The 576716-nt window shown below is 48.0% G+C and overlaps 10 protein-coding genes, 1 long non-coding RNA gene, 2 other non-coding genes and 1 pseudogene across 21 annotated transcripts in view; 7 read left to right on the top strand and 7 right to left on the bottom strand.

Moving 5' to 3' along the window:
* The window catches only part of LOC144139163 (uncharacterized), a 3478-nt gene extending 1004 nt beyond the window's left edge, over positions 1 to 2474 (bottom strand). The window contains exons 1-2 of the mRNA XM_077671599.1: positions 2390 to 2474; positions 532 to 1230 (exon numbers count right to left, since the gene is read on the bottom strand). Of these exons, the coding sequence (XP_077527725.1) occupies positions 544 to 1230; positions 2390 to 2395 (693 nt within the window). The 5' untranslated portion in view covers positions 2396 to 2474 and the 3' untranslated portion in view covers positions 532 to 543. The remainder of the gene's footprint in view (positions 1 to 531; positions 1231 to 2389) is intronic.
* Positions 2475 to 61822: 59348 nt separating this feature from the next.
* Positions 61823 to 145731, bottom strand: LOC144138061 (mannan-binding lectin serine protease 1-like). Its single transcript, XM_077670135.1, has 15 exons — positions 145156 to 145731; positions 106902 to 107032; positions 95854 to 96019; positions 94244 to 94425; positions 92525 to 92743; positions 91032 to 91199; positions 87259 to 87462; positions 81379 to 81528; positions 79394 to 79556; positions 78147 to 78349; positions 75541 to 75840; positions 73345 to 73451; positions 69452 to 69651; positions 67969 to 68236; positions 61823 to 65115 (listed from the first exon to the last, which is right to left on the bottom strand). Exons 1-15 carry the CDS (start codon positions 145329 to 145331, stop codon positions 64897 to 64899), a joined length of 2856 nt encoding a protein of 951 aa, XP_077526261.1. The 5' UTR covers positions 145332 to 145731; the 3' UTR covers positions 61823 to 64896.
* Positions 145732 to 152845: 7114 nt separating this feature from the next.
* On the bottom strand, positions 152846 to 198840 carry LOC144138060 (mannan-binding lectin serine protease 1-like). Its single transcript, XM_077670134.1, has 15 exons — positions 198261 to 198840; positions 193952 to 194049; positions 191667 to 191832; positions 188605 to 188786; positions 184113 to 184331; positions 182247 to 182414; positions 179955 to 180158; positions 179261 to 179410; positions 175994 to 176153; positions 174857 to 175059; positions 172202 to 172501; positions 169083 to 169189; positions 167268 to 167467; positions 159795 to 160062; positions 152846 to 154943 (listed from the first exon to the last, which is right to left on the bottom strand). The coding sequence occupies exons 1-15, from the start codon at positions 198443 to 198445 to the stop codon at positions 154728 to 154730; spliced, it is 2826 nt and encodes a 941-aa protein (XP_077526260.1). The 5' UTR covers positions 198446 to 198840; the 3' UTR covers positions 152846 to 154727.
* A 12558-nt stretch (positions 198841 to 211398) lies between these two features.
* Positions 211399 to 211480, top strand: Trnas-cga (transfer RNA serine (anticodon CGA)). The gene has a single exon. It is a non-coding gene; the product is annotated as a tRNA-Ser (tRNA).
* A 1697-nt stretch (positions 211481 to 213177) lies between these two features.
* On the top strand, positions 213178 to 270264 carry Foxk (forkhead box K). Its single transcript, XM_077670130.1, has 8 exons — positions 213178 to 213592; positions 249147 to 249416; positions 254070 to 254231; positions 254902 to 255088; positions 255907 to 256094; positions 258574 to 258821; positions 259946 to 260095; positions 265869 to 270264. The coding sequence occupies exons 1-8, from the start codon at positions 213234 to 213236 to the stop codon at positions 266366 to 266368; spliced, it is 2064 nt and encodes a 687-aa protein (XP_077526256.1). The 5' UTR covers positions 213178 to 213233; the 3' UTR covers positions 266369 to 270264.
* On the top strand, positions 260118 to 265843 carry LOC144138058 (uncharacterized; annotated as a pseudogene).
* Positions 270265 to 271364: 1100 nt separating the features above from the next.
* On the bottom strand, positions 271365 to 349709 carry LOC144138056 (neuronal-specific septin-3-like). 2 transcript variants are annotated; one of them, XM_077670131.1, is made up of 11 exons: positions 349586 to 349709; positions 333832 to 333865; positions 299527 to 299679; positions 290281 to 290454; positions 288421 to 288573; positions 286293 to 286374; positions 282387 to 282524; positions 279165 to 279282; positions 277863 to 277958; positions 277374 to 277522; positions 271365 to 274375 (listed from the first exon to the last, which is right to left on the bottom strand). In XM_077670131.1, exons 1-11 carry the CDS (start codon positions 349595 to 349597, stop codon positions 274237 to 274239), a joined length of 1248 nt encoding a protein of 415 aa, XP_077526257.1. In that variant the 5' UTR covers positions 349598 to 349709; the 3' UTR covers positions 271365 to 274236. The 2 variants fall into 2 exon arrangements, with proteins under 2 accessions (XP_077526257.1, XP_077526258.1); XM_077670132.1 differs by lacking the exons at positions 333832 to 333865; positions 349586 to 349709 and adding an exon at positions 321135 to 321713.
* LOC144138057 (uncharacterized) lies at positions 325750 to 326987 on the top strand. The gene has a single exon (XM_077670133.1). The coding sequence runs from the start codon at positions 325773 to 325775 to the stop codon at positions 326985 to 326987; it is 1215 nt and encodes a 404-aa protein (XP_077526259.1). The 5' UTR covers positions 325750 to 325772.
* Positions 336512 to 339251, top strand: LOC144139162 (uncharacterized). 2 transcript variants are annotated; one of them, XR_013316082.1, is made up of 3 exons: positions 336512 to 337358; positions 337792 to 337901; positions 338941 to 339251. It is a non-coding gene; the product is annotated as an uncharacterized LOC144139162 (long non-coding RNA). The 2 variants fall into 2 exon arrangements; XR_013316083.1 differs by having other exon boundaries at positions 336512 to 337385.
* Positions 349710 to 351114: 1405 nt separating the features above from the next.
* Pka-r1 (protein kinase, cAMP-dependent, regulatory subunit type 1) lies at positions 351115 to 376067 on the bottom strand. Of its 5 annotated transcripts, none has more exons than XM_077670126.1 (11): positions 375907 to 376067; positions 367921 to 368094; positions 364623 to 364714; positions 363729 to 363837; positions 362783 to 362881; positions 359816 to 359875; positions 359670 to 359730; positions 358094 to 358230; positions 356266 to 356347; positions 355589 to 355781; positions 351115 to 354936 (listed from the first exon to the last, which is right to left on the bottom strand). In XM_077670126.1, exons 1-10 carry the CDS (start codon positions 376003 to 376005, stop codon positions 355609 to 355611), a joined length of 1086 nt encoding a protein of 361 aa, XP_077526252.1. In that variant the 5' UTR covers positions 376006 to 376067; the 3' UTR covers positions 351115 to 354936; positions 355589 to 355608. The 5 variants fall into 5 exon arrangements, with proteins under 5 accessions (XP_077526252.1, XP_077526255.1, XP_077526250.1 ...); XM_077670129.1 differs by lacking the exon at positions 375907 to 376067 and adding an exon at positions 375336 to 375555; XM_077670124.1 differs by lacking the exon at positions 375907 to 376067 and adding an exon at positions 374243 to 374671.
* Positions 374686 to 402722, top strand: LOC144138051 (leukocyte receptor cluster member 8-like). Of its 3 annotated transcripts, none has more exons than XM_077670122.1 (15): positions 374686 to 374897; positions 380465 to 380695; positions 381781 to 381841; positions 382747 to 383188; positions 386217 to 386376; positions 387590 to 387637; positions 387722 to 387865; positions 388765 to 389277; positions 390543 to 390710; positions 391288 to 391537; positions 395518 to 395652; positions 395751 to 395819; positions 397603 to 397732; positions 398611 to 398818; positions 400716 to 402722. In XM_077670122.1, the coding sequence occupies exons 1-15, from the start codon at positions 374848 to 374850 to the stop codon at positions 400873 to 400875; spliced, it is 2769 nt and encodes a 922-aa protein (XP_077526248.1). In that variant the 5' UTR covers positions 374686 to 374847; the 3' UTR covers positions 400876 to 402722. The 3 variants fall into 3 exon arrangements, with proteins under 3 accessions (XP_077526248.1, XP_077526247.1, XP_077526249.1); XM_077670121.1 differs by having other exon boundaries at positions 374687 to 374897; positions 380462 to 380695; XM_077670123.1 differs by lacking the exon at positions 374686 to 374897 and having other exon boundaries at positions 380490 to 380552; positions 380617 to 380695.
* Positions 402723 to 416557: 13835 nt separating this feature from the next.
* LOC144139161 (uncharacterized) lies at positions 416558 to 451220 on the bottom strand. Its single transcript, XM_077671598.1, has 6 exons — positions 451062 to 451220; positions 437859 to 437908; positions 433999 to 434094; positions 428969 to 429016; positions 418180 to 418230; positions 416558 to 417873 (listed from the first exon to the last, which is right to left on the bottom strand). The coding sequence occupies exons 1-6, from the start codon at positions 451162 to 451164 to the stop codon at positions 417724 to 417726; spliced, it is 498 nt and encodes a 165-aa protein (XP_077527724.1). The 5' UTR covers positions 451165 to 451220; the 3' UTR covers positions 416558 to 417723.
* Positions 430636 to 430707, top strand: Trnai-uau (transfer RNA isoleucine (anticodon UAU)). The gene has a single exon. It is a non-coding gene; the product is annotated as a tRNA-Ile (tRNA).
* A 44427-nt stretch (positions 451221 to 495647) lies between the features above and the next one.
* LOC144139636 (uncharacterized) lies at positions 495648 to 544746 on the bottom strand. Its single transcript, XM_077671932.1, has 7 exons — positions 544509 to 544746; positions 540545 to 540832; positions 524462 to 524635; positions 521867 to 521974; positions 519485 to 519548; positions 517123 to 517197; positions 495648 to 495688 (listed from the first exon to the last, which is right to left on the bottom strand). The coding sequence occupies exons 1-7, from the start codon at positions 544626 to 544628 to the stop codon at positions 495648 to 495650; spliced, it is 870 nt and encodes a 289-aa protein (XP_077528058.1). The 5' UTR covers positions 544629 to 544746.
* Between the last annotated feature and the right edge of the window lie 31970 nt (positions 544747 to 576716).

Genomic DNA, 576716 nt, shown 5'->3' with positions numbered 1-576716 from the left:
TACTTCTGAGCTGTTATCCTTCATGTTTAGAGGCATTTTATATATTCCTAATCATTACAATTTACCTTGACTTCTTGCAAATAATCGCGCATACACGAGCTCTGCCAAAAAGCCGATTCCATGGCAGGAAATAGGAACAGAAACCAAAAAAGTGGCATGCCAAAAATGACCACTGCTTTTTGATTAAAACTTATCATCTATAATTGTTCAGGTACTTAGCCATGGAAGGGAGGCCAGATGAGATAATCAGTGTTCGGTCTGAACCAAGCGTAGATAATTTGCCCTTGGCACTTGCAGCGACCCGCGCCTTTGCAACCACGAAGGTGCATGTTGGCTTCACTCCAATTTCCGGATCCCGTTTCTAATTAGCCACTGGAAGGATGAATGAGGTTTGGGCCCAGCCGCTGCATAATGAGGAAAAGACTTACGAACAGATTTTTTAGCGTAACAAACACTGTCTTTAGTTCTACTTCATAAGTTACCGTCCGAAATGGAGCATCGTTTGGAGTGTATACCCCCAATGTAACTCACCATTCCAGCAGCTTATTTCTTCTTGTAGATGGCGTAGTGGTGGCCTCCAAGACCGTAGTTGTAGCCGCCGAGGCCATAGCCGTAGCCAAGACCGTAGCCGAGTCCGTGGTAGCCAAGACCGTAGCTCAGACCGTGTCCGTATCCGACGCCGTAGGCGGCGACGGGAGCAGCGTGGACAGCGGCGACAGCTGGCGCGGCAACGACAGCGGGGGCGTGGTGGACAGTGTGGTGGACAGCGGCCACGGCGGGAGCAGCCACGGCGTGGACGACGGGGCGGGCGACGGCCACCGGCGCGGCGTAGGCCACGGGGCGGGCGACGGCCACTGGAGCAGCGTAGGCCACGGGGCGAGCCACAGCGATGGGGGCGGCGTAGGCAACCGGGCGGGCGACGGCCACAGCTGGGGCGTGGTGGACGACGGCGGCGGGAGCGGCGAAGCCGCCACCGAAGACGTGGCCGAGACCGGAGTAGCCGTATCCGAGGCCGTGGCCATAGCCATAGCCGAGACCAAGACCGAGACCGTGGCCATAGCCGTAGCCGAGACCGTGGCCATAGCCGTAGCCGAGACCGTGGCCGTAGCCAAGACCAAGACCATAGCCGTGACCAAGGCCGTAGCCGTAGCCAAGACCGTAGCCACCGACGAGGCCGCCGGTATAGCCGCCAAGGCAGGTGGCCACAAGGGCGAGGAAGACGGCGAGTTTCTGCAAAGCCATCAATGGCCAAGACATGTTCTAAGTGACAGGAACTTGTAATAATGTGATCACTGCACGTACGGCCTCAGATTCAACGACCGTAAAGCTCCATTAGCCTGCGGATCAAAAACAACGTCATTAGTGCTGCCCTATGGTTGACAGTTGGGCGTGTTTGTACATACCTAATGAATTCATGTTTTGTTTGAATGGGAGCGTTATTGAAATGTAAGGCTGCAAGCTAACTTTGTGTTAATTGTCTTCTCTGAGTTTTTTCTAAATTTTCCATGTTAAAAAGCTAACTTACTGTTACTTTGTTATAGTGGAAAAGCAGCACTCGTTAAATTTCCGTGATTGAATTTAAATTTTTTGACATATGTTATTTTATATGCCCAACATGGAGAATTTACGTCTGCAGTTTACCTTAAAAACAATGAGGTGACAAATTGAGTCTTAGGGTGCTTAAATCCATCTGATCCTTGCAGAGTTCTTAGTTTTGGTGGAAGATATGGCTTGTGTATTTCGTTGATATCCCCGAAGCGTAGTTAAGTATAAGTTTGAACAGGTAATTACTAGGGTACAATTAAGGTTCATGAAAAAATTTTGCTCCTGGACTTTGTCTTGTCCATTATCTAAGAACACTGGCTGTTGCGGTATGAAGCGATGCGTCTGCTTGGGTCGGGCTATCTTGCCCTTACCTAATAACGCTGCACGTCTGAAGACCAAAAGAAGGTTGAAGCTTGAAAACGTTACTTTCTCGCTTGTTCGTGCCAGGTATACTATTCAAATGGACTGCCCAACCGACAAATCGTTCAGCTGTTTAAAGATACATTTAGAATCCTTTGCGAGGGAATAAGGGCGTACATTATAGAGCTAACTTTTTTCAATCAGAAAACTGCCTGCCGGATTTTCAAAGATGCTTTGCTCGTGTCCTCGACACATGATCCAAGAAGATGGAGACAAAATCCGTTTAGAACCAAGTTAAACCTAACGTATCGTTGATGGGTTGCTCTTCCCAATCATCCTTCCGGAAATCCATCGCTGCTGTGCTTCAGTATCACGGTACGAAGTTTCCAAGACGAGCATCGCCGAACGGTGCACCACCGCAGAAGAAGCTTAATCCACCCAGGAGGAGACAGGACGGCTGCTTCCGGGCCGCAGTCGGACTTACCAGCATGATTCTAGTGGCTGCGGTTGAGTCGGAAGACCAAATGTGCCTGCTTGTGCGGTGCCCGGCGATCGCTTATATAGCGGTGTCCCCGAGGGCCCCTTGAGTGTAGATCGGGCCTCACCCTTTCAGGCCTCCTCGGACGCAGCGAGGGAGAGGAGGGGTGATCCTACGCGTGCTTCCAGCCACCTTGAGAAAGGTTGGCCCGGACAAAGGCGGACCCCGGAACGTTTGACATTGTGCAAGGCGAAAGCGTTATTCGGCTTTCCTATCTTGGAGGGACTGGCGAGACTGCCCGTTTCCCCCCTTCGTCGCTGTCACTCTCTCTCGGCGCGAGGTAGTTTTTGATACCTCCGCGTCGGCGCTCTTGAAAGTGGGTTATCGACGACCAGATCACTCCGGCGTTTGGCGTCCGCTGCACCCGCCGTGCATGCGGTGGGAGGGGGCGTGTGTTTTCCTTAGCGATCGTTTCCGTTTTGTTTACTTCGAATTTTTCAACCCGCGTCCCAAACCGCGTACCAATGTAGGGAAAAGACGAAATGCATCATGGGACTGACGCATTGGTCTGATCAAGCCCAAACAAGCTTCCCAAAGTTCGTTCGAGGCTCATTGGTTTCGTGCCGAGGGAAAACACCTAGAACCATCCCGTCCCACAGCCGAACTTCCGATCGTCATCAAGAGTGCGTGCCCGGCATTGCCGACGGAATCACTCATGGGATATACGCATGCGGCTCCGCGGTACATACCTCCCGTTTTCGTCTCCGGGTTCCCGTTTGCCGCGATAAGGGCATCGAGTCACCAAACCAGCACCTGCCGTATCCATTACCCCCTTCTCATCAACCGCAGGATATCGTCGCTTTGGAGAGCTCGAAGGCGTCGCAGTAATCTGGCGCGATATTTAATTTCGTGCGTGCGGTCGGGACGTTTCCCCTGAATTGGTGCCAAGGAAGAACTGCAGCCGCCTCGAGATGCGTTTTTTCCCCGCCTTTTTTTTAAGTGAGATAAGCACGGGCGATCTCACGTCGTCAACACGGTTCTTCTAGCCAATATTGCCGTTAACGATGCGAAGAGTACGCGGGCCTAAAAGGAAAAAGTTGGATGGTGCCGTAGCCACTTACCGTAGCGGCGCACCATGACTTAGGCCTGACTCGCTGATGCCCGAGCGGAGTCCCGGTAGCGTGAGATTGGCGTGGACAGCTGTTTCGCGGTGAAGGACGCGCTTTCTGTTGCTTTGCCAGGTTCGCTGCCCGCTGATTTTCTTCTTGTTTTTGCTACCTCTGTTATTTCAATTACGGCTCGTGTGGTTGCCGAGACTTTTTTTGTTTCCACGTGCATTTTCGCCCCCTTGAAGTGATGCAACCTCCGCAGTGTAGCTCAAGAACAAAAAATAGATATGTCGAGAAGATAGTGCCGTTGCATAAAATGTATGAACGGTTCTGTAGTCACTCATAAAATTTCAGGTCTACGTGGAAAAGAGCGCTTCACGCCTGGTAGTCGCTGTCATATGGCTCCCGAGAAAGCCAGCTGGCTTTATATTTTTGCATAAGTGGAGCACAAATGATTTTAATTTAATTAAAATTAACGCACTTGGTTCCACCAACCTGCCTACGCCTCTGCCTGACAGTAGTACCGTCGCAACCGCAGTTTATTATGAAACGATAACGCTGTGGTTACTGTTAATTCAATACTTTAAACAAGAGGTGATTCTTTGTTGTAATGACTGGAGAGGACCCATCAGCACAATATACCCGTCGGGGTGTAGCTCAAGGTGGGGTCCTGAGCCCTACATTGTTCGGCCTGGCAACTTGCCTTTGAAGCACGGTTCACATGTTGATATGCGCTAACGATACCATTTACTCCCGATAAACGGGACCTAACTGGCCAGGAAAATAGGTTCCGTTCATCGGGAGTTTCATTTCAAGATAGAATAGGTTCCGAAATGCACGAAGCGTAATCTCCGGAATATGGAGAACGGTACAGCGTGGGCGCAAACTTCATTTCACAAAACCTAGGAGCACGTGGTTTTTTCCCAGAGTTTGAAATAACACGCAGTCCAACTACTTATTCGGCCTGTAAAATAGAGTGGGAAAAGCGATTTAGTGTACCATAAAAAAACGCTTTCTCTTTGCTTGCTTATTCGCCCACAGCAGTTTTTTACTATGCGCCAGCTATACTCAAACCGCGCGGAAGAAACAGTTCCAAACGATCTTCTTGTTGGGAAAAATTTTGAGCATGTGAACTGCTTATTACGCATGCGCAGGTGTCGTCCCACGATCAAACCGGTGGTGTCTAGGCTCTAAAAAAGGCTCAAAGACCTCAACGAGTCCGTTTCGGTCCAGTTTAAGCGGTGGTCGGAAAATTTGGGTTCTGGTTAACGATTTTTTGTCACATTACCTTCAAGAGCCAGCTACGAAACATTTGTGCAAGATAATTAAGGGGCAGTTCTATATAACACAAGTTCTGTTTAACGCTGAAGATCTATTCAACGCACATTTAAGTCCAGTTTCCTGTGCTGCTGCAAAAGGCCGCAAACATGACTAACTGCGGTGTCCATAAATAGGGGGTGAAATATCCAAGGGGAAAATGTGCAGTGTTTGCGTTTACGTGAAAGCCTATGAACACGTGCCACGCATACTCTGTTGTAATGGCGAAAGGGTGCCTTGTGTAAAAATCCAAAGTTTCTCCACGCGTTCGTTGACACAGACCTTTCTTGGAGCGCTACGTAGGCTCTTTAAAGAAGACGACGTCTGCGGTGGCACATCTTTACGAGTTTATAGGCAGCAAGACGTAGCGTGCACCAGGCATGTCACTGTTGCAACTCTATAATGCACTTGCATTTGTGCAGTACACCTTGCCGGTACTTTCGAGTACGTGGCGCACAAATATTTAGACGTTCCGGGCCCACAAGCGCATCCTCACCTAAACTGTCTTGACCTCTCATGGTGCCGATCAACTGCAGCAACTACTGTTGTAGCTCATGGTCACCCTTCGTTCACTTACCGGACAATTGGCACACTCAGCGTGCCAATCAAGCACCTGACCCGCCTGCCCGACCATCATTTTACGGGTAAGCCAGCCACTCGTCCCTGTGTGTTTTAAGAATAATTTTAAGAAATAAAATAGCAAACTCCATTCAAAATATAGGAAAATAACCTGGCTTTTTGGAACCAGCTTGGTTCCTTCCTTAGGGCTGACTGGGTCACGTTACAATGGCGTCCTATAGTCTTTAGTGGGTGGTCACTCACAAGGTGCCTTAATGTGGAGCGCAATCGTAAGGGCACACAGTCGGTGGAGCTCCGGGGGAACGAATTAGGTTCTCTTTGCACTCGTTACTAAGCGTACGATGTTACCTGCTTTCTCGCTGACATTTCGACACTTCGCGATGGGTTCCTTACGTTTAGAAAGTTTCGCGACCAGGATGCGTTCAGCTTTAGCACTAGCGCCAACAGACTCTTTATTTCTTATATATTTGTTTGTTTGTTTGTGTATTTATGTACTCTCAAGGTAATGCGTCACAGAAAGGAGGAGTGAAAATATTTTTACAAACAATACAATGAAGCAACATAAAAAAGGGCACGCCTGTATGATCGTCCTGAAGTTAGCCGCGTTGTTGACTGACGTGATGGAAGTAGGAAGGTGGTTCCACTCAGAGATTGTCGTGGACACGACTGAGCTAAAATGAAGATTTGTCCGATCGCTTGAAATTCCAAACTTAAAGTGTTGATCCCTGCGGGATCAAATCTAGGATGGCTGCAAAAAAAAGTGAGTTACTCAGTTACGGCATAGAATGGTAATTCACTTGAACACGGAACCAATAATTGGAATCTTGCACGGCGTACTTACTAACATCGAGTTAGACGAAAGGGTCGTCAGGCTCTTGGCTTACGTAAATCAACCACTGTGCTTCGCTCAATCAATCAATTAACTTGCACTTCCAATTAACAAAGCTCTGCTACCGTTTGCCTGAAATGTTTCAACGTATCCATCGCATCAAAATATGATAGCAGTGCCGAAAGTCTTTGTCGTAGTCTCTGTATTTTGCTGCCTAGATACCCATCTCCTCTTTACATAAGGTTTCAACAGAAGTGTTTTTTTTCTGCAACCTCAAGGTGCCCTTGACGTGTACCCTGTTTTGTAGAAGCGACGCCCAAAAAGCTGCTCCAGAAGTGGGATGGAAGAAAAACGGCGCCAGAAAAAACTGCCAGGGTTCTCTTAGATGTTCTTCCTAGATGGCGGGAGGTAGCGTACGGATGAAACGTTTGCGCTGCGTACCAAGTACGGCCATTAAAAGGATCGCTGCCGTAAAAACACATTTGCTCCTAATCCAGACAGGCGGAGTTTTTTTACGACAGTTACTTTTCCTACGCCTCTTCTTTGTTTTAATTTTTTGCCTTTTTTCTCATTGTCTGTTTTGACTTCTCCTCGAGCTCTGAAGCCCAATAAACTTAGACTGCAGCTCGCGTTGAAACAAGGCCTGACTTTCCCTGAATTTTATTTCTTCCGTTGCAAGCCAATTTTTACGACTAAACTCGTCTCTTTGTAGGCTCTGATAGCTCGTATCGTGCCCCGGTTCGGTACGCGCTGACTTTACCATAAACGTTTTGGCTGCTGTTGCCTCGAGCACCGACCCCTGCCGAGATTCCGTTACGCAGCTTTCTTCCTGTGACCAAATCAAAACTGTTCTTTTCCTTTCGAAACCCAAATTGCGTAACCTGCGAAGACGCCTTCTCTTTTGTATAACATTACTGGATACTAGGAGCATCTTACGATCAAAGACAGCCCTACAGCACCTTCGGCACACGGATTCTAGATTTCCTTGTTCCGTTTTTTCTACTCTTCTTTTATGGTTTTTCTTATCGGAAACTTCGTTTGGTGAGTGGTTTCTAAAAGTGACTTTTGGTTACGTAAAATTTTGCTTGCAAACAAATCGAAAGGAATCGCTTTTATGGAAAGGTGGAAGGGGGCGTCAACGGCATTACAACCGACTGGTTTTGAGAATAAAGTGCTTGCGTCGTCATATATATAAAGCGAATGATGTACAACACATGTGCAATGCAACAATGCCCTGCTGAGGAAAGAATTTATGGCTGCAGGAAATCAGGAAATACCAAGACCTGCTGGGTCATAAAAAAACTCAAGGGCAAGATATCGATATGTCGGCCGCCAAGGATGAAGGAGCTGTATGAGTGTGGGACATGCCTCCGTTTTCCGGTGGCCATCCGTTTGATGTTGTAGTATTTAATGGGAGTGATAGCGGCGGGCATGGCGCACATTGTGCGGCTGATAATGATACATAACTCTGCGCAGATTGGTTCGTCGTCATGTGGGCAGTAGTAGTACTGGAATGCATCATTGAAAACCTTGCGTGATAACAGCAGAAATATAATGTGGGCGTCATTAAAAGACACGCTATTCTGGGGCACCTTGCAAACCGCCCATGCACCACGCACCGTCATCATGATGTGCGCACATTGTCACCTTGTTTTTCCCAACGTCCGTTAGAAAATGTCACACTAATGTTTTTTTTTTTCACAAGGACTCTCAGGAGACGTCAAAGTAAAACCCCGCAACCGACGTCCGTCGCCGAAGCCCGACCTCACTGTCGACGCTCTACGAGCCTCGATTTGTTGCACGCCATTAGCGCGGTACCCCGAAGTCCGCTCCCACTCACGCACTTCCGCGATACCGAGGCAGCACGTAACGGCGGCCTTGACTGACCACCTCCAACGGTCCGGCGACTTGTTTTGGGTCGGGTCCTTGCACCGCTTTCTTTTCTGCTGCCGCCCGAAACGTGCTCCCGCGTTCAAGGCGCTCTCTTGCGCGCGCCCAGATCGTGATCATCGTGCACGTGCTTTCAGGATTATAGCTGAAACGACCACGGCAGGAGGTCTCTGTTACAACAAGCTCCCGGGAGAGCAGATAGAGGTGTACGCGCTGAAGAGAAAAGGGCTACGTTTGAAAGCAGCGCAGCATCTGTGAAAAACTGTCCCGGCAAACAATTCACTCTTAAAAAAAAGTTGTGACATTTACTAAAGGAACACTAACAAGTTACTTGCCACAGTGTACACCAGGTACTTAGTGACTGGAGGTAGTAAATGCAGCACTAGTCAAGGTTACTAACTTAACCAGGCCGTAAGCACCATGACCGTCACTAGTAAAGTCGCAGTGATAACGCCCTTCTGAGCTACATGCGTTTACTAACTGGCCGTGCATAACCTTGTCATAAGCACGACCCTAATCTAGTGTATATTACTTCCTTCACCCAGTTAATTTCCTAACCATGCAGTTTCTAGTGGCAGAGCCAATACTCTCAACAAAAAAGCTCGTAAAATGGTAGTAACGGCTGTATTTAATAACTGCTTAAAAACTTTACTACCGCGCAGAACGGTAGGCTCTGCCACTAAGTATGCAACCTAAATGCTATCGTTGCTAGTCTAGACCGTGCATGTAGTAACTGCTGCTTGTTTTATATTAAGATTCACTGATAGTAACAAAATTCTATGAATAATTGAACATAATAACTACAGAACCTTTGCCACTCAAAATAACAATTAAAAAGTTTGTGCAAATCCGCATGCTTACTTGTATATGCTCACATTAAAATGCATAATTCTAAAATTGTCGCTAAAATATTTATTTTTGCAACAAGCTCACCGACAATATCAGAGGACTTTCCGCTGCGTTCTATAGAAGCACAAAAGAGCAGATGTACTTCTAAGGTAACTACGTTATACTAGCTCTCCCCATGGGTCCCGTTGATTTTATCCTTTCATTATATTTGTCGTCTAAGTGTGAATTGTGCGTTTTGAATGTGTTTATGTCGTCCTGTGCGTTCAGCCGATCTTCGTTTTATGAGTGTACGGACCGTTCCGCGGGGTAGTAAAGTTGGCAAAAAGTTATTAAATACGGCCGTTACTACCCTTTTCCGACTTTTTTTAATTAAGAGTGGTGTTGTCGGTTTCAGCTGTCGCATTTAGGTGACGAACGACGTGACACACAGAACCAACGAATAGAATGAGCACGGGTGGAAGTCTACGTTTCTGTGTCCTTTTAGAAGGCAGGGTGCGTATTTGTACATTGTCATCGACGCAGATTGATGCTCTTAGCCCTGTCTAAATTACTGCACTACAAATACACAATTCAAAAGCGTTCACCCAAGCACATCCTACTGACAGAAAGTGAGGAACATCGAATGTGTGAAGCTCAACAACGCACCAAATGGGCGCTGTTATTCCTTCGCCCATGGCTTGAAAGGCTGGTAGAATTGCTGCCGTGCCCTATTTTAAAACAGAAGCCATTGTGCCCGCACTAATATTTTCAACTGCAGTATATTGCCCCTTACTATACAAAAATGTAATTCTCTCCCCGGCTCAACTCGCTTTCTCCCCTTTGATGAATTTGTGTGCGAAATTGAGAAACATTGAATATTGTTGTATAACACTGTTTCTGAGCATACCTTGTTTTTTTTTCTTACGCATTGTACTTCACCCACTCCAGCGATAGCCGGCTTGTGTTGCAGTATGTAAAAATAAATTTAATTAATCAACTAATTCAACACTGCTAGTTTGCAAAAAATCAGTGAGCTTCAATATTTGTGGGTGTGGATCTACTAAGTAAAAAAAACTTGTCATTTATTGCAATGATTGTGGCACGAACCACTCTATCGAGCGCATTTTAGAATGTGGGAATGTTGTCTGTTTGCTTTACACTACTAACACCATCCCCATGCGGGCGAGGTACAGAAAAAAGCCACATGCTTTTACACAACATATGCGGGCGCATTGAGTACCCTTCTGTCTACTACGCCGTACACGTCTAGCAACGCTTGCAAAAGCCATGTGGCACAAAAAGCCATCACCCAAATTTCTTCGATCAGATACTGCATTAATTTATGCGCAAGCACTACGAATGTCAACCTCAGCAAGTCTGTGCGTGTGTATGAAGCCTCTGAAAGAGACTCGGGGAAACTTCGGATACACGCTTTCACACTTGCCTTCGTGTGTGGAAGCCCGGAGAAAATTATACTTATCGGCACCACGGAGCGGCACTGCGTGATTTGCTCGTCGCAGCAGATATGCCTTCCGTTTCTGCGTTTCTTTTGTGGCCTTCATTTTAAGGTGCCTATCGAATACGTTCATTGCTGCAACAGAAGGAAAGCCGGCCAAGAGCCGCTACACCGCTGTACTGACGCGATTCGAGCGGTCGAAGAACGTCAATACCGGGAAATAAAGAAAAATATTTTGAGTAACTTTCTAAGTTATCTGATGGGCATAAAGTAGTGATATTTAGTTGAGGTACTTTCCGAGCCCCATATATAAGTATGGTATGTGTCGGTTGACTGCGCTCTGCAAGCATTTAGGATTTTGAAAAAGTTGCAAAAAGTGTAGCAGAGTCTCTTGAAGTCTCTCCGCGTACTCTGAAGTAAAAGCAAAGGAACACGAGAGAACGAACGATAGTATATAGCGCGAGGGTCCAGCGGAAGATATTACAGCGGAAAAAAAATGCGCGAAACCAACTCCCGCCCCATCTTTTCTTAATAGACGTTTTAAACAACAACAACAACAATCCACGCTGTGAAGGTGGTTGTAAAGCGAAGATGTGAACGACACCCACAACGATTACCCATGCGACATCATTCACGTGGCTCTGCAAAGAGTAAAACCGGATACAACTGAAATGCTCTTAAACACATCCTTTATTACTTCGAAGAAACATTCCTGGCTAAGGTTAAAATGAGTCCATGATTCATGAACGGCGGTTAGTTGAGTTGTATTCGTGAAGGACATCAGTGGAAACTTTTTCTTAGAGAATGAAAGGAAGTTCAAACCCGGTGTCAGACGATGTCACTTGTCCTCCGCCTCTGCCGCCGCCGACGAAGGCGACGAGATCAGCGGCAGAGACGGAGGAGAAGTGCGTTGGTGGGAGCGTCCTTTAATTTTCATAATTCCTAGCGCATGCGCACGGCGCACACACGGCCGCTACGCGCGCCGTAGGCGGAGCGTACAGCAGCGCGACAGTTAGCGGAACGCTATCACGTAGAATTCAGCCAGAACGCAGAGGTAAACCTGCAGATTTTCTCGGTGAGTGCACCGTCTGTCTCCCCCGTCTCCGTGTGGGGTCGTAGCTAACGGGCTACGATTAAGAAGATAACGGACTCTTACTCCGTTTCTCTATTCGTTCCAGGTTCGATTCCTGGTGGTGCCAGTAACTTCTTTTATTTGTTCGCGGGAGTTTTCTGTTGACCCCAATGGTCGCGACAAAACCCTTGAGGAGTAGAGGTAACAAGCTTCGCTTTAAAAGAGGACGCGTTATTTCTGCGGGCGCCGCGCTTGCGTAGTGGCGAAGCGCTTTGGAGCAGCGGTGCGCGGCTCTGCGAGCGAATACTTGCGCGTATATGTATGCGCACGCCCTCCTCCATCACTAGCGGAGCAAAAGAACGAAGAGCACCCGCACAGAAGTAGAAAAGGTGATGGGCAGAGGACGAAAATCGCCTCTGCACGCAATTTAAAAAGAACAAGCAAGATTGATTTGGGCCCACTTAGTGGCGCCGATTAATTAAATACAGTAGAACCTATTAAAGGAATTGCCGCTTAACTGGAACAGTAGCCTGTAAGTTGGTTGGTTTTGTATTCAGGTAATGTAAGATTACTCTCCGTAATCGGATCTAAAATTTCCGCTTCACCGTGTAAACGGAACAAGAAATGGAGTTCTTGGGAAACCCATTGGCATGAGAATCAGCTTTTTACGATTCTGGCTGTTTTGTTTTTTTGTTTTTCTTCCTCTACGTTTTCTTTTTTGCCTCGTTGGCCTCGTAAGCCTCGTCTCGTTAGTGGTCAGCAGTGTTAGCGCAACGAATGCAACATCCCAGTTCTTGTTCCAGTCGTTCGGTCTCGATTCGAGACGCCGCGGTCACAGGGCTCAACTCCTGGCGCCGATTAATCGTGCCATCGTGGTGCTATTCGCGCTTCGTTACCGCGTTGCCGTCTTCTAAATGCAGTGGGTCGTGAGAACTCGCCAAGTTGAAGCCTCTAGCCTCCGTGAAGATGCGGTTGCAAGGACTAAAACAAAAATAATTGAAGCAATTTGTAGTGCACAGAGGCTCATTGTTACCAAATTAGCTTTGTGAATGCTGTGTCTAAACCTATTGTAGTTTTCTTGCTTTTTGAAAAACTGTCAGCTACGTTCATCTTGTAGTGATTACAGTTCCTTGAAATGGTATTAAATTGGGTACGCACATAAATATGCTCTTCCACACAACTGTCTCAGTAAACGGAACTCCTGTTAAACGGAACTTATTTTTTAGGTCCCTTGAAGTTCCGTTCATCGAGAGTCTACTGTAAGACACGCTTGCGCAAGTAGTGAAAATCTGCATTATATGGGCCGGTTATTTTCAGTTTGAAAAGCCCTGATTTTTTTTTTTTTTCAAACGTTTTGGGCATAGGAGGAAGACACACTCGGACCATAGGGCATTCCTAAACGTCAATATTTTAGGTTGTGGAGGTAACATGCGTAAATAAAACGCTAAATAAACCTACTGTTGAAATGGTTATCCAGACCACTGGGGCAGGTGCAACTTCAAGTTCCTAAGTTTCTTCTTATTTGCGTCGTTCTTTCGTGATATTTTTTTTCTCTTTTACATAGTGTATCTCCCCTATGCGGGGTATTTATTCTGCTACGGTTGACTACGACATGCTACGACATGATGTACATTTTCTTCTTTCTTCTCAAAGTGCCACAGTTGATGACTGTATCATAGCCAGTTAAATTTCCTACAACGGCGTCTTGGCGGAGGGCCCATTATATCGTGCAACTAATGCTGTCAGGGTCCGGGGGGTTTAGGCGGCGTTCTATAATCGAAGCAGGTATACCCACTTTTTGCTCCAATGGTACACCAATGCAGTGACACCTGGCACATACGTCATGCATTAGGGAGCCTTGGCACAGCTCCTCCGGGGAACCCGGAGTTCTACAGCATTTGGTCTTTCAGTTCTGTGAGATGTCTAGCCTTCGATTTTGGCACAAAGCACGGAGGAGGGAGCCTGGAAATTTTATTGCTTACTCTCCCGGCCTTCTCCTTGATACTTCTTTTAGCAAGTTTGCTAAATCAAGTGTGGGGCATCCTTTTCCTTGTTTGTATACCGTAATTAACCGTATATTGTCCTGGCCCTAAGCTAGAGGTGTAAGCGGTTGAAAAAAAAACAAAAGGTCATTAAAAAAAACAGGGTCTTCCCATTGTTTTTTATACCCGGGTAACATCTAAAATACGGAGCTTCTCAGGGGAAATTCGTTGTGATGCGACCAATCTGCACTGAATGAAACGCTTTCTGAAATTAATGATTTGACGTGAAATCGTGCGGCGACTTTCAGAGCAGAAGATGTGCTGGGACTTATGTGATGTAGCATGAAAATATTATGTTATTTTCACTGTAAATAGAAAAAATTCATCATATACTTAAATCTCTTAAGTTATTTGAACGCGAAAGCCAGCTATTATTGAATACTTCTTCATTTGTGCATCGTGTTTTGCGGTGCCGTTACGTTCATCTGTCATGCGGCACGCATCCGGATAATTCTCGTTCCATCCCGGCACGGTAAACGACTAGTGCTGCAGTTACCACACTTGTCTGCGGCTTTTGGCTTCCCGGTTTCAAATACGATTCGAACCCATTAAGAATCCGTATATATTTTATTTACTCATTTTCTTTTTCCAGACACCGTAATTCGGTTTTATTCCTGTAGTCACCGGCAACTAAGTTCACATTTCGCGTTTGATAAGACGTGTAAGGCTTCCGCATTAACAAGTATGTCGAATTTGAATAGATCTCGGCGGAATCGTGTGTTTTTCAATTTTTCATATTTTCTACAAAAAGTATAAAATAGGGTATTTTTTTCACGCCCCTCAAGATTTCATGAAAACTTACATCTCTACAACCAGAAGGACGACCATGGTAGCAAAAAAGTGTAATTTAGTGTCGAAATCTTTGCCTAATTTTCACACGGGAAACATTAGTACCTCTTAAATTGAAGCCGATTGTAGCTAAAGAACCACGCATTTTTGTTCTATGTCCCTACAAACCCCTTGCGGCAAATCCTTATCTACGTGTGCTTTAAGGGTGCACGCTCCATACCGCGAACCGTCCTTCTGGGTGCATTTGCTTGCTTGCTTGCGTGCTTGCTGCTTGCTGCTTGCTTGCTGCTTGCTTGCTTTCGGCTGCTACCGAAAAAGGTGCATCCACTGGGGAAGAAGTTTAACTCTGCCGGATGAGCAACCCATAGAAACCAGAAAGAAGCAGCTCTCAATTTCGAATTTGACTTGTTTTGTCTTGTCGTGGTAGGGAGGCGCCCGGCACGCCAAAAAAGTTCAAATGTACGGGACGTGCAAGGTCTGTCTACTTAAAGGTACCATGACCCGATTTTCCACCACCAACAGATGCCGCTACCCCTCGTTTCGGACAATTTCGCAGCACGACTTCTGTCAAGAGCTCGTGCCTTTGTTTAAAACTCTGGGTCATCTCAGCTTCACTGGTCATTCTGCATCATCCTGGTCCTGCATCCGCTGGCCATCCTGGTTCTGCAGGTGACCAGCCGCCCAGCGGCTGGTCACCTGCACAAAGCGGAATGGCTCATGATTTTCTTCTATCCAATCTCAGCACACAAGAAATGGAAATTCCTCTGTTGTTGTTTTCGTTCAGCTTAGTTTATTGCTCTTCGATCAGCGCCTCGTTCCGACTCTTCGCAGCACAGTACACAACCGTAATACCAGTATGGCTGCTTCCATCCTCTGACAACGCTGCTTTCGTGATCCCGCTTCTGCACAGAACTTTTGTCGATGCATCCTCACAGTAACATTTTTCACACAACAAGTTCCTCAAACATAAAACATCAATCACTTTATTCCTCGAATATTATTTGTTCCCAGTTTTCAATTGGCGTGTTGCCGCTTCCTACACAGCTCATTTAAAACGGGGAAATTTTTTTTTTCACTTGTCGAGCTGCAGTTGGCGACTACCTATACTTCCCTCTTGACCTTGGCCTTACGCAATGCAGGACACGAGAAACTAATTAGCGATTTCGAGATAGCGCAAAACTCTCAAAAGGGTACTCATTATTGCGCAAGCGCATAAAATGTACCTATGCAAGACCATTTCCGCATCTCCTCGGACAATGTGAAGCGTGATACGAACGCTCATTCGGCTCGATAAATATCTCTTACGGGCATGTAGGTGTTTTCAGATGTCGTCGCTTGTTCACGAAGAAGATAAAGCCTTCCGCGTTATGCATATTGACCATCACTTGTTACGCAGCCACCAAAGCCTCATGCACGGCTGGATAATTTCCTTTCGTAGATGCTTTCCCCGTGTTCAGGTTTCGACATGGTTACCTTTATACTGGCAGGTTCTTACGCCTAGTTGTTTGGGCGAGTACTTAGAGCTAGTTTGTTTGAATGTGTGCCTTAACAGCGCGACGCACACGTCATTCCTAAAAAAGGGGAACACAAGGGACGGAGTTCATGTCGGTTTCTCCGGCCGCATTTAATCGCGTAGTTGGAGGATGTCTCATTTTTATAATACTTTGGGTAAGATATTTCTCCCGCTTGAATCCATGTAGACGTGTCGTAGCCTTACGGACGTCAAGAAATGCACAGGTAGGGTACTTCAAAAAATGTACAAAGGAACAAAGTTAAATTAGCTTCTTAAGTAACCATCACAGTACACACCAAATGTTTCTTTCCAGTGAAAAAGGTGGACAGTGGACGAACGCAAACTCATGGCAGGAAATACCCCGTAGTTCCTACCCCATAGTAGTAAATACCCCTGTAGGGGTGCTCGAACATCAAGAGATTGGCCTCCCAATGTTTACCCTCACCAATATTATCATCGGCAGCATATGTGAAGACATTGCCATTACCAGGAGCTTCAATCTTGAGCGCGGACCGAATCCTTGTACCAATTTAAACAGCGGAAGGTGCTAATAATTATCATGACAATCATAAGTCCTTTATAACGACTTTGAGTATATGACGATAGGATACTGGTTGGCGTTACTGCCCTCCCGTGTTTCCTTCTCTCGTCCTTCACTTGTCCGTAGTTGTTCCCGCCTCATCAATCAACTGTTATTGGCCTCAGTCAAACTTTTCCGCTTGTTGTTCTGTTTCTTTTTTACCTTACGATGGCCACTTTCTGCCTGTAGTTGTGCAGCGAATGAACTGTTTATTCCTTTCGTTGGATAAGTTCAGTTAGGGCGCCCGTCAGTTCCATTTATTTACGAGTTATGCCTCGCTCCTCGTATCAGACCGCGTGGTGTCAACTAACTTTAAAAAACTGTGGTTAGGTACCACTCAATATGATGTATTTCACTACTACGCGCCAAATCAGTAAGGTTGATACTAAAGTGCTGCTCCCCAGATAGTCTATATCATTCGCTCTTACAGGTGCAGTTGAACCTCGTTATAACCAACACTGAAAGAGCGAATTATCGGCTGTAGCGAACTGATATCGAACTTTGGTTGGTCACACTTTATGCCGTGACATCTATAATTTATATAATGAAACCGGAACCCGAGACCCCCGCATGATATCGGCTGTAACCAAAAGATATCTGGCTCGCGCGAGGCTTAAAGCTCAAAAGCTACCATAAAAAAGGCAAAGTAGAAGTAGAAAAGGTCATTTCGTTCGAAGAAACTGTGAAAAACTTCATCCTTCTCAGTGCTGTGAATAGCTACCTGAGCAAGATCACATCCTTCTTCACATAAATAAGAACACCGGCCCGTTTTCTCATACAACTTAGTTCTGTTGTGATTTTATGTTCTCATTTTCCGGTCCATTTTGTTTGAAGTGCCATAAGAAGACAGGTAAAGATTACCTCCTTCATAGTAGGTTCGAAGCCTAGAATAATGCGAATTTGTATCGAGGATTTTTCCGCGAGCCAGATTGCCCCCATTTAGAGCCGATTTTTACCAATACGGTTTCAGCAAATATGGGATATAACGAACCGATATACCTCCCCGATACTACTTCGTTAGGACGACGTTGAAATGTAGATGCATGAAGTTGGAATGCTACTGCCTAGCAATATGGTTTCTTGCGAAATGCAATCAGATCATGCCCTGTTATTTTCTTGCATCACACGCGCTTATGCACGATGGATACCTGTAATCTTAAAGCTACAAACCCGGTACGTTCCGCGCTTTCCGTATTATATTTTGTTTCAAACTAAGCACTTCGTGCGCACGTTCCGTACGTTCTACCCATGCGAAATCTCGGGAAGGCGCCATGATCCTGCGCCGATCTGGTGAAAAAAATCACGACTTCGGGAGCGACGAAAGAACCGGTAGCACGTTGTGTACTGATCCAGCTCGCAAGGTTCCCGACGCGCGTTCGTAAGTCGATGTCCGTGAATGCGCGCCGGCGATTGCGGGCCGAGCTTCGTGAGTCAGTTCCGGCACTTACCGCACTCCTCGCTTGCACATTCATATGCATGTATGTACGCACACGCGCGCCTTTAATCTGGCCGCCCCGAGCCAGCGCAAACGGCGTTGAGATCTCCGCAAAGGAAAACCCAGCAGCGCCCGGGGCGCTGAGCCTTGGCAAGCGTCGCGTGTAACCACAACACCCTCAACACCAATGCCGTCGATCTTAAGCCCACTGTCTAATCCCCGGAGTAAGACTGGCGACAAAAACTTTATCTCTTGTGTCACTGGCGGGGATGTCTTCTGAGATTCTTTTAATACTTTGTATTACAATGCGTGGTAAGGTTGCCTTGTGATGACCCTGGAAGCCGGCGTCAGTCTTGCCTACGAGGTGTTGGTGTAACCCTGGCGACAAGCGGAGACTCGCACCGTTTTGACTCCCTCCATACACCCCCGGGTCAGTTCCAGCAGCTTCAATCGCCCCGCTCAACGCCGCCGTTACCGCGTAATTTATGAACGGATCGGAGACGCTGGCCAGGACGCCTTTGCGCGTACCGTACTATCTTTCCGTGTCCCTTAAGCTCTCAGAACAAGAGAGAGAGCAAGAGAGTCATATCAAGCCCTTGGAACACGCCACCGTGGTAACGAGGTCGACCGGCTGCTTTTAGCACGAGAATCCTAAGAGCACAAATTAGCTCATCCTCTTTTTTGTTCAGGTCGACAGGACTTCTTAGCAAAGAATAGAAAAAGCGTATTGCTTTATTTTAAAAACGGGCACCCCAGCAAAGACTCCACGTCTGTGCCACCAGAAGTTGGCCAACAATCCTTCGGCGGAAGTGACCTCGGCTACGGGCTGTCGGAGAATGCAGGCACCTGGTAGGGGATAGGATGAATGCCGTCGTTATGTGTCATCAGCCTAGCCGGGGGCTAATCCGTTAATTTGAAGGGCCGCCTGGTACAAACAAGCAGCGTCGGGCAGCGCGGTGGAAATGCGTAATGGTTTAACGAGGATAAGTGGGTGTGGCAGTATGGTTAGATGACGATCGTATCGGGCAACGGTTAACGCAGCCCACCGCTGTGTTCGCGGTCGTTGAAACGCTGCAATGTATAGAAACTTCCATTTCAACGGCTAAGCCTAGCAATCGCAGTTTTGCATAGTCGGGTATGAGGGGGTTTGTTTTTTTATATAGAGGTACAACTAATACTCGGGTACAACTTAAAGGAGCCATGAAGAGAAAATACAACTTCGTTTAATTTGAAAGGACTAGGATTCAGTATCTCACTCAGCTCCATTACAGCCACAAAAGATGTTTTTTAACGAAAAAAAAGCAAGTATTTAAAAACGTTCAAATTTTGCGCCACAGTGACGTGTTATGAGCAAGAATGACGTCATACGGACCAACAATAAAACATAATTTTCGGTGCGTTAACTGCACGTTAGCATTCAAGTGATGCGGTCAAATGGAACTAGAGGTCCCATTACAGACGTCCAGTCATATGCCGTCGCGACAGGTCAGTTAGGCGGCCGCCAATCGCACAAACAAGGTTCCGTGACGTCAAAGAAAAGTTGCGGGAAATTGGCTAGGGGGTCGCGACTGCTTCAAACGTTTTCTTTAATATCTCCGTTATTTGTTCGAAGATTGCGATGATATTGGTATCATTGTTATCGGGACTAAGCAGTCTTTCTAATAAACCCAACTTGTGTTTTGTCTTCATGGCTCCTTTAAGAGCGGCAACGGAAGTTGCCGCTGTGCCTAATCACCGCAGCCGGATGTTACTCCGCGCGGCGCAATTAGTGCGTTACTGGGGATATTTTTGAACATGGCATGATCCATTTTCATAACTTTTTGGACTTAATATGCTTATAAGCTACCGCAGCGACGGCAGACAAACAAACTGTGCGAGAAAAGGCAGACGATATCACGCATTCATAGCAATCTCCTTTCAAAACGCCCGCGCTTGTTGACATCCGGGGCCGTCGCTTATCCGGAGTGACACCGTACATGAGATATTGCCGTTCTGAACTTGTTTAAGAGTACAGGGGACCTACTGCCTAAAATACTGTTTTAAGCCCCGACTTTCCCGCTTAAAATTCCGACCGCTGATAAACCTAGTGAAACCATTCTAGAAAAGGGAAATCTCGCATAGTGCAAGTAGTCAACTTAGATATAAACACTGCAAAAACACATTGCAGAACTCTGAATAGCTTTTGTGCAATTCGTTGATAAAATGTGCTGCTAATGCATTACAAAGGGACAGTTTCTATGAATTTAGAACCTCGTATGGCAACGTTCCGAACTTGAGAACAAGGATAGTTTTAGCGCTCTATGTTACCGGTGCGAAAATACGTTGTATTGCACTCAACGACTCCAGAGTAAGCATTTCTGAAAGAACTACGGTAAGACGCAAAGATGCACACGTGAAGGCCCTACCGCACGAAATATTGTTCTTGAAAGACGCGGGTTCGATCGTGGCCGTGGTGGCGGCTTTTCAGATGTAGGCGTGACGCGAAAACGCCCGTGTGTCGACTTTTCGACGCACGTTAAGCATCCTCAGGTGGTCGAAATCAAGCCGGAGCCCTCCACTCCTAGCGCAGCTGCAGCTTCGGCACGTGTGAGCCCCGAAATTTGACATATTGCTCTTAGAGAATCACTCTGATCACACAGCTCTCACTTTACAGCTATTTGTGCCGGTCGCGCAACCTTAATAAGATCATTTCAGATTAATCGGCAGATTGATTGATTGATTGATTGATTGATTGATTGATTGATTGATTGATTGATTGATTGATTGATTGATTGATTGATTGATTGATTGATTGATTGATTGATTGATTGATTGATTGATTGGGAGGTTTAACGCGCCGACTCAACACAGGTGATGCGTCGCGCCGTAGTGGAGGCCTCCGGATTAATAGGTGACCGGTAAAAAGCGCAAAGGCTCACGGGTACGTCGTCTGCTACCGCCACTTTCGGTTCGAGATCTCTCCTGCACTCCCGTACGCCTGCGTGCGCCGGTGGCTGTCAGGCGCGTGTGTGCGTGTTGTTTATTTGTCACAGGGTGCTTACCTGTCAGATAAACCCCTAGTAGGGTCAATCGTTGTCATTTATGGAATTTCCGAGGCATGCGCGTTTTTTCCCCGGTGGAAACAGATAAACAACAAGCACACGCGCGTGAAAGCCGACGGCGTACGGGAGGCCAGGAGAGCTCCCGAACCGGAAGTGGCGGCTATCCGCGGGAGAAAACAATGCACCCATGAGCCTTTGTGCTTTTTCCCAGTCACCTATTTTGATATCGGCAAAGCATTCATTTTGCAAAATCAACGTATACAGGGTGATCAAAGTTAAGTCGACAGGTTTTTTATAAATTAACCGCTGAGCTGTACGAGAAGAACACCTCTGCTGTAAGGTTACGTACCCAGGGGGACACAGATTGAGGTGGTAAATATTGATGTCGGTGGCTTAATTAACTAAAATTGCATAATTAACTTTTTAGTGACTGCAGAAAACCAACATGTTTATATTGAAAAGTTGGGCGCAATCGTGTTTCTACACAGTTTCATTTGGCAGAATTTTTCTAGCGCATCTGTAATTCGAGATATCGAATTGCGAAATTTAATTGCCGTTTGCGTGATTACGCATGCAAGGCGGTGGCATCCGGCGCAAAGCTCCTCCCTTTCGTGACGTACCTGCTGCGTACGAAGTTCAGTTTGACAACGGGGTGGAGGCATAGGCAAAAGCGATAAGTGGCACACTTATTGCTTTTATCGTCTTGGCTTTTGAAGTCAAAGAACAGCAGTGTGGTGTGACATGCGCAGTGACCTTTACCGGGTTACAGCTGGGAGCGGAAGATAATTTTACGGCACATTTTCAGTGCGGTTTGAAACCGCTGTGGGAAATTATCTTGTCAGAGTGTTAGCTTCTTGACCGTGGCCTGATGCTTTATTAGCGCTGCCCGTCGAACGACAATCAAGAAAAGCGTTGAGACCCGCTATGTTGCAATGGCTGCTTCCACCGGCACAAGGTATTCAACAGAAACAAAAGTTGACGTGGTACTTGCAATGGCCAAGACGGATGGAAACGCCCTGTTAGCGGCGCGGCTGTACGGGGCTCGGTACCCACACCGTCCACTTCCGTCTAGGTCAACGTTTATAACCACGTTCCGGCGATTTTGCACAACAGGCTCTGTCCACCGTCAGCGTCAGAAGAGTGACACCGTCATCAATGAAGATTTCGAAATTGATGTTCTCGCGTGTGTAACGTCTATGCCAGAAATCAGCATCCGACAGATTGCCAACGAGTCAGGACGCAGCTTGGGAACAGTCGCAAGAGTGCTAAAAAAGCATGGGTTGCATCCGTACCATGTTTGCCTTCACCAGGACCTAAGTGAGGCAGACTTCGACAATTGGGGCCTCATCAAAATTGAAGAAGAGAGTGACTTCCTACAAAGAGTAATGTGGACAGACGAGGCTCGCTTTTGCCGGAATGGCACCGTAAATGTTCACAACGCCCATTATTGGTCACAACAGAACCCACACTGGCTGCGACAACACAAGCACCAAGTTCGCTGGAGTGTGAATGTGTGGTGTGGCATACTAGGAGACAGGATTATTGGACCCTACTTTTTTGAGGGCAACCTCGACAGCAAAAAGTACACCCAAGAAATTCTTAGTATTGTCGTCGACAACTTTGCCTGCGATCTTTCCTTAAATGACTTGCGAAAGGTATGGTTCCAGCATGACGGAGCTCCACCGCATTTCTCCACCTCTGCAAAAAGATGGTTGGACCGCCATTTTTCAGGACAGTGGATTGGGCGCGGAGGAGCGATGTTTTGGCCACCAAGATCTCCTGACCTTTCTCCGCTCGACTTTTTTCTTTGGGGCTACGTGAAAGATCAAGTGTTCGCAACGGAGCCAATTGACATCAACGATATGAAGAACAGGATAACATCTGCCTGTGCGAGCATCCGACCAGAAGTACTGCGCAGAGTTACCCAGTCAGTGCGAGAGCGGTTTATGTTTTGCATTGCTGTCGAAGGGAAGCACTTCGAACATTATTTAAAGCACTGATACATTAATAGGTTTCCATAAAGACCCGGCAGTGGTGGGTGAGAACAACTACTTTTAAATAGTGCTACACCAATATTAGCTGGCCACTTCGATGACGCGAATGGTTGATCGACAAAAAACTACGACGTAATTTTGTCTCGGGCTGTCAGCTGGACTCATTAGCGCTGGAACAACTACTGTAAATAGCTCATATAAATAGTTTATTGCTCATCCGCCTCTTCATTCTTGTCCCAATGCCACAGCAAAGAATTCATTAGCGTAGGCAATACCTTTGTTGATTTCAATAAAGATTTCAATGTTGAGAATTGAACACTGAATTTATTTTGCCTATCCCAAGTTAGCGATGTGACCGCTCATCTAGATACCATCACGCATGCGCAAAGCCTCCTCCTTCTCCCCCACACCGGCTTCAGCGCTGGATCCCTTATCTCGGTATTGCAGTTGCTACCATCAAGACATGCCGATCGGTTCCGTGTTTTGATAGCGGTTCGAAGAACTGCAGCTTGCGATTACGCAAGCGGTGTCAGTTATCACATTTGCCTATGCCTCCACCCCGTCGTCAAACTAAACTTCGTACGCAGCAGGTACGTCACGAAAGGGAGGAGCTTTGCGCCGGCTGCCACCGCCTTGCATGCGTAATCACGCAAACAGCAATTAAATTTCGCAATTCGATATCTCGAATTACAGATGCGCTAGAAAAATTCTGCCAAATGAAACTGTGTAGAAACACCATTTGCGCCCAACTTTTCAATATAAACATGTCTGTTTTCTGCAGTCACTAAAAAGTTAATTATGCAATTTTAGTTAATTAAGCCACCGACATCAATATTTATCACGTCATTCTGTGACCCCTGGGCGCGTAGCCTTACAGCAGAGGTGGTCTTCACGTACAACTAAGCATCTAATTTTAAAAAAACCTGTCGACTTAACTTTGATCACCCTGTATATCACGATTATATGCCCTCGCGTCAGGCCGATGCATTCTAGAGTGGATCCATGAGAAGTGACGCTGGAATCAAAGTGCACCGTCGGTTTATGCTTGGTGAGAACAACCACAAACCGATAAGCTCTTGAAAATCGAAGGGCTTGTATATGAAATGAAATAGTACAATGCATTTCCAACAAAAGAATTCACGATTACTCTCTTGACTGGTACATATCGGCATGACAGACCGCAGCGCTTGTTATCTAGATGACAACCGAAAATCCTGGGGACACCTAAGCACTTCTTATGAGTTCTGAATGAGAAAGCATTATAGTTCAACGGAACGCTTTAAGATGACGCGGCGCCGCTCGGATGCGCCGATATTGTGAGCGCAACCATGTTCATCGGCCACGAGAAGACAAGAAGCGACCGAAGCGCCATCAAAGGGTTCGGCGGTTCACCGCGCACAGCGCCCTTGATGCCTGGTGACTACTGCGCCGCCGAGTGAGGCCGGCGCTTATACTGGAACCCCCACCTGCTTCACCACCAGAAGTTCAGCTGGATCCTGTGCTACAATGAAGCCGTTGCTGTAGAGGGAACTGACACGCCCCTAGCCGGTGTAAGAACATTAGGCCGGTGCACACCCTTGTTTAGAACCACTAGCTCATTTCGCGGCGTCGCGTCCTTCACTAAAGTAAAGCGAACGCCGTGTTCCGCTTCACGTCGACGTCGAGTAGTGCTAAAATCACTTGCTTGTCCCCAGACGCTAGTGGGATAGATTATGATTCCTTCCTTCCACATTTGTTCGCTTTTTTCAGACTGCGTCTAGACGGACGAAGACAAGAATATAGCAGCCGTTAAATTGCTACATACGCCAACGCCACTATTTTTGCTCAATGGGACATTATCGCTTCCGTATTAAAAACGGTGAGCTACAGATCAGGCAAATGCATTGAATAAAAATCATGTAAAGGAAAGTTTGACATCCACCTAAATGCAGCCATACGGCTACATAGAGCTACACCTGCATACGGCTACATACGGCTACACCTGCGAAGTTTCTGAGAAAGCTGTATAGCTTTCCTATGTAGCCGTATGGCTGCATTTAGGTGGATGTCAAACTTTCCTTTACAGAAACTTCTCCACCTTGAGGATTTCCCCTAAAATCTGGTCGAATAAAAATCATGCAGCCCTCCGTCTAACGACGACGATGTTTGAACGCGAAGCGCTTTATCCTTATGTATTCTGTAGTTGGCCAAACCCACACTGCGAGTATGTGCTACTTTGTAGGTACGCACCACTTTCATAGAATACCCACTGCAACTCTCGGGTGCGCACACGGTAGGTCTAACGTTTGATTTTGAGGTCTACTGCGCGAATCAGTACCTGTTGCTTGGCGTTCCTTTCAACCCTGTCGAAATGGAGCAATCAGATACGCGCCGGCTTTGCAGCGCGGGGGACCCAGGCTCGACTCCGGCCACGGGAAGTGTTTTGTAGCGTAAGCTACACTGGCCGAGGTTGAGCAGTTTCGCGTGGACCTTTAAGGGCCGTGCTGCGCAAGCGCGAGGAGCATTATATTGGATTGGATTGTATGTGGATTGGATTGGAATCAATTGGATTTGGATTGGATTGGATTAAAATGGATTCCAATCCAATCCAATTGGAGTACGGGTGTGTAGAAAATTTGGTCTGCGCATTCCCTGGTCTGCGCATTCCAGAGGAGTGACTTCATAGCCGCGACAGACGCACTGGCGCCGGTGCGTGACCAGCTGTGCGCCTTCGTTGCAGAGTAGCCAAGTCTGACGCTACGTCGGAGCCGCTTGATAAAAGCCGTTTCGCGTGGCTCCTGGAGAGCAGGGCTGCGGTATGCACAAGGAGCAGTGAGGGACTGGACTGGACTGGACTGGACTGGACTGGACTGGACTGGAGTGGAGTTATTGGATTGGAATGCTGAACCTTAGCTCACGCTACGTATATCCTGGCATAGCCGAACTAAGCCACTGCTAATTTTTTCTCTTTCACTTAACCCAGGATCATTCATCATCATCGTCAGAGAAAGGTGACTTTCCTGCAGGGCGTATTGGCGTCCAACGGCATCAGTGACGACACTAAAGCTTCGCTTTGAAACGTTTTCGAGTCTTGTTGTGTCACCTTCGATTTCCATGTTATATCAACCCCTCACTTTTGGCGAAAGGTAACCAGTGCCTGCCAGTCAAAAATCTGTATGGAACGTGAAGGTGTGCTGAGGTCAGAACTGTTACCAACAGCGCGTGCGAGCCTGGCCGTCGTTACATGCATCGCAGCCTGCTGGTAATAGAGCACTGCACGGGCCTGATTTTAAGGCCCGAGCCCGGCCCGAGCCCGCTTTGTGAAGCCCGAGCCCTACCCGGGCCCGTAACACCGAGCCCGGGCCCGGCCCGGGCCCGGGCATTCTTCAGTGAGCCTAGCCCGGGCCCGGCCCGGGCCCGTCGTCTCAAGCCCAGGCCCGGCCCGGGCCCGTCGTCTCAATCCCAGGCCCGGCCCAAGCCCGTCGTCTCAAGCCCACGCCCAACCCGGGCATGGTCTTTTTTTTTTTTGAGCCTAGGGAGGGCCCGCATGTGTGTGACCAGGCCTGGTCTTAACGTCGAAGAAAATTTGTTTATTATATTTGGTCGAGTGTCTTCGTAGCGGGAAATCAGACGGAGCATCTAGTCTGTACAAGCACGCCCTGAATTGCAACGCAAAAAATAAGGGTTTAAAAGTACACGTAGCTTAGCTCACACCGCCTGCAGTTCACGCCACATGGGCGTAATAATAGCTCGTATTCTTACGCGAGAGACACCATCACCTTTGATGACCAGACTCTTGGCAACTTCATGTGGTTGTTTCGGTCCCAAGTTTGTGTTAATGAAATTTTCTGCTCTCCATTTGAATCCACGAATATGTGCGTGCGATGAAATATTTTCCCTGGAGTGGTTGTTAAGCGGTGGCGCTTCTCTTGCACGCGAGTTTGATTTCCAGCCACGGCAGCCGCATTTAGATTGGTTCGACATCTAAAATACACGCACATAGACATAGGTGCACAGCTCCAGGGTGGCTTAATTAATTCCTTCCCCGCTAGGGCATTCCTTGTAACACGCGTATCTTTGATATCTTATACACCAAAATATAAAATCTTGATGCAGTAGATGAAATGTCATTAAAGTTACAGTATAGTGACTATCAGACCTAGCAAAACACGTTTTTAAAACAGTGTGTACAACGAACATCAAAAAGCCCGTAAAAGTATACTCAGAATATTCAATTTTATGCTCTTTTCTGCACTTCACGTCGGAACTATTAACGGCCGGGCCTATGAATTCATGCCCGAGCCCGGCCCGGGCCCGTGGCGTCGAGCCCGAGCCCGGCCCGGGCCCGCGGTACTGAGCCCGAGCCCAGCCCGGGCCCGCGGCACTGAGCCCGGGCCCGGCCCAGGCCCGCCGATAATCGACTTCGGGCGGCCCGGCCCGGCCCACGGGCCGGGTCGGGCCCGGGCTTTTGGGCCGGCCCGGGCCCGTGCAGTGCTCTAGCTGGTAAGCCCCGTCGTTATCAGCGAGATTACGGGACAGCGCTGAGTCAATCAGGTATGTGAAAAATAGTATTTCTTTCACACTTTCCCGGCAGGCAGCGTGCGAATTTGTCGTGTTTCTCGGTGTAAAAAGAAACCAAGCCGCTGCGCGAATAATATTTCGGGTGATTGCTCCTGTAAAAATTACGCACAAAGCGTCGGGCCACATGCGAGTTCTCCCCGCTTCGCATGCTTGCGCATGCGGGATAACACTTCACGGTGACGTCAATGAGCGTCTGTTCCTAAGAACCGACACAAAGACATGAGATCACATATTCATTGCCCATCATGAATCCGAAGATACTTTAAAAAATAGGTTTTGGGTACTGTCGCTGAGAGGGACTGTCATTTCAACCCTGGTTGCCCCCCCCCCCCCCAAAAAAAAAAAAAAACACACAGAAGCATCCTCAGTATCTTTAACACGCCTGGCTGCCACAGCGCGATCCAGATCTCGCTGGTCGCGCCGGTGGTTATAACAACAGGCTGCGCTACATGTATCGATGGCAGCGCGTTCGCGCGTTGTTAACAGTTTTGACCTCCTTGCATCCGCGTAGGAAATCCCCCAAGGCACACAAGTGACAGAATCTGACGTTACAATATTTTTCTAATTTTTTTATTTCTCTGTACGAAAACTCCATATGCGTTAGGGGGCATTTTATGTCAGTGTCGTCTGTCCTCACATTGACGCGCTATTTATTTACAGGTACTGTAATGTCTTCTGGTTGAGTCAGAGATCCCTGAGCCTAAAGAAATGGGTCGAGTACTTTAAGCTATTTGGGCTGCTTGTTCCCAGTAGTCTTCAAGGTTTTTACACTTGATTACTTCCGCTCGCCTCTGTGTACAGTTTGTTTTCGTAAGCGGACGTGCACATCTGCTTTACTCGTGTGCATCCCGGATAATAACTTTGCCCTTTAGTTCGCATCATTCTCGGCGCTGGAACCCACGAAACGTGCCTACCGAGACGTTGGACTGGGCTTGTTGGTACATGTTTGAATGGATGAAAAACCAGCGGTAAACAGCGGTGCCGGAAGGTATTTCCAGGCGTTCAAGTGCCTCGTTCGTTCAGCTGTTAGTGCCAGCTTGTTCCGTCGTTTACTTTTAACGGTGTCCTGTTTTTACAGCTGGTTTTCCATCCATTCAAACGGAATATACGCATCCGAATAACGCCTTGTCATTCGAAGTAAACGGCGAAGGGCTGGTCTTTCTGCTGACTAGCCCCACTTCAGGGCACCTGCTTTGCACAAGTTTGAAATACAAGTCAGGGTAACGTCGCAAAGTAAAAAAAAAAGTGATACAATTTCGCAGTGCAACTGCAAGCGAGAGCAGTCAGGACCTCCATTGCTCACTACTCGTATCTTTTGTCTTAATCATGATCGCTGGGGAGTTTTCTTAAAACTATGCGCTACCGGTTGGCGCGTGTGCCAGTCTCTTTTCTCCTGCCTAACGCTTAACATCTCTTCCCAGTCTTGTTTATTGCTGCCACCGCTTTGCGGCCTACACCCAGGCAGTGAAAAGGCCTCCGGCAAACGATACTGGTTCCTCCGCATCGGTACGCACTCGGGCGCGCACGCGAGACGCTGCTGGCGGGATATTGCTCGGGGTGTTGAAAGATATCCCAGAGGCGCTTTGAAACAGTAGAGGCGCGATAACCTGGGCGTCAAACGTTGACTTCACACGCTCCGGCTTCCACACCGCCATCTCTTTTTCTACCTTGAGGAGGCGCGCGTGCGCGCATCTATGACGCATCGACGACCGCATTCTCGAGAGAAAGTACCTGCCGTCGGCAACACCTAGGCCTAGATCTTATGAGGGATCACCGCCGTCGACTGCGTGGATGGGTGGAGACACTGCGAACGGAAAACACCGGGCGACAGTAATCCGACGACGTAAGCATGAAATAGGTAAAGCACTTATTCGCGCGAATGATGGAAATTACGGCGCAAGTGTCCGGCTGGTTTAACACAGAGTTGAACTTGCCCTGAGAAACCACCGGGTCTGTCAAATTCAATGAACCTTCCGAACGAGCAAGCTAGCAAAGAAGCAACTTGAAAGGAAAGTAAAATATGTATTCACAGCAGGGTACAGACATTCTTGGTCACCCCCGACGGGGTTGTGTGCGTTCCGCCAATGCATTGAACAGCGCTTATATGTATACAACAAGCCCTGAATATCAATATGAAAATTATCAATGGGAAGGTTTTGAAAGTTAGTAATGCATATTGAACCACAGCGAGAGCAACCAAAACGAAGACTACACAAAGACGAACGAAGCATTGTGTTTATCCTTCCTTTTGTTTTACTCGCCTTGGTTGTCTGTGCTGTGATTCAACCTGTTTATTAATTTAAGTATTTGGGAAGGGGGGGGGGGGGTATTTGTTACATCGACATTGTTCATATTGTCCACAGGTAGGTTTTATTACACGGAAAGCATGCGGTGTGTTAGCAGATTTCCTACGAGAAAGCATGAATAATTTCCCCAAAATCTGATAGGGTAAACTATACAAGACGTTTGGCAATTCCGCACTGAAACACGTCTGCATTGTGTAGCTACCCCAAACCATTTCTAATTGTCTATGTGACCCGTGGTCTCTGGAGTGCCACCGGGTACTGTTCTTTTCCCTCTTCTTTTTCCATTTTGTATTATTAAACTGCAATCTAACATTTCCTCCAACGTAAGGCATTTTCCTGACGATTGTTACTTATCTTCAAGCAGAGCGAGGCCAAAGAAGCCTACTAAAGGCTTTCTTATCAATAGTGTACATTATGTGCATATGCTTCAGTAAGACCTAACTCTCATTTGGCGATGGTACGTTAATAAAATATCACTCATTTCTTTTCATCGCAGACAGACATAGCCATTACATAACTTGATTGATTGATTGATTGTGGGGTTTAACGCGCCAACGCAACGCAGGCGATGAGGCGCGCCGTAGTGGAGGGCTCCGGATTAATTTTGACCACCTGGGGATCTTTATCGTGCGCCGAAATCTCGTACACACGGGCGTTTTTGCTTTTCGACTCCATCAGAAAAGCGGCCGCCGCGGCCGGGAATCGAACCCGCGAACTCGTGCTCAGCACCGCAACGCCTTAGCCACTGAGCCACCGCGGCGGGTCCATTACATAACTACTTCCTGCATAGGTAGGTTCTATCATCTGTTTCGTCATATAATCTGTAATGATCTCCTATTCGGCGCTGCGCCCCACTCCAATGCCACCAATTTCAAATCAGCCGTCGAACGTATCACCCGACTCGAAGATAGACCACATCATGTAATTTTCCTCGCATAGGGCATTTGAGGACGTAATAAATAAATAAATAAATAAATAAATAAATAAATAAATAAATAAATAAATAAATAAATACAAAACGTGTGGTAATTCAGCACTAAAATGCGCCTGCATCAACACACAAGAAATACTTCAAAACCTACTTCTAGAAATACTTCGTACGTCTTTAAAAGTGTAGAAAACACCGGAGTATGACCAGTTTCAAACAATCATTAGTCTTTGAAGCGCAACACCCAAGAATAAAAATACTATCGAAATGTTTCTGGACATTTACTGCAACAGAGAATACCCCAACAGATATTTGTGGCCTCAGCATCCCCCCCCCCCAAACGACGATACGGCTAGCACTCATAAAATACGTAAGAGAAATCCGAGATCATTAATTTAGGCTATCTGTTTTGTTTGAAACACCATATGTGAGAGAAGCAATCCAGTGTTGACAACGGTGAACATTGTGAACACTGAGAAGAGCTTGCGAAAGTATCGTAGAATTCTTCAAGTGTCCGCGCGTGTCTGTCTATGTCGTGTACTATTAAATTTTGATGATGATCGTATGCCGTGAAGTTGTGTTTCCTGGCACTGTACTCAATTATACACGTACAACCGTACTCAGATACCAGCAATGGCGACGTGGACAAGCAGATAAAAGACCGTCTTGATGAAATCATTCTTCACTTCGTTAAAGCTTTGATGACTTTCTTATAATAAAAGCATCACAAAAACAAAGGCTTTCTCTCAAAAATATAAAACAGTGATAACTTCGGAATCCCTTTGTAGATGCATTGAATTGGCGTCGCCTGGCTTTGTTCTTTTCCAAACCACAATATATCACTCTAGGTACCTTGGTTGAGCAATATATGGCGCACTGAAGCGCAGACATCTGACGTACCTGTGGCACTATATAATACATCACTTCTCTGAATAGAAGGCGAACACGGCGTGCAGCCTTACCTCCCTAGAGTGGCCTAGGTACCGTAATCATACGTTCCACTACGCAACGTCACGCTCCGTGGCGCCTAAGTTACTAAGGGCGCCAGGAAAGGCGATGCCAAATACTCGTTTAGGTACTCGGTATTCCAACGCAGTGAGCACCTACGTGTTCTGCACTCTGGTATTGCACACATTTAGGCATCCTGAATAGCCATTTCTCTGACTGCCCCATGGGAGCCCGAAACTCGCTGCCCAGAGATCCATCGCCGTCGCCAGGCGTCGTTTGGCAACTGCACCGTATACGCTCAGAGGAGGACCTCTGAAAGCACGGGATGAAAAAATAACAAACTCTCCCTGCATATAAGGTGTGCTATGACCTTCGAAGAGGAATCAAAACTCTACCAAAATGACAATCACAGTATAGATGACGCAACAGGGACGAGAGTTTTCATTTTCATCCTAATGCCATGGTTCTTTTCCGCGCCCTGTTATAGCGGCGACGCTAATCCTATGCCGCTGATTGTGCGGGGACACCCTGCCCTCAGAGTATAATCCCCTCGACCGCCACTTCGTCTGACACAACAGGCCACCCTTGTTCTACATTCTACTTCCTGCGGCAAGCCCGACGGACACCGCTCACACCACAAAGACCGTTGCCAAGAGATCAGTAAAAACAAGGAATGGAATTTCGGCAAGGCAGCAACGACTTGTCGCGCGCGCGCCGCGTGTTGTTTCGATGAGTTATGAGCGTCGATTCGTCGAAGCGTTTTAACTTTACGTTTGCTTTCCCACCCCTCGCCCAGTGACTTTCGCAGAATGAGACGTTTCGCCACGCCTCCCCCCGAGAACACCTGGCGTGTAATGAACGCTCGTGCATCTGAGATTTTTGTTTTGTTCTTTTCTTACCCGTGTTGGGCCTCTTTTCAAGCGAGTGTCGTTCTGCCAGAGATTGCAGTACTGCGGAGGCAGACCCCCGTCTACGCAAGTATGTGGAGGTCAGTCAACGCCCGAGGTCCGCGGCTGAGGCGAGAGCGAGGAGGCAAAAGCGCGTTCGGGCAAGCGGACACGATGGGGGGACAGCCTGGCTGATTGCGGCGCGCGGACTAAGGTCGATCGTGAAGCAGCTATAAGCGCTCGGCTGCCTGCAGCGTGCGCGATTGGCTTGGAAAGCATCCCGTGCATACTTGGGAGTGGTGACGCGGGCTGCTTCGGAATGGAACCTTCGAGGTTACCCCAGCGCGCTGCCCTGGAACTTGCAGAAGGCGTGCGAGTTGGATGTCCGCGCATCCAATATCTCGTTCCGGAAAGTCCGACGAAGATCGCAAATGTAGGCAATGACGCACTTGAAGGCGCTGATGGCGCTAGCGATACTGATGTTGGTTTTGGCACTGTTCGAGGCAATTGCTGAATGCGACCGGTATGCCACGTCCGAGAAACCATTATTTATATACTTGTTGAAAGGTCCCTTCTTATTTTAGTGCTTGCTATGGGTCAAATGAAAGTGAGATTGGCATGATCATCATCATCATATCATCATCACACCACCGCCAGCCTATCTACGCCCATTGCAAGGCAAATACTTCTCCCATGGATCTCCAACCATCCCGGTCCTGGGCTAACTGCGACCAATGTATCCCCACAAACTTCCTGATCTTATCTGCCCATCTAACTTTCTGCCACCCCCTGCCACGCTTAAAGAGAGCTTTGGCAGGAAGCTATTGTCAGTTCTCTCTCCCAGCCAAATGGTCATGTGACGTAGCCTAAGTAGTATGAGCTATTTAAAAAGAATGGTTAAAAGGTGTATTGCAAAGTCCTGAATTCTTACCCGAACCCAGTAACATGCCGATCAATCCTAAGCACGTATGCGTGCTCATTTTATGCACTGTAGCCGTACTTCAGACTGCCAAGTCCTTGATGCTGCATCTAGAAGCCATCCATCCCATCAACAGTGCAGCAATCAGGCGCCTTTTTTAGCAGGAAAGCACACTTCAAGAGCTTCAGATCTCTGGAGCTCAAAGCCGATCAATGAAGATGCACCGGCCTCCCCGCTAAAGCAAGGGCAAACCGTCCACTGTCCCAACATATTTGGGCATGCCACCGATACACTAAGCCGCTTGGAAGACCATGCGGCACATACACGCGCTTTTTTCGAACAACCTTTCGGTAACGTGAAACAGGGTGTATCTACAGTCAGCGAAATTTATACAGACCCCAGGGGCAAACCAAGAGTGAAACGCGAAAAGCCTTCTAAATCCCTGCAGCTTTCCCCTCATTTCGGCGAGGCATACGGCATCAACCTTGATCTAGAGGCAGCACAGCTTGTGGCGCTTGTACACGGTGGCTTAAGTGTTTCTAGCATCGAAACATAATCTTCTGAAAGCACCGGCTCACGGAAAGACATTACAGACCACATGTTTACAAATAATCTCATTTGTGGTTCACGACGGTGCGTTTTCCGTTCGCACTGGGTGAAAGCGCGAGAAAAAGGAGGAACGAGTGCTCGTGCCACGGCAAGGCCGGACCCACCACGTCTTTGCCACGAACGCAATCATCGCAAAAACAGGGCGACGAGATTTAAGGGTGAAAAATAGAGCACGACTTCGCAAACGACACAAAGGAGGAACGACGGGACAAGCACTCACTTGCAACTAACATTTATTTAGGGGACAAGTGCGTCAGCGATAGATCTGTCCTATTGCGTGTCACCGAGTTCGAATTTTTGGAAACGTCACTTTGATGGTGTCCATCATCTGCTTGTTGCTTTCTATATAGTGTATTCCAGTGCGCATGCTCCTGGTGATGCCTGTGTATATACGAGACGATGTTTCAAATAAATGTTAGTTGCAAGTGAGCGCTTGTCCCGTCGTTATTCCTTTCTGTCGTTGTCGAAGTAGCGCTCTTTTTTTCAATCATAATGCATCAACTTGCCCAACAGCTGTGTTTTAAGAAAGATTTAAGGGTTTCGGCATACAGTGAGCCCACACGAAACACGTTGCAGGTGCGTGCCAGCAAAAATGTGCAACGCATCTGCTTACTTCGCGGTAAATGTCCGCGAAAGAAAGTAGTCCTGTGCCGCCGCTACCACGTAAAGGCGTCTCTTCTCTTCTCATTCCGCCCACCCCCCAAGTCCTTCTTCCGTCTCACTGCTCCCACGATAAACACGGTGGAGAATTTCTCCGGTCAATTCGATTTTGCCGCGTTCCGCTGCTGCCGCGTCATCTCCTGGAACCATTCTTTACTGTGGGACCTCTTAGAATGCCGCTGCGAAGCACCAGCCATGGCCACAAGCGCTTTTTGTATTTTGGATCAAGACAGTGAGCCTTGAAAAGCACACAATTTTTTTTATTTTCTTTCGCAACTACCCCTCCATATAACAGTAGACGGCGCGGTTGACGAGCAAGGACCCTACGTTCCAGCTTGACCTGGTGCAAAGGACGCGCACAGCCAGCCGCAGCTAGGGGATCCCAGACCTGGTATCCCCTCCACTAGGCGTGTGCCCTAACAACTGCCCCTGTTGTCGTCAATAAAGATTTCCTTAATTAATTTATTCAATTCGCAACAATCGAGAAGACGCGTTTATTTAATTAAAAGAATACCATAAAAAACCCTTATGTATTGATTTTTTGCATCAGATGTGCCTAATGTTTCAATTTGCTTAACAATGTTGACAAGTAAGAAGTGCTTTCATATCTAGTGTTTGGGAAAAGTTTTGCCTATCTTTCTCGAAAGACTAAGAAAGCTAAGAAAGAAAGAAAGACTCGAAAGACTAAGAAAGACTAAGAAAGAAAGAAAGACTCGAAAGCTTTCTCGAAAGACTACTGGGAAGAGGAGAGGTTTACTCTCCTCTTTCTGAAAGCTGAAATACAGTTTTGCAGAGAGCGTAGCTTACTAAATTACTACTGTTAATACATACCCATCATTGTCGTCGAGGGTTACGACCCCGTAACCCCGCAGTGTGACCTGGAGAAAAACGATGACTCTGGCAGAATGCTATTCACGCAGGTGTTCTGGCCTCTCATTTTTCCGACCCGTATTTTTGTTGAACGTTGCACAGTTCGTGTGTTGGCACGCATTTCCCGGCTTTAGGATCGACAGCTCTAGTGGGGTTTTAAATCGTCCTTACACACTTTTAGGCTGTTTACAGCGGAGCTGTTCTTAACTGGCCGGTTTTTCTGCCTGCGTAGACCAAGTAGGGCCACCCGTGCTCCTCACTTCGGCTCAGGATCTCTCTTTGGCCACCTGTTCACCTTTGATGGTTCGTATACATAAGATACCTTATGCTGCCCCTAAAAAATGTCTCCATAGTAATTCATTTGTCTTTAGGAGCGAAGCAGACTTTAAAAAGGTTAGTGGGAGCTTGGTCTTGGTAAGTTTACTTTCTCATAATGTGCGTAGCACAGTGAAGCCTACTTACAAAACGAAAGACAGGCAGCAATGTGCGGAAACACGGCGGAAGGAGACAACCGACGATGATCGGGCCGCGCAGCCAGGCGAAAGCGGCAGGCGGAAAACGCAAGACGTCGGCGTGGCTACAATCTCGGTGGACATTTGTCCGGTGCGACCGGGATGTTTAAGCTGAAATTTGTGGCCAACCAACCACCTCTAAACAGCTCCGTCCGCTGTCACAAAGTGAAATGCAGTGAATTTTGACCGCCGAGCCGTTGATGAGCCCGCAATGTCCTCCGTCCCCGTCGTCCGCTGTCAGGCACGCAACTGGGATACGGATCGAAAAGCTGGTTCCCAGTATAGTAAAAACTAAAAAAAGAAATGCAAAAGGTATTAGTGCCTTGATTTTTTTAAATGCAGAGCATTTCTTAGCCTCGCCTGTTCCTGCGTCGGACGGTGTCAACAGTTCCGCGTCCGCAGCAGGTGCGCCTCTCCTTCCCTCCTCTCTCTCAACAGTAGCTGGCACGCACATGCGTCGTAGTCAGCCCGTTCACTCCGTCGCGTCTCGGCGTAACAGGTGCGTGATAGCAGCGTGGTGGGGCGTGGAAAGGCGCGCGCTGCTTGCGCATGCGCGCTATCCCCCCCCCCCCCCCCCCCGTACTGCTCTCCCTCTACTGCGCGCGCTGCAAATATAGCGGCTAGCGGTCGCTCGTGTTTCAGTCACTGCGTTGCTCCTTCCTTCCTTGGCTGACGCTCGTGCCCACGTTTACTCGTGTCTGCTACTCCAGCATCACGGAAGAAGCGATGGAAGCAACACTGCCTTCAATCAGTACTGAGGCCCCAATGCTCTGCATTTACTCGTGTTCCCCTCGCGGGAAGGCGCGGGACTTTTTTTTTTATTTAACGGCTTATATTGCCCCAAAAACCGTCTTGCAAACAATGTATTTTTGTTTAGAGGTGAAGCCAACTTTAACGAAATGGTTGCTAGCCAGGATTTTGCAAGCTGACTTTCGCATATTGCCAGTGGGAGCAGTGCAGCAGGACCATTTGCAGACGGAGTATGACTGCAGAAAACGGCTCTAAATCTAGTGTCTTCAAACATATCCTCCCAAAATTAGATAAGAACTAGCCGCCAAGACGACTCTAACAATACACCGGGTTTCATTTACTTGTCATAATTAGTGTACAGTGGAGTTGTACACGTTACGGAATCACGGTTGACTGTCAATACATGAACAACTTAGGAGGGAGTATGATAACAGAAAACGGCGGTAACTGTTAGTTTTCACCACGGGTAAGAAGCATTTAGGTGCCCTCCCGTTTCGTAAAAGTATGTAACCCGGCAAATACGAAAACAAATATTGTCGGAGAAGAAGTGGGCAATTTATTCTAACGAATATTCGCACGTGTACTCCGGTGGTACCTAAAAGTAAACCACTGCAGCAAAAAGAGGTCCGCGAACGTTAACAGACCGAACCCCGCCTTGGTTCGGTCCCGCCTGTTTTGGGGTAACGGGGACAATTATCGCACCGGTATCATTCACCGGAAAGACACCTCCTGAACCGATGGAGCAGGGGGCCCACACCGGTGGTGGTGACGACCCTTGAAGGGGGCACCCGGGCCAACGTGCGGAGCACTTGGCAGAGCGCCGCCCTTCGGCGGTCGCTCGAATCCCGAGTGTGGGACCCGGGGTGCTGGGCGGGAGGGTTTTGCGTATCCTCTTCCCAAGCTTAGCTCCCCTGAAAGATGCCGGGCGTCATGGCACGGGGGCCGCTTGTACCCATTCACCAAACCGGTGGGTGTGCGGCGGTGGGATTCGAACCGTCCACCTCCCGGAGCCGAGGCGGACGCCCAATGCACTGGGCCACGACTTCGGTGCGTACCGGAGCGGAATAAATTGTATTCACTCGTGCGACAGGCTTATCACCTGAGCGTCGTGCTGAGGCCGATTTCAAAAAGGAAACCGCGCATGCGCGTGATTTCGACGGGTGTGACGTTGGTCATTTACCCACTGGCGAGCAGACTCACGAGTGCACAAGTGGGCAATTCTGCGTCAAAAGAGACAGACAGACAGACAGACAGACCAATATTTTCCGGTTTAAGTAGCCCAAGACTATCCTTTTTGGAAAAATGATACATCAGGCTTTCAAGGAGTACGCAGCGCAGAATACGTTAAGCTCGGCTATACGAATGGTTTGTGTTGTCTAGCTAAGAGGCTGTGTGCGTCATGTCCAGAAGTCCTTGTATCTGCACTGCACACAACCACGAAATGCTACAAGGATTGCGCATGTAGTACGTTGAACACACAATATCTGTTTCATTTGTTTTCTCTGGAACAGCCTTCTGGTAGCTCCTTCACTAGGGTTCGGAAGCACCGATCATTTAGCTCCTGGTACAAATCATGTGTTTGGGACATCTTAAATGAGGTATCCTCTGGTAAATTGCGTGAACTATTTTTAGCGTACTCTCTTAACAATTATATTACCTATCCTGACGTATCGGTGTAATGTGTCACTGAACGCTGCGATAGTCGTCAGGATTTGCATGGGACATTAAGTTGATTAAACACAATTTTTATTTTCACGTACTAGAAAGGATCGACCAATTCTCGGGCTAGGACAGCAAAACTGCGCAAAAAGGACGGGACAATGACGAGAAACAGGAAGGACGCAGCCTGTCGTTGTACCCTCCTTTTGCGCAGTTTTTCTGCCTAAAATGCAACATCGACTAGCCCAACAAGCTGTACTGAAATTCACAGGAATTTTTAAGGACGTATCTGCAGTTTCGAGTGGCAGTGTCCGAAACGCATACAGTTAAACCTGGGTGTAAGTAAGTTGATGAAAATTCGCAATTTTTGTTACATCCTGGTTTTCGTACATGCAGGTTTCGAGTACAGGCTACCGTAAAGGAAGCAGAAACTAAATCAAAATGTTAGACAACTAGGATAGGGAACTTTCCCTTTAAAAATTTATTTGACTGTGAAAAATGCGTGCTTTGCGCCTTCTGCTTTCCAACAAACTTAGTCAGTACACGGCAGTCCAGAAAATCAAGGTCACTCAACTCAAACATAACTCAAGGGTCAATTTCTCCTTGCAACACTCTTTGGTGCCACAAACAGTTTCAGGGAACAAACGTATGCTGAAAAGGCGCCTTTTGCCCAACTTGATGCTCTTTGCCGTACTAAATTGTTTTGACAGGGAGCTACATCAGATACTGCACCGAACGGCAACGTTCTTCGTTCTCGCCAGTGGAGACGCGCCAGAAATTCTTCTTGTTTTTCTTCTTCTTCTTCTTCTTCTTCTTCTTCTTCTTCTTCTTCTTCTTCTTCAGAAGAAGAAGAAGAAGAAGAAGAAGAAGAAGAAGAAGAAGAAGAAGAAGAAGAATTCTCTGAAATTCTTCTTTTCTTCTTCTGGCAGCAGAACCCATCACCGACGAACCTACATCTCAGAAAGGAGCGGAGACGGGCGACTACACATCGATAGGCGGGTCTGGCACCTAATCGACACCACGCTGGCACTGGAAAGGCACGGTATTCTGCGGGGCGGGCAAAGTTCGCTAAATTAGTGCATATCTGCAGAGGATTTTCCAGAAAAAGTGCAAAAAACAATGGCTCATCAGTGTAGCGAATTCGTTACATTGGGGTTAACTATCGGCATGCCTTGGTTAAGTCGCAAACACATACGTTTTAATGGGGCTGGCAGTGGGGAATTTAAAAACTTCCTTAAATCCAGGAATTCGTCACATAGAGATTCCTTAGTCCAGGTTTAACTGTAGGTTTTGTTATCCGGTACTGTCTCTGCATAGCCTCGGTAAACGTCTTTCACCCCTTTCAGCCCCTTTTAGTGCTTTCGCCCCAACGTTCCTTATTGCAAAGGTCGGTAGCGGAGGGAACACGCCAGCTGGTGAGAGATGCTAATAAAGGTGTCCGAGGGCAGATTACGTAAGACTGCCAAAAGGAAACGCAAAGCATATTTGTGCACAATCAATTGTGCATAATGTAGTCAGTCAGACACCTAAGCGGACCCGCATTGACTACTTTGGAGGGGGGGGGGTGCCATTGAGGTGGGCGGATACCTTGGAGCATGGCCAGGAGGGGCTGGGGTTGACAAGCCATCTAAGATTGTTAGTACATTTCGAAGATGCTTCAGGGAAGCCCATTGTCCCCACATCCCACCTTATTTAGATTTTAAACTGCTGCGCCATGTCGTATTCTTGTGGTGGGAACTCAAGCAACATTCTCGGCGTTTCGTAGGAAAACCCGAGAGTCGCTTTGCAACACGGAGTAGGAAATTTTATGGAGTGATCGCGGCATCCACGAGAAAATTTAACTCTGATGACGAGATTCCAGGTTTCGACTTGTGGCATCTAAGGTGTTGATAGTCTGAGGTCGGCAGTGAGATCCCAACCAAAAAATGGTACATCACTACTTATATGCATCGAGTGCGACCTTGAAGTATTAATAATGTCGCCCGCCGAATCATGGTCTCTTTGGAATGTGATATCATTATTAAAGCCCCCGAAAAGCTTTAGATAGCAGCCGCCGCAATCGCACTTCTTTAAAATGGGGGTGTGTCTGTACATGGGTCTGTGCGCGTGTGGACACCTGTGTGTCTGTGCGCGTGTGTGCGTTCGTACGTGGGAGTAAATCTTGGCTCAATTCTCACATACAATTTTAATCTTTTTCAGATGCTGGAGCGCCCTGCGTTTTAAAAGCAAATGTTCAGGTCCGTCATCCATCGGAGTACAAAACAGGCATTCATTTTGCAGTGAAGCCGTTTTCTTCTCGTTGGTCTGATTTTGCGTGTCTTTCATTGTACAGAAAGTAGGTGGAAGTGAAGAGGATGAGCTTGACACACGCACTCTCGTGATCTTTAAGGTCAAACAGGACATCTCTCCATTGACCTGCCGGCAGAAGACAGCGTGAACATGTGACGCATGAAGGCTTCAAGACCACACTCTGAACAGGAGCTCAGGCTGCCTTCAATCACGCGAAAACCTTCGGTCGGCAACGCACCACCAGGTGTAATACGATGATGATGATGAATAAACTTTATTGGAGACCAGGTGCTGATGTTAGGGCACCCGCCCGGTGGGAGGCTTCCTTAGTCCGGGATGCCTTGGGCTATGCTGGCCATCCGTGCCCTCTCCACCAATCGTCGCTGGTGTGGAAGGTCGGAGCTGGTCAGCAGCTCCACCCACTGCTCATAAGTAGGGTTGGGGTTAGGGGTGAGGGAAGGGGATTGCTGGCACTCCCATACAATGTGGTACAGGGTGCCTGGGTGGGGGCAGGAGTTGCATGTGGCAGGGTATTGGGTGGGATACATGGCATGTATCCCACCGAAAAAAAATACGAAAAAATAATACGAAAAAAAATACGAAAAAAAATTGGCCGCGTATCTGTTCCATTCGTTGCAAATGTCGACAAAAGACGGTAGTCTTTTACCAAGTAAATGCCTCCCTTTGCTTTCCTACTCACCTCTCATGCTGTTCCTCTTCCGTGGCGCTCCTCCCAAGGTAAAACACTAGAGGTTTGGTCAAGTAAATTTAAATTTACCGCGTTCCACTGCTCAAGGCCGGGATCCTGGATGCCAGCGCTGCCGTACGGCGGAGACTCGCGTGAATCGAGGCGCCCTACCTAAACGTTTATAGAACCACGTAGCCCTACTCCACGTGTGTTCCAACCAGAGCGTGAAATATATCTAGAGGAACCTTTCGTAACTGTTGCCGGTCGCTTTCTTAAAATGACGCCAGAAGCTATAGTCGCGCGGGTGACAGCAGGCGACGGAGTGTTTTTTTTTCTCATTCCGGAAACTCCGACGAAGATCGCAGATGTAGGCAATGACGCACTTGAAGGCGCTGATGGCGCTAGCGATGGAGCTGTTGGTTTTGTGCTGATAGAGGCAACTGTTGAATGCGACCGGTATGCCACGTCCCGGAAACCATTAGAAATATACTTGTTGAAAGGTCCTTCCTTATTTTAGTGCTTGCTATGGGTCAGATGAAAGTGAGACTGTCATCATCATCATCATCATCATCATCATCATCATCATCATCATCATCATCATCATCACACCACCTCCAGCCTATCTACGCCCATTGCAGGGCAAAGACTTCTCCCATGGATCTCCAACCATCCCGGTCCTGTGCTAACTGCGACCAATGTATCCCCGCAAACTTCTTGATCTCATCTGCCCATCTAACTTGCTGCCACCCCCTGGCATGCTTAAAGAGAGCTTTGAAAGAAAGCTATTGTCAGTTCTATCTCCCAGCCAAATGTTCATGTGACGTAGCGTAAGTAGTAGGAGCTATTTAAAAAAAATGGTTAAAAGGTGCATTGCAAAGTCATGAATTCTTACCCGAACCCAGTAACATACCGATCAATCCTAAGCACGTATGCGTGCTCATTTTATGCACTGTAGCCGTATTCAGACTGCCAAGTCCTCGATGCTGCATCTAGAATCCATCTATCCCATCAACAGTGCAGCAATCAGGCACCTTTTTTAGAAGGAAAGCGCGTTTCAAGAGCTTCAGATCTCTGGAGCTCAAAGCCGATCGATGAAGATGCACCGGCCTCCCCGCTAAAGCAAGGGCAAGCCGTCCACTGTCTCGACATATTTGGGCATGCCACCGATACACTAAGCCGCTTGGAAGACCATGCGGCACATACACGCGCTTTTTTCGAACCACCTTTCGGAAACGTGAAACGGGGTGTATCTACACTCCGCGAAATTTATACACACCCCAGGGGCAAACCAAGAGTGAAACGCGAAAAGCCTTCTAAATCCCTGCAGCTTTCCCCTCATTTCGGCGAGGCATACGGCATCAACCTTGATCTAGAGGCAGCACAGCTTGTGGCGCTTGTACACGGTGGCCTAAGTGTTTCTAGCATCGAAACATAATCTTCTGAAAGCACCGGCTCACGGAAAGACATTACAGCCCACATGTTTACAAAGAATCTCATTCGTGGTTCCCGACGGTGCGTTTTCCGTTCGCACTGGGTGAAGGCGCGATACATTGGAAGAACGAACGCTGGTGTCACGGCAAGGTCGGACCCACCACGTGTTTGCCACGACCACAATCATCGCAAAAAGAGGGCGACAAGATTTAAGGGTGAAAAATACAGCGCGACTTCGGCAACGACACAAAGGAAGAGCGACGGGACAAGCGCTTATTTGCAACTAACATTTATTTAGGGGACAAGTGTGTCACCGATAAATGTGTCCTATTGCGTGTCACCGAGTTTGAATTTTTGGAAACGTCACTTTGATGGCGTCCATCATCTTCTTGTTGCTTTCTATATAGTGTATTCCAGTGCGCATGCTCCTGGTGATACCTGTATATATACGAGACGATGTTTCAAATAAATGTTAGTTGCAAGTGAGCGCTTGTCCCGTCGTTTTCCTTTGTGTCGTTGGCGAAGTCGCTGTCTATTTTTCAACCCTTAAATCTCGTCACCCTGTTTTTGCGATGATTGTGGCCGTGGCAAACACGTGGTGGGTCCGGGTTTGCTTATTACTGTTAATACATACCCATCATTGTCGTCGAGGGTTACGACCCCGTAACCCCGCAGTGTGACCTGGAGAAAAACGATGACTCTGGCAGAATGCTATTCACGCAGGTGTTCTGGCCTCTCATTTTTCCGACCCGTATTTTTGTTGAACGTTGCACAGTTCGTGTGTTGGCACGCATTTCCCGGCTTTAGGATCGACAGCTCTAGTGGGGTTTTAAATCGTCCTTACACACTTTTAGGCTGTTTACAGCGGAGCTGTTCTTAACTGGCCGGTTTTTCTGCCTGCGTAGACCAAGTAGGGCCACCCGTGCTCCTCACTTCGGCTCAGGATCTCTCTTTGGCCACCTGTTCACCTTTGATGGTTCGTATACATAAGATACCTTATGCTGCCCCTAAAAAATGTCTCCATAGTAATTCATTTGTCTTTAGGAGCGAAGCAGACTTTAAAAAGGTTAGTGGGAGCTTGGTCTTGGTAAGTTTACTTTCTCATAATGTGCGTAGCACAGTGAAGCCTACTTACAAAACGAAAGACAGGCAGCAATGTGCGGAAACACGGCGGAAGGAGACAACCGACGATGATCGGGCCGCGCAGCCAGGCGAAAGCGGCAGGCGGAAAACGCAAGACGTCGGCGTGGCTACAATCTCGGTGGACATTTGTCCGGTGCGACCGGGATGTTTAAGCTGAAATTTGTGGCCAACCAACCACCTCTAAACAGCTCCGTCCGCTGTCACAAAGTGAAATGCAGTGAATTTTGACCGCCGAGCCGTTGATGAGCCCGCAATGTCCTCCATCCCCGTCGTCCGCTGTCAGGCACGCAACTGGGATACGGATCGAAAAGCTGGTTCCCAGTATAGTAAAAATAAAAAAAGAAATATAAAAGGTACTAGTGCCTTGATTTTTTTATTTAACGGCTTATATTGCCCCCCAAAACCGTCTTGCCAACAATGTATTTGTGCTTAGAGGTGAAGCCAACTTTAACAAAATGGTTGCTAGCCAGGATTTCGCAAGCTGACTTTCGCACATTGCCAGTAGAGCAGTGAAGCGGGGCCATTTGCGGACGGAATATGACTGCAGAAAACGGCTCTAAATCTAGCGTTTTCAAAAATATCCTCCCAAAATTACATAAGAACTAGCCACCAAGACGACTCTAACATTACGCCGAGTTTCATTTAGTTGTCATAATTAGTGTACAGTGGAGTTGTACACGTTACAGAATCACGGTTGACTGTCAATACATGAAACACTTGCGAGGGGGTATGGTAACAGAAAACGGCTGTAACTGTTATTTTTCACCGCAGGTAAGAAGTATTTAGGTGCCCTCCCGTTTTGTAAACGTATGTACCACGGCAAATACGAAAACAAATATTGTCGGAGAAGAAGTGGGCAAGTTATTCTGACCAATTTTCGCACGTGTACTCCGGTGGTACCTAAAAAGAAACCACTGAAGCAAAAAGAGGTCCGCGAACGTTAACAGACCGAACCCCGCCTTGGTTCGGTCCCGCCTGTTTTCGGGTAACGGGGACAATTATTGCACCGGTATCATTCACCGGAAAGACACCTCCTGAACCTGTGGAGCAGGGGGCCCACACCGGTGGTGGTGACGACCCTTGAAGGGGGCACCTGGCCGACGTGCGGAGCACTTGGCAGAGCGCCGCCCTTCGGCGGTCGCTCGAATCCCGAGTGTGGGACCCGGGGTGCCGGGCGGGTGTGTTAGCGTATCCTCTTCCCAAGCGGAGAACCCCTGAAAGATGCCGGGCGCCATGGCACGGGGGCCGCTTGTACCCATTCACCAAACCGGTGGGTGTCCGGCGGTGGGATTCGAACCGGCCACCTCCCGGAGTCGTGGCGGACGCCCAACGCACTGGGCCACGGCTTCGGTGAATACCGAAGCACCATAAACTGTAATCAATCGTGTGACAGGCTTATCAGCTGAGCGTTGTGCTGAGGCCGATTTTCCGAAGGAAAGCGCGCATGCGCGTGGTTTCGACGGGTGTAACGTAGGTCATTGACCCACGGGCGAGCATACTCACGAGTGCACAAGTGGCTAATTCTGCGTCAAAACAGACAGACAGACAGACAGACAGACAGACAGACAGACCAATATTTTCCTGTTTAAGTAGCCAAAGGCTATCATTTTTTGAAAATGGTACGTCATCAGGCTTTAAAGGACTACGCAGCGCAGAATACGTTGAGCTCGGCTATACGCATGGTTTGTGTTGTCTAGCTAAGAGGCTGTGTGCGTCATGTCCAGAAGCCCTTGGATGTGAACTGCACTGCACACAACCACAAAATGTTACAAGGATTGCGCATTTAGTACGTTGTACACGCAGTATCTATTTAATTTGTTATCTCTGGAACGGCCTTTTGTAGCTCATTCACTAGGGTTCTGAACCACCGATCATTTAGCTCCTGGTACAAATCGCGTGTTTCGGACAACATGTATCCTCTATTACATTGCGTGAACTATTTTTAGCGTACTTTCTTAACAAGTATATTCCCTATCCTCACGTATCGGTGTAATGTGTCACTGAACGCTGCGATAGTCGTCAGGATTTGCATGGGACATTAAGTTGATTAAACACAATTTTTATTTTCACGTACTGGAAAGGATCGACCAATTCTCGGGCTAGGACAGCAAAACTGCGCAAAAAGGACGGGACAATGACGAGAAGCAGGAAAGACGCAGCCTGTCGTTGTACCGTCCTTATGCGCTGTTTTTCAGCCTAAAATGCAACCCCGACTAGCCCAACAAGCTGTTCTGAAATTCACAGGAATTTTTAAGGACGTATCTGCAGTTTCAAGTGGCAGTGTCTGAAACGCATACAGTTGAATCTGGATGTAGGTGAGTTGAAAAAAATTCGCAATTTTTTGTTACATCCAGGTTTTGGTTACATGCAGGTTAAGAGTTCGGGCTCCCGTAAATGAAGGAGAAACTAAATCAAAATGTTAGAGATCTGGGATAGTGAACTTACCCTTTAAAAAGTTTTTTTTGACTGTGATAAATGCGTGCTTTCCGCCTTCTGCTTTCCCACGAAGTTAGTCAGTACACGGCAGTCCAAAAAATGAAGGTCACTCAACTCAAACGTAACTAAAGTGTCAATTTCGCCTTGTGACACTCTTTGGTGCCTTAACGAGTTTCATGGAACGAACGTATGCTGAAAAGGCGCCTTTTCCCGAACTTGATGGTCTTTGCCGTACTAAATTGTTTTGACAGGGTGCTACATCCGATACTGCACCGAACGGCAACGTTCTTCGTTCTCGCCGGCGGAGACGAAACCTGAAATTGCGATCAAGTCTTGAAGCGGCGAAACTTTTCTTCTTCTGGCAGCAGAACTCATCAACGACGAACCTACATCTCAGAAAGGAGTGGAGACGGACGACTACACACACCGATAGGTGGGTCTGGCACTTAATCGACACCACACTCGCACTGGAAAAGCACGGTATGCTGCGGTGCGGGCTAAGTTCTCTAAATTAGTGCATATCTGCAGAGGATTTTCCAGAAAAAGTGCAAAAAAATTCCGCCATCTCCACGAAGTGCATGATGATGAGAGGGGTGAAGCAAAAATGCTTATCGGTAAAATCGTGAAACATTCGCCCGCATATAATATAAAGACTCGACACGTCAAGCTCTCCACCGCTCCGTTGACAAGCCCGTCGATGACGTCGATGTTTGTGGTGGTTATGTAGGGGTTGTTTTGGGGCGATGAGAATCTCCATGGGTAAGTTGGCGAATTCTGTGCGTGACATTTCAGCCACCTTGGCCGTCGCCTTCTGCAGAGGGCGATGAACGATAACCTCTTCTTCTTCCTCTTCTCCTCGTTGGGTAGCAACGAATGCGTTGAACGTTTTGTCCACTTCGGCCAATCTTTGGTTGGCCAATCCCCAGGGGATCCCGCCACAATCATCATTACTGTTCCGTGCCGTATAGAGCAGCAACGGGGTACGGGACAGGGCCCGAGCAAAAGGAGCTTCGCCCCTACAAACAATGGCTTATCAGCGTAGCGAATTCGTTACATTGGGGTTGACTATCGTCATGCCTTGGTTAGGTCGCAAACACATAGGTTTTAATGGGGCTGGCAGTGGGGAATTTAAAAACTTCGTTAAATCCAGGAGTTCGACACATAGAGGTTCCTCAGTCCAGGTTTAACTGTAGTTTTTTTTGTTATCCGGTACTGTCTCTGCATAGCCTCGGTACACGTCTTTCACCCCTTTCGGCCCCTTTTAGTGCTTTCGCCCCAACGTTCCTTATTGCAAAGGTCGGTAGAGGAGGGAACACGCCAGGTGGTGAGAGATGCTAATAAAGGTGTCCGAGGGCAGATTACGTAAGACTGCCAAAAGGAAACGCAAAGCATGTTTGTGCACCATCAATTGTGAATAATGTAGGCAGACACCTAGGCGGACCCGCATTGACTACTTTGGAGGGGGGGCGCAATTGAGGTGGCCAGACACCATGGAGCATGGCCAGGAGGTGCTGGGGTTGGCAAGCCATCTAAGATTGTTAGTACATTTCGAAGATGCTTCAGGGAAGCCATTGTCCCCAAATCCCACCTTATTTAGATTTTCAACTTCTGCGCCATGCCGTTTTCTTGTGGTGGGAACTCAAGCAACATTCTCGCCGTTTCGTAGAAAAACCCTAGAGTCGCTTTGCAACACGGAGTAAGAAATTTTATGGAGTGTTCGCGGCATCCACGAGAAAATTTAACGCTGATAACGAGATTCCAGGCTTCGACTTGTGGCATGGAAGGTTTTGATAGTCTCAGGTCGGCAGTGAGATACCAACCAAGAAATGGTATCTCACTACTTATATGCATCAAGCGCGACCTTGAAGTATTAATAATGTCGCCCGCCGAATCATGGTCTCTTTGGAATGTGATATCATTGTTAAAGCCCCGGAAAAGCTTTACATGGCAGCCGGTGCAATCGCACTTCTTTAAAATGGGGGTGTGTCTGTACATGTTTGTGTGTGGGTGGGTACGCCTGTGTGTCTGTGCGCGTGTGCGCGTGCGTACGTGGGAGTAAATCTTTGCTCAATTCTCACATAAAATTTCAAACGTTTTCAGATGATGGAGCGCCCTGCGTTTTAAAAGCAAATGTTCAGGTCCGTCATCCATAGGAGTACAAAACAGGCATTCATTTTGCAGTGAAGCTGTTTTCTTCTCGTTGGTCGGATTTTTCGTGTCTTTCATTGTACAGAAAGTAGGTGGAAGTGAGGAGGATGAGCTTGACACAGGCGCTCACGTGACCTTTAAGGTCAAACAGGACATCTCTCCACTGACCTGCCGACAGAAGCCAGCGTGAACATGTGACGCATGAAGGCTTCGAGACCACACTCTGAACAGGTGCTCAGGCTGCCTTCAATCACGTGAAAACCTTCGGTCGGCAACGCATCACCAGGTGTAATACGAAAAAAAAAATTGGCCGCGTATCTGTTCCTTTCGTTGCAAATGTCGACAGTAAATGCCTCCCTTTGCTTTACCATTCACCTCTCATGCTGTTCCTCTTCCGTCGCGCGCCTCCCAAGGTAAACACACTAGAGGTTTGCCCAAGTAAATTTAAATTTACCGCGCTCCACTCCTCCAGGCCGGGTGCCTCGATGCCAGCGCTGCCGTACGGCGGAGACGCGCGTGTATCGAGGCGCCCTACTTCAACGTTTATAGAACCACGTTGCCCTGCTCCACGTGCGTTCCAACCAGAACGTGAAACATATCTAGGGGAACCTTTCGTAACTGTTGCCGCTCGATTTCTTAAAATGCCGCCAGAAGCGATAGTCGCGCGGGTGACAGCAGGCGACGGAGTGTTTTGTTTTTCATCAGGAGTAGTATTTCATCTGCTATCGCACAAATAAAGCATCCATAAAGGAGCACTGGAAAAATTCCTTGTCTATTGATTTTCTGCCTCATATTTGCGTTATGTTTTTTTCTTGTTCAGCAATGGTGACACGACTGAACATTGCCACCGGGCATAGACGTTTAGATTTGGCTGTGGGTATATGAGGCTATTGCGCAGCATCCGTTTCCCTCTGTCTGGATGGCTGAATCGAGTGACAGGCATACCGACAGACATGCACACAGACAGACAAAAATCTTCCCGTTCAAGTAACCCAAGAAAGACAATCATCATTAAAAGGAACGCAAGCAGGGGCACCTCAAAAATAGCCTGGTCGTTACGCTTGTCAAATGCCGCGGCTGGTAACGTTCAAGGAAATTTGCAAACCACTTTTAAGGGCTACTTGCAAAGACTCTTTCACGCTCTTTAACCTTTTTATTATGCCGACGGTTTCTAATTACCTAATGGTGTTACTCCCACAGCTTCTCTGGTCATGTAATTCTCTTTTCGCATTCCGCTCAACTGAATTTTTGTTTATGTATGCGTCTCCGCATGGTTTAATGACACATAAGCGCTAATATGTTCCCCCAAAAAAGCGGTAGAAACCTCGGAAAATAGGTGGTTGCCCATCGAAAAGGGCGGCTTGTCGATGAGCCCCGCAAAAGCGGTTGCAACCTTGTGTCTATTTCGTCCTTTCCTTGTGCGGCATCAACCCATCAAAACAGACATCAGAGGCTTGGCAGTGACTTTCACCGCTGCATTACTCCTTATCCGGTCATAAATTTTACAGCGCGCCAGTTCCCTGCATATATTTGTCTTGGTTTGCTTGATATCTTGATTTTCCCGGTTTGGATAAATTTCGGCAAGCCAATTTCCTCTATTCGGCTTATTTCCCTGCCATGTCTTCAACTGATAAAGAAATGCGCAGAAAATAGGACATCACACAGAGTTGCAGTTTCCCCCTCCATCAAAAGTCCACAGCTTCACACTCATCGCACCTGCCTCTTAGGCGAAGCCTTGATCGCATTGCGATGTATTCCCACCCAGCGGTTTGATTTCCGACGGATTCGTCTAGCTTCTTTCTGTTATCGTAGGGCGGCGACAAATGATCTGTCTCAAAGCTGGCACAAATTCAAAGAGGTCGAGGTTAATTTTGATTCGATTCCTTTTATTGCGGAATTAGGTATGCAGACGCGTGCGTGGCCGCAATTTCTCTGCGCTGTTTCCAAGGTCTCACGCGCGCCAAATCCACCACGTGCATTGTACACGTTTCTCAATTCAGTCGTGAGTTCTGCTGGCGTCCGATCAGTGCGACACCCGGCAGTTAACAGAAGGCCTTTGCTTTTTCGAATGATCCAAGCACACTTTGGCCGCATGCAGTAACGCCTCATAGGGGTTAACGTTCACAGACACTCCCCACTAGGCGGTACGACGTGCACCGACCATTGTTCGCGTACGGCTATCTGACTGTAAGGATTCTTCCGGGACAATATTAAATTTGCACTTTTTAGGCACATCATCATCATCAACAGCAGTCTATTTAGGACCACTGCAGGATGAAGGCCTCTCCCATCGACCTCCAGCCGCTCGTGTCCTGCGCTGCTCGAGTCCATTCTTTTCCTCTCAATCTCCTTATTTCATCTCTCCGACGTGTTATCGATCTTCCACTTCTTCTGTCCCGTCGGTATGTACTCTGTCACCCTCGTGATCCACCTGTTGTCGGTTCTTCTCACTATCACTACATGGCTGGCCCAAGTCGATTTCTTTTTTTTAATTTGAACTTTGATATCTTCTACTCTACTTTGTTCCCTGGTCCACGATGCTCGTTTCCTGTCCCTAAGTGTTTCTCCTATCACTATTCATTCCATGGCCTCCTGGGCAGACCTTATTTTGCTTTCCAGTTGTTTCGAATCGCAAAGCAATTTGTGTCCGGTCATAATCAGTCCTCGTGAAGGACGCCGAGGCAGAAATGAAAGACGGAAAGAGCCGGAAAAGGGATTTGAATTTTGTGTTTCAAATTATCCTATAAGTAATGTGTAGTGGTAAGGTAGAATTTGCGTGATGCGGGGACTGCCACCTCTGCTCGCCTGTTCTACGGCAATAGCGAGGGTCGTATCGTCCACAGCTGAGCCGAACTTCTTGCGCCACCCTCCCTTTTCCCCATGACGGCGTAGATGCGTGAAGAAAGGCTGTTCATCATCGTCATAATCTTCATCAGTGACTTGAGCGATGACGTGGCCGCACTCCTCCATTCGCACGCAATCTGGAGATCTGAAAAAAATTTTCACGACCTCTGCAAAAATTAAATACGTGGTGAGCAAGTCGAATCCTGCTGTACTAATATACGCGACAGCGCGAATATTCTGAGAAACGTCTGCCGTTCTCAGGAATGAAATACACAATATTCAGCGGTCTAGTAAGACGTATCAAACTACTACCGGCACCTACACACGGGGGCTTTGCCGGGAACGAACACATGCGCGACGCCACTCGAGGGTTTTCCAGCCAAGTTGGCGAAGACCACAAAGCGAATTCGCTTTTTTGGTTGGGCAGGAATCGGCTCTAGTCCTACAGGGACATCAGTCATCAATAGAAGCTAAATGGAATCCGCTAGCCCACAGCTCATCATACTCTCAATAAATGGCGATCCGTGGCTTTGCGACAGCTGCCAACGAACTTGTATCCCAACCCGGTTGCGCACAGTCACGATTACCCCATAGAACATTCTGAGAAATGCCAGCGGTGAAGAGATAGTGTAGACGGGTGTAAAGACAGGGCACACATGCTAGAGGTCTGTCAACAAGAGGTCACGTTACGTCGCAATGAATCTATAGTATAGAGCAATAGGAGGCGCTATTGCTAATCTCGCACCCAGCGGACCAAGTAGGGGCAATTTAGCTGGCTGAAAATGCGGCTAGAGCCGAAAAGAATTTGCCTGCGTCTAGGATTACTGACTGTAACTCACTGAATCCATTTCTGTCTCTCCTGACCTGATTTCGTACCATGAAACCTTTCATTGTCAAAAAAGCATGCTATCCGCCCTACAACCAAGGCAATCTAAGGAATCGCCCCAGGTGGGCTTCACAGCAACGCCCCAGAACGGCGAATCACCATGGCGAAAAGTGGGCATTTTACAAACTACTAGGCCAAACATGCTATCAGAGTAGCATTTGCGCTGGGACAACAATGCTCATGCCCACCATGCTCTGTGGTCCTAGCGCAAATTCTATTATTTTACTCTAACCGCATGCGTGGCCTCTTCATTCGACGAATTCAGACATTATGTAAGGCTGACTAACCATTTTTGACGTTGTGGCTAAGCCTACCTGCGGTGAAGTGTTGGAAGTGACGGTGGCGCAGATGGCGTTGCTTTGGATGTCGTGGTTGCTTGAACGCACTGCACACTGCAGAGGATGATCGCGGAATTTAAAATCACTCTGAATCAATTCGCATGGCCCCGCTGTAGACACCGTCGTTGCAGGGTAATGACAACGTGCCGCGCATTGCATTGGACGCTACGCTTGCAAGGAAGCGCAGAACAGTCGGGAATGAGCGTTTAATTTGCTTGGGTCGAATTGTATCGCATCGGTGCAGGTAACGAAGCTAAGGCAAGCCCCAATCACAATGTTAATTGTGGAGAAAACATAACGCCCAACTTTGAAAACTTCATTTATGCTACAGAAATGCCCAGCGATATATCCTTCTTTCTCTGCATGCTAAACCTACCACTTCAAAACTAGAAAACAAGCAATTCCGTGGTGGCCATGCGCCGTTTGTAGTCATGCACCAGCTACTGGTTTGCGTGGCACACTTCTCCGATTAACTTAAGCAACGGTTAGGCAGGTTTCCCGTTCGACCTCGGTGGCCGAGGTACTAAGCCGGAGTATTTTGAGAAACTACAATGGACCACCACCCCTGCCAGGCACCTGGGTGTACCACTGGTCCAGTGCAGTGATCCGACGGAGTACTGCATCAAATAAACCGAGCAAACCCGAGAAAAAGCACTGAAATGGGGTGGGAGGGAATTCACAATGTTTGCACGAGTCACCGTTTCGAGCATTTTTTAGTTGCTCAGATTTTATTTACTCCAAGCCCTGTTCATGTCAGTAAAAAGTGTGCAGAAACTGCACCGACGTTTTCAGGTATTTGTTTGGAATTTTGAGTGAGAACGAAAAAGCCACACTAATTTCTTTCTTTCTGTTGAACAAGGAGGATTGAATTTGGCTCATTCATTTTAACAGCGAATCTCTTGTACTAGCCATAAGTTCCCAGTTGCAGGAAAAAATAGCAAGAAAATGCCGAGCCCTCATGAGCACGTGCCTCGCGGCAACCGGCGAGTCCCCGGCTCGTGCTGTGACCCCAGTAAAACAAAATTCCGGCGCAATCGTCAAGCGCCACCGCGCCTTTAAAAAACTAAAGTTAAAAAGAGACCCTGGTTGGAAGTGGTCACCGCGGCTGCCGCATTCTTTAGAAGGCATTATGAACAATTGGAGGCATTGCTACGGGTGTTCCAGACCTTCCCGAGGCGACATGCAGACCCGGCCCCGCTGCCTCGAATCGATGACGAAGAGCCGGTGGAAGTCTACAATGCTGAGGATGACTTTGAATCCACCAGTCACGGCGAAGAAGGCGACGTCCTCTTCGATGCATATGACAACGATCAATAGCACTGCAACTATGCAAATAAACAATGACACTGAAACTTGACTATGTGTCCGGTAATGCTCATCTAACACAGCTTCGCCATTCTAGTCTTGGGCATGAGTGCAAGCTTACCTGAACTTTTGAAGACAGGTCGTTTCGCGGTTTCTTTTTCCGACATATCAAGCTGATTCCACTTTGCGTACATTAATTCGGATCAGGTGGCGAGATGCCCTGCCTAATTTTGCTATTTCGTGCTTTGCTGTAAAGCCCATGGCTATACGCGCGTTCCTGGGGGCAGTAGTTCCGGCATTTAAATTTGTAAATGCCCGCATTTTTCTGGAGTATTTCAAGGTTGTTTCACGTAGAACACTGTATAGAATGTTATTGATGTCTGCCTGCCTGTTACCCTTTGTCGTCTAATCAACGATGGAGAAAAAGCCAAAAATGTTTTAAAAGGGATTAAAAATATGAGTTTCTTTTTAGTAACCGTAATTGTTTCTTCTTTTAACTTTACAGTGGCGCACTCTCCGCCAAACCATGCCAGTTGATGTAGCCGGGAACATTAACTGATGAGTCTGTTATAAGCCAGAAACCACAGAACCCATCTTTATAGATTGCTCTGATGCGTGCTTTCACTGCGACATACTTCCGCGGATATTGAAAAACGAATTGCCCGTCAATTATGGCAACCGTTTCCTACCCGTGAAAAAAACACTGAAAGTGTGCCCTATGACTTGCTTATGGTACTAAGACTTCATACGTATGGAGGACCACAATGGCGGACAGCGTGCCGATGTGGATGCTCGATCAGCAAGAAAGGATCTTGTGTACAATATTGCTTACATACAAGAACTTTACAAGGCTTTCAGCAATCACCCCGAGTGGTTTCCCGTTATCTATGAGCTGCCCGCACTGAAGCGTTTTTAAAACCACCACTAAAACAACGTATTGGCTAGTATTTTACCCCTTTTTGTGTGTATTGTTTGTGTTATAATTTATGTGTGATGGGATCGTTTCACACAAAACGGCCATAAAAAATCCATAAAAAAAAACGGCCTAGGGGTAGAGTGAGCGTTTGCACGCTGATGACCTGGCTTCACCGCCAAGTGACTCTTTGTTTTCGCAAAAGGCCAACATCTTTTTCGGCAACATAACCTGTTAACGAAAGAACGACGCAAGGAAGACCTGGGCCATGGCTGCCCTTAGTGGGGAATGACAGATTTAATGACACAGTCTACACGATGATGGTGATTGAGTGGCGCATACCCATCGGGAGATTCAACATCCTCCCGCGCCCGGAACGTTCGTATCTGGCCTTAAACAAACGCTGCCCCACACACCAAACCTTCTAGCTGTTCAACAGTTTCACTAGCTGGCACTGTGTCTCGAAAACGTTCCTGCGATGCAGTTTCTCGTAGCGCTGCTTGAGTGCGTCCGCCTCTTGACGATTCGCGCGCTGTGAGTCCCGCATTGAATCCAAAATCTTGAGCGGCAGGTGGGCTTCTCGTAGCAGTATGCACGGAGGCGCCGCTTTGCCATGTCTGGGACGCCGCTGAGCCGCGGCACAAGTTAAACGTGCGTATCAGAGACACGCCGTCTTCAGGCTTCAAGCAGGGAGAGCTTTGATCTTTGGCGCTTCACGACACTGCGAGGTTTGGCCTTTGGCCCCATGCCTCTGCTGCCTCGTATGTCGAACTGAACTGAACAATGGCGAAACATGTGACAGGGTGCTCAACCTCAGCGTATCTCGCAGCTTGCCCTGATCGTCGCTGTGTATGGCGATGCCTTCGTCGGTGTGTGGCTCGGCAGCTGGGAACAACGAATGCTTCTTCTGTCAGTGTGCACGCACGCGTGGCTATGCCTATGTTGCTCCAAAGGACGCTGAATTTCATCAGGTTGAGACGGCTCGCCTTACTCCCCACTCCCACCCGCGAGAAAATCGTTGTGGGGTTTTACAATTCGTCCGCAATCGTAGTATATTAATTGTCCTTGCCTTATTCATTCCTTCGAAAGCTGCCCTGAAATGCTGTCACCTCTTCTGCTTCCAGCGGTGAAACCGCCGCCTCGCCGCTTTCCCGACAGCCGAGCGCCGCCACGCTGAAGCTTTCGACAACAAAACTGTGCTCCAAGCTCGATGACAAGTTTCCAGTCCCCTGTCCCCTGTGTTTATAAAAATTGTAGTGACGAAGTTGTCGGGTAATTCTAAGGTTTTCCCTGCTGCGGTAGCTCTGGTACAGCGAGTCGAGCGTCGTTTGCAAAGCAGGCTTGCGCCTTCTTTGGGTTTTCTTTTCTGTAATTGCTGTTTCAGATTCTGGCGAGCTTGCTTTTGTGCACGGTGTCAGCTCAATATGCGTTACTACTGTTTCTCGACAAGGCTTCGGTGTTTCGTTACAGTTACCAGAAATGGTTACCAATAGTGGTTCGGTCTTCCTAACCTCAGGAAGGCAAAACGAAACAGACTTGAACCGGGGAGCAGCGTCCCGTTCGAACTTGACGATTGGTGATGGGCGGATTTCAGGAAGCTGCAGCGGTAAGGCCTTCTCATTCATGAAGTCTGGAACGAAGATATACTCGAACGTGTACGTTGGTGGCGCTATGCTTTCTTTCACGTCCTTTCCCGCACGTTTTTCGTCGCCTGCTTGGGTGGAAGCAGCCCAGTCGTCCGTGTCTGCGGCAGGCGTTGCCTCACTTTCTTCAAACCCGTCTTGTGTTGGGACGCTTGATGCTACCTTGAAGAAGGCCTGATCTTGTTCGGCTTGATGTATGCAGCCGGTTTGAGGTAGGCAGCCCTTCTCAGCGTTGTAAAGAACGGGTTCTTGCACCGCCATACACCCGAAGTTCGAAAGAGAGGTTTCTGGCCTCCCGCTATCCGGAGTCGAAATTGCGGACGCCATGGTGAGCGCGAAGTGGTCGCATCCGCCTTTGTCTTGTTCGATCCTCGTCAGGGACGCGAACGTCAAGACGTCTGTCTGCCGCACCGGCAAGCTGAGCTCCACACGCTTTGCAGTGCTCACGTTGCCGATATCGGGAATGTTTGGGGGACTATCGGCCGTCGCCTCCACATGGTCCTCAATCCACGGGGGCCCACGTTGCGCACTGTCGAAAGCAGAAACTTGTAGCTTCGGCAAGACAACGGCCGAGGTCGATGTGCGTGAGCTGCGTTGAGGAGTATCAGCTTGATGGGCGAAAGTGATGTCGGTTTTACGTCTCAGGCCGACAGCCTTCGGAGACTTCAAGGCAGAGCGCAGGCGGTTTATGGCATGACATATCGTTCCTTGGTACGTCAAGGCTTCGAAGTAGTCAATTTCAACTTCATGACTCTCAAGAAGATCGATGATTTTCTGATCTACCTCATGAAGTGCGGTGTACTTGCTCTCCAGCTGGTCAATGGCCTCTTGCAGGCCGTGCGGAGATGGAGACGGGGCTTCCAGAAGCTCATTCGCTGCCTTGAGCAGTCTTGCAGTAGCCAAGCGAAAGATGCGTTGCTGCCGGCGCAGCTTATACATCGCATGCATTCGGTCGGTCGTCGGTACGAGGTCAGGGCCAGCCATGCTGACCTCCGGCTGAGGGCTGGGCTGACCAGCGTAAAAAACAGTCAAAAGAGCGGGGTTCTGCGAACCTCAAGCCGGAGGGGACGTCGGTGGTCTCCTTCTTCGCGTACAGTCGTCTTCGCGGGTTTAACGGCACCAAAATGTTAACGGAAGAACGACGCAAGGCAGACCTGGGCCATGGCTGCCCTTAGTGGGCAATGACAGATTTAATGACACAGTCTACACGATGATGGTGATTGAGTGGCGCATGCCCATCGGGAGATTCAACATAACCTTTTAGATTAATTCTACGCTTTCTTTCTGAAAGTAAGGATTGTTTGGTATCTTTTATATCAGTTTAGCCTACAAACACGCTTATTATTTTTTCAATTCTTCTACCACGACGGCAACAACAGGTGACCTTGGGGTGCGTCTAGGCGCCCCGGTTTGTCAAATACCCAGGCAGGTGACAATTCAGCGCATTTAGTGAAGTTTTTAAAAACCGAAGCAGTTGAGAGAGAGAGAGAGAGAGATCAAACTTTATGTAAAGCGGCCCATGTCAGGGCTGCCGAAAATGAGGTTCTGGTGGGCCTGCAATGCGTTCAGGCGGGTATTCCGCTGGTGTCAGGGCGCGCAAATCATCTGTGCGTGGTGTTCGCAGTCAAAAGTACCAAGAAAATACCGAGAGCCCGTGCCCGCATGCCTCGAGCGCAGGTTGGTCAAGGTAAGCACACCCCCTTCTAGAGATCTACCAATATTGGCCACAAAAGAACTTCCAGGGTTCACAGTATCGTGGCAACACTTACTCGGAACGAGAAAGACGTCATAGCATACGCCCCTCGTTCGTTCGTCCTTGTGTCGTCGTGTGCATGCGCTAAGAACCGTAGAAGAGCCGCGACTTGAATGTCGGAGCTTCTGTAGGTGATCATCGACTCCACATGGCACGGCTAAGAAAGTGGCCATGCTTCGAGAGGATCGGCGTGCAAAACACCAGCTAGAGACGATACGTCGCGCTTGCAGAGTGGCGTACGAAAATGTCGCCCAAAAGAGCAAGCTCACCCTGGCCTTGCTCAATAAAAGGCCATTGAAATGCCACCCCACGGACATCAACCACGACACCACAATGACACTATATGTCAAATGTGTGTCCGTCAATGATCCCCTATAACCGTTTCGCCATTCAAGACTTGCGCGTAAGTGCAAGCTTCCCGGAATGTTTCCGCTGCCTTTTTTGCAAATACGTTATGTGGATATGTGTCTCGAGCAATATTCGCATGGCAGGAGTCTAGAGAAGGGCGGTATACAATTCTGGTGTGGCTATGTTTGGAGAAACACGTAGGAGTAACACTTGGAGCCAGAAAGCAAGTGTTGTGTCGTGGGCGACGGCGAGCGGCCTCGGCAGCGACGGAGCGAGCGACGACCGCCGGGCCCACCCACAAGCCCAAGAAGAAAGAGTGCGGCCTGCTCGTACCAAGACCAGAACCCAAAGAGAACGTTTATTGTTCAACAAGACGGCACCGAGACGCATACGCACGTGACCCGTCACGTGCGTCCACAGCAACGACATCTACTTACAATTCATACAACCAAGCGCACACAGTGAGCGGGCGCTCCACTAGAGGGCGCCACTACACCACATCATCTCCCCGTGCAAAAGAAGTTCGCACACTCTGCGAAATACATACAGCATCTTAAATGCACTACACCACAGCAAGCTTCCTGGAACAGGGAACAACTTCGAGTGGAAGATAACATACTTCAAATAAAGAAAAAGAAACGGGCTTGGGCTGGTCATTTAGTAAGAAGAAATGAAAACCGTTGGATCACCTGGTTAATGGAGTGGGCACCGAGATACCAAATCTAGCAGAAGGCCCAGTCCTATAACTCGGTGGCGGGACGGAGTGAGAAAATATGGGGGTTAAGAATGGACTCCAGCAGCGCACAACAGGATCGGTTGGAGGTCAGTAGGAGAGGCCTTCGTCCAGTAAATGATCTTAATAGGCTGCTGGTAATGATGATGGCGTCTCAGTGTGTCGAAATTCAAACTATTTACGTCTCCTGGCCCTTCGAAGCGGCCAGAAACCTTAAACAGAAACCCAGCGGCTACAACTAGTTGTCAGCAGCGACTCGTGTGTGCAGGCTTCTTCTGTGACTACTTGGCGACCGTTGGTGGAAAGAAGCTCTACGGTGGCATTATTTGTTGAGGTTTCTGCGATTTCTGTTTAGCGTGCGCATTTCACCTCCAGAGATGGTCAGGGTGAGATTCGCTAAGCTGGACGATGCGGGTGACAGCTGAAGTAAAATCATTTTTTTTTAATTACACAGTTTTACTTTCCCGTTTGTGCGTATTTCAGAAGAGAGAAATATCATATCGAGAAATATGATGCGCGTTGCGCCAGATCTCGTGGAAATAGTTTGTTAATGCTGGCGTGTTCGCTTCCTTGCTCGTAGGCTCGCTCATTGGGTAAGTTCGAATTTCACGCCCCGATGACTCCCTCAAGAAAAAACCCGTTGCGTTTCTATCACATTTGCTTTTGAAGAGAAGGGATGTCCTGACCAGAAATGGCACCCTCGACCTCAATGTAAACGCCCCGGATCAAAACGGGTAAAGCGCAGCAGTATTTCGGTATTTCGATGTTGCAACAAACATAAACGTGTTTCGATAGGTCACGATGATAGTGGAGAGTGGAGAGGAAATGTCATCTTAACACCGCTCATCTTGATAAATTGAGCAGAGTGTTCCATTTTTCCGCGATTTGATCTCGCACTCTTCTTTTTTCTTTCATTTTTCATATCGGCTGCGGTAAAGTACGCGATGGCAAAACGCCAAGGCAAACTCATGAATTGCTCATTTCAACGCTTCGAGAAGGTAGTTTTCTGGAACGTACGAGTTCGTGTGTGGCGCGCCGATGCTACAACGGGTCTACCGTGTGGGCTGAGAGGAAGGGCGGTGATTATCCTCTATAGATGATAATCGTCGACCTCCCTAATGGCTACGTTTCTGTTATAACAGAAACGAAGCCGCAGTAGCCAGAAATCCAACCCACAATTTAGTGCTCGGCAACGCAACGAAGTAGTGAGCCGGCGAAAATTGCCGCTGCATGCAGGCTCCTGGCTTCAATTTCCCACCTACTCTTAAAAATAGAAAATTCATTCTTAGGCTGGAATGCGCTAAACTTCACAATAGAATGTAGCATAGCAAATGGCTGCAGCTAGCTGTTAGTAAAAGCGAATTGTTAATTGGATAAAAGGAAATGTTCTACCACGGCATTGCCGTCACTGCGTCGATTGAGTGCTCGTGCTTACAAGCTTAGTTTCCGTACTGGGAAACCCACCCGCGCTACAGCGGGCGGTTGTCACTGTCTGGGTAAAACATTCCTGCGTGAAAAGCTATAGAACCTAATCGTAAGTGACAGCCTTTTCGCTATATACGTTCAGCGAGGGTATTTCTCCTAGTTTTACCTGAGTTTGTAAAAGAATTTTGCAGTGAAAGCTACATCTGGTAAGATGTGTTGAATTTTGTTTTGCTCGACGTGCCCGCCGAAATGAGTCACGTCAAAGGAGAGTTTAGAGCGAAACTGTCAATCGAAGTGAGCACACTGTCCGCCGATTCAAATGATGACATAACCTGCCTACCTCATTCCCTCTTCTGGTCGTCGCAGCCAGTATGAACCAACCAGCACGTCCCTTATGAATTTTCACAAGAGGACATGTCAAGCGCACTGCAATGACTCGGCAAAGTCACTCGGTAAGAGTTTTTTGGTAAAAGAATGGAGTTTTTTTTTCTAAAGAGGCGGTGGTTGCTTTCGGAAGCGACGCCACCCGTGTGGTCAGGGTTGTGCAATAAAACAGCGCCAGGAGCAGTTGATATGGTGAGAACGGCGGGAACCCAAATAGTAACCCATGGCGGGAAATTCAACGAGGACTGTGAGAAGGCGTGGAAGGATAGTTCGCTTAGACGATGGCGCGGACTGCTACGAGAGCGAGCAGTGTTTTAATGTGAAAAGTCAGTTAACGAGGGGTTTTACTATGAGTAGGGCGATGATAATGATGCCACACGTCTTTCATTTATTGGTATGTTGGTGGCCCTATGATTTCTACCCCGTATTCAAGGCACTCTGACATCTGCACGCGCAGTTATCTGGGGCAGACGACAAGTCGATAGAAATGGCTTGCAGCGGCCATGAGCACGTCCGTTTTAAAAACCAGTACGCTAGTTTATTTTGCGTAGAGGTACTAGCTATTCTTGCACGAATGGAGCATCCTTCGTTGAAATTGGGGGCGAATAGATTAAACTTCATCTCAATTTACAAGCAGAAAAGTCCACACGTAAAAAAGCAAAACAAAGAACACTTTATTCTGCAAAGTTCCACACATTCACAGGTGGCTTAGTGCTTTCTTTCAAGTATCGCACTGTACACAAATATGACAAAAAACATACGTACATATAAGCAAAAACTGTAGATGAAACTCAACGACTGAAGGCGTCCTGCGCAATATAAATACTGACTACATGATTCACTCAGACACATAGGTTTTATGATGAGTACACAAAAAGCACATTTGTAATTCCCTCTGCTTTGTACAAACTCTCATGGCCTGTAACTTTTCTTGAGCATCTTTCAGTTATACATCGCTCCACAAAGCCAATACTTGTGGTGGCTTCGAACATTTCTCTTTGTGTATATCAGATTGCCGGAGCATTTCTTTAGAGGCAAACAGTAATACCTCTGGGACCATTGCAAAGCAACCAAGAAAAATCTTCTGTTCTGATATACATATCCGGCTGTCACTTACAAATTCACACTTCTCTTCGTACGTGCGACGATTAGCTCGCACTTTCTTGACCCCTATATTTCTTATACCGACAATAGCAATGCAGCTTCACATTCGGACAAGCGAAGATCAGGAAAGCATTAGATACTTCCATTTAACATAGGTTGCGATTTCACCGAGATGATTTCAACAACTAACACGAACGCTTCTGGTCATTCAGTACGTTACGTGGTAGAGACGGTGCGCCAGGAAAGGCGACCCTACTCCGAGCCATGGGACCTTTCGCCTCCCCCTTTTAAAGCGCTGTTACTAACTGTAAGGGATGAAGACAGTCTGTCATTTTAGGTAAAAATAAAAATAAATTAAAGGAAGATTCATGGATGGATTGCTAGAATGCTTGAGAATCTCGCCCATTCCGTTGTTCAGCAGCATCGGCATTCTGCCGCCATCGAACACATTCCGTATTATTTTGACGTCTATTCGTCCTCCAGTAGCTGTCCACTCCATTTCATAGTGCGAGTCGACGGTGACAAACATAGTAGAGACGCGCGAATATGTGCTCGAACACCAACGCCGGCACGTGTACCTGACCCCGAGCAACGCGGCCGGTAAAAAGAGCCGGAGTACTGAGCTCGGTAGCTCATACGCAATATGGCGACCGCAGATACGCACTGCACAAGCCGGGAGCACGAGGAAAGGCTAGCGAATGGGGAAGTGCAGGAAAGGCATTGAGCCTCTTCAATGACGTCACTTTTTTCACTCTCCAATGCAGCTACCTCCCCGCGCACTCTCCACTCTATTGTCGTTCTGCACTCTTCTGTCACACACTCTGATGAAGGAAGGACGTAAAGATTTTACAGACATGCTTCATCTATTGATCGTGCAGTTTTATAGAGGAAGACAAAATGGTAGTGTTTTAGAGTACACTCATGAACAAATGAAATACAAACATGAAAATATGAACAAGAACACTCAAAATTGAAAAATACTTTCGTGGAAATCCTATAATGGCGTGGTACAGGTATATTTGAAAAGCCATCTTTCAGATCTTTGTCCCTAATTAAGCCGCCCGTCAATATGGCTTGCATGGAAAGAAATCACGCTATTTGTGTGTTCTGGTTAATATTTTCGTGATCGCGTTTCGTTTCTCCATTACAGTGAATGAGCCATCGCATGTAAGACAAGATTGGCCTGAAGTTTCACCGTAATAAATCACCTTTCTGGGTGCAAACTACACAGGAAGTTGAGTCTATGTGGGCGAAGGATTTGTAACAATGAACAACATAGCTCAACAAAGCTCAACATGCTGAAAAATATCGACGCCCGCACCATCTGCCTCCCCTCTACCAAGTACCGTTCGACAGCAGACCAAGGCGATTCATATTCAGATCTATCAATATATAGTGATCAAAAACTCGATTTTGAGACTCAAATATGGCTCCAGCATTGGCGCTGAAACACACTAGACATGTACTCAAAAACGAGTATGCACACAAAAACTGAGCAAATAAAAATATAGCTTAAATGACTCCGCCAACCTAGAATATGTGTACAAACTCAACTACGCTATTACTGGATGGTCTATAAGGGAACAAACGTAATACTTTGTTCCCCAAGCTGTCTTTGCTGTTCTATGTACCGTTATCATTTCTGAGTTAAATTGGCACTGCAGAACGGTTGACGCTGCGCTAACAGGTTGAGCTAGAGACAAACGACAAGTTTGTATTTTAGGCTACACATTTGCGCAGCCAATTTCACAGCACGGATTGTCCGTGCTATGTAATTCATTGCATGGTTTCAAGGCAAGCTTTATACACTAACTACTAAGGACAGCCGTTTTTGTAGTCATTAAAGCTGCATGCTTGCGAATGTTACGTAGTGTCTTGCCTTATACCACTGAGGTATACACAGCATGAATGAAATAACGTCACAATGATGATAACACAATAAAATGGCTCTGCCTTAACTTCGCGTCGTATACATCACAAACACCCTCAAGTTCAGAAAAATCCAGTTGCTTAAAAAATAGTACGTCATAGTAAGAGGGGATGGGGAAAGGGCAAGTGGTTCATGAACATCACCCTTTTGGCTATTTATGTAGGTTTTTAAGTCACCGTGTCAGTTGCTTGAGTACTGCGTCTGTCGTACATCTGTCTGATTTATGTTGCTTTCGTTATTACTGTACTCTGACATGTTTCCAAACCAATTCCTCCTCATGGTAACGTTCTCTAATTCCTCCTGCTTGATTTTTCTAGCTCTGTATGCGTTTATATTCGTGCTTACTTTCGAACAAATTACTGGCAATATTGTTTTTTCTCTGTTCGAATTCCACGTCCCCTAAATTCGTATCTCTTCTAGCAGTAAGCTCGCCTGGAAGCTTAAATCTCTCGCATTGGACGGATTTATCAGCGCCTATGAGCCCGTCATACGCGCTTTCAAATTTCCCTAAAAATCGGAAATTCCATAGATGAGCTCCCAGTTTTCGGATATCTTACACGACTGACTACCATTCGCGGAGTTTAATCGGCGGTAAAAATGTCGTGAACATCCGACTTCACAATGCCCGCAAATGTTTCACATCGTTTCAAACAGGCCTACATTCACGTAAGCAGAAGAATTGCCCTCTTCCTAGTACAAAATCTTTTCCTTGATCCAGCTGTGGTAGTTACTGACTTTGGCGTAGTATCCGTAATGGTCCTTGCGGCCACAACCCACGCCCCAGCTGACGATGCCGATGAGGTACCAGCGGTTCTTTCGCTGCACGACGAAAGGCCCGCCACTGTCGCCTTTGCACGCATCGCCAACAATCTCTTGCTTGTATCCGGCACAAAACATGTTTCTTGTCACCTGCATTAATTAAGGAGACACGAGAACGGTCAAAACACTCTCAGGAACAAATGAAAACGGTTTTTGATGCAGCTACAACACACGTAGGGACCTCTGATGCCACTACAGGATCACGTTCGCAGCATTTTTGCTCTAGCAACCAAAATAGCTCGATACCATTTCCTCAAGGTGTGAGGGCGAAGCAGAAGAAAATATTCCTATATACAAACAGTGTATACGGGCTTCGCGTGCCATAGCAAAGGAAAGGCTTCGAATAAAATTGCATCAACTTACACCGCCAAAAATGCTGAAAAAAAAAACAATAAAGCGCTTTGCAATAAAACTTTGCTAAAGACTGCATATGCAATTCAGGAACTCATCGGACCAGCATGCGAAGGATTCTACTCCGAATAGAGAATGTACTATAAACGCTGTTTGTCAAGCCTGCTGAGCATCAGTAAATGAATGATGGCCACCCAACTGGCTACCCTCCAGCGCCTGGTGTGGCCTCCAACCAACTGTCTGCCATGTAACGCGACAGTATAAGCTCACACCACTCCTTATATAGCTAAATATGCACATCTGCCCTTCGCCCCTCGTGCGTCAATAACCTCTGAAGCTTATTAAAATATTCGCTTCTTCTGTGTCGTTACTTTTGTTACGGTCGCATTAGGCGCGGCAATTGCTTTACTCGCGAACCCATAATTTTGTCATTCAGTCATTCAGAACAAAGTCTCAAGATCCATAAAGATTTTCTTATGGTCGGGTTAGGGTTTTTCGTCTTCACGATCACATCGATTGACCCAGTATATTGCTATAATATACTATTAGATTGTATTTTTTTTTTCAAATAATTAAAGACCCAACTGGAGGCTCAAAATAAGTGTGTGTAGATTTACACGCCTACGCGAAATTTTCAAATCAAATCAAATCAAATCAAAAGGTTTATTTGTTTCAACACAAGGTTGGGGTTACATCAGGCGAAAAGCAGTTGCGTACTGCTTGAGGGTGCCTGACGACCCTTGCTGCCCTAAACAAAATACCCAGGGTAAAAATTTACACAAAGTTCACTGAATATTCTCACAAAATTGCGTCAGTGAGAACCACACAAAAAAAAGTATTGACTTCAACCTAAGACTATATACTTGAGAAGCGAATCTGTGGAGTTGCAACCTCGAAGCTGACCTGGTATCATTTATAGTAGTCACAGCCCCATCAACTAACTCAGCGGTCGGCAACCTGTGGCCTCGAGGCAGTACTCTGCGGCCACCTGCACGGCGTCATAATCCCCCCTTCCCTTGTAACTTCCTATCCGAAGGCACACATGGCAGTTTTTACCTGAAGTGGGACCTCAAATGAGGCTCACCAAATAAAACTTCAGGTCCCAACTAATCTATGAATACCTCTACAACTTCCTTCGTCTGTCGGTGAGCAACTTTGATGTAGATATTTGCGAGTTGGCTAAGAATGCAACACAAAAAGTAGCATTGAAAGAGTTTTTCCTTCTAACCTTTGTTTCTAAATTGCAACCTTGTGAAACGTGTGCTGAAAATAAAAGTGATGTTTATTCGTTTTGTTTAATATTGTCAATTCTCCGGTTATTTCTTCGTTGCTTGCAAAGCCCGCACCCCCCCCCCCCTTCCACACACACACAATGTCGGCGTGTCGGCTTCAAGCAACTCGGCCCGCAGTTGCCGAGCCCTGAACTAAGTGGCCAATCCATCATTACTCCTCACAAACAGCGAAGGTACGAATTAAATTGGAGTGCGCTAATAAATCATAGGAGGCAGAATGGCTATTAAGATTCCCGCTAACTTTCCTCTCCGCTTGAGATAGAAATCTCAGTCCGGTTGCCAAAGACGGACACTACCGTGCACCCGCTTCCCTCTTAAGCGTGAAGTGACGTACTAAGCAGAATAGCGCTTCAGTTTATTTTTCTTCATGGTGCATTGTAGAGGGCCTTTTCTAGCCATGTGAAAGAAGGGAACACGAAAACACGAAAAGCTGAGGTACGAAGAACACGTTCTCCATTAAAATCAAAAATAAATACCATCCAAAATTTTACACATGGTGGTGAAGTACGGATATAAATACCTTCTCTGCGCGATATTTAATTTAAGAGTGGTAGGAAACTCTGTGGCATGGCAGTAACAGATGTATTCATGGCAAATGAGATATGAAATCCCCAGATATATTTGTCAGCAATAATCAGCACTAATCATCAACGTAATCGTAAGCAATAGCCGGTTTGCTTTCCGTGTAGGGCAAAAGCAACTCCCATAGATTCCCAGCCACCTCTATCATGAGTTTGCTGTCCCCGTCCATGTTTCTACAGCAAATTCCTCGGTTCGTGTTCCATCTAAACCTTGCAGCTTAGTGATTTTTTTTACGTTTTATTTGTAGCCACTCCGTTAATGGATGGTCCACCTCTTGTACCTCACGTGCTTGAGCAGCCTAACACTACTTCTTTCGCTTAATTTGAACTAAATTATCTTCCTCCAGGGTGTTTTTCTTGATTTACACTGCTGTTTTCTTTTCTATAGGAGTTACCAATAGCATCCTTCCTTTCATGGCCCGTTGGGTAGGTCTATCTTCATTCTAAGGTGCTCAGTGAGATTCGAGATTTCTTTCCGCAAGTCATTACCAAAGTACAACACATTGGGTGTATACCAGTTTTTTTAGCTCCTGTTAAACATTGTCGAGCTTTAAATGCATCAGTTACTTCATATGGTGTAGTGCCATTACAAACTCAGTACACTGTACACTATACGCTGATTGTAGGCACTTCTAAAAGCATTATTCGACTGCCATGCTACATCAGTTACTCGACGCTTGCACAAACGGCATACCAAGGTAACAAGGGAGAAATAGTACCGGGTAACTGGTTGACTGCTGGCAGGTCCTGTGGTCGATGATGGGCAGCCTTATCTCTTGTAGGAAGCGGGGCACAGTGTTGGGACTCTCGGTGAGTTGACCCCAGCCTGTGACTGTACCCAGCTGTACGTCGTCTGAACTGAAGAAGTCGCGCTCGATTGTAGCGCTGTCACCCAGGCACACTGGAAGGATGTAGTCCGTGAACGCCACTCGGTCGGCCAGCTGAACCAGCGCAATGTCGTTGTCGAATGTGTTCACGTTGAAGTTCCTGCGAAAACGCGCAAGGGGCCATTTTTACCCTGCGTTCACTCACATCTGAGACATTATTTTGTATTTTCAATGATAATATTTTACACTTCTTGCCTCGTTCACCCACGTTCAGTGACTCTATTCTTTATCTGCAAAATGTAGTGATTTTATCAAGCAAGACGTCCAACTGTAACTCAGCAAAAGTGGAAAGCTTCAGCCTTGGAAAAGAAAGGCAGAAAATTATTGTACATTTATACTTACAATATTGTCGACGGAACTTTCACCCTTTTAACTTCCTGAAAACCGGTTTGGTGTGCTAAAGGCAATTTTTTCCCGTTCATTGGGATTCACAATGCACCGACAAAAATATTGTAAGAATACGTAATACTTACATTAATTTGAAGCTATGAATAATTAACTTTCTGAACAAACTTCCACCCTCTTCAAATTGCACAAGCTTCAAACAAGAACAAGTGTTTGGGCGTGGAATGTTGGTAATATTATTAGAACTTACCCTGGGTACACTCTACGAATCACAACCATGGGGAGCGATTACGATCATTTCGACTGAACATATTTCCGGCTAACAGCGGCCAAATGGCTTTAGCTCACACGCACGTTTACCTTAGCAGCTGATGGAAATTTGTTGAGCTAGAAAGTGAGAAGGATAACAGTGCTGCCAGCAATACGTCACGAAGTTTCTTTTCTCCACGGAGCATAGCTAGAATTCATTCTTTTCAGGCATTCAGAATGGTGGCTTTGCCACAAATACATTTGCTGTTAAATTTACACTAGCGCGTTAATGTCTGAGTAACCATCAGCTTATACACAGTCATTGGCTTAAAAATACGTGACAGTTAATCCAACAAACATCAAGCAAAGCACCCGGTTGCGCGCGTTACAAAGCAGCTTGGCCACAGCGAGTGGAAAATTTCTAGGACGTTTTTAGAATCAAGCATTCTATTTTCTACGGCTAATATCACGTGGTATTGGGCGTATGATTACGTAGCACGGAAAAGAAAGTCTGCAGGTCGCAGTTTCAGCTATTAATGGCACTGCTTTCATTGCCCAGTGGCCATGCTTGTGCTCTGTGTTTAACCGTCATGACATTATGCGTGAAACCACAATTACCAACACAAAGCACGTGGTGTGCCAAAAGGGTAGTGGAGCAATAGTATAATGTAGCCGAAACTCCGTTTCACAAAATACTGTGCCGAGTAGTACATGTACTCACGGATGGAAATGCACGTCGACGATTTTGGTGACGACCTGCTGTGGCTCATTTTCAAAGATGTCGTATTTCCCGAGCTTCACCTCCACCTCGTCTATGTGGATTTCGTCCCTCTTGAAGCAGTGCGATGCTGTCAACACCCATTGGTCGTTGACAAGGCTGCCACCGCAAAACGCCTTCCGCAGCTCCGTCCAGAACATTACCTGCGAAGATGTAACAAGGGTTTGTAACACGCGTGTGTGCTTCCCATTAAAACTTAATGAATCCGCAATAGAGTGAGCGCACAAAAACTGTTTGTCATTATTCCCAACTACATTTTTATGCGCAGAATGTGGTGCAGGGCTTGCTTAGTTCTATTAATTCTTTGTCCTGATTGTTGCATAGAATATAAGGGCCCAAAGTTCTAATACGACAGTCTTGCGCACTGCTTTGTTCAGATAGCGAAAACCTCTGTTCAAATTTTCACATTAGTTCCCTACAAGGGTATGCGGTGCCCTCACGCCCCCGTTGGGTATGCGCAGGCCGACATAAGCCCTCACGTTACATTTTGAGGCCTAACGGACCTTGATGGGCAATGAGTTTCATGATGCTTGGAAGGTCGTTAGGTTCAACGTTCGGATCACATAGCGTTGAGGCTAACAATGGCCTCAAAATAGCTTAACGTTAAAGCCCAACAGCATATCCATTCAGGGGGATCGATAAGTGAAGAAGACAAGTGCTGGTTTGGGCCTGTTAATACGACATTTCGAAAGTTTGGCGGCGCTGACACAAACAAGGACAAGCACCCCGTGTGTCCGCTCGCTTCTTCCTTGTTTCTGTCAGTGTGACCAAATTTTAGTCTGTGATGACATCATCCGCCAAAGGTCAGAGCCAATTCCTCGATGCGTGATTAATTACATTCTACATCGCACCAGAAGTGTCGGGCTTGCGCCTGTCTCGTAACTGCATGTCGCTTCTCGGATACCCATTTCGGTCGACGAAACGTACCCGCTTATGAATCTTTAATGCCCACTTGGAGGGGATTGGCCAGTGACGACGACAAAAACTATTAAAGGCTCCTGGCTGATCCACCGATACCCATGGGCAGGGAAGCCCGCATACCTACCCACATCACCTATGCCTCCAACACTCACGAGAACTGAGACTCAAGCAATCTCTTACTACAACAGAAGTTTATGTGACCTTGTAAACTTTCAAGACAGTCACTTTTTTCTGCAGTACATGTAAATAAAGCCAGTTAACCGAATATTGACACGTTTGGTTTAGTTGTACCCAGTCAAATTACTTCCAAAAATTATACCTGACCTAATATAAATTAATCAATTTGTAAGACTTCCCTCAATCAAGGTACGTTATGAAAGGTTATTTGTCTTACTGTGTGTTAACAACTGAAATGTAGCTCAGCCTGACCACCAATCGAATCGTGGCTTTGGAGGGCATTCTGACCCTAAAACAGTTGACAGCAGCAAGTCATAGTGTCCTCGAAGGACTTCATCTATGAAGGTGAAATAAATAAGTTAAGAATGCTTCTGCCTTGCTCAACAACACAGTTATGTAGAACTTACAAGTAGCATCTGTTTAAGTGTTTTAACAAGACGCTGTTTGTATTCGAATGTTCCGTCACTTCAAATATTACAAATTTGGTTTATTGCGGTCGCGACTGTCCCCCAGAGGCATCCTAAAGGGGCAGCCAACCACTTTTTGTGGAGTTCATGCACTCAACTTTCTGAATTCTGAGAGGTGGTGCCACGCATACTGTCTAAACGTGACACTGCCGCTCGTATGCAAACAACTCCGTTTCGGTTTCAATGCTTGATTCCAAAACCAGATAAAAAGATAGCAAAGACTGCACTTTGTCATTGCATTAGCAGGGGCAAAGGTGCTAAGTATCCCTTCTATCTCACGTACAGTTCTAATTACGTTGCCGTGCGGCACAATGTCATGGTTGGCAGCATTCATTTTTGCGGCGTATACTAAAGCAGCCATGCAGACAAAATACAAGTTTGTTTTATTGGAACAATTTTGAGTTTTATAGTGTACCCCACGCTTGTCCGGAAGTAAACAATGCTTTATTCACAGAGAAATTAATCGATTTCAGGGTTAAAATTTTGATTCTCAAGCCATATCGTGTGTTTTAGTGACGACTGCAACGATGACACCAGCACAGGTCTTCAAGCGAAATGTAGTGCGCTATTAGGCTCTTCAGCCGACCGCGGAGGCTTGTTTACCGTCATTCCTCCTAGATTGAGCCGTCATACAGCGCCGAGCCATTTTCTGCCTTTGTTTTGTTTGTTACCGTATTTGCACCTGGCTTGTTTTTGTTAAGGTAGAAAATATTCGTTTCGTGAAATGTGGTGTTCGCTCGACACATATGATCACGTAAAACACCGGCTTACGCCAATTAGCCAGTGTCGTCTGAGACAATCCCAAAGCGCTGCACTGCTGTGCATCTGAAACAAGCAAAGTGCATCCAGTACCAACAGCAGCACGCATCAGTACTTCTACGTTTGCGTGTACTTTCGTGACTTCCACTGTTTACTTCGACATTCTTACTGGAATAAAAAAATGTGCCCAACATTTAAGCTCAAATATATTGTTCTGCAAGCTTATAAGCCCTGACTATTTTGCATTTGCTTTTGTCGGCCTCAGCCATCGCACAGCTGGACATATAACATCATAGGCTTTGTTGCGGAAAATTACCTAGTGGGTCACATGGCCATTTTCTTTTTACCTAATTATATAGCTTATTTGAGCGAAGACTAGGTCAAAAGTGGTGTCAGTATGATTCTGACGAGGCGATCTTTCGAATGAACCAAACTTGTGTTTTTTCTTTCGTGGCCCCTTTAAAGCTTGTCAATCGAAGCACTGCTCTGTCAAACGTTCTAGGGCCCTGTCTGGAAACCCGTTTTGCTTAAAAGTATTTTAATTGATGCTTTCCTTAGGGATATAGAGGGCATACACTCCACAAAATCGGTTGGCCGTCCCTGTAAATGTCCTGTATTCATGAAGAGTGATATCTTCAGTATCACCAAGCGTGGTGCGCACTCTGAAGGGACCGCATAGCGGCTCTAAAAGTTTCATAATTAACAAGCGCAGCAAGGACGCATGGCGCATCGGTGGACGTTATGCCGCATTGATGACGTCCAAGCGCCGCAATGGACTTACGTGTGGTTAAAGGACAACCATGCACCACTGCGATTATCGAGACAGTGTCACATTGTTTGTCCATTTTTGCAGCCAGTATACGAGCATTTGAGGCCCTCACACTTACAAAAATGCGTGGCTATACCATGTAAACGTGTTTTGCGGAAGTAAAACCGCCACTGCAGCCACCACCTACTGCTGCCTTTCAAATAAAAAAGCAGTGTCTACGTGGCTTCTTAACAGTGTGAGTATTGACTGCACTTTTGGCCAATGCTAAAATATATATAATCGTTGTTTATAGTTGTAACAGAAGTACCTCTGAAAACCAACAAGTCGTCGGTTATGAATCTTTTGAATGGTTCGGAGGCATTATGCCAAATTGCACTGTTGTAATGAAGCTGTGTATTCGTATCTCTGGTCAAATAGGCGCGTAACTGCATAAATTCTGCAAACGTTTGTTGCAGAGCAGGCCTTTATGAACAGCCAACATCAAGAACGGTGCAGCGCGGTAACCGTGTAAGGCTATCAAGAAAGTTTAGATGCATTAGAGGAATAGGCACAGTTGAGCTCACATACAATCCATCGTCCACACGACGGGGAGAGACCTTGCGTGCTATGGAGTTTGCAACAAATGGCAAGCACCGCTTCATACTATCGCACTCACTGCGAAAGCTACAGGACCCCGTCGCACCGAACACAGCTGATGTGACTACTTAAGGGATCGCGGGGTTGCTTGAAAATTCATTTCTTACCTGCCAAGGATAGGCACCTTTGATGGAGTCCATACCGCCAACAATTTTACCGTGCTCAATGTGTGGCTTGGTCAAATTGGGATGGCCTCTGAATGGAATACCGCAAACTGCAAGGAAAAAAATGCGTATGTTTGATGCGCCATCTCCTTTTGCTACCCAAAGAAGGAGGCCTACCACATATTGACAGGCCATTATTAGAGAGTGATGACACATTCTTACAACCTAAAATGCTGATAACTTCTATAAACTTTCCCTTCTTTGCCGTGTTTCAAACATACGATTTGCAAGCGACACCTTCTTTTTATGTTGAATTCGTAAGAGCGATGGTTCGTTCGAAATTTTTCTCATACAATTGCTCAAACTCTTCAACATAAACCGTGCTAACGGGACAGCATTACTCTGCTAAATATACGGTTCGAGATTTCGCATACAGTGTATTTCGAAGTTAACTCAACTATTTTAGCACAATAAATTACAATCTACGAGGTTGGGAGAACAAGAACGTGACATAAGGAATCTGTGGTTCAATGTTTTCAGAATTTGTGTGAAAGGACGGACACAGTGAATTTTTTTCAGATGAATCAGTTATTTTTCTGAATCTGTGCACCTGTCCAGCGGCAAATTTCTGCTGCAACCTAAATTCATCACAACCGACGTTTATATACGTTTAATTCATTACTATCAGACCGTTGTAAGTTAAAGGCATCAAAACAAGCTGGCTCATTTGCCTCCAAACTACGCCCGCCGCACGAATGCCTTGAAATCTCGACCGTCACTAATAATATTTGGTTTCGTCTTCGCGAAGCAGACAGCAATACGTCCAAGAAGATATCATTTTATAGTCTTATAGCTTGCAAGCCGAAAGGTATACTAGACCCTGTTGTACTAACCTTAAGTGACCACAATCAACCCACATAACTATGTCTGGCGCCTGTCCTAAGGCATCGACGCTGACAAAGCCGGACAACCGATTTGTATGGCTTAAAACTAGAATTATCCATTTATGGCGGTTAATTTAAATTGAGAGGTTAAGACCCGACCTACATGGCAACGTAAAACCCTTCCCTGATGGGTGACAGATATTCCAGATATGCTACATCCAAAAGTAAAAGAATCACCGTGGTGCCTAGGATGTCCAAAAGCGCTCAAGACAATCAAGAAATACAGAAATAAAGATTGGAACGAAAAATCTAACAAGTGAGCAATTCCAACTGCAACAGTATTATTGACTTAGAAAATGATATTGCGGGAATATTGTGTGCTTTGACGACAGCAAAATTGGACTTTACTATAGACATACGTCGAAAGAAACTTTTCATTGCACAGAAAACAAATAGCCGCCCCATCTACACCCATCAAACTTAGCTGCAGTACAAGCACCTCGTGTGACGCAGGTGTCGCTGGGAACAGGCGGAAACTTGAAATTATAGGTCTTAGGATCTCAAGGAACTCTTACTCAGTGCATGGCTGTACTTTGGTCCTTTATGGTCGGCTAGTGCGCGATTCTAATTACACTTATAAAAATACTTTCAACCTTTTGGTACACAACACCATCATTGCGCTCTTCTTTCATAAAGTTCAACAGGCAAGTGCCACCCCTTGCCCCAGGCTCCGTATCTGCCGACTTTAACGTTGAGTAGACACATGCGTTGGGGTAAGTTTTATTGAGCTTTTTTTGTCTGACTACAGGAGTTCAGCCATCACAACACTACAGATAGCGCCACCGCAATCTAACCCGTAGTTGACATCGCAAGGGCGCACTGAGAAATCCCAGTAGTTGGATGTCTCACCATATTTCGTATCGCGAAATAGAGCCGTTATAAAATCTGTAGTAGGTGCCTAATTCCTGACATGGCATCGCTTGACGCGCTGAAACAAGGATTAAGGCTCGCAACGCTACGCGAGCCAGGCGGCGTCATATACACACTCAGATACCAAGCCTCTCCGATAAGTTGTAACCACTTATTAGCCGATGAACTGCAGGATCCGAACAACGGCCGAAAGGTATCAAAACTCCGACAATCTTGCATGTTTATCCCCAGGATGCTCACGGCTCATGATTATTTCACGTAGCGTAGCTGACACGAATCACATGGCCAATACTGGGGCTTAACCTATAAAGTTGTTGTAATGCTTGCTCTGAACTAGTCACGACGACACTACACAAAATCACGGAATGCACGTAGCGTAACTCACTTTCCTCGATGTTCACCCTGGGCAGCACTCGTAGTAGGGCAGACTCCTGGACGGTGCAGTTCTTCCGAAGGTCTGTGGCCACGCACGTGTACACAGCCGAGTCTTTGGGCATGGCGTCGCTGATGTACACCAGGCCATTGCCGAGGTCTCGGTACCGGGAGCTTGTCGGGAAAGGAAGGCCGTTCCGTAGCCAACTAATCTTCACGTCGGACGATGGTCGCTGTGGCGCCTGTGCCGTACAGTGCATGATTGCAGTCTCGCCATGGGGAATCTCTTGGTCTTTGGGACTCTTACGGAAATCTGCAAGAGGTCATGATATATAATGAACAATAGCTTGTGTTTCTGCCATCCAATTGTTTGATTCCTGACTGGAAAAATACTTCGGCACAGCTCAAGCCAAGGTACACCATTTAACAGAGCTAACGTTGGTTACTCATGCGCATATGCGCATTCTTTGTTTCTTTGTCATGCACATGCTTGAAACATGAACATGAGCCACCACTTTAGGGCATATCTCTGAGCTTTTCTGCGGGCCGTAGTTGTCGCCTATCTAACCAGGCTCCAGTTTTAACTATTGTTTTCTTGCCAACCATGACATCAGCAATCTGATATACAAACTTTAGGCATTGTAACAGCAACCCCAACATCGCCAGGGCCACTTGAATTGTCTTGGAGAACAGTGACGGCGTAACCTACACCTCAACTGGTTTTTTATCGTATTTTAGGACTGCCTTCTTTCTCTTGCGAGCATATCAGCTTACCGGAGATTGCGATTAATCGTCAAAAGCAGCCTTTTTTGTTGAAGTAAGCGGCCAAATGCCCGTGAATTGGTGGTCTGCACATTTGGTGGGTTTTCAGCGTGCTTTGGTACAAGAAAATACTAACAAAAATTGAAGAGTGTTGGAATGAAAAAAAATCAGGCCAAACGTTGCCGGTGTTCATGCATCGCCCAAAACCTACTGAGGTGTGAGCCATTCCTACAAATGCACCATAAATCGCCTTCTCGCCATCATAAAGCATCGTGAATTCAGTACGCGCAAGAAGCATTTGTGGTAATTCTTTAAAGAAGTGAATTTCGATTTGGTGTATTTCTGTACTACAATACCTTATTTCATAGGCCTTCTTAAAGTTTTGGAGCGTGACGAAGCCTGGTGAGGAATCCAATATTCCCATTACGAGTGACCGGAAAATGTCTCCCCGTACTGCAGACCAGCCAGGTGACATCTGAACACTAGGCAGGGTAAATGCCCATGACAGCTTCGGTATTCATGCTTTAATATGTAGCGGATTTTAACTCATCGGTACTTATTTTAACCTCACCGTATTCACAGCTTTTGTTTGTTTCCAGCGTGAAACCCTGTCCGTTACTTTCTATTTCTATTTCAGTAAACATCAAACCAAACGAACAGTGGTCTTTTCCTTCCCCTTCGTTCGAAACAGCGCATAAAGAAGCCTGAAAATGGTAATACCGAAAAAATGAAATGAATAGGTTTTTTTTTTCTCTCTTGCGAGTACCTGAAAAACACACGCTCGTTCTTGCACGGCGCAGGGCGACCAGCCAATAACAACAAGCAGTACCACGTGCAACAGGCAACAGTACAACAAGTAGTACCGCATTCAAAAGGTACAAGACTCAGGAAGAAAACCACGTCTGACGGAGGAAAAAAACCACGTGAAATCTATGAAGCTTTTCACATCAGTCTGAGTGGCGACATGTGTGTAAGCAAACCGTATGTGTTACTGTATGAGAATTAAATCATGTATCTTTCGTATGAATAACTGGGTCATACTTATCGATGAATGTGATTAATGATTTATTTGACAAGAACCTTTCTTCATTTTGTGTTTTTCTGCGTTTTTTTACTGTGTATTTAAGCAACCTGCAAGCAATAAATTTTGGTTGTTAGTCAGCGCCGTGTGTTTGTCTTCTACTCTGCGTCCCATTAATTCGCACTGTTTTCCACATTTTTAACTAAGAATGCAGAGGATAGAGAATCCGTTAACCATGTTATGGGCCCTTCTTTCTTGTGTTTGTCTATTTAGAGTTCTATACACGAGCTTATTGAGTGTTAAATTCTAATAGGCACTTTTCCTGGTGACGGCCGGTACTCCACGCGTGAACGACTCATAAAATCCCCGAGTGCGCGTGTTTCACCTGGTCTATAGTTAACACATAGCTGTCTGGCCACTGGAGCCACAGCCCCACACGATTTTCAAAAAAATTATCGGGCGAAGACCTACATTTCTGCTCTGCTCAACAGACAAGCCAGATGCAAAACACGCTCAGCTAACGCGTAACAACACAAAACTTCAATTTCGTCGCTTCAATATCAACTCTTCATTCACAAATCTTCAGTAGTCTGGCATGATCCGAGCAGGTTGGGACCCACAACATGAACCCGTCTCTACTGCACCTTTACTGCATTTTTACGACGTGATAGTTTCAATATGTAAATGTAAAAGCTGCAAAATGTAATATGTAATATGTAAAATCTGTGAATTGAGCTTATACGACAAGACTACCGAATATTGCTGCGTAGACTGCAACTGCGTCGACATGAGTTTGGTAGGACCAAAACATGACCACAACCCCTCTGGATACTCACAAACGTTGCACTTGCTCCTGGGCTTCGTGCCGGCCATGACGACCAGCGTGTTGGCCGTGGCTTCCCGGCCCTCTGCGGAGACAACACAGGTGTATGTGCCGGCCAGGTCAGAGTGCATCCGTCGGATCCACAGTGTACTCGCAGACACCAGGTACAGGTGAGGCAGGGGTGTGGTGCCGTTGAGCACCGTCTGATTCTTCAACCTGACCAGATGGCAATGAATTAAGATGAGCCATTTCCTCTCTTCCTATTGACACTACCAAGGGAAGATACTGTTCTTCAAGGCTGTCAATAAGTAGCAAAGTGCTCCTTTAAATATGAAACTTAAAGCTCTTGAGCGAATGCAGAGAAGGCTTTCATTCTGGGGCAAAAAAAAAATGAATAGACGGGTTTAGATACCCCGTGATCATTAAAGGAGTAAGTTAAAAGCAGTCTTTATTACAGGGAAAACAGAAGAGCATCGCTGAGACAATATCTCCATTTTGAACGCAGACTGCCAGCAATAAAAATAAAATGCTGAAGAAACATCCGAGGCAACTTTCATGTTCCGAAAGTTTTTACGTTATTTTCGAAAAAAAAAATTGTGTTCTTGATATTTTATGCAATGTTTCCGGAACTATAAAGGCATTATTCAAAGCTTGAACTATATATACAACCACTGGCAAACACAAGGATGCTACTGATGACATGCTGTATTGCGATACAATGTAGTACAGCATGAAATTTGTTCACAGGCTTCATGTTAGATTACGGTGCACTTATATTCAGTAACAAAGCTGTTCCAAGAGGTGATTATGAAGCCTAATTAATTGGGTTTTCCTGTGTCGAATCATTCTAAAGAGCAACAGCTGCCGCAGTTTACCTTTATTGCGTGCTTATATGCTGCCATATTTTTCTGTCGTGTGTGGACCAGTAGCTGCCCTTGTTTATTAGATATTTCAAGATGCTCACAATTCCCAACCAAGGATTTATATTACCTCGCCATGAGGATAATATATCCCGATGGACGCAATGATCTCTCGATGCAAAGGCTATACAGCTGACTCTGAAACGGGACGCATCACTTTAAAATGAACGCTGGAAATTTTTAGCACCAAATTTTTACAGTGAGACAATATTGCTACCGAGCTCCAATACCGGTCGGTAAAGGTCTGGGACAGTTTACAGCCAAGTATGGTCTAAAACATTATAGGACCTGGTACTCTCAAGTGCAGAGAAGCGCCGGTTCTTCCGTAACTGCCGCTTACCACTTGACGTTTGCTCCGGGTACTTTTGGTTGGCACTTCAGTATCTTCTGGTCATCGCCAGCCACTGTCTGGTCAGGCGATATCTCTTCGATGAGCTCGCGAGCGGGCACCGTGGAGTGCTTACGAGGTACCACGGCCTTAGAGTCTTCCACCTCTGGTTTCGCTGCACAAAATAAGGGCGTTCTATTGAGCAGATTGCTAATTTATTTTTGATTGTAGTGACAAGGCTGTTACCGGCTGGGATACCACGCTAAGTTTGGCCCAGAAAATATAAATGCGTGGTTTCCGTTTCATTTATTTCCGTGTATGTAGAGGTGACATGAAACGAAACGGTAATATAAGAATAACATGGCTCTTTTAGCCGGATGTATGGACTTTAGCTTTGCTTGCAATGAGCCCTAATAAGTGAACTTACTCTCAGCGTTTGGAAAGGCCAGCATTCTGCAGAATATGGATAGCATAAAATCCGACCATTTAAAAATGCCGGCTACAGCCCTTGTATTTAAGTAGGTGATAAAATGGAACAGCTATCAAGTGCAAATAGGTCACTTCGTTGTACCATCATGCAAGGCATATCGCCACAACAATAAAATTCCAAATTATTTACCTGTATTGTTTCTGTGGTAAAACGTCTCCTCCTTCATCTATTCATTTGTGTCAGCTATAGTAACCGTTGAATCCTCGGTTCATCTCCGCAACCGCGCTATGAATTCGACGTTTATACGTTTGTATTCAGAAAACTCAGATGTGCACTTTCATTCATTCAATCTCGGATAAGTATGCCCGTAGAATGGTCCGAATAATTTATCTTATCACAAACCTTAATTTTTTGAACCCGAATGGCTGTATCCTCCCCTTCTAGTCCCCAGGACATCATCATGGCGCTTTATACAGCACTTCCTTGCACAAAAAGATTCCCATCAACTTTTATCGGTTCTTCGACGCTATCGTTTATATTTACCGCTACATTTAATCACTTTAGTGTGCGTAGGTCATGCTCTTCGTTTTCATTCGAAGAAAAAAAGTGTCTCCCATGCGATGTCTGCCAAAATTGTTTGCCCACAAAACAAATAAATATAGCTCAAAATGCTACCGAAGGGCAAATATTTTCTACCGCTTTATTGTAACTACATCCTTCCAAATCCAAATTAACAAGGTTAACTTACCAAAATGGTCTTTGTACACTCGTTTTGCACAATGTAATAACCTTTTTACGAGTATTTTATTCCCGCGTTTTTTTTTCTTGAAATAATAAAGAGTAAAAATAATAAACCTCACGTTTGCGTAAGGTTTTTCTGGTCGTACGTGCTGGCTTTTTAGAAGCTCTCCAGTAAAATATGTAGGGGCATATGAAATTTTTACGGTTAGCTGTAAAACCTAGCGTTCGCTAACAGTTCCTATGCAACTTGGCAGTTTGTGCTTCCTACCAACTTACATACCGGCTTACTGTCATAACTAATGTAACTATTCCATCTACAACGGACGCCTCTTAATCTTAGAAAAACGGGAATGGTCAGCATAGTTCATTTTATTTCAAAATATCTTTCAGTTATTGCTTGTTGGAGTTATATTTCGAAGATAAAAGTTACACATAAATATGACTTTCATCATCCACATGCAGGCACTTGAACTGTATCGTTCTAACAACGCAATCATTGATCTTTACTGAAGGAAGAGCCAGTGTTTAGGAAACCCGTGTTGTTACAACTCTCCACTTTTTTAATCTATTCAGTTTCTCTTTCAGATTGAACAAACGGTGTGAGAATCTGCACGCCAAAAGACACTAGTTCAAAGTGCCAGGTCTAGCATCAAACCTGTGACCCACTTTTGTAGCATAACGTGTGGCCTACCAATTTTCGCAGTGAACATGCGGTGAACTGACGGTATGCTCGTATCCCAGCCAATTCAACCTGTATAAACTGCCGTGATTCGAGCGCATATTTATCTAAATAATATTTACAGCCCCCATTTGGGCCGTAACTTACCCTTCGTGGCGATCAGATAGAAATTTGCCTTGAAGCCTCGAAACTCGGAGAAGTTGTCGGCGTAAAACTTCAATCGCATCCTGTTCTCCGAGGTGACCAATTCCTTCATCTCGCCCCTGTCTCCGCACAGTCTGCCGAGGGATGTCCATCCTAGTCACAGCGGGGAAAGAAACGAGAGAGGAAATTTTTATACATGATTCATGCATGGATGGCAGGGAATGATGTTGACAACGCCGGTCACCGGCCTCCTTGTACCATGTAATTATGAATTATAAAAAAAAGGTTGCAGCACAGAAAGTCAGCAGCCTGCAACAACAGATAATCCTCATAGGTGTAAGAAATTTCTAACATATCTGCGTCTACTCCCTAATCCCATGCTCCCTCATAGGCCGTTCTGCTGGTCAACAATCTGATCATCACGCTGAATATGCAAAAACGATTGTCTTGAGCATCCAGCAAGGAAAAACTCCGGGCCATCTTCACTATCGTGAAACCTGGGGAGTGGCGGAGAATGCAGTGTATAAGTGTATTCTTGGCACCTTGGCGTTTTTACCCACGGAGATGAAGCCGTTGGGGGGTAGAGGAATACAGCTTAGCTGTAAAAGCCTCCTGTCTTTGAAGAACGAAGCGTTCTAGCGCGAGGGGTTGGAAAGTGAGTGTCCCGGTGTTTTAGTACCGTGACTACGTCAGGTGAGATACGACGACGACGACGACGACAGGAGATGCCGACAGCCCGAGCCCCTAAAGGACTTCGCCCCTAAAATCAAGGCCCTCCATGAAACCTCAGTTGCATCGATCATAACGTATACTGGGAGGAGGGGCTGGGCTTATGGCGGCTGGGCACGTGAGCATGCTTGGAATCGTTCAGAACAAAATTAATGGTTCGTGTTTCTTCCGCGTCATGAATGTGTGGCACAAGATTACGTGGTAAATGAGCGCATAGACTGCGATGCGCAATCACAGGACTGCCAAAATGTATCGACATGTTCTGCGAAGCGGCGACCCCACTGGGGCCACAATAGGGGACAATTTGCAGCAGCAGTTTAGAGGACTGCAGTCCTTACATATTTCTTCACGAGGCTTCCTCGTGAGACAACGGCAATTTTTAACAGTGAAGCTCTTCTTGATCGAGGCATTCCTGGGAATAAATGTGGCAACGCTATCGCAGCAATGTGTAGAAGACATGGCCTTGCGAAGAGGAAAGCAAGCGCCAAGCACACGTGCAGCAAGTTGAAACGAATGCATTAACGAGACTGTTATATACGCAAAGCTTTTCTAAACTACAACATCTGCTGGCAATGTTCATATTTGTTGAAATTGTCGGGCAAAAAGAAAGAATTAAGCACATTTGAGGCAAGAGATCAGTACATAAGTGTATTTGCATTATTCTTAATTCAGAATACATGGCTGTTTGATTCCTGCTTTAGCAATTGCTCTCGCAATTAAAAATACGCCGTGACAAAACAAAAAGTGCTTACAGCGCCCACTCGTGGCACTAATCTAACTTCGAAAGTAACAAAAGGTTCTAGTAGATGGCATGAGCAGTGGAACACGGCAAAAATGAATTGGTGTGAGCGGGAACCGATCTGCTTGCTTTGAGAAGTGCTATGAGGCTTAGCCTTGCGATTGTCGAACGCCAGGCAGCTTCGCTGTTCACACCAGCGTTCACGAGGTTAAGCCATTGCAGCTGGGCTATTTTTTTTTCATTCAAGTGCATGCTTCTTCCTTTAGTACGGCAAACAATGTCGGTTAATAAGAGGATAGTGTGAAATTACAACCTATGCACCGAAAGTGTTAAAGGAGCCATGAAGACAAAATACAAGTTGGGTTTATTAGAAAGACTGCTTAGTCCCGATAACAATGATACCAATATCATCGCAATCTTCGAACAAATAACAGAGATATTAAACAAAACGTGTGAAGCACTCGCGACCCCCTAGCCAATTTCCCGCAACTTTCCTATGACGTCATGGAACCTTGTTTGTGCGATTGGCGGCCACCTAACTGACCTGTCGCGATGACACATGACTGGACGTCTGTAATGGGGCCTCTAGTTCCATTTGACCGCATCACTTGAATGCTAACGTGCAGTTAACGCACTGAAAATTGTTTTATTGTTGGCCCGTATCACTGTGGCGCAAAATTTGAAAGTGTTTTTAATAATTCTCGCTTTTTTTGTTAAAAAACATCCTTTGTGGCTGTAATGGAGCTGAGTGAGATACTGAATCCTAGTTCTTTCAAATTAAACAAAGTTGTATTTTCACTTCATGGCTCCTTCAAGTGCAGTCAAGCAATGCAAACAGAAGCGTCAGTGTCACGGAACAACGCATTAGAGTAAGTGTGAATGCAGAGCTACTAGCCCAGAACTCGAATGAGAGAAGTTTCTTGGAAAAATTCTAGATGAGAGACAAATGGGTTCCCCCGAAAATCATAATTACAAAGTCCACGTGGCTCTAGAGTGGCGCAGTTGCCCTTGCCCTTCGCTCTTATTTGCTTTTTTCGGAACAGCACATGGAGATAAGTTGTTCTTGCACTTCCTTGGGCAAAGTACTTCGCATCATTCGTCGCCACTATATACCCGCTTCGCGTGGTTTCCCCGCGCAGTTCACATTTCCTCGACGGCTGTACGCTCCACGTTCCGTTTTAGTTTGTTCTTTTATTTCTTCTTTTGCGTTTGTGTGGGTGTATCTGGCTCCGTCAAGGAAATGCTTTCACCTTTATCCCACGCTTGGTCGCTTCTTTGAAGGAACACGCTTTTGTTTATTGCGAACGCACTGAGGCGCAAAGGTTCTCCCACGTTTCTAGGACTTCGCTGCCAACGACACCACAACGCAATAGATTTTAAAAATGCGCTAAACGCTTCAGAATGCTCAAGATTTTCTGTTTTGATATTTTTTTATATATTCTTGAAACGTTGTCGCGCAAAATCACGCATTTTCGATTTGTACAGGGTGACGCATTTTTTGTGATTTTTTGACGCGAAGCTTCTATTGACCCCCTTGTGAAAAAATGTTAGAACAGCCAGGAGACACTATCCTTAAGTTTCAAAAAGACTGGATTTGCTCAAAAGCGTAAAACAATTTATTAGATCCTTCGCAACATATGCGGGTGGCAGCGTCGGTATCAAGCTGGCTCGTAAGAGACAAAAGAATCTATTTATCAGGCGCGCCGTAAACTCCGGAAGGGAGCCACGATTAACATTGCACACACTTGGGTCATGGCGAATAAACCATGACGTCTTCATATTTTTTTTTCTGGTGGCCCACGGCTGTTCACGCGCTAGTGTTTTTGTGTTGAGATAAGCAAACGCGTGACCATTTTTTCAAACAGTGGTCGACCATTTCCGTCTTTGCAGGTGAAGCAATGCTAATCTGGGCCCCCCACCGAGTGTTTACGGCGCGCTTGATAAATAGGACGTTTGTATTTCTTAGGGGCCAGTTTTTTACTGGCGATGCCACCTGCATAGGTGGCGGAACCTCTTATGAATTGTTTTACGGTGTTGTCTATAGACAATGTTTTTCAAACCCTAGAAGGAATCACTTGTGCCGTGGAAGCTCGTGAGGGTGCTCAAAAAAAAAAAAATTCCCGCGCCTTCCCGCGAGGGGAACACGAGTAAATGCCGAGCATTGGGGGTCGTTAACGCCGCGTAAAGTCGCGTTAGGGTGGGTAGTTGGGTCGTAGTTGCGTTGGTGTTGGTTTGGGGTAGAGAGAGGAGAGTAAAGTCGCGTTAGGGTGGAGCGAGCGTCAACCAAGGAAGGAAGGAGCAACGCAGTGACTGAGACACGAGCGACCGCTAGCCGCTTTATTTTTGCAGCGCCCGCAGTAGAGGGAGAGCAGTACGGGGGGGAGAGCGCGCGTGCGCAAGCAGCGCGCGCCCTTTCACGCCCCACCGCGCTGCTATCACGCACCTGTTACGCCGAGACCGCGACGGAGCGAATGGGCTGACTACGACGCATGCGCGCACCAGCTGCTGTTGAGAGAGAGGAGGGAAGGAGGAGAGGCGCACCTGCTGCGGACGCGGAGCTGTTGACGCCGTCCGACGCAGGAAGAGGCGAGGCTAAAAAATGCTCTGCATTTAAAACGCCTCCCGTGGTCGAATCGAACTAGCGTCCCTCGCGTTATGAAGCCGACGTTTATGCGATTGCGACATTCGGACACGTCAACTATATGCAAAGCGTTTGAGATGATTCTTGCGCTGCGTCGGTGCCACGGACGCTCCAGTTGATAGGCTGCACCGCACGCCGGGAGACGAGCGGCAAATTTGAAATGGGCGCGCTGCGGACTTTTGTCTCTATTTACAGCAGCGCCATTGGCACGGACACTGCAGTTCATAGGCCGCAGTGTACGCCGGGAGATGAAAGGCTAATTTGGAATGGGCTAATTTTAGAAGGCAAGTGTTGCAGAGGGCGGCAGAAAGTTAGATGGACGGATGAGATCAAAAAGTTTGCGGGGATAAATTGGTCGCAGTTAGCACAGGACCGGGGTAATTGGAGAATGATGGGAAAGGCCTTTGCGCGGCAGTGGGCGTAGATAGGCTGGTGATGATGAAGATGATGGTGATGATGATGATGAATTTGAATGGATTATGAGGGCAGATTGTTTGCCTGCTGTGTGTGTGGTATGGTTTTCTCTTAGATCGGGTCACGCTGAGCCAGTGGGTTGGGTGGGGTTTGGTTAGGGTTCGGCCGGGGTTGTTTGGGGATGGGTTTGGATTTGGTTAAGTGTTGGGTTGAGTTTTTTAGTTTTGGTTTGGTTTTTACACACTGGCGACAAGCTTCACGCGTTCTCTTTATGGGAGGGGTTGGTTAGTTTTCTGCGGTACAGCAGTGGAATGCAAGGTAATCTCTCTGCGTAGAAACATTGTTAAGCGTAATGTTGTTTTGGTAGCCCACAGTGCACTACGAAAGTAATGACAATCATCAAATCGTGCGACCATTTAACTGCGTGACTTTGAGCGCTGCCACTGAAGTATAAAAACTGCAAGCAAATATCTACGGTAAGATGATTGTATCCTACAGTAAACACTTTATAGATAAAATCGGTGTGCAAAACGTATGTTTTTCTTGCCATGTTTTGAAGACCCCGAAGATTGATAACCCAAAAGAATGAATGATTTTTTTTTTATTTCCTAACACTACACAGTGTCATAGCTGTTAAATTCCAAAGTGTGACTTTACAAAAAAGTGTTATTCATCAACGTGCAGTTCATAGCTACCCAAAAAGCAGTGCGCGTTTCTGAAATCAGCGCAAGTAAGGACAATTTTAACCAAATCGTCTCGTGTAATTGGCGCCAGTCGCAGGCGTCAACGCTACACACTCAGCCGGCCTGTAGTAGCCTAGCTGCCCGCCATATGCGAGGAACTCAATAGAGGGGCTTAAAAACAATTTTGTGCGGTAACATTGTGACGAAGAGAAGTCGAAGAGGACGAACTTGTGTGCGTGGTGCGTGGCTTTGCTTGGTGCTGTGATAGATGTTATCATGTAAATACATCGCTTCGCATTCAGCCATTGTTCTTGTCATTCGTCCTGCCGCCACGCAACAATATGTTCAAACAAACTGCTTGAACCCTTTGAAACACCTTAGCGATACTTTCAGCTGTTGATGATCTTAAGCGTACCGTACAAACTTCTTTGCGGTACCTTCCTATGAACATTCTATGAACATTTTTCAGTAGCCTATTCAAGTTGTACTTGCAAATAATTTACTAAATCATGCTCCAGGACGTAAATAATTTATCCCAGTCTCCAGGTTACCTGTGTTAGTTAAAATAATGCTTGCGAAATAGCGCAGGGGGCTACGCCCCTTCATGTCTATTCGCATCTACATCAAAGAACCCCGCCTGTGTGTCGTGGTAGCTAATTGAAGCAGCTGTCCCTTACCTTCTTTGTGTCCGTCCCAAATTTCGACGAAGTCGAAGGTGCAGTTGGCGTCTGGCTCCAGGGAGAAGTCAACGAACTTCAGCCCCACTTTGTTCTCGCGGGGCGCCTCGAGGTCGAGCAAGCAGTGGGCCGAGGCCGGGTATCTGTTCGGGTAGTTGGGCGTGGCCACAGTGCCGTTCTCCGCGTCTGATGCTACGACGCAGCCTACAGAGCACGAGACATGTCAGTCACTGCTCCAGCTACGGCTATGTCAATCAAAGCACTCGCTCACACTTAGACACTTTGGTAGACGAGGCGCAACGCAACAAAAACTTTAATCTCCAAGAGGAGAATTTGTGCGATATCCAAGTAATAAAAAAAGCGTTCACTTCCAAGTTGGACATTCGCCAGGCTGTGCTGTTTCACGTCATTTGAATTTTTTTTAATTTGCTATAACCTGTGACGCGAAGAAACTTTTTGTGCGATGTTCCGTATCACCATTTAAAACCGACCTCCGATTGGGCCCTGTAAGTGACAAAATGATGAGAGACTTTGTCCCACCTGTTTCCTCTACCCGTATTCATGGGGTGGGTCCGATTCCTGCTGCGGCGGCCGCTTTTCTGATGGAGGCGAAAAGCAAAAACGCCCGTTTGTTCGAGATTTCGGCGCACGTTAAAGATCCCCAGGAGGTCAAAATTAATCCGAAGCCATTCACTACGGCGCGCCTCATCGCCTGCGTTTCGTCGGCTCGTTAAAACCCTCCAATCAATCAATCAATCAATCAAGTCATGGGTAACAAACATGCCTGTGGATCTTTTAAGAAGACATTCTTGCTAATTGTGAATTGCCCTTCGTCCAGATACGTGTGTGACGCCCGAAACCAACAATAACCACAGAGTTCGCGCTGCTATGTAGAATCCCCTTTTTTTCTTCTGTGAAATGAACTGGGTCACTGGAAACGACTTGCTATAGACGCTCTGGTTAGGCTGCAATGCATGCTCGTTTTCACGTCTGACCCCGGCGTTGGAATTACAGAGCTTCTAGTCGTAACTGAACGAGGACTTTATTGCGATGCGCTACTAGGCCATGCCACAATTCTGACAAGTATGCAGCTGTTAATATGATGCAATTTAGTAATTGTGAGAACAATGCTCCAGTGAATAACTGCAAGCTGGATGGACGAATGTACGAAGTTGTACGGGTCGGTAAGCATCCGCGAAGAAAACGGGACAAGTAGCGGTACAAAAGACAAAAGTAAACGGTCAACGACGGGCGCTGCCTAACGAGTAAATTTTATTGCGAAAGAAACAGGAAGTATATAAGGGGCGTGCAAGAGCACAAACTCATAGTAATAACCAGAAATAAAAACAAACAACATGGTACGCATATGATTTTGAAGCAGTAGCATCACCCACGACAGTATTGCTTCGCAATCATAATCCTACCGTATTGTTTCTTTTTTCTTTCTCGTTATTGCTAAGTGCTTGTTCTCTTGTACTTCCCTTATATACTTCCTGACTCTTTTGCAATAAAATTTACTCGCTAGTCAGCCCCCGTCGTTGGCCATTTACTCTTTTCCCGTTATTTACGGTGTTTTCATAGTGGATAACTGCAAAGTGTGCCGTTAGTCGGTGGTCCACTCGTTACATTTGCCGCAATATGACGTCCGCAAGGTATGCAGACTGACTGAAAGCGAAAACGTACCCCTAATGTGTTTCGCAGTCATTGGAAAAGACACGCTTAAAAACAATTCCTCTATAATCTCAATGAAATGCTTTGCTCGGCGAGTCGATACATAATTCAGGTAAAACACAAGCGCGGTACGATGAGGGACAGAAAGAAACAGGTGGGATACTGCTCTTGCGGTCTGTTTCTTTTTTGTTCCTGTATTACTTGGGTCTTGGTTCGTTCCAGTGTAAACTGCCTTGGGGGGTGTGTTTGCTTTTACTAGACACCTGCGAAGTCCTACCGAACAAATGCATTGCAGAGAGCTGTTGTTCACACCTGTCCGCCGACTATGGTTCCGCTGAACTTCAAGCTGTGGCAAAACTACCGCCAATACTGGGAAACCGACATTTCATTCTTTTTTATAAGTTCTAGTAGCTTATCACGCAATCAATGACTATAATGTATTACATTATGAGCGACTGTACAGGATCTGGTGGCCAATGCACGATGAAGGCAATTTGGTTGCATAACTTTGATTCCGCAGCTTGATTGCATATATTTAATTGCGTAACGGAGTGCAACCAGAAAGATTGAACTACTTTTGTGTTCTTTAAGACTGTAAAAAAAGAAAAAAATTTTGGTGAGATGTGACTAACCTCAGCAGTAAGGATGTCAAATTATCCACGTTCTGCGCGTAAAAGGTGAGTTTTCTTTGTCTGGTAGTCCGTAAGAAGTTTTTTTTTAAAGAACCAACTTGTATTTTGTCATCATTGTCTCTTACAAAAAGAAACACAGGTGTTTTATATATCGCGCATTCCTGTTAATTTTCTGCTGTTACTATTAAGCACGAGCGTTTACTTTAAGTGTGTCTTACGAAAGGCCGGTCAGAGCTATCGTTAGTTCCTTTTGAAATATCCACCCAAAGGTTATTGTAAATAGTGCGAAATTTGCGCCGGCACACTGCCCGTCTGAGCTCACACCCCTGCATAGGTACGCACGTGCCTTCCTGTGTTTGCCGCGCTAGTGGTGCTACAAAGGAAAGCGATGTACACCTGTTACGACCTGATTGCGTGACGAAAGCCACGACACGGGCAAAGCGTGTTTTTTCACGCAACTGGAAACGCGCGAGAAAGTTGCGCAAGCGCCTCGTAATGCGGCTGTTTCACCAAGCCCTCCACTCTAGCCAGACTTAGCGACTCGTGGCAACTGTCTTTTTCTTCTCATAGTCCATTAGGTAGAGACGTACGTGCCATTATTTCACTGTTGCCCGGAGGTCGCTTCTGGTATCTCCCGTCGCTTTTTGTACATTTCCTGTCCCAGACTCCAAGAATTGCCTTTTTTATTGTTTTTTTCTTCTTTAATAAGTAAGGCGATAGAATTATGCAAAACTTGACGCTGCTTTGTATTGTAATAATGGGACATCATGTACCGAAGCTGCTCCTGGATATCAGGCGTACTGTAGGGGAGGGCTACAGCCTAATTTGAACACCCAAGGGATGAGCGTGTGTGTCTTTTTGTGCCTTCATCAGAGAAACGGCATTTTTCTCAGTAGCGGAATACCATATACCCTTGAACACAGTGGCACAATAACGTATTACGTAATGGATGTCTAGATGGCGAGGTTGTGGTTCCGTCCGCTCGGAATAATCGCGAACTCAATAAAATATTGGAAGTATGTTCTTATGCAAAGTTTTAATACGGGTGATGAGTCTGGCGTCGAGTCTAGCCGAACTAATCTATCAGATTTACGGGAAATCCCAAAGGTGGGGGAAGTTTCTGCGAAGAAAAGTTTGACATCCACCTCAAATGCAGCCGTAGGGCTACAAAGGAAACGCTGTACAGCTTTTCAGAAACTTCGCAGTTGAAGAAAAGTTCTTGCTGCTCCAGGGTTCGAACACGAGACCACCGCCTATGCAGTACAGTCGCTCTACCATGTCAAATTCTTTTTGCCCTGGACCAACTAAGCAGATTGACATAATCCACTCTACATATCGGCCTCCCGCTGTAATAAGAGTTCTACTGTACTACTATAATGCAACCTGTTCCCACCATAAAATGCATTCTGCGTAATGGCGTTTACAAGTCAAAGCAACCACAAAACAAGGTGACGTCTGACGAACTCTCACCTCCATCGTGACTGACTTTGATGCCTCCGCTGTTGGCTTCGTATTGAAGCAGGAAGCCCCGGTTGCTCAGCAGGTCGTCGGCCTTGAAGTGGACTAGAACGCTGTTGCTGGTTGATCGCAGAATCCGCTTCTGCGAGTCCCCGCAGAACTTCCCGAACGAAGGGGAATCTGAAAAAAAAAATATTTGCATGACACTTATGTGATTTCAGTGATTTTCCTTTTGGAAAGAGTTGATTCCTGTCTTCATTACATATTGTCACCCGTGGAGGACTGATTTTCGTAGAGTAGCTATACGACGAGAAACCTCTCAGCTTTTAAAGGATTTCTTAGGAGCCGGAATGCAGACATTTGCAAAAACTCTTTGAACAGTTTATATTACCACTTGCAGCATGCACAGTTCTCAACCAACAGTAAGAACGAGGTCATCGCCATACCAAAGAATGTAATGCAGGCTCACCCTTGAAACTTTCTTTTACTTTGCATTTCTTTCTTCTCTGTAACGACCGTAACTGGGGAGCCTGTTAGAGCATCTACGCTGTTTTACGGGCGCTTGAGTAGCGGAGGCAACAGATTCGTAAAAAATCTAGAAAAAATTCTCGCCGCCACGAAGTTGTTGCATGTTTATGCATGATGAGAGTATTTCAAACTGTCGCGTACACTGAGCCAGCTTATGAGGTAGTGTCACGAAGTCTAACCGCCTAGATTCAATTTTCGGCTCTACACATGTTTACTGAAAGCTGTGTACTTTGAATTTCATTACTTATTTGCAAGACAAGAAAGCAATCAAGATTAGTAAGGAGGTACGACCGAAAGGTTCAATAATTATGCCGCATCCAACATAACAAAAAGTACATATCATTTTTCTAATCGTCTGTCGTCAGTCTGTCTTTCCAATTAAATATGCGCAATCAATTTAACACCTATGCACAGAAACAAATTTACCATCCCTTCTTTAAAAAAGTTGAGAGAAGCGCGGAAGCTTTCTCAAATCAAAACTGCGTCAAAAGTTCGCAAAAAACCTTTGCTAAAAGTGCTTTCAACGTTCGCTGAAACAGCGTCCAACTGATCATCAAACCTTCAAAGGCCGAAATCAAACCGAACAACGAAGCCATGTGACTGTTTTTTTCGCACTGAGTAAAGGCATCTACGAACGATTCAAATGTATCCCGATACGTTGTTTTTGAGATAATGGTATACTATTGTACTCCTTCTTCATGAGCGATGCGTGTATTGTCTTATCTAAGACCATTTCTTTTTCGCCACTTTCAAGCCACCCTTTTCAGCCAGCGGGTGCTTTCTTTCACGCACGCGACGTCTGTCCAGAGACCTTATCAGAGCTTTTTGGTCGGCCAACCGGTCTATGGGGAAATGCACTAGTTTTTTGACAGCACGCCATCGGCCCAACTAAGAAAGCTTTTGCTATAAAAAGTGCTGCTGTGAAAGCCATAGCACATCGCGTTGTCCCACCTCTTGTCCTGCGACGATATACACACCTTCGGAAGCGCCGTCGAATATTTCGACGTAATCGAAGGCGCACGACTCGTCGAACTCGAGCGCAATGACCTTGAACCGCATGACGACGACGTGGCCCGGCTGGACGTTGATGAGGTACCAGCAGCTGCTGTTGTCCGGGTACTCGAACGGGTAGCCGGGGCTGCTCACGTTGCCCTCCGATGTGGTGAACGTGTCGCCGCACTCGCGCTCCGCAAGCTCTGCGCTTTTCAACAAGCGAGGAAATACCCTTTAGCACGTCATGTAGCTCCGCCACAGATAGGTAATCTCTGTTTATGAATAGAGTGGTATAAGTGATGAGGATTGCAGGCGTCAAGAGGAACATGCTAGAACTCTTATACAGCGCCGTGAAGACAAAATCGCCTGGCTTCAGTTTAGATGTCTACAAAAAGATGAAGGAAGCTTAAACTAACGCGTAAGATTTAAAGGTAGCGAAGCTGTACGCAACCTTCACGACCATCCCGAAGGTTTAGGTCCCCAACTGCAGCCGATTTGTTTATGCTTCGCTGCCGCAAGAACCTTTACTCCATCATTGTTGCTATAAGTGTGAGCCTCCTGCATGTTTTTGGAAGTGATAATCATTGGACATCACCTTGGAGGGGTCCAGGCTATGACGTGTCTTTCTCGGTCCGAGCAAATGTTTCCATGATTTCGGCGAACGCTGGATATTTTTTGGCCAGTCTAGGCCAACCTCCCTAAGTGGGTGTGCTTGGCTTGCAAACGTTCGTCGGGGACGTTGGGCGGTCGCCGCGACTCACGCAGACACGAGCGCTTGGCATTGTCTCGGGTTTTTAAACTGCCGGGCGGTCGCCGTAATCTTGGCCAATCTCCTTAAGTGGGTATATATAACTTGACAGACATGCGCTGGGGACGCTGGGTGGCCGCCGCGAGGCATGCACACACGAGCGCTTGGAATTTCCTTCGTTTTGTTAACTGCCGAGCGTTCGCCGCGAGGCGCGTCCTCAAGTACGCGCCATCAGCTATTTTCTGTGTATTTTTAACTGCGGACACGAAAAATTACGGCTCGCTAAACATCTTCCCTGTTAAAAGAAGGATAATTGGAGGAACAGTTAGGGATTTGAAACGGGAGCCATGGTCCATGAAACAAGCACTCGTGTAAAAGACAACCCCGCTAAAATTAAGAGAGGAAATGTGTGTTTCGGTGGACACTGGATGCTATGGACTGACAAACGCTGGACTAACATTCCAAGAGAATGGCTGCGGATGGACGCAAGTGGGAACTCTATGTGGACTCAGTGGAAAGATGTGGCGGAAGAATTCTGAGCTAGAATACATTGTCCAAGTTAACCTCGGTACGCTCATACAACGCGGTTCCTGTCGCTTCAGGGTAGCGACGTTTCGACATGCATACATTTCCAGTTTTTCAAATCAAGTGTTTTGATGCGCAAAGTCTGTTCAACAAGCTCTCTTACCTTCCGTCGTTTAGGAGCAGTATTACTGGGCGAACTAAGCCGCTTAGCTAATCACGTTCTCACTGACTTATCCAGGTCCTTTGATGTCCGAATTGCTCGAATGATATCTTAATTATGACTCATTGTTATGCTCTGAGACATGATGGACGTCCCTGTATGTGCTTCCCCCACCTTAATTGAAGCGGATATTACACCACACACGTATTTGTAACCAAACGCTCTGCTTGCCACGTTTGAAATTTCGAACAACTTCGAAGCATGACTGACCTGCGACGCCAGTGTTCGCGGAGAACTCAAGAAAAAAGCCTTTCTCCTCGTATGACTCGTCTGACTTGAAGGCAACCGTCACAGCCGTGGCGTTGGTCTCGATCGTCTTGTTCGTGATCGTGCCGCAAATCTTGCCCGTCGGTACTTGCCTCGGGCCGATGAGCACGTCGATGTTGTCATACCTAAACAGAAAAAAAATCATTTAGTATTGCTGGCTTGAGAACGCGTGCTTGCAGAACCATTTAAAATTGAGTTTTTGAACAAGTCATAGATAAACCCTCGTACCAAGCCTCGTATCAAATGTCGCGCTGCTTTTCTATAGAGGGTGGTCCAGCTATCACGCACCGAGATTTTTAAAAAGAGCAATGGCGTTACTCCAAAAAAACCTAGTGCATAATGTCTCCAGTAGCGTGAAGTATCGGCATGTAATTTATTAGTTAATGAGACCAAATAATTTATTGTAATTAATTACCTAACTCGACAAGCAGTGTCCTAATCATTAAAGTGTCCACGAGGGGCATCTAACTGCGGCATTTTCAGCGACGAACGAATTGCGTACTCATTTATTTATACTGATAAAGAAACCCCGCCATATATGAAAAATACCACGTGACAGCGCTCCCGCCCACATCGTAAAGTAATGCCCTCGAACAGGCTCCCTCCGAGTTAGCCAGAATAAAAAAAGAAAAGAAAGAAAGAAGAAATCGCGACCGAGTTTGTGCCTCATCCGCTGAAGCGCCCTACGAAACTGGCTATTCGCTCATACTTTAATGACTAAGGCAGTACTTCTCGATTTAGATAATTAATTGCAATGAATTATTTATATCTCGTTAACGAAAAAATTACAGACCGCTACTCCACTGTACTGCAAACATTATGCGCTGGTTTTCTTGGAGTAACACCATTGTTCTTCGCAAAATCTTGGTGTATGATAGCCCGGACACCCAATATAGCCTGAATCTCTCTCCGAACTTCGCAGATCCTTCACTGCATTGCTATAGTGCTCGCACAATATTGTCATGACATGTTTCCTACCGCAATAAAAGGAATCTGGCTGGTCGGTAACAACAATATCACTAGCTTTGGTGTGTAACGGCCCTCCTTGAGCTCTCCAGTTTCGGGACCTTTCTATACTTTGTCACAGCAATGTGAGTCGCGCTATCGGTGATGAGAGAACTAGTTTAGTTGCATGTCTACCCCGCCAACCGTATGACAGCTTTGTTATTTTTTGACATTCCACTCTCATTAATCTGCGGCCCATTCTGCACGTAGTCGCACTGTTACTTAGCGCATGCTAGCTCGCACCTTTTTACGATGCCTCACAAGTAGATTGTCAATTCTGATTTACAATATGGTAACAAACTGTCCAACCATTGTAACGGGATCGCTCCAGCATTAATCTATGGATTACATCTCCCAATTATGAAACTGCCTCGTCATCTGCCCGTAGCCACCTGCCGTCTCATCTTTGGTCTCCAATTCTGGCAACGCCGTGATGCATGGCGTGAAGGACCATCGCAAGTCTATGTCCTCGCCAGAGCCAAGCCCTCGTCAAGCCTTTTGAAGTCAAACCTAGCCATAGCGCATGCGCGCTGTCTGTGCGTACGTACTCGCAACCGGGTGACTCCTCGATCTCAATGTTGACGAAGTGTAGCGTGATTTCGCCGTCCGCGGTGATGACCCATCGACAGAGCTGGTTGGACTGGTACCCCTTCGGGTAACCCGGACTGTACAGTCGTGCTGGCCTGGACAGCGCCGTCAGGTTGCCGCCGCAATCTGCATAGAACGAGGTTAAAGACACGCATACTGTTTTATGTGGTGACGTGAACTAACTGTTTGCAAACGTAAGCATGTGTAATAATGCATTATTAATGGCGATTAGACCCCCGGTCAAGAGAACTCACGGCGGTAATGACCACTACCAGTTCGTTTGTTCTCATCTGCAGTAAAAGCACAAACCTGTGCATAAATGCTCCAACCATAAAATTTTATGAGCATTGTACGAGTGAGTATGGCGAGTTGAGAAGTGAACAGAGTATCGACAAAATCACGAGAAAATATTCACAAAATATCACAACCAAGGGACTCCTCCATGCCAATGCAAGCAACCCCAGTAGCCTCCTGCTCTTCCACCAGTGTTCTTGTGGGTTTTGCAAATGGACCGAATGCAGAGTCGCCTGGCCAATTACCAGCGCGTCATGCGACACATACTCGAAAGCAATCTGCTTAGCGAAGGAAATGCGTCCTGTCCTTTAACTCTTAGCAAAGACTAGGTTCAAAGAAAACAACGAATCTTGCCATGGGATTTGTGAAGTATTTACGGTATATACTTGAAGGTTAAGCGTTATCTCTGTTCTGCCTGAAATGTAAAATCACTTGTTAGTTCAAAATTCGTTCTAACCAGTGCTTCCGTGTCGAATCTCTGCTTACGTAATGCCATCCGGGTAGACATTTTTAAACCACGATAGAATGTTGGGCGAGTTGCTTTTTACACATTATTGAAAAAGACTCGAAAAAGGCGGCAAAGCCCTCTTTTTTGTCGCGTTTTTCCATAACATTTTTAAACGTTAGCTAACATTGATGGAAGTAAAAAATATAAAGGTTCCTTTATATGATATAAAAGAATTATCCTTCATAACGACGTGACCGTCTGGGCTCCGCAATGATGAGTCAACTACTTGTCAGAGCTTCATTAACTTGCTTTAAGGCTTGGCACTATTAGGTGACTGCGCAGTTGTTTTTTTTTTTTTTCAGTTTCAGCGAATATCCCCAATGCACTTCACCCGTGTGTGGCTGGGCGACGCCGCGTGCCAGAAGTGCTTCGCCAAGTTGTGACGTTAACGGGGTCCTTGCACCGGTGTTAATCACTCCCGTCGACCCTCACAAGGCCGAAATTCCTCTAGCCTGGTGACGTCGGCGCGCACCTCACCGCTGCCTTTTTGCTAAACTGTTCGTTACGTGCCTTCGGCCTTCAAAGCCCATTTGTTAAGAAACGCTGACTGTACCACACTCTTACGTAGAGTGGTTACAAGACCTGCGCGGTTCCGGGATTGTTTAGCGTAGTCATCCCACATCGCTTATCTTTTTTTCTCTCTCTCCCTGCTTTCGCTTTCATATTCTACGAACCTCATCAAGTGGCAATAACCTGTTAGGCCGCGCGTGATTTCGACATCGACACGCGCTGCAAAATGCCTCTGGAAAACACTTCCTTCCCGCATTCTCGCCGCTCTCTTGGTGTCTTAGTCTTCGGCATCTCTATTTACACGTTGCACCACAATTGCCAGCGTAGCCTTATAAGGTACGCCACCAATGCGTTGAGTAATAGAGCGGGCACGCGACTCTTTGATGAATAATACCCAGCGGGAGCTTCCACAGAATTTCGCCATAAGCTTTATCCGAGCTGTCAAGCTGAATTTCGCCCGTGCCTGTACCGGGAGTATTTATTCGTGTCTTAAGAAAGAGAAGCGTACGAAGGCATGAAAGAGACAGAATTTATAGGCACATTAGATGCGACGAGAGAGACAGTGACAGCTGTGAGACTTGTAATTTAAGGATTTCGAAACACCGTGCATGATTGAGGAGTTTTGCGACATTCGGGGTCATGGGTTCACGTTCGCTATCACGGGTGCCCGCTATTTCGCGTGGGAACTCTGAGCACCGTTACGGGAAGTCTCGCTCTTCAGAATGGTGTGGGGCCCTTGCCCTAGTCTTTGTCAAGTACTGCGCGAGTTTTACACACCGGAAGCACTGTTTAGAGAGAATGGTGGCGCGATGTCTGAGTGGTCTGGGTAAAGTTTCTATCTAGCACCAAGAATGGGCTGCAATGATGCGGTGTGGCATAGCTGAAAATTTGTTCCACTCCCCCTATTCACAATACCCACTTCACACTGTTACCATGCTCTTTCTCTGATACCTGTTACCGATAAGACACTACGCATGCGCATTTGATTCGGAGGTACTACGCATTTCCAGCTGCACTACGTAAGTTCATCCGCCGACTAGTCCGAATTCCTTAGTTGTTGAATTGTTCTATGTGTATTTCCTCTCTCGTCTATTCGTCACTTCACATGTTCTTTCCCGATTTTGTTTATTTTAACTGGAATCAGGGTTACATACATATTGGTTCTCTCTCTAATTATGCGCCCTTCGAAATTTGCGCAATATACCTGACTGTTTTCTTTCCATGGCTACTTAGCTAGTCTAAGCGTTTCTCTTTACGGTGTTGTATATAAGACACCGTGTGTTTGCTGCATAAGTGAATATAGGAAGAATTCATTGACTTTGTGCTTGTACTTTCGCGAGCAGACACAGATTATTAATTGGGAGGGCTTCGGGAACGCATTCCCACCAACCCTTCTCCCGATTTTTTTTTACGTCTGTCACCTAACTATAGTGATAGCAGACCGTGGGAACGGCGCCCAAATACTCAAAGCGCCTTGTTGGTTAACATTAGGGAGGACCCCCCGAGATTCCAGCGAATTTAGATGTAGTAACTAATCAAATTACTGATTGATTGACTGATTGATTGACTGATTGACTGACTGATTGACTGATTGATTGATTGATTGATTGATTGATTGATTGATTGATTGATTGATTGATTGATTGATTGATTGATTGATTGATTGATTGATTGATTGATTCATTCATTCATTCATTCATTCATTCATTCATTCATTCATTCATTTATTGATTGATTGATTGATTTACTTATTGATTGATTGATTGATTGATTGATTGATTGATTGATTGATTGATTGATTGATTGATTGATTGATTGATTGATTGATTGATTGAACGATCGTTACCACGGGAACATTTATTTATTTATTTATTTATTTATTTATTTATTTATTTATTTATTTATTTATTTATTTATATACCTTAAGGGCCTCTAGGGCGTTACATAAGGGGGGTTTATACAGTAATCAGTGACAACAGCAATTTTTTAACAAGAAAAGAAGACAAGAAAACATGCGCAGGATACACAGTCGGTCAACCAAAATAAGCAAAAAAGAACACAGCAAGGTTTTCACAGGCGAGCACATTAAAAAAGCTGCACGACACGTTATACAGCAGCAAAAAAGTGGCAATGGCTAAGATTGTCCAACGCATTCAAGGAACGCAAATAATGCAGACTGGAAAGATGATTGCTGTGTATGCGTTACAACGTTGGCAGGCAGAGCATTCCACTCGGTTATCGATAATACAAGGGGTGAGTATAGGTGTTTTTTTGTGCGAGAAAATATAGGTTCTATTTTATGATCATGGTCAACGCGTGCGGAAATGTACAAAGCAGGGTGAATGAACGTATGGCGGAGCGGCGAATAACTGTGATATAATTTGTGGAAGAAAGATAAGCGGAAATATTTTCTGCGCATGGCAAGAGGTGGGGAGATTTAAACTTTTCTTAATGAATGACACACTTTTATAGCGGGAATAACATGACAAAATAAATCGCGCGGCTTTGTTTTGAACAGATTCGAGCGTATCAGTAAGGATTGCTTGCGGGGGGTGCCATACTATGGAAGCATATTCGAGGGTTGGCCGGATTACAGTATTGTATGTGTGAAGTTTGGTGTCTTTGTTTGCAAGTTTCAGGCGGCGCTTAAAAATACATCAACCACGCGTCCCGTGCGCCATCCACGTGCCCACATTGCGGAGAGCCTACCACACTTTACCACGTGGTGTAGGCTTGACAACGGAACACGGAAATCGATGCTATCCCCAACCCAGCGGGAGATGCAGCTAACCAGCTACCAGCTCTCACCTCGAAGCCCAGCTACGGCTAGTGAATAGGGCGCACCGGCAGCTAGGTGAACTGGGGTCCTAGTTCAAGGACTCCACCCACTGCGTGCAATGCTGCTACAGTAAATGTATATTCCTCGTCCTCTTCCTGGATGAAGCCACCCGGGTCAGTGCAGTTAACGCTGTAAAATATTACCTGCTTTTGCAGATGATACAGAGACAGCCGTCCTCCTCTCCCGCCGGGGGGGGAGGTGTCTTAAGTCATTCGGCCTTGAGCGCTCGCTCCCCCACCCGACGCTAAACGGTTATAAAAGGCGAACAGGTAGCATGTGTTTAAGCTCGCCCAAAGAAATTGGCTAGTCTTGGGAAAACTCGAAAGTTGGCAGCAAATTTGTAACGGTTTATTGCAATTGTCATTCCTGCTGCGCGGCTATTTCGCACCAATTCGTGTGACCGCCGCTGCAGGCTTTTTTTTCGATTTCCCACGGCCACCATCACTCTTTGCGAGGTATTGACACCTCCTTCACAGTTCAAGGTACGCACAGGAAACATTGCCGCAAGGTGCGAAGCTTCTAGATCGCTACTTCAAATGAATACGACGCCCGAGTATCCAATTACCCATTCCTATGCTTTGGAAATGGCTAAAGCACTTCTGCGCCGCAGGTCGTGGCGCTGCGAGACAAGGATCGGCTTTCGGGTGAAACTTTCTGCATTCCTTTATATTGAAACGGACAAACAGTATGCAAGTCTACAGTATACGGACGACTCTCAAATGTCCCATGGCGTTTCCCAGGCAGTTTTCTAAGTTCTACAACTGAGCAGGCTTCCACTTGGTCAACACAAATATCCTGAAGCTTTGTTAAAGAAACCCCTGTTCACCTGTGTGCACCAACCTCGTGTTTGCAGTGCTGCTGAATACAGTGCAGCATGAACCCCTTGTATCTTTTAGAAAAATAATAGTCATTGCAAGGAATATTGTGAAAGCAGCACAGTGCCCGTGTACGGATGGGAAAGGGCATAAAAGAAATAATGTACCACTAGGCGTCGTTGATGTCGCCGATTTATGCTAGTACAGAACTTTAAATTGTCCAAAATGGCTACACCACAGAATCTCAATACAACAATTTGCAAGCAGACAAACAGAAAACAGAAAACTGGCCCAACATCACACCTATGAAGAACCCTTATTGTAGCTGTTTATTGTGTATTCCGTCTCGTCTCCGGCCCAATGTGTAATCGGCCACGAATTTTTGTCCAGTGGGAGTTTGCAAGATAACTTAAAATTCTGTACTAAAACGGAGCTTCGCAATTAATCGTGCGCCCTCCTTATCAGTCCTGGGTCGGCACCCCACTTCTTTGCTAATTATCTGATTATCGCTAATAACTATTCCTTTTTTTCGTCTAGAAACAAAGGAGGCTTCGCGTTTTGTAAAACAAAAAGTTTTTTGTCCCCCACCGTTCTATACAAGCTCCCCTTAAGCACCCATCCCTGCTTTTATTCTCAAAACCAGTTGGGTGATTCTCCATCTCTGGCTGACGTGTAGCCGTTAACTTTGTCTTCGTTCATTTTTTTCTGGGGCCAGAAATCACGTTAAACAGCTCATTTTTATATTGGCATGAACGATGCCTTCTGTTTTGCTTACTTATGTGTTTCGTTGGCTGCGCCCAGCTGTCGCATATGTGTCTGAAACGAAGCGTGTTTCCTTCCTTTTGTATGCCGCTCAGGCTATCTGCTTTGATACGGGAGAACGTTTCTCCCTGTCACTACCCTTGACCTTTCTTCTTTTATCGCAGGTGTACTTGGTCTAGTTCGATTGTTCCACAAAGAAAAACATGGAGAGATATATGCAGGCAGCAAAAACACCGCGGAATTCAATTTGCCGACTTTCATCTGTTCACGTCACTCTGCTGGTGGTTTCCTTGAAGACACGGGACGAGCGCTGCCAACTGCCCGTATTTGGTGGACTAGACGATTTCGTTGGGCGAGCTTAAACACATGCTACCCGTGCGCCTTTTATAACCGTTTAGCGTTGGCTGGGGGAGCGAGCGCTCAAGGCTGAATGACCAAAACCCTGCTGTCTTCCTGCTACTCATCTCGTTCCCTGCGCTGTTATATCACGATTCCAAACCAACTGGCCCAAATTTTTCTTATGCTGCTGTTTCCTCGACGTTCGTTAAGCTCACTGCGGAGCACAAGTTCACTCCGATAAACTTTATTTCTCCAAGAACTTGAGCCTTCCTTTGCTACGTGACATTATAAAACCACCAGTGTATAGTTGGCATTGAAAATACTGGTGCGGTGTTGCTGAAAGTTCCGGTGAAATAAATAAAACAAGACATTGCAACATTGGCGAGCAGTGTGCCTGCTGGATGCAATAGTCGAGTCGGGGAAACCGGTTGAAAAGGGGGTGGCCCTCGTTTTCAAGTTTGCTCGCCCATGTATGCCTCTCTTCTTTTCAGATTGGTTTTTTTTTTTTGCTTTCGATAGCATAAACACCAATTTATATCCAGAATTGCAGTGCGAGGGTAAGTGCTCTTTGCACAAATGCCTTTTAGAGGTTCACTAACCAGTTCGTTGTTATTCCTTTCTGCAGCTCTTCTCGTAAAAAATGCTTCCCTATAGCAGACTAGCGACCGACAGAGAAAATCGCATTCGCGTGGTTGGGCTGGTCTTGACCTTGGCACAGTTCCCTTGGCACAGATTGGTATCATAACGTCACGGCGTCAGCTCCTTCGCGACGAGAACGTGGCCTTCGGAGGAGGTGACTTATGGCCAGAGTTCTGAGGCACAGACTTGTCTGAAACAGAATGCCCTTTGTTCCCCAAGACGCCCGGCAAATACTTCATATACCAGCTTTCGACAGGCCGGCAGGACCACCCGCCGTGCTCAGATTCGGAGAAAATAGCGGAGCCTTCCAATCAGCTATCGTATGCCCCCCAGAGTTTGTCAATAGATAATGGTATTAGCTTCTGTGAACAACATCCCGGATTGCAATGCTAGCCGCAGCGATGGTATTCTAGGTCGAAGAGAAAAAGCAAGCACCTGTGTGGATAACGTTTCGTTAAAAACAAATAAATTGATCTCGACAATTCTAGGGAACTCTACTAAGCACGGCTGAGAAAAATTCCCGATGCACTCCTTTTATAAAGAAATGGGTAAAAATGAACGATCCGCTGACTGGTAAGATACACACCTGAAAACTGTTTATGTGTTTGTTCAGCTTTTGGACCCATAAAAAGGCATCGCGGAGTAGAAAGTTGAGGTTGAATGATCCTCTTATTACAGATGGACCGATGGATGGATGGATGGATGGATGGATGGATGGATGGATGGATGGATGGATGGATGGATGGATGGATGGATGGATGGATGGATGGATGGATGGATGGATGGATGGATGGATGGATGGATGGATGGATGGATGGATGGATGGATGGATGGACGGACGGACGGACGGACGGACGGGCGAACAATGTTTTCTCTACAGCCAAGCATGCGTCACATACTGCAATTAAAATTTTGCGACATCTACAAATTGCGCTTTGCACCTGTCATTTAAATTTGTTTGAGTCTTCTTCACGCCGCCAAGGTGGGAGGTTTTTCGAAGCGGAGCGTATCACTTCGTTTGCCAGCTAGATCGTATAATCCGGCATGAGGCTTAGCGTGGTGGGGCCTCCCTGCAATGACATGGCGAGTCGCCAGGCAATGTTTCCTCTCTGTATTGGGAATGCAGTTGAGAATCCGATATCAACACAGAATCGTGCTTCAAAGAAATAAACAAACACCCCGCAAAATTTATAAAATGACCCAAGTAGCAGTAAGCCCTCCTTAAAACGAACTATCCAAGACAGGACCCGAACTTCGTTATAAGCGGTGTTTAATTAAAAGTGGGCATGATATTCGATACCTACACTGTAGTTGTCACTGCGAAAATCTTCCAATAAGCAGTAATTGGAATAAAAATATTTTGCTACCACAGGGGTGTACTGTATTTGTAATGAAACAAGTATGTTTGTTTTGTGCTGTCTCGTGCATACCTATCTCCCCGATGAGCAGTGTACCCTTCATGATACTTCTCACCAACTCCTGGCCATCGCCAACAACCGGAGGCTGCTTTACCAAACATTTATTACCGACCTCATTATCCGGAAACTTCTCTTTATCAATATCGGCCTACCGGTAGACACGTGCACACTTCGGACAAAAAACAAACGTCGAAGTTCTTTTGTAACATAAAAATGTACAATCTTCACCGGGTTGTAAAAATCGTGTGTCCCTGCACGATATGTATATATCACGATGCGTCATCTTCAACATCGTCATTTTGACCTGCTCTTCGTAATAAGGCAGAGGGGAATGAGGAGCAGTGTTAGGAGAGCCAATGGGGATGAGTAAGTCATGACTATAAAAGTAAAATCCATTCTACTTTAGAATAGATTGTCACTGCAGAGTAGAAGAAAAATGGGTTGTCGCCATCTCTTATCGTGTAGGACGGTAATTCCTTAGCTGGTTAAAAAAATTCTGTCATGAATACGCCCATGACTTGTCATAATTTTTTATGTTACCCAGAAGGGATAAACCGTAAATTCTGGATAATTTGGTCATGGCGAGAGACCTTCCTCTCCACTTCCTTCCTAGATGCCTCCACGAAGACACCGTTTCTTGGCAAAGACGAGGATGCCCCCACCACGTACCACGGCTTTCACAACATGCAACGCGGCGTATCCTGAGTGATGCGCATAAGAGCCGGGTTTAGCGTGACTCACGGGGACAGGTGAATGCCGCGGGCCTACGCCACGCGAATGCCTGAGCGCTCGCATGGCCCCGACAGCTGGTAAAAGCCTTTTAGCATTTCCCCTCCCGTACCGACGGCTCCTTCTTTGGAGCGCCAGGGCCGGAGCAACATTGGTTCGGCAACATGATGACTTCACCTGACGCTTCATGCACGATACGGTCTGACCCTCACTGGTTTTACAAAGGAGCCACTCAGGCAGGTGTTAAAACAACACTGATGCAAAAGAGTACAAAAGATTCTGTAAAAGAGTATAAAAGATTCTTTACAAGCCGGCCTCGCTTGTACAGAATACAGATATTTTGAATTACTTGTTATATGCGAAAGACTAAGCATATAAACCATAAGAATAGTTTTTGTACACATTCTGCAATCTCGACAATGATTTGTCAGTTATTTGAACTATTTTCCGGTGCCGTGCTGTTCAATGTATATGCGCAAGTTCCTCTGTACGCTATTTGCTGCCCAGACTAAGGACTCCCAGACTAAGGACACCGAGTACTCCTAAACTAAGTAAACACCAGAAGAAACATAAAATGTAGATATAAGCATTTCTTTGTGTATTGATAAATACTGGCGACGTCTCGTAGCCGTATCACGTTCCGAGATACGGGAAGCCTTGAGTTCTTATGCTCTTTTCTTCCCTCGGCACACCGAAAGTTGGGCTAGTTAATACAAACTGAAAAGTGAAAAGCACACAAAAACACAGGATGGGAGGAGTCGTTTTTTGATGCGCCCTATCTACTCTATTTTTCAATTTAAATAACGATATACCAATCTTGTTTTTTTTCTAGTTGTCCGAGATGCCATTTTTTTCTTAAGGAAGAACATTTTCATCAAAACCGCACCGCTCTCATCACGCCAACCAAGCGCTATGATGTTGTCATCCGCTAGGACGATCCCAGCCCAATATCTTCCATATCCTCCACGCGCGGCGCGATGCTAGGTTAGAATCACATCCTGAGCCTGCATAACTTTGTCCCAGATCACAAAGAGGCCTACAAGTGTTACCAACCAAGAACTACCACTAGATGATAATATCGGCTGTTGTCTTAAAGGCGCTACCAAAGGTTCTTTGGAATGTATGGACTCGGCTAGCCTATGCAAATAATTAATACGCCTATTCCTCTGCCTGTCTCTATCTTTCTCAACAAAACGCCGTTTACACCCATCTGCGCCCACAGAGTGGCAGCTTTTTCATGAGAAAATGGTAGTTTTTCGTTAGCAATAAATGGCATTCCTGGTCACACAATGTTCAAAGAAAATGAAAACTGCCTGCATCATCAACGTCCGCAGCTACATACTCAGGAACAACCCTAGCCCAGGCAAAGCTTCCATCATATCGAAGGGCAGAGAAAGCTTCCCCCGAGAGCTAGGGCCATGAAAAAAACCCTACCTTTTTACACGCACACGGCCTGGTGCTATCTTCATTCGATACGTGCTAGCATCCTCTTTTATATCCCGTGTATATCGCTATTTCGACATCCCCGTCGCAAACAGCACTGCTTCCGCTGAGGAGAATGCGCGGAAAGCAACCACACCCCCTGGGGCTGCCCCAGGTACACCTTACACATACAGCTTTCTTTGAACCCATCGACCCCTCATAATTTTTCAGAGAGCGCGTGAAAAGAACAGCTGGCTTTGATTGACCACCACGAAGCCCTAACGTGAAATCCCTCCAGGTTTCATGGTATAAACTTGATTCCATCAACAGCATTTTCCGACCCCTTCTTCTGCCTCTCTAAGTTCCCTTTACTTGTCTTTGCCTTGGGTGCCTCGCTCTAATCAGTAAGCCACCTTGCACACGTCACTCCTACTGCGGAGGAAAGTGTAAAACGATCCTCCCCCATTGCTCCTCTTCTCAAACTTCCGCAAGGCTCCAGCCGTCAGCACGCTTGGCTGAACCTGCTTCGCTGGGGGACCACCCAGCGCTGCTGTCTATACACCGTCACGCAAGGACTACCATAACAGAGCTGCGTGTTAGCGGGCAGAGAAAGAGTGCATGTATTCTGCGCACACGCACCTACCCTGGGCGCCAACACACTCCTTTATACTACGGCACGTTCGTCGATGCAGCAGCTGCGCAACGGACCGTTGCAGTATGTATGCAGACTCACCCCTGAACTCACGCAGTGACTCAGATGGCGCACCGCCGGATGAGAAGGACCTCCCCCTGCTGCTGTTGCTGCTGTTGTCCGCCAGGATGTGCACGGCTCCGTTTGCAGGGTCGATGGAGAGCTGTAGGCACCTGCGTGCAGTCAACAGCAAGACGCGTCGTTAGGCTTAAGTTATGTCGCCTTTCCTAGTGCTGACGAATAAAAACACAACAGAATAAACTGCAACGCACTTGCATCCTTTACATCGTAACGAAGAGCATGTGGTGTTCCGAATAAGATACCTTTTAAATTTATTGGCGCAGCAGGTGAACTGTATTGACAGACTTTTGTCCTGAGCTTGCACAACATATTCCACAGCATTGACCAATCTTACCGTTGTTTAAATAATCATGGTGTCTATATTTGGCAGTTTTCGGTAGCAGTAATATTTCCCATGGCTTCCTGGCAGTGACCGAACATAGTTTCATTGCATGTGGGCACCGTTTTTCACGAGCCTTCCTGATCACGTGATCGGGGACCATGCGTTTATCACTCCTGGTGATAAGAGACAGCAAGGCTTAGCGCAATCTGTTTTGTTGTGCTGAGATGCAGGTAACAGAAAAGGCAGGGACGTTCTTCTCGACCAACACGCGTTGTTTTTCTAGCAGTTATGCGGTAGCGCTCGCTTTCCGAATGCAACAATGGAGACTTGCTGGGGGAAACAAACCTTCCTCATCTTCTTTAATTTCTCATGCATTCTACCTCAACTTGTATTATGCTTTAAAAATGTTTTAGTGAGGGAATACATTTTCTTCCGCATTTTGTGCTTAGCCTTGGACTTCGTCTTAAGCACATTTGTTTGCTTCAAGAAGTATTGGAATATTTGTAATCAAATTTAATGAATAACAACTCTGTCGAATTACAACGTTCGCTGAGTTACTCCTAAAATTCCGTGAACACAATGAATTTGCTGTTCGAATCATAGGTCCTTTAAGTGTTATTGGTTCGCTTCAAGCACCACTTGTATCTTATCTTGTTTGAAAGTTCCCAGCTGCGATAAGGCCAGTTCATATCACAGCGCTTTCTGTTTGCAGCACAACCCACTGACTTTCAAGGGTGCGTTTAGGCGCACTGTTTGGTTCTTCAAGCTCATACTCACAAAACGCGGGTCGGTTTCATTTATAGCGTCCTTTTAACAAGCTTACTTAATCGGATTATATCGTTCTACACCGGTGTTTTGAATCACGAACCCCTGTCAGGAAGAGCTAGAGCTTATTAGAAGCGCATAATTAATTGGAGTATTTCAGGCTGCTATGCGGGCTCCAGTATTGCATAGATCTCTAATGCGTGAAAACGTAACACCGGCAACATTGGGCCAGTGAACAAAGCTTTCACTAACAAACAAAGCTCTTGTTTTAAGGGTCAATACAGAGTAAGGGATAATTGGAGAATAATGGGAGAGGCCTTTGCCCTGCAGTGGGCGTAGATAGGCTGATGATGATTATGATAGAGTAAGCGCCACAAATAAAAACAACAAACGCCAGTCCCGGCTCATAGCTTGAAAAGCTGTGGTTTGGCACAAGAATAAACAATTGTCGTATGTGGAAATTCATGTGTTGTTTTTACACTCTAAAACTGCATACGAGCCGCACTGCTTCTGCACTACCTTACCATACGGGCGCGGTTAAAGTCAAGAGAGTTTTAAAAGTTTGTGGTGCTTACATCTCAGAACTTTTATTGGGCGTATTTTCAATTCCTTGTTTTCTCATGCGCGCAGAGTTAATGTAACCTTCACTACACTAAACACAGTTTCTGATAACTTAGGATCCCCACGTAATAATCATTTTATGCTCAGAAAATTCTCCCGTTCCTTATGATGACATCAGCACCAGCTAGTTATCTCTAGTTTGCCGACCCTGTAAACAATATATGTAATCCCATTTATTAAGTTTGCTGGAGGAATCCTTATTGTTCCTCATACGGACCAACCCAGCGTGGACACCGGCGTGACTTCAAAAGCTGGACTTTATCTCCTCACCTCTTTGCGCAACGTGTTGTGTAACAGGTGACATCGGACATTTTCTTATTAAGGACTTCCGAGAGCATGCGACGGAGCGCTTACCTTTGTTTAAAGAGCTTTGAAACAGAGCCGCCCCGCATTCCTCTTTGGATGATATCATTTTTATATCACCAGGAGTGACATTTTGCGCCTTGTCCTCTGGTTTTTAAGGGACACATGCCTCAGTGAGTTCTGGTGATTCCCCGCGCATAGCGGTAAGAAGGTGTTGATCGGGGGAGCAATTGCCGCCATAGTACGTAAGGCTAGGTCCTTCGGTTAATAAACATCGTCGTCTCCACCACCACTCTAGCAAACACATTTAAATTTGGGAATTTGAGGCGCCAAAGCTGCACCTGTGCGTAGGGGCGTACTTAAGCGAAATTCATGTAGAGCACCAGAGGATCTCCGACTTTGGAGGAAATCTTGAAACAGGGCCATTTTTGTTTTTCGTCCCCTTCAGAGCAAACTCCGCAGCATCCGGGATCACACCCCCGCTCTCGTGATCAGTAGCACAATGCCTTATCCACTGATCCACTGCGGCGGGCAGCACAAAGATTTACGTTAGTTTCTGTCAACAATACATGAAGGTAGCCTTGAATTACCGCAAATCTAATTTTAGCGCAACCTATACAGCAAGCCTGCTCGTTCGAAAACTACTCTGGGTATTGAAGTCTCCTTACGAGCTTCGGTGGTAAAGCCTTACAGCTTCCTCTGGCGATATTTATAGAAGCCGCATTTACTCTTGCATCGTGTTGGCGTCTTCCTCTTCGCTTCCCTTTCTTCTATTGGTTATAGACATTTCGACAGGCATACTGGCGAGACTTCGAGTCACAGCCTGCCAGAATAAAGGTGCGCCCGTTCAACTCACAGGCCCTCACGTTCACCCGTGCACACATCACTCGCTGTACAACTCATGATCCGCCATTGGAAACGCACTGACGTGGGATGGCGAGGCCGCACTTGCTGTGGAGACTCGGGTTCAATTCTCCCACCAGCTGAAATGTGTTTTTACTCTGTACAGTGGCGGCCATTTCTGTAGCGGTCAAGATCAACAACGCCGGTTTATCGCACAATGGGGTCCTTAAGACTTTCTTCCCAAAACAATTCATCTTTGCTATGACTTGACACCGTTAATTGCGTTGTTGTTCATCGCAGTCGACATATTTCGCTTCCTTCCTCTTCTCTGTCTCATTACTCTGTATAAAAGACTAAACGTGTTTCTTTGCCTACTGTAACTTCCTCATTCGTTCTAAGAACGAGACAGAAAAAAGAGAAATGTGACTGCTCGTTGCTATTTTTTATACGCTGTTTTATTTCTACACTTTCGGCACGTGTCTTCCTCGCGGGGTTTTTTTCTGCAGAATCTACAGGCACCATGGCCGTGGGCTGATGCAGTAAAGAGTAATTGCTTTACGCAGATGTGCCTTAACGAACACACCAGGTACGTTGGTTCAGTTAGCATGTAACCTACTTCCCTTGCGCAACAACCATCGGCTTTCTGCCAGTTAGTTAGAGAGGATCAAAGTGTGGCAAATTACTTTTTCCTCGGTTTGTACTTCTCTATTGCGCAATTCTCTGAGCTAAGGAAAATCCGCGACCACTGAAAGCTTAATAATGCATGAAGTAGCTATCCACACTTTTTTAACTTGGAAGAAAAGAACCATTCATTCCTCTTTACAGCCGATAATACGACTACTGATTGGTGTTTGCACAAATGGCATGCACAAATCTTATGTATGTATGTATGTATGTGTGTATGTACGTATGTGTGTATGTATGCATGTATGTATCTATATATGTACGTATGTATGTATGTGTGTATGCATGTATGTATGTATGTGTGTATGTATGCTTGTATGTACGTATGAATGTGTGTGTATGCATGTATGTATGTATGTATGTATGTATGTATGTATGTATGTATGTATGTATGTATGTATGCATGTATGGTTGTATGTATGCATGTATGTATGAATGTGTGTATGCACGTATGTATGTATGTATGCATGTATGTATGTATGTATAAATGTGTATGTATGTATGTATGTATGAATGAATGTGTGTATATGTATGTATGTTTGTATTCATCTAAGCAAAGCGGTCAAGAACGCCAAGGAAGGCAAAGGTGAAGGAATTCATTCGTGTTTCTTGTTCAAGTACGTTTAGTTTTTGAAATGAAAGCAGGGTGTCGAACCGGAATTTTTTCGGGTTCGGTTCGGGTTCGGGTTCAAGCCTTTCGGGTTCGGTTCGGGTTCAGTTCCGGCGCACCATTCCGTTCCGGTTCGAACCGGTTCGAACCGGTTCAAACGGGTTCGAACGGGTTCGGGGAAAAAAAAGCAAGCGTGTTTTTTTTTCTGTTAATTTTTTTTTGTGCTGGGTTTTCGTTTCCTTGACAGGTTTCCTTCTCTAAAACGAAGCCATAATGTAGGTTTTTTTGTGCAAATGTTTTGTTTTGGCCAAAAATAAGCAACCCTGCAGCACTTTTTTCAACTTTGTTCGAAATCGTGAATGCTTGCAGAAAGTAGTCAACCAACACATCCAGTACTTAGATCAGGGAGTCCGAAAGTCCCTCAGACAAAAGTACTGCGCTGTCCCCATCAGATAACTTACAAACTTGGTTGAAATATTTTTCTCTCTTCCCCAGGCTTGGCGTTCTTCTACCGCTGGAATGACGTCATTACAGCCATGTAGCGGCTATATGCCGGCTTTCCTTAAGCTGCGACATTAAAATGAAACCACAACAGCGAAGCAGAAACGGAAGGCGTATCTGCTAGGACGAGCACTGCTCCTCTGTGCTGGCAATAGCTATAACTCTTGCAGTGCTTCCAGATGCGATGATAAGAGTGAGAGCGTTGATCTAAAGTGTTGAACAGTTTCTTTAACTGTAAAATGTGCTGCAAAATGTTTTCTATAGTAGGTCCAGGATTACAACATTAACTGAAGCAAAATGAAAAATTCGCTCGGACACATAAGACTGCATATTTGTATGAATTTGAAATCCCTGCTTTTTATGGCCCCAAGTTTATTTTTATTGATTTAGTTTCTTTCATTTTTATAATTTAAATGAATTTATTCTTGGATCATAACACTGCAGTTTTATACCCCGCAGTTGTTTTCTTGAGGAAGAAAATGACGGACCATTACGACACTCACTAATGCGAAATTTGAGTGCAGCGCAAACTGTAGTCTTCTCGGCGACGGCGCATAGATGCTGTGCCTCAGGAAGTGATCGCGTCATCAGCTAATGCACGACTGCGCGCGGCATACTCTGTGGTTATCTCGTAAGGGGTCGCCACTGTGAAGCACGTCTCGCACGGTCACGGAATTGCGCCCTCCCCCTTACACTTTCGTCATACTTGCAACCTCCGTTTTCCTGCCAGGTCTATCTTCGGTGGCGTCTTCGTTCTCTCGTTTACAACGAGTCTAACACTGAGGGACTACGCGAAACCACAGGAGCGGGTGCTTAAGGGCTGCGCTCTAAAGCATGGCTCTACGCAGCCACTGTGCAGCCATGTGATCCACTCCCTTCGCCGACAAGTGACGGGCCGCACATCGTCTCCAAATAATGCGTTCTCGCCACAGTCTTCTGGAAGGCAAACAGTTAGCCTCTAGACCTGTGGGCAGCACACGGGTTCCTCCGACGCCTCCCACTCGGGGCATCTTCGCTAGAATCTTCTGGTAATGGGCAGCCTCCCTGCAGACTGCCTATTGCCCCGTCCTACTAAGCAGACGACCCGACCGTCCACAATCGTTTTAATGCGCATCATTCTTTGCCCACAGCAAGGACCGTGTAACCCCCTTCATTTCCACATAAATACAGATTTCGCGGGAGTTCCATCTGTAATCGCTATAATAGCGTACCGTGTTTACCCGATTCTAACGCGCCCCGGATTCTAACGCGCACCCAATTTTCCTGGCAAAAAAAAACGAAAGAACTTGCACCTCCGATTGTAACGCGCACGGGACTTTGTGACCCAAACAAATGAATGCGAGAGAAACGGGCGATTTATTTCCCGAATCAATCTCACTCATCTCACTCCTCGTCGCTCTCCGCTGACCGCAACATCTAGGCCTCGGTGCCTTCAAACGCGTTCGCGATGCCACACTTCTGAACGAACGTTCAAACATGGTCGATGGGATCATGGCCCACGACTCGCACGCCCATCCCGAGAGCTTCTCCAGAGGTACACGCTTCAGCCGACCGCTCGTTTTGAGCGCGTGGGAGCCGCTGCTGCCATTGCTGCTATCAAGTGCGCAAGTGAAACGATTTGACGATTTGTGTGAACGCCGATAGAAAAACCTAGGGGCCTAGGGTGACTGCTATAGAATTCTTGCTGCGTCCAAAAAATCGTTGCTAAAAGCTTTGGCGCCATCTTGAGATGGCGATGGCGATGGCTGGGACGAAATTTCCGCTGTTTCAGCAGTTTCGGTTTTGTATCCGATTCTAACGCGCATGCAATTTTTCGGCCTATTTTTTCGGGAAAAAAGTGCGCGTTAGAATCGGGTAAATACGTAAATGGAGATAACTGGTCGCACAAAATTTATGAAAAACTAAAAAATAAAAAAAGTAGTCACCGAAACTGGCAAACCGTGTGACACCCTGCATTTCCACAACAATGAGGATTTCGGGAAATTTCCACCTGAAATCATTATATAGGGTAAATGGAGATAATTTGTCGAACAAAATTTATAAATGTAAAAAATAAAAAAAATGTAAAATAATTGCGGAAACTGGCGAACCGTATAACACCCTGCATTTCCACAATAAGGCAGATTTCGCGAGTTACAAATGTAATCGTTATAATAGTGCAAATGGAAATAATTGGTGGAACAAAATTTTGAAAAACTATAAAATAAGAAAAATATTAAGCAGTTAAGGAAAATGGGAAACCGTAAAACTACCTGCATTTCCACAATATTGGAGATCTCGCGAATATTCCATTTGTAATTATAACAGCGTCAATTGAGATAATTGGTTGGACAGGATTTATAAAGACCAAAAAATTGGCTGTAGAAACTCACACTGAGGACAAGCGGTATAGGAATGCTACGCATTAGTAGATAATTGTTTGAATTTCTGCAGAAATGTTTTAGTACCCTGGAGTGTCGCATGGCACAGTATTTTGCGTCTCCGCCGCCTCCTCTCTCCGCCCGGGCTTGTAGTGGCGGGCCGCCCCTCGTCCCGAAATCACGCATTCTCGCAGGAATCGCCTGCCTGGCAGGCAGCCAGGCAGGCAGGTAGTTTACTTGCGAGCGGGAAGTCTTTTTGGCGCGCAGGAGAGCCTGAGCGCCCAACATCTTTTTTGGTTCCACCAAATGTCTAGGCACGCATGCGCGCATGCACCCCCCTTTTCGCACAATGAGCCAAATAATTTTGCATTTAAATAAATTGATTGGTCTGCTACGCTTTTCATGTACCCCTTGTTTCAACGGCGCTTTACCTTTAACACGAAATCATTAGCACTGCTAGAAGTCGAAAACAGTCCCGCGTCGGCGTCAACCTCCGACTGTCAAGCGTGGCTGGTGGCGTTTAAAGCGATTTCCTTCTGCTCATCTTTCATATGCTAACGCACCAGTTAGAAAGAAAGAACGGCTTTAATGACTCATTGGACGCCGTGTACAGGACGGCATTGGATAGGGAACCACCGGAGATAGGAACTTGCTAAATGGCACTTCAGCGACAGGTGAGAGCGGTTGGGCTCTACGAAAGATAATAGCTGAGTGAATTAAGTCACAAGCAGCAGTAATTACCCCTCGCAGAGAGAGGGAAAATGAACTTTAAATAAATCGAGGAAAAGTTTCAGAGAGGCGTCCTCATTCAAGGGGTAGAGTCGACAGTCGTTTCCATCAAGGGAAATTGATCTTACAGGGCGGAGCTGGCCAAGGCTTTTCCCCAAATCTCTATGGAAACGTGTATGTTGGGTGGATCTAGAGTGGACTTGTCGCAGCCGCCTACTGTGTGTATGAGGTTCCCAGGCTCCCCACAGAAGCGACGAAATGGAGAGAATTGTGTCCGGTCAAAGAGGGGAAGACTGGTGATGTGTGGGAAGGTGTTAATCCGCAGTGCAGGGAATAATCTTTCCTGGTTATTCGCTAGCGATTTGTGCGGGAAGGAATGCATTCTACGGGAGAGCCTATAGTGCTAATTAATTTCCTGGTACGTATACAGGATGCATGCGCTCGGGCTCGGCTTCATCAGCGCTGGCTAAGCGGGTCAAATGTCTAGCCACGAGGTTGGTGATCTTGTCTGCCGGCGATGCCATTATGAGCTGGTGCCCATACAATCCTGGCTGGCCTTCGGCAGTGACCATCTTCCAACTTACACAGTAATCAAGGGAATTGGTGGTGGTCCGCAAAAACTCACAGCGTGCAGCATGAATTGGGAGAAGTTTAGAGGTATCCTGGAGGATGGCAGTGCGACTTTTACTACACATGAAAAGTTTGCTGACGATATCTCTAACGCGAGGGCTGAGTCCGAGAGACGTTGTTTGCTTCCCAAAGAAGTATCAGCGATAGACAGTGAGTACGAGCGCCTTCGCGCCCTTCGCAGGAGAGCAGAGCGGCGAGCACGCAAGACGTCGTCTCCGGACGACATTCGAGCTGCTAGACGCGCGCAGAAACATGTCCACAAGCACATCCGCAAGCTCGCTAAACTGCGCTGGAGCAAGTTCTGCTCTCGGCTGGATCCACGAAAGCCACTAACACGTATATGGCAAATTTTTCGCACCTTAAGAACCCCGTCAAGTCCACTTCACCCGTTCTCGACGGTTGCTCTTCAGAAGGGCGTTAGTGAAGTGAGTGTTGCAGAAGAATTTTGCATGAAGATCACCACTTCTCCCTGCAACGTTGTGATCTCGGAGGTGTCCATGTTTTGTCACTCCACCACAAATGCGACGCTGATGGACGAACCTTTCACCATTGAAGAGCTCACCAGGGCGTTGAATAATCTCAATTTGTCTTCTTCCCCTGGCGCTGATGGCACCACGTATTTGGCTCTACGCCACTTGGGCCCAAAAGCTCTTTATCAGCTCCTCTCCGTGTACAACGAATCGTGGCAGAGAGGGCGCCTTGAGGCCAGCTGGAAAGTCGCCCGGATCGTTGCGGTCCTTAAGCCAGGCAAGCCGGCAACCAATATAGATTCATACCGGCCAATTGCACTTTTAAGTTGTATTGGCAAGGTGATGGAGAAGATGGTGTTAGAACGGCTTGCTTGGGACCTTGAAAATCGAGGTGTTTATCCATCGCAGATGTCTGGATTTAGGAGAGGACGAAGCAGCACGGATAACATACTTTCCCTCGCGACAAAAAGCTTACTTATTAAAGCGACAAAAAGCTTACTTACTTACTTACTTAAAGCTTACTTACAAAAAAAAATACTTATCTCGCGACAAAAAGCAGCTGGAAACATCACCATAGCTGTCTTTTTGGACGTCAAGGCAGCGTTTGACAGCGTGGCACACGAAGCTATCCGAAGAGAGATGACGTTCGTAGGGCTGCGAGGACGTATGTTCCAGTGGCTCTGCGATTACCTACAACATCGGTACGTCTATATGGTCACCAGTGATGGCGCAACGACCGAGCATCCTGTCACACATGGAGTTCCTCAAGGCGGCGTCTTGAGTCCGACTCTTTTCAGCATATGCCTTATACGCGTGCCAACGGTTCTTCCCCAAGGCGTCAATATTTCGCTGTACGCAGATGACATCTGCATCTGGGCCTCATGCAAAAACCGCCGAAACATTCGTGCCGTACTTCAGAGAGCGATCCTGGCGATGCGAAAGTACCTGAGATGCTGCGGGTTGATCTTTTCCCCTCACAAGTGCGCAGCGATTGCGTTCACTCGGCGTGACGTCTCACGATACACGCTCAGTGTAGAAGGTACGCAGATACCCTATGTCAAATGTCACAAATTTCTCGGCGTCGTCTTTGACCGCTCAATGTCTTCGACTCCTCATATCCGGCAGCTGAAAGAAAGGCTTTTGTCTTTTGTGCGCATTTTGCGCATGCTTAGTGGACAATCTTGGGGATGCTCCGTGTCCCCTCTTCTTGGACTCTATCAAGCACTCTTTCTCGGCCTTCTCCGCTACAGCCTGCCGGCCCTGAATCAACTGTCTTCTACAAATTTGAAGGTCATAGATTCAGTGCTGGCGAGAGCTCTACGCGTGTGCCTGGGTCTTCCCAAATGCACGTCGACAATTGGAACACTTCGGGAAGCTCGGTGCCTCTCTGCGCCAGTGCTTCAACATCAAGAGTGCCTTCGAACGTCACTACGCCACGGCACTCGGTGCCATGCGCATCATCTGGCAGCCACCACTGCATCCCATGTAAAAGACTCGCTTCCAGCAAATTTCCAGCGACCTGTGAATCCAGCATTGCCACTGTGGTTACTTGCACCATGGAATATAATAACGACAATTCCCGGAATAAGCAAAAAGTCGTCCATGCCCGCACCTGCACTGAAGTTTTTCACACTTGAGTATTTATTTACCGCATACGCAAGCCACACCCACGTTTATGCGGATGACTCAGTGACCGAAGAATCATCTGCCATTGGCGTGTGGATTCCGTCGGTCCAGTGCACAATCAGGAAAAAACTGAGCCATAAAACATCATCCACCGCTACTGAGCTAGCGGCTGTAAGGGCTGCCCTTCATTTCATTGGTGCACATCAAGCTCGACTATGGGTGATCTTCTTAGACTCACGGGGTGCTCTGCAAGCTCTAAGAAGGCTGTCCAACCACTGCAGTCAGCTTGTGTGTGAAATCAGTGAAATCCACACAGCGGTAGTGCACGCGGGCCATTACATCGTGCTTCAATGGCTTCCTGGTCATTCGGGAATAGAAGGAAATATAATATCTGATGCAGCCACCAGCGCTGGCCACTCTCTGCGTAACACGACACAGCTTCCTTTCTCTCGAGAGGATGGTTGTGCCCTTATCTATCGAACTGGTTGGAGAGAGCAAATGTTGAAGTGGCAGCACCCTCGCAGTGGATATCCACCTCTACATGGAATTGACCCTTTCTGTAAATTCCGTGTTCCACCCGACCTAAGCAAAGCGTCTGAAGGTGTACTGCATCGTTTGCGTCTCAACGTGGCTTACACCCGAAGCTTCAAGTTCAAAATAGGGTGGGAGGATTCACCACTGTGCCCCACGTGCGCTGTGCGCGAGACTACCGAGCACTTGTTGTGTATATGCCCGCGATTTTCCCCTGCGCGAGTTACAGCGGCGAGCTGCCTGTCTCGTGTTCGACGCGGAGCAAGCCTTCAGTTGTGTCACTTTCTTGGACCCTGGGACAACAAAAATGACTCATATTTAGGGACAAAAATTCTTCTGCGTTTTTTGCGAGATTCAGGACTAGACAAAACTTTGTAATTCTTCCATTGTGCGCATGGCTACGTCTGTACGCGTTTGCGTCGTCGTGTGCTCTTTGACTGCTTTTTCTTGTTAGGCGCTCTGCGCTTCCTGGGCTCCATTCGCTCAATTTTTATCTCTTTTCCTTAACTTTATTTCGAGTTTTTTCCTTGCACTACATTGCGTGCCATTTTTATTGAACTTTTTTTTCTCTCTATTGCTGCTTTCCCGATCTCTCACATTCACTTAATTCACTGCATTGTAATCATCCCCATCTGGCGTAGCAAGCACTGCCGCTAGCAGAGCTGACCTCTCCAGCCCACATTAAAGAGTTCTCTATCTCTCTCTCGCTCTCTCTATCTCTCTCTCTCTCTCTCTCTCTCTCGTTGGTGGTCTCTGCTTGTTCATTCGAATTGTCGTAACATGCAATAGAATATTGGCAAAGTTGCGCCACGCCTGATAAGAATTTGTTATTAGACTTTTGGCGGCCCTTTGGCTAAGCGCACGTGCTATCGCCTCTTCCTCAGCTTGGAAGGGGCTGTGTTCAGGGGTTGAGATGCTACATCTGTGGAAGGCTGCAGAACGGTAGCACGAAGAAAGAGAAGGTATCGGAGAAAGCTATCGGGTGTCTTTCGCATCAAACCAGTTGATCATTCCTTTTTTTTCTCTTTCAGTTTAGTTGCTTCCTAGTCTTACCTTATATATATACACATTTTGAGAACCTTTTGGTGAATATAAGACATGCATTAGGCAATTAGTTTTTAACTTTATTGCGAGATGTAAATCTTACGCAAGAAATAACCTAAGAGCGTAATACGTACATAAAAAAGGCCTTTTATAGCATTCAGGTGGTCGACACATAACTTTCCGGCTATTTTGTGCGTAACTAAATTTCCTGATTGGTCGAGAAAGAGAACGCTGCAAAATTTAGAAATGCAAAGGTCCCCAAATATATCATGTTTGGTCCAACCCTCTAATCCGCCTTAACTGACCCGCTAATTCCTCTAATCCATATAATTCAACACCGCAGTCCCACTAATTCACATTAGTTCATTCACTCATCTCACTAAACCACCCTAGTCTACCCACTAATCCACGTTAATCGACTTAAATCCATGCATCGAAATGCTATCGCATTTACTTTAAAAGTGAAAATGAGAAGGCCCCTATTTTTTTTTTCAATTCTTATGTTCTCCTAGGGCAGTAACCAAAGGACACAACGGCACTGTACAAGAAAAAGTGATGGTGACGTAGAGAACTTTGAGTGTTTGTGTCTCAGTGCTGTTTTATATAAGTGTCCACTCAAACTAAAATAAGTATAAGATACGGATTTATTGTTGATGGGGTCCCTGAAGGCCTTCACAAGCGGACACGGATGCATTCGAATAACCAACGTGAAAACTTCACACGATTTTAAACACACTGCAGATAGGAACCATAAAGAATACCCCATGATATGTTGCCACGGAATATGTGCTCTAACTTAAGTTATTGTAAATGCAAAAAGATAATTTGGGGAGATGGGCAATACCTAAAGCAAACTAATAGTGTATACGGACTATACATTAAATTTAGGGTAATGATAAGATGAGAACCTTGTGGGCCTTGGGAACTGCAGACTATGCAAAATATTGCATGGTGGCGTCTGGCGAATGGTAAAAATATCTTCGGATGCAAGGTGGTTCCGGGATGGAAAACTAGAAATCACAGTTTTGAGGCCCCGGAACCGGTTCGGAACGGTTCCTTCAATTCGTTCCGGTTCGGGTTCAGTTCCAAAATGGCGGAAAAAATATGGTTCCGGTTCAGTTCCGGTTCCGGGCAAAAATTCGGGTTCGGTTCCGGTTTTCGGTTCGGTTCCGGTTCCGGTTCGACACCCTGAATGAAAGACAGAAATGGCAGAAAGACATGTTCCCCGGTGTGACCCGAACCAATGATCTTCGTGAGTTCGGTCGTAATCGTGCGATCGGGCTCTTCCTTGGGAGAACACTTTACAAATTTCTTTCTTTCATTTCAAAAACAAAACGTACTTCAACGAGAAAAAACAGATGAACTGCTTCCCCTTGGCATTCTTGACTGCTGGCGTTCATCTCTGTTTTCATTCGACGAGCCCATCATTTCCAATTCTGATTCTTTTTATATGTGTGGGGGCGTGCATGCGTACGTGCGTGCGTGCACTACTTGTACCGGTGTGTTTGTGTGTGTGTGTGTGTGTGTGTGTGTGTGTGTGTGTGTGTGTGTGTGTGTGTGTGTGTGTGTGTGTGTGTGTGTGTGTGTGTGTGTGTGTGTGTGTGTGTGTGTGTGTGTGTGTGTGTGTGTGTGTGTGCGTGCATGCGTGCGTGCGTGCATGCGTACGCGCGTGCATGCGTGCGTGCGTGCGTGCGTGTGGGTGTATATCAGTTCAGTACGTCCGCCACGAACGGGTCCACCATGTCTCACTGCGCTCAAAATAAACGTTCTTTCCTCTAATAACTATAATTCTATAATAATAATATTAATAATAATAATAATAATAATAATAATAATAATAATAATAATAATAATAATAATAATAATAATAATAATACTGCAATTAGTAATGATGATGATTGCGGTGGTGTTGGGGCAGGGGCTGGGGATCTGGATTTTGATCATTTCGGTAATACTTGCTCCCGGTATTGACTATAATAGAGCGTTGTGATGTACTTTGTATACTTCGCCACTAGTAGTATTAATTAGCGGTATTCTGTTCTGTTGCTGCCTCCAACGGTCATTACGGCTAGAAGTCATTGTGCGAGCACATACCGACACATTTTTACTGCGAACTAGCGATGTAGCATTCTATGATAAAAGACGTGCTAAGTCTTCTAACCTAGTTTAACCTGGCCTAACATGACCTAACCTATGAGCACAAGGATTACAGCGTGCTATAGAAGGAAGCTGTTGCTTTGCCTAATAAATGTTCGAGCGAGTGACGTCAGAGAGCCAGAAACTGAGCAGGAAGTTAAGCACCATGTTAATGAAAGGTTACCACGTGCGCCTTTGTTACCTTGTTTTTAAAGCGTATCACAGAACTGCCGTGGTCGCCTGGGCCTTGTGTATGCGCTTAAGATTACCAGCGCTTGTACAAAGCACTTAGTAACGCATATGCACCGACTACGGGAGGGAGGAGAGGAGGCTCTGGGGCCCGAGCTCCCTTCAGCGTTTTCCTGCAACCCCCCCCCCCCCCCCCGCTCCCCAAAGTTCCATTACTAGTGCCATTACCAGTCGAGGTTGCTTTTGAGGTGCCCCTACCTTTTATACCTTTTCACTTTAAGCTTTGTTCTGGCTAAAATCTGACTGCATCATTGTTAGTGCAGACGTGCATGGCTTAGTTTAGTACTTTTCATTCATCCTTCGAATGCTTACCATAGGAGGACAAGTGCACTAGAATCACCAGCGGCGGCTGAATCATCCGTATTTTTTTTTCTTTTTTTTTAGGTTTGACTGTGAACGCCATGTACAGTCGTCAGCAAATGAAATGAGAACAAGAAAGTATGAACCGGAACACTCAAAATCGAAGAATCTGGATAGTGGAGATAAAATTGTTGCTCGCTAGTGGGGCTGAGAAAGACACCTTTTCAATCTTTGTCACTGTAATAAAGTAACGCGACAATTTCACTTGCACGGAAGGCAATCACGCTATTTGTGTTTTCTGGTTCATATTTATGTATTCGCGTCTCATTTGTTCTTGGCTGTACACGCAAAGTACAATACACAAAAGAATAAATTACATTTTTACGAGAATGGCGAAGCCTACTAACCATCATTTTTTAATGTTCGGGAAAGCCTATGGCCTATCTTCAGGGAATTTATATGTCGCTATATGCTCAGCTCGCTTCAAATTGCTTGGCGTACTTTTTTGTGCCTGAAAAAAGGCTGCAGGCTTCAGTGAACCCTTCGGCGGAGTTTTTTAACAGGGGCTTGTCAAATGCATGTGGGTGTTCTGGGTCTCAGAATTGGTACTCTTTCGAAAGGGCCATCTTGACGACTCATGGGAAAAGAAGCTCCTGTAATAATTTACTATTGTTAGGTGTCGAGACATGCATCGTCACAAGCACGCAGAGATCATAAATATATATCATTGTTTCGGTACTCAAAATGAGGCCAAGCCGCACAATCGGAATCACATTCAGATTATGGGGTTTAACCCGTAGAATTCTCCACCCGGGCTTAAGGCGCGCCGTATTGGAGGGCTCCTGGTTAATTGGAATGCATGCAGTCCTTCTCAGCAGCTCCAGGCATTATCATTCCCCACTCCCCATCTCATGCTCGTCATATATCTTGCGGAATATAAAGACGCTTGTCCCTTGTGTTCTATGGAACGATCTAGCTTCACTTCACCCCTTCAGTTGACCATGCCCAGTAATACCGGCATCACGTAGAAGAAATCATCCCATCCTTCATAACATATGATCCTTATCAGAGTTTAAGGCTGCCATCTCTAGTCTAGCTCCCCTCGTGCAAAAAGCCCTCACCCAGTTGGCTCAAGTCACCAAGCTATCAAAACATCTGGGGCCCGCTGTCTAGATGACTGAGTGAGCAACTCAGTGGTGCAATCACCACAACTTTTAGGCAAAACACAGTTATTACCGCTACAACTACCACTCCTGGGTAATTGCGACCTTATGGAAATCGTTAAAGCGCGCTGTAATGTGGACATACATACATACATACACACATACATACATACATACATACATACATACATACATACATACATACATACATACATACATACATACATACATACATACATACATACATACATACATACATACATACATACATACATACATACATACATACATACATGCATACATACATACATACATACATACATACATGCATACATACATACATACATACATGCATACATACATACATACATACATACATACATACATACATACATACATACATACATACATACATACATACATACATACATACATACATACATACATACATACATGCATGCATACATACATGCATACATACATACATAAATACATCATGATGATGGGTACATTTTTCAACATTTTCCTCATAGGCTACAAGTATATATATAACACTTTCCGCCTATGTAGCAACGCATTCTGGCTCACTATACGACAAAGCGCGAACTTGCCAATACAGAGGTAACGAAGCGAAATACGAAGCACCAAAAACGCATGGAATGGCGGGCTTATGCTATTACGCCGCAGTTACCCTCAAACAAGAGTCAAGTCAGCAACATCCCAGCCCAGCACCTACTCCAGGCTGGTACGCTTACTCATCGTATACATGGTTTCCAATCGTACGTGTCGTGCAGATGCATACTTAACCAACGTCATAAGTGAAAAAAGGGAAGTGGTGGACTTTTTTTTTCGCTGTACATTAATCCTTCAACGAGTGAGGCACGTCGAGACGACGGAACGCCCGTAGATGCTCACTGTGCAATTCAAAACGTTGCCATCGTCTGCGTGATTTCCAACGTAGCAGCCGACGCAAACCTACAGCTGTCTAGAATGCTGATTCGTAGTTGCTGCGACGAATAGAGCAGCTGTGCACCTAGTCGGACGTTCGTTTTTGAGGGGCGTAACATTTGTGACGTAGCGTAACGTTAAACCATCAAGCGCAACTAAACGTATCAAATCAAACCCAACGACATAGTTAGGAGACTCCTCTTTTGGAATAATTCTTCGAAGAATTAACCGCCGCAACAATGAAAACCACTTTAAGGATTCACACCGCCTTCGTTCTATGCCCCGGCAATCTTGGCAGATTTGGACGCACATACGTGTGTAGCAGTCGACGCTGCTAGCCTAGTGTTGCCTGTATACACCGAAGGTCGTGTATACGCAGGGTGTCGAACCGGAATTTTTTCGGGTTCGGTTCGGGTTCGGGTTCAAGCCTTTCGGGTTCGGTTCGGGTTCAGTTCCGGCGCACCATTCCGTTCCGGTTCGAACCGGTTCGAACCGGTTCAAACGGGTTCGAACGGGTTCGGGGAAAAAAAAGCAAGCGTGTTTTTTTTTCTGTTAATTTTTTTTTGTGCTGGGTTTTCGTTTCCTTGACAGGTTTCCTTCTCTAAAACGAAGCCATAATGTAGGTTTTTTTGTGCAAATGTTTTGTTTTGGCCAAAAATAAGCAACCCTGCAGCACTTTTTTCAACTTTGTTCGAAATCGTGAATGCTTGCAGAAAGTAGTCAACCAACACATCCAGTACTTAGATCAGGGAGTCCGAAAGTCCCTCAGACAAAAGTACTGCGCTGTCCCCATCAGATAACTTACAAACTTGGTTGAAATATTTTTCTCTCTTCCCCAGGCTTGGCGTTCTTCTACCGCTGGAATGACGTCATTACAGCCATGTAGCGGCTATATGCCGGCTTTCCTTAAGCTGCGACATTAAAATGAAACCACAACAGCGAAGCAGAAACGGAAGGCGTATCTGCTAGGACGAGCACTGCTCCTCTGTGCTGGCAATAGCTATAACTCTTGCAGTGCTTCCAGATGCGATGATAAGAGTGAGAGCGTTGATCTAAAGTGTTGAACAGTTTCTTTAACTGTAAAATGTGCTGCAAAATGTTTTCTATAGTAGGTCCAGGATTACAACATTAACTGAAGCAAAATGAAAAATTCGCTCGGACACATAAGACTGCATATTTGTATGAATTTGAAATCCCTGCTTTTTATGGCCCCAAGTTTATTTTTATTGATTTAGTTTCTTTCATTTTTATAATTTAAATGAATTTATTCTTGGATCATAACACTGCAGTTTTATACCCCGCAGTTGTTTTCTTGAGGAAGAAAATGACGGACCATTACGACACTCACTAATGCGAAATTTGAGTGCAGCGCAAACTGTAGTCTTCTCGGCGACGGCGCATAGATGCTGTGCCTCAGGAAGTGATCGCGTCATCAGCTAATGCACGACTGCGCGCGGCATACTCTGTGGTTATCTCGTAAGGGGTCGCCACTGTGAAGCACGTCTCGCACGGTCACGGAATTGCGCCCTCCCCCTTACACTTTCGTCATACTTGCAACCTCCGTTTTCCTGCCAGGTCTATCTTCGGTGGCGTCTTCGTTCTCTCGTTTACAACGAGTCTAACACTGAGGGACTACGCGAAACCACAGGAGCGGGTGCTTAAGGGCTGCGCTCTAAAGCATGGCTCTACGCAGCCACTGTGCAGCCATGTGATCCACTCCCTTCGCCGACAAGTGACGGGCCGCACATCGTCTCCAAATAATGCGTTCTCGCCACAGTCTTCTGGAAGGCAAACAGTTAGCCTCTAGACCTGTGGGCAGCACACGGGTTCCTCCGACGCCTCCCACTCGGGGCATCTTCGCTAGAATCTTCTGGTAATGGGCAGCCTCCCTGCAGACTGCCTATTGCCCCGTCCTACTAAGCAGACGACCCGACCGTCCACAATCGTTTTAATGCGCATCATTCTTTGCCCACAGCAAGGACCGTGTAACCCCCTTCATTTCCACATAAATACAGATTTCGCGGGAGTTCCATCTGTAATCGCTATAATAGCGTACCGTGTTTACCCGATTCTAACGCGCCCCGGATTCTAACGCGCACCCAATTTTCCTGGCAAAAAAAAACGAAAGAACTTGCACCTCCGATTGTAACGCGCACGGGACTTTGTGACCCAAACAAATGAATGCGAGAGAAACGGGCGATTTATTTCCCGAATCAATCTCACTCATCTCACTCCTCGTCGCTCTCCGCTGACCGCAACATCTAGGCCTCGGTGCCTTCAAACGCGTTCGCGATGCCACACTTCTGAACGAACGTTCAAACATGGTCGATGGGATCATGGCCCACGACTCGCACGCCCATCCCGAGAGCTTCTCCAGAGGTACACGCTTCAGCCGACCGCTCGTTTTGAGCGCGTGGGAGCCGCTGCTGCCATTGCTGCTATCAAGTGCGCAAGTGAAACGATTTGACGATTTGTGTGAACGCCGATAGAAAAACCTAGGGGCCTAGGGTGACTGCTATAGAATTCTTGCTGCGTCCAAAAAATCGTTGCTAAAAGCTTTGGCGCCATCTTGAGATGGCGATGGCGATGGCTGGGACGAAATTTCCGCTGTTTCAGCAGTTTCGGTTTTGTATCCGATTCTAACGCGCATGCAATTTTTCGGCCTATTTTTTCGGGAAAAAAGTGCGCGTTAGAATCGGGTAAATACGTAAATGGAGATAACTGGTCGCACAAAATTTATGAAAAACTAAAAAATAAAAAAAGTAGTCACCGAAACTGGCAAACCGTGTGACACCCTGCATTTCCACAACAATGAGGATTTCGGGAAATTTCCACCTGAAATCATTATATAGGGTAAATGGAGATAATTTGTCGAACAAAATTTATAAATGTAAAAAATAAAAAAAATGTAAAATAATTGCGGAAACTGGCGAACCGTATAACACCCTGCATTTCCACAATAAGGCAGATTTCGCGAGTTACAAATGTAATCGTTATAATAGTGCAAATGGAAATAATTGGTGGAACAAAATTTTGAAAAACTATAAAATAAGAAAAATATTAAGCAGTTAAGGAAAATGGGAAACCGTAAAACTACCTGCATTTCCACAATATTGGAGATCTCGCGAATATTCCATTTGTAATTATAACAGCGTCAATTGAGATAATTGGTTGGACAGGATTTATAAAGACCAAAAAATTGGCTGTAGAAACTCACACTGAGGACAAGCGGTATAGGAATGCTACGCATTAGTAGATAATTGTTTGAATTTCTGCAGAAATGTTTTAGTACCCTGGAGTGTCGCATGGCACAGTATTTTGCGTCTCCGCCGCCTCCTCTCTCCGCCCGGGCTTGTAGTGGCGGGCCGCCCCTCGTCCCGAAATCACGCATTCTCGCAGGAATCGCCTGCCTGGCAGGCAGCCAGGCAGGCAGGTAGTTTACTTGCGAGCGGGAAGTCTTTTTGGCGCGCAGGAGAGCCTGAGCGCCCAACATCTTTTTTGGTTCCACCAAATGTCTAGGCACGCATGCGCGCATGCACCCCCCTTTTCGCACAATGAGCCAAATAATTTTGCATTTAAATAAATTGATTGGTCTGCTACGCTTTTCATGTACCCCTTGTTTCAACGGCGCTTTACCTTTAACACGAAATCATTAGCACTGCTAGAAGTCGAAAACAGTCCCGCGTCGGCGTCAACCTCCGACTGTCAAGCGTGGCTGGTGGCGTTTAAAGCGATTTCCTTCTGCTCATCTTTCATATGCTAACGCACCAGTTAGAAAGAAAGAACGGCTTTAATGACTCATTGGACGCCGTGTACAGGACGGCATTGGATAGGGAACCACCGGAGATAGGAACTTGCTAAATGGCACTTCAGCGACAGGTGAGAGCGGTTGGGCTCTACGAAAGATAATAGCTGAGTGAATTAAGTCACAAGCAGCAGTAATTACCCCTCGCAGAGAGAGGGAAAATGAACTTTAAATAAATCGAGGAAAAGTTTCAGAGAGGCGTCCTCATTCAAGGGGTAGAGTCGACAGTCGTTTCCATCAAGGGAAATTGATCTTACAGGGCGGAGCTGGCCAAGGCTTTTCCCCAAATCTCTATGGAAACGTGTATGTTGGGTGGATCTAGAGTGGACTTGTCGCAGCCGCCTACTGTGTGTATGAGGTTCCCAGGCTCCCCACAGAAGCGACGAAATGGAGAGAATTGTGTCCGGTCAAAGAGGGGAAGACTGGTGATGTGTGGGAAGGTGTTAATCCGCAGTGCAGGGAATAATCTTTCCTGGTTATTCGCTAGCGATTTGTGCGGGAAGGAATGCATTCTACGGGAGAGCCTATAGTGCTAATTAATTTCCTGGTACGTATACAGGATGCATGCGCTCGGGCTCGGCTTCATCAGCGCTGGCTAAGCGGGTCAAATGTCTAGCCACGAGGTTGGTGATCTTGTCTGCCGGCGATGCCATTATGAGCTGGTGCCCATACAATCCTGGCTGGCCTTCGGCAGTGACCATCTTCCAACTTACACAGTAATCAAGGGAATTGGTGGTGGTCCGCAAAAACTCACAGCGTGCAGCATGAATTGGGAGAAGTTTAGAGGTATCCTGGAGGATGGCAGTGCGACTTTTACTACACATGAAAAGTTTGCTGACGATATCTCTAACGCGAGGGCTGAGTCCGAGAGACGTTGTTTGCTTCCCAAAGAAGTATCAGCGATAGACAGTGAGTACGAGCGCCTTCGCGCCCTTCGCAGGAGAGCAGAGCGGCGAGCACGCAAGACGTCGTCTCCGGACGACATTCGAGCTGCTAGACGCGCGCAGAAACATGTCCACAAGCACATCCGCAAGCTCGCTAAACTGCGCTGGAGCAAGTTCTGCTCTCGGCTGGATCCACGAAAGCCACTAACACGTATATGGCAAATTTTTCGCACCTTAAGAACCCCGTCAAGTCCACTTCACCCGTTCTCGACGGTTGCTCTTCAGAAGGGCGTTAGTGAAGTGAGTGTTGCAGAAGAATTTTGCATGAAGATCACCACTTCTCCCTGCAACGTTGTGATCTCGGAGGTGTCCATGTTTTGTCACTCCACCACAAATGCGACGCTGATGGACGAACCTTTCACCATTGAAGAGCTCACCAGGGCGTTGAATAATCTCAATTTGTCTTCTTCCCCTGGCGCTGATGGCACCACGTATTTGGCTCTACGCCACTTGGGCCCAAAAGCTCTTTATCAGCTCCTCTCCGTGTACAACGAATCGTGGCAGAGAGGGCGCCTTGAGGCCAGCTGGAAAGTCGCCCGGATCGTTGCGGTCCTTAAGCCAGGCAAGCCGGCAACCAATATAGATTCATACCGGCCAATTGCACTTTTAAGTTGTATTGGCAAGGTGATGGAGAAGATGGTGTTAGAACGGCTTGCTTGGGACCTTGAAAATCGAGGTGTTTATCCATCGCAGATGTCTGGATTTAGGAGAGGACGAAGCAGCACGGATAACATACTTTCCCTCGCGACAAAAAGCTTACTTATTAAAGCGACAAAAAGCTTACTTACTTACTTACTTAAAGCTTACTTACAAAAAAAAATACTTATCTCGCGACAAAAAGCAGCTGGAAACATCACCATAGCTGTCTTTTTGGACGTCAAGGCAGCGTTTGACAGCGTGGCACACGAAGCTATCCGAAGAGAGATGACGTTCGTAGGGCTGCGAGGACGTATGTTCCAGTGGCTCTGCGATTACCTACAACATCGGTACGTCTATATGGTCACCAGTGATGGCGCAACGACCGAGCATCCTGTCACACATGGAGTTCCTCAAGGCGGCGTCTTGAGTCCGACTCTTTTCAGCATATGCCTTATACGCGTGCCAACGGTTCTTCCCCAAGGCGTCAATATTTCGCTGTACGCAGATGACATCTGCATCTGGGCCTCATGCAAAAACCGCCGAAACATTCGTGCCGTACTTCAGAGAGCGATCCTGGCGATGCGAAAGTACCTGAGATGCTGCGGGTTGATCTTTTCCCCTCACAAGTGCGCAGCGATTGCGTTCACTCGGCGTGACGTCTCACGATACACGCTCAGTGTAGAAGGTACGCAGATACCCTATGTCAAATGTCACAAATTTCTCGGCGTCGTCTTTGACCGCTCAATGTCTTCGACTCCTCATATCCGGCAGCTGAAAGAAAGGCTTTTGTCTTTTGTGCGCATTTTGCGCATGCTTAGTGGACAATCTTGGGGATGCTCCGTGTCCCCTCTTCTTGGACTCTATCAAGCACTCTTTCTCGGCCTTCTCCGCTACAGCCTGCCGGCCCTGAATCAACTGTCTTCTACAAATTTGAAGGTCATAGATTCAGTGCTGGCGAGAGCTCTACGCGTGTGCCTGGGTCTTCCCAAATGCACGTCGACAATTGGAACACTTCGGGAAGCTCGGTGCCTCTCTGCGCCAGTGCTTCAACATCAAGAGTGCCTTCGAACGTCACTACGCCACGGCACTCGGTGCCATGCGCATCATCTGGCAGCCACCACTGCATCCCATGTAAAAGACTCGCTTCCAGCAAATTTCCAGCGACCTGTGAATCCAGCATTGCCACTGTGGTTACTTGCACCATGGAATATAATAACGACAATTCCCGGAATAAGCAAAAAGTCGTCCATGCCCGCACCTGCACTGAAGTTTTTCACACTTGAGTATTTATTTACCGCATACGCAAGCCACACCCACGTTTATGCGGATGACTCAGTGACCGAAGAATCATCTGCCATTGGCGTGTGGATTCCGTCGGTCCAGTGCACAATCAGGAAAAAACTGAGCCATAAAACATCATCCACCGCTACTGAGCTAGCGGCTGTAAGGGCTGCCCTTCATTTCATTGGTGCACATCAAGCTCGACTATGGGTGATCTTCTTAGACTCACGGGGTGCTCTGCAAGCTCTAAGAAGGCTGTCCAACCACTGCAGTCAGCTTGTGTGTGAAATCAGTGAAATCCACACAGCGGTAGTGCACGCGGGCCATTACATCGTGCTTCAATGGCTTCCTGGTCATTCGGGAATAGAAGGAAATATAATATCTGATGCAGCCACCAGCGCTGGCCACTCTCTGCGTAACACGACACAGCTTCCTTTCTCTCGAGAGGATGGTTGTGCCCTTATCTATCGAACTGGTTGGAGAGAGCAAATGTTGAAGTGGCAGCACCCTCGCAGTGGATATCCACCTCTACATGGAATTGACCCTTTCTGTAAATTCCGTGTTCCACCCGACCTAAGCAAAGCGTCTGAAGGTGTACTGCATCGTTTGCGTCTCAACGTGGCTTACACCCGAAGCTTCAAGTTCAAAATAGGGTGGGAGGATTCACCACTGTGCCCCACGTGCGCTGTGCGCGAGACTACCGAGCACTTGTTGTGTATATGCCCGCGATTTTCCCCTGCGCGAGTTACAGCGGCGAGCTGCCTGTCTCGTGTTCGACGCGGAGCAAGCCTTCAGTTGTGTCACTTTCTTGGACCCTGGGACAACAAAAATGACTCATATTTAGGGACAAAAATTCTTCTGCGTTTTTTGCGAGATTCAGGACTAGACAAAACTTTGTAATTCTTCCATTGTGCGCATGGCTACGTCTGTACGCGTTTGCGTCGTCGTGTGCTCTTTGACTGCTTTTTCTTGTTAGGCGCTCTGCGCTTCCTGGGCTCCATTCGCTCAATTTTTATCTCTTTTCCTTAACTTTATTTCGAGTTTTTTCCTTGCACTACATTGCGTGCCATTTTTATTGAACTTTTTTTTCTCTCTATTGCTGCTTTCCCGATCTCTCACATTCACTTAATTCACTGCATTGTAATCATCCCCATCTGGCGTAGCAAGCACTGCCGCTAGCAGAGCTGACCTCTCCAGCCCACATTAAAGAGTTCTCTATCTCTCTCTCGCTCTCTCTATCTCTCTCTCTCTCTCTCTCTCTCGTTGGTGGTCTCTGCTTGTTCATTCGAATTGTCGTAACATGCAATAGAATATTGGCAAAGTTGCGCCACGCCTGATAAGAATTTGTTATTAGACTTTTGGCGGCCCTTTGGCTAAGCGCACGTGCTATCGCCTCTTCCTCAGCTTGGAAGGGGCTGTGTTCAGGGGTTGAGATGCTACATCTGTGGAAGGCTGCAGAACGGTAGCACGAAGAAAGAGAAGGTATCGGAGAAAGCTATCGGGTGTCTTTCGCATCAAACCAGTTGATCATTCCTTTTTTTTCTCTTTCAGTTTAGTTGCTTCCTAGTCTTACCTTATATATATACACATTTTGAGAACCTTTTGGTGAATATAAGACATGCATTAGGCAATTAGTTTTTAACTTTATTGCGAGATGTAAATCTTACGCAAGAAATAACCTAAGAGCGTAATACGTACATAAAAAAGGCCTTTTATAGCATTCAGGTGGTCGACACATAACTTTCCGGCTATTTTGTGCGTAACTAAATTTCCTGATTGGTCGAGAAAGAGAACGCTGCAAAATTTAGAAATGCAAAGGTCCCCAAATATATCATGTTTGGTCCAACCCTCTAATCCGCCTTAACTGACCCGCTAATTCCTCTAATCCATATAATTCAACACCGCAGTCCCACTAATTCACATTAGTTCATTCACTCATCTCACTAAACCACCCTAGTCTACCCACTAATCCACGTTAATCGACTTAAATCCATGCATCGAAATGCTATCGCATTTACTTTAAAAGTGAAAATGAGAAGGCCCCTATTTTTTTTTTCAATTCTTATGTTCTCCTAGGGCAGTAACCAAAGGACACAACGGCACTGTACAAGAAAAAGTGATGGTGACGTAGAGAACTTTGAGTGTTTGTGTCTCAGTGCTGTTTTATATAAGTGTCCACTCAAACTAAAATAAGTATAAGATACGGATTTATTGTTGATGGGGTCCCTGAAGGCCTTCACAAGCGGACACGGATGCATTCGAATAACCAACGTGAAAACTTCACACGATTTTAAACACACTGCAGATAGGAACCATAAAGAATACCCCATGATATGTTGCCACGGAATATGTGCTCTAACTTAAGTTATTGTAAATGCAAAAAGATAATTTGGGGAGATGGGCAATACCTAAAGCAAACTAATAGTGTATACGGACTATACATTAAATTTAGGGTAATGATAAGATGAGAACCTTGTGGGCCTTGGGAACTGCAGACTATGCAAAATATTGCATGGTGGCGTCTGGCGAATGGTAAAAATATCTTCGGATGCAAGGTGGTTCCGGGATGGAAAACTAGAAATCACAGTTTTGAGGCCCCGGAACCGGTTCGGAACGGTTCCTTCAATTCGTTCCGGTTCGGGTTCAGTTCCAAAATGGCGGAAAAAATATGGTTCCGGTTCAGTTCCGGTTCCGGGCAAAAATTCGGGTTCGGTTCCGGTTTTCGGTTCGGTTCCGGTTCCGGTTCGACACCCTGTGTATACGTGAGAGCACTCCAGTCGGACGTGTTCTCACACGAGCGCCCTTTTTCAAGCGGAAACTCCGTGCGCCGGGGAGCGGATGTGTGCGCGTTATAGTGACGTCACTGGCGGCGGGGAAACCTGGTCGGTGTAGGGGAGTTTCGCGTTGTCTGCGTAGAGGTGCGGCCCTTCCTTCATGCTAATGTAATCTGGGGAAATCTACGCATGGGGTAATTCGCGTCCCATTTACTGTCGCTCGACGAATCAATCCTCTTTGCGCCCAAGTGCCTTTCGGAATAAATTCCAAGAAGGTCATCTTTACTGTAGGCGCAAGAAGCACTGCGGCCCATGCCCTTGTTGGTATTGTCCCGCCTTGGCGTTGTTTTCTTATTTACACGTCAGAAACAGCTGGCGGAAGTTTGGCGTTATTCCTTACATCGGTATGACCCTGTACTAAAAGTCGACGAACTTTGTGCCATTGACAATGCTTTAGAACAGCAGGTAAGCCCAACTTCTAATGTTCGCAATGATAAATTCTCTAAAGCGACTAGTTGGTAAACGCACCAGAGTAAATGCGAAAGGTACACGCATACCACGTCATTTTTTGAGCCCGTAGGCACCAGAACCCGCCAGCTATTTACCGGAATAATACCTTCACAACTTATACGCTATTTGGGGAATCTAGGTTACATTGATGCAGAGAAGTTTATTTCTTTGCAATGTCTAAATTACGGCGTCTGTCACCACAATGTGACTTCTTACTGCCCATGGGCTATGCAAATGGTCAAAACCTTTGTCTGTGAGAAACATAGGCGTTGAAAATCAGCACACCCAGTGCTTCTCTTTCTGTTGGTGACCCTCTTTGCAATCACTCTGACACGAAGTGTACCTTCTCTGAGGTTAAAAGCACGACCAACTATACTGGTTAAAAGCCACGGGATACTCTCAATCGATTTAGCATAGCCTCATTAGAAACTGTCATCCCCTAAAAGCAACCGCAATGGTTTTACGAGACGTGTACTCTTCTGAATATTGCTGTGCTATTTGTGTTTATTCGTAACAGCCTCCTCTGCTGTGAAGGCGTGTGTCTAGAAATGCGAAAATTACTGAAATTTGTACATGAAAATAAGTTCAGAATTCTAAAGTGGTAGACAAACACAAAAAATCCTGAAGGAAGCAAGTCGGATTGAACCCGCGTTTTTTAACTCAGCAGGACACGGCATCTGGTCGAAACTTTGTTTAACACCCTAAAAAATTATAGCTTATCGACCGCACTTATGGCGTTGTTCTAATGGCAGCATTAATGGCGATATTTCCCGAGTGCCTAACATTTTGCGCGCGAACTAAAGATTGGTTTGCGTAAGCAAGCACCCTGAGATCTTCCCTTTCAATAAAAAAGTTCCGCACAGCCTTTTGTGCGGAATATGTTGAGTCCTCATTTGTTCTTCTGTCTACCGACACGGATAGTTGTGCTCCAGCCTAAAGCACCCTCTGAAGTATCTTTTTGGAGTACCTTCTTAAGAGGCACGTTAAGGCTCCCAGACTGATTATTCCCGCCTCTAAAGTATCTTCTGAAGTCGAGGGTTTGACGGAAACCCGTCTGGTCGGGAAACCTGTTGGAGTAAAAACGGAGACACCGACCAAAAGAAACTTAAAAACTTTAAAACAACAACAAGACGTTTCGGCTTCGTTACTGAAGCCTTGTTCACAGTTTTTAAGTTTCTTTTGGTCGGTGTCTCCGTTTTTACTCCTAAAGTGTCTTCTGTACAGGAAAGCTCAGGGGCCCCTTCTGCTAAGCGTATTCTTCAAGTGCCTTCTGTACAGTCATGTTAAGCCGCCTGCAAGTACAAGCAATCCCGTGAGGCAGTTTTTGTAGGCACGTAAAGCAGCCCGCCCTCAAGGGACTACGGTCACCTGAAGGCTACTGCAATCTGGGAATACACTGCGTAGCGAGCAATAAAAACTGAGCTCTGCGCATATAATGACTCATTACTCTATAAAGGTCTGTATTATCCTATTAAATTCAAATAATTTCTCTAAAAATGCTGCGCTTGTTCTGGTCGAAGAAATACGGTTAAAGAAAACGTATTATGGCGGGGACGGTCCTTGAGAAGCAGGTTTCTGTGATTTGACGCATTTGTGTCTACCGTGACGCACTTGCTGTTTCATCATTCTTCTCAATCTGAGAGCGCTGAATGAGCTTGTGACGCCAAACCAGTACTCGGAGTGAACGGTGCATTGAGGATTGAACGGGACATCGTTCTCGTTTTAGGAGGAAAGTGCTATTGCGCAAATAGCGAGAGAGCACATTACCACCACGACTCACAGAATCCCACTTTGAAGCGGGGTGAGTCCCAAGGACATTTACTGTCGGCGTCTTTGACCTCAACATCCTGGCTATTTTATGAATGAAATCGGAAGATTGCTTTATAGTGAAGTCTGCATTTTTGTCCGCACATTACCACCAAGCCTACCCCATTTGTCTCCCTTTTTCGTGTAAAGATCAACATTAAGAATGTTACGTTTTATGCCTTTTTTAAGATGCAGGGGCAATATTTTCTAATTATGATCTTCTCGGGCACTTCTTCATACGCCGGCTACCTCAAATCCAATCTCACTACGCGACAACGTCCGAATGCGATGGCCTTGGTTACAGTTTCCGGGTGATACCCATCAATTTATGTGACGTCACCATTGGTATGATGCAAGTTTACGTAAAGCTTTGAGCGACTCTCATTGAAACTCAGTAACATTCATAAGACCCTTAAGTGATGCCATATTTTGTTTCGTGCGCTGATTTTTCAACCGTGGCCTCCATTATGACTTCGCCTGCCTTATCACATCAAAACAAAAACGCGGCAATAATAATAACACACACAGCGTTTTGTTAAAATTTGCATCTTTACTTTTCAGTAAAAATGTTCTGGTTTTCTGCACCATGATGCTTATCCTGTCTCACCTACTGCAATGGTAGTCGCTATAAAAGGTAGCTGCGGCGGCCATTTTAATGCTCCTCGAAAACCCAATGGGAATAATAGTCGTAAGGCCTCATTAAAAATTACTGAAATCTCCTAGCAGGAGCTTACGATCGGGTCTTTGGTCATCTACACGAGGAATCAGTGGACACATTTTAATAATCCACGTTCAGTGCTGCAAAAGGGGCATCTAAGGTGGTGCACCATGGTATATCAACCTCGTAACAATTCAGCGTTCCCTAATACGTCGGCCTTGGGCAACCGCCGAAAACATATAACGCTTAATTCGTGCAAACTTAGAGAGAATAAGGGCCCATGTGAGCGACTGCAATGCGCTCAAATAAAATAGACAATGCCGGACCTTTTTTTTCGAAAGGGTAAGGAACGTTATAATTTTGGAAGCTATTGTGTCGGTAGGGGGGTGGGGATGGGGTGGGGGTGGAATGTTGCCTGTAGCAACAATGCATTTCAATGCAACATTGTTAAAATTCCTGAAGTAAGTAACTTCGGGTAAATCATTTAACACTTCAACTTGGAGCGATGTACTAAACACAGTTGAAAGTCAGCGGTGTTGGCGAATTTATTTTCTTAAAAAATGAACTTCGTGATGTCAAAAAAGCATTAGGCCAATGGGCAGTGGGGGTGGAATCCAACAACTTCGCCATATCGGGAACTTCGTAGAGCCTGAATTTCTGAAATCAACGTCCAACTGTTGTATGTTGATCATTCCATTGCGCGATCGACCCTCACATTTAAATAAATTTTATCAGCAAACCTACTGCAATTTAGACAGCTGTAGACAGTTCCCCGTCAGTTCGGGAAAAATGAGGGCTACAATCAGTCAGACTCAGGGACAATGAATCACATCTCGGTAAAGCTGCAACCCTGGGCCTATATGCGGAGTTCATAGTGGGCCTTACCCTTCGCCACGATTTGCATCTGTCGAGAGAGAGCCGTCAACCAACGTGGAACACAGCGAGGCTCTATGTATTCGGCGCTCCCTTCGCAAACACAAGTTGAGCAAAGGACACGTGAACCGTTTAATTCGACCTGAATGGCGCAAGCTGTTTCACCGGTTTCCTTTTGACTGCTGCAAGCTCCGACTGTAGGGTGTTACCTTCACGAGCATTGACCCCTGTAGGTGACGTTAAAAATACAGCGTTATGAGAGAAATTTCTACAGATGGCTTCTTTTCTCGCTTTCTTTCGCTATCGCCTGCCACCTCGAGCGCGCGTGCGTAACTTCTCAAATGTCGAGATTAGGAGCGCACAGCCCTCTTCATCTGCTATGTCCTCCAACTCTATGCAGATGATGCAAGTGAGCGCTTCTTCAAGACGCATTCTTCCTCAAGTTCGCACCCTTGAAAAGCGTCAACACCAACCATGGCAACCTAGCTTTTAAGGCACTCCCCAGCCGAGCACGAGGTTTTGGGTTCAAATGTCTGCTGCAGCGGCTGTATCGTTGGTAGAAGCAAAATGAGATACACTAGTGGGGATGATATTTAGACGCCGTTAAAAGCATTCTGAGTGGGAAGATAATTATGGCTCGGTAAATCTCTCAAGCTATTGCAAGCCGCGGTGTAACTCCCCCTGTTCATAGTTTTAAGTGCGAATGCACTTCTTAAGCGACCCTGAACCTGCGTCCACCGGCGATGTACGCATAGCATACCCACGTGGGAGATTGGCCAGGAATCTCCTCGTCTTCCTTGGCAACGGGGGGAGATGGGCGCGCGCTGCCTGGCCGCTGACATGACACATACCCACGTGGGGGATTGGCCAGGAATCGGGCGTGAGAAGGGCTAATGCACCCGCTTAAAGGAGTACTGACACGAAATTTCAAAGCTGAGATCTGCTCTAGCAATCAAGTACAACGACAACACAAATAGGTGTCTGTGAATAAATGCATCTTTCTTTCTTTGTAGTTGTGTGTGTGTGTGTGATCTCTCTTTCGCGAACATTACCGAACCGCGCAAATTCAACTCGTGCATTCGCACTTTCACATTCTTCCCCTCGCGGAAATGCGGGGAATTTTTTTGCACCTCATATTATCAAACTTCAGTTGGAAGCAGTGAACGGGAAAACTTCGAAACCTTTTAGCCAGTGCAACCGACCGAGTCCGCCACCTTAAGTTATATTAGTGATCCTATTTGGCACTAACACCAAACAAAGCATACACTTACCGGAGCACGAAACGTCAGAATACAACTTACGTTTCTGCTGAACCCAAATCTGCTATAAAGAAAGTTTTTATATCTGTTTCGTCTGCGCGCTGGACTCCTTCAGAACCTAGAGGCCACGCATAAATTTTCGATGTCGAGCAACCGAATGATGCCACAGTTAATTTTGCTTTGCACACACGGGACATCCAAAGTTTTGCAGGCGTATATACGGGCACTGATTGCAGACATTCGTGAGAAATAACCAGCTTTTTTCATGAACATGGTTTTTTTAAACATACTCAGCTTTTTGGACGTTGGGCCTCCCCTACGCTGCATAGAGCTTCTCCACAAAGCCGAGACTTCACGTAAAGAAAACGTTTAGATTAAATACTAACTAACCTAAAAAACTCTGTCAAAAGTTAGTGCCCACACAGTCACGTCGTATGGCTTTTATTTCTCTGTAACCCGGTAGAATCAAAAGCGGTGCAAGTACGCTTTACTGCATCAGAAACCTCACGTGGACTTCGACTCTGCAGAACGCTCCAGAATAACTGAATAAGTAGTCATGGATGTTATGTAACATCGAAACATGCTGGACTTCTTTGAAACGGAGCAGTTCCACATTTTACGGGTACTTACAAGCATCCGAAATACCCTACTCTTTAGCTTACGCTGCGATAAACAGGACTACATTGAATTTCAGTAGAAATACATAAAGCTGGGTTGTGTTAAAGTTGTGTTATTGCCTAATATCCTCCATTCTCATTGCCGTTTAGCATAGGGTTACGGGGAATTTTGAGGCCAAAGCGTTCTTAGTGCCACCGATGGCGTTCTGTCAAAAAAATAGAGAATTTCCCCATAGACCGGTTGGTCGACCGAAAAGCTCTGATCTCTGAACAATCGGCGCCCGCATGCAACCGGTCATTCATTGCGTAAAAACGGCTAGTTGAAAGTCGCAAAGAAGGAACGGTTCCAGACAAGACATCGCATCGATGTCTTGAAGAAGGGGTACCTTTATCTCATACACCACGTATCGGTATACGTTTAGATCGTCCGTAGATGCGTTCACTGAGTGCGCGAAAAATCGTCGCATGGGTTCGCTCTTCGTTTTGCGATTTGGGTCTCTGGGGGTTTGGCGATCGATCGGACTCGCTTTCAGCGAAGGTGGACGCACTCTTGGCTTTTGCGCTTCTTTCAACTTTCTTTACGAAGGGATGGTCATTTTTTTACTGCGTGAGAAAATTTCGATGGTACGCAAGCTTTTGCTCCAAAGTACCTGAGTTGCTGGAGGTAAGGCTCGGTTCGTATGAAAAATCTGAGGAGAGCTGTACGTGTAATTGTGGTGGTATGGAATGTTTGCACTCAATGCGGCCTCGCTGACGTTTTTCCTACTATGTTATTACGAGCCCGCCTTGTTTACGGGCCCGCTTCCGTGAAAAACACAACTCACACATAATGAACTTGAGTCGCGCAGAAATAGTATGTCACGAAGGAAACCCCATACCTCTACTTAGGTGGCTGTTAATGGCCTCGATTAGCGATGAAGGCGACGAGTGTGTTTACTAGCGATGTTTTCCAAGCATGATGAGCGACACTCTTTACGAGGAAACGTGGGCAATGACACAAGTAGTGAATGCACGCAGGCTATCGTCAGAGTAGGCTACAGAAATTACGCCATAATAATCATTACTGCGTAACCCTTTATGAGGTATTTCTATCCGGCGAAATTGTAATGTTCCAGCTTTTATTTTTCAAAGTACTCAATGCTTTGACTGACCCCAACTGGGGGTGAGGGTGAGGGGAAATGGGGGTGAGGAGGTGAGGGGAAAGGGGGGTGAGGCGCAGTAGTAGCTATTTTGGTGCTGGCTATCTATACACGAAAACGAAAAGAAGTGCCATCGGGATTAACCAGTTGTTTACAAACTCTAGCGAAAAAAATATTAAGTTGTCCTTGTAATCATACACGGACCGAAGAGGAGCAGAGCATAATTGGTGGTAGCGGTGGGGATACTTTCTGGTGGGAGAATCGTCCTGCTATCCAATTACAAGCCAGCAAATAGTACGTTCACCACGTTGTGCTGAAAGTGTGAAGAGAGAGAGAGAGAGAACTCTTTAATGTGGGCTGGAGAGGTCAGCTCCGCTAGCGGCAGTGCTTGCTACGCCAGATGGGGATGATTACAATGCAGTGAAGTGAATGTGGAAGATCGGGAACGCAGCAATAGAAAGCAAATAGTACGTTCACCACGTTGTGCCGAAAGTGTGAAGAGAGAGAGAGAGAGAGAGAGAACTCTTTAATGTGGGCTGGAGAGGTCAGCTCTGCTAGCTGCAGTGCTTGCTACGCCAGATGGGGATGATTACAATGCAGTGAAGTGAATGTGGAAGATCGGGAAAGCAGCAAAGAGAGAGCAAATAGTACGTTCACCACGTTGTGCCGAAAGTGTGAAGAGAGAGAGAGAGAGAGAGAGAGAGAACTCTTTAATGTGGGCTGGAGAGGTCAGCTCTGCTAGCGGCAGTGCTTGCTACGCCAGATGGGGATGATTACAATGCAGTGAAGTGAATGTGGAAGATGGGGAAAGCCGCAATAGAGAGCAAATAGTACGTTCACCACGTTGTGCCGAAAGTGTGAAGAGAGAGAGAGAGAGAGAGAACTCTTTAATGTGGGCTGGAGAGGTCAGCTCCGCTAGCGGCAGTGCTTGCTACGCCAGATGGGGATGATTACAATGCAGTGAAGTGAATGTGGAAGATCGGGAACGCAGCAATAGAGAGCAAATAGTACGTTCACCACGTTGTGCCGAAAGTGTGAAGAGAGAGAGAGAGAGAGAGAGAACTCTTTAATGTGGGCTGGAGAGGTCAGCTCTGCTAGCTGCAGTGCTTGCTACGCCAGATGGGGATGATTACAATGCAGTGAAGTGAATGTGGAAGATCGGGAAAGCAGCAAAGAGAGAGCAAATAGTACGTTCACCACGTTGTGCCGAAAGTGTGAAGAGAGAGAGAGAGAGAGAGAGAGAGAGAGAGAGAACTCTTTAATGTGGGCTGGAGAGGTCAGCTCTGCTAGCGGCAGTGCTTGCTACGCCAGATGGGGATGATTACAATGCAGTGAAGTGAATGTGGAAGATGGGGAAAGCCGCAATAGAGAGCAAATAGTACGTTCACCACGTTGTGCCGAAAGTGCGAAGAGAGAGAGAGAGAATTCTTTAATGTGGGCTGGAGAGGTCAGCTCTGCTAGCGGCAGTGCTTGCTACGCCAGATGGGGATGATTACAATGCAGTGAAGTGAATGTGGAAGATCGGGAAAGCAGCAATAGAGAGCAAATAGTACGTTCACCACGTTGTGCCGAAAGTGTGAAGAGAGAGAGAGAGAGAGAGAGAGAGAGAGAGAGAACTCTTTAATGTGGGCTGGAAGGTCAGCTCCGCTAGCGGCAGTGCTTGCTACGCCAGATGGGGATGATTACAATGCAGTGAAGTGAATGTGGAAGATCGGGAACGCAGCAATAGAGAGCAAATAGTACGTTCACCACGTTGTGCCGAAAGTGTGAAGAGAGAGAGAGAGAGAGAGAACTCTTTAATGTGGTCTGGAGAGGTCAGCTCTGCTAGCTGCAGTGCTTGCTACGCCAGATGGGGATGATTACAATGCAGCGAAGTGAATGTGGAAGATCGGGAAAGCAGCAAAGAGAGAGCAAATAGTACGTTCACCACGTTGTGCCGAAAGTGTGAAGAGAGAGAGAGAGAGAGAGAGAACTCTTTAATGTGGGCTGGAGAGGTCAGCTCTGCTAGCGGCAGTGCTTGCTACGCCAGATGGGGATGATTACAATGCAGTGAAGTGAATGTGGAAGATGGGGAAAGCCGCAATAGAGAGCAAATAGTACGTTCACCACGTTGTGCCGAAAGTGCGAAGAGAGAGAGAGAGAACTCTTTAATGTGGGCTGGAGAGGTCAGCTCTGCTAGCGGCAGTGCTTGCTACGCCAGATGGGGATGATTACAATGCAGTGAAGTGAATGTGGAAGATCGGGAAAGCAGCAATAGAGAGCAAATAGTACGTTCACCACGTTGTGCCGAAAGTGTGAAGAGAGAGAGAGAGCGCGAACTCTTTAATGTGGGCTGGAGAGGTCAGCTCTGCTAGCGGCAGTGCTTGCTACGCCAGATGGGGATGCTTACAATGCAGTGAAGTGAATGTGGAAGATCGGGAAAGCAGCAATAGAGAGCAAATAGTACGTTCACCACGTTGTGCCGAAAGTGTGAAGAGAGAGAGAGAGAACTCTTTAATGTGGGCTGGAGAGGTCAGCTCTGCTAGCGGCAGTGCTTGCTACGCCAGATGGGGATGATTACAATGCAGTGAAGTGAATGTGGAAGATCGGGAAAGCAGCAATAGAGAGCAAATAGTACGTTCACCACGTTGTGCCGAAAGTGTGAAGAGAGAGAGAGAACTCTTTAATGTGGGCTGGAGAGGTCAGCTCTGCTAGCGGCAGTGTTTGCTACCCCAAATGGGGATGATTACAATGCAGTGAAGTGAATGTGAGAGATCGGGAAAGCAACAATAGAAAATGTGAAGTCAACGCGTTTAGTCTGTCAAAATCGAAGACAGCGTAACTGGGCAATTGGGTAATCCTGCTCAATTTCGCTGCCCCAAGTATTGGAGTTATGTAGATGTTTCTGGGATTAACGCTGCTGCGTTCATTTACTTCTACAGACGTCGGTTTGCCTCAGATAAGTAACATAAGTCTGACTCTTCTACACAGCGGGAATTTTGTTGAAACAAAAGAAATCGTTTTGTTTGTTTTAACCATTGTCTGCTGACATTGTTGAAATACATGGCGAATCGGGATCCTCTTCCACGCTTTGTTGTGTAAAAGCATGGTTAAGGCCTCAGCCACTCTTGCAACGAAAAAGGGAAAGGAAACCCTCGTTTCATCCGTGGTTGGTGCAAAGATGCCTCCGTACTACAATGAGTGTATTAAAAAGAAAGGTTGTTCTTCATTAACGGTGCCCACATGGTATAGGAACTGCTCATTAGATCTGTGTGAGCGTGGAAATGCCCGTTCCTAAGCGTGCTTGGGGTGTCCCTTCTTTGATTCATCGCATACACCTGTGTTCAAATTTTGCTTGCTACAGTATTTCACGTGAAGGTATTCCTCCTGGCTTGCCGCATTGCGTATCCTGATTACACAAAGCGCGGCAAGGGTCTCAAGAACTTTCTGTAAGTGCCGGGATTCCAGAGTGTTTGCGCCATTTTCCAGCCTCGTTGTGATATTACAAGTTTTTACAAGCACAGGCTGGCATGCAAAAGGCAGCAATGCGTGCTGCCGCACCTTGACATAAGCTTCCTGACGAGAGGTTGTGCACGCATTTGATTATGCATGTACTTGAAACAAATGCGTAACTTGTCAGGTCGCGACCGTTTCAATAAAATGTGGTTAGGCACCTTGTGAGTGTCATTATCTGATGCGAAATCAAAATAAACGTTTGTTCTAGTGTTCACACAAACAGAATAGAAATTTTTAACGCTTTCAGCAGTGTTAAAATAAACTTCTATTTGTTTTGACTTGATTTGAATTGGAAACATAAGGAACTCGCGTTACTTTTGGCGGCCTTCTGTATCTCGATACCTTTGTCGGGGATGTTTTTGATCATGACAATATTGACTTAAGCAGTTCCTCTTGAAATAGAACGCATTCATCATGTGTGATTAAACTTTATGATGGTTACATTCGTTTGTTCACTCAACAGAGCATAATCTCATTTTCATCAACGTTATAGACATAGTAAAAACTCCTTCGCTTATAGAACCAGCATGTCGAATTTCACTTCACCACACCTGAGGGAAGATGTACATCTTTTATTCGCAAGTTGTGCCATTTACGGAGAGCCTATTTCTCTAGAAGACGTATGGTCAATTGGAGTGGTTAATTTGGGGCTAGTTTTTTTAGTTTCGCATGGGTATATAGCTTTTGACAGTTCATTCCAAACCGACATGCTACCCTGCGGGGTGTGGAACAGAGTGTGCATGAAATGATTCGATTTCGCTGGATGTAAAGCCCTTTCCTAATATTGCCCGAATGGTGTCCATCGATTAATAGATTTCGTCAACAGCTCTAAAAGCTAGACGTTTAAATATCACCCATTGCACTTTTTAAGCCATAGTTCCATTGAAATCTAAAATCAGATCCTTTAGAATGCAGCCATTGTTTCGTTTGCGTGAACAATGATAAAGCAGCAGAGGGGAACACAGGTCACACAGTAAGTAAGGCGATACCGACCAGCCTACGCACTGACCTTGCTTACCCATTGTATTTCCTTTAATGATTTACCTTCTGGCGCCTTTTTGTGTTAGCACAAGCACAGCTTCCAAACTCTACGATGCCATACTAAATTGACATCTTCACGCAGAATAGTTGCCCAATGTATAACTTTATGAAAACCTATAGCGTCGCCCACGGTAGCATTGCAATTTTTGACATTTATTGTGTCACTATTCGAACAATGAAACATTCAATAAGGCGATTTACATGTACAGACATCGAGATCCGATGCCGTGTACAGTGCGCAGTTTTCTGCTTCCAAAAATTATGTGTGTGGGCCTTCATGTGGAAGTACCAGGACATGTGTTTATAGAACCTGTGAACCACCTTACTTATTAAACCATTTCCAAACTTTATATTATAACTCGCAGCTCTCGTACTTACTATGCTCCAGTAAGACACAATGCCACTCAGAACCAGCATGTGTATCCTATGACGTAAAAATTTAAATTCTTGTAACACTTCCCGGTCGACGAACAGATTGTCGACCGCATAAATCATTTGACACCGGAATGCTAATGCGTGACGTTCGCCTTCGTACATACCTTGCCTCCCTCGCCAACACCACAACCACGGCAGCGTAGGCCACTGTCCTAAACCACAAGCTACCGTTGCCGCTGCAAAGTCTGCGACGCATCACCCGCGCACTGGAATCCCGTTGGCTCGCACATTCCTGTAGTCTAAGCCCACTACCGGCGTCGTCACTCGCCGGGCAACACATGGCATCCAAACTTCCTTCTGCCACCAAACCACTTCACACAGCCGAAAATAACGCGCCGAAACCTTTCGTCCGCACGACTCACAACAACAGATTTCTTGTCTGGTTTCTGCGTTCACTCTTCACCAAATCGCTTGTTTCGCAGTACGTCAATTGAGCTTCTTTGTAGCGATGGCAGTCCACTACTACGGGAACGTTGGTGTTGGTAGCTTCGTCGACCGCGCTGATGATCACTCGGTGTGGCTGGCATTTATAAATGCTTTCTTCTTCGGCAAGTGTGCGGCCGTTCTTTTCAGGGCTGTTCCATTCTCGCCGCGGGGCAGGTCCTCCTCTTCGGAGGGGAGAACGTCGACGGGAGACCGCGGTAACTCGAAGACCGGCTGCCTGACGGCGAGGACGACAGTGGCGATGGAATCTCATTTCGACGTCGACGTCGACGTCGCTGAAAGAGGGCAAGAGACCGCGAAGGATGGGGAGAAGGATGGATATTCGGTGCAGGATGCGAAGGGTCGGACTCGTCCGACCAGTTTCGCCCTCTTTTTTTTTTCCTCTGTTACGGCTGGCCTTTCCTGCCTTCGGTGTTTTACACGAGCTCGCTTTTTTGTTTCCGTTTTCGAAACGCCCGCTCGTTCTTGTTTGCACCTCCACAAACAGGCGGATGAAAAAAAATGTGGAGGGTGACCACGAACCGATTAGGAATATTACTGCCGTTTGTTGAAAAATTTTATTAACTTTTTTTTTTGCTACTTATTAAAGGAAGGAAGGGTGGGAATGAAAGAAAAAGGGCGCGGGAAGGTTGGGCACGGTTTAGGTGTGTAGCGGGCGAAGAGGAAAAGGCTTTCTTCCTCGTCGTCTGTTACCTCGATTGCCTCTGCTTCATTCCGGAGTTTGACTTCCTTTCTTCTTTGTTCACAACTATTTTTTGTGTTTCTTGGTTCCGCCCTTCTGTGCTACGTCCTGTCGTTTTTTTCTCTTCCCACGATGCGTGCTCTGTAGCGCTTCAGACCTTTTTAGGGTAAACGTAGCTGCCCTGTCTAAATAGGATGTCCTGAAGCGAAGGCGAAGCACTCCGAATATGTCGCTATCCATCCCATCCGGAGCTATTCTTTTTTCCACCGTGGGAAGATCGTCGCAGGTCCTGTTGTGTGCTATTTAAAAACTTACCCGAAATCCTGTTTGCTGGAACAAGGGTAGGACTTGATTGCTGGCTATTTGGTTCATGACGTACGAAGGAATAAGTTTGGAATTTGCAACAATAAATAACGAATAAGAAGTGGGGGTGATACTGGTTGGAGGTATGTATGTGTCTTGTTATTTCATGCAAAATAAAGTTGGAAGTTGCGCTGGTTTTGTCCTCTCTATATTTGTCCTCGTTTCTTGCGCAAACGTATTCCGTCGTATAGAACTAGGGTGTTTTCTTGAGCCATAACGGTGTCCAGGAAGAGTGGTGCACGGTGCAATTTATTAGACTGGGCACTTGAACTCCTCTTGTTCGTAACACGAGAAACTGGTGTTCGCTAAGGCATGAAGTAAAAGTTGTGAGAAATTTATTCAGTACAAAGCATTCTGCAGTTATAACGCTAGACCTATTAATAGGTCATGCCATCACGTGACGGACCGAGGTGCTATAAAGGACGGACAAACACCGGGCATCGCCAGTGGGCATGGCAGCAGCGAAACCGGCACCGTGCTCAGCAACCCCTTTTGCTTCGTGCTGCAGGTTAGTTATTATCGGTACACGAAATGTTACCGGAGTGATGACCGTTTTTTGATTCTGCTGCCATGCCCACTTTGTGTTAAGTGCATTTTTCGTTGCGTTCTTGGTCTCCCTGATGACTTATTGTCTTGTGGCGACCTAGAGGCTAATCCAGGACCTTCGAAAACAGATAGGGATATTCTGTTAGAACTGGTAGAGGGACGGAGTAAAATGACTGCCACAATTGAAGCCGTACTCACCGCGCAGAATAAAATTGAAGATAAGCTCTCAACCTTAACGGACCGCCTGGATAGATTTGAAAAACAGTTGACTGACCTAAATGCTGTAACTAATCAAGTGAAAGTTCTGGAAACCTCAGTGTCTAAGTTCGATGAACAGATTTCAGAGCTGATGCTTAAGGTTGATGATCTGGAAAATAGGGGACGTCGGAACAACCTAATCATTTATGGTTTAGAAGAGCCTAACAAAGAGACGTACGAGGAACTGGAGGCAACAGTCAAAAATAACATTTTTCATGAAATACTGGGTGTAACCGTGAACGGTATTGAGAGGTGTCACAGGCTTGGACGAAAAACGTCTGAGAAACCTCGACCCGTTATCCTAAAGTTTGTCGACTACCGTGAAAAAATAGCCGTACTAAAAGCTTCTCCTCAACTAAAGGACACCGATTTTTCCCTCTCTGATGACTTTTCAAAGAGAATTCGGGAAATCCGCCAACAGTTATGGAGGAGTGCAGCTCAAGAAAAAGAAAAAGGCGCTAAGGTCAAACTACTCTTCGACAAGTTAAGCGTAGACGGTGTACTCTTTGGTTGGAACGAGGAAAAGGCGACACGGTTTAGGCTGAATAAGAAAACTGCATGACAACATAACACTAAAAATCAGTCATTAAAAATAATAAACATCAACTGCAGGAGCGTAATCAATAAAGCTACGGAACTCGAAAGTATATTACTAGTACATGATGCCGACATCGCAGTTCTCACTGAGACTTGGCTACATGAATCAATATACGACAGCGAATTCGTCCCTGCCGGATATACTGTAATTCGAAAAGACCGAGGCAGTAAAGGAGGTGGTGTATGCATTCTTTTTAAAAAACTTTTGCGTATAGTGAGAATGCCTGACTTGACTGACGTTGAGTGCATATTCTGCAAAGCGTACCACGATCAGGTTAAATATGTAATAGCAGTCATGTATAGACCCCCTAACTCGTCTATTGACATGTTGGAATCGTTAAAGGAGTATCTACATTCGAATATAAAACCTGGTGACAAAGGTATTTTGGCTGGAGATTTTAACTTGCCGAATATAGACTGGCCGAATTTCTCGCTCAATAATCAGAATGATCACTTGGGAGAAGCAATGCTAAACATTGCGTTCACTTTTGACTTATTTCAAATTGTAACAGACTTCACTAGAATTCAAGAAAATTGCAAATCAGTACTAGATCTCTTTCTAGTGAGTGAGTCCATTAGTGCCAAAAGTTACTGCGAAGTAGTTCCGGGAATTTCAGACCACAAGGCCGTGTTGCTTACCCTAGCTAATACCTATATAAACAATAATCGTACAATTTTGTCATTTCCGAACTTCTCTCTTGCTGATGATGTGTCTATCATTCACCTGCTTTCCTTTAATTTTGATGATTTCCGCAATAGCACTTGTGATGTACACCACCTTTGGGACAGATTTAAACAGATTGTGAATGAATGTATCGAGTGTTTTGTACCCAAGATTACAAAAAAATGTAAAGGTAAGAACCCATGGATTTCGAGGGAGACATTGCAATCGAAAAGGCGACTAAAGCGCTTAAAGAAAAGGTTAACGAACAACAGAACATTATTTATAAAGCAAGAAATATCGAATCTTTCTTTACAAATTAAAGACCAAGTAGCTGCTGATAAAAAGCGCTATTACGGTGAATCATTACCAAGCTTCATAACCACGTCTCCGGAGAAATTTTGGCGTTCAATTTCTCGACACTCCACTGAATGTGATACATTTGAAGTTGATGGCTGCCTTACTCACGATAGTTCAAAAATTGCCCATGCCTTTAACAACCATTTTAAATCGGTGTTCACCCAAGATAATGGTATATCACCTGTGTTTCATGCATCCCTACCACCAATGTCTAATGTCATTGTTACTGAAGGTGGTATAGTTAATCTTCTCCTAAGGCTTGATGTCAAAAAATCATCAGGGCCTGATGACATTCCGAATAGCTTCTTGAAAAGGTACGCTGAGTGGGTGTCAAAATATCTTCATGTCATTTTTTCCAAGTCCTTACAAGAAGGAGAAATACCAAGAGACTGGGGAACTGCTAGAGTTAAACCAGTTCATAAGACCGGAAATAAGAAGTTCGTTAAAAACTATCGTCCAATTTCATTAACATGTACCGTATGCAAGATTCTGGAACATATCATTTACAATCACATCTGCGAATTTCTGGACAACTATAACGTTCTAACAAAATACCAGCATGGTTTTAGAAAAGGTTACTCGACCAGCACTCAGTGAGTTGAAACAATACATGACTTTGCCTAATCATTAAATAATAGGACACAGACCGACGTTATTTTTATGGACTTTTCGAAAGCCTTTGACAAGGTATCCCACACTAAATTGCTATATAAGATAGGTAAAATAATCAATAATTCTCAAGTAGTTAACTGGATTTCTGCATATCTAACAAAACGTGAACAATTTGTTGTCTTTGGTGATTGCTGCTCAAATAGACAGCTTGTTGACTCTGGCGTTCCCCAGGGCTCCGTGCTAGGGTTACTCCTTTTTCTCATTTTTATTAATGATATTGTTGATGGCATCCCGGTTAAAATCAAACTCTACGCTGATGACTGTGTACTTTATAACGAAACATGCTATCCCGCAGACCAACAGGTGTTAAATAATGCTCTACAAAAGGTGTCCTCCTGGTGTGATGAATGGCAAATGGCTATTAACTTCGAAAAAACAGTGTTTATGCAAATAACTAATTAAAAAATCCATTAAAGTACGAGTACTCTACTACCCATACTAAACTTTCCGAAGTCCCACATTACAAGTATCTTGGGTTATGGATCACAAATGACCTGAATTGGACTAAACACATTAATACGGTAACTAACACAGCAATGCGTAAGCTTTTCTTCCTCAGAAGAGCAGTGAAACTTTTTACCCCCTCCGTCCGCCTTCTGGCTTATAAAACAATAGTTATACCGACTTTGGATTATGCTTCCATTATATGGGACCCTTTCACCAAAACTAATATCAACAAGCTATAAAGAGTGCAAAAAAGGCCATTCGTTTTATTTATAACAGCTTCGGACGCACTTCGATTATGGAACTTTCAACTCGAGCTAATCTACCAATACTAACAGAAAGAAACCGGTTATCTAGACTAAAATTTCTATATCAACTAGTAGAGGGATATTACAAGACAGACATTTCTGAAGTTCTTTCATTTTCGTCCGGATATGCAACTCGACAAAGGCATGAGCGCACAATAACACCTTATGCAACCCGTAACAACTGCTTTAAGTATTCCTTCTTTCCACGAACTATAAACGACTGGAACAAACTAACCAACACCGAAGTTTTACAGCCATCCTTAACATTGTTTTCTTCTAGCCTCAACAACAGTGTTTAAAAACTAACATGCCAATTAATCTCTGTCCCCACAAACGTTAGAATTTTTTGTATATTTTGAGTTGCTTGTGCGTACTTTTGTTTCTGTGTGTTTTTTTATCTGCCTGCTTTGAAAATTTGTTTGTTTGCATATTGAGCATGCATGTAATTGAGCATATTGAGCATGTAATTGAGCATGTATTGAGCATGTATTGAGCATGTAATTGAGCATGTAATTGAGCATATTGAGCATTCATGTAACAAAGTTGACAAGTATGAACATATAAACCGGGCTTAGACGTTTAGATTTGGCAGTGACTATATAAGAATATTGCGCAGTAAGCATTTTACTTTGGCCGGGTGGCTGAATGGAGTTACAGACAGACATACAGACGGACAGACAGACAGACAGACAGACAGACAGACAGACAGACAGACAGACAGACAGACAGACAGACCAAAATTTCTGGGTTTAAGTAGTCCAAAAAAGACTATCGTCTTTAAAAAACGCCCGTGTGTACGAGATTTCAGCGCACGCTAAAGATGGTCAAAATTAATCCGGAGCCCTCCACTACGGCTCGCCTCATCACCTGTGTTGCGTCGGTGCGTTAAGCCCTACAATCAATCACGTTGAGTGGAACGGCTTTAATATTCTTCAAGTCTGTATGAGTGAAGTTTATAATTTACGGCTATATTTTATGCACTTTACATTGAAAAAGCACCAAGTTCGCGTTCTCAGAGGCAGCTCTCTAGTGCAGGCGGCGCAACGACTTATTCATCTCCCGCCAGCATGCATCTTGTGAAATTACCGACTTCCACCATCTGCCTAAGGGTGCTGCACAGCAGACAACTTCACAGTGGCTTCCCGGACGCTGCGGGGGTCTGTAAAACGAGAAGGCGGATGGCTGTATTCGCAGGGACGAAAAAAATGGACCACAAAAATTTTTCCTAACCAAGCACGATGTCACAGCCATAAGGAAGGCACTTGTTTTAACAGAACGGAACAGTATTTGGTTCCTTACGGAACAGCGTCATGCCCTCTTGCAACACATCATGCAAATGGATTCCAAGCTCAGGATTATGCTACCAGATCCACTTAGGCTCCTGCTAGAGACCTTGCAGCTGCATAACTTGAAACGTTGCATGCTTTTGGGTTAGTTTTATGTCTTATATCACAAATTCTGACTTATTTCCTTGCAATAAACCTTAGTTTTAGTCATTGAGAGGATCAAGCATGTGATGTCGAGGCCCTGACTGGCCTGCCTACCATCAAACCTCCCGGATCGGTGGCTGAATGATTGTGCGATTTAACGCACCGACACTACACAGGCGATGAAGCGCGCTGTAGTGGAGGGCTTCGGATTCATTTCGACCACCTGGGCATCTTTAACGAACGTGCGCCGATATATCGAACACACTCGATCGGTGGTCTTCGTGACGGCCCTTCAGTAAACGGTTACTTGACGGCACGACACGTCGACCACTTCGTCCGGTCTCCTGTCTTTTGTGTCGAGCCACAGACCTGGGTGATTCTAGTTCACTCTAATTTCAACTCACGATGAAAAGGGGACGTACCACACTCTTAACAAAAATTGCGGCCTTGCAACGACAGCGTCCGTGGCAACGGAGCAGCGCAACGATCACCCCCAACACTTTGCATATGAGTAACGTGTGCCTGTGTGGCCCAGCCGGATTGGTATCGGCTTCGCAACACGAGGGAGCCAGGTTCGATTACGACCAAGTGAAGCGGTGATCTTTTCGAAGCCTCTGTTTGGGTGCGAGACGCCGCGTTACCCGTTACGAGTTAGGCAATGTTCAGCCTACCGACGCAAAAACCATATCGTGATCAATGGGCATGTGACACAGTTTTGTTGGCTGAGACCTGAAATAACGTCATTCTTTAAAGTTATTACGACAGTTGCGGCAACAGTCTGAACCCAGCCTTACTCAGTGGCTAGATACCGTGACCCCAGACGAGCTACGACAAGCCGAGCCCCAAAAGTGCTCCGCACTTTAGACAGTCGAAAAGAAGTAGTATAGCAGCACGAGAACAAAATGATTCTGGCGCACGCTGGCACCTTCGCTGAGAGAACCATCCAGGGGGGGTCCGAGGCGCCTGGGTAAATTGGGGGGGGGGGGAGGGGGGAGGGAGGGGGGGATGAAAGAAGGTGGGCTGCAGTGCGCCTCTTCCATAAGACAAGCGGATGGCGTCCCAGTCTTCTAATAACTCGTACCTCAGCACACCGATAACTGTAGGACAATATTTCTCAAGTTCAGTCACTATAGCTTCGCTCGAGTCCACCTGGCGAACTGTTTTCGAGTTACCCATGAGACGTTATTTGTTTGGTCCCAGGAAGCCTGGACGTAGGGAAGCTCCTAGAAGTAGACTTGTACTAGTCACTTCCCTCGGACTCACCTTATCAAACAAACGAAACAACCCCAATGTCGAGAATATTCCTGAAACAGTTTTTTCGTTCCTGCTGGATACACTAAACTTCAAAAGGCCAGAATGAAGCGAGATAAACAGTCCCAAAATGACAGCTTTGGACATGTAAGTGAATGTTTTAAGTATTGCGCAGTGGTACTAATAACAAACACGTATGTGCACAAAGACTGTGCATTTATTTTGGTTTATTCTTCGAAACATTGCAATAACGCGTCATTTGTGTCCAAATGGCCTTCCTTTTTTCCCGCCGACTTTTCTACCTTAAACGTTCGTCGATGGTCAATTACCAGAGTGTGTGGTCATTAAACCTCGTGTAAAAACAAAGCAGCCGCCGTCCGCCGTTGCATTGATTTCTTCTTGCACTTCGTTCAGCCATTACGTATCAGTACCCATCAAAATTATTCCTTAGAGTATTTAACTGTGTTCGCTGAATTAAATAAAAATCACGGCTTTGGTTGATGTTCCAACCTTTCATTAATTGCGCTGCTTTTGGCTAAGAAATTTATTGCCGCTTCCCTCGAAAATTTTTCTGCTTGCCGTCCCTTGTTCCTAATGTAGTTGGCCATTATAGACCTCCAAATTATAAGAGAAATATGGTCCGCTTAAACTTAAAATAAATAAACTTAGAAATGAACTTTGAAAACATAAACTTAAAAATGTTTATTTGGCTTATAGCCCTATTTGTTTCGTTTACATTAGCTTTAAATCAGCCATAGCCCTGCTGCAGCAGGTCTTGTTCCCCACATTATTTTATGCAAATGTTGCAAGTGCGGGACAGGGGGGGGGGGGGGGTGGCGGCACAAAATTGGAACTGGAATTAGAATTGCTGCGCCACGCTAACAAGGGTTTCGTGTAGTGGTAGGTTGCCGGGGTTTTTTTTTTTTTTTTTTTCTTGTTGTTCCTGTTGTTGTTGTTTCTTGGATTCCTTCACAGGCCACCATACTCTTTTAATTCTGTGAACGCCAAGGCGCTTGTTTTTGCAAACTCTGCCCCCCCCCCCCTTCATGCAACATGGCAGCACAGCGCCCATCCAATTCATGCATCGTCAGTTAACCGCTTCTCATGGCCTGGCCTACGGTGATGCGCCTATTTCGCCCAATGCGATTTCCGATGGCGCCTGTCACCATTCCTCTCATTTTGCATCCTCTCTAGCCCTTTTTAGTTCTCTAAATTGGGTTTTCATTTTTTAAACAAATGCAGCAGCGTTTGAAAGCTAACTTTTGATTTGAACCCGTTACCTTGTACATTCTTAACCTTTATATCGCGTGGGTTAACAGGGTCACATTCATCTTCGGAAGACTCCATCGTTAAGCATTTAGACCCAGTATACCCACAAATGAGCTTCTTTCACTTTTTGCTTCAAACGAGAGCCTCCCTTATAGGCGACCAAGAAACTTGAAACGTTTGCACCGAATGACCCCTGGCTTGTTGCGCCTTCTGTAAAGCCTCCGACCGACGACTTCTGTAAAAGCGGCGTCTTTTGTAAAGGCTCCGTACCCGTGAAGCTTCTAAGTTAAATAGAGGGAAATGTCTTCGTCGAGATAATAAAAGTATCTTCCGAAGAATGCCTAACACAAATCTCCCAATATATATTCATGACAAAAGTGGCTAGAAACGTTCAGAAAATCTTCTCCTTGATCCAGCTATGGTAGTTGGTGACTTTCGTGTAGTAGCCGTAGTGGTCCCGACGGCCGCAACCGACGCCCCAGCTGACAATGCCAATGAGGTACCAAGACTCATTCTGCTGCACCACGAAGGGCCCGCCACTGTCGCCTTGGCACGCGTCACCGACGATGTCTTGTTTGTAACCAGCGCAGAACATGTTGTCCGTAACCTGCGTTAAGAGTTGTGGAAGATGTTAAGGGGTGTTCAAGGAGCCGCAAAGGCATTTTTGCAGGGCGCATCCATACATTGGTTGTACTGTTCTTATCTACTCGCGGACGGGTATTGGCAGGCCTACTTTTGCCTCTTGACTATCGGTAAAAAGAACGAAAATCTCTGGGTTCTTAGCCAGAGAATTCGCGTGTCCTTTCCTATGGATAAGTCAAGCTACTGGGAAGGTCTGCGAAGTTTTTTGTGTCAGTCGCGAGAGTGGTGTCGTACCGAAACCTGAATTCTACCAGCTAACTTGCAGAAACTTCAATTCAACAATCGAACACGAGGCCCTTGTTGCAAAGCGGGAGTTGGTATCCCCGTATTCACGAAAAAAACGCTCCTCCCCGTTGGTAACTCTGTATCTTCGAAATCCTATCCGAATAATTTTTTGCGCAGTTTAGGGATTCCGCTTGTATTCGGGCTTTATTATGCTTTGCTGTAATATCTACAAAGAATACGCCAAATAACTTAAAAGAAGCCGCTTGCGACACTAATCAACAAGCCACAAGGATGTGCAGATATGTGAAGTGGGAAATATTTCACGAAAAAAGTTTGGCTTTGCCGCAAGGAATGTGCGTAAATATGTAAATAAATGAATGAATGAATGAATGAATGAATGAATGAATGAATGAATGAATGAATGAATGAAACTTTAATAACATAAGGATGGCGACTCGGCCTAAGTGGGGGCGGGTGGGGAGGGTGGTGTCAAATAATTCGGGACAACTTTACATTCACAGATGGACGCCAGTGGCGAAAGCAAAGACCCACGAGGAACCACACACCTGCTTGGCTGTGGCTGCGTGTAAAAAAACAAATAAATAAATAATTATTTAATTAATAAATAAGTAAATAAATAAAAAATAATAGATAAATAAATAAATAAATGGGCTTCTAATAGTCTGAATTAAATAAAGATTTCTCGTTTCGCTTGCAGGTGATGTTCTGGGCGGAGAAGCGCAAGTCTACGTCGTCGCACGGCAGATGGAACTTCTTTTGAAAAAACTTTGGCCACCTTCCCTTCTAGACGCAAAAACTGGGGATGCAGCGGAGCTGGTGGTCTTCACTATAGCCTACACTTTCGAAATTAAAAGTCAAAGTCCACTTGAATTCAGCCAAAGTCGAAAGCCGATTGATGATTGATTGTAGGGTTTAACGCGCCGTCGCAACGCAGGTGATGAGGCGCGCCGTAGTGGAGGGCTCCGGATTAATTTTGACCACATGGGGATCTTTAACGCGCGCCGAAATCTCGTACACACGGGCTTTTTTGCTTTTCGCCTCCATCAGAAAAGCGGCCACAGCGGCCGGGAATCGAACCCGTGCCTTCGTGCTCAGCAGCGCAACGGATCCACCGCGGAGGGTCAAATTCCGAACCGAACGCCCGCGCTACGACCTCAAAGGAAATGCTGCGCGCCCCGAATGCGATGATAGGGCAATCGGACAGACGATGGTTTTATAGCGTGGGAGACCTAGGTTTGATTCTGACCACGGAAAGCGCTTTTTTTTTTTTTTGTTTCTCGAGGCGCGCACTCCCCACGCCTGCTCGTCGGCTCCTTGCCTCCTCGCCACTCTCCCCGCACACGTCTTCGCCTAGCAGTTTCCTCCTCTCCAATTCTCTGCGCCGAGTTTTGAGGAACGCCAGGCATGGCTGTGATTCAAGCTTAAAAGGGCCATGCAGACAAAATGCAAGCTTGTTTTATTCAAAAAACTTCGTGTTTTATGGTGCCCCCAGCGCTTATCCGGCAGCAAATGACGCCGTATTGACTGTGAAATTAATAAATTTAGGTTAAAATTTTGATTCTCCCGCCAAATCGCGTGTTTTCATGACGTCTGCCATGAGGTCACAGGAGTGGGTATTGAAACAAGCTTCCACTGCGTTATTAGGCTTCTGAGCCTTGCTCTCCGTCCGTCCTTCCAGATGGCGCTGCCATACTGAGCAGCAGACCGTTGTCCACCATTGCTTTGTTTTTGACCGTATTTGCACCTGGCTTGTTTTTGTTGCGGTAGAAAGTGATCGTTTTGTGAAACATGAAGTATGCTCGGTAAACAGGGTAACGTGAGACAACGTCGCTTACGCCTATCGGTCAGTGACGTGTAAGACAACTCCAAAGCAGCGGACTGCTGTGCAGCGAAAACAAGCATAGTGTGTCCAGTACTAATAGCAGTGCGCATTGGTACTGCTCTGTTTACGTGTACTTTCGTAACTTTCATTTTTTTACTCCACCATTCTTACTGCTGTAAGATAACATGCATTACACTTAAGCGCGAATAGCTCGATCGGCAAACTTGTAAGCCATGCCTAATTTGCGTTTGCTTTTGCTGGCCTCAGCCAATCGCACAGCTCGGCATATGACACCATAGGTTCTGTTGGGACAAATGAGCTAGTGGGTCGCATGGCCATTCCCTTTTTTCCTAATTTTACAGCTTATTTGAGCAATCTGCGCGTTGCTCAAATTTGAGCAACAAGACAATCGTTCGATTGAACCAAACTTGTGTTTGCTTCATTCTGCATACGGCCCCATAGGATGGAAAGTTGGGCGAATTGGTGTTGATTCAGCTTGAAAACAGGCGTGGAAAGACGTTGACTGACAAAAGAAATACACACGACGACGTGCTTCGTCCTGTGTATTTCTTTTCTCAGTCAACGTCTTTCAGCGCCTGTTTTCAAGACCCTTCAAATAGCTGCGCTGTTTTAAAAAAGGGGGGAGTTAGGCTTTTTGCACAACACAGCTGTTGTGCGATAAAGCCGATGGCAATTATTGCACTCCTTGGCAAATGGTGGTTCAGGTTCCCCACAATGCACTCAAGTGACAAATCCATGCTGCCAACAAAGCAAAGTCGCCTAATGACCCAGGCACCAGCTCGTGCGAGCTGCGGGTGCTGGCAACACGTAGCCAACGGCTGTGCCCCAAACATTAAATCATGCACCACATCATCTAAAGATGATGATGGTTGAGCGCGAAGCTTTCTCATGAAGGATTCCTTGGTAGTCGTCTGAGTTTGGACTCTTGTTCGTAGAAGGTTTGGACTTTGAATTTGTTCAGCTTTGACTTTGACTCACCCGCAATTTAGACTTTTGATCGCCGCGGCTTTGACTTTAACCCCTCACCATTTGATTTCGCACGAAGAAAACTTCACGGCAAACCGTAGTCGTCGTTAGACAAGGGGGTGCATGATTTTTCCGTCTAATTTTCTTCGTACATGCACCCCGTCCAAATCCGACCTATACGCCGACCATGCCCGGCTGGCGAAATGGGATAGACGTCGGCTTCATAACGCAAGAAACCCAGCTTCGATTCCGACAACGGAAAGAGTTTTTAAAGCAAAGCTTTCCAGCTCTATCAGCCAACGGTTTTTCGTGGCGTGCGGGACAACAAACTCCCAACGCGGCGAACGCGGCTGCGGGGGAGAGGGGGTAGTGCGGAGGGTTTCATTCGTGGTGCACACTGTAGATGGCACGGCGAATTTACCCACCGTTTCCCGCGCGGAAGCGCCTGCTCGCCAGCGGCGGCGTAGGCGATATTGCTTTGTCGTCTGCTTTAGCAGCGGTTGTTTTAGGCCTGTTTTGGCGCAGCTTCGCGTCCATTGCGCGCTTCCTTCGCACGGCTTGATTAATTTCTTCGACAGCACCTCCTGGTTAACCCGCACCCGACGGAATTAAGTGGTCGTACGGCAAAGATACGTTAAGAATGTGTTTGCAAGGTGGGAAAACAAAATGTAGAGATCACGCAAACTTTTGCGCACTGCTTACCACGAATGGGACTCCGTTTTCTAGATTGGTGAATACCGGTTCGGTTGTGTTTTAACAGGTATTACAAAAGGCGAAATGAGTAGCCGGTTCTGATATATAGCGATTATAAAAGTTCCCTCAGCTTTCTCGCAATTCTCAAACTTCGTAAACTAACTATAGAGTAAATCGGTATAAATGGGAATCACTGAGCTCACAAGCTCAATTGTTTCGCTATCTGTGCTTGTGCCGTGCGGTGGTGTGTCCCCAGCTAGCACATCAGGATTTCTAGGTACCGCTGTCTCACCCTTCGAAAGGCGGTCCTCTCCGATTTCTTTCTCCCGACTCACGGCCAGGCTACAGCGGCGGCGTCCGCAGCTCTAACCCGGCCGTGGCCGACGCTGCTGCTGCGTTCGGGACGCTGCCCCCGCGAATTCCAGGTAACGGCTGGCAGAATCTCTGGTTTCGCTCTTTGTAGAGCCACGTGTGTGAATCCAAGTGACGTAGAATGGGCAATTTTTGTGGGTGTCGTTTAAAGCTTTGCTTTCCAACCACCTTCACAGCGTGGATTGGAGCCATTTTTTTTTCTTTCGCTTCATCATCGTCAGCTTTTGCGAAGGGCATTTTTGACGTGAAATACGTCATCAGTGCAATGGCGTATCTCGTTGCCTGTGGTTCCGATTGGTCACATCATAAATATCATCAGTTATTACCTAACAACCCCCTACAATTCCAGTGCATAACATTTTCAGCAGCCATGAAAATCGACAAAAGAGAAAAAAAGGTTCATGGGATGTTTTTTTACGTGCTATTCCTTAGCAGGCAGTGTCTGAAGGCTAGCGTAGAGTTAACACGACGAATACTCGGTTATAACACTCCACCAGTGACGTCACTTCTGACGCTGTTCAACGGGAAATTTGAAAGGTTGCCAGTAACTGGGGTCACTTTTCGTGGAAAGCAATTTCCTTCGGGGCATGAATAAAGTCGAGTAATGTAATAAAGAACCTTGATTCTAAAATAAGAAAACAAAACATGTGTTCGTGTAGTCCCATTACAAGAAGTGGTTAGCGGCGAAGCGGTTACCTTGTAAGTGGTCGACCTCTTGCAGGTGTCGTGGTCAATTATGGGCAGCCTGACTTCCTGCATGAAACGCGGCAGAGCGTTTCCACTCTCAGTGAGCTGGCCCCAACCGGTGACCGTGCCCAATCGCACGTCCTGCGTAGTGAAGAAGTCGCGCTCTATGGACGCACTATCCCCCAGGCACACAGGCTGGATGTAGTCCGTGAAGGACACACGATTGGCCAGCAGAACCAGCGCGATGTCGTTGTCGAACGTCACAGCGTCGAAGTTCCTGTGAAAAAAAAAGCGAGGCGGTGTAGGAGACTCACAGGCTTTGGCTGGTACAAATCATGCTATCCAAAATGCAGTTATTGAGTGCTATGTTACGCAATTTCAGTTTGCTGCGCCAGAAACACGTGGTGCCACGAACCTTAAACGTAAAACTGCGCACACGGACGGAACAAGGAAATATAAGCAACAGGACTGCGCTCGTCCTGCCACTTCTTTTTTTAAAGCAAAGCTTTTTACCTCTACCCCCCAAGGGTTCTTTCGCGACCGTTGGTGTCACCAGAAAACTGCAGCGAACAAATAAAATAATTTAATGGAACCGCCGGGAATCGAACCTGGAACTAATAGACTAACAAAGCGAGAGCCCGTTGTCTTACCGATTTGGCTACGAGCCCAAGCGAAGACGGGAAAGACAGGTGGTGTACTCACCAAGCAATCTACGGGTTTACCACCTGCGTTCTCGCTGAATGCCACGTAAAAGCGTCACGCGACAACTCACGCCCGTCTAGCGGCCCTGTGCGCACCTTGCTCATGTGCTAAGAGTTACAAAAATTAAAGGAAGCTCACACCAATGCATGGCATCTCACTTCTAGTACGCCAACGTGCTAAAGCCTGTGGCCTCCAGTGTTCACGTAAAAAATCCCAGCTTCTTGTCTTCCGCCCTCACGCCAAATCAAGGAATACATTCAAATACTCCTTCATGGCCAGGCCATCACTCCAAGCCTCAGCATCAAGATCCTCGGCCTACATATCGAGGCTAAAACCAAGAGTGACGTCTCCTTGCAGCGCCTCAAAAACAGCATTAATCAAATCATACACATGATCAGGCGAGTTGCCACCAAGAAGCGAGGCCTAAAGGAATCCGGTACCTTTCGATTAATTGAAGCTTTTGTCCTCTCGACAGTCTCTTACGTCAACCCCCTGTCTTCTTCTCGACAAGAAGATGCTTTATATAATGATTAGAAAGGCGGTCGAGCAGGCCATTGGTCTTCTCATGAGTGCGTAAACACAGAGGCTGCTAGCACGGGGCTCCACAACACGGTCGAAGAGCTGATAGAAGGCCACCTTTCTAACCAGAAGGACCGACTCAGAACTTTGGTGCGTAACCGCATGCTTCACCAGATTGGCGGAGCAGCCCAAATGTCACTCTGCTTGACGTACTCCCAGACTCTTGGCGACTAAAACTAAAGATGCTCCCTTTGCTTCGAAATATTAACCCCTCACATGACGAGGGTAACCCGAAATGCACGGGCTCAAGCGCTAAACAACACCCTCGGTGCGGATCATGCAGTAATCTACACAGACGCCTCCAAACCTCGAGGGAAGCAATACGCCATCATCGTGGCTACCTCCAGAACCGATTTCCTTGCGTGTACCTCGCTTAGGACCCAAGAAATGACGGCAGCAGAAGAGGCAGCCATCACCTTGGCTCTCACTCAACCGGGGGTTCAGAGGGTAGTCACCGATTCCCAGCAAGCTTACTGGAATTACCAGTCGGGTTTGGTGTCCTGACCTACACTGCGCGTGCTAAAAAACAACTGCCCAAACGGTTCCATTCAGCTCATCTGGACACCCCCTCACGCTTCAATGGAGGGCAACAAATACGCCCACCCAACAAGACTGCGCTCTTACCTCCCGAGCTATGGAGCTGTACGTGGACAGTCACCCGCTTGTCACGTTCAGGGAGATAACCCAGCGTTATCGCCTTCTGAGACAGACCCTACATTCGCCTTACCCTGGCCTTTCCAGAGGACAACAAACTACCGTACGGCTCATACAATCCGGGCTCCTTCCCACAGCCTACGCGTCTTCACTTAATGTATCCGAATCGCTACGACGCTGAATGTAAATTTTGCTCAGAAGTAGGAACACTCCGCTCCGTAATCGGGGTGTGCGACTTTAGCCCTGAGCACCCTCCTCTCTTTCCGTCAACTACCCAACAAGAGCAATGGGAGATGCTGCTGTCCAGGCCCTATCTACCTACCCAGCTTCAGCGGGTGGACAGAACCCAGGCTGCGCGGACTGCATATGGCCTCCTTTCCGTCAACTACCCAACAAGAGCAATGGGAGATGCTGCTGTCCAGGCCCTCTCTACCTACCCAGCTTCAGCGGGTGGACAGAACCCAGGCTGCGCGGACTGCATATGGGCCCCACAGAAGAAGGAATCACTCCCCAGGGCTGCACTCTGGGCCGTTCAGAAATCTAAACAGAAGTATTTCTTCCTCTCCTCCTCCTTCTCTGCCGCAAATCTCGTCGCCTCCGTCCGCGGCGCAGAGACGGAGAAGTCAGATCGTCTAACACCGGGTTGGAGCTTACTTTAATCTTATAAAAAAAGTTTCCACTCTTCTGCTACACCAATACAACTCAACCAAACACCATTCATGCATCATGCATTGATTTAACTTTACCAAGAATACCTCTTTGAAGTAATAAATGGCGTGATTAAGTGCATTTCACTTCTGTCTGGTTTTACTATTTGTAGAGCGATGCGAGTGAATTTAAGTGACTTCGCATGGGTAATCGTTTACAGCTTTGCTTCCCAACCACATTCACGGGGTGGATTGGTGCTAATTTTTTTTCTTCTCCCGTACGTGTGCGCAGTTTGTCGTTTAAAGAGCAAACCTAACTAGCCCTTCAACATGCTTTATTGTGCAACGAAATGGTCACGAATTACTGTTCATTACTGGTAGCCGTCGTTGAAGGCGATCGTGATTTCGTTGAAGAGTACCAACGCCAAAACCCCCACTTGTGCCTACGAATAACCGGCTTTATTTGGGGCCTCTGCTACGGCACCCTAATCCCGAAGTGATTATCAACACACTCGGGGCTTCCACGCTGTAATGATTTTTGATTTCCGAGTACCACGCGTTGGTAGGCTCAGTTGGCGAAAAACGTGACGCCCTCACATCCGTGTAGAGCGAGACAGCACGGCCGAAAGCTGTCGGCCAAACGTCGTGGCTGGAACATGTTGACACTATTCTGCCTGGTGGGCCATTCAAGAAAATGTCGTGGGCTTTCATATTTAGATATGACTGCTTATATATCCCCTAAAAATGTTTCACGAGTGATGCATTTACGCAAAGTGAAGCCGTGGTCTAAGAGGCCCCGTGCAGAGCTTGATCGCTGTAAAGCTCGCTTTCTCGCGCTATGGGACACAGTGAAGCTTGCTCGTGCAGAAGAGCTAAGTTCTTGCGGTTTCCACGACTTTCTACACGCAGAAACACTAAGCGCAGCTGCACAAAACTTAACTACACTAAACCCGGCGAATTAGCTCACCGATAAGTGACGCTCCTGCATTTTCACATCATAGGGGAAAGCCCAGGTACCCCCGCACTATTAACGAAAAAGCTCGTAAAATGGTAGTAACGGCTGTATTTACTAACTCCTTATGAACTTCACTACCCCCCGAATGGTACGTAGGTTCTGCCACTAAATGTGGTACCGTTACTAGTGTAGACCGTGCACTTAGTAACAGCTGCTTGTTTGATACTAACATTCACTGATAGTGCGCAATTCTATGAATTATTGAACATAGTCACTACAGCACTTTTACCACTCCAAATCACGATTAAAAAGCTTTTGCAAATCCGCATGCTGACTTGTATATGCTCACATTAAAATGCATATTTCTAAAGTTACCGCTAAAATATTTGATTTTTGCGACTAGTCCACTGAGTCTATCAAAGGACTTTCTGCTGCTGGCTATAAAAGCAATAAGAGCAGATGTATGCCTGAGATAACTGAGTTATACTTGCTCTCCTCGTGCATCTCGTTGTGAACTGTTGTGGTTTTTATGTTCACTCCCACGCGTGAACTATGGTGTCTGAGTCTCGTGCCACGGACATTAATGTAAAGGACCTTCGGTGCGGTGTACTAGTTGTTTTGTGAACTTGTGTGATCTTCACTTCCTTTCCTCTGTGGCACATTGCATAAATCCTGTGCTCTGTCGACCGTGTAGTAGCTAACTACAGCGGGTCCTAGCTGTAACTAGTTTTTAATAAATTCTCTATATCTCGTTGGTTTTCTTGCTCAATTTATTTCTTGGTTGTATACGTGTGATATGTGCGTGTTAAATGTGTCTTTATCGTGCTGCGCACCCAGCAGATCCACGTTGTCGACGATTGTAGTGTTTAACGCGCCGACGCAACGCAGGCGATGAGGCGCGTCGTAGTGGAGGGCTCCGGATGAATTTTGGCCACCTGGGGACCTTTAACGTGCGCCGAAATCTCGTACACACGGGCGTTTTTGCGTTTCGCCTCCATCAGAAAAGCGGCCACCACGGCCTAGAATCGAACCCGCGACCTCGTACTCAGCAGTGCAACGCCTTACCCACTGAGCCACCGCGGCGGGTATTGATCCACGTTGTCACGCGTAGCTTTGTATTGGATTATGCATGACCAGATAATAGTAAAGGCACTAAGTAGCTAGTCTATACTGGTACAAGTAACTGGTTGGTGTTTTGTTAGTAAGTGCCACGACATTTTTTTAAGAGTGCGTAGTCTTTTTATTTGTATTGTCGTGTATATACTGCTACAATCGCTCTTTGGGCACGTGCACTAAACAGGTCAGTATTAAACACACCTTTTGTCGGTGCACAATTGTTACGAAAACTTCAGAGCAAACTGCAGTCGTTCGCTCCTGATGGACGCAGACGCAAGCCGTAGACCGATAACGGGTGGTCGGAACCAGTTTGAGGTGAACGGCCTGATTACAGGAACCAGGCAAAGCGGACACTTTGAAGGCGTCGCCCGAAGACGGCAGACTGATTCAAATACACGAGCGCAGGATGGATGTGCTTTTGAGCGCCGTCGTCTTCAGTCTAAAAAGTTGTCTACCGCACATGGCACGCCCCATTAACGGGGGGATCGCACAATATTGATTACATTCCCGATGTGTGGTGCATGCCTCGAGAAGGCGTTGCCCCGGTATTCCCGCGGCATTATGTAACCAAGCATTTATTCAAACGAAAGCTTTCATTGTGTGACCGATGGCGTTCTGTAAAAAAAAAAACTGTATTTTCCCATAGACCACTTGGTTGAAACAAAATCTCTGATCAGATCTCTGGACGCACGACGCGTACGTGAAACCGCGCTTGAAAACGTTTACTTGAAAATCTCGAAAAAAAAACGATTCTAGATTAGACAACACACGCATCGACCATGAAGAAGAAGTGCAATAATACACCTTTATCTCATAAACCACGCACCGGTATACATTTATATCGTTCGTAGATGCGTTTACTTAGTGCGCCAAAAATCCGCGCATCGATTCGTTCTTTGTTTGCGATTTGGGTCTTTGAAGGTTTGACGATCGATTGGACGCACTCTTGGCGAAGGTTTGGACGCACTTTCGACCCAGCTTTGATGTGAGAAAACTTTCGCGCTTCCCTCAACGTTCTTTAGGAAGGAATGGCAAAGTTGTTTTTTGGCTGGAGAAACGCAACACCATTTTAGCCGCAGACTGCGATCGCTTCTTATAAGACTGAAGAAAACACGTGCGTATATGTTAAAGGCCAACTGCACTCAAATTTTCGACAACGTAAAAATAATGTCACATAACAGTTCATATAAAAAGGGTGCGAAATGCAAAATATTGCGCTTCAAACATCAACGCGCGCGACGAAAACGGCTCGCGACATTCGCGTTTTCGGAACCGAAACTGAATAGAAAAGGCGGCCATAGCGGCGCCGGACGTGACGTACGTGAGGGAACGGAAGCGACCGCGCCGGAGCCGGCGGCCGCTCAGAGCCGCCTTCAAATGCGTGGTAGCGCCGCGTTTCGCTTTTTTATTTCCACAGAAGAACTTCCACTAACGTTTGCCCATGATAATGGAGTTGGGCGCAATTCCGGCATCCCGTTGCTATCAATCGAGATGAAGTAGACCACCCAACAGTAATTTTTTCCATCATAATAACTGCCGGAATGGCAATTTTTGGCATTGCAAGTAAAAAGCAGACCCTGATTTACAAAGCTATTTGCTCGTATACGATATCGAAAAGCAGCTTTTATTATAGCCGACCCCTCGGCTATCACATCGCCCTCTCTGAAGGGAACAAATCGCACGCGGGCGGAGATAAATCACTATTTCTACTATACATTACATACAAACAGCTTCGTGAATATCGGCCCAGTATTTTTTCCCCTGTGTGCACATCAAGAATCGAATTATAAAAGGCATCTGAAACTATAAGCCCGCCTCCAGAGCTAAATGACGCACTAAAACACGAAAACACTTCCTATCTACCGCTGTTTTCTACTTTAACCAGAGATAGGTACTGTTGAAAACGTTTTACTTTCAAATAAACTAAATCTAACGCTCAAAGTAAATACTTCACTTGGGAATGGAACAAAAATATAATCTATTGTTTAGGAGAGGAGCAGTTTAGTTTTCGCACTTCCCAAATACGATGGCCTATATTTGTGCGGGTGTATTTATTACTACGAGAAAGGCTGATTTTGGTTCACTTAGTTAGCGAGACAAAAGTCGCACAAATGTTTATAGCCGCGTGTACAAGAACTCTTTTTGGGTCGTAAAACTTTTGGAAATGTCTAAAGGATAGAGGTGGCGTTGGGCCAGCCCAAATGAGGCCAATATTGGACGCGAAAGTGCAAGTGGTCAATAATTTATAATATATCTTTTTTTTTTCTGTGGTAAATGCAGTAGGAATGACAAATGTAAGGCAAGTGCTCCTTTCGCGCTATTTTTTTCTTTGAGTAAAAATAATATTTTCAAGTAAAAAGAGTTTTGCTAACTCCAGCATGTTCGCAAGCGCCTGAATAGGTTTAGGCTTCTAATCATTTTTTTTTTTTTTTGCATTGAGAAAAATGGGGGATATTACTACCTCTGCGGTTAGTTTAAACATTTGATGGCGACACGGTACAGCGCGCTGGTGTAGCAGAGAAACCCCGGGCGAACGCATCATTGCGCCCGGCGGAGTGCCCTGCAAGTCGCCGGAGAAGCGCGAGCTTCACGGGACAGGTTCCCCAACCTCCGTCACAGGCCGCTCGGAACTGTTTACGGCGACTCTCCGCCAGGTGCAAACGTCGTCTGCTCGGAGGTACTTTGAACGGCGGTACCTAGCGCTCTTTGTGATTACGAAGCTAAGGATTTCGCCATGGTGATTTTAAGAGCATAGACTACTTATTTGGACAAAAAAAATTTTTGAGTGCAGTTGGCCTTTAAGTGAGGCTTTACTTTCCCCTCACTCACGGGTGATAGTAGACGTCGGCGATCTTGGTGACAACCTGCTGCGGCTCGACTTCCTCAATGTCGTATTTCCCCAGCTTCACCTCGATTTCGTCGATGTAGAGGTCGTCTCGCTTCAAACAGTGGGACGCCGTCAGCACCCACTGGTCGTTCAGCAAGCTGCCGCCGCAGAAAGATTTGCGCATATCCGTCCAGAACATCACCTGCGGGCGAAACGGGAAAGCGTGAGTTAACTTTTTTGCCGCAAATCCGTAAACATGGTGCAAGCCGACTGGAAACGGCTGTAGTTTGCACCAATTTTTAACACGAAAGTGTTTTATTCCGCGATACACAGAGATTCACCGACGTCATATCCGTCACGGATGACGCCAGTACAGCTAAGCAAGCGGCCTGTAAAGGTTGCACCACTGCACACAGGGTCTTCTTGTGGGGAAGCAACCTTTAGTACTAAGAGTACGTTATACTTAGGGTTCTTCGTTTTCGGGTTTTCTATTTTAACACGAACCTGTTTTATGCCGGGATACACCACGATTTCACTGACGTCATATCCGTCACGGAAATGACGCCGGCACACCTTTTCCGAAGTTACCCGCCAGCAGGATGTCACTCGCCAAGCACACCCACAAGACAGCCGCCGACCCGCAAATCATGCTCATTTCGTTGCAGATTTCGGTGCACATTTCACTTTCGTGTTTTTCTGATTCCTATGACAGAGGAATCAACCACAGTTTTTTTTTTAAGTGAAGCTTTATATGGCTAGGCGAGATAAAAATCTGGCGGTCCCGTGTACGCAAAAAACTCCTTCGACACAACCCCACAGGCATGCGCAGAAAGAAGGAAGAGGAGAGGTACTGGCTATTTTTACAGCTGACGTAGGCACACTCTCGCATCTACCGACACTGGTAAGTGTGAACAGCACATCGGAGGACGCGAAAAACAAAGTGGCTGGCGATTACGATACTCCTTAATGCGATATTTGGGCGCAGCATCAGTGCGCTGATGCTGCGCCCAAATATCGGAAGGAAGGAAGGAAGGAAGGAAGGAAAAGAAAGGCAGCAAAGTTAATCTGGCTAGAGCTATAGTTTGCTATTCTTCACGTGGGAATGGGTACATCAGCAAAAACAGAAAGTAAAGAATGAAGAAAAATTGTAGCCGACAGGTATGCCCAGCGCTGAAGCACTAAACGTTCACGTTCAGTGATTGCCACAGAAGGCTTTCAGTCTATAGTCTATAGTTTAAGCTCATGGCCCATAGAAAGCGTAAGAGTTCCTTAATCGTCTTCTCCGCGGATGACAGACAAGGCCAGTGACACAGAATCTTCTCCTCCGAAAATGGCCGCCCAGAGTCTAGGTTCCTCGCTGCTGTAGACAGCGCAGCGTCTTTCTTCCGAGCAAGTATGTGCACTCGCATTAAACGTGGTGCATCGTCTCCGGTGTGTCGCACGTTTCCCACTCCTCACTTGCTGCCATTCCTATGAAGTACCAGTAAGCATTTGTGAATGCCACCCCCAGCCAGAGACCGCAAAGAACAGTTGTTGCAGACCATGGGAGGCTTAGTGGAAGGGGACGTATCAGGTACGGGTCAAGTGCACCAGTACGTGCACATGTGAACTCTTCTGTTGACCATTGAGAGATTTTTTTTTTCCCGGCCAAGTATGCGGAGGGCCCTAGCTGCGTCCGTCCTCGACAATGGAATGGGCCTCACAGAAGTCACACGAATACGAGCCATATATACTCATAGACCTGCTGGGCGACCTGTCGCGCTCTGCAGTGCAATACACTACAGTGTGGGGGAGACGAAGAAATCTGGCGCTCTCACCTGCCACGGATAGGCTCCCACGATGGAATTCCTCCCCCCGACGATCTTGCCGTGCTGCATGTGCGGCTCGGTGTCATTGGAATGGGCCCTGCGTGGGACGCCGCAGACTGAAAGAGAAACGAAGCGCTCTTATCAGCGGTAGTGTTCGCGATATGCCAGACAAGCAAAGTTCTATTCTTCAAATAATTAAGTGTGCCTCAAATACATTGAGCAAACGTTTTAAATTTGTAAAACTGTCAATATGCTGTGGAGCCCATGCGTGTAAAGCGAAGCCCGGTCTGGCTGTTTGTGTGGCTAAATATTTCTCGAAAACGGGTCGTTTTGAAGTCAAGGTAAAGACAGTGCTAATGGGAAAAGTAAGTAAACAGTGTTTGTCAATAAAGACGAAGCAGAACGCTTTTGTAACTTCCTAAGCGATGTGCAAGTATTATCGCCTACACATGTCGTAACTAACATCTAGAAACAGATCTAGGGCCTTTTTATCCTCTCATACCCTGTCCCCTGTCCAGTAGCATGTCGGTGTTATTTTGGCAATCCTCTCGCTCTAGGATTTCTTCTCTAGTAAAGAGCTATCTATCTATCTATCTATCTATCTATCTATCTATCTATCTATCTATCTATCTATCTATCTATCTATCTATCTATCTATCTATCTATCTATCTATCTATCTATCTATCTATCTATCTATCTATCTATCTATTGATTGATTTGATTGATTGTGGGGTTTAACGCGCCGACGCAACGCAGGCGATGAGGCGCGCCGTAGTGGAGGGCTCCGGATTAATTTTGACCACCTGGGGATCTTTATCGTGCGCCGAAATCTCGCACACACGGGCGTTTTTGCTTTTCGCCTCCATCAGAAAAGCGGCCGCCGCGGCCGGGAATCGAACCCGCGACCTTGTGCTCAGCATATCTATCTATCTATCTATCTATCTATCTATCTATCTATCTATCTATCTATCTATCTATCTATCTATCTATCTATCTATCTATCTGTCTGTCTGTCTGTCTGTCCGTCTGTCCGTCTGTCTGTCCGTCTGTCCGGCCGGCCGTCTGTCTGTCTGTCTGTCTGTCTGTCTGCCTGTCTGTCTATCTATCTATCTATCTATCTATCTATCTATCTATCTATCTATCTATCTATCTATCTATCTATCTATCTATCTATCTATCTATCTATCTATCTATCTATCTATCTATCTATATATCTATCTATCTATCTATCTATCTATCTATCTATCTATCTATTGAATCGGTTGTGTCGTTTACACTTGGATATGCATTTCATGTACATTAGTTATCAGTAGGCACTGTTTTTTTATTCAGTTTACCCTCAGATACACAGCAAATGTCTGCGTGCACGCCACCGCGTACTCTCAAGAGCGAGATGGAGAAAATTGGCCGCGTGTCTGCTCGCTTCGCTACAAAAGCCGTCGCCCCTGCCACGAAAATGCCTCTATTCTCCCCCGCCACATCTCACGCTCTCCCCCTCCAGTCTCGCTTCTCCCACGATAAGCACGGTGGAAAAACGCTCAAGTCGATTTAGAGTGCGTTCCAATTTACCCTTTAGACGGCTTCGTTCCGTCTTCGCGGACAGTCCGCCAAGTTAAGCCCCGTTCTATTTCGAACGAAGCAGTCAACGAAGACTACTTCTAGGAGGCAGCATCGAAGTCAGCAATGATGCAGGCTACCTTCCTGTTTAAACTTAAAAACGACGCCAGCGCCACTTATTTGCATAATAATGTTGTTACAAACTAACTCGTTCTGTTATTGCAATATCTAGTAAAATTTACTAGTTGTAAAGATTATTTTGTTTGATTTTTATATCCCGTAATTTTTGTAATAATAACGGCATAATTATTTACGAAACCTGCGGCTCGCGTTTCTCAACATTTCTGCTACGAGGTTGTCGTCTGCGCCATAGAGTTTCACACTAATATACACTAAAGGGAAATCTGGCTCCACTGTCTACGGTAGCCGCGCTTCGGCGAGCGTGCCGTCATGTACCAGGCAGGCACGTTCCACTTGTCCTTGGCCTGGCTCATGAACGAGCTGAAGAGTGGGCTCTGGCTGCAAAAAGCAACAATATTACTGTAAAAGGTTCATCAAATTTGTTTTGTTATTATAAAATTGAAACTCCAGAGAGATTCATTTGTCAGTGATTATGTATACGTTTCATGCACCCTGAACAAGAAAAAAATGTTGCCCTCTTTGTTGATTTTGGCTTCAAGACAAAAAAGAAGCCATATGGCTAGCTAAGCCAAGTAGGCGAGGAACGTCGCTAGCGGCAATGGCGCCGCCCACGGCGGCCCGCGAAAACAGCGACAGATTTCCCTCTAGTATATATTAGTATGAAACTCTATGGTCTGCGCTTCTGTTACGTCCGTGACCGCTGCGCTGTTCCAAATCTTATTCCTTGAGACGTCTAGTTAGACTGCTTGGTAAGCTGTCTACCAAGCTGTCCGCGAATCTGAATGCAGCCTTAATGTTCCCCCGTTCCGCTGCTTGCGCGCCATCTGTTGGAACCTTTCGTTACGGTTGGATTTGGAATAACGCCACGAGGCGTTGGCTCGGGCACGACATCTTTTTTTTTTTTGTATTTTTGAGTCGAAATCTTGTTTTCAACGCGTACTTTTACTTGGTATAGCAAACATCTAGCAAATATTTATTTTCAGTTAAGGTAACATTGCGAAGGCCACTTGTGCATACCAAAATTTGTGCGTTACCAAATTACCAAATTTGGCATCACCACATTAACAAAAAAATACCACTCTCTCTCAACAATGTTGACAAGTATGAATAATGGTACCATATTTAGTGGTTTCGAACTGTTTTTCCTATGTAAACTTCTCGTTCAGGAATTTTATTATCCTATTGCAGCTAGATGAATCGGGAAAGAGACAGACAGACCAAATTTCCTTAGTTTAAGTCGCCCAAGAAAGACTATGGTATTTAATACTCCTATAAATGCACTTCGAATGGTTCAGGTATGACAACCCACAACAGCTTCGCTCGTCACCCGCCCTCACAGAGTAGAATGGCTTATGAATTTTATAATTAGAGGGTTGCGTTGAAGGTGCCACCATAGACAGGCAAGCGTTCACATTCCAGCGATACTCACTCTTTTCGATGTCCACCTTAGGCAGCACCCTCAACAGGGCCGACTGCCGGACGGTGCAGTTGTTCCGACGGTCAGTGGCCACACATGTATACACGGCTGAGTCACTGGGTATGACATCCCTGACGTAGACAAGTCCGTTGCCGATGTCCACGTAGCGGGAACTAATAGGGAAAGGTAGGCCGTCACGCAGCCAGCTGACCGTGACATCGGACGAAGGACGTTGGAGCGCATGCGCTGTGCACTGCATGATTGCCGTCTGATTGTGCTGAATCTCCTGGTCTACGGGGCCCCTGAGAAAGTCTGCAGTCGGGAACGTAGTCAATTGGTTTGGCAATTGCTCTGATATATTTATCAATTTTTTTCTCTGAGAACAAAGAGTCAGCAGCTATATTGTCTGAGGGGGAACAAATTCCTTGTTGGGGAAGAAATGGAGCATGCAGGGAGTTACCTCCCTCCGTCCCTGAACTGTGACGGGATGCAACAATTCAAGGTTGCTGAGGCAGCAACAAAGCAAGAAGTACAAGTGCACCACAATTGCTGCTGGTGTAGGTTAGTATTTTTGTCGGAGCAAAGAAGAAAGAGTTCTGTTCCTCCTGTGCACTAATGAGAAAAGGGCGATATGAAAAACTGCACAAACTTCGATTCGGTGTTGTAAATTATGTTAATGCTTTTACTGATCGACCGTTTAATACGAAGTATCCGCTCACATCCTGCCACTACTAACCACCAGCAACCGCCGAGCTTTGCCACGTTAATTCCGCATTGCGGAATATACGGTTCTGCTCGAAATATCTGCTGAGCTCTTCCACTGGCTGCCCGGATAAAATGTGATTCTCCCCTTATTTTATCATCCGCGTGCCCGTATGTGGAAGTCACCTCCAAAGAGTACCTCGTTTGCACATGCTCTTCAGCGATGTGACACAGCTAACAGGAATCTTCCAAGTTTACTCTGCGTAAAAATTTTTACCCGCTGCATGGTTTTTTTACCCATACAATATTGTTAAAGGAGTACTGACACGAAATTTCTCGCTTTCCGTTTTTATGCTGTAAAGAATACATATTGGCCCAGTAATTACGAAAATCGAACCGAAAGCCGTCAGCCGCCAACACAGAATTAATTATAGCACGTTTATTGCAACCAATTTCAAATTTGGTCGCCGCGCGGGAAAATGGCCGTTCGAAGGCCAGCCTGCAAGCGGGCCAGCTTTACGTCCCGTTCTCACCCGTGACGTCAGGGACGTTTTTCTTTCCTCCATGCGTTCGCCGCATCGTCTGCTATGATTGCACATGGTCCGCACTCGCCCGCGCAGTCGACATGTCGTCTGAATCGTCAGACTCGGATGAGTCGCTGCCACCCGACAAACAGAACAACTTTATTTGGCTAGGCGATTAGGCCGGCGATGTCTTCGCCGTCGTCCGTTTTTTAATATCACTGCGGCTCGAACCGGCGCAGACCGTGACAGCAACAGCTTGTCGCCACTCTTCTAATCAATCTGATCGCGAAAAAGAAGTTCCACGTGCGAGAAAGTAGATGTTAGTGTGTTGAAAAATTGTGCTGGGGGTTGTTATCAGCGCTGAATTTAAAAGCGGCGTTCAGATATTTGCCGCGAGGGTAAGCCTACGCTGACCGTCAGCGGAGGTTCGGCGCTCCGACCCAGCACTGCCGGCACCGCGCGCGGTGCGGCGAGCGGCCGAAAGATGGCGCCACCTGCGTGCTAGAATCAAAACAGACTGCGGCAGATGTCTTGGTCACCGATCGCTGAAACGGAAATTATTGCCAAAATAAAGCTCCATATGCGAAAAAGGGGATGATAGTGTGGTGAAAAGTTGTGTAAGGGATGGTCATTCGCAGCTGTACAGATACCAGCGATCAAATAGTCGCCACGATACTAAGCCTAAAGTTCCCAACACCCAAGGAGACCCGTGCAACCCCGGGCCCGCTGGCTTGGGCGACAGTTCTTGCGGCCGCCGCCGCGCACGAACTCAGTCCACGTTAGCTCTGCATGTCGTCGCGTGGAAAATAATGCATCTTGGCGTCTTCGTCGATTTGCTCGGACAGGCTTCCACGAGCAGTACTTCGCATACCGCGAGCTTGCCATAGCACAGTTTGGGCGAGCTCGGCGACGCGCACCGCCACGTCGCCGCGGTGCCCGTCGACATCGCGCACCGCGCGGTGCCGGCACCGCGCAGTTTTCGGCACCAGTGCAAGGGAACACCATGCGCCGGCCACGAACTGAAGAGCAAAGACGTCGAACACGCAACGTTTACAAGCATTGCTCACATACAGCTACGCCCACGTCTCCTGCACAAACGAATATCACCGACAACAGCAGCGCAGGATATCGTTTCCGGTTCCGAAAACGACTATATGACGTCACCCTGAACCGGCCAGACAGGCAGGCTGATGTTTCGTCACGCCGAAAGCGATTTCGCTAGTGCTGCCGATTTGTGGAAGCTCGCGGCCTGGAAAATCAAAATCGATTTTAGATGTGATTCCGGCCTCGGATCGCTGCAAAAATTTCTGTGAGGCATCTGTACAAACTACTGAAGCCAATTATATCATTTTTTATGCGTAAAAATTTGGTGTCAGTACTCCTTTAAGTGAAAGTTTCACAAAATATCTTTCATGAACGACTGTGCGTCCTCTATACTCACAGATGCTGCAGTTATTGGAGGGCTTGGGGCCTGTCATGACGACGTGCAGAGTGGCTATTGCCTTCCGGACCTTTGTAGTCACCACGCATGTATACGTGCCCGCCAGACCGGAATGCATTCGCCGAATCCAAAGCTTGCCGACGGACACCAGGTACAATTGCGGTAAAGGCATTGTACCGTTTAGCACCGAGTCGTTCTTTATCCTGCGAGGCCCGCAGCAGCTCAATAAATCAGCTGCAATGCTTCGTGGGGTCATGCCTTATGAGAAAAATATCTGAAACATGTCTCATTTAGAGGAAAATCCCTGTGGAATTCGTTTAATCTGACCAGCGAACAGTCGCGCATGCAAAACAAATTACTCGCTGGCTGAAAAATACAGGGCACTAGGCAGAACTCCAGATTGACATTTCGCTTTTGGTCTCGCTGTAGCTTTATCAATGGCTTAGCCTGTAAACATCGTTGTTGTAGGCGTAAATAGCCCATATTTAGGCGAGGTAAAAAGCAGGCAAGGTCAAACTGTTGGTTTTTGCATTGTAATTGTGCCGATTTAACTTGATGCCTGTGCAAGCGTCTTCATTTATTCAGCATGTCGTTCGAGAAATTTGTTGCACGCTTTAATTTTAGACTTTGAATGGCACCTTACATGTTTGCCAACTTTTTAGGCAGAAAGGAAGGCTAACGATGCCTTCTTCTATGTATCATTGATGTTCATTAACTACTTAGCGGAAACAGGGGCTGCAAAAAGAATTGTAAAATAAAAGGCGATTGGGATTTCTGCCTTTCTAGCAGATGGGACTCTAGCGTTCGAATATAGGAGAAGACATTTACGGCTTTAGTCAGCTCTCATTTCTGCTTGTAACAGCGACCACTTGCGTGACGTATGAGGAGGAACGTTGGCGTTAGCGATATCACATTGTTTGTTCATCCTCACGTTTCCCTAGAATACGAAATAATTTTGCTCCTGCCAGCAATGTACTTCACTTAAGAACTTCGCGTTTTGCCCACCAATGGCGAGTTTAGAAACAAGATATAAACAATGAAAAGCCTGCTGCTATTTACTCCCAAATGTCACATATGATCAACCTTCTCTATTTCAAATATTAGGCGCTCATTTGGCTTTCTACGACTGCTTCTTACCACTCAACACTTGATCCGGGTACCTTAGGGAGGCATTTCAGGATACTTTCGCCGTCGATGGCCACTGTCTCTTCAGCCGATATCTCCAAGATTAGTTGATCGGCTGGAACCATCGAAGGCTCACGCCAGGTAAGTTCCCTAGAGGAGTTTGCTTCTAATTCTGCAAAAAGCGGGAGAGGCGGTTGCCACAAATGAGTTCTCGTGTTAGTTTTTCAAGAAAAACAAGCCTTAGCTTAGGGTTTAAAGGACAACTGCACTGAAATTTTTATCTGTCCAAATTTGATCTAAATAAGTAGTTTATGCTCTTAAAATCGCCATGGCGACATCCTAAGCTTCGTAAGCCCACAGCACCCTAAGTACCGTCGTTCAAAGTAGCTCCGTGCAGACGACGTTTGCACCTGGCGGAGAGTCGACGAAAAAAGTTCCGAGCGGCGTGTGACGGATGTTGTGGAACCTGTCCCGTGGAGCTCGCGCTTCTCCGGCGACTTGCATGGCGCTCTGGCGGGCGCAGGAACGCGTTCGCCCGGGGTTTCTCTGCTACACCACCGCGCTGTACCGCCGTCATCACATGCTTCAAACTAATCGCATAGGTAGCAATATCCGCCTTTTTTTCAGTGAAATAAAAGAGATCAGAAGCCCACGAACTATTCACACGCTTGCGAACGTTCTGCAGCTAGCAAAACTCTTTTTTCTTGAAAATAATATTTCTACTTAAAAATTAGCGCGACAAGCACACTTGCCTTACATTTGTATTTTCCATTGCATCTACCACAGAAAAAAAAGGATATTTTATAAATTATTGACCACTTGCACTTCCACATCCAATATTTGCCATATTTTGGCTGGCCCAACGCCACCTCGATACCTTAGACCTTTCTAAAAATTTGACGACCTAACTGTAGTTGTTTTACAGGCGGGTACACACATTTGTGCGCCTCTTGCCTCACTCGCTAAGTGAACCAAAATCACCCTTGCTCATGGTGACAAATATATCCGCACAGATATCGACCGTCGTCTTCGCGAAGTGCGAAAGCTAACAAAACTGCTCCTCTCATAAGCAATAAACTTGATTTTTTTTCAACTCCAAAGTGAAGTATTTGCTTTTGTAGAGTGTTAGATTTAGTTTACTTGAAAGTAAAATCTTTTCAACAGCACATGTCTCTGGTGAAAGTAGAAAACGGGGGTACATAGGTTACTTTTTTCGTGTTTTAGTTCATCATTTAGCTGTGGAAGCTGGCTTATAGTTTTAGATTCCTTTTATAATTCGATTCTCGATGTGAAGCAAGGCGAAAAATACTGGGCTGATATTCACGAAGCTGTTCGCACGTACTGTATTGTAAAAATGGTGATTGATTTCCGCCCGCGTGCGGTTTATTCCCTTCAAAGCAAGTGATGTCACAGCCGAGGTGCCGGCTACCCAAAGCTTCTTCTCGATGTCGTACGAATAACTCACTTAGTAAATAAGTGCCCACTTTTTTACTCATAATGTCAACGATTGCTACAACGGCAGCTATTCTCATGGAAAAAGAACTGTCGTGCGCTCTACTTCATATCGATTGATAGCAACGCGATGTCGGAATCGCGCCTAACTCCCTTATCCTGAGCAAACGTTCGTGGGAGTTCTTCTGTGGAAATAACAGTGCGAAACGCGACGCTACCACGCGCATTTGAAGGCGGCTCTGAGCGGCCGCCGGTCCTAGCGCGGCCGCTTCCGTTCCATCGCGTACGTCACGTCCGCCCGCCGGTAATGGCTGCTTTTCTATTCAGTTTCGGTTCCGAAAACGCCAATGTGGTGAGCCGTTCGCGTCGCTCGAGTTCGTGTCTGAAACGTAGTATTTTTCATTTCACACTCTTTTTATGTGTACTGTTAGGTGACATTATTTTTACGTTGTCGAAAATTTCAATTCAGTTGGCCTTTGCGTCTTTGAGTCCCTTTTTACGGTTTGGGGAGGGTTACTTGTACAGTCATGGACAAACAAAATGCGAACCCGAAAGCATGAACCATAACACGCAAAATTTTCAAAAAATACTATTCGTGAAGGTCTAATAATGGCGCGCTGTTGGAACGTTTAGAAAGCCACATATCCCAACTTTATTACTATTATTACTCCACACGTCATGCAGTTTGTCCGGCATGGAAATAAATCGCGCTATTTGTGTGTTCTGCCTCATGTTTTCGTGATCTTGTTTCATTAGTCCATGATTGTACACGGGAGGCGTTCTCACCTACCTAACCACTGACGAAAATTTTACTTCAGCAGAACATATTCAGTCCTTTCAACGTTAAGGCATAAAGTTGGGCTAGTTGGTTATCTGACTGCATTTTACTAGCGAAAAATAGACGCGGACGAAGAGGAAGCACACAGGACACTCGCTAGACTACAACATTATTGCACAAGACTCTCAGTTGTAGTCTAGCTTCGTCCGCGTCTATTTTTCGCTAGTAAAATGCGGCCTTTCAACGGTTTACTGTTCCCTGACTATGTGACTGATGACCAGTCCATGACAAACCATGAACGCGAAATTACTCGCAGAATGAGCATGGCGTGGGGTGCGTTTGGTAAGAACTCAAATATCCTGACTGGTAAGCTTCCTCTGCCACTCAGAAAGCTCGTATTTAATCTATCCGCTCTTCCAGTACTGACTTACGGGGCGAGAACTTCGGATCTCACCAAACAACTTGAAAGGAAACTTAGATCGGCACAACGGGCCATGGAACGCCAAATGCTAGGGGCCACGCTTTAGGGACAGGAAAACAGCCGCATGGATTAGGGAACGTACTAAGGTAGATATCATTCTAGTTCAAATTAAGCGAAGGAAATGGGCATGGACTGGTCACGTAATGCGAATGAGGGACAACAGGTGCACCATCCGTTTGACAGAGTGGCTGCCAATAGACCGCAAACGCACTAAAGGTCGGCCAAGAACTCATTGGCGCAATGAGCTACGAAAATTTGGGGGAAAAACATGGACTCAGTAAGCACTCGATGGGCGTGGCTGTAAATCTTTGGGAGCGGCATTCGTCCTGCAGTGGACACAAACAGGATGATGATGATGATGATGGTGGTGCGATGATGATGATGATGATGATGATGATGATGATGATGATGATGATGATGATGATGATGATGATGATGATGATGATGATGATTATGATGACCAGTTCGTCAGGGTGTATTCGCCTATGCATACGCCAACAGGTCTCTCGTCAATTGACGATTTTTTGTTCACTTTAACTGTCCATGAGACGTTTTCTCCCGCACTCACCCATCGGAGCCACCAGGTAGAAATTCGCAATGAACCCTCGCAACTCAGAGACGTTGTTGCTCGAGAACTTCAGTCGCATCCGGCTCTCAGTGGAGACAATGTCCTTCTTTTCGCCTCCGTCTCCGCACACTCGACCCAAGGAATGCCACCCTTTCGAATGAGGCAATATGGGGAGTTAGGAGGAAGATCTTTTGGGGACTATGAAAGCTGCTCACCACACAAATTTGAAGCTGAGCTTTCGGCAATAAAGTTTGGTAATTGCTGGTAAATGCTGGTAATACGTTTTCTTACCGGTAGTTCTCACAACAATCAAACTCTGCGGGCACAGCTTATGTTTAACCTCTAAATATTTTATGCATTACGACAAGGCACCTCGTGGTTCAAGGATTGCGTAGAATTCATTAGACACCTATGTTGTTGGGTCATTCGGGTAAAGTCAGCACCGAAGTTACCATTTTAGTGTGGTTTGCAACAGCTTTCGATTAAAGGCACAAACCATGTAAAGAGAGGACAACTAATGCTTTTTATATATTTTATGAATAAGTGAGTTTCTTTCTCTCAGCTGCAAATGCGTTTTCAAATTAAAGCTCTATATTTCTGTGCAATAAATACTTTTCTGTGGTAATGCGGAACTGAAGGGTATTCAACGGGTAGAACGGCGCCGTAGAATAACTGCGAACGAAGCGTCTCTTACCATCTCTGCGCCCATCCCATATCTCAACGAAATCAGAAGAACAGTTGGTGTCCTGCTCCAGAGAGAAGTCGCTGAACTGCAACAATACCTTCGCCTCCCGTGGTGCCTCGATGTCGATAAGGCAATAAGCTAACGCCGGGTATGTGTCCGGGTAGTTGGGAGTGGTCACCGTGCCATTATGCGAGTCCGACGCCACGGTGCAGCCTGCACGGAACAGGACGTCCAGATTCCACGAAACGACACACATCAGCCACTGCGCCAGTCTAATGAGTAAGCAGGTCAAAGACCTCGAAAAAGAGCCACCCTCTAAAGAAGAGAGGTGAAGCGAAAATAAATCAAACCAGTTTAATGAGTGGGCAAGTCAAAGACCTCGATTAAGAGCAGGCCCTCTAAAGTGAAACGAAAATAAATGAATAAATCCAGTCTAATGAGTCAGCAAGTCAAAGACCTCGATAAAGAGCAAGCCTTCGAAAGAAGAGAAGGGAAGCGAAAATAAATAAAATGGCTTCAACTTTTCGTCGGTAGTCCACAGGTTCTATAAATGGGGCAACCTTTGCGTCAAAAGGTGTGAACGACGTGACCTGACTTTGGGGTTCCACTATAAAAACTGAGCGCCCTCCAACTTTTCCCACACCTTTTTTGGGTTAAGGCGACTCCACAAGTAAACTCGAAAGTGGACTACACATTAATGATGTCATTAAACATTTTAACACAATCTGGCTCTCATCCACAAGAGCTAGAACAGAGACTTGAAAGAACCCACTTCAGGCTTAACAAGTTCACGCCGAATTTAGAAGTCCGCAATTGCGTATTCACAACAGTAAAGACTCTCATAACGTAGCTGCTGCAGTACTACAGGCCATCATCCTTTCCAGGTATGTAAGTCGAAGTAGTTGTCTGTGCTGCCTTAAAGTGCACAACAATATCATCACTACAAGTAGGATGACCGGTGTTTCTGTTCCGTTAAATTTTGTACAAAAGTGAAAGTACGCCGTCGACTAGTTGTTAAACCAGCTTCAATTGACCTAGGATGGCGGTCGTAGTAAGGTTGCGTACGGTGTTTATTGCTTCGGCCTTCATTCTTCATGTATTCGGCTTGGTTTTACAGCCACGACTGCAAATAGAAAGCGTCGTTGCTTTTTTCAGCATAGCCCCACGAGTTCGTCCGTAGAGTTTGTGAATGATGGGGCGACAGCTTTTGCCCTCTTTCAATTACCACAACACGTTACTGTAACGCTGTACTGTAACTTCATTTCCTACGAGAGCACTTGCGGCTATTTCCAGAACAAGTTTCTCACCAGTACAGTTAAAACGGGATGTAACGAACCTGTATGTAACGAATTCCTGGTTTAACAAATATTTTCAATTACCCATTGACACAATATTAAAGCACGTTACATACATCTCGCGAACACATCTCGCCCATGTGTTTGCGAGATGCATGTAACGAAGGAGTTGCGATGGTAAACCTTGATGTAACGAATTCGCCTCGTTGGCGAGTCATTGCTTTTTGCGATTTTTCTGAAAAATAGGCTGAGAAATGCATTAATTTAGCGAATTTCGCCCGTACCGCAGACTACTCTGCGTTCCCACGTGTGAGTGTGGTGCTTAATAGGTGCTAGGCCCGCTTGTAGTGTCGGCGCTCTGCTGCCAGAAAACGAAAATTGTTGTCTTGTCAAGAAAAACTCGAAATTTTAAATGCCGTCTCCGCCGGCGAGAAAGAAGAACGTCGCCGCCCGGTAAAGTATCCCAGCTGGCAACCTCTCAACAATTTTGATTGCGGAAAAGAGCTTCAAGTTCGCAAAAGGCGCCCTTGCAACATACGTTTGGTCCTTAAAACGTGTTAACGCACCAAAAAGTGTCAAAAGGCAAAAGGGATACTGGAGTTACGTTTGCGCGTACGGTTGTAAGTGACCTTGCTCCTTTTCAGTGCCATGTAGTTTTAAATCTCGTGGAAAACCAGCAGGCGCAAATTATGCAGTTTTTCCCTGTGAAATAAATCTTTGAATCCCTGAATAGTGGGTTCACCGTGACCGATGTTTAGCAGTCTGGTTTCGTGTCTGCTTCATTCACGCAAGCCCTAACTCGATACCTGCGTGTAACAAAAACCTGTATGTAACGAGAAATTACGGATTTTTGTCAACTACGTTATATCCAGGTTTAACTGTAGTAGCAGACAACTTTATCTATCAAAGACATGGGTGTGGTTCCACTGTCCAGAAGACCAAGTGACAATTTGCCGATCTCTGCCCTCGAGACCAGAAGAACAACAGACAAACTAACACCACACACCTCCTTCGTGAGTCACTTGAAGGCCTTCTCTGTGGCTCACGTATTGAAGAAGGAAGCCCCGACCGCTTTGAAGATCATCAGACTTGAAATGGACGAGGACGCTATTACTCGTAGACCGGAGAACCCGCGTCTGGGAGTCACTACAGAACCGGCCGAACGACTGGGAGTCTGGAAAAATGCAAGTGCAGGGTTAATTCACCTTTAGAACAAGTGGGCATAACACATATGAAAACAAGGGTAGGAGCTTTGTTACACGCGCAAACGCACCCACACTTCTCAAACCTAAGAGCAGATGCCATGCCACTTTACAAGCCTTTTTTTGATAAAGTTATTGTAAACATGTTCTGATCCCTCTAGACGGAAAATGGCTGCCATTATGAGTAAATGCCTGTCATCGTTCCAGATGTTTGCATTTTACGTATCATCGTAGTTTTTACACGAATCAGGACCTAACTTTACATTGCATAGCCTGGCAGATTAGAACTCGGACATCAACGCACCACGGAATTCTGCACAGCGTCCAAGTGCCAACCGCCGTTAGCATTCGCGTGGGTATAAAAATGTTATTTCTTATCGCGCCTTTTAGCGCATAAGTGTTTTATTCCAGTATGCACAAAGATTTCACTGATGTCATAACCATCACGGAAATGACGCTAGTACAACGAAGCAAGCGGCCTTAAATGGAGCACCCTTGCACACATGGTCTTCTTGTGGGGAAGCAACATTTAGTACTAAAGAGTTATACTTAGGGAGGTTCGCTTTCGGGTTTTATACTTTAATACGAAAGTGTTTTATGCCGGGATACACCAAGATTTCACTGACGTCATATCCGTCACAGAAATGACGCCAGCACACCTTTGCCGAAGTGACCCGCCAGCACGACGTCTCTCGCCCAGCACACTCACAAGACAGCCGCCGACCCGCAAATCATGCTCAGCTGCAGATTTCGCTGCATATTTCACTTTCGTGTTTTACCGATTCCTATTACAGAAGAATCAACCACAGGTTTTTTTTAGGTATGGACGTTAGGGACGCTTGTAAATATCAAGGTGCAAAACAGAACTTGCGGGTCTATTTGGCTGCATATCAACGATAACAAGCGATCCGTAATAAGCGATAACAAGCCATCAAGCGATCCATACTGTCACAAATAGCACACCTTACTCCAGTGCAAGCGATCTACTCTATGGCAATAAAATCCTACCTGTTCGTAAGGTATTTTTTATAGCATAATCGTTTTTTTTTTCCTTTCAATCGCGGAATTCACAGCTACTGTTTGAGTTTATTAACCACTTTTTTTACGAAACAACAAAGTGACCAGATTTGCAGCCAACCTTAACATTTTTCTACCTGCATCGCGCACAAATTATCTAAAAATGACCTCTGCCTTTGCGGTCATTTCTGAATGGAATGACCTGCCTCTTTCTGTTAGATCGATGTCTCCATCGCCATCATTCAAAAAGTCGTTTCAATTTTTTTTCTGTTAACTTATAAGCTAGTTGTTCTTTTTTGTTATATAACCTAGGTAATTGTATTTTGATTGACAATGTCTGCCGTTAACCAGAAATGCTACTTCCCTTTTGTCTCTTTTTTTTCTTCTTTGCGTTGCTTTTCGTAGCATGTTGTGTCACTTAGCTAATATTGATTACTCGCCCCAAGGTATTGAATAACTGATAGCGATGCACTCGTATTACGTGTTACTTGTTTGCTTGGTCTGATTCATTGTTTGTTAGTATTCATCGAGGGTTCTGTTACAGTATCTAAATTTGGGACCCTTGTCTGTATAATAATTAATATTATTACCCTACTACTTTTTTGGAATCCTTAATAAACTGAAACTGCAACTGCAACAGCAGCCACACATACCCTCGGAAGGCCCGTCGAATATCTCGACGTAATCGAAGGCACATGCCACATCGAACTCGAGCGCGATCGCCTCGAAGCGCATGACGATGACGCGGTCCGGTTCGACGTTGATAAGGTACCAGCAGCTTCTGTTGTTCGGGTACTCCAACGGGTAGCCGGGACTCGTCAGGTTGCCTTCCTCCCCGGTCAGCGTGTCGCTGCACTCACTGTCGGCGAGCTCTGCGCTTTCATACACGCCGTCGTAAGAGTTGCACAGTTTTTATCGAGAATGTTGTAAGGGTCAACTGCTTGACGAAAGCATTATGAGATTACCATTTTCACCATAAAAACTATGTTTCCTTGACTACAAGCGAAACTTTGGCGCTACGTATGCCCGCCACTGCATCCAAATTGTCCCAGTCACCCTCATTATCATCATCACCATTATCACGAAAGTGGTGATCTGAGAGAAGACAACCCCAACAGGTTAATCATTGGAGAGGAGAGTACCCTGTTTTCTGTTTCCCACCTTAAAGCTGCTTGTATATTTAGGTAAACATAGCGAGCATAATTGATGCTTAGTGGTGAGGCCCGATGAATTACTCTCATTGAAACAGATAATTCCCAAGTGGGGATCATTCAGTCGGCTTTCCTTCTTCTATGAAACGTTACAGATTTCTGCATTCATAGTGCGTGCCTTATAACCCCAGCATGTTTTTTTTTTTTTATTTAGAGTGATGTCAGTTTTGTTGAAAGAGCTCGCACAAATGGTATAGCTCTCTACACCGCTTTTCGATTGCTATACAGGGTGATTAAAGTAAAGTCAACAGTTTTTTTTTAATTAGGCGCTTAGATGTGCGTGAAGACAACCGCTATGGCGAGGTTATGCGCGAGGGGGGACACACAGTGATGTGGTAACAATTGATGTCGGTGGCTTAATTGACTAGAACTGAATAATTAACTTTTTCGCGGTTGCAGAAATCAGGCATGTTTGTATGGAAGAGTTAGGCGCAATCTTGTTTCTACGCAGTTTCATTTGGCAGAATTCTTCCAGCGCATTCGTACTCCGAGATATCAAACTGCGAAGTTTAATTACCGTTCGCATAATTACGCATGCAAGACAGCGACGACCGCCGCAAAGCTCCTCCCTTTTGTGACGTGCTTGTTGTGCACGGCGTTTAGTTTGACAACAGGGTAGAGGCGTAGGAAAAAGTGATGACTGGCACCCTTTCAGTCTTGGCTGGCGTTATCGCAATCGGCAGTAAGGGGAACCGCTATCGAAAGGGAGGAGCTTTGCGCCAGTCGCCACTGTCTAGGATGCGTAATCATGCGAACGGCAATAAAACTTCTCATTTCGATATTTCGGAGTACGCATGCACTAGAAGAATTCCGCCAAATGCAACTGCGTAGAAACACGATTGCGTCCAACTTTTCAATGCAAACATGCCGGCTTACTTCAGCCACTCAAAAAGTAATTATTCAATTTTAGTTAATTAAGCCACCGACATCAACTGTTACCACCTCATTGCGTGTCCCGCTGGGCGAATAACCTCATTGTAGAGATGGTCTTCACGTAACGCCAACCGCCTATTTTTAAAAAAACCGGTCCACTTAAATTTTATCACCCTGTATACAGGTCATAAATGAGTATTAAAATGTAGAGAGTTAAGCCAATTCGCCAACTACGCGCCAGAGAAAAAATTCGCCGGTACACCTTTTCCGAAGTGACCCGCCAGCAGGATGTCACTCGCCAAGCACACCCACAAGACAGCCGCCGACCCGCAAATTATGCTCATTTAGCTGCAGATTTCGCTGCCCATTTCCATTTCACTTTCGTGTTTTGCTGATTCCAATGACAGAGGAATCAGCCACAGTTTTTTTCTTTACGCGCGTCCCCCCTTGCCGAAAAGTGCCGTACGTGCTGACTTACGAGCAAATATTCCTACGGCAACACGGGCTCCTCATTATGCACTTTCATCTACGCACGTTGCGATTTGAGATCCTAACAGAAGGAAGTATTCCTTCCCTGCGGGATAGCGGCCGCAGTCGCATCCCGCTCCAATAAAACTGATGCATTTCTGCTCTGCGCTCGACTAAACTTTTTAAATTTGTTTCAGTTGTCTTGGATTCATGTAGCTGTTCAAGCGTAGCACACTATACTGGCGACAGACTCTGATTGTCGAAACTATGAACGTGAATAACAGCTCCAATTCAGGGGCGATTTCAATGGGTCGCCAAGCAGAAGACGATGAATCGACGCAAAAATCGCTGTTATGTGACCATGCGTTCCTATCATCATCATCGTCTTCTCTATAATCCTTTCATCACCTAACGACCCAATAACTGGCCTCCCTCCCCCTCTCCCACTTCCTACATTTGTAGCAAGGCCTAAAATATCCTGCGAGCCTACCAAGAAAGCCTACCAGGCATGTCCGAATGTGATTTGTGGGCTCAATCAAACCATATTATCTAGATGTTCGATATTTGCATTATCGCGTGTGCAGACCTAGTCGAAAATGATGACAAGAAAAATTCCTGCAGTAGGGGCACCGCGGACTAGCAAGGTGCCTATGCGTTGTCCATTTGGAGATGACGTCCGGAGTGTAGGCCGAGTCAGCGTAGACTTTATTAGCGAAACTTTCTCCCGTTCTTGACAGGGACTGCAGAGGAGCAAGAAAACCAGGTGGTGAGGCGTCGGCAAGCCGTTGCCGGCTGAGAACCTCAGCCTCAGCAACGGCTGAGGTTAGCAACGGCTTGCCGACGCCTCACCACCTGGTTTTCTTGCTCCTCTGCAGACCCTGCCAAGAACGGGAGAAAGTTTCACTAATAAAGTCTACGCTGACTCGGCCTACACTCCGGACGTCATCTCCAAATGGACAACGCATAGGCACCTTGCTAGTCCGCGGTGCCCCTACTGCGGCAGCAACAATACACCAAACCTTTTCCACCTCATCTGGGATTGTTCAGCTTACTCGACTGAGCGCGACCAGTTCCTTACAACGCAAGTACGCCCAACGACTTCGGAAGAACACGTCCAACACGTCAGAAACAACCCCGAAATTTTACAGAAAATTACAGAATTCGGTCTTAAAACAGGTCTCTGTAAAGTAGTATGATGGCGGATCGTTCACCCACTCTCTAGATGGCCCCCCAAAAACACACTTTGTGGCTCCTGAACGGCTCCAATTGCACACCCCAATCATGGTCGTATTAGAGTGTCCTCGCCACAACTTCAACTGTGCATACCGTGCTAAGCTAACCCTCACAGTGCATTGAGGACTTTATGTGATCCATCTTCCTCTACCCCCTTTTCCCATGTCCCCCAACAGGGCCCATTGGCCTCCTCCTATAATAAAGTCATCCATTCCATTCCCGTACGATAGGCATTCTTGTTCGATTTTTGCGGCATTCCTGTTGTGATTTTAGACTGGGGAAGTCCCAACATCCCCTTGAATTTTGCGTATAGATTTTGCACTTCTTTGTAGAATTATCGCATAGTTCGACTTCTGCTGTCGCCTTTCAGTTCGGTATGCCCTGGCGCTACTGTGTGATCGCGAGGCGGGAGCTTCATACATTTTTCTGCGTTACGAGCGCACAGTTGGAGTGGTATGGCTCGGATGTCGTTCTTCGGTTGTCGTTCGGATGTCGGAAAAAGAAAAGCCAACCCTCGATTACTCAAGACGCATCAGGAGTAGCTTCGCTGCATTCCATCTTCAGAGAGTGGATTGGACCCCAATTTTTTTGAGACGGTGGTCTTCCCTGGGCTAGTTAAACACGACAATTTTGATCTGTCGTCTGTCTGTCTGTCTGTCTGTCTGTCTGTTTGTCTGTCTGTCTGTCTGTCTGTCTGTCTGTCTGTCTGTCTGTCTGTCTGTCTGTCTGTACCTTGATTCAGCCGCCCGGCCAAAACTTGAAAGAATTCTTGAACAAGACGAAACAAAACAAATTCATGATTGATACTACCAGCGTTCCTTTAATTGAAAATAAACGTGGGTGTTGTTGCGCGGTAGAGAAAAATGCATTGAAAATATTTTAACCCCCATATACAAAACGTGCTCGCACTCCAGCCTCAAGCTCGTGGCTCGAGCGCCAAGCTCAACAGTGACAAAACATCTCCACAGGTGACGCGCCAGGAATGCGAACGCGGGAAAATTGAATTTCCAGAATCTCCATTGCGTTAATCATGGGACGACCGAGACAGGAGGGAAACAGTGTGAGAGGTGGGCAGAGTAGAGAGAAGGGGTGGTTAGCAGGCAGCAGCGGCAGAAGACTCGTCATTCAACAACATTTGCAGCGAAGTGCGCAGATACGCGGCTATTTTGTTATCAGTTTTTGCAACCGACGAGGCCGTGGCACTACTCTCCGATAAGACATCCACTATCTTCACACATTTTCGGGATTTTGTAGCCCCTTAATAATCAAGAACCCAGCCCGCAGTGCCCATGTTACTGCAGTCGGTGTTCGTGGCGATACCTAATCAGTGGAAACTGATTTCAGTGAAACTTGAACTCACCGTCTAGTCCGCTGTCGGCAAAGAACTCCATAAAGAAGCCCCTCTCCTCGTATGATTCGTCCGACCTGAAGACCACTGTGACGGCCGTGGAGTTGGTGTAAACGGTATGGTTATTGACGGCGCCGCAAAGCTTGTCCACAGATTCTTCCGTCGATCCGATGAGCAGGTCGACGTGATCGTACCTACCAGTAATAGAATATTATTAATGACGAAATGAAAATGTGTCTAATAAAGCGTTCTTCGACCAGTCACTTCTCAATCGAACACCTCTGGGTACCTTTCCTAATATTCCCCATTTCTCATTTTGCAGATATGTCAATGCGCTGTAGACGCGTGGTTGGCACTACTACACAGCCGTCATTTCGGTGACACTGCTCTGACAGTCCACGTGCTGACTGTGCTCTCGGCGTAATCAGTGTCCTGTCACTGCTCTTTCCCCCTTCACGCGTTGCCTTATTGAAATCACAAGCTCTTCTGTCTCTACCCTGTAGCTGTCCTAATGTCGCTCTCGTTTGGACAGGAAGTCGGCTGTAAAGAAGGCTCCTTTAAGTATATATCTCCTTGATAAATATTTAAAACAAAACTTTCTATGCCTCACTGATGATCTCCAGTGCCCGGCAAAGCGCACTACAAGAAAGCCAACTTTTCACAAGAGACTCAAGAAAAAAAACGCTCCATGGGTCGGAATCGAACCTGGGTCCTTCACGTTATGAAGCCGATGTCGATCCGATTGCGCCACTCCGGACTTTTTTTTCTGTATTGCCTTACTTTGGCAATACGAAAACCCACAACAAAACACTACATTGATAAAACTGCTAGCCGGCACTTGGGTAGCAGAAAGCCGGCTAAACTTTCTCAAACTTGTCAATGTTTCCATCTCAGGCAACCATTCTGGAGGCTCAGGCTGAGCCCTCCATACTTCAATAATCAATCGAATAGGCCCAGAAAAGTACTCTTAGAACGCTTGCCATCAACATCACGATGGCGTACGGCCATACGCGACTTTTAAATGCCGTGCAGGGCCAGAACCATGACGAGGTCCTACGGTACCCTGTCATCACTTTCGATGGGCGAGAATCGCGCCATTCCACAGTCTGCACAGACTGTCATTTTAAAGCGGAGGTTTGTTGGTCTCACTGATGTAGTCCGGCACACCGCGAAACTCTGGCGAACGATAGGCTCCACAAGGCATGTCAATCATATCGCACACACAATAGAACAATGAGGAAGGAAGGAAGGAATAGTACAGGAAAGGCAGGGAGGTTAACCAGAATACTGTCCGGTTGGCTACCCTACTCGGGGGGGAGGGGATACGGGAAATGAAAGGGAAAGAAAGGACAGCGGTACATATTAAAGGAGAAAATGAGAGAAAGAAAAGTAGAAAAAACACAAGGCGTGACCAGGCAACTATAAAGGCGGTACAAACAACGCACACAACCAGAAAATGCACAAAACTAATACGGTCCACTGATAAAATGGGCGAAATAAGGGCACTGCACTATAGTAATGTCCCTACAATCGTTCAGACAGGCCCGTGTCCTTCAAAAAGAGCAGTAGGGCTTTTATAGCCTTTTTCGGCCTGTGTCGGACAGCGCCTATGGCACAAAATTGTCTGCGCTGTAAAGGGGAGGTCGTCGAGTCGGCGAAGTGTGGTGGAGAGCTGTTGCCTCGGCGTTACGAAGCGGTCACAATGGCACAGAAGGTGTTCAATCGTCTCGTCGGTGGCGCACGCATCACAAGCAGGGCTGTTGGCCATTCCAATGGTGTAGGAGTAAGCCCCGGTGAAGGCAACACCTAGCCACAGGCGACAAAGTAAGGTGACGTCCGAACGTGGCACGTTATTAGGTAGGTGGCGCTGCAAATCTGGGTCGAGCGAGTAAAGACGAGCGTTAGAGAACTCGGGTGTATTCCACTTAGCGAGAGTGACTTCCCGGGCAATGGACCGCAGCGACCTTGCAGCATCAGTGCGTGATAGAGGGATGTGGGTCAATCTTGCACTTGTGTGGGCGCCATGAGCCGCTCTATCCGCCTGTTCGTTCCCAGTAATGCCGCAGTGGCTTGGGAGCCACTGGAAAACGATATCATGTCTATGCCTGACTAATGTGTCATATAAGCACCGGATTTCAGCCACAAGTTGTTCGTATGGGCCGCGGCGGAGGGCAGATTGAATGCACTGAAGAGCGGACCTCGAGTCGCATAGCACAACCCATTTTTCTGGCGATTCCTGCTGGATGAGTAGAAGGGCCTCCCGAATAGCTGCCAATTCAGAAGCGGTTGACGTCGTCGAGTTTGAAAGCTTAAAATAAATTTCGGTCGACTTCTGTGGTATCAAAACAGCGCCGGCAGAACTGGACGTGGTGACCGACCCATCCGTGTAGACATGGACCCGGTCTCTGTATGCCTCATGTAGAAAGAGTAGGGAGAGCTGTTGAAGACCGCTAGGTGGAAGGTAGCACTTACAATACTGTGCCATTGTAAAGTCATCGATGCAACAGCGAACGTTTAAATGGTGAAAACTTCTCTGTTCAGTAAAGGCAATCATCTTAATACGTGTCTTTATTCAAAAAGACGATTAAGCACTACCCTCAGTGATCACTCCACTACATTCATCCTTGCCTTGACTTCGAAACTTCGCCATTTGAATCGCAAGCAAGGAAGCTTCGCGTTTCAACCATCGCTATAGTAGACGGATGGTCATCAATTTTTTGTTTGCTTCATTAAATTAATCATAATAACTCCCTGACCATTTTCGTGCTATCAAATTTACGTCTCATCGTTTTATCGTCACTGTCTTTTTACTGCTTTTGGGACCTTCCGTATTTTTCTGTCATGTTTCCACGTGGCCAGATCAACGCTGTCTCGTCACGTTTCCTGTCAATGTCGGGTAACAACAGGACTATCATTACTGCTATATATACTTAACAATCCTTTCGGAATTGATCTGACATTGCTATAGCAGTGTCCTAAATGCTCCCACTCCTACGCCATCACTGTTTCGTGGACATCCAGGTGCTTCCTTAGTACTTTGTAGCTGCGCATCTGCTGGGAAATGTTACACGTACTCGCATCCGGGTGACCCCTCGACCTCGACGTTGACGAAGTGCAGCGTGATGTTTCTGTCGGCGGTGATGATCCATCGGCAGTTCATGTTGGACTCGTACTCCTTGGGGTAACCTGGACTGTACAAACGAGCGGGCTGGGACAGCGCCGTCAGGTTGCCCCCGCACTCTGCGCACAGATGTTGCACAAACAGCTTGGTTTTTCCAGCCATGAAAGCGTGCGTGCGCATACAGTCATAGGTAGATGGAATGAGAACACGAAAATATGATCGAGAACATGCAAAATCAAAGAATATGGATTGTGGAGATAAAATAGTGACTTGCTAGTGGTCTACTTGGAAAGACACATCTTCAGTCTTTCTTACTGTAATAACACCACGCGACTATTTCACTTGCACGGGAAAAAATCGCACTATTTTGTGTTTTGGTTCGTATCTTCGTGTTGGCTTTCAATTTGTCTATGGCTATACGTGTGTACGTGTGTGTAGTGGTGTGTACGCGTGTGTAGGAGCGTGCTTTTCTGTGTGGCACTAGCGGACTCGCCAATGGGGGCAGGACTATCCTGGCAGCCTTCAGTTAAGAGTGAAACCAAGCCTCATCTGACCGCCATCGCTCTAGTCCCATTCATTCTTTACGTGAAGGGCACCTGTGAGCTCATCCGTGGATCGGGGCACGTACGGGTGTGTATGTGCCTAAATGTGTGCGGTTTAATGGCTGATTCAAGGGGAGCAGTGGATTATGGGTTTGTGCCCTAATGAATTCGATACCTTAATACCCGGAATACTCAGTCGGGATAAGCATCTGTGCGTGTGCGTGTGCGTGTGCGTGTGCGTGTGCGTGTGCGTGTGCGTGTGCGGGTGCGGGTGCGTGTGCGGGTGCGTGTGCGTGCGTGTGTGTACGCGTGTGTGCGGGTGCACGTGCGTGTGTGTAGCGTGTGTGTACGCGTGTGTGCGGGTGCACGTGCGTTTGTGGGAGTGTGTGTGTGCATGTGTGTGCGTGCGTGTGTACGTGTGTGGCTGCGTGCGTACGTGTGTGCGTGTGTATGCGTGTTGGACGCCCATCAAATCTCTTTCTATAGAATGCATGCATTTGAAGCCGCTGTTGCCCATTCAGTATGGTAAAGAAGTTATCTCGCGTTCGTGTTTTCCGTTCCCTTCCCATTTTCTACACTTGCACCGTTTGCCGTACACATACTCCCGTGTACCTATGTATGTGTGTCCGCACGTGTGTGTGCATGCATGCACGTGCGCATTTGCCTGCACTTGTTCACCTTCACATGCACCCGCGTGGGCATGCGTGTATGTATGTTTTGTTTGCACTCACGAGCGTATGTGCCATGCATACATATAAATTTTGCTTTATATGTACTTATTTCCAGTATCCATGTTCCCCAGTAAGTTACGACGGTGGATTGTACTGAACTTGCGTGTATGCCAATGTACTTTGTAGTATACCTTGTCACAAGCCCTGTCTCAGCGCGTGCTAATGTACCCGACTGTAATCTTAATTCCTTAAATGTATAAATTGAGTGAGTGTGTGTGTGTGTGTGTGTGTGTGTGTGTGTGTGTGTGTGTGTGTGTGTGTGTGCGTGCGTGCGTGTGTGTGTGTGTGCGTTCGTGTGTGCGCGTGCGTGTGTGTGTGTATGTGTGTGCGCGCATGCGTGCGTGCTTACGTGTGTGTGAGTGCGTGTGCGTGCCTGCGAGCACGCGCGTGTGCGGTGGTACTATGTACTTTGTGACCCCTGCACTTCATAACCAGTCTCCATGTTTTACCGTTTGTTTATCTGTGTGTCCCCCTGTCCCTTTTGTGTGCACCACCCAAGAAGGCCTAGTGCTGTTGGTGGGCACCACCCAATAAACCACAATAAATAACAATAAACCCCTAGCGTTCGTGAGTTTTCTATCCATGTGATTTACTGAAATATCAAGTTTCTTCTTCTTAAGAGAGGCCTGCCAGTACAGATTTATTGCATGTTTTTTTTTATTATTTTAGTGTAAGCTGCAAACTTCTGTCTATTGCATGAATCCACGAGAGTACTTCGCGGCCGAGCTAAAGGAATCGTGGAAGGACCACTCCTTTCTAGAGCTTTATCTGCTTCATTAAAGTTTATTCTCTCTCTCACTCTCTCCAATCCTCCTCATCACATGCTCATCTTTTGTTTGATTCCTGTCAACTGTACAATTGATAAGAAATGCGATAATGATCATTACTTGACTTGTTTTGCGGATGCTCCAGGTGTTCCATGCCAATTATCTTTATTTCTCTTGTATGAGTGCACTTGCACTAACCTCTGAATTCCCGTAATGGCTCAGACGAGACACCCAAAGAAGCTTTGGTCCGGCCCCTGAGGATTTGCACCGAGCCGTCCACAGAAAACCGAAGGCATCTGCAGAGAGCAAGGCATTATTTCTGGTTTAACGAGCTCCTGGTTTGGTTTGAAAACGGCGTAACAGTACGACAAACAGCATCATTATAACTGTTATTGTAAAGTCGGATTGCACCCTTGATTTTCTGATCGCGGTAACATGCATATTAATTGGTGTTAAGTAACTTCAACTTATCACGTGTTTGTGTGCTTTCTGTGGACTCAGAAAAATTAAATGTTTACGGTGCTTCTTGGACACTTCGAAGAGTTGCTAAGTTCTAGATCCTATGTTCAAGCACCCAGAAACATCATGGGACATTTCCGAATAACTACATACATGGCAAAACGTTACTCTTCCTAGAAATGATCTAACTATACACGTGTTGGAATAGCAGACACAAATTTAGAACCGAAGCTAATCAAGCTGTGTTAGTATAGCTAATCCCAGCACAATAATTTGCAGCTAAGGTTGTTTTAAGCTTCTCCGAAATTTATCCATTCAACCAAAGGAAGCATTGTCAACAAGCGAGCTCATGCGACTATGTCGAACTTTATAGATGGAGCCCTTAAAATGATAAATTTAGATGAGCATTCTGAATTATTTTCGGCATGATAAATTGTAAATTCCCTAAAATTAATGAAAAATATTGTACGTACGTACGTACGTACGCACATACATGCATATTTACAAAGAAACATACATACAGTCGAGTCCACTTATAACGATACCGTTTATAACAATATATCGGATATAACGATGAACGGCTATGGCACCGTTCGCTTTTGTATGCTTTCCATGGGAAATTAAATCGCTTATAGAATGCTCCAGTGCCGCGATATCGAATATAACGATTGAATCCGGTTACAGCAAGCACCGAAAATGCGAGCTTCCGCCGTATCTCCACGCCAACCACGCCGACACCACGCGCCGCGATGCGCCGCGCATCCTGTCCACCCCACAGAAAACGAGTTAACTCAACGCCACCTAGAGAGGGTTAACCAACGAGTTAACGTGTTAACCAACGCCACCTTCTCTAGGTGGCGTTGGTTAACTGCGCCGCTTACGAGGAAGCGAGAGGAGGAGGGGAACAGATCTCCCTTAAAACACCCTTCCCGATGCCGCCGCTTTGGCCCCGTACCCCTGCCCACTGCTTTGAATTTGACTGGGGGACTCTCCAACTACCTCCGTTTTTCCGCGGATCAGACGTCAGGGCCGATGTTTTTGAAATGTCTGAGCGCCTCACTGAAGAGGCTATCGTTGCACAGATACGTGCTTCGTGCAGCGGTGGCAGTGACACCTCTGACGACGCGGTTGCACAGCCTACTCGGGTAGCACCTTCGTAGGAGGCCCAACGCATGATAGTCCCTCAGGGACTTCGTTTCCACCAAGGACACTTCGCTCAGCTAGGCGAAGCCCCTATAGATGCTTTTTAAGAAGATGTGCGCCAGCTTCATGTGCAGCAAGCAAAGCTGACCGAGCATGGCTTCTTTTCCGGAGATAGGTAGCAGTACAACTTTGCTGGCCTGCAGATAAAATGTTTTGAGCTCTGCTCCGTCTTTTTATTTAGCAACCCGCATTAACAATCATCGGTTATAACAATGGGATGTCCTTGGCACTTGGACATCGTTATAAGTGGACTAGACTGCACATACGTACATACATACATACGTACATACATACATACGTACATACATACATACATACATACATACATACATACATACATACATACATACATACATACATACATACATACATACATACATACATACATACATACATACATACATACATACATACATACATACATACATACATACATACATACATACATACATACATACATACATACATACATACATACATTAACGTAGAATGAGAGGTTCGTTGAATGAACGAGAAAGCATTCTTACATGCGTAAAAGAGAGCTTAGAAGCTGTGTTTCACCAGCTCCCTGCAACCACCCGCTAAGAAAGCAACGTTCTGGTAATGGCGCTAGGGTGTCTTGCAATCGCCGCGATGTGAGGCGCGAAGGAGGAACTTCTCCGGTGTCTTGGCGAGATAAGCAGGCGGGCGCGCGTTCATTACACGCGGCGAGAATTTCCAGAGCGCGTAAACGTCTCCTTTGAAACTTTGCGGGTTTGGCTTAGTTCTCGCTACACAAAATTCGCAAACGTGGTAGTTTAAATACAGTGCAGTCAACTTACCGTGGTCGAAGAGCCATAAGCAGATATTTTTGCCATGCAACTTATCCAGCGAGCGTTAAAAGAAACAGGCGTAAATTAATTTTCCCTGGTAACTGCAAAACAAAATTTCGATTAATGCTTGTTTTACGCAGTTTAAAGTGTCACCTTGTTCTCACTGTAGATGAAAGCAACTCTGCGCATGGGTCACAAAGTTTACACATCTTGTCGGAGCACGCTACATGGTCTATAGATTTGAGCCGGCAGCACTTGCATAATTTTTAAGCAGCATTGTGTCACTTTTTTATATTTTTTTCTTTCAATCAAAATCTTTTCTGGTGCGTAATTGTATAGTCATTTTATAGTCATCCACAGGCTCACCTGGAGCAGCAGTTTCAGTTTTAGCATGGCATATCTCAAAAATTCTCACGGAACACTGTTCAAGCGAATGTGTAGGATTAATCACTTGAGAGCAATGCAGGGGTTGTGGCAAGTCTTTCTTGCATCAATGCAGGAGAACGTGATAAGTGCGTAAAGTGTTGCTCCAGCTGAGACGGCGGACGACTGCAGTGCATAATTCCAGTTCCCCCCAACCTGACACTATTATTTGCCTCCGGACATGCTAATGCAAAACCACACAGTCAGAATTTGCTATTGTTAACATACATTATCCTAATGGGAAAAACGATGTCGAGCTAACAGCTCGATATATATGACAGTACGCACACCTATCATAAAACAGCGCACATTGGTCACACTCATAAATTACGGTGTTCTCTTGAGCCCGACATGTGATGTTGTGAAGAACAAAACAGTTCCACGTGCTTGAACCTCAGGTCTAAAAGTCACATACGTAATTACATAGGATTCAATTTACCCCATGTGTCGTTTTTCATTCGTCATTCCTTAGGAGCCAATGTCAGAACCTTATGATTTTCATGCTCAGTGCAAAATTTTGTAAGCGCTTGAGAAACCATCAAATAACACCTTCCAGGCGTTTCCTTTAAAAAGTGTTTTAAATAGTACATTCTCATTTCGATCTATAACTCGCTACATTGTTATCTAACAGATTTTTTAGAAAAGCTTGTTATACAGAGATAGAACTTATGTGACCAACAACCTGTTCAATATTAGCGGTATCTGATGCTGCAACAAACTGTTATTTTAACTTATGTACATGGGCGCGATACTATTGAGCCCTTCATCAGATCGTATAAAAACGCATTCAGTATTTACCTACGGTCTGACACCTACACACGGCTGGATCAAGCATGAACAAGATATACCAGCTGTTTGAAATATTATTCCACGCCTAAATACCACGGCTAACGCTACCTGAAACTCTGATTATCTGCCATCATAGCACCTTTCAGCAATTACTGCTTGCGTGTGCATATATCCCACAGAGTAGGATAGCAAGGTAGACTTTGGTCTTATCGACATTCTTTCGGTATTTCTTAACTGTAAGAAGCAAAGCGGTAAGCCAAGGCCGAACACGTCTACCATACATCCTTGGCGTGGACTGATGATCCAAGCACCTCCGGTAACACGCTATAGGATATATAGGAAGATATAGGATATAGGATAGGCTATGGGATGTAGAATATAGGATATAGGAAGGCTGCGCAGAACAGACTTACCACCAACCAGACGGGCAGCCAGAAGGGCTATTAAGACGAGCAAACAAACACTACATCTGCCTCCGTATAGGACCACTGCCCCACAGGGTAAAATCCCCGGTAGGCAAACACTGCGGTTGATATACTAATCTGCTGAAAGAGGTTTCAGAATGTTCTCACACCAATAAAAGAACGCTAGGCTTACGGACGCCAACCCGGCTCCCACACTCTATTTACCCAACATGGCTGACATGGAAGAACAACAGCTAGCACCAGGACAATGCGCAAAAAATGCACTAAAGAAAAGTTTTGCACTCCAGGGTGAGTTAGTCAGTAAACCTTAAGCACTGTTGATTTTTTGTAAAGTTTTATCCAACTTTATCTTATTGTTTCCGAGTGAATACGTGCATAACGGTCGCCTGTACTCACGTTGCCTGTCTCGCCAACACCACAGCCGCTACTATGCAGATAACTGTCCTAAACCGTGGGCCTTCGATGTTGCTGCCAAGTCCGCGCCGTATTCCTCTCGTGCCGCAACCACGACCTTCTGTACACTTCTGCACGCCTGTTGCACACCTAGAACTTGAGCTACCCCCACTCGAAGGATCACACATGGCGCAAGGAGTTCTTCCGTCACACAAACAGCTGTACAAACCAAAATTCCACTCTGAAGGCTCTTTCAGCAGTCGCTCACTAGAACAAAGAGGGGTTTCTTGAACATATGCTTGTGACTGGTTGGCTTGTCACACCTCTACTTGAGGCGTCGAGGGTGAGTGCTGACCACACTCGTTTTTCGCCCTTGCTTGCGTAGATCGCGGCCGTGGGTCAACGTGTCTGGCATTTATGAACGCTGACTCGACCAATGATCTGAGCGAGTGCACGTTTTCGGGGTTGTTCCTTCACTTCCGTGGACGCGTGGTTGCCTTAGAAGGACTAACTGGGTTTGGAGAACACAGTAAGCAAAAGAGCAGCCGTTTAACGACCCGCGCGACACTGCGGGCGGAATCTTGTTTCAACAGCGACGTCGGTGAAAGAAAGAGAGAAACAGATAGCGAGCGTTGCTGGGAGGGATGACCACTCGCTGAATGGGCGACTAGAGTGCTGACGGACTTCCTCCTTCGTAATCAAGGCTAGGCCCTCGTTGTATTTTGTATTTAGAGGCAATAGTCTTTCGTGGGCTACTTACACGCAGAAATTTTGGTCTGTCTGTCTGTCTGTCTGTCTGTATGTCTGTCTGTCTGTCTGTCTGTCTGTCTGTCTGTCTGTCTGTCTGTTCGTCTGCGACTTCATTTAGCCACCCGGCCAAAGTGAAACAGAAGCTGCGCAGTAGTTTTATATACTCACAGACAAATCTAAATGTCTAAGTCCGGTGTTAACATTCATACTTGTCAACATTGTTTAACAAGAACAAGACATTACGCAAATGTAAGGCAGAAAATCGTTACATAAGTGATATTTACCGTGTTCGTTTACAAACAAATTCATGGATGTTTGATTTGTGCGAAATGAAATACTACATCCACTACAAAAAAAAAACTGTTCACTCCGTCGCCTGCTGTTACACTCGCTACTATAGCTTCTGGCGACATTTTAGAAATCAAGCGGCAACCGTTACGAAAGGTTCCACTAGATATGTTCCACGTTCTGCTTGAAACGCACGTGTAGTAGGGCAACGTGGTTCTATAAACGTTGAAGTAGGGCGCCTCGATTCACGCGCGTCTCCGCCGTAGGGCAGTGCTGGCATCGAAGCACCCGGCCTGGAGCAGTGGAACGCGGAAAATTTAAATTGGCTTGAACAAACCTTTCGAGTGTTTACCTTGGGATGAGCGCGACGGAAGAGGAACAGCATGAGAGGTGAGCGGGAAAGCGAAGGGAGGCATTTACTAGACAAATGTTGACGAAAGACTATCGGCTTTTGACAACATTTGCAACAAAAACTAACAGATACGCGGCCAGTTTTTTGAGTTGAGGAGTTTCAGGACGCTGAGGCCAGATACATATCATCAATCGGTTAGTCGCCTACATTTCATCCAAAGTTTGTCAGAAGTTATCTGTACCGTATGAACCCTTGCCTCACCAAGATCTAGATTGAAGACGAATATTTTGTCACGAGGATGTAGCGCTCGCGCGCTCGTTCCTATCCGTGACATTCGTCAACGCGGGCTTCGCGATTTTTTTTTCGCACATTTTTTTAAAATTAATTTGGGGGACTTTAGTTCCAGAGATTGATGGTTGTTGGCTGAAATGTATTTAGCCGAGGGTCCCGTACAGAGCACGAATAATCAAGAATAGATCGAACGTCCATGCTATACGGGAGTTTCTTAGTTTCAAAGAGAATTTCTTTGCATTGCGTCGCAAGAAACCTAATACCCTACAGGCCTTTACTGAAACATATTCTGTTGTCGGGATCATGACAAAGTGGAGGTAAAAAACACGGAGGTATCTCAACTCGGATACACATGAAAGCTGTTCAGGGTTAATTTTTTTGTCTAAATTGATGAAGAGTGCATTTTCTTGTAAAAGACACCCGTACAATTTTCTGCAAATTTATACGCAAGTGTACTTTTTGCACTGATCGCGGCAACCCGGTTGAAACCATCTTCAAAGGCGAAACAATTATTATGAATGTAATGAAATGTAAGCTACCTCTATGACCCCCCCAAAAAAAGAATATACAACCAATGCCTCCTGCCAGGGATGACTCATGGAGCGAAAACTTGGCGCCTTACTACACAACTGGAAGGAAACCTTAGGTCAGCTCAAAGGGCCGTAGGAATGATGGGATTAAACAATAAATCGAAGTGGTATGATACGGGGTACACAGTGCAAGGAGGGAGTGGGTGGATTTCAGCCTCCGTGTGAACCCCCCTTAACCACGCAGATTACGTGACACCCTACTGCGGCCCACAACCGCCGAAAAACTAAAGCGGCGTGCCTAGACGTACGGCCCTCCATCTGGCGCTTCCACTGGTTGTCAGGCGGAAGTTAGCGACTTCAAAGTCCGACCAAGTAAACGCCGAAAGTGCCGCGTTTCCTAAGACTTCAAAAAGAAGACAATATTAACTTTTCGTTTTAGGGTCGAAGCCCCTTAGGGGCTGGGACTGCTGGCGTCTCCCGTCGTCGTCGTCGTAGTCTTCGTATCATGTAGTCACGGTACCAAAACACCGGGAAACGCGTTTACGCCTCGCGCTAGAACGTAACGCGTACTAAAAAAACACCGGGACACTCGTTTACGCCTCGAGAGCTTCGTGCTTCAAAGACAAGATACTTTTACGGCAAACCTGTATACCTGCATCCCCCAACAGTTTCATCTCCGTTGGCAAAAACGCCGAGGCACCAAGCATACACTTATACTCTGCATGCTTCGCTCCTCCACGCATGGCCCGGGATTTTTTTTCCTGCAGAAGCAGGAGGAAAAACTTTATTGTGAGCCGGGTGATGTGGGAGTGGCTCCTCAGTCCAGGAGACCATGGGACGACCGTGCTGTATCAGCCCTGGACAGCAGGAGTTGCTCTGCATCCAAGCCGGCGCTGGACGTCAGGTTCTCCCACAGCTCAGGGAGGGGAAGGCAAGTAGGTAAAGTTGGGAGGGCTGGGTTGTGTGCGCACCCCAAGATCATGTGTATGAGGGTACATGGGTTAGGGCAGAATTTACATGTGGCAGGGTATTGGGTGGGGTACATCCGATGTAGCCAAGTTGGGTGAGGAAAGGTGTTTGTTTGAAGCCTCCGGAGTATTACTTCTTCTGTTTTAGTAAGCTGCGGGTGAGGAGGGGGAAAATGTTGTCTTGATGTGCGGTAATGTTGGGTGATGTCTTGAAATGTGAGCAGGGGAATGAGACTTGGTGTTTCCTCAGACGCCTGGGAGGAGAGTTCGCAGGCTTGTCTATGGGCAAAATTATTCCCCGTTAGTGAGGAGTGTCCCGGGGTCCACACAATGTCGATCTTCCTTTTGGGGGCGTGTTGAGCCAGGACAATACCCTCGTGTCCAATCATTTTTGACTGCCTTCGAAAACGCTTCTGTATGAAGCATATGTGGATGGGAGTCATAATGCCAAACAATTTGTACTTAAATCTATAAGACTTCTGAACCCCTATATGCTGCCTTTTGTGGGTCTGTTTTTTTTTTTTATTCTCATAGCTGGCGTGTTGTGCAAAAAAGCACATGTTAAAATATGTGAGACGCGAAGTAACTAAACGTTCAATTAATGCGGCAAAGCCACCTTTTGCATTCCCAGAAAGCAAAATCGAGAAAAGAACAACGGGGGAAATGTTTTGAGGGAGGCTTCGCGGACTCCTGAAATACTCTCGCGGACTCCCTGGGTCCGTGGACCCCATTTGAGAACCACTATGCTAGATGTTGCATCCTTTCTCAAAAGCCACGGAAGGGCGTCCCTGAGGAGACATACTTCCCCATATAGCTCATCGCCGGGCTCTTGGAAATCAGTTACCCCAAACAGTTACCCCCTTTGGCCACCGCTAATATCACAGGAGCGCCCTTACACAACTCCAGCTCGGCAAGCTTCTTTAATGGGGAATTTTCGAAATCAAAGCATTTATCAAGGAATGTGAGGGCCCTGTCGTACATATTCAGAAATTCCATTTTTACCTTGTCACAACCTCGGATGTCTTGGAGGGCCTGCTTGGTCTTAGAACCGAAGAACGTGTACTGCGTTGTATTCATTAGTTGCCTCTTCAAGTTCATCATGACCGAGTACAGCTCAGTTAGTTCGAGCCTGCTTTTCTCGAGAGTGAGAATTGCAGAATTAAACAACGCGAGAAATGAATGCACAAATTAAAGGTAGCATTCTGGACGCGTAACCGGGTCAGAAAGTCCGTCAGCTTGATCGCCAACGAACTGCCACACGGTCCGTTCACACTCATCTTTCCCTTGATAGAGAGAGAGAGAGAGAGAGAGAGAGAGAGAGAGAGAGAGAGAGAGAGAGAGAGAGAGAGAGAGAAAACATTTAATGAAGGCTGAAGAGGTCAGCCCCACTAATGGTAGGGCTTGGTACTCCAGATGGGATGAATACAGTGGGATGACAGAGGAAAATATAGAGATAAAAAGAAAAGAACGTAGAGGGGGAGGGGAGATGCACACATATATAAAGTGTGCATGTTCAGAGGATTCACAGAACCTCTTCAAGCCCTGTTTCCGCAAGAAAAGTAAGCAGAGTTTCCGTTCCCAGCGCTGCCTCATCACGATTTCGCCATGGTCCAAAGACGTGTGAGAGTTCTAGAGGACCTCCACGTCGGAGTCGCACAAGTGCCTTCGATGCTGTTGCCCGCTGACTAGTATATCGCGGCCAGTGGCTTAAAATGTGCCTAATGCTGTCGGTAGTAGAGCACACTGTACACAATGGCGACTCTACCCAGCGCAGCTTAAACAAGAAGCTTCATGTGTATGCAACGTTAAGTTGCAGCCGGTGTAGCACGCCTTCAGTGCGCTTGGGCAGACCCCGCGGATGCCGGAAATCGCCCTTAGTGTCCATCACATGAAGAGGCGCATAACTTCTCAGAGGATCCTGCCAAGCCGGCAGCTGGAGTTGCCCTCCTAGGTAGATTGTTGGAAAACGGGATTCCAACGGTGAAGTTAAGGTCGTGGGCTTCTTGGCGGCAGCATCGAAGATCTTGTGGCCCGTTATACCAGAATGACCTGGAAAATAGGATTTAAGAGGTGCCCAGTTCTGAAATTCTGTCCAGAGCCGAAAACGAACAGCCAATGAACAGGAATATGGCTCAGCACATTGTTGTACTCTTGGACACAAAACTAAAAAAAAAACGCCCTCAACTCCTTCACTATTTTAAGGCTACAAGAAAACTCTTTATAGATTTTCAGCACGAGCGCCTCCACATCAGAAGTCAATCATTTCACCGCGTGCTTAGCTGCGTTGGGCACGACATGACAGTTGCACTTCGCTTTCAACAAGTTCGGCCTGTCTTGCCGCATTTTATGGAAAACAGAGTTGTGCTTTCCGTCGCTCACGGAAGCATTATCCGCGCTGTATGCGTGCGTCAAAGAGACACCCACCTTGTCGAAACTGCTCGTCAAGAGTTCGTGTATACCGCCGGATGTCTCGTCCGGTTGCTCACAAAAGTCGATAACAGCGTCTGTAATGCCCCCGCCATTCACGGCGTAGAATCGGGAAGAACCTGTGGTCGCCTTTTTTGGACGCGCCAGTTGACACGGAGGACGGAAGGTTGCGACTGCCTCGGTGAAGTTTATGAGCGACGCACTCAACTGCGTATAGGGCGTGAGAACATCCTGCACGCGGCGCGTTCCATTTTGGTATTTCCGACCCGACACCTCGGTGCAATATCTGAATCTGGGAATACCGTTGACATCAGCTTGCCGCCTCAGTCCATAGAACTCCTGCGCTGCCCAGGGGGCGCTGCGCCACCGACTTCCGGGTGGTATTTCCGGGTAGTACAAAGTTGCGGAGGTCCCATAGGATCCCGTGTTGGCAGAGGCAAAATGAGCTGTTACTCCCGATTGTTTTGCGACATGGCCTCCAGCCCATCCCTGGCGCGTCCGGTCTCTTCCGGCGATCGACTTGGCATTACGGAAAAAAAAGTTTTGCAGCCCTAAATACTTTACAGCGTCGACGAAAATTCTGGAACGGTGACGGCGCCCTGCCACTCGCAGGTTCACCGACCGATGGTCGTATGAAGTGAAATTTGAAGTGAAAGCTTCTTGTTTAAACTAATACACTTGAAGACAAGGACTTTTCAACAACAACCGATCAAAAAAAGAATAACGCAATCGGCGATGATCGAGCGTAAAACTCAGCGAGGCCGGCGGACCGCAGGCTCGTCAGCTGCGGTGCGCCGCGCTTTTGTGTACCTGCGCACAGTGCGTGCACTTTCATTAAACACTGCTTGTCAGCGTCGCCGTTACGAATACATGGTGCAGCGCTAGGTTGCCGTTTTGTGGAGTGCATGGCTGAGTGACAAAAAGCAGCGAGCGTTCGAAGCGGGAAATCTGTTTTGTGATTCCGAAAGTCGTGGCCGTAAAACAGCGTGGTCGGGCGAAGTGACTTGCCGTTCTGTTTCCTTGCTAGTTCTCACTTTATTTAATTACGCTTTTGCATCATATATTCCCAGTTCGCACTTAATAGACTAGAATAACGGTCGACAACGTTTTGAGTGTAGTGCGCGCCGATTGGCATGAAGTCGACACGGCGGAGGGCTGGACGGCAAATCGGGTGGGAGGCTTTGAAGGCAAAGAGGAAAAATTCAGCGAATTTCCAATAATATTTGACAATAAGCCGGCTAAGTCTGGAGGTGGGGGACAATGCAACTGGAAGCGATCAATTCTCTGTCCTTGCCTTGCCGTCTAACCCCATTCGAGGTCAAAACTGCCGTGTCGGCGTTCAGATTGTTAGTGACGGTAATAACGACGTGCTGGGGGTCGCATAATACAGCCCCGAAGGGCCACATTCGGCCCGCGGGCTGTAGGTTACCGACCGTGCAGTAGAAGACAACCAACACAGTCAGTGACGGCCGTATGTAAATATTTGAACCGCGTACCGTGTATGCGGCTCTGTTATGTTATGTAAATATAGAAGTACACATCTCTGCAAGCAGCGGACGTGACATTTGGTGCAAAAGAAAGCCGATAGCTTGTTGTAGCGGATATTACTTTGTTTAGCCTTTGCAACTACTTTAATGGCTATTTTACTCAGTATGCAGTCATTTAAACCCACTGCAACGCGATTAAATTTAGTACAACCAACTTTCGCTCTGGCTTGTAATTGAAAACGCATGGAGGGCGATGACGGTCGTCTGCTTTTGTACCACCCAGAGGTGTCGGACACAAGGGGGCGCTGCATGTCGCCAAAACTCCAGCTGTGGTTTGGCTTTAGTCCGCGGAATATCGCCCCAAGTACCAGTTCAGCTGCGGTTACCTCATTTTCGGCGCCAGATGACTTCTGTGTGAAGAATTTTGTTAGCACAGCAGATGTTTCGAGGGCTGGATATTTTGTTTGTGCTTTTGCGTGGATGCGTGATTCTTCACAGTGTTGATCTCATCAAATTTCTTAGCTTACGTGGACTTAGGTCGGTGACTGGGCAATAAATGTTTCCTCTCTATCTCTCATCATATTTCACTGTGAACGTGCCAGAGTATGTGGTGCATCTTGCCGCTGTTGGGTCGTCTTCCACGGGCAAAAGCCAGCTCTCATACTTAGAAACATGATTAGCGCGGTAAGGACAGGACAAAAGTAAAGACCACACAGGACTAGCGCTAGCACTAGAGCTAGAGTTACTTAGATTGCGATCTCCATTATTTACGAAACACGCAATACTCTATCCTAGGCGTGGAATTTGTACTCATGATCTAGCGTCTACAAAACACGTGGCCGATGATAGGGCTTTTTACTGATTCAAAAGGCAGAAGCAGCGCGCTGCTACGGCCAACGTTGCTAGATAGGTTCGGTTGTAAAACTTCTTATTCACCCCATGCATTAAAAATGGCTCCCTTTCTTGAACTTGTCGCCAGGTAGCGGTAGCGTTAACCCGGCTCCACTTTGCTCCACGTCGTCGGCTGCTACGCACAGGAGCGTGTTACGCGTTCATGGGCACGATAACTTTGCCTAGATGTTTCTTGTTCGCGATGTTCGGTATGTTCAGTTCACATTGATCAGTCATTCAGGCATACAGCCAGGGACGGCCAAGAAAACCGGCAGGTGCATACCGGTCTGGGACGTGAACCGGCACCCGCCACATGTGCAAAAAACCGGCCCTGCCGGTCTAAAACCGGCCAGATGGCAATCATCTCCCACTACGCCAACTCCCGACAGCGACACCCGCACCCCCACCCTCCTTCCCCGCCCAGCAATCCTACACCCTCCGCCGGCTACAGACCGAAACCTTCTTTAACCACATCATCATATCCCACATTTCCCCTTCTCTCTTTTCACCCGACTGCCAACATTGTCGCATCCCTATTAGAACCTGCCACCTCGTCTTCTTCTGCCCCCTACACCCATACCAATACACACACCCCTCCCTTTCCCCTGAGCAGTGGGAGTCCGAGCTGACCAGCTCCGTAACGGAGCGCCAGGTCGTCCTGGTGTGGCCCGCCCTAGAGGCTGCCCGGACAAGAGGCCTCCATGACTTAGGAGGCTAATCACACCCTTTACCCTTTCCCTTTAAAGGGGCCATGCAGACAAAATACGTTTGTTTTATTCGAAAGATTTCGTGCTATATAGTGCCCCCAGCGCTTGTCCGGCAGCAAACGATGCCGTATTCACTCAGAAATAATCAATTTAGGTTAAAATTTTGATCCTCCCGCCAAATCGTGTGTTTTCGGGACGTCTGCCATGAAGTCGCAGGGGCGGATATTCAAACGAACTTCCAGAGCGTCGTTAGGCTCTGCAGCCTTGTCCTCTTGGATGGCGCTACCATACCGATACGCGGACCGTTGCCCGCTGTTGCTTTATTTTTGACCGTATTTGCACGCGGCTTGTTTTTGTTACGGTATAAAGTAATGGGTTTGTGAAACATGGGGTATGCTCGACAAACGGGGTCACGTGAGACAACGTCGCTCACGCCGATCAGCCAGTGTTGGGTAAGACAACTCCAAAGCTGCGCTCTGGTGTGCAGCTAAAGCAAGCATTGTGCGCCCAGAACCCACAGCAGTGCGGATCGGTACTTCTACGTTTACGTGTATTTTCGTAACTTTCATTGTTTGTCCCATCATTCTTACTGCCGTAAAATGAATATTCATTACATTTAAGCGCAAATAGCTCGTTCGGCAAGCTTATAAGCTCTGCCTGATTTGCGTTTGCTTTCGCCGGCCTCAGCCAATCGTGCAGCTGGGCATATGACATCACAGGTTCTGTTGCGGGAAATGAGCTAGTGGGTCGCATGGCCTTTTCCTTATTTCTTAATTATATAGCTTGTTTGAGCGAAGAGTGCGTTGAAAGTGGTGTCAGTGTTATTCTAACGAGGCAATATTTCGAATGAACTAAACTTGCGTTTTGTCTGCATGGCCCTTATAAGCTCAATAAACGTTTTACCAACCAACCAACATTCCTCATGTCCTTTAGCCGCACAACACAGGTGCATTGCGGCAAAGCCTGTCGGCGCTAGCGGGGAAAAGCGGTGCTTGTTAGCGGCGGTCGATCGCAAGCGCAGAATGTGCCATTGATCCTGCGCGCAACTAGTTCTGTCGTTAAGAAGAAATGTTTACAAAAAAAACTATACGCCAGCAGCCAAACCTTCGGCGTCGATGAAGAACTCAGCACTCGCGTGTGGGATAAAGTGCTTGCCAATGCCCTCTTCTTGTCACCATTGTAGACCTTAAGTTCTGTGCATCTTCGTTGAGAAGCTTTACATATTCAAGACCACAATCTCCACAAGCACTAGGCATGAATGCTAGAACAGCAATCTTCATTGAAGAGAGTGATTTAAAATGAAGCACTCATAAACCCCAACCTAGTTCTGAAAAGCATGAAGTCAAAATTAAAACTGATTTTTGAAGTAACAAAAGCTTGATGTGGGCGAGCTGGTACATTATGCTAAAACAATCACTCGGCGCTAAAACAGCGACTAAGAAGAAACACGTAATACACAACACAGTGCCGATTCTTCGTTCGTCCGCAGTGTTCCCAGGGTCTTTGGTGCCTCACTGCACCTAGTCTAGCTAGGACTTCGTGTCGTGGAATGCAAAGACTGGCTGGCACCGTGCCTATTCGTTTAACCCAATAAAAATTAGTGCACGCAGTTCCAAGCAAGCATCAGCAAAGTCTGCATCCAAGGTACTATGAAAACCCCACAGAGGAATGCTCGAGTTACTTCACCGCCCTGCCGCGGTACTTTTTATTGCAGTACGTTTTAGTGCGGTACTTTTTAGGCAGGCATAAAATAGAAATTTTTAAGGGCCTGGCACTGGTACTACAGCGGCGTCAGTGACTGCCGAACAGGCCATATGAGTAACGCGCTTGCAACAGATACGCCAAGCGTGTTCATCACCCAACAGCTCGACGCTACACTTACTCGACGATCGTGTAAGCAACCGTCCACGACAACGTATCGCGCGGGTAGCGGTACGTTGACGGGAACTCGGGCATCAAAAAAAAAAACGCTGAAGCGACCCTACCACTGCCGAAGGGCGTACGTACTTGCGCAATAAAAAAAAGACCCTACCGCAGTGCATATCCTCCTGAGGCAATGAGCAGTGTCTTCGTCAGAAAAGTAAGAACAAAAAAAAAATAGGCCCACGACCCATGGCAACTATAAACGAAGTGACGAAAAGGTCTTCGTCACTTGACTTTTGGCAGTGACGTCACGACCTGTACTTGTGTTTGACTGGGAAGGGCGTCCCGTTTAGTAATCAACCTTAATCGTTAGAACACCATTTGTTTGTATGTCGCCGTTTCACAGAGCAAAAAAAAATTGCATTACTGTCCCATTCGAACGCCTTCGACATCAACTACAAACCTCACTTCTTTTATTCGGTGCTAGCAGCCTTGGGAAAGCAAGAAAAGAAATGTATGCCCTACTTCATAAATACATCATGGCCACCGGAAGACAAGTGCTAGCTGATTCGTACAATCATCCCCCGCCCCTAAGGAGCGTATGTGTTATTTTTATTTTCTATTATCCATAATTAATTTCCAATTCTAAAGAACATCTTTTAAATAATTATACGAACCTCAAGTCATGGTAAGTCCCCGTAAGTGGGTACGTTTTATTACCAAACGAAGAAGAAGAAGAAGAACAAGACCGAGAAGAAGAAGAACAACAAGAAGAAGAACAAGAACAAGAAGAACAACAACAAGAAGAAGAGAATAGTGTATGGAACGTCCTAATGTTCATGCAATGGTGCTTTTTATCTTTTTTTACTGATGTTTGTAATCTTCTCACTCTTATTTCTCTAGTCATCTGCTAATTCATTCTAATATTTAAATAAAATTTTCTTTTCCCCTAAATACTACGGGCTGACCAACTCTCAGCTCGGGACTCGGGAACACCTGATCTCCCGGGATAGAGCAGCAGCAGTCGCTCGCGGCTTTCTGAACTAAGAAGCCACCCACCTTTCTTATTTATTTATTTATTTTGTCGGCTATAATAAACACGTTTTCCCACCACCACCACAACCCAAAACTGCATAGCTTCTTTCGGTAAGGCACTCATTTCCTGGCCAATCCCCCTGAGTGCGTATGAGACATCTCACTGGTGCCGCCACCCCCACCATCAGGGATTTATACACACCCCCTAACACCCACCCAACATCCCCCCCCCCCCCCAGAAGAATTCCACAACCACAAGCACCCTGCCTAGGGATTTATACAACACCCCCCCCCCCTCCCCCCCTTAAACATCCCACCGACATCGCCCCAAAATCGAAATTCTGCATAAACCCCTGCCCACCATGGAACTGGTATGGCTGTAAGGGGTTCCCGTTCTTCAAGACGCCACGCGAGACCAAGGCGTTCCTGTGGCGCGGCGTTCCTGTTCCTCGATCGGCTCGGCGTTCCGAGGTCGCAAGCCTCGGTTCGGATTTGCCGGCGCCCCGCTGTCATCGCAGCTACTGGGCCAGCAACCCGTGCGACAGCGAAGCGGGGCTACGTCGACGGTCACTGGCAGCTCATCAAGACCCACGTAGGACCCACGTAGCACGTAGGACGTAGGATGTACATCATTTAGTTCATTAGTGTTTCGTGGACACTCCCGTGCCTCACTATATAACGTTCCGTCTGAAATTCCGTGTTATGTTCTCGCCCGTCATTTTGTTGTTCAAATATTATCGCCTGTGTGGACGTATGCCCGATCTCCTTTCGTCGAGGCTCTGAAAGTAAACCTAACGCGGCGCGGCGGCCCATCTCGCATATCTCAACGCGCACTAACACTTTTTATTCATCCCCCCCCCCCCCCCCGGGCAATAACCGAATGAAATAACCTCGCCTGAAATTCTTTCATCCAATAGTACCAAATGTTCGATGTCATTTTTTTTTTTTTTTTTTTTGCCACATGCGTTTCAGAACTTGTTCACACTCCCGGCGCTAGAAATTGTATAACTGGTCTAAACCACAGTAACACTTCCACTTCTGATTTGGCAGGCCCATTTGTGGCCTGCTGCATTGCTTTAATTAACTATTTAATAAGAATACATCAGCACAGCCTGCAAGATAGACCAGACCCGGGCACGTGTCAGCGCTCAAGCAGATGCACTCTGGTCGCTGGTTTCCAATGCATAAAACGCCGCCCTAAAGGAGGCAGCACAGAAGCTCTGGCTGGAAAGGCAGGCGCGCTTAGTCAAATATTATAAATAGGTGGAGTAGCTGGAACAAAACGAAGAAAATCCGATAAAGAAAGTCAAGCTGGTCGGCAAACTTCGAACAGGCGCGCCAACACGACGGGGGCAAACATAGAGTTTATGGGGGCAAAGAAAGAAGGCCTAAACACAATGGGGACATAGAAAAAAGCCTGTGTTCGTCCTTCTTTCTTCCTCTCCGTCGTGTTGGCGCTGTTCGAAGTATACAAAATCCAAATTTGCCCTAGCACTCTACTTAAATATTGGGCACTCCTTTATAATGTACTTTGAGGCAGCCTTTCCAACCTGCAGTCGTGGCCGAGTGGTTAAGGCGATGGACTCGAAATCCATTGGGGTTTCCCCGCACAGGTTCGAATCCTGTCGGCTGCATAACTTTTTTTTTTTTTTTTTTTTTTGTATATTATACAGCAGGACTAATAGTCGCAAATATATTTCCCGGATGAGTTCTCAGACACATCATTTACCATAAAATCATGGAGTTGATACTGCCCTAAACTAGTATAAGGATTAACCATAGTTTTCATACCTACTGATACCTAGTTCAATACGGACCATAATTTTGATAAGAAAAATGTAATTATATCAACTTGACCCAAGCTGGAACATAAAAAAATTTCTCACTTAAATACGCGTTGAAATCCGTGTCGAACGCCGCGAAATGTAAACACGCCCTTGGCGAGAGATGAAAACTGGTGAAACCGGAAAAAAGACGCGTAAGTCACAGGTAGTAATTCTGACTGAGAAGAATGTCAAGTTCTGTAAAGCATGAAACACCCAATGAATGCACCGGCGTAAAGAAAAGAACAGACACAAAGCTGAAAGGTGACACCCAGCACTACAATGTGAATGTGTAACAACATGATGACAACGCTACTGGCGCTACAGTCGGCAGGCTAAAAATTGCGCTTGCTCCGAAACGAACATTTCCCCAAACTTTCCTGTTCGCCTGTTGTGCTGCTATTCGATTGCTTGAAATAAAGCTATTAATATTCAGGAATTAATTGTCTTTTCAGAAGCACATCGTTTGACTTTACGCATCACCCTTATAAGACGTTTTCCAGAAAAGAATTTCCATGAAGTAGAAAGAGTGCCCAACTATGCATTTTTATAGCTTTGGTTGCTTGATGTGTGCTGCCACCTCTGGACAGTAAAAAAAACTATAAACAAGCTTTTGCTTTTTTTTACGGCGCGTGCTGCCGACTGGCGGCATAAAGCGCAAACAATGTTTTGTATGTTTTTATGCTTCTTACGAGCGTCAGTTCCGGTTGTTCGTGCCGGCTCGCTCGCTTGTTCTGTGCTCGCTTCCTCCTGGCAACAGCTCGATGATAAACAACGGGCTTAAAATACGGAATATCGGCCTGATGGCGTTGGAACCCTCTGGAATAAACACTGAAATACGCCAGCGGCAGCTTCAGCAACAACAAAAGGGTCTATGCGTGACATGATCAATGAAGCAAAGACGGCCTTTTAATGTTTGGTTTGCTCATCGGGTGGTGATTGATTGGGTTAAGTTGGATACATTGTATACAGCGGCGCAGACAGGTTGCGCAACGCAGCGCAAGTGCTGCGGACGTCGCAATAACATACGAGCCGGCATTTATTCGAGACAAGTTCGATCGTGTTGGAATTACGATTGGCAGCACAAGCAAGGCACAACGAGGATTGATGATAAAAAAAAAAGTGGCCACAAAAACGGCGCGACACGAGGCCCGAGTGGTGCTGCACGGAAAAGACGGGAAGAGGAGAGCGGCGAACGAGGAATGTAAACATGACACAGAGACCCGCATTCGCGGCGCCCCGAGACTATCGATCTCGGAAGCGCGCCGCGAATGTCGCAACAGCGTCGCTGCCTCCAGCCGGCAGAACCGGTGTCGTGGCCAGTCGATCTGCCACCGCTGTGTCGCTTTACGAGGAAGCGAAATACACACATTATTTGCCGATGCAAAACGCGTTCTTTGCGCCTTCTGAAAGACCTGCGGCGGGCAGGATTTGTCGTCTGCAGCGACGGGCGAAACGAAAAAAGGGAGGGGGGAGGAGAGAAAGGCTCGTCACGTGACCGGGCGCGACGCATGCCGGGAGTCTGGCAGGGTGGTCGCCATTTTGGATCGCGGTGTGTACGGTAATGTCGACGCATCAGAGGGCTTCGGATAACGATGCCTGGGCCCTTCTGGCCCTCAAATCGGCGCCCTCGAGCCCGTCCCGGCTGCAATGGAACCGGGAACCTAAGGGAGTGGCCATCGCGCGTCTCGAGAGCCGCGAGTTCGAGTACATGATCCGACAGAACCGAATCTCCATCGGTCGCAACAGCAGTCGCGGCGAAGTGGATGTAAATATGGGCCATTCGAGTTTCATCTCGCGCAAGCACCTCGAGATCATCTACGATTGTGCGCACTTCTTCATGGTGTGCAACGGCAAGAACGGTGTCTTCGTCGACGGCGTCTTTCAGCGCAAGGGAGCCGCGCCGCTGCCGCTGCCCAAAACGTGAGTACTCGGGCCCCGAACCGGCCGCACGGCCGAGACGAGAAACCATGTGTGCCATTAGGCCTGACCAACACATGGTCGGGGTCGGGCTTGTTGCTATGCGTGGTCGCGTCTCCCTGCTCGCCCCCGGAAAGACCCCGGGCCGGCCTTTCGCCGCACGAGGAAGGCCTCCCCGAGCCATTTAGTCGCGATCCGAGCCTACGCCGCGAACCTGCGGTGGGTCCGGGCGAATCGACAATTTGTTTACACTTGTCCCCGGAGGAGGTGGGGGAGGGGAGCTTGTTTACCCTGCACCATGGCTGACTGACATTGAAAACGAGTTTCGGCTGTGCCACACGCGCCGTCCGTGCTTGCGTTTCTGGCCGACCGTTAGCTGGTTCGCTTCGCGATCTCGTCGATTGCCTAGGGTTCGCGGAGGACCCGAGCCGCCGCTCGTGCTCCGGCCGGGCCCAACCTTTTCATTCATTCTCGGTGAGGCTTCGCTCTGACCGAGCGGCGCGGCGTAGAACTAACCGCCGGTTCCGCTGTTCGCCCTCTCTCGCGCTCTCTCCACCGTGTTTCTTATTTTTCGTTTCTCGCTGCATGGTTCGGCTTTGCGTAGCAGGATTGCCAGACGAGACGCACCGCGTACGCCGGCGTCAACACCGTCGGCCCAGTAGGTAGTGCGAAGGAGGAGGAGGAAGTCGTTTCGGCTCCGTTTTGTGGGAGTTTTTAGTTTTTGTTTTTTTCGCCGCTGTTTACCTTTACGGGTGTGCCAGGTAGCCCGGGCACGTGTCGTGTTCGGGATCGGCAAGCCTTTTATTACTTTTCGCCTCCGCGGCCTGTTTTCTGCGATGACGTCGCAGTCGTCGCAATTAATAGCAATCTGTTGTTTTTGTTTTCTGCCGCCGGTTTGAGAAATAGCCGCAGTGGTGGTCATTTCTGGTGTGAAGAATGCCGGCCAACTCGTGTTGGCTGCTTTTGTTTTGTTTTGGAAAGTTCGCTTGCGTTCGATTAATACGTCCAATTTATTGCCCCGCGTCCGGTGCACCCAGACAGGGCGCTGATTCACCTTGTTTTTCCGGTTCAACCGTGTGCCGGCAAACGAAAGAAACAAAAAAAGCGGGAAAAAATACATAGCGTCAGCAGTGCTTGCTGCAGTATCGTTACGATAAGGGCTCTTCACCAAGCCTCAACAATTTTTTTTTGTTTTCGCCACCTATATTTACTTGCAGTGCAAACCCAAAAGCCTGTATCTACCCATCTGTCTCGCTTGTATCTGAGGTCGCTTGGTCACCTCTTAACGCCAGGCGAAATGCAAACGAAAACATGTTTTGCGTGTTTCTCTGTAGCCGATAAAAAGGAAAAACAGGAGAAAAGTTGCGGTTAGGCAAGCGCTTTTTCGTAATCGGTATGATTGATACCCATTTAGAGTTTTAGAATTCGAAAATTGGAGAAGGAAAGTGAGCTGTATAAACGGTTTTTTTTTTGCCGAAACGCTGATACAAAACTGTCGACGGCGATTTTTCTTTTTTTAGATAAGGGACTTCGCTTTTTGCGTTGTCTTCTGCAGGGTGTTTTCGAATTGTCCGTTATCACCCCCTCACTCCCGAGCCTTTTCCGGTGTTTTTTGTGGGGAAAATTTTGGCCGATCTGTTCGCAAAATGTAAACTAGAAGCCAGCTTTGTTTATCCTCCATCTCTGTTCGCTATTTTCGAAAATCTGTATTTTTTTTTAAGGCAGGTGGGTTGTTTAGGTAACAGGGTGTGTTGGCTTTTCGGAGTTTGTCGTTTGGTGATGGCAAAAACATCTTCAGTCTCTGTCGGCTGTTGTCAATGGCTGGAAGTTCCTTGTGCAGTGTTTGAGTTGTTTGATAACGGAAACTTCCCGAATACCGGCAAAGTCAGGTTTCTGATGTTTGTTCAGTGCGATACTTGACAGCGATGCTCTTTCAGTTGGCTTGCTAACAAAAAAAAAAAATGGGGACATTTGTGCGAAGCATAGGGAGTGGCTGTTTGTCATCTGACGACATTCCTTGATTCTGGCAGTGGCAGTACTAACGCCTCCCATAGCTGTTTTTGGGTAGCACGGGAGGGCATTTTATTTGGTTCCTGTTCCATTTTTTATGCGTAGTTACCTAATAAACCATCTCTCGGGCAACGTTTTACTGTTTCAGCTTAAGTTGTCCGTGACCATATTTGCATCTCCACTTTCACACCAGTGTGGGCGTTCAGTTCGTTCTGAAACACATCATTATGCGCTGTAGAATGTTAAGCTGTCCGCACCAGGCCTAAAATTCAATGGTATTAAAGATCCAGTCACCAAATTGAGTAACTGCAAGTGTTCAGTTCGTCTCTGAAATCTCATATTGGCACACCCGTTTGTTCCAACAAGCAGCTTTAAACCACCCAATGCATATATTGGCCGAAAAGAAATGCAAATTGTGAACAAGCAACATTGTAAAGCAGGAAAATAGAGACGAGGAAAAGGGGAAAAGCATAATAGGCAAGGTGATACAAGCACGGAAGTGCGAATAAAGTGGGTCTTGAACATTGCAAGGCACTTGCCATTATGTGCACTTGTGATGGCTGTGAATGGAATGCCTTTCACCGAGTTTTCATGTACAGGTTTCTTTCTTTCTCGTTTCTTAATAGAGGTACCGTAAAGTTCCGAAAGAACGCCCACCCGAAGTACAGAGATATCAAGTGAAAAATACGGGATGGGCGATCTTTCGCGTCAGGTGCGAAAAACTAGAAAAAAAAGTGGCCGCACCGCCAACCAAAGCTGTGGAAATATTAAGAAAAAACACCAGATAGGCGAACTTTCGGCTCGTGTGCGGAAAGGACAAGTAATACCCCTGTCACACGGGCACTTTCAATCGCGTTTGAAGTGAATCAAGTTTTCGAGCGCGCTCGACGCACTGCCGCTGCTACACGGCCCGTTTCAATCGCGATCGAGAAGTTGCAACGGTTGCACTCGTGTACGCCAGAGGGCGCTAACAATGTACTTGCGGCCGGCGTCTGGTAACTTCGCGCGGTCGTAGGTATACGTAACTATGTAAAGGTTACCGCCCGCTTATTTGGATCAAGTTATTTGACACAATAATTTGTGGCGTAAGTTGAATTTGTCACCTTCTGTGCCATTACGGAGCGGGGACGAGAGTATCGCCGCTTTCGTTTTATCGCGCTTAAAAAACCAGGATTGGGATCGAGCTCGATCGCGATTGAAACTGCCGTGTAGCAACCGCCCGATGCAGATTGAGTTCAATCCAGATCGACTCAATTGCGATTGAAAGTGCCCATGTGACGGGGGTATAAGTGACCGCATCAGCACATGAATAGATGAATCGCGTTTATTTTGTTCTTTCATTCTTCACACCAAGCGACGGACCTCCCAAGCGACGGACCCGGATGTCGACGCACTCGCATTTTGAAAGGAGATTGCACTTCATCTGTGGCATTGTCTGCTTTTCCTTATGTTTGTTTGTTGTCACTGCTCTAGTTTTAATAGCATATTAAGCCCGAGGAAGCATGTAAAAGACTCGGGTTACTCTCAACAGACTCTCAGTAATACACGTGCCACACGTACTCAAAAATGACATTAGGTGGTTAATGCCTTAAGTTTTAATGCCACTACTTCGCTGATACACGCAAAAGTCTAATGCCATTCACTCTGTCATTTTTGGTTTAAGGAGTTCCGCACAATTCGTTCGCCTTCTCTGCCTACTCTCGAACGCGATGACCACTGAATGAAACCAACGAAATTCTCAGCACCAGGGTGTTGACGTGTGAACGTAGCAGAATTTTGAAATGAGACGATTTTTTTGTGCACTGTTGGGGACGAAGTTCTGAAGACGAAGTTCACTAAAACAGCGGCAAAAGGCAAAACATCGTGTTACTCGTCGTTACAAATTTTTTGGATTTGGCTACCGCTGGCAGGCGACGGCAGCTGCCGAAGCCACTTTTAGAAATGGCTAACACCGTTTTTTAGAAAACGCGATTTCTCATGACGTTTTCTTTCACAAAAAAACATTTTTAACCCTTGTGAGACGTTTTTCTCTACGTTAGAAGCTTCTAAAATATGAGTGCATTTTTCTTTTCGGTCCTTATCACCATCATGCCTAACACATTTAATGTGTCTTGCATTTTGGCGTGTAGCACGGCCCGCCCAACTAATGCCATTCGGTTTCTTAAGGCATAATGTCATTTTTCGTGGACGTGTAGCATGGGTATAAAGCATTTTTTGCGCCGTGCGGGTGCAGTCGCAGGGACAACTTCCATTGTCGTTCTCAAGTTGTACTTGAGCAGAGCGCCGATCACTCGATATTGTATAAGGTCATAGCATTTTTGTGTCTCGCCCACATTTGTGTTACGTGTGGGGGGGCTTTCCGCCGAATCAGATGTCAAAATGACGTCGGAAAGTCTGACGTCATTGATGTTCAAGTCTGGCAGAGTTAGATAGACTAAACACCTATTTCTTTTTGTCTGGGGGCTACTGCAGCTGTTACCGGATCCATTTCCTTGAAAATGGGTGCTCCCGAAGCATCAAAGAATCTCTTCATGTTTTTTTTTTATTATTATTATTAGTTTTGTCGAGTTTGCTATTAGCACGAAGCTCAACCGCCCTCTTTTCCGCCCACTGTCGGCTAATGCTCTCGGCTGCCCTGGCTGAGATTCCCGCAAAAGCGCCCAGGGCAGTGTTGTCATTTCGCAGCTGTGTTGACATGCGTGATTTATAGTGTTTGAAATCTTAGGACAAAGCACAAAGCAGGTGGGTGTTTGTGTTCTTTTATTGTCCTTTTTTTTTCTTGGCAGCAGTTAAGCAGGGTATTCTATTCTCCGGGCACGCATTCATGTTTCTTGTCTTGTGTGTAGGGGGACGTTGTTGGCAATTTTGATGCATAATTTATATCTTTTAAGTTAAGGAATGTGAGTAGCGCAGCGCGGGTTAACGACGCGCTGGTTTTTATTTAAATGAATGCTAACGAATTCCAATTTTATGGCATTTTGAATGCCGGAGACACATTTAGTGGAAGGTTGCAGGTAGGTGTTGTCCACCTGGAGATCTTTAACGTATGGGAAAATCTGGGCACATGAACAATTTCAAATTTTTTATTTCCAGAACAATGGCCACTACAGCTGGGATCAAATTTGCATCACTCGGCTCAACAGCACAGCAGCTTGCTCACTGTGGCACATTTTACTTATTGCTAACAAGACACGTTAACATACAATAACATGATTTATGTTTCATCCTGCTAAACCAACAGTGACCGTAAAAGCTGGTTTTCTTTGTCGGGAGTTTTGTTTGCAGAAAGAGTAGGGTCAGCAGTCCGCGATGCAAAATTTCGGTATTAACAAGAACGGTACACTATGGGGACAAACATAATTGCACAAGAGTAAGCAGTGTGTGGTGTTTATTCCAGAATACTACAGAAGTTAGAAAAAAAAATATTTCAGTAGTCGGTTATCAGACCAAGCATTCTTGTGAAACGGCGCCCATGTTTGGCCTGAAAACGTGAGCACTGGACCCTATCAGTGCATAAAGGATTAGAAGGACGCTTTTTGATGTAAATTGCATTGGAAGCTTGTGCTTGCGGCGCAGTCACTGTGATCGAAGCTGCAATGCCGGCTCACTATTGCGCCATTACTAGAAACGGTAGCAGGTGCAAGCATAAGGCCAATTCCAGTTCGACATTGCACTTCTGGGCTGGTGTTGCTACTGCTGGTATTGGTCCTGTGCTGACTTTGCACCTGGTATGGTGCACACCTGTTAAAGTAAACCATTCGGGATCAAGCGACATGAGACCTAATGTAAGGGGTGTCACTTTGGAAACTTGAGCTTCGTAACGTGGTTGGATAGCCCAACGTTCCACTGGTTTATGGGGTATTTTAAAGGGACAGTGAAGTCAACGCACAAGTTGCCCTGGATCGATAAATTTTCTCACCAAGAACACGAATATAATACCAGCTACTCTTACCCATAGCTTTTTTCTTTTTAAATAAAGTAGAAAGTGTTGAAAATGTGAAGACAGGTGCCACCATCACTGACTATACTGCGTAACCTGCACTGGAAGTGGTTAAAACGTCTGGCGCGCACCATCTCTCCCGGCTGCTGCGCGATGGCGCTACACGTTTATACTTGGGGCGGCAGTACTGCTTTTCGAGGAAGCATGCGAGCTGCACACAAACAGTTGGTTCGATGCCAGCATTCGCGGTTTCTCAAAAGGGCAACATTTTTTTCTTCGACAAAGTGTCAATAATCAATCACAAGTCCCACAAAAGAAAATTTTTCTTAGGGGTCCAGAGCTGGAAATGACCTGCGAGTTACTTACCAAACCGTTTGGTACATGGTAGCGTCGTATTGCGTTGCTTCTATACCGCTATACATCAACCACTGGCTCGCCCAGTTTTGGTTTATTGTGATGCAAACAGTGGCTGCAGTCGTTGTTTGCGTCATGCTTGATCAGCATTTGATTAATGATTCCTCAGTGATTAAGGCATCTTTCAGCACTGAATCAATGCTTAGGTGGATATGGGAAGGTTAAAATTAGAAAACAACTTGCTAGTTGCCTTCAGTGCCCCTTTAATTATCTTGTCTTTCCTTTGCTCAAGTCTCCAGAGAATGTGAAGCACACACAAGTTCCTGGTTTACTTGGCGCAGTTCAGGCTTTTCTTTTTTTCTGCTTGTTCGGTTCTATTTCTTCGGAATCTACCTCTTTTTCAAGGCGAGCATCTCTTAGGCTAGCTGTTTTGATGAAGTTTTGAAGCTCTGAAAAATGCGGCCAGAGGACTCTGCGCTGATTGGCTAACAGGTGAAAGTGGCGTTCAGCACTTGGAAAATAATGTGATTTGAAGTTCTCTGGCATAGACAACCTTGCTATGGAACCACGATGCGTGAGTAGTTATGCCAGCTGTAAATCGTTGCTCCCTTTCTTAAATTGTTTATTGGGGCGGAGAATGTTGGTTATTTTTTTCTTTAACATTTACATTTTTTCTGTTCAGTTTCCCTTTTTTGTTGCTTTCATTGCTTTAATCGTGTTCGTCCTTTCATTCGCCCGTAACAGCGTACCACCACTAAAGCCAAACTTCGTGCAACTGCAGTGTCGAAGTTGATTGCATTGGCAGAACTTCTGAATCATTTCAAACTGGATATGGTTGAAGCTGACGTTTCTGTGCAACACTGTTGAGGCTTGGAGCAACGCACGGGTCCATTTCGTACGCCGTTTTTCCTCCATCCTGGGGTGCTTATCCGAAGGCACTGCATACAGCACTGTTTACACATCTATCGCACATGCAACTGTGAAATGCTGTTGAGCAATCATATAAATGTTGTGATGACTGCTTTCCTAAAAGATGGAAGCGAAAGACGCATGAACAGGGTCACATCTTCAGTGCATGATATCGCTCACACGTTCCAGCCGAGCAAGCGCGTGGATTATTTCAACTGGGGTGGGCTAGGCCTGTAGATAGGGGCTTTCAGCCAGGTCGGTGCATAGGTTGGTAAGGGAGCCAGTGAGCAGGCCCTGTCCTAGGACCACTTTATGCCTTATTTGTGCTACTTGGTCAGTAATGCAAAGCCTCTGTGCAGACATAGGGGTTTTCACTACTGGATGTTTGACTTGAAACATCACGGGTGGTTGGGGGATTGGCTAACTCCGAATTCTCAAAAAACTGTGAAGCGGGAAGAAAACGCAGCAGGTTAGAGAGAGCAGTACTTTAGAGCGGTACCAGAGTCCTTCAATGCTTTACTGGTCACGAAACAACCCGCCGCGGTGGCTCAGTGGCTAAGGCGTTGCGCTGCTGAGCATGAGGTCGCGGGTTCGATTCCCGGCCGCGGCGGCCGCTTTTCTGATGGAGGCGAAAAGCAAAAACGCCCGTGTGTACGAGATTTCGGCGCACGATAAAGATCCCCAGAAGGTCAAAATTAATCCGGAGCCCTCCACTACGGCGCACCTCATCGCCTGCGTTGCGTCGGCGCGTTACACCCCATAATCAGATCAGGTCACGAAACTGCTCCGTAACTCAATGGAAGAGCTTCATATGCTGCCTTTGGCCGCCGCGCGGTGGCGCCACCCTCTCACTGAGGTCACCCCTCGGGCGGCGTTGCGCTGGCCCGAACGGTGGAGCCGCGGCGAGTTGTGTTTGTTTTGTGCGGGAAAAAAATGTAACGTGCATATCGCGCTCTTGTGATGCGACTTAAGTAGTGTAACGACGATGCCGAACATGTGTTATATCCCGGGATGTCGTTTCTCGTACAACGATACCACAGAAAATGTTTCCTTGTTCTGTTGACCGAGCGACGGGCAGCTGTGCGAGAAATGGAGGGGTGCCATTCCAAGGCAAGCAACGGGAGATTTCAGCTTCAGTTATAAGTGTGCGACAGTGTGTGGAAATGCACTGTGTGTGAGAATGGAAAACGCAATGTACCCTTTTCGTGGGCCTAGAATTGTACAAGGCTAACTTAAAGCCGGAATTTTGTCTTATCAGTCAGGTTGTAGTGGTGCTTCATTACCTGTTTGCAAACTTGTATTACCTTGCGCTCAGGCTCGCGTGTAAAAAAGCTTTAGGACATCCTTGTGCTTTTACTTTTCATATTTCCGCAAATTATCTCTTAGGGTTCGTTTTGTTTGTTTTGTAAAAGCGCGTGGCCAATTCTGGTTTCTTATCTGGCGTTTCAACCGGAGCGCCCAATTGCTCTTTTTGCCGTACGTCCCATCGGGCAATATTGTTTGATATGGAAAGGGTGCCACCTTGTCGCTAACTTGATTTTTTGTTTCTTCGACAATGTTCTCGATCCTATTTCCATGAATCTGAAATTAATAACGTTCCAAGAGTAATGCATGCATAGCAAACGCCGCGCAACTCACTTTATCGACGTTCATCTGTTCACGTCACACTGCGGACTGCTTCTTAGACGTTTGTGTTTCATTCTAGTCTTTTGTAGTGCAGGAGATCGCTAGCTCGCTGCGTTCAGAAAAGCTTTGCGTCGTTCTTTGCTACGTGGCAATATTCTGTTTCCTTCGTGTGCTGCACATCGCAGTGCGAAAAAATAAATTTTTGTACGCTGGACCACGCTCTTTTGTCTCCCTTCGTAACATAGAATTTTTTTGTTGCGTGTGATCAAATCAGTCTGATTGTTCTTTTTTCGCTTCCTGTTTTTGCAAGGATTGCAAAGCGTGGAAGCAGAAAGACACATGGAGTAACATATATCTCTTCGTGTTTTGATCCTTTGCGTTTCTGCAGCGTTTTTAGATGTTCTCAAGTATGTACCCACTCATCGAAACGACAATACTACAGTCGAACACGGATATATCGAACACGGGTATATCGAATTATTGCCTATATCGAACTCATAAATTATCCCCTTGAAAATTCTGTGTAAAAGTATAGCACTTCGTACGTTTATATCGAACCGTATTTTTCCCGACATTGGGTATATCGAACGCCGCGCGAGCTGGAAGGTGCTCTTCGGCGGTCGCTGCACCCCCGATTGAGGTTGAGGGGGATGTGCAGGAATGCGCGGGCATGGCGCGAAGACTGGCTCGCGGAACGAATCCCCCCTACCGGAACGAATTTGCGCTTGCCCAGTCGTGCCCCGCTACCGGCCGCGTAGCGTTAGCGGACGGAGCCCGGTATGCTAAATCTCTCTACGCACACAAGCCCGAACGCTCGGAAAATGTGACGTGCGAGGTAGGGATGCCCCGACTGCGCACGTCCTTTTTTTTTTTTTTTTTTGCGGCTGCGTACGTTCCCGGGCTTGCCGAAAAAGGTTTTTTTTTCTCTCTCTCTGGGTCTGTCTTCCCCCGATGTCGTCTCGGGAAAGGGAAGATGGAACGAAGGCAATGGCGGCCTCCTCCTTCTTTTGCATTTTGCTGCTGTTGCTGCTGTTTGGCGAGTTGTCCCGCACCTTTCGGAGATCACTGTTTCTCTCAGAGATGACCATCGCGAGCGCTTTGTTGAAGTCCGTTCAGAGAGCCTTGGAATTGTTACCTTCAAAGTTCTTGTGGTACGTGCGCGCTGTTCTTTTGCGTGCGTGTTGTGCATGGTGTGCGAAGGCGCAGCGTGTTGCTGGAATTTTCTAGTTGTGCAGCCTCGAGAAGATCGAGACCAGCGTCTTTAATTTCATTTCCAGGACGGAGAAGCAGGCCAGGATCAGCGATTTTTTTTTCACAGAAATAAAGCGTCCTGTTGCGTCGTGAGTGCGGAATTAGTTGTCATTCTTGAATGCGACGATCGGTAAGTGATCGTCCGCCATAGGTGAGGTCTCAGAGCCCATATTTTTATATCGAATTTTTCATATATCGAACTATTTCGCGATCCCCTTGGAGTTCGATATATCCGTGTTCGACTGTATTGGGCTATCTCTTTTAGCGTTCTGTGCATTACAGAGCAATCAACGGATTCGTTAAGCGTAGTCTGCACGACGCGTACTTGGTTTCTTTCAGTTTTTTATTGTATTTTCGATAGGCCCGCAGCTGTCCGTCACTACACAGCTACCGTATGTGTGGTATTTACAACTTTGCTTTAAGAAAAGAAGCAATATAATTTAAAGATCCGTAAACACGACGGTGCAGCGATTGTGCCAGAGCACACAGAAGCCGTTGCCGTTCGCGGCCGAAGTCTACGGTAACTTATTTCGAAAAATAAAACCCCATTGAACGCAGGTGATAAACACAATTACTGGACTATTCATCGCTAACTACTACGAAAAAAAAACACACTTAATCAGCGCGCAGACACCCAAAGCAGCGAGCGTTTGCACACCAAGAGCTGGCAAATACGCCGCACGCGCGGCGGCTGGATGACCTTCGTGCGGTGGTGGCGCCTGTAGTGGCGCGCGCGGTCCCTATATGAAGCGAGCGCCGAAGTTTCGTGACCAGTAAAGCATTGAAGGACTCTGGCGGTACTTTGACTGGGAAAACTACAACTTCAATCTTTTTTTTATATATATATACACTGAGCAGTTCAGACGTAGCCGCAGTTTAGCCTGACGTAACACAGTGCACTCAGAGGGTATTTCAAATTTTTTGTGTCTATGATAAGGTGTAGCAAGTGCAGTGGGCCTTGTTCGGAACAGCAGTTGAAAATAAGTGGCGAGCGTACTGAGTCGATGCCAGTAGACGTGGTCTAGGACAAACAGGAAGCTGGGTGTCATCGAACGCACCTGGGAAAAGGTGGCAAGATTTAACGGTGCACCCGGGACTCCCATTGTAATACAGTTGAACCTGATTACAACAAACAATGATATAGTGAAATATCAGCTATGCAGAATTGAATACGAACTTTGGTTGGTGACGCTCCGTTTCAGTGACGCTTATTGTCTTTATAACGAAGCCGCGAGAGCTGCATGCGATATCGCCTAAAACAAAGGAATATTTGGTTCACGCGAGGCTGTAAACTCGCAAGCTAGCATAAAAAGGCAAAATGAAAATAATGAAGCATAACACAACCATTTATTCTGATTAGTTCAAAAAAAGTTGCGGAAATTTTGGTGGCTCGGTGCACAAGCGCATTTGACTGGTTGCCCCATGTACACATAAACAGAACAGGAAAACTGTGGAAGCTCAGAAAACTATGGAAATTCCAGAGTTACGGCAGTTAAAAACTACCTCCTTTATAGTGGGTTCGAAGTCTAGAATAATGTGTTTTGGTATCTGTGATTTTTACGCGAGTCAGATTGCCTATTTGTGTGAGCCTATTTATCCTCTGCTGTTACAATAAATATCAGATATAATGAACTAATTTGCTGCCCCAATACTGCTTCGTTATAACAAAATTTGACTGTATAACGTGATAAAGCTCAAAGTTCAGGAGCATATTTGTCTACATTGGGGAGGCTTAAGCTGCCATAACTCCCAAGAGAATGCTCTTCGAAAATGGGTGGCAGTAGTCACGGATAGTTGGACCATGAATAGGTCGTGGAAACAAAATACAATCTGGATTAATTTGTCAGCTATGCTTTGGTGATTCGCTCAACTCGATTCTGTCCCTGAAGGACCTTTTTTTTTTTAACTTGAGAAAAGAAAAGTATTTAAAAAGTAGAGCAAAACATCAACCCAAAATCCAGAAAGGACTACAAACATAAAGAACACATGCTGTCAGAACTATAACCTGCCAACTCTAATTGTGAGAACATATTAGAGAATTCCACGGTTAATCGTTGGGCATCTCGTGTAAAATATCATCCATGGGTTTAAACGTTCTTTTTTTTTTCTTTAGTCGACAATGAGTCACAGCTGTATAACTCCAACCCAAAATCCAGAAATGACTACAAACGTGAAGAACACATGGTGTCAGAACTATAACCTGCCAACTCTAATTGCGAGAACATATAGGGAATTCCACGGTTAATCGTTGTGCATCTCGTCGTGTAAAATATCATCCATGGGTTTAAACGTTCTTTTTCTATCTCTAGTCTACAATGAGTCGCAGCTGTATATCCAATGTGCTGGTATATCAACTGTATATCAACTGGTTGACATGACGCTAGTGCGATTTACTATGAAACGTGTCCAGCCATCAGCTGTCATGCTGGGAAAACGTGCAGGTATTTTCTACTACTCCTAGGTTCCAGTACCACCCGTGCTTTAATGAGTTTGTAGGCAGTTGCTCTTTATAAAGTGTGCGACATTCACATTCTTGCAGCGCACGGAAAAACGTGATTGACACATCGGAGAAATGTCAACTTTAATGGTTTGTTTCTAAACAAACGATGGTACATAAATGCAAATGTACGTGTAAAGGCACGAATACAAACAAATACACAATTTGCTGATGTTAACTTAAATCGCCCAACATTTGACATCAAATGTGACATTAGGCTGCTTCATTTGCAACTGAATCTAGTACTACCGCATTTCTAAACATGCTAGTGCATACAAAAAAGAAAAGGCAGGTCCAAATAATGCTATGGAACTGAGTTAGGTGCACTGGCGCAAAATACTCCGGATTCATCTTTTCTGTGTTCGGTCAGTACACTAGAGTGGCGAGGCTAAAGTGAAACTAATTTTTGTTTCTTTATTCATTCTCGTGATGTCGAGAGCAAAGGGAAAGGCCAGCTGAAACCTGCTGTAAGTGACACCAAAACACCTGGATCACGTTAAATAAGGCGCGCGGGCGTAACAATGGGAACGTTAGCTACCTGGTACTTCAACTGCACTTTAGCCGAGAGAATAGCCTGGATGGTTATTACATGGCAGGAGGCGCTTGCTTTTACCAACTATTTGAGTTAAGAAGGCGGTGCGGGATTTTTTTTTTTCTCCCTTTATTGTTTGCTTTCAGGCCAGACAAGAAAGACAGCGAGATGGCGTGTCACTGAACACACCTGGTGTTCAGTAACCTCGTTTTGTTTGTTTTTGTACTGTACATTTGTTATCGAATTCCCTGCTCCAATTTTGCATGCTCAGAATTATTAGCCGGACTGCTGTATCTTGTTACGTAACTATTATTCTGACATTTGCACTTTGATGGTGTACGTATGCGTCTGTGAGCTTCTGCTGCACAGTTCTGTCCAAGTTGTGTGACGGGGCTGTTGTGGCAACATTTATGGTATTGGATTCATGTGCACTTTGAATCGTGAAGCTGCAAAAAAAAGTAAAAATTACCAGTTGCATAGGTATTGTTCGGCTTAAGTGGAACAGCTCTTCCGATTCTTTTAGGCAGTTCAAAAGAATCGTTGTGGGGCTGCTTGGGTATTAAGCTCTTTGTAGTCACTTTAATGAGGAGAAGTCACATGGTTTTTATTCTCTAATGCACTCCAAACATAAGTTCACAATTGTTTGTTCATTCCGTTCAATGTAGCGTGCTGAATTGCATTCTGGCCCAACGACTACCCTTGTAAACGGCCCACATCCGCTCACCCGAGCAAAGGTGTGTTAATGCCATCTTGGGGAACAGAATTCCAGAGCGTTACACGCGTTTACACTGAGGACCCATGCTCTCATGACGGCTTCCACAATTGTACTTGGAATTGTCATAAATCCACCATTTTGGCTAGTCATGCGTTTTGAAGTGTACACGGATATCAGCTCTGTTCACCAGTGCAGCATTTTAGCTACTCGCTGAGCTGCTGCAGTAGGTGAACATGAAACAAATTCCCCATATTCCTGACGAAGCCCATGCTGGGTAATTTATTTCAGGCATTCCACTTAGCACACCTCATGTCCCAGCTGATTGAAGGGCAGCTGTTTATGGTGTGTTGTCGGAACATCATGGTGCAGCCTGCCTGTTCCGTTTCTTGTTATGCAAAAGGGGTTATTACTGCTGCCATCAATGCAGGGGATTGGACGTGAAGCAGTTTTCCTTCATAATTGCTGCGTGTGGACGGTCCCAGAAGCATTCAATAAAGTTGCCTTATGATGATGGCGAAGTGAGCTGCGTTGCGTAACATTCACTTCTGAAGTTGCCGTGGCATGTCTGTAAAGTAGTTCACTGAGGTTTCTTTCAACAGGTTTGGCACGGCGTAGGAACATGTGTTGCTCTGCTTGGTGACGTTTTGTGGTCAATTTCACCAGAAGCCATCATAACGAAAAGTTGAAGCTGCAGCACTCCTCCTGTGATTGTGTGCCTGCCAACCCTTCCTTTAGGGGTTTGAGGATGGGAATTTCCTAGGCCGCGACTCGCGAGTAAACATTGCATGGTGCTTCTTCAAAGCATCAAGGCTAAACCATTTTTCAAAGGTGACATGAAAACAGCTGTGCTTCGACATGTAAAGCCTCATGGGGTCATCCACTGAACAAGCAGCAGCTCAAAATACGCTACTAGGGCCTCTGAAAGGCGAATTGTGTGAATGTGTATGCACGGGCCACTTGTTGCGAGAGCACTTCTTTACTGCTGCTCTCCCACTCAGTGAAGTCAGCTGTGGCATCATCTGCAGCTGTGTGCAAAGCACCTTTATTGCTGCGTTGTTGCACTTGACAGCTGTAAGAACTGCCACCCAGGGTGCCTACGAATTCCCGGTTGATTTGTGATACCTTTTCCTCCTGTCCCCTGGTGTTTTGTTTGTTCCGTACACACGCAGCTGTTCTGTTTCTACTTTCAAGTCTGGGACTTGCGGAAGCCATAGTGAGGATGCACAGTCAGAGCTGTTGGCGTTCAGCTGCGTTGTCCAGGAATGTGCGCAAGAGTGAGTCTGGCCACCCGCCTGCCAGACATGGGATGCAACGCCGGAATCATGTCTACGGGCGTATGCATTTGACCGTAAATCGTGACAGCGCCTCATTGGGACAAGCCACCTGAGCCTCAATGACTTCCACCCGCACTCTTATCGTCACCACACATAGTGGTCCATACTCCCTACCAACTCGCCCAACTTAGTACATAGTGGTCCATTGGCGTACTATCCATGTGTGGTCCACCTTGTGGCCTGTTTTCAGCACCAGTGGCTACTCTGTCTCCACGACACATGCTCTTTGCTTGTCTTCTATCCCCGTTATTCCCCTGATCAGTTTGGCTCGCTTCCCAATCATCTGACAGATGCCCTCCTTATTCCTTAATTCATGCAGTCTGTCTCTGAGTGGCAGCCTATCTTCCCTAATCCGGTCGTCTTGCCTTCTGGATATTGCACTTCTATCTGGCATAATTGGTAAGGCTTAGCGCGCGGGGGCGTCGAAGGCGGTAGTTCGGATGTAGGCCGAATCTAAAACTGCGCTTGTGTTCCAAGATTCTACCGCGCGTGGGTGACCCCAGGGGAGTGGGAGTTCGAATTAATCCATATCCTTCTGCAATGGCGGTCCGCATATGCCTGGTGCAGTTTCTGGGCGTTTGAACCCCGATTTGCTTTCGAACTTTGCTAGTAATTCATGCTGCATGCATGTGAGCCTTTACACTCAGGTTGGTTGCTTTCAGTCCTTTCGTACGTACCTATGTCCCTGTCTGTGCACAACATACGTCTACTTTCTTCCCCTTGTGGGGCCTGTTGGGACGTTGCATGTTTGCACACGGAGTGCGTTTACTGCCTGCCATTTTTTTCTGCCGCTGCGTGTGAGCAAGGCAGCCCTTTTTGACACTCTTGGCTTCGTCTTCCGTGGCAACCGTGATAGTAAAGCGGAAGTTCCTTCCTTTGCTTTTCCTCTCGCTCCAGCGACAAACCTGTGGTTCCAACTCCGATTCCCAAACGTATCCTTTCGTGCACTCGCTCCACAAGTAAATTTATCGCGCCGGTTAACTTGCCCGCAGGCGACAGCAAACGCCCCACCTACGACGCATTGTGCGCCGCGAGCGTGGCGTTTTCGAGGCAAATATTTGCGCAGCACAACACCCCGGTATATAATACGCGCGCACGAGGGCAGAAAAATACGCGCGCGCTCTCGCGCGGCAATAACACCGCGCCAACAGCACCGCCAACAGAACAGGGCTCGCGTCGACGTCGGCCTCGGGATCGCCGCCCGTCCTGTTGGCGAGGGGAAAGGTGTCGTCACGGCGAACAGGCTGGATGTAACCTATCGCTGGACGATTAAGGGTGTGAGGGGAGCCTTTCTAGTCTCCGCGGCGTTTTGCCGGCGCAGCGACGCCGGCGAGCGTGTCGCAACTAGGAACAAACACGGGCGTCGCGGCAGCGTCGCTGTCTCTCGTTCTTCTCGGTGTGTGTGCGCGAGGGAGCTCTACTGGCGTACCGTTCTTTTTTCCTGTTTGCCGGCGGTCGCTCGACTGGCTTGGCTGGGCGTCTGGCGTTGAGAGAACAGGAGCGTCGGCCGGCGCTAACGTCGCGTCGGCTTTTCGGCGAAGTAGCGCGAGTCTTTTCGCTTTGCAACCCGGACTTGAAAGGGGGGAAAATTGTTGGGGGGTGAGAGTTTAACGCTTTTGTGTCTGTAGCTGATCGTATCGATCGAGATTCGTCTTCCCTCTACTACTGGGAGCAGTTGACACGAGTTATGCCGTTATCTAGTCATTGGATTCATCCAGCTAACTCACATTAATTCGCGCTGCTTTGTTTAAATTGATGGATCGACGCTGAAAGGGGAGGGGGGCGGGTACTCCCTTGGTCTCAAAAAAAAAGCAAAACACGCACGCTTTGTCGAAGTTAGGTGTGACATGGTTCAAGTATGGTAGATCTAATATAACGGCCTATTTCTGCTAGCGCACAAGCGTCCCCAGCGAAGTGTCAGTCCTGGCGTAAGGTAACGCGAGGCTACTGACAAAATGTCGCTTATTGGTGGCCGAGAAATTGCGCTGGACCCGGCATAACTCGCTTGCCGAGGGCAACTAATGGGCACGGTGTATGTCAATCCACCGACCCACGCGACGGAGGTCATCCGCGTGTTTTCCTGGTTCGGGGGGACAAAACTTGTCCCAAAAGCGTAACGACGGATAAGCATCACCGGAAGCGTTTCGTTGCTGCCGCATAACGAAATGTCCCTCCTCCAGCGCACATTACACAGTCGCCATTATAAACTCGTAGTACGCGAGTCGTCTCTGTTTCGAACGTCCCCTCCACCCAGCGTTGCCAGCCTTTCGGCCCTCCAGGCAACGTGGTCGGTCGGCTTTGATGCGTTTCACCTTGGGAGATGATGGCAGGAGAGTGGGGGGGAGGCGGGATTGGAGAGGGGCAGTCTTGTTTCGCCTCGGTTGTGTTGTGCGCCAACGCGGCAGCGTTGGCGTGAGCGAAGCGTGCGTCAGTTCTTCTCTTGTGTTGTGGTCCGCCTTCTCTCGCATCCGGCTTTCTTCCTCGAGTCGCTCCGCAGTGACCTGGTGTGGCAGTGGCGCGTTCTGGCCCCACCCCCCTCGTTCTTTGTGTTCCGCGATGCGGCGAACCGGGGGCGTGGTGACGTCATCAAAACGTGTGTGTGTGTGTTGTGCGTGTGTTTGACCTCGGGGGTTCCCTCCCCCACCCCCCTCTGGTCGTTGTGTCTTCTGCCCCACGTTGGGCGCCAATTCTCGGTAGTTTCAAAAGCGGTGTTGTCGGACCGTTAACCTTACAAACTCAAAAGGCTTTTTTGAATTCGATGCAGATAGCTCTGCTGAGATCGCAGACGTAACGTTCCTACGTTAAGACTGCTACTAGCTTTTTGTAGTCGGATCTTTGCTGCAATCACGGGGTGATGTGGAAGTAAAAGTAGAAGCTCGGTCAATGTGCGTGAGTTCTGTGTGCGCAGAATGAGTTCAGTGGCGATACGCTTCATGTATTGAGCACTCTGGAGTGTTCTGTGGAGCTTGAGAGCTGCGCAAAAATTGTTTCGTGACATTGCGTTGCGTTCTTGGTTTGTTGGACCCCAAACATTTCCTCTTCGGCGCCTTCGGTGGTGTTCGTTGTAAAGAGCAGGTTCAGGGCAATCCTGTCTGTTTTGTCTGTTTTTTTTCTTGTTTTGTTTTTCGCCACCGTCGGGGAGGCAATGCTGTTTTGAAGGTGAGGAAGCCTTTCGACTTCGTTCTCCCTTGTGCGACGAAACGTTGCTTCCTTTAACAATCAGATAAGTAGATTGATAAACGACTCCGTTGTTCAATAGGTTATCGCAATCGCCCCTTGTCCGCAGTTACATGCAGTCTTTGTCAATATTTTCTAGGCCACACCCGAAATTGGCAGGCCGCAAAAAATCCTATGTACAAGCTTACGTCCCGAGCGAGGGCTGAACTTCTTTGTCGAAAAGCCAGAGAAAACACCTTTCTTGTGTCATATAATATTTCCGGTACATTTAAAGGTAAAGCCTTTTTATTATTCTTTGTGGTCGAGACGGCTTAGGATTGGCCTAGAACATTTTGACAAAGGGGGGTACACTTGCGGCAGTTCTGGTCCGCGCAGAAACAGATGGATCACAGCCGTAAAACTGCATCGGGCGCGGCTTGTGTTTAAAAACATTAACATCTTGCATAAGCGGGGTGCAGGGCGACTTGCGTTACGTAAGAGAAGTCGCATACAAGCGCGTGCGTTTTCCCTTCTATCTCCCTTTTTCAGTGCACTTAGAGTGTTCGAATTTGCCGCCGTTTTCCGGCATTTTTTAGGAGCCACCCGACCCCGGAAGCTGCCGCTACACTGACATCTCGACGTTACGAGTTTGCTCCTGATGGGTTATATAAATACAGGGTCAGTCCGGGAACGTTACGCGTCATGGCATTTGTTATGAAACAAGGTTGGGTTGTGTAAGCGGTTAATTTTTCCCCGGAGCTTGCGGACCTTGTGCTGCTTCTGCGCAACCGAAATGAGGTCCTAATCAAAATTACCGGGCGATGTCTCAATGTTTTCGCTTTTAGTTAGCTTGTGTCTTACATTGTTCGTATTTTCGAGTGCCCTCGTATGATCTGCAACGGATGCTTGTTATTGCGAAGGCGCATAGAACGGTTCTAGAAGTTTGCGCCGGGCAGGTACTTACGTTGCTGTAGAAGCATGGACGGAACAGTCGGGTTTTGGGTGGGGGGTGTTAGAACGGGTGTTACTCCGTTTTTTCGTTTGTATTTTTATGGATGGAGTCGATTTTTTTGTATTCGTTTACATTACGCCCACCGGCATCAAAACAGTATTTCATTAAAATAATTTCCTGCCTACAACCAAGTATCGAAGTTTTTTTTTTTTGTATATTCGTTGCGTTGTAGTCACCTTTCCTGATATACTTCGAAGTAGCACCTTTGCTAATATCGCTTTTTGTAGCATTCACGCTTTATTTTTGTTGTTGTTGTTGTTGTGTGCCGCCAAGGAACTCTCATTTTGAAATACTCTTTATTTTTGCATTGCGTTCCTTCGCAGCACGCATTGCTTGCAAACACGCTGCCCATGTGTCGTCCACTTGTTGTCGTATAGTTTCGTAATACTTATAAGTTTTAACTCATTTGCCGCATGAATTTGAGCGGCTCCTATAGCAGTCCGAGCGCAGCAGCAGCCCGTGTTTACAGAAAAACTGGCCTGTTGTTCTTCCGCCGATTCGTCAATCTTCCGCGGATCTCGAGGGAAATACCCGAACGCCGCTGTCGTTTGTAATTTCGCCAGCGAGCGAACGTCTCGGACGATCGTTTCTTTCCGGGACTCAATCGTCTCTGCTCGCACAGCCGGTGTCGCTGCTCCTCTTCCGGCTTCACCGCTGCCCTCTTTTATTGGGGGGCAAGGAGGGACGCACAACCGGTTGCGCAACGGTCCTGCCTAGGACGCCGCTGTCGTCGTCGTCGTTTTGGCGATCGGAGCATGCTGCTTCATCGGCTGCGCCGCCGAGCCGCAGGAGCGGAGCCCGGCTGAAGGTCACGGTCGCCCCGCCCTCCCGGCCCCGGTGGCGATGGTTTGATGCGGGCTTCGCGCGCCTTCGCGCGCTCTCCGCTGTTGTAGGAGGAGGCGCGCTCTGCGGCAGGCCCGCTGGCTACCGGGAGGGGTTGTTGTTGCGCAGGCGCGGACCTGGCTCCGCTGCTGTTCTCTCCGTTGGCAGCGCTGCCTCTTCCTTCCTCGTTGTGACCAAGGAGATTAAAAAAAAAAAATTGCTTGGTTGTGACGGGGCTTTCGCTGGTGCCGGCATTGCGGGCCGTGCTTGCCGGACAGTTTCTGGTTGTCCGGTTTTCTCGTGGGTGAGAGAAAGGGGAAATGTGAGAGTGAGAGAATAGTTGACACGGTGAGGGGAATTAAATGAGGGGGCCGAATCGCCCAACTAATCCGATACGCGAATTTCAGTCCGCAGTTTAAATTTATTTTAAGCGCCAATTGCTGATCAATTGTTACAGGAGAGAGAAATAGAGAGAGAGAGAGAGAAAGCTTTCATCTTTATAGGTCTCTAGTGTGAGCCCTGTCAGTCGCAGACCACGAATAGACGAGAGGGCAGTGTTCGTTTGCCGACTGTCTCGAGCGAGATTACGTGGGTAACGTTTCTTCCGTACGAGCTCATGTGGCGAAGCGCGGATGTGGGAAAGGCCCCGTGGGTGACTTCCGTGGCGTTTGGAGGGTCCACGAAGACAAAACTTAATATTGCATTGGAGGGCTGGCAACGAACCGGGAGAGGTATTTTGCAATATAAATAAATATCCCTATGCATGTGCGGCAAGTGAAGAATCGTAAGAATACTGAAATAGCTTTCTCTTTTGTTGAAGCGTGATACATGAGAGATACAGGGGCACATACACGAAAAAGTTATAGCAAGGCCGCGAGTGCCCCGACCTAGTTTCTGTCCCGGTTTGGAAATTTCACCAAGCGAACTTGTGCGTGCCGTTTTTAGTCGGAGCTGACAAGTCCGTTTGTTTGTTACCGAAGGCGTGAACACGCCGTTCGTTTACGGCAAACGAACGCCGTGAGCCTGACGAACACGACTCAATGGCAAGGTGTGTATCCTTCGGATACGCTGGAAGGTCGAAAGAAAGACGGAAAAAAAAAGGAGCCGGCGGTGCGTTCCTCCCTTTTCGCAGCGGTAGGCCGCCGACGCTGTCTCCGTCCCATTGACGTCAGCGTCTGTGTGGCGGCGGCGAAGTGGAAGGCAGGAGCGGAGAGTCGGGGGCTGTTACAGTTTGAAACTTGTTTTGTTTGTGTGGGGAGGGTTCCGTGCCGGTGCTTTTTTGAAGGCTCGTGCGCGCGCATACGGAGAGAGGACCCCGCCGGTTGCGTGGGCCCGGAAGCGGCTCTTGCTGCTGGCTGCCACCGCAACCCGGGCCGTGTTTTCTTTTCGGGTGGAATGGGCGCGTCGGATGTGCGGCGAGTGTGTTTGGAGCCGGCTGGGAATAAAACTGGGTATCGAACTGTTCTTTGCACGTTTATGAAAATTTTGGCATGTTCTGGACGTTGCTGCGCATGCGTCGTTACGCGGTCTTGTCGGGTGGGCCCATTATATCGGCGCTAGCGTGGTCCAGTGATAAAATGGCGTCTCGTGAAACGAAGAAGCTTTTACCACGCCCACTTCTTTTTTTCATCTACCTGCCACTGTATTCACAATACTAGGCCTCATTATATCGGGATGCGGTGTTGTGTGTACTCGTACAATTACGGCATACGCTTAAGCCTGGGAGGGTTCGGTCGAGTTGTGATGCCGCGTCGCAGTGGGCGCCTCTTTGATTTGTATCGTTCGATTTGTCCTGAGCGTTTGTGTTATTCCCTTTGTATCGAGTTGATGACCTCTGCCAGCGCAGCATGAAAGCTATTGCAGCTACCGTGTTGTGCTATTCTCATCTCGGCGCTGTCGTGAGCGGCTGTTTGAAATCGTGGTAGCGAGCGCCACCTCGTGTCAGTTATTCCTCCGGAAATGCTTGCCACCGCTGAAATGTCTCCAAATTTCCGAGCTCATTTGGATTCCGTTTGAATGGTTAGTTGGTTTCCTCGCCCGTGTGTTTGTCACATTTGTGGAAGTTTTTTTTTTTTTTTTTTTTTTTTTGTCAACCTTCTTTCAACCTTTCGTATTCTGTGTACGACTGTTTAGCGTAGATCGTGAGTCATTTGCTGTTACGACATGATCGTCTCTTCCTTTTGTTTCCTTTTTTTTTGTTACTTAGCCGGTTTTTATTGACTACTTTGGATAGCCCTGTTCGCGATCCCTCCATCTGACTTAACCTGATCGCTGTGGCATGTTAGGGCGTAAGGGTGTTTTTCCCAAAAGGGGTTACGGCGATAAGAAGTGCGAACTCTCCAATCGGGACTTCGCCTCGATGATAGCGCTATCATGACTTCCAAACTGCGTGATGCGATATCTGTACGCTCTCCGGGATGCGGCTATTGAATGCCGGCTGCTGCGTTCCCGCCTTATCGCGTGTTTGTGGTCGCCATAAGGATGTGCGCGTAATATCTGCATTCGTAGCAGGATTGTTGCCAACGGGCGCCGCCGCCTTATCGGGCTCGTCGAAAGCGAGGCGCAAGGTGCAGGTCTGGTATACTTCTCACGTCCGTGTCGTTTCCCCGGCACGAGGTCGCGGGTTCGATTCCTGGCCGCGGCGGCCGCTTTTCTGTTGAGGCGAAAAGCAAAAACGCCTGTGCGTACGATATTTCTGCGCACGTTAAACATACCGAGGTCAACGTTACTAGATAATCTAGTAACGTTGACCGAGGTGGCCGAAATTAATCCGGAGCCTTCCACTACGGCGCGCCCCATCGCCTGCGTTGCGTCGGCACGTTAAACCCTACAATCAATAAATCAGATCGTTTCCCCGGCAGGGGGGGTCGCTTTGTGCAGCCATGTATATGCCTAAGTTCACACACACCTTTCAACTCGAACGTGCCGGTTATATTTCCTGTCGTGCTGGTCGCGTTTACAGGGCTTTCAAAAAGGTCATGTTTCCTTGTCTCTCCATTATTAAAAAAACAGTCCCGAATAACGGATTCGTTATTCCAAAATCCGGCTCCCAGGATTTTTGCGGAACCTCTTCCGTTCGGGTCCGTTTTTTTTTTTTTTTTTTTGCATTATGAATAGGGAGAAGGAAAAAATGGCAGCATCTACACTCCGTGGATGATGGCGAGGGTGCGGAGTACGGGGACTCGAAATGATATCCAAGTTGCGCCCCGTGTGACATCCTATTGGCGCCCCGACCGGCGTTCGATTTGAGCCGTGAATTGCACCTGAATGAAACTGGAACTCACGGCTCATATCGAATTTCGCTTGATTTTCGCTTGATGGTGGTGTGCGTACGGATGGACGCGGAAGGACCTTGGGAGGTCCTAAGGTACTCCGCACCATTACAGGCGAGGGAGTGAGCCCTTTGACTCTCGGTGCTAGCTCACGGTCGTAGCCAAATGGGTGAGACGACTGACACTAGCTCTGTCGGGTCTACCAGACACAGGCTCGAATCCTGGCGGTGCCTGTGTGATTTTTTGCGATTGTAAATGCTATGCGCACGTACGCGGACGGACATTGTGCGGTCCTAAGGTGATCCGAACCTAAATAAAAAAAAAACACGCTTGCGCATGCGCAGTGCGGTCGTTAAGCGGGTGGGTTTTCAACGGGCGTCTGCTGCCAGTGAACGGCAGCAGACAACAGAATTTTTGTTGTTCATTCGGTTTGTCATTTTGACTGCCCCAAATCGCCCGGGAGCATTTGGGGTTTTTTTTTTTAATTCCTTTTGCGGGGGCCGTTTAAAATAACAAAGCGAAGAGGCCTAAACTGCTACATTTTACTTGCCGTGTGCATTGCATCGCTGTTGAACCCCGCAATGTGTGCGGAAGCGCCGCCTCAATGCGCGATAGCTGTGACAATAGTACCCGCCGTCTGATTTGCTACACGTGGAAGCAGACGACACATGCGGGTTCGCTGCTCTCATTGGTTAGCGGTGCCATCTGTAGCTTCGCAGCGCCAGAGGTGCTAACACGGACCCAGCGCGCTTTGGTTTCCTCAAACCGGCTTTCTTATCTCCCAGTGAACAAAACCGGAACGGAAGGGGTTCCGTATGTCCCAAAACCGGTTTTACGGAAGTGATTCCGAATTCGGTGTAGGAACGACTTGACGGAACCCCTTCCGTCGAGGTCCGTTTTTGCAGAGCCGGCATGGCTTCACGAGGCCTTTTGCCGGTCGTAGTGGTGCCTGACGCTGGCAAGATATAAGTTCTGGAAAAGTTACAAGTCGTGTATGATCAGTTAGATAAGCGTCGTTTAAACAGAACGCCATACAGCAGTTACTAAGCGGGTCAAAAACGCGTTTATCGTTGCGGCTGTCGGGCGTGTATGCGACATACTGCCCGCTATTGGGAAAAAAAAAAAAAAACTGGCGTTGGTACAAAATTGCACAACATATCATAATGCTGCTGGGTGTCGCAACAATATAATGGAATGGGGTGAGTAGAAGTTCCGAACTGAACCAGTGTCGGTTGGGCTCGGCCGCCGGCATGAATGGCGACGTTGCAAAGCGACACTGAATGCGTCGGGTTGTCGTCACGTGCGCATACTCGTTGCCTGCGAAACAGCGCGAGCATTGTGTGCGCCGATTGAGTTGGCCGGCGATAAGCGCCGCCGACTCCTCCCACGAGTTATGCAAAATGAAACAACGCGTCACTTCCACTGCGTTGTCGACTCGGACGCCGTCACAACTGCCGCGTCGCTTAGGCGAGCAAACTCCTCGTTCGGGTGCACTTTTCTTTTGTTTTTTTTCTTCGCGCATACCTGGTTGCCTGTTATGGACTCGTCGACTTTCTAGGTAGTCGTGCAAAGAAAAAGTCGCTGCACGTTTGTTTTTTGTTTTTTTCCTGGTCGAAGCTTTAGCGGAAGGGGAAGCTTTGGTAAGTGTGTTGTGCGCTTGAGTGGTCATTTCGTCGAGACCCCGCGCATTGTGCTTCTTCAATGCAGTCTACATCTAACTGTTGATAACTGGGGAACTACTGTGTGCATGATCCGGTTGCACGAAGAGTGGCCTGATTTCAAGCAGCCCTTTTCCTGTTTCCACAAGTCTTCCTTGCACCGAGGTTACCTTCAAGGTCGCAAGACTTCCGTCCGGGGAGCGGACCTGTCGAGTTCATTGTTGCTTGATATGTCAACCGTCGCGGGTGATGTTTTGTACTCTTGTTTCCAACTCTCGAGGAAGGTTCGTGGTTCGATCTATCTAATGCTTTAAGGGGGCACATGGGTCTCTGATCAAAAACTATTTTTACAGCTTAGGATTTGTTTTTGTCTAAGACGACTGCATTCAAATTTATTCGGATTTTTATACTTGAAGTTTTGACAGCTTCTGTAAGAAAACTGTCGGAGTGATGTAGCTGAACAAGGTACCAGTGAACTGTGCACAAATTAAAGAGTGCAATAAGACCAACAGGATCATTCTATCTGGTCTGTAGCAAAAGTTACAACCGTAAGGTGGGAACGAGGAAAACCGGTTTTGCCTTCCACGCCCAAACTTCAAACGGTCGTAATTTCTGCTACAAACGAGATAGAATGATACTGTTGGTCTTATCGCACTCCTTGATTTGTGCACAGCTCACTGATACCTTGTTCAGCTGCATCACTCCGGCAGTATTCTTACAGAAGCTGTCAAAAATTCAAAGTATAAAATATGAATAAATTTGAATGTATTCGTTTTACACAAAAACAAATCCTAAACTGTAAAAATAGTTTTTGATCAGAGACCCATGTGCCCCCTTAAAGCATTAGATAGGTCGAACCACGAACCTTCCTCGATAGTTGGAAAAAAAGAGTACAAAACATCACCCGCGACGGTTGACATATCAAGCAACAAGGAACTCGACAGGTCCGCTTCCCGAACGGAAGTCTTGCGACCTTGAAGGTAACCTCGGTGCAAGGAAGACTTGTGGAAACAGGAAAAGGGCTGCTTGAAATCAGGCCACTCTTCGTGCAACCGGATCATGTAGTTCCCCAGTTTTCAACAGTGGCTTTGTACACGGCTTTGCAGAAACGGATTTCCGCTCGCGTCAAATCTGCGATATTTTATGACGGTGACTTTTTCGGATTCGGAATTTCTCACCCAGAAATTCCGCCTTCGTTCTCCAGTTATCAACAGTGGCTTTGTACACGGCTGTGCAGAAACGGATTTCCGCTCGCGTCAAATCTGCGATGTTTCATGACGGTGACTTTTTCGGCTTCGGAATTTCTCACCCAGAAATTCCGCCTTCGTTCTATTCCTGAAGGATGCTTCGTTGAGCATTGTCATCATTAGAGAGTTTTAGCATATCGTTACCGGGTTTGCGGGAGTCGATGCGCATGCGCGACGAGTTACCGTGGACGGTAACTTACCGGCACAGTGTTTACCGTCACCACGGCGTTTTCCGATACCCTCTCGTCTTGATTACAGCAAACGCAGTACGCTCGGCGCTTGGTACACCCGGTAAACTATTCTTAGTTGATGTTATTACATTTTTCTCGTTAAATGGTGCTCAGGAGTACAACAATTTTGTTCCGGATGAGTGAGCAAAATGGCCGCCCCTATTCGTGCTAAGCCTCGCCCGCCTCAAGTAGTTCAGGTAAGTATCTGAGCCCGCAGAGCGCTTTTACGACTCCAAAATTGTGCCGGGCAAGGTAGTGTAGGTTATTGAGTAATTACTTCAACATATTTTACCAATTTCATGCCGAAATAGCTCAGACGTAAAATCTAGTTTACCTTGATTCTCACTATACTCAGTAGATGGCGCCACCGACATCACTTTTCTTTTTTAAAGCTACACAGGCAATGGGTACAGTATTCTCAAAAGTTAATGTTATTGTGAACGCTTCACCCGAAGAGTGAATCATTCAAGCTACTTTAAACAAAAGCAGATAGCAGTGAGCAACAAAATTATGCGTGATTTGTTTCGATACTAATGCATTAGATGTAGCTGTGTGTCCCACGGCGGCCGGTAAGCCAAAATACGCAAACCGTGTGCTAAAACGCGTTTTACCGTTTTCACACCGTAAACGGTAACTCCGGCTTCCGCTAACACGGTAACCATATGCTAAAACTGTCTTGTAGTCTACCTGACGGTACAGTTCTTTTTTTTTCAGCTTCCCGGCTTGTTTTAATACTGGAACACTTGCCCCTGCAATTGCCTTACGGTGGTCCCACGCTCTCCGTCCTGGCAAGGTTGTAAAAAAATCTCCACTTGGCTCTCTGGCCTTTACCGTTATTCAAAACGCTGGTCGTAAATCAGTCATCTCGTCCCGTTGTCGGAGTCGACCTCCATAGTCTAGTGTCATTTAACCCCCGTTTAATAGCCTCTTCCAAACGGTGTGAGCGAGTTAGAGGTAGTTTTTTCTACCTTACACGTGTTCGCTCGTTGCGCGCTACTCTTATCTTTCCGTGCTCCGGACGACGTGGAGAAAGTTACAGGCCGGATACTTTGTTTCAACACACACACACAAGCGGAGGACAGGATCTTCTCTTTTTATCACATAAAGTGGCGGTGTCCTGTGGTGGCGTGCGCTTACCACATCATCGCTAAGCGCCGTCGCGGCGTCCTCGACAAAGACTTCCTTCCGGTCGCAGCGACCAAGTTCAAGGACGCCGTCGCCGCGAGCCCTGATGCCCTTGGGGGAGCGAGCAGCGAGCTGCTACTCTGGAAAAAAGAGAGAGCTGCTGATAAGCAGCGCTCTTCTCTCTGGCGTACGCGGCAGGCGTCGTCGTAGTACATGTGTACAAACGGACTCCGCTGGAAGAGGCGGCGTACGTCGCTGACGTGTCTCGGCCTTGTGGGAGACGTGGCCACCGCCGCGCGGCTCGAAACAATGGGGGAAACAAAATAGGAGGTGGGCGACGCAAGAGACAAGTTCTGTGCCGCGCGCGTGTTGATGAACAATACGTGCTGGGAAAGGGTTGTTGAAGGAGAACACAATGGCGGGAGCGGAGTAGCGCGTAGCGGCCCTTCGAGTCGACTGTTCACGAGCTTGGGCTCGACTCCGGTGATGTTCGAACTCTATGTTCGCACTCGCTTCCAGAAGCCACGCCGGAAAAGGCGATCCGGCGGTGCTCGAGTGGCTGGCTTGAAAGAGTTGGGCCGCCGGGTGGAGGGAGCAGCGTTTGTGCGGTCCGTTCCCGCGTTATGCGCTTGTCGATACTTGCCCTTCCTTGTACCGTGCGTCTGTGCGGCGGTGCCACCGCCGCTACGTGGCTAATATGGAGGAAAAAGAGTAAAAAAAAAGACGCTGTCTAGCGTACGACGCGGCGGCGGCGGCGACAGCATCCTAGACCCGCCGCGCCTGCCGCCGTATGTACTAGATAGTCGTGGTCTTCTTCCTCTGTCGTCGTTGGCAGCGGTCCAGGCCGCGGCACGACCTCCGCTCGACGACTCGACGGCGCTTGGGCCGCCCTTCTCGCCTCGTTGGGATGCTGTGGCAGAAGTTTACTTTCTCCCAGCAGGCTGTTCCACTTGGCGCGTCTCCCTCGCTCTCTGCATGTTGGAGATAGCCGGAGAAGAAAGTCTTATCCGGTCTTCCTTTTCCTTCGCCGCGCGGTGGACCTCTTCCCTTATCGTTCGTGTTGTAACAAACTGGCGACTGGCGGTTGCAGTTTTGAATCCGCGTTGGCGTTTTCCTGTTTTCTTTTATCTCGCGTCGTCTCCTACCGTCTCCCTCCATATTTGGTCACTCGGGTATCTTTCAGCATTCCCGGACAGCCCCACCCTACCCCTTCTGTTCTCCATCCTGGAAGTGGCGCGATGGGGCACTGTTGGCACTGGCTGGTTGCAGTGTATGTCCACCATGTGTTCGCGGTTCTCTGTTTGGCAAGGGTGTTCTTCCAGTGGATGCAACCCGAGGGGATATAGTTCAGTGCGGTCGGGTTAAGTGGACCAACTGACGTTGGTACAACTTCAGGCGGGAAGTCATCTCTAATGGTGAAAAACATTCGCATAAACATTCAGCTTCTGTTCTTTGCAGTAAAATGGCAAGCTAGTTACGTAGAAAACCGGGCTATGGTATAAGTTCATCTTCATAGAAGGTGATTGTTTTTAGTTCAGGTTCAAGTAATTCAGGTTCAGGTTCAAGTGATTGTTTTAAAACAGAAAAAGTAATGCTCAAGGGCCAAGTCAACATTTGTGGCAGTTGAAAAGGCTTAAGAACTGCGATGGACTCTGCAGTTTGCGGGCAGGTAGTAAAATTCTTCTCCTGCTGCAAATAGTGGAGTCCCTATTAATTAGCTGAACTGTGTGGACTTGTTTAAGAGATTGCTGCGCAACTGTTAAGAAATCTCCAGCTTAACTGCTTTAGATTCTAGAGTCTAGTGAATTCAAGCAATGCAGGATATGGGGTGCGATACGGGGATTCAAAGTGATTCCCCACTATTTTCTAATAAGATGTCGCACCAGTTTGCCGGTATTCAAAGTTTGTCTATTGACAGGTTCACCGGGCAGAAAAAAGCGGTAAAAGTTAAAGAATACGGTTTGTCCACTTTGCCACACGATCAAAAGCCCTGCCAGGAAGCGTTGCCAGGATACTTATTGATAATATTGCCTGCGATTGTATCTCCTCAGAGTCGTTCTTGTGCGGCCTTTTTATATATGAGATAAGAGAGGCAGCCTCTCATATTGCGTTCCATGTATAGGGTAGCCGTGGAGGAGGAAATGCAGGCTCAGTGAGACTAGTGTTTCAAACAATGCAGGATATGGGGTGCATTACGTCGGGGAATTGCGATACGGAGAAGTGCTTGTGCCACAGCAGGCCAAATTGGGCATTCATGCAAGCCCGGATGAGATCAAGAAGAAGCAGTGTGCAATTTGTGCTATTGGCGGATGTTGCCATAAGCCACCGCCAAGAAATATGCTTGGGCGATTGTAGCAGGGGCCCTAGTCCCGTTTGATCGCATCACTTGAGTGCTAACTAACGTGCAGAACTACAGCTTTAGTGCTGTCTTATATTACATTGTTACACCTTTCATACTCATTACTCATTACTCCTTTCAAGACTTCATACTATACCATTACTCATATAACTCCTGCCTATAGGTGGTATTCATTGAAAAGTTTCGCTGTCAGTTCATTTGCTTGGCGACACTAGAAATGGCCATGGACATGGTGCGGCTTGGGCCACTACACCCGCACGCCAAAGAAAAAAACACCGCCGTGCATCGTCTGCTCCGTTTCAACCCGATTGTCAACGGTGGCGTCAACAGAGATGTTATTAATCGCACTCGCATCGGACTCGAGGCAATACTTTGCGTTCGGTGAGGTGGAGCTTGTAACGTGCAACACAGTCATGTGCTTAGCACGGTCAAGTGCTGCCATCCCGCGAAGCCCGACATAACGAGTGACGGCGCACTCACATGGTTGCCTGCATGCGTGCCGCCTCGCCAGTGAATACAAGCAATACCGCGTTGCTGTAGTGCGACATTTGCAAGTTACTCGAGATTTCTTCCGTTTTGTTGGCTAAAAAACTTCTTTCACGGCGTCTAGAGTGGCACTGAGTGAGTTACCTCAGCCTAGTTAGTTCTTCAAATCAAGGACTGTCGTCATGCCACCTTTAAAATATTGTGCATGCATGTGTGTACGCGCGCACATGTTCTGATGGAGGGTGCAAAGTTCATTCTTCACTTCTATTTTGTTCTCTCCTGAATCTACTGAATGCACTAGTAGCGTTCCACTCAGCACCACTCTGGCAGGGAGCGCATGCTTCACTGGGAGCGCACGGTTTCCGCCAGTTCCGAAAACAGACGCCGGATGAAACGAGGATGGCTTTGTGTCGCGTACAAGCTCGGCGTGTTACAATGCAGCTTGGCGACCACGCAGCTGTTCCGGCGCATTCAGGAAGAGTGCGGCACAGTTGTACGTGTCGGAGCTAGCGGAAGAAATTGTGTGTAGTAGCGCTTGTGTTTGTTGCGGGTAAGTGGGAGGAGGGAATGAGAGGGGGAGGGGCAACCTTGACTGCGCTTACATCACTGCGTTGCTTGGGCAGGATGTGGGACTGTATTATTGGGTTGACGCTGCGATGGAAGCAGTGCGAGCATGTGTCGATGCGCGAGGCAGAGATGCGTTTGAGGCCTGAGCCATCCGTTGGGTCTGTGTTGGCAACGTTCCCTGAAAGCAGGCTAAAAGCAAGGCGTTGTTTTCAACACTTTGAGAGGTGTTGAAATTTTGTAGAGGGACGTTTGAAACTGAAGCCTGCTATGCCTCGCTGACGGCGTCCGATGTTGCGCCAAAACGCGCTGCTCAAAAGCCAACTTCGAACAATATGGGTTTCACAAAACGATAAGCGAAACCACATCAAGTGCCCCAAGAAAAAAAAAACGCTTCCCATGGTGGAATCAAACCTGTGTCTCTGGCGTTATGAAGCGAATGACTATCCCATTGCACCATTCCGACACAAATGAAGCAGCTTCGCGTTTTAACATCTTTCTCTTTTAAGAAAGGGGCTTTGATTCTTTAGCGGATTTTGTCGAGGCATCTGACTGAGCTGTGGATGGGGTTAGCCATACCAAGGTGGCTGTTATCCACGGTTCTGTGGTTTGCTCTGTGGTTTGCTGGGGCACAGTTCTGTGCAAAAGTCATTCTCAGGAAGTGCTTCTGGTCGCTTAAGTATACCGGGAAAGCGTAATTTTTCAAACTTTGAATCAGTCATGGTTACAGAATTCACTTTAAGCAATGAGTAGGGTTTATTGTTTTCTGTTTCTCATAATTAAGAAATTCGCCCGAGAAATCCAACGAAGTAAGGAATGGTGTGTTACATTTGGGTTCTGTTTATTTTTTTAGAATAATGGTATAATAATGAGCAGCGTCAATGTTTCTTCAGTTGCAAAAAAGACATTTTGTCGTGGGTAACTCCTGAAAACAAGGCTGCTTGCAGTGTTGGCATTTCGAAGATGTTGCTTTCATCAAGGTGCGACTGAGAGCCGTTTCTTACGCGATTGTTGGTATTATGAGCAACTAGCTTTAGTGCGGCGGCCAGCTCTCCATGGATCTTAAAAATCAGCGGAAATACTTGGAATTTTCTTTACAGCTGCCGCAAACATACGGGCAGGTTTTTTTTTCATTTGTTTTGCACAATTGTTGGAAGTAATGTTGTGCTTTCGTTGACACAAGTGCAACATTGTTCTCAATGCTCGTTCATTGTTCTTTAAGTGATGGGCAGGATAGAACATTGGGCAGGCATGTGAGCGGGAAAAGGGCCTTGAAGACTTCGCAACCCTGAGCAAAATGAATGTAAGGATCATCTGTAATATTCCGTGCTTTTCCGTTTCCTGCTGCTGTTTGCAAGATTTTTATTCCTTCTGTGCTAGAGCTCTTACCTTTTCTCCTAAGGCGTAGCAAAATGCTGCTACTGACACATGCGGGAGTCAGCATTTAGTGTATCTGAATGCGCGAGGGCTTGTTTGAAATGTCGAGCCGGCAGGGATGACTGCCGTTGTTTCGTTTCACGCAGCTGACCTTGGCATCTTGACGGGCTGTCGCTGCTAGCGTGGCGGCGCGGCACGTCTGTTCATTGTGACAGACCTTGAAAGAGCACTGCAACAATGTTACTGCATTCGTTAGGCGTTCAATCTTGCCGAGCAGTCAAATTGTGTCTCTTAGTTTCATTTTGTTTCCCGGCTTGTCGTAGTTTCGCAACAGCATTCCCTTGTTCGGCATAAGAGCAATCTAGCATCTGGCAGTTACTAAATCCGTGCAGCGCCATTGATGCTTTCCGAGTGATCAGGAATCTGCAGACTGTTAATGTGACATGTGCGCTGTCAGTTCACGGGTGATAACTATGCCGGTCTACTCCGCATAAAATGCAAGCTTTCTGTTCTGGTAACAACAATAGTCGGGTTTCTAGTTGCGTCAGTGGTTAAGTTTACAAGGCTGCATAAGTGGGCCTAAATGATTATTATTGCCCAGCATCAGTCGGTAGTTACTGCTCTGCACAAGCGACGGCTTCGCCTCACGTTGGTGGTGGTTTCACAGGCCATGAATGCCGTAGTGCCACAACTATTATCCGCTTCGCAGTAAGTTGTCGTAATTACTCTTAACAGAACGTCATTTCGCGTGCACACGGACCGTGTGTTTCTTTGACAAGTGTAGAAACAGCTGTCGCATCGTCGAGGGAGAATCGGCAGGACACGGGGGCATCTGCTGGAGTCGTGCGATAGTTGCGTGCATTTCCTCTCCCCATCCCTCTCTCTTGATTGGAGCGGTAGGGGCAGGCGGAGCCTTTTCTCAGTGCTGCACGCAACTGCCGATACTGCCGGTGTAGCTTGTAAAGTCGACGGATGTACTCCTCTTTTTATTCGTCATTGCACCATTGTGCCGTGCGCTGTCACTCAACTCAGCAGTTGGTGTTTGCAGTGCAGCGACGAATGAGGCTTTGCTTGCTTTGTTTGCAAACGCAAGTTTTGTGCAGCGCCTGCTGTGGAAAGTGAAAGGGAGGCTTTCATCTGTCTCTCTTTTTCTTTTTCTCTTTGTTCTCTATTTGTGAAGCCCTGCTAGTTTGAAGGGGGCATCCTTTTTAACAGGCGTGTACGTATTTTGCGATTCCCCAGGCCCCTGTTAGTGTTTGCCGTTGATAGTAACTTGTGCTGTCCTGTTGTGACGCATGGTTTTTGTTTTGTTTTTGTTCTTTTTTTTTCGCTTGCATGTTTTGGGAAAGCAAAGAAAAAAGGGCCAAATATGGCGTTTTGTAGTGCAAATAGACTTCTAGTCTGTCATTATTTTTGTCCTGTTAGCAGCATTGTTTGGTCCTCTCAATAACGCTGAAGAAGACAGTCTGATGGGCCTTGTGTCCATTAATTGCAGCCGTCATTTGCTTTTTCTGGAACAGATGTACTTACCATCAAAATTCTTGTGTAAAAGATGCATGCGTTGGCTCTTTGTAACAGAGCACGCTTGGTTACAGGAGGCGAGGTCATTGGTTGTTGGTGCTGTGCTCTACAATAGCGTAAATATGTTGTTTTGCAAGCACACTCAGTGGACCATAACTGGCAGACCATTTCATACAGAAGGTGCTTGCAATAGTAGGGCATCTGTTGCACATTTTGGCGATCTGCAATAACCCAGACCTTCATATTATGCTGTAACCTCACAGCTGAAGTGTTTAGTTGAAGCGTCGTACGTCAAACTTGGCTTTTGTTTGTTTGCCTGCTTGCTTCTGGAATATGTTAAGCGAACGGGGCTGTGGAAAGCTGCATACTGCGTCGAACTAAAGGAAACTTGCCAAAGCTTTCTGGCACTCTTGCCAGAAAGCTTTGTGCTTTCCAGTTCAGACAAGGGAGAAGTGGAACAAACATAAATAATGACAAAAAAAAGACATGTTGAATATTCCTAGGTACAAATTAAAAACAACAGCAGCACATGTTGGGCATTGCTCTGCTGTTGTGATGAAACTGCCACATCAACACACGCAACACTCTAGAGAGTTCTGCTGCTGAGCACAAGGGTGCGGGTTCGATTCCCCGCCGCCACGGCTGCTTTTCTGATGGAGGCGAAAAGCAAAAACGCCTGTGTGTGCGAGATTTCGGCGCACGTTAAAGATCCTTAGGTGGTCCAAATTGATCCGGAGCCCTCCGCTACAGCGCACCTCATCGCCTGCTTCAGCGTGTTAAACCCTACAATCAATCAATCAACACTCGAGAGAGAGAGAGAGAGAGAGAGAGAGAGAGAGAGAGAGAGAGAGAGAGAGAGAGAGAGAGAGAGAGAGAGAGAGAGAGAGAGAGAGAGAGAGAGAGAGAGAGAGAGAGAGAGAGAGAGAGAGAGAGAGAGAGAGAGAGAGAGAGAGAGAGAGAGAGAGAGAGAGAGAGAGAGATTGTGCCTGATGTGGAAGGTCTGCTTTTCTCGCAGAGATTGACGTCGTAATTTTTCAGTCGCAGAGACATTTAAATTCGCTGGTTTTAATTTCGCACCTCTTCTTTCTTGTGCATCCCAAAATACTTGTAAGAATGGACTCTGCGATCTGCAGAGGAACAGCCGGCTGTGGTAAGAAAGCCCAGAACCAACTTCCTTTGCTGTCCTTAACGTTTACAGTCATGAACAAATAAAAAGTGAACGAAGAAATGTGAACCAGAACATGCAATATTGAAGAATATGGTTCGCGGAGATCACATAATGACACAGTTGGGGGCATATTTACAAGGTCGCATTACCAAACCTTGTTGCTCTAATGAAGCCGTGTGGCAATTTGACTGGCATAGAAAGAAATCACGATATTTGTATGTTCCGGTTCATATTTCCACATTTGCATTTCATTTGACCTTGACTCCACCCGAGTGAAGCACTCGTACCCTGTGGGAAGTGTGCGCCGACTTTTGCCCAAACGGCGCATTCCGTTTCACGTTCTGCGCGTCCTGACACGTCCCCCTCGCTCTTTTCCTCCCTTGGTGGTGCAGGTGCGTGTTCCGGTTCCCCAGCACCAACATCAAGATCGTGTTCCAGTCGCTGGTGGACGAGGTGGGCCCCGCCGTGGCGGTGGGGGGGCCGCCGCCCCCTCGCCTGGAGGCGGGGCCCCCCCTGGTCTCCCCCCGGCAGCAGCAGCAGCCCCCCCCTCCCCAGCTGGCGCCCCACCACCTTCCGCGGCCGCTGGCCCCGCTCAAGATCAACATCCCTGAGCCCGAGTCCAGCTTCACGAGCCCCATCCCATCACCCACGGGCACCCTCAGGTGAGGGGGAGGGGGAGGAGGAGGGAAGACGTTTCAGTAGGTGACCAGTAAAAAGCGCACAGGCTCATGGGTACGTCGTCTGCTCCAGCCACTTCTGATTCGAGATCTCGCCTGGCCTCCCGTACGCCGGCGGCTTTCACGCGCTTGTGTGCGTGTTGTTTATTTGTCGCAGAGCGCTTACCTTTCAGAGAATCCCCTAGCAGGATTCATCGTTGTTACGCATTGAATGTGCGATGCATGAGCGTTTCTTTTTTCGACGGTAACAGATAAACAACAAGCACACGCGCGCGTGAAAGCCGACGGCGTACGGGAGGCCAGGCAAGATCTCGAATCGGCGGAACTCTGCGGGAGCAGACAATGCACCCACGAGCCTTTGCGCTTTTTACCGGTCACCTATTCAGCGGCGTAGTTTAGGAATCCCCCTCAAGCGCGTTTATGGCTTAAAGGCCAACTGCACTCAAAATTTTGACCTCTTGGAAGCACTATTTGCGTATAGTCTGCTGAAAAAGAAAGCAACATGCAGAATACAACAGCTGAAACGCGCGTGGACGCCAGAAGCGGTCAGCGAAAATCGGCAATTTTGAAACCGAAATCGAGGAGTGCGGCCATTAAAAGGATGTTGCAGCCGTCCGGTGAGCGGCTGGACGGTCAGCAGCTCGGGAGCAAGCCTTGTGCGCAAGCTCTACGCGCACATGGGGCAGCAACTGGGTGAAGCATGTGCAGCAGAGCTCGACCAATTCTCCAGCTACGTAGCTGGCTAGCGAAAGACGACCGGAGCGTCACAGGTGCGTCATGGCTGTTTACGCGATCCACCGGCAGGTGCAGCGTGGTCTGTGTCGGAGCTTTTTTAAACGCTTCTGACTGCTTAACGAGGCATTTCCCTGGGCCACCACTCGTGTCCCAGCTGATTTGGAGGTACTTACTTCACATGAAAAATAAGTTAGGTTGAGGTGAAATTTGAGGGCAGTTGGCCCTTAGCTGGTGTCCCATCCCCTACAGTTGCACCTCAAGGTGGAGAGGGTGGGGGGGGAGCTGTATGTTGGCGACCCATTTTTGTTTGTAGGCCGGCTTCATATATTCCTGAGACCGAGTGGGGCTTCCCCAGTCCCATCCCATCACTAGGGATGAGGCGTAGAGGAGGTGAAGGGGGATTTGCAGTCTCATTACGGGGGATGCGTTTCGGTTTGGCGGCGTAGTTTAGGAATCCGCCTGAGCACAGTTTTGGCTTCACTGGTTCTATCCCATCCCCCACAGGCATACCTCAAGGTGAAACAGGTGGGGGCTTAGTATTGGGGAGCAGTTTAGTTTATAGACTTGCTTCTCGTGCATTCCTGAGACCAAGTGGAGCTTCACCAGTTCCATACCACCACTCACGGGGGGAACAACCTCAGGTGAGGAATAGGAGGGATTTGGGGCTTTCCTGCAGGGGATTTGTTCCCATCCTATCCCCCACGGGCATCTCATGTGGGAGAGGGAAGGAGGGTGGCTGAATGCTGGGGATGCATTTGTTCGTAGACCTGCTTCATATATTCCTGAGAGCATGCCTGGCTTCACCAGCTCCATCTACTTCTCTCATGCACTCTCAGGCGGAGAACTTGGCAGCGGGGAATGTGTTTCAAGTTGTAGACCTTCGTCCGTTGTTCTAGAGTCCCTCATGAGCTTGGTAGGGGGTGGGGTTTTCAGTTCAGTTCATACATCGGCCGCTCGTGTCTCCGAGCCCAAGTTGAGCTTCAGCAGCCTTATCCCATCGTTCTTATCCCTAGGGGCAGGCGGCGGCAACGTGGCGGCGTCATCGGCCGCGATGTGGTGTGGGTTGCGACCGCTTCCAACCACCCTTTAAGATGCCACTCAAGGTACAAACGAAGTTGCTTGGGCCAGAAAGGCGCTAGCGGATAATGTGGGCAAAACGGACACTATAAAGCATCATCCGCACCGCTAGGAAAAGCACCTGTGAAATGTCCGCCGCAGTGGTAAACCTAAACATCACCGGCCTCCCCATTGGCGAAAGTCGTCGGGCTCGTCCCACTACCATGCGCGTTGCGCGTCATTTTCTGGCTGAGGCAGAAGCTGCCGGAGGCGCAAAATCGTCAACACTGGCGTAAAAATGTTGCGCGCAACGCCGACTCGCACGAATCGTGTGCAAAAACACTCCATGCGGTTCCTAAACTGCGGATCCCAAACTGTCCTTATTTTGTGAAAACATGTAAGGTTGATCTTGGAGAATATTTTTGTAACAAAGAAATCATGGGACTTGCAGAAAACTGCAGAGACCGGCAGTGTCAGAATCAGCGACGTTGCCTCTAGGCCACTGAGGCCAAACTGCTGGCTTCTTTTTGTAGTTGGTGAAGAGACTGGCGGTAGTGTTCAGAACCAGTAGACAATGCTAGGTATATACAGGAATGGCCTGTCTCAAGAATGGAAGGTCACCACTGTTAGTTGGAACGATAAATGTTTAGGAATTTACATCCTCACATTTTCGCAGCGTGAAATGTTTTTGAAGTGACAGCCTGACGTGGGCTGGTAATTTAGATGTCTTGTGAGGAAATTAATTTTCAAGAAGTGCTCACGAATTAGCATCACAGTTGAGACTTTTTGTGATATTAAAATGCCTACTAAGTGATGTCACTGTCCGCACTGCCCCGTGGAGGGTCGTAGTCATGACAGTGGGGGCGTTTTGTGATGACAATAAATGCGAAGAAAGTGATGTCACAGCCAATGTTTAAATGTCGCATTAAATTGTACAAACCAGCGCCACAATCGCGGTCTTTTGTGACGATATTAAACACCTAGGAAATGACAGTCGCACTCAAAAACGTTCTGCAACCACGTGAAGTGTGTACAAGCTGACGTCGCGGCATAACCTGCACTGTGCGCTGTTGTCGTCACAGTTGGGTCATCTTGTGATGACATTTAATGCCAGGAAAGTGGCACCGTTACAGTCTAAATGTTTAATTGTTACAACTCTGCAAAGTGGCGTCGCAGTCAAGCTGCTTGTGGCAACGATGGTGCGGGGAAGTTGTGTCACAGTTAAAGGAGCCATGAAGACAAAATACAAGTTGGGTTTATTAGAAAGACTGCTTAGTCCCGATAACCATGATACCAATATCATCGCAATCTTCGAAAAAATAACGGAGATATTAAAGAAAACGTGTGAAGCAGTCGCGATCCCCTAGCCAATTTCCCGCAACTTTTATATGACGTCACGGAACCTTGTTTGTGCGATTGGCGGCCGCCTAACTGACCTGTCGCGACGACACACGACTGGACGTCTGTAATGGGGCCTCTAGTTCTATTTGACCGCATCACTTGAATGCTAACGTGCAGTTAACGCACTGGAAATTATGTTTTATTGTTGGCCCGTATGATGTCATTCTTGCTCATTTTTGTCACTGTGGCGCCAAATTTGAAAGTTTTTAAATACTTCTTGTATTTTTTTTTTTAAATGCAGAGCATTTCAGTAACTCACGATGTCACCCGCGTTGACGTCCATAGTCGTAGTCCGCACCGTCGTTGTCCGCACCCCTCCCCCTACACTATATAAAAAAAAATACTATCCGGCGCCTGGTTTCGATCCCTCGACCCTGCGGGCGGAACGCAATGTACATGGTGCTCTACCCACTGCGCCACAAAGCCGACACAGAATGGGAGGCTACGAACGCGCCTTATATCCTTGGCTCATTCACACTATATAAAAAAAATACTATCCGGCGCCTGGTTTCGATCCCTCGACCCTGCGGGCGGAACGCAAGGTACATGGTGCTCTACCCACTGCGCCACAAAGCCGACACAGAATGGGAGGCTACGAACGCGCCTTATATCCTTGACTCATTCAAACTACGTCAAGAAGCTGCTGATACAACGCATTCACTACCACCAACTCCCCAAACACTAAACGTTAACGCAATACACCCACCCCCTATGCGACGCATTTACTCGAGTCCCCCTCGCGGGGAGATGGGCCCAATTTTTTCGTTAAGAAAACACCTTTTGGGGCTGTAATGGAGCTGAGTGAGATACTGAATCCTAGTTCTTTCAAATCACACGAAGTTGTATTTTCTCTTCGTGGCTCCTTTAAGGGATAGACATCTGATTTTTGTGAAGTATGTGCTCTCGACCCCAAATTAAAGGGCATCACTTGAAACACCTTGAACCGAAATGGTTTCCTTGATAGGGCCCTAGAACGTTGAAAGTGGAATTTTTAGATCTACCTGCCTTACATATGGCTGCCAAATGAATGCTGCCAACCATGGCAGTGAGCTGTGCAGCAACGTACTTTTAACTGAATGTGAGATGAAAAGAGGTGTTTAAAAACTTGTCCCAAGCTGAAAGAATAATAAAAGGTAGCCTTTCGTATTCCTTTGTGTGGTTTTTAAATAATGCATTGAAGCCAAAGTGGAGCTGTTCAAATACGTAGGGTAGTGTGACGTTTCAACACTACATGGCGCCACCTTTCAGACTTTTAGTGCTAAATTAAAATTATTTCCACCAGTTTATTAAAAAGCATCTTGTGGTTACCCCACTGTATAAAACGCTGGCTTTCATGTGAGCTAGAGGACATGTACTCCACAGAAGTTGGTTGTCTTTCCCTTGTGAGTGCCTCAGGGTGGTGTTCTGTCTCTCACCCTTTGTGCGGTGACTTCCCTCCCGACGCAGTGCGGCCAACTCGTGTCCGGCGAGTCCCCGAGCCGGCAGCCACCGGCGCAACGTGGCCTCGGACCTGCAAATGGCCGCTGCGGCCGTCGAGAGGCACGAAGAGGTTCCCAGCGTGGGCTCCATGCCGGGGGGACCCCCGTCCCTCAACAATTCGGGCCCTGGGTGAGCGCTTGGTGCAGTTCCTTTGTTTGCAACGCAAGTGCGCGCGTGGCTAGTGCAGTTCCCTGGGAGGTAATTCGGGCCCTGCGTGAGCGTTTGGTGCAGTTCCTTTGTTTGCAACGAACGTGCGCGTGGCTAGTGCAGTTCCCTGGGAGGTACCCTCATCTGGTCCTTACTGTTGGACGCCAGACCAAGGGTTGAGTAGAAAGCACGACCATGGCTTTGTGGATCATATAACTTAAGTTTGTTACTCGCTGATACCGCTCACATTTGGAGTGAGAAAAAAAAAACTGCCGGCGTCCTCACGGCCGTGCACTCCTTGGGCAAATTGATCCCTTAGTAGACCGAGGAAATGGGCAAAGCACTTTGAAGGAGAAACATTGTGTCAGGCGTACTGCCTGGCACAATGAAACTAGTAACCTTTGTTACATGTTTCACTAGTAACCCATGTTACCTATGTTACTAGTAACCTATGTTACCTATGTCACTAGTAACCTATGTACTAGAAACCTAGTAGGCTACTAGTAACCTAAAGGTAGTGATAAATGCCACCCCCTTCGCAATTACAGGGCAGATTGGAACAAAGCAGCCTACTTTGGGAGGAGCGTCTAGTGAAGCACTTGGCAGTTGCTTCAACGGTGGGATGCGCCCCGGTGTTGTTTTTGTTGCGCAGGGGTGGCGGCGGAGGCGGCGGCGGGGGTGGTGGCCCGGACGGGGACCAGAAGCCGCCCTACTCGTACGCGCAGCTGATCGTGCAGGCCATCTCGTCGGCGCAGGACAAGCAGCTGACGCTGAGCGGCATCTACTCCTACATCACCAAGAACTACCCCTACTACCGGACAGCCGACAAGGGCTGGCAGGCACGTCTTCTTCCTCTCTTTTAAGTGTGGAGCGCTTTAGGGGCCCAGCTTGTCGAAGCTCATTCGGTATCACGGTATCTAGCCTCCCTAGTAACGCGTAACGTGACGCCTGGTGCACCGAAACGCGATTCAGAAAGATCACTGCTTCCCCTGGTCAGTATCGAACCGGGTTCCTCTGCGTTATGGCATCAATGTCAATCCCATTGGGCCACACAGGCGCACATTCCTCGTATGCAGAGCGCTGGGGGTGACCCTTGCGCTGTGGCGTTGCCGCGGAGGCTGCCGTTGCTAGGCCGCAAATAAGTACACAATCATGAAATAACGCATTAATTACCTAAAATTAATGAAACCTGATCCAGGGACTTTTTATGGGCGTTTTCAGGGGCTGCCGCACCCTCTTCGTGACTACTTGCGGCTGGTACTGACGCTAGTCAAGAGAGGGCACCACAGCCCCTTTAGCGAATCACTGCGACACACTTCTTGTTCAGTGGAACTGCTTTAGTGTTTTTTTTTTTTTTTTTTCCCTTTTCTCTGGTTGGTCCACAGCAGTCAATAGGGAAGAAAATGTGCTTGAACATTTCTAGAAGGAACCAGAGAAGGGAATAGAAACTAGGGGGGACTGTTGGGGCTAGTGGACAGCCAGTCTTTTCAGATATACAGGCAACACTCCCATAGCTAGCTCAACGAAGCCGGTATCTTGAAAGCGGGAAACGAATGGGGAACACCCGAAAGCGAGATCAGATGCCCCTCTACGTTGCCTCGTTGACCTCCTCTGTGGTGCTGACCTCTGCCCTCCCTCCTGTGTCCCGATGGTGCAGAACTCGATCCGGCACAACCTGAGCCTGAACCGGTACTTTGTCAAGGTCCCCCGCTCCCAGGAGGAGCCCGGCAAGGGCTCCTTCTGGCGCATCGACCCCCAGTCGGAGGGCAAGCTGGTCGAGCAGGCCTTCCGCCGACGCCGACAGCGGGGGCTGCCCTGCTTCCGCACGCCCTTCGCCTCCTCCAGGTGGGTGCTTTTGGCTCGCAGCATCTTCTTGATGTCTCGTCTAGTCAAACCTGTGGTACGGGCCGCGATTGGTCCAGGGGTGAGACAGCTGCGCAAATTGCGCAGTTTTAATACAAATTGGTTTTCCTGCGCCAGGCTGCTCTAAAAGCTTGAAAATTATAAAAATTGCGCCAAACTGCTCCAAAACAGACTGAGAGCCAAGGATTTTAACGCTCCCGTGAGTTTCAGTGGGGAAAATGCTTACTGATGGCATAATTTTCCAGCCCAACCAAGGCGATGCTGTATATGGGGGTGTCTGCGTTTACATTAAGTCGTTTGATCTGTTGCGGTACTGCGACTCGAAAGACGGGAGTTCATCAAAAACAACGTGGTGCCTGCGAATTCGTCGTCTTTCGGCCTTGAATGTGAAACGCGGTGCGTGCTTGAAGTGAAATTTTGGACTAATTGCAGTGTTATAAAACGCCGAGTTATTGCTGCCTTTGACAGCGAGCTTGCGAGCGGCGGGAATGGGACGATCGACACTGCAGAAGTGGCGGTGCAGGCCACATCGCCGCTGTCCGATAGCGGGACGGAGGGAATGGGACGATCGACACTGCAGAAGTGGCGGTGCAGGCCACATCGCCGCTGTCCGATAGCGGGACAGGCTATTATTCGCACAGTGATAATAGTTCATCTATCTGAAGTAAAATTTAATGCCAAGAGGGAGGTGGCTAAAGATAGCAACGTTACTCAAATTACGATCGTAGTGAACGTGCACCTTGGGGATTGAAATGGGAAGGCTGGTGGTGTGCGACTACTTTCACCTCGCTTTGCGCAACTTTTGCCGTGGCTCTACACTTGTGCGTAACGCCCATTCTGGGATTACAAAAAGAATAATTTCGGTATTCACATGATAAAAAAAATGCCTTACAGTTGCTTAGTTTTTCAATTTGATATTCTCAATGGCGCTCCACACTATGCATAAAGCCTAAGAATTTAAAAATGGTTTGTAAAACGGTAGTGCAGTTCGTACCTTGTGATACTCTGCAAGAAAAAAAACTTTATTGAAAGGCTGTTTCAGTGTTATGTATGTTCAAAACCAATTAAAAAGTGCAGATTTACCCCCTGAGTTGCCAAAAATTTGATTTTTTTAGTCTCCTAAGGTGACATAATAACTGTAGTTCTTCTGCTCCAAATCAAGGTTCTTCTGCTCCAAAATCAAGATTTCGCTGCTCCAAAAACTGCTCCCAAATATGATTCAGCTGTCTCACCCCTGTTGGTCTGATATATCGGATAGTTTGGTTAGCCGAACCTGCCTATGCAGTAGCCAACCCTTTTTTCGGACTCCAAAAATTCGGACTTGCTGGATGTTCCGGACTTCCCCGAGGGAACTGCCAGTTGTCCCTTAGGAGAGTAATGATTCGCAGATGTTTCGGACTGCTCTTTTATTCGGACTATTTTTTGTTCCCTTCCAAGTCCGAAAAATTGGTCGGCTACTGTAGAGCTATGAAGTAATATAGCTATGAAAGCTCTATTACTCCAGGCATAAACCCTGAATGCGCCTTGTTCCGTCGATCTGACCTTCAAGCTGAGCCAAGGTCAAGCTAGCGCCTCGTGCAGATGTGCTGTGGAGGCATCTAATTGCTTGTTTGTGCCAAGGGGAAAGGGGTACGGAGGTGGGTACAAGGGGGTCGGAAGTGAAGGTACGTGCCATCAGAAAGGGACGCATATGAGGAGGCACTGGCTGCGTCCAAATTCACTGCGCATTCGCACCTGCTGTGCAGTTGCGTGCGCATTCACTGCTCACTCTTGGCACAAAAACTGAGCTTTTGAACAACAAGGAAATATTGAGGAAGTTTAAAATTTCGCACTAGACACAATAGAGGCCAGCGTTAAAAATGCTGATAATTACTACACTCCCTAATGCAAAATTTGTGCGCAGCGTGAACTGCAGTCTTCTCGGTTACGGCGCAAAGCTGCTGCTTCTTTGGAAGTGATCGCGTGATCAGCGAATGCACGGTGGCTGTGCTACTCCGCCGTTAGCTCGCAGCATGTCGCCGTTGACGAGCAAGTTAAATCATGTTTGGACTTCCCGCACAAATGTCGGCAACAGTAAGCCTTGGCGTCGTCTCGGGAAGTGATCGCAATCTACTTCTCGTGAACACATCGTCGAGCACACGACGCCATGCGCTGCTATGGTGTCATCGCACAGCGTATCACCACCGCCCAGCATGTCTCACTACCTCCCCCTCACACTTCACCATGCGTCGCTGCTGAAAAGCATCTCGTGCTGGATTTACTTATTTATTTATTTATTTATTTATTTGAAGCTTGCAGTGAGATTGGTGTCACTGCTATTGGGACAAAGCAGCCTTTTTGATGAACAAAGCAACTTTTATTTCGCCTTCTTGAGCGGACATGAGTGGACCTTGACATGAGCGGACCTTGGTGTCGCCTCTGAGAGCCTGCTTCACCGCCCATTTCTCCTCTCGGACGGCAGGTCAGCGCCAGCGTCGCCAAGCCACGGTGCCCACAGCGGCCTGGTGACGCCGGACTCGCTGTCGCGGGAGCCCAGCCCCGTGCCGGCGGAGGGGGCCCCCGACGGGGGAGGGCCCAACTCGCCGCTGCAGCAGCCCCCGCCGGCCGCCATGATGGCCATGCCCCCGGGACTGGTAGCCCCGCCCCCGGGCACCTCCTCCTACCTGGCGCGCGAGATCAAGGCCAGCCAGTCGGCCCCCGGGTCGCCCGGTGAGTGGCCGGTGTCGCCACTGCTGTGCTTGGTCTCTGGGCGTAGGGGGGGCCTCCGCATTCCGATGATGGAGAGCCCAGGTTCGTTGGTAATGGTTTCCCTCAAATTCCCTGGTAACGGGTTTCCGCCACATTTTTTGGTGACTGGTTCTCCTGCGTGCTTTACTGACTGATTCCCCACATCCCCCCCCCCCCACCTCGTTTGGTAACTGGTTCTCCTGCACTTTTTGTTTGCTGGTTCTCCCACATTTATCTGTAACCAGTCCCCCCCCCCCCCCCCCCCGCATTCCTTGGTAATGAGTTCCCCCACATTTCTGAGTAACTGGTTCTCCTCCACGTTTTGTTTGCTGGTTTCCCGTTATTCCTCGGTGATCTCTTGCCCCGCATTCTTTGGTAAGGGGTTCCCTCACATTCTTTGGTTGAGGGGTTCCCCTCACATCCCTTAGCAGCTGGGTTCCTTACACCTCGTAACGTCCCTCATCCGATTCCGTGTCAGTGGGTTCCCCCCATATTTCGCAGCAACGGGTGAGATTTTGGTAATCATTCACTCCAGGGGGCAAATGTTGCACTGAAGCATACTGCTGGTTTCTTGCTCATTAAAGTGCAGATGGCGTGGTGGGTGTCCATTGACTGGACCACCAAAGTTTTGCGGAATTGAGTCGGGATACGTAGCTAGCACCATGACATTTGGCAAATAAAGCAGCAGAGCTGGCATCAAAGTAACGCAAGTTCACTGCATTACTACTTTCACCTAACTTGACAATTGAGATGCACCTGTTTGGCTTGGAGCATAAGGAACGGTGCTGTATATCGGCCAGCATTTAGTCACTTTGCTGTCCATAAAAAGACAACGGTTGAAAATAAAAAATGATGCTGTGGAATCGGGTAAAGCATTTTATCTGTAATGTGTTTTTGTTTCTGGATTTTTTTTTTTTTTTTCTGTGAAAGGTACTTCAGAGCATTGTCGTCTCGGGAAGCTTTTCATTTTGACAGTTTATGAAATTTATCAGAGCATTTTATCAAGATTGCGGATTGTCACATTTTTCAGAACGGTTGCGTTCTGATGAGACAGCGATGCATCACTCAACGCGATTGCGCCCTTTCTCTTGTCTTCACCCGTGCAGGCGGCAGCCACCAGCTGGGTGGCTCCCCTCTGCTGCCTGCGTTCACCAACAGCAAACCCAAGGTCCTGGTCGCCCACCAGCCCACGGTGGTCTCCAATGGTGTCCTGAAAAGCAACGGCATGCGCAGCGACTCGCCACGGCTTGACCAAGGTGCGCACCTGTCGCCTGTCCTCTTCCATTAGTAACCATGTTCCCGTGACGCCCCGATACTGATTCGTCTGAGCCTAGTTTGTCTCAAGTTGCGTGGAACGGCTCGAGTTTTCATTGCGGGGCATGTCTGAAGGCTGTTGATGTTTGGCCAGGGTTCTCAGTAATAACAGAGAAGGGAAGGACTCAAAGGGGAAGGGTGACGATTATCATAAGTAGAGGCCCTAGCTTTCCGCGATTCCGCGAAAAATCGCGGAAATGAAGTTTTCTCGCGGAGATCCGAAAAAAAAATTTTTTAAAGTGTGGCGCTGCGTCCCCACAATAATAGAATCGGCGAAATGTGGCAGGAAAGTGGTATTTTCAGTTAATAACGGCAAAATGTTTTCTGTTATTTCTCAGAAACGTTTTTACTCTTAAAAATAAATTTGGATCTGCGTATTCCAACTTTATCAAAATAAAAGTGTTTAGGTGGCGCGGCCATCACCCAAATCAAGGGCCTCGGCCATAGCCGTAGTCAACTATCCATCCAACGCGCAACAAGAGTAGACGCCATCTTTTGCTGTATTCACGAGCGGCGCGACTGGCTCTGCCGGCTTTGTTTTCCGTGTTGGTGCGAGCAGTGTGGAGATGGCCCTTTCAAAATCTCATTTAAGCAAGAAAACGGCCAAAGAACGCGCTCGAGAGTACAAGCAGGTCAGCTTCTACGAAGATGGAGGAATCCTTTTTTGCGGAGTCTGCGCGAGAGCAGTTGACTACCGTCGCAAATCAACTATTGACGAGCACGTTGAAAGCAACCGACACCGTAAGAACGCCGACTCTCACAAGCGAAAATGCGAACAACCATCAGAAGACGGCGCTGGGAGTTCGAGAACAGCTCCTAAGCAAAGCCGACTGCAAACGCTGGAGTCCGTAATCACCGCTGGTGAAGTGAGGCACGACATTGTGCTCAAGTTCCTGGATGCGCTGGTGTCGGCTAATAGTCCCTTGGAGAAGGCGGACAATCCGAAGCTGCGGACGTTTCTCCAGACACACGTGCGGAACGGCGGATCGCTGCCTGGTTCTGACGCGCTCCGCCGCCGACTTCCCGAGTTGTTCGAGAAGCACGAGACAGCCTTGAAAGCGATATTCCGAGGTGCCACGGTGTCTGTGATTACGGACGAAACAACCGACGACCAAGCAAAATCGGTTGTAAATGTACTGTTCGTTAGGTCGGCCAAAAGCGCGAGTGCCTCAATGATGCAGCCAGTACTGGTAGAAGTTAAACTCGGCCGTGATAGGGCGCATTGTAACAAAAACGTTGACAACGTACGGAGTTGAATTTGAGGATGTTGCAGGCTTCGTAAGCGATAACGCTTCTTAACATGGTCAAGTCCTTTAAGGAGTGCATAAAGCCACTTTGTGAAGGCGCTGTTCACATTACTTGCGTAGCCCATGCAGTGAACATTGTAGGCAGCACCTTGCAGGCCTCTTTTCCTCTGGTAGACAGATTTGTGGCCTGTGTGAAGAAAGCTTTCCGGCTGTCGAGTAGAAAGAGAGCTTTCTACAAGTCTCACCTGGAAAAGTGGGGGGTCGAGTGTGCCAAAAGTAGGTGGAATTCATGGATTGAAGCTGTTGAGCAGCATTCTGCCTACTTTGACCACTATCCTTCTTTGCTGAGGGAGGTTCATGAGAAGTACGGTGATGCAGCATGTGTTGACTCTCTCTTGGAACTCTTGAGTGAACACTCAACGGAGCTTAAGTACAGCATGCGATGCAGTGCAGTGTTCGACAAAAAAAGTGGCAAGCCTGCTAAAAGCAGAAGAGGGTCAGCGTGTAGCCTGCCATAAAGTGTACAATGCTTTGTTTGCACTCTGGGGATATTTGGAGGCAGCTGCACAGGAAAACTTTGAAGTGCAACTGAAGAAAGAAAACATTGCACACGACGAGGCCCATCAGATTGCAAGCAAGGTGAAGGCTGCAATGACTTAAAGCGGCTAGCAAGGCTCTAGTATACTTGGAGAACTCTGAAACTTGGAAGTTCTTCAAGAGTGTGAGGTGCTTGGATCCCCTGCAAGTTGGGTGTCTCTCGGACAAGAGGTCAGAGTTTGGGGCCGTTCCTGGACTCGGGGAAGAATCCCTAGCCCTAGCTGCTGAATGGCAGGTGCACCTGAAGTCTGCCCAAGACCTCAAGTCTAGTAACAGGGACTTGGCACCATTTCTTTCGAAACAAGAAAAGCTGGGTGAAGATTTTGATGTCCTGGCTTTCTGGACTGGGATGGAGCACCTGACTCCAACGCTCTCTTCCATTGCCCTTAAGGGGGGACGCGGGTCTTAGAATGGTCCAAAATCGCGAAAATACGCATTTTGGGAAAAACACATTTTTGAAGTCTTTATACCTTCAAGCACCTACTCTGAAAGTTTCACCGCTGAATTTGATCGGGAATACCGTATTTACCCGATTCTAACGCGCACTTTTTTCCGAAAAAATAGGCCGAAAAATCGCATGCGCGTTAGAATCGGATACAAAACCGAAACTGCAGAAACAGCGGAAATTTCGTCCCACCTATCGCCATCGCCATCTCAACATGGCGCCAAAGCTCTTAGCAACGATTTTCCGGACGCAGCAAGCCTAGGCGTCTAGGATTTTCTATCGGCGTTCACACAAATAGTCAAATCGTTTCACTTGCGCGCTTGATAACAGCAATGGCAGCAGCGGCTCCCACGCGTTCAAAACGAGCGGTCGGCTGAAGCGTGCACCTCTGAAGAAGCTCTCGGGATGGGCGTGCGAGGCGTGGGCCATGATCCCATCGACCATGCATGGTTGAACGTTCGTTCAGAAGTGTGGCATCACGAACGCGCTTGATGGCACCGAGGACGAGATGTTGTGGTCAGCGGAGAGCGATGAGGAGTGAGATTACTTCGGGAATAAATTGCCCGTTTCTCTCGCTTTCGTTTGTCTGGGTCGCAAAGACCCGTGCGCGTTACCATCCGAGGTGCAAGTTTTTTCGGTTTTTTTGCCAGGAAAATCGGGTGCGCGTTAGAATCGGGGGCGCGTTAGAATCGGGTAAATACGGTAATCTCAAAAACGACTTTGAAAACGCAGCGGGAGCCGCAAAACGCCGAAAACCGGGCTAAAAAAGCTTGAACTTCGCGCGCGCGCCACACTCGAAGCAGACTGCCGGCGGCGGCCATCTTGGGCTCGCTTTGTAGCTGATTTCTTTGTGCGTATTTTGCGCCATCTCAAAATGGCGTCGCATGGGGAGAACGAGCGTTACCGCCGATTTACTGAAGGTCGTTTCGGAGCCGCTGATTGGCAGGAGCACGCGCGCTCGAGTCGAGCCCCCCGTTCTGCGTCTCTGATTGGCCGGCGCCGTTGAGCCGCCATTTTTTTTTGTTTTGTTTTTGCAGGCGCGCGTTCGCTTCCGCAGTATTTTCAATTCGGGTGCGTTTTCTCTGCCGTTAGTGACTGCGATTCTGTCACACCGTCTTTATGTCTCGTGCCGCAATGCCTGGAGACCTTTACCTCAAGGAACTACGCGCTGCAAGCGTATGAAAACACGATGGAAGACGCCGTAGACGGCGGTGCCGAGATCGCCTGTCACGTACGAACCTGGTCCGAGAAGCGCCGCGTGGAAACGTCCAGATTTAGTTAGCTGTTGTGCTTTGGTTATATTTGTGGGAAAAAAAAAAGTCCGCAGCACAATATGTTTGTGCTTTTCTGTAGTTTGCATCGACGTTGAAGGAAGTGCAAAGAAGGAACTACCGTACGTGAAGGTTCAGCAAAAAGTGCAGTTTTCCAGCGCTGTTTACAAAAGTTTTTCATTACTTGCATAGAGCCTTCCTGGTTATTTTTGGGGTACGGTCACATACTTTGTTTTTTTTTCTTTAGGAACAGAGTGACATGGCGATTTTTATATTGGGCCATGCTGTAGCAAGAGTTAGAAACTAGATTTTCCTTTCTTAGTTTGCAACGTCATGCTCTGCCTTACTGAGTGTTTCACTATCAGGCTTTTGACCTAGGATGATAAGACTGGTATCATTTAATTTGCAATAAATAGATCTAGCAGGTGATGCTGTTTGTATCACTCTGGTATACATCGCCAAATCGAAGTCCACCTCCTGCAGCTCTACAGTTTATTTTGTGAGGTCACGCTCTTCCTTGCGTGGTGTTTCCTTATCTTACTCTTTAGCCAGGATAACAAGACTGGTATTATTTAATTTGTATTGAATTGGTCTAGCAGCTGACGCTATTTGTATCACTGAAGCATTGGTCACCAAAGTGCATTTCACCTACAGCCTTGCTATAGGTTTGAGATGCATAGCAGGACAATCTCTAGTTCTGGGTGGCTGCTGTGCTTTAGTCTCATTGGTAGCACAAAAATAACAGCAGCACATGGTATTTGTGCCTTTCTGTATTCTGTGAAGACACTGAAAGAAAAGGTGAATGAGGATATACAGTTTCTGAAGTGTAACAGTAGAAAATTTAATTTTCCTTCGCAATTTGTACGGTATTCGTGCGAATTTATGTCAATCTTTCCAGAGGTATTTTTGTGTTACAGTCACATAGTTGGTATGCTTTTCTTCGTGAAGAATAGAGCTACAAAATGATGCTATTTATATTGTTGTAGCTATGCTGTAGCAAAAGTTACCGTGATCTAAAACTTCAAATGCATTTTTCTCAGTTTCTTTTTTTGCAAGACCAAGCTCTGCCTTACGGGGGTTTTTGTAATGTTGCTCTTAGGCTAGGATGACAAGACTGGTACCATTGTATTCATACTGAATTGATCTAGGGGGTGATGCTATTTTTATTGCTCTGTCATTGTTTACATATTTGCAAAAATTAATAAAAATGAGGCAATTTTATACGAATTGTTGATATCAAATGTTCACCTCTTTCATGCTTTGCAAAAGTCTTCGAAATGAATAAAAATAGCATAGCCCCCCAGAGTAGACCTTTGGCATTAAGTCCGTATAAATCATCATTGAGTTTGCTAAAGCGAAATTGCTCTAAACCCCCGTAAGAAATGCCTCAAAAAATAAATTTCAAAGTGTTGTATTTCTTGAACAAATGAAGCTACGTTAAAACTAATTACATATTTGAAATCAGTGTAAAAAACTGCTTAAGACTGCCAATTTTCATCTAGCTGGCACTAATAATAAAAAAAATTGTCTAAAGACCCACCTCCCCCCTTAAATACCTGTCAGTGCCAATCAACTCTGTTGACGCTGAAAGGTCATTCAGTCGCTATGGTGACATCGTGTCTCACAAGCGCCATTCTCTTGGCGAAGAAAGCACAAAACATCACCTCATGCTCAGCCACAACAGCTTCCTTGAGTTGTAAATGACATCTAGCATGTTAGGACTCAGTCTCATCTGTGTGTGTGTAGTGAAAGTGTGTAATAAATGAACTGTTACATGTACCACATGCCTTTTCACTGTTGCCGCAGAATTTTGCAGATTCCCCTATCTGGAACCGCAGAATTTGAAATTTTCCGCCGCAAAAAGTAAGGGCTCTAATCATAAGACACTGGGGCATGTTTTCTTGCGCAAGAAAGACGGAAACTTGAAGGAGAAGAAAACGGACAAGACAAACACTTCTTTTCTAAGTTCCCGTCGTTTTTGCACTAGAAAACATGTTGCAGTACCAACTTGCCAAACTTTCTGCACTAATTATGAGACATGTTTAAGGACTCCACACTAATGTTCTCAAGTTTACTATATCAGTAGGAGTGCTTAGGTGATTGTGTTACATTACCGAAATTTACAGGTTTTGTTTCCCACTGTTCTCTTCCGCAGAGCGCAGCTACCCGAGGGGTCCGCCCGAGCTCTTCTACCAGCCCAAGCCGCTCGGGCTGTCGTCCAGCGCGGAGCACGTGCCGTCTTCCTCCTCGGCTGCCTCCTCCTCCTCTCCCCCGCCCCTCCACCCGACCAGCGTCATCGTGCAGGCACCCTCCCTCGCCTACGCGCAGCCGCCCACCCCGGACTCCTCCTCCTCTCCGCCCGCGGCGGCGGCAACACCCCTGCCGACGCATCCGCGCAAGCGCCACTACGAGATGGCCACCTCTTCGACGTCGTCCGCAATGTCGACGCCCTCTTCCACCTCGGTGGGTGGCAGCGGAGGCCGGGACCGGGAAAGCATCTCCCCCGCACGGCCCCCGCCGTCCAAAGTCCATCGGAGCGGCTCTGACGAGGCCACTCCGTCGTCGGCTTCGCCGCCGACCTCTACGACACCGTCGTCGACACCAGTGACTTCCGCCGCCACGGACTCTGTCCCCACTTCTTCGGCCTCGTCCTAATGATGGCATCACGCCTGTTAGTGTTGCCGCTTTTTTCCCCCTCTCCTCGCATTTCCCCCCCCTCCTACTGTGTCGTCGTAGTGTCGTTACCAACTAGCTTTTTTTTTTTTCTGTCTGCCAATTCACTCGCCAGCTTCCTTATCTCTCAATTCTTTCTCCTGTGTTACCTCTAGTTATTGCAACCCCCAAAGGCTTCCCTAGTGGGGTTAATTGCCCCCTTTTGTCCCCGTCTGCGCTTTTTTTTTTCCCCGCCCTCGCTCGTGGGTGGCTTGCTTCGTCGAAAGGCAAGGGTCGCCACATTTCCCGCTTTTCTTCTCATCACCTAGGAATTTTCATTTTTTTCGTCTCTTAAAAAGCGGCCTTTGTGTCTTTTTTTTAATCACGTCATTTTTATCTCCATGGGCATCCATTTTTTTGCATCTTCCCTCATCCAACATCCCTTGGAACATTTTTCTCTTCACTTCCCGGGCTTTTTCTTCTAGTTTCGAGCGATGGAAGAGAAAGAGCTACCGTGCTGGTGCACTTGCCATTTTGGCGCTACAAACACTCCCTCGCGAAATTGTTTTTTTCTGTTTTCTGTTTCAAGGAGCAGCTTTTCTCTTCGTTCGGTTACTAAGGCACCGAGTGCCCTGAACCTCACACACACACCCTTTGCATGACCCGGTTTCAATTCCTGTCCTTTATATAATGTCAGGATGCCCGCTCCTCCTAGAGGGAGAAAATAAAGAGGGAGGAGACATAATCCACCCCCGTTTTTGCTCGCTTCGCGGCGTCCTCATTATGACAGAAAAAAGAAAAGGCATCCACACTTCTTTCCTTTCTCGTCTCTTCATTCTAGAGGCAGCCGACGGTCTTGGAAGCGTTGGTCTTGGTCATTGCCTGTACTCGATTGTTGTGCCTGGTTTTGCTAAGCACGTCTAGATTTCTTGTGGCATGCGACGGAGAACTCATTGATTGACGTGTTTTGTAGATGTTTCAGAGCGCGTAGAGGGGAGCAGAAGGTCACCTTATCGCGCCAGGAAAGAAGACCACCCATGTTGGTGCTCGGCACAAAGCTGTCGTCGTAATTGTACAAAAAGAAAACGCAACGGTAGTGACGCAACATGTAGGAGGGATCCCGTAGTAATTTTATCATCCTTTGGGCATGGTTGCATGCCTTGGGAGGGGGGGTGGTGGTGTTGATTGCACGGGAAGAGCGTTGAGCTCAAGGGTGGACCTTGTGGCACGCCATCATTTTACAGCTTGCTTGTGGGGTGATGGAGCTAGGTTGAAGTGGTGTACCATACCATGTACAGGTAGAGTGTTACGCAAGGCTTATCGCAGAAGAGCTTGTTGAGAGTTGTGTACAGTGTAAAAAAAAAAAAAAAGGAGAGGCTAATGTCGTTTTAAATGCGGGTGCTCGCAAAGGCTGGTGAAAGAGAAGTAGCGGTGAAGTTTCCGGGGACCGTACTAACTACACCGATCTCGCTCAGAAGTGACGTTGGACCAGAGGTGTGTCACCTCTGGAGTGGAATGGTTTTTGAGAAGAGCTTGTAGTTCGCGATTCGAGAAGCTGCTTTGCAGAGCAGGCCCATCCGAGTGGTTGTGTGGAGTCGAAAGCAAGGGGCGGCGTTTTGGACATTTCTCTCTTCCCCAGGTGCCAGGCTGTGTGCGCTACTGCGCAGTGCGATGCGATGGAGGCAGTGAAGCGCTTTTTTTTTTAATCTCCCATCAAAGTTTTCCTTCGCTTAAAGTTGGGGATGATTTTTTGGAACACACAAGCGTTGCTAGTCACGCGCTCGCTGCCTTTAAGGGTTTTTTTTGGGGGGGGGGGAACAATTTGATTCGACGTCGTCGTGGCTAAAGTCTCAGCATGACTGCACATATCACCCGGCCTCCTGGTCTTGTGGAGTGGGTTTTTTTTTGCTTTTGAAGAGCTTTTAGTGCGGTATTTTTGCTCTAGTTATGGCAGGAGGGCAGAGGTGCTTCCGAGATGAGTTTCGCCTCTTGGCGACTACAAGCGACTTGCAACCTGGCTGTGGATTGAACTAGCAAGCGAAGCCGCGCATGAAGGCGTGTTGGAGCAGGTGACGTTCTTTGAGCGACCGTTTCTTTTCGCCAGTACTGGGTTGGGAAATTTCGACGACTCCGCAACGCTTGTTGCCACCCGTCAGGGGCGTGCGGAAACATTGCGCATGTTTGTGGAGTGAAAGGCGTTGACTTGTTCCCGGACCTTGAGGGATGGGAAAAAAAAAATCTTTTTCTTCCTTTTGTATTTGTTGCTTGGCTTGAGCAAAAGCTGGTTTTGGAAGGTGTTGACATAGCCTGTTGTAAAGGACACAGAGTTGTTGTTCTCTCGCATGCCGCTTTGGAGTATTTTGTAAGAAAAAGAAAAGGAAAGAGGGTGAAAGAGTAAAAAAAAAAAAAAAGTCTCAACGGAGCGCACAGGCCCCTGTGTGCTGACGACGCTTTTTTGGAGTACAGAAAATGCACTGCTTGACTTCCTCCTCGCTGCGTTTGTTCCCGTTGTCGCCTTTTTCTTTGTTCGGTTGGTTCCTCCTCTCATCGTCGTAACGTAACACTTGAATGGCTTCTTCCCCCCTCTCTCGTTCCTCTTTTTGACCCACGCTGTTGCAGTACGTGGTGATAAGACGTTGTAGGCACATTTAAACAAATTGTTTGTACATAGATTACCGAAGTAAACGATGCTAGCTGCTGGTTTGCCTCTCGGTTGCATGCACTGACCCCCTCGTCCTGAAGTGGCGACGGAAAGAGGTTGACTTCGTTGAAGTGAGCAGCTTGCTTGTTGCACGTTTGTTTCCGTTGTTTTTTTGTTTTTTCGTGGTATTTTTCTTCCTGGACGGCAGCAGAGTTAATTTCTTTTGGCGGGCAGTTACGCGTTTAGAAAGGTTATGCTGTTTTTACGGCAATCGACCCTTTTCCTGGTCAGCTTGGCTCTTGCGGGTTTGGTTTGCGATATTCAAATGCTGGTCCGAAATGGGTCGTATCGTAGTGTGGCGTTTTTTTTAGTCACTGAAATTAGTTTTAAATTACCTTTTTGACTGATAGTTGGTTTATTATTAACATAACAGCTATAAGGGGGGACATACTGGTCATGATAGCACCAAAGAATTGTTCCTCAAACGGTGTTGTTAGTGAACTTGGGTATTTGTAGCGCCTTGCTTTCAGTATATTGTGGACTAAATAAACACTTGCGCCGCTCCTGTCAGTTCCAACAATCGGCGTCACTTTTTTCCCCTCTCACTCTCCTAGGCTTGAGTGTGTAACGGCTTAGTTAACAGAAAAGGGGTTTCTTGGAATGTTATTCTTGTCTCGGTGGTTGAGGCGCTCATTAGGTTTTTTTTTTTTTTTTTTTTTCTTGTTGTGCTTGCCGTCTTAGCAGTTTAATTGAAGCGCCCGTTTCGTTCTCTCCGAAAAGAAAATGGAGAATTCGGAAGTTGTAGCTTCGGCGTTTAACAAATGTTTTGAAAGAAAAACCATTCTCATCGTCACATCGCGAAACTTTTTTTTTTTTTTCCATGATGCTGCGAGTTTTCCGCATCCATATTCATAAGAGCGTCTTCGTTTTTTTGTTATTTTTTTTTTTCTTGCAATAATAAACTCCTCACCTGGACGCCTCACATAGATGAGGTCGTCGTCATGACGACGCCAGACGGGAGTGATGTTCCCACACGCGTACGAGAGCCAAGTTAGGCAGTTCTCGTTGCTTTTCTTTTTTTCCGGTGTTCCCATGTTTTCTTTTTCCGATGAACTCCCTATCTCTCCCATGTTACCGCCCCCTCCCCTCCCTCACATCTCTTCGAAAGAAGAAAAAGAGAAAAAATTATGTCACCAGAACAAAACACCTGAAAAACAAAACAAGGCAACACCTTTTAAATAAATTTATTCTTTGTTGACACATGGTGTTTGTCTCGGTTCTTATTTCCTTTCCACTTATAGGGCGTGCGGTTGAAGATAGCAACGCCAACACATTCTGAGCCAACGCCAACACAACCAACACAGCCCTGCTGAGAAGAGGTGTGCTTAAAAAGACAGTACACTGTTATAAGGTGCTTGTGGGGCGAGTTGTCGTGCAGTTTGTTGTAGCTCGTCCTGTTTCACACGATTTTTGTCAAGATGAATTGCCTTTGGGAAATCAAAACTACATTTACACCAAAGCGCTGAACACCATTACAGTCTGCGAAAAGTACTCTTGCAGTCAAGACGGTCATTGCTATCCAGTGACGCCCTATATCAATTGCCGAAGCCATTTCTTTCAACTTGCAAGGTTTCAGTTCGCTGTGCAGTTCCTTGCCGGTTTATAAACTCTGACATGAGCGCATTAGGGGCGCGGTTTGTCGACGTAGCTAGCCCGCAGGACCCAAGTAGAGCCACACGGCGTTTCGTCATCGAGGCATCCCACGGAGGCTTCGAAAGCCAAGCGGTTTATATAGTTGGTAAGCGTTTGAAACTCGTGAACTGCTGGCGCTTGTCATACATCTCTTCGTTGTTTAGTGCAGAGAAAACTGCAAGTGCATTTGAGGCAAAATATATGTAATTAACCGGCAGCACCCGTTTTCATTTAGTTAGGAACGCTCGTTGTGTTGGTTTGTGCGATAGTAAGCGAAAAAAAAAAAAAGTGGCAGTGCAATGCCGGCACGTGGAAAAGCGAGCACAAAAAGAACAGTTTCAGGCACTGTTTCAAGCAGGGGGCGTGCAAGTGCTGCGGAGGCAGGAAATTTAAATTTCATTGTGTGGCAGCAGTGCGCAGATAACGGCTCTATAGCCCATTACGGCGAACCGCTGCTCTGCACTTCCGGCAGCTTTCACGTTGAGTGAAAACAGCTTTAATTTTTTCTTTAGGGTTTTGTTGGGTGCACATTTTTGTGTCCGAGGTATTTTCACCGACTGTCATAAAACCAAGGTTTTTATTGCCGCTTCATTAAGAAATAGTAAAAGGTAGATACATAATTACATTTCTTGCCACAGATGAAAAACATTGCATTTTGTTTTAATCAAAGATAATCGTGGCAAATGAAGTTTTGTTCAGGAACTCGCAGTTATCAGAATGGACCAAAGGTGAATTTAAAGAAGGAGTATAAATTAAATTTGTTGTATTTGTTACCAATAGGACTGTATTTCATTGCTGTTCTTAAAGAACCTTTGAGTGTTTTTTATCTTAAACAAATTTTAGGAAATAGATGATGCAGCTAGCACTATGAGAACCCACATAAAATACAAAGATTGCATGTCAGACTAATTACTACTACTGGACCTGGAATTTGTTTAGGTCCAAGTTTATATGAGCAGCACATTGTGCGCCACGATTTAGTGCTGTAAAATCTTGTATCTTATATGGGTTTTTCTGGTTAGATGCCGCTTGACAGAAGTGGCTTTGTAATTCGGTTAAGGCTGTACCGACTACTGCTACAATAGGAGTTTGGGAAAGTAAAACAACTGATATAAACTGACTGAAAGCCTGTTCGTAAGTTGTATCAAATAATCTAGTTGTATCAAGTAGTGGATTTTGGTGCAATTCCTCGCGTGACGTACAAAACAAATTGTAAACTGCCCAACATACTGAAGCCTTGCAAGTTGGACGTACATTCGATGTCCTCATTGTTAGGACTTACCAGCACATCAAAAATAGCACTCTTGTTCCCTTTCAAAAGCTCTCACTTCACTCTGAAATTCAAAAAATAGAACTATCTCGAAGAACTCCTTGAGGCCACTGCGTTAAATCACTGCGTGGAGTCGTTTTTTTTTTAATAATTCTGCAGTGACGTTTGTTAGTATTACTAGTTTGGCTTTGGGAAAAATTCAACTAGCACTCACAATCTCGCTGTGATCGTGCATGGGTATTTCGAATTAGCAGTGCTAATATCGAACAGCCTAGATGTGGATTCAGAAATGTTAGAGTTCTGTCTACACCACACATTTTTGGGATTCGAGTACTGGCGACATCGGAACAGCAATTGCATTCAAGTTTGATGGTTCCAGATTCCGCTGTACTAACATTTTACGCATGCATTTCTTTTTTTTTTCCCTTGGCAGGCACACATGATCGATATCGCACTCTAACTACCAAAATGATCTGGCCACACACAATTAACTGCTCCAGCACAACAACCATTACAGAATGGTACGTACATTCAATGCAAGATACAATGAAAAATACACGTGAGAGAGACGGTAAAGACAAACTATTACTCCGAGGACATTGTGTACGCTTAAAAGGACTTCACAGCCAGGGTCATCATTTCAAAATGGTGTTGCTACAGTACAGTACGCAACAGTCACAATAACATTGCTTCTCCAATGTCACTTCTGTGCTAAAGCAACTGCGATCACTCGTAATGTCGGAAAAAAGCTTTGGGTGTCATTGGCTTTTTAACATTGTAGTAAAGCTGGCAGTTTTAGGTTGTCCTTGTTGTATTGATGACCATAGCTTTTCTGTACGCTATTTCCAAGGCTTCCAGGACACGTTGCTTTTGCTGACAAGTCATTTGCCGATGAACAGTGACTGCTAGCGTATTCTCTCACGGTGGCTAAGCTATGACTAGAAGACCCACCAAAGGCTTGATCTCTGACCCTTCTACAAATGCAGTCGAGGCAGTTAGTTTAGGCATCACCCAGCAGAGGCCCCAGAGAACCTACGTTTTTCCAGGAAAGTCTGGAATAATATCTCGTACGTATGAGAACTCGCCGCTTGCTGTTTCGTCTAAATCACAATTAAAACCTGCTTATATGGTGGCAAGGGACGATTCTTTTGTCAGCAATTCCAGCTACGGCATGCAAAAATTGTTTCTGCAGAAACATGGTGTTGGCTGTCCTATATATGGCAGTGGATATATGTGCTGTTATGTAAAGAGAGTTTTTTTGGTTGTTGTTGAGACGACGAAGGCTGACTACATGTACAAAGCAGAAGCCACAGAGGTCTAAGCCACGAGAGCTATGTGATAAGGATGTTAAGGCAAGAGTTAAGACCCTGAATCAATGTGCTCGGAAGCGGGACAGTTTAATTTAGCGCGGTCATTTCACAAAATAGCACGACATTGACATTCACACTCACTACACATTGCCAAACGTTGAGACACAATCGCTGCTGCTGCTGCTACTTAAAACCCTGACGAGATCTCTTCACAACGACAGGAGATGGTAAGTTGAAGTTGATATGTAAGTGGAAGTGTCAAGCAGACATAAGCTAGAGAGAGCGAGAGAGAGAGAGAGAGAGAGACCTTTTTTCTGGGACACACCCACAGAAGGTGTTCAGAGCTTTTTGCTTACATGCACATCTTGGCACATTAACCACGCTCCCGTAAACTACAACACATCAGTTTTTGAGGTTACTTTTTGTTGTAGCTTACTTTTTCATTTCTATCCCTGTAGCATTCAAAAGCTATGCGAGATCTAGACTTTAACATAATCGCTCAAGGTGTGCAATATTCCAAAGCTTTTTCAGTCACACTTATTCTTGACATAGAAGATATGACTCTGCATAGGTATCAATGATGTGGCATGAATTCGGTTTTGACGATTTTGACAAGTTTTCTTTTTTTTTTTGTAACCTAGAGAAAATGAGTTTGGTTCAAGCGATGCACCCGGACATTCAACATGACCATTCAAGAATCTCTGCTTCTCGAATTCGTTTCGTTCAAGTTCACTCGTGACTTAAATTCGACAAATCTGCATAGACCACTAAAAGCAGCGTCAATTTGGTTTTAGCGATTTTGCCAAGCTTTTTTTTTTTTTTAATAGACAAAGTGAGGTTGCTGTGGTGAGAGTGCTTTGTCCGGCACGTCTAGAAGCACGCAAGCCTAGAACTGTCTTGCAATGAATGTGGGGGGAGGGTAGTTTGTTGAGGAGCCCAGTGATCGGACGCCTCTTCCTCAGAGGCTGCTTTCGTTGAGGTTAACGATGTTGATGGTGTGACCGTTGAGGTGACCATGGCGTGCCTGTAGCCTCTCGTGACGGAAGTTCTCGTAGTGAACGGTCTTGGTCACTTCGACGAGGTCCTGCATGTGCGTCCTGCGGTGCGGGGCAGAAAATGGGAAAAAACTAGTTGGCTCTCCATATCTGTGTTTCGAGGGTAGGTTCGGGCATAAGATATATGGGCATATATCATCATCATCATCATCACCCTATCTACATCCACTGCAGGGCAAAGGCGTCTCCCATCAATCTCCAATTATCCCAGTCCTGTGCTAACTGTAACCAATTTATCCCCGCAAACTTCTTGATCTCACCTGCCCATCTAACTTTCTGCCACCCCCTACCATGCTTGCCTTCTCTAGGGATCCACTCTGTTACCCTTAATGCCCAACGGTTATTTTGCCTTCGCATTACATGCCCTGCCCACGTCCATTTCTTCTTAATTTCTACATTTAATCTGTCTTTAGCACACGTTTATTCCCGTTGCATATATACGTACACCCATATATGGTGCGTACTTTAATAGTAGTGCATTCCTGGTGCTATAAGTTTTAAGTCTTGCACGATTAGTTATATTCACAACTAATAACACAAATGCATCTATAAAGCGCTTTCAAATAGCTTCAAATTTAGATGCTGCATGTCGTAGTTTACGTCTTCAAGTACGATCTTTCATTTGGACCTTCCAGGAAGGCTGGGCCTTCAAGTTTGGTTGTTGGAGAACATCTCGATCTTGAAATTTGATCCGAAGTGGAGATCTCTTTGTTCAGTTCACTATGGCCAGAGCCCAGTGCAAGGCTTTCCAATCCAGCAAGCCCAAAAATTTACCAACCTTTCCCTAAAGAAAGTTAAAGAGAAGTGCGCAAGCTCTCTGACATCAGAACTGCATCAGAAGTGCATCGAAACCATCGCTGAAAGTGTTTCCAATCAATTTCTCAAACCTTTAAAGACCCAAATTGCAAATAAGAACGTACCCATGCGAAGATTAGCCACGCACTGAGTAAAGGCAGCAGATAGATACACACGATCCAAATGTACACCGATACGGGGTTTATGAGGTAAAGGTATACTACTGTACTCCTCCTTCATGATCTACGCGTGTATTGTCTTATGTAGAACTGTTCGTTTTTTCGCTGTTTTAAAGTAACCATTTTGACACAATATGCATGCAGAGTGTGTCCATAGATAGTATCAGAGCTTTTCACTCAACCAACCGGTCTATGGGGAATTGCGTTAATTTTTAAAGACGATAGTCTTGCTTGGTCTACTTAAATGCAGATATTTCGGTCTGTCTGTATGTATGTCTGTCTGTCTTTCTGTCTGTAACTCAATTCATCCGCCTGAAGCAAAGTGAAACAGAGTTGCACAATAGCTTTATATACCCACAGTTAAATGTAAACGTCTAAGCCCGGTGGAAATGTTCGCACTTGTCAACATTGTTGAGCAAGAACAAAACATTACACAAATACGAGGCAGAAAATCAATACGTAAGTGATGTTTCTAGTGTTCCTTTATAAAAATTCATGAATGCTTGATTTTGGTGATAGCAAATGAAATACTACATCTACTGCAGAAAAATTCACTCCGTCGCCTGCTGTCGCCCGCGCCACTACAGCTTCTGGCGACATTTTCAGAAATCAAACGGCAACAGTTACCAAAGGTTCCACTAGATAGGTTCCATGTTCCACTTGGAACGCTCGTGCAGTAGGGCATCATGGTTCTATAAACGTTGTAGTAGGGTGCCTTGATTGACGCGTCTCTGCACCATATGGCAGCACTGGCACCGAGGCACGCAGCCTGGAGCAGTAGAACGCTGTAAATTTAAACTGCTTTGAGCAAACCTCTAGCGTGTTACCTTGGGAGGAACGAGACAGGAGAGGATCAGCATGAGAGGTGAGCGGGAAAGAGAAGGGAGGTATTTGCTTGCCGGGGGCGCCAGTCGACTATCGCCTTTCGCCGACATTGGCAACGAAAAAAGCAGATACGCGGCCATTTTGTTTACAGGATACCAGCAACCCTACTGAGAAAGCTTTCATTTTAAAAAAAAAGCAGAGGCAACGGCTAAATTCTGCCATAATTGCATGTGCCTCACAGCACTCTTCATCGTTGTGCCAGAGGAAAGAAAATTATGACACTACACTGTTACTGTCGGAAGATAATTGCAGTCATGTGACGTAGTGATGCAAGACAGTTGGCACAGCTGGAGTTCTCGAGATGCAAAAGTTCACAGTGTTCCAGGTATCCTCAGGCCAGCCTTACCAATGGCTTTTGCACAGCACCAATTTACTCTCCCGTAGGCGGAGCGCCTTTGAACCTTAATTTTGTATTGACCTTTTGTTTTTCTACCTCTTTCTTTTTGTAGCCTTTAAGTAACAAATCCAAGCTGAGGAGTGTGAAACTAAGATCCCTAGAAGTGTCCAACAGATTTCAGGTTACTTAACACTTGTCCAGAAAACATTTTGAGATATGAAGCAGCAATACTAGATTTCAGAAAGCAGCCTGTGCAAACTCGTTTCAGGATTGGATTAACTGATGACTCATCTGAAATACTACCGGGACACCCATGTCATTGTACACAGGCCATGATTCCAAAAATATCAGGGAGATTTTATGATTAGCTTACATAAGAGGTCATGCTTGTGTCTCTGCTTTCATAGGGTCACCGCCCAAATTTAGGCCAATTGTTTTATGAAGTTTTTACATTGTAAAGCGTGTGAAGTGTTTGGACATAACACACATGCAACTTCGATGGCTGCAGTATAAATCCATCTCTGCTTGCTAGGTAAAACAAAAAAAAATTAACCCAAGCAATCACCACCACTACTGCACTTTTGTTGTGCTACTTTAGAGATCGAAAACTCTCTAACTCTCTGTACATGGAGTGAGAGCTCTTGCTCTACCCTACGTGGCAGCGTAGAGGTTCCTCAAATCTCCTTTTTTTCTTGCTCAAAGCCAGCTCTAGAGTGAAACCTAGTTAATGGTATGGTCTGTTGACTACAGATTGGTATAGTCTATTGGCTATAGACTGGTACATAGTCCGGTATAGACTAAGTATACAGTCATGCAGCAGTTCATGCATATCATGACCACTGACCGTATGAGCATGTCCCTGAGGTCGGGAAACTCGCAATGGTGTCGGTTCTCGACCTCCACTAGCCCCCACTGCGTCTGCCGACCGTAGACCGTGCGACCGTTGATGGTGTGCTGCTTGTCGCTGCCGACCACGGCGAACGGAATGGCCGCCTGCATCCCGGAGATAAAAAAAACGAAAAGTCACTTCATACGCCTCTCCCTTCGCGAGTCGAATTCACGCTAGATCGCAAACAGAGTAAGTGCAGACCAGACTGTACAAAAACTTCATCCTGTCTGTTTTACGGATTTCACTTCTAGCGGTTACTGCCGCTTTTGCATGGCCAAAATGGCGTGTGAACCTTTTCTATATGGTAAGGCAAAATATAACTTTAGATTTTCACTCCGATATTTGGCCCGTGATAAGTTTTATCTCAATGTTTCTTTGCATCGGGAAGCGTGTTACTGTCTTCGGAATTAGTGTTGCACGGTTTTCAAGGTTTATATAACTTACCCTAATCTTGTTGTTGAGCACAGTCTCTTCAGGATCGTCCTCAAATTCTTGCACGGGGTACACACTGATGCCATTCTTTTGCAGGTCTTCTCTAATCTGAAAGGAAATGTAGTAATTGACAGACTGCCTATTACAGACATCACTACGGTAGATTACAGTGTCAAGAAAGCAAACTACCTCTCGCGGTACTGGCGGTATTGTTCATTAAGGGGGGACACTGGTCTTAAAACAATTTCTTTTAATTTTCAAGTGAACTCTGTGAAACTTGTCAGTCTTGCTGCTTTTTTCCCACTGATTTCAAATATGCCAGTATTTTTTCAGTTGGTCAATTAGTTCCCAAGATAATTAGAGATAATTAGCCATTTTGCCCCAACAATTAACAAAACAGTGTTGCTCACAAAACTGTAATCTTTATATTTTCCATTACTATGAACCCTGCTGAATGCAATCTTGGAAACAGTTTTTTGATGCATCGCTTGGAACTAATTTTACAGCTCATTAAACTTCGGTGTTTGAAATGGGCACTGAAAATGGTTCCTTGCCACTGGTGCTACCGAAGTTTAATGAGCCGTAAAATTAGTTCCAAGCGGTGCATCAAAAAACTGTTTCCAAGATTGCATTCAACAGGGTTCATAGTAATGGAAAATATAAAGATTACAGTTTTGTGAGCAACACTGTTTTGTTAATTGTTGGGGCAAAATGGCTAATTATCTCTAATTATCTTGGTAACTAATTGACCAACTGAAAAAATACTGGCATATTTGAAATCAGTGGGAAAAAAGCAGCAAGACTGACAAGTTTCACAGAGTTTACTTGAAAATAAAAGAAGTTGTTTTAAGACCAGTTAAGGCAGAAAATGCCAAAATTAGAAAAGTTAGTTGGTAATCAATTCACAGTGCATTTTTGCGTACCACAACTTAGGACATTCTCAAATAGTGAATGCTGAAATCTGTTGGCCAACTTAAATATCATTTTTTGCAAAAAACAGTAAGCTAGGGAAATGTAAATGCAAGATAAATGCACGTGGTGCCGTAAAAACTTCATTTGAACATATGTTTTTCTCAGGAAAGACACAAGCTTCAGCTATGTACGTCATTATGGTAGTTGGTGCTTTCCCATCTACTGGCCATTAGAGATTAAATTACTAAATAGTTAATTAAACTATGCAACTTCACAAATTCAGCTAGGGTACCTGTATTTGTGTGTTATTTACAATGAATGCAGCACGATAGGTTTCACTTGAGCCTGTTTACTGACTTTGAGTCTGTTTACTGGGTCTGTTTATTGGGTCTGTCTACTGACCTTTTGCTTGAAACTGGCCCGCTCTTCAATGGTCATTGTGTCTGCTTTGGCTATGACGGGAACAATGTTGACGCACTTGTCCAACCTCTTCATGAACTCGATGTCCAGTGGTGTGAGACTGCGAGTGATCAGGACACAAAAAAAAAAAAAGAGTTCGTAAATTAAGTGAAAAATTGACTCCATGTCAGTAATTTTAAAGTCCAAACATCACACCTTTGAACAAAACTGTAAGTTGGCAAAATAGCAGCAGTTCCTACTGCTAGTTAGTTGAAAAGTAGATACTACGCCACAGAAGGAATACTGAAATTTGGGCTCGAAATTTACAAGTTGCTGTTTCTTTCTTTTTTTTTTTTAACTTTCAAACGTGGGTGGGCGTTCAGCAGAGAAAATGGCTCCCAAAGCTTCAGATAGAACAGCTTGTAATTATGACAGCTACTTGTGCATGGTGCAAAAGAAGCACGAAAGATACAAGGTAAAGATCTCTCCATTTAAGAATGGCATTCGACTTGGGAAGCACGATTGGTACAGCAAAGGCAGGAATGATTTTTCTCCAACCTGGTGCTACTAAGAGAATGTGCCGGGTAGATGGTCGTCATGTCAAACACATTTCACCTGTTTATGTCTTCTATCTGGTGCACACGCTTATTCTAAAGCAAGGAAGCTGCCAGATGAGCGCAATTTTAAGTGCAGAACACTTTAGGGGCTCGCCTTGTCGTCGTAGCTCACTTGCTGGGCCCAAGTAGAGCCACACAGTGTTCCATCGTTGCGGCATAATTCAGAGGCTTCGAAAGCCAAGCGGTTTATATAGTCATAAGCATTGGAAGCTTGCGAACCACTGGTGCTTGTCGTACATCTCCCCGTTGTTTAGCGCAAAAAAAACTGAAGGTACATTTGAGGCAAAATATACTAACGAACCGGCAGCGTCCGCGTTCATTTAGTTAGGAACGCTCGTTGGGTTGGTTTTTTACGATAGTAAGGGAAAAAAAGTGGCAGTGCAGCGCCGGCACGTGTGGGAGGAAAAGCAAGCACAAAAAGAACAGAACTCCTGCTGGTGCAGTTTCAGACATGAACCAGTTTTTCTGGTTCCCACTTTCCAAGCCCAAACTTCAAACAATCGTAACTTCTGCTACAGACCAGATAGAATGATACAGTTGGTATTATTGCACTCCTTGATTTGTGCACAGTTCACTGGTACCTTGTTCAGCTGCATCACTCCAAGGGTTGTTTTATAAAAGGTGTCAAAAATCGAGATATAAAATTCCAAATAAATCTGAATGTAGTCGTTTTACACAAAACCAAATTTTATATCTACAATCAGAATGAAAAGCTGGATATGTCCTGGAATTTTTATTATCATAACTGTAAAAATAAACTTCTTGGCTTAAGACCAGTGTGCCCCTTTGAAAGATCAATTGCAGATTTAGGTAATTAAACTTGTTGAATTATGTTAGCACACTAAAACAAGATGATAATCACTGCTTTTCACAATAACTGATAGCATTCACTTGGCTGCGTTAAGCCTTGTAAGGAAACTATGTCAGTCGAAAGGGGCCATGGAAGGAAAGGAGCAACACTTCAGCTTAGGAAGTGAGCATCACCAATTAGGGAACAAACTCACATCGAAGTCGTCCTATTGTGTATCAAGATTCAAGAGGAAGAAGTGGTCAGAGCTTGGCTGCACATATGCAGACAGGATCACTAACAGAAGCCAAGTAACGAAACGACAAAAAAAGGATGGGGTGAGAAGTAGAGGAAAGACACAAAACTTGGTGGAGGGATATGAAATTGCAAGATTCAGTGGCAAAGAACAGAATCAAACGGTGCAGTACAGGCGCAGCAGTTTGAAGCTTAAAGGGATCCGCAGACAACCGATCTTTGTGGAGTATATTTTCTTTGTCCCAAATGAAAGGGCATCCCTTTTAAAACAGTTTAACCCGAGAGGGTTTTCCTGATAGGGCCCTAGAACATCTGAAAGTGGACTGTTCAGATCTCGCGGCCCTGACCATGACAGTGAACCGTGCGACAACATAGTTATAACTGCACAGGAGATGAAAAGAGGTACAGTCGAGCCTCGTTATAAGGAAGTAGTATCGGGACAGTAATTTAGTTCGTTATAACCAATATTCATTGTGACAGTAGAGTTAACAATCAGCTCAAACCAGTCGGCAATCTGGCTCTCGCAAAAATCCTTGATACAAAAACGAATTATTTTAGCATTCGAACCATCTAGAAACACGGTAACCATTGCCTTCCTCCTTGTGGCATTTCAAGCTCGGTGAACCAGAACATGAAACGGGAAATTACAACAGAATAACGAAGCTCGATCATTTGACAAAAAATGCCTGCGTTCTTATTTTTTCAAGGAAAGATGTGATCTCCGTCAAGTGGCTATTGACAACAATGAGCAGGATGAAGTTTTCCACAGTGTCCACGAACAAAGGGGCCTTTTATACTTCTGCAGTTTCAGACACCAGGAGTTTTTCCAAGTAGGTTCTCAGCCTACTGATCAACTATTTCTACGTTATATCGGATATTGTGTGCGGCTCTCACAGTTACAGTTTTGTTGTAAAGGAATAAGTGTCACTGAAATGAGGTGTGACCAACCAAAGTTCAGATTTTGTTTTCTATTCGCTATATCAGTGTTCGTCATATTGAGGTGCAACTATATTTAAAAACTTGTCCCCGTCTAAAACAACAATAATGTGCAACCTTTTTTATTCCTTCACGCCGTTTCTGAATCACACATTGAAACTGACACAGTTGTCTGGACACGTAACAAAGTGTCACACTTAGACACTACATGGTGCCACCTTTCGGTCTTTAGAAATTCAGTGCAAATTCTGCCTGCTTATTTAGAAATTCCTTGCAGTTGCCCCAGTACATAAAACGCTGGCTTTCATATGAGCTGGAGGGTGTGCACTCTACAAAAATCGGTTGGTTGTCTGCTTCTTTATTGGATGGGCTTATGTCGTCCAGTGGAGACAGACAGAGTGGTCACGACGACGATGACGACGGTGATGAATGGTGGTGGTGGTGGTGGTGATCACGATTGTGGTGGTGGTGGTGGTGGTGGTGGTAGTGGTGATGATGCTTGTGATGGTGATGATTATGATGGTGATGATGCTTGTGATGGTGATTATGATGATGATGATGATGATGATGATGATGAGGAGGAGGAGGAGGAGGAGGAGGAGGAGGAGGAGGAGGAGGAGGAGGACTCACGAGTGTCCCGTGGGGGGCACGAAGTAGAGGCAGCAGTGGACCCGGGTGTCGGGGATGTGCTTCTTGCGGGTGACGCTCTGCTCCTCGCTCAGGTACTTCTCGTACTGCTCGTTGATGTACTCTAGGATGGGCAGCCAGCTGCATAGGGGGAGGACGTGAGGGGAAGCACACCGTGGACGAGAAAGAAGCTAGTGGGGAGAGTGGATGTTGTATTGTGGATGCTGAGCTGCATGTCGGCAGCGGAAAAACATGAATGTAAGAGGAGTGTTTGCAACTGGGCTATCGTTGGTACATGGCATAAATTGAACAGCACCAAGACAAAGACAAAGTGAAAGTTTGTTACTCCTCACTTTGTCCATCGAAGGTAAAAGTTTTGGCATTTCGGTAGCACAGCCATAGAATACAATCTCATATATTGGGCATTAGGCAGCACTGTAGGGGTACTGAAATGTAAAAAATTTTATTTTTGACTTTGCCACTGACCTCACTTTTAGGGGCGAAGCCCCTTAAGAGGTCGGGCTTTCGGCGTCTCCTGTCATCGGTGTCGTTTCATGTAGTCACGGTACTAAAAAACACGGACACTTATTTTCCAATGCCTTGTGCTAGAATGTTTCATCTCTGTGGGCAAAAAAAGGCGTGCTAAAACAACACACCGGGACATTCGTTTTCCAACGCCTCACACTAGAACGTTTCGTGCTTCAAAGACTTTTACGGCAAAGCTGTATACCTCTACCCCCCAACAGTTTCATCTCTGCTTGCAAAAACGCCACGGCGCCAAGAATGCACTTATACACTGCACGCTTCACCCCTCTCCACGTTTCACGGTAGTGGAGACGGCCTGGGATTTTTTTCACTTCAAGCATTCTTTTACCTGACCAGATGGCGTACCGTCAAACACTGGGCTGTGGTAAGCTGCAATACCATCCAGCACTGCAACTGGTCGTATTGGAAATTAGTAGCAGTTACTTCTCTTTATGAAAGGGTGTCGTCCTGCAGTGGGCACAGATAGGCTGTTGACAATGATAAGACGACACTAGCTGCACTAGAAACTACCGCTGCTCACAGTTGCAAGGTGCGCTAGCTACCAGTTTTGCTATCAGGTAGCGGTACCAACAGGTACCGGTAGTGGTAAACAGTGTACTCTTGCTATGACGAAACTCATTTGTTCGAAACCTTCCTTTACTTGAGCTGTTTTACAGCCTCTACTGCAGTGTATTTAGAGCACAGCGTGTCTGCTTTTAATGAATCATTGCTAGTAATGGAACTAGTTGCGTGCACCCAGGTCTTCGCTATAAGGACAGTTTACTGTACTGACAATTACTAGCTGTGGGAACTGTTCCGCAAGCTAACTAAGGTGTAGCAGCTGCCTGTACTAGCAATTACTGAATCTAGTTGCTCTACATAGCAACTATAGCTGTACTAGCAATTATGCACCGTAAACAAGAGTAGCAATTTCAAAGTCTGTTAGCTAGAAAGTTCTATCTAGTAAGTAATTGCAAGGCAGCCCTGGTCTGTATCCTTTTGTCAAGCCTTAATGGGGTGTCAGCTATACAGGCTTCTTGTGTTCTTTTATTGTGTGTGTGTGTGTTGCTCGCAATTTCCACCTTGTGGTTTTCAAACAATGCATCAAAAGCTTGCTTGAACACCGCTTAATTAAATGAGTTCGGCATTCAAAAGAATTGGGAGTTTGCTGTGTAGTGTTGTCAGACATCGGTATGATTCTCCTTGTGCTATTTTGTTATTTTCTCAATAACAACATTGTCAGCACTTCACCAAGTACTGCTGGCATGGCAGCCCTACGCCATTATACATTGTAATGTTCCAACGACATGCCCCATGGCTGCCTGGAGCTGTGCAATGAAGCCTCAAATTGCTTTCCAAAAGTCATTTTGCATTCAGCGCACTGCTTGATGTAGTGCTGTCAAGGTTTTCGATCCACAGTTAAATAGAGCACAGGAACTTCATATCAGAACACATTGATTCCTACTGAAACCTACTTCTGTTATGCCGAAATAAGCAAACGTTCCTAAAAAAATACAACTTCATCTCTCACTGTCGAAGTATAGGGCCATTCATACTTTTCATAAAAGATTTAAAAACATTTTTTACTTATGTAGCGTAAAACATTTCGCATTTTTTATCTATAGGCAGCTGGGTTGTAGCATTTAGAGGTGTGCGTCCTGAAAGCTCAGTCTTAGTCCAGCCTGCGGGGCGGGCTCAGGCCGATCGACTAACTTTTCACCCAGGCCGGACCCGGCCAAGGTTCTCTATAATGGCACAAAAGCTACACATTGGCCACATGGCCCAAACATGGACCATGTTTTTTTTACATTCCACGGGGTCTATCACTCAACCCTGAGGTGTTAATTAAGGATACACAGGCCGGGTGGTCTCTTGGTATAGAGGTTCCATTTCTGAGTAGCAGTAGCATGAACCAGGTTCAAATCCCACAGGTGCTGGTCTTCTTTCTTTAGAGTGAAAGCTTTCTTAGTGGGAGTATGGTGTTCTGTCAAAACACTAATGCATTTCCCGGCCCATAGACCAGTTAGTAGACTGAAAAGCTGTGAAAAGATCTCCAAACATACAGGGCGCATGTGTGAAACCAGGCTTCCGTTGTGTCAAAACGGTTATACTTGAAAATTGTGAAAAAGGAGCGGTTCTATATAAGAAAATACCTGCATAGGTCATGAAGAAGGACTACAACAGTATACCTTTATCTCATAAACCACGTATCGGTATACATTTACATCATTTGTATCGGCCTTTACTTAGTGCACGACAAATCTTCACATCGGTTCGTTTTTTGTTTGCGATTTTGGTCTTTGATGGTTTGACGATCAGATGGATGCACTTTCAGCAAAGGCCGGATGCACTTTTAGCTTTCGCACTTTTCCCAACTTTCTTTAGAAAGGAAAAGTAATTTTTTTTTATTGCTTGTTTCACTTGACACCTATTCCTTTTTATCATGCGTGATACCTGTTTATAGCACATTTGTCCATTATAAACAAAATTTGGGTTGTTTTTGTTCCCTTTAGGTCAGTTCCAGCTTTCGGTTCGTATTTTTCAGCGGTTGTGTTGCGTGTTTCAGGATTGTTTTGCCCGTTGTTATTTCACTTAGGATGCTTTTCATCAGCTTTAGGTGGGTTTCTGCTGCCAGATGTGCAACTCGCAGGCGCACGCCCCTACGGGATATGAATTGTGAATACGCGGCTGTATGGGGCCGAACCCAGCCCATGGGGTTATGTATCGAGCCAGGCCAAGCCAGCTATTTGGTCTTTGTCAGACCGGGTCAGGCCTACTGAAGTAAGCACCGGGCTCAGGCCAGGCCCGGGTCCGAATATCTTGCCCATGCATGGCTCTAGAAGCAATATGGTTGTGCCTTTCAGCAGATAATTATGTCTAGTTTCTTAAAAAACACCTGAAGAATAAAATATCAGCATGACATCTGCTGCCTGTGTATTTGCCACTGTAAGGCAATGAATGAGGTGCAAATTAAGTTCCTTCTCCTTGTACACAGTTTCCCAGTGAAAACTTCACCAGTGCTCACAAACGTTATCTGATCCCCCCCCCCCCCCTTGATGTTCCAGCGCTGATATCACGGCAGAAATGCGCACTCATTCGAGACCAAGAGCAACACAAACTTTCAAAACATGTTTGTGCTTGCCAAAGACATTCACTGAGCGTCAGTATGCAGAAACTTGTCTTGGTGCTTGATTAATCCCATCGGTGGTGCAAAAGTAGTCATATATGCTAGAGCGCTAGGGTTGAAATAGGCTCACCATTCTTTCGGAGCAATTTTTTTTCTGGGCAACATGCAATCTTACAATAGTGTTACGTGCACCCTCCTGCACTGAAATTTCTTGTGTTCACGTTGTAGATATAGGAAAAAGATAGTGAAGTACTCACCAGTTTTCATTGTTAACCTGGTCGCCGAAGCCTGGCGTGTCCGTCACAGTCAGCCGGAGACGTGTGCCTTTTTCTTCAATGACTGCGAGTGTGAAACCATTGACGTGTCACTCTCACAAAGTGTACCCTGAAGGGTGTGAAAGATGAGGCATCCCTATTTTTAGTGGTTCTTAAAGAAGCCATGAAGAGAAAATACAACTTCGTTTAATTTGAAAGAACTAGGATTCAGTATCTCACTCAGCTCCATTACAGCCACAAAAGATGTTTTTCTAACGAAACAAAAGCAGGAAGTATTTAAGAACTTTCAAATTTTGCACCATAGTGACGTGTTATGAGCAAGAATGACGTCATACGGGCCAGCAATAAAACATAGTTTTCAGTGCATTAACTGCACGTTAGCATTCAAGTGATGTGGTCAAATGGAACTAGAGGCCCCATTACAGACGTCCAGTCATGTGTTGTCGCATCAGGTCAGTTAGGCGGCCGCCAGTCGCACAAACAAGGTTCCGTGACGTCATTGAAAAGTTGCGAGAAATTGGCTAGGGGGTCACGACTGCTTCACACGTTTTCTTTCATGTCTCCGTTATTTGTTCGAATATTGCGATGATATTGGTATCATTGTTATCGGGACTAAGCAGTCTTTCTAATAAATCCAACTTGTATTTTGTCTTCATGGCTCCTTTAAACAGGCACCTGCGAAGCTCTCGTGTCTATAGCGAACATTTCGTTATCGCAGGTATTCTCCTGAGTCGTCCTTATTTGTGTTTTCGTCAGCGGCAGCCCTTGTGGATTTCTGGTTCTTAGTGTCAGTGCCTCTGTCGAACCTCGCTTTTGGCACTATTACAATATTCTAGTGCATACAAGTACATGGTCGCAAACATTCTGGGTTATTTTCAAATGGAGCCAGCCCACTTCACAGGTGACCAAAATATTGTGACAGTACAGTTGGACCTCGTTTTAATGAACACTGATATAGTGAATTATCGGCTACAGTGAACTAAACACAAACTTTGGTTGGTCACGCTTTATTTCAGTGACACTTATTCTTTTCTAACGAAACTGAAACTGTGAGAGCCATGCGCAATATCGGATATAACGAAGAAATATTTTACCAGGCGGCTGAGAAGCTACTTGGAAAAACTCCTGGGGTCTAAGTATAAAGGCCCTTTTGTTCATGGACACTGCAGAAAACATGATCGCTCAGTGCTGTGAGTAGCCACCTGAGGAAGATTACATCCTTCATCAACTAAATAGGGATGCAGTCCTGTTTTGTCAAGTGAACTTTGTTATGTAGTAATTTCACGTAGTCATGTTCCAGTTCATTGAGGTTGAAATGCAACAAGGAGAAAGGCCAGGTTTACCTTGTTTATAGTAGGTTCGAAGCCTTAAAAAATGCATTCTTGTATCAAGTAGTTTTGTGCGAGCCAGATGGTTGATTTGTTAGAGCCAATTTTTACCTCTACTGTTAGAACGAATATCGATTATAACGAACTAATTTGCTGTCCCGATACTACTTTGTTAAAACGAGGTTGGACTGTATTGCGAAAATCGCCAACCACTCAAACACACCACTCCACTTCACAGGAAGTGGCCTATTACCACATTCAGGGCACCAATGCCACCCTCTGTTGTGGCATTAGATGGACACAGCTTGAACGGACATTGAGTGCAGAGGTTTAGTAAAACAAAATCTGCAAGATGCTGTGGCCACCTTACTCGGACAAAACGCAACTAAGGGATTTTCACTCAACATATTGGAGCAAAAGCCATGCTATGGAGCAAAAGCCATATTGGAGCAAAAGCCAGGAAGGGTAAGATGTGAATGTATCCAGCATTTCTTCCAGTTTATTGCAAATACGAAGCTCACTGTATACAGCGCTGCCCAACGCAGCGAAATCCTGCTAGCACAACAAATTCCAAAGCGTTACGAACAGAAGTCAGGACCCTGACGCTGTATTCAATCTCTCGTGGGATGCAAAACAATGAATACAAACAACGACTGTGAAGCCAATGGAAGGTTGGTGACCCTAACAACTGTGCGTTTCAACATGCGTCGCCAGCAGGAACTCTACCAAGGGTTGTCACTGCTGTTCATCATGCCCCACTCTGTACCTCATCGTGCACTCACCGTGACTTACTGACTTGACCTCGGTCGTCTTGGGTATAACGTAAGGGACCGGCTCCGCAGAGTCTGAAGAACCCTTCTTCATGCAGGACCGCCGGCTAATGTTGGCTTTGAACAGGGTGTTGATCAGCGTCGACTTCCCCAGGCCGCTCCTTCCTGCGACCACAATGAGCGCACCCGCTTTTGAACTGGGAACAACTAAATCTGCGATAACAAAATTAAGACACAGCATGAAATGGGAAATAAAAAAGTCTGGACAGGTGCTGATGGCAGTCCATGATGGATTCTGTTGAAGTGTAACATCGATCAAATTTCCCCCTTTGCGACATTTATGGGAGATGCGACATTTATGGGACATTTATGCGACCTTTATGCACATCCAATGAATGTCCACATTTTGAGTATACCAAGAACTAGTGTACAAGTTCCCTTTTGAGTAACTGAGTTAATTTCGAGCTGAAGTAATAATTCATGGCATGCAATTTTAATTTAGAAAAAAAAAGCAACGAAAGTTCAGGGTAAAGTAAAACTTGCAGTGCAGCGGTCAACTGCGAAGTGCTCTAGGCACAACCACAGGTTGGTTTGGATAGTGACAGCGGTGCATTCCTTGTTTGAGTGCATGTATCTGGCACAGCATGTCATTTCAAGCTACGACTCAAATGAAATGACAAAAAATGTCTTTTCCACAGTTGACTGATATTCAATTTACAGTGGTACCACGCGTTCTCAAGTCCTATTAACTTCCACGGTAAGATATGGGCAGCTGCATGATATGCAGAAGGTGATTTAACCAAATATTCCTTTGATATATGCTCTGTTTCTCCACATCAAATCACTTTCCTTGAAATTTTGCACCCTAGGGTGGAAATTCAAGTACTGCTTTATGGACGGAAAAACACATGACAAAAGTTTGCAAATTTATGACACAAATCCCACCATTTAAGAAGACGGGTGTCCTGTAGTGAAAAAGGAATTTCCGTTGTTCATCACAAGAGTCCTATCCGGCTACAATATTTTCTGTTTTTCATTACAAGATCCCTGTCATGCACAGAATTTGCGTCATTTTCAAGGTAGGCGAGTGGCCTGTCATGAAACAGCAATTTCCATCGTTCACTCGTCCTATCTGGCTACAACATTTTCTGTCTTTCATGACAAAAACCCTGTCAGGCAACATAAATTTTCATCTTTCCCAACAAGAATCCTGTCATGCAAAAGGAATTTCTGTCATCCATACATGAATCCTGTCATGCAACAGGTTTTCTGTCATACACACCAAGTATCCTGTTGTGCGACAAGTATTCCTGTCGTTCATGACAAGAATCCTGTCATGCAACAAGAATTTGTTATGCAACAAGTACTGCTGTCGTTAACAGCAAGAATCCTGTTGTGCAGCAGGCATTTCTATCATTCACGACTGGAATCCTGTCGTGTAACGAGTATTGCCGTTGTTCACAACAAGAATCCAGTCACGTAACAAAATTTTCTGTCGTTCACAACAGGAATCTCGTTGTGCAATGAAATTTTCTGTCGTTCATGGCAAGACTCCTGTTGTGCAACAAAACTTTGTCCTTTACGACGAGAATCCTGTCATGTAACAAAATTCTCTATCGCTCACGATGAGGATTTTGTCCTGCAATAAAATTCTCTGTCGCTGATGATGAGAATCCTGTCGCACAGCAAAACTTTCTCAGTTGTTCACGACAACAATCCTGTCGTGCGACAAATTTTTCTGTCATGACTTCGTGAACTTCTGTTGCTGCCTTTTCTCTTAGGTTGCTATATGTTTACTCCATTTTTCCTGGATGTCTCAAATTAATGAATGTGTGAAAAGGCCATCCTTGTCGCAGTTTGTGCGACACATACCTACGACGACAATGTTAAACTCGAAGCCCCGTCGTAAGACCTTCTTGCGAATCTGCTCCTGAAGTGTATCGATGCCCACATAGCCACTGACGTCTGTCTTGAGGCTTCCCCAGTGGGTGGTCTCCGTCAGGGCGTCAGCCATCACGAGCAAGAAGTCGTCGACGCTCAGCTCTCCTGGAAGGCAATCGGCAAAGAAATGGAAGGTCAGTTCCTGTTCAGTTCATCATCATAATCGCACGCGTCCTGACATTCACTGGAGGATGAAGGCCTCTCCCATAGGCTTCCAACCAATCTGATCACCTGAATCCATTCGCTTACCCCAAACTTTCCTATATCATCCCTCCAGGAAGTTTTATATCTCCACATGCTTTTCAGTTCTCAAGCCCCAGACAACGCAACATCAAAAGCACATCATTGGGAAGCCCTAAGTAGGAGGTCAGAGTCATCCTACGGACATCCTAAAGAATGCCCAACAAGCTCCCGAAAACCTCATAAGTGGAACAACAAAAAACCAGAATACTGCCATTAGGTACCTTCTTGGGACATGATTAGATGGGAGTCCTCTTCCTTTTGTGTTCGTTTTATTCAAGCTGATTCCAATCGAAGATGTACCAACTAGCACAGACCAGAGCCATTATGATTAGATGGTTTTTAGGACTTCTTTGGGATACGAGATATTTTGTTGTAAATTTACTTATATTTATTTTCAGGCCTGCCAGATTGTATTTAAGAACCACAGTAGACCATTGTACAAGAAAATATTATTTTAAATTATTCATCACCAACATGACACATGCATTATTCATCACCACATACAACACAAGTCTGAAATCTCAATGCCCTGGTTCACAGTCCTGCACACTTGTGGCGAATGCTGCATCCGTAGGATGTGTGGTGTTGTCTGCAGCGCTGTACCACAGATTTGAAAGAATTTATTAGATTGAAACTTGAAAGTAAAGCCCACCAGCAGGCGTAATTTGTCACACTTAGGGGTCGACATTAGAACACCTGCTGGTGGGGGGGTGGAGGGAGGGGAGAAAGAGAATGATAGGCATATGCTATGAATGAGTCAGTCTCCTACATTCAAGGACACAAAGGGGGAAGATGGGATCTTGACATACAGCGTATATCATTCCCAAAGCAGATTGCTGTTGTACCTAAACTTCATTGATTGATTGATTGATTGATTGATTGATTGATTGATTGATTGATTGATTGATTGATTGATTGATTGATTGATTGATTGATTGATTGATTGATTGATTGATTGATTGATTGTTTGTTTGATTGTGGGGTTTAACGCGCCGGCGCAACGCAGGCGATGAGGCGCCCCATTGTGAAGGGCTCCGGGTTAATTTTGACCACCTGGGGATCTTTAACGTGCGCCTAAATCTCGTACACACGGGCGTTTTTGCTTTTCGCTTCCATCAGAAAAGCAGCTGCCGGGGCCGGGAATCGAACCCGCGCCCTTGTGCTCAGCAGCACAACGCCACTGTAGCTGGTCCCTGCTGGTTTATGGCCAGCTGGTCCCTGCTGGTTTATGGCCAAATTCCCAGCTGGGCGCTCCCGGTCCCTGTTGGGACCAGCTGGTACCAGCAGCGCCCAACTGGGAATTTGGCCATAAACCAGCTGGGACCAGCTACCGCTGGGGGTGTTGTGCCTAAACTGTTGCGTACCCTAGATTTACTCATGCATTTCGTGCGTGCGGCTTTCCTGTGCGGCTTTAGCGTCGGGGGAAAAGACGGTGTGGCGGAGGCACAAAGGTGAAGACGCTCTGTGGCAAAGCCAACTTTTCTCACCGCGGACAGCCATTGGGCCGAAAAAATGGACGCTTCCAGTGTAGAGCACCTCGGAGATCCCTCTAATGGCATCACGTGCCCACATATGAGAATTAAGCACCGCAGTAAAGCATGATCATACGTTTACTTTCGATTCAAATGGGGGTTGTACGTGCTGAGCTTACGCCGTACTTCGTAGTGGAGGACTATCTCTAAAGGCACTCCGTAATGGAAGACTACAGATTAAATTAGACCACCTGGGGGACTTCAACGTGCGCTGAAATATTGGCAAGCATTATTTGACTATTTCACGCGCTTAGCGGTATCTGGCTGGCTGCCTTTTGGACTATCTAGCCTTTAGCGCCGAGTGGTATATCATGGACTCGCGAGACGTAGATGATGGACTGTTCTAGCGTATTATGGCAGTGTTAGCACGATTGGTATTATGGCAGACAAGCAAACAGTACTATTAATGTGAAACATATTCGTAGTACGAGATTTATTTCTTGTAAGGATCCAGGGACCCTTAATGCGGATGCCTGTGCGGTAACAGCGAGCATTCTCCCAAGCGAATGAATGCTCCGCATTTAATTACAATCCTTGGAGATCAATTCTGCCTTGAACTTGCTTTTCGCCTCCATCAGAAAAACGTGTTCAACGCGGCCGGGAACCGAACCCGCGACGGTATGATGTGTGCGCGCGAGGCAGGAAAATGTATGATAATGATACGTTGTGCGCTGGGACTGAAACACGGCTGACGCTCTCTTTCACACAAGTCAAAACACGATTTAACGAAACCCTACCTGACGAATTTCCCTATATAACGAACAAAGAATCCCCCATGAACTCCAACTAACGAATTAGGTTTAGTGCCATTTCCGATTTAACGACGTATTTCGAGAAAAGGGCACATTTTAACCACGAAAAATTTCGAATGTGTTTCGTCAGAACGCAACGAAGGTTTTTGCCCCACGTCCAAAAAAAAAGAAAAAAGAAAAAACGGGACGTCTAGTTTTCTAGTTACGGAGCTCTGCAAGATAAAGAAGATGCTGACGACCCACACACTGCTGAAACTCTTGTGCCCGCTCCAGGCCAGGTGATGGACGCAATCGACTTGCTAAGGCGCTTTGCCGGGGGTAACGAAGAAACCGAGAACGCTTTAAACGCGCTTCCGTGCTACGAAAAGTCTGTCCGCCCAATGCTTACGTCGCCCACGCAGACGAAAATCAAAGGCTTTTTAAAGCAAAGCTTTACTATAGTTTCGTCCAGAGGTTTCGCCGCGGATGCACAAGTTCACCTTTTGGCCGCAGACAGAACCCCTGCGACACACCCCTCGAAGCTCATCATGTGATTCGCCGGGCCTGCGTTCGGCGCTGCGCACAAGGCCCCGTTTTCAGTCGTTCTGCTCACTGATCAGCTGAGCGGCGCGCAATCGCGAGCGCTCAGCTGATCGGCAGCCGACCGACCCCGCCGCCTCCCACGAATGCGCCGCTGGGTCGTCTCGGGCTACGTGACTCATCTTGCGCCCGGCGAAGAGAAACACCGCGTTCGCCGAGAATGGAATCGAGGCGGCCCTCCTCCTGTGAGCGTTGCACGGCACCGACCGGTGTTGAGCCGTGGTCGGCAATACAGCTACATAAAGGTTAACCAAGCGAAACCAAGACTCAAACAGACTAAGCCAAGCTTTTCCTTTGCATATCCAAGGTTAGCTGAGCCAAGCCGCAGCCATTTTCTTGTCAGGAAATAAATTCGTTTCCCCTTGAAACACTACCGTTTTATTACTATTCTCAGGGCAGACTAGCGCAATACCTAATTATCGTCAGGCAGCACCGCAGCCGCCGCAATTGCGATGTCATATGGCAGCTGCTGGGACGCTGCTCCCTTTAGACGTTCAATTTACGGAATAAACTGCTTGTAAAACGACACTCCCGATTTCGCGAAGTTAACGAAATAATTCGACTTTACGAAATAACTCGCGGTTCTCGGTGACTTCGTTACATCGGGTTTTAACTGGCACATACGCACGCACAAACACGGTCGGGGCCAACGGCGGCGTTTGCAGCGAACGCGAGCGCCAGACACAACCGGGGAAAGGAACTGCAATAAAGGATGCGCGGCGCCGGAATGCGGCCCGCTTATATATTCCCGCTACGCGCAGGCGCGATGCGGCTTGCGCGAGCAGCGGACGCGATTACGTGTGCACGTGCGAACCAGCACGGAAACAAAAGAGGACGTCGTTACACACACCCAACCTTGGCCTGAGGTGCTCCCGATAGCGCGCTCGCTCGCTCGCGGAAAGCATCGCAAAAGAAGGGCACGGTATACTATTGGCGCCGCCGCGTGCGTGTGTGTGTGCACGGCAAGCAGAGAAAAGACGCCAAAAATTGGCTGCGTATCTGCTCGCCTCGCTGCGAAATGTCGTTGAAAGACGATAGTCGTCTGCCGCCCCTTGCCAAGTAACAGCCTAGCCTATCTCCCCCGCCCACCTTTCACGCTCCCGTCTCGCTCCTCCCGCGATAAAAACGGTCTGCTGAAGTCAATTCAAATTTCCCGTGTTAGTGCTTGCGCGTCATCTACTGGAACCTTTCGTTACTGTTGGAATGCCGCCACGAGGTCTAGGATCAGGAGCGAGCGCTTTTTGTATTTTTGGGTCAAAAGATTGTTTTCAACGCACATTCAAGAATCAAGCACGCGTCTATTTTTAGTTAAAAACACTGCTAGTATCAGTTATGTATTGATATTTTGCAAATTCTAATACGCCTAATGTTTTGTTTTTGCTCAACAATGCTAACAAGCACTAAGCGTGATACCGAATTTAGTGTTTTGGAAAGGTTTTACCTATATAAACTTCTCGTTCATAAGAAATCTGTGAACTTTTGCTATGCCGAATCGAGGAACAGACAGACAGACCAAATTTTTCGGGTTTAAGTAGCCCAAGAAAGACTATTGTCTCTAATAATTTAGAGCTTTCCACGACGCGACGAAGAAAATGGAATATTATCAAACTATTGATTTATGCATGGTGACTTACTATATATTGATGGAATAAAGGCACATACACACAACTTCCTTTGAATTGTTTTTTAAGTTATTTGTATTTTGTTTCAGGATACTTTCGATGAAACGGGAGTTAGACTCCCTCCGTAGACGGCACAGTACAACAGTACTGACAGCGGACGAAGAAAATGGAATATTATCAAACTATTGATTTATGCATGGTGACTTACTATATATTGATCGAATAAAGGCACACACAACTTCCTTTGAATTTTTTAGATGCGACGGCATCTCATTCACTCGCCTTGTCCCTCCATACGGCGTTGTCGTTGTCCGTCCACACCCCTCCCCCATTCTCTTCGCCGCGCGAGCTGCGCTCTCCGCCGCTCACCCCCTCTCCTCTCCGATAGCGAACACTCTCTCGCGAGGGTCATGGGACTGGATTGGATTTGGATTAAAGTGGATTGTGTTGGATTGTGTTGCGTCATAGCCGCGCCACGTTGCGTCATAGCCGCGGCAGGGGGTTCACGGCACGTTTCACGCGATGGGAGAATCAACCTAACGGAAACAACAACGGAACCCCCTATGCGTCGCATCTACACAGGGGTTCCCGCGAGGGGAAGTGGGAGAAATTCTTCTAAGTTTCGTTTCAGGATACTTTCGATGAAACGAGAGTTAGACTCCCTCCGTAGACAGCACAGTATTGACAGCGGACGGGAATTCGGTAACGTTTACAACTTCGCTGCGAACTAATTATGAAAAGCAAATGAAACTCGCCGTGAAAATAGAGTCGCCCTAGCGGCCAATTTCAGTGTTATCTTGGCAGTACAGGGCATTTTACACTGGCTCTGGGGCGGTATTCTCGTGTTTGTCCGTTTTGAAAACGTCCGTTTTGCGTCCATTTTATTGTGACGTACTTCCAGTTGTAGGCCGGCTTTTGGGTTGACTTTTGCGCAACTGTTCTTGTAAACACATTTTAAACGACTAATCCTACTTTAAACTATGTTTTATGTGTTTATTGTACCGCCAGCGAACCAACAGTAAGGCGACGAAAAATCGTCTGCTCCAAATCGTCTGCTCCGAGAAGCCGCGGCTCATAGCTCCGCCGTGCTTGCACGGCGTCACATCCGAGTGTTCGCTTTGAGCCAATGAGGGCTTGCTCAAAACGGACACTTTTGAAACGGACACAAAACAGCTTCGCTGTAAAAGAAAGGTTGAGCAAGAAAAAAATAACACTGTTGACCGTCGGGGCGTAACGCACCCAAAGACCGCGGCCTGCGTTCTCGTCTAATGGAACTCCGAGTAGAAGGCGCTGCAATAAGCTCCGTCACATATCGCTTTCCTGTTACAGAGTGGCGTGAAAAGACTGTGGCACGCGGTCAAAGGGGTAAAACCAACAAGAAAGACGACAGCCTCTGCGCTCCGAGGAAAGCGAAACGGCTTTCTCGTTCTAAGTGTCCATTTTCGAACCGCACGAAGTTCGGTGTCTCGACCATTATCCTCACGGCGCCGTCACGACCGTTCCTCTGAAGCAATAGAAGACAACTAGGTGACCGAGTTCTAGGTACGAACCGAAAGTACAGGGGCGCAATAACGTGGAATGGCTTCCTTTCTTCTTTCTTTCGCCGCGAGTGTGAAGAGCGTTTATTGGGGGAAGCACGGTGCTCGTATTCAGCGGAGCACGATATGCCGTTCCTTTAACGGCGTATGAGTAGGCTCTAAAGGGCTAAGTAGCGGATCCACTGCTTAGGCCGTTAAAGTCGACTCAATTGTGCCGCTACTCAGCCTCGTCAGAAGCGCCGCTACGCAGCGTACTCTACGTGTACACCGCAATATAACTGTGTATACGTCCCTTCCAGTGCGCCGTAGACTACAAGGCCGTTCGTGAGTCACTAACAGGTAAGGTGCGTGTTTCCGAGTCTGAAATCATGGCCAGAACTTAATAACTGTTTATTCAGTTACTACATCGGTTTTACGAAATCCCGATTTTACGAATTTTCTTAATTTAACGAGCCAATTAAGACCCCACCACAGTTGCCCATAGCGATTACGTTTAAGTGCCTCAATGGGTAACTGCACTTCTCGAAGTAGTCATCTCGGTCGTGCGAAGTCCCCCCGCCAGGAGGTGCGGCAACGTCAGCGTTTGGGAGGCAGGTGCAAGCAAACAGCGCACCGACGATATGCTGACCTCATTGTTTGCAAATGGCTTACATTTTTTTCGTTGAGGAGTGTTGTAGTAGACAAAGTTCTTACCAAGATACCTTGTGTTCTCGACGTAGGTGTTTTGTTGATTCAGTGTTTTTATTGTTTTTAACGTGTTCACACGTATATCGTATTTATGTAATTTTTATGCAATAAATGGACTATGCAGAAAACAAACTTTCCACGTTTCGCCATTCAACGTTTGAAGCGGGAAAAAAGACTAGAAATTACGTAATCTTAAACGAAAAATGAAAATTCGGCCCGTGCGCTCATTAAGAACTCCCAAATACAGTAATAAATTCCTCTGCAGCGCTTATATCAAGCGCAAAAAAAGCAAAAAAAAAAAAAAACACTCGAATGCAGGTCAGCGCTGCTCCCAACGCGGCCCCTGAAAACTCCCAGTTGGAGGAAACAATACACTCCCATGTATTCCTGAAAACTCCCATTGTAGTGTCAGTAAAATGAAACTCCCATATGCTACTGAAAAAACTGCGGAAATAATGGGAGTGAGGCGAAACTCCCATTGGAAGGAGTTTTGAAAACTCCGAATTGGTACTGAGTTATGCAACAAGCCATTTACTCCCATTCCGGCTTATTTGTGTTCTGTGTGGCGCATGCGCCTCGTGGTACCGCCTTCGTCGTCGTCGTCGTAGTCTCCCTCGCCGCTACAACGTAATACAGAGTTTATGGACCACCAATACCATCGGCCCTATGGGCTCGAAACTGCTGACGAAGGCCGCTAAAGATAAACGCTACTGCAGATGCAACGGCTGATAACGATGGACTTGAGGTGTGTCGCTGTTCCGCAGCGGTCCGCCAACGGATCTTCAGAAGTATTTTCAAAATGGGGGTTCAAGACAATTGATAACGATGATGATGATGATAATAGTGGTGGTAATGATGATGCTGATAAAGTTCTGCAAACTTATGTTAGTTCTTTTTAGGCCTCTGAAATAGTCAGCATTTCTTTTTCTTTTTTTTTCGACTGAGTCGGCCCTGGCTTTTTCAACTGAATCTCGAATCGAGCACATTTTAATCTTTTATTTTAACAGCTCTTTATTCACATCAAACATGTACACAATGCAATAATTAAGGGCATTATTGGTTAGGGAAGCGCGTGGCACTTCGACCATTTTTGCAAGCGCCATCAGTCGACATCTTACAGTCATCTTACAGTCGACATCGTGAATGAAATTACGGGATGGGAATCATTTGATCCTCTTTACAGGAAGAGCAAAACTCTGGCGATGTAATGTATCAGTAACACATACAATATGAGAAAAAACAGGGTTCATTGGGAATTCAGTAACGATTTGCCGTGGCAGACGGGACGTCATACGTTTTGGCAGAATGACTCAGTAGTATGAGCCTCGCGCTTTGGACCACTCCAGCCAATTGTTGTTGCCGTTGTTTTAGAGCCATGGCTTGCCTAACCCTGCCAAATCCGGGGAGAGCCTCTTCTCTTTGGCAGCAAGGGGTGGGGGGCCCGAGCCCCCTGACCCCCTCTTCCCGTAGCCCCTTCCCGTGCATGCAGCGCATCACAGCTTACACGTATCGCATATACGAAGGAGGCCTGTACCAATGCCGCCAGCATAACACCGCCCGTCGGGTCACTCGCTTTGCAAAGGGAGCAGTAGGAGCGGCTGAGGTATGCCGGCGCGCGCCGCACCACAGATGAGCGGCCGAAATATACTTGAGTGCAACTTTAGAACGGCAACGGAAGTTGCCGCTGTACCTCATCACAGGAGCTGGATGTTACTCCGCGCTGCGCAAGTAGTGCGCTACAGGGAATATTTTGAACATGGCGCGAACCGTTTCCATGATTTTTTGGACTTAATATGCTTATAAACTACTGCAGCGACGACAGCTAAACTACGTGAGAAAAGGCAGACGATATCACGCATTCATAGCAATCTCCTTTCAAAACGCGCGCTCCCGTTGACATCCAGGTCTGTCGCTTAGGCGGAGTGTTACCGTACATGAGCTATTGCCGTTTTTAACTTGTTCCCGAGTATAGGCGTCCTAGTGCACGGCAGGGCTAGTGCACGCGCCAAAGCTCTAGCCCTAAACATGGAGGCGCTAACATGGAAGGGATCCAAACATGGAAGCGCAGGGCCGCCCTTTTGCAAAGGCTGGGCAAACCCTGAAAATCGTTTCATATATGGTTTCAGTGAGGCGGCGCTGTCGGGTGGACACTAGGTGACTGTTCCGCTATTATAGGAAGACGCGACAGGCGGTGTTATACAGGCGGCGTTGCCAATACACGTACCGTTCCTGGCGGCAGACTTCTCGGCGGCCCGTCCCAGCAGGTCGTCGTGCAGGAGGTCTCGTTCTAGGAGCTGACTGGCCGCGGCGAGCGCCGCCCGCGCCCCCAGCCGACCGGTCCGGCCCGAGTCCGCTGCTACGAAGCCCGACCGCAACGCTGCGAAAGGACAAGGCACTCTGTTGAAGACGACAGGACAAAGCACGACTTCGGGGAGGTAGGAACCTTGACTACGGTTCTTGAAATTGACAAGGGATGAAGCCACCAGGATGGTTGGTTGGTTGGTTGGATCCGGAACAAGAATGGCGCGTACCCACTCTGGGGGATTGGCCAAGTCTTATTGTGATTTCACTGCTAAAGAAGCTTAGTAATTAGTTTCAAACGAAGGGAAAATAGGGTACAGTGATGCTAACAATTTTGGAACCAAAAGAAATTCAATACTACTGTACCAACAGGTATTTCAATAAACGAATAAAAATGGGTTGAAGGTATTGATTAACAAGGCAAGCGACCTGTTTCGGCAATAAATGAGTGAAGAGCGCGAAAAACATCCCCGTTGCACCGCCCAAGCCCGACTGCCCCAAATGACAATAAATTAGGCACTGACAAGGCGAGACCCAGGCGCCGGAGGGGAGCCTACCCGTCAGTCTGGCTCCGGAGGTTGGTTGGTTGGTTGCCTCAGACTATGGCACATACCCACGCGGGGGATTGGCCAAGAAGCTTTGTACCTAATCAGGATGTGATCTAATTTATTTTAGATCTCAAAATTTAGAAAAAGGTTCTTCAAATTGACAAGGGATGAAGCCACCAGGATATGCGTCAGTCTGGCTCCGAAGGGTGGTGGCTGTTGTTGTTGTTGCGCCTTTAGACATGGCACATACACAATTAGGGGATTGGCCAATCAACAGAGGACGGTTAAAATAAATGAAATTCTTATCTAATCACGAGACGCTTAGAAAAGATAATTTAGACCGGTTGGAAGGAGTTTTGAAAAAAAACTGGAAAATCGAATCAATTTGAATTTTCAATGTAGCGCAGGAGGGCAGAGCATACATCCCGGCGGCAGAACCCCGTTTCGGATGCCCCGAACGATAGCAGAGCCGGCACTGACAGGGATATCCCCACACTGCAAATTAAGCGGCACCTCCAGGGACTGGTGGTGGTGGTGGTGGCCCATAAAGTGGCGCGTACCCACTCAGGGGGATTGGCCAAGAAGAGTTTTTTTTATTACTAAAAAACCAGATAGGCAAAAAGGTGCAGTCGAAGAAAGAATTTAGTATATAGGTTGAAGACAGAAATAGAACAAGGAAGAGGAGCGAGAGAGCCTGATCAGAATCATTTTAACAAGGCAGACGAGCCGTCTCTGAAATGAAGGAATGAATAGCTTGACAGACATCCCCATGGCAGTGGCCTAGCTGCGTGCCTCCAAAAGACAAAAGCACTGGCAAGGTTAGTGGCATTCCAAGACGCCGCAGGGGAGCCTCCAGCAGCCTTCTTCAGTGATGCGAGAATCGGCGGCAAAAAAGGAAGAAATGCTCATCCGATTCAATTTCATGGCAGAAGTGGCACAAGGGTGAGGTTGCTAGATCTGTCCGGTATAGATACCTGTTAAGTGGGGGAACACCACAGCGAAACGAAGTCAGTGAAACTTCGCACGAGCAAGTTTGGCAGAGGCTTCTTTTCCACCGAAACCTGAGGTGTTCGAGTTCCGGAGAGGTGTGCAGCCCGTGATCAGACACGTCCTGGGCCAACAGGTATTGTCGATAACGGGCTAGCAACACGCAAGCAAACGGGGGAAGCACCTCTACAATAGGTAAAGACAATGTCATTTTCGCTAACGTATCCGCGGCTTCATTAAGGGCTAATCCACAGTGGCCAGGCAGCCAGACAAGCCTAATTGCCCGCACGTACGTAGGAACGAGGGAGTAAAAAGTTTTAAGCATGGGACTGACAGCTTCTGAAGAAAGGACCATGCACACGGAGAGGGAATCCGTGAGTATCATCACTGAAGATGGCGCAGAATCTAGATTCAGGACGGCAAGAAGAATAGCCAGACGTCTGTTGTTGTTGTTGTTGTTGATCCTGATAATTTATGGCGCATACCCAATCAGGGGATCGGTCAATCAACAGGGGATGGTAAAAATGAATGGATTTCTTATCAAATCACCAGACGCCTAGGAAAGATAATTTAGAACAGTTGGTTCTGAAAAAAAAAAAAAAAACTGGAAAATCAAAGCGAGGATGACCAATCTCAATCATAAAGACAATCGTTTGGAATTTCCAATGTAGCGCAGGAGCCTGAGCAGAGCATTCATCCCGGCGGCAGAACCCCGATTCGGATGCCCCGAACGATAGTATAGCCGGCCCTGTTAGGGATATCCCCAAACTGTAAAGCGGCACCTCCAGGGACTGACGTCTCAGTCGGGAAAAACGTCGGCATGTCAACAGGTAGTGTTCGACAGACTCGTCTTCGTTGCAATAGCTGCACAGAGCTGTTGGTGCCAGACGAGACCTGTGCAAGTACCTATTTAACTGGGGTACTCGACAACGTAAGGCTGTAATAACCACCTCTAAGTTGCGTGAAGGGCACCATTCAGGTTTCCATGAGAATTTAAGATGATTAAAATCACTTAATGACAGTAAAACCGATTCTTGCTGTTCTCGGAGTTTCAGCATCCTACAGTACCTAGCTGCTGTTATTAAAGGTGTCGGCTCTACGACGTCTACTACAGGACCAGAAAGTGCTACCCTTGCTAGAGAGTCGGCTGTCTCGTTGAATGTGATCCCCGCATGACCAGGAACCCAAAGAAGGTTAATTTCAGTGAAGTGAGGAGGCAGGAGTGACCGAAACGTCCGCAGAAGAGGAGTGTCTTTAGGGGAAGAAAGGGCTAAGCATACAGAAAAAGAATCAGAAATTATGATTGGAGATGTAATCGATACATCCAGCTTTCGTAGCGCCAGGACAATTGCCAGGAATTCCGCGAAGAATATCGGGATAAAATCAACCAGACGAACCGAAAAGGTCCAGTTAAGGGAAAGAGAAAATATTCCTATACCGGATTTTTCTTATCGTTGAGAAGCATCTGTATATATTATAGCACCTGGCTGCATGGAGGCCAAATAACCTTCGAGAAGACGATTGAGCAGTCGGGCTGGTAAAAGTTTAGCATTTTGGGGGAAAATGTTCTGGAAATTGATAGAAAGAGGACGTTTCAGTCGTGAAAAATCTTCTTCTTCTCCTCCTCCTTCTTCTTCTTCCTCTTCTTCTTCATATCTACACCCACTGCAGATAGGCTAGTGATGATATCACGACGACGACGACAATGATGATGATGATGATGGTGATAGCGGTGAAGAAGAAGAAAAAGAAGCCACTCTTCGGAGTCTACTGACTAACAGATACCCTCATAGCGGAACCTAAAATTAGCCTGGTACGTGCCGCGTGACAAGTGAGCGTGACGACAAGTAAGTAGAACAGGCACACGTGACGCGCTTCTAGAAGAGCAGTCACTGCAGGGGCGGGGGGGGGGGGGGGGGGGGACCGCCGCGTGAATTCCGGCCGTGTCGGAGTTTTTCGCGTCCAGAGACGTAGAAACGAAAGTCAACAAAGAGACGCAGTAAAGAAGTCTGATAATCGCTAGGCTTTCGACTTCAAAGCACGTAAGCAGACATAAGTTCCGGAAAAAATTTTGTCTCAACGTTTTCCAGAGCCCGCGCCTCTACAGCACGTGACGACGCCGCAGTCGGCGGCACTGCCCTCATTATCGGGCTCCGAGAAACGGGAGAGTAGTGACAGCCACGCGATCCCCGCCACCACGGAAGATGCCCGGGAGCGCCACGTTATTTAAGGCGGGAAGAAAGGGGCGTGCGAAGGAGATGTTTTTATAAATGACCTTCGCGCCAGCGCGCGTGACTGTGTGACAGGAGGCTAGCAGACGACGGCCCAAAAGATGACTGTACTCCCTGCCTCGCTAGCAGACGATTACAAAAAAAAAAAAAAAAAAAATACCGACTTTGCCACGTACCCTGCCGCCGCCGCCGTGGTGAGCAAAGCGCCTTTCGTAAAAGGAAGGCCTTCCGGACGATCCTCGCGAAACGATGGGGCAATGTTGCGGAATGTAAACGACACCGCGCCGGCTCTTTCTTCCTTTCTTTCTTGTGACTTCATTTGTTGTTGTTTTCTCAGGGGAGAAAATTGCTTCACCGGAACTTGCATCGGCGGTAACTACTGTGTACGCTCGTGTGGCAAGCCACCCAGGTAGGCGGCGGCATTGCGCGAGAAAAATAAAGAAACCGCGGCCGTTCAAAGTCGTGCCGTTCACTTCATCTTTTCAGATTATTCACGCCATACCACCGTCACGGCTCTCAAACTTCGCGCATCATTACCTACCCTATCACATCGGCGTAAACTATCACGTTAATTTATCATTGTTTCATACACTGTACCATCACTCTTCACTTCATGCTGATTCCTTTTCTTCGCCGCCGACCACCTTTCCTCGAAGGGACCATGCCTTAAAAGTAGGGGTGTGCGAATATCAAATTTTTCGAATACGAATATTTAGCTGCGAATATCGAATCGAATATCGAATAATTAAAGGGGTATGTGGCTTTCGAAATCAACTTTTTGATTTTCTTTTGTGAATTTTGATGATAATTAGCACAGCAACTGGAAGTCTTTCTGTGATAACACCATAAAAATTTCAAAGTAATATTTTGAAAACTTTTTATTTATAAAATTTTCTTTCTGTCCACCTTGCACCGAGCTTAAGCTGAGCTTAAAACATGATAGAAAAATTCCCCGCATTTCCCCGAGGGGAAGAATGTGAAAGTGCGAATGCACGAGTTGAATTTGCGCGGTTCGGTAATGTTCGCGAAAGAGAGATCACACACACACACACACAACTACAAAGAAAGAAAGATGCATTTATTCACAGACACCTATTTGTGTTGTCGTTGTACTTGATTGCTAGAGCGGATCTCAGCTTTGAAATTTCGTGTCAGTACTCCTTTAAGCAGGTGCATTAGCCCTTCTCACGCCCGATTCTTGGCCAATCCCCCACGTGGGTATGTGCCATGTCAGCGGCCAGGCAGCGCGCGCCCATCTCCCCCCGTTGCCAAGGAAGACGAGGAGATTCCTGGCCAATCCCCCACGTGGGTATGTGCCATGTCAGCGGCCAGGCTGCGCGCGCCCATCTCCACGTGCGCGGACATCGCCGGTGGACGCAGGTTCAGGGTCGCTTAAGAAGTGCATTCGCACTTAAAACTTGTTCAACGTACTTTGCATTCCGACATGAATGGTCGAGGTCATGACAGTCTTACGTTGCGCAAGAAAGCGATATGGCTCGACCTCATCGCTGCGCTCGTATACCGCAACATGTCATACTTTGTTTATCCCTGACATGGCCAGCCAGGTCGCTCCTAAGATTAAATCTAAAGTCACAGGCATTAATTACAACTACTGGCGTACAATCGTACCAGGTTGTGCAGCCAGGCGATGCTCCAACGCGCAGCGGGTACGCCGTGCGCGCCGAAGCTTTTGACGCGTCGGCCGTTTCTTTCCCAAGGCTAGCGAGCCTACTGTCAAGCTTAGCAATAACTAAGCGTGTAGGCATCTCAAATAAACGAAAAGTTCACTGCGCCAACCGCTATCACAAGCGCGCACACCGCGTTTCACCCTCCAGGGTAAAGTCACGCGCACCACGAAGCGTTCGATGACCTCCGCCTTTCGAGCCACGCAACTTCCCGTAATACGGCTTGTGATCCCAGGAATTGCCGTCGCTATAATGCCCGTGTTGAATACCATAGCAGGTAAAATGATTGAGCAGAAACTTGGACGAGCGAGGCAGTGCAAATGAACTCAGAAACGCGCACTACACAGTTTAGGCTGCCGCCCTCTTGCATTGTCACAGCGACGCCCAATCAAAAGGGCCGTTTCAACGCGCGCCGACCGCAAGGCCAACCAGGCTTCAGCATCTATTTCTGGCTTTGTTCGTGCGCATTTCTTTTAGGGGCGAAGCTCCTTAGGGCGTGGGTCTGTCCATCCTCGACGTATGTATGTAGCCACCTCTAGTTTAGTTCTTGGATTGTTTACTAGATGGCGTGGCTACCTCTAGTTTAGTTCTTGGATTGTTTACTAGATGGCGGTACTTGTATATGATGAAAAGATGCGCTTGGATTGTTTACTAGATGGCGTGGCTACCTCTAGTTTAGTTCTTGGATTGTTTACTAGATGGCGGGGAGCGTTGTAATAAAATCCGTTCGCTGTTGGCGCGCGCTCGGAGTCGCCCGATGGATAAGGCTGCAGATGTGCGAGCCCGCGAGGCAGAAGCGCTCCGTGAAGCTGCGCGACGCCGCCGCCAAGATCCTGCCGTACGAGAGCGGGAGGCCGAAGCGTGTCGTCTGGCTGCGCGACGACGCCGCCAAGATCCCAGCGTTCGAGAACGAGAGGCCCAAGCGTCACGGCAACGGCGCGAGGACCCTGCCGTACGCGAAGCGGCACGGCTGCGGCGCGAAGAGGATCTCCAAAACGTCAGAGAACGGGAAGCGGCGAGAAAGCGCGCGTATCGGCAGGCAGACCCCGATGCAGTGAGAGCTCGTGAGGCGTCTGCAAAACACATCAGGCGAGCTCAGCCCCAAGGTGCCGACGCGCGGTTTAAGCGATACTTTCTAGACGTTACGTTCGGACACAGATGTAGTGGGCGAACTTTCACTGAAGAGTCACGGTTTTACCGATGATTTCCCCTCAGGAGCTTCGCCCACTCATCATCATTCACCCCGTGGATATGCTGTGAATTTTTTTCTGCTCTTCGTGCGTTTGTGAATGAACGAAGATAAAAGACACGGTAAGGACTGGAAAGAGGATCGCTCGGCCGGTTCAATGGTATCAAAACGGCCACGCCTGGGCACCGTTGCGGAGATACAGCGCTCCAAAAATTGGCGTTTTTTCGCCCATTTCCGCTGACATTTTGTCACCGCAGCTGGCAAAAGTATTCTTTATATTATACCACTTTGCGACGGTTTTCGGCGGACAAACTTTGCAAACGCACAGGATAGAAAACACAGAAGCAGAATATGTGGCTTTAAAGAAAACGATGTTGTGGTCCCTTTTCCGAAGTTGAAACACATGCCCCCCCCCCCCCCCCCCCCCAAACTAATCAATCCAAATATTCGATAATAGCCGATTATTCGAACCTGTTCGAACATTTGAAATGTTTCGAATAGGTAGTCTTCGAAGCGAATGCGAATATAACTCGTTCACCATACCTGCATTCAGCCTTTTCCCTGTTTGTTTTATGCTGTGGTGATCCTGCTTTGGTTTTATGCTTTTTTTTTTGTTTTTTATGCTTTGTTCGTAAGTTCATCTGCGATTGTGTTGTTCTTACAATATTAGAGATAATATTGTCATATACGCTCTGTGCGATTTCGCTGTATGCCTTGTACATGGGGGGCTCGGGCGTCCCTCAAGTGATTTTTTTTTCACTTTTTGCCCGGGCCTACCCGCATCGTTCTTTTTGACGATGTAAATAAAACTCACTTTGACTTTGACTAACATATTTAATATTAGAGTAATATTCGAAATTTCCGAATATTCGCACACCCCTACTTAAAAGTGACACGTGTGAAATGCCACACTTCTACATATTCACAATCCTTCATATATACCTCGCACAATTGTTGATTGGAACCCGCCGCGGTGGCTCAGTGGCTAAGGCGTGCCCTGCTGAGCACGAGGTCGTGGGTTCGATTCCCGGCCGCGGCGGCCGCTTTTTTGATGGAAGCGAAGAGCAAAGACGCCTATGTGTTGTGGGGATCCTGGCGCCCGACGCGGCTCTTTTCCCCCTTTCTCCTTCGTCTCCTTCGAGTTGCTGGCTCGTCTCGGCGCCGCTGTGTAGAGCCGAGCCGTCTTCTAAAACTCCTGCAACCGTTGCGGCGATAAAACACTGTCACGCAGCGGGGGGGGCTCCGCCCTGGTGTTGGAGCTAACCTCACCTCATTGGCCCGTTTGAACGATGCCCGAACACCACCCTCGCCAGGACGCGAACGCGCGCCCTGCGCGGGGGTCCGTTCGGGGAGACGCTCAGGAGGACAGCCGAAGGTGCGTAACTATTTTCTCACCGCCCGGTCGCAGCTCTTTTGCGCCGGCTCTAAGCCGCTAGCCCTTCCGGCTGCCGGCCCGTGCCTTCGGTTGATCCTCAGTCCGTTCACTCACATATTAGCCGTACCTGACACTCGACGATCGCGCCGTGCGGTACGCGCCTGGGAACGGAAGGACAGTGTCTTTCTATTGCGAGCCCATCGGCCAGCACCCCCAGATTTTGCCCTTATTGCTGAGCCCACCGGTTCAGCGCGCCGAGGACGCGCACACTTGCGCGTGGCGCCAGATCGCCCATCGTCCCTTTCCACCCACGGGGATGTTGAACTGTAACTGAAGGGGTTGGCGCGAATAAACGCCTTCTGATGTACTACACTGGGCTTATTCCTTTGTCGCCCTCTACTCCACCTGCCCAACAGAGGCGGTGTTGAGCTGGCGCGACGGCGTCTCAGTTCCGTGAGCGTTCTCAAATAGCTCGAACCCGCGGTGGCTCCTCGCAATGTGCATGAGTGCATGCCTTATGCAATGCTAGGGTGGTGCATATTGTGAGGTAGAGACCACAAACTGGCGCCCAACGTGGGGCCATTGGCTCATTAGCCTTTGGCCGCTAATTAAGCTGAGTACGCAACCGGAATCAGTCTTATTGCTTATCCGCTAGCGGTAGCTGCTACGGGGACGAGGCGACTGCCCCTCCGTACGCGAGTGTGCGTGCACCCCTTCGGGGAGTGTGGGGATCCTGGCGCCCGACGCGGCTCTTTTCCCCCTTTCTCCTTCGTCTCCTTCGAGTTGCTGGCTCGTCTCGGCGCCGCTGTGTAGAGCCGAGCCGTCTTCTAAAACTCCTGCAACCGTTGCGGCGATAAAACACTGTCACGCAGCGGGGGGGGCTCCGCCCTGGTGTTGGAGCTAACCTCACCTCATTGGCCCGTTTGAACGATGCCCGAACACCACCCTCGCCAGGACGCGAACGCGCGCCCTGCGCGGGGGTCCGTTCGGGGAGACGCTCAGGAGGACAGCCGAAGGTGCGTAACTATTTTCTCACCGCCCGGTCGCAGCTCTTTTGCGCCGGCTCTAAGCCGCTAGCCCTTCCGGCTGCCGGCCCGTGCCTTCGGTTGATCCTCAGTCCGTTCACTCACATATTAGCCGTACCTGACACTCGACGATCGCGCCGTGCGGTACGCGCCTGGGAACGGAAGGACAGTGTCTTTCTATTGCGAGCCCATCGGCCAGCACCCCCAGATTTTGCCCTTATTGCTGAGCCCACCGGTTCAGCGCGCCGAGGACGCGCACACTTGCGCGTGGCGCCAGATCGCCCATCGTCCCTTTCCACCCACGGGGATGTTGAACTGTAACTGAAGGGGTTGGCGCGAATAAACGCCTTCTGATGTACTACACTGGGCTTATTCCTTTGTCGCCCTCTACTCCACCTGCCCAACAGAGGCGGTGTTGAGCTGGCGCGACGGCGTCTCAGTTCCGTGAGCGTTCTCAAATAGCTCGAACCCGCGGTGGCTCCTCGCAATGTGCATGAGTGCATGCCTTATGCAATGCTAGGGTGGTGCATATTGTGAGGTAGAGACCACAGTGTACGACATTTCGGTGCACGTTAAAGATCTCCAGGTGGTCAAAATTAATCCGGAGCCCTCCACTACGGCGCGCCTCATCGCCTGCGTTGCGTCGGCGCGTGAAACCCTTCAATTAATCAATTGTTGATTGGAATAGCCTACAATCTCACATTGTAACTGTAACCGATCCGACCAAATTTCAAGAACTTTTACACACTTACTTTGTATGTTAACTTCACTAAAAGGTGCTTTTGTAGGTTTGTTTATGAGTCCTTTCCAGAATAGTTGTTTGTTTTCCAACGGAAAAGAATTAACCGCAGTCAGGACCATTAACATTCAATAGAAACAGCTGAAGAGGATCGCCCTATCCACCACCACTTGCGCAGAGTATACGATATACTGACAGACTCCCAAGCTGCATGCCGCAATTTCCTGATCGGAAGAATATCGCTCCAGCATTGGCTATTCTAAAACGCATTAAGCAACTTCCAGAACTACAGATTGTCTGGTCACCTAGCTGGCCACGAATCCCCCGAAGGAAACGAGTCGGCACACGCCGCTACCCGCGCCCATACACAGCGGGCCGTTTTCCAAGAGGGAAGATAGCCTACAAGCTGACGACATCCTCAAGCCTACGCCCCTGCGAAAATACGCCGACATACTCGCCCACTACCGGTCCGGGCGCCAACAACAGAGAATTTTAGCTGACCGTTTTCGACGGTCCGCTCCGGTATCGACGGCCCGCTCGGCGCAACCGGAGCCAAAATCGCGGCCAAGCGCGCCACGCATGCGCAGTAGCGCCTCCGTTTGCTATCGGAGCGGAGCGGACCGTAAAAAACGGTCAGCTAAAACTCCGTATTACCCAGCACCCCACCCACACCTATCCAGAACCGAAGCGGCAATATTCCGAAGGCTGCAAACGAACCCTTACCCCCACAATACCCTACTCCCTGCAATGTACCCCACCCTCTGCCCAGCCCCTTGCAAATACTGTCCCCACCCTGCACCCTGTACCATCCGGTATGGGGGTGTCAACAAACCCCGTCCCTTACTCCCAATCCTCAACGTACATACGAGCAGTGGGTGGCACGGCTGACTAGCTCCGACCTCTCCTCCCAGCGTAGCCTGGTGGTGATGGCCCGGGTGGCCAGTGCAGGCCAGGGTATCCCGGACTAGAGAAAAACCTCCACCGGTCGGGTGCCCAGACATCAGCACATCCCCCATGACGATACTTGACGGCTACATATTGCGTGTGTGTTTCATACTACCTACAATGATGCAGACGCGTAGTACGGAGTTACGAATGGTCTGCGGTCTGATTCTTAATGACGACTACGAAAGGAAAGCGAAGAGGTGGACACACGATACAGCAGCGAAGAGGCCTAAGGAGCGTAGTTTTTGTTTTATCCAGAATTAATAATGGTAACAGAGTGGATCCCTAGAGAAGGCAAGCGTGGCAGGGGGCGGCAAAAGGTTAGGTGGGCAGATGAGATCAAGATTGCGGGGATAAATTGGTCGCAGTAGGTGCGGGATAATTGTAGATCCATGGGAGACGCCTTTGCCCTGCAGTGGGCGTAGATAGGCTGCTGGTGGTGTTGTTGTTGTTGTTGATGATGATGATGATGATGATGATGATGAATTTTCAATTCTGAAGAACACTTTTACAATAATTAGAGAAGCCTCAAACCATGGCCAAGCCCCCTCAGAAGAAGAAGAAGAAGAAGAAGAAGAAGAAGAAGAAGAAGAAGAAGAAGCAGGAGGGAGGGAGGGAGGGATGGAGGAGGAGGAGCGGGAGGACTGAAACTTACACCGCCAGGGCAAATAGCATGCGGTGATTCGATTTACACCATGGTGCGGAGCCCAGCCTTGCCGTTTTCGCGCTCTTACCTCCTCGCGGGGCCTTACGCGGCTAGGTCATGTACGCCTTTCCTTTCTCAGCGCATCTACAACCCGCACTTCCGGTACTGCCGTATCCACTTCACGGGTCGTTCTCGAGCAAAACTACGTTGTTTCTTGGCGCACCGCGTTCCGTTTTTTTTTTTTTCTTTGGTTTTTCACTCTATTTCCTTCACGCCCCCTACCAAACCCAACCGAGCGGCGCGAAAACCGATTTTCGGGCTCGTCTCTTTAAAGCGAGCGCGTCTACGCCGTCGTTGTGTTCCGCTTCGGTGCGCGGCCCGTACCGCACGTTACACCCTATTCTCGCCTTTTCCGCGGGCCTGGATATCCAACTCGAAGGAACTGCCGGAACGCAGGCGTCAAGAGGCTGCTCGTTTCCCCTCCAGGCCGCCGACGTCCGGCGTACGTATGATGCATTGCCCCGTCGCTGTTTTATCTCGGAAACACTTCCGGGAAGTTCGTGCAGAGGCACTGCCGATACGTATACGCCCCTCCGCGCCGCCCCGTATCGTTCCTTTATGATGTATGTACACGGCGTTCAAGGCCTGCAGACCTCCAAGTCTGTAAGTCACTGGACGGTGCTATCTACGGCGTCGTGATTAGGGCCGTGATAGCAGACGTTGTTTATTGCCTTCGAACGACGAACACGTGCTGGGAGCGGATATAGATGAAAGGGAAAAGGCTATGGAAACAGAGCAACGCACTGTCGTATAATGCACGATCGCAATGTACCGTTCATAGGCGGAAGCACCACGTCAGCCTGTGTTGCCTATTTGGCGAGGAATGGATTTGAGATGAAAAGCGTTCGTAATAACGAAGCAGACGCTTTCATGTCCCATCGGCAACACCGCTGCCGGAAGGTCCCGTGGCACGTAGACATACTTTCATCAGCGGCACTTCCAAGCGGTTGCGGTCGATGGAAGAGCGTTGGTCTCCGGATCGCCGAAGAAAATGTTAACCGTCGCTTCTTATACAGCCCAGCCCGCTTATAACGAACACATCGGGAAACGGAAATCGGTTCGTTATATCCGTTTTTCGCTATATCTGAACGTAATATACATGGGTACAAATGGTAACGGGAAACGATGGTTTGTTCTTTATAGTGGGGATTTCGCTAAAACCGAGTTCGCTATAAGTGGGCTATACTGTGTATGCTGTGTTACATTTTATTTAACGTACCGTAAAGTTCCGTGCGAACGCGCACCCTCTCCTTTAGGGGTGAAATATTCAATTTACTAAAAGACCCTAAACATCGCCCATACCCTAAAATCGATGGCTTTAGCAGCGATGAGTGAACAAAATAAACGTGAATCATATATTTATGTGTTAATGCGGTCGCTTATTTGTCCTTTCCGCACTTGAGCCGAAAGTTCGCCCATCTGGATTTTTTTTTTTTATATCTCCGCAATTTTGGTTTGCGGTGCGGCCACTTTTTGTAATTTTTCGCAATTGACCCGAAAGATCTCCCATCCTGCATTTTTCACTTGATATCTCTGAAATTCGGGTGGGCGTTCTTTCGAAACTTTACGGTACTTTACCGACACTTCAGTTGGTGTGCTTGCGGGCGACAGCTATATACGTCAGACCTTGGTAGCGGAGTGAATACGAACTTGTTGAGCCTAAAAAAAAGTTGCATGGGGTACGTCCCTAGGCACATTCTTGTGAAAACGCGGAACCGTTAATTTTAGCTGGGCTGTTATTTCGGAGGGGATTCCCCTCTCGTAACGCCGCGGCTGCAGGAATGCGATGAGAAGAATCGGTGGCCAAGAAAAAAGCGCACGACGAGTAGTTGTAAGTCCGAGATTCCTTCGTCTTGCAGTGTTTTACACCAAAATATTTTACGCCAGTAAGGTCTTAGAACGCTCCTTTATTTATTTTTTATTTTTTTTTTCAATTCCAATGGACGTTGGTACTAAAATCGTCATCAAGCGCTGACGACGTATTGAACATCACGCGTTCAATATCACCGCTAAATCATCCGCTAAAAGTTGGTGTGCCAAGCCCTCGAACTAACCTCTATCTTAACTCGTTTGTTCTGATCACCAACTTACAGTGGAATCACCTTCCAGCATCCATCGTGTCCATCGGTTACGCTGAACGCTTCTGTCCGCAGTCGCCAATCATTTTTATAACTGCCCTGCTGTTTTTTTTTTTTTAATTTCTTGTTTGTTATTGTATCCCTCCTCTCGGTAACGCATCACGGCCCTGAAAGGAAATGAATGAAATGAGATTAAACGAAACATAAGTATGATGATGATGACGACGATGATTATCTGCTCCACAATTTTATCGGCTTCAAGGTTCCGATTTCGGACATCAAGGCCAGATCCGAGGCGGTAACCAAAGAGGTCGCGAAGGCGCGATCTCTTTTGATATCTGGGCCGTACGCTGGCAGTTCAGTCGGACGCAAGCGTTGGGCGTCCATGCAGCGCGAGGGGACGATGCGTAGCGTTGATAAAGGCCACATGTCTCGAATGTCCCCTTCACCACGCGTGCCAACACTTCACGGCGCGAAAAGCGGCGCGTTCATTTCGTCCCCATAGAATATGGCGGACACCCCCGGAAATCGAACCAGTGGCGCATTCTCAGTTCTGTCCATTTCATGTCTTTTTTCAAAGCGTTCGTTTCGAGCGAGCCCTGATTGGCGAGCCCTGACTGCGTCACGACCACTGGACGTGACGCAGTACAACCAAAGCGGGGAGTTGTTTTCGGTGCACGTCATTGGCCCAAGGGCTCACAGATTCAGCGACCTCACCACTGAAATGGGCGCGAAATGGGTATTTTTGAAACGCACAGAATTGCGTCAAAGAGTAAATTCCTTTGTGTTCAAAGCATGCAGCCAAACGGCACGCAATGTCATAGCATGTCCGTGCTACTGGATCATTCTCTACACGCGTATACGACCCTACATGTAGTACACGGGCGCAAACACTATTATTAGTCACGGAAAGCCTCGGGCTGGTGCGACATCGCGCGACTATGCTATGACGTCAGAGGGCGGGCATTTCGGAACGGGACGTATGTGTAGAAGACGCGACTGTACCGATGCGACGCAGACCTGCCATTTGAGTTGGTGCAAGCAGTGGGCGACGAAGTGACGTCACCCAGCCCGAGTTGGAAACGCGTAATAAGAGTTGGAATGTACGGGAATAAGGACAGAGTGGCACGAATGCATACGTCAGGCTACACCACAGCGATTTTACGATCGTCTGCGTTTGCAATTTCCGCAAGTTCACGATGCTGTGCAAAAGAAATCCAGTTTTAGAACGTTTCCAATGATTATGTTGCTGCTTGCTGCTTTTAAAACCGTGTGTTGGTACACGCTGTACAATCCGTTCCCCCACCGCAATAAAACAACAAAAAAAATGGGTCGCATCCCGCCCTGCAAAAGTGGATGCCCAGCAAAGCTGTTGTAAACCAACATACAAATAATGATTGAGGAGGGTACGAAATGTTTCTCGTCGTTTCGGCGGGCTTGTCGCTTGCGCACGGCTAGTGTCACTAGATAGGGGCACAGAGTATGGATACTCTTTTATTTTATTGCTCCATGCCGCCGCCGTGATCATTGGTCAGTTCGCATTACGTGACATTTGTTTACAGTGCGACGGTTCATGGGCGCCGCCATTTTGGGTCTATTCGATTCAGCCTGCACCTCTTGAACCAGTTCACAGCGGTGCAAAGCGGGTTCCGCCATCGGCGGAACCAGACCTGCACATTTTTCGTCTGCTTCTGCACCTCCTCGGCAGGGAGTGCAGGCAAAGCCATGAACCCGTCCTGCACCCGTCGGCACCACCGGTAAATCGAACGGCGCGGTTCAGGTGCCGCGAGCTGCAACGCTGAAACGAAAGCGAAGTGCGGCACCGCCTGAACTGGTTCACGCGGTGCAGGTGAAACGAATAGACCCTTTGTTTACGCGCTTTAGTCGGTCAACTGTGGTAGGCTTAGCTCGTCCTCACTGCTCCGTGGCTGCGCGCGGCTGACGTCGTTCCGAATGCGAATCAAAGATAACGCGTGCAATAGCATGTCAGCAGAAGTGTGCCCACAGTTGCCGTTTTGTTGCATCTTCGGTAGTGCTGTTACCAAACGACCCGGACGAAGTTAACGGCGAGGCTGAGACCCCCAAAATGGCCGCCGTAGTTGACTTGCGTACCTCAGTGGCGGCACTCTAATACCTCATCTACTGACACTACGCTCGGCTTCTCTGGCGGCAAATACTGGGTCCTTCCTAGCCTGACGCATGCGCTCGGTGTCTTGGGCAGGAACTGCTCTATTTAGTGACACTAGCCCTGCCTAGCCTTCAAAGATAATCTGCAAACATAATCTTTAGCAGGAATACATGGTGTTGGAGGGGGGAATAAGGCACCATTGTTCACAGGCACCTTATCTATAATGCGGTTTATATGCTTGTTTTGTGGTTTCCTTAAACGAATTCTAAGTTCTATGCTGTATGCCTCATTCACCTGACGCATGCGCTCGACGTCTTAGGCCTTGGCGCCGCGTTTCTGCCCACGAAGATGAAGCCGTTCGGGAGCAGAGGTATACAGCTTTGCTTTAAAAAGCAGTTTTTTTTTTTAGTCCAGCAATCCATTTGCCAACGTCGACGTTTCAGGCAATCATTGTGTTTTGTTATTCTTCCATCACCGCGGTAATTTCGGGTTTGCTCAACGCCGGGAGCGCTCTTTCGTGATGCCAACGTTTTCTTTTCTTTTTCTCCTTTTTTTCTCCCGACGGAAGAACATTAAGGCCAAAATTCGATAACAAAAATATGAACCTCCCCTCCACGCCTACTTCCCCGCTAGCTCCCAAATTGCTACCTAAAAAAAGTGACAAGAAAGAAAAACAGGGAAGAGAAAACTCGAAGCAGATGATTTCGAACGGCGTGTTGCAGACGACGCCAGCGACGCAGAAAAAAGGTGCGCGTTCGCAGACGACACGCTTTTTTCTACCTAGTTATCGGGAGCAGGACGTATTTCGGGACGTCCCTGATGCTGAGGTCGAAGCCCAGTGTTGCCGCTTCAGCGCAGTGTGCCCGTTGGCGCCCGACACGACAGCGGCAACCACCCTCCCCCGCTGCTTTCACCTTCAACCAACGGTTCGTCGCTCGCTCAGGGAATGACGTCACCCCCCGAGGACCCCGCGCGCCAGCGGCGGGGTGCGATGACGAATAGCGGCTCTCCCGCAACACACCTCGCCCGGAATAAAGGCAGAAACGAAACAAGAACACTAAAAAAACGAGGCAGCTAGACAAAGCAAACACCGGTGAGCGCACAGGAGCGAACGTGCCTACTCCCCTCCCGATCGACACGACCGGTACACACGCCAGAGCAAAGCCCCCGACCCGCTGGAAAGAGTCGTCTGCTAGGGTATGGCGCAGACGAACAATGTAATACGCGCGTCGTCTGCGGACGAATGGTAATGCGCCGAGAATTGAATTGACAAAGAACGCCCTCGCGGAGTTTGGTAGAAATAGGAGCTGTATTGATCCCTAGCTTTTTGGGAATAGGGTATTCTCTGAGCGCGAGAATTTATTCACCTGAGTACACATAAACGATACAAGGTTGACGGTATTGTGACTTAAACGAATCTTCGTTGCGGCGTCTCTACTGTGTAGTTGAAACTGACAACAACCTATGGCTTACTCTGTGTGGTTTTTCAGACAAGCGACAAAGTGTTGCCTGAATAAATGTGGAAGAAAGAAAAACGAGGTGTTTGTTTAGAGAAGGAATCGATCTCGTCGGCCTACGGACCTGTGGGTTACAACGTTGACAATGCCGGCTGCTCGCAAGTTTCTCTCGACGAAATTAAATATAATTCTGTCATCGGAAGCTCAATCCTCCAATGCTCGTTGTGAGTCTCGCTTTAGACAGAACTCCGACAGCGGAAAACAAAAAAATAAATAAAAAAACATTTGCAGATAACGCACGTTTGAATGAAGTATGTGTTTCTCAAAAACGTCAAACGCTATTTTTTTTTTCATTCATTAAGATCTCACTTTCCATAATAATTGTGTAGAAGCAAGAAACACTCACAAGACTCGATAAGTATTCAAACTTAGCTGCCAAACTTGGCTAAATGTGTTTAATATGTGAATTTTGGCTTTTGTAAGATCATTTTTAGATTTTGGTATGTTTTTTTTTTTTGTGTGTGTGTGTAGGGAAGGGGCAGCGTTTCACTATACCCTATGCAAATCTTGTGTGCCCGGGAACAGCTCTCAGGTATCAAAACGAGACTGGAAGTATTTCAAAAGAAAAAATAAGTAGGAGTGCGTGTCTGTGTGTGTGAGTGTGGTCGAGTGTGAGTCAGTGTGCGCGCGAATGACTAGCTACTAGAAAGAGTGACCGCTCTGTTTGACCAAGTCCCTCAATTCAGAGATGCTTAATTCGCTTTCCCCAAACAACTCAGCCTGACTGAAAGTCAAGCCAAGTAATTTAAGTATACTTTCCTTTTCTTTTCAAACAAGCGCGGCACTCAGCGGGCGAGTTCTAAACAGGACGTGCTTGGCGGAAATGACGAACCGGAAATGGCCTTCCGCTTCCTCGTGATTCCGGCCTCTGTACCGAGTCTTGCACCGCAAGAAGTTCCTCGAACCATCGCTTGCGAGGCGTTCCGAGAAGGCTGAGTCAGTTCGCGGAATGAGTCAGGAAGGTGTAAACAGAAACAATAACTCCTCACAATGAAACGTATCGCACTCTGCATTAGTGAATTATACGGTGATACGTTTTGTTTTCGTAACTTATGCGTGCCACTATTCTACCCATAGCGGCCAAAATGTGCAGAAGTTTGTGCGTTGAGGTTCACATTTTTTGTCGCGTTCGCGTTTCTGTATACTTGGTGTGTTGATATGCCGCAGTGCACCCAAGGGCGCAGATACCGTATTTATTCGATTATAAGGCGGTCACGATTAAGACGAGGGTGGAGTTTGGAGAGTAAAAAAATCGTCACACACACACACACACACACACACACACACACACACACATATATATATATATATATATATATATATATATATATATATATATATATATATATATATATATATATAACAAAACTTCGAACAAGGTAGAAACCACGGTTGTTGCCAACGTTTCAGCAAAGAGACTTCCCTTCGTCAGGGCAAGTCTCTTTGCTGAAACGTTGGCAACAATTGTGGTTTCTACCTTGTTCGAAGTTTTCTTTCCTTGTGTTCTCTACCATCTATATATATATATATATATATATATATATATATAGTGAGTTGCGAATTATAAGGCGAGGTGTGACTTTCAGACTACGGATTTTTGGGGGAAAACCTCCCTTATATTCGAATAAATACGGTACGCGCTGCGCGGAAGGCTCTGGCTTCACCGATGCGCGACTGTACTAGACTCTCGAACGCGTCCGTTTTTCCTTCTTTCCAAACTTATCTGCCGTATTCCGGGTAAAAACGATACTTAAATTAGAGGCCCCAAGTCTCGCTAATCGCCCAATATAGTCACAAATTTCGATTAAAAATATTTCGCCGCTGCTGCAAATGTTGCATTATTCCCATTTATTATCCACCATTAAATATCAGTGATCTGCAGTGGGCGTAGATAGGCTGTTGATGATGAAAGATGATAGAGCCTTGTTAGCCTGGTTGACTCAGTCTCTTTTAGTGCAAGGTGTAACGAGGGCAATGAGTTATCGTGCTGTGTACGCACCACAATATCATTTTATCCCGGGAAATAATGCGAACAGGAACTGAATAAATGTCCTATATATAACTGTAATACGGCCTGTGTTATCTGCTGGCCGAATGTATGATCTTATCGAATTCGATACGGTTCAACAATATCTGCAACAGCAACGTTAGCAGTCCGTTACAAATTCGTTGACGCTACTTGTGTCGCAGGAGAGACCCACCCGGTTGGATACGGACAAATTAAGCGAGAGAGAGAGAGAGAGAGAGAGAGTAAGCATTATTGAGGATTAAGTTTAGCCTAAAATGTTTCGTGCGTAGCAAATCTTCATTAAAACTTCGCGAGCTTCCTGTTGGTGTATTATTTCCTCCTCGTGCGTGAGATTTTGTTTACTCAATTCTTTGTATTACACTTTCGCAACTCGTTTAAATGCGCGGTCGTAAGGATTGACAAAGTTCGAAAGTATAGGGTAGGAAAAGTGTAGACAGTTGAAGTCATAGTGTTTCACAGACACGGTGTCACAGTCACAGTCCCAGAGTTTAAGTCACAGAACAACTACGTTGTCACGCGTCGGCGATGAGCTCGGGACACCAGAAGTTAGTAAATTACAGGATTAAAGGGGCCAAATTACTCCCTTTCTCCCACGAGGGAGTAATTTGCACTGCGGCAGGACTTTTACCCCAATGGAGTCATCAGGGAGCAGTGCATGTTTGTATACTCATGACTAAAATAGGGCGTGTGTATAAATTTGTGGGAAGGAACAACTGATATATTCAGAGGCAGTTTCTAAGCCAATTTTACGAGTGTTTGACCACTGTTGGCAATGTCTTGAACGTGACCCGGCTATTTCAGCCATAAAAATAATTATCGACAGGCCTCTCACAATGATTGATTTCGCTAAAGATGAGACAGAACGAACGGAGATCAAGAATGAAGGCCCGTTCACACTTGCGACGAAAGCGAGCGAAAGCGACACGAATTTTGTCGCATTGCCGCGCAGCGACAAAAATTGGTCCCGACCATTCGACAAAAACGACCATCGCGCGACAAAGCGACGGAGTTCCCGTCGCTTTCGTCGCATGTGAACAGGCCTTGAGAGCAAACTTTTACGCCTCTGTCTGCATCACTCCGTCCCATCTGACTTCTTGAAACGAATGTAGGTTAGCTCGAGTAAAAATTACGCATTCTCGCTCCATCACCAAACGGCTTGAAGGTGACGTTAACTGACCCCAAATAGCGTGACAAAGAGCGTGAACATCGACCCCATTCAAGTTGCAGCCGAGTCGGCCGCGAGTAGCCTTCGCATTTCGACCAAACGGGTTTGTCAACCTCAAATGTATACTGCCGGGGCGAGGTATATACAACGCATACGTGATGGCACGCCGCGGGTTCACCCCGAACCGGCGTGGCTGGAAAAGGAATGCACCGTTTTTCTTTTTTCCTTGTCTCGGCTCAGTCCTCGGAGTTTATTTATTTCTGCCGCACTCTTTTCTTTCTGCTCTAAGTCAGATATACGGTGGCGTTCCGTCCGCAGATCTCAGCGATAAAGCTGAACCTCCCCCCGCTGAAACTGTATTCCTCGTAGAACGGCGATTACAATTCTCCAACTCTAGCCAGTTCCCCCCGCAGCTCAGTAGGAGAAAATGGAGATAGAGAAAAGAAATATGCACGGCCTGTAGTTTTCGAGCTCCAAGAAGTTACTTTGTTCCGCTTAAAAAGACAAAGGTCCCGAAACACGACTTACTCTGAACAAAAAGACGGTCGTTTCTTATTCGCTGTGTGGCCGCCCAGCAAGATATGAATGAAAGTAAATATGATAAAATACTACTTTTTTTCCCCTGTTAGTCATTTGTAAATTATTTTTCGTACGGCGGAAAGCTTTGGCAACGGGTATAGAGTCATATCTTCACAGCGAACCATGTGAAAAATACTTTTCTTGTAAGCGCACTGCACCGTAATAGCGGAATAATAATAATAATAATAATAATAATAATAATAATAATAATAATAATAATAATAATAATAATAATAATAATAATGTTTTTGTGCTGACGTTTTTCAGTTAGGAGCACGGAGCAGCCACGAACGTTCCTATCAATGGACGACCTTCTGTAGTATGAGTGACGTCACGTCGAAATGCCGCCCCGCTATTTTCCGCCGACCAGCTCGCACAGTCGCACTAGTCGCACCCGCAACAACGCAGCTGATCTTCTACGCCGCGCGTCAAATTAACCTGGTTCGGGGGAAAAAGCTTCGTATTTCGACGTCCGGTCGTGATTCATCGGCTATCACTACCGCGGCGGTTATTAGCGGATCGATAACTCCGGAAAGCGAGATGTCAACACAGCTGCCATACAGCTGTGCTTGAGGAGAGAACACACAAGAAATGCGCGAACTCACCACCGTTGAAACGTTGATCAGCGAGGCTCGGTTGACCTTTCGCGGAGTTCAGACGACAGCAGTTTCGCAGAAATCAAAACAAGGCGCCGAAAACCTCGGATAGGCGCATCGGAGGACAGGGGAGATGGGGGTCCGGCGTTGCTTGGTGGCGAGTCCGTCCGGACGCAGCGGAGACAGCGATGATCGAGCGCTCGACGCTTTCCTAACCGCGTAGAGCTCGACAACGACACCGACACAATAACGCCACTCGAAACCGCGCACAATTCCCCCGCACTGTCCTCTGTAGTAGCAGACGAGGGTTCGAGTGTTTGGCAGACGACGAAACGGCTTGCTTGGCGCAGACGACGGGTCACTCGCTGGAGGGATGGTGCGACGAGCAGACGAAAGGAAAGGCTAGAGGGCCCGCAGACGATACGCTACAAAACAGCGGCGAGAATCGGTTGTCGAGCGAGGGAGCGTTGCGGGGAAAGCGAACACCGCTGATCCGACGGCGGGGAAGGAAAGAGAGGATAGAAATGAGCCGAATGAACGGCGTTGTGTGCCGACAGCCGCGCGTCGATCTCTCCCGCAGGAGCGACGCTCCGCAGCCGCTGCTCCGGCTTAGTTCTCACCATCGCCACAGCAGTGCGGCTTGGCGCTGCACGCCGGGCTTGCGCGTGACGTCACAATCGTGGATGGATGAAGCAACGCGCGCCGTAGTTCGTCGTGCTGCCGCTAAACGAAAATGCTTCGCGCTGCGTGCCATCTTGATTCGCCAACCGGGTTGTATGTTTTCTGAGGAATTAGCCACAATTGTGGATTTATAGATAGAAGTTAAAAATTCAGTTGGGCTCAACTGCTGTTCCACTTTTTCAACAATTTGCCCGATCCAGCCATGCCGTTCTCGTACCCGCTGTATTCACCATCAAAGCTGAGCGTGGTGTGATATGCGCCACGATTAGTTCGATATATCCAATAGTTCGATATAGCCGAACCCGCCTATAACGAGTTTATTGTTACGAGTTCGCAATACCCAGGAATCCCCTTGCCATCCCCGCATGCAGAAACGATCAAAATAAAGTATGTCATTACCATACACAAAACAATCGATTTATTGCAAATAATTAAGCTACTTTCCGCCTTAACGCCATAACTGCCCACTTCCAAAAAAAAAAAGCGGTGATTTTTGTTTTCCCTTTCGTTTTGGCAGCGTCAACTAGCACAGTATTCTTTACACGAGACATTGTTTGCACCAGTTCGAGTCCGTGTCCTTCAATAGAAATATTGGCGGAGGACATCGACTGCCGAAAGTACATCATTAAGCGTCGGACGGCTTTCAATCGCGAAATCCTCTGCCTCCTCGGTGCTTTTCATCAGCATTACGACGCTGCTGCTGACGGTGCCCGCGTCCGAGGGGCTTGCAGTGACGGCCAACGTTACTAGAATAAGTTTATTCTAGTAACGTTGGTGACGGCAACGTCGCCGTCGACACCCAGGAAATCTTCGAAGGACACTCCTTTCAGCACAGCGTAGGGAAGGTTACTGCCGTCTTGGTCCGGACTCACTGACTGGGCGGGTTCCGTCGTGAGTTCCGAGCGTCGGAAACAGTTACGGAAAGTGTCGGGCGTCATTTCACTCCATACAAGACGCGATGTCTCAGTCCCGGCCTTTGCTCAGTGGTCGCGGCCAATCAACATCTCAATCTCTGAGACCAAGCATTTTGGCGGCCATTCTAGGCACGCCGAGTTCGATATATCAGATGTGAAGTTCGTTATAAGGAATATGTTTCGCGTGTACTTCCGTAACTGATTTATTTTTGTTCGATATATAGCATAATTCGCTCTATCCGGGTCCGTTATAGTCGGGTTTGACTGTACAGTCAAACCCAGTTATAGCGAACTCTAATATGCGCCGCGATTAGTTCGATATATCCAATAGTTCGATGTAGCCGAACCCGTCTATAAGGAATTTTTTTGTTACGAGTTCGCAATACACGGACCCCCGCTGCCAACCTCACATAGAGAAACGAACACGTAAAGTATGCCATTGCCTTACACAAAACAATCCATTTATTGCATGCAATAAAGCTACGTTCCGCCTTAACTGCCTAGCAAAAGAGCGGTGATTTTTGTTTTCACTTGCTTTTTGCGGAGACATCGGTAGCACCACTTCAAGTCCATCTCCTTCAATATCGAAGCAATATTGGCTGACTGCATGGGCTCCGTCGTGAATCTCGTGCGTCGGAAACAGTTACGGAAGGTGTCGGCCGTCACGTCGCTTCATGCGAGTCTCAACAGCTCAATTGGCGCTCCGAAACCCCACGTATTTCGGTGACAATTGTAGGCACGCCGAGTTCGATATATCCGACGTGAACTTCGTTCGTTACAAGGAATATGTTTAGCATGCATTTTTGTAACGGATTTGGTTTTGTTCGATATATAGCGTAATTCGCTCTATCCGGGTTCGTTATAATCGGGTTTGACTGTAGGTGTGAAGAACTGTTAAGGACTGTGTGGTGTCTAAATACTGGAAATATTCTGTTTTACCAATTCCATCCAAGTTAAAGAAGCCTAGGGCATGATTCGTGATCTACAATTAAAACAGCGGGGTATGCGGGAGAATTCTAAAGCATCAGCGAGAGTGTATAGCTGCGGTGTCGCCGCAGCTAAATAAGAGGCACAAAAAAATACTGCTCAGAAAGCTTCTATGGGAATTCCGAATACGTAATGAATAAGGTGAACAGTTGGTAATCAAGTGTGATGGTACGCTTCAATGCAAAGATTGGAGACAAGCTGGTAGGAAAAAGTGGTGTGAGAAATTTTGGAATAGGTAGTCTGAATAGCCGAGGCGGCGGCACTGAGTGAGTTTGCGGATATAACGAATACCCGGGTATAACGAATACCTTCTTCAGCAAACGGAAGAACGCGAAGTAAGCATCGAAAAGCTCCAAATGTGAAACAAGAAATGAACTTGACTTCTGCCGAGTGGCCATCTAGGTACTGCTCAGGACGAGGAGGCGTTATCAGTGATTACGAGGTGCTGGTGAGCAGAATTAAGCTGGACCGAAGAAACAAAAGCACAAAAAAATGTAGAAAGAAAAAAAAACAAACTTTTGTCTGTATACCCGACAAGGCGCAGGAGTTGATGACAGAGCTTTAGATAAAATTTAGAACAAGACAGGATAGTCGCATCGAATGCAAACCTAATTACGATAATCTCGAATCATCAGTAGCCGTAGGTCCAAGATATAGGCTGGGCAGGGAACCAGGAAAGTCCTTTACGAAACGAATTACCTAGTAGAAAAGCAGGGGAATATGAAACTCTCAACCACGCAAAAGAATTGACGTATAGTTGTAAAAATAAGAGGTAGAGTCATTCGTTCCAACAGTATGGCAAGCACTGAGGAAACATTAAAGGAAGGCGATAGTTTAGCAGCAACGAACACAAATATTGTTATTTAAAAAAACATACTGCGTACACTCTAGGAAGAAAGGGGCAACGTAACAAACATGATTTAGATATAGTAGCCTAAAGATTCTTTGCTTACTTGAACAATGAATCAAATAATCTTTCCGAAACCGCTGGTCCGTCGTCTACTAACCCTTTTTTTCGCTGTTACCCTTTAAACCCTTACACCTAGCAATGCGACTACAGTCGAATCCACTTATAACGATTCCGTTTATAACAATATATCGGATATAACGATGAACAGCTATGGCAGCGTCAACCTTTGTATTCTTTCTATGGTAAAATAAACCGCTTATTACAATGCTCCAGTGCCACGATATCGGATATAACGATTGAATCCGGTTATATTGTGCACCAAAAGTGCAACAGTGATGACTCTAACGACGCGGTTGCGCATCCTACTCACGTAGTGTCTTCGTAGGAGGCCCAATGCGTGGCGCAGTCCCTCGGGGACTTTGTTTCAGCCAAGGACATTTACCTCAGCTAGGTGAAGCACCTGTAGATGCTCTTGGAAAAGATTTGCGCTAGCTTCACACGCGGCAAACAAAGGTGACCGACTGTGGCTTCTTTTTCGCAAATTAGTAGTAGTACGACCTTGCTGGCATGCGAATAAAACGTTTTGAGCTCTGTTCCGTCTTTTAAACTTTTGCAACCCGCTTATAACAATTATCGGTTATAACGATTGGATTCCCTTGGCACTTGGATATTGTTATAAGTGGGGACTAGTCTGTATTTCGAAACTATACAACAGCCGCGGTGGCTGAGCGACTAAGGCGTTGTGATGCTGAGCCCAAGCACGCGGGTTCGAACCCCGGCCGCGGCGGCTGCTTTTCAAATGGAGGCGAAAAGCTGAAACTGCCGTGTGTCGAGATTTTGGCGCACGTTAAATATAACCAGGGGGTCAAAATTGTTTCGGGGTCACCCACTACCGCGTGCCTCAGAGACCACAGGCAGCTTCGGCGGGTTAAACCCCCAAATTGAACTAAATTATCATTTCGAAACGATAGCACGAGATGATCATAATCATGCTAGGCTCAGCGGCTTCTGTATGTGACAGTGAAGAGAGCATTAGTGGCACAGGACGCACAGAGGTCGACAGCAGGGAGGGGAGGTTAGCGTATACATAATTGTGGGCTCGGCAACACGTCAAGGATGGCGGACGCTTACCTGCGACGCCTGTTTTTCGTGCAGATGATCGCCTGGGTGTGTTTCGCACCAGCCTCCTGCACGGAGCCTCACGGTACCGACGGAGGCCTGGTCCGGCTGCACCCACGGCCACTACGCCAAACCGACTTGCCGCTACCGCCCTTCACGGAAATTCACTCGGATGATGCACAGTGCACCGCCAAACCGCCACCTGATCTGCCCCTCTTCGCCCCCTTCCGGATGTCACGTGCCAACCACGTCACCGATTCAACGCCGACACCTCACCGCCAAGATAAAAGCACGAACATCACCCATGGTCGCACCAGTGGGCTCGGCAACACGTCAAGGATGGCGGACGCTTACCTGCGACGCCTGTTTTTCGTGCAGGTAACTAACTGTTACTCCATATTCGCCAAACCAACACGGTACTATGCATTGATAGTGTTGCCGAGCCCACGGTATTGTATTGCTGCCTTGTGTCAATACTGCTACTGTTTTCTAAATTTGCTGATTCTTTCCGGCGATATAGAAGAAAATCCAGGTCCTACTACACGTTCCGCTCCCAATGAAACTCCTGGTGATATCTTGGCCGCTCTCGATGAAATTAAATTAAATCAAGACTCGCTTATGAAAGAAATGAAAGCCATCCAAACTACACAGGCCCAGAATGGTAAAACGTTTGACGATATTAACCAACGGCTTGCTAAAATAGAAAAAGAATGTGCCGCCGTAGGCACACTTCAGGCAGACGTCGAGGTCATTCGTTCAATTGCTGCCAAAAATTCCGAACAAATATCGGAACTAACCTGCAGTCTTGACGATTCAAACGATCGCGCCCGGCGAAACAACCTTATATTCTATGGACACACTGATTCGGAACGCGAAAACTGGGCCCAGTCCGAGGAACTAATCATTAATCACTGCAAAGATACGCTCAAAGTAACGCTCAACCCACGTGACATTGACCGCGCACATCGACTGGGATCTTTCCAGCCTAACAAAAATAGGCCGATCATTGTGAAGTTCACACATTTCAAAGATAAAGACTGTATTCTTTCTAACGCAAATAAGCTGAAAAATACTACGTACAGCATTTCGCAAGATTACTCGCCTAGCACCCGCTTGATACACAAGCAGCTGATTGCTTTTGGCAAAGCCCAGTCCCGACCTTATAAACTTGGATACCGAAAATTAACCATCGATAAGGTCACTTATATTCTTGATCCGACTACGCAAACGGTAGTCCCACGTGCCCCGTAGCTATCTACTAAATTCCGTGCTGAGTCTAATGTAAACCATATTTCGCTCATCTATACCAACATTAGGAGCTTACTGCCCAAACGCGATGCCTTGCACAGCCTAATTCAAGCAAGCGACTGTAACTTGGTTCTGCTAACCGAAACATGGCTTAATGCATCTATCTTGGACTCTGAATTGCTTCCTCTGTTCAACGACTTCGATATTTTCCGTTGCGATCGCAAAAACAAGCGGGGCGGTGGAGTGTTAATCGCCGCTCACCACAGTTTACAATGCTGCGCAGTCGACATTCCTTCGAGTCTTGAAGTGGTCTTTATTCACTGCAAAGCTGCCGTTCAACCCGTTATCATTGGCGTCTGCTACCGCCCCCCTGATTCCGATCCTTCTTTCGTTGGCGAGCTTCATGATGCTCTACAACTACTAACATCAGCCTCGGATAACGCCCCTATCCTCCTCCTTGGTGATTTTAACTTCCCCGCGATAACTTGGTCTGACCTAGCATTAGTGATGTCAAAACAGAACAGTGAAAGTGACTTCATAGACACTTGCCTTACTTTCAACTTATCTCAAATGATTAGCTTTCCCACACGAACGACCTTTAATTCATCAAGCTTATTAGATTTACTTCTAACGACCCAACCAGATAAAGTTTCTTCCGTTTCTAGTCCGAGCAGCCTGAGTGATCATGCCGTCATTCATGCCACTTTTCAATGCTACTTGCCCAATCCAAAAAAAAAAGTAAAAAAGACGATAACCCTATACGACAAAGCAGATTATCAAGGTATGAATGATGATCTAGCTTCCTTTTACGATTGGTTCCTCGTGGATTTTTCCAAACGTTCTGTTGACGAAAACTGGGAGCTCTTCAAAAACAAAATGCAGCAATTAGTAAACATGTACATCCCCACAATTACCATCACAGAACGGCCTACTTCGCCATGGTACAACAACACTTTAAAACGGCTTAGCAACAAAAAGAAAAGACAATTCCGGTCAGCCAAAAACTCAAAGTCCAATCACGCTTGGGAAAAATATTGTGAGACTGAAAAACTTTACGCGTCCATGATCTCGGACGCTAAGCGGACGTTCTTCTCGTCAACCCTACCAGACATGCTACGCACAAACCCCCAAAAGTTTTGGAACACTATAAACCCAACTCATGCTAAACCCATTTCCTTATTGGATCAAGAAAACATTCCAATCCCAGAGTTCAAGGTCGCCGAAACACTAAACTCTACGTTTTGCTCAGTGTTTACCGATGAACCTGACGATGTATTTCCATGTGTGCCCGATGTATTTCCAAGTGTACCGTCCCATGATTACCCTGCTATGCCCAGTGTCATTTTCGAACCAAATGGCATCACACAAGTCATTGATTCCTTAAAAGTGACGTCATCAGCTGGTATTGACTGTATAAATTCCAAAGTTTTAAAAAATACCAAACATCTCTCTGCTGTCATATTGTCGCACATCTTCCAGCAATCACTGTCATCTGGAGTGGTGCCACGGGACTGGAAGGTTGGCAAGGTCATCCCGATACCCAAGAAAGGTCCGTCATCCTCACCTTCAAACTACCGCCCCATATCACTAACATGCGTGTGCTGTAAAATAATGGAACACATAATTTATTCTCAAACAGTCAAATTCCTTATCTCTGTAAACTTTTTCCATCCCAGTCAGCACGGATTTCAGAAAGGCCTCTCCTGTGACACACAACTAGCGCTATTTATTAACGACATCAGCTCAAGTATCGATCACAATATTCCTGTAGATGCCCTTTTCCTAGATTTCGAAAAGGCTTTCGATAAAGTACCCCATAAACGCCTTTTTTTAAAACTTTCTCGCCTAAACATCGACCCCGAAGTTCTAGAATGGATACGAATTTTTTTGTCAAACCGGAAACAGTTCGTTTACTCCAACCAGGTATCATCTACCATGCGTCCCGTCCTTTCAGGTGTACCTCAGGGTACGGTGCTCGGTCCCCTTCTATTTTTAATTTATGTTAACGACCTACCTAGCAATATATCTTCCCAAATCCGTCTATTCGCTGACGATTGCGTGATCTATCGCCCGATTAACTGCCCTAGTGACTCTCAGATCCTTCAAAATGACCTAATAACTATTGAAACCTGGTGCAAAAATTGGCTCATGACTCTGAACATTAGGAAAACATCCGTAATTTCTTTTCATCGCAGGAAATCCCACCCGGCTCCTTCATACATTTTTTCTGGTTGCGAAATATCCCCCGTGAATTCCTACAAATATTTAGATGTAAACATTACTCCAGATCTTACTTGGTCCTCCCACATAATAAACATTTCTAACGAAGCAAACAAAGTCCTTGGATACCTAAGAAGAAATTTACGACTTGCTCCCCCTTCTGTTAAACTTTTAGCATATCAAACACTAGTCCGTCCGAAACTTGAATACGCTTGCGCCGTCTGGGATCCCCACCAATCTAATCTATCGAAAACATTAGAATCTGTCCAAAATAGAGCATCTAGGTTTATATATTCCGATTACTCGCGCCACTCAAGCGTTACTAACTTAGATCAAAGCCCATCTTCCCAACCTTGAACTTCGACGCAAAGCCGCTAGATTAGCTCTTTTTCATAAATTTTTTTCACTCACTGTCAGACGCATCTGTTATCATGCCCGCGCATCGCATATCTTGCCGCACGAACCACAACATCCCAGTTTACCCTGCGCATGCCCGTACAACTGCTCACCTTCGGTCATTCTTTGTTCAGACAGCGAAGGATTCGAATGACCTTCCGCCCCACGTCGTGCGCCACTCCAGCCCCATACTTTTCAAAACGCACATCGAAGAAACCCTGTATGAAATGCCCACCCCTCATGTAACACCCCGCCCTGGGGTTTTTGAGGTATAATAAAAACAAAACAAAAACAAATCATGATCCGGTTCGCGCAGCCTTATTGGCCTCATTTCCTTGTGCAGCGTACCGCCTCTCTCACATTTACCGTCTCTCGATCGATAGTTTCAGTGAGTGGGCGGCCCAAGTGGTCCGACAGATATTGATGCACAGCGTCGTGCGCGTCGATATGAACCATAGCGTAGACGCCGGCAAGCTCAACGTGCGACGGTTGACCACGAAGTGGTGGCTAAAAAGAAATAATAATAATAACAATAAAACTGTGGTTGATTTCTCTGTCATAGGAATCGGCAAAACACGAAAGTGAAATGTGCAGCGAAATCTGCAGCTGAGCATGATTTCGGGGGGAGCGGCTGGTATGTGGGTGTGCTTGGCGAGCGACGTCCTGCTGGCGGATCACTTCGGCAAGGGTATACTGGCGTCATTTCCGTGACGGATATGACGTTAGTGAAATCTTGGTGTATCCCGGCATAAAACAATTTCGTGTTAAAATATAAAACCCAAAAACGAACAACCTTAAGTATAACGTACTCTTTAGTACTAATGGTTGCTTCCCCGCAAGAAGACCCTGTGTGCAGGGGTGCACCCTTTACAGGCCGCTTGCTTCGTTGTACTGGCGTCATTTCCCTGATGGATATGACGTGAGTGAAATCTTCGAGAACCCCGCAATAAAACACTTTCGTGTTAAAAAACGAAGCCATGAATAACTGCGCGGCGCTCCCCGGGCTTATAAGCGCTTCCACTGACAGTCACAAACGATTAAGAATTTTTCGTACTGACAGGCCGCATCGCTGCTTCGTGTTCCGTGGTTTGCGGTGTCTTTTTCTATATACGTCACGAAAGAACACTATATATAAAAATAAACATCTCAGTCGGAAAAGACGACAGAAAGAATTTCTGTAGTTTCTGTCGTATTTTCGCGTGTCGTAGTGTCGTATTGTCGTAGTCTTGTCGTGTCGGGATTCTGGTGTTCTGTCGTGATTCGTATTCCTGTCCTGATTTTCATGTTCCGACGTGCCTAATTCGTGTCTTGTCGTGATCCTGATGTTCCATCAGTAGTGACACATGTCTTGATCGTTACTGCGTGAATGGCAGTTCTGTTGTAACTACAGGAATGTTTGTCGTTGAGAAAATTGACTTTGACGTTACGACAGAGATGTGTGTCTTAACAACAGATGGGTTTGTCGTAACAACAGGACTTCTGTTGTCACAACAAAGTTTTCTGTCGTACGACAGGAATTCCTGTTACGTTTTCGCGGTATTCCTGTTGTGATTTTAGACTGGGAGATAAGTTCCGGCTTTCTTCGCTATTTATAAGCGCAGCATATATCTTTCGTTGCTACAAAAATTCAAAACATGCATGAAAGTAAAATTGGATCGTTACGTCACGCTCTCTTGGCTCTAAAACGGCGGTCGGTCAGTGCCATATATAGGAAAAGGGCGTGGAAAGCGGCAGCAAGGCGCGAGCCACGAAAGCCGCCGCCCCCGACAACGGGGTCAGATTGTTTTGGAAAGTATATATAAGCCAACCGTCGACGATTCGAAAAAGGACTCCGGGCGTCGCCGCTTTTCGCGCCGCGGGTGGGGCAAGAAATCACGCTTCGCCGTCGACGTGACGGATGAGGACTTCGCCTCTCGGCAGGCTTGCCCGCGCGCGCGCGCGCGAATCGCTTGTGGTACTACGCATCGTTTCGTGCGAGCTCGACCAAATCCGCTTGTCGTCGGCGGCGGGGTTTCTTGAAGAAGAACGAACGAAGTGTGCGTTCCTCCTCCTTCGCGTCCGATTTACCTGCTTCGCCCTGCGCCAGCCCGAAGAACGTCGGCGTCGTCTGCACTGTTCTGATCGTCTGCGGGGTTGAGCAGACGATAATATTTCGCACTTGCGGACGACGACCCCTGTTGGGGTTTATTGACCTTCGGGGCGTTGGTAAAAGAAAGATTGGAATTTTCAATCTTTTTACCTTCATCTTCTGTGGTCATGCTTGGGTGAAGTTTAAATTGAAGGCAGGAGTTCGAATGAACAATGAGGATTATGGGATACAACTGTGGGCCCTCAGGCACTTTCAAATGGTCTTTACGGCTATTTTTAACAGCGGAGCTGTTGTACAAGGTGTAAATTCGGTGTTGCAGGAGGGAAAACCGAGAAAATGCGAACGCTCGTGAGCGCGTGCCCTGCGGCGACCGCCCATCGTTCCCGGCACGCGCAGTGGCTTTAGAAAAAAAAAAAAAAAAAAAAACGTTTCTTTCAAGCGCTTCCGCGCATGTAAAAACGAAAAAAAGCTCCAGCGCTAATGCTAAAGTGCAAAGACACCCTGCTTGGGAGAAGTCACCGCAGACACCGCATTCTCTAGAAGCCATTATGGATAATCGGAGACATGGCTGCGAGAGTGTCAATCCTTCCTGAGACGACCTGCAGATACCGCCACCGCTGCCTCAGTCGATAACGCCAGCTTGTGGAAGTGGTGGAAGTTTATAATGCTAGGGATGACTTTGCACCCACCACTCGCCGCGAAAAAGACGACGACCTCTTCGATGCTTATGAGGACGATTACTAGCGCCGCAAATATGCAAATAAACAATGATACTGAAACTTAACTATGTGTCCAACAGATGAAGAATTTGGAAAGACAGAAAGAAAGCAAGCGGAGAAAAAATGCCCGCCGGGTGGTATCCGAACCCACGACCTCCAGAATCCCCCTCCACTTTCTGGGGTAGTTATGTTAAGGTGTTTTTGTTTCCTGTGCTTTGGGGTCGTAGCCAGTGCCACTCGGACTACTCGGGGTGAAGGGGATCTTCTTTTTAACCCCCGGGCCGCGACTCGAGTGTCGACCAGCGTTGAACCCTCTTAAGCTCCCTATGGCACCAAAACTGCCAGAACAGAGGCCCTCGCTATGCATGTAGCGAGTCGGAATGTGAAATGAGGGGCTGATTGAGTTAAGAGAGAAAGTAAGGGCTGGCAGTCAAGAAAACCTCGGAAAGCAAAGGGGAGAATGTGTTAGGTCATTGAAACGGATGAAGAATTCGGAAAGACAGAAAGAAAGTGGAGAACAAATTTTCCTATTCTGATTCGATATATATTCTGGAGGTCTGGAGGTCTGGAGGTCGTGGGTTCGGATCCCACCTGGCGGGCATTTTTTCTTCACTTTCTTTCTTTCTTTCCAAATTCTTAATCTGTTTCAATGATCCACCACATCCTCCCCTTTGCTTTCCGAGGTTTTCTCGACTGCCAACCCTTATTTCTGTGTTATTTTCAACGAGCCCCTCATTTCCTATTCTGATTCGCTACATGCATAGCGAGGGCCTCTGTTCTGGCAGTCTTGGTGCCAAAGGGAGCTTAAGAGGGTTCAAAGCTGGTCGACCACTCTGGACATGTCGTAGACACTCGAGTCACGACCCGGGGGTTAAAAAGAAGGTCCCCTTCACCCCGATTAGTCCGAATGGCGCTGGCTACCACCCCCAAGCACAGGAAACAAACATACCTAACATAAATACCCCAGAAAGTGAATGGGAAAATCGCCCCGCCGGTAGCGTAGTGGTTATCGCACCAGACCGGTATTCTGGAGGTCGTGGGTTCGGATCCCACCTGGCGGGCATTTTTTCTTCACTTTCTTTCTTTCTTTCCAAATTCTTAATCTGTTTCAATGATCCACCACATCCTCCCCTTTGCTTTCCGAGGTTTTCTCGACTGCCAACCCTTATTTCTGTGTTATTTTCAACGAGCCCCTCATTTCCTATTCTGATTCGCTACACACACATATATATATATATATATATATATATATATATATATATATATATATATATATATATATATATATATATATATAGAGAGAGAGAGATATATATATATATATATATATATACAGATAGAGAGAGAGAGAGAGAGAGACCGACACCTCAGAGCAGATTGTTGTGACTAAAGAGCACATGCATGCCACTCCTGCGGTACTCACCTTCTACGACATGGTGAGACAGCACCGTGCACCCCTGCAAGAGAATGGCGAACACCAGTCGTTAACATGCGCTCGAAAAGCTGTTACTCGAGAGTTCGCAAAATGTGCAAGCAGATATGTGCACTTCTGTCACTGAACATATACGGTTAAGAAGGAAAACTAAGAGGACATCGAAGTGAGAAAAATGTGGGGAATTAAGTAATGTAACAATTTTGAAAGACAAAAGAAATACTGATGTGACAATAGTGGTTACTTAAAAGTTCCGGGAGAAGACTGTAGATGTAGACGCGCTTTACTAACAGGGTAAGCGACCTGTTTCGAAAATAGAAGAGTGAAGGTCGCGACAAACAGACCCCTGTCAAAAAAAACTGGGACGCAGTGCTCCAAATGAAAATAAATTGAAGCGAACACTGGTTCATCTTCGTAAGCAAACTGGGAAAAGACCAGATACAGGAAAGAAACAAGAAGTGTGTATGCGTCTGCCGTTTTTAAAACAAAATGGCACCAGACTTGTTTATCGCGACTCCAAAGTGTCGCCCGAAGCGAATGTTAAAAACCCTTAGTTTGTTTCGTTCAAGTTTTTTTTAACACAAAAGATCTGTGAAAAAAGCCTGCGACCATGACCAATCTTGATTGTAATATTTGGCTGTTTTTATTCTGTTATCGTTTCATTTGGTCTCACGCCATTATTTGCTTTGCAGATCGCTGTGCCCATACCCTCAAACGACAGCAACGTTCAGATGGAGGTAACGAAAAACAATGTAAAATAGGGGGCGGGGGACAATACAAGAGCAATGGCTTATGCCTTATGATGATATGTTAATTGACGTTGGTGATTATGATGATGATGATGATGCCCTTGAAGCAATCGGCATGTACCCACAAGGGGGGATTGACCAGGGCTAAACTGTTGACTGTGTGACTATTAAGTTTATAGGTTTAATCGAAGGTTTAATTTATTTTTCGGAATATAAATCGGTGCGTTAAATGAAATAACGTGGAGAGCGATGAAATCCCCAATCGTTGGATGTCCACTGTGCCTTCACCGTCTTTTGGTGGTGAAGAGCGCAGTCAATTGGTGTGCCTCAAACCCCCTGTTGGCTTTATATGCCCAAATACCATGTAAGTAAACAAGGTCTCCTTACAAAGAAATGGCTCTATTGGAATTGTCGCTTGATCCGCAGTTTTTTACAGGCCCAACTGCAGCGCAGGATGGAGCACATATCGCTTTTAACAAAATACCGCTTGTTGCAAAGTCGGCGTCCCCTCCCGACTTCCTCGTTGAAACAAAGGATAACTTGTTCGTTCGGAGGGTGGCAGTAATTTATTATCATCGTTTATAATGACGACGATCATCATGATGCAGTTGCGAATAAACATGTACAACCACCATAGCCAAGCAGAGTGTAGTATTGGGCGAGTCAGTGATTTATCTTAACAATACATCGCAACAGAAACCAAGACGTTAGCTGAGGCACACAAGACGAGCTCTGACTTCCGAATGAACTTTTCTTAAAGAAACATGTCATATTTATAAACACGCATGCACGCACCTACGATAAAACATTCGACCCGATAAGTAATCTATATATCAACTGTGCCGAAAACATGAGATGCCAAACAAACCCCAAAATGATTACCACCCCCCTCGCACTAAGCACGTGAAAGTACATTGAAATAACTAGCTATGTTGCGTCGTTCGCACTCGTTGATAATTAAGTTCCTTTGTGGACAGGGACGCTGACACAATATTCGCCTAGCCTTGCGATTTCCGCAGCCTCCACAATTTCCCTTGTCATGGCTAGCGGCACCATTGCGCCGATGTTTGCCTCGCAAGCAGCAGCGCCGTTTTCTATATCCTAGTGGTTCAGGGGGTCGTTTCTTGTAGGAAAGATGGCACGCATATCACGGGCTCGCTTCGTATAGCATTCATATTACGCAAGTGTCGGCGCTCTGTCCTAGACAGCAAGAGCAAGGATTATCACTAGTCACGCACGGGCGCCCACACAAAGAAGGCATCTAAGGTAACGTCATGATAACAAGGCCGAGAAGAAGCAGCTTAAGTGGCGCAGGCGAAAATACGTCAGTCGCTGCTATTGTAGCCGACCAGTCAGATTGCAGACAATACAAATGGCATGCAGGGAGGAACGGATGCATTCATCCCGGCTGTCTTTCTTTACACCGTGTCTCAGTGTCAACCCCATATATTGTTGGCACGGCATGCTGCAGGCAGTGGGTGATAACGGGTCGAAGAATCGCCACTCCTTTATCGATGCCCTAGACAACTTTAGTAGGATAAGTGCTGCGCTCACAGAGGCCTCTGTGCGGTGCAACGTGCATTATCCAGCCAACCGCGTAGCAATTTTCGCTTCCGCTCCGCTAACTACGTACAGCGAGCATCTCTCTCGCAGAGCTAGCGCTTAGGCCGTCACACCAGTGCAGTGTCAACGGTCTAATTAAGGTCAACGACGAGCCAGCCTGAGAGGCAATATGCCATGAACCGTTCATCTTCCCGTCTCGAGTGTATGTGCAAACTAGCGTTGCACTACAGACATGCGTAGCGCGCGTACGCTTGCGGGCCCAAGACGGACCACAAGAGAGAGGTACGGGGCATACCCTTGAACTCAAGTGGCCTGACTCATTTGTTTACCTCCCGCCAGCGTACACTCATCCCCTCCGCTCGACGGCGATAAAGAACTCTCGCAGCGCGGTAACCTACACATAAAGAACGGGGAAAAGGAATTAACCAAAACCCTTTCCCCCAGCCTCCATTACCATGCGCTTGCGGGGCCGCCGTGGGGTCACCGAAGATCCACTCCCCTTCGTTCAGCGCGTTCCGTGCGCCGATGCTTACCGCCCAAGCGGCAGCGCCATTTTCTTTGTCATGGTGGTTCGGGGCGTCATTTCTATTGTCAAAGATGCCAGGCTCATTGACGCCTCTGTTCGCAACACTCAATTTACGTAAGCGTCGGCGCCCTTACTTTACCAATAACCATGATTATCACGAGTCAAGCCTACACAAAGAAGGCATCTAGGGCAACGTCATGATAACAAAAGCCGAGAGGAACGAACAGTTTAAGTGGCGCGGATGACGGTCGCTGATATTGTACCGAGCCAATCAGGTCGTAGATGATAAAGAAAGGAAAGGAGGAACCGACGCATTCATCGCGGCTGTCTTTCTTCACTCCTCAGCATCGTAGATCGTTGGCCCGGCATGCTGCAGGAAGTGACTCGGCACTTCTTTATCGATGCCCTAGCGTGAGCTACAGGCAGCTTTGTTAGGAAACGTGTTGTGCTCACAGCGGCCTCTGTCTGGTGCAGGGTGCCTATGGGAAGAACGCCGCGGAAGACGTTATGCCTCGAGGGGTGGTACGGAGTGTCGGCGTCACCATGCATCGACGAATTACCGCAGGGGGTCCAGAAAGACGGCGAACCGGAGACGAGGAAATTGCCGGCCCACGTCTTCAGCGTCCGACTCCATCTCTCGATAGTCCAGGAAGACGCGCGCTTCACTACCAGTTCATCCAGTGATGATGAGAGGAAACTCTTATTCTGTATCAATCAACGGTTTTTTTATAACCCCTTGCTAGGAGTCGGCTAGTATCCATTGAAACCTGGAGGCTGCCTGAGCTTGATTGATGATCTTCCGTTGAGCTTCTAGGTTTGAGCTGAGCATCAGTCTCCCAAGTGTCTATTGTGTGTGCGCCGTCTGATGTATTTGGGCACGTATGTGGACCATGCATGCTTGGCAGGCTTTCACAATATTCAAATTTAGGCTCAAATTGATTAGGGTATAGAGATTACAAAGTAGCAGCGAATTTGGGTGGGCTCTAACCTATAATTTGTGCCAGGTTATATATTCCTGTTTGCTAAGTTTGCGATCCGCGTCTGGGTATTCTATTCTTCTTAATATATAGTATTGTGTTGTTGCTCGGTCGGTGAGCATCCTGTCTTTTTCAGACGAAATGTGTTCTACGGAAGGGGTGTCTGAACCTGCTCGGAAATTGAGTCCTTGGGCGAGCTCGTTTTCTTCTTCATTGCCTCTGAGAGCCTGACGGGCTGAGTTCCAGGTTAGTAAAACCTGGTGGTCCATTCTTTTTTTCTTTTCTTTTTTTTTTGCGAGGATTCTGGCCGCTTCAGCTGAGATTCAGCTGTTCGAATTGTTTGCGACGTTCCTCCGAAGTGGTTACATATATCGTTATAGTTCTTTTTACCATGAAGCTTGACTTGAATGAAGGATTCCAAGTAAGTGAACTTTTCAAATCCCCCGCTCTCACACACAAGGTAAATGCTTCAACCTAGTGCGCTTTTCTTGACGGTAACTTTCTGTTGAGCGAATTTTGTTGGTTATTCTTAACAAAATGTCAGTATTTTAATTTACCGGGTCTCTTAAACGAACACAATTCTATTTTCCTTTAAATTTAATTTGGTACGATGGCGGGAGGGATTAATGCAGGGATGTCCGCATTACCGAAAAAACAGCAATAAATTACTGCTGGGATGAATTGAAAGAAAAGAAAAGGTACCATCAAAATTACTTTTCCGCTCATATATGACTCCGTTGAGAAAAAGCAAGAATATGGAAAGACAGCTAGGGGACATCCTAAAGACGTCTTTTGTACGTCCCGTGCATGTATTTAGCCCATTCCCATCCCGAGCTGTGGGAGAACCTGACAACTTTGACACCCAGCAACTCTATAGGGCTGAGACAGCAGGGCGTCGTCACATGCTCTTCCGGACTAATGGACCACTTCCACATCATCAGGCTCAAATAAAAGTTTTGTTACCGTCGGGGGAGGGGGGAAAATCCATTAGGTTAGTTAAAGGTAGGTCAAATAAGTGGAATAACACAGGCAAGTCGCTTGGTGACAACCGATGTCCTGATACAAAGGGAGGTACTCTAATCATCATCATTGGTAGAAGTAACTGTCCGGCTCTGGTCACGGCTCCCAGCTTCGGCTGGGGAAAAGGGTCGTTGCAGCAGGAGTCTGCAACAAACCCTTGAACTGAGGACCCCACTCCGGATTTCTGTGCTCTCAGCAAAGTTCATTATCTCTCGCGCTGTACCGTCGCACGAAGTCCGTTGAGCTCTCTTTCTGCGTATTGCAGGAGGCGCGAAGACTCGTCGTCCGTGGAGAGCAAAGACGCCTGTACCTCACGCCGGGGCTGCAAAGGTCCACACCCGCCTCGTCGGCAGCGGCTGATGGTGCAGTCATTAGAGCGGCGCTTGCACCGCAATTAAGCGCGGCTCATCTCTTCGTTTAGCAGATGCTCCTCAGTGGCGTGCGCCACTAGCGTCCTCGACCCAATTCGGCTTTATTCTTTTTTATTCTGCTTGATATTTGTTTTTCGCTTTCCTTTTTGCTGCCTCCCACGTGGCTGTAACACCGCGTTGCCGTCTTTCATTACGGCTCAAAAATGGCGGAATTACGTCTATGTGGCTTAGAACATTATCCCGCAAAACTAGGCAAAACAAATGTGATGGATAGGCAAAATAAACCTCTAAGGGTAAAAAGACATGTCTGTATTCATGTCAGCCGTTTTTCAGCGTCTGGTCTAGCTGGTAGCTGAAATCCCATCCACATCCACATCCACATCTATACAGCGGCTAATGGGGCGCATTTGTAGAGTAGCCATAGCTTCAAGCACAAATATCAACGCGCTGGCTCGGCGGTTTTCTTGGTGGCAAGATATTTTTGCGGCGAGTGCAGTATTACCAGCAACGCGCAGTCGACACAGGGAAGACGCTTAGCACATCATCATCATCATCATCATCATCATCATCATCATCATCGTCGTCGTCGTCGTCGTCGTCGTCGATTGATTGATTGATTGATTGATTGATTGATTGATTGATTGATTGATTGATTGTAGGGTTTAACGCGCCGACGCAACTCAGGCGATGAGGCCCGCCGTAGGGGAGGGCTCCGGATTAATTTTGACCCCCTGGGGATCTTTAACGTGCGCCGAAATCTCGTACACACGGGCGTTTTTGCTTTTCACCTCCACCAGAAAAGCGGCCGGCGCGGCCGGGAATCGAACCTGCGACCTCGTGCTCATCATCATCATCGTCATCATGAAATTTGTTTCCATTTCACGATGAAAGCCTATCCCATTGATCACTGGTTGCGTTTCGGCCAAGTACTATGCACCAGGGTGGTAAAATCGATAGTAGCGGGCCGTCAGAGAAATTACGTCATCGGTTTACGTCAGCTACGTTATCAGTGGCGTCACTTGTGCTCAGACTAACACTAGCTCAGAAATCCTGGAAGATGCGATCATGCGGGGGTTAACGCACTACGCTATACCGTTAACGAAGCATTTGCTTTATGTGGTGTATTACAACAAAACGGCTAGCGGAGGAGCACCAATTGTTGTTCGGAATTTGATCCCGTGCTTTGTATCGTTTTCGTGCTGCTCAGTCGCACGTATGGTGCATCACAAAAAATAAACCTTCAGCGCATAGTCAGCACCTCCGTTCTCTTTCATCGCATTTGTTCCCACTGCGTTGTTCACTTCAAGAAACCGCTCAGCACAGTTCTAAACGAACGAGGAAATAGGCTTCGCCGACGACTTCGAAAGGAACGCCTCAGGCTATAGCCTCCTCACCTCTGCCCTCAAGGCTTGTACTGTCACCGAGTAAGCTGCAGGTTTCGTCTTGCGGAAGTGGCCGCGCTTAGAGTCGGTAAGAAAAGCTGACAGCTCATCAGACTACTCCCCGGCGCTCGCGTCCAGCGCAGTATACCATAGGAGACGATGAATAGTGGGTAGACCGGCATGACGCAAAGGGGTGGGTGCGGTGCCTTCGGGTCTTTTCTTGCCACAGCAGGAGTTACCAGGTCCAGAGGCCGCGGACCTCTGGGATGACTGCGTTCGGATGCGTCTAGCAAACAGTAGAATCGCCAGATAAGGTTGCAGAGTATCGACACTCTTTTCTCTTATTGTTCTGCGCCGTCGCCGTGATCATTGGTCAGTTCACATCACGTGACACTTGTTTACACTGCGACGGTTCATGGGCGCCGCCGTTTTGTTGTTTTTGCGTTTTCTGTCGGTAAACTAGCTGTGGTAGTCTCAGCTTGCAATTTCCTCCCAGCTCTGCTGCTGCGCGCGTCTGGCGTCGTTCCAAAAAAATTAAAGCCGTTTCACTCAATGTGAAAGCTGTCGCAAGTGCAGAGCAGAGATTCGCCATAATTGGCTATACCGCCGTTATCCGCTTACTTAGCTACCACCCCCTGCAATTCAAACTTCCCGCCTTCGCAGTGCTCGTGCGCACCCTGCCTTAAACTGCGCCAGCGGGAGTTCTGTTATAGTGCCTAGAATATACTCTAGGCACTACAGTTCTGTTCTCTTTGTGCTTTTCTCCCGCACGTGCCGGCGTTGCACTGCCACATTTTGCGTTTACTATCGTAAAAACCAACCCAACGGGCGTCCTTAACTAAAGGAACGCGGGCGCTGCCGGTTAATTACGTATTTTTTCCCTCAAACGTACCTATAGTTTTCTTTTCGCTAAACAACGGGAAGATGTATGACAAGCGCCAGCGTTTCACGAGTTTCGAACGCTTATGACTATATAAACCGCTTGGCTTTCGAAGCCTCTGGGGTACGCCGCGAACAACAGCGTTACCCCGGGACGCCGCCTTGGTACTCTATATACTTGGGTCGAACAAGCGATCTAGGACGACAAGGTGAGCGCCTAAAGTGCTGTCTTCAAATGCGCTTTGCAGCATTTCATCGACAGAAGTGTGGCCGAAGATGCCGTGTTGCTGCGTCTTCCGCAGTGTTGTTTACAAGTGACCTCGTCCAAGTTAGCGGTGAGGCCGCAGAAGCGGCAATCTGGCAACACTGATAAACAACAAAATGGCTGCCGTTGCTCAAGTGACGGCACTCTGTATCTTATCTAGTGACACCAGTAAACAGGTGGAAGCGCAGTGTGTTGTCATTGCGCCCCCACGTGCTCGTCTATTAGCGCTACCATGTTTTCAGTCTTATTTGTCGCACAATTATTTGAAAGTATAGACGAAACAACCGCACAAAAGGCCTGGTCACGCGCTTTCTCCCGAATAACATGCGGACACCGGATTGGCTGCGCGCCCTGACGTCACTATCGGCTTTGACCAATGGCGCTCAGCCGTCGCGGAAACAGCTCATGGCCTGCCAAAGTATGTGTGTCCGGGCCTAATTTTAAAAATTCTGCAGAAATATAGCTTCCCGCAGGTAAAATAGACCACGTTCAGGATTCAAATATAGCAGCGCAAGAGATGGATAGATAGATAGATAGATAGATAGATAGATAGATAGATAGATAGATAGATAGATAGATAGATAGAGAGAGAGAGAGAGAGAGAGAGAGAGAGAGAGAGAGAGAGAGAGAGAGAGAGAGAGAGATGGAGACGAGACAAGGACAGTGCTGTCCTCGTGGTATCATCTCCGTGTCCCCGTCTCCCTTTGCGCTGCAACTTTTGGATCATGTAGCAAAACGCCATATTTGCTGCGTTCAAGGAGTACTTGCATTAAATTCTTGTGTTACGTTTTTTTTCGCGGGTATAGTTGCTTACGAGCTCACTAATCATAGAATGGCACATTAGATTGTCGAACGCAGCATAAATAATTACTTACAGCGTTTATTTGTGTAAGTTTCGGTTTCGGTGAACCGTACACCGAGGCAGCCGCCATGAAGGGAAGGCGCATTTGACGTTACTGTTGCCGCACCACAGCCAATGCCGTTCTGGGTTGGGTCTGGGCGCGCGCGCGTGCCAGAACGGTTTGGCTAGCGTCACACGCGATGTCAGTCCCAAAAAACTGTGACGTGATGCACAAGGCGGAAAAGCGCGCGCCAACAGCACCGCGGCCGCCTCGATACGTCACGGGAGCCCTGACGTCGGCAGTTTGCATGGGTCGAAGCGCAGATGACGCCATAAGCTTGCTCGATGGCGCGGATGAGCGTTCTCGTGCGCGCATGGATTAAAATTGATTTAAAATATGTTCTCCTGAACGGTTACGGCTTAAACTTCCGAGGGGCTATCTCCGTATACAAACGAAGCTTTTTTACATAGTTATCTGAGCTTTGAAATTTCGTGTCAGTACTCCTTTAAAGTTCACGCAAAGAGCGCAATGTCATTCCACACTATTAATCGACCTCGTGCTGTCCGAAAATTTGCGGAAAATTTGAGCGGTGGCTCGAAGCACCCGCATCGTCAACGCCGCTATTATAGCCGTTCTTTTTTTTTAAAGAATCTCATTACCAATCGGTGCATGTTTTTGCGACAAGGGAAATATGCACGAGGGGCCGCCCTCATGAATAAAACGCGAAGGCTAAGCAAATAAGAGCAAGGAGTGATCCCGAACGAGACGGCTGACTCGCGTAAGCTCCCGCTAGTGTAGCCTTAGGGACAGGCTGCTCCACACAAAAATAAAGAAAGGTCAGACGAGGAAGACTTATTAAGCATAAACACCGTCCATCCAGCTGCGATCACAACAGTGCGAGAATGCATATGCGCGGGCAGGCAAACCAGCTTTGCCCCCTCGCAAGACAAGAGGCAGTGGAAGCTAGGAGCGGCTGTTCCGGTCCGCCCTCGCGTGCACGCCACGCCTGGCAGCCGTCTGTTTACACAGTCGTCGGATCCATGACGCGCTGATGGGCCGCAGATGCCGGGTCGCAAATAGACCGCGCGTGGCTGGCAAAGTTCCGCGCACTGCACCAGAAGCTGTGCGAAGCGCGGTCAAACCGGGGTAATGCGCTCGCGGGTCGAGAGAGAAAAGGGCTGAGGCGCAACAACAAACCGTCACGTCACTCAGCTGAAGTTGGTTCTCCGGGATCGACCTCTTTGTTTTTTCTCGTTGTATCTATATTTGCTACTTCAATTTAACTGACGCCTTCTCTTTCTGTTAGTACAAGCTGCATAACAGTATGGTTCTGCGCATTTTTGAACTGTGGACACTGCGTTCTTTGTCATAGTCGTTCCACATTGTTCCACTTTTGATTTCACCTCTTCCCCTCCCATCGCCATGGAGCACCTTCTCAGGAGGACCTCTCTGCACTAATTGTAATAAACTTAAACTCTCTTTCTCACTTTCATTAAAGTTTACTTGTTCTTCACGTGCACGAACAAAAACACCAGAGGCTTCACGTTGTTGTTTGAAAACGAACGTCCCAGTGTGTGTGTGTGTGTGTTATCAGTGCGCGGTCACTCAAAGTAGTGCGCCGTTCAAAACTTGATGCGGCCCTCAAGCTTATACGCCTCACCACTGACTACGTTCGCACCCCCATCACCTTGTCAGTACAGTGGAACCTCGTTACAACGAAGTAGTTTCGGCGGAGTAAATTAGTTCGTTGTATCCGATATTCGTCGTAACAGTAGAGGTAAAAATCGGCTCTAACAAACCGCAAATTTCGCTCGCGCAGTAATCCTAGATACAAAAACGCATCTCTCCAGGCTTCAAACCCACTACACACAAGGCAAGGAAGGGCCTTACCTGTCCCTTTGCGGCATTTAAAACTAAGTGGACCGGGACATGACAACGTGAAATTACAACGGAACGAAGTACGCTTGACAAAACAGGCCTGCGTTCTTATTTATTTCAAGATGTGATCTTCGTATGGAGGATTTTAACAGCACTGAAGGATGAAGTTTTCGTCAGTGTCCGCGCACGAAAGGGCTTTTTCGACATTTAAAAAAAAGTATGACAAACTATTAAAAAAATGTTGTGTTATCTTATATTCTAATTTTTGTATTTTGCTTTTCTTAAGCAGCTTTCGATATATGTGACCGGTAAAAAGCGCAAAGGCTCATGGGTACATTGTTTGCTCCCGCGGAGCCCAGCCACTTCCGGTTCGAGAGCTCTCCTGGCCTCCCATAGGCCGGCGGCTTTCATGCGCGCGTGTGCTTGTTGTTTGTCTGTTTCCACACACACAAAAAAGAAACGCTCATGCAACGCACACTCAATGAATAACAACGATGAATCCTACTAGGGACTCCTCTGAAAGGTAAGCACCCTGTGACAAATAAACAACACGCACACACGCACGTGAAAGCTGCCGGCGTACGGGAGGCCAGGCGAGATCTCGAACCGGAAGCGGCTGGAGCAGACGACGTACCCGTGGGCCTTTGCGCTTTTTACCGGTCGCCCATTCGAGCCTCGCACGTACCAAATATTTCTTTGTTATAGCCGACATCCCGCGCAGTCGGGGTTTCAGTCTCGTTATAAAAAGAATAAGTACCATATAAATGAAGCGTGTCCAACCGAAGTTCATATTTACTTCGCTATAGCCGATAATTCTATATATCAGCGTTAGTTATAACGAGGTTCGACTGTATCCCAAGCGTTTGCGTGTCTAGTATCCTCCGGCTCCTCGGGGCACCAGTCCCATCGATAAGACAACTAGCCATCTCCATTTTGAATTTCACTTATCTTCTGTCGTCGCAATGGGTAGGCCGCGTGTAGTCCGGACTCCAGCTTAGGCGATCACTGACCTTCACAGAGTGGAGTGGCTCACCGAATTAAAGAGTAAACGCTCGTTATGACGGACCGCCTCTATTAAAATTTCCGTTTTATCCAAAAATACCCGTGGTTCGATCCCAACTAGCATTACTACACCACGATTATATCGAAATAACGCTTATAACGAATTTCATCGCCGTCCCCACGACGTGCCAACAACATTGGCCCGATGAACGCCTTAGTATATATTTGCTTAGGCTTTAAATTTTATTACTGTGTACTCATACTAATGATACAAATAACTAAAAGACAGAAAAAAGAACGGCGGGGGAAACACGCTGTCTCGTAATTCTAAAATAATTTTAAATGCGACGCCATTAGTGACACGGTAGAATATGCGTTAGGTCAAACGGCTAGTCTGCTCTGAATGCGTACAAGTTCAACTTCAGTAGCGCAATCAACGTAATCCTTATCGTCCCGTAGTGAAATGACGTTTAATGCCGGAAGCGAAGCCGGCACTGATCACACTTGATCTTTGCTTATCTGTATAGAAAAACTTTAAAGTTCCGCACGACAAGAGACTCGGAAAAGCCCCCTATAGGGATGTCCAAATGACTTATAGAAAAGCACAGTATCCCTACGACAAAAATTCGCAGTTGTCTCGGTGAATTACCAAGTTGAGTTGATCTTTGTCAAGGCTTAGGGCTACCATTTTTTAAAATTAGGAATGCATGTTGTTACGAAACGGAGGAAGAGAAATGTTTATTGAAAAGCATAGTATACCTTGTCGGCATACTAACGCCTTCAGTGTGCATTGCTGAAGGGGGTGGAGTAGCAGGATGACAGAGCCATCGAGGCGGTCCGACACAACAAAGAGTTGAAAAAAACTGTGGTTGATTCCTCTGTCATAGGAATCGGTAAAACACGAAAATAAAACTTGCAGCGAAATCTGCATCTGAGCATGATTTGCGGGTCGGCGGCTGTCTTGTGGGTGTGCTTGGCGAGCGACGTCCTGCTGGCGGGTCGCTTCGGCAAAGGTCTACTAGCGTCATTTCCATGACGGATAGGACGTTAGTGAAATGTTGGTGTATCCCGGCATAAAGCACTTGCGCTAAAATATAAAACCCGAAAGCGAACAACCCTAAGTGTAACGTACTCTTTAGTACTGAAAGTTGCTTCCCCGCAAGAAGAGCATGTGTGCAGGAGTGCACCCTTTACAGGCCGCTTGCTTCGTTGTACTGTCGTCATTTCCGTGACGGATATGACATCCGGGAAACCTTTGTGTACCCAGGAATAAAACTTTCGTGTTAAAAAAAGAAGAGTAAGAACGGGACCCATATGCGCTTACTTACTCCCTGCGCTACACACATTATTGCGCATGAGAAGAAGCGTGCGTTTGAATTTCGCTTTGTTTATAAGGCGATGCACGTATACCCTGTACTTGTAGTGGAAGCCAAAGCTCTGTGCCCCTACCTTCCAGGCTGCGGCGAAATTACCGGCGTTCTCTTCATCGGTCCCTTTCCAAGACATCACGCAGTATTATATTCTCTCGACAACATAACACTGCTCCGTATTCCAAACTTCCCGGACACGACGAAACAGGACTGTCTAACACCTTCCCTCACCCATTCTATGAAAGCGTACCCAACCGTTAACCCGCGGAACGCCAATATTGCCTTCAACCAGGCACCCTACCTCCCATATCCCATCATCATCCCGTATGTGTACAAAACCTAAACCTACCACGTCTACCCTGAGCCCCCTCCCATTTGAGCTGTGGGAGAACCCGACGACCAACGGTCCAGCTTCTCTGGCGTCCAGAGCCAAGACCGCCCGATCGTCCCATGCATCCCTGGACTGGGGCATCCTCACAGAACGACCCAAGACTGCTTTTACCACCACCATTAAAGCTCTCGAACAAAAGCTCTAACCTGTACGACAGTCCTGGAGGATTATACGGCTGGCAATATCAGACCCGACGTCCCTTTTCGGCTGACAGAAGGCCACCGCATACCGTAACATTACGTCCCGGTAGTGGACGCGCTTCGTCCAATCAGCATTGCGACGGGGTTGACAATCACTTAGGGGCGAAGATTGAAACGTTTGAGTTGCGTGCTTTTTGTGTTTGCGCAAGTTGGAGCCCTGGATAAGGTTGCGGATAGGGACAGGTAAGTTAGTACGACTATTAAGCAGAACGTTATCGACTAGATCAGCGCTGAGAGCACAAAAATCATGCGAGCGATATGAATAGCATGCATTTGTCTAACGGAGATTTTCGCAGGTCATTTAGGAGAATAATGTTTCGTAATCTACACGTAGTAGAGGTACCAAAATACAGTGAACTCCCGTTATTTAGAATTAAGACGAACACTATGGTTAAGACGAACAACATTTTTGCTCTCTTGTAACGTTCAAAATGCAAAAAACCTCCGCTTAAACGAATTTCCGATACTAAGAAGAAATTTTTACGGTCCCTTCGAGTTCGTCTTAGAAGGAGTCTACTGTACTGATACGTTTAGAAGGGGCAGGGTTAGCTTAATTGTACGGCAGTTTGAGCAATGTCGACAGTAAAAAAAGAAACTGGGAAAGACGCAGGTTTGCAGAACGGAGGTTAGAATCGAGAAAACATTTTCGCACGTCTTCGTTGGGTGTCACCCTCTGATTAATCGTTTAACTTTTTTCCGAACAAACGTTTTGCTCGTCCCTGGGGACTATTGTAAAACTGTGGGGCGTCTATAGTGACACAAAAACACCGTGGTGCTGTCTTTGCGTTAGATAATCATCTCCCTCTCGGACACACACAACTGATATGGCCTTTTACCAGGCTGATAAGGTATTTCGACAGGGCACGGTTAGACAGAGTCAAGTCTCGGCTGACTCTGCCTTACGCATACTAACAGCTCTTTCATGCTGTCAGCTTCTGGAAGCCCAGTTTCCACAAGTCGACCCTTACATGACCTTTCGTCTTTCGTGCCGGTAGTATAAAAAATAAATAAAGACCTGCCGACAAGAGGATTTAGTTACAACAGCGCGTGCAAGAATAAGGCCACCGAGGCCATGTTTGAGTGCCCCGTTATCTTTCCAAGTACCTATACAGGCGGTCGTATAAACGTCCATCTGCTTTTTGCGCGCCCGGGAAGGAGGGCGTTGTTGACAGGGGACGTACAGAGGATACGCCATTCATTCCCACAGCCCTGTACATGATTTTGACTATGTCCCCGAGCGCGCAGCATCTACAGCCGTGATATTTAATGGCAGAACACTCATGGTCGTAGGTGCAGCTAGTAATTGCGGTGATAGGAACACCGAAAGTGATTATGATTTTTTCGACAGTTAACTACGATTTTGTGTTCCGTCAGACCATCGGCGTAGACGTATCTTCGGTGCATAGCGCGAAATTAAACTGGATGCTTTTTTTGCTCTCTAAAGGACAACGTCTTCTAGAGACATCATTTAAACTACGTCGTTCATCAATGGAAGCTCACAGCCTGTTTTAAGAGCGGAGCCCCTTAGGGGCTCGTGCTGTCGGCGTCTAATGTAGTCGTCGTAACCGTCGTCTAATGTAGTCACGGTGCTAAAACACCGGGGCACTTGTTTACGCCTCGCGCTAGAACGCTTCGTGCATCAAAGACGCGAGACTTTTGCCGCAAAGCTGTATACCTCTACACCCCAACGTTTTCATTTTCGTTGCCAAAAACGCCAAGGAGCCAAGAATACACACTGCATGCATCGGCCCTCCCCAGGTTTCACGTCAGTGGAGGTGGCCCCGGATCTTTTTTTCGTTGTTATCCCTCTTTCAACAAAGGGAGCATATGCGCAGTTCTATTGCTTTGAGGCCCATCAACATGATGTGAAAGTGATTCAAATACTGATTGTCAGTCTGCACAGGCTTCCTTGATTCATTAAAATTATTCCAATACAAAATAAATTTCCGACATGACATAGTTTTATTGAAAAGGAAAGAGCAATATTGTTCCCCTATATGGTCAAAGTGATTTTTGACCCCACAAATTTCCGCCGTTCAATTACTCAGAAACGGCTAACCGTAAATGCATGCAGAAAACACATTGTCGGGACATACTCATCAAACTCAGTAAAGCCGCGCTTACTGCGATTTTCGTGGACGCTACGTGTCGTCTACCAATAAGCAGAATGGAAAGGCCGTGAACTCGTCAGATCCGTTTTTGGTCTCACATCTGCTACGTTCCTGTCGTCTGCTGCCACATCGAAGCTTCCCGCACGGGAACACCAAGTACCACTAATGTCTAACCATACATACACACTCTAGTAGCATAGCTTAGTGGAGTTTACTCACCGAAAAGCTCATCTTTTCCGGTCCACCATCCGCGCGCAATCCAAAGAGCGTCCTTCGAACGTCGCGCCCCTGAAAACGCTTTCGTCTGCTCTACTCATCTTCCACGCATCACTTGTTACTCTCTAGAGGGCGCAGCGATACAACCCTCCTCTCCACCTCCCCCCCCCCTTTTTTTTGCTTCTGCCTTTACTGTAATATTCGCCCTCGTGTGTGTACATAAGCGCTGCTTGACTTATCATCAGGGAGAGGAGAAAAAAGGCCACATTTTCCCTTCGTTGACGAGAAGGGCGTTGGAAGATGAGAGAGTCAGCAGAATCCTGCATGTGTTCTTGCGTGAACGTTGATGAATTTCTTGTTGCTTTTTGACAGGGCGTGCATGGTGGCTCCGTTGTTGCCTTTCCGAAAACGCCTGCGGGCGGCACTGCTTCTGCCCAAGCGGAAACCAGCGGCCTGCTCTGCGACATTTCTCTTCGCGACTCTAGCTCTTTTCTTTGTGCATACATCCATTGATAGCGCGCCGACGGAGGGAGCAGCAGAGACTGGTTCAGATTTTTTTTCTCTTTTCGGTCGTCTGCTACGCTCCCTTGTCGTCTGCTTCGCTTCGTTTTCGTAGAACGCTACTTCCATTTTTTTTTTCCCGCTCGTCTGTTGGCCGCCGATTGAGGGCGAGGTACAAAACACGCATGCAGCATTAGTCGGTTTTCTTTTTATCTTTCGCTCGCGTGACTCCTACGGGGAGGCTTTATTTACATCCGGCGCGCAGGCTAGCAAGGGTTCCCCGCGTCGGCCAACGCTTTGAGAAAGCCGACCGCCGCGAGCTTCGAGTTTGGAATGCTACTCAGGCCGACGCTGACAGTCGCTCGCTCCACTCGCTCCACGCAAGCTCCCGCCGCCTCCTCCCCCTTATATGGCGCTTCTGTACGATGCCGCCTGGTTTTTATGCGAAGCGCCCCAACAACGTGGGCGAAGCTGCGCGTTTGCTTTGGGGAACGTGAAAGACCTGTTCAGGCACTCGCGAAGCGAGTTGGTTGTGTTGGGACTGCATGCGCGCGGCTCGATTGGTTCCCAATTATTGATGGACATCGTATTCAAGCGGCTGAGGACGTTTTTCTCTGGCCGTTGTAGACCAAAGAGGGAGCTGCAATCGCGTCACAACTACACTGAAGGCAGCGTCACTACAGTTAGTAGTTACACGACTCGTCAAATAAGATCTTTGACCTGGCTACCGTGGGCTCGAAATGAGAAAAATGGCGCCAAATTCAAATGCAGCACTCTTAGCCGCATTAAGGTCCAATCTTTTTCGCGCCGGCAGGAGCGTGCATTAATGCGCGTTCAAACCTCGTGCCTTAATGGAGCGCCCAGAAAGGGTTCAGAACATGCTGCCGAGTATTACAACACCGGCAGTTTCTATGACTATTGCGACAGCAGTTTTACATCTCTACTATATAAAACCACAATTCACTATGCAGCGGTATGGGACAACCAGCCGCAATTTGATGTTCGCTACAGGAACAAGGAAAAAACTCGGCTTTGTCACAAACATTTTTATTGGTACCACTTTTGTTTCCGTACTCTAACAACAAAATTTTCCGTTTCCGAACACTTGTCCAAAAAAGCAGTTCCAAGGGCACTGCAATAAACAACTGGGTCGGCATAGGTGGAGAGGGTCACGAAGGTAGCAGCGGGCAAAAGGACAAAAAGGCGAGCCTATTTCCTCGCACGAAACAGCACACACAAAGCAGAAGAAAGTAATGCACAAGGTTCAACGATGAACACAGCGTTTTTCTTGACAGGACCAATCCTGGGACACACAGAGGAGGGTCTGAACTGATTGCATACATGCATTTTGTGGCCGGTAAAGCGTCACGGCTCTCGATTCTTCAATCGTGGCCAATAGTGTCTCAGTTACTAGCAGGTGAGAACAAAATCTTTCGAAATTTTACCATATGAAAGACAAAATTATTTAAACAGTGCAAATGGCCTCTATCCAGAATAACAACCTATTCTCGTTACTGCCAGCAAACAAACTTGGACAGCACTGTTTCGATCCTGGTCTACGAACCGATAGCAGCTTCGAACAAGAATTTGACGAAAATTGCACCCCGTTTGAAGGCTGCGAAATCTGCATTTTAATATTCCGTTTCTTAGGTCGACTGTGCATTGAAAGGGGCCCTTGACATCAGTACTGGGGCAGTAATTACCGAGTTACGACACATTGTGATTCCAACATGGAGTGAACTGTGGCCTTTTCTGTAATCAATGCTGCCGTGCAAAACAAACGCGGCGTTCCAGGACATTGCCAGGATCTTGCGAGGACAAAGCTTTCCTGAATGCAGATTCAAGTGAAGGCGCTGCCGTGCAAAACAAACGCGGCAGTTCCAGGACATTGCCAGGATCTTGTGAGGGCAAAGCTTTCCTAAATGCAGATTCAAGTGAAGGCGCTGCCATGCAAAACAAATGTGGCGGTTGCAGGACATTGCCAGGATCTTGTGAGGACAAAGCTTTCCTGAATGCAGAATCAAGTGAAGGCGCTGCCGTGCGAAACAAATGCGGCAGTTCCAGGACATTGCCAGGATCTTGTGAGGACAACGCTTTCCTGAATGCAGACTCAAGTGAAGGCGCTGCCGTGCAAAACAAACGTGGCAGTGCCAGGACATTGCCAGGATCTTATAAGGACAAAGCTTTCCTGAATGCCGATTCAAGCGAATGCTCAAATCTAATTACCACCACCACCTGTTACCCCGGTGTGATGAACACATCACTGTCAGTGCCAGCCACGTAATTTACAGGCTATAAAATGCACGTAAGCAACCCGAATCCATGTGCAACGCACAGACAGGAATGCACGCAAAAACAATGCCAATCTAGCCTCAAAGGAACGCGAGATTAAGAGTGCAGAGCGATTGCAAACTCCGCACGCAAGAGAGATCACGGCAGAAGGAAACCGTCACGCACACATGCTTACAGATGAAAGAAAGAATGGGGAAAGCATGCTTCATGTCATACTGTGTTGACCCTGTCCCTTACAAAAACTATCGACCACCTTGTATGTGCATAATTACTGCCAACCTCTAAGCTTCTATGTACCAAGAACACCACAAATTGCAGAAGACGATGTACACTGTGCACTGCCCGTACGACGCTCTGAACAGCTGTCTCAAATGTGGTCAAGGTCAAGAAGTTCCCCAGACGATGCCCTGATGACCAGTGCATGTCCTGGTACCTTGAACACACCAAAGACATTGGACGTCCCGCAAGAAAAATACTAAAGCAATGTCCTGTGCTGTTCGAAAGGACATTTGAAAGGACATCATCCTCGAGGGTACATGCTGAGTCTTCGGTACAGAAAGCTAAACAATACTCCTGGTACAAAGCCGTTGCGAATGCTGAGAATGCCGTACCGTCGCGACGATAACGCATCCAGCCGAAACGGACCCTGCACCTATGGTGGCCACATTAGAGGTACAAAACAACGAAGCTCGCAGGCTGGGGACAAAAGCCGGTGAAAAAACAGCCCTTTTCCATACACGTGCTGCGTTACTAAAGCCTAGACACAACATGAAATTTCCGTGCATCGCGACGACGACGACGACCAACTCTACGAACGCCTGGTTGATTGAGCCTTCGGTAAAGCTAGGCACGTGTAATTGCGACGTCAGCGTTCTACAAGCGGCTGGACTCGGGAGCAAGTCAGTCCAGTGCAGAACAGTTTAAACGCGCCGCACATCGTCACAGGTGTCCTGCACATCCCAGAAACGGATTCCTCTCTCGAAGGTGCATGAACCGACCCCTCCGTCAACAAAACTGAAACAATTCGCACACCGTCATCACGTTCCTAACTTCACTGTGTACAAGCCGACAAGAGCCGGCTTTCACATACGAAGTCATAATTACAAGTCAGTTCAGCGTAGCCCACCGCCATCGTCATCATCAGATGCCGAATGCGTCGCTCTACGGATTACTGCAACAGTGCACGAGCTGACCCAATCCGGCTTCAGCCAATGGGTGCCGCACCAAGCACGCCAACACGACACTACTACACAATAGAGGACAACCATGACTAGAGTCGCTAAAGAATTTATTCTAAAACACAACTCCCCACTTCTGAGAGCAACAGAAATGCACGGTGAAAAGAGGAGTTTTTTTTTTAGGTGTGCGAAGAAACAACGGCAGCAGTTAAAAAAACAGGGAAACAATCTTCAACTCCACTGGAAAAATCCACAAGCGACACGAGAAACGGAAACACGCGCGAAGCTAACGAAACGAACGCAACCCCGCCACTAGCAGAAGAGGCATGCTGTAAAAATTCTAGGCGTCCGTCTATTCTTACGCCTCACAAACACGTTACAGAAACTAGTCCTATGTACAGGTAAACAATAATAACGTTAAAAACAGGAAGGGCAGGTGAAGGATTGCGAGACGCCGAAGGAATTGCCGAACAGGAAGAAATGTAGCTGTGGTGAGAGGGGGGACCAATAGGTTTCAGGAGACCTTTCCACCTTTCCTCTTTTTCAACCTACGCTGCTCTTCCATGGTTTTGGAAAAATAAAAAATGCAATAAAGCACAGAAGGTCTTCAGAATGTCCTAGAATACTTGTGAAGCAGACAGGATGGCGCGAGCACATAGGCGCTCCTTTTTGAAAACACGACAGCAACACAACCTCTTGTTTAAAAAGAGAGAGAGAGGGAACGAATTCGCACAGGAAATCTCCCAAGGACACCAGACAGGCACAGCTATCCTTAGCCAACCTATCCTGTGATAATCCCTGCAAGGATAAGAGGGCCTTTAGAAGGCTCATCGGATCTAGGATACACTTCGGCCTTCCCCGCGATACAAAGTTGTCCTGTAAGGACAAGGCGCGATACTGTCCCCGATGTACAAATAAAACCATTCTTGTCCTTTGGCTGCTGTAAGGACACGTCTAGGATTCCCAGGGATGGCGCTAAACTGTGCTTGCAACACAGTGCAGTCCAAACAAAAAAGGTCTGCCAACGAAAATACAAAAGACGAAACGCGAGACAATGGCACTTGCCACGATGTCCAATGGCACTTGCCACGATGTCCTTGTGGCATAGGCTGCCAAAGCCTGGCCGCTGGAAGATGCATTGCATTAAGGCGGGAATTTTGAATTTGAGGCAACTAGTCAAGAGAAGCAGCAGCAGCAGCCTACTGAAGGAAAGAAGGAAGGAAGCGTTGCTGTCTTCTTGTGCTCGATAAACAGCTTGTAAAGGAGAGAAAAAAAAAAAAAAAAGGTAAACTTCTTTTCTTCAACGCAGTCCACCGCCAACTTCCCTTTTCTCCCGCTTTTTTTTCTCTCCTTTTTCTTGTGTGTTCAACAACGGCCCCATTCCTGCAAGGAAAGGCATTAGAAAAGGACGTCAGCTCTGCAAATACACACCTGTCGCACACACCTGCGATGACACCGAGAATTTTACCCTGATAAATGAAACCCGCTACAAAAGCAACAAGTTCCAGTGCACATTTCCAGCTGGGTTCTAGCATAGTGCAACAACCAAAGCTGGACAACTGATCAGTCAAAACTCACGAAATGTACAGCCACTTTCTGACAGTAATAGGACTGAATATCTAGAAGAATTCTTGAAGACGTCTTAATTGCAACACAAGTTTATTGATTCCTGTAATCAGGGCATTGTACGAACCTCCTCTGGCTGAAATAACCTTTAGCAGCGGCCTTGTGGTCATAAGCAAAGTACAATAATTAGTGCAGACAGGAGCCACAGAATGTCTTCTCTTAAAAATGTGTTAACTGCAATTCAAGATTATTCATTCGAGTGATATGGGTATTGAAAATATATTGCTTTGACCGAAACCGCCTTCAGCAGCAGCCTTATGGCTGTAAGCAAAGTGCAAGGCTCAATGCACAGTGGAGCCACAAACATTCTGAAGACATCTCAAAAACGTCTTGAAGACATATAAGAAACGTTTCAACTGCAATACAAGCTTATTCCTTTTGGTAAAGGAAGGATGACTGATCCACTGACCGTGCGTCAGGAGGTGAGTCCTAGACCGAGAGGGAGATGAGGCTGTTGTAGTGGGTCATGTTGCGCTTGAGGATCTCGGCGCAGGGACCCAGGACACGCTCAAAGCGGGACCGGTCCAGCTTCACGCACTTCAGGGGGCCCCGCGACACCACTGTGGCCGCCCGGGGACGGTCCAGCAGCAGCGCGATCTCGCCTGCACCAGGGTCGCACCAGTGTTGCACCGAGTCATGACGACGCGTCAGCCTGCCCTCCAGGACACGCACACAACGCACCAGGACAGGGTGTGGTGACAAAGCGTGCAGAAATAGTGGAACTGGTGCCACCATCCTTATACCAGGGGAGGAATGTGGGTATGACTGATGACACTGACGGTACGGTATGATGGATGATGACAGTAACCTAGCCTAGACACAATAATGCACAAGTGTGAAGCGCACATAATAAAACATGCCCTGAAAGTGTGCAGAAGCAAGGCACAACTTGTGTTGACGTACGTCTGAGCTGGCTAAACTATTTAACAACTTCATCTGGATAACACGCTCCATATTGTCAACGTGATGCTTCAGCATAAAGTAGCAAGTAAATAGTAAGGCTCTAAATGACATTTCTTCTAAGAGATTGACTGCACAACACTGCAAGAACCAATAAAGGAGAAAGGAAGGCAGAGCATGCCGCACCAAAGTAATCTGACGGGCCCAGCCTGCCGACCTCTTCCTGTGGCTCGTTCTCGGATCGTCTCTGCAAAACTGAGGCCGCACCCTGGAGGAGAGAGGGAAGGAGGAGGAGAGAAAAAAGAAGAGCGAGATCACTCGCATCTCTGCCTCTCAAGGGAAACTACCGCCAAGCACTCAACATCACAAGAACACAGTCATTTAGTGAGCAACCGATCTGTATGATGACTAATAGTTCAGTTCAGATTGCATCTCAAGTATTTTGCGAACAAAAGAAAATGTGGGAAATGGGGGCCAACGTGTAACAATACATCTTTAAAAGCTACGCGAATCAGATAGGTGAGAAAGGCCAACTATAAGTACAACAGGGCTCTGTCAACTAAGTTTTATGCCTGCTTCTGTAGACAAACCATTGTCTAAAAAAAAATAAGAGAATGAAAAGCAGGTGCCAGGTACTTTATTTTAAAAAACAAAGAAAAGTAACAAGAAAATTAAATCAAATGTTCACGATCCTCATGAAGAAGCCTGGTCTATCAGCGATGCACAATCCAATGCCACTTTTCATGCACAGCAGAACCTCAACTTAATAAAGTCGCCGTGAATCGCAAATTCCATTTTGTTAAATTGGAACTTAGTAAAATATAGAACAGACCAGGCCTGTGGGCACCTGCGAGGCAAAACCAAATTCGTTTGCTGATTCGGAAAATATGTAACATCAGGTTATGTCAAGTTGAGGTTCAACTGTAACCACTGATTTATGCAACATGCCACTTGTATGCCAGAGAGGAAAATGAATGAAAGTGAGCATGCGTGAAATGCGTTTGCAGCCGTTTCGTGCAAATGAGTTACGCTGTCCATTCGTCCAACACAGAGCCCCTGCGCTGGAACATTTTTTATTCAAAACGCACTGCTCTACCTCCTCTTCCAACCTGACTAGAGGCACGGCAAAGTTGCACTGTTTGCGCAAAACAAATTGCTCCAGGAAACTGCTATCCCAATAAGTGAACTTTATGTGAAAGACACCTCCATGCCCTCATTATCAGCCAGAATATGTTCAGAGTTAATTTTGCTTTTGAATGAACAAGTAAGGACACAACAATATGGTGGCACATGATGGCTGCATTCTTAACACTTGGATAGATGGATGGAAACACACATGCACACTGGATGAGACGGCACTGTCCTTCAGAACCGGAAATATCTTGACACGGCTCCTTAAAAGGGAGGATTGGTTGTCATTTTATCCCATTTATAATCTTCTTGCCTATCACTGCTTCTTATAATCATGATCGCACTCAATCCTGCTCTCGATTGATTGATTTATTGATTGCGGGGTTCCACGCGCCGACACTACACAGGCGATGAGGCGCGCTGTATTGGAGGGCTCCGGATTAATTTTGATCACCTGTGGATCTTTAATGTTGACGCACGGGCGTTTCCGCTTTTTGCCTCCATCAGAAAAACGGCCGCCGTGGCTGGGAATCAAACTTGCATCCTTCAGACCAGCATCGATTCTTCCGTCAAGGTAATGGGTAATGACCAGGACTTCATACAAAAACAGCGCTCAAGACAGGACACAAAGAAAGAGACAGCAACACATGTTGCCTCTTTCTTTGTGTCCCGTCTTGAGTGCTGTTTTTGTATGAAGTATGAACCAACGAGCCCAAACACTTCCATTGCTTAATGAACAAGATTCCGCGATGTACGTGCAACCAGTGATGAAGCAGTTGCTTACCCTGGAACTGAGTACCCCTACAAAAAGTTTACACTAGTGACGTGCGAAGGAGGTGAGTGAGTGGAGGGTGCTTGGAGCAAAAAAGAGAGCAGGCAGTACCCCGAGGCTGCTAACCTCCTCAATGATGAAGAAGTCGTCGCCGGGCATGCCCTGCTCCACAATGATGTCGCCGTCGTTGAAGGTCACTGGCTCCAGGGCGTCGGCCACCGTCAGGCGTTCCCACTTGTCCAGGCTCTCTGTTGGGGCAGGAAAAAAGTGGCCACAGGGGGAGCAAGTCAGGCAGCACCAGAGTTATTCAAGATTATATCATCATCATTGTCATCATACTATCTATGCCCACTGCAGGGCAAAGGCCTCTCCCACAGATCTCCAACTATCCCGGTTTCGTGCTAACTGCGACCAGTTAATTCCCGCAAACTTCTTGACCTCATCTGCTCATCTAACTTTCTGCCGCCCCCTGCCATGCTTGCCTTCTCTGGGGATTCACTCTGTTGCCCTTAATGACCAACGGTTATCTTGCCTTCACATTACGTGCCCTGCCCACACCCATTTCTCCTTCCTAATTTTTACTAATATGTCCTTAACACGTGTTTGTTCCCAGACCTACTCCGCTCTCTTCTTGTCCCTTAACGTTATGCCCATCATCTTCCATTGCATTGTCACTGAGTTGTTCCCAATTTCACTTGCACCCTCTTAGTGAGCCCCCAAGTTTCTGCCCCGTAGGTGAGTACCGGTAAGATGCAGCTGTGATACTCTCTCTCCTTCTTGAAGAAGAAAGAGGGGCAAATCAAATCAAATCAAATCAAATGAAATCTTTTTATTTTCCAGAATGAATTCTGGATGGTTCCCTGACTGAAAGCTGTGAATCAGCTTAATGAAGGACCGGGAACTGTTCCACTACATAGCAGCCAGCGTAAACACACCAGTGTACAGTGTTTGATAGCAGGCCGGCAGACAAACACAGAGGAAAGAAAAAAAAAAAAAAAAGGTAAGTGTATTGACCTGGAAACTAGAGAAGGAAAACTGGACTTCGCTAAACGTTTACCTAATAACACAACCTAATGAAATGAAGCCTGCTCGCCAAACTTCGAGACGTCAAATTAGGTAATGTTCGCTTATGTTTTCGCAATTTACTGTATTCGCACAATTCTAACACAATCATTTTTTTTCTATAATTAGCCTTCAAATTTGTGTGCACGTTACAACCGGACACAGAGCTGAAATTGGATTCAAAGTGGCCAGCAGCAATGCGATAGACACGAGCACCTCAAAAAATCCGATTCTAAATCTGCGCGAAAGAATCAGCGTGAAGCACTTTTCTTAGAATTTTGCTACGTAAAATTACCTGCACGTTACTACTGCGTGTGTTAAAACCGTGCAAATACGGTATGCCTTACGGCAGCAGCCACAAGTGCTCGAGCACTACATCAACTTTCTGCCAACAGATGGCAGGCTAGTCAACTTGCCCCATACTTGCCCCATACTTGTCCCCATTTGACCCCAGTGCAAAAGGGGATCAGTTTTTGATACACGGCGGTCTATGAGGAGTTTCGCAACTCGTGCAACTCTGGTCGAGCACGACCTGCCTCTTCCAGATCCGAGAGCAAGAAGCAAGGAGAGGATGCAGGCGGGATTGGGGGTCCCAACGCAGCGCCCACACACACACCACACTCACCCAGGATGGAGACCTTGCTGAGAAACTCCTCGTACATCTTGCGCTTGCGGATGGTGCTTCCCTGCACAGCAAGCAAGGAGTGAGGACGAATGAGTGAAGTTCAAGACACACTGACACCACACACAGAGGGGACAAAAGACGCTCACCATCAGAATTCTTCTGTACGTGTCCCGGTCAATGGCCCAGAGCTTCACATCCGTCTTGGCCTGCAAGTGTGGCACATGGACACAAGTCCCTCAAGCCTTTTCCAGCTCTATAAAAAATTCCAGCCCAACAGTAAGCCTGGCATAAATTTCTTTAAGGGGGGACACTGGCCTTAAAACAGCTTCTTTTAATTTTCAAGTAAACTATGTGAAACTAGCCAGTCTTGCTGGTTTTTTATCACTGATTTCAAATATGCCATTATTTTTTGAGTAGGTCAATTAGTTCCCAAGATAATTAGAGACAATCAGCCATTCTTGGAGGAACAATAGACAAAACAGTGTTAGTCATTGATCTGTAATCCTGCTATTTTTCAACACTATGAACCCGAGTGCATGCAATAAACGGAGCCGTTTTTTTGATGCATTGCTAGGAACTAATTTTACAGCTCATTAAACTTCAGTGTTTGAAATGGGCACTCAAAATGTTTCCTTGCCACTGGTGCCACCAAAGTAATTCGGAACTAATTGACCAGCTGAAAAAATAATGGCATATTCGAAATCAGTGGGAAAAAAGAAGCAAACTGACGAGCTTCACAAAGTTCACTTGAAAATTAAACGAACCTGTTTTAAGACCAGTGACCCCCTTATTAAAGGAGTACTGACACGAAATTTGTGTTAAGGTTTTCTCGCTGCTATGGGTGCCTACCAGCTAAATAATCATAGAATAGCACATTAAACGGTTGACACCAGCATAAGTAATTGCTTACAGCTTCGTTTATTCATGCCCACTTTGGTGTCATCGAAACAAACGTTGAGGCGGCCGCCACACCAGGACGGCATTCTTGACGTCACGGTTCTCATTCCGTGGACCCGGGCAGCACAACGTCAGTACAAAAACTGCGATGTGATACAACAGGAGGAGTAGCACGTGCCAGCACCAGCCAGCGCCTTGGCTACGTCACGGGAGCCCTGACATAGGCAGTTTGGGGCGAGGCGCCCTGCGAGGCACTCAACGCGGTCATGCTGATGCTGATTTCGAAAGGGTGTCCATCTGCTTGGAGCTTTCACGGGTGTGCAGAGATTCAAATTAATTCAATATATGCTACACTGAATGGTTACTGTTGAAACGTCCTGCGAGATATTTCAAAATACAAAGGAAGCATTTTACGCAGTTATCTCAGCTTTGAAATTTCTATCAGTACCTTGAAAGTGAAAGTATTATCAGAGTCCTTCAATGCTTCTCTGGTCATGAAACTCCCGGCCAAGTTTCGTACGGGGACAAAGGCTACCGCGAGGGGCGCCACCGCAGATCGGAGGGCATCGGGCGGCCGCCGCTGCTCTGTAGCCAGACCGGCAGGCAGGAACGCAGTATTAGCAGCATGCCCGTTCGCACCAAATTTTTTCGCCACTCACAAAATGATAAGTCCATTTGAGCGGCCCACGGCACGTAAAGCGAAAGTGCACTGCTTGTAAGGCAGCGAGCATCTGTTTTATCTCACTTCGTGGTCCATTCCCTGCCAAACGTGCTCTGACCACGCCCCCGGCTGCTCTCTGATCAACACCAGCGCCACGGCATGGTAGCGCACAAAGCTCTCCCATAGCGTGACGGCGAAGTTTCATGACCAGAAAGCCATTGAAGGACTTTGGTATTTTCATGAGCTGGGTCATGATGCTTTCAAACGCCGATTTGAGATATGCGCCATGCGCCGTGCGATTGAAAACTTCTGGCGCCATCTGCCGTGTTGCGAGAGAGATACAGGTTCATCTGGAGCATAGTATTTTTTGAGCTAGATGGCGATTTCAAGGCTAGCCAGCAGAAACTGGAGCTAGATTTCTGCGCTCCCGATTCCGTCGCGTGCTTGCAGACGCGTCAAATCACGTGATTCTGTACAACCTTCGGTGTATTAGCACGAGTCTGTGGATGATGTGTCCACATGGCAGATCCATGTTCTGAGGCTCATGAGGAAGAAACCCACTTTATAACATCAGCGACTGCTAACTTTTTCACCCGAGGTTTTGAAGAGCTGTGAGAAAATTTTTGTAGCTAAAAACAACGCTCAAGCTAGGATTTTAATTTTTTACTCAGAATATTGCTAATGAATGTATAAAACCTCTGTATTTTCTGGAATGTTCTTAAAAATTTTTACATCAGAGGTATAAACACGCTTCGAACAATTTGTCTAAAATTTACAAAAAATTTCGGATTTGGCAATTTAAATTTTGCATTTTCATTTATTTTTTTAAACCATTACTTCCTTAAAAAGCCCATATATTGGGCTTCATTTTCATGTGCTTCATATATTGTTCTGCCAAACAGTTCTTGGGAAAAAAAAAAAAAAAAAACTTTACTAGAAGCCACAAAAAAGGGCACTTTTCCCCTTGTATGGAAAGAGTTAAACAATGCACAGTGGGTTGTTGAAAAAGAGGAGCGCCACATGCGAACTTGACTGGTTCAACAAGATCTTCCTACAACAGAAGCGCGTATTTTAATTCTTTTGTGTGTGTTTGTGCCCTCTATGGCAGAGGCTATTTTCAAATGTAAGTTGTAATGACAACATGTTATATTTTGGTGCAACACAAATCTGGGTTCAGTGGCCCTTATGGGAGCTGCAATTTTCCCTCCATTGAGATAACCATTGCCAGTAGTGTGTGCTTCTGTGAAATGTTCATTGAAGGAAACATCACTATACTGTTTCATTAAAAAAAAAAAAAAAAAAAAACGCTGCTACTTTAACTACGGCTAGTACAACATGCTTCTGATACAACCATACTCCAAAATTACCTCGCCAAGTCTGTTTCTGTTAGCCCAACCGGAATATGCCTCAGGCTGAAGGTCATACTCCAATTAATATTAAAATTAGAACTACATTTCTTTTTTTTTTTTTTGCAGCTTTATATTTAAAAATGGAGAGAGCGAAAAGAAAAAAAAAAGAAGGAAGAAGGAATTAAGAGAAAAAAAATAGTGGCTACCTTGACAGTGGCTGCCCGCGGCGTTCCGTAGATGAGTGCCAGCTCTCCAAAGCTGCCGTTCTCCGCAATGGTCGTCACGTGCTGCCCATTGACGTACACCTGCAATCAGGGTGACACACACACACCCATCAGCTGAGCCGAGTACCCCAACCTTGACATGTACAGGAAGTTGCAGCAGTAAATGAGCCCATTTAATTAAACAATTTCCATGAAAGGAAATTGTTTAGCTTCCAAGAAGGAAGCGAGAAGTTCCTTGCAACTGAAATACTGCACAAAGGTCACAGTTCACGGTGTATTTAATTTAAAGGTGCAATAACTGACAACAATGCTTCTGTTTTTTAGCATCCACTTAATAACAGTTTTAAAGCAAAGCTTTAATGTCTTCACTGACACCATTGCATGCCAATACGCCCTGCAGGAAAGCCAACTTTTTGTGACGATGATGTTGAATGATCATTAGTGAAGTGAAAGAGAGAGAGAGAGAGAGAGAGAGAGAGAGAGAGAGAGAGAGAGAGAGAGAGAAAAAGCTGCCCGTGGTCAGAATCGAACCTGTGTCCCTTGCGTTATGAGGCCGGCGTCTAGCTAACTGCTCCATTTTGACATGGTCAAAGCAAACGCCAAGCAGCATGTACCGTTTTGCGCCATACAAACCAAACGTTACGCCTACAGAGTGCACACCAGACAGTTGCTGTGGGTATTCTAGAATAGTGGTGCGTACCTCAAGAGTAGCACATAAGTGCAGTGTGGGGTTGGCCAACCAAAGAAAGCTTTGCGATCAACCATCATCATCGTTAGACGGAGGGGTGGATGATTTTTTGCCTAAAGCCTACCTTACAAGATTAATTTTGGTTTTCTATATGAATACACAAAAACAAAAAAGGGTGGGTGGGGGGTGGGGGAAGGGGTTGGTATGGGCCACTGCAGAAAGAAGGCACGGCACACTCACGTCCACTTCCCCCTGGTCGAGAACGTAGAAGTTGTCTCCCTCGTCGCCCTGCTGGATGATCACTTCCCCTGCCTTGTGCACCACGGGGAACATGGCGTCGAAGATGTCGCTGCGAGGAGGGGAAAAGGGAGTTCACAGGTGGGGGGGAAGCAGAGCTAGGCAACAATATAACATTGAAAAGAGGCTATCGCACATAGACACCCTGCCACCACACCCCAATTCTAAGGCAAAACTCCAACCATTAACGAAAAGCCCATTTCCTGGTACAATTGCCTCCCACTAATTCAGACTCGTTATTACATTTTTAATGCTCAATTCAATTGAGTTCTGCATCAGAATGCTGCACGCTCCAACTTTCAGCTAACTCAATTATCCTTTAAATTTTGTAAGCCCTGGGCAATCCTGCAGTGGTTGAATTAATGACAAGTTGACCATATCATATCATGCAGCTTTTGTGCAACACAAAAGGGATGCCCCCCAGCTCGCAATTCAGAGTTTTCAGAAGCTCCAGGTAAAAGCCCTACAGTCAACTTCACACTGCTGGTTACCTAATTTCATACACTTTGCCAGCAAAGGACATCTTCCCAATGAATTCTCTTTTATTTTTCACGAGCTTCAGGCACAGCAACAAAAGCATATCAATCACTTCCTTGTGCTTACCCAATACAAAATTTCTAAATCGCGTCAAAAAAAAAAAGAAACCCACAACCCGTAGCAGCAATTCGGCAATTCTCTTTCAAATACCTCACTTGGAGAGGTCCAGGAAAGCCAAATGCATATTGGCACTATATTATGCGCATCAGCCCGTTCCTCAAACCAGTAACCCTTTCCCACGTGAGACTTTTTCGGCTGCTGTGCACATCGACATCAGAGAGCATTGTTCACAGCCCTCACCTCCGCTCATTGTCATCCAAGTGCGAGAAGAGCACGTTCTTCTCAATGGCCTTGGACAGTGCCGCCATGGTCTTGTAATCCTTGGGCACCATCTGCATTGACGAGTGGCAACAGGGGATCACACTCCCGCAACTAGAAGAAAACACCATGTTCGGGAAGGAAATTAAAGGCAACATAAAAAAAGTGAAACAGGTTGCACTGGTGATGCAAGGCTGGAGAAACAGCAGAGCTGGTGGCCCTCCTCCCTTTGTCAGAGACCTGGCCGTTGCACCTTGCATGGATTTCCAAAGTTGCCACTGAAGGTTCTCCATGACTGGCCAGCCCGCACAATTTCGTCCGCAGCCTTTCACATCTCTCCCAAAGTGGACCGCGTTAGCACACAATAGAACCCACAGTTAAGTCCAAAGGCAACGCCCGCACTATGAACCCAAAGGAAGTGCTGTGCGCTTTGAAGGCGGTGAGAGCTCAATTGAATACACACCATTTTCGTAACGCTTAGGACCAAGGTTCAATTCTGACCATAGGAAGTTTTTTTTTTCCTATCCAATTGGCTGCATATGTTGTTGTTCCCCGCCGCTGCTAACCCCGTACCCCTCGGGCCTTTGGGCTGACCCAGTGGTTAGGTTGCTGGTTTCACGGCATAAAGGTCCCGGGTTCGATTCGCGGGACCTCCCTAACCACACTTTTTAAATGCAGAGCATTTCAGTAACTCACGATGACACCCGCGTTGACGTCCGTAGTCAAAGTCCGCACCGTCGTTGTCTGCACCCCTCCCCCTACACTATATAAAAAAAAATACTATCCGGCGCCTGGTTTCGATCCCTCAACCCTGCGGGCGGAACGCAATGTACATGGTGCTCTAGTCCACTGCGCCACAAAGCCGACACAGAATGGGAGGCTACGACCGCGCCTTATATCCTTGACTCATTCAAACTACGTCAAGAAGCTGCTGATGCGCTCGCATCGCGCTCTCTCGCCGCGGTGGCTAACATCTGTGGCGTGATCGTGACGTCAACATCACGCGTTTGTGTGGTGGCACGATTTCGGCGCTATAACACTCTCTCACGAGGGGCATTGGATTGGATTGGCTTGGCTTGGTTTGGTTTGGATTAAAGTGGATTGTGCTGGATTGTAGCCGCGCCACGTTGCATCATAGCTGCTCCACGTTGCATCATAGCCGTGGCAGGGGGTTCACGGCACGTTTCACCATCGACTTCATCGACAATGTCTACGCTGGAAGAGAAGAGCAGAAATGCTCTGCATTTGATCGTGCCCCTCGCGAGGGGGATGTTCTAATTTTTGCTTGAGGCTTTTTGGTGCGACGAACAGAAAAGGCTGGACCTAAGCAGTTCTGCCGTTAAAATTGATACGGTAGGGCTTTTTAACATGCAGCAAACAGGGTGTGTATTATTTCAAGTTAGTTAGGTCATGCTAAAAAACGTTGCCATCGTGGGCAATTTTGTTTCATTGCTTTTAAAAACTGGCCGCATTGTTCAGGGGTAACGAAACAAGCTCGCAGCGTTCTACTGAAAGAGCCCCGTCTGTCTCAAGTGGCAAGCAAATCATCTGAACTGCATGCCCCTCCCTTCAGCCAGTCATCGTCACCAAAGCCCAACTACTTGCTCTAAATGAAAGCTCACCAATTCTGCAGCTCTACTGGATTGCACGGTGAAGCAGCAAGACAAATGCTGCTTTGTTTGCTTAGAAGCGCAAAATTCAAGATTGCATTCCTTCTTAGAGTTTTCCAGCATTTCATTCATAAATGTAAAACGGCATGCTGAAAAGTTAAGGATGAATGAATGCCGAATAACCTCATGCGATGCTGCCCACCTAGGAGGTCATGCAGACGAAAATACCTCAACTGGTCAGGAAAAACGCTCATGGCAGGCTTGCTGGCCCATTTGATTGCCCTAATAGACTGGGTTCTGGCAGTCCTTTACACAAGACACTTTACGTAACTTACACCCAAGTTTTTAAAATTATACATGTTGAATGCTCTCACAAACAAAGCCATCAAGCATTTGTTAGTAAAGCGTGGACTACCCCATGCGGTTTTTACATTCTAGATAAACTTGAAACTGCAATCTCGCGCACACAGGTATTTGTTTAAGACCTCTACTGAAAAAGAAACCCCCTCTGAAAACGAGAATAAAAACCTTGCACTATGAAACCACAATGCCCCATCCTCCGAGCCACCACGACATCGGACAATCACCCCAGCTCATGATGTCAAAGACAGTGCTGAGCTCACAACTGAAAGTTTATGAGGAAGCAATACAAATATATATAAGAACCTGGACAACTGCATATGTGTTTCTTAAAACTTTCAGTAGTGAGCTCAGCACTGTGCTGTCGTTGCTCCCTCTTTTGGCCTTGTTTACTTCGCACTGTCTTTGACATGATCCGTTCCAATTCATGAACAGCTCGGTAGACAGCTTACGAAGCATTCTAATTAGATGTCTTAATTAGCAAGATTTGGAATGGCACAGTGGTTATTACCGCAGATGAAAACGTCTAAGTAGATATGTCGACAAACGCAAGCCGCAGGTTTCATAAAAAATATCAGCGCTTTAAAAAAACATTACGCGATTTAAAAACTAAACAAAAGTATCTTCACAACTAGTAAGTTATACCAAATATTTCAATAAAAGGACAAGTTAGTTTTTCACAACATTAGTACGCAAAAAGGTGGTGCTGGCGTCGTTTTTTAGCTTAGACAGGAAGGTAACCTCCATCGTGTCTGACTTCGATGCTGTCTACGCAAAGCAGTCTTTGTTGCCCGCTTCGTCTGGACTGGAATGGGACTTGACACGGTGCACTGTCCATGAAGACGGCTAAGAAGCCGTCTAAAGGGAAAATTGGAACACACCCATCGCCTCAAAACCGAGCTGGCCCAACCTGCCATTGCACGCTCGTCTGCAAGGTAACAACCTCCCGCCAGAAGACGGAGATCTCCCAGGTGAAAATATGTTTTTTTTCTAGCTGGATTACTGAACCAAAAATTTCCTCCAGCTAGAAACATTCTAACTAGAAATAGCAGAATTTCTAGCTAGAAATTCAGTTTCTAGTTCGTTTCTAGCTGGACTGAGATTTACTTCCAGCTAGCATTTCTCAGTCCAGATAGAAGGAAAAAAACTCGCAAGCTGGAAGTAATCGTCTCTAGCTAGACTAATTTTTATAGCTAGAAGCTGTCGATTCCAGCTCAAATGTAATAATCTAGCCAGAAATGAAGCCGGAAATTATGATTTCTTGCTAGAAATGCTCTTTCCATTTTCACGGGGGGCTCAGGCAGACGCACCTTCTTGACGTAGGACGTGGCGTCCTCCTCAGAGTAGGTTTCGGCGCTGACCGCTCCGCGCCGGCTGCGCTGAGGTGGTACGGGCAGCGGAGAGAGCTCATCCTCCTTCTCCTCACCGGGTGGCGTGGTCGCCATGGGCGACAGCTGCTGCTGCTTAGCCCTGGTGGCCGCCTCCTGCATTGGCATGCATGCCACAGTCACGCACATGCACGGACTCGCTCTCTGCACCACAACATCCCCCGCCTTCTCACCCCAACAGCTCTTCAAGAATATGCACTAGTTGTGAAACTTCACTTCAGAATCCAGGCCGTGTGACCACCCCCGCTTCAGTGAAGCTGAGGGGAAAGTGCATATTAGCACACGGGACAAAGGGGACACAACCTGAACTTGCTAACCCAACCAAATAAAATAAAGCTTGCTCTCCATATTACCGTATTTTCGTGCGTATAACCCGCCCCAAAAATGCGAAAATTTCAGGGGTGAAGTAGAGGTGCGAATTATATGCGAGGTGTTTCCTTAGGTGCAGCTTTACCGCAATGCACGTTGGGCCGTGATGCCCCTACAGCAGTAATAGTGACTAAGCCACTGTCATCACATTGACAATGCTTATTTTGCACACGCAGCTCTACAATATTCCAAGGTGAAAAAATGTATGCGGCAAGTCAGCTAGGTAAGTTCTTTTGCATAAACAAATGTGTTAACGTTGCTTGAGTAGTAGATTTGGTCAATCCTCTTATGTATAAAATATGTGGGTGATATGCGGGGTTATATTTGTTTTAATCGTCGACGGAAAGTAGGGGGTGCGGGTTATATGCAGGCACGGGTTATAAGCGCGAAAATATGGTATGAAACACTAAATTAAGTAATGTCTAGTTACGCTTCCACGGTTTTTCCTTTTCATGACTTCGGCAGCAGTCGCAAGCACTTGAGTACTACTTTAACTTTCTCAGATAGACGGCAGGATAGTGAACTTGCTCCATGTTTGCCCCCCATTTGCCCCCAGAGCAGAGGGGACAGCCGCAGAGACCAGCTTTTGATACGCGGGACCTGTGGGGAGTTTTGCAACTGATGTACATTGAGCAACCTTGCCCTGCCCGAACGTTTACTTGGTGACCAGAAACGGGGTGCCAGTAACACCCCTGCTCTTTTAAATGTAGGGCTGATCCACAACAGAAACTAACGTCGCACCAAAGCAGCACAATCTTAAACTTAGCACTGTAGCGAGACATACAGTTGTGAATACAGTAAAAGCTCGTTAATTCAAACTCAGAGGGGACCATAAAATTGTTCGGAGTAAGCGGAGTATGAATTCAGCGGGCTCTAGAATGAATAAAAATAGCGCCACACTGCGCAGGCAGAACAGAAAGAAGCCACCTCCGGACTCGTCATCGCGAATTAGGCGCTACTACACGTTTGTGGCAGGTGATTTTGTGAATAATGTTCTGTAAATAGCAATGGCATGCGCCAGAGCACTGGCACCAATGGCGCCAGTGATCCTTAAAGCAAAATAAGCTGTTGTAGGAGCGTAGCGCGCGTACCATGCTGTTGTTTTTCTGCTTCGCTGTTTTGCATCTCTAGTAAATTTGGTTTGGTTTGGATTTGCAACACACTGCAATCACTCTGGGCCGACTTCTTCGAGGAGCAATGGAAACCATGGGATCAAAGTTCGAATTGAACCAATCTGGATACCGATGTGTTCGAATTATCGGGAGTTTTATCCCATTGAAATATACAGGGCTAAGTCGGGACCAGGGCGTCAGTTTGAATTAACTGGAAGTTTGAATTAATGAGCTTTTGCTGTAGTGGCTCTGGTAATTTTTCTACGACTCCATCCTCTCAGCCTAACCGACGAAAGCTCACGGGTTTTCAGTAGAGGTACCAACAAAGCCTTTGAGCCGCTGAACAATGGAAATGCGCATGCAAGTCAAGTTTTGGAAATACCTGTCGTGGGCAAAGCGTCCTCCTTCAGGCAAGTGCACTCAATCCAACAGAGCAGAGCGAACGAGCTCAAACACTGGTGAGACGTCCAAAACACGGCAGAATCTCTCGGCACAAAGGGCGGGTTATAATACCGTCAATTCACGGCAAATAGATAACAGGCAGCACAACGTCTGGCAGGCAGTGGGTTCGCTGGTGGAGTGAAACCTGACCCGCGTAGCGGGCACCGTGCCAACGAAGGTACCGCAACACAATTAGCAAAAACAATAAACACACCGCACTTCGCGTTGTCACCGACGAAACATCCAAATAGAGCTCACGCACAGAACCAGTACAGGTGCAAAGCAACTTCAAAGACGCGTGTTCAAGCCTCTCCCCTTCACTCTTCTCTGTGCAACAACACTGCTACAACGCAGCGTTTACAACGCACAATCCACCTCTGGAGATTAGCAGGACTCCCCGAGAAACGATGTCAGCTGCAGGGAGTCGCTGTAAGCTGCGGCGACGACACCCCGCAAAAGGCCGCGTTATGAGCTTCTCCACGCAAAAAAGGGGGGAAAGGAGAGACTCTGCCCCCTCCCCGTTCCGAGCTCAAGATCCGGCACGCCACCACCCCCGCCCGTGTCCTCAAATAAGAAAGCGCCAGGCATCTCGCTTTTGGCAGGGCCCCACAAATGCCACTGCTACCCGACGACGACGACGGACCCTGGCCTCGGCGTCTCATGCATTGCGTTCCCCCAACTCGCGTGTATTTTTGAGAGTGACCCTACCTCGCCTGGGGGCAAAGCACGTGCCGTCGTGCGAGGGGGACGGCAGCGGGCGAGGGGGGCAGTTAGTCGAGGGAGAAGGCTGAGCAGTTCAATGGGCAGCGGCGCTGTTGGCACCAGCGTCAAAATGGCACTGCGGTGGATACAGCATGGCGGCAGTGTGTTCGCGTTCGTCACCCTTGATCCCATCGCACGTCTTGCTGGACAACCAGGTGAGCTTCTACACGAATTTTGCACGAACCTTGTACGAACCGCTTCTTGATTTTGTATGAACTTTGAGAATGTCTGATTGAAAACCATGAGGCAGAGAATTAGGATAAGAATGGGGTGGAGCGCATTTGGCAGGCATTCTGGGATAATGAATGGCAGCCTACCATTGACCCTGAAGAAGAAAGTGTATGACAGCTGCATCTTACCGGCACTCACCTACGGGGCAGAAACTTGGAGGCTCTAAGAGGGTTCAACTTAACAACTTAAATTGAGGACGACTCAGCGAGCAATGGAAAGGAAGATGATAGGTGCAACATTAAAGGACAAGAAGAGAGTGTAGTGGGTCAGGGAACAAACGCATGTTAAGGACATAATAGCAGAAATTAAGAAGAAATGGAAGTGGGCGGGGCATGTAATGCGAAGGCAAGATAACCGTTGGTCACTATTAAGGGTAACAGAGTGGATCCCTAGAGAAGGCAAGCGTGGTAGATAGTGGCAGGAGTTTAGATCGGCAGATGAGATACAGAAGTTTGCGGGGATAAATTGGTTGCAGCGGGGATAAATTGGTTGCAGCGAGCACAGGACTGGGACAATTGGAGATTCATGGGAGAAGCCTTTGCCCTGCAGTGGGCGTAGATAGGCTGCTGCTGATGATTGCAAAGTTCTGCCATCTTCCAAAGTTTTAGTTTATCCACCTGCTCACAGTTGCGTCAGTGATGCACGTGGTAGCACCTGTGCCCTACGTGAATTATCGTGGGGCAATGCATCTATCCTCACTAGACAAAATATGCCAGATTACCTGTGTCCCATTAACGTTCACAATGGCACTTTACAATTCCTAACACCCAGCTGAACCCATTTGGAGGTGAATCCAAATTAGCTCGCCAATCAAACATTACTTTGCAAACTCTTTCCCCATGCCGCAACAGTTTAACTACATTATCGCATTGCTAAAGCTTTGCCTCTCCGCAGGTGACTCGATATCTGATGTTTCCTTCATGACAAACAAATTATCCGTAAACAATGTGGCCAACTGCCCATGTCATCATTTATAGACGGTATTCGCTGAAAAGTTTAGCGGTCAATTTCTTTGCTTGGCAACACTGGAAACGGCCACAGACATGGCTGATGCGCCACGGAGACCATAGAGTTAATACTCGGAGACATGGAGACGGACAAGTACCGCCATCCCGCGGAGCCCGACGTAACGAGTGACGGCGCACTCACACGGTTGCATGGAGGAGAAGAGGGGTGCCTGATCTGTGGGCCGTGCGCACAACGTCGCCTAGCAACAGACGCTTGGCCACAGATATGGCGGCGCACACATGGTTGCCTGCATGCATACGAATACCGAGTATACGAACAAAGCTTCCCACAAGAGGAGGCATTACCTGGTTTGCATCTGAAGCAAGCTGAGCTGCTAATTGCAATGCAATACAGCGAGTCACATTTTTCTAAACAATGCAGCTTTGTCACTCGAGTTTTTCGCATCAATTCGAACACAGAGGCAGTTTCCAGGGAATACTAAATACCCGACTAGCCGAATACAGGTAATACGGAACAAATATTAGAAGATAGCTTTATAACTTTTTTTTGTGTGTGTGTGTTTCCCGATGTATTGCTGAAGATTTGCCCCCTAGCATTTGACAAAGCCTCTTACACATACGGAGCAATCTCGACAGATTTATCTCATAAAACAGCCCAAAAACACGCAGACTGAGTAAAGGGCAGGCACACAAGCTTCAAAGACCCGTTGATAGTCAATGCTAATGCGTCTTGACTTTCTTCAGTCCGCTTGTGTACGCGCTGTTCTACGAGATGACTTTACACGAACTCGTCCAATCGGCTACGTTAATCTTGACAGACTCACTTTGCAGAAACAGCTTGTTAAACGTAAAATGGTTAAAAAAAAGACAGGCGAGCTTTTTTTTTTTTAGAAAAACAAGTCAACAGACCTTTGACCTGGGGTCATAAAACTCAGCGAATTTTCATTTCACGGCCTTCCCTTTATGAAAATAAATTCCTATTTTGACGGACTCCAATCGAAGTACAATCAGTAAATTATAGCTCTGGCCGATCCCCCCTTTCGGGTATGTGCAAAAAGCAATGCGGACATCATTATCATTAAAACTAATCAGATCAGTGGGTAATAAAATTTCAGTGGGTAATAAATAAAAATCCGTTTATTTTTAAAATAAAGTTTTGTTCTCTCTCTCTTTGCGTCAAAAGTCATAAGAGAACATCCCTTGATACAGACGCAATCAATTAAATTAGAACTCTCCAAACTGTATTAAAAACAAAAACATGCAACCTGGTTAAAACCGGGTTAAATACAGCGTACCCAAGCGTGCGTGCATTTGACGTCTGCTTGGAGCATTGCTCTTGTTGAAAGTTAGAAAACACGGAGCCTAGTGCGGTTGATCCCTCTCGTTCTGATGATAACGCTCGCACAAAAACTCAGCCTGACCCATTTTCAATCGCCACAAGACCGAAACTGACGCACTAGTTTTCGCTTCAATAACGGACGTTTTTTGCTGTTACTGTTCTTGTTGAGAGGAATACGCTACAATTTAGCCCACGAAATACTCAATTTGTGTCTTTCTCTCTTTCACATTTCAAGACATCACGAAAGCGAAACTAGATGCCCCTGGTACGAAACTAGTTTCGCTTGTTTAGCTGTGTGTGCATCTCGGACAACCGCATAGGCGGCCTGATATCAGAAACAATTTTTCTTTTCTCAAACATGGTCTCAAACAAAAGCGGGGAAGTTGATGCCCGATTTCTCACGCAGAGGCGCAGCAGGTTAGGCGAAAATTTTCGGCCCACCTATTTTTATAGCAGACCGCCGTCGCCGTTTCCGTCCGACCAGAAAAAAAGGCACTGGTGGTAAACATATTTTAAACGACAAACATCTCTCCAGCGGCGACCGAGCGGAACCCTCGACTATTTATACGTCGCCTCGGCGCCCAAATTCCTGAGCGTTGCGGGGCCCCGGCGCGACGATGTTTTCACGAGCCCCGAAAAGTTGTCGCCACGCTGGTGCGGAAGTCACCGCCAATAACAATACCAATCGCCACGATGAGCTTTTTTTTATTTTCGTGTCAATTTTCCCCAGCGTTTAAGAACGGAGGCGCGCAACCTCGCGGGCCAAGGAAGGCGAAAGATTTCTGAAAGGCCTAAAAACGCACCTACCCACCTCGCTCGCGAAGACGTATTCACTTGCGCTCTAAGGCGTGAGCGGGTTAGAAAAAGCCGACCTAAGAACGCGTAAAGATTTTCTACGATCGGCAATCGCAGAGGCGGCGAAAACCCGGGCGATCGGCCGAGATTTGAGCAGCGTCCGTAGTGTTGCTTTCGTATCACTTTCGAGTCGGGCGCAGCGGGAGCAATGCGGCCCTTTCTTTTACCTTTTCGAGGCGTGCGAAGTAGTCCCGCAGGAACGAGATGGGGTTGTCTGGCCTGCTCACGCATAGCTGAACGATGCAATCCTTGAGAAGCTTCTGGATGTTGTGCTTCTGCACGTAAAGCTCGCATTCGCGCAAGCTCTGTTCTTCTTCTTGAGTGGTCGCCATCTTGGACTTGCGTGCGCCCTCTCGTTCCTTCGTCGCCTGCCAGTATCAGTATCTCTCCGCGTTATTGTTGTAGTTGAGCTTTACCCTTTCAACTCCCAACGGCAACCAATATAATAAATAGAATAATTTTTACACTTTTAAAAGTTGAAATTAGTTAATTACATCTTCAAAAAGACACTAAAGCTGTAACGATGCAGACTTATTTTGTGTCGCGGATGTCCCAATACGACAGCGCGTTCAGAAACTACTGCGCATGCGCCTGCTCGCGCTCTTCTGAGGTTCCGCGATTGCGTTTTGTTGTTCGCGGTTGGTTCTTCGATCAGATCGTGTTCAATTAACGCCGTTTTCGTGCTTAACCTAATCTTCTGAATTTTGTAGCGTTTACCTTGTTTAATGTTTTCTCAGGGTAGGTCTTTCAGAAAAGCGTCGTCGCGTCCCTGATGGCCGCTGTGCAAGCCTTCGAACAGGCGCCGACCGCTACCCCTTGGGAGTAAGTGCGCCCAACACCATTCTTTCTCGTTGATCGCCTTGACACGGTTACAACCGAGTTTAACGCTCACATCTTCTCCGGTTAGTGCATACTATCCCACGGATTACGTGTATCCTGGGCAGTTCTGTGCTGGGCGGTTTAGAGCGCGACAAAGTGAACGTGAGTCACTAGGCCTAAATCTGGAAGCCGATGCCGTATCCGTATGCTTATTTTTTGTTCTTGCATAAGTTGTTACGCGTAATCCTATTTCCGCACCAATTGAATTATCGCGAGCGAAGCCTGATTAGTCTAGACTATGCGTCAGGTCGATCCGGTTGCGTTAGTAGTGCGTTGCTTTCTCGTTGAATTCTGTCGACTCGGCCGAAACGACACCGTGGCGGGTTTTTCGGCCCGATGTGCGAAGTGTTTAACGGCAGTGGGTCGTCGTTGTTTTCTTACCTGGGCGTCACTCGGTCAACCGGAAACTTTCGACTCGATGGGGGGCGAGAGCTTTACTCCGCCGAGCACCCCCTGCTGCGGCCGCCCTGTCATTAGCGGTGCCAACTCATTAGAGTCCCTGAGTCGCATTTGGCGGTGCTGGAACCGTTCCGACGCGTTTTCTCGTTGAGAGGATGGACAGCGAAGGGAGCGGTCTTGGCATTGTTCTTCCGACAAACGTAGACCCCCTTCGAGCTACTGCGCGATAAAACAGCTCCTGAGAGCCTGTGAGAAGCTTCTTCCACTCACCGCACCTGTTTCGTTAGCCCGAGCGGTGCTTGGCGAAATAAAGTGCGCGTGGTGTATTTTTTTCATCTTCAAATTGCGAAAACAGCTTTTCGATTGACATTTAACGATCGAAATGGTAGTACGGGGCGACAGTCAAGCAAGCACGTCGCATTTTATTGCGGCGCCGTTCCCAAGGCATTTTGTCACTCGTGTCCGGACATTCGTCTCTGCTGCAAGTTTTTTGTGAACTTTTTTTTACCTTTACTGCCGCATAATCCCTTCGTAATGGTTCAAGGCACGGTACCTTTGCAGGTGTAACGATGGGATGTGGAGGGATTTTAAGCCGGAGTTCGGGCCTCCTTGCTTGCTTGAGAGGATCGGCATGGCTCTCGGCGTCCGCCATTGCACAAAAATAATGCTGCCCGTCAGAATCCTCACATGGGCGCGAGAGAAACTGATAGGCTCCGCGAGACGCTTCTCATCGGCCCGGTGCTCGGCCGCTCGATAACGTGGTTCCCCCTCTCCGCCACCGTTTGACGCGCTGCCAATGGGATTCTAATGCTCGTTTGCGTGGGTCTGCTTATCTCTTCGTAAGCGTTTGCTCGTCGGAGGTCTCCGTGAAAGGAATGTCTTAGAGGACGTTGGCTGCCGATCTCCCATGCCTGGATGCCTTTTCTCTTCGCATTTGATAAGCAGCTAATTGAAACCGCGGATATGTTACCAGAAAACTTGCTTGGACTAAGGTTTGTTTATCTCTTGGAATCTGTCGCTGTTGCTTCAGTAGCATGTTCCAAAGCGGACATAAGCAGTGTCAGATGTGCATGGCATGTGATCTGTGTAAAAAGTTTTGTTTTGAGGGTTTGACGTGAGCGCTCATTTTGCCTTGTCTGCTAAATCTTCACTGGCACACAGTGGAAATCTTGATGGGCGAAAAGCAAAAACGCCCGTGTGTACGAGATTTCGGCGCACGATAAAGATCCCCAGGTGGTCGAAATTAATCCGGAGCCCTCCACTACGGCGCGCCTCATCGCCTGCGTTGCGTCGGCGCGTTAAACCCCACAATCAATCAATCAAATCTTGATGAAAGTGCTGCTCAGTGCAGTTATAAGGTGTGTTGCCACGCATAGCAAAAGGCTTGAGGTGGGCTCTGCGAAACACGAACTTGGCAATACACAAGACGTTTTTGGAACAATTGTAATTAATGTTTACAAGAACAGTTGTTTATGCTCCAGGATCATTTTCACCTTCCCTGGTTTAGCCTAGCCGATGGAGAGGAACAGCTGATATAATCTTAGTGGCATTTCAACGGAAAAATTGAGGCACTTTTGCTTGGCTATTTTTCATTTCAGTGCTCATGGTCTAAGCCTGGAAATGAATGGGAACCCTCTTGCAAATGTCCCAGTTTTCTGGCCTTACGCTGCATGGTACTAGTATGTAGTACACACTGTGTGCTCTTTACTGGCTCACACTCCCAGGTGGAAGGGGTTGTCGCAATCTTAACAGCCTTGCAATTCAGACTGTGTCAGGTGCTGGAAGTGCGCAGTTCATTTTTCAGTCACCTTGCTTTGTCTTGGGTTGCAGAAAGCTACCCACTGCTTTCTAATTGTGATGCTCCCATCTTAGTGCTGACGTGCACTTGCTACGATGACCAGTTGTGGCCACACTATAGTTGACTAATAATACAGGAGCAGTCACCAGTTTACGGTGTTGTTATACAGTTCACTTCCCCAACTAAAGTACGAATGGCCAATGTCAACGTGGAACGTACAGGAGCACTGTCACCAGTTTAGTTATACAGTTCACTTCCCCAACCAAAGTACGAATGGCCAATGTCAACGTGGAACGCAAGTTTAATTTGATCTTAGAACAAGTATATCTATCTCGGACACGTAACGTAGTTTAATTTGATCTTAGAACAAGTATATCTATCTCGGACCCATTGTAAGTGGTGACCCCAATCACGAGCGAGAAATTCACTGCAGAATAGGTATCCCAAATAATGAAAAGTAAGCTACCTGTACCATTCAAAAGAAGGATCTACAACCAATGAGTCCTGCCGTTATGACAGACTGGGCGGAAACTTGGCACCTTACTAAACAGAGAGCAAACCTAGGTCGACTCAATGGGCCATGGAATGAATAAGTATAGCAGTAACACAGGGGCACAACAGGAGCTTTTTTTGATTGAGGGACAAACTCGAGTAGAAGATATCATAGTGCAAGTAAAGAAAGTGACTTGGGTTGGCCATGTAGTGAGACGAACCGACAACTGATGGGCTAACAGAGGTTAATTTACAGAGTGGATACCCAGAGACGGGTCTGTATGAAGAGGAAGGCAAATAGCTCGATGAAGGAACGAAATAAGAAAACTATTGGAGGCAAAGAATGGGCTTGAGCTGCTCAGGACAGGAGAGATTTAATGGGAGAGGCCTTCATCCTGCTGTGGACATGAGTAGGCTGTTGATGATTTATTGAGATGATAGAACAGCCCGGGAAGCGGCACACAGCATATGGGAATCGGCGTGATGTCCTTCCGTAGAAGAAAAAATAACGCGATGTAGCCAAGTGACCCTGGCATTTGGCATGAATTCGTGATGTCACCATGGCAGGGCTGGTGCAGGTGGCCACAGTTGCAGGGCACGCCGTTATGCCATAATGGCAATCCTGGCAAAAACAAAGTTCCACGAATGGAAAATGTGCTCATAGTATGGCCGCTAGAGAAAACGGTCATCAAATATTCACTGTCATGGTAGGCCGAAATGCCTTCAGGGATACCTTGAATTCTCTGTGTACTTTGAAACTGCCACCATAGGAACGCTCCTTTTTTTTTATTTGTGCGCTGAGTCGGGCCCCGCCCACGGAGCATGATGATTGGCATGCCGAGGTAGAAAGTCTTCGGGACAATCTTTAGCAACGACGGGGTCAAAGCAGTTCGCACGCAGGGTTTTGGTTTCATTGCTAAAATGGTGACATTATTGCACTTACGTTGTATGCACATTCCGGGTTCAAAGCATAGGAAGCTGAAACTGACCTTTTTTTTTTTACCGTGTGTTCAGTTATTTAAAGTGCTGTTTATGATTGTGAGGCCAGCAAGCATTGTTTAAAGCCATAAAAAGAGAACATCCTTAAATTAAGTGGAATTGAGGGGAAAAGGAAATGGAAGCTTTGATTGAATAATTGTATGGTTTAATGCACTGATGCAACAAGACTATGAGGCGCGCCATAGTGGAGGGCTCCGGATTAATTTTGACCACCTGGGGATCTTTAACGTGCGCTGAAATCTCGTGCACACGGGAGTTTTTGCTTTTTGCCTCCATCAGAAAAGCGGCCCGGAATCGAACCCGCGTCCTTGTGCTCAGCAGCACAACGCCTTAGCCACTGAGCCACTGTGGCTTGGGAAATGGGAGCTTTAACAAAATTAAAAGGGGCCCAACCCATATTTGATAGGCGTGCAAGCTACTGATGGGGGAAATGTTTTTTTTTACAAACTTGCGAAGTTAAAGCAGTTTGACTATATGTGAATGCTGGGGGGCGAGTGCGGTGCCTGCTCAGAAGGGCTGTGGCGCCGCCCCCTCTTGACTAGCTTTAGTATCAGCCTGGTGTTGATACCAAAAGTAGCCATGAGAGGGTGGTGCAGCCCCTTGAAATACCTATAACTGGACACTGCTTTGAGTTTTCATTAATTTGGGGTAATTAATGCGTTAATTCATGTTTCACTCATTTTGTTATTGTGTACTGAATGATGGGCTAGCAGTGGCAGTGTCCGTGGCAACAACGCAGCACAAAAATCACACTCAACACTTAACATATGAAGAACATGTGCCTCTGGCGCAATGGGATTGACATTGGCTTCGTAACGCAAGGTACGACAAAAGTTGCCAACCAGGGGAAGCAGTGATCCTTTCGGAACCTGTTTGGGTGCATGATGTCGAATGAGCTACGACAAGCCGGGCAGATGAGGGGGCCGCTCAGCTGTAGCAAGGGGACCAGTGGTTGCAGTAAGAGGTGCATTTGTGTTGACCGCAAACCAGCTGCCTGGATGTAGGTAGCAAAGCTGACGTTCTAATCGAAAGAGGAACGTGGGTCTGCACAGATTTGTTAACTTCTTGCCCGTCCGTTCGATCCTTTGTTCGAGTTGCGGCCACGCCCACAAAGGCCATCCCAACGAGTAACGGCCCGGTCCGCAGCACTTTCGCTAATGGGGTGAGAGTGGGATCTCCACCCGCAATATCCAGAATCTCCAGACAATCAACAGTCTCCAGAATCTGGGCTGATAGCGTGCTAGTGGGCATCGATAGCATATCTTGCGTGCTCTTTTGCGGACAGATAGCCACGTTTGAGGGCCATAGCAACTGGCACATGCCAGGGCTGGCCATTATTTCTGGGTGGCTGCTTATTTCACCACTGGTTTATGGAATTTAACCTTTGCTCGAGGTCTAAGCACTTTCAGATTAGCACTTTCGCAGATTCGCAGCCTTGGCCAACATTTAAAAAAAATCCCAAGTCCTTTTTATTTTACTGGGCTTGGGCTTGGCCGAATGGCGAAGCCAGAGCACTTATTCCCTTATTGTGCTGGTCATTTGACCATGAACTGACTGGTGCTGCCAGAGGGCGCGTTTAATTCCTAAACCGCTAGTCACAAACCTAGCGGTGGTGTAGCAAAAGATACCTTGTAACCAGAGTTTGTAACAGGCATTTCCGTGACATGTGCTTTGACCCTTTCATTCGTAGTTTAAGACCTGTGTTCATTTCACGAGGGTTAGGAGGGCTCAATGCTTCCATTAGGGCGAGTTGAGCGTCGTGAAATCACAGTAGGTACCTGTGCATGGAAACTCATTGACATCAATTTCCCTCTTGCAGCAGTAAGCCAGAAGGAGTGGGTAAGATGGAGTCAGGCACGCCCGTGGACCCGAGCCAGGCCTGGGAGAACGCACGCAAGGCCCTTGAGAAGGTGCAGACGGGCAAGGCGGTGGCGGCCGGTGCCGAGCAAGCTACCACTACTGGCTATGGTGCAGGCTTTGGCTACGGCTTCTGGGCACCGGGACAGCAGCAGCCGCAACAGCAGCAGGGCTGCATGTACCCGGGATACATGGGGTGCGTCACGCAGCGGCCTTTGGTTGACTGAATGGCGCAACGCTCGTTTGATTTGATTTTGGACCCTTACTTGGAAAAACATTGTCACATCTTATTTAATGTTAATGTCTCTTGCTAACTTGGTTGCCTTTTAATTGGTGTGCTATCTCACCAAACAGCAATGTCTCTTGCTAACTTGGTTGCCTTTTAATTGGTGTGCTATCTCACCAAACAGCTGCATCTTACCGGTATTCACCTACAGGGCAGAAACTTGGAGGCTCTATGAAAGGGTTGAACTTAAATTGAGGACGACTCGGTGAGCAATGGAATGGAAGATGATAGGTGTAACATTAAGGGACAAGAAGAGAGCGGAGTGGGTCAAGGAACAAACACGTGTTAAGGGCAGATTAGTGGACATGAAGAAATGGACGTGGGCAGGGCACGTAATGCGAAGGCAAGATAACCATCGGTCATTAAGGGCAACAGAGTGGATCCCTAGAGAAGGCAAGCGTGGCGGGAGGTGGCAGAAGGTTAGGTGGGCACGCAAGTTCAAGAAGTTTGCGGGGATTAATTGGTTGCAGTTAGCACAGGGCCGGTATAATTGGAAATGTATGGGAGAGGTTTTTGCCCTACAGTGGACATAGATAGGCTGATGGTGATGATGATCATGATCTCACCAAAAAGCAGACATCTGCTGATTCAGGCTGTCTGTCGCAGTAGGCAGTGATGGGGGCCGACCATTTTGCTGACATGTTTCTGAATCGTCAAGGCAGCCAATGTTGGACAACAAGGAATGGTACAATGGCATTGGGCGGTTGGTGTGGATTCAGCTGTGTTTGTTAAATTTCATTTGTAACCCCTTTTTCTCCAGTTGTAATGTGTCCCAACTTCACTTTTGTTCTTATCAAATCATGTGTTTCTGCTCAAGAATTTTGTTTGTGGGCAGAGGATACCTCGGAATAAACTCGGGGGACTTAATGATCTGCATCTGTTCTAATCTTGTGCTTTGTTACCAGTTTCCCGAGTCATTGAAATCGTGCATTAGGGAGAATTGCCAAAGAAATTTCTCGTTGGTTGTGTGCATGGCTGATCTTGTTTCGTTGCAGGTACAATGGCTACCCAGCACAAGGTCCTGGGGGCTCTGGCTATGGCTTCTACCCACCCTACGTAAGTGTCAAGCCTTTGCAGAAGGGCTCGGATTGGTTTAAGTTGCATCTCTCATACTATGGGCCGTTTCAACTCTCAGAGAGAAACTTCTGGGATGAGGTGCAGCCCCAGCTTCAAATCTCACCATAGCGATTGCTTGGGGTAAAGGTGCTTGTCGTGTGTAGAGTCCCTGCAGATGTGTATGTATTGACGCCCTCACTGCTGTAGCTGTCATAACTGCACTTAGTGGTTTGAATAGAAACAAGCAGTACCAAGTGCAGGTGAAGGGCTGAATCGCATTACCTGTGAGGTATGGGGCAGAGTTGAGTTGTCCGTTTCACAGTTGTTCATTTCAGTCGTGACAGTAGTTGCACTTGCGAGACCCCGGACTAGTGACAGGCTCACAAACTGACGGCACCACGCCTTGCTTGTGCTGACTCGCAGCCGGGTTGTCTGCTTTCAGCCAGTCAGGGCTTGCTCCAAATGGACAGGATGAAAATTTCACATCTGGTCTCTCTTTATTGGCCACTCCAGAGTAGTTCTGCTGCCCAGAAATGTCGTTGAAATTTGGTTATTGGCAAAAATGGAATGTGGAGCTGCTCTGGATCTCTTCTTGAAATGACAAATTGAAGCATAAGTGGGTCATGTCGTACACACGAGGGCCAACAGGTGGACGATAGGTTGAATGGAGTCGCTGCCAATAGACTGAAAACGCAATAGGGGTTGGCCAAGGACTCGATGGAGGAATGAGCTACGAAAATTTGGTGGGAAAGGGTCCACTGAGCTAGCACTCGATAGGCGTGGCTGGAGATCTTTGGGAGAGGCCTTTGCTGTTGCTGTGCAGTGGACACAACTAGGCTGGTGGTGACGATTTGCGCCATCCAAGTCGACCAGACTGACCCCCGCGGTGCCCTCTCCTGTTTCAGAACATGTACGGTGGGGGCTACTACCAGCCGTCCGCTGCCCCCATGCAGTTCCCCCAGCAGCAGCAGCAGCAGCCGCCATCCGGAGGGTCGTCCTCCGGTCCGCTGCTCCCCTCGGGCCAGGCCCCGCCCCCACCCCCACCCCCACCGGGAGAGCAGGCCCCGCCCCCTTCTGAGAAAGAGGGCGGCGGGGCTGCGGCCTCCTCCTCCTCTGAGTCTCCTTCCAGTGGCGGCAGTGCCGCTTCGGCTCAGCCCCAGGCTCCTCTGCTGCCGGGCTTTGGCCAGCAGGGCGTTCCCGGCTATGGATCGGGGTACGGCGCAGGCTTCTGCCCGCCGACTCCTGCCTACGGATTCTACTACGGCTACAACGGGATGGTGGCCAACGGAGAGGGCGGCGGCGGCCCGCGGGGTCCTCCGCAGTACGGCGGCGGCATGCAGGGGAAACGTGAGTGCGCTTGTTCTTCATTGTCATTGTAGGGTGGTAAAAGCTCGGGATTTGTGAGTGCATCGCTGCGGTAACTGCAGATATGCTCGGGTTTCAGGGGTGACGCGGCTTTCAACTTCGTGAAAATGACCAAAACATCATTTTTTTTTTTTTAAACTCACATATCCGGCTTCTGTTTTCCATTCGAAGTTTGCTAAGTTTCCCCGCTGAAAACCGTCGCGAAGTGCCACAAAAGAATACTTTTGCCAGTCACGGTGACAAAATATTAGCGCAAAAGGGTGAAAAAATGGAAATTTTCGGAGCGGTGTACACGCTCTGCAACGGTGCCACCGAATGCGGCCATTTTGGTATCATTAGAACCGCCGAGCGATCCTCTTTTCTGGTTCCGGTTGTCTCTTTTATCTTTGTTCATTTACAAATGCCTGAACGTCAGAAAAAGACACGCAAATGAAGCCATAAATAGATGCTGAAGTGTGTTTGGCCCTCCTGATTGGGCGTTGCTGAGGCAACACAAGATGGCCACCTCCCAAACTGCATAGTGCAAGTTTCCGAGTTCATTTCCTCTGCTTCGTTTAGCCAAGTTTCTGTTCAGTCAATGTCTGCTGTGGTATTCAACACAGACATTGTCGCGGTGGGAATGCCTGAGATCACCAGCCAGATTGTGGGAAGTTGCGTGGCTTGAAAGGCGAAGGTCATCAAACGCTTTGGCTCCGTAGCCTAAAACGCGCTACGGAAGCACATGAGAGCTGAGCGCGCATTCCGCCGCAGAGGGGAACACTTGTATGTCGCTCAGAGTGAAAGGAATAAACATGTTTCTCTACAAGGTAATACTTCTGATCTCGGTGGGACAGCCTTATGCGTGTGCAGCCATGATGGTGGCTGCGCGTCCCCGTTGCTAAGGTGACATGCCATGCTAATGAATACAACCTATAGCATAGGTGGTTCCACATACCATTTTCGGATAGTGAACCAAGTTACGAAACAACTGAAGGGTGGTATAGAAATGACTATACTCGGTGACAACTTAAAGGTGTTGTGCCACCAAATTTTAAGTCTGTAAAAAGCCTGCTGTAGGCTTCCTCTGCATGCAACGACCCTCAACACGAAGTGCTGGGTACAGCAAGCGCTTAATATATATTTTAATTCGCTTCTAAAAATTACCTAAATGCTCTTCTGGAAATCGGGACCCATCGCTAGCGCCACTAACCATGACGTCAGTGAATTGCCAGCGCAGCAAAGTTTGTGACGTCATACAATGCTAGCTACTCGAGCGACGTGAACGTGAACTCCAGTTACCACAGTTTGTTTGGTCGCTTGGTCGTATCGACACACTATACCGATACGACGGCGATGCGACGCCGACGAGTCGTTAGAACATCGGCCAACTGCCGAATTGCCAGACCGCGTTGTCACACCACGCCGACGGCGACACAAACACGTCGGCCGATGGAAAGTCGCCGTAGTGTGACTCGCCGACCGAAGACGCGAACAAAACCGGTCGCCTGACTGGTCGCACGACGCGTCGTCAATCGACCGAGAAGCGAAAACTGCGCCCCGACAACATTCGTGCCGCAATGAACGCGGCCCTGTTCTGTTAGTTTCTGGAGGGTAATAAACTCAGTAAGTTCCATGAAGCCCATACAACTCAACACTAGCGCTAATGCGATCCGTATTTTGGCGTTCGACGCTTCGGCCGTGCTCTTCGGCGACGTCGCTACCCCGGAATGCGTGTGCGATCGGCTCGCCTGTAGAAAATATAAGGTCAGTTTCGTGCAGAAGAACAGTTACGTAGGGTAATTTGGGTAATAAGAGATCAGTATCGGCAAAGGTTTTTAACGTAAAACGTAAAACCAAAGTACGGCAAGCACTATCCCTTCAGTGCAAAATCGCAGTCGCAGCCGGGCACACTTATTTTTGCGAGCGCTTTCGCAGAAGAGCAGAGTTGATGGCGATAAGCTGTCGCGGGGGCTTCGCGGAACCTTGCTGCGCAAGCGCTATTTAAAAAATGTGAGTTTGCAAGCCAGGAATTCTGTAAATTAGCTAGTAAACACCGACGTACGACTCCAAGGATGGGCCTCCATCTAGTACACCGGCTATATCGCGAAGTGGAATCGTTTGTTCGCTGGCTCAGTGGTCTCGCGCGTTCCGCCCATCCGGTCAACGTTGCCGGTTCGATTCGCGGCGGGGGCAGCTTTTTTTTTTTTTTTTGAGCGTTTTTTTAGCATTTTTATGGTTTGCAAATCCATGGTTTTCATTTGTCTGCATCCGAGGATGCAGACAAAGAATCCGCGTCGGAGCTGTCGCGGCTTGACGTGACGAGTCGGCGTGTTTACTTTCGTGGTGAAGCACGTATGTGGGGGAGCAGACGCCGCAGTAAAGTCGCAACGTACCGCAGCGCCGCATGGTAGACACGCGTGGCAGAGCGTCCGCGCAACCATAGCCTCCTATATAACCTACTAAAGGAGGCTATGGCGCAACGCTGTGACGTCACTGCTTGAATCGGCGCCCAGAAACCGAAACCGAATCCTGTTCACATGAATCGTGCGATAATAAATTTTTTACTCAGAATATGTGCATGTGAGAGCATGTATCATGCTTTCTAATGAAATATAAAACGTTTGCAACAAAGAATGCACAAGCAACAAATTTGGTGGCACAACACCTTTAAGAAATACACCGGAAGTTGCCACTGTGCCGTATCACCGTAGCCGGTTGTTTCTCCGCGCGGCGTAAGTGGGGCGTTACTGGGAATATTTTGAACATGGCGTGAGCCGTTTCCGTGATTTTTTGGACTTAATATGCTTATAATCGACTCCAGTGACGACAAACAAACTGCGTGAGACAAGGCAGACGATAGCAAACCCCTTTCAAAACGCGCGCGCACTGACGCCACGGGTCCGGCGCTTCGGCGGAGTGATACACTACATGAGGTGGTGCAGTTCTTGAGTTGTAACCGAGTATCTTTGAGTCTCAAGGGTGCTGTGCATTAACAGGCTCTTTCCCCCGTTTCATTTTCCCCCCTTGGCAGAGGCCCCAGGTGCCGGTGGTGTCCGGTTCAACCTGCCGAAGCGCGGCAAGTTTGGCGGCGGCCGGGGTCCCCGAGCCAACGCTTTCCAGCAGGGCCGCTTGGCGCAGGGCGGCGGCCAGCGCTCGGCAGCCGATGCAACGCAGCGCCTCGAGGACTGCATGTGAGTTGCTAAGCCTACAATGTGGTGCATCTGGAGTCGACTTGCCCTTTGTCGGGATCAACATTTGGGGGCGCGTGTAGGATTCGCTTTGACCCTGTTGGTGTCCCCCGTTGTTGTGACGTTGAAGATGCCTGTGTGGTCTCTGAATTCTATGTAGCCCTACACGTAGAATTCTATGAATACTGTGGTCTGTATTGGCATGTAAAGCATTGGCGTGTAAAGCCTTTCAGCCCTGATTTGTCTCGAACACCAAGTAATGGTGGCGATCTAAACTTTCCTCACCAAGCTACTGGACGGCATCCATTAAAAATGTTGCAGGGGAGCCGCGACCAATTAGGGAAAGTTTAAAGTTCCCTCTTCTCAGAGCTTTATGATTTAGAGGAAATTGTCAGAATGGTGTGACTGTTGCCAAGAATATTTTTCCCCTTAGGAGAGTACAGGTTACTGTCCGGTTCTCTTTCTGCGAACTTTGTGATAAGTCGGCAATAAAGAGGTCATTACGAGGGGCTTGCAGTCATGGTGGCTGAAACGTGCAATTTCTACCCCCCAGTTCCTGTGCGCACTTTGTTCAAAGTGAGCTGAGTTTTTAAGGGCAGAGCACTTTAGGGGCTTGCCTTGTCGCCGTAGCTTGCCCGCTGGACACAGTGTGAGCCACACGACGTTCTGTCGTTGCGGTGTAACACAGGCTTCGAAAGCCAAGTGGTTTATATAGTCATAAGCATTCGAACCTTGTGAACCGCTGGCGCTTGTCATACATCTCCCCGTTGTTTAGCGCAAAGAAAACTGCCTGTACATTTGAGGCAAAGCATACGTAACTAGCCGGCAGCGCCCGCGTTCATTTAGTTAGGAACGCTCGTTTGGTTGGTTTTTGTGATAGTAAACGAAAAAAGTGGCAGTGCAACCCCTGCACGTGTGGGAGGTAAAGCAAGTACAACAAGAACAGAACTCCCGCTGGCGCAGTTGCAGGCAGGGGGCGCGCGAGCACTGCGAAGGCGGGAAATTTGAAATGCTTTGGGTGGTAGCAGCGAGCAGATAGGGTGCTACAGCCCATTATGGCGAATCGCTGCTCTGCACTCCTGACAGCTTTCACATTGAGTGGAGGCTTTAATTCTCCTCCTTTAATTTAATGTCCTCATCGTAACATTTTGTTGCGGAATAAATTTCAATTTCAATTTTTCTGAATGCTTCATGCTGCTCTCACTTTTCCTTCTAGGGCCAACCTGACTCCCAATGGTGGTGGAGAGTGGCCCGAAAGCTTGAAGTAAGTCGTCCGTTTGTCCCTTCCATATTCACTGTAGAGGCTCGGCAGTGCGGGCGGGGCTGATGCGTGTGGCGCTGGTTGCAGGCGGTACGCCATGCGGGCCTTTGGCAAGTGCAAGTCTGAGCTGGACCGCGACCAGGTGGAGATAGTGCTGAAGGGCAAGCTGACCAAGATGTACCGCGACGGGGCCATGTGGTCCATCGACTGGGACAAGGAGCCTCTGCCCAGGTGCGTCCCGGCAGAGAGTTGGTGCGTGAGGCTGCAGATTCAGTTACGCAGGTCACTTCAGATAACCAAGCAGCAATGCGAGCAAGATAATTGGTTCGTTTTGCTGATTGAAGTTGTGTGGCAGTTTGACTAGCCTGTCGGGCATTGCTCTGCTCATTGGCTAAAGTTGCGAGAAGTGACAGGTAAGGTCGCAGCTGAGTTTAATTTCGTGGTTGCACAGAAGCTGTGAAGTGTGATCTTTGTACATAGTGGGAAGCAACCTTAGCGTGCCTTAATGCCTCGGTCCTTGTGATGTTGAGGGCCATCTTTATTAGTTGGAGGGTCGCGCCTGTTTTCGGCCTTTGTTATATTGCCTGTGAAGGATGAAGCCAGCGTTGTGCTTCTTGCGCTATATTTCTATTTTATTTATTTAGACAATACTGCAGGCTATAATCAGGCCCAAGCAAGAGTGGAAAGATACACAGCATATCAGGCAAATGTAATTATACTCTATCTTAGAAACACCAACAAAAGAATGACAAAGAGAAATTTCTACATGGTGAAAAAGCTGATCAATTGATTCATGCAGATTGGGCGAAGTGAACACATTGGTAGGTAGACTGTTCCAGTCAGATATTGTTCGTGGATAAAATGAATATTTGAGTGTTTGTGCAGGTGAATATTGGGGTAAATTTAAAGGGGTGGTATTGCCTGGTAGGCCGGGAAGAGAGAGGGAAGTTTGCAGTTCGAAAGATAGGCAAGAAATTTTAATTGGTTGCTTCTTTTGGATTCCAGCGTTGGAATTCTGGCGGTGAACATGCAAGGCGTTAGTTCTGAAAAAAACAAAAACAAAAAAACGTGCGATCGACGAAGTTCTAACACTGAAGACCGCCCCTTCTTCTCTTTTCTCAAAATTGCAGCATCCACAGTGAGCGCATCCAGCAGGAGCAGCAGAAGGTAATGCCGGGTGGCGGCGCAGCCTCGGCTGATTCCTCCTCCGACAGCAGCAGTAGTAAGGTTGGCGGCCTCCCCGCTCCGACCCTGGGTTCTTCCCCACTGCGGCCAGGGCCGCTTGGCGGCGGCGGCGGCCTCTCTTCCCCGAAGCTGCTCGGCCCAGCCAAGGGCCTGGGTCGGCGCCTGGGTGGCCTGCCTGGGCGACCGGGCCAGGGTTTGGGGGGAGGGGTGTCCTCGGGCGGCAGGCTGGGTCCCCCGGCCTCCCCTCCGTCTTCGTCGGGGGGCAGGGACTCCCCGCCGGGGTTCATTCCCCTCAAGAGCAGCGGCCGGGGCCGACGGGGCAGCGGCGGAGGGAGCGACTGGGGTCGCGGGTCGCGCAGGTCGCGATCGCGGTCTCGCTCAAGGTCACGGTCGCGTTCGCGCAGCCCGGTGACGCACTTTGCGGCGTCGAGGGAGCGGCGGAAGAAGAGGCGCTCGAGGTGGGTGCCTTTTGGCCAACTTTTTGTGCTGCTTATTTTTTTGGGTTCTCTCTAATAGTGCGAATGCTTCGAATATGCCTGTTCAGCGAATGAGTTGTGTAATGCGAAGCAGCTGCAAAGCTGCATGTCGTGAAAGCTTTGCATAGTGTGATGCGTTCCTGGTGATGCTACCACAATGGAATCCCGCTACAATGAAATTGGCGGGACGTGTGAAAAATTTTGTTGGAGCAGAAATTCATGGAGGCAAAATCTGCCCCGGCATACCAGGCGAGGGCAAGAAAAATAGCCCGTATATTATCTGCAATGCAATGTTTAGAAAAAGGATTGATGCGCAATTACGTCATGTTTATTCAGATAACAAACGTACCAATGGTTGTGGGATTTTTTTTTGCTCGTAAAGAGCGCACTACAAAAGAGGGGGGGGAGAGAGGGGGTCAATAAATGTCTCAAAACACATTGCTGTACACAAGGCGTATGCACCGAACTGATAAGTTGCAGATAGCTGCTGGGCCAACGGATGCCTTCCTCTTGCTTGTGGCAGGAGCAGTGCCGTTATCTTATCCTCCGACTTGGCATAGCGGCAACTCACCTTGGCATGCAAGCTGCGCATGCTTGCATTTATTGAGACCGTCAGTCACAATTAAGATGGGATGGCGCGGATTACAAAAAACAATTTTTGCTTTTGACTTCAAAGAACCGTAGAAGGAAAAGTACAATGACAGCTGCGCACAATGCATTCATAACAGCGCCGTGCCAGCAGCAGGCACATTCGCGAGATTTAAACTGGATACGGATTGGCTGTAGCTCTGGATTGGTGAACCGGGCCTGTGCCTTATGTAAAGACAACTAGCCACATCGTTGTCAGCGGTAAACAATGGCATCCACCTATGAGTTCTTGTTTATGGGGGCAGTGGTGTGGGCGCAAGGAGCACATTTTTTGGTGAAGCACCCCGAATGTATAAAAAATAAGATTTCTGGCATTAAGCATATTTTGTTGCAAAATAAATCTTCAAACCCAGCCATCCCCACTGAGCGAAAATTTCATTGAAGCGAAAGAAAGCCAGACAAATGGTTCGTTGTGGCGAGGACTTCATTGCATTGACTTCTATGGCTAGCTGACGGGGAATTGGAAATATTTCGTTGAAGTGGAGTTCACTGTAGCGGGGTTCAGCTGTATGACATTGCCCTCGTGTCTGGTAGAGCTGCTCTCCTCTGCATTGAGTTCTTCCTGTGTCCTTTTTCTTTCTTCCAATCCCTGCCTGTAGCTCGATTGAGTCGAGCCCGAGTCCCGAGCCGATGCGGGCGTCTTCCAAGAAGGCCCTCAGCTCGAGCGTCTCTTCGTATAACCACGGCAACGGTGGCAAGGGCAAGAAGTCTGCCCAGGGCGGCCGCAAGGCCAACAAGAAGCAGAAGAAGCAGCAGCAGCAGCAGATGTGAGTGCGATCCAGTTCGTAATGGAGACGAGCCTTCTCTTGCAGCAGCGCCGTAACGGTGTTTCTTGTGGTTGGGACAGGAAATTAGCGACAAATGTTCGCTTAGCACCAGCAAATGACTTGCATGTGCAGTCGTTGACAAATGAAATGCGAACATGAACTAGCGCACACAAATAGTGCGATTCCTTTAGGTGCAAATCAAAGTGACGCATCACTTACTTGCCGTAACAAGGTTGGCTAATGTGAATTTCCAAATATAGCAATACTGTGCCATTATTGGACTGCCACAAATGGCATTTTTCAGTTTTGCGTGTTATCGCGTTCGTTTGTCCATGATTGTACGTCACCACGCCTTTGTTCTGCTCACTGTCTTGTGAGTGGTAAATTGTAGGCAGGGACAAAGGCTGTTTACTGTATAGCTTTCTTTATTGGTCCGTAACCTTTGATTTGCTTGTAAGGAACCTGGCAAAGCTGAACCATGTGAGTTCTGTGCACTTGGTGAAATGGTGTAAAGCTGGAGCATTCCGCCACATTTCCAGCAGAGGGTAGTGCAGTAAGATGCCCCGTCCTTTTTCAGGATTCAGTTCCAGGTGGAGGAAGACATGGCGTCAACGGAGAAGCTGCAGAAGCGTGCGGCCCGCTTCCAGTCGGAGATCTCTGCAGGCAAGAAGAAGCGGCCCTTCTCGCTGGTGCTGAGCATCAACTGCGGGCCCAGCCTGCCCTCCGGCGCGGGGGGAGAGAATGGGGACGCGGAGCTGGACTGGGAGTCCATCCCCATCGTGGGCACCTGCCAGGACCTGGAGAAGCAGTACCTGCGGCTCACGTCGGTGCGTGGCGCACTTGGTTGATGGATTGTTCATTGCTGTTGATGGTACTTGCTGAAAAGTTTAGCTGTCGATTTCTTCGTTTGGCAACACTGGAAACGGCCACCGACACGGCACGGCTTGTGCCACTGCAGCCGCACGTTGCAGAAAAAACACTGGCGTGCGTCGTCTGCTCCGTTTTAAGGGGGGACGTGGCTTTCAAAATCAACTTTTTTATTTCTTTGTGGATTTTGATGAAAATTGGCACAGCAACTGGAAATGCTTCTGTGATAACACCATAAAAATTTGAAGTTAATATTTTGATAACTTTTTTATGTATGAAATTTTTTTTTCTGTTCCGCTTGTACCGAGCTTGAGCGGCTTATAAAACACGATAGAAAACTTGTTCGAAGTGCTTTGCATTCCCAAATGAATGGACGAGGTCGTGACAGTTTTAGAATTTTTTTTTACAACACAATGTTTTTTAGTTTTCATTTTTTTAGAGGTTAATGTGCAACAGGCATGTCAACTGTGAACGATTATTTGAATAAAAAAATCCCAAAAAACAAATCTGGAAAACTAAAAGTATCACGACCTGAACAGTTCATCAAGGAATGTAATGCAAGAAACGGAATCAAAATAGACCCAGCAGTCACGAAGAAATCCCTGGGACAAGCGACACAGGTGGCAAAAAAAACTGTTTTGAGAAAACGGCTTCCGAAGTTGCAACATAGGTTTCACATATCAAAAGTCGTCATGGTTGTAGCCTTTCATGTCCTTTTGAACATGGGGCTTCTGGAAGGCCTTGCCTTGAAATTGGAGTGCCTTTTCAGCCTTTCTCTTTCCAGAAAACATCATTTTCAGCTCCTCCGTGAAGAGTACATACCCCCCTTTGCAAACCAAACGGAGGGGAGATGGGTTTCAATGGGCTTTCAATGCAAAGTAGGTTAGTTGGTTGGCTGTATCGCACTGGACAACCTCATTTTGCAGTGTTGTCACCATGGCAACAAGTTAAGCATTTTTTTTAACTTAAATTTGAACATTTCTGGCTTTTTTTTTCATGTTTTATCTTGCCTGGCACAGCAACTTAGTACTCATAGTGCAGGTGTTCATTGCCAAAAGTTTGCATACCACAAGGTTGAAAATGAGCTACTTTGAAGCTTGGTAGAGTATTCTGCATAACTTCCAACTTCAATGCAAGAGCATATTTTTTTACTACTTTTGACATTCAAGGCATCCAATATTTCTCGCAGCACAGCCAGTATGCCCTGAGCAATGGTATCAATAATTTCCCTAAAAAAATCGCTGTTAAATGCTGCCACAGTAACGTACATTTTTAACGCAGAGAGCATATTTTTATTCCTATATTACTAACTCAAACCTGTTTGCATGAAAATTACAAGTGCACGGGAAACGTTGCGCAAGAAAGGCGATATGGCTCGCGCGCATCGCAGCGCACGCTTACCGCGACATATCGAGCTTTGATTATACCTGATATGGCTGGTCAGGTCGCTTTTAAGATTAAAACTAACGTCGCAGGCATTAATTACAACTACTGGCGTTCAATCGTAACCGGTTGCCCAGTCATGTGATGCTCCAATGCGTGTCGGCTATGCCGTGCGCGCCGCAGCGTTTGACGCGTCGACCGTTTCTTTCTCAAGGCTAGCGAGCCCACAGTCAAAACACAGCAATAACTAAGCGTGTACACATCGCAAATCCGACTAAAAGTTCACTTCACGAACCGCTATCGCAAGCGCGCACACCGCGTCACCCTCCGGGGTCTGGCGACGGTAGAGTCACGCGCACCACGAAGCGTTCGATGACCTCCGCCTTTCGAGCCACACAACTTCCCGTAATCTGGCTCGTTATCTCTGGCATTCCCATCGCGATAACGTCCGTGTTGAATACCACAGATTGAACAGAAACTCGGCCGAGCGAAGCGGCGAAAATGAACTCAATCCGCTCGCTACGCAGCTCAGGCGGCCGCCATCTTGCGTTGCGCCCGCGACATCCAATCAGGAGGATCGTCGTTCTGCGCCCCGACCGGAGGACCAATAGCGCTTCAGCATCTATTTCTAGCTTCGTTTGTGCGTCGTTTCTTTTCTGCCGTTTGTGAATGAACGAAGATAAAAGAGACGAGCGGAACCGGAAAGACGATCGCTCGGCCGATCTAACCATATCAAAATGGCCGCGCCCGGTGGCACCGTTGCGGAGATAGAGCGCTCCAAAAATTGCCGTTTTTTTCGCCCTTTTGCGCTGATAGTTTGTCACCGCGCCTGACAAAGGTATTTTTTTATGCCACTTTGCGACGCTTTTCAGCGTAAAAACTTGCAGACGCACAGAATAGGAAACATAGAAGCCGAATATGCGGGTTTCAAAAAAACGATGTTTTGGTCAAATTTTCCGAAGTTGAAAGCCACGTCCCCCCTTAACTCTTTCGGGACCGCCGGAAAAAGTGATGAAAAAGGGAGGTCGCGGTACAAATTTTTTATTACATAAAGCAAAGGCACCATCCTGCCTTAGCATATACCAAAATGCATCTAATTATATGCTCTTTGACATACAATACCAAGTTTTACTTCAACACTGACGATAGAACCATGAAAAAATCTGAAAGGAAGAACTTCGTAAAAAAAACTACAGAAAAAGAAAAAAGCGTAAATATAAAAATATTAAAACATAATAAAATTATTTCAGGATATACAAAATCTAACACAATGCTTTGTTTCTTCATCGCAAAAGTTTGATGCGGCTAGGTGTAACTGGTTTTTTGTTTTGTGTGTGATCTTTTTGGCACTAAGGCCATGGCTACGTCGTCGCCCAGGTACACGGCGGGCTCTCGTCTCGGCGAAAACTTCATCCGTTTCTGCACTGGTGGCAGGAGATCACCACCATAGGTATTTAACACCCTAGCGAACAAATATAAACCAGCCAGAACATATTTCGAGCGCACATATTTACTCCAGAGCCAATTGAAACCGAAACCAACACCCACCTTTGAGCGCGATTTGATGTTCCAGGCTGATCGACACCCGAATCCTCACTCGAGCTGAAATCCAATCTCTAAAGCCACATTCCGACTCTTCACTGCCTCTCTCATCGTTAAAATCCACAGTAGAAGGCGAAGATATGCGAGACGAGACGAGGCGGATTTCTTATCGCGCTCGCGCGAGTATGACTCCATGTTTGTTTACATTTGAAACCACTGCCCGTCAGAATAAAATATCTGACGCGTTGCCGCCTGGCGATAAAAAAAGAAACTTCACAAAAGAGAAAACTCCAGTTTTCAAACTATCTCCTAGATGTCGCTAGGTGTTCCATCGAGCGAAAATTTGTATTCTGCAGGCTCGCGAAACCATCGATCATATGTGATCGAAGACCTATGGAGCGGTCCCGAAAGAGTTAACCTAATTCTCAACGGTGATGCCAACAGAGATGTTATTAATCGCACTCACATTAGAGTCGAGGCAATAATTTGCGTTCGATGCCGTAAAGTTTGGAACGTCCAACACTCGTCATGTGCTTAGCACGGACAAGTACCGCCAATCGCGGTGCCCGACATAAGCAGTGACGGCGGACTCACATGGTTGCCTGCATGCGTGCCTTGCCAGGGAATACTAACTATTGATGTGGCTGACATTGGTGCTTTGTGCACGTGGTTGATTTATTGATTGATTTCTGTTGGTGTGGCTGACATCGGTGCGTGATGCATATGATTAATTGGTTGATCGCCATTCCCTCTCTGCCGTTTTTCCATTAACATTCCAGTCTTGTAGTTTTGTCTACATGCAGCCTTTCAGTGTCGGCATCTTTAGCAAACGATCCATTACACTGAGTTTTGACGAACTTTCTGGCACGCTGTTGAGGTTTGTAGGTAGTCAGGCAGGGGCATTGACAGTGCATGGAAGGAGGTCGCTCCCGTGTACTTCAATTGTAATGGGGTGTGGTTAAAAAGCTCGGAAACCGTGCCCAGCCATTTGCCACATTTCTTTCTCCCTGCGTAGGCCCCTGACCCGTCGACCATCCGGCCCGTGGAGGTTCTCCGGGAGTCGCTGGAGATGGTCAAGGAGCAGTGGCTGCAGAAGCAGGACTACCACTATGCCTGCGACCAGCTCAAGTCTATCCGCCAGGACCTCACGGTTCGTGTGGCCTCCTCCACCTCTGGTCCTCTGTGTGCAGTTTTGCAAAGCACTCCGCAGACCTCCTTGTGAACCCTCTTTCCTCTTTCTTCTTGCAGGTTCAGTGTGTCCGAGACCCTTTCACAGTGCAGGTGTACGAGACGCACGCCCGCATCGCTCTCGAAAAGGTGGGTGCAGCGTGCTGTGGTTCTTGGACCATTCAGCGGGAAGCTTTAATTGGTGTTTTATTGTACTGTATCCGATTACAGTTAAACCTCGATGTAACGAACTTCAATGTAACGAAAACCTCGATGTAACGAACCACGGAATTTTTCGTAACTTCAAGTGTATGCACACCATGTATTTTCACCCTCTGTGTAACGAAGTCCCGTTTGCGGGAATTTCAATGTAACGAAGTTTCATGGAGAACTAGGCACGAAATTTACGTTGTAGAGGTATATTTTGGGAGACGCAAGTGCCGAAATGGGTCTCAATAAAACGCGAACGGCAACACGGGCCGACCAATGCCGCGGATGCAGCGAGCCCCTTGCCTACAAACTGCGTGGCGTGCATACACGCCTGGCGCACTGTTTCTCGTTCTGTCGGAGCTTAATCGTCTACGCGGGCCTACGCGGACATCAGCGTGAACCGCACGAAGCGTTTTCTCCCCGCAAAAACTCAAAACGCGTCCCGCAAGCCACAGGCGCGCTGACGCAGCCGCGGAGACAACCCGCGCGATGCGAGTAGCTACAGCGACCGCTTCCAACCGCTCGCTGAAACGCAACTCGAGGGGCAAATGAGAGGGGCACGCGAGAGAAAAAAAAAAGCGGATAACGTTGGCGAAATTTTCACAGTAAAACTGGTAAAACGTCATGCGCGCCGCTTACGAAAGCGCCCATCAAACATCCTCCGCGGTGGTAAGCCTAATCGCCTCTTGCGGGGCCGCCGCCGCCGCATGCCGCCGTTTTGCCCTTCGTTCGCTCATGCTTGTTGGGTTTCATCGCTGCAGCAAGCATTTGTGCGCACGTTTTTTTCGGACCGCGTCCGCGATTTTGCACCGGCAGCGGCTTCTGCGCCAGGAAGTGACTCGCGCTGCACGCGGCAGTGGGAGGAGCCTGACCAGTTTCGCCAATGGGGAGGCGCGCACCCTATGGAAGGAGCTTCGAAGTGCTCGGGCATGCCGAAGATATTTGATGGGCGCTTTCGTAAGCTGCGCGTATGACGCTTTACAAAGTGAAAATTTCGCCCACGTTATCCGCTTTTATTCTTGCATGCCCCTCTCGTTTGCCACTCGGGTTGCGTTTCAGCGAGCGGAAGCGGTCGCTGGAGCTACTCACATCGCGCGGGTTGTCTCCGCGGCTGCGTCAGCGCACCTGTGGCTTGCGGGGCGGGCTTTTGCGGGGAGAAAATGCTCCATGCGGTTCACTCTGATGCCCGCATAGGATTAAGCTTCGATAGAAACAGAAAGAGTGCGCCAGCCGTGTATGCGCGCTACGTTTTCTTTTGCAGGAAATGCTTCACGGAATGAACACTTCATTAAAACCGCGAATTTCAATGTAGCGAAATTTCAATGTAACGAAGTAAATTACGAATTTTACCGACTTCGTTACATCGAGGTTTAACTGTATAAGGGGGGTCACGATTACAAGGCGAGGTTGTTCGGAGAGTAAAAAAATCGCCATTTTTATGTCCTCTTTCTGAAACGTCAGTAATTTTTCATTTTTTTAAATGTTTTTCTCGTGTGTCTGTCTACTTACCCTAGTTTCTCGCGCTCCGTGCGAGTTTTTTTTGTTTCCAGGCTATATATATATATATGTATATGCTGAGCCTCAAATATAAGGCAGGGTATTACTTTCAGACTGCAATGTAGGGAAAAAAAACCTCGCCTTATATTTGAATAAATCGGCAGTAATGTCACTGTTGAGGGTTTGTGGACACTAAGCGTGCTTTCTTGCATTGGGCGACCCTTAGGGCGACCATGAGGAGTTCAACCAGTGCCAGACGCAGCTGAAGACCCTCTACCAGGAAGTTTCCTATGGGAACCCGCTCGAGTTCCTTGGCTACCGCATCCTCTACAATGTCTTCGCCAGGAATACGTTAGGTGAGAAAGAGGAACAGTGCCCTGTTCGGGTTTGACGAGAATTCCCTTGTTGTATTCTTGAGTGCTTGCCCGTTGCACTCACTACACGGGTACCGGTGTGCCACCCCCCCAAAAATAGGAAAAGCATGCATATTGTCTGCACGGTGTTAGGTTGCATTGACATGTTCATAGAAAGGGGGCTGCACAATGCAAGAGTACTCTGGCAGTGAATGTCCCTGTATTTCTTTACCTGCGTAAAATCATAATTTAATGCGGCGTATAGCCATACTGCTGTACAGTCAGGTATGGTTGAGTACAGGGTCTTCTCTTTAAATCTTTGAAAAAAGTGCAGACGAAATGAATACACAGAATAAGAACACACAGGACAGTGCACTGTCTTATGTGTTCTTATTTCTTGTCGATGCTTTTTTCTAAAATGTAACACCAAATCACCCAATTTTGATATGTTCCGCCTAGTAAACTTCTGTACAAAAAGTGAGCGATGATGGTAACGGTTAGAAGATTGTTTTCTGCGTAATAACAGACATCGTTGCTGCTGCCAAATTCATTTTGGGGCTCTTCATGTTCACTGTAAAATAGAGCACATATTGCTGAGGTCATGTAGGCGTTGGAAATGTGGGACTGCAGATACAATCAGTTTGATGCAGATGGGCATTCTTTAGATGAAACCATTGGGTGACTGTTAACAGAAAGCCAACAGAAGGCCAGAGCCTTCATTTATTGGGGTGGGGGGGGGGTTTGGCAGTAGAAAACGCGCTGTCGCAAGGGTTTAAAATTGTTTCTGCTGCCTTCCAATTTTTCTTTTTCGAAGTTGTACCTTGTCTTCTGACCCCCCTATGCTAGTGCCAGCATTTGACCCTTGACCTTCTGCACTGCAGAGCTGAAGACCATCCTGGCCCACCTCAGTGCTCAGCAGAAAGGTGACGAGGTGGTGAAGCATGCGCTTCAGGTTTGCCAAGCCTGGAGCCTGGGTAACTATGCGCGGTTTTTCAAGCTGTATGAGCGGCCGCCCAAGATGTCGGGCTACCTCATGGACTGGTTCGTCATGCGGGAGCGGCGAAACGCGGTCAAAGCGATGGTCAAAGCGTGAGTATTCCCAACCACCCCTCCCCCCTTCTGGGTGTTAAATGGGCACTACTCCCTTTGGACTCCTTTTTGTGGGCCCACCCAGTTTAATGCATGGCATTACTCCCATTTGACACCCTTATACTGGGGGAGTTATGTGGCTTCTTTAGGGAAGGATGTTGTACAATAGTTGTACACACACTGATCTGGTGTTTTTCGTTAGTTTTCAAATTTCATTTGTTGCAAACGTAACTTGTGTAGTACAGGCCAGCTTACGCATTTTATTAGGTTTGGGAGGTGTGCTGCTTGCTTGCACCATTCAGTATGAGTGACAGCTGTATTTAGAAGCACACATCATCGTGTTCACTGTGCACTTGTCTTGTTATGTTTGTCACTTATTTCTGCATGAAAGCTTAGTTCTTACTTGGTTTAATGAACCTTCAATCCTGCTGTACATTTGGGTGCACATTGGCATGGGCTGGGAACAGGAGTATTTTACTTGAGTTTGATTAGCTTCGTTTCTTTCAAGGGGTTTTTAGAACTGTTCAGGTTAAAGTGCAGTAGTCAGTGCTGCATTCATTAGTCATGCGAAGTGAATTAGTTTAGTTGGGCAGTGTGCCCATGTTCGTTAAATGAAGTCTGTAGTGCAAGCGACAGCTGTCTACTGAAAGCAGTGGCCCTTAAAAAAAAATATTGTGATGTTGCTTCGTTACAGATAGTGTAGCCCTTTGGGAGTTAGTGGGTTGATTGTTTACAGGTGTGAGAGTGGGTTGCAAATCCGTAGCTTACATGTCACTGATTTAGGGATGTCATAGTCTTATGTGAGGTGAACCACCTGCTAAACACTTCACAATGTGCGTGGTTTTATGAAGTAGTGATAACAATTCAGTTGCAAAGCTTCTGTAATATTCTTTGGCTCCACTTGCTCCTAGAAGTTTTGCATGCAGCAAGAACAAATTTCACAGCTTTGACTGCCTCAGATCTAGGAAAACTATGAAATGGGAGCATTTGGTCTTTCTTGTCTTGTTAATATAGTTGTTTTCTACTTACCAAGAGAAAATTTTAAATACCTCTAAGTCATAAAATTTTTTTGCAAGAGCATTTAGGAATCTTCCTGTTGAACTTACTAGGAGGTAAATTCAATTGTTTCTTTTTAAACAGCAACAGTGCTGCAAGTTCTGAAAATGCATTCTTTGCTCTGCTAGTCCAAGTAAGCTGTCTCTACGAGTTAGGTCGTCATAGGCAAAGGATGGCAGCTGTGAGTTGTTGCAGCCTTTCTGGGAATAAGTGTATTACAGTTACGCACCTTGCACCATTGCACTATCTGCACTAGTTTCATTTCGCTGTGGTTGAAATATGTGGGTAACATTTCATAGTTGGTTTCTTAGGTTTGTCATGATGCTGCAGTGTGAAGAGGTGAGTACACAATCCCTTTATGTTGCGAAAATGCGAACACCAGCCACCCAGCCGGTTTCTGGTTTGCTGAGTCGGCACGCTGGTGTTTCCAAACCTCCTCGCTCCCTGGATTTACGCACCGGAAGCGGTTGTGCAAGGGTGGGCCATGGTTACCACTCAACGTCATGGAAGGGCTGTGTGAAGCCAGTTTCTCTGAGCTTCAGGTTAACCTTTTTGTCAGTGTCAAAAATAATGTGGCAAGAGAATGGCATGAAGGGCTTCTGGCTACACTGAAATTTTGTGGCTAGGCATCAGCTGTTGAGATTGTGGCAAGCTTGGATATAATGGTGATGCTCTCAGGTGCCTCTCCTAAGCATTGGGGGGCTTTGCAAAAGCATTTGATACTTGATGCTCCCGCCCTCGCCCCACCGCTTCTCGGTGCGTGGAGCCAGGTTTGGCGAGTGCCGCTGCCCGGCGAGGGTACGGGGGTTGCTAATGCCCTGTGTCCTGTCCTTCTGTTTAGATACCGGCCAGTTTTGCCCGTAGAGTATATTGAGCGTGCGTTGGGCTTCGCCGACCGCGAGGACGTGCTCGCGTTCCTGGCCGAGCTAAACGTGACCCTGGCGGAGGACGGCGCCAGCGTCGACTGCAAAGAGTCCCTGGCCGCTGTGCTCGCCGCCTGAGAGCGGGACGCAGCAGCGGTGGTGGTTCGCGCCTGCCCCCACTTGCTCCCTCCCTCCCCGCCGCTCTCTTCTCCCCCACCCTTTCTCTTCAACCCAGCGCTGCCTTTCCCCAGGAGGGGGTAGTGTTATCCCCTTCCCCCTTCTCCATCCACGGGCGGGGGCTGCAGTCCTGCCAGAAGCAAGATTTGTGAGAGTTGTCTGCAGCGCCATGGACTTTAGCCAAATGCTTTGCATCTCGTCGCGGCGTGCGTGCGGGAGCGTCGGATGGTGAGAGCGGGGTTTCCTGGATGGAAGACGTCGAGGAAAAAGGAGGGGGCGGCGTGTTCCTCTCGCCAGCTACGGACAGTCATGGTGTCAGTTCCTGCCGGCGGCGAGGGGTGGGCGGGGTGGGTGGTGATCAGTCTGCATCGGAAGGGGGAGGGGAAAAAGTTTGGAGGTCTTCTGCTGTGTTCTCTCTTTCTGTGGTGGCAGCGAGGGTATCTCCAGTTGTGTGCCTTCTGCAGTCGTGTTTGCTTCGTGAACTGTTGCCGTCAACGGAAGGTCTCTGGTCTTGCGGATGACGGGGGCTAAGTCGACCACTGCCAGCGGAGTAGGAAATGAAATGTCGCTTCGCCCTGGGAATGGGCTTAAATTAATGGGCGGGATCGCTCAGCAACAGCATCTCATCACGCGCACTCTGGCCCGCGTTAGGCCTGGATCACCAAGCAAGACGTCGCCGACTCTGGTAATGGCCTCCAACCCGTGGGCCAGTCCTGGAGCCATGGGGTTGTGGGGCAGCGGATTTCTGCAAGCCTGCAGCTCGCCAGTCTCGCTGTTTCCAACCGGTTTAGCTGGCCTCTGGATAGCTGCTGAGGGTCTTTGTTGGCCAGGGGTCACCTACCTTGGCTCTGGAAGCCAAGACCGCAGTTCAGAAAATTTGGAAATACTTGGATGTCTCACATCTGGAAAAGCAGCTGTCAATTGGCAAGAAATCTTTGGCGGGCCAAGCACTAGAGCGCGCTTCGCATGCATTGATGAGTGCCTGGATGCCAGTCCTGGAACAGCGGTAGGGATCCCTGGCTGGCCAAGCATTAGCTTGTTCCTTTGCATTGAGTGCCTGGATGTCCAGCCTGGAATGGTCAACTTCTGCTTGGTTAAGATCTGTGGCCAGCAAAGCATTACCTAGCTCTCTTGCAATGGCACAAGCCACTACAATGCTGATAGTTTCGTTGACGACTAAACCAGTGTCCTAGGCCGGGTCAAGTCCTGCATGCGAGGCTGTCAAGTGGAGGCATAAACAGCGCTCGCTGGCAATGGAGACCAGTGCCAAAAGTAGTTTAGGCCTACCCTCAAGCAAGCAGCGACCAGGAAACAGCTTGCAGATGCCTTCTACATGTATTGCCCAGTCCAGGACAGCAGATCCTGCCGGCTGCTTGGATGGAGCGAAGTCAATGGGCAGTGTTCCGCGAGCGCCAGATGTCGGCAGGCTGCGTTGTCGTGCAGTTTTTCCAGATGGAGGTCACAGTTCCACGGCGTCGTCTTCGCCTGTCAAGCGAGGTGCTTTCTTCGCTGGAGCAATGCATTCCAGGGATGAAGATGCCGGAAAGGTAACAAGTCTTGTGGCACCTGGATGATATGAAAGCCGGCGCAAGGACGTTTCCCAAATGCCTGCCCCGTTTTCGTTAGCCGGTGCCTGTCAGTGGTTGTATATATGCATCATCAAGGACTTGTCTTAAAAGAGCATATGCATAGTTTAAGCATTTTTGTCTAGTGAAAGCGACGCGCGTACTGTTGAATGCAGCAGATGTGCATTTTGTGTATATTCTGTAGATACTGTACATAACAGAATTAAAACCAACATTTCATAACTCTTGTGGTCATCATTTGCTCTGTGTGGTTTTTTTGTTTGTTTTTGAGTGGGTTCCTGGGTTCAGGTACTGCACCAAAGAAGCCTTTCAGAAGAGCAGCAGTCGTTTTAAGTGCGAATGCACTTCTTAAGCGAGCCTGAATCGTCCGCCGCCGTAGTCCGCATAGCAACAGCTGCGGGTGCGCGCGCTCCTCGTCTTCCTTAGCAACGGGGGGAGATGGGCGCGCGCTGCCTGGCCGCTGACATGGCACATACCCACGTGGGGGATTGGCCAGGAATCGGGCGTGAGAAGGGCTAATGCACCCGCTTAAAGGAGTACTGACACGAAATTTCAAAGCTGAGATCCGCTCTAGCAATCAAGTACGGCAACACAAATAGGTGTCTGTGAATAAATGCATCTTTCTTTCTTTGTAGTTTGTGTGTGTGTGTGTGTGTGTGTGTGTGCGCGTGTGTGTGTGTGTGAGAGAGTGAGTTAGTGAGTGATCTCTCTTTCGCGAACATTACCGAACCGCGCAAATTCAACTCGTGCATTCGCACTTTCACATTCCTCTTGACATTTTGTGAGGTGTTCATGATATAGGCTTGGTTGGACAACCCTAGCGGACGTCGTGCCATTAAGCCGGTCTTCATCAGTGTCCACATTGCTTGCGGTCACGGAGAACTGACATTTTGTGAGGTGTTCATGGATATACACCATTTTCCATAAGCAGCCGGGAAAGGAGGAAAATACTCTCAAACCAGTTTTCTCGGCGGCCGACCAGTGTTGCCTGTGCGCGCTGGGCTGTTAACATCGCTCGGCGCGGTATGCTCCGCTGCGTATACAGGGGGTATTTCGCACCGCGTGCTTAGTTTTTGCGGAACTTCCAACTGTTTTAGCCAATGCTGCGATGCCGTTCAAGGCGCAAACGTCACTTGGTCAGCACTGCGCGGTGGTGGGTTATTGAACAACCAGAGAAAGCGAGAAACAGTCGCTGACAGCACGCATGTGCACGACACTGCCTGGAGAAAATGCAGTGCGGTTGCGGCGTGTTTTTGCTGCATCGCTTCCCGACACACACCGAGTTGAGATATTGGTGGATGCCGCTGATAAATCGCAACGACTTTGTACCAACGACCAACTCCAGGGTTTGTTGCGTGCGACGGCAAGCAGGCGGAGCAAAATCCATTTATCACACGCAAAGCTGCGACAGGGAACGGAACCCCCTGAAATGTTAGAAGCAACTTTATCCTTTACCATACAGCATTGATTGATTGATTAATTGATTCATTATGGTGTTTAACGCCCCGACGCTTCTGGGTGATGAGGCGCGCTGTAGTGGAGGGCTCCGGGTTAATTTTGACCACCTGGGGATCTTTCACGAGCGCCGATACAATACAACATTACAATAACTTCTGGTTCCTTGTAGTCAATTTAAAATACCATATATTGTTTGGTCATTACAGCCGATTGGCATTAAACAATACCCTTTTCATCTCAGGGCCGTACCCAGAAATTTTTTTCGGGGGGGGGGGGGGGGGGGGTATTGTTTTTTGTGCTGCCTGGAGAAGATTTCGGGAGGGGTTTGAACCCCCACACCCCCCCTCTGGGTACGGCCCTGTTTCATCTAATCTAACCTTTAAAATCACGGCGTTTTGTTTACTTTTTTTTTTTTGAGGCCAACGCATTACACTGCCAAACGATATGAAAGGATAACTTTTTTCATCGCACACTGCTGGTCGATAGCAGGATAAGCAGGCAGCCAAATGTGGAAACGCAGCTCGAGATACGCGTGAACGCTGCATTTGGAAAATAGCTCAACCTGTTCACAACGCGGTCAAAGGAAAAGCTTCTAATCCTTTTGCGTTGCCACGGAATCTAAAGTATTAAAATTACAAAACAGTTACTGCTGGTCGCGTAAAGCATTCGCGGTGCAAGCAGCGGTTTCACAAAGGTGGGCTCCGAGCGACAGGCCACATGCGCTGCGCAGAGTTAGGTAAATCATGATCACGATCATGATGAACCAATATTAACTCGCCCGAACGTCGACCCTTCTGCTCAACCTTCGAATAGTAATTTTGTGCGGTCGTGTTATTTTTCCGCCCAGGTAATTTCGTTTCGTCAGTAACCGTCATAAGTCTAGTTAAGAAAGATTATATTGCATTGCAATGTCAACAGCGTAGCAATCGCCTCGTCGAAAGTCCATCGCGAGCACGGATCACCGTGACCCACATATGCTGTGCGCGCTCCGAATTCGACGTCCGCGCTTCCGTAAACATGACTAATCGGTGAACATAACAAGCACGGTGGCATTGAAAACACGTATTTACTCCCCGATATCGATTTCTATGTCAGTCGGTGCCATACCGGTACGTTTGCATCGCGGAACTGCGGAGCACCACCGGCACCATGCACCACCACACTGCTACTGCTGCTCGCAGCAGCCGGGGTCGGAATTCCCACTCTGGCAGCAAATTAGGACCTAAAATCCGCCCGCATATGATGAAAACAAAACAGAACACACACACACAAGCACTACAACCGCTAACTTAACGCCAAACCACTACGGTTCACTTGGTAATGCACGGGTACCGAGCAGACGCACGGAAAGAACGGAGCACTTAACAGCCCAGCGCAGAAGTTTCGGCGGTCGCTTCATAGACGGCGCTAGCGTCCGGTCAGAAAAAGCAAATGGCGGCGCCCATCTCTAGCAAGGAAAATGGTGTATAGGCTTGGTTGGACAACCCTAGCGGACGTCGTGCCATTAACCCGGTCTTTATCAGTGTCCACATTGCTTGCGGTCACGGAGAAAGTAGTATTTGAGAAGGGGATTCTGCTGGGCTGGGACTGCGCGTTAATGTCACCGTCTGGCGAGGAGGAAATGCAGCTTGCGGAGCAGCACAACAGATGGCGCGTCAAGCGCGTTGCCGTAGTTTACATGTTCTACGGACGCGATGCACAAAAATCGTAATATCGAATATATAGTGAAAATTGCCTGATTTCTTTCTGTAAAATAAATAGAAGTGCTCGGCATTTTAGCAGCAGTTAATAAATACTGCCCTAGTACAAGCCGTACTGCGCTTGAAACGAAGCACTAGGAGGAATCCCTGAGCAGACGACGTCTGCCGACGCCGCCTTCCTGCCGCAAGTGGTTCACTCGCGCCGCTCGCGGGCGGCTTCTCAGGTTTGCGCGCGCTTTTCATGTTGCACAGGCAGGGCGGCGAAGTTTAAACAGTCTAAATATGAACTAATGGCATAGAGGGTAAGAACCATCATTCACTGGAACTAATCACACTTTGGTTCTCAACCACGTGTTTTAGCCCTGTTTCGCCGCCTCAACAATTTTTGCTGCATGCTCGCGGTGCACTTCCTGAATACTGTTTAAGTTGACAGAGCAGAACAGGCAATGCACAATAGTGCAGGTAAGTCTGCAGTAGGTTGAATTCCATTGCCCATGATGCCCACTGGTTATACTTTATTCATGCCTGTGCCTCTTTATGCACACAAAATGGCAGTTTAAAAAATAAATTATCCAACGCCCTTTTCATCTAACAAGAAAAATAGGCGAAACTTCACTTTCCCTTATGCATACACTGTCTAGGTCCAAACTGCTTGACAGTGAATATGCATCCACTGTCTAGATCCAAACTGCTTGACAGTGAATTTGACAATCGTAAATGGCTTCGTAATACAAGTGGCCCACGTTCGATTCCAACCACGGGAGGCATCTTTTTGAAAGCGCTTGATGTGCCTTTGCGTATTTCGTAAAACAATTTTGTAAAGTTGGCTGTCCTGGAGTGCATTGCGTTGCACCATTAAATGCCGTCAGTGAGGTATAGAAAGTAAAAGCACCCCTCTAACAACGCCGATGGTTGAACGCAAGCATTCACGTGATGGAATTTTTGGTTGGCCAGTCCCACACTGCAAGTATGCGCTACTCTGGAGGTACGGACCACTTTTCTAGAATACCCAAAGCAATTCTCGGGTGTGCACTCCGTAGGCACAATGTTTAGGTGTAAGGCGCTAATCTGTACCTGCTGCATGGTCAGCAATTCTTACAGCAAAGCTTTTACCTTACCAGCCAAGGTTTCTGTCGCAACCGTTGGCTTCGACAGAAAGCTCCGCGAACAAATAAACTACTGGCACTGCCAGAAATAAACCTGGGGCGGTATTCTCGAGTTTTGTCCCTTTTGCGTTCCTTTCAAAAGTGTCCCTTTTGGCGAACCCTGATTGGCTAAAAGCAAACAACCGGAAGTGACGTAACGCAAGCGCGGCTAACCTATTGCCAACGGCTATTGCTTAACCGGAAGTACGTCACGATGACAGGGACGCAAAAGGGACAGTTACGAGAATACCGGCCCTGGAATGAATAGAGAAACAGCGAGAGCCCGTTTTTGCCAATTGAGCTACGGGCGCACGCGGAGGCGAGGGGGAGGACAGCCCGCCGAGCACAGCTGCGGATTTACCCCCCACCCCCCCCCCCCTCGCTCTTGCTGAATGCCACGCGACCTCTCGCGCCGCTGTGCGCTCTGCCAACGGCACGTGTAGCTGCCGCGTGCGCGCCTTGCGCGTGTGCTATGAGTAGGGAGAGAGAGAGAGAACTTTTATTTACATAGTGGATTAGGGCGCGGTGGGCGCAACCCTGAGGGTTGCGACGACTTCAGCCGCTCGAGTCACGAGCTCCTTCTGGAGCTGGGGGTCCGAGCGGCCCAACGCCTCCATCCACTGGTCAGGGGAATTAATGAAAGGGAATGGGTCCTCTGCACAAGCCCACATTTGGTGCTGGACCGTGGCCCTTTCACCGCAGCGGGGGCAGAGGGGGGATGGGTACAGGGAGGGGTGGATGTGATGCAGGACGGCTCTGCAGGGCAGGGACTCCGTTTGCAGTTGACGCCAGAGGCGTTCTTCCTCTAGAGTGAGGGATGAGTGGGCGGGGGTAAGCTTGCAGCGGGATAGGCGGTAATGCTGCGTGACCTCTCTGAAGGTCAGGAGACTATCCCTGGTTGATCTGGCTCCATGGAGGGTAGAGTCCACATCGTATGCCCGGGTGACAAGTGCTCGGGCTGCCGTGTGGGCCGTCTCTATCCCTCCAATGCCCGTGTGAGCCGGGAACCATTGGAGTGCGACCGTGTGGGATGGCGAATTTAGACAGAGAATTTTGTGTGCCTGGGCCGAAATGAGACCTTTGGCGTAGTTTTGGACGGCCGTTTTCGAATCGGAGAATATAATTTCTGGGGTGGGCCTTTGTGTTAATGCCAGCGCGATTGCCGCCTCTTCTGCTACATGCGGGTGTCGGGTACGAAGGGTGAGGGTAGCAAGAGGAGGAGATGACGATGAGTTAATAACGGCGATAGCGAACGCCTCTTTATGGCGATATTCTGCAGCGTCCACATAAAGGTTAGCTCTGGAAGGGGGAAATTTTCGAGCTAATGACATGGCTCGATGCATCCGCCTTTCGGTGTGGAATGATGGGTGCATATTTTTTTTTTGGGATGGGTCGAATGAGGATGCGATTCCTGATTGATGAAGGGAAAAATTAACGGAAGCTCGCACCAACGCATGGCACCTCCCTGCTCCTCGTCGCCTCCGTCGGCTGCGGCAGAGACGAGAGGTGTAATTGCCTAACACCGACTTTGAGCTTCCTCTAATGTTATGTAAAAAGTTTCCACTCGTGCTTCACCAATACAACTCAACCACCCTTCATAGATCATGCATTGAACATTTCACTTGTCTCTGGGTTCACCCTTTAGAGCCACAGGGGAATTCGCGACGACGTCGCATGGGTAATCGTGGGTGTCGCTTACAGCTTCGCTTTTCAACCACCTTTGCAGGGTGTACTGGCACATTTTTTTTGTGGGTGCCGGTTTGAGGTGTAATACCCCAAGATTTGAGGCTTAGGCCTAACGTCTTAAACTTTAAATTTGGAAGTTAGGCATAACGTTTTATAGCTATAGGCCTAACGTCCTAAACCTCAAAACGCAGAGGGAACGCAGGATGCGGTTTATATTGGTGTGTTGTGGTCGTATCGAATAATTGCACGGTGGAAGTTGACTGGGGCGCGCGTGAACCCCAAGACCAGGGCATTCCTACACAACGTGCTTCGTAGTAACTACCAAGTATTTTTTACGCGCCGACGCTACGCAGGCAATGAGGCACGCTGTAGTGGAGGGCTCCGGATTAATTTTCACCACCTGGGGATCTTTAACGTGTGCCCAAATTGTACACACGGGCGTTTTTGCTTTTCCCCTCCATCAGAAAAGCGGCCGCAGCTGCCGGGGCTCGAACCCTCGTCTTCGTGCTCGGCAGCAGCTCGGCCTTAGCCACTGTGCCATCGCGGAGGGTCAACTACCAAGTAGCATGTTCGACAGGTGACTTTAGCATGGGTGGACTCAATGTCTTATTACTGCTGTCCAGAACGAGGGATGTAAGCTTACCACTTGGCTAGACGTCATCAGTAAGCGCAGCTCAAGCTCTTGCTGTATGAAGGCCTCGGCAGGTCCCGGTAGTCCTTTCAGCAGTGGATGGTGGTTAGTAGGCGCCTGCCAGAAGCGCGTCTTTGCTTCAGCAAATCTCCCTGTTAGGGTTTCTGGAGTTGGCGACGGTGGTGATGCAAACCGCGACCGAGAGTTGAGAAGCGCGCTCGCGAAATTGTGAGCGGCTGTGAAGCCGCCCGGGAACCCAGTTCACATGTACGCCCACACAGATGCTGGTGGTGCATGCGTAAACTCTTTCCTCCATGCGTAAACTGCTCTAAATATGCCCACTTGCCGAGGAATGTCCCCTAACTTTCTGCGTGCTTTAAGAGAATCCGCAATTTTCTGAAGGCTTTAAGAAAATTCGTTTCAAGCGCTGCCCATGGGCAAATGCGTCCTGTGAAGCTGGCTGAGATGTAAAGTCCAAGGCCATGCGAACTGTGCGCTCTAGCTCGCAAGACTGGGTTATTCTGAGAATCCTACAGGAGCATTAGGCCATGGCGTGTGTCACGTTCGGGGTGATAAGCAGCAATGCCTGCGTAACGGCTCCAGGAGCTTCATCTGCGCAGGTAGCGTAGCGGGTCGATGAAAAAATCACGCAGCCCTCCGTGTAGCGACGACGACGGTTGAACGTTTAGCTTGCTCGTGATGGATCCATTGGTTCGCCAATACCACACTGCGAGTATTAATGCTACTCTGGAGGTATGCACCACTTTTCTAGAACGCCCACAGAAGCTCGGATGTGCACTCCGTAGGCCTAACGTACGTTTGTGTTCGGTGTGTACAGCGCAAATCGGTACCTGCTGCTTGGCGTTCGCTTAGAAAATATGATTTCGAAATGGAGCAGTCGGATGGGTGCCGGCTTCATAACGTGAGGGACCAAGGCTCGTTTCTGGGTACGGGAAGCGTTTTTTTTTTGTTTACTTCAAACATCAGTATCGTCAGAGAGTGTTGGCTTTCCTGCAGGGCTTATTGGCGTACAACGGCATCAGTGAGGACACTAAAGCTTCGCTTTAAAATCGTGGGACGCTTTATTACTCTTGCGGGTAATGAGATTAGACTGGGAGAGAGATGATGATGATGAACAAGCGTTTTTTATAGAGCAAAAATGCAAGGGAAGGGGTGTGGTCAGCCTCCCATGTCCAGGAGGCCGCGAGAGGACGCCGCCGTCACTGCCCGCCGACCAGCATAGCTTGATCTTCACGGTCGGAGCTGGTCAGCAGCCTCTCCCACTGCTCACGGGGACGGGTGTGGGACAGTCGGGGAGGTGGGGGTGTAGAGCGGGGGCATTGAATGACAAAGTCTAGCGGGGAGTCCAATGAAACACAAGTTGTCTTGAAGACGTCTTGAAACATCTCGAAACAGCTACTTCTACGCGAAGAAGTTTTGGAAATGCATACTATATTATAGAAGCAGTGTCAAGAAGTTTATTTGTATTACATAGTTGACGGTGTTCGGCTAGAGCATAGGAGCAATGTGTTGAAGTCGTGTGCAGTTGTAGGTATGTGTTAGTAGGCGTCGCCAGGTGTATGCGGGGGCGTGCGTGAGGGAGGGGTGTGGTGTAGGATATTTGTAGTGGATATGCTTGTAGTGAGTGAGAATGGCTTCAGTGGGGGTCACGAGGTTGGTGGTGATGTCCTCCTTGTCTGAGAGTAAAACTTTATTCAGCAGAGCCTTGTGGGAGTTGAGCCTTATAGATAGCCATGCGCCGTCATGGGGCGCTTTTCTCGTGCTTGTCCGTTTTCAAAGCGTCAGTTTTGCGTCCGTTTTATTGTGACGTACTTCCTGCTGTAGGCGGGCTTTGGGTTGACTTTTGCGCAACTGTTCTTGTAAACACATTTTAAACGACTAAACCTGTTTTAAACTTTTAGTAGTGCCTCTTTATTTTACATTGGGTTCAGGGTAGAGGGGTGGCGGAGGCCCAGAGGGCCCCCGCGACGTCCGGGATCTTTTATGTGTTTATTGTTCCGACAGCGAACCAACAACAAGGCGACGAAAAATCGTCTGCGCCCAATCGTCTGCTCCGAGAAGCGCGGCTCATAGCTTCGCCGTGTTCGCGTGGCGTCACATCCGGGTGTTAACTTTTAGCCAATCAGGGCTTGCTCAAGACGGACACTTTTGAAAAGGAGAAAACACGATAATACTGCCCCTGGACTACCGGCTCTCAGCCAGAGGGAGCTGATCGCGAAGGCAGGAGCTGGACAGCAGCATCTCCCACTGCTCGGTGGAATGCGGAGGGAGTGGCGGCGGAAATCAGTATTCTGGGTGCATTTGTTCCCGACTGAGTACAGAATATTCATTGGGCTTCTTGTTGACTTGGGAACATGAGGTGCATCAGTGTTGGGTTGGGATACTGGTTTACACTCATCTTCCCATGCTGGAATCTGGGAGGACCATTTCAGAGGTCGGTATGGAGCGCGGGGAGTCCTGCGATCTGTTGACCATGTGTACCGGCTTAACCCTTGATGCCCAATGTTGTTCAGGAGCAACAACTCAAACAATATTTTTTTCTCTCGCACTTTGAGCTTTTTTTTCGACATTTCTCCACGTATTGATAGGCAAAGGTTCCCTAACCTTCGAAAATAAAAACGAGAGGGCAGCACGCACTTGCGTGTGCTAGTCTTGTTTATGCGTGTCAACTCGTATAGAGCCCGCTGGCTCAATCGGCTAGTGACAGGTAAGCGAAATTGTGCAATTTGTTTGTTATTACAAATGGTAGCAATACAAACTTTACGTTAATGTCTTCAATTGAACCATAAATCAAGCTGATCAAGGTAGCTTTCTTGTTCAACTGATATATGGAGCAGCTAGCGCCCAGTGTTTCCCAGTGCCCAGTGGGCCATTGTGTCTGTCCTAATTATAATGAACCAAATATTTTTTCTGACTTGATATTTGGTGATGATCGGGAGACCTTTTAGATCATAAAATGGTTTTGGGCATCAAAGGTTTAAATGGTTGCGTTTCCGTTCTTCAGTAATTGCAGTAATTCTAGGAAGGTCAGCAAAGCGATGGAGATGTATTCGCGTGTGCCAGGGAAGGCCGGCAACAAAAAGCACACTTGTAGTTTTTTTTGTGTGTGTCAGTGTGAGGTGGTTACACAGCGCACCGTAGCGGGCGCGTGATGTTAAGATCGCTGTTGTTTTCATGCGAGCCACCGTGGCAGGTGCACCCCCAGGTCAAGAAGCAGCTGCTTGTATGTAGGCGCGAGCTCTCAGCCATGCACTAGCAGCTCCGTTTATGTGAAAATTGTGAAACATAACGAAGTTAAGATAACTTCTGATATATAGCTTCGTGCGTATATGGAGATGTCTGCCAGGAAGTCTGAGCTGTAACCGTTTCGTATAAACTTTTTAAAACCCATCCTCTCTTGAAACGTTCCGTATATACACGGAAATATGGGAATACGAAGTTCTTGCCTATCATGACACAAGGCCATTGTGAAACAAGGCATGTCTTTGAGAAACGCATTACAATAGGCTTCGGAAAATGTGGCACCATTTTTACTTCTATATGACTGCTAGAAACGCCGAATCATTCTCCGTATGAATCCCGAATATACGGAGTATACGAAAAATGCAGGGAGCCTTATTTCGCTTTTAATTGACGAGCGAAGCATGAAAATTGTGCCAAACCTTAATATTGTGAGAAATGATGTGATTTCACTGTTTTTGGGAGTAATATCTCCTTAAGTTACTCCTTTTTAACTCCGCATTCCCACAATTACGCAACGTTTCAGCGGGGTTGCACGCGCTAGAAAGCAAAGAATGGAGTCCATTTCGACGTAAGCACCCGCGCTACGCGGTGAAGGCTTTGCAGCTGAACTTGGAAGCCGAAGTACTCTGCACAATGCAAATATTGCTTTCAGTCGGGCACCGTAACCCGTATCACCATGTGAGCTCGCCACAACGCCCTTCCACCGCTTCTCTGCCCTTCCATTACAAGCTGTGCGTGAATCTGACCACTGGAAACTACTGGTCTCTGTGGAGAAACCGCTTGGTCGTCACTTGGGCTCCTGGACTGAGCCGCATGTCCACTTTACTGCTCGATAAAATTCTTTACTAGTACGACTTGTATCGGAATGTATAGGTGGTATTCATTGAAAAGTTTAGCTGTTGATTTCTTCGCTTGGCAACGCTGGAAATGGCCGCGGACATGGCCGATGCGCCACGGACATGGCGCGGCTTGTGCCACTGCGCCCGCCGAAAAAGAAAAATTGGCGTGCGTCGTCTGCTTCGTTTCAACGCGATTTTCAACGGCGGTGTCAACAGAGATGTCATTAATCGCACTCACATTTGACTCGAGGCATCATTTTGCGTTCGGTGGGTAGTTTGGAACGTCCAACATGAATAGTGTGCGTAGCACGGACAAGTACCGCCATCCCTCGGAGCCCGACGTAACCAGCGACGGCGCACTCACGTGGCTGCCTGCATGCGTGCCTCGCCAGTGAATACAAGCTATACTAGATAGTGGCTCTAAGCTATGCTATTACATTGCGACGTTGTGCAGAGTCGGGGGTTTTATTGAGATTGCATTTTGAATGTGTACTACGCCTTATAAGTTATTTGTCTCAAGCATCCTCAAGAGTCTAAAAGCGAAGCACTACCCTTATTACTGTAAAGTTCCGAAAGAACGCCCACACAAATTACAGAGATATCAAGTGAAAAAAAAAAAAAAAAACGGGATGGGCGAACTTTTGGGTCAGGAGCGAAAAACTTAAAAAAAAGTCGCTGCATCGCCAACCAAAACTGCGGAGATATCAAGCATTGCAAAAAATCCGGACAGGTCGTGTCTCTCCTGTTCAAAATCCCGGCATCGGCGGTGATCGCGGCCGCGGGACGTTTTCGCGGATGGAGGTCCCCGGTCTATCGAAGGCGTCGAAGCTAGCGCGCTGTCTTTGGTCCTTTAGTAAATTGAACATTTCACCCCTAAAGAGGGGTGGGCTTTCTCTCGGAACTTTACCATCGTAAAGGTTTTTCCGTTTGATATCGCACTTCCCCTTAGTACATCGCCAACGACGTTTGCGATTGCTTTTTATCTACCGGTTATTCAGTCCTCACTCCATTGTGGTACCCTTAGATATCTTTGCTCCATCGTTTTTCATTGTTATCCTTCTAGCCTTTTTTTTTGGTGCTACGCATCGATGTTTTTCATGTAGAGTTGGCGAAACACCGGAATTTCCATTTACGGCAATCTAATTTTATAGTTGCCTCGCAATATATTTGGCGCTCGTCGACCACGAGACGACGGCCGGCCCACATCTTGCGTTCTCATTTTGCCACAGCTCGGTGGAAGAAGGGCCAATAGCAGCTCTTGCATGCTGTGACGTCATGTAATGCAGATTGGTATTACCTCAATCTTCAAGGCTTCTGTGTTCACCTGTTTTTTATGGTAACATTTAAGATGATAAGTCAGCATTTTGTTGAGGCTGCTCCGTGGTACTCGCCTCAACAGGTGTTCAAGTGAAAAGGGAAAGTTGAGAAGAGAGGTGGTGTTGGAGACTAAGGCCAGCCATGGTGAGTGAAATGGTATAGAAAAAGTGAGTCACTCGAGAAAAAGGTGGTACCCGCCGCGGTGGCTCTGTGGCTAAAAGCGGAATCGATTCCCGGCCGCGGCGGCCGCTTTTCTGATGGAGGCGAAGAGCAAAAACGCCCGTGTGCACGAGATTTAGGCGCTCGTTTAAAGATCCCCAGGTGGTGAAAATTAATGCGGAGCCCTCCACTACGGCGCGCCTCATCGCCTGCGTTGTGTCGGCGTGTTAAACCCTACAATCAAATCAACAAGCAGGTTCTAACTTGTAGAGAACGTTAACCTCGCTCGGATATATAAATCACGCCCTCGCCGACATCAAGCATACGTACCAGCGGTCAGTCATGCCCGGCGCTGGGTGTTCACCATGGTTAAGACGTGGGGCGCGTGGGGTCCGCAGCAAAGCAAACTGGCCAGCGCGAAGCTCATTATAGACAGGCAGCCAAGCGCGATGGGTACAGCCACGATCACGGACCGGGAAAATGGCAATTTTAGGTTATTTATCTTCCGGTAGCAGCCCGACAAACTGTTGTGTGCATGTGAGATGTCGTACAGTTACTAAAGTAGGGAAAAATACGGCACATAGTACCTTGGGCTGCCACACCGCATAGAAATAACCAAAAATTGCTGCTTTCGTGGTCCGCAATCTTGCTTTTGGGTGTACTACGATGAGGAACTGGAGGAGTGTGGGTATGGTCATTGCAGAAAATTTATTGCGCGATGGCGAGAAATTTCAAGTGAGGCGGGAAACGCTCTTGGGCTCTGCCCCGCTGAAGTCTGAAGAACGTGGGAAACAACAAACCATAAGAGCAAAACAAGCAGCATCGCACAGCGCTGGAACGTTTCACGTCTCGGTCAATTGCTAAGCAGGTAAGGGTAGTTAATTTAAGGTAACCACTGCGCACGAGAACAGTCTCGACGGGTTAACGGAGCTCGCAATCTGTTAACTGCCACCCTTCTGAGTTGCTAGCGCGTTATTCTTCGAAGGGAATGGCGTGAGGAAAACGGTAGTTTCAAACCGAACTTTCGTTTTAAAAATGCGAATAAAGCAACCGAAAAATTCTCAAAATGTAAGCTACTCATTCGGGACGTCAAAGGGACAGACAACCGATTTTTGTCGAAGATGTTTTCTTTATCCCAAATAAAAGGGCATCACTTAAAACACCTTAGCACGAAATAGTTTTGCTGATAGCGCTCTAGAACTTTCGAAATCGGAATTTTTTAATGTACCGGCCATACTTGGCCCGCCAAAAAGAATGTTGGCAACCGCGACAGTAAGCCGTGCGGCAACATACTTTTAGCTGCGCGTGAGATGAAAAGAGTATATAGAAATTTGTCCACGACTAAAACAACAATAATGCGCAACCTTTCCTCTTTCTTTGCTTTCTTTGTGCGGTTTTTCAATCAGACGTTGAAACCTGCAGAGTTTGGACACGTACGGTAGTGTAACGTTTAGACACTACATGGCGCCACATTTCAGACTTCAGAAGTTCAAAGTTATTTCCTTCTGTTCATTTAGAAATTCCTTGCGATTACCCCAGTATACAGAACGCTGGCTTTCACAAGAGCTACAGGACGTGCACTCCACAAACATCGGTTGTCTGTCCCTTCAACTTAAAACGTAGAACGTTCACACTAGTCTCTCCCCGCTCTGGTCTGCCCCTTCTATGCCGGGAAGAATCTTTCAACCGAAGACGAGTTTCCCGTGATACGTTTGAACCCGTGCGCGAAGAACAGTATTCTAAGGACAGATATTGTTACGCCTTGAACAACGCGAACAAGTTTGCGTGGTGCGGAGGCCGTTTAAAAGGGCCATGCAGACACAACACAAGTTTGGTTCATTCGAAAGATTGCCTTGTTAGAATCGTACTGACACCATTTTTAACGTATACATCACTCAAATAAGCTACATAACTAGGAAAAAATATCTCGGGCCATCTCTATTAACATGAAACCTGGGGAGGGGCGAAGCATGCTAAGTGTGTTCTTGGCGCAATTGGCGTTCTTGCCAACGGAAATGAAACCGTTGGGAGTTAGAGGTATACAGCATTGATGTAAAAGTACCTTGCCTTTTAAAAAAAACGATGCTCTCTTGCGCGAGGCGTAAACGAGTGTCCCGGTGTGTTTTTTTAGCACGGGTTAGGCAGCGCTCCAGCGCGAAGCGTAAACGAGTGTCCTGGTGTTTTTTTAGTACGCGTTATGTTCTAGCGCGAGGCGTAAACGAGTTTTCCGGTGTTTTAGTACCGTGACTACATGAGGCGACGATTACGATGATGACGACGACAGGAGACGCCAACAGTCCCAGCCCCTAAAAAGGGCCTGACCATGCGACCCTTTACCTCATTTCCCGCAACAGAACCTAGGATGTCACACGCCCGGCTGTGCGATTGGCTGAGGCCGACAAAAGCAAACGGAAATTAGGCAGAGCTTATAAGCTTGCGGAGCGAGCTATTTGCGCTCAAGTGTAGGGCATATTCATTTTACAGCTGTAAGAATTGTGGGGTAAAGAATGGAAGTTACGAAAGTACACATAAACACAGAAGTACCCATGCGCACTGCTGTTGGTACTGAGCGCACTGTGCTTGTTTTAGCTGCACAGCAGTCCGGACGCTGTCTTACGGGACCTTGTTTGTCGAGCATATGTCATGTTTCACGAAACGATGACTTTCTACCGTAACAGAAAGAAGCCAGGTGCAAATACGGTCAAAAACAAAGCAACGGCGGCCAACGGCCCGCGGCTCAGTATGGCAACGCCATCTGGGAGGACTGACGGTGAGCAAGGCTGCAGAGCCTTACTGACGCACTGGAAGGTCGTTTCAGTACCTGCCCTTGTGAGTTCATGCCTGACGTCATGGAAACACTACATTTGGCAAGAGGATCAAAATTTGAACCTAAATTCTTTCATTTCTCAGTGAGTACGGTATCGCAGGCTGCCGGACAAGCTCTGTGAGCACTACAAAACACGAAATCTTTCGAATAAAACAAACTTGTGTATTTTTGTCTGCACGGCCCCTTTAAGGGCGCAGCTAGACGAGAAAGGCGTTGCTGAACAGGCCGTCCGCCGATGACCGCTGGACTTGCCGGCGCACTACCCGTTGCTTCCGGCGACGCTTGTCATATTCGTACGGGTCCGTCTCTCCCGGAACGGTGCCCTGAAGGTTTTTTTCTGCGCAACCCTGGAAGAAGAAGAGGTGAAAATGCATTTACGTTGACGTACTTGTCAAACACGCCCTCCTTCATTATTCGTACACACTAAACTATAACGAATCCCTCAGGACGTGAAACGAGTTTCGTTACAAGAGAAACTTCGTTAAAGCGGGTCAGGCGCCAAGCACAACTAGAGGAAAACACGAGGACAGGAAAGGGGCGCCCCTGTGCTTATTCTTTCCTCGTATTGTGCTTGGCTTTTGATCGATATTTCCTCGATGAAGTACTAACTAGCCCGAACACTCTTTCATTGCGCCACTGAGGGCGGACCTTACCTTGTAGGCTTGCGTTCGTTTAAGAAAGTCCGGATCTTTTGGGTTCACTCCCTGCAAAGGAGGATGGAGCGGCGTCAGGGTAGACTCCCAGGGTGTGCGTGCCTTTTACGCGGGTGGAACGCAAGCTTCGCGGTGGTTTAGCCTTCGTTTTTGTAGTGTAAGCTGCACTGGCCGAGGTTGAGCAGTTTCGCTTGGAACTTGAAGGGCCGTACTGCGCAAGCGCGAGGAGCATTGGATTGGATTGGATTTGGATTGGATTAAATTGGATTGTATTAGATTCCAATCCAATAGGAGTACGGCTAAACCTTAGCTCATGCTACGTATATCCTGGCATAGCAGAACTAAGCCACTGCTAATTTTTGGTAGACTCCTCGCCGTGTGCAATCTTCAGAGAGATAGAGAATAACTTTAATGAAGACCAGCGATGTTAGCTGAGCCATCGTGCTGGCTTGCTACGCTAGATGAGAGAAGAAAAAACAAACAGGAAAAATAGAAAAAATTGTGAAAACGAAAAGATGTCACTTGAGGTGCCCAAAATTTTTAATCACAAAACTCTGTCCAGTTCTGTGCTCCGAAGAAACTCCAAAAGAGCTTTGATTGCACGTGCAGCCTGACTGGGATCCGACTAAGGAACCAAAACAGCCCTCAGCTCAAGTCTCGCACCAAGCTGCCTGCACAAAGATAATATCAGTTTCTGTCTGTGCACGGTGTACTTTGGACACACGCATATAACATGATGAATGTCTTCTGCTGAGTCACATCTGGAACAGAGAGGTGAAGATGCCTGCTGGATTTTGTACAGGTAATGTTCCGCGTAGGCCACATTCAAGCAAAGGCTATGCAGAATGGCTTCCTTGCGCTTGCTAAGTCCAGGTGGCATTCTGAAGGTGCACTTGGGATCAATCGCATGAAGAGGTGCGTATTGCTGCCTTGCATCAGTCTACCTATACATCTGCGCTTTCCATGCTGTTAATGAGGCGAGTATTGCTGCATCCTTTCTCGTAAATGGGATTGGAATAGCTTGTGTGCAGAGACTGTGGGCAGATGAGGCGGCTTTGTCAGCTGCGTCGTTGCCGGCAACTCCGCAGTGGGCAGGAAGCCACTGCAGACGTATACGCTGTGTCCCCTTTGTATGGCTTGTAAGTGCAAAAGATTGATTTCCTAAGCTGTTCTTTTGGAAGCGACTTTAAGCTGTCGAGTGCTGACCTAGAGTCTGTAAATACAGCCCATTGATTGACCGGCTGCTTTAGAATATACTTAAAAGCAGCGCGCAGTTCAGCCAGCTCAGTAACTGTCGTCGAGAACTTGTGGCTAAGTAGGGCGCAGATGGTAGTGAGCGACGAAGTAATCGATATCCCTATCGCCGACGATGTAGCCGTCACTGAGCCATCAGGGTACACATGCGTTTGGCCTCTGTATTTGTTGTTAATATGCTCCAAGGGAAATAACTTTAGAGCCGGAGCTGGTATATCCGCCTTCCGCTTAAATCGAGGTACCATGGTGACAATTTTCATTAGAGGGAATAGCCACAGAGGGTGAGGAGAAGAGGCAGAAGGCTGACACTGAGAGGGTATAGCGTGCTGCACTTCAGGGGCACAGGTGGCAGCAAGAGGATGCCCATGTTGCCTTGCCACAACGCGCCGGCGCGTTTTCCATTGCCTGCAAAGCAGTGGGCGGAAGCCGTCTGCTCTCTGTCATGGTTCCCATTGTGGAGGTGGTCTTCGGGACACCAAGACATATCCTCAGTATTCGGGCCTGCAACCCCTCTAGTATTTTAGAATTCCCTGTGAAAAGAAAAGTCAGGGCTGGGATGCTATACGAAGTAAGCCTTCGCAGAGGGCGTCGTATAGCCGTAAAAGGGAGCTGACGCTACATCCATCAGTGCTGTTGGAAAGCATGCCGAAGATTGTGCGTGAATGACGTTAGCTTCTCTTTTAGGCTTCGGATGTGCGGCGTCCATGTCAGATGGCGGTAGAAGGTAACACCCAAAAACCTGTGATTGGTGACATACGGTATTGGTACGCCTGCGGCCGTTAAGTGGAAAAGCATTGAAGGACTCTGGTGGTAGTTTGAGACGACCGCTTTGTAAAGGCCATGGCGGCGCACTTGGCCGGTGATGTCGCAAGGCCACGTATTGCGAGAAAATTTTCATTTGAACTTACTGCCCGCTGAAGTCTCGATTGGAGCACACGCCTGTTGCGGCCCGAGCACCAGATACAGATATCATCCGCGTACATGGAGATTTCAACTGATTTCGGCAGACATCTCTCAAAGCCAATCATTGAAATGTTAAAAAGAGTCGGGCTCAATACCCCACCCTGAGGTCACGTTATGGAGGGATGTCTCACCATCCGCTACAGACATGTAGATGGTCCTATCATAAAGGTAGTCTGACATCCAGTCGTACATTCGTCCCGCGATGCCTACAGACGTCATTGCTGTTCAGACAGCTTCATGGAGAACACAGTCGTATGCCGACTTAATGTCAATGAAGACTGCAATGGTAATTTGCCGTCCGATCTTTGCGTGCTTCACATGGGTTGCAAGGGCAATGACGTTGTCAATGCTGCTCCGGCCCTTGCGGAAGCCTGACATCTGCGACGGGTAAACGCTTCTGTCATTCAGATCCCAGTCTAGGCGAAGCAGTACCAACTTCTCCATGAGCTTCCCAATGCAGCTTAGAAGCGCAATAGGGCGATACAAATCAATATCCATGGGGTCTTTGGCAGGTTTCAGAACTGGCACGATACGAGCTCGCTTCTACCCAGGCTCATGACGGCCGGCCTGCCAGGAGCGGTTGAATATTGAAAAGAGCCACCGCTTCTCATTGCTGCCTAGATGACATAAAAGCTCATAACTTATCCCGTCTGGGCTCGGAGAAGATGCTTGGTTAACTGAGCACAGAGCAGCTTCAAGTTCCGCCATTGAGAATGGTTCGTCCATGTAGGGTGTGTTCGGTGATGGATTCGCTGCCCTTGAAATGGTCGTTGGTGAAGACCCCGATGCGGCAGTAATTTTGGCACAGAAGGCTTCAGCGACATATAGGTCGCTTACCTTCATTCTCAGAGAAATGGAGGTAAACGGGTACAACTGAGTTCGCGGTGCACGGAGACCATGCACTAAACTCCATATCCTTGTGAGCGGCTTCCGAGGGTCTATCTTCGAACAAAAGGACGCCCATTAACGTTTGGCAAGCTTCTTCAGATGTCTCTGAATGAGCTTTTGCTTGCGTCTGGCTGCACGTATATCTTCTACGGCGAAAGTCTTCCGCGCGTGCCTTTCTGCCCTTGTACGAATCACCCTGAGACTTTCATACTCGACGTCAGCCCCTGTATACTGCTTTGGCAGGCTCGCGGTTTTGGTGCACAACCTCTGGGTATTTGCGATTCTGTTAATAGCGTCGTCTTATGACGAGAAATCACCAGCGCTCGTGTCGACGTCTGTGTTGAAGTTACCCCAGTTGACAAATTGAACGGCAGATTTACGGCGACCAGCAGGCAAACCGTCGACAATAATGGAAGTTGGTACATAATCGCTTCCATGAGACTCAATGTCTGCATACCAGCTTGTGGTCGTTGACAATGCTGACGAAATCATCGTGACGTCGATGGCACTTGACATCCGTCCACGGTAAAACGTTGGTTGCCCAGTGTTAATAACACACAAACTGAAGCGGTCTGCAATGTCCAACAAGAGACGTCCTTTGGCCGTCGTTTTCTTGCTTCCTCATGACGGGTGATGATCATTGAAGTCCCCCGTGAGGATGTGTGGAGGTGGTGTACGACAAATTATGTCCTCCAGGCGCTGAGTGTTCAGCGATGTGTGGGGAGGAATGTACGCAGCGATGACAGTAAAGGAAACGCCTGCGTGTCACATGGTAATAGCTGCTGAATTCGTTCAACGTGTTAGGCGGCAAATTGTGTTGCATGAATGGGAGGTCGTTTCTCACGCATAGCAGGACTCTCTGTCACGATTTAGACCCGCGTTCGTGAACCTGTGAGGGTAGGGGTACCCTCCAGCCGAGAGACGACATGCAGCGTGCTGGTGGTGACGGTGACTGACTCCCGAGCAGCCGTGCTCGGCGGTGTTTATTGCCCGGCCACACACAAGGTTGCCCACCGAGCCTGGTGGGGCCACTGAACTTAGCGGCCAACGAATATCAGGGATGGGGGGCGCCACACACTTGTCACACCCCTCACCCCCAAGTTTGTTTGTCCTACACAAACACAAAACACCTGTCCCCCCGGCGAGTACCGGTCCGGAGGTCTCCGCAGTCTCTCACTCCGCCGGAGCACAGGTGTCGAGGCCGTTGTGGCAGCATTAGGTGCCGCCTGTGTCACACTCGCACCAGCTGTCAGCCTTCCCGGTGTCGAACGACTTGCGCGTGGCGCCACAGTGGCGCGAGTAGCACCAGCCCCCGGTGCTGTGCTGGCAGCGGTCGGTGAAGCTGGCTCCCCTTGAAGGAGTCCAGGCTGAGGCAGTGCAGCGGGCCCGTGGCCAGGCAGCCCGGCAACGCCAGCACCAGCTCGGGCGCGTACGGGTCCCCGCACACCATCAGCCGCAGGTCCGGCCGGGGCCCCGCGACCGCGGGCAGCGCCTGGTAGATGTGAAGCCGGCCCGCCCGCCGCTCAATGCTCTCCACCAGCGCGCACAGCGCCTGCTCCAGCCGCACGGGGTCCAGGCCACCGCCGCCGTCCACGAAGGGGCACTGCAGGCTCTTGGCCCGGTTGATGCCCTCCTCGCGCAGGCAGTCCCCCTGGCCCGCAAACACCATGACCAGGGGCAGGCAGTGGAAGGGCAGCCGGTCCTCCTGCTCCAGGTTGGCCAGCAGGGTCTTCTCGAGGCTCTCGCGGATGTACTCTAGTCCCGGCTGGCTGGCGTACATGCACAGGCAGCTGTGGGGCAGGGGCTCCGTGCGGAACGAGTGGTGCGGCAGGCCCACGTCGCCGTCGATGATCCTGAAATCCAGCGCGTATTGGGCCTTGTCGTCGAGCCGGAAACCCTGCGGGAGCAGCTGCCGCATAGCCTGCGCCACCTGCTGGGCGCTGGCCCTGGCACCCAGCACCACCAGGTGCAGCAGGCGGCCGTTGGTGCCCAGCACCCCGCCGCCGTTGGTGCCGGCCTCTCGCCGGTGCAGCAGCTGCTCGTCTTTGCCACACCAGTTGATGAACGCAGGACTGCGTACCCGGATAGCCGTATATCTGTGGAAAGGCGGGACTCCGAAATGGCAACAACGGGGAACTGTTGTTTTCGCACAAATCTGCGGAAGTCTGGAAGCCGCTGACCATTGGAAAAATGTTGCTTTTTGCCGAATTTGCTGCACAGTAGGGAACGTGTAGTGATGGTTTCCACTACCGCCATTGTACTGTAGAGGCGAAACGAAGTCGAGGCGCGTCACGGCAGTTTTGGCCACTGGGGATGCAAGAGAGCCGAGAAAGAGGCGCACAGCTTCCACGATGGAGTAGATTACAGAACCGACGCCTGTCGAGTTACGTTCGGCTTGCGACTCGCGTTGTACTTCCAGGGAGGCATGGGAAGGAACTCTAGAAGACCGAGCAGCAGGGGTTAGAGTGACAACTGGTGTTGACGCCGGCACCCTAGTAGTTGTGAACATTGTTGCTGCTGTCGGAGCTGGTGAAAGGGCCTTTACTGAAGCCAGAGGGGGTGTAGCCGCAGGAGCAGGTGCCGCCGTGGTAGCTGCAGTTTCAGCTTTTGACGGTGTCTTACGTTGTAGGGATGGTAGGGCAGGTTTTTTATCCAAGTCCATAGAGATGGCCTTGTCTCCTTTCCATGCTTGCCTTCTTGAAGATTTCTTGGGTCCAGTGGCACGCCGCTCTTGTACAGCTGCTTTCCCAGACTTATAGTCAGTCTTACGGACCATCTTATATTTGTAGATCTTATATTTGTAGACCTTATATTTGTAGGTCTTATATTTGTAGATCTTATATGTAGATCTTATATTTGCGAGCCGAGCAGCTTCCAGAAGTCGCTTCATGATTCTTCCCGCAGTTAGCACAACGGAGACTCTCGGCGTTGCACGTGGTACGATCGTGGTTGCCACATCACCGACTGCATCGCGTTGGAAGCTGGCATACTTCGGACACATGGCCGAACCGCAGACGTTTAGTACTGCCTGGGCGTTTCAACATATCCGTAGACGCGGTAGCGCGTGTAGCCTATGATGGCGTGTTCTGGGGTTGACTCTGTGGAAAATACTATTTGCCCACTTTCAGATGTCTTACCTAATCTGCGGACTGATTTGACTGGGTTCTTCTGGCGTAGTGCCGGAAGAATCTCAGGTGGTGTGATGTCTTTAGCTACACCTCGAATTACGCCGACACCACATTTGCTTGGGCGTGGTTCATAGGCTCTCACGGGGATTTCCGCAATGCTTGATATTGTCAACAAACGCTCGGTAGCATAAGCATTGTGTGTTGATGGCCAAGAGATTGAGCCGATTGTTCGGTCGCACTTGAAGCACTCCATCGGGAGCTATAATTTCTAATCCATCCTTAATGACTAGTGGGCTGAACCTAGTGATAATTTTTGAAGGACCCGTAGGCTTTACGATCACCACAAGTCCGTGTCTCAGAGGGTTCTTCGGGGATGCATGTGCATCCACGGCCTTGAATACCCTCCTAGACCCTCGACAGCGCTTTGGAGCTTGCACTTTCTGAAATGGTTCAGAATCGTCTGCAATGGTGTTGGCCACCTCCGCGTGTATTGCGGTGCCAGAAGGAGAGACCTCCGTCATGTCGGAAATATCATCCTCGTTGTCTCGCAAAGGTTGTTCCAATTGAGTGAGATCGTGGATTACTTGTCCGGAAGTGATCATGGATCCTGAGGGGGCGTTAGGAGAATCCGGTGATCCAGAAGAAGGCTAGTTCAGACAGACCGAACGATATGATCGTCGTCGTCTCAGGCAACATATCCGAGTTACTTAAAGCGTGTTGCACTAAAATGAAGAGAGTTTTGGGGAGACCCGTTTTTAGTTTTACGAAGTAAAGGAAAAAAAGAGATGCACCCTTCCATCTAACGACGACAATGGTTGAACGCAGAGCTATCTCTTGAGGGATTCCGTGGTTGTCGCATGGGTTTGGACTTTGATTTGCAGACAGTTTGGACTAACTCGTTGAGCTTTGACTTTGACTCGCACGCAGTTTGGTCTTTGACATCAGCGGCTTTGACTTTGACCCTTATACCCATTGTATTTCGTGCGTGGAACGCGTAGCGTTCATTCGTCGTCGTCGTTAGACGAAGAGTGCACAATTTTTCCGTTTAATTTTTCACGTCGCTGCACCCCTGCCCAAATCCGAACTGCTTCGAACCACGGGCAGCGTTCTTTTTCTTTCACTTCACCTGGGATAATCATCCTCGTCAGAGAAAGTTGGCTTTCCTGCCGTGCGACGTCTTCGACGCGACATGCGCCGTCGGTAAACATGGAAAGCTTCGCTCTAAAAGAACGGGGATCAGCGTTCCTAACTAGGAACGTAGGAACAACGTTTCTAAATAGAAACAGTGCGTATCCGACATCTTTCGGAAATTTTCGCACATATGGCTCCGAAACGGACTGCTAGTCGCACTGTTGTAGCCACGATCTTTACGCCTGTGGGTCTTTTCCAAAATGTTCGCAAAAAGACGGGTACGGCATCAGTTTATCCTTTTTGCACCGCACACCCTCAATCAAACAAAATGGGGCGAATCAGCGATATTGAGTGCGAGACACCCTGACCAGTACTCTGCAGAATGCCAGTGCTGCTATTAACCAAGAACCACCCCACCTCACGTAATCCTAGGGTGTGCGCAAAATCTAAACATTCCCCCTCCCCCTACCTGAGCTGCCGGAAAACATGATGACCAGCGGTCAACTGTATGGCCCCGCTTCTTTTGCCGTCTAGAGCGAAGACCGCCCGACTGTCTCATAGATAATGAGGACCAGCTCAAGATGTTTCCACCACCTTATAGGCCAGAATGCTTCAACCCTGCTCCTGATAGTCTCCTAGGTCTGCCTTAATTATTTCAAATGTAAAAAAAACGAAGGATGCGAACACTAACGCGTAAGACTTGAAGGTAGCCAAGCTGTACGCAACCTTCACGATCATCACGAAGGTTCAGGCCCACGATTGCAGCCGATTTGCTTCTTCGCTGGAAGGTTTAAGTCCACAATGGCAGCCGGTTTGCTTCTTCGATGTCGCAAAAACCTTTACTCGATCATTGTTACAATAAGTGTGAGCTTCTTTCATTTTTTTTGGAAGTGACAATCATTGGACATCACTTTGGAGGGGCGTACGCTATGACGTGTCTTTTCGTTCCGAGCAAGTGTTGCCATGATTACGGCGAACGCTGGAGTTTTTTTCTCCCAATCGTGGCCAATCTCCCTAAGTGAGTAGGCTTAACTTGACGAACGTGCGCAGGGAACGCTGGGTGGTCGCCGTGAGGCAAGCACACATGAGCGCTCGGCATTTTCTTGGTTTTGTTAACTGCCGGGCAGTGGCCGCAAGGCCTGTACTCACGTGCGCGCGCCGGGCAATTTCTTGGTATTTTTAACTGCGGAGACGAAATATTACGATTTAGCTTCGGTGTTAAAAAAAAAGATTACTCACGATTCAGACGATATAACCTCCTGATCAATTGGTGATGCCTTAATGAAATCTTTATATGATTGGGGGGAGAAGTGGAGGCCGTAAGTCATCAATGTCGCATTAGCGATTGTACCGTCGTCTAGTCTTAGCCACTTAGCAGTTGCACCTGCGGCTAGGTATTTGTCACAGTTCCATTCTGGCGAGCGGTAACGAGCTGGCGCTATCTGCTTCAGTTCGGGTGGCGCCAGCGCCACTGTGGCGCCGATGGCTGCATCGCGCATACTACGGGTGTTTCATCCATGTACAACCTCTCTTTAACCCAACACAGCAGCAAGCCCTATTACGGCAAACACGAGCCGGATCACTCGAAACGCCAGCGAGGCTACTACGTTCCCCTCAGATATGGTGAAGCCGCACCCTTACCATCATGTTTAAGGAGCAAAATTATCCATAACAAAAGCGACATGCTTTGGGAGTGCCCCCAAATAAATCCAAATGAGAAAACAATACACTACACTATAAAATGTTGTACTCCTTTTTCTCTATAACTACAATGTAAAATTATCTACACCCTTAAGGGTGTATATCACTGCTATAACTAACACCTTTACACCCTAGCGATAAAAAACAACGCAAAGTTTTGTCGTTTATGAGACCCTTACACCCTAGCAAAAAAAAACAACAGAAAATACCCTTTAAGGGTGTTTTGTCGTTTATGAGACCCTTACACCCTAGCGAAAAAAAACAATGAAGAATACCTTTTAAGGGTGTTTTGTCGTTTATGAGACCCTTACACCCTAGCGAAAAAAACAACAACGGAAAATAACCTTTAAGGGTGTTTTGTCGTTTATCAGACCCTTACACCCTAGCGAAAAAAACAACGGAAAATAACCTTTAAGGGTGTTTTGTCGTTTATCAGACCCTTACACCCTAGCGAAAAAAACAACGGAAAATAACCTTTAAGGGTGTTTTGTCGTTTATCAGACCCTTACACCCGAGCGAAAAAAAACAATGGAGAATACCTTTTAAGGGTGTTTTGTCGTTTATGACACCCTTACACTCTAACAAAAACACAAGAATACACCCTTTCAAAACGTGTTTTTTGTTTTTTGATAACATGTAAAGATTTTATAGACAAAAAAGGTGCAAATCAATTTACTGTATAACACCCGCAAACCTTACCAAAATAGCAGAAACACAACTTTGAAAGGGTGTTATCAGAGATTAAGCACCCTTTAAATGGGTGTATTGTGTTTTCGCTGGGTGTAAGGGCGTCATAAACGACAAAACACATTTAAAAGGTGATTCCATTTGTTTCTTTGCTAGAGTGTAAGGGTGTAATAGACAAGGACTCAAGGGTGTAAGTCATTTTACAGTTTGGAGAGTTGCTGAAAAGAGGAGCAGCGCGACCGGATTGACTTCATTCAGGAAGCCGTCAGCAGAAACCAGGAACGAGGCCTCTGAATCTCGCAACGCTCCCTACATAGTCCCTTTCCCCCTTCTATCTTTGAATAACACATTTCTCTTTCTCTCTCTATATGCACAGGTGGTTCCTGCGGCTGCTTCAGCGCTGCAGCTGGTGCAAGCGCGGTTGTATCGCCTAATGGTGCCATGTGCATCTCAAGCCGCCGACCAGCCAATCGGGCACGCGCTTTAGGTGGCGATGAAGAGTTCTTGGTGTTCTATTTTCTGCCCATCGCGGAGCACCACAAGACTTTTAGGTACGGAGCACCTTAGGACCGCACAATGTCCGTCCGCGTCCGTGCGCATAGCATTACAATCGCAAAAAATGACTGGTAGACCAGTCTGAGTTATTGTCAGTCGTCTTACCCATTGGGCTACGACCGTAATAGTTAGTGCCCGAGAGTAAAACAGCTTACTCCCTCACCTGTAACGGTGCGGAGTACCTAACCTCCCCATGTCCGTCCGCGTCCATCCGTGCGCACACCACCATGAAGTGAAAATCAAGTAAAATTCGATTTGAGCCGTGAGTTGCAGTTTCATTTAGGGAATAATCAAGGTGCAACTCACGGCTCAAATCGAATGCCGGTCGGGACGCCAATAGGATGTCACTCGGGGCGCAACTTGGATGTAATTTCGAGTCCCCGTACACCGCACCCTCGCCATCATCCACGGAGTGGAGATGCTACCATTTTTTCTGTCCGTATCTGCGCACGCAAACATGTGAAATTTCACTGGCCACTTACCGTCGTGTCCACTACGGCGTCCACGCTACAAGTGATGAAGATTCCCAGCTGCACAGACAATAAAAATAGCGAACCGTGTTTCCCGTTATTGTGACACGAATACGGTGTCACACTTCTAAAACACATCCATGCATGTGCCTTAGGGTTGCAGACAACTCGGAAGAAACAACTCGACGCTGAAATGCTTACGCTACTTCTATTATGACGGATATTGGCGCTAGCACCAAGTCACATCTCTGGGTCGTCGTGCTGTGACGTACGAAACCTATTTGGTGTCTGCGAACGGCGTGAATGAACTGTTTTTAAAGCAGGGCTTTACTACTTTCGTCCTGCGGTTTCGCGGAGGGTGCGCAAGTTTACCTTTTGACCCTGCTACACACCCCTCAAAGCGCATCGCGCAATTCGCCGGGCCCGCTTTCGGCGCTGCGCACAAGGCCCCCTTTTCAGTCGTTCTGCTCAACCATGAGCGGCGCCGGCCGCTGCGGTTGCGGCCGATCAGCTGATCGGCAGCCAACCACCCCCGCAGCGTCCTGAGCATGCGCCGCTGCGTCGTCTCGGGCTACGTGACTCATCTTGCGCCCGGCGAAGAGAAACACCGTGTTCGCCGTGAATGAAAGCGAGGCCGGGCCTCCTCCTGTGAGAGCGTTGCACGGGACCGAACGGCTTTGAGCCGTGGTCGGCATTACAGCTACATCAAAGGTTAACCACGCGAAACCAAGACTCAACCAGACTAAGCCAAGCTTTTGCTTTGCATATCCACGGTTAGATGAGCTAAGCCGCAGCCATTCTTTTTCGTCTCTGGAACGCCAGCAGCTCTGCAGCCACTAATATTTTGAGTTTTTTTTTGCGATTTTAAGAGGTTACTTCATCATTTCGTACCGGCGATCGGATTTCGTTGCTGTTGGGTATTCCTATTCATACTTGTAAATTGTTTCGAACCATACAATCTCCAAAATGCTATCATTCTCCTTACTATATATATATATATATATATATATATATTAAATTAGAGTCACCACGAAAAACATAACAATATTTAATACGACGTTTCGGCTGGAAACCAGCCTTTTTCACTTGAAAAAGGCTGATTTCCAGCCGAAACGTCGTATTAAATATTGTTATGCTTTTCCTGGTGACTCTAATTTAATATACTATTCAGCTGCCAAGCCCTGCACTGTTCTATATATATATATATATATATATATATATATATATATATATATATATATATATATATACATTCTTTCTTTTTTTTCTTTCTTATTTCTTTCTTTCTTTCTTCCTCACGTAATTAATAAAAAATAATAATGTAACGTCACTAACGGTAAAAAATAGTCTAACCATTCCCCTATGCCTTCTTTGGTGTTGTAGACTGCCGGCATTTCTTTCTTTATTTCCTAACGAGCCCCTCATTTCCAAACCCTATTATCTTGCGAAAGCTTAGCGAGGGCCTCGGTTCTGGCAGCCTTGATGCCAAGGTAGCATAAGAGGGTTTCCCGACAGTTGCCCGCTTATGACAGGCTGTAGACGTTCGCGTCACGCCTCGGGGGTTGAAAAGAAGGTCCCCTTCTCTCCGTGTAGTCTGGGTGGCGCTGGCTACCACCCTCATGCGTCAGACACAGCTGTAGTAAATATAAATACCCCAGAAAGTGAAGGAGAACACAGTCGCCCATATAGCCGAATTGGTAAGGCATTCGAGATATAATCGAAAGGCGTGGGTTCGGTCCCCACTCTGGGCGCGTGTTTTTCTTTCTTTCTTCCTCACGTAATTAATAAAAAAAAATAATGTAACGTCACTAACGGTAAAAAATAAAAAATTGTCTAACCATTCCCCTATGCCTTCTTTGGCGTTGTATACTGCCGGCATTTCTTTCTGTATATATATATTCCCCCTCAGCCACGACCCGTGCAGCCCTGTGCGGGTATCTGGATCTTGACGAAACGAATACGTCTGCTGGGGTCTTTCTTTATTTTTCATAATCAGTCGGAAAGTAACGATAATAAAGTACAAATTATTTTGTAGTGATTCCATGTGCAATTAATCATCGGTATAACGAAGTACTCGGGACGGGATACTGCCTTTATTATAAGCGGTCATTCGTTAAAAACGAGAATGATCTATTCTTCCTGCATGGAATCTGAATCCGTAAAAATCTTGAATAAGGCGAGGCCTCGAAAAAAAATGGCTTCGTTATAGCGGGTCTACTGCACTTCCAGCGAGAAGCGAAGATAAGATAAGATTTGATAAGGTGAGCGTGCGTCAGTGTTGCCCGAGAAACCTGTCTCGTAATTAGAAATTTTGCTTTTAAATTATTCATCGCGACAAAGGCAGTAATGCTTCCTGCGTTTGCTTCCGAGTCCATGTAACATAGTTAATTTGACAGTTTTCGTCTACTTCCGCGTTATTACGTTTTTAGGCTATCGTAAGAGCTCATTGCGTGTAACTGGATTCTTTTCAAATGCTTGAGGAGAGTACCTGCGTGGTAAAAAACTATTTATGTCTGTTGATGCAGAGGTAATGGAATCTCGCATCCTCCACACGTACGCACACGCGCACGCATGCACACATATAGGCAAACGGACAGAAGGACACATACATACATACATACGTACATACATTCATACCTGCATATATACAAACGCCTGCATGCATACATACCTGCGAACATACATACATACATACCTGCATACATATATACGTGCACGTACATACATACATACATACATACATACATACATACATAAATAAATAAATACATACATACATACATACATACATACATACATACATACATACATGCATACATACATACATACAGGTTTTACGGCAACAATTAGTCACGTACACCTAAGTTCCCAATTGTGGTATCGCGATAACGGAGGTTACTTCATTTGGTAGTTGCGTATGCAGGTATTGCTGTCTAAATGATTTAAAAATTATTTAAGTGCGCCTGACACTGTGAGCTGATTCTCATCCCGACCACGATGTTCCCATGTGTCCGAAAAAGTGACCGCGGATCAATTCACCATATCCCGTTTCCGTGTACTCAAAAGTCAGGCACTTCCGGGGCTATGCAGATTGTAAATTAAACGTGATGATTCGGGCTGCGACTCAGAGTTGCACGGAACTAGAGGACAGGGAACCACCTTTATTTGCGAAAAAAAGTGCGTAGAATTGATATACAAAAACATTTGTAAAATAAACAAAAAATCAAAGCAGGTACACTCAAAGTGAAAAGTGTCAAGTGAGCAGCAGTGATTCGCCCAAGGGGCTCTAGTGCCCTCTCTTGACTAGTTTCGGTATCAGCCTGGAGTTGATGCCGAAAGTAGTCGAAGATGGCGCCGCAGCCCCTTAAAAATCTATTAAAGAGACACTGAATTGAGTTATCATTATTTCAGGTAATTATTTAGTTAATTCGTTATTTTTTCTTATGTTATGTTGTAAAGAAATATAGCTACAGCGTGAAAGCGTGAATAGGAGCAAGGACACAGAAAGACGACGGGACGAGCGCTGTGTCGTTGCTTCTATTCGCGCTGTAGCTATATTCTTTAAAATGAACTACCAACTCGCCCAACAGTAGGCTTATGTTATAGTGTCATCATTTGCGGCCTAGCAACGGCAGCGTCCGTGGCAACGACGTCACGCAAAGATCACCCTTAACACCTTTCATATGAGTAACGTGTGCCTGTGTAGCGCAGTGGGATTGACATCGGCTTCGCAATGCGAGGGACTCAGGTTCGATACCGACCAGAGGAAGCGGTGATACTTTCGTAGCCTCTGTTTGGGTGCGTGATGACACGTTACGCGTAACTACTGTGGCTAGACACCCTGACCCCGGAAGAGCGACCACGACAGGCCTGGCCCCCAAAGTGGTCCGCGCGCGAAATTTGTTATAGCCGTGCCACACGTACACGAAAAATGACATTAAGTTAATGCCTTAAGTTTTAATGCCATTATTCGCAGCTACACGCAAAAATCTTGCCACTCGTTCTAATCTCAGTTTTGGTTTAAGGAGTTGCGCACAACTCATTCGCCTTCACGAACGCCTTAAATCTGCCTACTCTCGAACGCGATGAGCACCAAATGAAACCGACGAAACTCTCAGCACCGGAGTGTTGACGCGGAAACGTAGCTGAACTTTGAAATAGGGCGATTTTTTGTGCACTATTTGCGGCGAAGTTCGGAAGAAGACGAAGTTCACTAAAACAGCGGCAAAAGGCAAAACAGCAACTCGTCGTTTTGGATTTTTCGGATTTGGCCACCGCTGGCAGGCGATGGGAGCAGCTGAAGCCACTTTAAGAAACGGCTCACACCATTTTTTTAGAAAACACTATTTCTCATAACTTTTCCTTTCACGAAAAACATTTTTAACCCTTGTAAGACGTTTTCCTCTACGTTAAAAACATAAAATGTGAGTGCATTTTTCTTTTTGGTCTTGATCACCGTCATGCCCAACACATTTAATGCCTTTGCGTTTTCGCGTGTAGCACGAACCGCCCACATAATGTAATTCGGTATCTTAACGCCTTAAACACTTAATGCCGTGTTTTAATCGACCAGATTTAGGGGAAATCCCCAAGGTGGAGTAAGTTTCTGTGAAGGAAAGTTTGACATCCACCTGAATGCAGCCATACGGCTACAAAGGAAAGCTATACAGCTTTCTCATAAACTTCGCAGTTGAAGAAAAATTCGTCCTGGTCCAGAATTCGAACCCTTTGTAGCTTTCCTTTGTAGCCGTATGGCTGCATTTAGGTGGATGTCAAACTTTCCTTCACACAATGCCGTGTTTTGTGTACATGTGGCACGGGTATTATAATTGCTAGGGCTCGACGCCAGCCCGTTAGCGTCAGAACCCCAGACTCGAGGCCACAGGGCCGAACGTGCAGGCTCGTTTCAGGAGTTGCTCAAGAGAAAAGCGGGAGTGCTCACAGCGAACCGCTATATGGCGCCAGCCTACACAGGAAGTGACTGGCTAGTATAGCCGCATGGGCATGGAGTGTCGTTGATCAGATCGTAAACGTTTGCTCACCGCCATGGGTTCGGCGCAGTCCAGCATCAAGTCCGTGACGTGCGCTCTGCTGGAGAAGCACTTCTTCACGTACGGTTGGGTCTTGCTCTGTTGCAGCTGCAAAAAGACACGTGTGGAGGCGTTGGTGTGCACAGGGCACGGGGTGACAAAAATTTACTGTGGTAGGAGTACCGAGACAGCACCTTTCGTAGGGGCCGACACGATGGCGACGAATTATTTGGCACTAGGCTGAGTGGAAAATTACTTTTTGTTCCCCTGCGGTCTCCTCTTTAATCTCACGGCTTTGGAAGGGGGAACATTCGCACAATTACAGACGAACGCATTCCCCAGAAAACACGGCTAGCGATATCAATACAATAAAATACTGCAATAAATGTGGAAGGCCCTCTAGCCCTTACTACGCTACTTGGGGTTTCCACCTCGTACGCCCCTCTGCAGACAACAACGTCGATCAATGCGTGCTAAAGAAGGCAGCTCTGGCCAGCTCTGAGCCACGAATTGCCCATAGTTTAAATGTTTTACCTTCGCTCTCCTTTTTTTAGCACGAAAGTGTTTTATTCCGGGATATAGAGATATTTCACTGACGTCGTATCCTTCACGGAAATGACGCCAGCGCAACGAAGCAAGCGGCCTGTAAAGGGTGCACCCCTGCACACAGGGTCTTCTTGCTCGGAAGCAACCTTCAGTACTAAAGAGTAAGTTATACTTAGGGTTGTTCGTTTTCTGGTTTTATATCTTAGCACGAAAGTGCTTTATGCCGGTATACACCCAGGTTTCACTGACGTCATATCCGCCGCGGAAATTACGCCAGCACACCTTTGCCGAAGCGACCCGCCAGCAGGACGTCGCTCGCCAAGCACACCCACAAGACAGCCGCCGACCCGCAAATCATGCTCACCTGCAGATTTCTCCCCACATTTCACTTTTGTGTTTCACCGATTCTTATGACAGAGAAATCAACCATAGTTTTTTTTTTTTTTGCAACCTCGGCGTACCGATGCCATCCCTTATGAGGAGTCAAGCAAACCAGTAACGGCCTATGCATGCTGACACCTGGCGGAACAGCACTATACTATAACAAATGCGCGCGCTGATACCTGGCGTTGGCAAAACACTCAACACTGCAGTGACCATTGAGTTTCTTACTATATACACTAGAGAGGAATCTGGCGCCAGCGTCTATGCGGCCCACATCAAGGCCGTCTGAGTCGTCATGGACCGCAATTATACATAGTTTCATCATTGCTTGGATTAAAACGTTTTAGTGACCGCAAATTTAAACAAAGTGCCAAAAAAACGCGAAGAATAGTGTACAATTATGTAAGTGCAAAATAAAAACAGGCTGTTTTAAAACTAAGGAAAAGGGAAGTAAAGCGTATTTTTGCCGGAACGGTTGTGCCTGCTATTCCGCAGGCCAAGGTTGTAGTCACGAACAAGGTTAATAGTTGGGTGGGGGGGGGGGGAACTCATTAGAGACTCTGATTTTATTAATTTTACCATTATTGCAAATAAGTTGCTTGAAGAGTTTGGAAAGTTTTGTGAGCGTGCCTATTAAAACGTTGCCTTTGTGGTGAACCGGTGCACCGACCGCCAACTAGTTTAACATGAAAAAAGAAAACGTGGCGTTAAACAGTCGTGCGCGATGACAAGATAGGACGCATACCAGCGCCCGTGTCTGTCGTATCTCCGTGGCCGTATCTTGTCTACGTCGAAGTACGTTATGTTTCTTCTTTTCGTCGGCTACAAATTTCGCGGCGGCTTATTACCCGCTCAGTCATGCGTCCTTCGACTGCGGCATGAGCAACGTCAGGTGCGATCACGCACTGCCTGCTGTTTCACCGAACACGGCTACCACAGAACAGGGAGGATTTCGGCTTCCTTGTAGCTCGTAAGCGTGTTAATGCATAGTGAAGAAAGCAAATTCCAAAAACCGTTTAAGAACCCAATTGTCATGCCAAGCCCAAGCCAAAAAGGGGGTCTTCCCATGAACCCCCACGACGACATGGCTTACAAGGCGCAGTTTCCTCTCTAGTATACTTACTAAGAAACTCTATGGCAGTGACGGAATCGTTCGCGGATGATGATGATGATGATGAGATAGCATGCCGCTCTCCCGGAAAAGTAACCATTACGAAAAGATATGCATTCGGAGACACTCGCACTAAAGACAAGAATGAGCAGCGAAACCGGTGAGTACAAATTTTATTTCGATTTTGCCTGGTAAGTGCTTACTTTTTAATTTCTTTTTGAGTATATCATTGGCAGAACGACTGAGGCGCTTACCCCCGTGTCCAGAATGTCGGTAGGGGTTATTTCGTAGGGAAGACCCAAGAAATCACTCTGAGACTCATGCAAATAAACACGTATTCACACCCAACGCTGTTGCACCCGATGTTTCCTAATCAACACGAACCCTAATGAACATTTTCTGCGCAATTCGGAACTCGTGCACTTGTCTTTGAACGCACCCAGAACCCTGATTTGCCACCTCCACTCCCTCCCCATTCCAGGATACATATCGTCCAGTCCAGCATACACATCGTCGCGCATAGATCACCCATTCAAAGTGAACATCCCTCATTGTCGTACTAAGCTGCGTTTCCATTCCTTGCTACCTAAAACACCAGACGATTGAAAACACCTGCCAAGCGCGATAGCTACTGTCACCGATGCGCGCGCATTTCGCTCAGAAATTGAACGGCATTTATCTGTGCTATAATAGTGTCCTCTTGTGTGTTCATTGCTTTGTGTGTTTGTATACGTAATCTTCTCGTGGCATTCACAATTTCTTTTGCTATTTTGTACAAGTGTCGTTCTGTGTGTTCCCCTAGCTTATGGCACTTTGGCCCGTGCTTTACAGTGTTATTTTTTTATTAATTCTGTGTATTTGCATATATTTGCATAAATTTTTAGTGAGTTGCTCTTGTTTTTGCATTTATGGCTTCGCATTTTTTCCCGTGAAAACGGCTCTTTTACGTAGTTCTTTTTTCCCACTAATTGTACCAAAACCAACTCCCTTCTGTAGCGCCCCATGCACATTGAAGGTACCGAAATGAATGAATGAATGAATGAATGAATGAATGAATGAATGAATGAATGGATGAATAAATAAATAAATAAATGAATGAATGAATGAATGAATGAATGAATGAATGAATGAATGAATAAATAAATAAATAAATAAATAAATAAATAAATAAATAAATAAATAAATAAATAAATAAATGAAAAATAAATAAATAAATAAATTCCCTCGAGCAGTGGAGACGCTGCTGTCCGGCTCCCGCATTTGCGATCAGCTCCTGCTGGTTGAAAGAGCGGTAGCACCCAGGGCGGCGCATGGCTACCTGCAAGAAGGCTCCCCTCCCACAATGCTGTGCTCTCTCTCTCTCTCCACTCCACTCCCACGAAGAAGTCTCTCTCTCTCTCTCTCTCTTTGTGTAAGTTTCCACTTGCTGCCACTTATTAATGGGGCCAATGGGTCATTAAACCTGCTCTATCGCGACTTTTTTCCACGGTTCCCGTCCGTGTACTGCACGGGCAAATAAACAAATGTTCAAAATGTTAAATAAAAGAAGCCGTTCGTTTAGTTTTCCGGGTCCCTCATATATACTGTGTTATTTCCACGATGCAACGCATACAATTGTGCCCGGGGATGTTCGAGCTCCTGCAGAAGTTCCGGTGAAGTCGTCAAGGACTTCCCTGAATGGGTTCTACTGCTCAAAAAAGGAATCCCCCTTAGCGATGCTTTCGACCGTCTGTTTCACACGGTCGTAAATAAGGTGTCATCTGAGGCGTTCGCTAAAGAGAAATACCGTATCTGCATGAAGCGCTTTGAACGCCAGTGCTCTGTATCTCACCTTGTATGGGGCGTAGTGCTTCCGGGCGCATTGATCGGCGACCTTTTCCACTGAAATTTCAAAAAGGGTTGAAAGAAATGAAGGTCGTTAAAAAGTACGCTTGAATTCACAGCTAAAATAACAAACAAACCAGGACGAGAGGGAGAGCAAAACACACGGGTGCTGTGTCTCGCTCTCTTTATCGTCCTGGTTTGTACGGTCGTTGTTGTTTCTTGAGGGGCGTTAGCGCGGAGCCGAAGCGCCACCTTTCAAGCCAAATAACGCGCGGCAAGAGTGTTGAACTACTAATATTGTAAAAGCGTGAGACAGCAACTTCCGTCGGATCGTATAGCTGCATCTCCAATATGCAAAAGCGTCTCGCTGGGGGTGTGAAGGGACGCCTTGCCTTGATGGCGTTCTCGCTGAGCGAGGCAGGTTGCCCGAAATTAAAATTTATCGTCGCTTAGTTCTCTAGAACTGCGTTTGTTTCAGGTACGCCGGAAACTGAAGTTATTGAGGTTAGTCCGTAGAAACAGCGAGATGCGGAAGTAACGTTCCAGATGTTTCCAGTGTTCCGTTGAACGTATACGCGGTACGTACACACTATTAGCGGGAACCTGCTTTCTTGCTCACCTAAAGTTGTTGCTTGTGTAATTACACCACTAAAATGTTTCCTGTAGTAGAAAGTCCGTGTCTCCAACGCAGGTTGCTAAGTCGAAGACCACAACGAATTCGCCGGGCAGACCTTTAGTGGGCTACAATTATCGAGTGCTGTATATACACGCTGAACACATAATGTCTACGAGATCACATTTTTGCAAATTGTCATTTATCTTGAAGATGTGCGCGACCAAAATGACTCGTGCTCTGACTGATACCCCTAGTTTATTATGAGATGTTCATCGTTGCCGCCCCCCCCCCTCCAAGTATAGGCATACAATTGCTTTTTAGGTTTACTTTTGTTCTTATATCTTGAATTGTGCTTACTCACTTTTGTATATAGAGGTAAATATTTGCTGGAAATATCATTTCTTACATTGTCTCGTAGTGCATTAAATAGCATGTGAAAAGAAAAGAAAACTGTGTCGCTTATGTGTTAGGCATGCTGATCCACCAAGATCATCAAAGTCATATTTCCGAGAAACTCTGGCATTAGTACATAGTGTGTATGATTCGCTTGACCGACCACCTGACTGGTTCCCTCTTTTGAACGCTTGTGTGCGTTTGCCTGAATTTTGATGTATATGTGCTTCTCAGAAGTCCAGTGTATTCTTGTTTGCGTGACTATGTATAGTCCTCGTACTGTCATGTTTGAGAGTATTCTCCCATGCAATACAGAAAAAAAAAAAAAAAAAAACGGCGGTTGTTCGGGCGTTCTTTGCTCGTCTTGCTTTCCGGAAGACCCTAGTTCGAATCCCACCCGGTGCAAGGTCGACCCAGTTGTATTTTCAGCTTAATTTCTTCATTTCAAACATTCATCGATATTTTTTATCCTTTTGAGAAGTCAGCCTGTTTGTGTACCATGGATGCCGTATTTTGAACCGAGATAGTTGCATACTGCCTTCGCATTAAAAAAAGAACTAAGGCTTAAAAATAAATATCGAGATTAACATCTCTTTCAAGTAAATGACTGATAACTCATAAATACATTGGGTATTATAAGAACATGATGGCTGCATTCGTACACACGCGTGCATACACTCCTCTAGGACCCTTCCGTTTACCTTTAGTGCCGTGAGTAGAGGATAATAATAGTTTGTTTATTATCAAGGAGTACATATAGAGGTAAAATGGCCCCGCCAAAGCCAACACGTGAGTTTGTGCGGCGTCGCCCGGCAGTAGGGGCCAAAACTGCTGTCAAAAGTACTCGTTGATAGCGATAACTGAATACAGAGAAAAAAGGGAAAAGAAGAGAAAAAAATTAGCGAGAAAGAAGACAAGCAAAAAACGACTAGTAGAAAAAAGGCAAAGACAGACACAAACAAAGATACAATAAATCAACATTGGTTATAACTAGATTGTTAGCATTTCTGAGCAGAGCTCGACCTACACTCGTAACCAATTCGTACTCGTGCAAACCATGGTAAGCTCTCCATTTAGAAAGTGTTATATTCGTGTATTCCACTGTACTACGAAGCGAGAGGCTGCAAGCGAGGGGCCGCCTGTGCCCGCCACTGCTCCGCTTCTCGGGCGCGGGGCAAACGAGGGAGAGGGCTCTTGTAAACAATAAACCCTCCCCCGATTTCTAGCGTGGGAAGCCAGTGGTCTCTACGCCAGCATTGCGTCTGCTCCTTCTTCGCGGCGCTCAGCGCTGCCGCCCTGTCTGGGCGCCTTCGTAACGTCCTTACTTCCGGGGTTTCCCCTGAGACGATCATAACAATATTGGCGACGAGGGTAAATTCAGTTTTCGTGCAAGTCATTGCACATACTTCGTTCGTGTTCAACCATGCCCACCTACGGTGCCTTGGAACCTTTTCACGGGGAAGGAGCGGCGTGGACGGAGTACCTGGAGCGCGCTAAAATTTTCTTCGATGCCAACAACGTTCCGGACGCGAAGAAAAGATCGGTGTTCCTGACCTGCTGCGGACCCGCAACCTACTCGCTGCTGCGGAGCCTGCTTACTCCGAAGACTCCCGACGAAGTGCCGATAGACGAGATATTCACCGTGCTGTCGAGCCACTACGTGCCCAAGCCCTCCGTCGTGGTGTCACGCTTCAAATTCAACAGTCGCACCCGCCAACCCGGAGAAGCTGTCAGCGACTACATCGCAGCCTTGAAGAAGCTTTCTTCAGAATGTGAGTACGGCACTTTCCTACCGGACATGCTTCGTGACCGACTCGTTTGCGGCATAGCTGACGCAACAATGCAACGCCGCCTGCTCGAAGAAGTGAATTTAACGTTTGACTCTGCGGTGAAACTCCTCGTTGCAATGGAGACCGCGAAGAATGACTCAAGCATGTTGATGAGAAAACCGAGCATGGAGGAGACCCAAGAAATTCATGTCGTGAAGAGGGCGCCGGGACAACGGCAGATAACTTGCTACCGCTGTGGAGATGCGCACTACGCAACTGCTTGCAAGCATGCTAAAGCACGATGTGGCGCATGCGGTAAGGTGGGGCATCTAGCCAAAGTATGCCGTTCAAAGAAAGCGTTTGACGATGAGAGCAAAAATCACTTGAACAAAGGATTCAAGAAAAGAGGACATCCAGTGAATGCTGTAGGGAGCGCGGAAATTCCTTCGCCTTGTCGGACACCGACATACGAAACGTGGTCAATGGAAAGTTCCGGAACCGTCCCGCCATTTTTCGCAATTGTTGAAGTAGCCGGAAAATCGCTTCGAATGGAGCTCGACACGGGGGCCAGCGTCTCCATCATGGGAGAAAAAGCGTTTCATGAGCGCTTTCCTGAGCTAACAATAGAGCCCTCGGACGTTGTTCTCAGAAGCTACTGCGGAAAAGTAACGCCTGTCAAGGGTAAAGTTACCGTTCCGGTACAGTTTGGCAACCGTCAAGCGACCTTGCCGCTGTTTCTCGCCCCTGACCAGTGTCCTACACTCCTAGGAAGGAACTGGATTAGTGCTCTCGATCTAGACCTCACCGAAGTTCAGTCCATCAAGTCACTTTCGAGTGTGGACGAGCTGCTTTCGCGCTACAAGAGCGTGTTCTCCGAAGGTCCTGGAACCCTCAAGGGAGTGAAAGCCAAGCTATTCGTAAAGGAAGGTGCAGTTCCAAAGTTTTTCAAGCCCCGCACAATTCCGTTCGCACTTCAGGACAGGGTTGCCGAAAAGCTGGAAAAAATGCAACGCGAAGAAGTACTCGTACCTGTCAGAACGTCTGAATGGGCAGCCCCGATCGTTCCAGTTGCGAAGGAAGACGGCAGCATTCGCGTGTGCGGAGATTTCAAGCTGACGATTAATCCTGTCGCGGTGCTAGAAAAGTACCCAGTGCCGAGAGTCGAGGACCTGTGGGCCAAGCTTTCCGGAGGTCATAAGTTTACGAGGCTTGATTTGAAGGATGCGTACCAACAAGTGGAGCTGGACGAAGAATCGCAGAAGCTTTGCACGATCAACACGCCGCAAGGTCTTTTTAAATACACCAGGCTTCCCTTCGGCGTTTCCTCGGCTCCAGCCATTTTTCAGAGAGAAATGGAGAACTTGCTGCAGGCCTTGCCTCACGTCGCCGTGTATTTCGACGACATCATTGTGACCGGAAAGAACGACGCCGAGCACTTCACAAATGTGCACCGTGTCCTGCAACGACTCGAAGATGCAGGCCTGAAGCTTAAGCTCGAAAAATGCACTTTCCTCGCCAACGAGGTGGAGTACCTCGGACACGTCATCGACGCAGAGGGCCTGCGCCCAACACCGAAGAAGGTTGAAGCAGTCTTGAAGGCGCCAAGTCCCGGGGACGTCCGACAGCTGCAAAGCTACCTGGGGCTCATCAACTTTTACAGGCGTTTTCTGCCAGACCTGTCATCAGTGCTCCGACCGTTGTACTTGCTGCTCGTGAAAGACGCGCGGTGGAAGTGGACGGCGAAAGAGGAAGAAGCTTTCAATAAAAGCAAGGAGCTGCTGACTTCCGCACCCGTCCTCCAGCACTTCGATCCGACAAAGCCCATCGTCCTGAGCTGCGATGCTTCGCCGTACGGCGTGGGAGCTGTTCTCGCACAGCGAGACGAAACTGGAGAGCACCCAGTGGCTTTTGCATCGCGTAGCCTCCTGCCAGCAGAGCAGAAATACAGCCAACTCGACAAAGAAGCCTTGGCCATAATATTTGGAATCACCAAGTTCCATCAATACCTGTGGGGCCATGATTTCGAGGTAGTGACGGATCACAAACCCTTGCTGGGACTGCTGGGACAGGACAAACCGATTCCGGAGCGGTCGTCACCCCGAATGATTAGATGGGCAATTACGCTTTCGGCGTACAGATACCAGCTCATCTACCGACCGGGAGCGTGCATCAGCAACGCCGACGCCTTGAGCCGGCTGCCGCTACCTGCACAAAAAACGTACGTCCCTCAGCCCTCAGATATCTTCATGCTTGAAGGATCCTATCCACGACTCCTGTCTCCTTCGACTATTTCGAAGGCAACCCTTCGTGACCCCGTACTGTCTCGTCTGCTTCGAGCGTTACTGTCAGGTGACGAGATTCCGCAAGGAAAAGAATGGTCACTGTTTCAAAAATGCCAGACGGAGTTCAGCGTTCACGAGAACTGCGTTTTGCGGGGTGCCCGTGTTGTTATTCCCGAGTCCCTGCAGGCAGACGTTCTAAGCTTGCTCCACGAAACACATCCTGGAGTGGAGAAAATGAAAACAGTCGCGCGAAGCCACGTGTGGTGGAACGGGCTTGACCAAGACATTACCGACAAAGTGAAGCACTGCCAGGCATGCCAAGAAAACCAGCGCATGGGAAGGAGAGTTCAATCGACTCCCTGGCCGTTCCCTAAAAAGCCGTGGTCGCGACTACATGTGGACTTCGGCGGGCCATTCAGAGGCCATTACTTCTTTGTTTTGGTCGACGCCTTTTCAAAATGGGTGGAAGTGGTCCCAGTGACTTCACCATCTGCGGAGAGTACCATCAAGTGCCTGCGAAAAATTTTCTCCACGCACGGATTGCCGGATACAATTGTATCGGACAACGGCACTGCGTTTACCAGCGACAAGTACGCTGACTTCCTCGCTCGCAACGGGATTCGCAGAATTCTCGTTCCCCCCTACCATCCTGCTTCGAACGGCGCCGCCGAACGTGTCGTCCAAACCATCAAGTCGAAGCTCAAGAAAGCTCAGCCGGGGGATTTCCAGACGAGCATCGACCGCATCCTCCTCTCCTACCGGACTACGAAGCACTCGTTGACAGGGTCGACACCCTCTGAGCTCCTCATGGGGCGAAAACTTCAAACAGCTCTCGACCGGCTGCATCCGAACCTGCGAGCAGACGTGGAGTTTAAATTAATCAAGCAGAAGCTTCGCTGTGACGAGAATGCCCGCAGGGCCCCTATGCCTTCGCCCGGAGACCCTGTATTCGCACGAAACTTTCGCCCAGGCCCTGCTTGGATTCCTGGAACTGCCCGGAATTCCACAAGCTCGTCTTCACTTGAGGTAGAGCTGCAAGACGGCACAGTCTGGAACAGACATGGGGACCACGTTCGACCGGGAATTGCTCCCTGCATTATCTCCGACGACGAAGAGCCGCCGCAAACCACACTTGAAGCTGCCGAAAGCGGCCAGACCGACGCCGGAGGCAACACAACACCGGATGTACTGTTTATGCCGACGCCTCAGCCGCCGAGCATCGTTCGCCAGCCGAGCCCCGCTTCACAAGCAACGGGGCCAGACACGAAACTTGAACCGCAAGAGGGGTCGGACCGCCATCTTCGGCGCTCGAGCCGACGACGGAAAGCCGCCAGCTATTACGCACAGTGAAGACGGGCTCCCCAGGTGGTGAACTCGTCAAATGGGGGAGGAGTGTTATATTCGTGTATTCCACTGTACTACGAAGCGAGAGGCTGCAAGCGAGGGGCCGCCTGTGCCCGCCACTGCTCCGCTTCTCGGGCGCGGGGCAAACGAGGGAGAGGGCTCTTGTAAACAATAAACCCTCCCCCGATTTCTAGCGTGGGAAGCCAGTGGTCTCTACGCCAGCATTGCGTCTGCTCCTTCTTCGCGGCGCTCAGCGCTGCCGCCCTGTCTGGGCGCCTTCGTAACGTCCTTACTTCCGGGGTTTCCCCTGAGACGATCATAACAGAAAGAAACACTTGGAAATCATTGATCCCGCCAAACGGTCACCGCGCACAAATCCGTACTTCAGCAACATTATAATCCTAATGGGATACAAGAGGGATCGGCCAAAAGCGCCAAACGGGATTTGCGGCGAAGTGCCCGCAGCTAACGCAATTTTTACGGCAGAAGCACCTTGACGGTCGGGCTGTCAGCGGCTCCTGTCGTCGTCGTGTCCTGTCGTCACGGTAAGTCAAGTTGTCAAACGACAATAAAAAACAAGTCTATAATGAATAAAACTGGTTCCAAATAAACTAACATGATTTAAGCTAATTTAAAATGCAGGAATAATCAAGATTTAATTGCATTATTAACAAAAAAATTACCCCACCTTCCTGCGAGGGGAACCCTGTGGAGATGCGACGCATCTTGGGGCACTAGCGTCGGCGTTGGCGTTGGCGGCCGCTCGGCCGCTCGCTTCTCGCGTACGGCAGCGGCTTCACGTTGACGAAGTTCAGCATCGGCTGCTCGCTTCAACCGTTTGCGTTCGGTATCACGTTTACGAAGTTCGGAATCGGCTGCTCGCTTCAAACGTTTGCGTTCAGCATCATGTTGACGCCGCTTCGCAGCCTTGTCTTCAGTGGTGCTAGCATTTCTGTTATCACAGTGATCGGTGCTTGTTACGGTTGCGCGGGCGATAGCAGAATTGTTAGGCTCCATTCAACACATCGATGGAAATCGGAACGCCGGTGCTGGAACGACCGCGGCTATGACGCAACGTGGCGCGGCTATGACGCAACACAATCCAACACAATCCACTTTAATCCAATCCAATCCAAATCCAATCCAAGCCAAGCCAACCCAATCGAATCCAATCCAATACCCCTCGCGAGAGAGTGTTCGCTATCGGAGAGGAGAGGGGGTGAGCGGCGGAGAGCGCAGCTCGCGCGGCGAGGAGAATGGGGGAGGGGTGTGGACGGACAACAACAACGCCGTATGGAGGGACAAGGCGAGTGAATGAGATGCAGTCGCATCTAAAATTTGTTAAATTCCGTCTCGAAGTTGGTTTCAAACGCCAGGTTTTCTACTGTAAAGCATACTTTTTAGCATGTTGCAGCGTCTGACACGAAGACAACTTACGGCACACTCTGTCTCTGATTTGATTGCTTAAATCCGATTCAACGCAAGAGAGGGAACCACCGCCTCTGTAAGCGCACGATTGCTCCTCCCACGATTGCTCTCTGGTGTCCAATCAGCGCGCGCCGTGTGGCAAGAGAGTGGAAACGGCGTGCGTTGGCTCCAGAGAGAGAGAGAGAGAGAGAGAGAGAGCACTTTATTGAGCTTTGTGCGGTTAGAAGGCTGTTGTATACCTGCCGGTTTATGCCAGGCAGTGACGTCGGCGGCTCTGGTGACCAGGGAGATTTGGGTCTCCTGGTCTGAGATCGCCAGTGCCTCCTCCCACTGCTCATTAGAGGAAACTCCAGAAACGCTCGTCTCTGCGATGGACGCTTGCCCATTAGCAGCGATTTTGCTGTGGGAAACACTGGCGCACACTGTATGCTTCGCTCCTCCTCAGGTTCCACGTTAGTGGAGATGGCCCGGGATTTTTTTCATCCCGGCCAGTTAAAATCAAGAAAATGCCGAGCGTTCGTGTGTGTGTGCCACGCGATGACTGCCCAGCGTCCCCGTTGCACGTTTGTCAAGCCAAGCATACCCACTTAGGGAGGTTGGCCATGATTTGCAGAAAAGAAACAACTCCAGCGTTCGCAGTAATCATGGCAACACTTGATCAGGATGAGAAAGACACGTCATAGCACACGCCCCTCCAAAGTGATGCCCAATGATTATCCCTTCCAAAAAAATGAAAGAAGCTCACACTTATAGTAACAATGATGGAGAAAAAGGTCATTGCGGCAGCGAAGAAGCAAATCGGCTGCAGTAGTTGACTAATTAAACCTTCGTGATGGTCGTGAAGGTTGCGTACAGCTTCGGTATACCTTCAAGTCTTACGGGTTGGTGTTAGCTTTATTCATGTTTTTTGACCCAGAAAGTGGTGACGTGAGCTAGAAAATATTGCAAAGACTGTACGCACGTGCATGGGGGAAATTGTTCGATTATGTAGCAGCGTTAGATGGGCAGATGGGCAGATGAGATCAAGGAGTTTGCGGGGATAAATTGGTCGCAGTAGTACAGGACCGGGATAATTGGAGATCCATGGAAGAGGCCTTTGCCCTGAAGTGGGCGTCGATAGGCTGATGATGATGATGATGTAGCGGAATTCAGAGGTGAAGAATATTTGCTAACACTGCGACAATGGTTGATGCTTTCGGGCAAGGGCTAAACCTCCCGCCCTGGCTCATTTTTACACACACACACACACACACACACACACACACACACACACACACACACACACACACACACACACACACACACACACACACACACACACACACACACACACACACGCGCGCGCACACACACACACACACGCGCACACACACACACACACACACACACACACACACACACACACACACACACACACACACACACACACACACACACACACACACACACACACACACACACACACACACACACACACACACACACACACAAACCAAGCACTTCCCCGAAAGCTTCAACCATCGGCTGCGTCGGAGTCGCTCCCGGAGCGGGGTAGAGTGTGCGGTGGAGTCCCCGGAAATGATTATATACTGCGCCGGTTTCACGGCAGTTAGAGCAGAGCGCGCCGGAATGGCCCCCGGAAATTGCGCCAGGTGCGTCGGAGAGACCTCTGTAGCGGTTGTAGAGTGCACCGGAGTTGCTCCCGGAACGTATATAGTGTACTGGGTGCGTCGGAGTGGCCCTTGGAAGGGGAAGGGAGCGAGTTGAAGGTGTCGGAGTGGCCCCCAAAGCAGAATAGAGCGGATGGTGGTCGCTTGCGTGTCTTTTGACATCTCAAGCAGTGGTTATTCAACTGCGCCATTTTGAAGCAACTCGATTGGCACGCGCCTAGGTGCGACAAGCAAGCGTCACTTGTGGTGTATCCGCCCAAGCGCTCTAATATTCAACGGAGCGTATGCTAGAATAGATTTATTTTTCAGGCGACGTTCTCAACGCGCAAATTCGGTCTGCACGCATACATCAACCTTATCCTTACGCTTATTTACGGTGTACAGAAACCATAACCAGTCGTGTCATGACCGATCTTCGGCTACGTTGCGCCCTCTGACTTGGGAATGTGTGTTGGAGAAACGCGCTGCAGCCCAAGGAGTAATCTGAGCATAATAATTAGACAAGTAGCAAAACACGTCTACTACGTATAATTTAAGCATTGGATGATAATGACATTGCATTTGTTGTATTTAATGTATACACTTAGAAAAAAAAACTTAATACGGTTAATCGTATAATATTATTGCAGAAATTGAATTCATACGGGTTTAGGAAAAAAATATCGGACCTGTTAAATAGTTATATCTCGAAGCGGAATCAGTGTGTCGTAAGTAAAAAAAAAAAGGCCATGTATCAGCTCCTTTCTTTGAAAATGTCGACGAACGACGATAGTCGACTGACACCGCTGCCAAGTATAAATGCCTACCTTTTTTTCCCTTCACCTCTCATGCAATTCCCCTCCCGTCTCGTTGCTCCCAAATAACATGGTAGTGGTTTGCTCAATTCAATTTCAATTTACCGAATTCCACTGCTCCGGGCCGGGTGCATCGATGCCAGCGCTGGCGCACGGCGGAGACGCGCGTGAATCGAAACACTCAAATGTCTATAAACTACGTTGTCCTACTCCACGTGCGTGGCAAACAGAACGGGGAACCTATCTAGTGGAACCTTTCGTTACTTTTGCCGTTTGATTTCTTGCCGCCTGGAGCTATAGTGGCACGGGCAAGAGCAGGCGACAGAGTAAATTTTTTTTTTGTAGAACTTCATTTTCTATCGCACAAACCAAGCATCTATTTTTTTTCAAATAAGGGAACACTGCAAATATCACTGATGTGTTCATGTCCTGCCGTATATTTGCGTAATGTCTTGTTCTTGTTCAACAATGTTTACAAGTATGAGCATTAATGCCACCGGACTTAGCCGTTTAAATTTAGCTCTGGGTAATAAAACTATTGCCAAGCTTGTGCTTCATTTTGGCCGGGTGACTGAATCAAGTCACAGACAGACAGACTAAAATTTCTGCGTTGAAGTAGCCCAAGACTATCCTCTTTAAAACCTTATGTCAGTCTCAGACTGTGTGGCGGTGGGCGTTCCGCAAGGCGCAGTCCTTGGGCCCATCTCTTTCTCCATATACGCCAACGATCTTTTATCAGTGCTAACGTGCTCATAAGCTTGATTATACAGGGGTGAAAAGGCTTTGTTTTTAGTTGGGGACACTATTTGAAGAACTGCAGGGCAAAATTAAGTAAGAACCTGGTGGTATCCCTGCATCGTTCACAGAGAATAAGCTTACACTTAACATAGACAGAACCAATTTTGTAGTCTTGCAAGAGGAAGGATAGAAATTGTGGCTGCCCGTCTGTATACTCAAATAATGTCCGGTCGAAAAAAAAATTGTTGCTGCAAGTATTTAGGAACTTGGTTTGAATCGAATATTCATCGGAATGGCGATGCGTGTTGCGTATCGTCTTCATGTGTCGTAAAAAGCCCGTCAATGTTTTGACCAAGTTCTACAGATTCTTTACGGTACATTTATACGGAGTCATCTTGAATATTGTTTATAGTCTTGGGGCAGTACGTACAAAACTTGTGTATAACCTACCGTCTGCCTGAAAAACTTCGATTATTTGCCTTTTTGAAAACATACCCATTGTTGCAGTTGCTGCGGGACATTCCGTTCAATGAGGCATTTGAAATAGAAGTAACCCTGACAGTTAATGAATAATACGTTTTAATAAGTCGCTGCCCATCACAATACTTAATTTTCTGGCACGAAACACGAGGGAAGCTACTAACAGCTGCATTTATTAACTTACCACCATGCCATAAGTTTATGGACCGCCTCATGGGGTTCAACGGTGCTATAATATGGAACGTGTTCCCACTTAGTGTAAAGGCTAACCAGAACCAGCCGCGAAGGCTCCGTGTCCAAACAGTGTATTGCCTGTATGCATTGAAACAAAGACAAAAAGGAAATTAAACGACGGGAAGGGGAAAGGATCTTGCCGATGGTAAAGAGGGGATAAGCCACTCCACTGGAAGCCTGAAAGAGTAATTTGAGCATGCTAGTTGCAAAAGTATCAAAGCACGTGCACACTAATATCGTAAGAAGAGCTAACAATGGCGATTGGCCGAGCCTCTCAGACGGAGTAACAGAGGAAAGAAGATGAAGCTGGGAAATGATTATGACAATGGTAACGAGGGAACGCTGTCGCACCTGTCAAGACATTTCTGTATGACTCTGCTGCTACATGTATTGTGATGTACCGTGACGCGTCTACCTCAGGCGTCTAGATCAGAAACCGCTGCAAAACGTGGTCACTTGCGGAAGTACGTCCTACAACACAGAAATGCCGCACAGTGATCAAAAACAAACAAACAAACAAACAAACAAACAAACAAACAAACAAACAAACAAACAAACAAACACGCAAGCAAGCAAGCAAACAAACAAACAAACACAACGTTTCTGTATGTCTCTTCTGCCCGTACTGCGATGTACTGTGACGCGTCTACCACAGAGGCCACTGCAAAACGTGGTCGCTTCCTGAAGTACGCCCCAGAACACAAAAATGCCGCACGGTGATCCAAAACAAACAAACAAACACGCTAAAACCATACGCAGCCGACACCATCGCAACTGTTACGATGCGTAGATCACACGCCATACATGTATCCCTCTGATGACGAAGACATTGTCGCGACAGAACATGACATAATCACGACAGACCGTACCATTAGACATACTGCTTCGCACAGGTAGAAATAAAATGTAGTGCTTCCGCATACCCACAAGCAAGCAGTCTTAAGTGTCTCTAAATTTTTCGTTCGCTCGTCTAGTCGACAGAGGGATTAACCCCGAAGTTTTATTTACAACTGTCACGACTGGGATGTTCCATTCTGAGACCTGAGACAAGTACAAGTCAGACATATCTGGTGTCTGGCTTGTACCTATGTCAGAACGGGATATCGCGAACAAACCTTATTTACGAAAATATTGCGCGGAGTGGAGGCAACAGAAAATTTTACAGCAAAAAAAAGTGTCCTGCAGGAATTTCGGCACTACTTGGGCTCCAACCAGGCCGTTCGTGCCAGAACCCATGATTTTACCACTAGGGTATACTGAAGTCGAACAGTGGGATTTTTTTAGCTGTCACTCAAAACCACGGTGAGCTCAAAACAATAGGAGTTTGCGAACCCAATCAGTAGAGGGCTCTGGGTGCATGCAGGAAGTGGCCGGCTTGTACCGACAAGTGAAAGAAATCTCGCTTCCCGACGGTGGCTCACCACCGATTGTTTCTGCTTTGACCATCTTCTCGGTATCTTACCTTCGACGCAGGCCTTTTTCAATTGCTCGATCTTTGCTTCTACCGAAGACACGAGCAACAGTGCTGCCAGTAGCGGGAGCGACAGCACAAAGTTGACCGCCATCTCCACGGCTGTGATTCTAGGCCTCTCGTCGTCTGCTACGTCGGAGCCTTGTCGTCTGCTTGCCGCCTCCCCTGCATGCGGACGCAGGCGTGCGCGTACACACGAGGGTTTGTCAGCGCGAGAATGAATGATTTTCAGCTGGGGAACATATATACTGTTGCTAGTTGATTGAAGCCGCCTAAAGCGACAGACAAGCCTTGGGCTCTTCTAAGCTTTTTGCGAACGCCGAAGCAGCCTTTGAACGGCTACGTATGAATGAATGCTGCGCTGTCGCGTCAGTCTTTCTTATTTTTCTGGATTTCACTGGCAGAAGACCCTCATAATTTCACAGCAAACGCGTTCTGCTTTTCTTTCCTGCGAGCATGGATATCTGTGCGTAAAAAGGACTGGTCCGCTTCTGAAGTGCGCTTAATTGACTGACGTCGGGTGACCCCACACGGCCGTCGTGACGCCGTACTGCTACTATTCAGCATGCACTATATGTACAAACGCCAAACTGGGCATTATCTAAAAGCAAGTGTGCCTTAAAGGGACCCTGCAACACTTTTTTCAACTTTTTTTGAAATCTTAAATGCTTGCAGAACATAGTAACCCAACACACCCAGTACTTAGATTAGGGGGTCGAAAAGTACCTCAGCCAAAAATCACTGCTCTATGCCCACCAGATAACTCGGAAACTCGCTCAACCCGCCGCGGTGGCTCAGTGGCTAAGGCGTTGCGCTGCTGAGCACGAGGTCGCGGGTTCGATTCCCGGCCGCGGCGGCCGCTTTTCTGATGGAGGCGAAAAGCAAAAACGCCCGTGTGTACGAGATTTCGGCGCACGTTAAAGATCCCCAGGTGGTCAAAATTAATCCGGAGCCCTCCACTACGGCGCGCCTCATCGCCTGCGTTGCGTCGGCGCGTTAAACCCCACAATCAATCAAATCAATCGAAACTCGCTCAAAAGATTCTTCCCTCTTTCCAGGTCTTGGTGTTCCTCGATCGACCGCTCGAATTACGTCATTAAGGCCACGAAGCGGCTGCTGGCCGATTTTCTTTAGTTGCAGCATTGAACGCTTTTCGATAGCAACTTTATAAGCAGAAATGGAAAGCGTATCTGGCGCGACGAGCAAATCACGCGATGCCGCTCCGTGCTGGCGGTAACTGTAGCTTTTGCAGTGCTTCCAGACGCGAAGGAGAGAGTGAAAGCGCTTATTGAAAGTGCTGCAGGGCCCTTTAAACCGTGGTTCACCGGTCACATATTTACGATTCAGGGAGATGTTTCCCGTGATGGCAGGCAAGGCATTGAGAATTGTTTCGCGTTTAGCCAGGTCTACCCCGCACAGTAATGCATTTCAAGGCACGACGATGTAGGTGTAAAACGGGCAACAGCCCTTGGACCTGATGAGGTGTCGGCACGCAAAGCCAGACAGTTTCGGGTCCCTTTCTCCTATCCTCCCCCCACCCCCTCAAAACCTTGAAAGAAGAAAGAACAGCCCTTGCATCTGGCTCAGTGTCTCGACAACGTGTACTTCATGCAGAGTTCGAAAAATAGCGCTACGATAATACAGAGAAGGCGAGGTGAGACTGGGTGATACAGGGCCGGACAGCGCCAACCTCGTATCGCCTGCATTACCTCATCGTGGTATTTTAAAGCGAAAGCTTTCTTAGTGGGACCAATGGCATCCTGTCAGAAAACTAACGGATTTCTCCTTAGACCGGTTGGTCGACCGAAAAGCTCTGATAAGATCTGGTAAGGTCACACACGGCACGTGCGTGGAACCGGGCTTCCATTGTGTCAAAACGGTTGAAAATCGCGAAAAAGGAATGGCTCTAGATAAGACCATGCACGCATTCATCATGAAATACCTTTATCTCGTAAACCACGTATCGGTTTACGTTTAGATTGTTCGAAGATGCGTTTACTTAACGCGTGGAAAATCATCGCACGGGTTCATTCTCCAATTGCGATTTAGGTCTTCGAAGGTTTGACGATCTAGTGGACGCACTTTCGGGGAATGTTAGACGCACCTTTATCTTTCACTCTTCTCTCAGATTTCTTTAGGAAGAGATGGTAATTTTTTAATGTGAAGTACATACCAAGAAGCCCACAAGAAATATACTTCTTCAGGTAATGTAAACGCCGAGTTACACTGAGGACGGGTAATGATACGGTCTGTTTCAAAATACGAAGTGAGATAATTTTACTTTACCTAAACGCTTTGAGGGACATTATATAGCCAAAAATGTCAACTTTCTTGTGTCCCTTTCGTATTGCCCTCTTTGTCTTCGACTTTGCTACAAAAGTACATGGGACGGGTGTTAATAGACTACGGCTAAGCCTAACCCCTAACCCTAAATACGTCTAAATCTAAGCCCAGGTTAAGCATGCCTAAGGGGACCCTCATTGAAAGTTGTCGATGACTTCACACTCGCGCTATAAGAAGGTCTAGCGTCCTGGGTGGCTCAGTTAGTGGAGCACCTATCCTGGAGTGGTGGTCGTCCCGGGCTCCAACCGCGGACTAGAAAGAACTTTTAACACGAAAGTGTTTTATTCTGGGATTCACGAAGATTTGACTTACGGCATATATATATCCGTCACGGAAATGACGCAAGTATACAAAGAAGCAAGCGCCCTGTAAAGGGTGCACCCCTGCACACAGGTTCTTCTTGTGGAAAAGCAACTATTTAGCCTAGTCTTCATCGGGGTCTTTATGGAGACGAGACCATTTGTGATGACAGATAGGACAGCGTGACGGTTTTCACCTGGGTCCTGACAAAAACGAGTCCATTAGTGATAGCAGATGGCATGAGACGCCCTAATTCGCTGGATTGATGACGTCACCTTTATTGTGGACAAAATATTTTTGCCTCCTTTTTGGTGCCCTACATCCAGCATCGTAAACAGGATGCGATTTCGAGCGGTGAAGGGGTCCGGACCCACAATAGGAACAAGAATGAAGGGTGCGACAAGGAGACAGTAGAAATACAAATTAAAAGGATCGAGTGGCCTTGTGGGTATTTTGTTTAATTTTCCCGTTGATTTTTGTTTTTCTGCAAGAGAATGCTTAGGCCACGGGCACATAATTATCGGTCGTTTTTTATGATCGGCAGAACCATGCAGCCGCCTCATCGACCCCACCCCCATACCTGCCCTGCATATGTGGAAACGTCCTCATCGGTCTGAAACATTGCGTGTTCACGTTTATGTGAGCTTACTTAGCTCGATACCTCAAAACCCACTTTCGTCGATATGCGCTGAATCTCCTGCCGCCTGCTTCCCTGGGATAAAATGGCTGGCAAAAACGAATTTCGATAAAAGTACATTTTACCAAATTCTTTCTGAAATACATTTGCGAAACGGCACCGTTTAATCATGACACGACGGTTTGGAGAAAAACGTGTTGACTGTACCCTCCGTATGTGCAGACGGTGCGGGAACGGGGTCGCTGGAAGAGAAAAGAATACGGAAGACTTACCACCTGGCTGTAGCAAAACTGCTCGTCTTATTCCTTTGAAGAACTCCACCTCTATGGCGTCAATATTATTGTCGAACGTCTGCCGGCATCATCAGTTCTAGGCCTATGTAGAGTGTTTCTTTCACGTCTTAACGCCCCCCACAGACTGCCCTAAGCTTCCACCCGCTGTGTCGTCTAATACTGCTGCAACGGAGGACAAAATTTCCCACCTGGACGTCCCCGTCTGATTCAAACCATCTCGCAGCTGACGCAAGAACGCTAGGCGACAGTTCAGAACGGCTTCAGTCTCCGCGCTGTGATTTCAAGGAAAGGCATTTACGACGGCTCTGTGGTGCGAAAAGGTAGGACGGTGACGGAGTTGTCTCATAAAGCGGAGCTCGCGTGCATTTCACGACCATTCTTCGGAGAAGCTGCGTTGGTTGTTAATTTTGTTTAAAAGCACCGCAAACACTTCCCTTACTTCTCCACTCTTCCCCTTTAGCGGAGCGGCGTCTCCGGATGCACGCTTCTTTTCACTAATTCGGTGCAGCGTTGTTGAAGCTATTAGGCGTAGAGAGGCGGTGAAAATAGATGCGCAAAGGAAAGGAGTCCCTACGGGATAGCAGACGACGCGTGCGCGGATGTCGCGAATGAATACGGGGCTCAGTGCGTCCGCTACTCCGATTGGCTGATGCATCAGCGGTCGCTTTGCTAATTGGCTGATTTCTGTCGTAGCCTCTGCGGTGGTGCACAGATTTAGTGAAACGGGGAAGCGACCTCGCCGGTCGTAACTCTTCGCAGCGGCACACAGCACATTTTCGGCGACCCTTGCGATTCAACCCTTTCCTGAAGTCAACGCTGATTGGGATTCTGACAGATGTTGCCTTTTCTTACGTTACGCGTGAAGGTGACGCTTATATGTTGTAATAGTCTTGATATTTTTATGTCATTTGCGAGGGCGTAACAAAGACCCGCAAGCGGGAAACGGTAGATGAAAAAGCGTGGTTCTTTTGGGAACTACGTCGGCGCTTGCTTGAAGAAGATCGCAGACATTCAAAACTTGCACAGTCGTAGGGCAAGTCGTAGAGCACAGTCGTAGAGCGGAACGGTGCATGGCCATCTCACACGACCATTGGGGGATAATTCATCTTTGCAGTGAATTGGTGCGAACAAAGTTACGATGGCGGGTTACTCAACGCACGGGCACACCTAACAGCATGCTTATAGCTGGAGTTATGAGCAGATTGCGCAATTTCCACTCATCATGGTAGGGACCGTAATTCTGCTGCTCTAGAAGAGATTGTCATGTCATTCCGTTGCGCTGTCTACTCCTCAGCCACTGCGGTAACGGCAATGATGGCGATGCGTCACGACGTACAGTAAGAAGCAAACGTTTATGGACCACAATATCGGCAATATGACAGAACTTCCTATGGTACCCTGGCAGCGACCGTGCCCGTGTTTTAGATGGCACCGAAGTTGGAGAATCATGAACACACAAACAACACTTTCGGAGCTCGGAGAGGGGAAAAAATGCCTGAAGTCGGTTTTGTCTAATTGAGTGAACTTATGTTCATGGATATACGCAATGATTAAATGGATAAATGTTCGTTTGGAACCAGGCATCGTTGTGGTTTGCGGGAAGCGAAAAGGAAAGGTAGTGCTTCGGGGCTATTTTCAGCTCTGCAGGGAGCTCATCTGCATACGACTCAGTGTAGGGGAAGGGAAGTAGAGGGTGAGTGAAAGGATAAAGTAGAGAGACAGAGGAAGATATAAAGAGAAGATAAAAAATAACAGATAAGGCTGTCAGTCCGAACACATCAGTCAGTCGCTGCAGTTCAATGCTACAGCCGCTGCGTGAGTCCGGTCATCTCCAGGTAATGGTGCAGACGCGCGAAGACTCCCCGTTGGGTTGCCGCAGGTCCCTTCGAGAGAAAAAGGTCCTCTATGCCGGCGCTGGGAAGGCCTTGACGTTGGAGCGCTCGGTGGAGCTCCGCAATTGGGCCCGCGTGGTGGGGGCAGAAGCACTGTAGGTGCTCCAGCGTCTCTCGTTTCGAACAGTCCGTACATGCAGGGGAGTTCTTGCACCCGTGTCGTCGGTGCAGGCGCTCCGCCACATTCGAGCAGTCGAGGCGCATGCGGAGCAGCCGGCAGCGGGCGTCCCCGCTTATGCGTGCAGGCATCCATCTTCTTCCGTGACGAAAAAGTATTGCGTGCTGTTTAACTATGTATACCTGATCGAGAGTAGGCTTTTTCACACTGAAGGAACATTGTCGTCGTGATAGCTCTTTTCGAAGCCGAGTATATGAGGCTCAGCCACACTATGCAGGCACGTTATCCACTTCGCCCCTCGTCGTTCCGGGAACGAGTCATGCTTTCTCTGTATCAAGGAAGGTGTTGCAGAACATTTTTTAAATGTCGAAAGCCTTACCTCTTCATGCTTTAAACGCGCGCGTTGTGATGTACAGAAAATCGGTGGTACAAGAGAAGATGAAGTTATGGTCGCAGCAATTGCGAAGATCGCGTGCCCGGCAGGGGAGGAGGAGGACAAACATTTTATTGAGCCTTTAAAGGCCCCTTAGGGGGGCGTGGTGACCGGCGTACCGGTGACCGCCGCAGCCCTCGCCGTGACCACCCGTTGGGTAGACAGGTCGGAGCTGCCCAGCGCCTCAGCCCAGTGCCCACCATCTGGTAAGGGGGGAAAGGGGTTGTGGGGACAATTCCAAAGGAGATGGAAACATCAGTGCCTAGAGGGTCGCCGATGCCGCACGAGGTGAACCTGCCGACGGGGGTCAACATGGGGCTCCTGGCGATGAAGAGAGAGAGAGAGAGAGAGAGAGAGAGAGAGAGAGAGAGAGAGAGAGAGAGAGAGAGAGAGAGAGAGAGAGAGAGAGAGAGAGACCTTATTCAAGCAAGTGTTCAGAGAAGCGCGGTGGCCACCGGCCGAAGAGCAGATTTTTGCGGTGAGCACTGGAGCCCCAAAGATTCGATGTGGTCTAGGACTTGGTTGAGGCAGTGTTGGAGTGTTGTTTTTAATGCGTTGGTCGGAGCCAGAGTGGACCCGCAGGCCAATAAGAAGGTGTCAATCCGTAGTGTTGTAGTATGTGAGGGGGATGCTTTCTGTCTTGTCCAAGTTCGGTTGGTTATTGCCATCAGCATGCACCCAGAAAGCATTCCCACAGAGGGGGCATGCTGATGATGGGAATTACGATGGATGGATATGATGGAGGAGGGCTTTGCTTAAGAAAGCGTCCATTTGCAGGAGCCGCCGAATACGCGCCTGCCGTGTCGTACAGGATGGATGAAAGCGAGTGGAACGAGGTTCAGAGGATGCTGTCGAAGGGGTTTGTGAAGTGGTGACGCACGCGGCCGCAAAGTTTAACAAAAAGTTCAACAGAAAGTTTAAACAGCAGATCAACAGAAGGTCCAACTCGGCTTTTTCCTTCCTATTCTGTGACGTTCTACGGAGAAGTGGCCTGGGAGCGAGGCTGTGGATGAGGCCCGTCTTGATGAACTATACCACACGAACTGAATAAGTATAGGCGTGCTTATTATAGGACCATCTTTTCCATTTCTCCGCCATCTTCATTTCTCTTATCATCTACCCGCGCTCTTTCGTCCCCTTCCCCTTTCCAAACACGATAGTTAACCATAGCGCAAACGACAAGACACAGGACGACAGCAAGAGGACGCACGAAGGGCTGGTGGTCCACCTGCTTAACACGTGGCCTCACAATTTCTAAAATTGTGGGCCGAAACTAACTCGCCCAAGTCTTCACTTCGCCGCAAACAATAGCTGGCCAGATATTTCTGCGTTTTCCTTTTCAATAAAATTTCTCTCTCTCAGCATCCCGGGCAATCTTTTTACAAACCTGGTTCTCGTTTTTGACAAACCCTAGCGCACTCGGTCCGGAATTATGGCGTGACAGACAGGAGTTACGTTATTGCTTTCCGCTACAATGTGGCACAGGACCATTAGTGGCAGCATATTTTGCCTGGACAGAGAAATATTGCAAAGGCGGCGTTTCAATTGCGCGACCGCACCTGCCAGCCAGCATTTTATGTCGCTCTGTTCAGCTCTTACAACGCGGCTCGCCCACGATGCAATAAAGCACACCGGTATACGCTTCGTGGCGAGGCAACCGGCCGGGGGGGACGGCGGGGAAACCGAGGCGCCACACAGGAGGAGTCGAGTCGTAAATAGCCGTGCCTCGTTACTTCTTTCAAAATACGTGACGGCAAGTTAACAACTTCCGACCACCTGCGTCGAAAAACATCGTCTCAGTGCTCCTAGTGAAACGTACTTTTTTTTTTGAGCTGGCGTCTAAAGTTCATACCACAAGCTGCATGCAGTACTGTGGAGGCTACATTGTTGCCAATAGAGCGTCCACTCAGGGGCGCCTAATCCACCGTGAAGGGGTTTTTGAAAGGACCTTTCCGTCTCCCCTCTCGGTAGGTGGAACCGCAAGGCCCCGGCGCCTATTTTCGCTTTCCTTCGCGGAGGCTACTGACAACAATGTAGCTTCCGCAGTGCTGCATGCAGCTTGTGGTATGAACTATAGATATGCAGCTTTAGCGAAACAGTTAAGAATACAGTGTTACAAGACTAAGAAGCGGTGCCAAGGTCGCTACTTTGATCGCGTTTGTCTACGGAAAGCTTAATAGAATGATTTGCGAGTTGTTTTTGTCTTTCTACTTGCTTACTTGTCTATACCTCACTACATGTCGTTCCTTGTCCCCTACTTTGGCGATGTCTTCTATTCTAAGGGAATTCTTAAGATTGAATGGTTGTGTTCGTTTTGGGCGCTCGTTTAGTAATGACTAAAGTTCTTATGGGGATTAAAGTGTTTGCGGGGGCATCATGTTCGGTTTTATCATTGCTAGTCTACACGATTTGAAATCCAGATACAGTAAAAAGCTCGTTAATTCAAACTTCAGTAATTCGAATTTATGAAAGATTTGAACTAAACTATTTGGCCCGGCCAAGCTACATAGAAATAAGTGCATAAAAATTGTGGTTGATTCTTCTGTCATAGGAATCGGTAAAACACGAAAGTGAAATGTGCAGCGAAATCTGCAGCTGAGCATGATTTGCGCGTCGGTGGCTGTCTTGTGGGTGTGCTTGGCGAGCGACGTCCTGCTGGCGGGTCGCTTCGGCAAAGGTGTACTGGCGTCACTTTAGTGACGGATATGACGTCAGTGAAATCTTGGTGTATCCCGGCATAAAACACTTTCCGGCATAAAACCCGAAAATGAACAACCATAAGTATAACGTAATCTGTAGAACTAAAGGTTGCTTCCCCGCTAGAAGACACTGTGTGCAGGGGTGCACCCTTTACAGGCAGCTTGCTTCGTTGTACTGGCGTCATTTCCGTGACGGATATGACGTCAGCGAAATCTTCGTGAATCCCGGAATAAAACGCTTTCGTGTTAAAAAGTTCATAATTCTAACGTGAGCAGGTTCAGCCACGGATAATTCAAACTACGCGCCACCGCGCCGGCGGCTTCGCGCCTGGTATACTTGGCCAGAATAACGCACCCGCTGTCAACACAAGAGACTGCTTTGTCTCCGTAAAGGAGGGAAAAACCGACGATGAAGGTAAAATCGAGTAAGACGAATCTAAAACGTCAATAGTGAACCTTTTGAAAGAGTTTTTTGGGGGAAGGGGGGTAATACGTCGATGTGGAGGCGAGTGCAGTGGTGCGCAGTGCGCTCTAGCGTCACTAAATAAGCTACGCTTAAGAGTACCGCCACTTCGTGCACCCAGAAGTGTCTGGGGACCATTTTGTTTCTGGCTTGCAGTATTGCCATCTCTCCCAGCGAAACCGCCGCCGATTGTGACGGGCACAGTAGTGTGACCGGCCGCTCTAGCGAGAGAGAGAGAGATAGAGGTGCCCAGAAGCAAAATGGCTGCTCCCATATGGAAACAGATATCACGTGGTGCTGACCAATCAATGAAAATCCCGGCGGCACGTAACAATGAGAGAAAAGAGTGCCGATACCCTTAAAGCTTTTATTTAGTGACGCTAGTGCGAAACGCATGTGAAAACGTATGTGAAACGCAGAATATGTCGCTTGCCAGTGACGACAGGTCGGAGTAGTACGAAGCACCAGCCCGGCTGTCTTCTTGGAAATGATGGCCAGATGAAATGTTGGCCGTCTCTTCAATTTGGAAGAACACGAGTAGACTTCCGCTACATTCAATCGTTAGCAAAAAGTCCTACCTGCCACCTTCAAAGACAAAAGGGAGGCAGCAATCACGGACATTTAAAGTATCAAACTATTTACTTGACATGCCCCGCTGCTTCCCGATCGCAGTGTTGTGTTGTTAGTCTTCACCTTAATCATTTCGAACTTTCGTTAATTCGAACTGAGCTGGCGTCCACTTGCGGTTCAAATTAACAATATTTTACGGTATCGGTAAGCCATTTGATCTTAATTAGCGACTGTAGCAAATTTCGATCCGCGTCTGCGTTTCTGTCCTGGTCCCGATAGATTTCGCGCTTTTTTTGCGTTTCGGAAGTAAAGGGAGTAGAAAATTAAGCTGAGATAAACCAGTCTCAAAGGAAGCAAGGCCGAGTTCTGATTCTCCGCTTCTAAAACAGGGCGGTACGTTGTTTTGTTCACCTGTACTGATAAACTCCTCCCGTTATTCTGACGCCTGTACTGAGGATGCCCCTCCAGTCAACCACCCATAAATAGCCGATCTTGGCCTTTAAAGGGACCCTGCAACACTTTCGATAAACGCTTTCACTCTTTCCTTCGCGTCTGGAAGCCGTGCGAAAGCTACAGTTATCGCCACCACGGAGCGGCACTGAGTGATTTGCTCGTCGCACCAGATACGCCGTCCGTTTCTGCTTTGCTTTTGTGGCTTTCTTTTTGAAGTTGCTATCGAAAAGCGTTCATTGCTTCAACTGAAGGAAAACCGACCCACAGCCGCTACATGGCCTCAGTCCGTCGAAGAACGTCAACACCGGGAAAGAGAGAAAAATCTTTTGTGCGAGTTTCCAAGTTATCTGATGGGCATTGAGCAGTAATTTTTGGCTGAGGTACTTCGCGGCACCCTAATCTAAGTACCGGATGTGTCGACATTGTTCTGAAAGCATTTAGGATTGCAAAAAAAGTTAAAAAAGGTGCTGCAGGGTCCCTTTGACGGCAAAGCTAACGGCATCCGTACCCAGCAGCCGTCGTGCGCCTGAGCAAGCTGGCGGTCGGGTCAGCATTGTGGCATAAGGCGACAGGCCGTCACTGGTATTTGTACGTGGCAACGTTTAATACTCTGTCAAAGAAATCTCATATCTTGTGTGCACAAAGTTATCGGGGCCTTCAACAGAGGCGGTGGGGGGCACAAAAAACAATAACGTTTTCACCCAGTGCTATTACCTTTAAGGGAACCGGCAACCGATTTTTGTGGAAGGCATGCCCTCTGGTTCATATGAAAGCCAGCGTTTTATATACTGGGGTTAATACAACTCGAGTTATAATCTTCACGGGTAACCTCGAAGCCATCAAAGCGTTATGCACCCCACCGCGACGACACACTACTCATCGTATAAAAGAACTCTCTGGAACCTTCCAGTGTGACCATAACATCGATATACGAGTGCAGTGGATACCTGGCCACACAGGTAACCCCGGGAATGAGAAGGCCCACAGGCTCGCGAGAGAGAAAATTCTCAACCACCCCTTTGAGTCTGCGTCTGCAGCGCCTTCTCTTCCACATAACCCTTCTCCTGAGGAACGCAGGAAGACACTTCGACAAGAAAGCAAGAAACAACTCAGAGCAACGATTCCCGAGCTACAGCACCCGATACCCCGTGACATCCCACGAGCTGCACAAGTTATTCTCACAAAGGCCCGCACGGGTTACGCCCTTACGGAAGACATCCTAGCTAGCTGGGAACACTACCACCAACACAAGAACACACAAGTTCCACCAGACCGGCTTCTCTGCTCCCTGTGCCACCAAGATAGACAGACAATCAGCCACTTGCTGTGGTCATGTAGGGCCTTGGAAGGAATCCGAGCAAAGCACAAGCCCCCTGGCGTCACATCTGCAGGATTGGCTGTATCCAAGGAATAACGTCAACGACGTGCTACTTGGACTGTGGGCCTTCGTGATGGAGGCTTACCTCGTCAATAGAACTTAAACTTCATCGACCCTGAACCCCTTCCCCTATTTCTACCAACGGGCCAGAGGACCATCCTTTCTATAATAAATTCATTCATTCATTCATTCATTCATTCATTCATTCATTCATTCATTCATTCATTCATTCATTCATTCATTCATATACTGGGGTTATCGCAAGGAATCTCTAAATAAACAAACTGTAACAATTTTAATTTTGCACTAAAAGTTCCGAAGTCTGAAGGTGGCGACACTTAGTGTCTAAATGTGACATTACCTTACGGGTCCATACAGCTCCGTCGGTTTAAACGCGCGATTCAAAAACCACATAAAGGAGTAGAAAAAGTTGCAAATTATTGTTGTTTTAGTTTTTTTGTAGTTTCAGTTTTTCGATGCATCTTTTCATCTCACGTGCAGTTAAAAGTATGGTATGTTGTCGCACAGACCACTGCCATAGTTGCCAGCGTTCCTTTTGGCGAGCCACGTACGGCTGCTACATCTGAAAGTTCCGATTGCAAAAGTTCTAGGGCGCTATTAACAAAACTGTTTCGGGTTAAGCTGTTTCAAGTGACGCCCTTTCATTCTGGATAAAGAATATTTACTCGAAAAAAAACAGGTTGTCTGTCTTAAGCGAATCGATTCGATTCGATGGTTGGATGTTTATGACGCAAGGCCAACTAGGGCAAAGAGCGCCAAAATAGTGGTTAGATATGAAGGATGTAAACGTAAACTCTAAAATTGTTTAATAAAAGCAGAAGTAAAATCAGTAAAAGGCAATGAGGATAGCTGGTGTAAAAGGCCAGGTTGTGTTGGTTCGTGGCATGAAATAAGGGTTAAAAAAACTCGCGGGATAGGAAATCAGGTGTAAAAACTTGATGTCGCTAAGAAACTAAAGGTGCGTTGTAGAGGAATCTTGGTATCATCCGCTAAGAACAATGCTGGGTGTAGTGGAATGTGCTGTCTGTAGAGGTCGGCGAGGTGTTTGTGTCGCGTTGTGTGGAGTGCTTTGCATTGAAGTAGCACATGGACCACGGATAGGCCGTGTCCACACTTGCTACACAGGGGTCTTGAAGATCCCATGAGCAGGTAGGAGTGTGTTGCGTGCGTGTGGCCTATCCGTATTCGAGCCAGGGTAACTTCATTGTGTTTGTTGTGTGTGTCAGTGGTGTATGCTCCCAAGAGTGGCTTTATAACGCGTAGTTTGTTGTCTGTCTGTTCATTGCAGTGTGCTTGCCATGTTTTGCGAAGGTGTTGTCTGATGTGTGACTTAAGGTCAGTGTAAGGTATTGCTGTTATGTCAACTGTAGTTGTGAGTGCAGCAGCAGTGACCATTTGATCTGCTGTCTCGTTTCGGCGATCCCCGAGTGGACTGGCATCCAGCACACGGTCACTTCAAGACTTACCGGATATGCTGACATAAATGGTTTTATAAAATAAATGAAGAACATGATTTTAACAAAACTCCTTAGATACCAATGCACGTACCACATATGTGAATATGATGAACTTGAGAATTTTATGATTGACTATGGGCTTTAAAACCAGAAAAATGCCATAGGCTTCAGCCGTAAAAATTCTGCTTTTCGAGTTTCAGGTATTAAATACCCTGAAATCAAGTCCGTGCGCAGCACACGACACGGTAAGGGCTGTTTTTGATGCGTCGGTAACAAATTCTGCACACTTGTATTTCTCTTGAAGGAGCAAGAAGTGCTGCAGAATTGCAGTTGTGGGCACTCGTTTTTTATCAACTGCTACAAAAGACAAGTCGCACGACACGGGGCGAAGCTTCCATGGTGGTAAAAAGTCAGAAAGGGTTGATTTGTAGGTGTCTGAAAAAGTGACAGGTAATTCTGACGCTTCCTGTCTCACTCTATGTGAGAACGGAGCGGAGCGGAGATAGATGGACGATGTAGAAGTTGGGACATGGGTCACAAATAAAAGGTTTGAAAGGATGGTGAGTTATTGACGAAATTCTAAAAGCATAAAATAGATCCATGTATGTTCGCTGGTGATCTAGGGACCATTTATCGCATTCGACGTATAGGCTTTGTACGGGGCTAGTACGGAAAGCGCCCGACGCGAGGCGAAGCCCCAAGTGGAGCACTGGGTCTAGCATCTTCAGCGCTGTTTCTGATGCCGACCCATAAACCACACTCCCATTGTCCAAGCGGGATCCCACCAAGCTTGTGAAGACACATAAAAGGAGTTGCTTGTCCTCCCCATAGGAGTGGTGTGAAAGGACCTTAAAAATATTCATTGCTTTGAGGCATTTATGTTTTAGTTGTTTGATGTGAGGAATGAATTTGAGTTTTTCGTCTAATTTGACACCTAAAAATTTGTGTTCCTTTTTTGCAGGAATGAAGTTACCATTAAATTTAATTTCATGACCGGGCTGGATACCGCGCCTCTTTGAGAAGACGACGCAAGTACTTTTTCCAGGATTAAGCCTAAAACCGCTTTGATCTGCCCAGCGAGTAAACTTGCTTACCCCAGGCTGGACTTGTCGTTCACATATGGACATATTACACGATTTAAATGATATTTGTACGTCGTCCACATTCATCGAACAAGAAATTGTTGGTGGCAATGCCTTCCGAACCGAATTCATTTTGACCATGAACAAGGTGCAGCTCAAAACGCCACCTTGAGGCACGCCATTTTCCTGCACGTGAACGTTTGAAAGGGCCGAACCAAATCTGACACCAGATGTTCTTAAAGGCAGGTAACTGGATAGAGTGTTCAGCATGTGACCTGATATACCAAAGGATTTGAGGTCTCTGAGGATTCCATAGCGCCATGCAGTATCATATGCCTTTTCAATATCAAAGAACACCGTCATGCAATATTGCTTATGTAGGTAGTCATCTTTAATGTAAGATTCTAGCGCTCCTAGTTGGTCACTTGTAGATCGCCCTGCCCTGAAGCCTGCCTGGTAGCCCTCGAGAAGGCCGTTGTACTCAATAAAGTACATGCCTCCTGTTTATCATCTTCTCGAGGAGCTTGCACAGGCAGCTTGTAAGGGTGATAGGCCGATAACTGGCAGAAGAGGTTGGGTCCTTCCCCTCCTTCGGGAAGGCCACTACTATGGCCTCCCTCCAAGACTTTGGAATGTGCCCCGAAAGCCATATTTTGTTGTAGAGGTGTAGGAGTGTTTCAAGTGTGTCTGTATCTAGGTGTAACACTGTATATGTAATGTTGTCTGGGCCTGGAGCTGAGGGTTTGCACGTGCTCAGAGCAGCCCTCAGCTCATGTAGTGAAAACAGGGAGTTGTAAGAAGTCTGTGATTTGTTGTTGTCGTCTAGGGACTTCTTTTCACTAGAGTCTTTATACTTCAGGAAAGTGTTCGTGTAGTGCGCTAAACTGGACACGTGTTGGAAGTGTGTGAGGGTGTTATCCTGGTCTTCCAGTGTGTCCCCTGTTGTACTAACCAAGGGCAGGCTGTGTGCCTGATGTCCTTTGAGTTTCCGTATACGTGTCCAGGCTTTGTGTGTGTCGGCGTATGAGTTAATGGATGTCAAGAAGGTGCGCCAACTCTCTCGTTTTGCCCAACGTCGCACAGGTTTTCCAAACGCCTTTGCCCGCTTGAACAAAAGGAGACTATCCGACGTGGGGTACCGTCCAACGATACCCCACGCCTTGTTCTGGGCCTCTCGCGTCCGCCTACAAACCTCATTCCACCACACCCCACTCAAGACATGGAAAGAGAATTGCAGAACCAATAGCCAAGTCACGATTTGAGTATGTATTGTGTCCTAAATTATGGTATGTTGGCTGTTTTTTGTTGAAAAGACATGCTCCCGAAGATGTTAGGAACTTCTCTATCAGGCGACCTCGGGCATCCGTGCGAGAAGAGCCCCAAAAAGAATTGTGCGCTTTAAGGTCGCCTATTAGAATGAAAGGTTCGGGTAACTGATCTGCCAGACCCTCGAAATCTGAGCCCGAGAGCTGGAACTCAGGAGGGATGTAAAGAGAGCATAGTGTTACAAGCCTATTAAATATTATGGTTCGAATGGCAACAGCCTCTAGGATGGTCTGTAGGTGGACAGTGTGGCACGCCAAGGATTTTCGGGCAATGATGGCCACACCACCTGAGGATGTGCCATCGCCATCTCTGTCCTTCCTAAATACCATGTAACTATTCAAGAAATTTGTGTGCCTGGAGTTTAAATGGGTTTCTTGGAGACGCCACACTTGGCTGATTGGAATGCAATAACTCATAGACATCATCAAGATTTTTAAGAAGGCCTCTGCAGTTCCATTACATAATATTTTCTCTTCCAATTATTAAGTTTAAAGCGACTGGAATATGTGCGTGTTTATGTGTCGACTTTTGGCGCTTGCACTCTTGGAAAGGTTTTTTCACCTTCCCTACTGACCTGGACGCCGCAGCCCGCTCCTTCCGCAGTAATGCAAGCCGGAACGGCTGGACGTCCATGTCGTCATCTGAAGGCAAGGGGTGCCAAGCGGACTGGGCCCCCTAGACTTGGTACCCTTTCGGGTGTTCTTTGCCTGCACTGCCAATGCCGAGGGCGTGGGGAGCACCACAGATGGCACAGGCAGTGAGGCAGGGGAGGTGGTCGCTGCGGCTGCCTTCGTCTCCATCTCCTGCATGCCCTCGCGTATGCTTTGGGCCGGTTGAGAGGAAACTGTGGATGCAGCGGCATCCCCAACCGACGTGGTTGCCACCACAGCCGCTGCTGGCTCAGCGAGCAGTGCGGAGGCGGGTTGGGCTGCCTGAGGCAACCCGGTGGGGGGCGGGGGCGGGACCAAGTCCGACTCGCGGTACTGGGTCCCCGCCGAAACCAGACGCCACTCTGCCCCCGGCGAGCTGCGTCGGCGCACCTCTCCAGAGGGACAGATGCGAACCTCTTCCGCGCCTCTGGGAAGATCTTCTCGGTGACTTTCACATTTATGATCCTCTTTTCCTGTTGGAACTTTTTAGAGCTGCGGAACCATACCGCGTGCGGCCCCTGACAGTTTGCACAGGCGAAGGTGGTGGAGTCACAGTTTTCGGTGGGGTGGTCATGTGCGGCGCGTTTTGCGCATGTCGTTTTACCGCGGCAGGAAGTTGTGCCGTGCTCGAACCGTTGGCATTCGAAGCAGCGGCGAGGGTTAGGTATGTACGCACGTACTCCACACCGAACGAAACCAGCATTAATGTGCTCAGGAAGTTTTTATCTGTTGAATGTCAAGATTGTGTGCTTTGTTCGTATTTCTACATTGTCACGACGGATGGTGATTCTCCTGACAGCTGCAACGCCATGATCCTTCAGGCCTACTGATGTCCAGATCTGCCTTGCGGGTTTAGGTCAGGAGATTTGTGGCCTGCTGCTGCGTCTTGACTTCAACCAACACTTCGCCTGTTCTTAGTTTTTTTCGCCTCAAAAGATTTGCCAGTGATTCCTTCAAGGAACTTGGAGACGCGGAATACAGGCTGGAAGGAGACGGGTTTCTATTTATCTACTGATTCCAGGACCAAACAACTGGGATAGTTGTCAGGTTTCGGAATGTTGATGGTTGGTAGGGATGGGAAGGAAACTTCGTTGCAGCCCATTTTCAGAGACGAATCACGTTTTGAGGGTTTTTTTTACTTATCCGTACAGCATGGGAAAACTCAGGGGACGGGGGTACTTTCTTCGCTCGGGTTACCCTGATACCGATAGAGGTCCCTGAGCTCCCTGCCTGGTAAACAGACAGGGAGCCCATCCGCCGGAGCTTGACCTGGGCTCCCACGGCCACCGTTTGTGGTTTCTAACCCTCCACCTTTAAACACATCACCACAGTAGGTTACAACTTATGTATGGGGGCTCGAGGTCCGCGGTGTCGCCAATACCGTCACCAAGATTACTCAAGGTGCCCGGTGCGGGGCTTAAGCGACTCGATCAAACGAAGCAGAGGCCTTACTACAATCCCGCAGTCATCTTTATTTAATCGTTTTATTTATTTATTGATACTGCAACCCTCACTTGAGGGTCATTACAGGGAAGAGTAAAAACAGGAAAACAATACACAATGACAAGACAGACATTAGGTTTCTTGTTGCCGCTAGTACAATTCTAGCGAACACTCAAACGCGTTGACATCCGAACTAGCAACAGCATACTCTGGAAGACTATTCCACACTTCCATGCTATAAGGGCAAAAAGAATCTTTGAACCCGTCTAGACGAGCCCCAAAAACCTTATAGGGTTATAAATGGCAGTGGGTGCGCACCGGAAATGCCGGGCTTGTACCGACTAGGGAACGGAATCTCGCTTGAGCGACACTGACTGTCAGCAAACATGGGTTTATTATGCTGTCCCTAAGCATGAGGATGTGAAATGAAGCTTCCCTCTTCAATTAATCAAATCCCGCTCCACGCCCTGCTTCTTATAGACACAGTGTGGCGTTACTGACCATACCAGTCACTAAAACCAATTTGTTCCTAACGTTTAAAGGAACCCTGAAAACAAAGTACAAGTTCTGTTTATTAAAAAAGACTGCTTAGTCCTGATACGAATGATACCATCATTATCGCAACCTTCAAACAAATAATGGAGACATGAAGGAAAATAGACAAAGCAGTGGCGACCTCCCCGCTACTCTCGGGCGACGTATAGATGGCGTCAGAACCTTGTATTTGCGATTCGCGGCGTCGACAAGATGCATGAAATGACGATTGTTGGTGGGGGGGGCTCTAGTTTTATTCGGCCGCTGCGCTAGAACCATAACGTGCAGGCATTGAGAAAATTGCAGCCGTTCCCCCAATGTGAAAGCTGTCGGAAGTGCAGAGCAGTGATTCGCCATAATGGGCTATACCGCCGTTATCCGCTTACTGCTACCACCCCATGCAATTCAAATTTCCCGCCTTCGCAGTGCTCGCGTGCCCCCTGCCTGAAGCTGCGCCAGCGGGAGTTCTGTTCTTTTTGTGCTGGATCTAATTTCGTATTCTGGAGTTGTTCTGCGTCATTTCGAGCGCGCCATTTTTTTCTTGCGCGTCTGGAGCCTTTCTGCGGCATTTCGAACGCGCCAGTTTCAAGTGCAGAGCACTTTAGGCGCTCGCCTTGTCGTCCTAGCTCGTTCGCTTGACCCAAGTATATAGAGCACCAAGGCGGCGTCCCGGAGTAACAGTGTTGTTCGCGGCGTAATCCAGAGGCTTCAAAAGCCAAGCGGTTTATATAGTCATAAGCGTTCGAAACTCGTGAAACGCTGGCGCTTGCCATACATCTTCCCGTTGTTGAGTGCAAAGAAAACTATAGGTACATTTGAGGAAAAATGTACGTAATTAACCCGCACCGCCCGCGTTCCTTTAGGTAAGGACGCCCGTTGGGTTGGTTTTTACGATAGTAAACGCAAAATGTGGCAGTGCAACGCCGGCACGTGCGGGAGAAAAGCACAAAGAGAACAGAACTCCCGCTGGCGCAGTTTTAGGCAGGAGGCGCGCGAGCACTGCGAAGGCGGAAAATTTGAATTGCATGAGGTGGTATAGCAGTAAGCGGATAACGGCGGTACAGCCCATTATGGCGAATCACTCCTCTGCACTTCCGACAGCTTTCTTATTGAGTGGAACGGCTTTAATTTTTTAAATGCAGAGCATTTCTTTAACTCACGATTTCACCCGTTCTTGGCGTCCGTAGTTGTCCGCATCGCTCGCCTCGACATGCCCGGCTCAGACGTTTCGCTATCGGCGCGATCAACATTCGATAGCGCGCCCAGGCACGTTTCAAGGACACTCTCTCCCCTCTCTCGGACTCAACGTGCGCCGAGGCTGCCAATTTTACTGCTGACGAGCGCTCTCTCGTCAGCAGTTGCCACAAGTGCAACAACATTAACGTAACGGAAATGCTCTGCATTTGATCGTGCCCCTCGCGAGGGGGATGTTTCACTGCGTCGCCATGCGAACAGTTTGCCACGCTTTAGTTTCAGTTCCGTATCTCCCCGCCGCGGCCGTGGAGAAAAGGCAGCCGGCCGCGACTCTCGCCACCGCGGCGCTGCGGTTGCGAGTTGCGCTAGGAAAGCGAGCGTCGTCTGCTAGCGGGGAGCGGAACGCCTTCCGCTCGGCATCTCCGGTCTTCGCCACTTCTGGCTGCGCACTGCAAAAGAAATTTTTTTTAAGTGCGATGCACTTTATAAGCGACCCCAAACCATCCACCGCCGGCGGCGGCGGCGTCCGCAGCCCTGCTCTCCCTAGCAACGGCGCAGAGCGGAGCGGAGCGTCGGTAGCAACGGCGCAGTGACGTCACTCACCACGTGACGCCACGCCCTCACCGCTCCCTCGCGGCGCGGCGGTGTGCGCCGCGCGCATCCCTCTCCTCACCCGCGCCGTGACGTCACGCACCACCTCCTCTCCCGGCAGCTGCCGTGCGCCGCTGCGCGCGTCCCCCTCCCCCTTCGCTCGCTCCTCCTCTCTCCTCGCTGGCTGCAGCTGCGCGCGCACCCCTCTCTCTCGCGCGCCCGCCTTCTCTCTCAGCCACCTGGCTCGGCGCGCTCAGCGCGGCGTACCCCCCTTTATATGCAGCGATAAACCGCCAGACCTCCGTGGGTCGGCTCGCGCGCGTTCTCTCGCTACAGTCTCCTGCTCGCTCTGCTCCAGTTTAGACCGTTCGCTGGCTGGGCGCCTCTCAAGGCGATGTCAGAATTACTACGCCGTGTACTCTCGGCGCAAGAAATGCATTCGCAATTTCCTCACGATTCCCTTCGGGGAGGTGGGGGCAATTTTTTTCTTGCGCGGCCGCTTTTTTTTGCCTACTATAGTAAAAACCAACCAAACGAGTGTTCCTAACTAAATGAACGTGGTGCTGCCGGTTAATTAGGCATATTTTGCCTCAAATGTACCTACAGTTTTTTTTGCGCTGCACAACAGGGAGATGTAGGACAAGCGCCAGCGGTTCACGAGTTTTGAACGCTTATGACTATATAAACCGCTTGGCTTTGGAAACCTCTGGGTACGCCGCGGCGACAGCGCTACAACGGAATGCCCTGTTGCTCTAACGAGGGTCCAGCGAGCGAGCTACGACGACAAGGCGAGCGCCTTAAGTGCTCTGCACTTAAAAAACTTTGTTTTGCTTTAGTGCTAGCCTCTACTGCGCCACACCTGCCCATATTCCATCACTGTAGCGTGAAATTTTAAAGTATTGAAATATTTCTGCCATTTTCTGGGTTAAAAAATTTTTTTCGGGGCTTGAATGGAGCTAAGTGAGGTACCAAATGTTAGTTTTTTAAAGTGGACGACATCGTATTTTGTTTCCATGGCCTTTTGAATGCATCCCTTAAAGGGACCCTGCAACACTTGCCATCGACTACTAGTAATGTATTTTGGGATAAAGTCTATTGTCCCAGAAATCTCATCCCGCAAGAATTATGAAAATCCGTTCACAATTAACGAAACTACTCGCGATGAGAAATCGCGCATAATCGCTCCCTCTCAACTCGACCGCGGACAACGCGACGAAAGCTGCGCGCTCTCTCCCGGAGAGGGGGGCATGGGTGCCTGCTCGCAAGTGCGCGCTCGGGCTGGTAGGGCGTTTTCGAAGCAATAAACGTTTGTAGTCGAGTGGTCCCGTTGAAAGGGAAGTATTGAGCTCATCACTCAAGCTCCGCCCACACTCAAAACACAAATAAATGGCGAAACTGTGCCTACAGGTTCAGGCATAGAAGAGGTTCGTACACAGCGATGACGACAACGGAAATGGGAGAATGTAGCCGCGAAATTGACCAGTGACAGCCGATCGGGCAGCCATGGCCTATGTGACGTCCCTTAGGCCATGCCAGGGGTTGCATAATGAGGACAACTGAAGAGAGAGCGGTTGGTTTTTCCGCGTCTTTCACATCGATTTGCGCGCTCACCGCTTCACGTGCACGTGTAATATTTGGCTCAGGTATTCCTGGCAGTGTAATCTAAACGTCGCGCAGGTTTACTTGCACTGCTCAAAGAGTGTTGCAGGGTCCCTTTAATGCTTGCGAGCGCAGAAGCGACTGGTTTCGCCTAGTTACTTCGCCTCGCGAATCTTCAGTAGACTGTCGACTGCGACAACGGCGCACAGTGATTCATTTCTCGCACTCGGAACTCCACGATATGGCAGTCACACTTACCCCGTATGAATAGTAATACGATATACTCGGCGCCGCGGGACCTAATCATGGAGTGACAACAAGGTCGGGGACGGGGTGGAATACTAATACAGTCTTAGAGCGGAAGTCAAGTCGTAAATACCGGTGTCCCATTGCGGCGCACGAGGCGTTAATGAGGTTCCGTGACTGAGAACACGTGTGCTTCAACGAGAAACTTACGAGTTCTTTAAGGGGGCCATGAAGACAAAATGCCAGTTTGGTTCATCCAAAAGACTGCCTCGTTAGAATCATGCTGGCACCACTTTTAACGTAAACTTCGCTCAAATAAGCTATATAATTAGGAAGAAAAAACGGATGGCCATGCGACACACTATCTCATTTTCCGCAACAGAACCCATATCAGCGAGCTCTGCGATCGGCGGAGGCCGGCAAAAGCAAACGCAAATTAGGCAGAACTTATAACGTTGCGAACGAGCTATTTGCGCTTAAATAAAGCGTGGATTGTTTTTATATCAGTAAGAATGGTGGGAAAAACATTGGAAGCTACTAAAGCACACGTAAACATAGAAGCGCCGATGCGAACTGCTGTTGGTACTGCGCGCACTATGCTTCGTTTAGATGCACAGCACTGCGGGGCTTTGGGGTTGTCTCAGACGACACTGGCCAATTGACGCAATCGACGGTGTCTTACGCATATGGTGTCAGAACGAAACGAAAGCCGGAAACTAAAAAAAAATTTAAAAAATGATATTTTCGGCTGGAACGAAAACGAAAACGTAACAATATTATTATTTTGTTCAGGGGCGAAACCGAAAAAAATTCGTTTCGGTTTTCGGTTTGAGTGGCAATTTCAGGTATTTCAGGAATCATTTCAATGTACATTCAGCGAGATGGAAAATTGCGTTGATTCTCTGGCATAAAATCGTCTCTCGTCTTTCTGGCACCCACACTCCTTCGGAAGGCTTACTGCCTGCTCCCATACTCTCTCCGTTTGTTCCGATAGGCGCCGTGCTGAGCTCCACGCGTTATTGCCGCAGTCATCTGGCTGCGATGCAGACGTCACGGCCTTATTTATTTATTTATTTGGTTAGTTTAATGAAATACCTGCAATAGCCCTACATTGTTTAGTGGGTGTGATTTATGTATAATGAACCCTAATATTCTAAAACAAGACATAAACACAATGAAGAAAAATACAACCTTTGGTGTGAACATACAACACTACCAACGCGAACAGCAGATTACAGCCGCACTCAATGCAAACAGCTACAACTCATGTTGTGGCACTTGTACGCAAGTGCTGCGAAAGTGCAGCGGAAAACATTTCATAAGCAGCGGAAGCAACAGCTTCGGGCAGGGCAGTATTATCTCTAAAACGTTTTTCGAGAACTACGCTTCTAATGCGGATGTGCGCCATTAATATTCACCAATTTTCGTGCTGTTATGCCTTCGTCTGGATATATATCGGGGGGGGGGGGGGGGGGAGGGGGTTCTTAAGGTACCACTATTAATCTATTGCTGCCTATTCTCATATAATATCTTTAAAGATAAAAAACAGGAGTTTTATAGTGTTCTATGAGACAGAACTAAGTTAAACTTTTGACAATAACATCACAACTATATGAGTTCCTCAGAAATTATATTTTTCAATTACATAATAGGCATGACTTCAGCTTTTTTAACGAACTTTAATAATTCTCAATCTTTTCAACAATTTCACAAATCTAACTTTTTTTCGCCCAAACACCAACAGTTATGAACCATTACGAACCATTATTTTTTTCGTTCCGGAGCTGAACGGAACGGAACTTATATTTATAGAAATAAACAGAAACCTAAACGAAAAACATTTCGTTCCGGCACCCTGTCTTACGTGACCATATTTGTCGAGCCGGCACCGTATTTCACGAAACGATTATTTTCTCCATGAACAAAAACAAGCCAGGTTTAAATACGGTCACAAACAAACTAAAAGCAGAAAACGGCTTGTCGCGGGTGGTGGCGCCATCTAGGTTGACTAGCAGTAAGCAACGGCGCGCCGCCGGCAGCAAATCGCGGAGGCCACGCCGCACCACACCAAGTTTAGCTGAAAGATCGGTTCTTATGATGTTGTAGTGACACCATCGCCATCGTCATCATGAGCGCCACAATCAACATCAGCGGTGCCTGCTCAGGTGAGGAGGGCCTCGCACCACGATCATCATCAGTGGACCGGACTGGCATGTCAGCAGTGCCACGCGCCACAGATCGAACATGACCGAGCGCCTGGGCGGCCACATGTCTGCACCGCTCCCACTCCTGGCCGGGCCTACGCTCTCTCCAATAAAATGTAGGAGGCCACCGCAGCCTACCGAGTCTGCTTCCACAATGTCCTACAAGATGAAAACGGAAATTACAACAGAACAAAGTTCATTCGACAAAACAGGCATTCGTTCCTATTTTTTCGATGAAGGATATGATCGTTGTCTGGTGCCTATCCACAGCATTGAGCAGGAAGAAGTTTTCCACAATGTACATGAACAAGAGGGCCTTTTCTATACTTCTGCAGTTTCAGACGGTGGGAGTCTTTCCCAGCAGCGTCTTAGCCTACTGGTCAAATATTTCTTCGTTATATCCGCTAGTGCGCGCGGCAATAAAAGTTTCACTTTCGTTATAAAAGAATAAGTGTAATTGAAATGACGCGTGACCAACCAAAGCTCGTATTTAGTTCGCTATAGCCGACAATTCGCTATATCACTGTTCGTTATAACGAGGTTCAAGTGTGCAGTCAAAACTCGACCTAACAAAACCGAATCTTACGATTTCCCCGATCTAAAGAACCGTTACGAATACCCCTGCAGGCGCCTATAATGCTATATGCTTTTATGAATCCGGCCTAACGATATAGATTTAGCCCCATTCCTAATTTAACGAAGTATTTCCAGAAAAAGACGCATTTTTAAATGGAGCTATTTTCAATGTGTTTGTCAGAACGCCAGTAAAATTATTGCGACACGTGAGTAGACAAGCGAGGAATCCGGTTTCGTTTTGACGGAGCTTTACGAGGTAAACTCAGCAGTCCCTGTTTACCATCATTGATACTAGGTGGCGCCAGCAGTGGTTGTAACGCTTGCTCTACGATTATCTGAGCGCCGATGCAGACGCCGATGCGACGTAGGTTTTAAACGACGAGGAAATCGTACACAGTGGAACCCCGCTCTTACGTTCCCCAGTGCTGCGTTTTCCTGACTGCTACGTTGTTTTTGTGTAGTCCCGGCTCAGCTCACGTAGAAGGCCATGTATTAAAATCCTCACTGTTACGTCGTGGATCAGAGTACGTTCCCGGATCATTCGTAGCAATGTCACACTCCGAACCCGCCCGGGCAACATGCGCCATAGAGATAATATCATGGAGGAAAGAATACTCAGGAGAGGCCCCTGGCATCCCAATGCATTGCGAAAAGTGTGGAGGAAGTGGAGGAAGTCACGAGATTTTTCTGAGCCCATAGACAATGTTGCTTACTTGTTTACAACAGCGGCGGCCAAATTTGGGCGAATAAAACGGATAAATTTTTAAGGCGCTTGGTATGTGGCTGCCTCGCTACGCTTGCAAATCAGCGCAGTCGCTACGACAAACGTTTTTAGATTAGGCCAGTTTGAAAACTCCGCCGTCGGAGGTGGCCTTAACTCGTACCCAGGCCGCAGCGGCGCTTACGTCACGTCGAGATCGGCGGAGCGAGCCGCTGCCACCGCCGGCGACCTGCCGGGAAAATCCCCTTCGCTCAGCGATGGCGAGAGCCACAGTTCGTTCTTTGCTCACTTTGTGTTTCTTCGTTGTGAAGTGAAGTGAAATTTATCGCTGCTGTGATGTAGCGCGCAAAGACCGCAGTGCTGTACGACCCCAAACAATGCTCCCGTCGTCTGTGTTCGCCACCCCGCGAGCCTGTTGCTATGACGACGACAAACGCTACTTTGCCAGGCTTAAGAGCTGAAAAATCGTCCTTTTATCTGAAAAACGAAGGCCGTTTTTCGATTGAAACTTTGGGTGAGGGTTATAATGGGCAAATTGAAGGCGAAATCAACAGCTTAGAACATGACATCGCACCGAGGAATTAGCGACGAAGCTCTTTTCGCTTCGAAGCGGGATGGCAGGGCGACGCCATGTTAGTCAAATCAAACCGGAGGCAGCAAAGGATGATGGGATACAGTGCTGGGCTCCGTGGGCTCAAGTTATGGCGGGACTCGGCTTCAGAAATGTGACGTCAGGGCCTCTCCTAACCTTTTCTTGCCTCCATGGATAATATACTACATGCGCGGACCGCCATTTTGACGTTTGACGAGTCTTGGCAAGGCTTGGCTACGGAATTGACTGCATGAAGCCACACGCGGGTGCCACTCGCCACCACTAGATGGCCCTATGTTACTCTATGCTGTCACAATCAACGTTATTAGAACAAACGTTGGTCACCATCATCACTGCGCCTTCAACAGAAGTTTGACTTTGGAATGCCGGAAGTGCATGCTTGCCATAGAAGCACCACCGCAAAGCAGGCGCTCTCGTCGTCATCGTGCGCTTCAAGCTTTGAGAACACCACTGAAATTGCGACCGCGAACTTTCTGGTGCCTTGATGGCGTCGCGAAAAGGGGAGGAGCTTTCCATTCAGGCAAAGCTTGACACACTAAACGCAGTAGACAAGCAGCCAGTACGGAAGAGAGCCGACATCGCTAGGGACCTCACGTGTACTGTTTTCCAGCAATCACAAAAAGCGGCAATCCTGCCTTCTCGAGTTTTTTTTTTAAGGTTGAAAAGCCGAAGTTGCAGAAATACATGGTTGCAAGTCAAAGCTACACTGTTTTCGTTCATTTTTAAAGGTTTCCTCACCGTTGCGTTTTCTTAGTTGTTGCGTTTTGTTTTTCCCGGGTCCGGTGAAAAACGTTTGAACGGGGTTCCACTGCTGTTACTTTACGGCGCACAACAGGTGTCAAAGGATTCTGACGGCCCAGAAACTGATGAAGTTCCTGTGCCCGCTCCAGGCCAGGTGATGGACGCTACTGACATGCTCAGGCGTAACGCTGGGGCGCCTCACGAAGAACAAAGGACGTGTTGTACGCGCCTGCGTACAACACTACAGCTGCTGCATCGGCATCTCTGGACTCCAGGCCATTGAGAAGTGTTACAAAGGCACCATCAACATTTGTAGACGCGCTTTGGCGACGAGAGACTGAAAACCGGTTTCGTCATCTTCAAGCGCACAGCAAATTCGACGACATTGCGATCCAGGTACGTGTGCGAAGCCTGGATGCGCTTGTACAAATCCCACAAGTCATTGCTCCATGGTGCGGGAGATCCTGTTCAGAGTGCTGCCACCCGACATGGTGTCGAAGTTTTGCGAACGCGTCTACCAATCCACGCCTCCATCAATGACATCTAGTTTGACTCAAGGCGTAGGTGATCCACAACGCCAGATGACACAGCCTGAACAAGATCTTCAGCAGCTTCTCGAATTCATCGACCAGCAGGTACAGGTGTCGAGGAGCCGCGGAGCAACATACAGGAGGAAGACCGCCGGTCGACGGTGTCACGAGAGCCACCTATAGTTCATGCCACAAGCTCCATGCAGCGCTGTGGAGGCTACATTGTTGTCAATAAAGCACCCGCTGAGGACACCTGACTCACCGTGAAGGCCATCTTCACGGGTCCTTTCACGGGTCCCTTTTTAAAGGACCTTTCCGTCTCCCCTTTCGGCAGGTGGAACTGCAAGGCCCCGGCACAGATTCTAGCTTTTCTTCGCGGTCAGTTAGCCTCCCTCAGTTGGCGCTCTGTTGACAGCAATGTAGCCTCCGCACAGTGCTGCATGCAGCTTGTGGTATGAACTATACGCTACAACGACCTCGGTCTCTGTCTCGGTCTCAGTGTGTCGTCTCTGCAAAACTCGGTGACCAACCCTTAACGTTGTTCTGCCAGACGACGACGCATCGTTCAGAGGCCTGGGACTCCGAAGAATTGGGCCCTGCCAGATCGCTTGGCGAAGGACTGCTGAGGTTGGCTGCGGTGCGACAAGTGTGCACTTGGATGGGAAGCTTGGCGTTTTAATCATAGTTATCTTAATAAACGGGCTTTAATTTATTTTCTAGATGACGTCACAGATCTGGGCGACTGGTGGCCGACTACCAAAGCCGCGGCCAAAAAGCAACTGGGCGATGTAGTGGGGCCTCTAGATCCGTTTTATTGTATCACTTAACCGCTAACGCAATTGGCAAACTCCGAAACCATTGAATGCACCCCAGCAAAAACCTGAAAACTCTAAATGACAGGTTACCAGAATTGAACTTGGGTCACCCGCGTTATGAAGGCGACATTTATTCAATTGCGCCGTTGCGACACGGTCGAGGAAATTTGGAGTTTTGACTTCGACTCAGGTTGCGTTGGAGAAATCTTCGCGTTTTAACCATCTTTCTCCATAGACAGGCTCGTCGAATTTTTTCAACTCTTAAGAATGGGAAGAAAATGAAAGGGAAACAATACTTGAAGTGTTATGTTGTGTATAGATATTTATTGGAGGCCATAGAAGAAGAAATAAAGCAATTGATGGGTGGGAGGATCTTTTATTCCCAGAAGCCTAGGGCGAACGCTGCTGCTCCAATCAAGGGGAAAAGACAGTCTTGGGCTTCGAGCGGAGAGCTGGTTGACCTGCATACACAATTTGTAAGGAGATCGCGGAAACATTTGCTACTGCTGTCGGGGCGACGTAGGTCGGGTGACGGGTGGTGGTCCTGGCAGTAGCGGCGCAAATTTAGTAGCGGTTATCCGGGTATGCAGAGGTTGGGGGTCGGGGGTGCGGCCCAGTCGCCCATCCTCGATGGTAGTGCCCGGAGTACAGGTTTCGTGCGCAGTGTCGGGAGCAGCAGCGTCCTATAGGCGAGAGGCATTAGGCGCCACGCGATTTCAATGTTGACCAGGGTCATGATCGTCTTAAGAAGCCTTATGGCACTAATGTAGCGAAAAGGCAAAGTGTAGTATAAAAAAAGTTGCGTCTGCATTTTACTAGCTTTTTAACTTCACCCTCATTCTTATTCAGGCAGGGGAAAACGTCTTCTTTTTGGGATATGAAGGAAAAAAGCCGCGAGGGCCCTAATGAGGTCCGTGAGGGCGACGGCCGCAGGGAAACGGCTCCGCCATCCACACACGCCATGGAACACACCGAAAAAGGCAGGAACACCTCCAAACATATAGAGGAGAATATATACTATATATTGGCGAACTCTAAAATTTGGATGACGCAGCGTTTCCTCCGCCTTCTTCCGTGACTTTCTCATCCAGACCGGTGGCGACTACGGTTCTACGGAAGGCCCATAGTCGACCCGTGGCGACGTGGGCGTGCACGTTGCAGCTGGCTTCTGGTGCGTCACGCGGTCCTCGTTGATGGGCCCCTGCGAATAAGGGCACGCCATTATCAGGCAAGCCTGACTTTAAACGAGTCTATTAAAACAGGGTAATTTCACCGGACGAAACATAGCAGCCTGAGCGCCCCCAGAAAAATGTCCTTAGGACACCAAAATATTGTTGCGTTCTTTGAAGGGAAACGCCCGGCGATACTTCTCTGCTGCTAAATCGTCTTTGTATCTCTATCTTCTCCTTCGTTTCTTTCGTCTTTTGGAGCTAATCCCTTCAACCGGCCTCCTTTATGCTTCACCGTCTTTGCGTCAATTTCTTCGCTTTCGTTTATTTGTGTTACTGCGCGAATTGCGTCAGCAAGCAGCCTGGAACGCGCCATAGGCTTCCTGGAATTATGGTTGTGTGTGGCTGGTGCACACCTGTTCGACTCCCACGTTATCACGTTCAAGAGTCACGCGAAACGCATTATTAGACACTACAACGTCTCCAATTCACAGTTTCGTGAATTTTGTGAAGCGCGCACATTGGCCCTCAAAGCTCCCGCGATTCCTGGCCAATCGCGAGAGTGAGTATGTGCTAGGAAGAAAGGAACAACGACGACAACTTTTCTTCTAGGGCGGCTATACGCAGAGATGCCACAGTTGGTAAATAAATGGGCTGCTACTGCACAGACGTGGGTTCAAATTACATCGACTCACGCATGTGGTTTGATGCGGAAGCCTCAAGTCGAAAAAATTACGCCCACCTCCCCTCGCGGGAACCCTGGTGTGATGCGACGCTGAGGGGGTTCAAGCGCACGGAGAGCAACCGTCGACCGAAAGGCCGCCGGAGAGCGGCACACCGGTTATATCCTAGGCACTATATATGCGCAGCACGCCCGAAGGAGAGGAATCCGCGGAGAGAGAGAGTACTGCACATGCACAGCACCACGCGCAGCGCCGCCCACCGGCGGAGTGAGAGCGCGCTGGGCCGCACACGCTCTCACCTGGGCACGCGCCGGCGCCAGTGCGTCTGCCGCGGCTATGACGCAACACAATCCAACACAATCCACTTTAATCCAATCCAATCCAATTGAAATCCAATCCAATCCAATCCAATCCAAGCCAAGCCAAGCCAAGCCAATCGAATCCAATCCAATGCCCGTCGCGAGAGAGTGTTCGCTATCGGAGAGGAGAGCGGGAGAGTGGCTGCGGACAACGGACGCACGCCGCGGACAACAACGGACGCACGCAGGAAGGACAGGGCCGCCGACAAGAGATGCTCTGAGCGTCGCATCTAAAAGTGTAGTTGTTATTGCCGTTCGGTGGATAAAATTGCTGCCGCCGTGAAGAGTATGAAGAGTAAATACATACGGCATATGCGATTCGATAGTGTCTGAACCCGGGTGTGTACAGCATGACCCCAAAAATCTCAGTGCAATGCTAGACGATACAGCCCGTTTAATATCCTCCCGCTTCAGGGTCAGCCATCCTTGCCACACAATTGCCTCAACAATAATTGAGGATTTTAAAGAATTTCCTTTCATCAATGCCTCACTTTGAGGATGATGATGGACAAGAATTAAGAGTACGTGTTGATCAGGGAGACCGAACCGACAATATCTCATTTAAAAGGGGTAAAACGCCAGGTCCTGTTGCGCTTAACGAAGAGTTTTTATCAGCCGAGCGGTTTAGGCCGATAATTGTCCGTGCATCGCACCACAAAACCTCGAAGCCTCAAGAAGAAAATTAGGTTAGGGAGCTCTCGGGAATCAAACCCGGTACTTTTAGGCCATGAAACCGGCAAACTAACCACTGGCCCCCCCCCCCAAATACCCGAGAAATACGGGGTTGGCAGTGTCGGGGAACAATAACGCATAAAGCCAATTTGAAAATAAAAATGAAGCAACCTCACAATAGCCTTAAGACTTGAAGCTAACGAAGCTGTACGTAGCCTTCAAAAGCACCACGATGGCTGAAGTCCATGATTGCAGCCGATTTGCTTCCTCGCTCCTGCAATGACCTTTACTTTATCTTTGCTGCTATATGTGTGAGCTTCCTTCATTTTTCGTAAGTTATAATCATTTGAAATTACGCGTTGTGCCTTAGCACGTTTCACAACTCACTGAAATCTCAGACCACATTGCCAAGCGTGCGGCTCCATACCCACACTCACACACACTTACTGGACCTGTCCCAGAGCCCACACACCGCAACGTCGCTCACTACCTCATCACATTTCCTCCTGGGAGGCCTGGGTTGCCCACCTAGGCAAGACGACCTCTTCGTGGACAACTCTCCTTCAGCACCTGCTCACCATCAGGGGGGAGGTCGTTTGACCTCAACCTCCTTTAGCGCGGACCCGGACATGGGTCGTATTAATAAACGTTTACTCTCTCTCTCCCTAAGTGGGTATTTTAAATGCAGAGCATTTCAGTAACTCACGATGTCACCCGCGTTGGCGTCCGTAGTCCGCACGCTCACTGCGCATGCGCGTCGAGTCGAGGCGATAGCGAACACTCTCCCGCGAGGGGCATTGGATTGGATTCGAACACTCTCTCGCGAGGGGCATTGAATTGGATTGGCTTGGCTTGGCTTGGCTTGGCTTGGATTTGGATTGGATTGGATTAAATTGGATTGTGTTGGATTGTGTTGCGTCATAGCCGCGGCAGACGCGCTGGGACCGGCGCATGTGCAGTACTCTCTCTTCCGCGGTTTCCTCTCCTTCGGGCGCGCTGCGCATATAACCGGTGTGCCGTTCTCCGGCGAAGCAACATCCGCGCTTGGCTCAAACACCTAGAGTCCACGCCGCTTTACAAGTACGCCAACGTCGTCGACTGGGACCGGCTTACGCAGTCCCCTCAACGTATATAAGCGGCGGAGCGCGCGTTCGGAATTCAGTCAAGGGCGTCTTTGCTTGGCTTTCGCTTGACGTGACGCTTTGCTTGACTCGAGTAGACGCGACGCATTTACTCGAGTTCCCCTCGTGGGAAGATGCGGGCGGCTTTTTTCGTTGTTAAACGTGCTTCGGAGACGCTGAGCTGTCGCCGCGTAGCGCGCACACATGAGCGCTCGGCAGTTTTGCCGCGGGCGGTCGCCGCGAGGCACCCGCTCACGTGCGAGCGCTCACGTGTGCTCGGCATCTTCTTTGTTTTATTAACTGCCGGGCAATCACCGTGAGGCACCGGTCTACGTGTGCACGCTCACGGACGCTCGGCATTAGGTAGTTTATTTTTTTTTAAGTGCCGGGCAGTCACCGCCAGACACCCGCTCACGTGCGCTGGCCATTTTCTTGGCATTTTTAAGTGCGGACACGAAAGTCCAACGATTTTAAGAAGCACTTCCGCTGTTGCAAAAACACTTCCGGTATTCGGAGTCTAATCTGGGTCCCTCTCGTTACGAGGGGTTAGCTTTGGAGTTGGTCGCGGGTTCATCATGCGCGTGCTAACGCGGTCCACTTGGGGAAATATGTGAAGGACTGCGGACGAAACTATCCGGGCGTGCCAATCATGGAGAACTCTCAGCGGCAAGTTCGGAAATCCACGATAGGTGCAACAGGCGGGGCTCCGACGAAGGGAGAGGGGCCGCCAGCTCTGCTGTTTCGCCAGCCTTGCACCACAAGTGCAAGCTAGTGCAAGCCAATTTTCATAAGCAATTCAACCTACCTCCATTCATGGATCTTCTGTGCACGTAACCTCAGCAAAGAATATCTCTTTGAAGTATTAAAGAATGTGGTTATGTACATCCTACTTACTTCTCTCTGGTTTCACTCTTTGTAGAGCCACGTATGTGAATTCAAGTGACGTCGCGTGGGCAATCGTTGTGGGTGTCGTTCGAAGCCGTTATCAAGTGGTTCCCCGCACACATGGGGGAGCTGCCGAGCGTCGACAACCGCAACGAGGAGGCGGACGCGGCGGCCCGTGAACTCGTCAGATGCCGGGACGCCAGCACCAGCCTCTCCGCGCATGCAGGTGAAACCAACGCCGAGGAAGACCTCGAGCCCCTGACGGACTACGGAGAGATCCTAAAGCGATTCAGGGGCGAGAGGAGGGAGTACCCGGCCCCGCACCACGAACTATCCCGTGCGGAGTCGGTGATGCTTCGTCAGATGCAAGTGGAATGCGTGCTAACCCCGGCGTTGGCGCGCCACATCTGCCCCGAGGTGTTCGCAGACCCAGTGTGTAGCGTCTGTGAAAGGGAACTAGCGACACTCGGCCACATCATGAAGTGCGGCGGTGAAGTGCGCGATGGGGACGGGCAGTCCCTGGATGCCACGTACCCCGAGCAAGTGGAACGCTGGTTGCGCTCCAAAGACTCATCATCACAGAGATGGGCGATCCAGCGGCTCGAGGAGGCCCTGGCTAGGCAGAAGAGAAAGGGGACCAAGGACCCGGTTACCGGGTGCCGTGGGACCCCAGTACCGGACGCCCTGCCAGGAGCACACCCCGAGATCTAGGCCCAGTGCCCTAGGACTTTTAATAGACTAGGGCATTAGAAGGGAAGCCCCGAGCCCTGCGCGGCCGGTTGGCAACCCCACGCAGGATCTGTAAATAAAGTCTGTTCTCTCTCTCTCTCTTGATTTCCAATTACCTTCACAGGGTGGATTGGCCCGCTTTTTTTGTTACTGCGGGATGTGAAGCATCCACTTCTGATTGCTGACGTGCAAACTACGCTATCAACTGTAAATCCCGGCTTTGTGTGTCAACATTCAATGAAATATCTGAGGCGTTTTTTTTTCTCTCGAAATCAGCCGAATGAACCTAAACGGAATTTGAGAAAAAAAGTGGAATTTTGTTACCGTACGTACATGCAACGCTGTTACAGCTATTCTACGACGATATGTTCAACGTGTCACCTAGGGGAAGATTATGGCCAAGTCATAATAATTTATGAGGTGAATTTCAGCAATATTGGAGTAGCAAGCCGGGATTTTGGTCGTATTGAATTGAAAGACTGAAGTTGATGCAGAAATCTTATGAAAGCTGTATTTAAATTGACTTTCGAGAATGTTGCGATGGCGTTTTCCGGAAAAGAAGGCATTAAACATATGCAACAGTGCTTCAAGAACAGTAGAACTCTACATGAAGAGCAGATGGGTCTTTTTGGCAGTATTAGCAGCTCTTTTCGAATTCTTCTGTACGATAATTTTCTTGTGCACGCCTGAAGACACTCACGAAGTAGGCAATATCTTAATTGCCTTGCCATGAATTTCAAAATGCTTCACAAGAAGGCTGCTCATTTCTTCCCCTTAACTGTCTCGTACGCGCAGACACGGAGGGGGGGGGGTGGGGGGGGAGGAGGAGGTCAGAGATTTTCCAGAACTTGTAAGCGGCGGCTTCTAGTTTTATCACTAAAATGGTAAATATGGTAGTAGAAAATAATATCAGATTACTCCGTCGGGACGGGGGATACGATATAAAATAATTTCGTTTCGCATCTCTCACTTTCATGTCGTTCACTTTTGCCGTTTACATTGTCGTCGACGACTCACTATAGATCTTTGTCCGGTCTCCTAATTTCCCCCTGAATTCATGATGAGCCCTCTCCTAAAATAAATAATGGTAACACCCACAAAACGGTCTCAACAGTAAAGCCAATAGCAAACTCCTATCGGGCAAATGATTTTGGCTCGTTTTGATCCCTGCCACAGAAGGATCTGGCTCATTTTTAATGCGAACTACAATCTGCGTGCACGTTTGTGGGGTGCTATCTCACATATTTTCTTGCTAGCGCTTTTTCAGGGGAAAGTTGCCGAGTTTTTCTTGACACTGCAGTTTTATCTGACTTAGTTTGCGTGTGGGGATTTGGCTTATTTCGAAAGAGACGTCTGATGGGTCGTTACGGTATTTAGTGCAATATTTTAAATTTCTGTCTGTTAGATTTACCATGGAATACTTGTCGAATGTATCGAGGGAAACACTGAGGAAAACTTGACACTAATGCTCTTTCCAGTACTTTTGCAGTGTTAATTGTATGGTGCAAACGCTGGTTTCGAGGTTCTGACATGTGTAAAAAAGATGGCCTTAGTGAAAACTTTGTTATTTGATTTGCATGCCGGCCCACTTACTGTTCGTACCATAGATGAAAAAAGAAACCTTTTTTGGCTGGTCCTCAATGTGCACATTCTCCGAAAAACCCAAAAGCATGGAGCACGTGTTCATAGATTGCTCGTGTGCCATTCTTTTTTTGGATGTTTTACAGAGAACGATAAAGAAAGATCTTCCTGTTACGCCGCATGGGACACATACCTTGGGAGTGGAAAGTGACGACGTATACCGTACGACATGATAAGGGTCATAGCGTTGCTTCTCATTTGGCGATCCCGTTTGGCCGCGCACCATGCGGTGTGAATGCCATGACAGCAAGAAAGTATTTCTCGCAAACTGTAACCTTGTTCATTGGTGTGTACCGTGTGCAGGAGTCAGATATGGAGTGGGTATGTGCATTAAAGTGCTGTCAACATTTGATGTTAATTCTAAATCATTCTGCCAGCCAACGTACGGGCCGTGGTTTTTATTCCTACATTGACCTATGTTTATGTGTGGTGAAGAAGGCAATAAAGAAAAAAATATGATAGCACACTCGAATAGGTGCCGGTTTCACAATGCGACGGACCCAGATTTTATTCCTATCATGGGAAGCGTTTTTTAAGTGCAATGCACTTCTTAAGCGACCCTGAACCTGCGTCCACCGGCGATGTCCGCGCACGTGGAGATGGGCGCGCGCAGCCTGGCCGCTGACATGGCACATACCCACGTGGGGGATTGGCCAGGAATCTCCTCGTCTTCCTTGGCAACGGGGGGAGATGGGCGCGCGCTGCCTGGCCGCTGACATGGCACATACCCACGTGGGGGATTGGCCAAGAATCGGGCGTGGGAAGGGCTAATGCACCTGCTTAAAGGAGTACTGACACGAAATTTCAAAGCTGAGATCCGCTCTAGCAATCAAGTACAACGACAACACAAATAGGTGTCTGTGCATAAATGCATCTTTCTTTCTTTGTAGTTGTGTGTGTGTGTGTGTGATCTCTCTTTCGCAAACATTACCGAACCGCGCAAATTCAACTCGTGCATTCGCACTTTCACATTCTTCCCCTCGGGGAAATGCGGGGAATTTTTTTCTGGTAATTCTCTTTAATTTCATACGTGGGCGGTGTTTTGTTTTCTGCTGCGCTTAATTCGGGGTGGTCAGGTTATCTCTTCTTTTGTTCTTTTAATTATTTCTTTCCAAGGTTCCAAAACACATTCGCGCATTTGCCTTCCCGTCTCGTATTAAGTCGGCCAGGGAAGGCGAGATGGAATAGCTTTTGTACGCTATGGACTCCTAAATCCGTTGTTTTCTCTTCAAATTAACCCGTTTGTCTGTATTGTGAAAATTACCATTCGTCCTTTTTTGTAGGTGTTGCGCACTGCATGCCAACGTGCACTTTTTTTTATTTCTTTCCGGTTTGCTGCACAAGTTACTGATACCCGCCGCTGCTCACCGCCTAACCCCCGTTGTGCTTGAGGAAGCCCATTGGTTAAGTTGCCCGTTTTAAACCGAAGCTTTCATCCTCTTTCTGATGATGTCCGTACGCGAAAATGCACTGCAGAATAGCCAACTTTCTATGACGATGACGACGGCAGTGGGTGAAATGTAAAAAAATTAAGAATAAATGGTGAGAAAAAACCTGCACCTCTGTTCAGACGGAGTCACTGCTTGGTAGTGGCAGTGTCCTCGTTTCTTCAGACGGCGATTAAGAACCCATGGACCCTGGCGGCGTCTTACGCCACCTGGACGACTTCTGTTTGGACTGAGTTGGGAGCTAAGCAGCCCTGCTTCCCATTGCTCATGCCTTGTAATGCGCACACCTGATGTAGGGTCCAAAACGCTTCCCTGCGAAGCTAAAGCGACAGCCCGATGAGCAGCAGAGAGAGGAGCAACGCAGGCGTGCGATGGCGCGAAGTATTTAGGCCTAAGTTGATCTCAGGTGAACGTCGACAGCCGCTACCCACAGCTCAACGTACGATGAGAATGACGTTGCTCGGCATGCCGTATGGCTGTTAGCCGCAGGTCGTTAGGCATAAATTCGCATTTTGAGGTTAAGGAACTTAGGCCTAGCGTCGCATTTTGAGGTTAAGCACCTTGTATCGGCACCCGGCCACTCGAAAAGTGCTCACTGTAAGCCAAGCAGCAGGTACCGATTCGCGCCGTAGACTCAAACCCCAAACGTTAGGCCTACGGAGTGCATACTCGAGAGTTGCTGTGGCTATTCTAGAAAAGTGGTGTAAACCTCTAGAGTAGCCCATACTGGAAGTGTGGGATTGGCCAATCAAATAATTCATCCCGAGAAAGCTTTTCACCGAGAAAGCTTGTCGCCGATTGCCGCCGTTAAAAGTAGGGGTGCACGACTTTTTTACTTTTTTTCCCCGCACCTGCTCGTGGGGTCCTGGCTCCTCGCACTTTTCCTGAAGAGTTTTCCCCCTCTTTATTTCGCCGATGATCATAGTTTTCTGTTAGCGATCCGCACGGACAGAATAACGCTTCAACAGCTCCTTGGCTAAAACGCTAGAAAGAACCACCAAGCGCAAAGGTGTCATACGGTCCTGCCTGAAGTCAGACAGAACATTTTACAACCACACATGAAGGACGTCCTACTTCGTCTTGAGTAGTTAAAGATATGTAGACAGGATAAATAGTAAAAAACCTTCAGGGCACTCGAAGCAGAGCCTGCACTGTCGTACGGGTAAGAAAGGCCCATTGGGCGCTACTGAAGACAGCTACGGATCTGCTGCTAACTAGAAGAAAGCAGACACTGGCACGAATGTTTTTGTATGTGCCGTGGGCAAAATACGTTTGCCGGTAATTAATTTTATGGATAAAATAGATTGAGCTCGATTATTCTACAGCAGAATCAGATCCAATCGAGTAAATAAAATTCAAGAGTTCATGCTTTAGGATTAAACCTCTCCGGAAGGAACCAGTTCAGCAGCGGAAGAGAAAGACGATGATTACCCGAAGCATGATGAAAGACGAAAGCGTCTCCATTCGTTGCAACTAGTCGTCCCTCCGCCTCCCCGCAACGTCCAGCCGGGGACCGACGACAGACGCCGGAAGGCGCGGGCAAACGCTCTGGCGCACACGTACGAAAACGACGCTGACGCGTACTATGTTGACGCAGCCGCATACCCTCACAGAGTAGGGACATATGCGCTCTCGGTCGTACGAGCAAGCACCGGGGAGTGTGTTGCTGCTGGCAGCGTACGAGTGGATACGGCAACACAAGCCGAGGAGGCGGCCATCGCACTGGCGCTCACGTGCCGACCCCTACAAGTCAGCACAGTTCTTAGCGACTCGTTGACAGCAATCAACAACTACAGCAGGATGACGGTGGGCCGTGTCGCTCACGAAATACTACCTCCGCACAGAGGCGGTCGGGTTTACCTCCGCTGGTTCCCGGCTCACGTCGGTCGACTACAGAGAGGCACTCCCAACCGAAACGAAGATGCCGACACCATCGCGCGCGAGCTCGCACACCGCGCGACGGCATACGGACCTTCGACAACGGACGGGGACGCGGTTGCCAGCCGCGACGACCACGAGAACGACTTCAGCCCTATCACCGGGTACAGTGACGTGCTCGAGTGGTACAGGGCGCGAAGGCGAAAGATGGCCCGACCACATCGTAGTCTCACTAGAGAAGATGAAGTACATCTCCGCCAACTCCAGACGGGATCGGTGCTCACCCCAGCCTTGGCGCATCATGTGTGCCCTGGACTCTATCCGTCGAACATGTGCAGTGTGTGTGGTGTGGTGATCGCGGACTTACGCCACGTGCTATGGGGATGTGATGAATATGAACGCAGGGGACATCCACGGACCATCCCCGAGTGGGTGACTCTAGGACTGATGGCTAAGGACTTCGCATCGCAATCCGCGGTAACTCAGCTGCTGGCGACGGCTCTGGGTACGCAGCGGCGGACCGAGCAGGAGGCCGGTCGCCTCACCGGCGCCCCCGGCACTCCTCCCGCTCCGCTCGCGGGACCTTGAAGACGATCGTCCAGTCCCGTGTCCCTGGACACTAAGGTCAGGGCGGAACCCTGTGATTTACTTGCAATCGGGGAATTGGAGATTAATGGGAGAGGCCTTCGCCCTGCGAAGATAGGGTAATTATTATGATGATGATGATTATGATGATGATGATGATGATGATGATGAAATGGGAGAAACAAGTAAACCTGCATTGCTAGATTATAAGGCCGAAAATATAACTACACCATTCTCGCAACTCGCGTTTCTTTATTGAGCCAGAAATATCTAGAAAAATGAAAACAGGTGTTCATCCCATAGAGTTTTGGGTACTACGGTTTGTGACGTCACAAAAGTTGGGAACGGCAAAAGCTCACTGGAGAATCCTGCATAAATGCTTTCCTGAGATACGCAGTTGCCAAATGCTTGTGCACGTCAAATAAACATGAATCAGAACTTTCCGTGAGCTGGTCTTATGTAGGACACAGACTGCAGCTTTTATACATTGCGAGGTCACTCCCCCCATAAGTCCCCCGACTCAGGCAGCCATGCTTTCACTTTCGTTTTTTAAAAGGAACCAATTTTACCTTCATTCTCAGGCACCGAATTCAATAGTATTTGAAAGTTAATGCCAACAATATCGCGGGCAGGCAACGAAGAAAGGAGAAAAATGTACTGCAGCCGACCCGTCTGAGCCTCGGTTCCCCGCATGCCGACTAGGACAATAGGACTAGGACGTGTGCCATCAAGACACTCCGTGCCGCACCTGACTCGCATCTTTTCAAAGAGAAGCTTTAGTGTACTCAGCGATACCGTTGCAAGCCAAAGCGCCCTGCAGGAAAGCCAACTTTCTTTGACGGTGGTGATGAACAATCATGGGTGAAAAAAAGCAAAAACAATGCACCCCATCGTCTATTTACGATGGTGGTTGAACGCGAAGCTTTCTCCTGGTGGATTCTTTGGTTGGCCAATCCCACACTGCGAGCATGTGCTACACTGGAGGTACGCACCACTGTTCTGGAACGCGCACAGCAACTCTTGGGTGTTCAAACCGTAGGCCTGACGTACGGGTTTGGGGTGTACGGCGCGAATCGGTACCTGCTTGGCGGTCGCTTTGAATATGTCTAAATGCAGCCATTGGATAGACGGCCGCTTCACAACGCGAAAGACCCAGGTTCGATTCCGACCACGCGAAGAGTTTTTTTCGCTTCACCTGCGATAAACTTCATTGAGAGCATCGTAATGTGGTGTGGCGTCCTCAGTCTAAGACTGCATTGGAGACCTCTACTGCCACGGTCTTTTCCACCAGCCTAACCTGGGAATCGAGGCCAGAACTGGACAGCTCGTTCTCCCACTGCTCTCGGAAAGAATGCGCGATTGTTTGAATCTTGGGCTTCGCCGAACACTTCCATACCACGTGGTACAGGGTGCCCGTGGCAGAGCAAAATTTTCACAGCGGGAAGTACTGTGTTGGATGAAGCAGGTGGAGTTTGGTCGGATGACGAAAGCTATTTTTTTGGAGAAGCCGGAGGCAGAGCTCCTGCCCTTTGGTTAGAGATTCGTGAGCTGGAGGATGGATAATGTTTTGGTACTTATAGTACTCCGTTATCTCTAGGTACGTAAGCAAATGATACGCAGTCACTAACCAAGACACTCGTGTCGCCTGGCGGGATAGATCTCGGGCGATGTCGTGGGCGGTCATTCATCATTATCGTCCGACAAAATTGGCTTTCCTGCAGGGCGTATTAGCATACAACGGCATCAGTGGGGACAGTAAAGCTTCGATAAAAAAAGAAATATGACAACGTGTGGAGAGTTCCACAAACAGGCGTATTTCCCCCTTGCAACGGGCCAAGACGGGAGCTCCAAGGAGTCTTTTGTTTGTCTTCAACTTGAAACATGGAGGTTCTTCTTAACATTCCATGCAGCCAGTAGACCATCCCCACAGGGAATCGATATAAGCTACACGCGATTTGGATGTTTTCCGGGGTCGTGATCGTCTGAAGAAGCTTTAGGGTACTGAATGAAGCTAGAAAACATACTGTAGTGCGAAAAAAGGCCACATCTCCAGTGTGACTACCATTTTCGATTCCGGCAAAAAGACTGATTGAACATTTAATTTACAAGGCCAATACGTCTTTGCGGGGTATAGAAGAGAAAACGCTGAGACAGCACGAGTGCAGGCTGTGAAAGCGACGCTGGTCCCAACCACGAAGGATGAGCCCGCCGCTAAGCTGGACGGCAGCTCTCACAGGCCGGATGCAGGTGTCAGCAGGTAGCAGCCGTCTCGGGACGTCAGAGAGAAAGCACGTGGGTAGCAGCTTTCCAAACTTGCCTATCGTCTCTCCGGGTGGTGCGGACGGGTGCTGCGAAGAAGGTTGAGCGATTATAATGCAACCATGACCCTAAACGAATCTATTGGAACATGCTAAGCTGACAGGACGAAGCTTAGCAGCCTGAGCGCCTCAGGAAACAGTCCTCGGGGCGCCGACGTGTTCTTGTGTTCCTTTAAGGCGGACGACTGGCGATACTTTACAACTTTCTTGCTGCTACATCGTCTTTTCATCTCTTTCTCCGATTTTGTTCCTTTCTCTTTTGGCGCAAATTACATCAGCAAACAGACTTTTAAAAGCTGTGATAGAATGTGAAGACTTAATATTAAGTGGTAGGCGGTTCCACAAATTAATGGCGGCAAAATGAAATGTTTGCTGGCCATAATTAGTTTTTACCTTAGGTAACAACAAGTTGTTATTCAAGGCAAATCTAGTAGTGTTATGATTCACTAAAGTACCTACGTCAAGAAGTTCAAAACATAATTGGTCGTTGAGTAGTTTGAAAAAAAAAATACCTAAGTTATATTCGAACAATGCTGTGACCGATAAAACTGAATTTTCAAGGAGTAGAGGTGATGCACTTGAATGGCGAGGGCTGCTAGTAATGATACGGATAGCTTGATTTTGAATGTGCTGAATGAATGATAGGTGGGTGTGATGTGTGTTACCCCAAGCAGTGATTCCATAGTTGATATGTCTGTGCATGAAAGCGAAGTAAAGTGATAACAAAGCCTTGGTTGGAAAGAACGGTCGTGCCTTGAGCAATACCCGGATACCAAATGCCATTTTTTTTTTCTGATATGATCAACGTGAGAAGTGAACTTAAGGTTAGGGTCAAGAATTATACCAAGAAATTGGACGCAGTCGCATGATACGATCCGATTAGAGCCAAGTTTTAATTCTGGCAACATACCTAACACTTTTTGGTGGCTTCTAAAGATCATAAATTTAGTATTAGTAGGATTAATAATTAAATTATTTCTGCAGCGCCACTCAGTCACTTCCGTTAAAGAAGCGTTTAATTTATCAGTTAGAGATACTATAGATGTGTCTGATAATGTTATTGTGGTATCGTCAGCATATAAAAGACAGTTGTATCGGCGTAAAAAGTTGGGTAAGTCATTGATATAAATATTAAACAATAAGGGACCGAGAATGGAACACTGCGGGACACCTTGGTTAATAGTTTTACAGTCGGAGAACGAGCCAGCTGCAGCTACCACGTATTGCCTATCAACTAAGTAATTTTTTAATAGAGTAAGTGCTGCACCGGTTATACCATATGCTTCATCTCTTATGGTTATCCATACCATATGGTTATCTCTTCTTTTGTTCTTTTAATTATTTCTTTCCAACCTCCAAAATACATTCACGCATTTGCCTTCCCGTCTCGTATTAGGTCGGCCAGGGAAGGCGAGATGGAATAGCTTTTGTACGTTATGGCCTCCTAAATCCGTTGTTTCCTCTTCAAATTAACCCATTTGTCTGTATTGTGAAAATTACTATTTGTCCTTTTTTGTAGGTGTTGTGCACTGCATGCCAACACCATTTTTTTATTTATTTCCGGTTGGCTGCACAAGTTACTGTTCCCCGCCGCTGTTCACCGCCTACCCCTGTTGTGCTTAAGGTAGCCCATTGGTTAAGTTGCCGGTTTTAAAGCGAAGCTTTCATCCTCTCTCTGATGATGTCCGTACGCGAAGACGCACTGCAGAATAGCCAACTTTCTATGACGATGACGATGGCAGTGGGTGAAGTGTAAAAAAATTAAAAATAGATGATGATAAAAAAAACTGCATATCTGTTCAGACGGAGTCACTGCTTGGTAGTGGCAGTGTCCTCGTTTCTTCAGACGGCGATTAAGAACCCATGGACCCTGGCGGCGTCTTCCACCACCTGGGCGACTCCAGGTTTGGCTGAGTTGGGAGCTAAGCAGCCCTGTTTCCCATTGCTCATGGCTTGTAATGCGCACACCTGATGAGGGGCCTAAAACGCTTCCCTGAGAAGCTAAAGCTACAGCTCCGTGAATCCCCCTCCGCTATAAGCCGATGAGCAGCACAGAGAGGAGTAACGCAGGCGTGCGATGGCGTGAAGTATTTAGGCCTAAGGGGATGATCTTAGGTAAATGTCAACAGCCGTTACACACAGCTCAGCGTACGATGAGAATGGCGTTGCTCCGCATACCGTGTGGCTGTTAGCCGCAGGTCGTTAGGCATAACTTTGCATTTTGAGGTTCAGGAACTTAGGCCTAGCGTCACATTTTGAGGTTAAACACCTTGTATCGGCACCCGGCCACTCGAAAAGTGCTCACTGTAAGCCAAGCAGCAGGTACCGATTCGCGCCGTAGACTCAAACCCCAAACGTTAGGCCTACGGAGTGCATACTCGAGAGTTGCTGTGGCTATTCTAGAAAAGTGGTGTAAACCTCTAGAGTAGCGCGTACTGGCAGTGTGGGATTGGCCAATCAAGGAATTCATCCCGAAAAAGCTTCGCGTCAAACGATTGTCGCCGTTAGGAGGAGGGGTGCTCGTGGGGTCCTGGCTCCTCGCACTTTCCCCCAAGAATTTTCCTCCTCTATATTTCGCCGATGATCATAGTTTTCCGTTAGCGATCCGCACGGACCGAAGAACGCTTCAACAGCTGCTCGGCTAAAATGCTAGAAAGAACCACCAGGTCCTGCCTAAAGTAGGACAGAACATTTTACAACCACACATGAAGGAAGTCCTATTTCGTCTTGAGTAGTTAAATATATGTAGACAGGATAAATAGCGAAAAACCTTCAGGGCACTTAAAGCAGAGCCTGCACTGTCGTACGGGTAAGAAAGGCCCATTGGGCGCTACTGAAGAGAGCTACCGACGTGCTGCTAACTAGAAGAGAGCAGACACTTGCACGAATGTTTTGGTATGTGCCGTGGGCAAAATACGTTTGCCGGTAAATAATTTTATAGATAAAATACATTGAGCTCGATTATTCCACAACAGAATCAGATTCAATCGAGTAAATAAAATTAGAGAGTTCAGGCTTTAGGATTAAAATTGATGATCGACGTCGAACTGGCACTCTGGCCTATTCCCTGGTATTAGTAGATGACTTAGTGCAATCTGTTCATTGGCGCTCCACGACACTTGAGCAGTGCTGAAGTAATTTACCGTTGCGGTGAAGTGCGTCCACTCTCAGTTGTCCTGAAACGCGTACACGATGGTGTCTGCGAACCCTGAAAAAAATATGGGACTCGTTAGGCGGTTCTGAGGATTCGGCCTGATGTCACGGGCATCTCAATCAGAGCAATGGCTTCGTCAGGATGAGAATTATCCCAGTGCATGTGAGACAGTGCTCACGATAACTCTCGTGGGTGCCAGAAACGGCATGACTTGTGCCAGTTACTCCATTGGAAGAAAGCAATTGCACCTCAGCCACTGAGAACGCTTATCCTGGGGAAGAAGTTCTCACAATAAATAATAGCAAGATTTGTCCCGTCTCCTCAAAATAACGAAAGTCATGTTAAGGAAGTGTGTGTCTAATGACTCCTCCAGCGTCTACTTGAGCGGCACCTGGGAAATAATTTCGCATTCCTACGCGTAGGAAGCCTTAGATATCTGCATTTTTCTTCTTTTTTTATTGTACGGTGGGAAGGGAGCGGTGCACAAAGTTGGAGCAAAGCACTGACGTTTGAAATAAAAACTATACAAGGTCTTACAGGTGCTTAAAGGTATAAGCCACTCTGCATTGCCGGCTACTAAATCGTTCACCCAGGGCACTGTAGATGCCTGTACTGACCACTCGTGTCTAGGAGGCCCGTTAGATGCACACCAAACAAAGACCACCACATGGCACAGTATTCGGAGTTTCTACACACTTTTTGCATCTACGTCTCTATTTATTTGGTTACCCGAAACGGAAACCGGCAGGAGCAATTCCCTGATGAAAGGTTCCGTATATACGGAAATATGGAAATACGGAGTACTTTCCTAGAATGACACAAAGCCACCACAAAACACGGAATATTTTTTTTTGAAACACACGTGAGCGATATAGTGCATACCTATCCAAAAATTCGACACCGATTTTAAAATGTAAGTTAACTAGAACCGCCAAATCATTGTCCGTATGAATTCCGTATATACGGAGTATACGGAAAACATACGGAGCGTCATTTTGCTTATTATTGAAGATAGCAACACGAAACCTGTGCCAAACGCTTTTATTGCGCGAACTAAAGTGATTTCCCTGTTTTCTATACTAACATCTACTTTCAGTGTGCTTGGGGGCGGCATAATACGTACATACGGAACGTTTCAGTCGGGTTGCACCACTGTGGTGGCCCCAGGTGAAGTTTGGAAGTCATTCTCTATGCAGAGGCTTCCGGTAGCCATTTTTTATACAGATACCCCTCACCGTTAAACCTTTTTAAAGCGGCTAGCCAGAGACAGCGCGTAACCGCTGTGCACAGGGCCCGCCGCTAGCTTTAAAGCAAAGATGTATTCACGAAGCGTATTTACAGAGCCGAGAGAATCACACAGGCCTTGAGCGCAAGAAACTCTTCCACCTCTACACCTAGCTGTGTCCCCGAGTGTGAGCACGCTAACGTCACCTTCGTTTGGCTGCTACCCAGCACAGGTCCAAATGTTGAGCATAGGCTACGTACTAAATGTCTCTTTAGTGCAAAACAGTATATGTCTAACCCCCCAACTTTTCATTCTGGTGTCATCGATTTACTCAACGCCGCTCCGGGGCTCCTCCTCACCACCGCTGACGCGTCTTTCACAACTATTATTTCCCTCGCCCCCTCCGATGCCCCTTTGGCAAGTTGCGCAGTCGGCAGCCTACGGCGGTATTACGGTAATCAGATGATGGCGAAAAATAAAAAAAAAAGCACGGATGGGCGTCAAAAATGCTCTGACGATTACTACACTCCCTAATATGAAATTTTTACGCAGTACGAGCTGTAGTCTTCTCGGCAACGGCGAATTTTGCTGCGTCTCAGGAAGTGTTCGCGTGATCACCGAACGCACGGCGACGTGCGCTACTCTGCTGTTACCTCGCAGTGCGCCTCCGCCTCCGGCCAGCCAGTTGCAAATCGTGTTTGGACCTCCCGCACAAATGTCACATGGTTAGGATTAGCGGAGAGTTGTATACAGCGTGTGGGGAAAGTGTCAGGGGGAGGGCGCTCCTTGGTGGCGACGAAATGACGCCGTAGAGGCACCTGTCGTACTTCACTACACCCTTCGCTAGATTCTCCTCTCCATTTTCCTTCTTTCGTTGGGGCGGCGTTCGCTCCCTCGGTGACGCGGAGATAAACCGACTCCGCTCCCGCGAAGCCCAGGTAAAGGTTGCCCCCTAAAACGACCGAAACTCGCCGTCGCCGTTTCCGCTCAAATTTGATTGATTGTAGGGTTTAACGCGTCGACGCAACGCAGGCGATGAGGCGCGCCGTAGTGGAGGGCTCCGGATTAATTTTGACCACCTGGGGATCTTTAGCGTGCGTCGAAATCTCGTACACACGGGCGTTTTTGCTTTTCGCATCCATCAGAAAATCGGAAGCCGCGGCCGGGAATCGAACCCACGTCCTCGTGCTCAGCAGTACAATGCCTTAGCAACTAAGCCACCGCTGCGGGTTCCGCTAAAATTTACTTCGCCAATTAGCTGCGAATCCTTCCCAATAGAAGAGAAACTTCCCCAGTTGGATAGTCGGCATGAGCCCATATTTATTTCCCAGCTTGGAAGGCCTTCCGATCAACATTTTCGCCGGTGTCTTTCACGCCTATGTATGCGCCTTCACCGGTTGCCAGTTTATGCGTGCAAGGTTTGCGGGTACAAAAAGGGGGTGTGAAACGACACAGGCTTCACGCCGCTACCGATGAAACGCTGATTGTGCCGGTGGGAGATTTAGATGTCAAAATTACGTCGCTCAATGCGGTTAGTCGGCTGTCCACCTTAATCGAGTGGCTCGGATGTGGGTTGATGTGTTACACAGACATCTTACACACACAGTAAGATGCTTACGAGGGGGAAGGAAAGCGGACAGCCGCATGTGTGTACGCGAGAATAGAGCTCTAGGGCTTCCAGGTTTTAAATCGTTATGAAACGGGTGCATGCCGTTTGTTTGGAGTAACAAGAGCAAGAATTGAAGCGTTGGGAACACAAGCGCGAATGAACGCATAAACGGAAAGCTGCTGTCGCCGCCGTTTGGGCCTCACGTTCAGCTCGTCGAGTAGCGGCGAATCCCTCTCGGATGAACAGCAATGTGCCCGATTAGAACGCGGGCTTCAGACATTATCACTTTGTCAGAAATTTTTCAGGGGATACTTCCGACGGCTTCTCTCACTTCTAAGCACGCGCACATGACCGTTTGCCGGTTTATGCGTGCGCATGTTTGTAGTGGAAAATAGTGGCATGGATGAGGAGGGCGCGCACGCGCTGCTATAGGTTGCATGCCCGTACTGATAAATGGCATGTCCGTTGTGCTAGTGCTAGGTTTAAACACGGAGGTTAAACGGATCAATGGGACCTGTCCGAAGTCCTTAGAGGTAGAGTGTATTGGGTTTGTGTGTTAGGCTATGTTCAGACAACCGACCTAAAAGCAGTATCGTTATCTATGGACATAAAAAATGGCATGCCCCGCAGTTCGGTAGGCTGAGAAAAGATCTGACGTCATTCTTTAAAGTTATTAAAGAACAGTTGCGTCAACAGTTTTAACCGGCCTTGCAGAAACAGCTTACGACGAGGGAGGGGCACGTGCAGTTCAGTGTATATCTGCAAGAACAAAGTTAGGATCCTTCAAATGTTCATTCAGCTAATTGGCTAGGAAGTATGCTCCATCGCAATATTAAACGTGTTTTGTTTCGTGCATTCCGTGGACCGCGTCCAGCTTTGCAGGTTATCCTTCTTCACAGAGTGGAATGGCAGTAATTCTTGTTTTACCTCTTCGGCTGAGAAACTGCAGCCACATTAACACTTGCCAAATACAATGCCAAGTCTTCACTGAAGGAAGATGGTTTGGTAGCAGGAAACATTCCGTCATAATGCTGAATTATGTCCTTCATATATACTACCAGCTTCTTTTTGGACATCTTTCTAATTGAAAGCTTCAGAGAATTTGGTGCTCTGCGTAATCTAAAAAGCGCAATTTGGCCGTCACGCAGGAAACCAGAACTCAGTGCCGGAGCTTTTGTTACAGGCAGAAAAGCAGCATGTGTTCTCAGATGGCTCGTGGAAGAAGCCTCATGCTGAGCTGTATGTAGACGGCCAAGCTGGTCGCATGCAAACGGCCACAGTGGCCAAGAAGAGGTTGTATCCGACGTGGTTCCACACTTGGGTTGTCCTTCAGTTGCCAATATAGGTTCTTGGGGACTCGAAATGCTAGACCCCAAACTGATACGATGCGTCGTATGCCACACACACTTTCAATCGCACTTGCCTCACTCTGCACCGGCACCGCGAACCAGAAAGCAGCCTGACAAGTCCTAAAATATTGTAACGCATCAGAACGGCGGGCTATTTACAAGTTATTCAGATAAATATTCTATTTACAAATTATGTACAAGCAGTGGCTGCAGCACGGAATCGTAGCTCGGAAGTTTCGGTGGATCTCGCGAAACCCGCATCCCCACTTCTTCGACGATTGGCTGTAGGTGATAGGGTTGGCTGCTCACACAGATACGGTGCGTTTTCATTTAGGTGGATTGCCCTTTTTACATCGGGGGCTTTCCTGCGTCTTCTGATTCCCTACATCGTTACAGCAGCAAACAATGCGATGTCCATTCTGATAGACTGTTCCTTTGTCATAGTCCCCCGCCGGGGAAGCACCGGCTCGGTGCGGTTGTTGGCTATGGTGTCTAGGCCGAGATAAAAAAATATCAAATTTCTAGAACCACGCAAAGCCTGTGCCCGGAGCGTTCACAGCCGATCTCTTGCTTCTAGGAATGTATCAGAATTGGCAAATAATTTACCCTTATCACAAATCCAAATTGATTTCACGAAATTAACTCTAGGGATCACGAACAGCAATAATGTTAGAAGCCCTTGATGGGCCCCACTGCCGTGTTCCTTTCTGGAATGGAGACTTGCGAAACCACACTACGCTACAGCATCGCCTCATCCGCTACAGCTTTGCCGTTATGGTCCCTCTTTCTAAAGGAACGATCAAGGCGCTAGAGTTCATGCAAGCACAGATCTTGAGGACTTGCATTGGTGTTCCGAAAACTATTTCGACTGTTGGAACACTAACGGAATGCCGAAGTCTGTCACTCTTCGCTCTCGGCACGCACGAGCTTCTCCGCGTGCGACTGCGGATTCTGGTAAGGCAGTGTGACCACCCTTTAGCGCCAAGTTCGGTCACTGAAGTGTGCGACTTCCTGCCGCAGCATTACCAGCTGCCAGCACTTCATCTCCACCCGCCCTGGATGTTCCCGCCCATGAAACTAGTGACCACGGTGCCCGGAATTACACGCAAGGAACATATTCCACCTGTCCCTCTACGGTTTTTTGCTCTTGAATACATCTACAACACATACGGAGGTCATATACATCTGTACACTGACGTATCGGTGTCATCCACATCCTTCACTGTCGCAGTATGGATACCTTCATCACACACCACCCTCAGTGCCATGCTCAGCCACAAAACATCATCTACGGCTGCCGAACTTTCAGCTCTGGGAATGGCCTTGACTCACATCATCGAGCAGCCGGCACGCGTGTGGGCCATCTTCGCGGACTCTCGGGCTGCACTGCAATGTCTGGCGTCTTTGTCCAAGGATCAGCTGGTGCTTGATGTACAAGCTTTGCATCTTCAAGCTCTACAAGCGCACCATCAAATAGCACTCCAGCGGCCCCCTGCCCATTGCGGGATAACTGAAAATGTGAAGGCGGACGTTACAGCATCCAGAGCGCATGACCAACGTGGATCAAAAATACCGGTGCCATTTTCTCGCAAAGATGCTTCAGCCCTTGCCTCCAGTGTGGCATGAAGCATACAGCGATTGCTTTGGGCAGACGCATTCCGTCATTACGCGCCGCTCTACTGTGTCGAACATTGTAATTTTAAGACGCCACCGGGAATATCCAAGCATGCTGAAGCAGTACTGCACCGTATGCGGTTGAACGTCGCCTACACGCGATACTTCTGCTACAAATCAACCAGTTTACCTCGCCTCTGTGCCGACAGTGTGGTGTGCGTGAAGATCTGCAACACCTCCTTTGTGATTGTGCGTGCTTTAGTACACAAAGATTGCCTCTCGCAGTGTCCCTGCGCCGGCCGCTCTCCGTAGGACTAGAACTGAGGGACGTATTAGGTCCTTGGAATTCTTCCAAACGTGCCACTCGTGCAGCGAAAGCCGTATTGACGTACCTAAAAACCACAAATCTTGATCAGTCTTTTTAAATAGTCAAAATCGTATGTACTTCTTTTCCTAAGTATAATCATCATCGTCATCCCATTCATATGGCGTAGCAAGCCAGACAGCTTAGCTGGGCTGACATCGCCAGTTTCATTAAAGATCCTTCTCTCTCTCACACACACACATTTGTATACTGGAGATAACTAAGGCGGCGAACAAAATGCGGAATCCGTTTCAGACCCTTTGTAGAGCCAGTGCCAAATAAACACAACTTCGTCTCTTGGCTATGTAAATAAAACCATGGTACCATGAATCAAAGATTACCATGGTACCAGGTACAAACTGTACAAACAGGACCCTGAAAAGAAACCCGCAAAATGAATGCCAAAACTTGCCTAGACTTTTTAGCGCAGCATCCACGTTCTGGTAGAGCTCTTGCGCTGGCACCGAACAGGCGAGCCTGAAATAAGATGGAATATTATCAGTGTCGTTTTCGCACAAAACAATTAAAAATGGCATACGAAAATAACAAAAGATGATCCGTAGTAGTTCCAAACGTTATCACGTAGCTAGGTGGGCCGAGACATTCGTTGAGTTACCTTATCTTCTAGAAAAAAGATGAACACGCATGGGAAATGTTAAAATCGAGGTTGTCCTGTAACACACCTCTGGACTAGGTTATGACTAGAGACCGAGAAGCAATGCTTTCTAGCAAAATATTTTCTCAGAGAGTACGCGCGGCATACATTTGCACATGTTTTATTTGGCAAGTCTACGGGCCGGGCCGTTAGTTCAAAACAGCGTATTCAATCCTTCCAGATATCCAGATTTGGGGAAATTTTTGGACAGTGTCGCATGGGGATTGCACCAAGGCATTGAGAACAGACAGCCATTAGACGCACTAATAACAGGCCTCGCACCTCACAAAGGTTAACCTTCATGTATGTGGAGGTAAAGGAAACGAGGAAGACTGATCCGACTTCGCACATCGTCACTCGGCCCGCAGATTACGGACCCCGTAAAGGCCGAAGTTATCGTTGCTCCGAGCTCCTGCGTATTTGCTAGGTGTCTGAGCAGAGCGGTAAAGGGACTGGAATGCTGCTAGAAAGGTTGAGTTCGATACAGGGTTGATACGATGAATAGACGTGACGGCTTTATGCAAATACTTCTGTTACATTACTAGGTACATGCCTGTTAAAACACCCAACTCAAATAAAAGCCCGCACAAACCAGTATAACGGACAATTGGGCTGGTTGGTAACTGTCCATCTTGGTGTTAAAAGCGCACTCAAAACAGGGACAAAGGCAGGAAAAAATTAAAGCTGTTCAAACTCAATGTGAAAGCTGGCGGAAATGCCATAATGGGCTGTACCGCCGTTATCCGCTCACTGCTACCACCCCATGCAATTCAAATTTCCCGCCTTCGCAGTGCGCGCGCGCCCCCCGCTGAAACTGTGCCAGCGGGATTGCTGTTCTTTCTACGCTTCCTTTAATTTCGTATGCTGGAGCTGTTTTCCATCATTTCGAACGCGTAATTTTTTTTCTCGTAGGGCTGGAGGCTTTCTGCGTGATTTCGAACGCATTCATGCTTAATTTCGAACGCACCATTTTCTCCATGCGCGGCCAGGTTTTCCGCTTACTATCTTAAAAACACGCCAGAAGCGTTCCCAACTAAATCAACGCGGGCGTGCCGGTTAATTACGTATATTTTCCCTCTATTGTACCTACAGTTTTCTTTCCGCTAAAAAACGGGGAGATGTATGACAAGCGCCAGTGGTTCGCGAGTTTCGAACGCTTATCACTATATAAACCACTTGGCTTTCGAAGCATCTGGGGTACGCCGCGAACGACGGCGTTTCCACGGAACGCCGTGGGGCTCCACTTGGGTCCAGCGAGCGAGCTACGACGACAAGGCGAGCGCCTAAAGTGCTCTGCACTCTGAAATGGACGACAATGCGCCAACTCCCAAATATTGGTGTATTGACAAGAAAGATACTTTCGCGGAACATGGCGGACAATGCCCCATGGGGTTAAGGCCCACCATCCACGATAACGAGGGCGACGACGAAGGGGTGGCTGGTGTCATGTGTCAAGGGCACCCCCCCCCCCCAAGAGGGGATACATGAAAACCCCCAAAAACGAGAAAAAAAGAACAAAGGAACGGCCATTTGAAGTGCGCGCCAGGAGCGCGCCAATCAGAGAACGCCAGCGCCTTAAACCCGAGGAATCATGGGCAAAGGTGGCAACGCACTGGTCGGCCAATTAGAGAACGCCGCGCAGGATACCAGTGGCGTGGCGACCATATATGGACATGGAAAAGGAAAGAAGCCAATGAGAGTGCGCCACGGGAAAGCCCAGAGGGGATAAGAGCCGGGCGCACAACGAGAACGGGGAGGCAAGACAGCGGGAGGCAGACAACCAGGAGGCGGCCGGAGCACGTGAGCTTCACGGAACGAGCCAGGGGGACGCGGCCAGGCCATCAACCATGCCATCCGAGCCTGGGCGGGAGCGGGCCGACTTCGCATCGGCACCGTCATCCTAGGTGCACAACGAACCTGTGTCTTCGTGGCCCCAGTGGCATCGGTCGGGCACCAGCGGCCAACGTCCACGCTCCGTCGACGTTCGTCTCGACGGCCCCGAGAGGCTACGTTCGTGCCGGGCCTATCTAGGACCTCCAGTGGCAGCGGCTACCAGGGGGTCGCCACAGAGGAAGCACGCCGGCATGAAGGACCTCCAGCGGGAGCGGCTATAAGGGGGTAGCCACCAAGGAAACAAGTCGGGACGCGCGGAGCCCACGCCGTCGAAGCATTGACCGCGCGCATCGAACGCCGGCACCGAAGCGAGGCAAGGACGGCTACCACCGAGTCGCGGCCACGGGGCGCGTGCGACACGTCAGCGCCGACGGCAGTGGGGTAGGCCAGTCTATTATAGACGGTATTCGTTGAAAAGTTTAGCGGTCAATTTCTTCGCTTGGCAACACTGGAAACGGCCACAGACATGGCTGATGCGCCACGGAGACCATAGAGTTAATACTCGGAGACATGGAGACGGACAAGTACCGCCATCCCGCGGAGCCCGACGTAACGAGTGACGGCGCACCGTGGCCTCCGCGATCGGCTACCGGCGGCGCGCCGGTGTGGGAGTTAGCAAAATTACACCGCTCCCCTTGCTTCCGCGCCGAATGGGACGGCCAGAGCAACGGCGCGCCGCCGGCAGCAAATCGCGGAGGCCACGCGGCGCACTCACACGGTTGCATGGAGGAGAAGAGGGGTGCCTGATCTGTGGGCCGTGCGCGCACAACAACGTCGCCTAGCAACAGACGCTTGGCCACAGATATGGCGGCGCGCGCATGGTTGCCTGCATGCATACGAATACCGAGTATAGGGAGAGTTTTAGGACACAACTGAGGAGTTGTGGTACAAGAGGAATTAACGAGAACTCGATTAAGGAGTGTATTTAGAGTGTACTTAGTGTAGGACGTTATTGTAGAGACTTTTGGGTTTAGAGTTGAATTGTATTTTGGGATTGTTAGAGGTTTGAGTGTTTATCATTTGTGTGTAGTTTAATTATTGAGTGCTTTGCGTGAAGGTTTTTGTGTGTGCATTAAATGTGTGTTTTGTCAAACCCGTCAACGGATTGCCTGCGTCCATCTCCCTGCGCTGGTAAAGACAACCTCACCATCGGTTCACTTGACAGCTGCTGGTCGCCTGCGTGCGCTCTGTCATCGCCGCTTGCAAATAATCTAAATAGATTGAGATTGTTCGCCTTCCTTATCTACCATGGTTCGTCTTATCTATTTCCTGCCGCCACGTAACATTTTGGTGTGTGTGTGTGTGCGTGCGTGCGCGCTGGTTTCATCCTAGCTGCCCTGGCCCGAGCATCACCCCGTCTCGTCTCATAAGGAGGTCTCATCCTGGCTCTTGGGATGCGCCGGCCCGCCCCAGCCCCGGTGAGCAATAGACGGGACGTTACGTAGCGGCACGACAGAGACAAGACGAACCTTTCGCGCCCTGCGTTCAAAGCCAGAACACTAGCACGCGCGACACTTCGTACAATGATGGGCTGACAGGGATGGACGAGAACAAAGAGGCGGGCAAAATGTGACCAGGGCCGCAAGCGACTTGACCCGTACAGCGTCCAAGACGTCCTTAATGACCCTACACATCGCGTTAATATTATTGCACAGTTCGCTTTCTTCACTCAACAGAATACCCTGGCTGAAATATGAGCGGCCTGCGCCGCGAAGAACATAGTTCAATTGGATCGCATTTATCGTGCCGACGGAGCAGCGCGCGGAGCGGCACTCAGCAAATGGACATCAGCGTGACATCACTCCAGAAGAGGAAAAAGAAGTGACGCGACAGCGCTCGTCAAAAACTTGTGACGTCATTTCACGCGCACGACCCCACGAGCGGCGAGCGGGCGCAACACCCTCTCAAGCGGGCGCCGGTGACGTCCGCGCAAAGCGGTGAGGTCAAACCGGGAGGCTGTCATATGCGCCGTTCGGGATGAAAGCGCGGGAGTTTGAAACAAACGATTTTCAGGCCGTTCAATGTAATTAACTATCGCGCGCTGAAGTATTTGAAGTGCTGTTTCAGGTTCGTCAGACCATTAAGCATCGATAAAAGCAATAAAAGTGTAACATAAAATTTTCGTGTCAGTGCTCTTTTAATACGCCGACGCTACAGAGGGGATCAGGAGCGCTGTAGTGGAGGGCTCCGGAATAAATTTGAGCACTTAGGGATCTTTAACGTGCGCCAAAATCCCGAGCACACGGGCGTTTTCGCATGACCGTTCTGCAACGCAAGACGTTTTTTTTTTAATTGGTCATGTATGCAAAGGAAGGCTACACCATTAGAGCGCTGTTAGACTTCACAGTGCCGCACTTCCAACAGTGGAACATTCCCGTATCCAAGTACACAAAGTGCAATTCTATCAACGGTGTTTGGAGACAGTGTCTGCATACTTTTTGATAGCAGTGCGTGGAGACTGTTTGTGACTATCTTTGGAGAATTCCTCCGCACCCAGCGACATTAGCGCCAAGTTCACCGCACGGGTGGATTTCCGCTCTCAGCACCGAAACTGTGTGTACTTACACTGGAGAAGGTGGAGTTTTAAAAGCGCTACAACAACGTGCCAAGGATATGACCTGCAGTGCTATGGGTGTCTAAAGTTGCCAACAGCCAAAGGAAACGCGAAACAGGTAACTCACACCACTCTGGCGGCTACGGTTCCGTCGCTCCCAACTGTAGTGGTCACTCTGTCGACTTGACAGAAGTACGAGACTACGCTGTAAATCTCCTCCGGCGTGGTGCCTGCTGGGAGACGGATCAGGTGGATCATGCTCGTCTGGATTGCTCGCAAGGCTCCTTCACTTCCTGAAGCATAAAAATATTTTACAGATAAGGGTTCTGGCCCCGACACTTCTAAAACCTGAAATCGTCAGAAATTCATATAATTGTCTATTACTGCGAAGCTTACACCGATCGCCTGTGCACTGGGAGCTCTTTACGACGCCATTTGGCTACCAGCACCAAAATGCTACACAATTACACAATAAGGCAATTAAGTACCTTTTACTCGCTAATTACGTTTTTTTTCGGCAATGCCAGGCGTCGCGCTGGGCTCGCCCGTTGTCGCTGTTTTTTTCTGCGCTGTTTCAAATATTTTTTTCCTTCCCTTTTTAGTTCAGCCCTCGTTTTCTGAGATGCATGCGGTGTGTTTTTTTTATTTTGTAGCTTTATTTTTGTAAACCATTCAATCTGTTCCCATCTCTTGCATGTCGGGTTTTTCCAAATTCCATTCGGCAAATTGTCTCCATTTAGGCTAATATGACAATTGATTTGTTACTTCTGCCAATTACGCATTCCCGCGGAAATGCAGGGTGCTACAAGGTTGTCCCGTTTTCGCAATTTATTTCTATTTTCAATGTTCTCTTCCGCCTCTTGTAGTTTAGTCTTTGTTTCTCAGAGGAGATGTACAAGGGGCATATTTTAACAGCGGAGTTTCTGTAGCACTTGCTGTACGTCTTTGCTGGTATCGTGTCACGCTCCCTCCGGAGAACGTTTGTGAATAAGAAAATGGTGCATCCTATAGAAAAAAGCCACAATCAAGGCACTAGGGCGTCCAAATTTTGATGTAGGAATGCTTATATTGCCCTCTGGAAAATGTTTTTCCAGAAATGCACTTGTGCCTAAACGTGAAGCCCACTTTAAGAAGATTGATGTAAGCTTGGTTGTAGTCCACTGGATTTCCACCATTTCCTGTTTCATTTCATTTCACTTCATTTCATCTATTCATCTTTAAGGACCCAAAGGCCTTGAATAGGAGGGAAAGCAGTGCGCCGTGAACCATGGCCGTCTACGGAGGGAGTATGAATAAAAAAACGGCTGAAACTCTTGTGTTATAAAAAGTATCCTGAAACCAATTATTAGACAATTAGTCGATTTAATTTCCATTACTCTGAGATTCATTTACTTGTAATTATTGGTTCACACTGCAGTTTAAAATGTTACAGAATTACTGCTTGCTGTCAATACATACCTAACTACGGAGGGAGTATTGTTAGGAAAACGGCTGCAACAGTTGGTCTACCGTAATAGTTGGTCGGGCAGGTGCAGCGATGGCGTAGACGTAGAGCATCCATCTCACGTGCAGAAGGACCATGGTTCGAATCCCCATACCGGACAATTCCCACGGAATTTAAAAAAAAAAAGCGTATTGATGGAATTGCAGAATGAGGCTTGGGGTGCGGCCTGACCCCGGCGACCATTGCCTGCAACGCACTCCCTCACCAGAGAAGGATTGGCCACCCTGGTGTAGTAACGGCCACAACCTCCCATGAACACGCCAATTGACCCACAGCCCTCAGTCTCCAGTGGATGCGACGCAACTGACCACGGCGGTGGTCAGACCTGTGACGCAGCAGAGGGTGCTAAGAATACCTGGACCCGGACATGCCGCCATTGGAGTCTGAACCTGGAAACGTTTAACACGAGAACCTTAGCTAGCGAAGCGAGTCTAGAGGTGTTGTTCGAGGAATTAAAGGGCATCAAATGGGATGTCATAGGGCTTACTGAGGTAAGGTGTACAGGTGAAGCCCTTACGGTGCTGAAAAATGGACACGTCCTATGTTACCATGGCCTAGTGGACCGAAGAGAACTGGGCGTGGGACTTCTAGCTAATAAAAGCATAGCTGGCCACATAGAAGAATACTACAGCATTAACGAAAGAACAGCAGGTCTTGTAATTAGGCTCAATAAGAGGCAGCGTAGAAGCAGCGTACCTGAAGAAGAAAGTGCATGACAGCTGCGTCTCACCGGCACTCATTTACGGGGCAGAAACCTAAAAGCTTACTAAGAGGGTTCTCCTTCAATTGAGGGTGACCCAGCGCGCAATGGAACGGAAGATGAAAAGTGTAACATTAAGGGACAAGAAGAGAGCGGAGTGGGTGAGGGAACAAACCCGTGTTTAGGATATATTAGTAGAAAGTAAGAAAAAGAAATGGACGTGGGCAGGGCATGTAATGGAAAGCCAAGATAATTGTTGGCAATTAAGGGTAACAGAGTGGTTCCCTAGAGAAGCAAGTGTTGCAGGGGGCGGCAGAAAGTTAGATGGACAGATGAGATAAAGAAGTTTGCGGGGATAAATTGGTCGCAGTTAGCACAGGACCGGGGTAATTGGAGAATAATGGGAGAGGCCTTTGCCCGGCAGTAGACGTAGACAGGCTAGTGATGATGATGATGATGAACGTTCCGAGAAAAAATGTGCACTTATTATCCGATAATTTGGCTGCAACATGAGCACAAGAAAGAAGCCGAAGCTATACGGAATCTTTGTAAAGACGACCCGCAGCTCCGCTGTTTCGCCTGGTTTCACACTAGGTAGAACTGGATTTACTTTTTTTACTTCGTCGGTTCAGTCGTGTAATCTTTTTGTAGTTCTTTTGTATAAGTTTTTTTTTAAATCCACCCGACAAATTACCTCCGTGTACGCAATTACTTCTTACTACTTCTTACTCTTACTTCTGCGAATTATGCATTTTTTTTAAAATGCAGGGCGCTGCACGCTTTGCCTATTTTTTTATATTTTTTGCATTCGTACTTGCAACGACCTACTCTGGCATTTTCCAGTTTAGTATACATTTCCTCTAAGAGATGTAAAAGGGGACATATTTTTGTTTTTGCGTCCGTTCACCTTTTGTAACCGTTTCTTTTTTTCGATTCCGGCATTTTTTTGAAGAATCCATCCTACAAATTATCTCCGTTTAAGCAATTACTTTTTCATAATTCTTACTCTTACTTCTGCCAATCCGCCTTTTCCATTGCGCTGTGGCGGCCTCTGGTGGCGCCGCCGAGAAGTGATATGGCAGGGGTGCAAGTGGGCTGCCACTGCAGCGGAAGGGGAATCAGGCACAAGGTCGCGGGTTCGATTCCCGGCCGCGGCGGCCGCTTTCCTGATGGAGGCGAAAAGCAAAAACGCCCGTGTTGTGTACGAGATTCCGGCGCACGATAAAGATCCCCAGGTGGTCAAAATTAATCCGGAGCCCTCCACTACGGCGCGCCTCATCGCCCGCGTTGCGTCGGCGCGTTAAACCCTACAATCAATCAATCAATCAATCAATCAATCAATCAATCAATCAATCAATCAATCAATCAATCAATCAATCAATCAATCAATCAATCAAGGGGAATCAGGACTGCGTTGCTGGTGTTTATTTGTTTCACGTGAAATGTATTTCCAACCTAAAGCTGCTAAAAGAATATCTATGCTGGAAGACGTGCGTTTTCAACGTGGGAAACATCCTAACAAGCGTGCGGCACTCATTTCTTTTTGCTGCAGTTCCGCGAGTGTCAATACCGGAGGGTGGCTATCTGAGGCTGTGGAAGCGATCTTCTCACGGCATTTTTTTCTTTCTAGCGCTTAAAAAAGATGGGAGGGGGACATGGGTATCTGTAAGACAGCAGCATAAACGCAGGCGCTTAATGTGGCCTTTATACAAATCATTGCTTGTAGCTGGTATGTGGATATCAGCGATGAAATATATTATACGTGGCTGCAGATTTGTTCAATTCCGACGTTCTTTTTTATGCTGTTTCTTATCATAACGAGCATAAATGCATGTGCAGATTACTTTTGCAAGTGTTTTGATCGAAGAAAGCGAAGAACAAATCAACCGAAGTCCCGACTTATCTCAGAAATTTGCTTTTTGGGGCGAAATTTTATTCGTAAGCGCACTTGTTCATCGTTTTCGCACGATTACATTTTCCTCTTTAGGAGAACTGTCAGTTTGAAAAGATTGATTGATTCATTGTAGGTTTTTTTTTAGTTTTTTTTCCTTTATTTTTAACGCGCCGACGCAACGAAGACGACAAGGCGCACCGTAGTAGAGGGCTCCGGATTAATTTTGACCACCTGGGGATCTTTAACGTGCGGCGAAATCTCGTACACACGGGCGTTTTTGCTTCTCGCCTCCATCAGAAAAGCGGTCGCCGCGGCCGGGAATCGAACCCACGACCTCGTGCTCAGCAGCGCAACGCCTTAGCCACTGAGCCACTGTCTGTTTGAACAGCTAGTATTGGCTCATTCCTTTTAAACAGCGGCAATATCACGGGCGAAAAATGTGGTGCACGGAACTACATTTCTTCTGAAATCGCAAGCTCTTTGTCATTTGGATGATTACATTTCCCAGCAGTGGAGGGCTGTATGGAGATTACAACGAGCAAAAATACATCACTTTGCGCAAGCATGTCTAGACACACAAAAAAAAAAGATCCCCAAGAGGATTAGAACCACCCCATTCGAGCAGCTAGGCCGGTATTTCTGACGCTCTAGACCTCTCAGCCACGGCAGTGCAAGCGACCGTTCTCGAATGCCGCGGACACAAGGCTGAGGTGTAGCTAATATTTTTGCACCTCACTGAAAAAGTTTCTTATAGTATTGCTGGCTGGCCGGTGTGTTCGCATCATCGTCGAGTAATATGACAAGGCGATCTCTGGATTTGGCGTGCCATTAGGTTATCGTAACCGGCGGTGTCAATGCCTGGTGTGACTGCGACGGGACACAGAATGGGGCGTTCATGCATGGTGCCGTGGTGCAGAGCTCCTATATATTTGTTCACTTTCGTTTCGGGGTTGGCGTGTGTCGATAGAAACAAAAATTTTACTTCGTGTTATGGTTTGGGCGGCAGTTGCATTTGTAAAACGTACTGCATTTTGTTTTCTCGATGGGGGCGGAACCCGGCCGCATGCTTTCACTACACCGGCTCTGCTACAGCCGCAGACAGCAGTAAAATCACCGCGGAGCAGACCGGCCGACCCCTGCCAGACTGTTTCCGGCCTGCTCCGCCAGGTCCGTGCGCATGCGCAGTAGCGTTGGGAAAGAGGAGGATTATGCATTTTTCTGGAAATGAAGGGCGCTGCACGCTTTTCTCATTTTCGATATTTGTTGCATTCGTTGTTGCAACGACCTTTTCTGGCATTTTACAGTTTAGTATACATTTCCTTGAGGAAATGTATAAGGGAAGATATTTTTGTTTTCTTGTCAGTTCACGTTTTGTAATCGTTTTTTTTTTATTCCGGCATTCTTGGTTTTTCAAAGTTTTGTTCCACGAATTATATCTATTTGGGCTTTTATACGAAATAACTGTGTTACTTCCGCCAATTATGCGAAATTGTGGTAATAGACGACTTTACCTGGTTTTTTCTATCGCCATTCTTTTATTCGCATTTCCAACGTTCTTTTCTGGGCTTTTCTTTTTGTTTAGTCTTCGCGTTTTCGGAGCAATGTGTAAGCTGCATTTACTTTATCAGTTCACGTTTGCGACACTTGTTTTGTTTCTATTTTTGCACTTTTGTGTTTCAATGTTCCGTTCAACCAATGAACACTATTTACGCTATTATAATGAATAAATGTGTTGCCTCCGGCAATCATTTCTTTTGGCGCAAATGACGGCCATTACAGGGTACCGGCTGTGGGGGTACTCGGCAAACAATGCTACGCATTCGAAAGCGATTTTGCGGTCTTCATTTACAAATCAGGATACTTTGCGTTCTGGTATCATAATTACCGTGATTCAGGTGTTTAAAGAGACACCAAAGTGAGTTTGTCAAAGTTTTGGTTGTGTTTGCATTGCATAGACGGGCTCGAATAAAAGCACTTCTAATCGTTTATTTGGTCGATACAGTGCTATGTATTTCGTTTATATACATGAACGAAGCAAAAATACCATGCGACATTTGCGGTGGCTGCAACAACTGGAACAGTGATGCGGAAATGACAGAATTCATCTTGCGAAGTTAGTGAACGATGTCCAAGATGCATGCGCACTTGTATGCGTGTCAATGTTATTTTTTATTTAGAAAAAAATTTGTGATCTTGGTAAGACTCATGCGTGTCAGAATGTGTTTGCAGTTTGTGTTTAGAGGGTTGTTACAACCAGTTGCCGTTTCGAGTACGCGCAACGAATCCATGCCCCCCGACATTATTTGGGATCGCACTTTAGCAATACTGCAAGAGTCAGCTTGACCTGCTATTGGCATGTTGGGCTTCAGAAATAGGCCGGATAAACCTCCTAGCACCGATTCCAGCAAGATGTATTGCACCATGTAGTGACGACGGATAGAGAGAGAGAATAAGCCTTATTGTACTCAAACGAGAACGAGCCGAGGCGTACGCAGTGCTCAACCCCCTCGGCGCCACTGGAGATGCACAGCTGAAAGGCGTTTCTCTCGCACCTTTGAAGCTCACTTGTCTCCTCTCTGAAGTACCTACTGTGTCATAAAACGCGGTACTGTGTACGACCGTTGTAATGTCAGAGCGGAACTCGAAAAATGGCGAAGCTTCAACTAGCGGTGCAAGGCAGAAGAAACAGCAGAGCTGGCTGCCCTTCTGTCTTCGTCAGAGTCCTGTCAGTTGCACCTGACACGGATTTCCGAACTTCGCGCTGAAAGTTATCTTTGACTGGCATGCCCAGATCGTTTTTACCGCAGCCTTTCACATCTCTCCCGAAGTGCACCGCTTTAGCACGTACTAGAACCCACGGCAACCGTCTTGGAGAATGCGGCGTCTGCAGCACAAACTCCAGTCCGTGCTCCCCACTTTAGTCGCGAACGCACGTGATCTGGCAAGGATGACAGCTCGCGAGAGACTGCGCCGCGAAAGCTCGGCACAGTGTTCTCGAAGGTTGAGCTGGCCGACGCCTTGCTCTCCCCACGAGGCGACCGCTCACGTGGGGCTCGGTACTTGCCTAGGCGATAGCCCACGCGTGAGCGTGGACGACGCCGAGTGCGCTTCACGAGGAGACCGCTCTCGTGCGCTCGGTATTTTTAAGTGCGAATGCACTTTATAAGCGACCCCAAACCATCCACCGCCGGCGGCGGCGGCGGCGGCGGCGTCGGCGTCCGCAGTGATCCTCTATATTTAAAAAAGAAACAGCATCCGGCGCCAGGTTTCGATCCGAGGACTTTGCGGCCGCAGCGCGACGCTCTACCGACCAAGCCACGGACGCGACGCTGATATCAGTGTTAGTGACGCGCCTTATATCTTTAACGCATTCAAACTACGTCGTCAGCGGCGTGCGTTGGCGACTCAGCGGCGTTATAGCGGCTTGATAACTGCGTGGTGTACACGTGATACTACAAACCCGATGGAAGAGATGGAAGAGAAGGCGGCGAGGCGGTGGGCTGCGGGGGCCGAGCGCAAGCGCCGCAAGCGGGCCGACAACCGTGCATTCGCACTTTCACATTCTCCCCCTCGGGGAAATGCGGGGGAATTTTTTCTTGGTACTTTTCCTGGTAACACTCGACTGTGAAACTAGGAACTTAGAAATCTCTGCCATTAAAAATGAATTGGAAGGGAAAAGGGCCATGCTTAATCCCAAATGCAGGTCCTGTGCGGCGAGACAATCCTGTCACTATTCCTACGTAGTCATTCATTATCAAGCAATGCGCGCCATGCGCGTCATCGCAACTAACGCACAGTTCAAGGAAATCGCAAGGACACCTAAGCACTTTTAAAGGATTCTAAAGGCGTAAGAATGAATGTTTAGTTTAATGCATGAGAAGCTTTGCTTCCACCCCGTGTTCTCGAAGAACTGTGTCCTCTTTCCGCTTGACCCGCTCGCGATCCGCTCACGCATCACCCCTTCGAGCGGCTTAGATCTGCCTTCTACGCGTTGCGACGCTGCTCGTTTCTGTCTCGCCATGTAATTGATGGCGGTGGATTGTGCCTGTCCGACCGCTGACTGCCGCGTAAAACCTACAAGAATTTGTCCTGTTCTTTCTGCTGTTTTCTTCATGGGTGCTTTTCAAGAAGCGTAATTGCTACTTTAGTAATTAGCAAACCGTAAAACTAGTAATAGCGAGTAAAACCGACAAGAATTTGTCCTGTTCTTTATGCTATTTTCTTGATTTGTGCTTTTCTAGTAGCCTAATTGCGACTTCCGAGCTGGGGTGTACTGCCAGGAAAGGCGCCATATGAAACGCCTCGCGCCATAGAACGGCTCGACAATCGGAGTAGGTTAGCACATTCAAAAATATATCAAAAGCTAGCCTCCTACCACTTCGCCCGACAAGGCAGGCTGTTGCGCACGGTTGGTCGCAGAAGCCGCGGCTATGACAGCATGGCACTCATGTCCGAATTTCGCTGTTACCCACACCAACGTCCCTTACTGCACCCGATGTGCCCCGCCCCAGCTTGCGAGCACAAGCGTGTTGCGGTGTTACCGGACACGTGCCTCGAGTCCGGTCGCAAAAGGCATAGGCCACGGGCATCTGCACATCGCATCTCACGCCCTTTACCTCCCTCCACCCAAGAATAAAGCACGTTAAAGGTGGTTGCTGTTCAGATTGTGTGTCAACATTGTGTTGCTACGGGCTGACATTATTCCCTATTTAGTCAACGAGGAGGCACATGGCTGCCAGTTGCACAAAACTCCGCGAGTGTGTGCAGGTACGGTGGTTGGTTGAAAATGTCTTATTAAAGAAATAAGTTGGAAAGCGGGCGGCTATGCTAAATCCGGGATTTTACTGGCCTCGAACGCTCACAGCCTGCTTTTGGCTTCCGTCTGCCCCAGTGCTGTGCGCAACGGCGTTCCTTGGACTAGTTTTTGGGAGGAAAGGAGGAGCGCCACCATTCAGTGGAACTGTAACGGTAACTCGTTACGTTTATAGGAACGGCAGAGGAAATGGCGTTCCTTCTGTAAATGCTCCATCGCTAGGATTTGGCTGTTTTTGATGCCAAGGCTTTAGGGCGTTCAAGGCAGTGCAAAAATCTACAATCCATTACAGTGTTTCTCTTGCTGGTAGCTTTCCAATTTTCCCACCCTTCCGCGGAACGTGCTTCCTCGCAGGGCAAAGGCACAAGACTAACCACGCAACGGGCTGCGCGAAGCCTTATTGCTATGGCGGCTGCCGACGCCAGTGAGGCAGGTGCTGTACGCCCCTTTGATTCGACGTCCGACGCTACCTTTTCTTTTTTAGAACTATGAACAAAAAAACAAAAACTGAGACGACGCTTAAGCTCCGCCATTAACACTGGAACGTGGAAGCCGAACAGAAGCAGATGTGGATTCTCCACCAGTATTCCTAGAAGACGCCAGCTCGGAAGAGCACCTCGCACATGGGGACATGCACCGCACCCATCGCACACCGTCACACGTGTTCTCTACAGGCAGCCGAGCCAGCCGGGGTGCTGTACGAGATTTCTCTGCTGTGCGTTTCGCTATCCGCGTGTACAAGGCGTCAAGTTCCAGCCTCGGATTTCCGAAAAATTGCCGCTGCTCCTCAAAGAGAGGTGGGAGCTTTAGTTCATTCCACCAGCTAGGTGCAGCACTGTGGGGGCTACATTGTTGTCAATAGCCCGCCCCCTCAGGGCGCCTAACTCATCGCGAAAGAAGCGACAAAAGGCGCCGGGGCCTCGTGGTGCCACTTGCCGAGAGGGGAGAAGGGAATGTCCTTTCAGGACCCCCTTCACGGCGAGTTAGGCGCCCTAAGTGGGCGCACTGTTGGCAACAATGCAGCCTCCACAGTGCTGTACCTCGCTTGTGGTATGAACCATAGACCTCATGCGCAACAGCAACAGTCCCGGAGAGCTGCAAGCCGAATCTCACCTCCGAATTTCCATCGCCCCACGGCGCTGACAGCGCTCGAACGCACCGCTGTAAACTTCCTCACGCACTTAGTGGACCTACGGGTTCGTGATTTTTGCCATGCTTGCTGGGACGATTCGTTTTCGCATTTTGCTAGGGGTAATTCCGCCACCTTCCCTTCGCATCAGAGTAGTGCGACGACGGCGGTGTATAGTTACTTACCGGCTCTGGCGGTGGGTACTCTGGGGTTAGCCTCGTTCCCGCTGTGTACGGAGGACCCAGAGGAGTTGAAGGTGGCTGAAGCGGCAACACAAAGGCGAACATGAATTCTCAGTCCGGCAGAGTAATACTGTGAAGCTCTGATGCTGACGCACTGGCCCTGATGCTCGCGCGTGCGATAATTTAGGGAGTAAACCACAACGGTCAGAGTTACGCGCACGCTAACACAGAGGTTTAACGACAATCACACAAAATATGCACAAAACAACCACTGTGTCCGTGTAGAGCTCGGGTTGCATGCCGGCACACGCCACGAGCGCATGCGCAGGAGGTGTACTCGAGGGCGCCGACCCTCGCGAGCCCTGAACTCCGACCGTACTGGATAGGAGAAAACGCTGCGCTAAGCTAACCTGCGAGAAAGACAGCGAGACACGAGATGCACACACGCGAAAACGAATGTCAACTTTTGCAGAAAGTCGCGCCTCGTGTGGGTGTGAGTGAGAGATAGGGGAGGCGAGCGCGCATGATGAGCTCTGACCGCCACCACATGTACAAAGAAGGGACGATTATAATTATCAACAATTGGGCGAATTCCAGGTTTTTATGTGGTCACTTTGAGTGTTTTATCTGTCCTGTTCTCGTTCCCAAAGCTTTGCGAAATGGTCGGAAAATAAAGCCAGTTGATAGTTGCGCTCTCATGCGTGAATCTCGGGTATCGCTGTCTTTCGCCTATTATCGCAGTGTTTGGTGTTATTGTCGTCGTGGAGAATAGAATTAGCTACGAGGCTATGAAGCGACTGACCTATTGTGGCCTTCTGGCAAGTGCAGTTGTCGCCCTTATCCAAAATAGATTCTGCGGTTGAATCAATCATTCGGAATTGCAGGTTTGGACACCTCAAAGTAAAGCGCGACCTCGTCGTCACCGGTTGCATATCCCCAACTACTAACCTGCAATTGATCCCAGACAGTTCTAAATGAGAGCAGGCGGCCATCAACATAAAAACATATCTGGCGTCGGTGACCAAAGCGGCATGCCCAGATTTTTCCGCCTGGTCCGCGCCCGCAGATTTCTTTTGACACTTATGGTACAGCTGAAGCAGAAGGTGGGCTCTCGCAGTACCTGCTGGTACCAATTGACTACCCGCTGTCATAGATGAAGAACTCCGAGGGATTGAACCAGTTTTTCCTTAAGTTCAACACGGCAGTACCCTCAAGCGCTTCGGTGGAACGATTCTTTAACATTGCCAACAAAGTGTTGACGACAAAATGGGTTCGTCTGCCTGACTCCAAAATTGAGGTGTAACTCTTGGCGAGTCCAAACAAGGGACTCTACTAAGATGCTTGTATGTATTCTGCACAGTTTTCCCACTCAGTGTAATAGAAAATAAGTATTCGTTAAACGCCTATGTACTGTTTTTTTCCGACGCGGTTTCTATTGCTAGAAATTTAATATGTCCGTGCATGTGAATAACTTTCTATTGCACATCTGAAGCCCAGTATACTGGGTGCGCATTCGAAGACCGACGTGGAACGCGCCAGTTGTGTTTCATTTGTAATAACATGTCTGGGGTATATGCCCGGTGCTCTCTAAAAATTCGTCTAGAAGCGTTTCTTTGCATTCCTTTTCTCTCCAAATAATCGGCGGCCGGAGGTGTTTCTATTGGTATAAAATCCGCAGAAATTCTGAGAATCGTCCACTAATGCGCAGCATTGTTATGTCGCTTGTCTACAGTGTGAGGTCTTGACAGCTAAATCTATTGCTTTTTTTTAAAATAATTCTGTCCGGGCATCTCCAATTGCCCTACTCGAACGATTAAAGCTCATACTCCCGCCATATCTGCATTTGTGTGGAAATGCAGCGCATTACACGGTCCTGGCAGCGAGGTTACTCTGCAAAGAATGCTACGCAATAATGTACGTATTTGGATGTGGGGTTTAAATTGCGCATTTTATTTCGCCTTCCCGTTATCCTACAGTATTTCAATTTAATAAATCAATTGTAACGTTAATGTAACGACTAGTTCCAGTGTTCGAAGTGTAACAGGAACGCGTACCTGTCGCACTAAAGGAACTTGTAACGGGAACTCGTTTCAAAATTGCGAAGGAATGAGGAACGAGCTTTTGTTCCTGTTCTAGAGGAGCGTGTACAACACTGGTCTACCCATCCCCTTCCAACCAGATGGCGGCGGGTTTGGTCGCTTTTCGTCCCCACACGTACTGCCAGTTCGACCACCCCATATGAAGCCCTTCCAACAGAGTCTCGAGTACCTCCGTCTTTCGAGGGTTCGTTAGGGTTCTCTTTAAGAAACGTGCTGTCTCGTGCCATAACGAGGACACAAGCGCGCCTGCAGGCCAGAATACGCACCGGTAGTTGTGAGATGGTTCGTAGCGGCAGTCGGGTCGTCCGCTCCTTGGGCCAGCTTCATCAACTGCAAGCCATCGGAACAAAAATCGTGCCTTCTGTAGCCCTCGTACGTAAGGACAACTATATCCTCCAGTATAATGTGCTGTTGGGCTAGTTGGTGCATTATGTATCACGAAACTTGCGCTAAATAGACATAAACAGACGAAGGAAGACGGACGATTGCGCATCGTCCGTCTTCCTTCGTATGTTTATGTCTATTTAGCGCAAGTTTCGTGATACACAACTATATCCGTGTATGCAAGCGCACGTACCGCGGCCAATACCAACCATGGAGCACTCCTGCGTCACGAGCACGCCACATTCGCACCCAACTCTGATCTCAGACGTAACAAGACGTGGGTCACTGCACGCAGCCCACAGTTGAGATGTGCAAAGAAGCATGGCACGAAGCAAACGTTGGAATGGTTTGAACTGCTCTGGGAAATTCCATGGTGCGCGCACGAACCTTCCCACCGCAAAAAATTCTCTTCCGTGTAGGGCTACGCTCCAACGCTATCTCCATTGTTTTGAACAAACTGCTATGGGACGAGCTGAATTTCTGAACATTTCAATTGGGTGTACTCCGTGTTAAAGCGGTTCCCTAGTTAACACAGAATATATTTGTAAAGATTATGCGATTACATGTGCACAATAATGTCTGGAATCCCTTGGTCATATTTCTTTCGACCACTCTTAGTGTGCTTCCGTGAATGTATTCAGTACAAAAATAAATTTAAACTGTCCTCATGTATGCACCATCTTTGCTAATTTATGATGACGTTGCCTATGACGCTTACTCTAAGGGCTTGGCTTGACTGCGCTTACTGTGCGGCTCGCCGACCCTTCGACAGAGTCAGTCATCCGACCGCGGGAGTGTCGTCACAATTAGGTCGCTCAGTTAAAACTACGGGACGACACAATTTGTGTCTAGAAGAATGTCACCATATACTGTTAGTTGAGGACATTATTAGGCTTCATAAAGTCGATGAAGAGGCGATGAGGAGGCATGGCGTAGTGGAGGGTTCCGGATTAATTTTCCGGATTAAGCAACAATGTGAGCAGATGCGCAGACAATATTTCCCCCGGCGGCCGCTCAGCATCGTCACACAAACGAGATAGCCTTGCTCAGTGATTCGGCAGAACCGATGCAAAAAATGATTGAAGATCTACAATTCGGAAGCTTCGCACTGCAGCTACAATAAACATTATTAAATCCAAAGCAGTGACAAATAAACATGCTGACTGCGTCGATATCCTTGTCAGCGTGTGTGACGAAACACTAGAACAAGTAGAGGAATATAACAGCCTTCGACCGGTGGTCAGTGCTTACCCCAACCACGAGAAAAAAACCGGCGCAGAATAGGAATGGGTTGGAGTGCACTGGGCAAGCACTCGCAACTAATGAAATGTTCTCTACCTATATATGTCTAAAACTTGAAGTATTCAACCAATGCGTTCTACCGGTGATGACATACGGAGCAGAAACTTGGCACTTTATTAAACAAGTCTAAAGCAAACTGCGATCCACCCAACGGGCCAAAGAGCGAATAATGCCAAGAGTAACGCTTAGGGACAGAAAACGAGCAACCTGGATTAGAGAGCGAACTCGAGCAGAATATATCATAGTTCAAATTAAAAACTGGACTTGGGCTGGCCATGTAGGGATATCCCCACAGGCCAAACCGACAGCATGTGGGCAACGGGGGCCGCCGCGTGGACGCCGAGAGACGGGATTTGAAGAAGGGGAAGGCCATCAATCGGTGGACAGAAGAAGTAAGAAAATTCGGAGGCAAAGAATGCAATCGGGCAGCCCAGGACCGAAGTTGGTGAGGGCAGTGGGAGAGTCCTTCGGTCTGCAGTGGACCTGAATAGACTGTTGTTGATCATGATGATGATTACGATGCCCAAACTACATGTTCACTCAGGTCAGGAATAAAACTGAAACAGCAACTACAGAGCTTCAGTTAATTAAGGGTAAGCAGAAAGCTAACTTCGTCAACCATAGGGAGCACAGGTGAAGTTAACAAATAGCAGGGAAACTACATCATTGGCCAATAGTCGGCGCTGTTTCATCCCTCAGCACACCAGAATGGTGAGCACAACTAGCGGCCACGTCAATGCACCAGAACAAGCCCGAGGTTCGAACACACCAATCGGTACCGGGAGAGGCTGTCAACGCTCACTTTGCCTTTCATTCAAGACCAACAGCTACGTTAGCCTTCAGAAGTATTCCGCTACCCGGGGCTTAACGCGACATTGCCGCGTTCGAGCAACAGAGCACCGGCTGCGCCAACAAGGCACTGTACTCAACGACGCTGTCAACCGGGGCATTGTCCCGCGTACCTTTTCGACGAAGTGCTGACACTGCTTCAGCTCGGCCTCCATGTCAGCCATCGCCTTACGAATAGCCTCCATCTCGCGCTTCGCCGTCTTCTCCCTCCGCTTCGCATCCTGCAGAAGGGGTGTTGCCTGTTAGCAGAGAACAAGACATTCAAGCCGCAACGGCGGCATTTGATGCGACCATTTTTCGCACACTACGTAAACGCATCTACGAACGATCTAAGTGTATACCGATACGCGGTTTATGGGATAAAGGTACTGCACTGTTGTACCCCTTCTTCATGATCGATGCGAGTATTGTCTTATCCTTTTTCGGGATTTTCAAGTAACCTTTTCGACATAATGGGATCCCGGTTTCACGGACTTGCCGTGTCTGTCCAGAGATCTTATCTGAGCTTTAAGGTCGACCAACCTGGTCTGTGCGGAAATGCATTAGTTTTTTTTATAGGACGCCATAGGTCCCACTAAGAAAGCCTGCGCTATAACAGCTGCGCAGCTACGCTATATAGAAGGAGTTGCTTCGGCACATTGCCAATTTCACCCATGCTATGCCGACTTGCACACGGGACTTTAAAAGCAGGAAATTACCGTAAAAATTCGCGTGCAGCAATCGGTCACAAAAATCCTGCCACGGAAAAATCTATCCACACAGGCCGTTATTTCAGTTAGACCAACGCACGGCACGCTGCATTCGGGGAATGTGTATGGGCAAAGTGGCATGCCATCAGTTCTCTCTTGAACGTACCCTCTAGTGCAGTGTTACGCTGTTGGGTGCTGAGGCTTGAAATGAAAACGTAATCGCCAATTTTCAATTCAGGTTACGCGGCCAACGAAGCCGCACGATACCCTGCCCAGCGCGATCCGCGGCATGCCGCTGGGTTAGCGGCTGCTCTTCCAGCAGTCAAGGTTTTCCATGTACGGATGGCTTTTTTGGCTTCTGTTTTGGTCTGCTTGGGGTCGAAAAGACTGCGCATCAGTGACGATGTCTTTGCTGTTCTAGCTGTTCCTTGTAGCTGGTTACAGAAATGTTGCCAGTTGGCCCGTGTCAATTCTGCCGCGTAGTGTTTGGCTTCGGCGGTGAGAAAGGCGATCCGTGTACGAAGTTTCCGATTGTGCCTTCGCCCTCGCCATCATTTGCTGAGGCTACGGGGGGCATCCCAAATATGAATAAGGTGGTTGTCCACGTCTGGCGTTTGAGCTGTGGTTTGTCCGGTTCTAGTAGTGTCTTCCAGATCGCGTTTAATTTGCTGAACCACTCTGGGAGGGAAGGAAGATGCAATTGCTCGGGGTCTCCAGTAATTGACGCAGTGTCAGTGTCGGATGAGCTATCGTCACTCGGCAGGGCCGGACGCGCTTGCGGAAGGCGACCCAGTCGGTGATTGCGACCGATCGGTTGGAAACCTTGGCACCGAAGTCCGCTATCTCAGTGAAGAGGATGCAGTGATCACTGCTGAGGTTTGACCACATGTGGTTGCTAAGGCCATGGGTTAGAGTGAGGTTCGGACATGTATCCCGTGTAACGCTGTTACCCAGGCGAGTGAGCTGGCCACGTTCTGTAAGAAACGTAAGATGGCACCTGGCTATTGTCAGGGCTAGCTTTCGTGCCTTGAAATTTTGTGTCATGTAGCCCCAAGACGGGTGTGCCGCATTGAAGTCGCCCACTATAAGTATGGGGCTGTTGGTCCGTTTTTCTAAAGAGAGGGTGCTATCGAAGAGGTGGTCAAATGTGTCTCGTCTGGCCTGGAGCGTACTTTATATGTTGGGGACGGATACACTTTTTTGTTTGGAGGTATTCGGGATGATTTCTAGTAATACGTGCGGGATGTCATGGGGACTGCCTGTAGAGGGATCAATGACTGCGATCCTCTTGTCTACAAAGCCGTCATTAGAGGCGCCTGGTCGTCTATTTTGGACTTGGAGTACAGAGTTGCCTGGTAGGGTGGGATCACATCTGATATCTTGAAGAGCAATTACGTCTGGCGAATTCGAGTGCGTGGCAATATATTGCAAAAGTGCCCCTTTCTTGCGTCGGTAGCCCCTACAATTCCATTTCCAAATGCGCAGAGGTTCCGGCGTATGGCGGGTGTGTGGATTTGGTGGCCTCGACTTGCTAGCCATGTTGAGGGCGTGGCTTGGCGGAGTTTGAAGCATTGCCGGGGGGATCTGTTGTGGGTCTGGGGTAGGGGTAGACACGGCGTAAATGTCGGTGATATCTGTCTCTGTGCGTGTCTAGTGGGAGAGTACGTGGGAGAATCGGCTGGGGTTGAGCTTGTTTGAGCCCCTCGCGGATGGTATCAGTTACGAGGGTTCGGAGTTCGTTCTGAAAGGCCTCGTGATGCGTCCGCAGCCATGGCTCCGGATTTTGTCTATGGTGCGGTGTAGTGCTGTAAGGCTTGTGTGTGTTGTTGGCGGAGGTAGTCGACATCTGCCTGCAGTTTTTGTATGGTAGCCGCGAATTGGACTCCCAGTTCGGTTCGCATCGCCTGGAGCGCATTGGGTATTGTGGGTGGGTGTGGGTGTGGGGCAGGTTGTTGTGATGGGGTGGGACGAGAAAGTGTCGTTAGAAGGGAGGGGAGGAAACTGCTCTTTCCAGCTCACCTTAGCTTGGGTACATCCGCTATGGCCGGCATCCCGGCTGCATCCGGGGGCGGTGGATCGGTGATGCGGATTCTTGGCTGGGTCCCCGTGTCGGCCGCGGGATTCCGACTTCGTAGAACACCGCTCTGAATCGGCGAGCGGGCTCTCGGCGGTGGAAGAGGTCTTTTGAAATACCTGGGTAAATTGTGTAGAACGCACATACAATTACGTCAGACTCTTGCTGGCTGATGGGACCGTCACCATAGGGTTAGGTGAGCACCACTCACCACCCTTTCAATTGACTGGAAGAGGAACGCCCGAGGGCTCAGTTCTATCCCCGATCATCTTCAATGTGGCCATGGCTAAGTTGCCTCCTCTACTCGGCGCAATTCCGGAGCTTCGCCACGCGCTGTTCGCGGATGATGTAACAATGTGGGCAATGCGCGGATCGGACGGCCAAATACAGGACGCCCTGCAAAAGGCAGCAAATGTAGTTCTGAACTATGTCTCTCTGGGAGGCCTGTCTTGCGCATCGGAGACGTCCGGGCTTCTTGTGTTACCTCCCCGCATACGACCAGTAACCAAGCCAGAATTCTCCGTTTACCTTGCCAGCAATTTTATCCCCTGCGTCACCCCAGTCCGAGTCCTAGGCCTCAATCTACAGTCTAACGGCCGCGCTAAGCACACTGTTCACCTCCTCAAAACCCAAATCACGCACATGATCCGCCACATCTCCAACCGACGCACCGGCCTCAAGGTAACAGACACTGTCCCCATTGTTTAGTCCATACTCATTAGCCGCCTCGCCTACCACGTCCCCTTCTGCAGTTTTCTGCGCTCCGAACTCCAGTGCCTCAACACTACCTTACGGACAGGAATCAAAGCTTCCCTGGGACTTCCCCCTACACTTCTACACAACGTCTCCTTCAAATGGGTGTCCACAACACCATAGAGGAAATTATAGAGGCACAACGAGCTGGTCAGCTTATCCGCCTTAACACCAACCACACCGGTCGTCACGTGCTCGCCCGCCTAGGATACCTCGTGCCGTCGTCACCTCTCCCACCGAACCCTGTGGCTCTCGCGCTACCCTTCGTGCGCATTTACAAGATGCCCGCTCCCCGGAAACATGCACGCGGAGGTCAACCAGGGCGGGCGCCGGGCCCAAGCCGAAGCGTTACTTCACCAGTACGACCACGACCCACATGTGACTTACACCGACGCAGCCAGTTACCCAGCCAACCCAAACGCTAAAGTAGCAGTGACCTCTGTAATTGCTGGCAATGCGCAAACTACATGCTCTGTACGCACCGATTCCATCGTGGTGGCCGAGGAAATGGTCATAGCATTGGCTGTATCCCACATCGCCACCGCCCGACCCGCGGAAGCTGACGACGACAATACCTGGCAAATTATAACGGACTCTCACGCCGTGCATATTCTTCTGGACTCCTGTCCGTCCAAGCAAACCAATTTCTTCGACACTGCGACCCATCCAAGCTTCCCTTCATTTGTATCATCTGGACCACTGGCCATCCCTCTCGTCCTGGAAATGAGCACGCACACGTGCTCGCCCGAGAAATAAAATGACCCACCGGGCGTCGGAGGAAGCCGACAGACATATCCAGGGTGCCTCCAAGATATTAGCTTCCATCATTCTATAGCACCCCATCACCTTCTTCAACCCTGCCCTCAAACACTCCTCCGAAAACAACCCCTACTTCCCACTCCTGCCATGCCAACGCGAAATCCCCAGAATAACCCCACCCACACCAACCAACCCGCTTTTCGACTCACCTCCCAGCCTCCCAAAGAACCCCCTCCCAACCGCTTGGCCTTTGATCCACCACCACGTGTTCAAACCTTTCCTGCTGCCCAACCCTCACGTTACCAACACCTTGTACCTGCACCAACCCAAAATCCCACAGCCCAACCCACTCCTTCGAACACGTACGCAAACAAACTCAAACATCATCCACACTCCCAAAAGCAACCCCAGACCAAGGACAGCATTGATTATCAATGCAACCAGCCAGAAAGGTGTAAACACAAACACCATAGCGACCTTTCTGACCACAAACATCAACCCAGAACAACTGGGGTTAGTAGATGTAGGCCTTAGGGTTACCAACAGCACGGTGGTGGTTTCATCCTCAAGCATGAATGGAATTACTCGCCTAAAACAATCCATCGAGCAAGACCCGCGGGCACAAGGCTACAGCATGCACATCCTGGCCCCCCAAAAACCGATGTTTCGAATCGTTGGCGTTCCGGTTGGGCTCCCCGCAGCCGACATCAGCAACTACATTCTCACACAAAACACTCGCCTCCAAGGAACACCGCAAGACGCTGACATCACCTCTGACTACATAAACAGGAACGGAATACGAATCATCACAATAGCCACCTCTCCCCCTTTACAGACAACTGAAACAGCTGACACACCTCAACATAGGCTGGGTCTCGTGCGCGCTCTTCCAACACCACAACATCCCCACATGCAAGCTGTGCGCTACCATTGGCCATGTTGGAAAGCACTGCCGCAACCGGTTCAGGCGTTGCGGGTACTGCGCCGAGCCACACACAGTAAACCAGTGCCCCTACCGGGGGACCACTCAGCCCCCTCTGTGTCCCTCCTGCTGGTCAGCTGGCAAGGAAGCCCCACACGATGTCCTCACACCAGAGTGTCCCATTCGGCAGCAATGGATCGCAAGAGAGGAGGCACGCTGGAACTAAAAAAGCCCAACCAAGTCCCAACACCAATACACATAACACAAGCGAAGCTCACAGGCAGCACCATACCTCTTCCCAAAAATGACCCGGTCCTCTAATCCTCAACACATCTGGCAGTGGAACTGCCGTGGTTTCCGAACTAAAAGAGCCAACCTGCAAGCTCGCATCGCAGCCATACCCAACCCCCCATCCTTCTGGCACTACAGGAAACGTATCACCCACCCAAACTAAAAGACTATGCATCTCACTCCCCGCCAGACTTCCCCCAGATAGCCACCCTTGTACACCGAAATATTGCCACCAAGCTCAAACTTTCGCCTCACCAATCCCGCACATACTCACTACTCTCCACCTCCCCAAAGCCTCTGTCACACGCCTGCACTTTCTCAACATCTACAGGCCCCCTAAATCCAAACACATCTCTTTCAAATACATATTTCACCAAGCCCTTTCTCTCGCTAAACGAGACCCTCTCATAATTGTAGGCGACTTAAAAGCCCCCAGTGTGGAGTGGGGTTACTCTCACACGACTCGCAAAGGTCGTTTACTATCTGAACTTGCCCACTCCCATCTACTCACCCTCCACACCGACCCTTCATCCCCCACACGCATTGGCAACAGTGCCCAGCGCGACACCACTCCCGACCTCACCTTTAGCACTGGAAACCTCACTCATCATACCTCCAGGACACCAGACACACTCGGCAGCGATCATTATATTATAAGCACATCTCTTACCCTTAAGGGCATCACCACAACGCCCCCACTCCCACCACGAACATGCACAGATTGGGATCTCTTCCGTACTGAATGCCCCCTCCCGCCAACTACCACCTCCGACTCCGACCTAGAACAATGGCCGACCCACCTTCTCTCAGCTAAACAATTTGCAACGAAAACCATCGACCCTGCTCCTCCAGTGCAATATGTAGACACGCACCTCCGTAACCTTTGGGAGGCTTACACCAGCATAGAGGAGCGCTGGCGGAAACAAACACCGACGCAACCTTCGCCTCAAACTACAAACCGTCCGTACAAAGATTGAAGCACACGCACTCACCTTAGCCAGAAATCAATGGAATACCATTTGCGACGAAATGTGAGGCCAGCTCTCCACTAAGAAAGTTTGGCACATCCTCCGTGCCTTACTCGACCCGCGCTATACGAAAACTCAATCTCGGAACCAAACCACTGAACTGATAGCGGACACTCAACTCTAACCCACTGCCCTATGCGACAGCCTCCGCTCCATTTACATCCTACCGCCCTCACCACACCCTGTTGGTTCCCCACAATACACTGGCAACCCCAATCCACAGCTCGATGCCCCTATCACGTTTGCAGAGCTACATGCGGTGATCCAAGCCCTCAAATGTAATACCGCGCCAGGACATGACAACATCACTAACGCCCTCTTAGGACATCTAGATGAGGAGGCTCTCGAACACCTTGTGCAACTCTTTAACCAACACGGGCTTAACCACACCCTCCCCTCCACCTGGAAACACTCCAACATCACCCTCATCCTCAAACCTGGAAAAAACCCCTCCATACACAACCTCGCCCTACCTTCCTCACCTCCTGCCTTGGCAAACTTTTCGAACACGTCTTGCAGAATCATATTAATGCACACCTTGAGCACACTCAAGCCTACCCCCCTAACATGATCGGCTTTCGACCCAACCTATCCACTCAAGATGCCCTTATATAGTACCATCATGATTTCCACCAACACCCCCCGCAACAAGACCACACCTCTATTCTCTCACTGGACCTTCAAAAAGCATTTGCCAATGTCTCACACAATAGCATACTTCAGGCAGTTTCATCCCAAAACCTAGGCCTACACTTCTATCACTATATGTATAACGTTCTTACACAATGTACTGCTATACATCCGCTTTCGCCATGTCCAGTCTGATCTTTTCCACATGCCAGACCGTGGAACGCCACAAGGAGCAGTCCTCTCGCCCATGCTCTTTAACCTGACCCTAATCCCATTTGTCCGCTCTCTCCTCACCATACCCACACTACGCAGCACACTCTACGCAGATGACATTGCCCTGTGGGTTCACTGGCTCCAACCAACACATTGCAACCACACTCCAACATGGCCTCAACCAAGTCTTAGACCACATCGAACCTTTAACGCTCCAGTGCTCTCCACAAAAATCTGCTCTCCTAACTTTCACGCCCCCTCGCAGCAAGCCCCCTCCAAATCCCCCATCCAACTATTTATACACTCTGACCCTAACACCCTAACACAAAACAGATCACCCGCACTCACACTCCAGCACGTAAAGAAATACGTTACCCAAACCACGCATCTCATTAGACGGATCGCCAGCAAACACCACGGCATCACGGAACAGGACCCCCTCCGTCTCGTACACAGTGTTCTACTCAACCGTATCTTGTACCACCTACCATACATTAACCTTACATCTACCTAACTCGACTCACTTGATGCCCTCCTCCGGAAGACGTATAGGCATGCACTCCTGCTTCCCCCATACGCACCAACACATCGCTTACTTGACCTCGGCATACACAACACCATACGGGAGCACCTAGACGCCCACCGCGTCTCCCAACCAACGCGCCTTGCATCCTCCTCAACAGGGCACTACATTTTCAAGAATCTCAACTCTATAAACGCACTACCACCCACCATCCCAATCCCGCCACTCCCCATTCCACCTCACATCCGTAACAGCATCCGAATCCGCCCAATTCCTCGCCACATGCACCCTACTTTCCATGCAGCCCGCCGATTAGCACGAGCCAACGCCCACGCCAAACTATACCCACCACAACCATGCACACTATACACTGATGCTACCCCCTACCCTCACAAACCTGCACACTGTGCAGCTGTTGTTGGCCAACACACATCACCAAACGTAACAGCGGCTACCATCCTAACTAGCAACACAACCACGGCGGAGGAGGCAGCCATTGCCCGCGCGCTCACCCAGCGCCCCACCCCCCAATTCGTCCTCTCTGACTGTCAGCAGGCCATCCGCAATTTTATTCGCGGTAACATCTCTCCCATGGCATTAAAAATTATCTCCAAAAATCCTCCATCCGACATCGTGACCCTGCTGTGGACACCAGCCCACACAGCGGCAGGCGCTAATGAAGTGACGTACGTGCTCGCGAACTAATTGACCGGGTCGCCATTTTCACTACGCCTACACGCGATGCCCCTGCAGGCAAGCCAGCCTCCCTCCTGCAATACAGGGATATTGCCCTGCACTACCGCCTTCTCCGCCGCCGATACCCACCCCCGCACCCACACCTCTCCCCGGAGGCGGGCCACATGCTGCGCATCCTACAAACACACACCTTCCCACACAGAACACAATTAATACACAGTCATCCACACCTCTTTACTGACCGTACCTGTCCATCCTGCGGGGCACTCGACACTCACTACCATTCCCTCTGCGAATGCCCCGCAGACCCGTACCCCCCGTTCCCTCCCCTCACCACTGGGAGCAGATGTTGCGTGACCCGGGGGAATCATGCCAAGTCCTGACCACCTCCCGGGCCCTGGCGGTCGCGGCGGCCCTGTGGGCCTCCTCCACCCCCAACACCTGATCCCGATGGACGAAAAAACGTATTCCTTCCTTCCTTCCTTCCTTCCTTCCTTCCTTCCTTCCTTCCTTCCTTCCCTCCATCATCCAATCCCACGAACTTCTCAACTATACACGCACACCCACCTATTACCGCACACGAAGAAAAATTACCCCACCTTCCCGCGAGGGGAACCCTGTGGAGATGCGACGCATCTTGGGGGTTCGCTTGGTATTTCCTTTGGGCTGATTCTCTAATTGCGTGAAACGTGTGACGAACGCGTATGATGTATTCTTTATTTCTTTGGCCGGTGCTGGAATGACCGCGGCTATGACGCAACGTGGCGCGGCTATGACGCAACACAATCCAACACAATTCACTTTAATCCAATCCAATCCAATCTAAATCCAATCCACTCCAAGCCAAGCCAATCGAATCCAATCCAATGCCCCTCGCGAGAGAGTGTTTGCTATCGGAGAGGAGGGGGGGTGAGCGGCGGAGAGTGCAGCTCGCGCGGCGAGGAGAAAGGGGAGGGGTGTGGACGGACACAACGCCGTATGGAGGGACAAGGCGAGTGAATGAGATGTAGTCGCATCTAAAACACTACCTCCACCCCTCCACTTCCTATCCCGCGCCGACGCTACGTCATCGCGGTAGCTCCAGACACAAACGTTCCTAAACTTGCACCACAAACACCTCTTTCCCACCCAATACCCTAGCAGTTGCGCGGCTTGCAACAGCCCCCCCCTCTACCACTTGTATGGGAGTGTCCGCGTCCACAAGACGGGCTCACCCTATACGCATCTCCACCCTCTCCTCTTGGGAGGCTGCTCTGTCCAGCACTGCCCCGTAAGACCCGCAACGGCTGATCAAGTGGGCCCGCCGGATAGCGTCCGCCATTAGTGTCCTCGACTGAGGACCCCACTCATCTAGGCTGCTCTTCGACCAACAAATGAGTTCAATAAATGTTTTCACCACCGCCTTTCAGCAGTCTCCCAGCAAAAGCCCACAAGGCGGCGCACCAATCGCAGAAACATGGTGGCGCCTTGAGAGGGCCAGAGAATTCAGGTATACGCCTTGAGCGCTGGCTGTAGGGGCGCCACTGAAATCCCCCTAGCGGCCCGTTTCGAAAGCAGTCGCGGGAGTCACCGGTCCGCTCACCACTGTCGCCGTTGCTTTTGAGGCACGTTCGCGACTGATCTTTTCCGTTCGTATGCGTTGGAAATTGATATTTATGTACACATTTACACTCTGTTCGCAAATTTGGTGTATTTACGAGAGTGTAAATGCTTCTGACGCGATCTTACTGTGGTACATTCGGTGCGCATAAGCGCCAAGTGTGTGTCACCAGCCGGTGTCACGAATTGCGCATATATGCATGGAGCTGATTGTAATTCCACTGACCTGAAATTTACTAACAGTACCTCCGAAAGCAGCGTTCGTTCAGATGCTCATGCTAGGGCTATAAACTGCGACGTAACGGCACATTCCCACTGGCGATTTGTCTCGTCGCCGTCGCCTCGTTGGTGCGCCAACCATTCGCAGTCAAAGAAAATGATGTTACGCGACAAAAGCAGGTAGAAATCAAACTAAAACACATGCTTAGTACTAACCTGGAGCAATGCCGAAAACATTTGCGGGTTGCGGGAGGAGCAGAAAATAACAAACTCAAGAAGGCTCTTTTCAACATATTATTGCACGAAGAAATGCACACGCTTGCTTTCACGCCACAACACCCGCATCACGGCCCACAAATGTCGCTTCTTTTCACAGGCGCAAAGTTCTGACGCCACCGAACTCTACGCGTGTTTACCAGTCGCCGATAGAACGATGAGGCTGCAAGTCAACCTACCGTCTCGCTGTCCACCTAGCTCTATACGATGATTACTTGCTTTTACAATCCATACACGCTTCTCCACACTGATGAGTTCCACGCTATTCGTTGATTAGTGCACGCGTACGCTGAAGCCACTGACCAAAGAACCGATGCACACGGGAAGTTGCTTGCCGGCCCGACTCGGCGGGTACAGCGATAGCGGGCCAAGCGCCTGGCCGAGCGAGCCAGCGGCGGTGGAGGCGGCGGCTCGTCCTCGCCCGCCCGCCCGCAGCGTTTGCATACCGGATGTAAAGAAACGTTTCGTTTCCGGCTACGTCAGTCTACTCCGCGGCCATGATTGGCTTACCGGTTTTGCGGGGCCATCGCGCGACGAGGGAATTCGGACCGAGAGCGATCGGCTCCGCCGTCGCAAAACTCCGAAAAGCGACGGCCGGCTCGTCGCTTTGCGACTCGCTTTTCGTCGCGCGACGGGGCGCATCGCCAGTGGGAATGTGCCTTAAGTCGGGTTCGTGTGCTTTCGTAATCTAGCGGAGCATACCTGACAGCCCGCCAGTTACGCTTCATATCTCCGATATTGATCACTACCCTGAACAAGCCATTGTGGCATAAATTTCACGGATATTCTACGCAATAAGTATCACGGGTACTGCAAAATTACATGCGGGAATCAGCACAAAGAATTTACGGCTCGGTCGTCTTGTCGCGAGGTGAGCTTTCTCGAACAGTCATCGGCTACATATATCCTCCACTATATCCGCGGCCGTGACTAAACGCTACTTAGAAACATCATCATATGACACAGGGAGCCTGCAGAATTTAGCACAAAAGCGAAATCAGAGGGCCTCATTACACTCTTCCAACGACGCCTTTTATCGCTTGTGAACTTCCTTACTGTAAGCTTCAAAAAATGTTTCCGCCGAGTGATCGGCTGTTCGTTAAAGTCGATTGATTGATTCAAGCCTTTATTGGAGGAAAGGGGAGGCCCGGAGGCCGTGCATGGGGGAATGGGAAGTGAAGGGAAGGGGGTAGCAAAAGGTCTTCGTCGCACAATTGAACGTCCCTTCTTTGAGCACTCATTTTGCGTCCATGATATTAAGGCTCTTCGCAGGATGGGTAGTCACCCCCAGGCTACACTAATCTCGCAAGGCCACTCTGTATGCCATAATTGCCTAGTGCTTGCAGAAAACCGATTTCGTGATTTGGAGGGTGCAGAGTGTCCGTGTCTGGAGGGACGTGACGGAGCAAGTCCTGTCTTTGGAGCGCGAAATGGCTGCACACCCACGTGAGGTGGTGAAGGTCAGATGATACGTTCTCTTGGCAATAAGGGCAATACGGGGGTGGTTGCCCATTCGGATGGTACCATTTCCTCGTAACAGAGGGCGTGTAGGCACTGTTGGCGATGCTTTTATTGATGAATATCTCGGCAACCCTTGGTATTTGAAGGCTCTGTGGCAGATATCCTTTAGGAGTTTGACGTAATAGGGTAATCTTGCGTTGAACACGCCTAGCATCCAGTTCCAGGCGCGGGTTCATGCAAGGCACGACGGCAGAAGGGGAGGGAGGTAATGAAGCGCTCTCCCTGGCAGCATCGTGTGCTGCTTGGTTCCCCGACTGGAAATCCGTGTGACCTGGTGCCCACGCCACGCGTATCGTAACACCATTTCGCGAAAGATGTTGAAGGGATAGCGTAATGATGTTGGCTATAGGGTGGTCTGAATATGGTTTCCGGAGTTCTTGCATGACGTCATGGGAATCGGTCAATATGCGTGCCATTTGAGGTGTATTCGCAGAGTACGTTAAATGGTCCAGTACGGCCAGTACGCCCCGTAGCTCCACTTCAAGGGGTGAACAGGTGTTCAGCTCGAGCCCTGCAGCGCCAAAAATAAAATAAAGGTGAACGCGCATCTTGTCGGTGATTACTAAAACGGTCATTCCTTGATTTCGCTCCGCATTTGTACACAACGATAGTTAAGCGCCCCCTCCTCTTCCTGCTCCCTGTCTTGGAAAATATCATTGCATTTCGCATCTAGTTTGTCTAGTGAGTTCAACCTTGCTTAAGGTAAGAGGAACGTCTCTAGCATTTACGAAGCTGCACTGGGTTTTTTCATGCCTTCACGAGCTATTAGATTGCTTCAGGACTTCGCAGACCATTTATTTTGCCGTGGTTTTAATAACGCTCCTCGGTCCATGCTATCAGGCGGGAGTGGGCACATATTTAACGACCCACAGACTCGGAATATACTTAACGTGTTTGCTTGGCCTCTATTTCTATAGAAGGCACAAGTTATTGTCAGGTATTAGGTCATCACCTCCCCGAGTGATATTTTTCCACGACGTATACATTAAAAAACAAGGCCAAATTCGTTGTCCGCGCTGAAAAACAAAACCGACCCCTCATTGTGCCAGTATCAGGTCTAAACGAGGCGTCAATAGAATTCCCTTGCGCCTGAGTTATTCGGAGGGTGCAGTGGTGATATATGCTGCTGTCGTCGCCGACGACCGTAAAGGCCCAACCACAAGCACGCGTAAAACCGGCGTACTCGCGCAACGACGTACACCGGCGTAAGCGCGTAAGAAACCGGCGTACTCCGGCGTACGCCGAATGCATTGGTACGCGCTTGGTACGCCGAAGTCAGAGCCCGCCAGATATCGACGCAAACTTTCGGGCGCACGGTGTTGACGTACCCCTCTGGCGGTGATGTTATCGGCGGTCAGGTCGCATAACAAGGCAGGGAATTGATAAATAAGCTAACTTCACTATTAATTATGCGATAAAACGAAGAAATTTGTAAAATACGGGGACCAAACAACCGGATAAAAAAACGCGAAGCAACGAGCAACTATGGGGGCAAGGCAGTTTACGCCATATGTAGCGGAGGGTTTTGTGCCTGCCAAGTATGCATACTAATCCTTAACGTTTTTTAATGTCCCAAGAACTGTTTTAGTTGTTTCTGTATTAAACATACATATTTTTGTGAGAATAGGCATTATTTGTTTTATTTGAGTTAATATGTAGTTGAACTGGTCGCCACAAACCTGAGTCCGGAGTAGTCGAGCCACACTGCGCGGCGCATTGGTTTACGCGCGCGTTGCGCCGATATGTGTGGTTACTCGCCCTCTCCGACGTCGTCGGTCGAGTACGTCGATTTTACGCGTGCATGTGGTTGGGCCTTAAGAGCGGCGAAGAAGCGCGCAGTACCACCTCCCCGGTTCGCTCTTGTTGGCCTTCGAGCACTCCAATCAGGATGCAGCTGTTTTTTGAAGTGCCCTAAACGTACTATTTACTTACAGACATCACCATAACAAGATGTTTAGGGCGCGGAAAGGCAAAAAGAAGCGAAAGAGAACCAAAACGCTGCATGAGCCGCTATCAGCTGCGCAGCGGACCTCCCGTCTGCACCGCGGAGAAGCGGCGGCAGACGGCGCAGCGATCGCCAAGCTCGAGGCGTATAGGGCTAGGATATGCTTCCGGCACACAGGAATTGTGCCTGGCGTTTCGGAGGCATGGTCTTTTTAAATGCAGAGCATTTCAGTAACTCACGATGTCACCCACGTTGTACCGTCGTAGTCCGCACCGTCGTTGTCCGCACCCCTCCCCCTATATAAAAGAAAATACTATCCGGCGCTATATAAAAGAAAATACTATCCGGCGCCAGGTTTCGATCCCTCGACCCTGCGGGCGGAACGCAATGTACATGGTGCTCTACCCACTGCGCCACAAAGACGACACAGAATGGGATGCTACGAACGCGCCTTATATCGTTGATTCATTCAAATTACTGCTGACGAGCGCTCTCTCGTCAGCAGTTGCCACAAGTGCAACAACATTAACGTAACGCAAACTACTTAACGTCGTGCGCCCCCGGAAATGCTCTGCATTTGATCGTGCCCCTCGCGAGGGGGAAGTTTGACGCTACCTCTTGCAAGACCGAGTGCAACCGCCGAGAACAAGGTTCCACGAGCGGCGCGCGCGCCGTGGACTGGTGGCGCCATCTGTCAGCTGCGACGCGAACTACCATCAAGGCAGTCAGAAAACCGAACGCGCGAAATACAAACTGGGCTTTAACAAAAGAACGCTGTTTTTTTTTTTTTGTGGAATATAAAAACGAGAACGCCCGTGCGTCGGGATTTTGGGGAGGGTAAATATCTCTAGCTGGTCAAAGTCAATCCCGAACCCTTGACTACGGTGCGCCTCATATAGCCAGGTTGCAGCTTGTGGCGTAAAACACCCCAATTTCAAAACGTGCGTCGGTGGCCCGTTGCGTTTCCCGTAGTGTTCGTTGGCCTATGGAGCCTTAGTCCCCCTGGAGTGGTCCAACCTCCCATGAGAAATTTGTCTGGAATCCGCGGCTTATCCCTACTATAGTATTCAGCCGCGAATTTTTTCCGGCCCACGAGGAACGTTTACGGTATAGTTACAAACCCCCCGCACGTTTTTGCTCAGTAAGAGATCATCGTGTTTAGCATAAAGAGAGAAAAATCAATTTTCTGTGCTGTCTTATTGTGCTCGCGCAAGACGCAGTGCGGTAATTTCCTTGTATATTATCTAAAGCTAGCGTCTAATATGCAGCATGTAAAGTAGCTGCTATCGGAAGCGAGAGATGCGAACCGCTCAGGGTTGCAATGGCCTTGCGTCGCTTCAGAGTGCTCAGTGCGAGTAGCGGAGGACGCACCCCTCGTAACCACATAGTAAAACGGCACTTGAGCGTGTACCGAACTGGAACACAGCAGCGCTTCAACCGCACGCCCAGCCGATGACGATGGTACTTTTACTGGCTTCCCCATTATAACACCGTGGTATTGCACAGTGGTATTAGTAGTATCGCCTCGGTGCATTCACCGTGTGTTAAAAAAAATAATGGGTCGTCTACCCTTTACTGAACGTCGGTTCTAGTTTGACCTACTGTTTAGATTCCTTCTCGCTTTCTGCCAGCAACAGTGTAACCTTCCTTTTCTAACCTTTAGTGCGTTCCATTCCATTTTCCCATTAGGCTTTCTTGTGAAACCTGTTTGAATCACCCGGGGAAATGGCGCGTGGATCGGATGAGCCACCCAACGAAGCGAACAACGAACGGCGGATGTACACCCTTGATGAGAAGTTTACGGGGCAATAAAATGACGACCTCTTTTTATTTCTCTTGCTGTAGCAGCCCAGGAACCGTGATGTTCAAGTGAGAGGCCGGTTAAATGTTACCAATCACAATACCGCGGGCGGCTGTGCCACTGAGAAATAACCCAAACTTGCTGCTTCTGTGGCTTGTAAACTTTTGCTCTCGACAGTACGTGTGCCACACAGCGTGTGCAGGGCTTTTGTGCTTTTTAATGAGCTCTAAAAAACAAGACGATCGCATTCATGGACTCCTGGTTTTGCGTCTCCTTTTTCGGCGCCACTAGACGCCGGAGCGCGGTTTTTCCATCAACTTAAACCTGAGGGCTTCCTGAAGCTGAATGCCCCACAAAGTGGGGACTGGTAGGACATCTTTCCATTCCCCGTAAGAACAATACAGAGTGTCAACTATTTTCAGTATCAAAGTAAATCAAAAATTTTAGGTAACTACAATACATCGACCTCAATCGTCTATAGATCTATAGCGGTGATGCGACTGCAAATCAAGATTCTTTTCAGTCAAGCAAACTACAGGTTTCTGGAACCGTCCTAAAAAACACAAATTGGTCTTCTAAATACCAATGTGTGTGAACATGGTGTCAGGTGATATGTACTTCGGTTTGAGTGCGGAATGTTTCTAAACGAAGACCATGTACACTATTATTATCTGTTTTGACTGACTTCTAAAAAATACGTCTGGACACTCAGATCTGCTAACGTGCTTGTAGGCGAGAGCCTGGCGATACTACTAACAGCTAAAGAACTGCAAGGGCTTGATTTTAAGGCCCGCGTCCGGACCGAGCCCGCTTTATGAAGCCCGAGCCCGACCCGGGCCTGTAACACATAGCTCGGGCGAGCCTAAGTGAATCTGGCCCGGCGCTGCCCGGGCCCGGTCATTTATTTTAAGTGCAGAGCACTTTAGGGGCTCGCCTTGTTGTCGTAGCTCACTCGCTGGACCCAAGTAGAGCCACACGGCATTCCGTCGTAGCAGCTGTCGTCGCGGCGTACCCCAGAGGCATCGAAAGCGAAGGAGTTTATATAGTCATGAGCGTTCGAAACTCGTGAACCGCTGGCACTTGTGATACATCTCGCCGTTTTTTTAGCGCAAAGATAACTGCAGGTACAGCTGAGGCAAAATATACTAATTTAGTCGGCAGCGCCCACGTTCATTTTGTTAGGAAAGCTTGTTGGGTTGGTTTTTACGATAGTAAGCGAAAAAAAAAAAAAAACTGGCCGTGCAACGGCGGCACGTGCGGAAGGAAAAGCAGGCAAAAAAGAACAGAACTCCCGCTGGCGCAGTTGCAGGCAGGGGGCACGCGGGCCCTGCTAAGGCGGGAAATTAGAATTGCACTGGGTGGTTGCAGTGAGCGGATAACGGTGCTACAGGCCATTATGGCGGATCACTGTTCTTCACGTCCTTTAGCTTTCACATTGAGTAGAACGGCATTAATTTTTAAGCCTAGCGAGGCCCTGCATGTGCGAGACCAGGCACGGGCATAGACGCTGAGGGAACTTTGGTTATTGGTTGAGTACCTTCGTAGTGGCAATCGCACGGCGCCAGTTCCAGCCGCTGCAGGCGGTAGTGTGTGGTAATGTCGTCAAAACTAAACATGGGTTCAAACCATATACCGGCTCACATGCGTGACCTGGTATACGGTTTGAACCCCGGTATACGGTTTGAACCCCGGTATGGGTTCAAACCGTATACCGGGCAAGGAGGAGTTCTTACAACCTCCTTGATACCGGGTCACATGCGTGTAGTTATATTTAACCTTTACAACGTGGCTATCGTTTTACGAGACAACAAGAATTATTCGCAGAATAGGGCCCTGAAGGCTTTTGCCTTAGTAAGTAGAACTAATGTTAGTAACTGTATTTTTTTCCGTTATATATAGCTTATGGTCGTTTTGTTTGGGATAATGTCGTTACATACTTTGTCAAAAGCATTCACATTGCCCGTCTAACGATGTGGAGTTTGTAGCATTGCTGTCGCGCTAACTGCCAGCATGTTCTGGCAGCGCAGCCCGGGTCAGGCTTGCCGGCCGGCTTTGATGCTGCGTCCACTTTTCGTTTACGAGAAGCCAAGCAACCTTTAAGCCTTACTTCTCCAGAATATGTCGCACGGTTTCTGCTTCCCTCCCGAAACCTGCACATGGTTCGCAGGCAATCCGCTTTGTGTTACAAAGCAATGCATATCCTGAAGAACGCTTACCTCGCGATCTCCGGCTTCTCGGTTGTGTAGACACGAAAGAATTGCTCGGCTTGCATTTTTCCCCACATCCATGTCTGGTTGTCTCCCTTTCTTTTTGACTGTTTTGTTTGTTTTCGCTGCGCTTATAGGTTTCACAAACTTTGTCCTAAGCACTGTGGCACCTTTTCTCTTCTGTATGTCCACGCTTTTCATGGAAGATACCCTAATACTCAGTCCGCCCACCTCTGGTCATCTACATTTTGTAACCCTTCGTCATAGCATTTTTTTGCTCAGCGCCTCTCATTTCAAATGGGGCTGTTCGCTTCTATTCCTGCCCTGCCTTTTTTTGCTTTACGGTGGGCTTCTAATGCCATCCGACCCGCCACGGTCCGGTTCACTCCTGGCCCAGAATGAACCTGATTTCACACAGCCGTGTAGAGCGAAGACGAGCCACCGTGCTCCAGACACGGAATAGTGGATCGCCTTCCGAGCGGTTTTTGCCTGCCCCTTCTAGCAAGGCGCCACAACAATTCCGTATCGCCCCTGGCCACTGCGGGGCGCCCGTCTAGCAATGACCGCTTATTGATTATTCAGAAACGTCCATTACTATCGCTTGGCAGTCAGCGTGCCGGTGAACACGGACTCTCTTCCACTTACTTTCTTCTCCTCCTTGCAGCCCTTGCGACGCTTGTCTGTAGACGAAGCTGGCCGCCTCGCTATTCGCCTTATCCATGTTGGGCACGGAATCGGTAGCCACTTCGTCGACGTTGTACGTTCGGCACTACGTTTGCCGGTGCCTGCGGTGTCTCCTCTGGATGCCTTTCTCTTTGAGGATGACATGAAAAGGACGTCGAAATCTTTGCCGAGTTCTTGTTTGCAGGCAGCAATCGTTGCCGCCAGTTTGCTGCGCAGGTCGTAGTCACATTTCGACATGCTGGCCTCAGCCTGAAACAAATACAATTGTAAGCAACCGTGAAAACTCCACTTAGTTTTCGCTGCCCTTTACTTGTGTGTTTGAACTCAATTTTCCAATCTAAACATACACCAAAAAAACACTTGACTAATTTGAAAAGTGGCCACGTTTGGAATTATTGTAAATAAAGATGGATCCAGTTGGTTGGCATGGTGCTCCTGCGCTTGGGCGCTTCAGTGTGAGCGCCAACTGCCACAACTGCATGTCCTTTTCATCAAACAAATGGATCCAAAAGACATGAAGTCGGGCTAGCTAGTTCAGGTTAATGATGTAAGAACAGCACAAGATCGGCAACGATAAGAGAACGGGGAACTGCGTGACCCCGCTCTCCTGCCCTTATCTTTCTTCCCCCCGTTCTCTTGGCATTATCTTTCTTGCGCTTCCAAAGGTCATTAGCTGAATGCATACATTTGGCTGCCTGGCAATTGCTCGGATGAGCTGCCAAATCAATGTTCTCCTACTATCAGCCAGAAACCGCAAAGGCATAAATGTCAATAGATCGGCAATTAGTATACCGGATCATTCTAGTCAGCTGTGAAACCTTAGTGTAATGACCGTATACAGTAGCATGGCGGTAATTTAAAGAGTGGCAAAGCCATGCAAGATCCGGATAAAAACTACTATAAACAAGAATAAAAATGGCCATGATCTGCCCGCTACGCTGCAATGTCGTGGAAAGAGGATAGTCCTCTGGAACCCCGGCCTAAAGTCCCGCGTCGGCCTAGGCGAGGCCTAGACGATAAAATGCCCAGGGTCCGACTGAAAAATTACTCTTTGCTTCTTACAGTAAGCGGAAAAATTGAAATGACTGCACATGACGCGTGCATCACTGTGCACAGCGTGTTTTTCGTAGAAGGCGCATTTTAGGTCAAAGTTCGAACGTCACCCGCACCGCAAGGTCACCCCCAAGTCCGGTGAAACCGCGTCGCGCGTTAGTCCTTTATGTAGTTCGCCGTAGTGCGACACGTCGTGATAGACAGCCGAACGGAATAGTCCCTGCTGCTGCTTGCTCAATGCGACTGGCATTGAGCATCGCCTCACAGCTGCCTCGAATCTTGCTCATTTTGCCTCTTCGGAGCAGTTTCGGCGCAATACTGCTTTTTGGAGCAGGTTGGAGCAGGAACCATGGATTGGAGCAGCGTGGTGTAAATTGCGTTGCACTTGCATCCCTGAGGACACGAAGAGGTGCAGCGCTTGCGGTGCGGTAAGCCCAGTGGCGAGTCACGTGTGCGTTCCCCGCGGCGCCGACTGCCACGAAGACCACTCGGCCACGGATCCCCGCTGCCCGGTCCGTTAACGACACCCATCCAACAAGACGCGTCTTCTTGGATCCTTGACATGGACAAACCACTCGCAACCATTTCTACCCAACAATCTAACACCACTGACTCGACCAATGAAATTCCTGAGCATCAAACCCAAAGACCCCTGCAGCCGCCGAGCGCCCGCTGTCCGATGCGGAGCAATTACCCACGGAGCCCATTCGCGGAGCCGCAGAAAAGGCCACCGCTGAGCTAAGATAACAGGTTTCAAGGGAGGGGGAAGAGGGGCAGAAAAGGGCCCGAAACTGTCTGTCGTTGTAAAAGCCCCCGCCTGAGTCGCTGGGACCGGGTCCTGTCACTGAACCATCGTAAATCTTAGGATGCCTGCAGCTCGCGTCAGTGTTTCTCGCCGGCGCCCGTCTCCGATGGGAGGTTGGAGCTTTTGCTCGTGAGCTACTCTATCTTCATAGCTTTTAAAGACGATAGCCCTTCTTGAGATACTTAAACGCAGAAATTTGGTCTGTCTGTCTGTCTGTCTGTCTGTGACGCGATTCAGCCACGCGGCCAAAGTGAAATCACATTTGCGCAATAGTCATATACTCACAGCCATATCTAAACGTCTAAGTCCGGTGTCAGTGTTCATACTCAACATTGTTGAACAAGAACACAATACTTCAATATAAGGCAGCAAATCAATACATAAAAGATGTTTTGAGTGTTCCTTCATTAAAAAAATTATGGATGCTTGGTTTTTGCTATAGTAAATGAAATACTGCATTAACGGCAGAAAGCTGTCGCCTGCTGTTGCGAGCGCTACCTCCTGGCGTCACTTGAGTCAAATGGCAATAGCAACTAAAGGTTCCAATAGATGGGATACACGTTCCGCTTAGAAAGCTCGCGCATTAGGGCATCGCGTGGTTCTACAAATGTTGTAGTAGGGTGCCTCAATTCACACGCGTCTCTGGCACCTGACTTGGAGCAGTAGAACGTGGTAAAATTAAATATAGTTGAAGAAACCTCTGGCGTGTTACCCCGGGAGGAACGATACCGGAAAGGAGTAGCATGAGAGGTGAGCGGGAAAGAGAAGGGATGCATTTACTTGTCAGGGGCGCCAGTCGACTATCGTCTTTCGCCCACATTTACAACGAAAGGAGCAGATACCCGGCCATTTTTTGTTGTTTTCTATTACGCTAAACGCGAAACCGCGCCGTGCACACGACTGGTGTACTGTTGGAAACCCGGACACGACCCGCATTGTGCATGATGCGGGCGGCAAACGCACCATCGCGTTGGTACGGCCGTGATGTGGCGCAGGCAGCCCATGCTACCAATCACCTTAATCCTAATGAAGGCTCAAACAAGGCTGGACGAAACGAAGAAATAATTTTGCAGCTCAATAGCTTCGGTTTTTCTTCGAAAATAGGCAATACGCCGCAATTATTGCGCTACTGCTTTGGCTGCAAAGTTTCGAACGTTCCTGGCTAACCGCTTTGTTCGTTTTGCCGTCGTGTTGGGACTCAGCTTTCGACGACATTTACCGTGAAGTGAGCAGACCCGCTGCCAGTTGTTTTTGATGTAACACAGCGCATCTGTCACTTGGTCAAATTGCCGAGTGGTGCGGGTGCAGTTTCCAGACGCGATTAAATTTTACTGCATTGTGCAGGTGGCCGTTGTTTGTAGAAAAAGTGAAAGTTCTTTTTCCGGATCTTTCGTTTTAGGGAAAAGGTACAACATCCGCAGCCGACGGACCACTTTCTCGTAAGAATCCTTCCACGCCATTTTTCGTCGCCTCGTTTGCACTCCATCGTTTTTATAAATGGGCAAGGGATATGTTTGATAGGGGGGTGTTTAAACTGAATGACAGAAACCTTTTCTTTCGGAATGTTGGTTTCGAATATGTTGCACTTGCGTGCGACAGCTAAGCAGCGTTCCCGCACTTCATTTAAAAACGTTTGTTTTTGCCAATTTCACTTTTATGACGAATGCCTGTAGCAAGCTGGCTGCCCTCCCCCCCTCCACCTGAGCAGCAGGGGCCGAAAGAGCGGGAAAGCTGAACGGTCGAGGGAGCGGTCTTCGTGCTTCTAAAGTGCAGCGCTTTCCAAAGCCGATTTCTGGAACGCGTTTTTTACGACGTGTGTTAACCTAGCATATGACTTAATATTGCACTGTCACTTTTAAAACTAATGTTGAAATTAGTCCGCATTTCCGAAAACGCTACAAACGGCCCTTAATAATTTGTCTAAAAATAGTAACACCCGCGGTACGTTAGAAGTGATTTCAAACCTCTCTTTAACGACTTTATCGTATTTTCGGTGGTGTTTATAAGCCGTTTCTTTAGTCTTAAACAGTCGCAATTCAAGACGCTTCTGTAGCTGTTATGTGGTACCTTGCGTCGACTTGTTGTAGCAGTTGTCTTGCCCTTCTTTCCACGCTCGTCGAAGCTCCGCTCGCTTTCCTCACTGCTCAGACTTGATGTAGAAGTGCTCGAACAGGATGAATCCTTCATGATTGTCGACAGCGCGCCGGCTGCCGAACGAACAATTCGAGTCAGCTAAGCAAAATACAGCATTGGGAGCATTAGCCAGAAAAAAATCGTGGGCCAAACTGCGATGGTGGGTGACCGACGTATCTTTTAAGCGAAACTCTGCTAATGTAAACTTCCCAGGCGCGAAACGAGGCGTTGGAAAACGAACTTCCTGGCAGGCGTGCTCTAGGATAGTGCCCCGCGGTCACTATCGTAGTCGCACGCCGTCCAAAGCAGGGCCTGAAGCTTATACGTTTCATCAGTTCGATATTCATATTGCGTAGAAAAGTTTAAAGAGGGACCATTTTAAAGATCGTAAGTCGACTTGGACCTCAAGCTTATACGTGTCATCAGAGTGCAGTCTATGTGGGGCCGGGATGGCAGGGGGCCGCTCACGTGCCCAACAATGTGCGAGACACTTTAGCCGTCGTGTCTTCCCTCGGTTGCAATAACCAAAAGATTATTTCTAATGGTTGAGTCTAAAATCGCGTGTCGATGGGTCATATTGTCACGACGCCAGGAACGACGCAGTTGTCTTGAAGGAGAAACAAGTTTATTGAAGCGAACTTGTGCTCCCCTAACAACTCAAAAGAATACAGAGGCGGCGAAGCAGCGGTCAACAAAGTGACTTGCGTCGGCTAGCGTCGCAGAATCGAATGCCGAGGCGTCTGCTTTGCAGGCTTTTTATCTTTCGGCGCGAGTGTTTCTGGAACCGTCGATTCACATCCAGAACATTGTAGATCACAGACGATTATTCTGGGCTAGCGACGTTAGGGCGAAAACAGTTTGCTCATCTGAATGTGATAGCCCGTGCGGCATAAAAATAAAGAATGGAAGACGTGCTTTGCTTGGAACGCCGATAACACAGCCGGGCGTGGCCCGGCAGTAGAAACAAACAATAAATAAGCAAGGCCATACATGGTTAGCGGCATTACCCCCCCCCCCCCCTCTAAGAGTGCATCGACCCGATGCTAAAATAAAAGACAGTCCGAAAAAGCAACAACAACAACAACAAAAAGTCCGTCATCTTGCATAGTAAGGTTTCAAGCGAACCACGTGGACAACTTCAGGCCGCATGCGTCGTCGTGATGTTCCGGAATCACCTCGTAGGTGATTACCATCGGCGATCACCTCGTAGGTAAGTTGGCCGACACGTCGTAGAATTTGGTAGGGTCCAAAATATCGTCGCAGAAGCTTCTTACTGATTCCGCGTCGTCGGATGGGAGTCCAAAGCCAAACACGGTCCCCTGGGTGGTACTCGGCGTCTCGGCGTCGGAGGTTGTAGCGCCCGGCATCCACGAGCTGCTGGCGCGTTGTTCGAACTCGAGCCAGCTGGCGGGCCTCCTCCGCACGCTGAAGGTATCCTTAGACGTCGGTGTTGAGGTCGTCGTCTTCTACGTGCGGAAGCATGGCGTCGAGCATCGTAGTTGGCCGTCTTCCGTAGACAAGCTCGAACGGCGTCAGCTGCGTCGTCTCCTGGATAGCCGTGTTGTACGCAAACGTGACATACGGGAGCACTTCGTCCCAAGTCTTATGTTCAACATCAACGTACATTCACAGCATATCTGCAATTGTCTTGTTCAGACGTTCTGTTAGTCCGTTCGTTTGGGGGTGGTACGCCGTCGTTCTTCTGTGATCCGTGTTGCTGTAGCGTAATATTCCTTGCATCAGCTCCGCAGTAAACGCCGTTCCGCGGTCCGTGATTAGGACTTCCGGGGCTCCATTCCGGGGCTCCACAACTTGGCTTATGAAGAACTTTGCGACTTCCTGTGCAGTGCCCCTCGGAAGAGCGGCGGTCTCTGCGTAGCGCGTCATATAGTCTGTCGCCACCACAATCCACTTGTTCTGTGATTGTGACGTAGGAAACGGGCCTAGAAGGTCCATTCCAATTTGTTGAAAGGGCCTCGACGGGACGGCGATCGGTTGCAGAAAGCCGGCGCGTCTTGTCGGCGGCGTTTTTCGTCGCTGGCAGTCACGGCAACTCCGAACGTAGTGGGTGACGTCGGATGTAAGGCGGGGCCAGAAGTACTTCGCCTTAATTTTTGCAATTGTGGGAGCTGTACCGAGATGACCGGAAGACGGGTAGTCGTGGCACGCTTCCAAAATTTCGTCACGGAGCTCTGCAGGGATGACAAGTAGGTAATGCATTCTCGTTCCGGGGCTGAAATTCTTCTTCACGAGGGCGGAGTTTTTGAGGCTGAATGCTGGCAAGTTCCGCTTGAACGCCCTAGGCACGGCGACATTTCGTCCTTCGAGGTAGTCGATCATGACGCGCAAGTGTGGGTCGGCACGCTGCTGGGCGGCTAGGTCACTCTCCGTAACGACTCCGAAGAACGCGCTGTCTTCATCGGAGTTGGTGGCGGGTCGACGGGGGCGCGGGACAGGCAGTCGGCGTCGGAGTGTTTCCTGTCGGATTTGTAGACGATTGTAACGTCGAACTCTTGCAGGCGCAAGCTCCACCGCCCAAGACGGCCAGAGGGGTCCTTCAAATTGGCGAGCCAACACAGCGCATGATGGTCTGTGACAACCTTGAATGGTCTACCATATACGTATGGGCGAAATTTTTAAATGGCCCATATAATTGCGAGGCACTCTTTTCCAGAGGCTGAGTAATTTTTCTCCTCCTTCGACAGACCACGGCTGGCAAAGGCGATTACTTTTTCGCTACCGCTTTGCTTTTGGACGAGAACGGCACCCAAGCCTATATCGCTGGCGTCGGTGTGCATTTCCGTTTCGGCGTTTTCGTCGAAATGAGCGAGCATGGGAGGGCTTTGCAGGCGTTTTTGCAGCTCACAGAATGCCTTTTCTTGGTCGTTTTCCCAGCTAAAAAGCGTGCTATCTTTCGTCAACCGTGTGAGTGGCTCTGCAATGCGGGCAAAGTTTGCGACGAAGCGCCGGTAGTATGCGCACAGTCCGAGAAATCTTCGCACGCCCTTCTTGTCTTTCGGCCTTGGGAAGTTCGCAATGGCCGGAGTTTTTGCCGGGTCAGGTAGGACTCCCGCGGCGTTGACGACGTGGCCCAAGAACGTCAGCTCCTCATACGCAAAACGACACTTTTCAGGCTTCAGCGTTCACCCCGATGTACGAATGGCCTGGAGTACAGACACCAACCTTGCAAGGTGTTCGTCGAAATTCCGGGCGAATACCACAACGTCGACGAGGTATACGAGGCAAGTGTGCCACTTCAGGCCAGCTAGCACAGTGTCCATGACTCTTTGAAACGTTGCTGGCGCCGTGCACAGCCCAAAATGCATCACCTTCGACTCGTATAGGCCGTCCGGGGTTATAAACGTGGTCTTCTCTCGGTCTCTCTCGTCCACTTCAATTTGCCAGTAGCCGGTCTTCAAATCCATTGATGAGAAGTACTTGAAATGGCAGAGGTGGTCAAGGGCGTCGTCGATTCGTGGCAGGGGATACACGTCCTTTTTGGTGATTTTGTTTAGTCGCCGGTAGTCAACGCAGAACCTTAATGTGTCGTCTTTTTTCTTTACGAGTACGACCGGTGCAGCCCAGGGGCTTTTCGATGGCTGTATAATGTCGTCGCTGAGCATGTCGTCGAGTTGAGTACGGATGGCTTCCCGTTCGTGGGAAGAAGACGCGGTATGGTGACTGTCGGGTAGGTCGGGCTCCATCTTCAGTTATAATACGGTGCTTCGCTAGGGGTGGCTGACGTAATTTTGAACTCGACGAAAAACACTCGCTGTAGCGACGCAGCAAAGCCAATAATTTGTTCCGTTATTCTTGCGGTAGCGCCGGATTCACGTCGAAGGGCTGCGGAAGCTTGAAGGTGTCATCGGGTGTGCGTTCAAAGTCGGCGACCGCGATCACGTCACTTGCTTCTTGCGTTTCTTCGAGGAACGCAATTGCAGCTCCCTTGTTTAAATGCTGGTACTCTTCGGTAAAATTAGTGACCAAAACGTGAGATTGGCGTTGCTTAAAGTGCGCAATGCCTCTTGCGACGGAGACACCGCGGTCGAGAAGCAACCTTCGATCACTCTCTACGATAGCGTCGATGTCAGAAGCAGCATCCTCACAGTAGACGGCGATCATCAAGCTTGCGCGGGGTGGCAGGGTGATGTGATCGTCGGCGATCCTGACAGCAGCACGGTGATCGGGGTTCGGCTGCGGCGTCGTGGAGTGATCGGAGGAAAAAGTTATCGACTTGGTCTGCAGATCAATTATTGCGCCGTTGTACCTCAAAAAGTCCATTCCGAGAATTACGTCGCAGGAGCAGTTAGGCAAAATAACGAACTCAGCAGGGTACGTGGTGCCGCCTATGGTGACGCGTGATGTGCACGTTCCACTTGGCGTTACGAGATGGCCTCCTGCTGTTCGTATGTGCGGACCGTCCCATGTTGTCGTAACGTTCTTCAGCTTCGACGCGAATGAGCCGCTCATTACTCCCGTGTCGATGAGGGCGACTACGTCAAAGCCGTCGATGGACAACTGGACGTCGGACGCCGCTTTCCTGGAGTGTCTGGTGCGTCGGGGCGTTGTATCTCGGCTTGTGCGTGTTGACGGTCGGTCACCATGCGTCGTCATTCTCGTCATCTTCTCAGCGGCAGTCTCTGTAGTTTCGGGTACGCGTCGCGTCGTGTCGTCGTCGGGTTCGGGAGTCACGTCCGGGTTAGATCGAGTCGTTGGGCTGCAGGTACGGTGTTCGGTGCGGTCATGCGTCGTTGGAGGGTTTTCGTTTTAAATGCAGAGCATTTTAGTAACTCACGATGTCACCCGCGTTGGCGTCCGTAGTCCGCATCACTACGTAGTCCGCACCCTACACTATATAAAGAAATAATACCTTCCGGCGCCAGGTTTCGATCCCACGACTCTGCGGGCGGAACGCAAGGTACACGGCACTTTACCGACTGCTCCACGGAGCCGACACAGAATGGAGGTTACGCACGCGCCTTATATCCTTGACTCATTCAACCGTCGGCCACAGGTGCGCCCTCTCCCCCGCGTCCTCCTCGCCTTCTCTCCGCTCGCAACACCCTCTCTCGCCGCGTTCGGTTCGCGTTCATGTGGTGGCGCGATTTCGGCGCTATTCGCCGCGAGCTCGACATGTAGGTGGCGACAGCGTCGCGCTGCTAGTGTGGATGCTCCGCTGAGCGGCCCGTAAGAATGCACACTGTGGGCGCGCTTCGCGCCTTTTTCCCGCCGTATGTGCGCACGAAAGGCGCAAACAAGAGTGGTATGCTGTAGTTCGGTTCCTCAACGTTTACTGTATAGCATGGAAACGGCAGTCAGTTTTCATTACTACGCCAAAAAAAGCAACGACTCATCTAGAATCTCAGAATGGCCGTAATTGTGGCGATGAACTTGTACGCTGTGGCTCGTAGCAAGCTCGATCTTTCCAGACTATGGCTTTGAGCCTTCAATAAAAGCAAAAATAGAAACAAATCAGGAAGCCTCGATCTCTGAAATTCAGTTTAAACGGCAATCTCAATCGCTTTCACTGGTAGCATGACGCATTCTTGCATTTGTGGGATGCCCTAAAATAATATCACTACTTAACTGCCCCGAAATTCTAAGAGCTTACAATATTTTTGTGTGTTCAAAAGGCAACATAAAATTACTGAATTTTGATCAGCGCAGAGATATAAATGTAACCGCTCTAACGGGTCTTTTAAATGAAATTTTAACGACTCTGAAGGAAGGTTTGATGAATAACGGTGTCGGATCAATTATTTACGGCTTTCGTCGCAAGTGAACTTGCGAATTGAATTGAATTGAATTGCGAATTGAATTGAATTGAAAAGATGGTAATAAATGAAGTTGCGCTGTTGCAGATGTAGTAAAACATTTCCTTTTTATTTCTCGTTGCGAATAAGCGCAACGGGTTCCCGGTAATTACTTTGTTTTATAAACTGTATATCGCCTTTGTCTTGGCATTTAATTCTTGAGGATTGGTTTAAAAATGAAATTCTGTGCATTTAGTTTTTTTTTCGGGAAGGGGGGGGGGGGGCGGGGGTCCTGCCAACGTTGCAAGAGCAGCGAGAAGAGAACGCATGTAACGCGAAAAGCCAAACTATGGTTATAAGTATAACAATCGAAACTACACTAGGCGCCGTGTTCTGTAGCGGTGAAAAAGCAGTACGTATTTTCAAAACTGATTAACCCCCCTTTGGTCCCGGATTGTCCAGGAATTGTGGCTCGCCTTTTTCAAAATTGTATTGAAAGCAAGCATTGTGGGAAAAAATTAAAAAAAAAATCAGCGAGTCATGGCACCCGCCCCTTACACATGTGAACAACGTGCATTATATTACGCGTTTTCTCCTTTTTCTTTAAACTTAGTTCCACCTCAAGAGGTTAACACGGGAAAATATTAGGCATTTGGTTATGCTGAGTGAGACACGTCTCTCGACAAGGTAATTGATGGCGGATTTGAAAATGATATATATGAAAATGACACACGAAATGCCACATGACAGACGCAAACTCACAACTGCTGAATTTTACCGAAAAATCCCCCCTAAATACTCTTGCGCATCCACAGAAACGTATTTTAAATAATACGTCAAATTAGCAACTCGATACAGTTGAATAAATGTTTATTCCTCCTCCCGAGTATAAAAATGGTATTCATTTTAGAAAAGGTACGGGAAGGACACGATCACACAGGCGCTTGCGGGTGTAAAATACGTGTCCGGTAATGTATGGGCGATAGCACACGGGTCGTGTGCACTGTAAATGTTTTTGTTTGTTTCTTTCTATAAGCACGCATATGCACAGGTCTTGTCGCTTCTTACCCGTTTCGCGTACTAAACTTTTATCCTTTAAATAATCACCACGCCACCTTCAAAAAGCACCCTTCGACGTTCCCGCAACGGCAGACGACTGCACTCAACAACAAAAAAAAAGTGCAATGTGTGGAAGCAAACACTCAAGCGGTGACCAGGGCGAAGATGTTTCGTGGAATTAAACCAGCGCATTAACCCGCAACGGCCGCTGATTATTGCGTTTCTGAGGAAATGCGGAAGCAGAGATAACCATGTCATTGCTTACTGACAAACGAGCACACATATTGGTTGTTTTGTCGCGTGCAGCACGCGTCTTGCGCCGCACGCAACATGAAAAAGCAGACGACGCGAGCGCGCCATCCACACTAGGAGCGGTTCGTCCCGCCGCCGCCAGGGGCCGACTGTGTTCGCGCTCGGGGCGAATAACACTCTCTCGCGAAGGGCATTGGATTGGATTGGCTTGGCTTGGCTTGGCTTGGCTTGGCTTGGCTTGGATTGGATTTGGGTTGGGTTGGATTAAAGTGGATTGTGTTGGATTGTGTTGCGTCATAGCCGCACCACGTTGCGTCGTAGCCTCTCCACGTTGCGTAATAGCCGCGGCAGGGGGTTCACGGCACGTTTCACGTTTCACCATCGACTTCATCGACAATGTCTACGCTGGAAGACAACAATTACAACAACAACAACCAATACGTAATCCATAAGACTTGCAGGCACGCCCCCCGCGGAAATGCTCTGCATTTGATCGTGCCCCTCGCGAGGGGGATGTTTTGATTTTTATCCTACTTTTTCGCCGTTCTGCAACTTCACCTCCAGACGTTGCTGCTTTTAGTTTCCCCCGCGTGGGCTGGGGGACCTTCCACGTGAGAAGTCAGCGGTGTTATGGCGGTTTGGCGACTGGTACCGGTAGGGCGACGGCGAACGGTTGAAGCGGGCAGGTCCTCGGTTCGTGTTGGACAGGTATTCGTCGATCTCAGTATGGCGCTGGCCGGGTCGGGGGCGTGGTGCGTCGACAGAGAATCCTCGCAGACCGAGCCTCTTGTAAGGGCAGCGACGGTAGATGTGGTCGGCCTCTCCGCAGTGGTAGCACAGCGGGCGATTATCGGGCGTTCGCCACACGTCGGTCTTCCTTGTCGTCTGGTATTGGTCTCCAGGGTGTCGGGCGGGCGGCATTGGACGGCGGTATGGCTGGGCCTCTTGACGACGGGTTGGAGCAGGGCGGGGTTGACGACGAAGAGCTGCGGAGTAGGTCATCGCTTGGGGCTGAAGGGGTGCGTCTGAAGGCATAGAAGTTCCCAGCGCCTGTTGAACCTCTTCACGGATTACGTCAGTCAGAGAAGCCACTTGAGGTTGCGGCGTTGTTGGAAAAAGCTTCTGAAGCTCCTTCTTGACCACTGCTCGAATGGTCTCGCGCAATGTATCGGAGTTTCCAGTTGCGGCACCGATGGTCTCCGAGAACAGCGCGTTGACAGGGCGGTCGTACTGCCTCGTTCGAATTTCTAGCGTCTTCTCCATCGCGGCCGCCTCAGACGCGAATTCAGCCACCGTCTTCGGCGGGTTACGAACTAGACAAGCAAAAAGCTCTTGCTTCACTCCTCGCATTAGAAACCTGAGCTGCTTTTCTTGGATCATTTCGGGGTCCGCACGGCGAAAAAGTCGCTTCATCTCCTCAACGAAGATTACGACACCTTCGTTGGGGTGCTGCGTTTGAGTTTCAAGCAAAAGCGCAGCTCGCTCTTTTCTCACAACGGTAGTGAAGGTCTTAAGGAACTCCCTTTTGAATTGAGTCCAGTCGGTCAAAGAACTCTCATGGTTCTCGAACCAAGTTCGAGCAGCATCTTCTAAGTAAAAGAAGACATGCCGGAAAGTTTCCTCGTCGTCCCACCTGTTGAAGATGCGGACGCGCTCCAGCTTCTCCAACCATTCTTCAGGGTCTTCAGCGGGGGCTCCCCGGAACGATGGCGCTTTCCGGGGCTGCTGCAGGACGATTGGCGAAGTTGTTTCTTGCACCATGGTGTTGGTTGCAGCGTTCCTTCTCTTGGGACCTTCTGGCATGAGACCGAACTCGGGTACCAATCCTTGCAGTCGGCGGCTTTCTCTGGTTGGGCTGGCTTGGCGGCTCCCAGATGTCGTAGAGAGCATAAAGGGTGAGTACCCAGCACCTCCACCAGATGTCACGACGCCAGGAATGACGCAGTTGTCTTGAAGGAGAAACAAGTTTATTGGAGCGAACTTGTGCTCCCCTAACAACTCAAAAGAATACAGAGGCGGCGAAGCAGCGGTCAACAAAGTGGCTTGCGTCGGCGAGCGTCGCAGAATCGAATGCCGAGGCGTCTGCTCTGCAGGCTTTTTATCTTTCGGCGCGAGTGTTTCTGGAACCGTCGATTCACATCCAGAACATTGTAGATCACAGACGATTATTCTGGGCTAGCGAGGTTAGGGCGAAAACAGTTTGCTTATCTGAATGTGATAGCCCGTGCGGCATAAAAATAAAGAATGGAAGACGCGCTTTGCTTGCCACGCCGATAACACAGCCGGGCGTGGCCCGGCAGTAGAAACAAACAATAAATAAGCAAGAACATACATGGTTCGCGGCATTATATTAAAGGTGTTCACTTTTATGTATTGTGCTTTGCGACGGTCGACGGTGTGCACATAAGGAATGGGGATATCTTATGCGGCCCCGTGCAATATTAAACCCAGAAAAACGAGGGACGAATAGGTTGTCTAACAAATTATGGAACAAAGCGAACAGCTACGTAGACATTCATTTTATTAGCCGGGCTCTTAATGAAGTAAATCTCCATCATTTTATTTCTCTATCAGGTTAATTTAAAGAAAAATGCGTATTTGCATGTTTTTTGTGTACCGAGCATCAATAAAGCGGGTAGCGTTGTGGCCATATTTTTATTTTACCATAGCATTCGCGTGAACGACGGAGAGTCCCCGTTACATCAGTCTCTCTTGGGCGTTCACGTCGCAAACCACTTGTCTCGTTTGTTCTGACAGCTTTTGCTTCTGCAGCTTCTTAAAAATGTAATGGGTAAAGTGAAGTGGCGAGCTAACGGAGGAAAGCGAAGGTGCCGTCGACGAGGACGCCATGTTTTTTCGGAAGAGAACCTTTGCGATGCCAGTGGCAACGGCCGCAGCCAAAGCAACCCGAAAGTCTAGAAATGATGCTCCCGGTTGAATATTTTCGGCCTAGTAATTTAGCGCCACTATCAACCCAAGGATAAAACAGGAACTATATATTTTGAATTCATTAGGTTACACCTAGACAGTTATTTTTTGTCGAACTACTTCCAGCGGCGCAGCTAAACGGCGTGGTTCGGCTCTGTAGCCTTGAGGGCAAGGAAGTTGAGGGAAGAGCAAAGGCTTGTTAGCATCGAAACGGCGTCAAAGTGCGTCCAGTTGATCGTCCAACCCACACCACGAACGAAGAACGAACCCAAGCGACGAAGTTTCGCCCAGTAAGTAAACGCATCTACAAACTATCTAAATTTACACCGATAAGGGGTTTATGAGGATACCATTGTGCTCCTTCATGATCGGTGCGTGTATTGTCTTATACAGAAGCGTTCCTTTTTTGCGATTTTCAACTGACCGACGCAATGGAAGCCCGATTGCGAAGCACGCGCCCTGTGTCCGGAGATCTGATCACAGCTTGTCGGTCTACCAAGCGGTCTACGGGGAAATGATTTTGATAGAACGCCATCAGTCCCTGAAAGAAAACAGTCGCTTTAATTGATGCTCGATACTCATAATCATGACCTAGTCGTGGTGAGGCGTATGACTGGGTTTATGATGCCGCTAGGTAAAGTGGGGTATCAAAATGAAGGTCTCGATGAGGGGAGTCACGCAGGACAAGTAAAATGCTCCCTGGGTATAATTACGACACAGCCATGGTGAGTCACAGATTACGGTAAAAATCAAAGTGATGCCGCTGGGGCATGTGGGGTATCAAATTAGAGGTCTCGATTATGGGAGCCACGTAAGACAAATAAAAAGGGCATCGCGCTGATTGGTAGTAGTTAAGAGTAGTTAAACTTTGCGGCTTGGCATGCATTAACTTGTGTTGCATCGAGACAATGAGCTAGATTCCCGGTCCTTACTGACTGAGCGGGAGGTGCTGCGTACACCGTGATTACGGGACTCGACTGCGCATATGCGCGAGAGTTACCGTGAACGGTAGCTTACCATTGCCACATATAGCTCCCTACGCTGCCGAAGTGTACCCTCGCGTCTTGATTACAGAAAATGCATTGCGCTCGGAGCTTCATGCTTGGTACAGCCGAAAAACGTAATCCTATTTGATGTTTATTACGTTACGCTTGCCAAATTACCCGGGAAATATTTTGAGATGGGCGAGTAAAATCGCCGCTCCTACTCGTGATAACCATCGCCCGCTTCAGATTGTTCTGTTGCGTTTATGAACTCGCAGAGCTCAAGCCTTTAGCACCGTGCAGGGCTAGATAATATAGGTTACTGCGAAACTATACACCATATTTTACTCATTTTATGCCGAATTGGTTAGCGGATGCGGAAATTCTGTAAAATACTGGTTGGAGCCGATTGTTGCCACTAGATGGCCGCATCGTCATCATGCTTTCTGTTTTAAGTCTGTACGGGAGACCTCTACGATTATAATAAAAGAATTCCTGTATTGTGAGTCTTATCTAAGAATTCCATGATGCAAGCTATTTCAAGCGTAAGCAGTTCTCGGCAACAATTTGCTTCGAGACCGATTCGCCAAATGATGTGGCTTGCATTACAGCAACCAGTAAGCACGCGGAAATCGCAAATGCATGCAGCACTAGGCATGTCCTTTCGTTTTCAGCAGTAAAATTAAACTCTGAGGCCGTAGATGCGGCAATCTTGCAACACTAATAAACACCAAAATGGCCGCCGTTGCTGATTTGCGTGACTCAGTGGCGATACGCTGATACCTCATCCAGTGACACTAGTCGAGGTTACGCTCGAAACAGTGAATCACAGGAGAGGGCAAAGAAGAACCGGTTCGTGTATCGATGAAACGTGTGCCAGCAACAAAACCCTCAACGCTCACTTCTGCGCTCACTGTGCCTTCCACCAAAAACAAGAAATAGGCTTCGTGTAGTCTCACGGCAGCCGTGAGAATTACCTCCGCGAAATTTTCACGGCAGTTTCCATAAAAGCTGACTGGCCTAAAATTCGTTGAAAAATATTACTCCCAACGAAACCTAACGAAACCTAACATCACGCGTCATAACCTACCCAAATCCAGCCAACCTGTAACAAACCTAATCTAACGCAGCCCAACGACACAGAACACAACCTATATTAAACGTAATTCAACCCATTCTAGAAGTACTGTGCGTCGATCTCTTGATATAGTAAGAACCAGAGTAAAAAAAGTTAACAAAATCACGATGACCGAAAAATTCCGAAAACTGAAAAAAAAAAGCATCGCAATATCAGACTTGAACCTGAACCTTCTCGTTTAAGATCAAGCACTAAACCACAGCGCTACAGGGGCAGCTGCAAACGCAGCTGTTTAGGGAATGTTTATCCCATGGAATCTCTGGGTAGCGTTCTTAGCCAATGAGAGGCGACTGCCGTGAGAAATTTCTGGTGGTCTCGCGGTGGCCGTGATAATAGACAGTACCCTAATTCATAAATTAGCTCAATAAATTGCTGTTGCGCGGCGATCCCATCGACCCCCTAAAAACCCACCTCCTGACCCCCTTTAAGGCCTGCGGCTGTGCAACGGTTTTCCCGGCTAAGGCGACCTGGGTGTACCAGTGAGCTCTACCGGGCTGTGAACCAGCCGCTCCCTGCGAACGCGGCCTACGGGGGCTCAAACTCGCACGCAAATTGTGGCCGCTCACCCGGGGTCGTGGCCTCCCACTCGGCTCCTCGAAGGGTTGCGGTAGGGCAGCACCTGCGCCGCACTAACACGGCCGGAGGCCGGGCCCACCGAACGTCCAGGTCGCTGTCGCCATGTCTCGTGCCGACGCGTTCCGGCCAGCTCCTCGAGCCACTGTCTTCCTCCTCTTCTCCTCTTGGCAACCGTACGCGGTCATTCCCTAGGGGTGCGTTACAATTTACCCTGTAGACGGCTTCGTTGCCATCTTCGTGGGCAGTCTGTCATGTTAAGCCCCGTTCCAATTCGAATGAAGCAATCAACGAAGGCTGCTTCGCAGAGGCAGCATGTAAGTCAGCAACGATGCCGACTACCTTCCTGTGTAAACCAAAACTACTAAGAGACACCAGCCCCACCTTTTGGCGTACCATTGTTGTGACAAATTAACTTCTTATTGTATTGAAATATTTATATAATGTACTCGTGGTGAAGCGTGCTTTCGTTTTATTTTTAAAGCACATAATGTTTGTAATAATAACAATTATATTATTTACGAAACTAGCGGCTTGCGTTCCTCCCCACGCCTGCTAAAAAGTTCTCTGCGTTGCTGACCGCGGCGCCGTTTCAATTCTGCTTCTTTTAGATCTCTAATTGGACTGCTTCGTAACCTGTCTACCAAGCTGTCCGCGAATTGGAACGCAGCCTTGGTTGTCACTCGAGCCCGCTGTATATTGCGGCCAATCCCTGCACTAAACCACGTGGCGGACAAAAGAGTCTGTAGAAATTCAGAGCAGACAGTAGTTTCCAAGACCCTGGGATGATCTCGGCTATCTGTGCTGTAGAAATGGTCCTATGAAGCACGATTTGTCTACTAATGTGCAGCATTCCTACACCGCTTGTCTACATTGTGAGTTCTTTGCGGGCAAATTTTGCTATGAGTAGCCAAATACGTTTGGTCGTTTTATTGTGTTTAAGTATTCTTTTGTTTCTCTTCGCGAATGGTTTAAATTTATACAATTATAACGATTTCGTGCAATTGCGCGCACTTCGAAACACCAAACACAAGCCGACCAGCAAAAACAAAAACATTATTGGCATTTCGGATTCCAGCACGGAAGCCTTGTTCACGATGAATTCGCCCCCAGCAGTGGTTTAAGTGAGGAAGAGCAGGAGGAACTTTCTTAATCCCATCGGTTGTGATTGCGTAACTCCGGACCTGCGAGAAGTGCCCTCAGTCCAGGACTCCCTGGCTGTAGCCGGCCATTCTTTCCCCATTCAGTAATCACTGTAATCATTCAGTAGATCGGGTTTAGATTTCCGTCGTTGCGAGCCCTGTACGACTACCGATTCCAGATGTAGCCGTTATGGTGTCATTTTAAAGCGAAGCTTTACTGTCCTCACTGATGTCATTGTACGCCAATACGCCCTGCATGAAATCCTGCTTTCTCTAACCATGATGATGAATCGTCGTGGGTGAGGTGAAAGGAAAAAAAAAACTCTTCCCCGGCGAGAATATAAGATGGGTCCCCCGAGGCCCATATCTATTTAAAGCAAAGATTTAGTGTCCTCACTGGGGCCGTTTTACGGCAATATGCACTGCAGGAAAGAAAACTTTCTCTAACGATGGTGAATTATCGGGGATGAGGTGAAAAAAAAAAAAAAAACACTTCCCGTGGCCGGAATCTAACCTGGCTCGTTTAAGGGAACTACTTTTAAAGCGAACCTTTAGTGTCCTCACCGATTCCGTTGTATGCAATATGCCCTGCGGGAAAGCCAACTTTCTCTGACGATAATGATGAGTGATCGGGGGAAGTAAAAGAAAGCAACCCTTCCCGTGGCCGGAATAACCGCTGGGTCTCTCGTATTATGAAGCCGGCGTCTATTGGACTGCTCCATTTCAACATTGTCGTAGCGAACGCCAAGCAGCAGGTACCCATTCGTGCCGTACACCCCAAATCAAAAGTTTGGGCCTACGGATGGCACACCAGTGAGTTGCTGTGAGTATTCCAGAGAAGAGGTGCGTACCTGCAGAGTAGCACATACTCGCAGTGTGGGATTGGCCAACCAGATCATCCATCACGAGAAAGCTTCGCGCTCGATCACCGTGGTCGTTACACGGAGAGGTGCGTGATTTTTTAAAGACGATAGTCTTTCTTGGGTTACTTAAACCCAGAAATTTTGGTCTGTATGTATGTATGTCTGTCTGTCTGTGACTCGATTCAGCCACCCGGCCAAAGTAAAACAATGCCTCTGCAATAGTCTAATATAGTCACAGCTAAATCTGCCCGTCTAATTCCGGTGTAATGTTCATGCTTGTCAAGATTGTTGAAGAAGAACAAGACGTTACGCAAATATAAGAGAACAAATTAACACAGAAGTGATATCTGCGGTGTCCCTTTATAAAAAAAATCATACATGCTTAACTTTTGCGAAATTAAATACTTCATCAACTGCAGAAAAAAAAAATTCACTCCACCGTCGCCTGCTGTCGCCCGCGCCACTATAGCTTCTGGCGCCATTTTAAGAAATCAACCGCCAACAGTTACGAAAGGTTCCACGTTCTGCTTTCAACGCACGTGGAGTAGGGAAACGCGGTTCTATAAACGTTGGAGTAGGGCGCCTCGATTCACGCGCGTCTTCGCCGTACAGCAGCGTCGGCATCGAGACACCCAGTTTGCAGCAGTGGAACGCGGGAACTTTAAAATGATTTAAGCAAATCTTTGGCGTCTTTACCTTGGGAGGAGCGCGACGCAAGAGGAACAACTTGAGAGTTGAGCAGGAAAGTGAAGGGAGGCATTTACTTGGCAAAAGTCGATAAAGGCCATCGTCTTATGACGACATTTGCAACGAAAGGAGCAGATCCGCAGCCAATTTTTTTCTGTTGCGGTGATTCTTGCGCTGTCCCAGTCAATCGTGTGGATATTCATGACGGCGTGTTCTGCTAAAGCTTTGTTGCGAACGCTGTTATTCTTCACGTCACGCGCATGCTGCTGCAACGTTTCTTGCATTTTCCTGATTCTACAATGTACACACCACTGCGGTCGGGCCAAGGGACCCCGTTAGCAACACCAGGGAAACGCTCATTGGGCCAGGGGCGGATCCAGGGCGGCATCAAGACGTGGGGAGTTCATCGGTATACAGTTGCATAGCAGAGAGCGGGAAGGCGCGGAGACTGAGACGGAAGTTGCCCCATGAAGGAATTCATGCAAATTTACAAATTTTAAATAGCGGGGCTGTTTAGCAAATTGTTATCTTTCGTGTCCGCAGTTAAAATACCAAGAATGTTCCGAGCGCGGGCATGTGAACGCCAACAGGTGAGCGCGGGCCTCGCGGCGGCCTCCCAGCGTGCCGCGCTCTCGTTTGTCAAGCCGAGCACACCCACTTAGCGGGATTGGCCAAGAAAGGGCGTTCGCCGTAATCGTGGCAACCCGTGCTTGAAACGAGAAAGACTCCAGTATTACAATTGTGGAAAGACTTGCTCGGAACGATGAAGACACGTCATAGCGCACGTCATAGCGCAAGCTGTCATAGCGCAAGCTGTCAAGACACGTCATAGCGCACGTCATAGCGCAAGCTGACGCCCAATGATTATCACTTCCGAAAAAGTGAAAGAAGCTCACATGTATAGCAACAATGAGGGAGTGAAGGTAGTTGTGGCAGCGAAGAAGAAGCAAATCCGCTGCAGTCGTGGATTTAAACCGTCGTGATGGTCGTGAAGATTGCGTACAGCTTCGTTACCTTCGTCTCACGCGTTAGTTAGAGCTTCCTTCATTTTGTTCGTGCCGGTTCGTGTACTAAACCTGTGCACCCCAAGCATGCTTATTGAAAAGGCGTAGAGGAAAACAAACCTTGAGGCACTACATAATGGCTGTGAGAACGCACTGAGCTATTTTTGTGCGGAACAAACTTGGTTAAAAAAGTACACAGTGAGCATGTGTGACTGCTCAGTTACTGTCAAAGTGGTCCAATCTGTTTGCAAGACAACTCCCGGCACGTCCGTCGTGATTTCTGCCTTTAAGTTCTAATCTGAACCACAACTCCGAAAAAGCGCAAACGAAAATTACAGTAAGGTATATGACATACTTTCAACTGAAGTGGAATCGCTTAAGCACCAGTCATAATAAATGAACCTGTTTAGTGTGTCTAAAGAAACATTTAAAATAATTTTCTCAGCTTCTAAACACACAAATGATTGATGTGAATTATAAAAAATTAGCCATAAACTAACGCACCCGACACTAGAATGTCAATCTGCATCCAGTCGTTTTTCCGCTACAGAAGGATTACAAAAATAGCAGCAGTCAATCTACAGCCATTATTTTTTCCAATATGGACGGATTTCAGAGATACTCTAAATTTTTTCACGCTTAGCGCGAGTGTTGACAATTTTTTTGCACGCTTGTTGCAAGCGTCATGCGCTTTCACGCTTAGAAATCACGCTTCCTAAGCGTGACTCACGTGACGCGTAACGCTGGCGAAGCGTCAATTAAGGATATTTCCTTTAGTTTTAGATCAGGGTATTCAGCTTTAGTTTTGAATGATTACTGACGGTCAGAGAGGCGTCTTATACATAGCTGGGTAATTCCGCATAAGGTAAGTACAATTCCTAATTTTCCCCTTCACTAAGCGTTAGGACGGTCGCCAATCGCGGCTCGACATGCCTCACGTTGTGACTGAGGCGTTACTCCTTCGTTATACACGGCCGCAAACTTAGTAGTGTTAGCAAAAAATTTCCCCGCATTTCCCCGAGGGGAAGAATGTGAAAGTGCGAATGCACGAGTTGAATTTGCGCGGTTCGGTAATGTTCGCGAAAGAGAGATCACACACACACACACAACTACAAAGAAAGAAAGATGCATTTATTCACAGACACCTATTTGTGTTGTCGTTGTACTTGATTGCTAGAGCGGGTCTCAGCTTTGAAATTTCGTGTCAGTACTCCTTTAAGCGGGTGCATTAGCCCTTCTCACGCCCGATTCCTGGCCAATCCCCCACGTGGGTATGTGCCATGTCAGCGGCCAGGCAGCGCGCGCCCATCTCCCCCCGTTGCCAGGGAAGACGAGGAGCGCACGCACCCGCAGCTGTTGCTATGTGGACGGACGGCGGTCGCCGGAATTCAGGGTCGCTTATAAAGTGCATTCGCACTTAATAAGGTGGTTTAGGATTGCCCCGGAATTTATTTTGGGATAACGCAAGCGCTGTTGAAGGCAGTGAAATACCAACTTTCATAAAGCATCTTGAACTAGTGCACTTAGCGAATCCCATAAAATTAAGCCTGTGATGTGCATTCTTCTGGCGTCATTGCCTGCACGTTTGTGAAGAAAATTAAGTGAGGAGGTCTGTGAGGATTATTGCGAAGTTTGAGATTGTGAATGAAAGCGGAGGAACAACACAGAACAAGAAATATAAACAAATTTTAAATTTGGCTGAAACTTTTGATTCCTAATTACTTACAATAATGCTCCCATATGGAGAAGTACGAGAATTTTGAACAGGAACTATAAAATAGGCTCCAGATTAACTTTTGATTCAGCTTCAAAGCAGCACGTGAACTTTGCTGTGAACGTAACGCAGACGAAGTGCAGTTTCATCAACAAATCGCGTACTATTCTGAGCGCCAATGGGATCCCGTCGATGCGATCACGTGCAACTATTACCAGAACGAATCTTAGCAACTGCACGAAAGCACACGGATACGTTACGTCCTTTGGGTAACACACACACAAACGCAGCACCAAGAATTTCCAGCGACGTGTCCAGCTGGAACACAAATTCTCTAGGTTCTGCCGCATATTAGCTGCTGCACATCACCTCATACAATGCGCCGGGAAACGATGTCCACGGGTGACACATGGCAAAGATAAAAAGTGGCGCCAGTAGAATATTATTGCCAATATGTTTAGCAAATATTTATTTTGCGCGTCCGCAGTTAAAAATACTAAGATAATGTCGAGCGCATGTGAGCGCATGCCTCGCGGCGACCGCCGAGCGTCCCCGGTAAAGCACATCATGCCCACATAGAGAGATTGGCCAAGATTGCGGCACCCGCATGGCAGTTAAAAACCCCAAGAAAATGCCGAGCGCTCACGAGGGCGTGACTCACGGCGACTGCCCAGCGTCCCCGGCGCACGTCTCTCAAGCCAAGCACACCCACTTAGGGAGATTGGCCAATATTGCCAAAAAACTCAACCCCTCATCATATCAAGGAGTGGAGCAAAACAATTAGCCATAGCCGCAATGTTAAAGTTCAGATCATGTGGATTCCCGGCCACAGTGGCAACGTGCGCGCAATGACGAGGCCCACAGACTAGCGAGGAAGGCCTTTTTCGCTCACCCTTCGGAGTCAGCGGTTCCTTGCCTGCAATACGAGGCAAAGCCGGAAGAAAAAATTCCCGCGCCTTCCCGCGAGGGGAACACGAGTAAATGCAGAGCATTGGGGCCTCAGTACTGATTGAAGGCAGTGTTGCTTACATCGCTTCTTCCGTGATGCTGGAGTAGCAGACACGAGTAAACGTGGGCACGAGCGTCAACCAAGGAAGGAAGGAGCAACGCAGTGACTGAAACACGAGCGACCGGTAGCCGCTATATTTGCAGCGCGCGCAGTAGAGGGAGAGCAGTACGAAGGGAGAGCGCGCATGCGCAAGCAGCGCGTGCCCTTCCACGCCCCACTGCGCTGCTATCACGCACCTGTTACGCCAAGACCGCGACGGAGCGAACGGGCTGACTACGACGCATGCGCGCGCCAGCTGCTGTTGAGAGAGAGGAGGGAAGGAGATTTTGATTGATTGATTGTAGGGTTTAACGCGCCGACGCAACACAGGCGATGAGGCGCGCCGTAGTGGAGGGCTCCGGATTAATTTTGACCACCTGGGGATCTTTAACGTGCGCCGAAATCTCGTACACACGAGCGTTTTTGCTTTTCGCCTCCATCAGAAAAGCCGCCGCCGCGACCGGGAATCGAACCCGCGACCTCGTGCTCAGCAGCGCAACGCCTTAGCCACTGAGCCACCGCGGCGGGTCAGGAGGGAAGGAGAGGCGCACCTGCTGCGGACGCGAAAACTGTTGACACCGTCCGACGCAGGAACAGGCGAGGCTAAGAAATGCTCTTCATTTAGAACGAGTGACACTGAAACAAATCGGCAAGGCGGAGCTCAAAACTGCCATTCCCGAATCGGAGCATTCCGTACCGCGCAACACTATGACGGAGGCCCAAGTGCTCCTTAATAAAGCGCGGACTGGCTACGCCATAGTGGCACATTGAATGTGCTTTGAATTATATTTTGAATGCACTGTTACGTGCCGGCAGAACTGATTAGGGGATAAATGGTTGATGGGGAACTGGTATATTTACAAAGAGACGCGATGGATGGGTTCACACTATGTAAATGGCGGCCATAACAGAGCCTATCCGCAAAGTATGCGGCCGCCATTTCGTCATCGTCGTTCTTGAGTCAAGGTGCACTAGGGCGTCGCCCACATCAGTCACGTGACATACCTATGACTGTAAACATTGTCTGTCAGAAAGAAATTGAATGGAAGTTTTATTATTCCACAATGAAATGCTGCGTTGGCAGCGCCTTCTGGTTTATGACACCACAAGGTTTTCTGTACTCTGCCGTGTTTTTTTCCTTGGAAGATAAGCGGTAAGAAGGATGGATAGCGTAAGCTGGAAGATTTTGTCAAAAAGGTGTATTACCGTGAAGGCAATGTTGTTTGCAAAGAGTTCGGGCACAAGCTAGACGTCAGTGTGTGTTCCGTACTTATACGGCACGAAGGGGCACTTCGTGTACTCAAGTGCAACTACATCCACGGTAATGTAGCAGACAGGGTTTGTCCAGCACAAGTTTAAACATCTGTATTGAGCACGCTATCAGATAACTACGTTACACATTCCATTCCCATGTAACCACAAGTCGGGAACTTTCAGCGCGATGCAGAGCGTGGACATAGGCTGCGGCCCCTAACAAAACTGACCTACAAAACAACAAAGCTTCTTTATTAACCAAAGAACCAGTTAAATTGATCTTAGGGAATTCTAGCACCGTTGACAGATTCCAAAAAAATGTTAGACCCTACGGGTCTCGAATTCAGGCCGTCAGCTTCGAAATTCCACTCCAAAGCCGCAGAGGCTGAACGGCGGTTTCATTCGAGCAGTTGCTCGAGATAGTAGCTGGAGTTTCCAAAGCGAACCGGCAGATGGCACTTAGATACACCGGATGTCAATGACGCGTACCCACAAGGGAGTGTAGTCTCCACATGTATGATTCAGTAAGGTTCAATGCGTATATCCCTTTTCTTGTCATCGAGTGTGTATTCTGTATTGAGCTGTAGCTTGAGATATTTGATTCATCACAGATACCTTCCCGCTGATTCGTAATATGCCTGGCTCCACCGATTAACAGTCTACATGGAGCTGAGGTGAATGAGGAAAGATAAGGCAGTACATGAAAGGTAGGGAGGATAACCAGGGGAGAGTCCCGTTGGCTGGACTACACATGGGAAGTACAAAAGGGCGGATTTAAAGAAAAAAACGGTACATAAAAGGCGGAGAGTAGAACTTGAAGAGAGAGAAAAGAAAAAGTAAAAGTAACTACATAAACGACACATGGGCGATAGCAAAGCCTAAACCACAAGAGATAAACTAACCAAAGGACGAATGAGAATGTACACGGTGTCCCTGCAGTAGTTCAGACAAGCCTGTTGCCTTAAAAAAAAACGAAGTAATGCTTTTGTCGCCGGTTGGGACTGCGCTGTGTAACTCCTGTGGCATAAAACAGCCTCCGCAGTTATCCGCTGGTTGTCGAGCTTCCCCAGTGCTGTTGACAGGTGAAGCCTCTGCGTTGCAAACCGGGCACAGCGACACAAAACAAAAGGGGCTCTGTTGTTTCATCCGGGTCACAGACGTCACAAACACGGCTGTCAGCCATGCCAGTGCTGAAGGAGTAAACTTCAGTGAAAGCGACTGCTATCCCGAGACGGCACAGTAGGGAGGAATTCGATCGTAGTATGTTAATGGGTAAGCGGCGCTGCAGGTCGGGGTCGAGCGAGTACAAGCGGGAGTCTGAGAACTCCGGCGTATTCCGAAGAGCAAGCATGGAATCGCGGACGATGGAGCGCAATGACCTGGCAGCGTCGTGACGGGATAACGGGATGCAGGCCAATTGGGAAATTTCAATCGAAGAATGAGCCTTCACATTCATTCCAGAAATGCCGCGGTGTCTTGGGAGCCATTGAACAATAATACTATGCCGATGCCTGACTAGGGGATCATACTCCTGGCGGGTCTCGGCCATAATCTGTTTGTAAATTTTTTACCTTTGTACATTTTTTACTGACATCAAAATTTTGTTACGAAAGGAAGCAGTGGACACTGTAGCATAGCTACAGGGGACCCACACCGACGAAGACGAAGCACGGGGTGGTACGGACTCAGCTCGAGCTGTCAGGGCCTCATTGTAAATAGATTCCTTGTCATTGTAAATAGATCGCTTCACCACTATCCATCACTCGTCTTGCCTGCCGCTAGGTAACAATATCTTACACACGGTAGGCAATGAGGATACAGGCTGCTAATACAGCCCTACGCACTTCCGGACTGCTCGTGTGGGCGATGTGCAAATAATCTGGACACCGGCCCATGCATCTCTCCGAGGCAAGAAGGTAGTACATGGGGCGGCCAGCTCCCGGGATCACCCTGCCCTGACGACGCTGCTGGCCCTGACGAGGGGGCTAGTGACAGGATGGTGACCTACCGGGACTTCACTCAACACTACTGCATGTAGGGCCAGAAATATCCCGCAGCGCATTCTAAGCTCAAGAAACATCAATCTGGAGCCCGCCGTCAGCTAGAGGGTAATTCATTCCCCAATCTTGCAATATTCCGCCTCAATTATCCCGAACTCTACAATGATCCATGTAAGTTGTGTACCCAGCGAATCACGCACACTCGCATTATTTTGGGCTAGTGATGCTCAGCCACGAACTCTACGAGCACACTTTCGCATTACCAATGCGGAGAAGTGGAGGCCTTGTTGCTTAGCTCCGACCCCTAAATATAGATCATGGTCGCCAAACTGCCCGAAGATGCCGCTAGAGCACAAGGGCTTCAAGTCGCCAACTAAGGGGAAAGAATCCTGCAAAACTCCCACTTCCCCTTCTTCTTTCACCCAGTTTTGGGCAAAATAAAGTCGCCATCATCATCATCATCACCACCACCATCACCACCACTACCACCACCCCCACCACCGGCTGCTCAATGGTAGCAATGCAAAAAAATTAGCAGTGGCTTAGCACGGCTATGCCAGGATATACGTAGCGTGAGCTAAGGTTCAGCTGGTTATTCTTGGGTTTCCTGGTTGTCTAGGATTAGCTGATTATCATGATTACTGCTGCTAAAACGATTTCTAATCCTATCCAATCTAATTCAATCCAGTCCAGTCCAGTCCGGTCCAGTCCAGTCCAGTCCAGTCCAGTCCAGTCACTGCTCCTCGAGCATGCGCAGCACGGCTCTCCAGGAGCCACGCGAAACGGCTATCAAGCGGCTCCGGCGCAGCGTCAGACTTGGCTACTGCGTAAAGGAGGCGCAGAGCTAGGCACGCGCCGGATGGCCGCGGCTATGTCGTCACTCCTCTGGAATGCGCAGACCGGCGAACGTGCAGATCCAATTCTCTACACACCCGTACTCCAATTGGATTGGGTTTCAATCCAACACAATGCAATTTAATCCAATCCAATCCAAGCCAAGCCAAGCCAAGCCAAGCCAAGCCAAGTCAAGCCAATCCAAGCCAATCCAATCCAGGCTCATCCTATCCAATCCGATCCGATCCAAACCAATCCAATGCTCCTCGCGCTTGCGCAAAACGGCCCTTCACGGCACACGGGAAACCGCTCAACCTCGGCCAGTGCAGCTTACGCTACAAAAACAGGGACGGCGAAAAGACAAGAACCACGCTGATTGACGCCGTCCGAGTTTCACCTTCGCTGCCATGGGTAAAATATATTTTGCTGAGGCCCTGGAGGGGGGCGCTGCGGTCGCCGAGCTAAGCGGACGCACTCCACGTCGGCTCCGTCGTCGCCACGAATTTTTCGGAGGACCATCCCGCCCCTGATGTCCAAAATTGTGCATACGAGTTTCCTTTCATAGAGAGGATCACGTAGGTACCAAATTTGGGCGATTTAGCCCACTTTTGGCGATTTTGCGAGCATTTTCCTTCAGCGAGGCGAGGCAGCCCAGCTAAGCCTAACGAGGGAACCGACGAGTACGGGCATGGCGACGGCCACGTCGACGGCCGCCGCCGCCGCCGCGGGCGTGCCCGGACCTGCCCAGCGGGCGGAGAATCGGCGCCCCGACGTAGAAGACTTCCAAGAATCCTGCGAAATGGATGTGACTACTGCGGACTCTCCTCAACGCGAGCAGACTGTGTCGGACTGTGTGTCGGTGAGGACTGTTACCACGCGCTCCGGCATCGACGGCGACGAAATCGACGGCAACCAGCGTCCGCGCGCCGACGACGAGCCGGAGGGAGGCGACGACCACGCCGGGTGGACCCGCGTGTCTCATCAGCGTCGTCGGAAGAAATCTGTGAGTGTTCTGGAAGCTTCCACGCAGCGAGCTTCGACACACGCCGGTAAGCCTAACGCTTCGGAACGCCACGTTCAACCTACGCGAGCTCAGTTCGCGAGCAAGATTAACGCCAACATGGCGAAGACGGCGCGCATGCCGAATTTCGCCCCGAGAGACGAGTTCCGCGTGGTCATGCGGCCACGTGGCGGCCTAGAAGTAGGCAAGGTGCCGCTGACCGACCTGCGAAGAGCCATTTTCGCGGCGGCCAAAGCGAGCGTGGAAGCCGAGCGGGAGGACACCATGCTGCCAAACCTCGCTCAGAACATTCTAGTAGTCAGTACCCCGAGCTGGGAAAGGATGATGCAATACGAGGTCGTGAAGAAGATCACGATCGGAGGACGAGAGTTCGAGACCTACGCGTATCGGGCGGCGCCGGAGGACACCTCTCGCGGCGTAATACATGGCGTGGGTCCGGAAGACACCGCGGACGACATATTTCGCCACGTGGTCAACAAACACAACCCCACTGCCGGTGACGCTCACCGCCTCGGCCAGTCGACGGCGGTCGTCATCTTGTTTCACGGAAGCAAAGTGCCGTTTTACGTGCGGTACGGCGGCGTAGTTACGAGATGCTACCTGTATCGGCAGCACAAAGAAGTTTGCAAGATTTGCGGACAGATCGGCCACAGAAAGGACGTGTGTCCCACGCCGAACGTTCGGGTATGTTTCGCCTGCGGGCAGAAGAACCCGGGTGACGGGCACAAGAGTCAATGCAAGCCGCGGTGCCGTCTGTGCGGCGGCCCACACCCCACGGGCGAGGGCTCGTGCAAACACAAATTCAAGACCCCATACCAAGTCCGCAAGCGGCAGTGGGAGCGGAAACTCGAAGAAGAACGCGCGAAGGCGGCCACGTCGGCGCCGGCGCTCAAAGTCAGACTTTCTAGAAGGGACGACTTCCCCGAACTCGCCCCGCCGCGCGGCAGCAGCCGCGGCAGGAGCGCGTCGCGCGGGAGTGCGCAGCGCAGGAGCGCATCGCGCGGCCGTCGCGCGACGTCGCGAGGCCCCGCCTCCTGGGCGGCGATCACGTACGGTGCAGCTGGCGGAGCAGCTGCCGCGCCGGCTCGCCGGCGCTCAAAGTCCGCTCGTCGCGAGCGCTCGGCGTCCAGACGGAGAAGCGCTAGCCGCTCGTCGCCACGACGCAGCAACGACACGAAGCAAGCGAGAGCCTCCCCGGAGACCGTGGAACTACGCAAGATGGTGAAAGAGCTACAAGCCACCGTGCACGCCCAGCGAGTGACCATCGAGCAGCTCACCACGAAGCTCGAAGAGCTATGGGGGCCAAAGTCGACCACGGGGTCAAAGCCCGCACCCGCGGAGACAACGAACGCTAGCCCGGCGGAACGTCCGAGCCGGGCGACGAGTTGGAAGCAACCGCCGCCAGTGAGAGACCCGATGCCGAAGCCGGCGGAGGAGCGACGGGAATCCCCGGCCCACGAATACTACATAGAAGAGGAATGCGACGAGGACGCCGACGACGTGGGCTCCAGCGTGTCGGCCTCCGCATCGAACGTCCTCGACCTGAGCAAGACGCCGGGCTACGCCGGCTTGAACAACCGCATCAGAAGAATAGAAAGCCAGATGAACCGCTGGGGTAGAAACCTCGAGGTCCTGGAGAAGAGAATCACCAACAGGCTGATGCAAGCTTTCCAGCAGCAGATGCAAGCCTTCCAACAACAGATGCAAACTGCTATCCAGCAGCAGATACAACAACAATTCAGCAAACTGACGGCACCCGCGTGCGGAGTCGTACAAGAACACAACAACCAGGTCACCGTCAACGTATCGCCATGATGACGACGGCCCGACATCGCACCTCGCTACGAATCTGGCACTGGAACGCGAACGGCTTTCGGTGCCGGAAAGCGATCCTACAACAGCACCCGCACCCTGGCGCCGACGGAGCAACCCGACGTCATCATGGTGCAGGAAACTCACGCGGAAGACGCCGGCGCAGTGTCCCTGCCGGGCTACAGGACGCACGCCAGCCCGCCGAGCGCTCGCACCTGCGGGCGCGGAGCGGCGCAGGGCGTGTGCACCTTCGTCCGAAAGGGCATCGCGTTCGTCAAGCATGACGCACTCGTGGGAAGCCGCGGCAGCGCGATCGAGCTATGCGCGACCGAGCTGACGGTGGCCACCGGCAGACGCAAAGGGAAGAGCACGAGCACGACCGTGATGGCGGTCAACGTGTACAGCAATCCGCAGCACCGGCAGCAAAAGTTCAAGTCACTACTGCACAAAGCACGCGGAGCGGTCTCCGCATGCGACGGCGCCGTCGTCGTCGCGTGCGGGGACTTCAACGCACGACACAAAGAGCTCGGCCACGCCGATACGTCGGTCAAAGGCCGGGACCTGCTGGAGGACGCCGCGGAAGCGGACTACGTTCTCCTCACGGACCCATCGCACCCCACGCGCATCGGCACGTCCACAGTCAGAGACACTACCCCGGACCTGGCGTTCCTGCACTTGCCCGACGACCGGACGGCGAGCTGGAGAAACACGGGAGTGAACCTGGGGAGCGATCATTACATAATCGAAGTCGTCGTCCCGCTCCGACCCAACGGCAGAGGCGGTGACGACACCGGAGACGGGAGCATCATCAAGCATCGACTCACAAACTGGCACGAGTTTCGTACCGAGGATTTGGGCGAGATCAAAGACATCGAAGAGTGGTCGAGAAGCATAGTCGCGGCCGCGGAGAAGGCGACGACCGTCACGGAAACGTCCGAGGAGACCGCGCGCATGGACCCCCGGCTCGCGCACATGCTGGAGGCACGACGCTCGCTACAACAACGATGGAAGCGGCAGCGGCACAACCGTGCCCTTCGCAAGAGAATCGCAACGCTCGGCCGAGAAATCGAAAAGTACAGTCGCCAGCTATGCGCGCAGCAGTGGTTCGAGCTGTGCAGCGAGGCCGACGGCCAGCTCCACCGGGGCGGCACGTGGAAACTCCTCCGCCACCTGATGGACGAAAGCCAGAGTAAAGAGTACCAACGACACCGGCTCGCGCAGATCATGTACGCGGCGACGAAGGAGCTCGGGGAGCGGGAGGTTCACAAGCGTCTCAACGAGCGCTACCTTCCCGAGACCGCGAGAGAACGGCACGGAGAATATGCCGGCCCGCCCAACCCCTCGCTCGACAGAGACATCGAGGAGTGGGAAGTACGGCGCGCGACCCAGGCCCTGAACTGCCGGTCGGCGGCGGGCCCGGACCGAGTCACGAACAAGGCGCTGCGCAACCTGAGCGACGCGGCCGTAACCTCACTCACGAAGTACTTTAACGAGCGCTGGCGAGCCGGCAGCCTCCCGCGACAGTGGAAGACGGCCAAGACGATACTCATTCCCAAGCCCAACAAGCCGCCGGGCATAGAGAGCTTGCGCCCCATCTCCCTCACGTCGTGCGTGGGGAAGGTGCTGGAGCACGTTCTCAACGACCGGTGGCAGCGGTACCTGGAGACGAACGACCTGTACCCCGACTCGATGCTGGGATTCCGCTCGCGTCTGGGGACGCAGGACGCGATGCTACTGCTGCAGCGCGAGGTGCTGGCCCCGCCAACGAGGCCGACCTCGGACAACCGCGCTATCCTGGGCCTGGACCTGCAGAGCGCCTTCGACAAGGTGAAGCACTCGGCGATCCTGGCCCAAGTGTCCCGGCTCGGCCTGGGACAGCGTTCCTACAACTACATCCGGACTTTCCTAACCGGCCGCACGGCCCGACTGGAGGTGGGCCAAACGCAACTAGAAGAGCGAGAGCTGGGCAGCGTCGGCACGCCGCAGGGCTCGGTGATCTCGCCGCTGTTGTTCAACTTGGTCATGATCGGCGTGGCCCGTCGCCTGGACGAGCTGCCCGACGTAAAGTATACGATCTACGCCGACGACATCACGCTGTGGGTGTCGGGCGGCAGCGACGGCCACATCGAGTCGGCGCTGCAAGAGGCGGTGGACGGCATCGAGGAGAGTCTGCGCGGCACGGGTCTCCGGTGCGCCCCGCAAAAATCGCAGCTGCTGATCGTGCCCCCGTTGGGCCGGTATCACAAGAAGGCGTCGGCCGAAGCGGAGCGCAGCATCGTGGTGCGAGCGAGCGACGGCACGGCCATACCCAAGGCGACGAGCATACGCGTTCTCAGCATGCACGTGGGCGCGAGCCGCCGCTACAACACCACCACCGTGGAACGGCTGATCACGAAGATGGGCATCGCCACGCGCCTCGTCAAGCGACTGGCGACGCGAGCGCGCGGCATGAGAGAAGCGAGCCTGCTGCGGTTGCTGCAGGCGTTCGTCGTGAGCCAGGTGGCTTACGTGGGAGCGTTTCACGAATGGAGGACCAAGGAACGAGCCAAGATCGACGCGGCGATCCGCAAGTCATACCGGGCGGCCCTGGGCCTACTCAACGGCACGAGCAACGCGGCCCACGCGTCTCTGGGAGTGCACAACACGCTCGCGGAGATCAGCGAGGCGCAGAGAGTGGCGCAGCTGGAACGCCTGGGGTCGACCCGGACGGGCCGGAGACTGCTGCAACGCGTAGGACTGGGCTGCCCCTTCGAGGAGGAGGACGAGCTGATCCCGCTACGAGACGACATAGCCAACAGCGTGGTGGTGCCCCCGCTCCCGAAGAACGTCGCGCCGGGACGGAACTCGGAACGGAGAATGGCGCGGGCGTGCGCGCTCGCCAAGGAGTACAACGAGAGAGGCGATGCGGTGTTCGTGGACGCCTCCAAACATCGGGACCGAGACGACGCCTACGCGGTGGTGGCGGTGCGAGCCGCCACGGGAGAACTACTGAGCGCCGGCAGCGTGCGCGCCAAGTCCGCCAGACAGGCGGAGGAGGCGGCGATCGCGCTGGCCCTGCTCCACCCGGGGACGAAGACGGTGTTCAGCGACTCCAAGTCCGCGATAGCCAACTTCGCCAGGGGCACGGTGTGCAAGACGACGATGCGCGTCCTTTCCGGCATCGGAGAGGGAGCGCGCAGGAACACCAGCACGACCATCCGGTGGTTTCCGGCTCACATGGGCCGGGAGCTCCGCAACGGCCACCGAAACGTCAACGAGGTAGCCGACGCCGCGGCCCGTGATCTCGCCACGTGCCGAGCCGCGCCAGCGACGGACGCCGACGTCGACGAGGAATCGAGCGAAGCAGAAGACTACGACGCGGAACCCCTGACCACGTACGGCGCGACGCTGCGCTGGTACAGGGAAGAGAGGCGGGCCTACCCTCCGCCCCATCCGGGGCTCGCGAGGAGGGAGGCCGTGCTTCTGCGGCAACTACAGACTCGGACGGTGCTGACGCCGGCGCTCGCGCGCCACGTGTGCCCGGACCTGTATGAAGACTGTGTTTGCAGTGTTTGTGCGCGAGTGACCGCGGACCTGACCCACCTGATGTGGGGTTGTGAAAGACACGACGCGAGTGACGGGAGGCCGACCCTCCCTCCGGACGTTACGGACTCGATCGGCTCTTCGGAGCGCGAACACCAGCTAAGGGCTATCCAGCGGCTCGAGGCTGCACTGGGCAAGCAACGGCGAAAGGACAACCCGCACTCCTCTCGGCCTCCTCCTGCGGGAGCGAGGGCTAGGGGAGACAGCGGCGGCACTCCAAGTAGCCCGCGCCGACCAGACGCAGGCCTCGGGGTCGGCCCGACGCCGCAGTGAGCGGCGAAGACTACGGGACGGTGAAGCCCTGCGAGCAGTAGTATTAACTCTATGCCTGCGAGGCCTGACCCGTCCCCGACTGCAGGAGATCCAATAAAGTCCTTTCCCTCTCTCTCTCTTGCTGAGGCCCTCGTCGAGGCACGTAATGTCGTCGTCATCATCATCATCATCATCATCATCACCAGCCTATCTACGCCCACTGCAGGGCAAAGGCCTCTCCCATTATTCTCCAATTATCTCGTTCCTGTGCCAACTGTGACCAATTGTGTGTAATGTCGTCTTGCAGCGTTAAATAAAGTTTATACAATTCAATCCAATCCCGCTGCTTGACATTCCCGCTTTTCTACTGAGCCCTAGTGAACTCAAACGGCCTTCTGGCACGGCGCCCGAATTACCGTCACTCAAGATGCGTTCGGCAAGCTCATGCCCGCACGTTTCTTCATGTTTTATATAAATAGGTTTCCGGTTTAGTCAGAGATTGACCAAGCAAACGCGCGGTATATTTGCAGGCGCAGATTAGGTGCTTCACCTGCATCACCCACACCACTTAACAAAAACGATAATTGTGCGTTGAGTCCACGAGTAACGCTTACTCCCGTCTCATCGCGCAACGGGTAGAAAAAAAGCTGAAATAAAGCCAACAAAAACGAGTATGTGAATTTATTATTTTCTTTCCCTGTTTTTTTGACGCTAGGGATCCCTAATACATTGGGGTCGTCAGCATCCTCAAACGAACGAAACACAATGGCCGCTCGCATAGTCCGGCAGGCCCGGCCACCTTCCTGGAATACTGCGAATCAACGACGCTAGAATTCAAATTGGCGGCAGCAAATATTCGTGGTTGCTTCCGTGGACGGTTCTCTCGGTGGTGCCCTCCACCTTCTCCAGTTTCCACCAAAGCGGTGAAGCGGATGGATGCGCTCGGTTATGTAGAGGTCATCGAAGGCATTGGTAATAGTATCAATTTCCTCTTGAAGAGGGCTCGCTTGTCGTCGCCGTGTGGCGCGCCTGATTCGGCGGAGAGTTGCATTAGCTGGTACTGTGCACGGCCGGACTGGAGGAGCGGCGAGCGCGCACTTTCATACGGCCTGTGCACCCAAGAAGGAAACGATACAGCAGATTCTCGACAGAGTGAGGGCGCTTCGAACCAACCCTCTACCCTCCCAACCCTCCTTTTTCTTAGTCGACGCATCGCCTCTGGCCGAGTGAGCCGACGACGATTGCCGCGCGTGTTTTGGATCTGCCGCGGAATATCACCGGTACCAATGGATACCTTCTCTGCTTTATCTCATCAAAAAGAAGACTCATTGTGCGGTTCAGTTGCTGTATGTTTTTGACAGCGCGCTCCGCTGCCGGCGGTCCGCTCAGCCCGACCGGAGCGTGAGCAGCCGAAGCACTTTTAGCTAAGCGATAAGCGTATCTCCCTCGACGGGAAATCATTCGCGTCACTGGTCGTGCCCTACGCGTGCGCAAACCAAGACGTAATCCGAAAGGAAAAATAAGAACTGATATTTCAGTCACGGAAAATACCGTGTTTATTGCCTGCCTCACCATTTTCATATAATACAGTCGCTGCTAAGATATGAAGGCGTCGCATATTTTTCATGTGCCCCGCGTTAAAATGTTCCTTTCAAATGTTTGATTCTGCGCTTCCGGATGATAATGTTAGGCTGTCTGACCCCATTAGACGGGAAATTCAGAAGGGGGAAGGAATCGCCTATTTTAAGGACGCCCATGTAGATTAACACGGACAGGTATCACCTGCAGCAACCGCAGGGCTAGGGTAGCTGAAAATGCGCGCGCGCCGCTCCTCTAGCCCGCCCGTGCTGTAGGTCAACTGGCGAGGGTTAGAGTTCCTGTATATAGCTCCCCTAGGGGAGTCTAGCGAGGGTTGGCCCGCAGCGCCACGAACTAGCGGCGATGAAAGGTGGGAACTATACCCGAAGCGCAGGCCGTATGAAAGTGCGCGCTCGCCGCTCCTCCAGTCCGGCCGTGTACTGTGGCTCCAGGTTACATGAGGGATTGGTTCTGTGACGCTGCTACAGATGTCGCGCCTTGTTGATGAGTTTCCTCGTCTGCAAGCCGACGGCGCCTCCGCGTGGCGGCAGGTGGCTCTGCAGCGGAAGCCACGGCTTTTCTGGTCCACTTGAACGGCCACGCTAGGCGATTGATTTCACGCCTGATAGGGATCCGCTGGAGTGTTTTCGTCTGTCAAATGATTG

This window comes from Haemaphysalis longicornis, unplaced genomic scaffold (assembly GCF_048455015.1).
Source record: "Haemaphysalis longicornis isolate Haplotype H1 unplaced genomic scaffold, Haemaphysalis longicornis Haplotype H1 scaffold_5, whole genome shotgun sequence".
Classification (NCBI taxonomy): Eukaryota; Metazoa; Arthropoda; class Arachnida; order Ixodida; family Ixodidae; genus Haemaphysalis; species Haemaphysalis longicornis.
The sequence above is the reverse complement of the archived record's forward strand: the minus strand, read 5'-3'. Positions and strand labels throughout refer to the sequence as shown.

Bases quoted from the DNA above. Each gene is read 5' to 3' on its own strand.
- LOC144138061 (XM_077670135.1), bottom strand. From the start codon at position 145,331: ATGTGTTGCCCGGCGAGTGACGACGCCGGTAGTGGGCTTAGACTACAG. The intron at 87,463-91,031 runs GTGAGAGTTCGT...CGTGCTCTGTAG, and splicing joins CAAAGTCAGTCACGATGGAG to GCTGCGTCGTAGCATCAGAC. The intron at 79,557-81,378 runs GTAAGTTACGGC...TATTTTGTGCAG, and splicing joins CTATCTGATCGCCACGAAGG to CGAAACCAGAGGTGGAAGAC.
- LOC144138060 (XM_077670134.1), bottom strand. From the start codon at position 198,445: ATGTGTGATCCTTCGAGTGGGGGTAGCTCAAGTTCTAGGTGTGCAACA. The intron at 184,332-188,604 runs GTGAGTTCAAGT...ATGAAAGCGCAG, and splicing joins TGCCGACAGCGGACTAGACG to AGCTCGCCGACAGTGAGTGC. The intron at 154,944-159,794 runs GTAACCGCTTCG...CTCTTAACGCAG, and splicing joins AGAGGTCGACCACTTACAAG to GTTACGGACAACATGTTCTG.
- Foxk (XM_077670130.1), top strand. From the start codon at position 213,234: ATGTCGACGCATCAGAGGGCTTCGGATAACGATGCCTGGGCCCTTCTG. The intron at 213,593-249,146 runs GTGAGTACTCGG...TTGGTGGTGCAG, and splicing joins CCGCTGCCGCTGCCCAAAAC to GTGCGTGTTCCGGTTCCCCA. The intron at 258,822-259,945 runs GTGAGTGGCCGG...TCACCCGTGCAG, and splicing joins GTCGGCCCCCGGGTCGCCCG to GCGGCAGCCACCAGCTGGGT.
- LOC144138057 (XM_077670133.1), top strand. From the start codon at position 325,773: ATGATCGCCTGGGTGTGTTTCGCACCAGCCTCCTGCACGGAGCCTCAC.
- LOC144138056 (XM_077670131.1), bottom strand. The intron at 299,680-333,831 runs GTGAGTACCGCA...GTCCTTTCGCAG, and splicing joins GTCTCACCATGTCGTAGAAG to CGTTGCGGTCGGGCTTCGTA. The intron at 288,574-290,280 runs GTATGTGTCGCA...TTGTGGTCGCAG, and splicing joins GTTTAACATTGTCGTCGTAG to GAAGGAGCGGCCTGGGGAAG.
- Pka-r1 (XM_077670124.1), bottom strand. From the start codon at position 374,407: ATGGCGACCACTCAAGAAGAAGAACAGAGCTTGCGCGAATGCGAGCTT. The intron at 359,876-362,782 runs GTAGCCACTATT...CCACACTTGCAG, and splicing joins CGCGGGCAGCCACTGTCAAG to GCCAAGACGGATGTGAAGCT. The intron at 355,782-356,265 runs GTGCGGCATGCT...ACCCTGGTGCAG, and splicing joins GGGCCCGTCAGATTACTTTG to GCGAGATCGCGCTGCTGCTG.
- LOC144138051 (XM_077670121.1), top strand. From the start codon at position 374,848: ATGGCCGCTGTGCAAGCCTTCGAACAGGCGCCGACCGCTACCCCTTGG. The intron at 383,189-386,216 runs GTGAGTGCGCTT...CCCCCTTGGCAG, and splicing joins CGGCGGCATGCAGGGGAAAC to AGGCCCCAGGTGCCGGTGGT. The intron at 398,819-400,715 runs GTGAGTATTCCC...CCTTCTGTTTAG, and splicing joins GTCAAAGCGATGGTCAAAGC to ATACCGGCCAGTTTTGCCCG.
- LOC144139161 (XM_077671598.1), bottom strand. From the start codon at position 451,164: ATGGCGGTCAACTTTGTGCTGTCGCTCCCGCTACTGGCAGCACTGTTG. The intron at 418,231-428,968 runs GTAAGTGGCCAG...CCTCCTTTGCAG, and splicing joins ACGCCGTAGTGGACACGACG to GGAGTGAACCCAAAAGATCC. The intron at 417,874-418,179 runs GTAAGGTCCGCC...TTCTTCTTCCAG, and splicing joins AACGAACGCAAGCCTACAAG to GGTTGCGCAGAAAAAAACCT.
- LOC144139636 (XM_077671932.1), bottom strand. From the start codon at position 544,628: ATGAAGGATTCATCCTGTTCGAGCACTTCTACATCAAGTCTGAGCAGT. The intron at 524,636-540,544 runs GTAAGTGGAAGA...CAATTTACCCAG, and splicing joins GCTGCAAGGAGGAGAAGAAA to GTATTTCAAAAGACCTCTTC. The intron at 519,549-521,866 runs GTACGCGGGACA...GATGGCTTGCAG, and splicing joins GTCAGCACTTCGTCGAAAAG to TTGATGAAGCTGGCCCAAGG.